At 39.0% G+C, this 538,735-nt stretch overlaps 3 protein-coding genes and 1 pseudogene across 4 annotated transcripts; 1 reads left to right on the top strand and 3 right to left on the bottom strand.

Moving 5' to 3' along the window:
- Positions 1-6,007: 6,007 nt before the first annotated feature.
- ZCCHC9 (zinc finger CCHC-type containing 9) lies at positions 6,008-20,646 on the bottom strand. The gene is made up of 6 exons (XM_036748709.1): positions 20,541-20,646; positions 17,323-17,696; positions 11,381-11,531; positions 10,187-10,279; positions 8,697-8,765; positions 6,008-6,539 (listed from the first exon to the last, which is right to left on the bottom strand). The coding sequence occupies exons 2-6, from the start codon at positions 17,677-17,679 to the stop codon at positions 6,424-6,426; spliced, it is 786 nt and encodes a 261-aa protein (XP_036604604.1). The 5' UTR covers positions 17,680-17,696; positions 20,541-20,646; the 3' UTR covers positions 6,008-6,423.
- A 23,276-nt stretch (positions 20,647-43,922) lies between these two features.
- CKMT2 (creatine kinase, mitochondrial 2) lies at positions 43,923-95,864 on the bottom strand. The gene is made up of 10 exons (XM_036742376.1): positions 95,635-95,864; positions 65,239-65,410; positions 60,732-60,930; positions 58,571-58,666; positions 56,284-56,505; positions 51,698-51,783; positions 50,501-50,624; positions 48,691-48,825; positions 46,945-47,070; positions 43,923-44,199 (listed from the first exon to the last, which is right to left on the bottom strand). The coding sequence occupies exons 2-10, from the start codon at positions 65,388-65,390 to the stop codon at positions 44,080-44,082; spliced, it is 1,260 nt and encodes a 419-aa protein (XP_036598271.1). The 5' UTR covers positions 65,391-65,410; positions 95,635-95,864; the 3' UTR covers positions 43,923-44,079.
- A 31,626-nt stretch (positions 95,865-127,490) lies between these two features.
- Positions 127,491-464,071, bottom strand: RASGRF2 (Ras protein specific guanine nucleotide releasing factor 2). Of its 2 annotated transcripts, none has more exons than XM_036735869.1 (27): positions 463,766-464,071; positions 353,192-353,298; positions 339,945-340,092; positions 337,123-337,212; positions 329,210-329,463; positions 322,973-323,052; positions 318,323-318,516; positions 308,836-308,945; positions 307,701-307,819; positions 297,260-297,420; positions 296,152-296,218; positions 295,375-295,511; positions 282,478-282,560; positions 275,080-275,328; positions 273,998-274,386; positions 265,967-266,092; positions 261,998-262,087; positions 200,679-200,785; positions 160,164-160,276; positions 145,223-145,283; positions 144,310-144,413; positions 141,744-141,828; positions 140,216-140,413; positions 133,856-133,935; positions 131,440-131,560; positions 129,099-129,167; positions 127,491-127,809 (listed from the first exon to the last, which is right to left on the bottom strand). In XM_036735869.1, the coding sequence occupies exons 1-27, from the start codon at positions 464,051-464,053 to the stop codon at positions 127,717-127,719; spliced, it is 3,723 nt and encodes a 1,240-aa protein (XP_036591764.1). In that variant the 5' UTR covers positions 464,054-464,071; the 3' UTR covers positions 127,491-127,716. The 2 variants fall into 2 exon arrangements, with proteins under 2 accessions (XP_036591764.1, XP_036591773.1); XM_036735878.1 differs by having other exon boundaries at positions 274,124-274,386.
- Positions 382,469-383,125, top strand: LOC118828968 (annotated as a pseudogene).
- Positions 464,072-538,735: the final 74,664 nt, after the last annotated feature.

Genomic DNA, 538,735 nt, shown 5'->3' with positions numbered 1-538,735 from the left:
TCAAATATGGCCCCTTCTCTCCTCTGACACGGCCACCACTCCAGTGCAGGCCCTTCTCACCTCACACCAGGACTACTACAATAGCCTGCTGGTGGGTCTGGCTGCCTCGAGTTTCTCCCCATTCCAATCCATTCTCCAGTCAGCTGCCAAAGTGATTTTCCTAAAACATTGGTCTAACCATGTCACTCCACTAACTCAATAAATTCCAGTGGCTCCCTAATCACATCCAAAATCAAAAACAAAATGCTTTGTTTGGTGTTCAAAGCCCTTTGTAAACTAGCACCCTCCTACCTTTCCAGTCTTATTACATACTGTTCTCTGACATGTACTCTTCAATGCAGTGACACTGACCTCCTGGCTATTCCACAGACAAGACACCCCATCTTTCAGCTCTGGGCATTTTCTCTGGCTGTCCCCCAATGTCTGGGATGTTCTCTCTCCTCCACTTTATTGATTTCTCTGGTTTCCTTAAATCCCAACTAAAGTACCATCTTTACTGAAAGCCCCAATCTCTCAATTCCAATGCCTTCCCTCTGGTAATAACTTCCTATCTATCCTGCATATAGATTGCTTTGTATTTTTGTTTGCATGCTATATCCCCCATTAGAGTGTAAGGTTTTTTTTCCTTACCACTTTTTTGGTTTTTTTCTAATTACATGTAAAAATTTTTAATATACATTTTTTAAAATTCTGAGTTCCAAATTATCTGTCCCTACCACAACCCCCTCATTGAGAAGGCAAGCAATTTGATATAGGTTATACGTATGTAGTCATGCAAAACCTATATCCACATTAGCAATGCTATGAAAGAAAACATAGGCCAAAAATAAAAAGAAAGAAAAATAAAGTTTAAAAAGTATGCTTCAATCTGCATTCAGATTCTCATCAGTTTGTTCTCTGGAAGTGGAGAGCATTTTCCATGAGAATTGTCTTGGATCACTGTATTGCTGAGAATAGCTAAGTCATTCACAATTCTTCATCACACAGTGTTGCTATTACTGTGTACAATGTTCTCCTGGTTCTGCTTACTTCATTTTGCATCAGTTCATGTTAGTCTTTCCAGGTTTTTCTGAAACCATCCTGCTCATCATTTTTCATAGCACAATAACATACCATCACAATCATACACTGTTCAGCCATTCCCCAATTGATGGGCACCCCTTCAATCCAATTCTTTGCCACCACAAAAAGAGCTGCTAATGAATATTTTTATACATAAAAGTCCTTTTCTTTTTTTAAAAAATCTCTTTGGGATACAGATCTAGTAGTCCTATATCTGGATCAAAGAGCATGCAGTTTTATAACCCGTTGGACATAGCTCCAAATTGCTCTCCAGAATGGTTGGTTCAGTTCACAACTCCACCAACAATTCATTGTGTCTCAATTTTCCCACATCCCCTCCAATATTTGTCATTTTTCTTTTCTAAATTAGCCAAATTGCAAGCTTCTTAAGGACAGGGACTGTCTTTTGCCTCTTTTTGTATCCCTAGAGCTTAGGTTAATGCCTGGTACAGAGTAGGTGCATAGTGTTTATTGATTCTAAGGAGGGAGACCACATGCTTAGGAGTTTGGTGGCCAAGGAGTGGCACCTTGGTCCAAAAAATCACTGTGATGATGGGTAGGACCATTGAGAAATAATTGACACAGCCCACCAAGGAAGAAAAGCAGTTTTTGATCAGTGTTCTAGTTTATAGAGAAGGAAAGTGTTTACTTTCAGTGGCTAGGCATTTGCCTAAGAGGTTGTAGAGCTAGCCAGAGGGTCTTCTAAAAATCTTCTCATGAGAGCTGGTCACTTGTGTGAGGGGTTCTCAGGGTAGGAATTCCTCTGAGACATGGTTTCTGGAGAGACTGATTTGCCAATGTCCCTTTCAATTGTTATAAAGCAACTGTCTCATTAATGAAAAGAAATGCTAGAGAAGGTGGCCTAGCCATACCAGATATTAAACTGTACTATAGAGCAGCAGTCATCAAAACTACCTGGTACTGGCTAAGAAACAGTTGTGGATCAGTGGAATAGGATAGGTACACAAGATGGAGAAGTCAACGATTATAGCAATCTACTCTTTGATAAACCCAAAGAGGCCAGCTTCTGGGCTAAGAATTCACCATTTCACAAAAACTGCTGGGAAAATTGGAAAATGGTAGGGCAGAAACTGGGCATAGACCAATATCTTATACCATATACCAAAATAAAGTCAAAATGGGTTCATGATTTAGGAATAAAGGCTGAAACTATAAGCAATTTGGGAGAGCAAGGAATAGTTTACCTATCAGATTTATGGAAAAGAAAAGAATTCATGACCCAACAAGAGATAGAGAGCATTACAAAATGCAAAATGGATAATTTTGATTATGTTAAATTGAAATGTTTTTGTACAAAAAAAGCCAATGCAACAAAGATTAGGAGGGAAGCAGAAAATTGGGAGAAAATCTTTACATCTAATGTCACTGAAAAAAGCCTCATTTCCAAAATATACAGGGAACTGAACCAAATATATAGGAATACAAGTCATTCCCCAATGAGATATGGTCAAAGGATATGAACAGACAGTTTTCAGAGGAAGAAATTAAATCACCACTGATTAGAGAAATGCAAATCAAAACGACTCTTAGATACCATATCTCTCCTGTCAGATTGGCTAAAATAACAAAACAAGAAAATGATAAATGCTGGAGAGGATGTGGGAAAATTGGAACATCGTTACATTGCTGGTGGAGTTGTGAATTGATCCAGCCATTTTGGAGAGCAATTTGGAACTATGCCCAAAGGGCTATAAAAATGTTCATACCCTTTGACCCAGCAATACCACTTCTAGGGTTATATCCCAAAGAGATCCTACAAGTGGGAAAAGCACCCATATGTACAAAAATATTTATAGCGGCTCTTTTTGTGATAGCTAAGAATTGGAAATCAAAGGGATGCCCATCAACTGGGGAATGGCTGAACAAGCTGTGATATATGAAGGTAATGGAATAGAATTGTGCTATAAGAAATGGGGATGATACGGACTTCATATCAACCTGGAAAAACCTACACGACATAATGCTGAGTGAGCAGAGCAGAGCCAGGAGAACATTATACACAACCACTGATATATGGATTCTGTGAGGACTAACCCTGACAGACTTTGCTCTTCTCAGCAACACAAGGTGCAAAGAAAACTCCAAAGGACTCACGATGTAGAATGCTATCTACATCCAGAGAAAGAACTATGAAGTATGAATGCAGATTGAGGCACATTTCATGCTCGCCTTTTTCTCCCCCTTCTTTTTTCTCTCTTTTGTTTTTGGGGGTTTTTTTTGGTTCTGTTTCTTCTTTCTCATGATTCATTCCATTGGTCATAATTCTTCTCCACAACTTGACTAGTGTGTAAATTAATTCAATGCAAAGTTATATGTGGAAGTTATATGGGATTCCATGCCGTCTTGGGGAGGGAGGAGGGGAGGGAGGGAAGAAAATCTGGGACTCAAAATTATGTAGAACCGTGTGTTGTAAACTAAAAATAAAAAAAAATAAAATAAAAAGGAAAAAAAATAAAGCAACTGTCTCTCTCCTTATGAAAAGAATTAATCTGCTCTATACAAGGATACTCATTCTTATCAGCAATCCTGGAACATTCCCTACTAAGTAAGGCCTGGGTAAGTATAGGAATAAAAGGGGTACAATCCTTACTGCTTCCCACCAGTTATGCTATCAATCTGAACATCAGAATATTGGATTTGGCATCAGAGGACCTAGATTCAGATTTTGGCTGTCACTTACTAGCTGTGGGACCTCAGGAAAATCATCACATGTCTGCTTCCTAATCTATAAAATAAGGATATTATGTACTGTCTACAAGGGCATGGAAATATGAGGAAAAAATGATTATCTTCAAAGTGTCACATAAATGGGAACTATGATGATTATACCTTTGACCCGTTGCCATTTCTTGCCTAGACCTAGCTCATTCACCCCCAATTCTTCAGGTTAACCCCTGGCCATTATAATAACTAAAAGGAGAAATATGGTTTATTTTAACCATTTGAATATTATGTCTAAGTAATATATCTATCTCAGCATTCGAACTGGCACAGGGGATTTTGTAGGGTACATTTTCTACGAATTCGTGAGGTAGGTCTCCACTAACGTCCTTCTCTGATGTCCTCAGTTGTCTAAGTCTATGCCAGCAAAGCCCCACACCTGGCCCACCTGGTTCTTGGATGGCAGACATTCAGTCCATGTAGCAAGTGGCTCATCAAGCACCAGCTGATCACACACGGGGAAACGAATTTTTTTCAGGCCACAGAAACAGTCTGAGCTAAGGCAGAGGAGACTGATCTGCATCAGCAGAAGCAGCACTTATACTAGCAACAACAACAAATCACAGATCCTTGAGTACCGGTGAGGATTGCGCTTTAGTTCTGACTCTGCCACTAACTGGGTAATCCTAAGCAAGTCAATGCAACACAAAGAGATAAACGGTGTTAAAGAGCTCCAAAAATGTGGGCTCTTATTAAGTCACACTTTCTGGACTTCAGTTTCCTCATCTGGAAAATAAGGGGGTTGAGCTATATGAGGTTTAATTGTCCTATTAGATTGTAAAGGCCAAGGATGGTGAGCAGTAGCAGTATTTAATCACTTGCATTCCCCCTCAGGCTGAATAATGCTTTGCATGTACAAAGCACTTAATTCTGAATTATTTTCATTCTAAAGTGAAGATTCTGTGACTACCCACCACATTCAAATCAACACATTGAAAGAAATCATTATCAGTTGAACTCAATCTTTCACTATGAGTAAGAAACAAATGCTAATGCTTTGCCCTTTTCTTCAGGAAGCCTGGGCTAAGCACACTTAGCACAGAAGAGACACTGGGCTTTTTATCATTCACCTACAGTTCCTTTCAAGAGATACACATTATTCAGGACCTGTCAGAATTCCTAAGAACAGTCATTTTTAAAAATTGAGATTCATCATTTTAAAATGAGATATTTGGCATCTGCAAAGTAGTTTTGATTATTTTACAAGCAAGGGTCAAGATTACCTTAAAATGTAAAGGAAGGGGCTACCAGAAGAGAAGATTCTGCCCTGAGGATTGAACAGGGACTGGAGGGGCAGCTAAATACAGAGCTTCAAGTAACACAGGAGTATTCTGCTTGTTCCAAGGCAGGGAAAGTGAATGAGAGTGTTTAGTTCCCAAAGAGGCTGCTGCTATCCCAGGCCAGCTGCATCAGATTATAATTTAAAAAAAAAAAAGGTATCCAATTCTTTAAGCCCTTAGATATCAAGTTATATTTGCTGTCCTCATGTTTTCATTTTACTCTAGAAAAAAAAAGTGAAGCCTGTTAAAAAAAAAAAAACAAAAAAACACCAACATTGTTCGTTTCCCCAGACATGACAACAGTGAAAAGTATCTCTTTTCTTATTTGGTAAATATTTTGCTAGCAAAGCTGCAGTAACTAATCACAGCTGTTTCCTTTAGTTATAAATGTATCCAATCAGGTAAAAATCTCAAATGAGATACACAATACACCCAAGTCACTCTATTATACAGTACAATAGCAGAGTTGTGTCTTGTGAAATGTATGTATTAAGTATGCATGTATTCATCAAATAAAACAATGGATCTAATGTCTCCCTGATTAGTGTTCTAACTCCATTATGGTGCTGCTTCCATCTCACCCTGACTCATCTAAATACACGATCACACTGCTCAGTTTTATACTCCATTTACTCTATACAACAAAAAACTGTCCACCTGGTCCTTTGCTACAATTTCTTTCACCAAAATCAAGGACCAGGAGCAAGGGGGGCAGGTGCTGGTAGGCTTCTGTTTTGTTTAAGTTAATTATGATTCTGTGCCTCTGAGCAAAACCATAACCCCTCCCCCTTTTCCAAAAGGCAGAGACCAATTTCCATTTTTGTGAAGGATCTTGTTTCCAAAGATATACAGAATATGATGACACAAGCAAACAGATGAAGAGAAATTTAGTTGGGAATGAAGTTTTAAGGCAACAGGTACCATGATAGGCAAAGTCATTTTTATTAAATATTCAAAAGCAGAATAAAATTTAAGATACTAAAAAAATCTGAGCTCTTAAAATAGCATTGTACTCAAATAAATTACAGAAAGAAATGTAACTTTTATAAAAATGTAAAAAGCTCACCTCCATATGCAGAAGGTCTTATTTTTTGACTTCAAATTATTTCATTATTTTTGAGAAAGCATGATTCTTATCAATTGGCATCATTCATGCTTTGCAGGTGCTGTTTTGTTAGGAATTAGGTTTGCCTCAGAACTCCAATTTAAGCATCGAATGCTTGTTTTTGACTGTTTCATGCTGGTGTTACTCCTCTTCAGTGCACAAAACTCCAGAAAAGTAATTTTAACACATTCAGACTGTTCTCAAACTATAACACTATAAGGTGTGTATCTGCTGTCAAAATTTAACAACCTTGGCTATTTTTTTTGGTTTTTGTGGTATGGGAGTCTTCAAAATTTCTTCATAGTCTGCACTCATCCCCTCAGTCCAACGACCAACTGTGACCATGTTATCTGTAAAAGAAAGAAAAAAGGAGAATTCAAGAAAAAAAAAAGAACAATGAAGACAGCTATTGGAAGCTTCACAGACTTAGTAAAGTAACTAGCTTTGACATGAATAATCACAAGGCGGGAAGACTCCATTGCTAAAGGAAAGTGTGCATTTCTGTAATTGATTATAACTCTTGATTTCAGAGTACCACAGGCAATTTCTCTTCCCAATTAGGGAAATGCAGCAACTACTTTGCATTGCACAAATTGATGAGAAGGCTCTTTCTTTCTTTCCCAGAGTTCATCATTAGTGAGTCAATGAATTCCAAGAGTCTGTAAACAGCAAGGCTTATGAAGCATCAGTTTTAAATGCACAAGATTCCACCTGTGAAATTATACACCATCTGCTTGTCATTCCTGTCATTCTGGAAGTGGCGATCCTCCCAGGAGGGAGAATTCACATTCCACTTCATCATTTTAATCTCATGGCTCAAGATGTAGTAGAGTCTCGTTTCCTCCAGACTTGACTGTGAAGAGGTGCCTAGGTTGTGAAGATGAAATGCACTTTCAGGAGCTGGGGGAGTGGCAAGAGGCTGCCAGACATACTTAAGCAGTACTATGGTTTTGGGGTTTCTTAAAACCACAAAGTCTTTTGTTTAATATTTGGGGTTCCCAGAACCTTCTGAAGAAAGGGGACTGGATGGTACCTATAACTACATTTTCATGACAGAATGGATGCCTAGGCTTGTGATGACACTGACCTGCTTCCCTTCACAAGCAGCATTAGGAGCTTCCTATTCCATACAAATACTCTATGAGAAGTTTCCTGTTCCTTTTATAAAAGTCTTGCCAAAGCTAGCACTTACTGGCTTTCATGATTGCAAGGACTGGTCTTACAACCAGTAAGACAATCATTGGTCAGATAACATATGTAACATCTTTAGTATTTTAAAGAGTATCCTTCTGATTTCTGCACTTAAAACTATTTACTCAAAGCCTTTGCTTCCAGGTTTACATAAAATACCCCAAACTCGGGAATCTTTGAGGTCTGATTTTTACTCTTGTACTTTTTACTCTAATTTTTTCTTAGGGAATCAATACTTTGCCTTAAGTAATGCCAGGAATTTTAAGTTTGAGGTGACCGTGAATAAGTTTAATGAAAGAATTCACCTTTCCTATAGATTCTTGCAAAGTTCTTCACAATCCACAAGTACAAAGAGTAGTAAACTAGTCAGGGTTTAATAACTGCTTAATTTATCATTATGATTAGCCAGGTATCTCACTTGTCCTTTTTCATTATAATATCTGGGGGTTTTTTGGCTTATTTTATTATCTCTACCAAAGGATGACCAAATAAAGACTTGACAGCCATGCCAATCAATCTGTCAACCTTTTAAGCTATGATAAAAAGGAGAGAAAATTACTTGCTAAAATAAGGATTTTATTTATATAGGAATTTCAATGATCTTGACTCTCCATTTGACATTCATAACCAAGTGGTTTGTAACTTTCAGACCAGCTAGCCCTATAATTCCATGTAACCATTTAGTGTCAAAATTAGTAAGAGGAAAACTGAAAATACATGAGAAATTACTTGTGGCCATCAGCAAAACCGGCACATATGACAAAAGATGGTTCATTTGTGATTCTAGTCATCTATAAACTGGCACAGATCTTGAAATGTCTACTGAATTATTAAAAAAAAAAGTTAACTATTAACCAGAATATCCTTTGCTCTGACTGTGTAGGTCAAGAGTGTTCACTATAGTCTTAAGTCTTTAATCTTCAAGAGACTTCTGCTAAGCACCTCAACTACTGATAAAACTATGAGAAAAATCAAGGGAAATAGATGTTTATAACATAAAACTTTATGCTTTCCTTCATATTTCAAGGTAAACTTTTTTTCAGAAAAAGCTCAATTCAATTCTATTTACTTAGTTATAATCCCCTATTTGAGACACTAGAAAAGAGCTAATTAATTAGTTCAATGGAAACTAATACACACATACAACAAAGAAAACTATAGTAATATAAAAGATCCATGAGTTAAAATTTAATAGTAAGAGATTAAGACATGCTGGTAGGAAATTATGGTGTCGTTTAAATTCCATTGTCTCTCAATGGCAGCTACCAACAACAGAGAGCACCAAAGAAAATAGGGAATTTTAAATGATATCTCACCTGAATTCTGATTTTCAGGGCAATCTTTCTTAAAATGTTCCACAGAACCACAAAGTCTACAACCACCACCTGTTGAAGGAACAAAAAAAATTAAATCTACTTTACCTCTGGATAAATATTAATTTTACAAAACACTGTCGAAGTCTGTCTTGTGATAGTCACAAAAAAGAGGTGCCTCTATCTACCCCACACATTGACTGTATCACAAGAGATATGTGTTGTATCCATACATACATGTATATTTATTCACAGTATGTATATATGTACACACACATCTAATGTGTATGTGTATATATATACACACAAACACATAAACGATTGCTGTCTTTATACTGATCATTTCAAACCCCCAAACACACACACACACACACACACACACACACACACGCACACGCACACGCACACACACGCACACGCACACACTCTTGAATTCATCCAAGTAACAAAGAAAAACAATTCAGCAAAAACAGCCTTGACTTTGATTATATCTGACAAGTATGATGTTCCATCCTGGTAAGCCCCTATTTCTCTGCTCTGAATGGGAAGTTATATTTTATTATCTATTCTCTGGGATCTTCTGTGAAGCCTTTAGAAATCTGGCCTTTTATAGGGAGGGAGGAAAATCCCTACATTCAACCACAACCACTCTCACTTTTGATTAAAAATTGTGGAAGAAGAGACAGAAGTCAAGGAATACTCCACTTCCAGTTGGTAGGGAGACCAAGCGGAACCCGGAGGATAAAAGGAGAGGTGTCCATCACCTGGGTCTTAGACACAATGGTCTTGTATTTGTAGGGTTATTTTACGGATGAATAACCATGAGAGTAAAGCTTTAACCATCTCAGGTTTCATCACAATTACGGAAAGATGTGGCTTAATCATGAGTAATTAAAAGTATGAATATGAGTCAACTCCAAAACTATTAAAATAAAATAAATTAACATTTACAAAAACTAAAGTGATAAACACTGATAAATCAAATGCTTGTAACATTAAAAAGCGACTGTACTTAACACATTGTTGACAAGATACATACTTTATCTCAGCTTGGCTAAAACCATCATCAAAAACCAGACATTTGTGTAAACTTTCTAAAAAGGAAAACCTATGTCCACTTTTAAGGAGTGAAAGATTTGTGCACATGAAACCGCAAGAATACACTTATGGGAAAAAAATCTAACATTAGCTAACAGATGCGATTTGCCTTTGCACTTTATTACTACACTGAAAAGTAAAAATCTACATGATACTGTGACAAATTATGTCAAAGTATACCCAAAAATGTTGATACGTATGCTCTGGCTGCTTTGCATGGAATTTATTAATATATGCAGGAAAATTACCATTTCCTGTTTATAGCATATATATTGCAGAAAAGAATTAATCTTCCAAGGGTTTACAAATCACCAAAATGTTCTATTCAAAAGGAAAGTTATACTCCAACTTTTTATAAACATTTGTCCCATTTCATGTCCAAAAATAGTGCTCACCTTCAGCATAAAGTCCTTTAGGATTATCAGGACAAGATCTAGATAGGTGTCCCATCTCTCCACAAATGAAACATTTTGCAAAAGGAAATTCTCCTGTAAAGATAAATATTTCTTGTCTTATTCATGGTCATAAATGCACATTACAGATAATCTAGCATTATTTAAAAGTATTGTACACGGAAGCAAAATTATTTCAGTATTTGGTTCATTTAAGACATTTGTAACAGATTTATTAGGTAACTCATGCTCAAAAATAATTTTATATGTAATTTTAAAAAAATATTATCAAGCATTTATTTTTTTCTTCCTTCCACCTCCCCCTCCTGACTGAAAAAAAAAATGAAAAAGAAATAGTTGTAACAAGCAAACATAGTTAAGCAGAACAAATTCCTATATTAGTCATGTCCAAAAATGTGTGACTCGCCTTTCATGAATAATTACTCTGGCGGAGTGGAGAAATGGATCTCTTTCTACCTCACCCAAGCTGGAAATTCAGGGGTTTCTCCAGGGCCTGATGCCACTACTAATTAGGAGCACTCCTTCCTAGGCAGCCTGCTGGTTACAAACCCTTGCTCCTAAGGGGCTCACCATATTGGTACAGGACTTTGGTGAAGAACTTGGTGTGAACATCTGACTTGTCCTAAGTCCACCGAAGTTCAGAAGTTCCCAAACCCAAGTGATCCACCAGCCTCATCTTTCCTGAGAATAGGAACCACAAGTACGTACCACCACACCCAGTTAATAATTATATTTTCAAAGTACATGGTAAGAATTAAATCTTGATCATCAGAAAAATAGTATGGAAATATCTGTCTTCTCCTTCCTAGCACCCATGTCTTTGTGAGATTAGGTATATTTCCCTTAGGCTGAAAATATAGTAGTCATTCAAAAATCCAACCCTACTGAGTTCCGCATGGGGAGCCCTGACCTCTCTACTTGCCTTGGTCACTCCGTTTCTGACCTGGGCTCCCTAAGCAGCCTCGTGGCTTCCCTCCACTAAGGGCTCATTATACTGGTTCTGGACTTACGGTAGGCACTTGACTGACTTTAGCCTTACTGCAGCTCAGAATTCTAGACCTCAAATGATCCACTAGCCTCAGCCTCCCCTAGGACCAGTGATTACAGCTATGCACCACCATGCCTGGCCCCTGTCTCTTTTTCCTAGTTGGGGGAAAAAAAAGTGGAAAGACATACCCATAGCTGGGTCTACTTTGGCTTTGCATTTGGTTATTTCATGTTCAGTGGACCCACATCGGTAACAGATTCCAGTGCCCATATCTTGACTCTCAAGGACAGCAGGGCAGTCTGCAATTCCATGGCCTTGCTTTCTGCAATGATAACAAACCTGAGAAGATGAAAATATGTTAAGTTCTTAAATTGTTAAAATCAATAGTAACTGAAGAAATACTACTATGCTCTAAGAAATGATGAGCAGATTGTGCTAATGATGAGCAGGATGCCCTCAGAAAAACCTGGAAAGACTACATGAATCGATGCAAAGTGAAATGAGCAGAAAACCAGGAGAACAATGTATACAGTAATGACAGTACTGTATGAGGATCAACTGTGAATGACTTAGCTATTCTCAGAGATACAAGGGTGGAAGACAATTTTGGAGGGCTTATGATGAAAAATGCTCTCTACCTCCACAAAAAGAACTGATAAGAGTCTGAATGGAGAGCAAAGCATGCTTTTTCTTTTCTTTTTCTTGTTTTTTGTTGTCTGTGTTTTCTTTCACAACATAACATGGAAATATGTTTTGCATGACTGTACCTGTATAACCTATATAAAATTGTTTACCTTTGCGATGGCGGGGTGGGGTGGGGGTTGGAGTAAAAGAATTTGGAACTCAAATTTTTTTTTAAAGAATGTTAAAAACTGTTTTTATATGTAATTGGGTAAAAATAAAATATTAAATTTATATTAAAAAAGAAATGATGAACAGTCTGGTTTTAGAAAAATATGGAAAGACTGCATGAAATAATGCAGAGTGAAACAAATAGAACCAAAAGAACATTGTATATGATAACAGCAATGCTGTTCAAAGAGCAACTGTGAACGACTAAGCTATTTTGAGTAATATGATCATTCAAATCAACTATGAAGGCCTTATGAAAGAAAATGTTATCCACCTTCAGAGAAAGAACTGATAAATTGAAGAATGTTCTGTATAGTTCCACAAATATATCTATATCGAATGTTAGTCTTAATATGGGGTTGGGAGGATGTGAGGAGGATATAACTCAGAACTCAAAATGTAACAAAAATGTTAAAAAACAAAACCTGACACTAACTTCACCAAATGGCAGCATTCTTTGCTGTCACTGATACTTGAAAAACTTGTCAATTCTCATGTCTAATTTACTATCTAACTTCTCATAAACCTCAGCTTGATAAAATAAGCAGCATGGTATACTGGAACACCATTTGACTTGGACTCAGAAGACTGGTTTTGAATTCAGACACCATCACTTGCTAGTGATGCCACCTTGGGCGAGTCACTCACCCTCTTAAAGCCTCCATTTCCTCTTCTATGGATCATACTACTGGATAAGAACATCTGTGCCATCTGCCTTACAGGGGTGTTGCAAGAATTACATCAGATGACAGTAAAGCAAAGCTCTGTAAATCTTAAAAGCTACTATTATAGATTGAAATGGGCCATAATGCCCCTTTAAAGGTTCTCAGAATGCTTGTAAAATTTAAATCCTCAAAGTGTCCCACCCAGGAGGCTCAGAGACCAGGATACAAAAGATCCCACAAAAAGCTGTAGTGGGTGAAACAAAGAGATTATTCAGTGATGGGCATGGTGTTGTTAAGAAATCTGAATTCACTGTAGGACATATATATATATATATGCTCTAAAAATCTGCATTCACAACATTTGTAACTTTCATCTAACTAGGATGGATTTGATTTAAATCAAATCAAAGTGAATTATGATTCAAATTACTAGTCAAGATGTCTTAATCATGTTTTTCCTTAAAGTATATTATTATAGTATGATACAACCTTAATACATGCTCATCACAACTCAGAAATAGACACAGGTTTTCATTTTTAGAAGACATACGTTATACATTTTTAAATAGTTTCATTTTTATAGCTCATAACTACTTCAGAAAATGGAATGATTGTTTCTTGGGAGGCACATATTCTCCGATTAACAGAGAAAGGATACTTTTTTTCCCTCCTACTCACAAGCACAAAAACAATTGGGTTTATCTACCTAGAGCAACAAGCTTACTGCATAGGATCTGTGCTCCAGAGCAGGAAGGGACGCTAGCCCAACCCCTCATTTTACAAAAAAGGTAACTAAGGCCCACAAAGATGAACTAATTTGCCCAAGGTCATACAGACAATAAATAGCAGAGCTGAGCACTGAACTCAAGTCCCATGGCTAAGCTCAGCACTTTCTTCACTGGCCCCTGCTATCTCCCCATCATTCAGCCCTCAGCAACAAACATTTATCACTAAATTTGCATATGCATTTTTAATTATTTTAGATATAAATATAAAATGTGGAATTTTAGAAATCAAAGTAAAATAAAATCCAAGTGATGTAGTGGACACAGAGCCAGTCTTGGAATCAAGAAGACCTTAATCAAGAATCAATCAAAATTCCCCCATTAAATTGTAAGCTCCTTGAGGTCAGGGTCAGTCTTTTGCCTTTTTTTGGCATCCCCAATGATTAGCACAGTGCTGGCACATAATAGGCACTTAATAAATGATTACTGATCGAGTGATTGGGTTTAAGTTCTGACTCTGACACATGCTGGCTGTGTAACCCAGGTCAAGTCACTCAAACCCTTTAGTGCCCCAGGCTACTCTCTAAGACAACTAAATTGCAGAACAGGTGGTGACCTTCACTGATAGAACACTTCCTCACTACAAGCTGGCTATACCAATAAAATTAGGGGCCTAATCTAAAATAAAAATTTAGTCAAATACAAAAAAGGAACATCAAAAATTGCCCTGGTTATGTAGCTACCTCAGTCTTCATTCTCTTCTTTCTGTTTCTTCAAACTGGAAAAAATGAGCTTTGTTACTTTTCAGTTCCCCAATGACTTCTCACTGAGAAGAAAAAACCAACAAAACTTTGTACAACTGGAAAAGGAGTGGCTGCTGCTTAAAGCTGGGCTGTCACTTCAACATATTTAGATTCTTGATGAATACAGGTGCTTAGATGACATGACCTTTAAAACTTCATCAGCAAACATGAATTTCTTGAATGGCTTCACTCTCAGCATTAAAATTTATACTTGGTGTTAGAGAAGAATCTTCTGTACCAGGGAGAAGCATACTACTGCCCAAGGGCCAAACATGTCAAGTGCCTGTTTTTGTACAATCTGAACTAAGAATGAATTTTACATTTTTAAATACTATGAAACTTTATTTAAAAATATAAAAGTCAATCTTAGCTCCTGGATCATAAAAATGGGCAGCTGGTAGGATTTAGCCTGAGGGCTGCAGTTTGCAGACCAATGTTCTATAGCATAGAAATATTAAGCCTGTTACCGAATTTTAAGAATGCTATCAATGGGTACAGATGACAAGAACCATGCACTATTTATAAAAAGTTATATAAACATATTATTTTAAGTTTAATGTAAAGTTTTAATGCTTATGTTATATGCTCAAGCTTTATTTTGAAACTGTACATCCCTTTTTATAAAAACATTTTAAAATGTAATATGAATTAGATTTTTAAAATTTATTTTTAAAAATAATGGGTTTCATCTACCCTAATTATAAAAGAGGGCAGCTGGGTGGTGCAGTGGATAGAGTGTCAGGCCTGGAGTCAGGAAGACTCATCTTTCTGAGTTCAAATCTGGCCTCAGACACTTACTAGCTATATGATTTTGGGCAAGTCACTTAACCCTCTTTGTCTCAGTTTCCTCATCTGTCAAATCAGCTGAAGAAGGAAATGGCAAACCACTCCAATATCTTTGCCCATTTGGGAAGTAGTTTTTTAAGTGTCATCTCTAAATACACAGTTATAAGAAACTTTCTAACAACATGGAAGATCATGTAAAACCCACCTCCTTAATTTTACAGTTGAAGAAATCAAAGCCCAGAAAGCTTAAGAGACTTTAACCAAGGTTATACTAATGGAGTCTCAAACCTTAACTCTTAATTATCCTACTATGCTACTTCAAGATGCTTGGATATAAGCTCTCTACCTTTAGAAAATATAACAAAAGTAGAAGGTTTAATACATGGCATAAAAGTCTAGCCTTAATATAAAGTATTTTGGAAGCTTATTGCAATTCAAGTCTAAGTGATAAGGACTTATAGAACAAGAAGCCATGAAAAGAAAGTATCATTTGTACATTTATATGTGGTGTATCAGATAGGACCAAGTCCTCTAAAAATTAATATAGTGCCACTAGCAGAACTCCTTTTCAAAGCATAATGTAGATCCAGAGAAAGAACTGATGCATAGTCTGAATGCAGACGGAAGCACACTATTTTTCACTTTTATTTTTTTCATGGTTTTATTTTTTTGGGGGGGTTGGGGGGTGTTGGTGGTCTGTGTTTTCTTTCACAACATGTTTACCATCTCGGGGCAAGAAGAGGCGAGAGACAGAATCTGGATTGCAAAATTTTAAAAATGAATGTTGAAATTTTTTTAAATGTAATTGGGGAAAATATTCTTCAAAAAAGTATAATGTAGAATAAGGTTTTCAATTGACATATATAATGAGGACAGCAGAAGTCTACAGAGTTCTAGTGCCAACTAACTGCAACTAACTAGTATGACATCTTATGGTGCCTTCTCTGTTCTTAGTTTTCTCATTTGTATGAGATTTTAGAGCACATAACTGTTACCATAAGAAGTACAGGAATTATGCCTGCATGAAATGTCAAACTTACTGGGCATCATATTCTTGCATATAATGTAATATATGACACTTTGCTGTAAGGAAAGTCTAAATTATTAGCATTTTTTAAACAAGAAGCCATTATGAGAAAATACTGTTTTGCCTGAAAACAGTTTGACAAAACATGTAAGAAAACTAAGGAACAGGGAAGACAACCTAACAAATATATCAGCTAATTGCAGAGCTGGTATTAAAGCTCCACAGGACTATGCTGCCCCCTGGTACATGTTTCAAGTGAGAAGAGAACCCATCCTCTTCAACATCATACTTTGAAAAGGAATTCTGCTGGTGACAAAACAAACACTTCCAAACAATTCAGAAACTATTCTTTATAGTTCCATCATTTAAAAAGTATTTATTATCTTAAGTTGTACAAGTATCCTGTAAGTCACACCTTGAACTCTGGAGAAAGAGTAGTATATAAACCTAATAAATACTGACATTAGATTCATACAGTGCTAGTAAATACATGATGTTCTATGGAAGGAACAAGAATTACAGCAGATGGAGTGAAGTGAGCAGAACCAGGAGAACACTGTACATAGTAAGAGCAACACTGTGCGATGACTGACTTTGATAGACTTAGCTCTTCCCAGCAATGCAGTGATCTAAGTTAGAATTTCTAAACAACTCTGAAAAGACTCATGATGGAAAATGCCATCCACATCCAGACAAAGAACTATGGAGTCTGAATGCAGAATGAAGCAGATTATTTTCTTTTTTTGTTGTTTTGTGTTTTCTTTCTTGTGGTTTCTCCCTTTTGCTCTGATTCTTTTTTCACAACAAGACTAATGTGGAAGTATGTTTAATATGATTGTGTATATATATATATATATATATATATATATATATATATAGCCTACATCAGATTGCATGTTGTCTCGGGGGGGGCAAATTTAGAACTCAAAATCTTATAAAAGTGAATGTTGAAAATCATAAATAAATACATACAAATAAAATTAAGAAGTAAATAAATAAATAAAATGGAGGAGAAAAAAAATTACAGCAGATGTGAAGTAATAGGCTGATGCAGACCAGTGAAGGGAGTACTCAAACTAATGAGGTCAAGGTATCCACAAAACTATTTAAGTGAGAGAGAGTGAGAGTGACAGTGAGAGAGAGAGAGAGAGAGAGAGTGTGTGAGTGTGTGTGTGTGTGTGTGTGTGTGTGTGTGTGAATATGCTGTGATAATAGTATAAAAACAGGTTATAGCTAGTAAGAACTAAAAGAAATCAACACAAATGATCCTACCTGTGCATTTTTCTTTATTTTTTGTCTTTTCAACCTCCTTCCTTCCCGGCGACTATCTTTTTTGAGAGCTGTTGCAATTTCTTCTCTTATTTCCAGACTATTTGCTGCTGTTACCTTCCCACTCTGTCTTAGATATTCCATGAACCCATTTACATCTTGGTTGGTGTAAGAAGTTTTCTTTTTGTTTTTTGATTGGGGTGCACCATTCTTAAGGGAGAGACCACTGGAATGAAAGTGTTTATCTTTTTGTACATTTTGGGTTGCTCCCTCCGTGGAGCCCTTCTTCATGTCTTCCCATGATGTTGCCTTCAAAGCCTTCTTATTATGTGCTGTGTTGGATCGTGCCCACCTGGTCATGATTTCAACCAAAGTACCTTACCAATCAAAAAAACCAAACAAAATATGGTTGATCAATCTTCACTTTAAAAAATGATCTAAAGACTATATACTGTTTCGTTATGTACAGTTTCCTACTCAAGTAGTATTCTTAATAACTTATTAAAAGCCATAATTAATAAAAAATTTTTATTCACAGGGTGAATTTAGATATAAACATGTATTGCAACATATAGATACAAGTTTGCAATACAAATTTAGCCTCTGCAAAAAAAAAAAAAAAAAAAAAGCTACACATACCGTATCAGTACCAGGAACAAGCCTATTCAATTACTAGGTCAGAGTTGAAAGTACTCTCAAGACCCCAAATTGTTTCAATAAAGAAAAACTGTAACAGGAATCAGTAAGTCATCTTTTCTTGCTATTTGTCTTCTTGTCTGTAAGTCACACGTCTTTCTCTCATTTTCTTGTTGTCTGCTGCAATTTGATATTTTGGGGAATTAGTTTGTAGGGCAGACTTGACTATGTACAGAGATCTTGTCCTTTAATCTCAAGTTCATTACTGCAAAACTCCCCTATGAATTTATAAATCTGAGTAAATAAAACCTTTCTTAAATCATCTGTTCTCTGCTGACAAATCATTTCTCCCTGTTGAACCAAGAATTTGCTTATTCAAGATCAAAAGCTTATGACAAGTTAATCAAGAGTTCACATAGTCTTACAGGGATTCATATCCCTATAAGACCTGTGATTTTACTGGAATATGGAACTTCCATGTGAGTAAACTCTTCCAAATGCAAGCTGCCATATTCTCTGCAACCTGCTGTCTCAAGAGTCATAGAGACTTTGAAGTGAAGTGACTTGCATGGGGTCACACAGCTCAAATGTCAGAAGCAGAACTTGAATCCACATCTTTTATCTTCCTGTCTTTGAAGCTGGCTCTCTATGGTATGACATCTTGACAAACAATCTTATACTCAAATTAATATTTCCTCTATGAACCACCACTCTGGGCACTACACCGCATTAAAACCACAGTTATTACTAAGATTTTATATTCTAAAACACATGGGCCATTGAAACAGCAACTCATAGCACTATAGAAATGTAAGCTATTTCTACTTTGAAATCTTTAAAGGGCTGTGCCTTCATCAGAGGAATAGCCACAGCAATATAGACCCAACCTCTTTCTTAGCTTCTCATCTTATGCAACTCCAATTCTTTTCCTCTTAAATACTCCACAGAACAAACCTACAGACCATGAACTTGTGTTTTTTTAAATATATTTTGATTGCTCTATTTCAAGATAATTTGGTTTCCTCTGTAAATTTTTTTATGCTTTTAAAAACATTATTCTGATAAGAGATCCATAGGCTTCACCAGCCTGTCAAAGGGGTCTATAACACAAAACATATTAAGAATTCCTGTCATAATTATCCGGGGAGCTGGGGATGGGGGAGGAGGGTGTCTCTTGGACACAAGAGTTCTGAGCTGCCGAGCCCTAGGATCAAAGTTCATACTGAGTCTGGCATCAGTGTGGTAAGGGGATAAAGAGTGAGAGACATAAAGGGAGAGAAGTAACTAGAGGGCCCAAGGTTGGACTAAGAGTTCAAAGATCCCTAACTTAAAAGTGGTAGGATCAAGTCCCCTGGGTAGTCCCTGAACTCCCAGTCTGGGTAAGACAGGGGGACTCAGTCTCAAAACACCCACACACAGAGGCACACTTTAAAATCTCTGCTTAGAGAATCCAATCTAAGGCAATAAAAGCCTTCCTCTTGTGATAAACAATTGTTATGATACTGACACATAATAAGGTGAGAAGGGGCAAGCAATTTAATGTCAATTCACACCATACAGACTTTGGTCTTTGTGCTTTTATATGATACAAGGGGCACTGAAATGGAGAGAGCAAAGGGAGACAATCATGAGACTTTTATGAATTCAGGTTTCCGTAGGAGACTATTCAGCAAACTCCGGTGATATTTTTCCTTAGGAAACACCACCAGTTTTCTGTCCAAAGGCACCGCATTCTCAGGTCACCAAAGTGCCATTATCAGTTCCAGGTCTGACTGTCCCTTTCCAGGACTAGGACACGTTAATTAACATACAACCTGGGCCTGAATCATGAGATTCTGGCATAGAGCGTGTCTTTAAACATCAAATATCCTCAACATCAGGGTGAGTCCTACACGCCACAGACACTGGACGCAAAAGGGAGTCCAGCCCTCATCTCCCCATTTTACAGACAAGGAAAATGAGGGGGAGGGTCCGGCTGGGTATTGGGGCAGTGGGGGCACAGGCTCAAGGGGGCGGTGGATTGTTGTTAATTCCGTGGGTTCAAATCCCACCTGTCACTTACGCATGTGACCTCGAGCAAGTCGCTTAAAGGGATGAGAGGGTCTTTTGAGATCCCTCTTCCAGTCCTAAATCGAAGACCCCACGGACCCAGTGCGACGGTCAGAGCCGCAGCCTCCGATTCTTGGGGCCCCGAGGAGGGGGCAAAGGGCCGGGGGTTTGCTGGGCTCGGCTTGGAGCCCACAGGGCCCTTAGGCATCACCTGGTCAAAGCCCACCATTTAACAGATGGGCAAAACTGAGGCACTGAGAAAGCGAAGGGGACTTACCCTCCTGCCCAAGATCCCCGTGCCGGGTGAACCCCGGAGAAAGACTAAAAGCCCGCCCTCCGCCTAATTACCTCCAGCCCCTAGAAGCCCCTCCAACCTGCCCCTAGGGGGTGGAGCACGCGGGCACGCCCACCCCGCAGGGGCCTATGGGAAAAGGGAGGCCGCCGGGGGTGGGGGCGGCTAAAGAGCCCCGAGTTTCCTCCGCTCCGCCCCGCCCCCCCCCCCCCCCGCACCCGGGGCGTGCGTGGACCCTCCTCACCTGCAATGACACGGATGTGCCTACCCCGGACCAAGGGCCCCGACACCACGCGGGGAGCAACAGAAAGTGGCACAGAAGGGCGCTCACGAGGGACCCGGAAGAGGAAATACAAACTCCAAACAGCCCCGTGCTGTCACTTCCGGTGACTGCTGTCTCCTAGAGTCGCCTTTCTCCCTAAGCTTCGAGCCTGGCGCTCCGCCCCGCGCATGCGGCTTCCTCCCTCAATCCCTGCCCCTCCCTCTTCCCTCCCAAGTCGGTGACCGCGGGTACAAATAAAAGACCAGCCCAAGGACGAGGTGCTCTCCGTACCCTTAGTACTGAGCACCTTACCTAGTACACAATAAGCGCATAATAAATACTGATTGATAGATTGACCGATAACCAGGCACTTCTTCATGGCGAGAATAAGCTTGTTTGGAGCAGTATATTTTGTTTTTTAAAGAAAACCTGTGGTTCTCATATTTCTTTTTTAAACATAAAGGTTAAAAGAGTGTCGTTGGAAAGGAAAGAAATGATCCATTCCTTAAAATCTGGGGGAAAAAAACCCCATGAACTTTTATAAAAGTATTTTGATAATTATTTCAGTTCCGTTGTTACTTTTGTAACACTTTATAAATTACCTTTACCTTCACAAATTTAATTTACTTTTGTAGATACCTCTTTTAAGCATTTAAAGACATTCTTCTGAGAAGACTTCACCAGAGCTCAAAGTTCTTTTACTGGGGATGTCATGGAGCCTGTCGTGGTGTTTTCCCTGGCTTAGTGTTTGGAAAGAGACCAAGGTCTAAGTGGGCACCTTGCCGGTGGCCCTGCTCCTACCCTGCTTTGATAACCTTCCAGTCTGTACCTCCAGAAATTATCCCATGCCTCAATCTGGCATGGTAGAGGCAAGTTAAGCCTGTAGAAGTATCATCCATTAACTAATACTTATTAACTTAGTGTAGGCACTGTGCTAGGCACTGGGGACGTGGATACAAGAAAGGAGGGATAGAGGGAAGGAGAAAGGAATGGGGGAAGGAAAGAGAAGAGGAGGAAAAAAAGAAAGGGAGGAGGAGGAAGGATTAAAAGTGCTTACTAAACTCTGGGGATCCAAAGACAAAAACAAGACAGCCCCTGCTCTCAAGAAGCTCACATTCTGTTTGGGGAGACAACTCACTGGGAAGGTTTCAGCTGCATCCAATGAAAAGTTCTAAGGTCACTAAGGTGCAGCAGTAAAGCAGATGCTAATGCTTTAACATCATTTACACTGATAAAATCTTATCACTTTCTGATGCTGAACTATTTGAAAGTGGCAAGTGTGGCTTCGGCAGCTGTAGCTATAACACCTGTAGGAGCAATTTTGAGGCTGCATCTCTACAGGGATTTAGGCAGGATGATAGCTGAGGGTGCTGGGAAGGAAGCAATACTATTCTAAGGACTCAAGTTCAGGGGCCTGGGCTATCTCCAACAGCCAGAGGGGAGATTGTGGTCAAGATGGTGGTGGTGGTGGTTTGACTTGCCCAGAATATGCTGCCTTGTGGCTTTATAAAGGCAGGCTTGTCTGCCCTGTGCATGGTCATTGGCTGACAGTTGGTGAGGATGGCTGACCCCTTTCTCCACAGCACCTGTTTCCCTGAATTAGTGGTATCAAACTCAAATAGAAACAGAGCCACTAAACCATATGTAAGTATCCCCTACTGACCACATATTGACTTAGAAAATCACATATTAACATTATCTGTGTTCAACTGTGGTGTCGTTCAGTCATTTCAGTCGTGTCTGACTCTTCATGACCCCGTTTGGGGTTTTCTTGGCAAAGATACTGGAGTAGTTTTCCATTTCCTTCTCTACCTCATTTTACAGATGAGGAAACTGAGGTAAACAGAATTCACTGGCTCACCTAGGCTCACACAGCTAGTAAGTATCTGAGGCTGGATTTGAACTCAAGTCTTCCTAATTCCAGGCCCTATGCTTGATCCACTGCGCCACCTAGTGGCTATAGTGGTATCGTGTTTTTATTTATTTGTTAACTCCAGGTTACATTTTAATCTAACTTGAGCTTCACTTAGGAGCGTTGCTTGAGATCGACACCTCTGAACCTGGATGTTGGCTCTGAGAGCTGGTCTGGAAAAAGGATGGTAGTCTGGGAGGTGCTACTATTCCTAAGGCTCCTGTGCCTATCTGACTTGAATTAATGAAACAATCCCCACTCACAGAGAGCTCATGCTGTCTGAAATTCAAATAGCACCACACCTAGCAGTTAAATATAAATTGTGGAAGAACAAAATTAAAGCTTTTCTTCAATACAACTGTGGAAGGTTTCTTCATTCTGTTTTCTTGGCTGCTGAAACTCCCCAGTCTCCCCATCATGGGCCCCTTAAAACTAAATAATCTTCTGAATTTATTAATTTTTGTCAGGTTTGGGGTGCAATGCATTTTTATCCAATTCCCTGAGTTTGAAACCTTGAAGTTAACAACTCTTCCTTTTTACCCCACGTTGCCAGTTATCCAATCCTGTGTATTCTTCCTTTGTAAAAACATTTCTTACAGCCATACCCCTTCCAAAAGGTGGTGTGAGATAGAATGCTGCCCTGGCATTAGAAGACCTGGGTTCATATCCTTCCTCTGACACTTAACTAGCCATTTGACCATAGGTATTTAAATCACTCCATCTCTATGAGCTTCAGTTTCTTCAACTATAAAATGGAGGTAAAACTGACTGTGGTATCTTATTTCACAGTTGTAAGGCTCATATGTATGTAAAAGACATGGCAGATGTCAATTATTGCCAGAAGAAAAGAGATTAGCAAGGTCTATAGGTACACCAGAACATAGCAGTTTTTTATTTTTTCTCTCTTCTGTGCACAGTCACTTAAACAATTATTTTGATCTGGAGAAGAGGACAGACATATCGTATTTGTCAAATGAAAGGTTCAGTTAGGATCTTCCTTCTAAGGTATTATGATGTACTTGAAGTATGGGCCCAAGAGGAATAGAAAGCCCTCAAAAATGAAAGTCAAGATGCACACACACTCCAGTGTGGAAAAGGGGAGAAGTTATCTAAAAAAGACTCATATGGATGCAAAGGGAACTCTAAATTAGAAAGATGGAAGTGAGAGAGCAGGTAACAATGAATAAAAAGGAATGCCATGGTTTTTATAAGCAGTGTCAAAAGTATTAGAGCTGAGCTGATTGCTGGTGATGCTGAGAACAGTAAAAAAAAGATTTTTCTCCAGCTACATTAAAAAAAGAAAAAAGGGATAATGATCCTTTCTAGGACAGGATAAAAACAACTAACAGGTAGTTGAAATCTAAAGTAAGAATTTGGTAAGAGACTACTTTCTGCCCTCAATGAGTTGAAGTCAACCAACCTGGAAAAACTACATCCCAGGGTACTTAAAGACCTGGCAGATGTGATTGCTGAGCCCTTGCCAGTGATCTCAGAAAGATGACAGAGAACTGAAGAGGTGCCACAAGGCTGCAGAAGGGCAAATGCACCCCGCTTTATGTTAAGGAAGATGGGAAGGAGTAGAGGCTTCAAACTCAGACTGTAGAGCTTGATTGATTCCTGGAAACATTTTAGAATGTTTTGTTAAAGGAATTATTTGTAAACATGTATAAAGGCAAATGGTGATCTCTTAGAGCTAGTGTGATTTCATCAAGAATGGGTTATACTAAAATAGCATCAATTCCTTTCTTGACAGGGTTATTCCATAGATAGATCTAGGAAATACTGTAGATCCAGCGGTCAGACACAGGACCAGAACCAGATTAAAGCAGCACACATTCCTTAAGTGTGGTTTAGTGGCCCTGTTTCTATTTGAATTTGATACCAGTGCTGTAGATGTTTTTTATCTAAATGTCATCAAAACATTCAATAAAGTCAATTGTATGCTTAATAACTGACATCTTCCTTCTTTTACATATTACTTAGCTCCACCAACTCTTAAGTTCCAGTTATACTGATCTGCTTGAACCCATCATTGCATTGCGTTGCTTTCCACCCATGCCAGGAATGCTCTTCTTCCTCATCTCTGCCTCTTGAAATTCCAATTCTTAGCTACAATGCCGCACCATACCATGCCATACCATATAATAGCATGCCATACTGTATCATTGTAATAGCAATTTAGATTTGAGGATCTTTCCTACCCATTAATAGGCCATGTGACGTGGTTATATCACAGGAAGTCTAAGTCACATGTGGTGTGAGGAGCTTCCTGACAGGAAAAGGAAGGAAATGTAGAGAGAGAGAGAGCAGTTATGGCTGCTAATGGCTGCTAATCATGATAGTTAGAGCTGAACAGACTGACTTAGCTGTACTGTGAGTTTGTTTTTGGGAAGACCCCAGCAGGGGGTCGGAGAGCTTTTGGGATGGCGAGGCTCCATGTTGTGATGTCGTGTTTTAAGTTCTTTGCTGTTATGATAAAGTGGGCTACCTGGCTGTGGGAGCTGAACATTTGGTTGTGGGATATGGTCTCTGGTGTCTGAATAAATGTTATACTTCTACCTTCTTTATGGAGACTCTCTCATACTTTGCCATACAGAACTACACATAGGCATATTCACGATTATTGTTGATGTTGTGTTTATCGCCTTACTGATATAATCATATAGTAGAATAAACATTTATTAAGCACCTACTATGTGCCAGGCACTGTGCTAAGAAAATGAAAGGCAGTCCCTGCCCTCAAGTAGCTTATAAAGTAATGGGGGAAGACAGCACACAAAGGAAAGTGGAAAAAGGAGGGAGGGAAGGAGAGAGGGGAGAAGGGGAATCATGTTCCTTGGAGTTCAAACCAAGCAGAGCTGTAGATGGAAAGTGGAGAGCTGGCTTCCTTTAAAACTTAGCTTAAACACCATTTTTTTTTTCTTTGCAAAAGGTCTTTCCTGGTCACCCCAGCTGCTAGAACTTTCCTCTCTAAGAATACATTCTGTCTTCTTTATATGAATCTTGTATGCACTTATTTGTTTACACATTGTATTCCCCTTAGACTGTAAGCTCCCTGAGGGCAGGGACATCCCCCCTCCTGGGGCTGGTACTAACACACTCCTGGCTATAGTGTGTTTAGGTAGATTCAAAACTATTTGAATCATCAGACCTGAAAAGAAGTTATCCATGATGTGACAACAGTTTAAAGAGAGATCTCTAAGTTGAGTGTCCTTATGTTCTCTCCTTGTGTTTGTATTGTTTGTTATTTTTATTGATGAGGGCATAGATGACATGTTTATGAAATTTGCAGATGACACAAAGCAGGGAGAGATGAGAAGATCCAAAAAGATCTAGGTGGGCTGGAGGAGTGAGTAAATCTAATAAGATTAAATTTAAGAGAAATGTAAAGGCCCATACTTGGGTTAAAAAAATTAGCTTCACTAGAAAAAATAATAACAAAATTCATATGAAAGAAAAAAAGGTCCAGAATATCAAGGGAATTGATGAAAGGAAATGCAAAGGAAGGTGGCATAGCTGTACCAGATCTAAAACTGTATTGTAAAGCAGCAATCATCAAAACTACTTGGTACTGGCTAAGAAATAGAGTGGTGGATCAGTGAAATAGGTTAGGTATACAAGACACAGTAGTCAATGACTATGGTAATCTACTGCTTGATAAGCCCAAAGACTCCAGCTTCTGAGATAAGAACTCACTATTTGACAAAAACTGCTGGGAAAACTAGAAAACAGTATGGCAAAAACTAGGCATACACCAACATCTTACACCATATACCAAGATAAAGTCAAAATGGTTTTACAATTTAGATATGAAGACTGATATTGTAAGTATACTAGGAGAGCAAGGAATAGTTTACGTGTCAGATCTATGGAGAAGGGAAGAATTTGTGATCAAACAAGAGATAGAGAACATTATGAAATTCAAAATGTATGATTTTGATTACATTAAATTGAAAAGGTCTTGCACAAACAAAGCCAATGCAACCAAGATTAAAAGGGAGGCAGAAAGCTGGGAAACAATTTTTATAGCCAGTGTCTCTAATAAAGGCCTTATTTCTAAAATATATAGAGAACAGAGTGGAATTTGTAAGAATATAATTCCCCAATTGATAAATTGTCAAAGGATATGAATGTGCAGTTTTTAGGAGAAGAAATTAAAGCTATCTATAGTCATCTGAAAAAAATGCTCTAAATCATTACTGATTAGAGAAATGTAAATCAAAACAACTCTGAAGTACCACATCACAACTATCAGATTAGCTAACATGATAAAAAAGGAAAATGATTAATGTTGGAGAAGATGTGGGAAAATTGGAACACTAATGGATTGTTGGTAGAGTTGTGAACTGATCCAACCATTCTGGAGAACAATTTGGAACTATAAAACTGCACATACCCTTTGATCCAGCAATATCACTACTAGTTCTGTATCCCAAAGAGATCATAAAAAAGAGAAAAGGACCTTCATGTACAAAAATATTCATAGCAGCTCTTTTTGTGGTGGCAAAGAGTTGGAGATTGAGGGAATGCCCATCAGTTGGGGAATGGCTGAACAAGTTGTGGTATATGGTATGTGGTATATGTAGTAATGGAATATTATTTTTCCATAAGAGAAGGTGAGCAGGTAGACTTCAGAAAAACCTGGAAAGACATATATGAACTGATGCTAAGTGAAGTGAGCAGAACCAGGAGAACACTGTACACAGTAACAGCCATATTGTACAATGACCAATTTTGTTAGACTTACCTCCTCTCAGCAATGCAATGATTTAGGACAATTCCAAAAGACTCATGATGAAAAATGCTACCCACATACAGAGAAAGAACTATGGAGTCTGAATGCAGATTGAAGCATACTATTTTCTCTTTCTTTTGTTGTTTTTTAAATTTTTTCTTTCTCATGGTTTTTCCCTTTTTGTTCTGATTCTTCTTTTACAACATGACAAATGTGGAAGTATATTTAATATGATCCAATATGTATAGCCTATATCAGATTGCATGCCATCTTGGGGAGAGAAGAGTGGAGGGAGGGGGGGAAATTTAGAGGTCAAAATCTTATAAAAGCAAATGTTGGAAACAAAAAATAAGTAAATAAATGAAATCAGCTTCCCAAGTATGAAATGGGAGAAGCATGGCTAGATAGTACTGTTCACATAAAAAATATCTGAGGTGGGTTGCAAACTCAGTATGAGTCGATGGTGTGACATGGCACCCACAAAAGCACTGACATTAGGATATGTTAAAATAGGCAGTGTGTTCAAGATGATGGGAATTTATAGTGCTGAGGTACAGACATACTTCACCTTATTAGGCTTCACAGATAGTACATATTTTACAAATTGAAGATTTGTGGCAACCTCACATCAAGCAAGTCTATTGGCACCATTTTTCCAATAGCATGTGCTCTCATCATGTCTCTGTGTCACATTTGGGTAATTCTTGCAATATTTCAAAATTTTTCATTATTATTATGTGTTACAGTGATCAGTGATCTTTGATGTCACTGTTGTAATTGTTTTGGGGCATCATTAACCGAGCCCATATACGATGGCCAACTTAATCAATAAATGCATGTGTGTTCTGACTGCTCTACTTACCAGCTATCCCTGTCTTTCTCCCTCTCCTCAGGCCTCCCTGTTCCCCGAAATCAAGCCAGTTAATAACCCTACAATGATCTCTAAGTGTTCAAAGGAAAAGGCAATCAATACAGCAAACTCCATCGTTGTCTTATTTTAAGAAATTGCCACAGCCACCCCAAACTTCAGCAACTACCACCCTGATCAATCAGCAACTATCGACATTGAGGCAAGACTCCACCAGCAGCTCACTGAAGGCTTAGATGATGGTTAGCATTTTTTAGCAATAAGGTGTTTTTTAAAATTATGGTATGTATATTTTTTAGACAGAATACTATTACACACTTAACAGACTATAATATAGTGTAAATATAATTTTTATATGCAAACCCAAAACAAAAAAATTAGTGTGATTTGCTTTATTGCAATAAGCACTTTATTGTGGTGGTCTAGAACCAAACCCGCAATATCTCCTTAGTATGCTTGCACTCTACCCTGACCAGATTACAGCTGGGGTATTATATTCAGTTCCGAGTTCCATGTTTTAGAAATGATGTTAACAAGTTGGACAGCCTCTATATGGACATTTATGACCAGGCTATGGAGGAGCCTTCAGAATGTGCTGTAGGGTAATCAGTTGATAGAACTAGAGATATTTAACCAGAAAAAAAGAAGATTTGTGGGATGGCGAAGAGTTGTTTTAAAATATATGACAGGCTTTCTTCTGGAAGAAAGTTTAAATTTGTTTTCGTCACCGCCAGAGGGCAAAAAGAGATGCAACCAACTAAGTGGAAATTGCAGGATATGACTTAGGCTGTGTAAGGAAAGAAAATTACTAAAAATTACAACTGTTGCAATGTAGAATGACCTGATCTAGATTATTATTGTTATTATTATCATATTACCAATATGTTCACGTATCACTACCTATCTTCAAGAAAAAAGTTGTGTAATCAATTGCTGGGGATCGTTTAGAATGGATTTACCATGTATGGTTGGACTAGAAGTAAGGCCTTCACATTCCTTCCAATTCAAGCTGTTATTCTGTTTAGACCACAAGAGGGAGCTTGTAACTAAAACTTGGCTTTCTGGTATTCTTACAAAAGGTAAACTGGAACAAATTTTTTACATGATTAAATGAAGGTATGTATTACCTCATAAGTATATCTTTGCATTGTTTTCCATCTGGAATTTTCACTAACAGCTAGGAACTGAATGAGTAAGCCAGAAGCTTTAGGTGCATAGACCTGTGAATCTTCATAAGGAATGAACAACTATAAAATATAAGGGTTTGGGGTTTGTTTTTTTGTGGGTTTTTTGGTCAATTCAAACCAGTTCTAAAGCGTTCTTGGCAAAATTATTGTTGCCAGTGTTAAAAATAGCATTTATATGCAATTTTTTATTTCTTGGGATTCCCTTTTTCTTTTATCCCCTTCCTGTTTAATTTTATTAAAATAGTATAATTGCTATTTTCCATTACTGGTAATGGTAAATGGTTTGAAGAGCAAAGACAGTGCAGAGAAGAAGATTAGATATCCCTCAGTTGTTGCAATTCTGCCCTATGTATTATTTAATTTACCTTCAAGTCTGTGAAGGGTGGATTTAAAGGGTTTTCATTTTTTTTTTTTGCAAAAAAATCAGATTTTTTTTTATTTAGATATTTTAGATAGTTCTCATAATTATAACCAACAGATCAGGGCTTGGAGGAGTAAGGAGTATATTGAATATACTAGATCAGGATATATACCTTAAATTTTATTTTTCTTTTTTAGGGGGGAAGGAGATCTGGAGGGTCTGCTTCAGTAAATTTCACTAGTGTAGGAATGCCACTTGAGGAGTTCCCTTCACCAGTACAAATGTACCACTGTCTTGCCACTCATAGTCTTAAGAATGTTGTCCAGAGCACCGAGGACTAAAATGCCCAGGGTCAATAGTTGACATGTGTTAGACATAGGACTTGAACTTAGGTCTTCCTAATTCTGAAACCAGCTGTTTATCCAATACCCTCTGCTGCCCATTGCTTTGTTTCTGTTTTTCATCAGCAACGATGATATTAGAGGGTGTTGGCTATTCCTGCTGAGGAAACTGCATCTACTACAGTAGATCAGCAATTGTAACTAAAGAATGAACTGTTTGGGTTATGGGCAGGAGCTGTCTTGTTTTACCTTTGTATTCCCAGGAATTCGATTTTGAAGGAACTTATCTGTTGAATCAGGCTGGAAGGTCGAGTGTCCCTTCTCCAAAGGAGAGAGAAGATTAGAAAGTGCATGGTGACATGGATAACCAAGTGGGGGCTCCCATTCAGGTGTAAGAATGAAAGTATAAACACGGGAAACCAGGACAGAGTGTTGGGCCCCAGCTACCTTTGTGACCACCCATGCTAAGCCTCACCTATTGTGGGCCAGCCCTGTCACTTTTATATTTCTGTAGCTGGTTTTCTCCCCAATGGCAACTGCAAGGTTATAAACAATGCTGCTTTATTTCGGGAATGAAAGAGAAAACAGGTGTCTGAAGTGTCAAGCAAAGGAAACAAACAGTAGAATACAGATTGCTTGGGGTTGCTAAGCGATGAAGAACAGTCATAAGGTGGAGCTCCAGTTCTCACTGCAAGGGCTCAGATCCTTAGCACATATTTTGATTAAACACAGAGAGAAAACAGGAGTGGAAGCATTAATCACAGCAATGAGTTGGCCTCTTGACCCTCTGGGATTATATCCCTCAAAAATCAGTGTCTCTAATCTTGAAACATAGTGGTAAAGGAACCCAGTGCTTCAAAGTAATACTTCCATCTAAATTACAAACGAGCACAACACGAATTTCAAAGTGCTCCATACTTTGACATGAGGAGGGTTTTTTTTGTTGTTATTTCCTTCTTGGTCTGAGAAAATATTACCTGGTATAGAACACACACACATGTAGTATGTATATATACCTTTATGCATTCGTGCACATGCTTGTATGTGTGTATATACACATTCTTGTATATACACATATGGATATATATGTATATCTACATGTGGATACACATAGATATGTATATACACACATATATTTGTGTATATATGGGGTGTGTGCGTGAGGAGAGAGAGAGAGAGAGAGAGAGAGAGAGAAAGAGAGAGAGAGAGACTTCCTTTCACAACCTAGATCTAAATGACCTTTTCAGCTTCATACATGATTTCCTTTCAAATAGCCTTCATTCTAGCCGAAGTTGTCTTATTTCTCACACACTACCTTCCAACTCTAGTCTTGTCTTTGCATGGCCTGACCCCATGTCTCTCTTCACCTCTGCCTCTGAAGCTTCCTTCAAAGTTCAGCTCAAATATCACCTCCTTTACTGAGCCCCTAGCTGCTAATGCCTCACCATGAAAATCAACTTGTATTTTTATCTACAGACTTACTTTGCGTATAGCTTATAGATTTAGAGCTGGAAGGGCCCTCACAGATCATTCCTCATTTTATAGATGAGGAAACTCAGGCCTAGGGAGGGTTAAATCATTTGCCTAAGGTCACATAGGTGGTGAGGGGCAGAGCTGAGATCTGAACTTAGATTTCCCCATGGTCTTGGTAGGGCTGTCTTGTTGTTCCCTTTTGTCCTCATCTTTTTTAAGCAATGCCCCGGTTTGCAACTCTGCCCTACAAAAGATGAAGTTGGCCCCCAGCACGGTTGGGGTAGGGAATGTATAGAGCCAGAGGTGAGATGGCATGGCCATTGAGGAGATGGATCATGGTAAGGGAGGGGGATACAGCTGAGTCACAGAATAATTTCTGCCACATAGCCCTGCTTTCATTTCATCCCTTGACTCGCTTCTTAAAGAGGCCCGTTCAGTGAATGGGTGTTACCTCACTCAAAGTGAGAACCTGAAAAGGCCTTGGCCTGAAAGGGCCAAGGTCTTCCATTGCTTCCTGGGCCATCTCCAGTCATCCTGATGAATCTCTGGCCACTGGACCCAGATGGCTCTGGAGGAGAAAGTGAGGCTGGTAACCTTGCACAACCTGTCCCTTACTCAAATCCAAGTCAACTGCAAGTCATGTTGTCATTAACCTGATGTCATGGTCCTCTTCAAAAATGAAGGACAAACACAACAGCTTCCCTCATGAACTGATATTTCTCTAAGGGAGGCACAGAAGAATAAAGGGAAGATACAACAAAATCAATAAAAGCAATAACTAGAAATTGATTAAATAGAACAGGGAGTTCAAACTCCAGCTTGGTAGAACTTGTATAACTTGCACCCTGATTGTCTAGATTTCAAGAATCCCTCTGTGTCATGATGAGTCATCGTTGGAGGTCTTTAGTGGAGGTAAAATATAATGCTCTGCTTATTTGGCATGGTATATGAGCAGATGTAATTACATAATGAAGTCTCATAGTGACAAATGTTTTGTTTCTTCCCACCCACATGTGTTTGCCTTTTGTTTTATTTTTAAGACTGAACCAATGAAAGGCAGTCTAATTTATTGTCATACGAAGTGCTAGTGATGTCACCTTTTTAATCTTATGTCTATAATAGAGGCTTAAAGAGAACACACTTTCATTTTGTCTTTAGGTTAAAAGTTACAGAGGTAAAAATGATGGCCAAGAGAAAACTTTTTTTAAAGGGTTTTAATTTATTTATTTTTAGTTTTCAACATTCACTTCCATAAGATTTTGAGTTCCAAATTGTCTCCCCATCTCTCCCCTCCCCCCACCCCAGGACGGAGCGTAATTTGATCTAGGCTCTACATATACATTCATATTGAACCTATTTTCACATTAGTCATGTTGTAAAGAAGAATTAGAACCAATGGGAGAAGCCATGAGAAAGAAGAAACAAACAAAAAAAAGAGAGAGAGAGAGAGCAAATAATACTTCAAACTGCCTTCAGATTCCATAGTTCTTTTTCTGGATGAGTCCTTTGGAGTTGCCTTAGATCCTTGCATTGCTGAGAAGAGCTAAGTCTATCAAAGTTAGTCACCGCTCATTGTAACTGTTACTGTGTACAATGTTCTCCTGGTCTGCTTAATTCAGTCAGCATCAGTTCTAAGGCTTTCCAGGTTTTTTGAAGTTTACCTGCTCATCATTTCTTATCGCACAATAGTATTCTATTACATTCATATACTTGTTCACCCCTTCCCCAACTGATGGGCATCCTCTCAATTTCCAGTTCTTTGCCACCACAGAAAGAACTGCTAAAAATATTTTTGTACATGTGGGTCCTTTTCCCATTTTTATGGTCTCTTTGGGATACAACCCTAGAAGTGGTATTGCTGGATCAAAAGGGTATACACATTTTTATAGCCCTTTGGGCATACTTCCAAATTGCTCTCCAGAATGGTTGGATCAATTCACAACTCTACCAACAGTGTATTAATGTCCCAATTTACCCACATTCTCTCCAACATTTATTATTTTCCTGTTTTGTCATGTTAGCCAATCTGATAGGTATGATGTGGTACCTCAGAGTTGCTTTGATTTGCATTTCTCTAATCAATAGTGATTTTGAGCATTTTTCATATAACTATAGATAGCTTTAATTTCTTCATCTGAAAACTGCCTGTTCATTTATTTTGACCATTTATCAACTGGGGAATGATTTGTATTCTTATAAATTTCACTCAGTTCTCTATATATTTTAGAAATGAGGCCTTTATCAGAAACACTGGTTGTAAAAACTCTCAGTTTTCTGCTTCCCTCCTAATCTTGGTTGCATTGGTTTTGTTTGTGTAAAAACTTTTCTATTTAATGTACTCAAATTTATCCATTTTGCATTTCATAATGTTTTCTATCTCTTGTTTGCTCATAAATTCTTCTGTTCTTCGTAAATCTGACAGGTAAACTATTCTTTGCTCTCCCAGTTTGTTTATAGTATCAGCCTTTATATCTAAATCATTTACCCATTTTGACTCTATCTGTTTATATGGTGTAAGATGTTGGTATATGCCTAGTTTTTGCCATACTGTTTTCCAGTTTTCCTAGCAGTTTTTGTCAAATAGTGAATTTTTATCCCAGAAGCTGGAGTTTTTGGATTTATCCAATAGATTACTATAGTCATTGACTACCGTGTCTTGTGTACCTAACCTATTCCATTGATCCACCACTCTGTTTCTTAGCCAGTACAAAGTAGTTTTGATGATTGTAAATATACAATTTCTAATAAAGAACTGAAGTCACAAAAGGTCGTTAAATGAAGCACTGTTTTAATTAAACTAAACCAGGAAGGCTTCAGTAGAGAATATACACGGAAGGGGAGGAGAGAAAAAGAAATAATGGGACTTAAAAATATAATAAATCATGTAAATAAATCATTTAATGACCAGAAATTTTGATACCTCAGTCAGTGAGAGGTTAAGTTTTTGTTAAATGAATAAAATATGTTAGAGAATATTTTTAAAATTCTCCTTTATTCGTTAAAGCTTTCTAGTGCCTCATTAATTTTAATGGTATAACCCATTTCTGAATGAATGAAGTGCACCTGAATGCAGTTAGTGCTTCATCAGTGTTGATGAGTTCCATGTAATTCAGGCCACGTCTTCAGAGTACAAATTAACTGCGGATATCTCCCCATGTATATGCCCATTTTTTTCTGTTCCACATTTTTTTAAGTTCAGTAGAAAGTTCCCCCTTTAGGATATATTTTGGTACTTTGGTGGGTCTCTTTTTTTCATTAATTTGTAATCAACCACAGTCATTTATTAAACATTTGCTATGTGTCAGGAACTCTGCTAGAAGTTGGCAGGGGGGATACAAATACAAAAATGAGATAGACTCTGCCTTATATTCTACATCTGTGTGAACATCACAATTCCAACATATCTCCTCAACCCCTATGAGTTTCATGGTGCAGTGGAAAGAATCAAGTCCAAGGAGTTCAATTTGCATGATCTTGGCCAAGTTAATAACCATCTCTGCTCCTCATTTTCTTCAGCTGTAAACAAGGATATTGCGCTAAGCTATCTCTAACATTCCTCCTAGGGATAGATATAGATATAGAAGTCTATAATTCTAAGTTTTACCCATGTTTTTCTGTAAATTCTCAGTGGAAGATCTACCAGCAACCTGGAGGGCTTCTAGTTCTTTTTAAATCTCATTTGTGTCAGTGTGCCCTTGATATGATCCAGCTGTTTAGGCCATGTCAGCACTGTCCAGAATAAATCTCTAATTTCTTCGTGGTTTTCAAAGTGCTTAAACATCCTTTGTTTTCATTGAAATGTTTTATGCAACAAAATGAAACAAGTGACATGATCGTAGAGATGCTATGATATGTTTTAAAAGCGACAATGACAACACTATTGTCCTTACAGTAGACAAATAATTTTCTAGAAACATTTATTTATGTAAATACAGGTAAACAAAAGGTATCTCCTAGTTTCAAACATGTTGTTTAAAACCCAGCCTGAGCCCCGGCACTCAGATTCTCTTTTTTGTCCTTTGTCCTTTAGTATTATATCATACCCAAGCGTTCAACTATTGGAGGAAATGTGTCATACAAGATCCAGTGGCTGGGCTTGGTCCCCAGACAGGTTCATGTAAAAAATACTTGCTCTGGCCTAGTTTACTGAGTCTTCTTTACAAATCAAACTTATGAGCCAGGACCTTGCTATACAGCTGACTAACTCTGCAGAAATGTTATGGGGCGGGGGGTGTTCTCCCTGCTATCAGAAGTATAAACTTTTCCCTTACTTATCTTTTTTATCACTTCAATAAAGTTCTTTTTGCTCCTGTGCTGTGGCAGTTTTTTCCATGGTATTCACCACAATCCCCATCAAACACAACCTATTTAAATTTGAATATTAAATATGTTTCTAAAATGCTCAATCTAATTTGAATGTTATCAAGCAACAGCATCTATGGGCTGTAATTTCCATTATATCTATAGCATTCTTCGGCATTCTAAAGAAACGCTTCAATTACCACTTACAGTTTTATAACTATATTGTTCTATTTAACCTTGCTCACATTGTCTGAGACAGATTATTGTTTTTGAATTATAAAAAGTATTTCTAGTGTACTTATAGAAAAACAGCATCACAATCACTGTACAATATAATTCAAGTCAAAGATCCGTATACTTCTACTGTCAATCTTTTATGGCTAACAAGAAAATATTTCATTGACCGTATAAATTTTATACCTACAAGTCCTAGGAGGCCAAGCAACTCGAGTTGAACAGTAGTACCAGAAAAGTTACCTAGAAAGCTCTAAAATTCCTAGGGAACTTTCTCTTATGCCTCTTATCTAATTTGTGCCTTATAACCTTAGCTTATTTTTTTAATTTAGCAAAAAAAAAAATTCACCATAAGAGATCTTAGAGTTGGAAGGAAGTTTAGCAATCACCTAAGGGTGGAGAAACTACACAGAGATTTCAATGACTCTAAACTGCCCCCACCATTAGTCACATCTTTTTGTGCTAATATTCCAGTGATGTCATATTGCCAAGAATCGTGGAATTCCACCTTTCAGAAGAATCACAATTGCCAGTTACCCAGAAGACCAGAGAAAGATATATGACAAGTGCAAATAAATTGTACCCTGCTACTAACGATGACTTGAACCTAAGAAGTGACTTAAAAGATATATAACTACAAGAAGAGGTGAGGGGATGCCGTAGCACAAAGGAGGGATTACGTAAGAGGCATAGCCTGAGGGTTACATTGGTATAAATAGAATATTGAAAGATACCAAAGACCTTCATCACCTTATGTGCTGCTTGGAGGATTTGTGGAAAAACATGGACAAGAATAACAATGAAATAAAAAGGATAGATGGTTTACAATCTGCACCAGTGGAGGCACCATACTGATGAGATCTTGGGTGGAAACCATACTATTTATTTGTTATTTTGTTCTATCAGTCATATTGAACAAATTTTTCTTACACATTTTTCTGTGATAAGCAACTACTATACATGGAATTTAAAAAACAGATTTGCACTACATGTTTGTGTAATTTCATGTACTAGTTTCCTTTCAAGAAAATTAGAATAGAGACTTGATTTCATTAATATAAAGAAATCGTAGAGGAGGAAATTCCTTCTACCAATGCAGGTTACCACCTTCTGTGTAATTTATAGTCTTGGTAGACACTGATGAGGTGATGTGATTTGCCCCTGGTCCCACAAGCCCAACAAATATCAGAAGCGGGACCTGAATCCTGGTCTTCCTGGCTCTAAAGCTAGCTCTTTATCCACTGCCTTGGCAGGCATAGGCCCCACCCACGCTCCAAACCCATTTGTCTGACTCAACCCAAAATTAGATAGCAGTTCTATCAAACCGGTACAAACCAGCTAAATCCCACCACTGTATATACATGTATACACACATAACATATATATATATATATATATATGTACATATGTATATGTCCATATATATATATATATATACATGCATATGTATATATGTGGTATATGTGTGTGTATTGGGTAGCTATATGGTTATTCGTGCTGAGTTAGAAAAATATATTTCATTAGTTCATATTTATGTAGGGGAGCGAGACAGCATAAGAACATATAGGAATTCCCTGGAGGTTCTATGTATTCTAATATTAGCTAATCCACTGCTTCCTGAATATGTAAATATCATAGGATCACAGATTTCTCAGATTACACAGCCCTTAAAGAGAACATCACTCAAATAAGTCAACACTGCAAGATATGCAAACAGGACTTTTTATTTTACTCAGTAAAATGATAGTTTCTTATTATGTCCCCCAAGTCAGAGTAATCATAATATGTTGACAGTTCCTGTTTGCTAAAGTCTAACTGAATGTTTTATATGGGTGGGGCACTATACAGAATCATCTTTGTTTTCAAACTCAATTTTTGTCCCTATTTGCTTATGTTCTATTTCTATTGATTCTCATAATCCACAAAGTCAATATTTGGCTTTCAGGTGTCTTCAGGATGTGAATCTTATGGCTCAGTTGGTGGCCCTTTAACCAAAGTTCTACAATGACAATAACTCCCAATTATGTAGCTATAATATTTGCATAGCACTGTCCTTATAAATGGCCACATGAGGTAAGTAGTACTAAGATTATACCCATTGTAAACATGAAGACAGTGAGGCATTGAGTGGTTAAGTGGCTTCCCCATGCTCACACAGTGATCTAAAGATCTGAACCTAGGTCATCTGAGGTAAAGGTCAGTACTCTGTCCTCTGTGATATACTGCTTTTTATGCCAGATTCCAACATGAAATTCACTAGGCTGGCATGCTTTATGTGAATTTCTATTGCCAGGAATTTTATAGAATCCTAGAATTTTTGAGGTGAAAGAGATCTTAAGATAATCTCAAATTCAAATGAGGAAACTGTTGTCTAAGAAGTAACTTGCCAGGGTCATATATTTCATCAGTGATAGGAAATACAATCAAAAACGATATTCATTCATTTTTACATTGGATTGAAGGGGATTCGAGGCAGCCGGTGCCTCAGTGGATAGAGCACTGGGCCTGGAGTCAGGAAGACCTGTGCTCAAATCCAGCATCAGACACCTCCTAGCTCTGTGACTCTGGGCAAGTCACTTAACCTCTGATTGCCTGACAAAAGGATCCACTGGATCCACTGGAGAAGGAAATGGCAAACTACTCCAGTATCTTTGCCAAAAGAAACCCCCAAAACATGGACAGTTGGTCCATGGGGTCACAAAGGGTCAGACTTGACACATCAACTGAACAACAATAAAAGAAGGGGATCAACTCACTAGATCGATATCCAAGCCTTTAATTATATTCTTTCTTTACAAATCAGTAAGTATTCATTGAGTACCTACTCAGTGCTCAACACTGTGCTAGGCCTAGTAGGGATATAGAAGTATAGGGCATAGTACTTGCTTTTATAGAATTTATAATGTCATTAGAGAGACAGCATCTATGACATAATTATATGAAGATATCAGTGTATGACCAAGTCTGGGGCAAATAATAAATATTGACGAATTTCTAAGCAGTTGGAAAAGACTTCAAGGCATAGGTGGGTTTTGATGTAGTCCTTGAAGGATTTGTATAACGCTAGAAGAGGAAGTAGGATATATCAAACACCATCAGTAGGGGTAGGAGAACTAAAAAAGGCATGTGGGTCAGGCGCCACTGCCTAGGTCGCTGTAAGATTCCCTTTCTCTATTCTTGCTTCCCTTCCATCCACTTAAAGACTTAAATTTCTTTTGTTTTTCTTAGTCTTGCTCATTGCCCTACAGTATTTTGATTATGGGATTTCTCTTCATTGCCTTTAACAATGTGGAGCAATAAGGTGAAGCAACAGGTTCTAAATGACTTCATTTGTTAATGTAGGGCTTTATGCTTTATTTAACAAGTGCATTCATAGACTCTGATTGGATCTTTACAATAATCCTGTAAAATTTTACTTTCATGTTATATTCTTCCTCCGTATGTTATTTCCATTTGTCTTGAAGCCATAACCTTTCTCCTATGGCTGCCTGAACATCCAGGACACTTAAGGCAGTCCACACAATCTCAGTAACTGGTCTAGCATAATACCTGGTAAGTTATACATGGTACATTTATTGAAAGCCTGAATGAATTGTTGTTCCCACCCCCCGGCCCCACCCTGGGTTTTTTAAACTGAATTGACAGGTTGTTTTGTGTCATATTGATATAAGAAACCGTAATTCATTAATATTGAAAAAATATTATTTGAACTTTGAGGGCTATTATATTTAGAATATTCCTAGAAGATGATCCTTTAAGAGACATTGCCCTGTTAGTATATCTTGAATCATCTCTGAGAAGTGGCTCCTGAGTATCTTCCTGACTATGATTGTCAACTTCTTTTTGACACTTTAGAAGTGAGCATTGTAACTTAAAGGTGGAGAGGATTTCATTGGGGGTAAATTTTTTATTTGTTTTTTATATATTACTGAGGAAGTTCTTCAAAAATCCTAAGATTTCTCAAAGATAATAGTGAAAAGAAAAGAGGCTTTAATTGCCATAAGAAAATAATCTTAAAATAATCAGTGTGATTGTAGTCATTTTGGGAGAACGCCTAGATATTCAAATGGCTATCCAAGCCACAAGAGAATTACCCAATTCTGATAATACATGTGGATCCAAGAAAGAATGTTGCATCTTTACTGTATGAGCCACATGAATTTGTGAAACTGAGTTGTTGCTGTTCTTGAGCCTTTGTTCTCAAAGAGAACCAATGACCTCACAAGGGTAATGTCTGGATTTGCTTGTGAATTGGATTTAAGTGAGGCAGGGCTGAGCTAAGTTGTTAGCCTCATGCTTTCCTTCAGAGTCCTCGAAGTCCAGAGGCAAGACAAAAGACAAGACAACTGGCGATGGCCCGGGATGCGGTGGATGACCTTAGGCTTTCTAAATTAAGATACTTTTCAGGTCTCAGTTTGTCTGAGGCAACATTCTTTCAATGACTAATGGCTAGTAAGAAGTGAGACAAAACGTGGCCCAATTTACTATAACGTAAATTAACAGTAAAAATCTACTATGTTATTGAGGATGAGGTGAATGCATTGTTCTCCATATTGTAAAATTTTCATGCTGTCTCTAATTGAGCCAGAGGCTCTTTAGCTAATGCAAAGAGTAACTTTCTTTACTGTTATGATCAAGACTGTTATTTAAACATCTATTATGAACTTTAAACTTGTAAATCTGTCAACTCTCCTTTATGAACTACGTGTCTCTTTTAAAGACATTGTAATCAGCTTCTTTTTCCAATAACTTCTATTCTGAATTATTATCTCCAGTGAGCTATACACTGGGCAATTCTAAAGGTTAATAAATAAGCTGCCCTTGCTAAATTAAGTGTAGATCTGACTTGATTTTCAATAGGAAGCATTACCAGTAAAAATAGCAGGGAAGCTATTCTCAACAGCATTATGTAGTTCTAGCTCCCTGCCCCCAACATTGTGATTTATTTTTCTTAGACCTTTGAAAATATTTTTCTTCCTTGTGGTATTACCTGTGACTTAATTGGAGGTTGGGTATTTTAGAACAGTTTATTTCTCCCCTCAAAAATTATTAACACTGTGAAATAGATTGGCACAATTTTAGTTATAATAATTCCACACTGATTCACCCTTTAAAATGAAGAGGTTGGATGTGAAAATGAAAGACACCCCCTTCCCCGTATTCCTCCCCCTCCTTCCAGCCAGGTAGCTATAAGCAGATGCATTCCAACTGCAGAAAGGCTAAAAGGACAGAGCTGTCAGAGCAGCTTTGTGGAGAACATGGGCAGAAGTCCACCAGAATCTTCATAATTCTATACCAGTCGGCTCCTCCCAAAAGTTTATCAGAATGCAGCACAAACAAATCCAGGCCTAGGAATCAGCTTATAAATATATATGACTCAGCATAGTGTCCCACCCACATATTTGCTCAGTAAATATTGATCGAGCCTGAATCTTGATACACAGAAACTGTGAGCACATTGTGACTGTTTTAACTGCACAGCATGAATCTCCACTAGAATTTTATTTATTAGGAGAAAGAAGCCTTCATCCCTTCCTTTTGACTCATCTTCCACATAAAAATCTCTTCTTTAATTTTAGGTAAAACTGCCAATGTGTTTATTTCAAAAGGCAAAATGGTAACCTTAAGCCAGTGCTCCAGGCTGGATGGTAGCACTCCCATGGATGCTGAGACAAACAGGATGTACTTGGCTGGGACTTAAGTGCTTCCACATAAACTGAACACTGCCTCAGTAACTGTCAGGAAATGAAAGTTGACAAATAGTGAGGTTTTTAAGAAAATAAGAACAAGGTGTTCAGGGAAATGTGGTCAGAACCCATGGTTAACACCTTAGATTACCATAATAGCTTTAGAAATGAATTTATTATCATAGAAGGATAAGGAATTTTTTAAAAATGTGATTACATTCAAGTCAGAGTAAATAATGACCAATTGTATATTAAAGATCCAGAAACACAGAGTCCAACAGGAGTTAAAATAAGAACAGAAAATCAAATAATATCAGCCTATGGAAAAGCACATACATTTAACCAGTGATGAACCTTTTTGGTATTCATCATGATTATTAAATTCTAAAGTTCTTCTGGTGCTGTCATATGGTTATAGTCATGGAACACTACAGTTTCCAAAGAATTAAAATTGAGGCTTAGTCAAAGAGTAAGGGAAAGGTGGATAATGGGCACTAGTGTCTGAGTGAATCAGGAAAGACCTCCTAAGCTGGATCTTGACAGAAGCCAGAGATTTCAAGGGGTAGAGGGAGGGAAGGAGAAGGGCATTTAAGATATGGGAAATAACCAGCACAAAGGCATTGGGACAAGATGGAGAATTGTGTGTGAGGGACAAGAAAGCCAGCTTAGCTGGAAAATGGATTACACAGAGAGACATAATGTGCCCTAAGGCTGGAAAATGTTGAATGAGGCCAGGTTGTGGAGAGTTCTAAATGCCAGAGGAATTTGTATTAGATCTTGGGGGTGACAGGGAGCCACTGGAGTTGATTGAGTAGGGGGTGTGGCATGGTCAGACATTTGCTTTAGGAAAATTACTTTGGTAGCTTGTGGAGGATGAATTGGAGAGGAGAGATGAGTCAGGCAGATCAATGAGGATGTTTTTGAAGCCATCATTCTTTCTGTCTTACTTCATGCATGTGGTAGAATTTCCTTCACACCCAAACAAAATTACTGTTTAAGGACTGAGAATTCAGCAGTATGTGCAAGGTTGCTTTGGAGGAGGTTTTCCACTCCTGTTCTGATACCAATCACTCCCATTTGGTGATTACAAATTCATTTTGCAGATAAGGAAAGTTAGACAAAATTCAGGGATTTACCTAGTCACACGGCTACTAAGTGTTGTAGCTTAGATTTGAATTCAGGTCTTCCTGAGTCCAGGCCCAGTGTTCTATCCATTGTGCCACTAGCTGCCTTCGAACATTAATAATACTAACATTCTAACAGTAATAATATTTGCTCCCCCCATACCTTCCAACACACACACACACACACACACACACACACACACACACACACACACACCTAGGATATAATTTTTTACTTATTAAGTAATGCTTTTTGTCTTAGTAATTTGTGTTTGTCTTATTCTCCTACTAAACAGAAAGGTCCACGAGGAAAGGAATTTTATTTTATCTAAACTTTTCAACTCCCTCAGTGCCTAGCACAGTGCTCTCTATACACCGTAAATTAGGCATTTAGCAAATATTTTATTGAATTTTATCATGAGAAGTTATTTCATTTAGCAAAATACAAACAATTGCTAAGTCCAGGACAGAATGCCAAAATTAACTTTTCGTGAATGGGGAACAACTTTATGACATCCCCGCAAACTGTCCCAATCCATCCTTTTTTCTAAGGTCATAGGCACATCCTGAAGTGCTTTGAAGAACATCATGGAGAAGAATTAAAAAATACACAGGTTCCTATGGTGTCCTGCTGACTGTAGGAAATAACTTTTTTTTATTTTTTTTTTTTTAGGAAATAATTTTTAATACATTTTGTGAAAATGTTGTCCTGGGTGAGCCAAAGAGAAATATTTTCATTCAGATGAATATTCAGCATCAGAGTTTGGTGCAATGCTAAAATGAAATGCATTTTAGGAAGTAATGTAAGTGTATCTTCCCATTAGACTAGCCCAGCCAAGTAAATTTCATATTCACTGATGTTATCAGAGCCCGATTTCACCAGGCATTCTATATAGCAATTACTAGTTAAAGTCTTGACTACAGGTAACAGTCCTGGGAATAATCACATCTTTATATTGCATTCTTTGGGTAGCCTTAAAAACGTTAACATTTTCATTGCCTTAAAAATCCTTGGTATCCTGCTACATATAATTAGGTATGGATTCATATGATTGTCCTTGTCACCATAGTGACTTTAGAAAATAAGAACAAAACCACCATCACCACTGCAACCAAAAAAAAACCTCACACACGACAAGCCAGAGAAATTAGGGAGAGTTTTATTGTAGCCCTTGAGAAGACCTACATTTGTACATTTGCTACGGCTACAACAACTCTCAGTCCAGACATTTATTTACGTTTTATTTCTGTCATACCAGCAGACAGAGTAAGGGGTGGGGACGAGAAAAGGGAAAAATCACTTCCCGCCAAACTGGGGGAGAGGGGGTGGCACTTTGATGTCCTGGCCTCTCTCCAGCTTCTTTTCACAATCCACCAGGTAATTGACTCCATCAATGACGATCTGGACGAGCTCAACCTTCAAGAATAGAAAAGATATATTATTTAATCCCATAAAAGGTACATATACAACACTGATCAATACCATCAAGAGTCGGGTTAAAGGAACACTATATATCTCAGAGGATTTGACTTAACGATGCCCCTTCCCAGTTGTCCACGAGGGTTGGTAGGAAACTTGAGACCTTGAGCATCGAGAGAGGAGACCTTTGCCCCATTGCCCACCTGCCTGCGTGTCTGCTTTGAATGTACCTTCTGTTGCCTATCTTCTCCTGTCTGTGTCTGGCCTCCACGTGTCTGCAGCCCTGTTCTTCCTCTGTGTTACACCAGGCCCCCATGTAGCCAGCCCCAGCCTCTGTGTGTTTCTCTTCCTCTCTCACATGTCCTTGCATTGTGTACCCCATTCCCTCTATTAGCATGCAGCCACCTTCTTGCCTCCCTCCTTCGATCCCTCCCTTCCCCAGGTCCTTGGGTAAATTCGCATCAGGTAGAAATCGTTTTGGGTAGAGGTCACAGAACTGTCTGTTAACATAAGGAGAGAACTCTGTGTGTGTATTCATACATATATGTGTGTGTATATATACATACATATTATATATACATGTATAACTAAGATATATAAATGCTAGCTACTATTGTGATTATTTACATAATATTTCATTATCATATATTAATTTCTTGGGCCATGGTGTTTCTTTGGTAGAACTTAAAGAAATTAGTTTCACATAGTTTATGCTTATTGAAGAGGATGTAAAGATAATAATAACAACAGACATAAAACATTTTAATGTTTGCAGGGCACTATATATATATATATATATACACATATATATATATATAATTACATACACACAATACACACATATATATGTATATATAAAATCTCTTTTGATCCTTGAACAACCCTGTGAAGTAGGTACTATAGATATTATTATTCCATTTTATAGGTGAGGAAACTGAGGCTTTGACAGTTTAAGTGGCATTCCCACATCATACAGCTAGTAAGAGTCAGATTGGAAGGATCAAAAAGAGGTCTCTGCTGGCTCCTAGTGCAGGACTCTCTCCACAACACCATACTAGATTCAATTAAAGGTTGCTGAAGGGCAACTTAAGAGACTTTTTCTAACTTCCTTGGATCTCAGTTTCCTTTTTAGTAAAATGCGTGATTTGAAGCAGTTGCTCTCCAAGGTCACCTCTTACTGTTAGAGTCAATGATTCTGTTGGCAGCACATGCCTGTAGCCCCAGCTCCTGGAGAGGCTGAGTCAGCAGGATTTCTGGAGCTCAGGAATTAGGAGCTGCAGAGGGTTAATCCAATCAGGCATTAAGTTCGACATCAGTATGGTGAACCCCTGGCAAAGGGGAGACGGAGGCATTGAGGAGAGCTCCAGGTTACCTAAGGAGGGGCAAATTGGCCCAGTTTGGAAACAGAACTCTGGGCTGATCAGCCATGGGATTGGGCCCTGTACTTCTTGCCTAGGTGAGATATGGAGATCTAGTCTTTAAAAAAAATAAAAAACTTTAAAAATCTATGGCTGTATTTTTCCAAGAATAGTAAAGGCTCTCATACTCAGGTTCACAGTAAATTTTTCCTCATACTTACTGAGGAAAGAACCAGAGAAAATGGGATTATGTTGAAACATAAGGGATTTGACTGAGCTATTATGAAGAATTTCCTAAAAGTGAAGGTTTTTAGATTTTAAACTATATTGCTTTTTTAAAAATATTTTTAATTTATGGAATAAAACAAGCATTTCCATAACACAGTACAATAAAAAAGATGATTGCACATGAAACCAAATCTACTATGCAAATCTTGCTATTCCTTTCAAATAAACAACAAAATTAACATGAAATTTCTTTTTTTCCCTTTTTTTCCTTCCCTCCTCCCTTCCCCTGCCCTAGAAATAGTTACCACTAGATACAAATACATATATACGCATATGTATATATATAGACACAATATACATGTATGTATATATGTATATATACGTATATATGTATGCATATACATATATATAATTATCCTAGACATATTTCCATTTATTAGTTCTTTCTCTAATGCAAATAGTGTCTTCATATGTCTTACAGTTCATTTGTGTATTAATAAGAGACAAAATAATTTATTCACTCAAAGACATTCTTAAAACAATATTGCTGTTTCTATAGAAGCTATATTGCTGATAGGGATTGTGGAGTTTTTGTTGGGCAAGAGGGGAAGAAAATTTTGTGCCAACTACAGTTTACAAAGAACATACAACCTCATCTGTCTGGGACAGCTTATGAATGGCCTTGCCTGAAGGCAGATGGATGAACAAAAATGATGACTCGTGGCATGAAGACCAAAATTCATTTGTTTCCTGAGGTAGCATACATGCTCCCTGACTTCATAGTGATAAATACAGTCATGTCTTTAGCATAATAAATTTCCTCCTGCCAGGGTTTACTAGAATAGCTTGCTAGTTTATATGGGCGAATGATAATTCTACTGTGAATTTCCTTCTTTGTAAATTATCACTTTAGATTGTGTTTAAATTTCACATGATTTTTTTTCATGTGTCAGAGTAACACCATATGAAAGGCTGCTTGCTCAGCACTTTACCAGAAAAATGGCAAATGTGACCCAGAAAGGAAAAGGTATAGCAAAGAGACCTCTAATTTCATAACCAAGAATGGAATGTTTAACTTATCTCTATACTCCTTTTTTTCCCCTCCGAGTTAGTCTTTCAGATAGTTTGCTTTAAGGAAGTAAGAGAGACATATCACCTCTGATCGACCAATGCGATCTATGTTAGAGATATCATACACGTCTGCCACTGCTGCAGTGTCCACACCGCCTGTTCCACGCTTCTGTAGTCTCAGATTCTCCAGGATCTTAGGGAAACGGGGATCCTAGTCCAACCGATGATAACATGTGGTTAACTTTATAAGGGTCAAGGCAGATTCACTAGTGTTAGAATAGTGATTCCAAAAAAAAAAGCTAACAGTATGAAATGTTCCTAGACTTTTATTTTCCAAGCATCTGGATATGTTTATGTTTAATGTGTTCATCAATTGATTAATTTAAATCATGAAGACACAAATCTTTTTATACCACCTTTCCAAGGAAGCAATGTTGAGTAATAATCATATTTTTACGGTAGGAAGCAATTTTCTATAAACCAACTCAGAGTAATTAACTTATTCACACAAGTAATGAATGAATGAATGAATGAGAAAGCATTTATTCAACCCTAACTATGTGCCAAGCACTACTTTGAGGGAAATAACACATATAGGAGATTTCAGCTGCCAGTCATATAGTAGAAATGTCCAGTGATCCTACTGTGGCAAAACAGGTGGTAATGGATCTTCTTTAGTGTTATTTCCATTAATAAAACCATATCTATTCATTTATTTGGAATCATCTGGCAGTACTGAGGACTTTGGCAGTGAGAACTTTCTTCTCTAGGTCATCAGTGGCTCTGGCTGCTGAATAGGTGGGGCTTTGGCATACTTCTTCCTAAGGGGTGCCTCTCTAAAGCATGGCTTGAGGGACAGGCTGGAACCATGGCCAGTGTGGGGACAGGGTGGGAGAGCTACTGTTCTCTGGGACCTTGGTGGCCACTGGTGTGGAATCAGTGCTTCTTAAACTGTGGGTCATGACCCCATAGGTTCACAAAAAATTTGGCAACAGTAAAAGGTTTCTGAATGCACAGTGGCCAAAAATTAATTAAAAATCGAACGCATAATGAATCCAAAGTATTTCTGGCAGTGCTTGCCCAAGTTGCATAGCAAAACTTCACTGCGGCCTTGGTTCTGAACACAAAGCGTGTGCACTTTGCACTGCACATGCCCTCACATAACACCAATGAACACTGCTGAAATGCAAAAAGAGTAGGGAGTGGAAAAAAATGTAAGAAGCCCTGGACTGTGGATGATGAGCCCCTTCTCCATAGGGACTGCTCCTCTACATGATAGTTATTTAATAGTTATTTACTTTAATAGTTATTTAATCTAAGAGATTAGGGCATTTTCATATATAGAGAATGTGAGCAACTGCTTATGGGAAAAGAGTTTTCTGTAGTTTAATAAATTGGGATGAGGGAGAGGCTAAAGGTAACCAGTTAATTAGAGATGTCACAATTTAAAATTAATAAGGAAATATCCAAACATACCTTTATGTCATTAAAAAAATCAAGATGATTCAAATAAATATGATAACAAGTCAAGTGACTAAAGGATGACCTACCAGTGAATGTGCTACTAAAGAGGATGCGTTAGCATCTGTTTTTACATTGTACCCCCTAAGGGCCCCTGAAACTTTCCAACCAACTTCCAGCTGAAACCTGCTACATATAATGTCTCCCCCTATTAGAATGTGAGTTGTTTAGAAGGTATACCCTCTAAAGAAAATTTGAACCTATGCTGTTATGCCCATGTTAGAAATGGAGAGAGAAGAGTTTTAGAGACTAATGAAACTATTTCTAAATTATTGTCCACTGCAGGCCATCACAAGAATAGATAACATACCTTACTGAGCCTTGGGATTCTCACATGTACACCAGCTCGTAATCCAGTGCCAAGATTGGAAGGACAGGTCAGAACATAACCCAGGCGTTCATTCCACATGAACTCCCAGCCTCGACCTTTGATCAGTCTTTCCACCTACAAGAAGAAAAATGAACAAATGCGAGGATGCAATATGGTCTGTTTTAGGAAAGGTGAAGTTCATTTTTAAGTATCTACCAATATGCTGTAATAAGGTTGCCCCAGGTGATAGCAGAAAAAATGCATATTAGACTTGGACTAATTATTGACAACAAACTTAATATATATTAATGGTGGGATCCAGCTACTTACAAAAAGTGCTAATTCAATTTAAAACTGCATTAATGGACTATAATGTCTAGCTCTGGGGCTCTTCATCTTTTTGGTGACTTGAAACCCTTTAGCAGGCTGGTGAAAACTATAGACCCCTTCCCAGAATAATGCCTTAAAATGCATAAAATAAAATACATAGGATTATAAAGGAAATTAATTATATTAAAATAAAATTCTTTCTAGGGAGAGAAAACTCTCTGTGTCTGTCTCTCTGTCTCTGTCTGTCTCTCTCAGTCTCTGTCTGTCTCTGTCTCTGTCTCTGTCTGTCTGTCTCTCTCTCTTCTCTCTCCTCTCTCTCTCTCCATCTAGAATTCCAGGTTTAACTCAAGGGAAAGAACAGTCCCATTGTACAATATACTGGCCAGCCTGCATCTAGAGTATTGTGCTCAGTTCAGGGTACCATGTTTTGAGAAAGCTATTGACAAATTAAAATGCGCCTAGAGGAGTGGCAACCATGATGGGGGATGGTTTGGAAGCCATGTAGTATGAAGTTGAAGGTTTGAAAGAACTGAGAATGTTTAGCCTGGGAACAGAAGAAAGCTTAGGAAGGGAATACGGTAGCTGCTTTCAAACAGTATGAAGAAAAGAGAGTCAACTTATTCTGTGTTGTTCCAAAGCTCAGACCATGTATCTAAATGTTGAAGTTATAGGGAGATTGACTTTAACTCAATAAATGGGAAAACTTTTAAGAATGAAAGTTGCTTCACAATCTAATGGGCAATCTCCCTAAATAATGAGCTCCTCATTAACAGGAGCTATTTAGGCAAAGGCAAAATGACCTTCTCTGACAGGGCTGTTTTTGAAGAGATTTCTTTCTTGGGTGGAAGGCCGAACTAGATGATCTCTAAAGTGTCTTCAATTTAACCATTATGACATGTCTTCCTTTTGCAGAGCATTATCCTGGACCCTGAGCAAGATGCAAAGTTTATCTGAGACACAGTACCTAACCTTGTGGAGTTTATAGTCTAGCAGAGGATTTTATGGTTCTACGTCTTTAAAATCAATAATACCAGAATCAGAACGTAAAACTGATTTTTAAACAATCCACTGGTATTATTGGCAGCACAGCAAGCTAGTTGTTGGGTCAGTTGTTCATTGTATCCTGTGACGTCACTTAAGCTGAACTAGTTGAAATGGACATTAGGAAAAAATCCAGTAATCCATAAGCTTACCTACACTGTCCTAGGATGGCAAGGGAAGCATAGTGGTCAGCAATCAAGCATGGGCTTTCATAAGGTCTCCTCTTAGTCCCACCTTCTAATGACAGAAGGCTATCACCAACACTGACGTGCTGTCCTAAGAGGCCGTCTTACCCTAATAGAATTTGCCTTTCTTGTTTCCTGAATGGAGTTTTCCCAGTCATGGAGGTCTCTCCAGTGCCTCCCACAGGATTCTTAGAAGTATGAGAAGTAAAAATCTTTATATTTTAAAGACTTATTCCACAAAATAACATTATTACCTCTTTTAATCCACGACAGAATCTCTCAAACACTCTCTTCATATTTCCCCCTTTTTCCATAGAGATTACCCTGGTGTGATCTTCCTCATTAATCCAGATGAGAAAGGTCTTGTCGTAATTGTGCCTGATAAGAAAAAGAAACTTAAGACTTGGGTTGTTTAATTTCAAACCTATGAACAATTCCAGTTGCTCTCAGAAAGTTGATTACTTCCTTTTAACTTCCTCCTTTCCTGGAAGACCCTAATCTTTCTTGATTGTGCCTGCACCAGTAGCACAAAGTAATGTTCCCCTGTCGGGGTGAAGGATAATAGCTATTGAAGGATGCCTTTCATTATTTCACTCCTCTGCCTACCAGGAGCATCCCTCCCAGCTCCTCAGAGCAGGATGACCATAACTCGACTGAGGCACACCTGTTTGCCAGCTGCACTAGAAATGACATTTAGTATTCTAACAAATTAAACTAAACCTTTTGTGCTGCTAAGAGAATAAAGTGAAAGAAAGTGGAAATTTCTGAAAAAAAAAATTCTCCCTGAATCTCAGAATGTTCAGGGTACAAAAAAACCAAACCAAACTAAAACACAAATCTCACACATTTGTGTTACTTGGTACCTGGTTTGGGTACTTTGCTTAATGTGTACTTTGTGCTTTCCTGTCTGGGTTCCCTCATTTATAAATGGTTGGTAACAGGCCAGGGTGAATGAATCAAATTAGACACTTAAGGAAGAAAACTAACTGGTAGTTGGCCAAGATAAAAATGGTGGTAAGTTTGGTAGCCACTTCTTTGAGGGTGAGTTTTATCAGAGCATTGCTTCACTTTAGTGCAAGCTTATTGGTAGCAATCTGAATGTTCTCCATTGTTTTTCATTCTTGCTTAGACACATTCCATGAAAATGACTCAAAGGGAGTAAAGTGCCATAAAGTACGTGCCTCCACACCTGGATAACCAATTTTTTGCCTCAGTTTTTGTAGCAATGTTTCTCATGCAGAACACATGCAAACCAGGTCAACTTCCTTCACTTCATAGAACCATCACAATACTTATAAACACACATCAAAATCTGTTTTCTCAATTTAGCTGAAGCTGAGCATGCTATAAACTGCAGAACACAACAGTTGCAAGGTTAGGATAAGCCAGGTGATCTATTAAAAGATCCTTCACACATAAAGCACATGTATTTAATATAGTATGTGCCGTACCAGATTCCCCTGGCATCTGGCCAGTCTCGGGCCATCCCTGCACATGTTAGCAATGGAGATACTGGCTTATCGAATAGAAAGTGATCCTGCAAGCCAAAATGTACACGAGAGAGAAAGAGTGTTGAGAATAATCAGGGTATAAAATGCTATTTTCTTCCAATTCCTCAAATCCGAAAGATGAAAAATTCATCACTAGCTCATCTTCCTCTTTCCACCCTCTAGATGTGTTCTCCAAATCTCAGTCCTCAGCCTCCTTTTTTCTCTATCTTCCCTTGGTGATCTCATTCACTCCCATAGCTTCCTCTATCACTTCTATGCAGGTGACTTCCAAATCTATCCATCCAGGCCAGAGGTTCCCAAACTTATTTGACCTACTGACCCATTTAAAAAAAAATTATTCAGTGCCCCCCTGGACATCTTTAACCTTTTAATGGTTTTTTTAAAATTTGCATCATTTCAAAAAATATAAAATATATATATATTTAAATGATGAACCTTAAATTTAATAATTTATTGCAAACTTGTGGGTTTTTTTTACTGCATTGAAATTTTGATGATGAAATATTGCACTATGTAACTGTATAGTTGTAACAACAATGTTGCTAGCAGCTGTTGTGGGGGTGAAAGACCAACAACAAAAGCATACAGGAAGGCTGCTAGCACAGGTTCTTTGATCTGCTTTTCTAAGGAAAGCAACTTTAAGGGGTTTACAAGCACAGTTTAATTAAACATACACATACCATTCACTTAGTTCAGGGGGAAAAGCCAGCACCCTGAACTTCAGAGCAAATACAAACAAAAATTACAAACAGAGAAAATATAAACAGAGCAAATAACACAATTCAACAGACAGGCTTTGTCTGATCAAGACATCACATACATAGTTACCAAAAAGAGAAGCACCAGTATCTGGGTTTTCAAAGCCATGGGGGCTGCTTCAACGGCTTACCCAGAGTCACCAACACTCTTTCAATGAGCGTGCCCCCAAAGACAAAATGCTAACCTCTGAGTTTATATACACTTCTTCAGGGTCAAAGGACGTCACAACCATGTGACTCAAACCTATGTGAACTAGGCTTTCTTGTTTCTTAAGCAGGTCAAAGACTCTTGTTTCAATTAAAGACTCCTTAGTGCTGAGAAGCACTCCAAAACAGACAACAAAAAGTTCACTTTGCTTGCCATTACATTTGAAAGGCAAGACTCATCAAAAGTACTTGATTACTTTAGCATTCTAAAAGAGAAAACAAAAAAGTCCCACCTTAATTACCGTAACAATTGTATTGTATTGTAATCAAGTCATTACATGCACACATCCCTGCTGTTGCATACTGGACTTCCTGACAATTTCCAATACACTCTCCTGCCAACACTTGCTTGTTAAGACCTATAGGTGGACTTGACCACTAATTGGTTATAACTTGCATTTTGTGCGTGTATTTGGAAGATAATGTAATCACTATGACTTTTACTCTGTTATACAGCACATGAAACACGTACGAACGGTTTTTCAAAATTTTCTTCTCTTCTTTCCTAATGCTTCTACCACCTCCTTATTTTTATTCAATGCCCCCCAAATGCACCCAAGGCTACTACCTCTCCCTTCCCTCCATTCATCCCCCTCCCATTGTTCCAGTCCCCCCCAGGGGGAGGTATCACCTACTTTGGGAATCTCTTATCCAGGTCAATCTCTTTTCAGATCTTTTCCCAAATTTCCAGCTGCCTAGTGAACATCTGGCCCAAATGTCCTTGGGACAACTCAAACTATTCTTGTTTCCTTACAGCCACCTACTCTAAGCTCTGGAACTATCTTTTACCCTTCCTTCTTCCTCACTCTCTATGATCGATCAGTTGCCAGTTGTCCATTTTGCCCCCATGACATCTCTTGTACCCATCTCCTACCAACACCTGAGATCAGGCTATCATTGCTTGCATGGACTCTTGTAGTAACTTCCTAACTACCTCCAGTCTCTCTCTAATCCATTCTGCATATAGCTGCCAAATACGCACCGGTCTGACCTATGTCACTCCCTCGCTTAACTTTCATCTAACAAACTCCAATATGGTCTTGCCTTTGTACAGTCCCATAAGCTACTCATGTGTAACATTCCTTCCTTCCAGGTCTCCACCTATTGAAATCTTTCTCCAAAGTCTAGCAGTCATGTCATTTCCTCCAGGAAGCCTTTCCTATCTCCCCACACTGTTTCCCCTCCCCCAGTTGAAATTTTTCTCTCCCTCTTCAAATTTTCTTATAGGACATTGACTAGATTTTTTTTTCATCTTTTCTGGGGGGACAGTTTCATGAAAGCCTTTATTAATTTGAGGAAGCAGTTGCATGTTTTCATCTTGGCCTGGCCCCTGCTAAATGATTAAATGTGAGTTCCAATTGGCTATGTTTCTTCTGTGTCCAGATCAGAACAACAAACATATCTCTCCTTGCTCTTTCTAAGGTATTGGGGGGGATGGGAGAGGGGGAACTTCTTGGTGAGGGAAGAAAGGATAGGGGGAATTCTAAAGGGCAGCATCTCCTTACAAGGCACAAACAGTGACAGTATTGGAACAAGACCCTTTATTGTCAGAGGAGAATGTTTCAGAAGATCTTGCAGCTGTTGGGGGTAGGATGAAGTGTTCTAAATGCCAGAGATGAACCCCACACTGAACAACTGTCTTCTTTCCCAGGGAAATTGCTCGATGTCTGTGATGTGCATTCTCTGTGGTACCTATCCATTGCTTCTCCAGCCCTTGTTAGGTGCACACCAATCCTTTCTAGGAATTTTTTATTTCTCTACTTAAGGTAATGATCCTGAAATCCAAACCCCAATTAAAATAACAAAAAACCCCAAAATCTTAATACCTTAATCTGCTGGTCTCCAGAGTAGGTGTTGGGGCCTCCCAGTGGCCGTGACCTTACTCCAAGAGGCCTGACCCACAAAAAACAACCATTTAGAGGGTGAGAAGATGAGTTACATCCCACTCTTCCCGTTATACCCTACCATAGGGCTTGTTTCCAATACAGCTTCACTATCCTTATCCCCTAACTCTCACCACTGCCACAGTAGAATCTCCCAAGCTCCCCCCTTCTGAGCCTCACATCAGCTTCTCAGGGCACTTCTAATCTAAACTCTACCAGGTACCCCCAGCATCAACTATGCAGGTGCCACCGGAAAATTACACTCCTTTCCCCCAGTGTACCTACATCCTTGCTTCACAGATCACCTTGTGGCTCAAGCAGGAGCCCTTGAAGAGTGGTCCAGTGGTCAGAGAATAAGAGCCCTGCCTCCCCTGCTTTCATTTTGTTTGGCTCAGAGGATAATCAGAGACGGCTGGATCGTGACAGACTTCAGAATCTCATGATGCTGTCTTTCATTTCAAACCTAACCCTCACCAAACTTCCCCATCAGTATCAAAGGCATGACCATCATCCTGGTCACCCAGGTTCACAACTGCAGTGTCCTCTTGGGCTCACTTTCTCTCACTCCACACAGTCAGTTGTCAAATCTTGTTATCTCATCTCTTGTCCCTTTCTCTTTATCCACCACCACCACCCTAGTTCAAGTCCTTCTTCTCTGCTGGAGTTTTGTGATAGCCTTTGAAAACAGTCTCCTGGCCTCAAGTCTCTCCCCTCTCCAATCTATTCCCCAGATAGCCATCAGTGATTTTCCTCGAACACAGGACTGCCTGTGTCCCTCCAATTCTCAATAAACTTCAATGGCTTCTTACTGAATAATTCTCAGGTCATATATTATTTCACTTTTATCTCTTTTTAAAATGTCCATTTTTATGTATAAATATTATAATATACAGACTTTTTATGATAGTAATTTATAAATAAATATACATTTATTGGGAGCATATTTCATAAATGTTTTACCGCTGAGGGTGCATAATCCAAAATTTTGAAGACTGCTTCCTTGAGCTCCTATTGGTTATTAAGGCCTTAGCATTAATCATTTTCTCCACTGAAGTCTGGCTCCAATGCCTCATCACAATATAGAAGTGACCCTGGGCTCTCCAAAGTGCTACATGCATAGAATAATTCTGTCAGGTCCTGTCAAGCTAAGAAGTCGAAGCCTGGTGATAGTCTGTATGTCTGCTGTCAGAACCAGCTGACATTTGGGGAGGGTCCTTACCAAATGGTTCACAAAAGAGCAAATTTTTCAACCACAACAATCCACGAAGACTGTCTGAAAAGATAATGCAGGGTTGCAATCTGCATAGATAAAAGGAATACATACCCTCTTTGGCCAAATCATGAATCCTCAAAGAATACTTGTCCATAGTATACTTTCATCGCTGGGCAGTTGGGATGTAAAACAATATCTTTACTCCTTTCCCTAAACTCAACATACTTAAGATTTATAAAAAATACTTTAGGGTCCAGAGCCTTTGTTTTATTTTTATTCTGAGAACAAAGCAATGGTAATTCTGCCTTCTCCTTATCTCTCTCTGGGGTGGATTGGCAACCTCCCTCAGCTTTGGGCAGGGCTATCTGGGGACAGGAAAAGCTACAGGAAGGAGAGATAGTGAAGTACAATGATATCGAAGGTATAAAATCACCACCTCCTATGCCCCTACCCTGGGTTACTCACATCGATGAGCTGTTGCTGCTCCTGCTCAGTCATTTCAGTCAGCTTGTAATATTTCCCAGCCAGGTCTCCCTTGAGCCCTTCCAGGGCTGTGATAGCGACACTTTCCACCTCTCTCCTCTCCGCCCGGGAGCAGGCTGGAGGCAGGCTAAGTCCACGGATACTACGTCCCGTGCGGACTCGGGATGACAGAACATAGCGCTCATCAAACTGCCCCTGGGTGATCTAAACAGAAGAAATGCAATGTCTCCCACGCACCCTCAGCTCACAGACCCCCGAGCGCTCAATACAGTCTTATGTTAGATTTTCCCATCCTGCCCCGGTTTTCCTTTCAAAGAATGTAGCTGTTTACTTGGCTCACCTGTACACTCTCTCCATGAATCAAGGTCACAGTCAGCATCCCTTGCGTACCATAACATTGGATTGTTGGATCGATTTGATGAATGAGTTTGTTCAAAAAATTCTTGGAATGCTAGCACTTTGGGACAGTCTTTGAGGTCTGAGAGGTACATTTGTGACAAACATACAAGTATTTTAAACTTCAATGGACCTGAGATTTTGTCAGCATGGCTGGTCCCTCAACTAATAGAGATCACGATTCCTCCACTCGTCTCATTCTCAGTGATTTTTGGTCATGTCCTTCTGTAAATACTCCACGAGGGGTCCACTCAACATATTAAGGTTCTTTTAGTTCTTTAATATTGGGTGGACAGCGTTGGACTGACTGAGACAGTTAAGTGGGACAGTGGATAGAGCCCCAGGAAGAAGTCCTGAGTTCAAATCCAGTCTCAGGAACTTTCTAGGTGTATGACCCTGGAAAAGTCACTTAAATTCTGTTTGCCTCAGTTTCCTCAACTGTAAAATGGAGATAATAAGAACATCTCCCTGGAAAGACTGTTGTGAGGATCAAATGAGATATTTGTAAAGCACTTAGTATGCCTGGCACTCGGTAGACACTATGTCAATGCTTATTCCCTCCCCCACCTTTGGCTATTCCCCACTCCTGCCACATGACCAGCCCACCTTCTTTCCCATCATCTTTCTCTCTGATTACTGCTTTAGTGAGTCAACTGACATTTATCAATAGTTACTACGTGCCAGGCACTGTGCTAAGCAAGAAAGATACAAATAAAGGTACAAAAGGCTTTAAACAATGGATAGGAAATTAATGGAATTTATTAGGACTAGTAAAGCCTATGTTAATAGTTTCATAAAAGGCTTAGACAAATTAACTAATTCATAAGAAAACTAAAGATATATCCTAAGTATAAGTACTAAGTATTATATTTATATATAAAATAAATATATTCCCAAATGGAATATAACTGTATAAATATAATTCAATATATAAATATAAATTATAATATAATATAAATGTAACAAATATTATAATATAATACAATAAATAAATAAATATGATATGATGTAGCATAATACAATATAACATAATATAATATAAGGTAATATAATATAATACAAATGTTTAGAATCCATGTCCATAGAGCTGTATCACATTTTCATATACATCTTTCTTGAGCCTCACAACAACTCTGGGAGGTAGATGGGGCACTTATTATTTTCCCCATTTTACAGATAAAAACACTAAGGTCAAAAGAGGTAATGATAATTGTACAGTTTTTTTTTTACAGTGCTTTAAGGTTTGCAAAGTGTGTTAATGCATTATCTCATTTTAATCTCACAATGATTCTGAGATTAATTATCCTCATTTGACAAAAGGAAAAACAGACTCAGAGGTTAAGGATTTGTCCTAAGTCTCACAGCTGGTAAATATTGGAAGCAGGATTTATGCCTAGATCTTCTCGGCTCCAAACCCATCCAGCACATTACCCATGAGGCCATGCCTCCTCCTACTAAGTAACTGGTCCCAGAGTACAGTAGCAGGGAAGTGGCAGAAGCAAGGAGTCACACAAGATCTTCTCATGCTTTTTATCTGACCTCAAAGAGGACCTACAAACATGTTCCTTGGTGCCACTCTCAAAGATACGAGAGGGGGTTGCCTTCCTTTGTATTTCCAGTACTTAGCACACTGCCTAGCACATGGTAAGCACTTAAAGGTTTGTTGATTGACTGACAGGTTGAATGGAACATGGGCCCAGGCCTGATCTAGGACCATTAAAGTCCAGGGATTTTTGTATCTCTTCAGGTCCCTCTGTAAGAGTATACATGACAAAAAGACAAAAAACAATCAACTCCCCCAAAAATCCTTCAACTCAACTCAGCTACATTGTGGGAAAGTGAACCATGGAGGTGGGTGCTGGGCTGGACATACCTTGGATGCATCCAGGTCAGTGTGGTGCTTCATCACTGTTGGGTCATAGCCATTATGCCTTAGCTTAATGACTGGGTCAAAAAGCTCTGCAAAGACCTGGAGAAGGGAAAGTACATGAGCTTAACAATCATTTTTCCTTTCTCCTTTCATCCAGAGGCTGACACAAGCTAGAGCTTCCATTTAGAAATGACTCTTTTGTCCCTTGAATTCCTAGGCTATTGATGTCTTGTTTTTCCTTCATTCTTGAAGACAACCAGTGATATCAGGATATCAAGATTGACTTACGGGTGAATTGGATTTGAATGAGGGAGGGCTGTGCAATGTCACCAGCCTCTCTTTCTCTTCTGGAGCCATCTGGTTCCAGTGGCCAGATATTCATCAGGACAACTGGAGATGGCCCTGGATGCAGTGGGAGACCTTGGCCTTTTAAGGCTAAGGTCTTTCCCAGGTCTCAATTTGTCTGAGGCAAAGCCCATTCAGTGATTGAGGCTAGGTAAGAAATGAGGCAAAACATGGCCTCTTTTACCTAGTTAAAAAAAAATCAATCTGGAAGGGGAAGACCCTCAGGGTTTCTGGCCAAAACAGAAACAATTGCTATTTACACTTACTCTGGGCCATCAAAACCCAAACAATAACCAAGTGAGGCTTGGGCTGGGACCTATTATTGGACAATCAGAGCCAGAGTGATTTGGATTTAAGGCATAGTCCTTAGGAAAAAAAAAGAAAGAAAGAAATCTAGCCTGTAAACTCCAAGATATCTTTCGAGGTTTCAGCAATCAAAATGTATATTCCTTTGGGCATATTTCCTTCAGGTAAGGGTATGATTCCCTTTGTGGTCAGAGGGAGAGTGAGGAGAGGAGGATGGGAGAGAGGGAAGGAGGAGAGAAGAAGGCAAGGAGGGAAGGATGGAAGAAGGGAGGGAAACAAGGAAGGAAAAGTGGAGGGAGGAAGGGAAGGAAGGAAGGAAGAAATGAAGGAAGGAAAGGAAGGAAGGAAGGAAGGAAGGAAGGAAGGAAGGAAGGAAGGAAGGAAGGAAGGAAGGAAAGAGGGAAGGAAGGGTTATTGATAGGAAGAAAATAGAGGGTAGTTTTCTTTTCTAGGAAGATTCATCTACATTTGCCTCCACCACCTCACCACACATTTATTTCTCAGGTCCCTACAATCTGTTTCTGTCCTCGTGAAGGTCACCAACGATTCGAATTAACAAATCCAGTGACCTATATTCAGTCTTCACTCTCCTCGACCTCTTTGCATCATTTAACATTGTTGGCTACATCCTCTTTCTTGATAGTGTCTCTTCTTATGACTTTCATGACCCTGGATTCTTGTGGTTCTCCCATTTTTCTCAACAGTCCATTTCTGTCTCCCCTACCCCTTTTTTATTCACAAATACTTTTCTAATCTTATTTTACACTATTCCTCTTTTATATGGCTATTTCCAGCCAAGTCAGACTACTTATGGTCTCTATCCTTGTTCTGGTCTTTCTAATTACTAGGCCTTTGCTCACAGTATCCCTTAATGTCTAGAATGGGCTCCACTGCCTTCCCCACTTCCATTCCTTAAAATCCCTCTTTTTCTTCAAGGCCCAACTCAGGTACCATTTCCTCCATGAAGCATTCTCTGGTTATCCTGCTAAAAGTGATCTATTCCTCCTCAGATATCTCATTAACACTTTATCTGAGCCTTTCCTTTTCACTGTTCACATTCTGACTTATGTTACAGTTTTTTGCATACATTTCTTATGCCCCTTATTAGATTGTGAGCTCCTTGGGGGGTAGGTCTCTGTCTTATTTCATCTTTATATCTCTAGGGCCCAGACAAGTGCCTTTGCCATGACAGGTGCCAAATAAATGTTAGCTAAACTGAATTGACAGAATCACACAACTTAGCCATGGAATATATTTCTCAGCAGGAGGAATGCTGTTCTGCCTTCAGCGAATGAAATACAAACCATGGGGACTGTAGATTACATCTTACAGCATATAGTTGTGTACAGCTCATCCCTTTGAGAAGTAAAAGGAAACTAGAAGTATCTATCCAAATCATCCTAAAGACCCTCCCTGGTGCCATGGGATCCAAATGCACCCTTCAATCTGTCTCCAAGTAGAATAACAGCTGATTCTTTAGCAGCTCCTTGGGACAAGAAACCAACAGCTTTACCTCATAAGACTCCTCATCGCCAGCCACCATGCCTACAGTTTTAATGAAGGGGTGGCCAGGATTGTCCACACCAGTCTGGATGCACTGGTCCAGGGTGTACCCATTAGGAGTCATCTTGTCACGGAGCCTAGCATAGATGGCTGGGGTGAGACACTCTGCCATGCAGTTGTTGTGCTTGCGTAGGTCCGGATAGTCAGCGCTGCAGAAAGAAGAAGACACAAGCATTCAGTGGGGATGCATTTTGAGAACTGTTTCCTGGCTTGGGTGTCTCATGTATAAGAAAAGGGTTGGGAACAGGGGAAGGCATTAGGAGATGGAATAAGCTTTTGCCCACTACCCATTTTTCTTCTACTCATCAGAAACAGCATCCATAGAAAACAAAGGGAACATTTGGCTGCTCAGATGCTCAGAAAAAAAAAAAACATGCATTCAGGAGACAAAGTTAAAAATAAAAGTAGCTCAAATGTACTATTTATCACGGGAAGAAGTTGATGGTTCTGCTTGAGGAAACCCATTGTTGTGAGCTGGCTGCCATAGCCCCAAAGATATGTAAACAGGAGAGGAGAGAACAAAAAAAAATTAAAATTAAATTAAACTTATAAGCCATTTTTAAACATTGTCTTTAAAAAATGTTAAAGATCCATCAATAATAACTAGAACATTGTATAAAATATTTTGCATGTATACTCTCATTTGATCAGCAATCAACACTGTGAAATATATATGTGTATATATATATATATACATATATACCTACATACATACATACATATACACATGTGTATATGTATATCAAGGCAGTTACAGCCTGACGGAATTTGGTCCCAGGTTGCCTGAGTTTTGATCCAAGAATAATTGTATTTATACCACACTGAGAGGCAGTGTGGTACAGTGGAGAAAGCACAGGCTCTAAAGTCAAAAGACCCAGGTTCTAGTCTTACTTATGACACTCCCTGTGTGACTTTGGCTAAGTCATTTAGCATCTTTGGGCCTTGGCTTTTTGATTTATAAAATAAAGGCATTAGACTTGATTGGCCTCTGAGGTCCCTTCCAACTATCTAATAATAGTAGTGATGATGATGATGATGATAATGACATCAAATAAATAATACTAGTACTTATAAAATTATTAAACAATTAAATAATTAATTTGTTAACTTATTACATAATAATATTTATATAGTGCTTTAAGGTTTGCAAGTCATTTGATATATATTATCTCATTTGATCCTCACAACAACCCTAGGGGCTATTATTATCCCCATTTTATAGATGAGATAACTGAGGCAGGCAGAGGTTAGTGACTTGGCCAGGGCTACACAGCTAGAAAGCGTTTGCAACTTCCACTAGTTTTAGTTCTTTTCTCTTGGCTTATCCCAGAAAAAAAAATAAAACAAATAAAATAACCCAAGAAACTAAAAATCCCAATGCCAAGGTTCTGTGATCTCCCTGCCAAAAATAAATTGTCCGGTGTAACGGCTTCTTATCTGCAGTGTACTCTAATATTGAGATTTATAACCTAACTAGATAATGCGAGATAGCCTTAACTTCTAAGCAAAGCGATACCCGCAGTGGCTGCTATGAATATGCAGGTGTATACCCAGGTTGGAATCACAAGATGTAACAGACTCTCTTCAAAGATGAAACTAAGACATTTATCCAAACACCAGAAAGCCAAATCCATCATAGTGATAAAGAAGTCTATACACATCAGCAACGCAGAGAGCACCGCCTTCCCTCTGTCAGGCCTTCCTACAAAAAAAGCTCCCTTAAGCAAAATCACTCCCTCTCTCACTCATGCTAGCTGCTCTGTCTCCTCTCTCTCTCTCTCTCTCCCAGCTCTGTCTCACCCACTCACTTCCTGCTCCACCCATTTGGCAAGCTCCTCCCACCATAGGCTAATGTGACTCAGGCTTCCATGTGACTCAGGGGCTCAAAGCAGGTCACATGGGCCTATTAATGGATGGGAAAGATCTTCCCATTGCATTAACATTATACCATCCTACTACAATTTTCTATTCTCTTCTTCCTTCAACTGATGTTCATGTTCCCTATTTCAAGTTTTCCTGCCACTCTGCCTCCCTCCTATGTATTTGTCCATGTTCTTAAAATGTAGCCTCCAGAACTAAGCACAACGCTTCCTATGTGGCCTAACCAGAGCCTGCTACAGTGGGCGACTGTCCCTTCATTTTTGGACCCTGTGCTTCTGTTAGTGAAATCTGATGGTTTGGGGGGTTTTGGCTGCCATGTCACATTACTGACTCACAATGATCTTGCAGTCCACTAAAAGCTCCAAATTCTTTTCACAGGAACAGTATCTTTATGTACCCATGAAATTGACTTTTTGAGCTCAAATATGACATTACATTTGTCTCTATTAAAAATCATCTTTTTACATTTGACCTATCATTCCAACCCATTGAAATCCCTTTGGATCCTAATTTAGTCATCCAGTGTATCTGTCATCTGTCCCTCCTACCCTCACATAATCTGCAAACTACACAAGTGTCCCAGCTATGACTTTATACAAATCGTTAGCAAAAAAATGTTGAAGAGAATAAGACCAAGGAGTGATCTGTGGGGCACTTTACTAGAAGCTACCCTCCTTAAACCCATTAGTTTAGTTGTCATCATCACCATCATCATCATCATCATCATCATCGTCATCAGCAGCAGCAGCACTTTAGACACGTTATCTCATTTGAGCCTCACACCAACTCTGGGAGGTAAGTACTTTTTATATGCCCAGTTTACAGGTGAGGAAACTGAGGCAGACAGAGTTTAAATGATTTGCCCAAGGTCACACAGCTAGTAAGTGTCGGAGCCCTAATTTGAACTCAGATCTACCCAACTACTCCAGGCCCAGTTCTCTATCCACTGTGCTACTTAGAGGCCCAAGTCATTAAACCTAATCTGGCCCACATCTCTCCATCTTGTTATCAAATATTTTTCGAGAGACTCAGTCCAATGCTCAGCTGAAATTCAGATAGACAATTTCTCTAGTGTTGCCCTGATTCATCTTTAAGTATTGGAGGGTTAACCTTTAAGTATTGGAAGGATTCTCATATGGAAAAGGGTGTTGAAGGCAGCCAGCTATGGGGTGACCTGGCCTTGACCCTAGAATCACTGAACTGTCTGAGGACACTCAGTCCAAACTAGCTTTAAAAAAATACAAAAACCTGGAGCCCGCTGTTCTGACCAGATGTTACCACTCCTCAGCCTCCTCAGTCTTTGGTTATTTTGTAAAACAACTTAACCTGATGCTGCCCCTCCCCAGCACTCGCCCCAGTTACAGTGTACTTAAACAGTGCCCCTTTGCCCCTTGTGGGCACGCCTGTACTCCGATGCTGCGTGGTGTTCCAAATAGCAATTCCTTTGCTTCAATTAAAGACCCTTCTTTTGCTACTTTGGTCCTTCTCTTTATTTCAGATTGATAAGGGATTGAATTTATTCTGCTTGCCTGCTGAGGACAGGGCAAGGAACACTGGGTAAAAGCTGAAAAGAGGTGTATTTAGGCTTGATGTAAGGAAAACCTTCCCCCAAATTAGAATTGTACAAAAGTGTTATGAGCTGCCTTGAAAGTAGGTACCTCTTCATCGGACCAAGTAAAGGCTGGATGATGCCTTGTCGGTTATTAATCAATCAACAAGCGTTAATTAAGCACCTACTGTCTGCCAGGCATTATGCTAGGTGCTGGAGACACAAAGGCAAAAGTGAAACAATTCTTGCCCTTGAGTTTACAATCTAGCAGAATCTATATGTTAGAGGATATTTTACGGGTAGATGGATTAGCCTAAGAAGGGTCTTCTTAAACTTCTTTGTGTCCTGGAACTCTTTGGCAATATGGTGAATCCTATGGACCCCTTCTCAGAATAATGTTAAATACGTGAAATAAAATACATAGGATTACAAAGGAACAAATCATATTGAAATGCACTTATTGAATTTTTTTTTAAGTTCATAGATCCCAAGTTAAAAACATCGAGTATGGGCTGGGTACTGAAGTCTCTTCCATCTTTGAAAGGCTATGATTTTGTGACATCCCTTTAAAAAAAAAGATTATCTGGCATGACTGCTTCGAGGCTTTAATGTTTTGCAATATGGAGATTTATAATCTGACGAGATTATATGCCTAAAGACAGAATGCAGATCTTTAAGTTTCATTGTGTCCTCTGTGGGACTAGCAGGGAGTGCCTTCCACACATAACCTCTCTGATGTTTATTTGATCATCTTTAAAAGCAGGGCAAGATAGGGCAGGGATTCTCATTCCTGTAAACCACCCTCCCCATCCCCACCATAGGTTTCTAGCACTGAGAAAGCCCATCGCTGACTTTTTTTTTGAGGGAAGAAGGCAAGGCAATTGGAGTCAAGTGACTTGCTCAAGGTCACACAGCTAGTAAGTGTCAAGTGTCTGAGGCCATATTTGAACTCAGGTCCTCCTCACTCCAGGGCCAGTGCTCCATTCACGGCACCACCTAGAGTTATTTTTAAAGCAAGGAGAATTACCTTGCAGGAAAGAGCCGGGTCCTTTCCTGAGCATGAGCGCTCACACTCTGCTGATTCAGCAGGTAGTTACCCGTTAAGGCACCAGTGCCAACGGTAGCCAAGAGCAGGGAGGCACTTCGGCCAGTTAGAAACCGAGAGAAGGCACTGGCCATCCTTCTTCTTGGGAGATTGCCTGGAAAGAAAAAAACAGCAAGGTTAGATACATGGCACTAGATGACCTTCGTTGCTAAACAGAGGCAAACGCTAGCCTGTTCCAGAGTTCACTTTCTTATACATTACAGGAGAAGATTTCCAACAAAGGCCTTTGGGCACAACTTTAGAGACCTAGAGTGGGTGGCATCCCCACTCATCCCCATCTAGTCAGCTATGCTAGAGAGAGGCTACGATATCACAAATTAAAAAACCAGCAATCACATCCAGGCTTTGCTTCAGTGCCAATGTCTAAAAACAATTCTCCCCATCTTGGAGACAACAGGAATTAATGAAACCTAGAAAGATAAATGGGCTAGCTCTTAAAGTTACTAACGACTTGTAACGAACAGGACATAAATGTAAATGATTGCACTTTGTTTAAAAAAGAGGGAGAGAGAGACACTGAGCTTTGTTCTCTACATGTCCTGGTAGTAAGTGAAATGTTTGACTTCTCAGAGGTATGCATTAACTTTTCATATCATTGGCCTGCAGCAGGAGAGACATCTCTTTTCCCAGGACTACTACTCTCCATGCCTGACCCAAAGACATCTTCGAGATCAGTTTATCCCTCCATGGCTTTGTGAGGAGGTGGTATAGTACAGTGGGAAAAAGAAGGGCTCTGGAGTCGGAGGATCCAAATTCAAATCCCATCTCTGGTACTTATTACTTGTGTGACCTTGAACAATGATACAATTAACTTTGCTGGGTTTCCATTTCCTCCGCTGGAAAATAACAGTGACTAGACTAGATCCCTGAGGTCCCTTTCAGGCCTGTGGCCATGAACCTATGATATATCATTTTCTATTGGTTTCTACACATTGGGAATAAAAGTATACATGGTTATGTGACCTTAGGGATGATGCTTTCACCTCTCAGTCAACAAGCATTTACTAAACACATACTATCTGCTAGGCACTGATCTAAGTCCCAGTTCCCACCTTTCCAAAATAAGGGGGTTGAACTATGGGATTTGGGGCTGCTTTTAAAACCAAGTTTTATTATTCAGAAACTTCCATCTTACCGATAAGTTTATACTTAACATCTAGTAAGATGCTGAATTGGTGACTTTATGGTTTCAAGTAGCTCTACTCTGTAGCCCTAATGACTCATTTATCACTCTCTGACACTGTCACCACCCTAGTGTAGGCCTTCGTCACCTGACACCTGGCTACTGATTGGCTTCCCAGCCTCAAGGCTCTTCACATTTCAGTCCATCCTCCACTCAGCTGTCAAAGTGATCTTAAAACTTATGTTTTAAGTACTTGTGAATGCCCATTTATGAGTCTTTTATATTTAAATCATCTTTTTGTGGTAGAGGAAACAAATAGCTGTCCCATACCTGATCATCTACTACTTTCTTTGTACAGTAAATGCCATTCTAGAAAGGACCCTATTAATCCCTCTTGAATAAAAGTACTCTTCAGTCATACTTAAGCTTCATTTTAAATATTTTTCCTAGGACTCTAGGGTAGGGGGAAAATGAGACAGAGAGTGCAAGAAATACCTTTCCCCCTCTCTCTGGGGTGAGAGTCCCCAAGAACTGAGCTCATTCTGGAGTGAGTCCAGACGCAGGGTCCCTTATGGGAGGATGTGTACCTGGGCTGCAGAGGACATGAAGGGATAAAGTCCTTTCCCTACAAAGACCTCCTGGATCTAACCCAAGGACCTCGGGGGCAGAGCTAGCCCAAGCTCACCCAGGAGCTGAACAAATTCTTGCAGACAGGACTTTATTTTTCCTCCTGACTGAACTAAATCCTTGTTGTAGACTTTGTTAAGTGAGAATCTTTCACCTTCCCTCTCAAAAATGTAGTATATTAAGGTTATGCCTATAAAACTACACTGGTATAAAAGCACTTTATCTTTCTGACAATTCCACCACCTTTGGGACTTTGCCTGTTAGTGAACATGCTCCAGACTCTATTTAAATACTCTCTGTAGCTGAAACCCTCGTTTAGAAGGGGAATTTAATTTATTGTTTGTACAGATATGACTGTATGGTATAAATAAGTAAAGCTTTCACAATGTCTTTGGAGGAAATTTGTGTAAAAGATGTGACCAGCATGCCTCCAAAACAGTCAGGATGGGGTTTATCTTATTTTCCAGGCAGGATTGTTTTATATCAGAAGATGTACCTCGTAAAGCCTCTGGGACAGGAGTTTGGAGAAGAGAGAAATCTATGCAAAGCTATGTTGTTTTCTTCAATTCCCTTCATGCCCTGCAGCATTAGTATAATCTCACTGAGTGAGTCTGTTAAGAGATCACACAGGAGAGGTGATGAAGGGCCAGCCTAGCTACGGTATGTCTCCCTTGGATAAAAGCTTGAGTATCTAGACATATCTCACTGCTCGCTTCATAGCCAGAGGGCTTTGCAAACAGCATGAGTGACCTACAAATTCATTTTGGCTGAAAAATACTTATGCCAAGTTTATTTTTTATGGTTGTCTTATGCAGAGTGATTCAGTTCCCTCTCTTGCTTGCTCCTGGAGAGCAGTACTGACTGCTCGCTCAAGAGACTCAGTGAGAAGACTGGAGGGGACTGTCTTGGAATTTCTAGTACTAGGCCACTGGTTGAAAAGATGCTTTTTTCTGGCAGTATTTCTTCTGGGAAACTGGAAAGGTTTAGAGAGACTGAACTCTAAACCAACCATGTTTCTTTCTTCTCTCTCTCTCCCTTCACAAAAGTCTTTCCCCAAAACCTGACATGATGTAGAAGCCACCTGGGTGTTACGGATATATGTAGGTTCCACATTTTCATCAGCAGCCCTCTATCAGTGCTCATCACAATCCATCTATGACTTATTTTAGAAGTCCTAAAGAGTTGTTTGCAGTACATAAGAGCTCCAGTGACTTGTCCAAGATCACATAGCTAGTGAGATTTGAACCTAGGTCATCCTAACTCCAAGCCTCGTATTCTATCTATGATATCATGCTGCTTTTATGTGAAACAGACAAAAATATGAAACAGTCCCCAATACTATGCAACCCCCTTCCCCCGCTTTAAATCGAGAGTGGCAGAATGGTGGAAAGGGGGCCATAGAATGCTTCAAATCCCGTTGCTGTTAGTCTCCAAACATAACTGTTGGTACTGCAAATGTGCCATCTTTATCCAATGATCAAGGAAACATAGATACACTTCCGAAGGTACTGAACCATATTCATAGCATAATGGCTTGCACATAGTAGGTACTTAATAAATCCTTGCTAAATTGAATTGAAATATTTTAAAGGGATAAAAGAGAAATAGAAAGGACCTATATGTAAGTCTACAAATTCATTTTGGCTAAAAAAAAGTACTTATCCCAAGTTTATTTTTATGGTTGTCTTATGCATGGAGATTCGGTTCCCCCTCTTGCTTGCCCCTTCCATATAAGAATATGGAAGATTTATGTGGGCCGATACAAAGCGAAGTAAGCAGAACCAGGAGAACATTGCACACAGTATCAGCAATATTGTAATGATGAGCCACCGTGAAAGACTTAGCCACTCTGGATGACCTACACTTCCAAAGCGCTCATGATAAAAAGTGCTATCCGCCTCCAGAGAGAACTCATAAACTCTTGGTGCAGATTTAAGCCTTTTTTTCCACTTTATTTTTCTTGCTTTTCTTTTTTTGCAACATGGCTAATGTGAAGATATGTTTTACAAGAATTCATGTTATAATGGGTATCATATTTCTTGCCTTCTCAATGGGGAAGGGAGGAGTTGGGAGAGGGCGAGAATTTGGAACTGAAGATTAAAATAAATGAGTAAATAAATGGAGTTGAATATTGCAATAAATTTAACCAAAAGACATAAGTTGTAGATAAATGGAAGAATGGCACATTCATTCTTCTCAGTGAGGAAAAATGGTGGAGTTATTTTATCCTGTACCCAAAGGCAACAAAAAACATCATTTCATGGGACATTTTGTTATTTTACCTTTTAGGGCTCACAATGAACATAAGCAAACAGACTATCCTGAAGAGTGATTCAGTTTACATGTTACTATCTATTGTAGAGATTAAAGAGGTAAAGAGAGTCTGAAGAAATTGACAAGCTCCAAATGAAATCAACAGGTACCTTGATACTAGGGAACTTCAAAGAAAAGACAGGCATGAGAGGAGGAGGTGAGGACAGTTAAAATTATGTTAGAAAATAAGATTCTAGATCAAGAAATGAACAAGTCAAAGGCTTAAAGTCTTCTACACAAAAGCTTATAATGTAGATGTCTCATGCCTTTGCAGATGACCTATGAGAGCCTTGGAAGACATAAGGTGAAATATATTACCAATGATGACTTATACGCAAGACGTGGTATAAAAAGTCATAATAATAATGAGTATTCATATAGTGCTTTAAGGGTTTGTAATGTGCTTTACAAAGATTATCTCATTTTGTCCTCACAACAAACAACTCTGGAAAGTAGGTGATATTATTATCCCCATTTTACAGACAAGGAAACCAAGGCAGACCTAAGGTAAGTGACCAAGCTCATATAGCTAATAAGTGCCAGAAGTCAAATTTGAACTCAGGTCTTCCTGACTCCAGGTTCAGGGCTCTATCACACTTTATCACTCAGGTGCCTCATCATTAAAGAGGCATTCTAGTTACCTACTGAGAAGGAGTGATGATTGATGAATGGCTCAAATATCGAACTGGTATTCATGAAATATTCCAATTATCAGAGCATATTTAGATCCTCTATGGTAGATCATCAGAAAGACACAGACATGATTAACACAGGGTGAGAAAAAAATAGACGGATAGCAATCTGTACCAGGTAGCAGGATACGCACATCTGAGAAATCATGAACGAATTTAAGAATAGTCCTAGGCGTTTCCTTACCTGGGAGCTCTCTAGTCTATAATGATATTATAGGTCTAGTCTGTATTCCTTTGTGTCACTGTGCTAGATATTTGAGATAGAGATAAAAATGAAAGTAACCTCTTCCTTCTAGGAATGTACACTCTACTGGAATAATTAATAACAATACTTTGTTGTTATTGTTGCTACTATTACGATTAATGAATTATTATTATCTTGTAACTAGAGGCATAGCTAGCATTTTTCACATCTAGGGCAAAGTTCATAAAATGAAACTGGGGCAAGCATCATGAAAAGTAAACTCCATCAACTTTTTAAGGCAAATTCGACTGTAGGGGAGATGTAACAGAGATCCTGGGACCCATGAAAGCTACTCTGCCAAGTGTGGTGAGGGTAACAGCTTACTTGGAGAGTGCCAGCCAAAGGGAAGAAGTAGGTGCCCTCTGGTAGCTTTTAGTTTAACTAATTATTTGTGCTAATTAGGTGCTAAGGTCTGTTGTTTCTATCCTGATTAATGACCATAAGGGCTGTCATCATCCCCTAAATTTTAATACCCTGAGGAAAAGCCCTGGTCTCTCTCCTAGTTATGTCTCTGCTTAAAAAAACAAACAAACAAACAGGCATTCTAATAGTTGACAAATTTCTTGGGTGTTAAGAAGGTATCTTAGGAAAGAAAAAAGAACTGTTAGGATACTCTACTTCCTATGGCTAAAGGGCCAAATATTCTAGAAATGACAACAGAGTTACGGTTTTCTGTGTCATTTGAGCAGCCAGAGAAGACTTTTTACATGGGTTAGTCCAATCTAGCCATCTTCAGGGCTGACCTATCCCATAGAGAGTCAACTAAGTTCTGATGAACTAGTACCTGAACACTACCAAAATACATCCTGCTCGAACCACAGGCTGAGGAAGGGGATGAGACGGTGGGTGCAATTTTATCTGCTTTCTTTGCTCCTCAATTTTTTCATTTTTACTCAGAAAAATAGTGTTTTAATTATGGAGAATGAAGGGCAATTGTATCCTTAATACGCACTTCCCTCTTCTGAGAGAAAACAGCAACAACCGTAAAATGTCTTGATCCTGTTTTACAAGGCAGTCTAATCCAGGCCCACACTCCTTCTGGCCATCTGACATTGTGCACTGTTATTATCTCATAGGCATGTGGAAGGATAATTTGTAGTATACTGTCACGTATATTTGGTGTTGCAACCTAGGTCCCTTCAAAGCGTTGCCAATACACAAGTAGAGAGAGACTTTTTGTTTTCTTTTGTTTTGGAGTGCTTCTCAGAACTAAGGCAATCAAGTGCCTTTGAGTCTTGCCTTTGTTTTAATCAAGAGTCTTTGAATTGGAAGTCTTTGACTTCCTGCTTAAGTCACGGGAAGGCTTAGGTTACATGAGTTTGAGTCATGTGGTTGTGATGCCCTCTGACCCTAAAGAAACGTATATATACTCTGAGGTTAGCATTTTGTTTTGGGGCTCACTCACTAGAAGAGTGTCATGTAATTTGGCCAGAAGAGACTCTGAGTAGCAGTTGGAGCCCCTTGGCATTGGTGCTTCTCTCTGTGGTAACTATGTATGTAATATCTTGGACACACAGCTAGAAGCCTGTCTGCTGATTTGTGTTATTTTGCTCTGTTTATATAATTTCTGCTTGTAATTTCTGTTTGTATTTTCTCTGAAGTTCAGGGTACTGACTTTTCTTCCTGAAGTAAGTGAATGATATATGTATGTTTAATTAAAGTGAGATTATAAACCCCTTAAAGTTTCCTTAGAAAAGTGGATCAAAGAATCTGTGCTAGCAGCCCTCCTGTGTGCTGGTGTTATTGGTCCTACATAGCCATGGTAGCAGCAAGTAGTATTGTTGTTACAGAAAGTTTTTGTCATCTTGGGTGAGGGCGACAAGGCAGTGGTGAGGAGACATAGGGCTTGTGGGGGATGTGTAATGTATGCTAGCATACTTATAAAACAACAGAGTGAAGGCATAAATATACATATTTAAACATAAATTATTTCAATTGGCAGCTAATCCAGGAAATACTGCCCACTTGGTAGAATTAAAAGGAGAAAAAATGTCTACACTTGTTCTCTTCCTCTTTCTCAGTCACAGGGCTTGGGATTCTAACTTCTCTCCCCTGGACTTTTAGTGAGAGGGTCAGATTTCTCTCTCCCTCCCCAGGAGCACCTATAGTGTTTACCACGCCTCAAGAGCATGTGTTGCCTAGGGGAGCCCAAGGCTGGACCTCACATCCTTAGCTGCCTCTTTAGCTTTGTGCTTTTTTCCCTGAGTTCAGGCACCTGAATGGTCATTTTGAGGTGAATGTTCATAGACTTGGCAGCACCTTGTGGGCTTGAGAGGTCCAGAGCTGCTGAAAGGTCAGGGTACTGATTGCCCCATTGGGAGGTCCTTCCTATAGCTACATCCTTCTTGGAAGAGAAGACAACCATTAACAGGAAAATAACCTAACTGCCTGGGCAGAATATATGAACCTGGAATGAGTTATGGCTAAAACGGTTCAATAAGGAGTGAAAGAGAAATACGTTCAGCAGCGCTACCAGTCAGGAGAGTATAAAAGGAGCAAACATTTACTGCTTCATGTTTCAAATGTTTGTCAGTGTGTGCTTATGAGTCTTCTGAATTTTAAGCATTTCTTTTGTAGTGGAGGATATAAATAGTTGTCCTATACCTGACACCTACTCCTTTGTATACCGAGTAACTTTTCTAGAAGAGATCTTGTTAATTATACCTTTTGGGGAAATCTTAGATAGGAGGCAAACCTCGGTTTTGTTTGCGGAGGTTTTCCTGGAATAATTTCAAGTGAGATATATAATAAGAGTGTAAAAAAAGCCTGATCTGTAGAGTCAGGCTAAGACTGAACCTTTTTCTGCCCAAGCCCAGAGCCAGAGCCCTGTGAGAGATGATCCCCCAAGCCCCCAACTCTACAGTCTTACGCAGACATTTAAAATGCACTTATGTATGAGTGCCTATGTAAGAATGGGGTCCAAACCGTTTTACCCTTAACTAGGTGAGAATATGTCACTATCCATAACTCATAGGTCTTAGACTAAGTGCCGAGGGACCTTAAAACCTGAATTGTATACGTAAGAAACATGTTTGGGAGGACCAGGAACCATCTATAAACTATTAAGTGAGTTCAGAAGGGATTGATTTCCAGGAATTGGAGCAAGTATGGATTTCCAGCACACTCCTAAGGATGAAATAAATGGAGAAAAAGGAAAGGCCTGTGTCTTAGCCTTGGCCACATCTTTTTCATCACCTTCTGCCATTGGCTGGAGCGAGTTTTGAAGGGTCTGGAGGACTCTGGACTCCCCACATTACCATCTGTGTCTGGAAGTGTCAGTATTGGGAGCCAAGGACAGACTGGACTTACTGTACCACAGGGAGCTCAGAGAATAAACCATATCATGCCTGTGAGGAACATCTTGAGAACTTTACAAGTGAGAGAAAAGGATTTCTAGCAATTGGAAGCTGTGAGTTACCTCTTTGAAGTTTATACCCTCTAAGCTTGAGCCTGCTTTCCCCTGGACCCTGTGGGAGAGGATGTTGTAGACATTTTGGAAGGCATTTTACACCAACTGTTCTCGAATAATGGGTTCTTAAAATAACCCTTAATAAACAAATAAACAGATAGATAGATGAACAAATAAATAAAAGAACGAATAAATAACCTATAAAAGGTACTTAAGGCTGACTGACTAAGTTGATTCTCAACTGATCAACCTGGAGGGAAGCATAGGGTTTGAGAGTGAAGAGGGCACTTAAGCCAATGACATTAGAGAATCACCCCTGACCCCTCAGAGATACCTGTAGGGAGATGTAAACAGTAGGTTTTGGAACCTAACTCATCTGAGAATGGGAGTTGAGATAAGGATACCTCAGAGCTTATTTGGGCTACACCATCATACACATATCAATATAAATATATACCCTATAATGTGTACATGGGGTAGCTAGTTGGTGTAATGGATAGAGCTCTGGACCTGGAGTCAGAAAGACCTGTGTTCAAATCCAGCCTCAGATACTTACTAGTTGTGTGACCCTGGGCAAGTCACTTCACCCTGGTTGCCTCAGTTTCCTCATCTATAAAATAAGCTAGAGAAGGAAATGGCAAACCACTCCAGTATCGTTGCTAAGAAAACCCCAAATGGAGTCATGAAGAGTGACATGATTGAAATGACTGAACAACCAGAAGTGCACATGTGAAAACATACACACACAATTATTATATTACCAAGGTACTTTAAAGGATCATTTTGAAATCTCAGGCCAATGACTGCTGTGTTTTCATCTCTAATTCCTTACTGCCGCCCACTCTTCTTCCCTTGATTGGACTTCAGTGAGCAGGCAGGAGTCCCATTCCCAGACTTGCTAATTCAGTTCAATCCTTCAGAAAGTCCCTGGAGCACCAGCATAACCGGCCATGGGATGTGGTGAGAGAGAGTCAGGTAACACTAATGACATGAGACAGGTAATCACATGTAACCATCTTTCCGTGGACTGGGATGCTTTATATCTCTTGTTTTCCCTTCTATTCATTTGGAATGTTAATGGAAGGAGACACAGATGATCCATGCTAAGGAGGGATTTCAGCTGTCTCCTAACCAGAAACTCACTATTTATTCTCCCACTTCATTTTCCTCACAAGCCCTTTTGGAAGAGAGGCATCACCGATAAGAATCTTTTTTTTTCACCTCAGCTCTCCATTGTTAGGAGAAAGAGGCAAATCATAATACAGCAAGCTCCGAACACAGCTTAAGAAAAACTCCAACCTCAATCCCACACTCCCACGCTGGAGTGGTGGTGGCTGTGCTGGGGTCAGGCAGAACATGCCCAGGCCACTTTTCTTCCGCTTCTGTCTCTATACCTGCAAGACTGTTCATTTAATACTCTGGTGTTTGGCCACACAAATTTGTAGAACTAGAGGATCTTTGATCAGACCAAGTTTCACTTCGGTTCAACACCCAGCCCTCTCCTGAACTAAGACAACTAAGGGCATCAGTGCATTTAAGAATGCTTTTCTCAATCATTGCTATGAAACGTGCATCTGCCTCTCCCACCCATCTGGAGCCAGGCTGGTCTTCAAGACCTTGCTCTGCTTACCTCCGCTGCACTCTGCTCCATGAAGCCTCCCCAGGCAATTCCGGTTAATGGTCATTTCCCAGTCATCTGAACTTTTCTAACACTTATGACCTGTCCCACCCATCATGCACAGCCTTGTGACATTCTTCTATTAAATTTAATTATCTCTTTCATTGTTATTTATTTATTGGACCTTTGACTTCATTGATGTAGGAAGTGGCCAGTGAGGAACTGCCATACCAGTACAGATTGGCACCTTCTTTGAAATACAAAAGTTTTACAGTGTTGTCTGGGCTACTAAGAGGTTAAAGTGACTTGCCCAGAGCCAGGATTTGAACGCAGGTCTTTCTGACTAGAAGGCCAAGTCTCTATCCCTTATGCCACATTTCCTCTCTTGTTGGTGCTATTTAGGAACAGCTTGGCAAAGTGGAGAGAGTCTTAAACTGTGAACTAGGATGATCTGGGTTCAAATCTGACCACTACACTTTACCAGTTGTATAAATGTTCAAGTCACTTAATCTCTGTCTCTGATTTCTCTCTGTCTCTCTCTGTCTGTTTCTCTCTGTCTGTCTCTCTCTGTCTCTGTCTCTGGCTCTCTGGCTCTCTGTCTCTCTCTGTGTCTCTGTGTCTGTCTGTCTGTCTCTCTCTCTCTCTCTCTCTGTCTCTCTCTCTCTTTGTCTCTCTCTCTCTCTCACTCACTTCCCTATTAAGCTATAGAGGGGCATAAGAGCCTGAACATGATGCTATTCAGCTTTTTGTCCATTTGTATTTTCTCTCTCATGGATTCTCTTTCATAGCAGGTGTAGCATCTTCTGCCTTGCCCATGGTCAGCACTTAGTCAATACTTGCTGATTGACCCATCCATCCGTAGGCTTCTGTGGGCAGGTGCTTAGATGAGCTCCAGAGAGAGAAGCTGTCCCACCAGGCTTTTCATAAACCCGCAATTCACTCTGCCTTTCAGATAATTAACGAAACTGTTAAGGAACAAGCATCTCCCCCCAGGGAGACCCATGAAGTACCCTTCCACCAACTAATATCCTTGCTACTATTTTTTTCAGTAGTTTCCCTTATAATCCTTCAGATAAGTTTTAGATCCTTCACATTAATGTCATCTAGGTAGCACAGTGGATAGAGCACTGGGCCCAGAGCCAGGAAGACCTGAGTTAAAATCCAGCCTTAGACACTTACTAGCTGTGTGACCTTGGGCGAGTCACTTCACCTCTGTCTGCTTTAATCCATTGGAAAAGGAAACGACAAACCATTCCAGTATCTGCCAATAAAACTCCATGGACAATATAGTCCAAAAGGTCACAAACGTTGGACACGACTCCACAACAACACTTGCTTTATTAGATAGGATAAAGAGAAGAGATGAGTTCCTGCAACTATTCAAAGTTTTCTAGCCCTCTTTTGGGCAGCTAGGTAGCACAGTGGACAGAGCGCTGGGCCTGGAGTCAGAAAGACTCATCTTCTGGGGTTCAAATCCAGCCTCAGAGACTTACTATCTGTGTGACCCCAGGCAAGTCACTCAACCCTGCTGCCTCAGTTTCCTCATCTGTAAAATGAGCTGGAGAAGGAAATGGCAAACCACTCCAGCGTCTTTGCCAAGAAAACCCCAAATGGGATCGCGAAGAATCAGATAGAACTGAACAACAACATTAATCTCCAAGCCAATTTGAATTAATTTGGTGAGCAAGCCTGTAAGAGATACTAGATCAAATGCTTAAACCCCAGCTGTATTCCACCAAGTACATCCTTGCCCTCTAGTACTTTGGTAATTCTAACGCTGTAAGAGTTACCAGATGTGTCCAGTGAGCTTTGCTTTGCTCAGCTGGAGACCTCAGCTCAGGTCTCGCTCCTCCTTGTGTCCAGCATAGAAGGGTGACACGTCACCGGTCTCCTGGCTCTGTATACAGCAGACCCCCTAGCAATGCTCCTTCTGTCTGCTTCCATAGGGAACTCGGCATAACTCCTCTGCTCCGAGGAGGGAGAGATCAGCGTCTCTACAGGAAAGTGTATTAACAGAGGGACTTAGGGAATTAACAAGCAAATTCCCAGGCCTGGGGTGAGAGAAGAGGGAATGCGGTGTGGAAGAAATCTAATAGGCAAGATCTAGCTATTCCCAAACTTCTTTCCTTGTGAACACAAAAGCAGCCAGTATGTATGTGACCAAGCAGGGTGACAGCCAAGTCATATTTCTTTTCCCCTATTCACAGACAAGACTGAACATAGAATCTTAGATTGGGGGACACCTTAGAATTTATGGAATTTACCAACCTATCCCATGGAAGAATCTTTTCTGTAATATCTTTTGATAAAAGTGGTACAGTGGATAGAGTGTTGGACTTGGAGTCAGGAGAGACCTGAGTTCAAATCCTGACTGTGACACCCGCTGTGTGACCATAAGCAAATCACTTGACCCACTCTCTCTGTTTTCTAATGTGGAAAATGCGGTTAACGATATCGACAGTATCAACCACATAGAGCTGTTGAGGCTCAAACAAGATATACTTTGTAAACTCTAAACTTTAAAGTGCATTTCAAATATTACTGTGATGATGCTAATGATGGCCACTTGGTCTCTATCTCCAGTGATGAGTTCATTATCTCACAAGCGATTTTGTGTTACTGCTGAGCCGCTCCAGATGCAAGAAAATTTCTTTATGAGAAGCCCAAACTCTCCCTCTCCGTGGCTTCCATCCTCTGCCCCCTGGAGCAACCCTGAACAAATCTAACTCCCTCCTCTTTGTGTAAATTTCATGATAATTTCTTCTTCTCTTCCCCTTTTGCCTTTACACAGCGGGGCCATCTCCAGTCATCCTGATTTAGATCTTGCAACTAGACTCAGATGACTCTGGAGAAGAGAGTGAGGCTGGTGACTGCACAGTGCCCCCTCACTTAAATCCAATTCACTCGTAAGTCATGACATCACCTTCCTGGTGCCATGGTCCTCTTCAAGAAAAGACAAAGAACAACAGCAAGAAGACTTTATGCATCCTTGACTAGCTTCTAGGTTTGAAAACTGATTAGAAAAAAATGTCTATATTTCTTTTCTCCACTTCCTCTCCTCTCTCTCATTTTGCAATCAGGCTTCTGACCTCATCACTTTTACTGAAACTGCCTCCTCCAAAGTAGATCACCCACCAACCCCACCCCTTACCCCTCCCCCGCACCAGTGATCTCTTAATCACCAAATCTGGTGGCCTTTTCTGGTTTCCATACTAAACCTCTCTAATATTGTCGATGCCCCTCTTCTCCCTCTGGTTTCCGTGATATTACTTTCTCTTTTTCCTCCTACCTCCCTGACCACTCTTTTCCCTCCTTGGCTGGATCATCATCTACATCATGCCCTTCACTGTGGGTGCCCTACAAACTTCTATCCTGGGCAGACTTCTCATCTCCATCTGTACTCTCTCATTTAGTGACCTCATCACTAGTGAACCCGTTGGTTCAATTATCATTTCTATCTACACATACAGACCTACTTTCTCTCCTGAGCTCTAGTGTTACATTGATCAGCCAGTCAAAAAACATTTATTAAGTGCTTCCAATGTGCCAGGCACCAGTTGCTTAGCACAGTGACTGACACATAGTAGGTGCCTGCTTAGCACAGTAGGTCCCTAATTAAAGTTGATTGATTGCTAATTGGCCATTTCTAACTGCTATGCCCTATAGATATCTCAAACTCAATATGTCTATAACAGAACTCATGTTGTCCCCAAATTTATGCCTCTTCCAAACTTCTTATTTCTGACAAGACTGCCATCATCCTTCTCAATCACTGGTTTCATAACCTTGTAGGCACCCTGTGCTCTTGACTCTCTTTCACTATGTACCCAGGTCCCAAATGTTGTTTGGTCTATCTCTACTACACCTATCACATTTCTTAGGCAGGACCCTACTAATTGGCTTCCCTGCCACCAATCTCCCCGCTGCTCCCTTGCATCCATTGTCCATATAGCTGCCAAAGTGATATTCCTAAAGCACACACCTTACCATGTGACTACCTTGCTCAAGAAGCTTCTGTGACTCCCTATCATCTCTAAGATAAAATACACAATTTTCTGTCAGTATAAGACCCTTACAAGCTAGATCCAGCCTATCTTTGTTGGGTTATTGCATATTACTACTCCCTTTCACACGCTAAATTCAGGCTAAACTGGACTACTTGCTGTTCCATGTACCTAACATCCCATCTCCTGCCTCCATGTCTTTGCACAGGCTGTGCCTCATGCTTGGAATAGTCTTTCCTCACTTCTATTTCTGGGCTCCCTTCAAGGCTGAGTTTAGGTGCTATTTCCTACATGAGGCCTTTACAGACCTCCCACCCCACCCCTCATACTTCATTAGTGTTCTTAATTCTCTGCCTCCCAAACCACAGAAATGACTATAATTGCTTATTTGTGTACCCATTATATCCCCGCCCACCAACCCCAACCCTCATTCCCCCACCATGTAAGTTCCCTTAAGGCAAAGACTGTTTTCTGTTGTAAGAACAGAGCAGAAACTTAATAAATGTTGGAGAATTGAATTGAGTTGAATTAATGAGATCTTGTCTCTTTCTGCATTTAATTGAACACTTAGTATCTATATTAATTAAATAACTCATTTTGTTGATATGAATAATGATCAAAATGGGACCATTTTGGTTGTTTTTGGTAGAATTATAATGAACTTGGACACCACATAAAACACGTCACACTTTTGCTCACACTGTTCCCCATGCTTAGAATGCCCTCCTTACTCCAAATCTACCTTTTCCTTCTTCCTTTGAAACCTCACATAATATTTTGCTTGCATCTTTCTTATATTATAGTTATTTGGGAGTATATCATATGCCTCTACTAGGCCATTAGCTTCATAAAAACTGGACTTACATCTCATCTAAATAGCGTATCTCCCTCCCTTCCCCAACCCCTCTTCTAATACAATGCTTTCTCCATTTGTAAGAGGCATTTAAATATTGACTTAACTTGAATTGGGTTAATTTCTAAGATTTCTCCTAGTTCTAAATCCTATAATTCTATAAACTTAAGTCTTTCTTGCTTTTACTTAGTTCCCATTAGGGACCAGGCACCCTACTGGACACTTTTGTACCCCTGTCATTGACTTTGAAAAGTCAGAATTAAATTACCACGTATGGAAACAGGATAATAATTCTAGAGCAATATCTCCTCAGCAGGGCTACTGGCAAGCTTAGCTGTACATAATGGCTGGAAAGCACTTTGAGCTACCATCCAAGAATGGTGCTTTGATTGCTAATGATCTTATAAAAATTTTAACATGTTCCATCACAAGATCTTGCAACCAGGAGCTTACCAGCTGAAATTTCTTTGAAGAATACTCAGAAGAGCAACATAAGCATATGGAAAAAATAAATAAGTTTCACTGATCCAGTGGAATTTAAAGGGCCATTTTTAATTAGCAAAGATTCCTCTTTAGAGATTGTAAAAGCAGCTTTTATTTTTTTACCTTCAAATATAGACAATACTAGAACTAGGTTTACTGCTTATCTTTTGAGATTTGCTTCAAGATTAAAAAACGATTTGTCTTATCAGCGTGTGACTATAAATGGATATTTTGAAAATATTTGAAAAATCATTTGGTTTTAGTTGGATCGACAGGACAGATTCAGTGGAATTTTATAGAGGGCAGAAGGAGAAGATTAAGATTTGCACATCAAAGAACAGATAGCAGAAAGGGAAGATCTAGATCAGGTAAACTGCTCAGTAAACACAGGGGATGAAGCTGGAATTTGCAGACTAACCATTAACACCAGAGCTACATCTACTTACTTGACATGCTCATCTTAAGTAAATAGTGGGAATAAAGCAGAGCTAGAAATTTTCTTATCACTAACCATTTAATGACTGGAGCTAAAATTTGATATCAGCTAAATTCTGCAGGCTCCAACTAGTGAAATGATCTGCTGTCTCAAGGAAATGGTGGCATTAGAGCCAAACCAGAGAAATTTCCCTGTGACACAATCTAGTATTTTTAAAGTGCCTACTATTGGCCAAGCATTGTCAGACACTGGAGATAAAAGTACAAAAAATAAAACAATCCCTTCTTACAAGGAGCTTACATTAGGGGAGGCAGGGGAGGGAAGGGGGGAGACAACAAGTATATATAAAATATATACAGCATAAAGTTAATGATATAAATATATATGCAAATTTGCTAAATTCAAAGTAGTTTCAGGGGGAAGGTACTAGCAGTTGTGGGGACAAGGATCATGAAAAGTCTTCATGTAAAAGACGGTACTTGAGCTATGTCTTAGAAGAAAAGGGAGACTTTATAAAGAAGAGAGTCTATTTTAGGTATGGGAATTGGTCAGTGAAAAAGCTTAAGATGGGAGGTGGAAATATCTTCTGGGAGGAACAGAGAGGCCAGTTTGGCTGGATTGCAGAGTGTAGGAGGAGTAACAGCCAATGAGTGTGGAAATAGAGATTTGGGCTAGGTGGTATGGGCTTTAAAAGATAAACAGAAGAGTTTATATTTTATCCTTGTGGTAATAGGGAGTCACTGGAGTTTATTGAGTAGAAGATGGATGGACCTATACTTCAGGAAAATCATTTTGATGACTGTGTGGAGGATAGACTAGAGTGGGGAGAGACCTGAGGCAAGGAAACTTATGAGAAGGTTGTATACAATAACCTAGGTGACAGGTTACAAAGGCCTGAACCAAGATGGTAGCTGAGTGAGTAGAGAGTAGAGTGAGAGAGTGGTTGTGAAGATAGAAAAAGGCAAGATTTTGCAAATGATTATATTTATGGGGTGGGGGAAATACTGCCCAAGTTATGAATCTGGGAGACTGTAAGGATGGTGGTGCCTTCCACAGATACAGGGAAGCTCGGAAGAGGGAAGGGTTTTGAGAGAAAGGTAATAGATTCAGTTTTAGATATGTTGAGCTTGAGATGTCTCTGATAGGTGTAAAATGATATCTCAAAGATGTTTTAATTTGCATTTCTCTAATCAATGAAGCAAGAGAAAGTTCTAGACAGTAACAACAATATTGTTTTAAGAACAACTTTGAGTGACTAAGTCATTTTGACTATTATAAATGTCCAAATTGACTACAAAGGAGATAATGAAGAAAGATGCTAGAACTGATAAAAAGAGGTATACATAGAATGATTTTGCACATATATATATATATATATATACACATATATATATATATATATATATATTTGTGTCTAACGGTAACCATCTCTAGAGTATGTATGCATGTATAAACATTTCCTTGTCTTTTCTATGATGCTCCCTCCACAAAGTGTAGGGACTTATGATCTTCATGTTAAGTGATATGATATATAATATACGTAATGAATATACTAATAATTAGATTTTTCAGAATTGCCTCTTATAGCTTGTGACTCAGACCTACAACACAACTTGAAATGATCAACCAAACCTTGACAAGGCTCACAATCATTGGCATCCTTCTGCCTGCCTGAAGTAAAGCAACTCAAAGACTGAGAAACTTGTTCCCATGACAGAACTCTGGTTCTGTGACTCACAAGGTAATGACCCCCAAGGACCTGAGACAATGTTGTTACCACAGAACTTCAGGACAACTGCTGTACCTTAGTGATTGTGGGCTTTGGGTGTTTGTCCTGGGAAACCACTCTGGCCCTGGGCAATGATTGTTTGTAATACACTTTCCCCCCTCCTTTCCTATTGTGATTTATGTATATAATCTCTGTCTTCACTTCTGCAAGGTGGAATTCTGATCAGGAGAATTACCAATCTGCAAATCTGTTCATCATAATGAAATTAATTAATTAAACTGCTGCCTGATTCCTGGCAATTTGTCTCGGGCCTGCTGTTTTGTCATTCTTAGGTTAAAGACGGGCTCAGTAAAATCCTGTTAACAATATGGAATGCCCTCCTTTCTCTTCTGACTATCCAAATGTTCACAGCCTAGTTAAAAATCCTACCTCTTTCAGTTCCTTGTGGGGATGGCAGAAACATGGGGTTTGCTTCAACCTCTTTATGCAGGGAGGGATAAAGCTTCCCTGAACACCCTGGGCAAAGTGCTCCTCACTTCTGTGAGCTGAACCCTTGGCCAAGGCATCCCATATTCTCAATTTTGTGTTATCCAGACAAACATCATTTGACTGCATTATGCACAGGGATGGTGAGGGAAAGCCACCCTTGACCACCAAGGGTATCATGAGTAGGAGCTTCTGCTTACTTCTGATGCCTCATTTTTCTCTTGGCCAATATTTATTTACTTCTTTGGCAGTTTCCTGGGGTGAGGTGGGAGGTGGGGAGAGGAGAATTACACCGGATGGATTGGCACTGGATGTGCCAATTTGCTGTCAGGAAAAATCCTCATAGAAAGGAACCATGGTGAAGACCATCAGCTCCCACCCAGCCACCCTCAAGCCAATAGCATCTGCCAAGGGGAATCAGACTCCAGAGACATAAGCTGCTCTGTCCTCAGTAGAAACAAGACTAACCACCACCTCTGGAGGCCTTTCTGTACAAGGCTTATTTGTGAGCATTAAACACAGTGATAGACATTCAGATGCTCAACTCATCAAGAAAGGCATCATGGGGGTCAGTGGAGGACAGAAGAGAAGATGGGAGAGAAGTCATGCACGTTAGGGGCAACCTCTACTAATCTCAAATTGGCCAAGGTAGGAACTATTTCCACATATAGTGGGCCTGGGCTGAGGTCCCAAAGAGCCCTCCTTTCAGGGTCAGAGAAGAACAGCAAAAATAAGTGTTCTAGTATAGGGTTCATAGCTCTAGAGTTGAAAAGGATATCAAAAGCCAAACAGTTCAACGTCCTTATCCTAGAAATGAGGAAGCTGAGGCCCAGGTATGCCTACACTCAGAAAGACCTCCAAATACCTGAAAATGGCCTCCACTTCTCTTTCCCCAATAAGAGGAATCCAATGGCAATTTGACCTCAGCTCTGTCATATCCATATATGTATGTGTGTGTATATATATATATATATATACATGCATATGTACAGCTTATATATATATAGTTATATGTGTGAATATATACATACAAAATACATGCATATAAGATACATACATATCTTAGCATTTACGATTCTAGAAGTTGGTTGAACCCTCTGCCTTCAAAGCCCTTTAGTCCTGTGGATTTAATTTCTCAGATGGCTCTCCCCTCTACTTCAATAAATATCTTGCTGAAGTGGATGCCACAGTTTCCACCATCCCCAGGGACAATCCATGGGAGAGAGCCAGCCTTATGAAACATGTAACAGATTCTTAGAGAGGTTTTTGGATAGCATCTCTTTCCTGTTAATCCTGGAGCTTCTTCTTGGTCCCAGATTCGGGTTACTTGACGTTAATTCATTTTGCTCCTATCCACTGAAGGAATCAGATAAGATAATATTTGTAAAGCCCTTGGTGAACTTTAAAGTACTATATAAATGCTGGCTGTTGTTACTGTCGTTTTTATTATGACTGGCAGCTCCTTCCTCTTATATTTAGCTGTTAGAAGAAAATCACTTACACTTCATATAGTTCTTATTCACTCATTTCAGTCTTGTCCGACTTTTTGTGACTCCATTTGGGGTTTTCTTCGTAATGATGTTGGAGTAGTTTGCTATTTCCTTCTCCAGCTCGTTTTACAGATGAGAAACTGAGGCAAACAGGGATAAGTGACTTGCCCAGGGTCACACAGCTAGTAAGTGTCTGAGGCTAGATTTGAACTCATGAAGATGAGTCTTCCTGACTTCAGGCCAGCACTGTACCCACTGTGCCACCTACCTACCCTCATATCATAGTAAATAACAACAATCTACTTTTCTGGAATCCAAGTAATATATCTTTGCCAAACACTCCCAACAACACTGGTCCCATGCCAATCGCTCTACTTCCCCCCAAGGATGTCCCTAGGGTAGAAGGTTGTTAAGTTGAGGGGTCCCAGCCTAGGTCCTTGAGTTCAATCTAGGGAAATTGAAAACATTTGGCCAACAATTTGCCCATCACACGGGAGCACTGCATTGTCAAGATATGAAGGCAACTGATGTTGGAAGCAGGAAAGTTCCCCAGAGTCTAGAAGAATGTGGACCGTGTCAAGGCTGCAAACCTGGCATCGGCAGAAGCAATGAAACCTCTTAGCACCACATTAAAATCATTACATCTGGACCCACATCCAACCTCAGTGGGAGGGGAGGAGAAATCTCAGTCTTTAAGCTCCAAAGCAGGATGCCATATGCCATGCCATTCTCATCTCTCTGCATTTCCCAATCTCCCCATCTCCTCCTTTTTCCTTCTCTTGTCTTCTTCCTGTGGTTCATTTCAAAAACTCTACTACTAAATGCCTATCCATTCACAGGAACAAAGGACATAGGGCCATTGCCTTAAAGCTAGAAGGAACCTCTGAGATCATCCAGCCCAACAACCTCATTTTACAAATAAGGAAACTTGGGCCCAGAAATAGCAAGTCAGTCAACAAGTAGTTATTTATTAAGCTTTCACTCTGTGTCAGGTACTGCAACTAAAGTGACTTGCCCAAGGTCACACAGGTAGGAAATGGGAAAGTTGGGATTTGAACTCAGGATCATCTCCAAATTCAGTCCTCTTTCTATTGTACTATTTACAGAGCACTGGCCTAGAGTCAAGAAGACTTGAGTTCAAATGCTGTCTCAGATGCTTACTAGCTGTGTATCCTTGTGCAAGTCATTAATCTCTCTTTGCCTGTTTCCTCAACTCTAAAATAAGGATCACAATTTCTCCTCTCTCTCAGGGTTGTTGTAAGGATCAAGTGAAATAATATTTGTAAAAATCACTTAAAACAGTGCCCAGCACATAGTAGGTCCTACACAAATGCTTCTTCCTTTCCCATTACAGATTTAGTGACCTGCTATTAACATTCTCAATTCAGAGTCAAGTCTCTCAGATGCCAAGCATCCTATGATTAAAGCACAGAGTAAGCTATGTTGAAGTCTCAAATATTCACAAGGTACCTAAGTACCAGCCTTGGTACATGGTGCAAAGCCTTGCCATGGATGCTAGTCCTCCTTGGCTCCCCATCTCTGGCCCCAAAGAATGCTTCCTAAATGGGAATGAGCATGAGGCCTTTGTTCACTGTGGGCCCAAGGGCCTGAACTTGAATCCTCAGTCAAGATGGTAAGTGAATTGGGCCAGAACTAGGAGTATGCGGGAGGAAGCTCCAAAAGGTCTGAGCTGTTTGTTAAACTTTCACTGTGAGCATTTGTATCTCAGAAATCAGCAATAAATAAGTAAATAGATAGATAGATAGATGAATAAATGAATGCATGAATGAATGAATAGATATACATTTTTTTATAATCTGCAATCACTGCAAATTAGGTTTTATTTATTGTTCTGTAGGTTGTCTAGACTTGAGAAAGTGATGGATAACATCAAAGATAAAGATTAAACTTAAAGTGTGTCTGATGCACATTTTTTCCCAAGATTGTTAAACTTTTGCTGGCACACCATTGGGTAGACCCAACTTGATACTGTACTTTGGCACAACTGATACCAGTAGAAATGCCAGGAAGATGATAGGAAAGCCCAACGCTTAGAGACAGCAGCAAAGAAGAACAGAATGAGGCTTTTTTTTCACATCAATCTCGACAGGTAAAAGTCTTTGAACCACTTCCTATCTTGAATTCAAAGCTAGCCTCAGATGCTTAGAAATTGAGTGACCCTGGGCAACTCACCTCTGACTCAGTGTGTTGGCAACCAAAAATGGGCTCCTTAGCACTTAGTCAACAAGTGCCCTTGACTAGTTTGGCTTTTTCCCCTGAACTGAATACTGTTTGTATGTTGGACTGGAGTAAGCTTGTCGGCCCCTTCACCTTGCTTCCCTTGCTTAAGCTGATGGAAAGAACCTGTGCTTTCCCAGTCAACCCCTTCACCTTGCTTAAGCTGATGGAAAGAACCTGTGCTTTCCTGGTCAACCCCTTCACCATGCTTAAGCAGAGTGAAAGAACCTGTGCTTTCCCCGGCGTACCTTATATCCGGTTTCTTATATCCGGTTTCTTATATCCGGTGGTTCCGAACCTTTCAGACATGTTCATGATCCTCTTTGATATTATAAACTCTGCCCTCCTAATACACTCAGTTTCCTCAACTGTAAGATGGGGATAATAATAGCACCTGCCCCTCAGGGTTGTTACCAAGATCAAATGAGATAATATTTGTAAAGCCATTAGCACAGATCCTGTATACAGTAGGCACTTAAAGGCATTTCCTTCCTTCCTATACAAAATGAGACTTCAAAACCATAATAATAACACTTTTACATTTACATGGCATTCTAAGGTTTGATCTTCCTGGCAACCCTCATCTTATTATTTGGAAAGGCTGCTGGGGTGAGGCCCAGCATCTTCCACCTTCATATGCAGTCCATCATTTCCTGCCACCACCTCATAGCCAGCCTCCTCAGGTGAGGAGACATTGGACCCTGTTTCACAAGCAAGACCCTCCATCTCTTGGCTCCAAGCATTTTCTCTGCACTCTCCCTCTTCTGTTCCCAACTATTGAGTGCCCTGACTTCATTTAAGCCCCATCTAAAAATCCCACCAACTACAGGAAGCCTTCCCCAACCATCTTCATTCCAGTGCCTTCCTTCTTTTAATCATCTCATATCTCCTAACAAGGACCAATCCTGTTGACAACAGAAAATTGCTACTCTTCAGTCGTGTGACACATTAATGCCCCTCTCTTCTGAGGCCTGTCTTTCTGGCTGGGGGCAGAATTGTTGGAATGGCGCATTTATAGTCTTCTCGCCCTCCCCCACCCCACCAATTCCAAATTGCTGGGAGGTGGCCAGGTGCCCATCAATAATGCTCTGGTTTTGTTGAGCTGGCTTCCTAACAAAGGTTCTTTCTCTTCTCTGACATTCTAGAGAATGTATTGTCTATAACTGAATTCCCATCTTAAATGCAGGCTCCCCAGACTTTCCTAGATCTTTTTTTTTCTTCCAAAGCTGAATAGAAAGGTCCACAACCACCTGGCTCCATCCTCATGCTCTCCACTCCCATTCCAAGCTCACAGCCCAGTCACCAGGGCTGAAGCAGAGACTGGGGAGGCTGAGCTTGTCACTGAGAGCATGTGACTGCTCCTGGGGAGTCAGGAGCCTGTTCTCATTCTCTGGCACGGGGCTCCTTCCAAAGCAGCCTGTGGATGGCTCTGGATGCCTCTGCTCCCTCAGGCTACTGGATTCAGGTGCTGAATGTTCTGGATGCACTGCATTGGCTTCTCTCCCTCGGGCTTCTTTCTTTCTTCTCTCTTTCCAGTCTCTCCCCTACCCCTCATTTGTTACCATTCTTTTTCACCCTTCTCTCACTCAAGAAAACAGATGGTCTTGGAAGTCCTATTTGCCACCAAGCAGCTGCTGAGAGAGCCATACTTACTCTCCTTTCTCAGTTGATTTCTCCCACTTTCATTTTCCATCCATTCTTCTTTTTTTTAACTTAATTAATCGATTGCTTGATTAACTTTAAGCTTTCAACATTCACTTCCATAAGTTTTAAATTTTCTCCCCCTCCCTCCAGTCTGATATGGTCTCCACACATACATTCCTATTAAACCATTCTTCTTTTCTTAGTCTCTCTCCACCCCTTGGACTCTCTTCTCCCACTTCCACCATCATTCTATTAATCTCTCAATTGCTTTGAAGCCAAATGGTTCACAGTATTAGAGATTTTGTGCTGGAGGGGACCTGAGAGACTATGTAGTACAACAACCCCCCCCCCCCATTTTACAGGTGAAGAGACTGAGGCCCAGAGAGGTAAAGTGAATATATGGAAAAATAAAGAGAAATCCCTGCACTGAATGTGAGTCCACGAAAGAAAAAGATTACAAAATGCTAGCTTCTACACCCACCCACACTTCTGACTCCTACATAACACCTTTTATTTCCATTATCCTTTTCCGTCCTACCCACACTCCAAGTCACAGATTGTTTTATAAGGGACATCACCCCCAGACAGCTATTGCTTGACCCACTCCTAAACTGTCTCAAATGCTGGAGATTCGGAGGAAAGTATACACAGGGAGACAGTAGCACATCCACCTGTTTGCAGCCTCCAGCTCCCAAAGGCCACCCTCCATAAGAACTCAACAGCCTCAGCTTCCTGAATTTCAAAAATCTTGTATAGCAGCCAAAAGGTTGGATCAGGCAGGTTTTTTTTGGATTTGAGACCTTGACTCATTTTAGGTAGGAGTGAGGAGATAGCTCTGGCATATCAGAAAGAAGAGGAGCTATCATTTCCTGTTTTATTTTTTCCCCTTTTAAGAAAAAAACAGTGTAATCTTTGTCCCTGAGCATGCCTCCTATTAGATATGAGGCAGCCAAGAAAGCCCAGTTCTGAAGCTGGGTGTCTGGACACCCTGACGTCCTGGATCACAGTGGCTTTGGTTTCTGGGCACCCTAGATAGTGGGGGGGGGGGGGGGGGGGGGTCATGGCTTCCTTTGATACTGATGACTCGGAAAGTTGTATCTGTTCTCAACCATGTACCTGAGCGTTCCTAGGAGGTGCCTTGCACTGGGGGTGGGAAGAGAATCGTGTGAAGTCCAGGTCAGAGTGAGCTACCAGAAAAGGGTGGAGGTCCTCAAGCTTGGAGCCGTTCCACAAAACAGGCTCAGCAAATTCCTGTAAGGCCAAGCCATGAGGCAGTGTTTCCAGGGGGAACATACATTCGCTGTTCCCCTCCCACCTCTAAAAGTACAGAGTGTACACGTTACCCTTCAGACCACTAAGCCCATCTCTTCTTTGCCTCTTATGAGGTGACAGGCTCTGGGCTCCATAAAACTTGAAAACTATAAGCAGGTGTGTGCCGGTAAATGTTTAACAGCTGCTCCATAGGAGGAAATGTACACACAGCACACTTTTAAATTTAATCTGCATTATTAAAATTGTCTCCCTTTAATTTCTTAAGTCTAGACCAATGGTGTCAAATTCTCCGAGCACTTAGATTTTTTTCTTGGTAAATCTTTTTTATTCGCTTAAATATAAAACGAGAAGGAAAAAAAAAGAACATTGCCACGTACACAGCAGAATATGAGAGGAAAAAAACAAAAAAAAACCCCAAAAAAAGAATATAAGAGAGGATTCGATATAAAACAATAAATTACCATGTCAAGAAAACCTGTATAATAAGTACTATGCATTGTTTTCAAAGCAACGGCTTTTCTTTTCCTTGCAGGTTTTTTTTTTGTTGTTGTTGTTCTCTGCTGCGTATTTTTTACTTTATTTTCTTCCCTCCCTAACTCCCCCCCAAAGAAGGCTACAAATAAATTCAGATACACACACACACATACATACACACACATACACATATACATACATATCATACACACAGGCGCTGATACACATATGTAAGCCCATACTGTGCATATTCCCACTTGTCTCTTTCTCTAAAGGTGGACAGCACCTTCATAAGTCCAAGCCTTTCCAGGTTTTTCTAAATCAGCCAGCTTATCATTTCCTACACCACAGCAATATTCCAGCCCCATCACCTCCTGTCTGAGAGATGATCTATGAAAGTTCTTCCCCCAATTTTCTGCATTCCTTCTATCCTTGGCTACATTGGTTTTATGACCACTTAGTTTCAAAATGTAATGTTGTCTATGTTTTATTGTATTTTTATTTATTTTATTAAACATTTCTCAATTATTAGGAAATATTGTATTTTCATTTATTTCGTTAAATATTTCCCAATTACATTTTAATCTGGTTGCTGCCCATGAGTGTTTGCCATCCCTGGTCTAGGCAATCAACAAAACAATAAATCAAACTTGGATTTGTAGTTTGCTGTTTCTGAGATGTAAATGCTCACACTGAACATTTAACAATCACCTTAAGCTGGTCAGAGCTGGCTCCAGCACACCTCGGGTTGCAAAGAAATGGCCCAAGGCAGAATTCGAATCTTAATTCAGGTCTTTTGACTCTTTTGTGTTCTTATCACTATGTCCCATGGGGTAGGTGGTAGATCAGAACACAAGTGCTTAAACTATCTTTTATTTGTTCTTGCTCTGCTACCTCTAAGTTTTCCCTCATAAAATCGGAAACTGTTTGGGGTAAACAGACTATAGACATTAGAGTAGAAACGTCTCCCCAAGAGAATAAATTTTTAAGACAGTGGAAGCCAGGCTGGCTCAGCATATCATGGGATCATTTATCCAGAAAGTTTAGATATAGGACCTGTTTCTCTCTCTCCCTCTCTCTCTCTCCCTCCCTCCCTCTCTCTCTCTCTCTCTCTCTCTCCCTCTCCCTCTCTCTCTCCCTCTCTCTCTCTCAGCACAGTCTTTGCTGGCAAGACCCATAACCAGGGCAGGCATGACCCAGGAGTCACCTTCAATGCTGGACAACATTTACCTCCCAGGGCCGTTGGCTGGGTGAGTGGCCACTCCCATTGTGCTTTATGTGAGGCTAACATGGATTCTGTCTAATTTGACCAAAGACTGAATTCTCAGCAGACTGTCATTGAGATGTGAACCAGCTGCGAAGTAGATGAAATCTGCCTTCTGGCATTCCCTCCACCTCTGGTTTTTGGTGCTGTCCTTTAGGAATCCAGGGATCTTCCCAGCAGCTTGTTAATATCTGTGGATCTCCTACCTGTTCCTGAATCAAAATTTACCTTTCTTGTGTCCCATTTGCCCAGGGTCCTGATGTCATAATGGGCACTCACAGAACCTAATGGCTACCTTTCCAAATGAGAGATGGCAAGGTGGAAAGGAAAGATTACTGGGCTGAGAGTTGGAGATTAGTGTCTGAATGTCACTCTGCCCTGTATTAAGAACATCACCCTCAAAAAAATCTTTTAGCCTTAGCCTCAGTTTCCCAATCTATAAAATGGGGACCATAATGCATACACTACCTATCTTTGAGGTTGTTGTGAGGTAAGGGCTTTATAGAAGAGCTATGCAAACTGTAAAGTACAACAATTATTACTCTTCTAAGTACATATTTTTCATTTCAACAAGGTCTTTTTGTAAAATGGGAATTAAGGAAGAGGAATTAATTCATACCAATATAACCCTACTGTTGTGAATTTTACACTTCATGGCAAAGCATGATGAGATGCACTGCATACCTTGGCATGAGTACCTGGTGGGATAATTTTCAACATGTGGACAGGGAGGGAATGGAATAAGCATTTACTATGTACCAGACAATGTGCTAAGCTCTTCACAAAGATCTCATTTGATTCTCACAATCCTTTGAGGTAGGTGCTATCAGGATCCCTATTTTATAGTTGAGGAAACTGAATCAGACAGAGGTTAAGTGACTTGCCCAGGGTCACACAGCTAGTAAATATCTGAGGCCGGATTTGAACTCAAGCTTCTTCTGTCCACTTCACCATGTAACTTGGCCTTTTAGTCTTCTTTTCCCTCCCACATCATAGCCTCTGGCCCATACCTACATAGGGTTCGAATGCCACACCTAAGGCTTTCTCTTTTGAAACTATTTTCTGTTTGGAACGAGCACTAACATAGGTTAAAACAAGGGACTGGGCCTATGGCAAGAGGTATACCAAGGGCACATCATGCCCAAAGGTAATCAGTGAGTACAGATAGTGAGTGACTTTACCATTACCAACAGCGTGATGCCAAAGGCTGTGGAAACAGAGTCTGACCAGCCACCTGCTGTCCTGTGAATAGCTAACAGAGTCTAGGGAAGGCCTGACGGAAAGGAGAGGCCTGAGGAGGAGGAAGTGAAGAGATTAAAGAGTTAACTTAACACTGAAGAAATGCTCCTGTACAAAGATCTGCTTCAGCAGTTATCTGGCCCGGATGAGGGCAGGAGGATGAGGCCCGGCTGGCTGGCATTTCTCTCTGTGTGCACTTGGTTAGAAGTGAAAGGATGCCTGCAGAACCACAGACAGCAGAAGTGACATTTCTAGAAATAGAGATGGTTTAGACATCGTAGCCTCTTCATTTGGGCTGGGATTAATTGACACTCCATGTGATTCTGACTGACATTGAAGCAAGGTACCAAAGTCACGTAGAACATGCACTTGGAAGGTTCCAAAGGGAAAACAGAGCTTGGATCGATCTCTCTCTCTGTCTGTCTCTCTGTCTCTTTTTCTCTCTCTTCTATCTCTATTTCCATCTCTGTCTCTGTTTGTCCGTCTTTCTTGTCTCTGTCTCTGTGTGTGTCCCTCTCTCTGTCTCTCTGTCTCTTTTTCTCTCTCTTCTCTCCGTCTCTATTTCTGTCTCTGTCTCTCTGTCATCTCTCTCTTTCTTGTCTCTGTGTGTGTCTCTCTGTCTGTCTCTTTTTTGCTCTCTTCTTTCTGCCTCTATCTCTGTCTCTGTCTCTCTCTGTCTCTGTCTCTGTCTGTCTCCTTCTCTCTCTCTCTCTCTCTCTCGTCTCTGTCTCTGTGTGTGTCCTTCTTTCTGTTTCTCTATCTGCCTGTCTGTCTCTCTGTCTCTTCTCTCTCTTCTCTCTGTCTCTATTTATATCTCTGTCTCTATCTGTCTGTCTCTCTCTCTCTCTTGTCTCTGTCTCTGTGAGTATCTTTTTCTATCTCTCTGTCTCTTTTTTCTCTCTCTTCTTTCTATCTCTATCTCTCTCCCTCTCTGTGTCTCTCTCTGTCTCTTTCTCTCTCTCCTGTCTCTGTCTCTGTGTGTGTCCTTCTCTCTGTCTGTCTGTCTCTCTGTCTCTTTTTCTCTCTCTTCTTTCTGTCTCTATCTCTGTCTGTCTCTCTTTCTCTCTCTTGTCTCTGTCTCTGTGTCTTTTTCTATCTCTCTGTTTCTTTTTTCTCTCTCTTCTTTCTATTGCTATCTCTGTCCCTCTGTTTCTTTCTCTCTCTCTCTTGCCTGTGTGTGTGTGTGTCCCTCTCTCTGTCCCTTTTTCTCTCTCTTCTCTCTGTCTCTGTTTCCATCTCTGTCTCTGTCTGTCTGTCTGTCTCTCTCTGTGTGTCTGTCTCTCCTTTCGCTTTGTGTCTCTCTCTCTGTCTCCTTTCTGTGCGTCTCTCTCTTTCAGCAGATGTCCATCCAAATCCAAACACACCTTTATTTGAGTCTTGTCTAGGGATAAAGCCTCAAGTACACACATAGCATTTTGTTATGGCTCAAAAGGAAAAGTAACAGGCACTTGTTGGAAACAAAATACATTAAGAATCAAGAACAGTTTGTCCTTTTTCAACACAGCGAAAAAGGTTTTTTGGTTCATCATGAATAAATTAGCAATTCTAATCATCCAGTCTATAAACATAATATATCAATCTATATCAATGATGTTGTTTTAACCGGTTTTAGTTGGGCCCATCTACTCTGCAGACAAGTTCTTTAAAGGACATTTCCTTTTGAAGGCCTTAAAATGAATAAAAGACATATGACCCTAGACACAGAGCTGTAAGAGGCCTTAGAAGTCATCTAGCCTAAACCTTCATCTTACAGATGGGGAAACTGAGCCTCAGAGAGCTCAATGACTTGCCCAAGGTCATATAGCTGGGATTTGAGCCCAGGACATCACCTTTTCCTTTTTTAAAAAATTTAATATTTTGGGTCTCCCCACTCAATTACAGGTAAAAACAACTTCAACATTCTTTTTTCCCCAAATTTTGAGGTGCAAATTCTTTCCCTCCCTTCCTATCCTTCCCCCCCAACCCCCCACCCACCACTGAGAAGGCAAACAATTTGACATAGGTTATATAGGACATCACATCTTCTAATGCAGGTTTGGAGCAATTTTTTATATGCCCTTCTTTTTTTTCTAGCATTGAGGAAAAGTATCCCCAGAAATGGATAATCAGTCATGATAAATTGTGGCCTCATGCTACTGAGGCAAAGTATTTTGAAATTTCATTTACACAGAATGCAGCGACATTCAAGCTTCTCTTTCATTTACAAAAACTATCAGAACTTTTAAGGACAGACCAGAAGAGCAAAGCTCCTGGTCTCTCCATGGTATTCCAGCAGGCAGCTGTGTTCCAGAATTCTCACACATTGCTCAGATACAGCAGAAATAGGGAAAGGCTCAGTCTTGTGACTGATCTCCCCCTCCTCCCCTTCAATCCCTACGTCCTCTAGCTTCTCCTCCTAAACGTAATCTTATTTCTCAAACTAGTTCCCTTTGCATATTTAACTCAAGCCTGCCTTGGAGAGCCTTGGAGCATCTCTGAACCCTGGGCTAGCAGCACTGTTGAGGCTCTGCAGTCAGCTCCCCTCCCACCTCCATTCATCCCCAGGCCCCTGCCTCAGGTGCACTGGCCACTTGATGAATATCTTTCAGGGGGAGGCTACTCTTCACTCTGAGTTCTCAGAAATTTCCCAGCTCTGGAGAAAAATAAAGAGAAATAAAGCAAGTTTCCTGATTTCACTGACCTTGAAGCCGGAGTCAGTAACACACGTCCTGCTGCACCCAGTCAGCCAAGAAGTGTAACATGATCAGACAGGGAGCACAGGCTGTGAATAGGCTCAGGAAAGGTGGGGGCAGGGGAGCAGAGGACGCCATTGGCCAATTCCTGCCCTCCTTGATGGGACACTTGTTCCCACAGTTGTGCCCTTGAGAGCATCAGCTGCCTGTTCTGATGATATCAACACCACCACTCTCTGGAATCTACTGTTCCCTTCACCCCTCAATAAATAGAAGACTGTTCAGTTGAGACAGAATCACATTTTACTCCTCAGTCTTGGCTTTAGAATTCTTCTCTATCCTCATAGAATCTTAGAACTTGAGTGTTCAAAGGGACCCAACAATTCAACACCTCAACAATTCTTCTCTATCCTTATAAAATCTTAGAACTTGAGTTTTCAAAGGGACCCAACAACTCAACAACACAATTCATTTGATAGATGAGGAAACTGAGGCCCACAGAGTCAAAATGATTAAACATAGAAGTAGAAAGGACCTTCAAGGTCATACCATCTTGGAACCATAGAATTAAGGTTGCAAGGAATCTTGGGGGCCATCTAGTCCAACACCCTTGTTTTATAGTTAAGGGAACTGTGGCCTTTCTAGAGGACCAGGATGATAGAGAGCCAGAAGAGCCCTCTAAGTCTAGTAATTCTTTATGTAACAGGGCACTGGTGATGAAGGACTCCTGGTTGTGGAGAAATTCTCCAGGATTCCTTTCCTTGACCACTGACCTTGGGACCATCCTTAGGGATGGTGGGGGAGGGATACCAGAACAGTTGTGTGGGGTCCAGGGAACAGCCATGGTGGAGCTGAAGAGCAGAAGCCATGGAGCAGTCAGTGGTCATCAGGAGATTATTAATGCTGAGGCCGTTTGGGCAGAGCATGCAAGAGTCCTGTCCAGATGTATGCCAGGTCACAGAACCTCCCACCCCCTCCTTGCAGACCCTAAGGCAGGGATTCTTCATTTTCATCCTCCCCTTTGGTGCCCTTTCTTCTTTCTCTCTCTGGAAAGAGAGACTGAATCCTTTTCTTTGGTTAAGAAAAAAAGTTTGTTTTTCTTTATTTAAATATCACTTTGTCTCTTCAGCGAGTAATGTGAGGAAAGCTCTTAACCACTTGTATTGTTAATCGCCTTGTATTATTGGGAATGCAACAGGAAGAGGCTGTTGGGGGTTGTATCCTGGGAGAAGAAGGATGAATTTAAAACTTTGATATTTTGCCAAATTGCTCTCTCTGGCTGGGGCTCAAAGCTATTGAAGAGAACTATTGATTCATTTTTACAGCTTCTACAAGGGCAGAGAGAACATTTAATGCCTGATCCATCCAACTCAATGAGTTAGAAAGGACAGCGGTGTGACATAACTAATACTGAAATGTTGTGTATGATTGTACATGTGTATCAACTTACTAGCTTAGGGAGGGGAAGGGGAGTGAGGGAGCGAGAGAATTTGGAACTCAAAATTTTAAAAAATAAATGTTAAAAGTTGTTTTTACAAGTAATTGGGAAAAAATAAAATGTTATTCAGGAAAAAAAAAGATAGTGGTGATTGCAACTAGTTGGGCTGACATTGAGGTGGGGCTTCCATCATCTTCCCAGACTTGGCTTAAAAGGAAGGTTACTCCCAAGGGGAGAAGGATTCTGGCCCACAATAAGGTAGTGTGATGGTAAGAGTACTCAACAGCTTTGGGTGGCTCTAACCACCATCAGCACATCTCTGGATGGGATTACTACAGGGTGTCCCTAAAGTCTGGACACATAGGAAATCTCATTAACATCGCATTAACTGTTTCACTGAAGACTCTGTGTTGTTCGGTGACTTCTTTTTCTGGGTTTTGCTAAAGGAGAAGGTGTACTCAATGAAAATCACCGATGCAACACACTTGATTGAATGCATAAAGAGCGAATGTGCTAAAATTGACAGAAATGTGGAGTTACTGCATCGAGTTCACAGGAATCTTGCAAAGCGCATCAACCTTTGCATCACAAATGATGGAAACCATATTGAAGATGCTATTTGTTAATATTCCAATTAAATAAAATGTTGTTGAAAATTGCATTCATTTTATTTCTTGAAAATATGCACTTTTGCCTATGTGTCCAGACTTTAGGAACACCTTGTACAACTGACATGTACTCACTCCCGTTGCCATACACACCGAAAAACATTGGATCCCTTTGAACACTGAAGTTCTAAGATTCTATAATCTTTGTCCAAATTTACCATCTTCTTTGCTAGTTCCTGGCTGTGGTGGGCTAGGAAGACCCATGGGCCTTGGTCATTTTTCTTGGATGACAGCTTTTCTAAATATATTCTTAGGTTTATAACGAGTCAGTCACCTAGCATTTATCAAGTACCTACTATGCACTAGGTATTGCTAAGTTCTGGTGATACAAAGAAAGGCAAACAAAGAAACAAAAACTAGCAACCTTGCCAGGTGGAGATACCATAGGTTTTGGCTCCATTATGAGACACTATCATAACAAGGCTTGGTAGCAGTCTTCTCTTCTATAACTAGTTTTCTGGTGCAACATCCATGCAGTCCAATCTTCTTAGAAGTGCTGAAGGTTTTTTGAGCACCTTCCCTTTTGCTTGGGGCAAGGGGTCCTCCAAACCTGTAGAATCACTGGGTGAGATGACCTTCACAAAGCCAATACGGAAGAGGCCTATAATATTGCTTAGAACAGGCCAGGTCAGCAGGTTGAATCTCTAGTGAGGTTCAATCACTCAATTAAACATTTATTAAACTCCTACTGTGTGCCAGCCACTGTACCTAGGTGCTGAGGGATACCAATATAATAAATACAACAATCTCTGATTGCAAAGAGCTTACATCCTAAAAGAGGAAGACAAAGCTATTTCTTTTCCCCATACTTTGAAAAAAAAACACTTCAGGCATAGGTTGGGAAGGGGTGCCCTAAAACCCAGACTGTCCTTTGCATTTTGTTTTCTAATTAGTATTCTTTGCAAACTGGAGTCCAGCAATATTATGTCATATTTTTTCTTCTCAGTTCAGTTACCTAAAGTGGATTCTTGTACCATTCCAGAGGGCCAAGCAGGATCCCTGTTAAAAATAATCCAGCTTAGGACAATCAACACAAACTCAAGGGGAAAGGTCACCTATAAATAGCAATGACCAGTTGAAATCTTGGACAACAGCCACGCCATTTAAAACGGGTCCAACCAGGGGCCCCAGGTGACTGTCACATGTCCAGTCTCCATTGCTACCAACTTATAACTCTTTTTCTTCTGGGAGTTCCTCTCCTCCTGGCATAATTAAGAATGGATCTAGCAGGGGATTTTATCTCATGAATAACCATCTGCTTTACTTGATTGTCCAGCTGGCTTGCTGATGAACTCATTTCTAGAACTATCCTGCTTTGAATTCTCTGCTATAGCTTGGCTGGCCAAAAGTAGAAGAGGCAGCCTTGTCTAGTAATTGTTCAGTTATATACTAAGACTCATTGGCCTACAGGGTACCTCACAATGACATTTATACCTTATACCTGTTTCCTTCAGGTAGCATTTGTTGTCATACAATATCTCTGGTCATTGTTGGGGAATTCTTCAACTCAGGGGTCCTAATGTCTAGGGGACCCCAAAATTCAAGGGCATGCAACACAGGTCCTGCCTCAAATGAATTTGACCCAAGCTTTCTTTCAGTCAAAGACAAGGTTTATTAAAACACCAGTTGGGACAGGTGAGATTCTAAGAATCCACACTGTTGTTGATGAAGTCAGGGAACCATATGTTGAGGTTTCGGGGTGCTCAAGATCCCAAAATACCAAGATGCCAGTTCCCGCTCTAATGAATTCGACTCAAGCCTTCTTTCAGCAAAAGAGAAAAAAAAGTTTATTAAAGATTCCCCATATTGGATAGATGCTAAAAAGTCTGAGCATTTGTGACACTAATGCCAGTGGGCCAGATTAAATCTGAGCTAGATTGAATCTGAGCCACCTTCATGGAGGCAAGATAAGACTTACATACAGAAAGATTGTGAGAGGGATCTAGGGTAGTCAAGTATGGGATGGAGGGGTTTAGGGAATACTGGAGTGAGTGGGGGACTGGGGTGAGGTCAGACTCCAGGGTGGGAAATGGCTGAAGGCTACCTGGAGATGACAGACAATAGAAGTCCAGACTTGGGCATAAATATTTTTATAGGATCAAGGGTGGAAAATCTGGAGGCAATCTGGAGGTAACCAGACAATGGAAGGCTAGGTTAAGCTATTTGGGCATGAAAAGCCAGATTAAGTGGGAAGAATTCAGGGAGAGCTCAAGGGGGTTCCCAGAGTCTATATCCTTTCAGTATCATTCCCCCCTCAAAGGAATGGGACCCAAATTCCTTTGGGGCAAGGGGCGAAGATCTCAGCTCTTGAAACTGCTTCCTGCTGGCAAGGGGTGTAGAGCTGTCCCTGCCTCGATGAGTCCCATTCAAGGGATACATAGTCTGAACAGTCATCCGGAAGGTGGTGGCTTGAACCCTGGAGGAGACAAACCTAGCAAGGAGGTTGAGCAAACAAGGACTAAACAAGCAGTATAGGAGTATAGAGAAAGGACCATTTCCTTGGCATAAAAGACAATTTCCCTGGAGGAAATTAAAGATAACTATTTCATACCTAGCTCTCCTAACCACTTGTGCTGTGTACCACACTGCTTTGGGGTTCAAGAGTGTGTAGCACACTCGAAGAATTAGGTCAGGGGTATCTAAGAGCAAGGCTTGATATTTGGTGAGCCTATGGCTAGCCAGCTATTGGTGGTCCTCTGCTTCCAGGATGCTCTGAACTCAATAGGGAGTCCGAGCTTCTAAGGGCTTGTCAACTAGAGGTTTAGAAGCTTCCTCAATTAGAATGGCTGTAGCAGCCACGAAGTCTATTTGTTTAGAAAAATAGCGAGCCTGGGGTCAGGTCCTAAGGACTGGATTAGGACCTCCAAAGCCTGTCCTCTCCTTTCATCAACATGCAGAGTGAAAGGTTTTTCTAGATTAGGTAGAACTAATGGTAGACTGGTGGTCAATTTAGTTTTCAAAGTCTCAAAAGTCCAGGTCGGTGCCCCACTCTAGGAGTGAGTCAAGGCCTTGGGTAGCAATTAATGGTTGCAGTCCCTCCCAGGTCTTGGGCTTAAGTGGATATTGACTGCAATGGGCAAACAATTTAGGATCTTGCAGGTGAACTATGGTTGGGGTGAAAGAAATAGTTCACCTAGGAATTCCTTGATCCCAAACAATTGGCTCAACTGTCTCCCACACTTCTGCGGGAACATGGGGAGGTCTGGTGAACAGAGGGAAAAAGAAGATGGGAGGCTTAACTAGAGAAAGTTGGCTCCCCAATTTCACCATCAGGTCTCTTACCAACAAGAGGGCAGGACCAGAAGAGAATGTAAGGAAGGAGTGTTCAAACAACAGATCCTCAAGTAGGCAGGGGAGGGTGTATGTCTGGAGACCTCCCTTAATTTTCCCTTTGATGCCGATGGGTTGAGGGGAGGGGAGGGCCAGAGTAATCAGTTAAAACAAGAGATAGTAGCCACGATAAAGTGGGCAATCTTACTTTCAGCCTTGATTTTGCCCAGGGCTCAGCAAGAGAGATGGAGAAAGTAGGAGCACTACCAAACCCCAGGCTCCCCAGTCATTCTGAGTCTTGAGAAGACTGGAGGACAGGGTACTGTGGGATGGCTCTACCACTTTTCCAACTTCTGGGACAACCCTTTCTCCATCGTCTCTCTTGGTTACATCTTGGGCATGGTCTTGGAGGTATCAGTCCTGGGAGCTTTCTCCAGGGTTGCACCCTAGAGGGGCACTCCTTGGACCAATGACCATCCTTATGGCATTGAAAGCAGGTTTCCTCACTGCCCAAGTTGCCAGGCTTCCTCCAAGGGGGTGCCCTGGAGGGGCACTCCTTGGGTCTTTTCTTGGCCACGGCAGCAGCCAAGAATTGAGCATGTTCCCTGTCTCTAGCTCTTTCCTTGCATTCTCTGTCCCCTGCTTTGACTAAGTCTCTGTTGTTAAGGACTCCAAAGTCCATCTACAGTAATTGGGCCTGAGGTGTTTGGGGTCCCATAGTCAATTTCTGAGGTTTCCTCCTAATACCTGGGGAAGACTGATTAATGAAATACATGCTAAGGATTGTTGCCCCTTCAATAGAATCAGGATCTAAATTCATATATTTCTTAATAGCTTCTACTAGTCAGTCTTGGAAATTTTTTGAAAATTTATTTGCTTTTGAAATGCCTTTCTTAGACCTTCTAACAGGCAAATTACCATATGATCTCTCTTTCCCCTATCTTCACTCTTTTGATAATCCCACCCCAGGTCACTAGTAGGAACAGCAGCTGTTCCTGGGGGGTATTTTGTTAAGTCATTGCTAGCCAAATGATTGCCAAATTTTTGGGCTTGTTCTCAGATTCTCCTCTTCTCCTCAGTGGAACAACAGGTGGAGAAAAGAATATGCAAATCGCTCTAAGAAAGCTCGAATTGTAGGGACAGATTTCCGAGAATCTCCCCAGTTTCTCTTTAACTTGAGTGGGATCCAAAATGGAAAGTGAAACATGCACTCTGCTTGTCAGTGAGGCAGGTACTTCCTTCAGGAGAAAAAGCCCTGAAGGTGCTGTGGGGCAGGGGCTTGGGAAGGGAGATATGAAGTCCCATTTCTTGTGAGAGAGGGGCTGGGGAGTGCTGGCTGAACTGGATTAGACTGCAAGGCTGGGGGGATCCAGCTGGCAGGGGAAAAGGTCAGCTGGCACCTGAGAAGGGGAAGGGGTCAGAGGGGGAGATGCCTCAGACACTGCCATGGGGGCAAGTCCTGAGGCCAGAACCTGAGTAGGAGTCACTTCCGTGGAAGAGGCCGCAGAACAAGGCACTCAGCAAGACCCATGGCTGGGACCTGAGCAGCTGTCACCAATGGGGGAGGTGCCATGGGAGGAGATGCAGGGTAGGAGACACGGACGGTGGAGGAGGCAGGACAGGAGGGCTGGGCTAGATGAAAAGGGAAGGGAAACCAGAGGAAAGAGGGGATGGCCAAGGATGAGGGGGCATGGGAGGCAAGGAGGCTCAGGGAAGGTTAGGGAGCAGCAGGAGGGGCTGGAGCTGAAGCCCTGGGGGCCATAAGGGACTTATTCAAAATATCCTGTTGACCGTCATTGCCCCTTTGTGGCACAGCTCTAGCTTTGAGCATCTTACAATCTTTTCTGAGGATGGGGTTCTGAGAGAGCTCAATGAAAGCCATTATGTAGGAAACCTCTATCCATTTTCTTTCTCAGTGGCAGTATAATTCTAACTGCAAGAGAGTAGTATGTTTTAAAGTCCCAAAAACAAGCCATGCTTTGTGGCCCTCTAGGTGATACTGAGGCCAAACAGTATTGCAAAAGAACACCAACTTTTTCTTTTTAAATTCTTTAGAGAAACTAAATTTTTCCCAATTTTGTAAAAGACAACCCAAAGGCGAACTTGTAGGAATTGAAAAGGATTGACCCATTATAGGTGTAGGGGCTGGAAGTCCCTTCCTCCATAAAGGAGAATCTAGGAGTAAGCAGCAAAAAACAAACAAAACAAAACAAGACAAAAAAAAACCACAAAAAAGTGCCTGAAGTTTTCCCAATTTCTTAGCACTGAGAGAATTGAAAGAATGGGGCATACACTTCTGGATGGGGCATCTGTCCTTATCCTCCATCCTTCAGAAGTTGTGCCCAGGTCCATGGCCTCCAACATAACTACTGGACCAAGAACCTGAGAGCAGCAGGCTGAGTACAAGACAGCCTCTTAGCTGTCTGACCTACTGGGACCTGAAAGGTCAGGCCCCAAAACACCTCCAAGGTACTCGGAGAGCAAGAAGGGGATAGGGAGAGGGCAAAGCTTACATACCTTCTAGTCTTGGCTGAAGAAGAATTTGAGATTAGCAGTTTTTCCTGGTCAGGGAACCATATATTGAGGTTTGGGGTTGGTCAAGACCCCAAAATACCTACATGCCAGGTCCTGCTTGAATGAATTCAACCCAAGTCTTCTTATAGCCAAAGTAAAGCAAAGTTTATTAAAGATTCGCCATATTGGGTAGAGTCTTAAGAAGCCTGAGCATTTGTGACACTAAGTGGGCCAGATTCAATCTGAACTAGACTGAATAAGAGCACCTTCATGGAGGCAAGATGGAGCTTATATACAGAAAGACTGTGGGAAGGATCTAGGGGTGGTCCTGAGGTGATGGGAGGAACGTCTTGAGGAGGAATCTAAGGAGGATCTTGGTGGGACTGGGGTAACTAGAGGTCATATTCCAGCAACCAAGAGAAGGGGATTTTGGTGGATCAAAGGTGGGAAGCAGCTGGAGGCAATGGGGACAATGCAGGGCTAGGTTGGTTTTAGGGTAACAGAGCTTTGGGCCCAGCGATAATGGAAGGCTTGTGGCCTCAGGTGAAGGCCAGATCTAGTGGGAAGAATTCAGGGAGAGCTCAAGGGGGTTCTCAGAGTCTATATTCCATCAGTATCAGTAACCTATACCCCATCATTGTGACACTTGTATTGACCAGCTGGCCAGACCGAATCTGAGCGTTGGTATCACTAATGCAAGTGGGTCAGACTCTTAAAGAATTTGAGCATTTGTGAAGCTTGTATTGACAAGCGGGCCAGATTGCATCTGAGCCATTTGTCACTCTTAAGGAATCTGAGCACTTTAATGGAAGCAAGATGGACCTTATAAATAGTGGTCAAGGAGTGGGAAGATCTGGATGGGAGTGGACAAGTAATCTGGGGTGACTGTGAGAATGGGTTTAGAAGGAATTAAGGGTAGGAAGTGGCCTGGGCAATTGGAGGTAACAGACAATGAAGGGCTGGGCTAGGTTAGAGGTGACAGAGAATTGGAGGTTTGGGTGTGGGACCACAACGAAAAGCCAGTTGACTGGGATGGGTTGATGATTCAGGTGAATGCCAGAGACTAGGCCAAGTGGGAAAGTTCAGGGAAAGTTCAGGGTGGGGGAGAGGGTTCCCTCCAGAACCCTCACTAAGATCCTCCCAGAGAAGAGTAATTGCTCCCACTTTGGTCCATTTGATTGCAGGTCAATGTTGTTCGTCCTTCATTCTGGAAGAGGACCATGACATCAGGGAGGTGATGCCATGACACGCAAGTGAATTGGATTTTAGTGAGGGAGGGCTAAGCAAAGTCACCAGCTTCATTTTTTCCTCCAGAACCATCTGGGTCCAGTGGCCAGACGCATATCAGGACAACTGAAGATGGCCTCAGATGCTGTGGAAGACCTGGAACTTTTAAAGCTAATTTCTTTAGCTGGTCTCAGTTTGACTGAGGCAAAGAATGGTCTTAGCTCATAGGCTCCTTTTGTCCCTGTAATGTTGCTTGTAGGCTGGATAAAATCCTGGATGTGCATATCTCCCTTTGTTCTTCCGGCTTGCTATCCAACTGGCAACTGTCCACCAGCTGATGCCAATTAAACTTTTTTATCTTTTGGCCTTGCCTTTTGATTTGTTGATATCTGGGGCTTTACAGGCTAGATTTCTATGAGGTGAGGCTGCTCAGCCACTTTCCTTGTTTGGGAGATTGAATAATGTGGACTGGATGTCAGGTGATTTGGAGGATATGTTAACCTTGGAGTCTCAGTGCTCTTTGTAGCTAATCCCATCAGAATATCTTGGTGGGGCCCAAGGTCTCTCAAATAGTAGAGGCTTTCTTTCAGCTACAATACATGGGCTTATCTGTCATTGAAGAAAATATAGTTCTGCTACTGTTTTGAAAATGAATTTGTTCCAAAATGATTGATGTATTAGAAGCATAATGCAAATTTCAAGTTTGCTTAGACTCAATTTCTTCTTCAAGAAATAGTGAGAATATAGAAATCTGCACCACATCACAATAACTCACAAATGGCAGTCTTTCTGGCCTGCCTTCACAAGCACACTTTAGGTCTTTGTCCAAGTAAAGTACCATATTTATTGTATATCTTCTGGTACAGTAGGAGCTGCAAGCAGAGAAGGGCTGGCTGGAGCAACCACCCCCAATCCGCTTTTGCCATGGCCTCTAGCCCAATGCCTAGATGTGTGGGCAGCTCATCTTGGGGCACAGGGGAGCAGTAGGCTGAGAAGAAGCCTGAGGGTGTGAACATGACGCTCCCATTACCGATTATAGTACTGAAATGGTGTTAGTGTTTTTTTTTTAATTAGATTTAATTATTATTAATTGTGTGTGCGTCGCTGATGAAGTTTTTGAGCATTGGCCCCCCAAATCCATTTCCCCCATAAGCTATGGGGTTTTAATTACTCAGTTTTGCTCAGAGGGGTACTTTTGGGGGAATGCATATGTTGAAGTTATAGCAGAACTGAATGGGCACTACCTCACTCAAAGCGAGAACCTGAAAAGGCCTTAGCCTAAAAGGGTCAGGGTTCCTCATTGAATCCTGGGCCATCTTCAGTTGTCCTAGTGAATATCAGGCCACTGGACCCAGATGGCTCTGGAGGAGAAAGTGAGGCTGGTGACCTTGCACAGCCCTCCCTTGCTGAAATCAAAGTCAACTGCAAGTCATGGCATCATTTCCCTGATGTTATGGTCCTCTTCGAGAACGAAGGACAAACCTATCTCAACTTACAAAACCCTGTAGCTCAGTTTCTTTGACCTCTAAGGTAACTTTTTCTGGGGAGAGGATATTTCTCCCAAACTCATGGTTTACTTCCTCCACATCATAGTCTATCAAGCATAATGTGAGGCAGCCTTGCATAGTGAATAGAGGACCAAGCTCATCATGGTTATGACCTGGATTTAAGTTTTATCTGATCAGAATTCTTAAGTCTTTCAAAGTTGTTGTTTTGTTTTGTTTTGTTTTGTTTTTTTTACAGTGTTGCTGTCGCTATCTAAATTGTTCTTCTGTTTCCACTCACTTCACCCTGGGTCAGTTCATACTCTCCAAGATTCTCTGATGTTGTCTCTTTTGTTATTTTTTTTACAGTAAAATAATATTCTTTTACATTCACATGCCACAATTTGTTCAGCCATTTCACAGTTGTCTAAGAGACAATCTAAGACACCTGCTTAGATTCCAGAGCTTTCTTTCTTTCTTTCTTTTCTTTCTCTTTCCCTTCAGAATCAGAAAGTTTGTTTTGTTTGTAATCATTCTTTTCTTGGTATTATCTTCCCTCTTAAGCCCTCCCCCATTCCCCGGGTCCAATCCTTGCTTATTTTCCTTTTGAGTTTGAGGTCTTTCCATACTAAATTGTGTGCGTGTGTGTGTGTACACATGTGTGTACATATGTGTAATCAGCCTTCCTTCTAGATGAGTGAGATTCATTAGATGCTCACTTGTTTTGCCTCTTCCTCCTCATTTGTATATTTTGATCACACACTTTAATTGTAATAGAATCTCAATCTCTCTCTCTCTCTCTCTCTCTCTCTCTCTCTCTCTCTTTCTCTCTCTCTCTCTCTCCAAAGAAAATGCTTGATTGAAAGAACTTGACATCATCCTCCCCATAAGATTATACTCATCTTTGTAATTTATTCTTGATGGTATGCCTATATCTTTTGCCTTTTGGAATATCATGTTTCAAGTTATCTTTGTAATTTTTTTTTATTTTTTAGCTTCTACAAAGGGTTATTTACATCAAAGATAAAGCAAGAACAAACTTTTAAAAATTTCTCCAAATACATTGGGGGCATAATTCTCCCTGTACCACCCTAGTCTCTGAGGGGGAAAAGAAAGTTAGGTTTGGAGCACAGCTACATTTGTATATGGGACTGGTCCCATTAAGTACAAATCCAATGCTTCACAAGGGCTATCATCCCCCTACCCTACCTTTATTCCTCGTGGCTTACCTGCTGAGCTTGGATGCAACAACACCCAGTCTGGATTCCTGGACTCCAAAGGCTTGAGCTCCCAGGTGGGAGATTCCATTCCTTGCACTTACAACTGAAAAGGATGAATTAAAAAAGGCCAAAACTCCAGGCCTATTTCTCAAAACCACATGGCCTAAAAGGACAAGGGAAGGAGATAGCACTCAGGTCCTTCCCCTTTATTGTGGGAGTATCACCTGCTGTGAGCATCCTCCTGAGATGCCAAGGCAAGAAAAAACTCTCCTCAGCTGTAATTCTGACTGTAGTTCCTCATTGATACTTGAACTCTTTTTTTTCTGGATACTTTCAGTATTTTTTTCTGTGATGTCGAATCTCTGGATTTTGGCTTTGGCTTTCTCAGGAATTTTCATTTTGGGGCTTCAGGCAACAAGCAAGGATTCTTTCTACTTTTGTTTTGCCTTCTGGTTCTAATAAATCTGGGCAGTCTTCATTTGTGATTTGTTGAGTTATAGTATAGAGACTTTTTAAAAAGATCAAGTTTTCAGGGAGTCCAATGAATATTAAATCTTCCTGACCTATGAATTTATGTCTTCCTGAGCTGATTTCCAGGTAACTTGTTTTTTAATATCAGTTTAAATTTTTTTTTCTATTTTAAAATATCTTTTGATTTTTTCTTAATATTTCTTTCTCATGGAGTCATTGATTTCTATTTGGTTTGTTCTAATTTTCAGGGAGTCTATTTCTCGGGTAAGGCTTACCACCTTTTCTTTTCTAATTCTTTCCTCCAGAGATTTGATTTCATTTATTTCTTAATTTGTTTCTTTTAGGTATTCATGTAGTTCTTTTTGAAAGTCTATTTTTTGAGTCTGTTTGCAATTGCTATGGAATTAGAATTGCAAAACTTTTGGATACTGTTAAGTTGTTGTTTTTGAGGCAATTAGGATTAAGTGACTTGCCCAGGGTCACATCACTAGTAAGCGTCTAAGGACAGATTTGAACTTAGGTCCTCCTGAGTCCAGGGCCAGTGATCCATCCACTGCACCACATAGCTGCCCCTTGATAAGTGTTTTCTTTGATTTATTCATCTCTCCAACTTTAGCACCTGACTTGGAGTTTTGTGCCAGCACTAGGCTCTTCCACATCCTGAACTTTTGGGTGGAGGTAGCTGGTCTTGCTCCATCTTTCCTTGGGTCCCTTAAATTCTTGTACTGACTTCCACCTTCTAGGGTTAGCCTCCCTATAGATCTTTGAGGCTCTGAGCACTCAATCATCAGGGCCCTCTCAGGAAAGATTGTTAGGGACCTCAGAGCCCCAGGCCTGGTTTGCTACAGCACCATAGTGGGCAACACCACGATAGTCTATTACCCTGACTGCCCTAGGGCTTTCTCAGGGACCCCTCCACTGTTGCTGCCCAGGAAACAGAGGCTTTCAGGCTAGTGTCCCATTTCAGGGCCCACTGGTGCTCATTTTGCTAGAAGGACCTTATTTTTATTGACTCATGCTTTTGGCTGAACTCTTCTGCAGTTTTGAGTTGGATGAAGTCACTAGTATTTCATTAGATTTCTTGATTGTTATTCAGTCTGGTGCAAACTTCAGGACTTTGTTGGAGAAGGCATGTGGGAGGTGTGAGATTTATCTCTCATTTGTGGCAACAGTCTTGGAAAGTAGTCTCACCAGTGATCTTTTTAAAAAAATAACAAATTAATATTTTCTGTTTCTTTCATCACCATAGTTAGTTATCCTATATGTCTCTTGCCCCTGCCCCACCTCCCACAGAGAGGCATCTTACATGACAGTACTTTTTAAGAAAAAAAAGTCAGTACAACTGATAAATACATTTAAAATTCTGAAAACATGTGCAATGTGTAATGCCTGTGGACCTCCCACCCACATGAAGGGGTGGGTTAGGGTTATCTTCTCATATCTCTTCATTCTAGTCCTGTTTGATCTTTATAATTTTGCTACATCAACTTTTGATTTTGCTAATGTGCCATTTTTTTATTACATTGTTGTAGTTACTGTGTACACTGCTTACTTTGCATCAGTTCATATAGAATCATAGGTTCCCAAAGTGAGCAATACTGCCCTGGAGGGTGGGGGTGGTGCTGGAATGATCCAGGGAGGCAGTACAATTGGGAAGCACTGGATAAAAATAAGGGGGTGATGGAAGCCTAAGGAAAGAAGAGAAAATAAGAAAATTTTACCTTTCATACATGTTTCATCTGTTGTATAACAGAATTAAAGTCATAGTGATTACATTATTTTCCAAATAAACACACAAAATGCAAGCTGTAACCAATCAGTGGTTAAGTCTGCCCACAGGTCTTAACAAGCAAGTGTTGGCAGGCAAGTATGTTTCTAGTTGTCAGGAAGTCCAGCACACATCAACAGGAATATGTGCATGCAATGCCTTGTTTACAATATGATACTATACAGTTATATGATGCAATATTGTGTCATCAAAAGTTCAATGCAGAAAAAACCCCACAAATTTACAAAAGTTCAATGCAGAAAAAACCCCACAAATTTACAAATTTGTGGTGAGATCATTTTTTAAAAAATTATTTTATATTTTTTGAAGTGATGCATGTTTCAAAAAAACCATTAAAGGGTTAAAAAATAGATTTCCGGGGGGGCACTGAGTAATTTTTTTAAAGGAGATGAGGTGATAGGCCACATAAGTTTGGGAACCTCTGATATAGATCTTTCCATGCTTCTTTGCATTACCATACACATCTTTTCTTACAGTAGTTATATTTCATTATATTCATGTACCACAAATTCATTTCCAGATTCATGGTCATCTACTTTGTTTCCAATTCTTAACTACCACAAAAAATGCTGATATAAATATTTTGGAGTATAGGGCAACTTTTTTCTTATTAATAATTCCCTTGGGGTGTAAGCCTAGTGATGGGTCTTTGGTTCAAATAATATAGATATTTTAGTAATTTTATTTGCATAATTCCAAATTGCTTTCCAAGATGGTTGTGTCATTTTGGAAACATAGCTTCACCAATAGTATATCAATGTGCCTGTTTTACCATAACACTTGCAACATTGATCATTACCAATTTTTGTCATTTTTGACAACTTGAGCAGTGTAAGGTGAAACCCCAGAATTGTTTTGTTTTGTATTTCTCTTATTATTCATGATTTGGAGAATTTTTTTTCATGTGGTTGTGAATACTTTGCTGTTCTTTTGAGGACTGTTTATCTATTTGACTATTTATCTATTGGCAAAATGTTATTAGTCTTAAACACAATTATTAATGATACATATGTGCATATACACATACCAAATCCTTATTTATACATATACACATACGCACGTAGGTAACATACATACATATACATAAAATACCAAACTCTTATCAGAGAGATTTAATACAAAGATTTTCCCCCCATCTGCGTACTTCCCTTCTTATCCTAGATACATTAATGTCTGTGCAGAAGCTTTTCAGTTTCAGATAAAATTATCTATTTTCTTTTTTAATTGTCTCTATCTCTTGGTTAAGAATGCATCTCCCACCCATAGCTGCGAGAGGTATATGATCTGTTTCTCTTCCAATTTTTTTATGGTATGAGCTTTAATATTGAAGTCAGGTATCTATTTAGAATGTATTGTGGAATGTGTTGTCAGGGGTGGTCTAAGCCTAATATCTGCTGGACTGCTTTCCAGTTTTCCCAGCACCTTCATTTTATTTTTAACAAATAGTTTTTCTTGCGCAATTTATGTTTTTCACTTCATCAAATACATTGTTTCCAAATCTCTCTCTTCTAGTCTATCCTATTGATCTCTCCATTTTTTACCAATATCAGATTGTATTGGTGATTTCATTGATTTTGATGGCAACTGATATTTGACTACTGCTCCTATAAGACACAGTTGAGGTCTGAAAGCGCTATTCCCCCTTCATCCTTACTTCTTTTCATCATTTCGCTTAATATTCTAGATACTCTGTTCTTCCAAATGAATTTTGTTATTGTCTTATCAAGCAAAGTATCCCCTTGGTAGTAAGTCTAGTATGGTATTAAAGTATGGTAGTGTTACCATTTTTATTATATTACCATGGCCTAGCCATAAGCACAGAATGTTCCTGCAATTATTCAGATGTTGCCTTATTTCTTTATTGTATCCTGTAAGGGCAAGTAAAGTGGGACTTTTTACGGTTTTTTTCTTTTCGAGTGCTTCTCAGCACTAAGGCAATCAAGTGCCTTTGATTGAGTCTTGCCTGCATTTGTAGGAAGGCCCACACCCTTTTGCTAATTAGGTCATGAGAGGTGCAAAGCCTTCCAGAGGTGTGAAGTCCTCAGGCCCTGAAAAAGGGTATATGTACTCTGAAGGTAGCTGTTAAGCTAGAACTCTCAGAACTGCAGGAGGAGAGGTTTTGCTTGGGGGCTCACTCACTGGAAGAATGTGTGTGATTTGACCAGATGAGACTCTGGGTAGCCTTTAAGGAGCCCCCTGGTGTTGAAAAACCTAGATGTTGGTGCTTCTCTCTCTGGTAACTATGTTTGTAATGTCTTGGTCAGTTGGTTAGAAGTCTGTCTGTTGATTTGTGTTATTTTGCTCTGTTTATATTTTCTCTGTTTGTAATTTCTGTTTGTATTTGCTTGAAAGTTCAGGGTGCTGACTTTTCCCCCTGAACTAAGTGAATGATATATGAATGTTTAATTAAAGTAAGATTGTTAACCCCTTAAAGTTGCTTTCCTTAGAAAAGCAGATCAAAGAACCTGTGCTAGCAGCCCTCCTATGTGTTGGTGTTTGTGGCCTTACACAGCTACAGTAGTGGCAAGTAGCATTGTTGTTACATATCTATACAAATCTTTCATGTGCTTTGGGAGGTTGATGCATTCGTAGTTATTTGGAATAGAATCCTACTTTCTATTATTGCTTCTTATGTTTTGTTATTATATAGAAATGCTTTTGATTTTTGAGAATTTATTTTGCAACTTTACTGAAGCTTTAATTGTCTCAATATCTTTGTTGATTCCCTAGGATTTTCTAACTAAATCATCAAAACATGAGCAAACATGGATAGTTTTATTTTCTTTTTACATATCTTTACTCTTTAATACCTTTCTCTTGTCTTAATGCTCTTGTTAACATTTCTGAACTATATCATATACTAGTAGAGAAAGCAGCATCCTTTCTTCATTTTCATATTTATTGGAAAATGTTCTAGTATATGCCATTAGGTATGATACTTGTTTGTGGTTTAATATAAATTCTTTGATGATATTAAAAAGTCTTTAGTGGTTTTTTTTGTTTTATTTTTAGCATTAAAGTGTTATGCTTTTCCAAAGGCTTTTTCTGTATCTGTTGATGTGATCATATGGTTTGGGATGTTTTGATTTTTGATATAATCAATTATGTTGATTGTTTTCCTAATGTTGGACCATCTTTGCATTCCTGATATAACTCCTACTTGATCATAAAGAATGATTTCTTGGATAAATCACTGTAGTCTGTTTGATAGGATTTTGTTTAAAATGTTTGAATCAATGTTATTGATATTGGCCTATAGGTTGTTTGTTTTTTCTTGTGTTTTATCTTTCCATGTTTTAGGTATTAGAACTATATTTGTCTCATAAAAGGATTCTGGTAGGGTGCTTCTTTCTTAATTTTTGAGAACAATTTGTGAATTCTGGAGACTGTTTTTCCCAATTTTTAAAAATATTTTTATTTAAAGTTTTGAGTTCCAAATTCTATCCCTCCCTCTCTTCCCCCCTCCTTGAAAGTAGTAAGCAATCAGATATAGGTTATACACGTGCAATTATGTTAAACGTTTCCATATTAGTCATTTTTATAAAACTCAAATAAAAGAAAAAATGAAAGAAAGAAAATGAAAAATATGTGTATTCAATCAATATCAGTTCTTTCTCTGGAGGTGGATAGTATGCTTCATCATTAGTCTTTTGGGATTGTCTTGGATCATTGCATTGCTGAGAATAGCTAATAAGTCATTCACAGGTCTTCATCGAACAATATTGCTGCCACTGTGTACAATGTTCTCTTGGTTCTATTTACTTCACCATGTATCAGTTCATGTAAGCCTTTCCACATATTCTCTTGATATTCTTAAGATTTTATTCTTCCAGATGAATTTTGTTATCTTTTTCTAGCTCTATAAAATAATTTTTTGATAGTTTGATTGGCAAGGCACTAAATAAATAAATTTAGGTAGCATCGTCATTTTTATTATATTGGCTCGGTCTACCCATGAGCAATTAATATGTTTCTAATTGTTTAGATATGACTTCATTTGTGTGAAAAATATTTTATTGTTGTGTTCATTTCTGTTCATTTCTGAAATCATCCTGCTTGTCATTTCTTATAGCTTGATAATATTCCATTACAATCATATGCCACAGCTTCTTTAGCCATTCCCAAATTGATGGGCATCATTTTGATTTCCAATTGTCAGTCACCACAAAAAGAGGTTCTACAAATATTTTTGTGCAAATAAGTCCTTTTCCATTTTTTTGGGATAACCTTGGGATACGGATCTAGCAGTGGTATTGCTGGATCAAAGGGCATGCACAATTTTATAGCACTTCGGGCAGAGTTCCATATTGCTCTGCAGAATGGTTGGATCATTTCACAACTCCACCAACAATGCATGAGTGTCCCAGTTTTCCTACATCCCCTCTAACATTCAACATTTTCCTTTTTTGTCATATTAGCCCCTCTGATAGGTGTGAGGTGGTATCTCAGAGTTGTTTTAATTTGCATTTCAATGATCAATAGTGATTTAGAGCATTTTCTATAGATAGCTTTGATTTTTTCATCTGAAAACTGCCTGTTCATATCCTTTTACCATTTATCAATTGGGAAATGACTTGTATTTTTATAAATTTGACTCAGTTTTCCATATATTTGACTTAGTTCTCTATATATTTTATAAATTTGATTGTTTTCTATATATTTGAGAAATGAGGCCTATATCAGAGATACATGTTGCAAAATTCTACCCCTAAGCCCAGTTTTCTCCTTTCCTTATACTTTTGGTTGCATTGGTTTTATTTGTGCAAAAGCTTTTTAACTTAATGTAATCAAAAATATCTATTTTATATTTTGTAATGCTCTCTGTATCTTCTTCTATCCTAAATTCTTCCCTTATCCATAAATCTGAGATAAACTGTTCCATGCTTTTCTTCATTTGCTTACCCTTTATGTGTAAATCATGTACCCATTTTGACCTAATCTTGGTATACGGTATGTGATGTTGGTCTGTACCTCATTTCTGCCATACTGTTTTCCAGTTTTCCTAGCAGTTTTTCTCAAACAATGAATTTTTGTTCCAAAAGGTTGGATATTTAGGTTTATCACATACTAGATTACTGTGGTCATTTACTATAATTTGTGCTTCATTTATTCCACTGATCTGCCACTCTATTTCTTAGCCAGTACTAGATTGCTTTGATAATTACCACTTTATAATACAGTTTGAGATCTGATATGGCTAGCACACCTTCTTTTGCATTTTTTTCATTTATTCTCTTGATATTCTTGAGATTTTATTCTTCCAGATGAATTTTATTATTTTTCTAGCTCTACAAAATAATCTTTTGATAGTTTGATTGGCACAACACCGAATAAAAAGATTGATTTAGGAAGCATTGTAATTTTATTATATTGGCTCTGTCTACCCATGAGCAATTAATATTTTTCCAATTGTTTAGATCTGACCTCATTTGTGTGAAAAGTGTTTTTTAGTTGTGTTCATACAGTTCCTGCATTTGTCTTAGCAGGTAAACTTCCAAGTATTTTATATCATATACAGTTATTTTGGGAATTTCTCTTTCTATCTCTTGTTGCTGGATCTTTTGGTAATCTATAGAAATGCTGATGATATATGTGGGTTTCATATCATCTGCAAAAAGTAATAGTTTTGTTTCCTCATTGCCTATTCTAATTCCTTTAATTTTTTTCTTCTCTTATTGCTATAGCTAACATTTCTAGTACAATATTAAATAATAGAGGTGATAATGGGCATCCTTGCTTCACCCCTGCTTGTACTGGTGAAGCTTCTAGCTTATCCCCATTACAGGTAATGTTTGTCGACGGTTTTAGATAAATATCACTTATCATTTTAAGGTAAGCTCCATTTATTCCTATGCTCTCTGGTATTTTTCATAGGAATGGGTGCTGTATTTGTCAAAGGCTTTTTCTGTATCTATTGAGATAATCATATGATTTCTTTGGTTTTGTTATTGATATGGTTAATTATGCTGATAGTTTTCCTAATATTGAAGCAGCCCTGTCTTCCTGGTATAAATTGTACCTGGTCATAGTGTATGATCTTTGTGATGCATTTCTATAATCTCTTTCCTAGTATTTTATCTAAAATTTTTTGCATCAATATTCATTAGAGAAATTTGTCTATAATTTTCTTTCTCTTATTTGGCTCTTTCTTCTTTGGGTACCAGCAACATATTCGTGTTGTAAAAAGAAATTAGTACGACTCCTTCACTTATTTTTCCAAATAGTTTATATGGTATTGGGATTCATTGTTCTTTAAACATTTGGCAGAATTCACTTCTGAATCCATCTGAACTTGGGATTTTTTTCTTAGGAAGTTCACTGATGGCTTATTCAATTTCTTTTTCTAAGATTGGGTTGTTTAAATATTTTATTTCTTCTGTTAATCTAGGCAATTTATATTTTTGTAGATATTCATCCATTTCATTTAGATTGTCAAATTTATTGGCATATAGTTAGGCAAAATAGCTCCTAACAACTGTTTTACTTTCCTCTTCACTGGTGGTGAATTCACCCCTTTCATTTTTGATACTAGGAATTTGGTTTTATTCTTTCCTTTTTAAAATCAAATTAACCAATGGTTTATCTATTTTTGGTTTTTTTTCCCATAAAACCAACTTCTAGTTTTATTTATTAGTTCATTGGTTTTCTTTAAATTTCATTAATCTCTCCTTTGATTTTCAGGATTTCCAATTTGTTATTTAATTGGGGATTTTTAATTTGTTCTGTTTCTAGTTTCATTTTTTGTTTTTTTGGGGGGGAGTTTGGTTGCATGCCCAATTTGTTGGTTTGCTTTTTCTCTGTTTTATTGATGTAAGGAATTGGAGATATAAATTTTCCCCTAAGTAAAACTTTGGCTGCATCCAATACATTTTGGTATGTTGTCTCATTGTTGTCATTTTCTTTAATGAAATTGTCAATTGTTTCTATGACTTCTTCTTTGACCCATTTGTTTTTTAGGATTAGATTATTTAATTTCAATTAATTTTGTAATCTTTCTTTCCATTATCCATTATTGAATGTAATGTTTGTTGTGTTATGATCTGAAAAGTATGCATTTACTATTTCTGTTTTTCTGCATTTGTTTGTGAGGTTTTTTATGTCCTAATACAAGGCCAGTTTTTGTGTTAGTGCCATGTGCTGCTGAGAAAAAGGTATATTCCTTTCTATTCCCATTCAATTTTCTTCAGAGATCTATCATATCTAACTTTTCCAGAATTTATTCACCTCCTTAACTTCTTTGTTGTTTATTTATTTAGTTCTGATAAGGAAAGTTGAGGTCCTTCACCAGTATAGTTTTATCATCTATTTCATCCTGTAACTCATTCAACTTCTTCAAAAATAGTATTAATATGACTTCATTGTCTATGGTAACTTTCAGCAAGATATAATTTCCTTCTTTATCTCTTTTAATTAGATTTGTTTTTGTTTTTACTTTGTCTGAGATCATTATTGCTACCCCTGCTTTCTTTTCTTCAGGTGTTGCATAAGAGATTCTGCTCCAGCCCCTTACTTTACCATGTGTGTATCTCTTTGCTTCAAATGCATTTCTTGTAAACAACATATTGTAGGATTCTGGCTTTTAATCCATTCTGCTATCCTCTTCTGTTTTATGGGTGAGGTCATCCCATTCACATTTATAGTTATGATAACTGTGTATTACCTGATTTGCTATTTTCCCCTTGTTTGTCTCCCTCTCTCTTACCCCACCCCTTCCCTCCTTACAAGTGTTTTACTTCTGATCACTGACTCCCCCAACATTCCCTCCCTTTTATCAGTCCCTCATCCCTTCTATGATACCCATCCCTTTTAACTTCCTTATAAGGTAAGATAGATTTCTATATCCAGCTGAGTGTGTATGTTATTCCCTTTTTGAGCCAATTTTGATGAGAGCAAAGTTTAAGCTTTGCCTACCACACCACCCACCATCTTCCCCTCCATTATAATAGCATGTCTCTTTTGTGTGTGATAATTAACCCTATTCAATCTCCTCCCTTCCTTCTTCCAGTGTAATTTTCTTACTCACCCCTTTATTTTGGTTTTCTTTTCTGTATTATCCCATCAAAGCCATCATACATCCACACCCTCTGTCTACCTATATTCATTCTAATTCCTCTTATAGTAATAAAGTTGTTGAGTTACAAATATTATCATGCCATATAGAAATATAAGCAGTTTAATCTTACTGAATTTCTGTTTTCTCTTTCTTGTTTCTTTTTTACCTTTTCATGTTTCCCTTGAGTCTTATATTTGGAGGTTAAATTTTTTATTCAGCTCTGGTCTTTTAATTAGAACTATTTGAAAGTCTTATTTCATTAAATACCCATTTTTCCCCTGAAAGATTATATTAAATTTTGCTGGGTAGGTGATTCTTGGTTGTCATCCTAACTCCTTTGCCTTCCAGTATATCATATTCCAAGCCCTCTGGATCTTTAATGTGTAAACTGCCAACTCCTGTGTAATCCTGACTGTAGTTCCATGATATTTGAATTTTTTCTTTTTGGTTGCTTGCAATACTTTCTCCTCGATCTGTGAGCTCTTCAATTTGGCTATAATGTTCTGGGAGTTTTCATTTTGGGATTGCTTTTAGGTGTCAATCAATGGATTTTTCTTGAAAGAGGTCCAGGCTTTTATTTTTTTAATCATGCTTTTCAGGTAGTCCAATAATTCTTATATTATCTTTCCTGGATGTATTTTCTAGGTCAGTTGTTTTTACAATGAGAAATTTCACATTTTATTTTACTTTTTTGATTTTCTCTTATTTTATCTTGATGGTCTCACACAGTCATTTGTTTCCACTCGTCCAATTCTTATTTTTAAGGAATTATTTTCTTCAGTGAGCTTTTGTACTTCCTTTTCCATTTGGCCACTTCTAGTTTTTAGGGAGTTATTTTCCTCAGTAAATTTTTGTATATCTTTTCTCATGCTATTTACTTTTCTGCATCATAGAATCCTTCTCTTCCTTTAAGATGCAGGTCAAGTTTCATTCTTTTGAATGAAACCTTTCCTAATATCCCCAACTCCTAAACAACCTTGAATTTAATGAAATTGTATTTATTAACTTTAAATTTATGCTGTGTGCAATTGTATGTATATTTGTCATCCTCATTAAAAAAATAAGTTCATTACAAGTAGAAATTGTTTTATTCCTTGTACTTTTATCCCCAATTCCTAGCACAGTGTCTGGCACATAGTAAATACCTATTAATACTTGATTGACTGTATAATCCAAGGTTGGGATTTGACAAGATGTGATTGGCAATTGGACGAAAGGGTGGATTCAAGGTTATATGTTGCAGAACTGAGTTGGTATTCCAAGGAGTTGAGCTAGAGAAGGAAGGAAAATGGAGCCAGATCATGGGTGATGGTCTGAGAAAGAATTCAAACTTGGAGGGAAAGGAAGTGGATGAAGAGCAGGGAAACTCCTAGTGGATCTCACCTTCCTTTTTCATGAGCTCCCAATACCAGCATGCTGGGGTCCCTATTTTCCCTCCACAAGATGATGGCCTATTTTGATTTTCTTGCTGCAATAAAATAATTCCTCATTTCTATTTAGCTCTCAGTCTGGGAACAGGCGTTTCCACTTCAGTGGCCTCGTTATAATAGAAAAGTTGGTAAACCCTGTAGAATTTATTCTACTGAGGGTATATCTAAGCCACAGGAGGAGGGTTATTGCTCCCAATATCATTTTTCAGTGACTAAAATTTTGGATAATGTTATGTATTGGTAATATTTCTGTGCAAGTTGATTGGAATGGCTCATAATGAGTGGTATGTGAGACTAAGTATGAAAGAAGTCCAAGCGAGATAAGTGAGGAAGATTGAGTTCTCTTATGGTCTAGCTAGAAATGGCCCAGATCAGAGGCAAGACTAAAGATAAGTAAGGGAGGCAGCTGCCTTGAGCATAACATGGGAGAGTTGTAGAGTTCTCATTTTTTGTTTCTCTTAGTATTTTTCTCCTTGTATTTCCAGTGCCTGGTACATAATGGATACTTAATAAATGCTTGGTGGTTACCAAGCATTGATTGATGATAGAATGAATTATACTTAATTAATATATTTAATACACGCGTACACTGGGTGTCCCAAAAGTTTTAGTGAAGTTTAAAGCTTGAAACTGAAATTTTGGGGGGAACTCCTAAAATCTATCCACAGACCTGGACTAAGAAGTCTGGGTCTAGAACCTACACATACCTTGTCTCAGCATTCTAAAGACCCTCACCCCTTGCTTCTTTGATCTTTTGCAGGGCATAAGGAAGTAAGACGGGAATGCAGGTTATGAACCACACGTTTACAGTGACGTATCCAAGTATTTGTCTTTCCCTTCAAAGAAAGATAAAGTTCATTGTAACACAACTTCTGGTGGAGAAAACACAGGATTAGCCTCATTGTGCACATAAAGGGCTCTCCAGATGAAAGGTGTCATTTGGTGCCACTTACTTGATGGAATTCCATCCTTAGACATAATTAGTAGGGCCTAAAGGTGCAACTGGGCAGCTAGGTGGCACCATAGTGCACAGAGTGCCAGGCCTGGAGTCAGGAAACTCATCTTCCGAAGTTCAAATCTGTCCTCAGATACTTACTAGCCATGTGACTCTGGGCCTCAATTTTCTCATCTGTAAAATGATGTGGAGAAGGAAATGGCAAACCACTCCAGTATCTTGGTCATGAAAACCCCAAATGGGGTCATGAAGAGTTGGACATGACTGAATCTTTCAAACAACAACAATAAAAGTGCAGTTATGCTATATATAATTGTTGTATATATTGCTATATGTTATATATATATGTAATATATATGTATATATACATATACATATACATATATATATACATATATATACATATACATATACATATATATGTGTATATATATATATATATATATATATAGATAGATAGATAGATAGATATGATTGTTGTATATATTGCTGTAATGGGCAGGGGGTAACTCTTAGGATAGGGTGGTAGACCAGGACCAGGAGAGGTAAGGCAAGGCTGGGAATGTGATATAGAGGTCAAGAGGAAGAGAAGATGATGACCTACACAAATACAAGGAGATGGGAGAGGGCAGTCAAGATTAATTATTGCCTAGCAGTCCCATCCAATTGGAATGTTGTGTGAATAAAGGGAGTATTATGAAGTAAGGCTAGAGAAGAAGATTGGGATAATAGTGTGGAGGGTTAAGGTTGGAAGTTTGTACTTAGTCCCAAGACAATAGGAAGCCATTAAAGACGTGTGAGCAGAGGAATAAAATGGTCAGACCTTATAAGATCCTTTGGAAGCTGGCTAAAAGATGACTGGGAAAATACATGCGGGGAGTCAGGGAGACCAGGTTAGAGGGTATGTTCTTGGTGGGAGATGATGAGGGCCTGAATAAGGATGGTGTGAATGGAGATGAGGGGATATTCAGGAGAGTGAATTGTACTTGACAATAGCTGGCAGCTAAGTGGATGTAGAGGTGTTGCAGAGATCGAAGAATCAGGAATTATGCTATGATTTTGAGCCTTGGTGACAGGGAAGACGATTGTATATATAATCAACATAAATAGGGAAGCTGGGAATATGGTTGTGTTTTGTTTTGGTTTCTGATGGAAGGGGGGAGATGATGAACTTAATTTTAGACATCATAAGTTTAAAATTCTATTAATGTTTTCCAGGAAAATGGAAATGAGGGACTGGAGTTTAGGGGAGACATCTGAGCTGCACATCTCGATCTGACAGTCATCTTCATAGAGCTGATAATTGAAGTAGCGTGAAGGGATGAAAGCATTTTTGTTGTTTGTTCAGTCATGTCGGACTCTTTGTGAAACCCACTCGGGATTTTCTTAGCAAAGACACTGGAGTTGTTTGCCATTTCCTTCTCCAGCTCATTTGACAGATGAGGAAACTGAGGCAAACAGGGTTAAGTGACTTGCCCAGGGTCACATAGCTAGTAAGTTTCTGAGGCCAGATTTGAACTCAGGAAGATGAATCTTCCTGACTCCAGGGCTGGCACTCTATCCACTGTACCACCTGGCTGCCCCTGTTAAAACCATAGGATCATAGATTTAAGGGTTGGAAGGAACCTTAGGGGTGGAATTCAACTTCTTTCTTTACTGAGGCAGACAAAGACAAAGACTTATCCAGGGTCATGCAGCTATCAACTGTGTGAAGTCACACTTGAACTCAGGTCTTCCTGATTCTCATCAGGTCCTGGTGCTCTATGTACTGCACCACCTGGCCACCTCATGCACAAACTACCTTAACTTTATGTCTCAAGAAGTCATCCAGCATTCACCGAGAGCCTGCTTTGCTGGCTACTGTAGGAGAAGCCCAGATTCAGATCATTATTATTAGAGAATACATCAAGTAGCTATCTAGGAGAGGCCTGGGAGAGCTGGCCACTTGACTCAAATTCTACCATTATAACCACAAATCTAGTCCTAGGAAGGACGAGCTAAAGGACCATAGAAGTCATCACTTCTGGAGCCATATTCTATGGGCACACATCACACCACGTGCTCCTTTGACTTAACAAACAAGGAATTTTTCAGGTAACAGCTGATGACAACATTCTGCTCTTCTACTGATTTCCTTTTGAATTGAGGGATTGGAGTCCTGTTAACAATGAAACCACATGTAAGTATGGAAGGAGGTTTTGCTGAAATGTTATAAATTTTTATTAAGTGCTTACAGCAAGGAGAGCACCATGCTAGATGTCATCAGGGGATATACAAAGTTTAGAGAGGACACAGTTCCTGCCCTCAAGGGGCTTACAGTCTGACAGGGGGATGAGATACAAACAGATAATTGTAGCTTACAATATTGTATGATGAGCACACTTAAAAAGTGTGAAGTCAGAGGGGAAAGGTCATTGCCAGTGGTGAGGAGAATTAGAAGGAGGTAGCATGGAATTTAGTAGGAATTTAACAGGGTGAGAGGGGGGAGAATGAAATGAACACACAAAGGAGAAGGTTCACAATTTGAGAAAAGGTATTTAATTTGCATATAGGCACAGTCTATACCCTGTAAGTCAATAAGCCTTAGTACATGAAGCAAAAACCTTCTGTCAAAATATCAAGTACATATCAGATGTCAGAGGAGACATAACGTAACTGAATATTAATAATGTGCTTTCCAAGAAACACAGACTTTTCTTTTTTGTCTAAAGAACTACACATTCAAATCTATTGCAAAAGAGACCAGGGAGTGTGGTGGAATGACAAAATGCAAATGGTGTATATATTCAATATAATTAATATTTCCTTGAGAAGATCAAATATGACAAATTCCTGCTTTGAGGGTAGATAGCTATGTCATACTACATGGTGACAGAAAGGACAAATAACATTCATAAATGACGCACCTGGTTATACTTTAAAAAAGAAAAAAAAAACAAGATAATTGGTTTCTTGTTCATTTCTACTCTGCTTTGGTTACAGGCCTTTGGTGACCTTTAATAAATGAAACTGTGATTGATTTTTGAGCTGAAGAATTTTTGAATTAGTGTTTTATTTCATACCAGAATGCAAGGTTTAGCCAATATGTTCATATGCTAATACTCACAATCATAGCATTAAATGTCACTTTAGCAATTTGTCTTCTTATGTGAATCTAGGTGGAAGGATAATTTATGACTTTGCTAATTGTTCTTGCCTGTTGCAGATATCAACCAGGATTTTTCCCTTTAGTTGTAACAGATTTCTATCCTTTTAAAATCCTATTTAATATGGCAATAATTTCATATGGTAACATCTGCCATCAAAGAAACTATTGTATAACTAGCGAGTTGTTTTCCTATTAAATGCTAAACAGGAGAATAATTCATGACTTTGCTAATTGTTTCTACCTGTTATAGACACTAGCCAGGCTTTTTCTGCATGGTTTTAACAGATCTCCATCCTTGTAACCAATTTTGATAGTGTTGCAAAAATGATTAGATTGCTGAGGTTTGATATATATGTATGTATGCATACACACATCCATATATGACACATATATGTATGCATATTTTATGTGTAAGCATGTATATATAATACACAATACACTTTATAATCATAGAAGAGATTTACTTGGGGATAGTAGGCCAACTTATGCTAGACAAAAATCAAATAAAATCTTTAGTTTGTATAGAGAATGTTAATTTTGATCAATTTAGAAATGAAATCTATTTTAAGTCCATGTTTCATAAAGTAGAAGAAATTACTCCTTAGAATTTTGAAGATTTCTAAAATTATATGGCTAAGATTTTGTCCTATATAATCTAGTGACAGTTTTATGTGAAAAGGAGATAAGCTTGTTCACCATACAGAATCAAAACTGAAGAATATTTTGTCTATTCCAAATTATTCAAAATAGAAGGGTTTAGTTTTTTTTCAATAATAACTTTCAGTTTTACAAAAATTCACCAAAGAACTGGATGCTTTGTTGAATGGTGACTGAATAAAACTGTCCTCCAGCAACTCTAAATACCCACACTGAGCTATTTCACTGAAGTACTAAGAGAAGGTGACACTACTCTACTTCATCCCGTATTATGTCAAAGAACATATCTGCTTTAGTAAGAGATGTGGCTCTATAGTGAAACTGGATGTCTTATTTCATATTCAAAGGTATCCCCTAAACACTCCAAGATAATTTCATGCAAATTGTGGCTATTTAGGTGGAAGCATTAGAATAGAGTTTCATTTCTGTCCATGTAGTATATATTTTCCCTATATGGGCATTTGTAGTTAGGATTAAAAATATTTTTACATTTTTCTTATGTCTTCTATTTGGAAGTGAAGTGACAGCCCATATAATCAGAAGCCAAAAGTGGTCCCATATCCTGAAGGGATGGGCTACCCAATGACAAAGGAACAAGAAAGGCGTAAGGGAGAGAAGAGTTAATCTATCTTATAGCCTACAAAGTTTCAGATATGCCAAGGAAATATGACAAGGACACAACAAGATGCTCCTAGTTTGGTCACATAATGAAGGTATCATAAAGCTTTCTTCATACATGTCCCTTATTTCAGTTGGCTTAAAAATAGAGAAGAAAATCTTCAGGAAATTATCTGAGGGCGTATTTCCTTCTCAGCCCACTTACAGTACTCTTGTTCAGGTGTGGGGCACATAGCAAGAAGCGCATAATGGTATCAGTATGACACGGTATCCCCTTTATTCCCTCACACAGCTCTCACCCATCTTACTAGAAAAAGGATTCCCAATTTGTTGTGTGTGAAATTTGAAAACAGTTTTTATAACTATTTCAATATAGTTGTTTTCCTTTGCATTTATGCATTTAAAAACATGATTCTGAGAGGGATCCATAGACTTCTCCAGACTGTCATAGGGATCCATGACACATAAAAAGGTTAAGAAACCCTGGGCTAGTGGATGTGAGCCAAACATGGAAGGGGGGAATGCCATCACCGATGGCACCAGCCTGGCCTGTGCAGATTCAGCAGAAGCTACAAAGAAAGCTTTTTGAAAGTAGCTGCTGAATCACTGTATCCCTTCCACCTGCTTTGGTAGGGAGCGAAGAATAGGAATGACCACTTAAAAGACTCCTGGTTCCTATTTTTCCTCTAATAATCAGTATAGACACTGATTCATTTGGAACAGAGAAATAAAATGTGTCCAAATTTGCACTTCAGATGTAGATGTGAATCAGGAGAAACATGTGATGGGCGCAGTCAGTCCTTCCTTCACTGCTGGAGGCTCTTTGGCACTGCAGGGCAAAACTGACAGCTTACAGCCTATCCTCCCATTCCATCATTATTTAGCCACTATCTTGATGATATGCCAGCCTCTCATTTCATATTCTCATATACTCAATTCTACCCTTTTTTTCTGCAAGCAGCAAGAGTAGGTTTCTAGTAAAAAAAAAAGGGGGTGAGGCAATCTGCTTTTTTCCTTCTCTACTGCAGACTTTGTGGTATTGTATGTAGCTGGCAGTTGCTAATTTCAAATTCTGTATTATGCACAATTGATAAATGAACTATACAGTTGCATGTTATTGTGGTCCAAAGAACCCATGCTTCTTATCATGCATCAGGATGCATTAGCCTCTTATTTCATATTATAAAGGACAAGCAATTTGTTTTCTTAAAAGAAAAATAGAACATCTCTAAATGACCCTTCTCAGGTATAATGTTATCGTGCTAGTTAATTCAGAACTACTGAAGATGTGTCTGGAAAGGTCTTTTAAATTGAGTTCCTAGTACTTATTTGATGTTTTGTTATGTAGTTATTTACAGAGATGGCCCTTGAGGTACAGAAAACACGATGATATTCACTGCCACAAAAGGTGCATCCTCAATGTTAGCCCTTCCACCAGTCTTAAGAGACCGTGAGTGGAATTTATTGGACAGCTGTTAGCTCTAGCAACATAATTAAAGTGCAAATAAAGAGGAGAGAAAAAACAAGTCCGAAAGATCAATTCTTCATTGTCAGCATTAATAAGCTTCGTGACTCTTAGAGATAATGTCAGATGCAAAAGGCTAGGGTAACAATATCTTTTTCACTTTCTTTTCCTTTCCTTTGTAATTAAATACAACAGCTGTCTCCCTAAGAAAAAGAAGGGAGGTAAACAGTGACAAAGCCCCATTTCTTCACTAGTTTTGGGGGAAAGCAAGCTTAGCTATAACCTACATTAGTTTCCCTATGGGCAATAGGGGTGCCTGGTGGGGCCTGTAACCCTAAATTACCCTGCAGCTACTATAGGCCAAACCCTGGAAGAAGACTAGTAGTGTTGCATTCCCAGAGGGGATTCCACCTCCCATCATGCAGTAGTACAGGGCTTTAAAAATATTACTCAAAAAACCTTTTCTGGTCATAGATGCTCATAATCCAGAATTCACTTGCCTTTAAAAACAAACAGCATCCTTACCAGAACAGAATCCCACATTACCAGGATAGAAATACAGAAAAACAAGCAGTCGATATTGAGCAAAGACAATGTTTTGTAAAGCAAATATCTGCATTGAAAAAGTTTTAACACATCATTCCTGCAGTCTTCATTGCAGGAACTTATTGCCTTTTAGGCTTGATTAGCAGCTCCCCCAATGGGGTTATGGGAGGGAAGGAGGAAAGGAAGAGATCTCAGGGTAGTAGTCAAGAGCCGGTGTCTGAGCCAACAGTAAAATCAGCCAGCAGCCAGAGCACCTGATCCTGGAGAAGTCAAGCAGACGATTGGGACTCGGGATCGTCTCTTTTTTTAATCTACCTGGGCCCCCGCCACTCTAACAAAGAGAAAGTAGATCCCAGAGAAATGCACAGGGCTTCCACTCAGAAGCAGCTCTCTGGGTCTAGGGACAATTTATCTATAAAGTCAAGTTTACTTCACTTCGGTCCCCCTGCTCCCCACCCCACCTCTGTCTTCCTGTACAGCTGCCCAGAGACTGAAAAGATGAATTCAGAACATTAAAGATAATTATTGATCCATACATTTGAAACAGTGCACATGCTATGAAACGGAAACAGTTTAGGGGCTGGGCAGCTTGCACCCCAGGTGACTCCATTTTTCTGTGAAGCTCTTAGTGATCTGAAAGTGAATGTAATGAAAGCATATATATCCTAAGGTTGGGTCGACAGATGTTCCCTGTTAAGTAACATGCCAGAGAAACACCTTTCCCTCTTTCTCTCTTTCTTTCTCTCTTTCTCTCTCTCTCTGCTCACATGCTCTAAATGGAACATAGTAGAGTCAGATTTGCCTCCTTGATTACCCCCACAAAATTAGAAACCGTCACTCAGTGTGACAAAGGCCTTCTTTCTCTACTCAGGCCTCCCCTTGAAGAGGTAAATGCTGTTCTAGCTTTGCAAAGTAACAACTTTGCCAACCTCTTGCCCGAGTCTGAAGCATTGGCCTTGCACCCTAAACAGCTCTGTTCTCCTGGCTTGAGACAGAATTTTTGGGAGCCTCAGTTTTTGTCAGAGGAGAATAGAGCTTGAAATCTCATCCCTTCCCCCACATTGTGCAGGCATGTCAGGCACAGTTCGGTCTCTTCACGTAGATGCTCTCTGTAGATTCAGGGGCAAAGCTGGCTCTTCAAGCAGGGAGTCGAGGTTCAATCTTCAGTGACAGCTCATATAGCGTATCCTCATCTATGATGAGAGTTTTGTCCAGCAAGTACTGAGTGACCTACAGTGAGGAGGGGAAACCCAGAATGCATTTACTCAAATACTCAGAGAAACAAAATCTTTTTCTAAAGTCTAGACCTTTCCATCAGAATTTACTCACTTTATGAACTTGAGCTTGGCAGCACCTTAGTCCCAGGCAGGTACACTCCTTTTCCTTCCCCCACTTTCCTGTTCTCTTTTATATGCTATCTTCCCTCATTGGACTATAAGCCCCCTGAAGTCTTGTTTGTCTATATTTGAGTCTTTCCCAGTAAAAATCCTTTAATTTGCACCTATTCCTTTGGGTGAAAAATTGGAAGCTAATTAACTATATAAATCAGCTTAGAGAAATGATTATTTCTCTCATATTAATAACCAACTATTGCATTGGGGCCAAGGTTTTTCCCCTTTTCTACTTCCTCATTCAGAAATCAGCCCCACTAGATTGTTCAGGTGGACTTTGAAGTGCAGGGCTGATAATGAAAAGAAAACTCAGATCTGTTCAAAAGGGAAAGGAATTTTCGTTTAGGTAAATTGACGGATTCTGGCCCATTGTGTTTTACTCAGACAGGTCTGGGTAAAAGTGGATTCCCCCTTTTGTCTAGATTACCCTAGACAGTGTGATATGAGTGTAAGTCTCTTTGACCAAGGCTGAGTGATCAGAGCCACATCTCCCAGACCCTCATCAGAATAAGCCTACCTCTCATTATAATATTCATTCTCTCAATACTTGTTAACCAGAGTTTATTTCCATCCCCAGGAACACTCATTTTTCCAAGGGCATCTAGCATTGAGTGGGTTCCATGAGGGTCTTTGGCATTTGACTGTGCCACTGATCCTTTTATCAATTATACACTTGCACGATTACTAAAATGATTAATTATTCAGAAACTTTGTCTCTCAAACTTTTTATACGTCACATAGGCAAATTGTGCTATGAAATATTTCCAAAATAGTTTCATTTTTACACAATATAAAAGAGAATGAAAGTAAAAATGCTTTGCTGGGATGGCTGGACTTTGGGGTAAATACATAAAGGTAAAATCCAGGTATGATGGCATTTCAACTTCAGGTGTTTGAGAATGACGCAGGGACAAGGTGACTTCCAACATACAGAAGTCTGTGGGATTTGCTTTGAGGAATACAGTCTTTTTTAACACATCACAGAACATGTCCTGGGATCTTCCACTATCTTATGGAGGAAGGCCCTATGAGGCACAGGTCAGTCAACATCTTCTGGAGCTGGGGCCTAGCTTTAAGAACAGTCTCTGTGATGAGCATAATATATACGACATGTCAGTACCATATTACCTTTGGTTGGTGGTCTATCCTGTAGGAAGTCTGCTGGAATTGGCGTATCTCCCTGATAATGTGCGATATCTAGCAAAGAAATAAAAGGCAAGTAAATGAATTTTATATTTTTGCTCTTTTTACAAATCCTAGGCAGGAAAAAATCCCTTTGTCTGTGGCTACTTTTGCAGAGCAGTCAGTTATTCCATTTACCAAGACAGTGGGCTGTGCCCCTTTCGCTTTCTGTACCCCATATTTTCTTACTCTTCTTTACTGATCTATATACCTTCAACATCATCGGATGATATCTGTCTCAGGGGGATAGCTGGTGCAGATATACAGCCCAAGTTCTAAATGAGAAAGGAAGCCTGGGGAACAGCAGACTCTGAATACCATTCTTCATATGTTCCTTGTTTTCATTTCTACATTCCCTCCAAATTGGTATTCTTTTGTCCCTAGAGTAACTGCATTACTTTATATTTTGTCAGTGGTTATTCTGATCAAGGGACTAATTGTGTTTTGTTCCCCCAGCACTGAGCAAGGCTGGGGCCAGATCCCTTGACCGAAGTTGTGAAGTATCACAGAGATTAGAATGGTATTGGCAGAAATACGGTGGGAAGAGGTGCCCAGGAACACTAAAGAGATAGATGGAAATGAGAAGTCAGCAGCCAGTTTAAGTTCGTGGAAGCAATGGGTAGAGAGTTAGGCTATATACTAATTATTCGATCGTTCAGTTGTTTAGTCATGTCTGCCTCTTCATGACCCCATGGACCATGGCATGCTAATGCTGTCGTAGGGATTTTCTTGGCAAAGATACTGTATGGTTGGCCATTTCCTTCTCTAGTGGATTAAGGCAAACAGAGGTTAAGTGACTTGCCCAGGGTCACACAGCTAGTGTCTGAGGCCAGATTAGAAACTCAGATCTTCCTGATTCCATGCCCAGCTCTCTATCCACTGAGCCACCTAGATGCCTATATACAAATTGGATATAATCAAAGACAAGTCTGTAAAAAACAGTATCTGGAAAGGGTCAGTGGGATTTCTCTATATTTCATGAGGGGTCCCAGCCGTGCCCACTTCACTTATAACTCAATTCACTCCTTGCCATCAACCTTGTCCCTGGGTGGGTAGGAGGTGGTACTATCCTTTTCTTCCCCAGACCCCTTCCCACTTTACAACTCCCTTTTATATACTGTCTTTTCCATTCAAATGTTAACTCCTTACATGGCTGGAGACTGCTAGGTGGCTTTAGTGGATAGAGCACTGGGCCTGGAGTCAGGATAGACTTGAATTCAAACTGGCCTCAGACATTTAGTAGTGTGTGACCTTGGGTAAGTCACTTAACCTGTTTGTCTCAGTTTCCTCATCTATAAAATGGGGGATAATAATAGCATCTGCCCTCCAGGGTTGTTGTGAGGGATCAAATGAGATAGATAATAATTGTAAAATGCTTAGTAGAGCACCTGGCACATATTAGGTGCTCTATTAATGTCAGCTATTTCAGCTATTTTTTTTGAGGGTAAGGAACGTCTTGTTTGCTGCTTTTTGCATCCCCAGGACTTGACACAATGCCTGGCATTTGGTAAGCTCTTAATAAACACTATCTGTCTGTTTATATTTCTAACTCAGGATACTAAGGATCTAACAGAATACTGGAAAACAGAGAAGGCAAAGGAAAGATGGGAGCTTAAACAAAGAGTCTTTGAAATCTGCCAACTCACTAAGACAAATAAGCCAGGGGATGTGTACACACATACACACACACAGAGAAAACTAAGGTCCACTGCCATCTACATGGAAAGGTATATGTGTCCAGAGGACAGCATAGTGGAGTTTTCATTCTCCCTAGACCACTAGCTTGGGCAGTGAGGTGGCACCATAGTGCACACAGCCCTGGGCCTGGAGCCCGGAAGACTCATCTTCCTGAGTTCAAATCTGGCCTCAGACACTTACTAGTTGCGTGACTTGGGGAAAGTCACCCAACCCTCTTTGCCTCAGTTTCCTTATCTATAAAATGGGCACACACTGGAGATGCAAATGGCAAACCACTCTAGTATCTTTGCCAAGAAAACCCCAAATGGGGTCACAAAGAGTTGAACATGACTGAAGTGAATAAACAACAAACAACACTATCAAAGTCAAATTCTTCACAACTCCTTCATCTAAAGGAACCGGCCTGAAGATGTTGAGATTTCTACCTCCCAGAAACCAAATGCAAATGGCATTTTTTACCACCTTCAACTTTTATCAATACCATTATGAACTCTACTCAGAAATTATGAGTGTTAGTAAAAGTGCTTTATTTTTTTTTAAGTACTAAGAAATCACATGTGAATTCTTTTTTTTAAAGCCAGTCACTTACCATTCTCATTTTGGAAAAATTGACAAGGCCTTCCTCAGTAAAGTTTGGCGTTCCTTCTTCAATAAACGCCAGGTCAGTTAGGTACATTCCGAGATAAGGGACTGCAGGGGGGTTACAATTGCTAGAGGCAGAAGGAGAGAGCTCTGTGTTGCTATTAGGCATCTAGCACATTCATTTCACTCTATAGTCAACAGAAATAGTATTTTCCATGACAATAAACAACCAACTTTTATATGTCACTTTAACGCTTGCAGAGCACTCTGCGCGCGTTCTCATTTGATTCTCCTAACAACCCTGTCATTTAAGTGCTACGGGTATCATGTCCATTTTATAGATGAGAAAACTAAAGTGTGGGAAGAGCTTGAGGGACCTGCCCAAATAGCAGAGGCAGGGCTGAACCTCGGTCTTCCTGGCTGAGTCTAGGCCTCTACTAGGCTACCTTCATTCAAGGAAACTCTGAAACTTCTATAAGACTAGCTATAGCCCACACCTTATTACATAAAAATCAGCAGCCATCAGGTGATCATCAAGTAAATCAGACCTCTTGTCTCACAGGCCACATGGTTTGGTGTTTTTCCCTCTCTTATAGTGATCATTTAAATGGTCTTTAGATGGTGCAGAGACCTATTGCCCCACCTTTGTTCAGAATTTACTTTCTTCATGCTTTTTAGGGGACAAACCTGCTTGATCTCCTAACACTGGCATTTCCTTTTATTAATAATCCCTCCTCTTTAAATGGATAGATTTCAGTGCTAGAGAGATGTCCCAGATGAGTTAACTCCCTCTACCTTCTCTCCAATTTTTAGTCTTGGAAAGTTGCCTATAGGCCTAAGTGACTCGGCCAGGGTCACACAGACAGTATGTGTCAGATGCAGGACTCAAACCGGAGCCTTCCTGGCTACGAAGGCACCGCTCTATCACTACACCATGCTGCTGCTCATTTCTGATCTCTGACATCATTGTTCCAGAGTCATCAAATAATCATGCGCTCTGTCACTAACTATGACCTTGGCCAAATCTTAACATTCACAAGCAACCATTTTCTCATTTGTTAACTAGGGCCAGACTTGGTGACTCTAAAGCATCTTCCAGTTTCACAATTCTGTAACTCTATGACAGTGATGGCTTGTTTTCGGTCAGATGAGGATGAATGGCCCCAGTCAGAAAGGGCAGCAGATCATCATCAGGGTGGGATCTCTCCTCTGTTCTCTATATCCAGCCATCTCTCTCCAGAGCTCCAGTCCCACATCACCAACTGGCGGCTGACATTTCCATGAGGCATCTCAAACTCAGCATATCGACAATTCCTTCTCTTTCCCACCAAACCCACTCCTCTTCTAAACTCCTCCATTTCTCCCGAGGACACTACCATCCCTCTTCACACTCAGATTTATCACCTTGGCATTATCCGCACCTCCTACCCTCTCGCTCCACATGGCCAATCAGTTGTCAGATCTTGTTTCTATTTTCATAAAACCTCTCACAATATAACAATGCCACCACCGTGACTCGGGCCCTCTGACCTCTTGCCTGGACTACAGCATTAACCACCTAAATAATCCTCTTGCCTCAAGTCTCTCTGTACACCAAGCTAATTCTCTACACAGCTGTCAAAGTGATTTTCTTAAAGAATAGGTCTGACCATGTCTCACCCTTACTCAATAAACTCCAGTGGCTCCCTATTACCTCTAGGAAAAAAAATATATACACTCTGTTTTAAGGTCTTTTTTTTTTTTAGAACTTGGCCCAAAATTATCTTTCCAATCTTAACATACGTTACTTCTATTCCTACATGTTATACAGTCCAGCTAAACTGTCTACTTGTTGTTCTTCACATATAAAATTCAATCTTCTGTCTTAAAGCCTTTGCACCAGCTGCCCTCCCTACATAATTGGAATGCAATCCCCTCCTTTGACCTCTTCCTCTTTGAAACCCTTATTTCTTTCAAAATTCAACTCATGGGTGTCTTTTGGCATTAACTCTTTCCTAATGCTTCCAGCTGCTGGTGCCCCCCTTCCCTAATTAATTTATATTTATTTTGTTATATTTTGTCTACAGTTGTATATGTAAATGTTGTCTACTTCAATAGAACATAAGCTTCTGGAGGGCAGAGACTGCTAAGTTTTTGTCTTTGAATCTCCAGCATGGTACTTGGTATATAAGTTACTTAGTAAGATACTTTTCATTGATTATACAGGAAGGAAAAATGAAAAGAAACCTGGGATCGGTTCAATGAAACGTTAAATCTGTGAACTAAAAACAAATTCCACTGAGCTAGATTGTTTTAATTGAAAACCACATAAAGTTATTTTTAAACAACCATTTTGAAAGCAAAATTAAAGCGAAATCTCTCATTCTTAATATGTGATGGGTTTCTGCACTCTGTGGATAATTTTACTGATTAAGAAAACATACTTTTTGAGTGTTTCTCGGAGATTTTTAAATCTTCCTTCTGAAGAGACAATCTTCTGAAGTTTGTCCATAAGAGCTTTTGTCTAGAGAGAAAAACAGTAACATTCCATCAATCTTGCTACAGCAGTTATTTTCAGAGCCAAATGATAGAAGACACAGAAAGTTCATCTATTTCAGAAATGAGCAGGCACGTGACAGTGGTACTGTGAATGACTCAAACAAGGGTCACTGTGTGGCATTACTCACACTGCATGGGGACAAGAACATATGGAGGGACAGTTACCTTAAAAAGAGAGAGGGGAGGGAGTAGGCTATTGGAATTGTAACATAGAAAATCTGGTTTGTTGATGAGCTGAAATGCTTATGGAAGTCCTAGAGAGAACATGGGATTCAATGTTGTAAAGGATCTGAGAGGTCACAGGGTCATAGATTCAGAGAGCTGGGTGGCACAGTAGATAGAGCATAGGGCCTGGACTCAGGAGGAACTGGATCCAAATCCAGCCTTACACACTTACTAGCTGTGTAACCTTGGGTAAGTCACTTTACCCTGTTTGCCTCAGGGTCCTCATCTGTCAAATGAGCTGGAGAAGGAAATGGCAAACCACCCCAGTATCTTTGCCAAGAAAACCCCAAATGGGGTTATAAAGAGTCGGACACAACTGAATTGACATAACAACAAAAAGATGACAATGGCTCTAGGGTCATAGAATTACTAAGGATCTGAGTTAGAATTTGAATTCAGATCTTTCTGACTCAAAGTTCAGTAGACTTTTCAAGATGAACCATTTGGAGCATGTCTAATCCTGAAAAGTGCCACAGCAAGCAGATCCCAATTATTTTGCTACTATGATAGCCTAGGCCAGGGTTGTCCAAAATGCGGCCTGTGGTGTGATTTATGCAGCCTGCCTACAAGCATATAAATTCACATAAACGCTTTAGTAAAGGAAGCTGAGCTACCCCAGAGCTCTTGCTAAAATGGAAAATCAAAATATATTGTCTATTGTTTCAATAAAAACCTAAGGCTGGACAGCCCTGGCCTAGGAAATACAGTAATTCTTTGCTCCCTGAGGGCTCCTTAAGAGCAACACCTCTATGCCTATCTATTTTTGTATCCCCAGGGCCCAGCACAAAGTAGCTATTTCCTATTTGTTGAACACAGACCAAGTTATTTCAGAACTGTGATCACTTATACTGTTGTTCAGTTGTCTTCAGTCGTGTCCAACTCTTCGTGACCTCATTTGGGGTTTTCTTGGCAAAGATACTGGAGTGGTTGGCCATTTCCTTCTTCAGCTCATTTGACAGATGAGGAAACTGAGGCAAACAGGGTTGGGTGGCTTGCCCAGGGTCACATAGATAGTAAATATCTGCAGCTGGATTTGAACTCAGGAAGATGAGTCTTTCCGACTCCAGGGCCGTGCACTATGGCACCATCTAGCTGCCCCATGAACATATATTCATCTGCAAACTGTAACCTGTTGTTTATTTCTACACATTATCATGGCACCTGATCTAGGACAGGAACTTTCATCTATATTTTGCAGGAATAGTTAGAAGAGAGTTCTCTGAACTAATACGAACCCATTCCAAAACAGGCATCATTTAGAAATCCTGATAGGCATCTCACTGGGCCAGAGCCCAGCTTCTGTCACCGGCAGCTATGAGGGTACGTACCAACCTTGCAAATGAACTGCTGCTGATTTTATTTAATGACCAAACTTGCCTGCAGCATCTTCAAAACTTAAAGCAATGCATTCAATAATGTCCTTGTTAGGAGGGCAGGGCCCATGTGCAGTTTCTCTTTCTCTCCCCAGGCACCTGCTCTATAATAGTTGGTGGAATTTCATTTTGTCAGATCCTCCCTCCCCATCACCTGAAGCAGCTCTGAGCCGCCTCTGCCTCTTCCTCCAAGGTGCAGCTCAGTCACCACCACCTTCTGCATGAAGCCTTTCCTGACCCCAGCTGCCGGTGCCTCCATTTCAGACCATCTTGTATTTATTCTCTTTAGATTTATTCCATACTTAGGTAAGACCTTGGTGTCTCTCCCATAAGAATGTAAGCTCCAGGCAAATAGGATTGCTTCATTCGTTGTATTTCTATTCCCAACACCTGACTCATAGTAGGTTCTTAATAAATAAATACTTGGTGATAGATTGAACTGGTCATATATAATTCAGAACCAGCAATTTTATGCACTCACATATCAGCCATAGTTTAAATCAGCTATATGGCAAGCCCCCATGAGGGCTAGAACCATGTCTTATTAAAAAAATACATGTGTGTATATACATAAATGCATAATATATGTGCATACATACTATACATACATACATACTATATTATACATATGTATGTATATTTTATGTATTTGGTTTATTTTCATTTCCCCACAATTCCTTTCATATGGAAAGCGTTCATCAAATATGTGTTAAAATGAATTGCTCTATTCAGAACTACGCTCAAAGGGTTATAAAACTACACATACCCTTTGATCGAGCAATACCACTCCTAGTTTATATCCCAAAGAGATTTATTTTAAAAGGGAAAAGAGACTATTTGTGCAAAAAATAATGATAGCAGCTCTTTTTGTGGTAGCTATGAATTGGAAATTGAGGGGATGCCCATCAACTGGGGAATGGCTGAACAAGTTGTGGTACATGATTGTAACGGAATACAATGCTGTAAGAAATGGCAAGGGGGGTGGAGCCAAAATGGTGGCTGGAAAGAAAAGCTCCCCTCTGGTCCCTTCAAACACCTATAAAAAATGGCTCTGAACAAATCCTAGAGCGGCAGAACCCACGAAATAACAGAGGGAAGCAGGGCTCCAGCCCAGGACATCCTGGATGGTCACTGGGAAGGGTCTATTGCATGGAGCTGGGAGCGGAGCGGAGCACAACTCAGCATGGGCCACGCCAGGACCAAGTAGACCTGGAGCCGGGCAGGAACAGGTGGTAGGGCCCTGAATCATTGAGCTGTGGCAGTTACCAGACTTCTCAACCCACAAACGCCAAAGACAACAGAAAAGGTTACTGGGAAATACTGCAGGAACAGAGTGAAAAGAGTGCATGGTTGGCCCCAGTCCCGGAGGCACGGAAGTGGTGCAGTTCTGGGGCTGCTGCCAGAGCTCCAGCTGCAGCTGCTTCTGGCCCCAGGCCCGCCCCGTGGGAGGAATTAAGCAGGGGATCAGAGAGGAAATGAAGAGCCTGCTTAGATCTGAGTTGAGGTCTGGGTTGGTGGTTCATGGGGGACGAGGAGCGTTGGTATGGCAGAGACTTGTGTGTAGAAGTAGCTCTGAAAATAGCAGTGCAGCCCCTCAAGCTTGGGACGAAGTACTCTCCATCCTACAAGCAGTCATACGCTGACAAAAAGCTCAAGGGTCAAGTAGTTGGCTGGGAACATGGCCAGGCAGCGAAAATGGATACAGATTCAGACTCAGACTTTGGAATCTTTTTTTGGTGACAAAAAAAAGAGCAAAACATACAGCCAGAAGAAGTCAACAAAGTCAAAGAGCCTACATCAAAAGCCTCCAAGAAAAATATGAATTGGTCTCAGGCCACGGAAGAGTACAAAAAGCATTTGAAAAAGCAAATGAGAGAAATAGAGGAAAAATTGGGAAGAGAAATGAGAATGATGCAAGAAAATCAGGAAAAACAAGTCAATGGCTTGCTAAATGAGACCCAAAAAATACTGAAGAAGAAGAAACAAAAAAAGAAATGACAAATAGGATGACTTTGGAAAAACCTGGAAAGACTTACATGAACTGATGCATAGTGAAGTGAACAGAACCGGGAGAACATTTTACACAGGAACAGGAATACTGTACGATGAAGAACTGTGAATGACTCAGTTATTCTCAGCAATATAATGATCCAAGGTAACCCCAAAGGGCTCATAATGGAAAATTTTATGCACATCTAGAGAAAGAACTGATGTTGTCTGAATGCAGACTAAAGCATACTGTTTTTCACTTTCTTTCTTTTTTTTTTGTTCAAGTCTTCTTGCACAAAATGACTAATATGTAAATATTTTACATGATTATATTTGTATGACCTATATCAGATTGCTTACCATCTCAGGGAAAGGGGAGGGAAGGAAGGGGGAAATTAAATTTGGAACTCAAATTTTTAAAAAAAAACCAACAAATGTTTAAAAATTGTTTTTTACATGTAGTTGGGGGAAAATAAAATATTATTTTAAAAAATAAAATGAATTGCTCTACTGGCAAAGTTTGATATTATTCTTAAAGAAGGCTAAGAAATGTTGTAATAGGAACTAGGAAAAAGGGATGACAATTACCTTTAAAAAGCAGTAATGAGATTCTGGGATCAGACTGGCAAAACTATGAGATAGCTAAAGAAGGAAAAAACTGGGGCCATCTCTATTTACTCAATGACATTTCCCCTCTCTCCCCTTGGAGTATTCCAATCTCAAATTGAGGAGAAAATGAGATGTACTGCTCCTGGCTTGGATTCTTCTTACTTCATTGTGCTGGTTAATAAAGAATCAGACTGGGAAAAGTCTAATGAAGATGGTGGAGCATCCCAGTTCCCCCCACAGCTGCTCTAGAAATGATCTAAGAAGAACACGGGACTTAGCAGTGACTGGGATATAGGAGAAACCACAGTAGGGTATCTTTCCAGTACCACCTATAGGCAAGTGACCAGGGCAGAAACAAAGGAAGAGGGGTGGGCCAGGATCGTAGACTCTGGCTAGATCTCTGAATCAGGCCAGTAGTGCACAGTTGACCAAGGCCTCACACCCTACTCAGCCAGGCTGGTAGTGAAGGGGTTTGTTAGAGGGGGCAGGGCCACAGATGGAGCCGCCAGAGCTGCTGGCCAGGCAAGCAACTTCTGAATACTGGAAGAATGAGTTTTTTTTAAAGAACTATTTTGAGACCCAGGACACCCAAGACACAAACCCAAAAGAGAAAGATAACTCCAAAACACCTATAAATAGCCTTAAAGAAAAACAAAGATTGTCCAAAAGATCGGTTAGAATCCCTAAAAGAAATAGTGCAAGTGTCAAAAATGAATTTTAAAATTATATCAATAAAATGAGAGAAACTGAGGAAAGAACAAAGAAATGAAAATTATAAAGGAGAGATCTGAAAAGAGAATTAACAGCATGAGAGGTAATAAAGAGCCCAGATATCATATTTCAAGAAATCACGAAAGAAAATTGCCTAGATAACTTAGAGCCAGAGAGCACTGGTCTCTACCTGAAAGAAACCCCCAAATGAAAAGTTCTATGAATGTCACGGCCAAAATCCAGAGCTTCCAGGTCAAAGCAGCTTGGAAAAAAAGTTTAAGTACCAAGGAACCATAACAGTTGGGATTACACAAAAATGAGTAGCTACCGCTTTAAAGGAGCAGAGAACATGCGATGTGATATTCCAAAAGGCAAAAGATATAGGCTTATACCTGAGAGTAATTTACCCAACAAAATGAGTATAATCCTACCGAGGAAAAATGAGCCTTTAATGAACACAAGCACTTCCAAACATTCCTAATGGAAAGATCAGAGCTGAGTGGAAAGAGGGGAAAGGATACACTAGGGAAGAAAAGGGAAGGAATGGGAGGAGGGAATTTTATCTATACAGATGGAAAAGTGGTGAGATCTGGGATGTCACTTGAACTTCATGTTTAAGTAATGCAGGGATGTTAGCAGAACCAGAGAACAATGCGTAATACTATAATGACATTCTAAAAATAAATAATTTTAAAAGACTCAAGAATTCTGATTAATGGAATGATCAATCATGATTCTAGAGGACTCATAACGAAACATGGTACCCATCTCCTGAAGTCAAAGGGATAGATGGGCTAGCTATGAAGAGTAATACACACATTTTTGGATATGGCCCATTTGAGAATTTGTTTTGCTTGATTATGCATATTTGTTGCAGGGGCTTAGTCACCACCCTTCCCTTCCCCAAACCCCCTACCCCCGCTGTTCTCCAGGGGGGGAGGAAAGGGAAAAAGAAAGCACATGCTGGAAAAAATCCAGACTAGCAGTAGCAAAGTGAGCTTCCTGGGAAGCTACTTGGGCCTAGGGGTTTGTAGGAAAATATTCTAATCTGACAACCAATGAAGTTAGGTTTTCTTCCCCAAATATTTCTGTGGATGTTTTGGTTTAAATTATCTTTTTCCTTAAAATTACTGGTTTGGAAATGAACAGAAGGGAGATTAATTAGTGTCAAGAACACAATAATTATCCAAGTGGGCACCTCACTTTGGCAACTGCACCGCTCACTTTATTAAATGATTTCCTAATTAGCAATATTTATCTTGGCACTCTGTTCAGTGGCCTCTGCCTCCTAAGAGAAAGTCATCTTTGGAATGATGTCTACAGCTCATCGTTACTCGCCTGTTTAGAGACTTTGGCCCAAGTTTTCTTCAGCCTGTAGATTGCACTTCTGTTTAAGGCTGAGGTGATTTCCAGTACTCCGTTGTAGTTGTGCATGCATCGACAGATATCTGCAACAGCAACCCATTTCTCAATGGAATTGGCCCGGGAGCTAACATCAGCATAATTCATTATCTGGGATGCCACAAGGTTACTCATCTAACACATAAAGCCAAGAAGAAGCGAGACTTAGAGGGAAGCATTTGCGGAAAAACAAGCATGTTATTTAACACAGACGATAAAAGGAAGATGATAAATGTCTCGATAACACTACTCTCAATGCAACTTTCTGCAGGCAATTATGCTCCCTACAAAAATCAACTAATGAAACCTTGTGCACCTCTAGAGTGGAGAGAGGGACTCTCTGCAGGGCCAGTGAATTGGATATTTTTGTTAATCATTTACACCATACATAGAGTCCCCCTTGACAGAGAATTAGAATAGGATAAAATATGCTTAACACCCAAAATAGTAACCATCGTATACCCACTGTTTAGCATGGTGCCCTGTACAAAGTGACCAGTTAATGTCTGTTGAATTGAATCGGATATTAAACATAACAACTCTTTGGACAATTCAAAAGGGTCTTGAAGTTCTTCAACGTCATCATTATGAACCTCAATTATCATAGTAACACATATAAAAAAGTACCATTTGAGAGAGATTTCCCAGTTCATAGAGGATTGCAGACTAAGTATGTGACAGGTTAGCCACAAGAGTTGATATATTCTTAAAATGCACTAGGAGAAAGAAACAAAGCATCCAGAATTTGGGAGGTGAGAATACCTTTGCTAAGGCCATATCTGGAGTTGTTGCTCATTCATTTCAGTCATATCCAAATAGTCATGACCTTATTTGGAGTTTTCTTGGCAAACATACTGGAGTGGTTTGCCATTTCCTTCTCCAGCTCATTTCACAAATGAGGAAACTGAGGGTTGAGTGACTCACCCAGGGTCACACAGCTAGGAAGTGTCTGAAGTCAGATTTTAACTCAGGAGATGGGTCTCCCTTACTCCAGGCCTGGCACTCTATCCACTGCTCCACCTAGTGTTGTTGAGTTGTGTCTGACTCTTTCTGACCCCATTTGGGGTTTTCTTGGCAGATAGGTAAAAGGTGGACCAGAGATGGAAAATTACCCAGATCCATTCATCAAAAAAATGATGACAATTGAGGTCACATATTGCCCACCTGCATTTTGATGAAGAGATATGTATTACCAATATTTCATTAAAGTAGCAAGAATTTTGAATTCAGTTTAGACCTTCTACTTGGCCATGGTTGAGTAGCACCAAAATATTAGACACTTAGTCATGAAACCAAGAGTAAGTGCATCTTTTTGTGCTTCTGGAGGATTTTAAAGTTAGCTTTAACATTCCATCACTTCTGGATTTTAAAAAAAATAAGGCATTTGTTTTAAAGGAGATTTATGCCCTGATGTTCATATTCCTGGAGCATATCCAAAAATCTTTTACTTTTTATGATTACTCACATCATTAAAGTGCTGGCTGGTTTTCATAATGTAGGGTGTTCTTTCATTTTTATCCAATTTCATCCAACCCTGCCCAAGAAATTCTCTGAAAGTTTAACAAACAAACAAACAACAGCTAAGGTCAATTAGCTTTAAAAAATGGTAGCTATGCAAATAGTAATGATGATGTTCCTAGCTCATATTTATATAGTGCCTTACAGTTTACAAAGTCCTTTCTTATTATTAATTTTAATAATGTTAGATGTATTTACAATTCTAGGCCTTGTCCAGGATTGAGATGCCCCACTTTAGTTATACTGAACACCTTAGATGATTCCACTCTAATTAATGATAGCTCATAGCTATAATTGTTCAAGTTTTGCCATCTTGGGGCCAGTGAGACAAGGATTCTTTCACTTTCTTATTTTCTTACACAAATGTCTGGTACTTTCTCTGCCATAGGATCACTATAGAGACATCTCTGATTGCCAGGAAAGACAAAATAATATAAAGAAATGTATACAGAAGTCAAGTAGTATTCCAGAAACCAAAAATATTCCTGTGCAGCTAAGCTTTAGATAAGCCAGAGACTCATTTTGAATTCCCAACACTGGGCACACTGAGAAAAATTGTCAACTGGGAGCAGCATTTTTTGTATCTTTTCCTTTTACCTGTAGGAGGGATGTCCAACATTCCTCAACCCTGATTAACGCAACTGAGAAGATGTTCCATACCTTGATACCTTTATTAGGGAAAACAACTCTTTGATTGAGTTATGAAATCCGCCAAAGGGGTAAACTATGTATGGACTGAATCAAAGTGGATAATGCCACAAAGGAAAGAAATGTCTTGTAGTTAAATGCGGAGGATTAGTCATGCCTTGTGAGGCTTAGATAAAACAGCAAGCCAATTGGCAAACTGGCATTATAATAGCAGGATTACCCCTGAGAGGAAATCACTGATGTGGAAGTAGGCGAATTGTCATTTCTTGCCCCTTAACTGTTGATGAAAAGTCTTGTGACATTTGAGAAGTTGGGAAAACTGGGACTTTCCCATCAGCACTGATGGTAGTACCCTTGGAGCAGCAGTGACAGATGGCATCATTTACACTGGGAACCAATAGAAATGCTTGAAGAAGTCTTGGGACCCTACAGAGAGCAATGTATACCAAAGGGAAACTTCATGAGGACTACACAAAGGGAGGAAAGGAGTTCTAATAATCAAGAGGGAATGGGAATAAGCATTTATATAGCACCTACTATGTGCTAAGTGCTTTACAAATATCTCATCTGATCCTCACGAAAACTCTGGGAGGTATCGACTGCTAAGCTCCTGATTTCACAATTGAGGAACCTGAGGAAAACAGAAGTAACTTTCCCAGGGTGACACAGATAGTAGGTCTCTGAAAAAAGAGTCTTCCTGACTCCAGGCCCAGTTCTCTCTCCATTACCCCTCAAGCTGCCCCTTCCTCACATGTATTTTCTAAGCTTGAGCCCATCTTCCCCAGAGGTCTTTTGTGTGCAAGAATGGGTCACAGACTCGGGGAGGGTTGTTTTTACTATAGCATCTCATTAAATACTTCTTTCTAAAAGATAATTAAGTCTGGCTGGCTGGTATTCAGTGAGGGCTCATGAGCAACAATAGTAGAAAACCAGCTCCTCAGGGTTACTTCTAGACTCCTAAAGGGAGAAACAGTTAGCTGCCTTTAGGGTAGCTGACATGCCAGGGCAAGGAAGCATTGGAAAAGCCAGGCCCACAGTGGGTGCTCTAGCTCCATCAGCATCACTGGACTGAAACCACCCAGTGTCTTATTTGCCCAAAGCCAAGGTTCTAGGCTGTTTAATGTTCCTAAGTGTATGAGCTCATTCACATTTTTTTTCAGAGGCAACTCTTCAGCTAGTTATCTCAGTGCCTGGCACACATAGGTACTACATAGATGATAGATGACTGAAAATATCGCCTAAAAATCCCCCAACCCAGAGATGTCAAGCATGCTGCCAAGTGAAGCCCAAACCTGATTAAAATGTATTTGGGAAATATTTAACAAGATAAATAAAAATACAGTAATACGCAGATGATATTAGATTTTAAAACTAATTCAACATGTGGCCTGCAGAGATCCCTTGGTATGGATTAGTGGTACCTTTTTGTATTTGAGTGTGACAGGACTGTTCTAACCCATTCTCTGCCCTGCCCCCAGGTCTGTCCTATTTTGTTGTTGTTGCTTTACCTGGCAGGAGTTAGAATTAGAGAAATTCTTGCAGTGGTTCAAGTGAGTAAAAAAGGAAGAGGCTGTTGGCCCACAAAACTAGGGAAAGAATGCGGTTGATTGTGAAATCTAGGGGCACAGTGACCACATGCAACATGATACAGGGAAGCAAGGAGAGCCTGGAGGCCCTCGTGCTCAGCATCTCAGAAACACAAACAGGCTTGGAATACACTTCAGCAGGATCAGGTCAACACTTAAGCCTGATCCTGAGGAGGTTACCCATGCACACTGGCACTGACCTCTCCAACACCTAGAGGGAAGGATGCCTGCCCAAAGAGGGACTCTGGAGGTTCTTAGGGGATGGTGGTGGGCACTTACTCATAGGGGATGCTCCTGAACACTATGTGATCTAACAGTGTGATCTGTTCAGCAAGTTCCATGGCTGACAGGGTTTCAAAGCATTCTGCTTTAGGACAGTCAGGCTGCAAGAAAGCAAGAGAAATTCAGTATTAACTATATGAAGGTGTCTTTAATCTTGTCATCAGATCATAGAACTTCAGCCAGAAAGGACCTCAGAGCTCATCTAGTCCAACCCAGCTCATTTTATAGGTACAGAAACTGAGGCCTAGAAAGGTTTAATAACTTAGCCAGGTTTATTATACAGAATAGTCATAGATGCAGAGTCATAATTTGAACTCAGGTCCTTTGTGTCCAGTGACAGTGCTTCTTCCACAATCCCAGCCTGTCTTCTAACCTATTTGTGTCAATACTGAGGGTATGCCATCACATTTTACTTCTACTCTAGCAAAATACTGGCTTTCAGCTTCCATTTCTGAAATAAGTAGGTCTTTAAGAGCTCAAAATCTTCAAACCTAACACTGATCACTGAACATAACAACTCTAAGCCAGGGTTAGAGATGGTGACAAGTTTACCTCAGGGAATCCGCCATACAATAGCATCTCATATTTAGAGAAGGTTTTTTTTAATTAAATTTTTTCGATTAAAATGCATGCTTGTTAATTGAAAAAAATTAATTAGAAAAAGAGAAAGCATGTTGTAAACCTTAAAACTTCCCTCCTACTCCTCCCACTGAGAAAGACAAAGAGAGGGGGAAAAACACCTTCATAACAAATTGAAACTATGCCCCTCAACATAGTGACAGTCTTCCCATAGTCTTTTCAAAGAGCATGTTCAGTCAAATGCTAACTCAGTGGCTACTTGGTAGGGAGAGGGAGGTCATGTTCAGAGATTTAACCTATAGTGATGGGACACAAATGTGGGCACACTTACTATTTGGATTATATCCTCCATTTTGAGGTGAGTATCATCTTGATCATCTTGAGAGAGGGCCCTAAAAAAAAGACCAAAAAATTCTACATAAGATAGATTTTTAACTATGGGCAAGAGTAAAAAGTATTTAAAACACATCTTATTCCCCCCTGTTGAAAGGTATATAAACTTAGGCCCAAGAGGTTGGGTGGAACAAATGGATACTCAACAGAAATTGGTTGTAATGGGGCAGCTAGGTGGTGCAGTGAGTACAGCACTGGCCCTGGAGTCAGAAGGACCTGAGTTCAAGTCCGGCCTCAGATGCTTGACATTTACTAGCTGTGTGACCTTGGGCAAAAAATAAATAAAATAATAACAAAAGAAATTGGTTGTATTGATGTGATGTTATTCAGTTGTATCTTTTTGTGATACCATGTGGGGTTTTCTTGGTTTGCCATGTTCTTCTCCAGCTCATTTGACAGATGAGGAAACTAAGGCAAACAGGGTGAAGTGACTTGCCCAGGGTCACATATCTATCTAGTTAAGTGTCTGAGGCCAGATTTGAACTCACAAAGAGAGCTCTGTATATTATGGTGCCACCTAATTGCCCCACTTGTGGAGATGCAGCCTGGCAATCCCCCTTGCAGGTGCTACACCCACAGCTACTGAAGATCCAGAAGGGAAAGTCCTTGGCACCGTTAAATGATTCAGTATTGGAAACTTACATGATTTTATCAGTGGAAATGATATTAAAGAAGCAGCATAAGATCTTCTTTGCCACTGTACCCTAAGGACCTTGGGAATTTTCCATCTAACTAGAAGCTGAGATGTTCCATATGCATATCTCCCCTATTAGAATGTTAGGTCTTTGTGGGCAAGGACTGTTTTACTTTTCTATTTCTATTTAGCACAGTGCTTTGCCCATAGTAAGCACATAATAAATGCTTTATTTATTCATTCATTCATTTTTTGAGTTGTAAATAAGTCTTCAGACCATTTAAGTGCGGTACTAAAACAGTTTCTAAAAATATAATGCTTAAAGAATCTTGAAGCATTTTAAACATAATTTTTAAATGTTATGAAGAGAAGATGACATTTGATGATAACCAAGCTTGCATATATTGCACTGATTAAGCCAGAGAAGGTATCCTGGGATGATGGAAAAAGCACATAAAGCCTGGATTCTAGCCCCAGTGCTGCCACTAAGCAGGTGGTGAATTTCGTAGTGCCTGTACAGGACAGCAAAAGTAAATACACCAGTGAAAGCTCATGAGAATTTACGAATAGAGGCAGACCCCAGGTTACTTTGGTCCTGGACTGGCTTCACATACGTGAGGAAATGCTCCAGTTGATTCAAGTACATCATGACAATTTTAGAGACTTAAGATGCGGAAGTTCACTTTATGGTACGATAACCTCAATGTCGATGGCACTGCTTTTGTTTGGGTTACAAGTCTAACGTTTAGGACGTGGGTCCGTTTTGGGAAAGTTGGGTCTCTCTGCATTATTAGGCAACAATACCTACAATATTTGGCTCCCGTAGCTTACAAAAATACCTAGTGAATGCTAATTCACCTAAGTAATGGTGATTAGCAGAAAATGTGACAGAGGACTTTCATATGAGATGTGCCTCTTCTCATCCATTTGGTAAAACTTACGGGTCTCCAAATAGCATTGTTTTAGCTCATAGTTATTATTATAACACATAATAACACATATAATTATATGTAGGAAAGGAACTATATGATAAAAAGTATATATTATATATAATCATTTAATTTATATATATGATTATTTGGTTATATATATTATTATGTAATATATATTATATATAATCATAATATACAATCATGTAATTATATATAATCATATTATACATAAATTAGATAATACACAATAATATAATCATACACTCTATATAATTATAGTTATGCATAAATTATATAGTAATAGTTATTATAAATAATAAAGAAGATGGGATCATGTGTTTAGAGCTGGAAGGGACCTTAGAGGCCACGGAAACCAACTCTTTCATTTTACAAATGAGGAATATGAGGTATGAGGGACTGGCATGGAGTCCTTCAGCAAGTAAGTAGATGAGGCAGGATTTGAACCCAGGTCTTCTCAGCCCCAGTCTAGTACCCCATCCACTATATCATGCTGTCGTTAAGGGAACTATGAGCTAAAACAATGCTATCTAGAACCCCATAAGCCATCAAAGTTTACCATGTGGACGAGAAAAGGCACATCCTATGTGAAAGTCCTCTGTCACATGCTCTGCTAATAACTATTACTTAGGTGAATCAGCATTAAGGGTGCTTCAGATAACAGTGATGCAATTGATTCGTGTTTTAGTCATTTCATTCTGACTCTTCGTGACCCCGTTTGGGGTTTTCTTGGCAAAGGATACTGTCTCCCTCCTTGGTTTTTATGATAAGGTTTCTTCTTCTCTTCTCTTCCCTTTGGTATAATCAGGCTCAGGATTTTCTGCAGGATCATCATGCATGCCCTGTTCACTACGTGTGCGTATGCTTCAGGGCTCTATCCTTGACCCCTTTCTCTTCTCTCTACAGATTCTTGGTAACCTCATCAGCTGCCACAGGTTCAACTATGATTAGTTCTACACAAATGACTCCCCAATCCACATATCCATCCCTTATCTCTCTGCCGAGTCCAAGTCCTATATATCCGATGACCTCACTTTGATGTCTTCTGTGCATCTCAAATTCAACATGTCTGTCCAAAACAGTCAACTAGGTTTGTACCCTAGAAGTCGGTCATCCTTGACTCTTCACTACTAATCACCACTGACGTACAATCAGTTGTTAATTCTTGTTGACTCTAGTTACACAAAATCTCTTGCACCTGTCCCTTCCTCTCCACGCACATGGACAATACCATAGCTTGGGCCCTTATCGCCTCTCACCTGGATTAACTGTGGTAGCCTCGTAATTATTGTCCTTGTCTCCAGACTCTTTCCACTTCAATGCATTTTCCATACAGCTGCCAAACTGATATCATGACTCCATAGGTCTGACTGTGCCACTTCCCTACTGGAGAAGCTTCAGTGGTTGCATTAAGCCTCTAAGGATAAAATACAAACTACTCTGCTTGGCATTTAAAGCCCAAAGCCCATCGCACAATCTGGCTTCAACCTATTTTTCCAGGCTGATTACACAGTATTCCTCCTCATGCACTCAATGTTCCAGCCAAACTGGCTGCTTCCCATCCATGACAGTCCATCTCCAACCGCCAACTCTGCTTCTCTGCTCAGGCTGTCCCCTCCTGCTTTCAATGTTCTCCCTTAACTTCAACCTCCTGGAATCTGTAGCTCAGGAGCTACTTTGGATAATAATAGGGTTTTATTGATTTCCCCAGTTGCTAGTGGTCTCCTATGCCACAAGTTTACTTTGTAGATAGTTTGTATTTACTTACCTGGGTACATATTATTGCACTCCTGGCTCCCAACCCCCAGCAGAATGTAAACTCCTTAAAGGCAAGGATTTTTATTTTTGTATGAATCCCCAGCATCTAGCACAGTGCCTGAAACAAACTCAATACACACACAATCCAAAGGATCTGGGATCTCATTGGTGGGGATATGCTCCTGTCTGACCCGGCAAAGATGCAGGCCATCTGTGCCTGCCAATCCTGTGCAACTCTAGGTCATCTCCTCCTGATGGAGTTGGGATATGAACCCCTAAAAGGAAAAGACCATGTCTTTGAGATCTGGACCCCAAAAAGGAAGAGCCTTGGACTTTCCCATGTGGCCCAGGTCCCTGGCGTTCATTACCCTGAGTCAATCAGCCCCTCCAGGTTAATTAAGTGCCCTTTTATTGTCTTCACCTGGCCCCATTCTAGACAGCCACTCCTTAATTCCATCTAGACCCTTTCTCTGTTCCCACAGTCTTCCGCATAAAAGATCCACCTTGCCTCCAATAAAGTGCTCAGATTCCTTAAGAGTCTGGCCAATGCTCAGATTCAATCTGTCCTGCTTATTAATACAGGTGTCACAAATATGGCAGATTCTTAAAATCTCACCCACTCAGACCAGTGATCTAATAAACCTTGTCTTTGTCTGAAAGAAGGCTTGGGTCGAATTCTTTTGAGGCAGGACGTGTGCATCACTATTTAGGGGTACCACCACCCTTAAACTTCAACACTCCCACTTGATTTTGTTGGATATTGACAGGATACCAGTGGAGCACACAGGCCATCCAACTGGTGTCCCTCACTTTAGCCACCTGACCAGAAAAGACTGAGTACGGCCACAGATCTGTGCTGGAGGGGACATATTTATTAGAGGATCAATATACAAGTATCTGAAAGCGGAAAAGATTCAAAAGGTATAGGAGAAATCATGGACACTATTAATACCCGAAAAAGTGACCAAGAAAAATATCGATGACTATTGACCTATATGCTTACTCTCCCATCTATACAATATTTTTGTGTCTTCTATATACAAATCAAGGGGCACCTAGGTATAGAAATGGATGGAACGCTGGGCCTGGAGTCAGGAATTTTCCTAAGAACCTCAGAATCTGACTCATTTTGTCCCTACCCGTATTTCCTCTGAGAATATCAGAATATACCTCATGTTTAAGTCTCCAATGATGTGGACAAAAGAGTCCCAGGGCCCATGCAAGCATTCAAGCTAACAGTATCTAATTTACAGTTGCCCTTACTTAACCCCAGAGAAAAGGCAAAACATAGTAAAAGTGTCAAAAAAATTTATGGAAACTAGTCTCTTACTCCAGAACCATTCACTAGTGAAGGAAGCCGCAAGGCTTGGGAGAAAGAGCGCTAGGTTTTGAGTCAGAGGAGCTGAGTTCAAATCCTTATTCTGTTTTGATTAATTATATAAGCTTCTCTATGCCTCAATTTCTCATCCATAAAATGAGGGAGTTAGGCTACGTGATTTCTAGGTCTAAATTTTATTATGATTCTGTGGTGACGCTCTTTTTTACATTAGGTTGGTCAAGAATTTAAATTTCCATTCCATGTAGTCCCCCAGTATTCTCTTATCCCAATAGATTTCAATTCTGTTACAGTCCTATGACTTTGTCTATTAATCATGACTATTTGAATAGTCAAAATAGGTCCAGATCTCAAAGACACGCTCTTTTCCTTTTAGGGGTTCATATCCCATCCCCATCAGGAGGAGATGAACTAGAGCTGCACAGGATTGGCAGGCATAGATGGCCTGCATCTTTGCCAGGTCAGACAGGAGGATATCCCCAAATACTCAAACATTTTGAATATTATTGAACTATATTTTAATTGAAATAATTGTTCAAACATTCAAAATAATAGCTACCACTTATACAGCACTTTGAGGTTTCCAAATTTCTTACAAATATTATCTCATTTTATCTTTATGACACCCCTGGAGGTACTATTGTTAGCCACATTTTACATGTAAGGAAATTGAGGCAAACAGAGGTTAAGTGACTTACCCAGGGTCACACAGCTAATACATCTCAGAAGCTGGATTTGGACTCTGGACTTCCTGACTTCGATGCTCTTTCTACTGAATCATCTAACTGCCTCAAGTGGTGTTGGTGATTCCACACTGGGCCTTGCAAAATTTTGCAGCAATCCTTTTACTGAATCTTAACCTACAGTAGATGGGCATCTTTAAAAAGTTAGTCCATTTTCTGAGATTTTATAAGACTAAATAAGATCTCTCAGACAAACCGAAAGATGTAGAGATTAATATCAAACACTCTTTCCTTCTGGTACTTTTACAAATGCAAAGGTCTTGCAAAGGGATCTCTAGTCACTCTCTTGTCGGCTGATCTTCCCCAAACATAGATTCATAGTTGTTGAAAAACTAGTGTGATTTGCATTGTAGAATTAATGACCATTATGCAAATTGTGGTGAGACTGCCATGATTAAGTTATCATTCACTGTACTGTTATATGGACCCTGACATTCTTTTGATTTTCATAGCTTGACAATGGACTAATCAACCTTGACCATGGAAAAATTCACTAGAAAAAGTGTTTTAGCTTCATTATCATTAATAAGTAATAGCCTTTGACTTAGTATCATGTGATGTTTGATGTCTTCTTCAATTATTAGCATTCCACCCTATTTTCTTTCAGGGCTGAATTTAACTAATAAATGGGAGATACTTTGATTTCAATTTGTTTACATTCATAAATCTTATTTCTTTGCCAGACAACTTGCTCAAGTCAAGTTAACAAGACTTTATTAAGTATTTGCTACGTGATACTCACTGGGGATACGAAGAAGGGGAAACAGAAAGTCTCTGCCCTCAAGGAGCTTACCTTCTAATAGGGGAGACCACATACATACAAGATATGTACAGGATAGATGAAAGGTAATCACAGAGGGTTTGCCATTTCCTTTTCCAGTGGATCTCCTTTTGTCAGAACTCTCCAACCTGTCCATCTTGGGTAACCCTACACAGCATAGCTCATAGTTTCATTAAGCTATTCTAGCCTCTCCACCATGATAAGACAGTGAGACTTTTGAGAGCCCCTTGGATAGCAAGGAGATCAAATTCGTCAATACTTAAATCAATCCAGGATAGTCACTGGAAGGTCAAATACTGAAGCTGAAGCTTAAATACTTTGACCACATAACGAGAAGACGTGACTCATTGGAATAGACCCGGATGTTGGGAAACATTGATGGCAAAAGGAAAGGGAGATGGCAAAGGATGAGATGGATAGATTGCATCATGTTAACAACAAACATGAGCTTGGAAAGACATTGAGAGATGGTAGAGGATAGAAGGGCCTGGTGTGCTCTGGTCCACAGGGTCACAAAGAGTCAGATGGGACTGAAAGACTGAACAACAAAAACAAAATCTCAGAGGGAAGCATTAACTGTGAGGGAGTGGGGATGAGGAGGGATCACAGGAAAGACTTCTTGAAGAAGATGGGATCTGAGGTGAGACTTGAAAGAAGCCAGAGAAACCAGGTGGTTCTTTTTTCCTTCTGAAGAGTGAGAGTCTCCTCACTTTACCAAATTAAGGAAAAGGCTTACCCTATATTCATCTCCTGGCAATGATTAAAACCTATTGTGACACATGGTCTACACCCAGCAGGCATCTGACATCAGGATACATGGCCAACAGCCACAGCCTCAGGGTCTGAGCCCACTCTAGGGTTGCCTCTGCTCTTCTATGGACTCCATCTGTTCTCCCAGACTCGAGACCTTGTTAACCTGAGCCATCAGCACTAGCCAGACACCACCTGGTCACTCTTGGCTGCCCTTATCCCTGGCTTGGCACAATGTACCTCACAGAGCAGGCATTTAAGAAATACCAAATTGAAATGAAGAGCAAAAACATACTTTCTCTTTAAACATACAAAATACTGAATAATAAATCCTCCCTATATACTGCAAATTTTGGGTAAGGATTTCCACTGATGACATCTATTTATATGTTCATTGGTAATATCAGATCTTGCTGTGTCATTCAACTTTATTCTATGTGGAAATTTTTCAAAGCCCCTGAGAAAGATCCAAGTGTATTACATGCATATATGACATCATCTTTCTAGCAAGCCTGGGGCTCAGGCTTCCAAGAGGAAACTGAGGTCTGGACTTCTAACATCATATACAATGAGCTAGATATCTCACAACCCGGACACTAGGTGTGATTATTAGTTCCTCTGAAACAACCAAGTGGAAAATCTGCCTGCATTACATTTGAAACTTATCTGATATACTAGCCAAGGAGTTCTTAACTTTTTTTGAGTCATGGACCTCTTTGGCATTCTAGCAAAGCCTATGGACCCCCTCTCAGAATAATGTTTTTAAATGAATAAAATAGGATTACACATAGGATTATCAAGGAGAACAGTTGTGTTGAAATAGGGTTATCAAAATATTTTTTTAGAACTTCACAGATCCCAGGTTAAGAACTTCTGATCTAGGTCCATATGGGAAGCTAGGAAATAAACATTTCCTTGTTGTCAAGGCTCCAGGCATTTCCACATATAGGGAGAAAGTATCGAGGAATATAAATATATATATATACAATCATATTTATAAATATGATTTATAACTATATAATTATAAATTTATAATTATTAAGGTAATTATAAATTTATATCATATATTTACAAATACATAATAATTATAATATATATAAGTATTATATATAAACATAAAGTATCAAAGAAATAACTGTTGTTGACAATGTGACATGAAGAAATAACTTTCTAGCCTTTTGGTGTTCAAAGTGTCCAAGATTTCAGGCAGCATTCCACAGAGCCCAATGCATGAGATTTCTCCCAGGGACAACAGAGGAGAATATAAAAACATCAACTGGAGTAACCCATCCCTCCAGAGCTGCACTGCTCTGCTATAGTTCTCCCTCTAGGCTTAAACTGGCCTGAGCTCTCTCTGTTTTCATGTGCTGCCCTCCTGCTTACATAGGTAACGGCACCATCCCCTGACTTGATAATGCATTAGATGGTGAAGGAGATCTGGTACTTTTTTAAAGGTCATGGATATAATCTTAATACTTTAAGTACAACTTAGATGGATTCTTCAGTGTGTGTTTTGCTTTTACGTAAGATAAATACAACACAAAGGTCAGATCATGGTTTGTTTTGCTAAAAGATAACGTATATACACAGATAGAAGTACGATAGACTTTTGTTCCTTAGAACAGGTCTAGAATTTCATATAACACTTTCCTCAGATGGTGATGATGATTATAAAAATAGTAAAAATCTATGTTATGCCCAGATCCATAGTAAGTCACTAGGAGATGGTCCCAGAAGACAGGGATGGACAGTCTTAGCCACCAGATACAGATTGTCCAGAGCAGCACAGGTAACCACAACCATGGGTTCAGAAAGGAGAAGATCTGGTCTGACTAGCACAAAAGGCCAATTCAGAGAGTGAGGCTGGAGGCAGTAAACAGAAGAAAATGCCTGAAACAACAAAGAAATACCGTAGGTAAAGAGAAGCCCATAAAGTCAAGTGAAAAGAAAAAAATAACTCCACAAGTACAAAGTGGGGCCTGGAGAAAAGATGGTTTGGCCACAAAGACTCCTAAACCAGAAACTAGAAACAATGAAGCAAGTGATAAGTAAACCTGGAAGAGTTAATAGCTTAGAATAGAAGTCAGAACATCTTACCCCAGGAGTGGGGCTTCCTGAAAAGCAGAATGTAGCATAACAGAACTCAGTGATTTCACAAGACAATAAGAAATATTAGAACCAAGTAAAAAGACTGCGGAAAAAAAGAAAATATAAGTAAAGGCTGCCCTTAGCTAGGAATAGTGGCTTACAGACTCAACCTACCCTCTCACCTCTACCCTTTAGTTCAGTGGACGAGTCGGAAGAGTTGACGCCCAGTAGATTGCAGCACAGAGCAGATAAGTAACCAAGGCACCTAGCAAAGACCCTAGAGAAGATGAGTGTAACATTATTAAGTGATGGTAACGAGATGCCGACATCACCAAAGGGCATTGGCAGCCTTGCACCAATGGAGATAAGAATTTCCCTGGCTAGGCATGTGTCCTGGTCATACATCTCTCCCTTATCATAGCTTCTCCATACATGTGTTCAAGTCATATGTGTTCTTTCCACACTGGCACAAAATTACGCATGGGAGGTTGAGATTGTTCCCCAAGTGTACGTGAAGGCAGCCTTTATTGTCACTTTATCTGCCTTGCTGATTATTATATTTTTCATATTTATGTATATATTTTAACTAATGTGTCCTCTGGCTGGTCCTGGTCCCTCAAGGACTCATCAGCTATGGGTCTGATTGGATAATGATCCACAGAGTGCTATGATCTCAGGGCAAGTTTTCTAGGGCTGCTCTCTATCTCTGGACCTACACAAAAAGTACTGAGCTAGCCAAATTTTCAGAACTCTGACCTTCTAGCCAGTAAAGTCTTATCACAAGTTGGCTGGATTTACAGACACTGTTGAGTCATTTCAGTCATGTCCAACTCTTTGTGACCCCATTTGGGGGTTTTTTGGTAAAGATACTAAAGTGGTTTTCCATTTCCTTCTCCAGCTCATTTTACAAGTGGGAAAACTGAGACAAATAGGGTTAAGTGACTTGCCATCCAAGGCTGGATTTGAACTCAGAAAGAGGAGTCTCCCTGACTCCAAGCCCAGTGCTTGTGGCCCACTGTGCCACAGGACACCTATCTCTGGTTTCTTTTTCTCATTTCATCCTTATGTTGGGCATAGGGTAGATAATCAGTCATTATTGAGATTTGTGGCCTATGGGAGATTTTGATGAAAATTTTTGATCTGCCAGGTATAATGAGATTCTCAAATCTTTCTTAGAACTTAATTCTTTTTTTAAAATTTCACAGAAATTTATTTTTAGAAGTAAAAACATTCAAAGTAACAAATTTTTATTGTAGAAGTGGTCACACAAACATTACCAAGTACCATCACAATTACATGCTGCATTTAAATTAGAAACATCATTTATGCACTAGTAAAAGGGAAATATCACCACTTGTAAGCTTGGGATTTTTCCCCTCAAGCAAAATGAAAATCACCAGACTGAAAGATTGTGGGTGACTTAAGTAGGAATCAAAAGACCTGGATCCTAGTTCCAGAGCAGCCCTTAAACATCTGTGTCCCTTAAACATCTCACTCCCTTTGGCCTTGGTTTTCTCATTTGTGAAAGGGAGAGAATGGACTAAGCACAGCAGAGTGGAAAGAGCATGAGGTTCTGGGGGCAGAGGGCCTCATCCGCAGGCTCTTTTCCTGTGTGATCTCACTGAACCTGTTTCCTCCTCTGTAAAACAGGGTAGTTGGACTAGGTGGCCTCACCTTTAAGGTCCCTTTCAGCTCTAGATCTATGATTCTATTTTAGAGTCTACAGAATTTAATTCTGAATAGTCTTTTCCCAGGGTCATCTTTGCTGCATCTTTGTTGAGCATTGCTGCATTTTTGCTCAACCAGAGCACTGGCCCCTCTCAGTCCTGCCTTGGTCCCTGGGAGTGCATCTGACCCCACCTATTCCTACTTTGGATAAAGGAGGAAGCCTGCCCTGGCCTAGGCTGGCAGCAGCAATCCTTTACTGCCATCTTGGACATCTTTATGGTTCTGTGTCCTTGGAATTCTTGACCTTGTACATTTACCTGAAGCATATCACTTACCTGATCATTAAGTCTGATTCTACCCTTCAACACTTCCTTGGTGATTCCAAGCTAGCATCTGGGCTTAGTTTCAATAGGTGCATGTGGTCTCGTTGACTGATGCACTCCTTCCACAGAAGCCTGTCTGTATCACATCAGCTCTTTCCAGTGGCCAGAAGTAGATGCATTCTTCCTGATTCAGACAGTCTGAATTCCCTTTGAAGTCATGTCTTAAGTTACTGTTTCCTGGCTGAGAGTCGAGGTCAAACCCTTCTCAGCTCAGGCTATTCATTCTGCCCACTTCCCCAGGTCCCCATAGAAGAGAGCCAATCCCAAATCTCCTAATTACACTTTTAGTGCATTATTAAACCTATTCCACACTTAGAATGACAAGAGATCATTCCCACCAAATGAGGAAACTGAGGCCAAGAGGGCATGAAATGATCTCACAGGTATTAAAAGGCAGAGGTGGGATTTGAACCCTGGCCTTCTGGTTCCAAACCCAGCATTCTTTCCATCTCACCATCTCCTTCCCATATCACTTTTCTTTCTTTTTTAAAAAAATTCTTAATTAATTAATTTTTAATTAATTAATTTATTTTTAGTTTACCACATTCAGTTCCACAAGCTTTTGAGTTCCAAATTTTCTCCCTTTTCTTCCCCTCCCCCATCCCCAAGACAGTATGCAATCTGATACAGACTCTACATATACATTCACATTAAACACATTTTCACATTAGTCATGTAGCAAAGAAGAATTATAACCAACAGGATGATCCATGAGAAAGAAGAAACAAAACAAAGCAAAAAAGAGAGAGAGAGCAAATCGATGCTTTGATCTCCATACCACTTTTCTACTCTTACCATCATACTGGCACCCTAAGTGGGAATCATTCCTTCACAGATATAATCTCTCATCAAATGAAATCAAGGCTTCATTTCTTAAAGCCCGGAATTATGTCCCCAAAACAATGGACTAATAGGGGCTTTTTGCTGTTGTAAGTTTTTCACATCTTAGCAGGATTTGAATGAAAGCAAAGATGTTCTCTGTACCCCTGCAGTATGCCTATGAGGTCTTGCTATGGACTAACCAGTGCCTAGCATTTAGTAGGTGCTTTATAAATGCTTGATGACTGACTCGTTGTCAAATAAGGAATTAAAGGCAAACTGATAGGCAGAAGGGAAATAAGGGGCGGAACTGGTATTGAGCAAGGAAAGCAGTAGCAAGATTTAATAAAGGTACAAGGCAGCTACACAGAAGGGGGCAGCGATTTACAGCTTAAGAGAGTCAGAGGTATGGAAAAAAAAACAAGGTTCCTCAGAGGAAGGGTCAGCACTACAAAGTTTTCTTGGAGCCAAGCCTAGAGGAAGTGAGGAGAGGTCAGTCATGATTGCTCCAACAAGTCTTTTAGCCACCACTACCTTTGGGGCTGTGTATCTGATCTGTCAGCTTAGCCCCATCAAGCCTGGCCAACATAATCCAGAGGTAAAAGGCCTCCTTTCATTTCTAGCTGGTTTCTATGGGTCAGAGTACTGTTCTAAGTAAAGAGTCAGAGAAAAGAGTCGGAATTCTTCAGGGACTTGGAGCTTGGCCTGTTAGCCTCTTCACCATTGGGACTGCCTGCTGGGGCTAGCTCAGGGACCTTGTTACAGCATGAACATCATCAGGCTGTCCTGTGATTCTGCTGAGAGATTTTCTGGTGACCTTGTAATTCCCTGTCATACATCATTGAGAATCACTTCAGTTCGCACTGAACTTGTCTCCCACACTCCCCAGGACTCTGAAATAGTGCAGTAACAGCAAATAAAAACGCTGACATACTAACCACAGAGTAGCATTTCTGGTCAGGGCACACACATTAGGAAGTCTATATACACACTCTGCTTATTCATGTTTAAACGGTTTTGAAGCAAAAACTAGACTGGTTCAAACCACTGTACACTTGCAAAACTACCCCCCTCCCCCAACTTACAAGCTTCATCACCTCATTCCAAGTCTACCATAAATGATGCCTATGGTGCTGCCATTATAGGCTTACAGCACTCTTAAAGACTCTTGGGAAGATGCCTGGTATACTGCCTGTATAGTTAAGTGGCACACTGGATAGAAGGCTGGAGCTGACTTGAGTCAGGAAGAGAATTTGGTCGTTTTTTAGTCATGTCCAACTCTTGGCAAAGATACTGGAATGGTTTGCCATTTCCTTCTCCAGCTCGTTCGACAGATGAGAAAACTGGAGGCAAACAAGTTTAAGTGACTTGCCCAGGGTCACACAGCTAGTAAGTGTCTGAGGTCAGATTTGAAGATGAGTCTTCCTGACTCCCAGGCCTGGCTCTCCATCCAGTGCGCCACTTAGCTGTCCCCAGGAAGACTTGAGTTCAAATTGTTTCAGACACTTGCGGTATAACCCTGGGCAAGCACCTTACCTCTGGCTGACTCCGTTTCTTCACTTAGATAATAATAGCACCTAACTCACAGGGTTGTTGTGAAGATAAAGCTAGATGATACTTGTAAAGTGCTTTGCAAACCTTAAAGCACAATATAAAGACTAGTGGGAAAAGAAGGAGAAGGAGGAAGAGGAGGAGGAGAGGAAGAAGAGGAGAAGGAAGATGAGGAGGAGGAAGAGGAGGAGGAGGAAAAGAGGAGGAAGAGGAGGAGGAAGAGGAGGAGGAAGAGGAGGAGGAGGAGTTCTACAATAACTAAACAACTTCACTGGGAGTCCGAAGACCTCAGTTCAACTACCATTTCTGACGTCTTTTAGGTGTGTGACTGTGGGAAAGTTACATAGTCTCTCTGAGCCTCAGTTTCCTCATCTGTAAAATGAAGAAAATACTTGTACTACTTTTTACAAAGTTGTTGGGAAAAAAGAACTTTATGAAACGTAAAGCACTACAGAAATGTGAGCTGTCTTTACTAGTGATGAGATAGATACCCCTGAGGGTAGAGGTGGCAATCAGCTGAAATCACACAAAAAAAGGGATTTAGATTACCACCCATTAGGACAAGGGTGATTGAATACTAGAATGAGTTTTATAGATGGCTAAGGAATCTCTTCTCACTGTTTTTAAGAATATTTGCCTAGAATAACAGAAATAGTCTGACTGGCAGTTGGTTGGGGGGGGGGGGTCCATGAACCTCAGAGATCCTTCTTCATAATTAGTTAGTTCTGTGATTAGTTAGTTTCTACCTGCTCCATGCAGACACTTACTTTGAAAAACAAATGCAATATTATAATTCCTAATGTTCTAAAAACAGTTCTGGGCAGTTAGATAATGCAATGGATAGAATGCCGGGCCTTGAATCTTGAGGATGTGAGCTCATTACCATCCTGTAACACTTACCAGCTGTGTGACCCTGGGCAAGCCATTTACCCTTGCTTGCCTCAGTTTCCCCATCTAGAAAATGGGGAGAATAATAGGACCTACCTTGCAGGGTTGCTTTAAGGATCAAATGAGACAATATTTGTAAAAGGCGCTTAACACAGTGCCTAGCACACAGTAGGCACTATATAAATGCTAGCTATTATTATTAAAACAGAAATCCCCAAAGAAAGGAAAGTTGATATGGTAGTATCCATTAATGAGAAAGCACCATTACAGCCTTGTGTGGTCAATTCTTGTCCTCAGAGTCATTGGGGGCTACGGTCACCTTCATCCCACTAGTACTAGCTGAAATGAGATAATATCTGTAAAACACTTCACACACCTGAAAGGGCCACATAAATGGTAGCTATTATTTTTTTCTGGTCCTAGAGTTTGTGGCATTTGAGGGGACAGACCTACTTTGGTATAATACAGTTCACGAGGAAGCATGACACATAATCAATGAAACAAAATGCCTCCTCTTACAATGCCTTTACCTCAGTATATTGGCCGTGGCTTTCCTTTCCTGGGGTAGAAGGTCCGGGTCTCTCAAGACTTCCTCCAACAAATTGAGCACATTCATCCTTAGCTCATTGTTGAGTTCAAAGTCCTACAAAATAAGAGTAAGTTGAGTCTCAGAGTTTAAGATTTGAAATGGTAAGTCCCAAAGCATGTGTCACCATTTTCTAGGTTACACTACTACATAACCAATTAGGCCTTGGTTTATCTAGGTTATGTTTCTAAACACTCTACACATGATAGAAAGATCTGTAAACTCAGCTACGGCATTTTCTTTGATTCTGCCGTTGGGAACATGATGGATGAAGTAGCTGATTTAATTCAACAAACAAATATTAAGTGCCTACTGTGTTTCAGCTGTCAGAGGCTACTGAATAAAAGGAAAAGGTATGAAGGTAAATTTGCATTTATTGATTTACTGAACAGGTACTCACTAAGCACCTTCTGGTGCCAGGCACTATGCCAGACACCATATTTGACCGGGGGGGTGGAGACACAAAGATGAATAAGACATAGTTCCTATACTCATGGAGCCCATGGTCTAGTTGACTATACCTTTCATAGGAAAAGGATATACAGTTGTGACAGTTTAGATTTTTCTCTCCCTAAATATGTTTGATTATAGCTTAACGGTGAACTATTTGTTATTTCAAATGATGTAAAAGTGATTTCTAATGTATGTAACTACATGTTTATGGATGAAAGAGCCCAAATAACTGAAAGAAAAAAAAATAAATCTCAGTGTATTCTTGGCCTTGCAGAAACTGACCTACTTTGCAAATTCTCCATCACTATAAATGTCCTTCATCATTCAATTAATTCCTGTCATTACCATGAGCTCATACATCAGTCTGACCTTGGTTTTGGGGGGGGGGTTACATAATGATGAGTTTTAAACACTCTACATAACCATTTCGCAATTCAGTGTCTGTTTCCTTGGGTACGGAAGGCACAGGGCACACGGAGTACTGCGAACGGGCATAACAAGCTAGCACTGTCCAATGGGACTCAGCCATTCATTTCTATTTCTTTTATGCACTGAAGGGGAGAAAACTGCAATATTTGTATTGCTATTTTCTCTATTCTGTTTTCCTTTTCAAGGTAGAATGGTTTGGAAGAAGATTAACCTCTGCAGTCCTTACTCAGGGTGTCCTAATAATAATACCTCACAGTCGTGTCACACTTTACAGTTTGCAATGCACCTTCCCCATAATATTAGCCCGAAGGAGCAGAGGAGTATTACCTTTATTTTCTAGATGAGGATAGTAAAGCTCAGAGGTCATAGGATAATAAGACTTTAGATGTACAGCTGGCAGACACATTAGAGGACATCTAGTCCAACCCTCTTATTTTACAGGTGAGATGAAACTAGAAAAAAGTAAAGTAACTCGGCTAACATCATCCAGCAGAGCCTGGATTCCAGGTTAGGTGCATTCTTTCTGTGGCATCATGCTGGCAATAGGATTTTTCCACGGTCATACAGTTCACAAATGTCAGAGTTAGGACTCAAACTGGGTCTTCTGATTTCAAAACAGGTATTCTTTACTGTATGTTCCCTCCTCACTATATACCCTATATAGTCTGCCTCTCTGTCAGAGACTCTCACAGCAATGAGGCACAATTTTCCTTAATGCTAGCTGATAGGTGTTAATTTAACACTCAAATCTTCAAGTAAATTATATTATATATTTAATCATGTAATTAATCTGGTTATAAGCCATGAAAAGGCAGCTAGCATTGGGATAGGGCGTAGTGGAGAGAGGCTTGGGCCTGGAGTCAGGAAGACTCATGGTCCTGAGTTCAAATCTAGCCTCAGATACTTACTAGCTGTGTGACCGTGGGCAAGTCACTTCACCCTGTTTGCCTCAGTTTCCTCATCTGTCAAATGAGCTGGAGAAGGAAATGGTAAACCACTCCAGTATCTCTGCCAAGAAAACCCCAAATGGGCTCATAGAGTTGGACATGACTGAAAACAACCGAATGACAAAAGCCATGAAATGAAGATATAAGATATCAGAATAGTGACTTTGCCTATAGCTAATTAATCAGTCAATAAACATTCCTGAGACTCAAGAGAGGAGTCATAAGTGAAGTACGATAAAATGGTCTGCGAAAACTTCAAAGAAAAGCATTCTTAAGGGGAAAAAATGCTCTTTTATTTATTTGGGGTTGGGGGTAGGTTACCCTAAAAAACATGCTCATTAGGACTTCTCAAAACAGCACTTCTAGTATAATGAGATTCCAACTGAGAACCATTTCTGCTAAGGACTTGTAGCTAACATAGAGCATATTCTATAATAAGAGCCAGATATAGGGTGCCCCCAAAGTCGTCATGTTGTTTTAAGCTTTGATTGGCTAAAACTGCATGAAGACTTTGGGGACACCCTATATTTGTGATGCAATTACCATTCACTTTCCTAAGAATCCTTAATATTTCTATTAACTTGACAACTTTCATTATCTCAGTAGGTTGTACAGTCAATAGAATGCCAGGCCTAGAATCAAGAAGAACTGAATTGGAATCCAGTCTTTGATACTTACTAGTTGTGTGACCCTGGTATATCATTTAACCTCTGTTTGCCTTGGTTTCCTCAATTGTAAAATGAGGATAATGATAAGCACTTACCTTGAAGGACTATTGTGTGGGTCAAAAGAGATACTATTTGTAAAAAGTGCTTAGTGAGTGCCTGGCACATAGTAGGCACTATATAAAGGCTTACTCCCTCCCCCTTCATTTGACTTAGTGATACCAGTATGCTGTAATATATTATATAATTGTGTTGATAATTATTTGATGTATTAATTGTCTAGTGATACCTATTAATTACTACACAGATAATTAATAACTAATTGTGTAATGATGCAGGTTATCATTCTCATTTTGCCATTGAGGAAACTGAGGGACAGAGAGTCTAAATGACTTGCCTAACATTTCACAGCTAGTTAAGTGCCAGAGCCAGGAACAGAATCCAGGTTTTTAAACTAGCTATGTCAGGATGAAGTTAAGTCATTTAACTTCTCTTAACCTCTATAAAAATGGGGATGGGCCTTTGCAGGCAGTCAACTTCAAGGACAATTCCATTCCTCAGTACTACTATGCTGCAAGAAATGCTGAAAGGAATGATTTTAGAGAAACCTGAGAAGAGTTGTATGAACTGATGCAGAGTGAAGCGGGCAGAACCAACAGAACAGTTCATACAATAATTACAACATTGCAAAGACAATTTTGAAAGACTTAAGAATTCTGCTCAATGCAATGACCAGTAGATTTTAGAGGACCAATGATGAAGCATACCTGTCAGAGAGGTGATACACTCAAAATGCAGAACAAGACATACTTTTTTAGACATGCCAATGTGTGAATTTGTTTTGTTTTCACACGTATTTGTTACAAGAATTTTGTTTTTCTTTTTCCTTTTCAATCTGGAAGGGAATAAAGGAAAAGTAAGCCTAGGATTAAACAAGGATCCCTCTGAGAGAGAGACAGAGAGAGAGAGAGAGAGAGAGAGAGAGAGAGAGAGAGAGAGAGAGAGAAGAAAACAGAAGGAAGGCCCCAAAAGAATTACAGATAAAGAAGGCGTGAGTAGCAGTTGACTTTGATGTGATGCTAAAAAATCTAATTAAGTGGTAAAAAGGGATTGTACTGGGAGAAGAGGAAAGGAAAAGGCAGACAAGGGTAAATTACATCCCATGAAAGAGCACAAAAACCTACTACAGTAGAGGGAAAGAAGGGAGGGAGATGAGCATTATCTGAATCTTATTCTTATCAGATTGGCTCTAAGAGGGAACAACATAATCAGTTAGGTATGGAAATCTAACTTACCCTATAAGAAGTAGGAGGGGAAAGGGGAAAGAAAAGGGAAGGGGTGGATAGAAGGGAGGGAAAAAGTAGTAAGGGTAAAGGGGAAGAAAAAGGAGGGGGGCTGATAGAAGGGACAGAAGACTGAGGGAGGTGGTGGTCAATAGCAAAACTCTAGTGAGGAGGGAAAGGGAGAAAGGAGAAAGAAAGACATAAATAGAGAGAAAACAGGATGGAGAGAAAGACACAGATAGTAATTATAACTATGAATGTGAATGGGTAAAGAATTGGAAATTGAGAGGATGCCCATCAATTGGGGAATGGCTAAACAAGTTGTGGTATATGAATGTAATGGAATACTATTGTGCTATAAGAAATGATGAGCAGGTAGACTTCAGAAAAACCTGGGAAGACTTACACGAACTGATGCTGAGTGAAGTGAGCAGAATCAGGACAGCACTGTACATAGTAACAGCCACATTGTGCTATGACTGACCTTGATAGATTTAACTCTTCTCAGCAATGCAAGGATCTAAGACAACTCCAAAAGACTCATGATAGAAAATGCTATCCACATCCAGAGAAAGAACTTTGCAGTCTGAATGAAGGAGGGAAGCATATTATTTCCTCTCCTTTTCTTTTGTTGTTTTGTTTCTTCTTTCTCGTGGTTCCTTCCATAATTCTAATTCTTCTTTACATCATGACTAATGTGAAAATATGTTTAATATGAATGTAGAAGTACAGCCTATATCAGATTGCACACTGTATTGGGGAGGGGGAGGAATTTGGGGAGAAAATTCAAAACTCAAAATCTTATGGAAGTGAATGTTGAAAACTAAAAATAAATATATTAATTATATATTTAAAAAAATTACAGATAAGCAGAATAACTTTGAAAATTATATGTTGAAGTTATTAAATATTTAAAAAGAAAAGTAAGCACTACATAACAGAAATTCATGTTTTTGTGTACAATCCTTTGTATTCTATAATATATAGAGAAATTTTATTTGGTGTTTATTAAATTCAGAATAAAGAAAGATGGGGAAAAATTCATCCTTTAAATGGAGTAGGATAGAAAAGGAGAACTGTTATTCTGGACCTGATTCTGAGTGATAAAGAGGAATGGATGATTGAAATAGAGAGGACCAGAAGAGAGGGGGCAAAGTTATGTTGTGGACAAAATAGGATCCAAGAAGGAAAAGACCCCCTGAATGGAATGACATTAATGAACTATTCAGATCTTAATTTGCCTCTTCTTTTTCTTCCAAAGAGAATGGGACTTTGGAATCAGAAGGATAGAAGAAAATAGTTATAAATAAGGAGAAGCCCCTAAGAAATCAATGGTAAGGCAGCCTCCAGCTGACTTTAATGAGCTCAAGTCTGGACAAGCTACATCCTAGGACACTGAGAGAACAATACAGAAATATTCAACATGCTCTGTTGAAACGCTATAGCAACTATACAATAAAAAACACCATTTTGTCAGGCAGGAAAAGGGTTGCCTTATTTCAATCAAAATTAGAATATTAATAATATATGTGCCTAATATTTTGTATTTATCCAGAATTTATAACCTTGGCTATATGTACCTTTTCATCGTTTATTTCTTATGACTTATAACTGAGCTCTACCCTCCACTCAACCTTGAAGAAGGAAACTGCAACCCACGAGAACTAGTTCTATGGTTAGAAATAAAGAGATTGTAAAGGGCACACTTAATGGTCTAGAATTGCAATGTAAAATTTAAGGACCAGCTTTCTGTGAGGTACATCAGCTGAGGATTCCACAAGGTGGCGCTCCTGAGACAGCAGGATAAAGCTCTATGGACACTGAAAAGCTTGCTAATCCTCCCGGCTCCTGTCTTCCAGCTGCCAAGCCTGGGAATGATTTCGAAGTTCCTTCTCTAACCTCCAGAGCTAGGCTAGGAAAAGGCAGTTGTTAGTTTGCTTTGTAAAGCTACATAGTAACTCAAATGAGCAAACCTTGCTACACCCCAGACAGCCTGAAGTACGTGCTGAAATTGTCATTGAAAAGTCAGCTATTGTTTTTTGCAGTCATGAAGCGCCTTAAGACTGGGAAAGGGGAAATCCCTGGAAATAAAAGCCTGCCCAGGTTTGGACCCTGGAATGAGAAAATAGGAAAAGTATGGGGGATAGAAACATGCTTAAGACACAGTCTCTGTTCTCTGGGACTCACAGAGTTACAAAGGAGATAAGATAAATAACCAAATAATTGTAATCAATCAATAACATTTTATTAAGTGCCTATTATGTGCCAGGGACTGTGCTAAACACTAGGGCTGCAAAACACGGTGAAAGATAGTTCCTGCCCTCAAGGAGTTTACAATTGAATGAAGGAGACAACGAGCAAACATTTATAGAGGAGATGTGTGTGTGTGTGTACATACGTACAGGATATATATATATATATATATATATGCATATATATTCATACATACACAACAGCAAACTATCTACAGGATAAATGGGAAATAATTAACAGAAGGAAGGCACTAGAATTAAGAGGATCTGGGAAAGGCTTCCAGTAAAAGATGGGATTTTAGTTGAGACTTAAAGGAAGCCAGGGAAAGTCAAAAGGCAGAGAGGAAGAGGAAAAGTATTCCAAGCATTGGGGAGAGCCAGAGAAAATACGTGGTGCCAAGAGATGAAGTATCTTGTTTGAGGAACAGCCAGGAGGCCAGTTCACTAAGATTGAAGAGTATGTGGCTGAATGGAGGATAGACTGGAGTGGAGACAGATCTGGGGCAGGCAGACCCACTAGCTGATTATTGCCACAGTCTAGCTATGAGGTGATGAGGGCCTGTACTAGGTCAAGGTCACAGGAGAGAAGGGGGTGTATTTGAGAGACATTGTAGAAGTGAAACTGAGAGGCCTTAGCGACAGCTTGAATGGCGGTGGTGGGGGTGAGAAATAGGAGTTGAGGATGCCTCCTAGGTTGTGAGCCTGAGGGACTAGGAGGATAGTATTGCTCTCTACGGCAATAGTGAAAGTAGGAGTGGGGGAGGGTTTCGAGGAAAAGATAACGAGTTCTGTTTTGGATATATTGAGTTGAAGATGTCTATTGGACATCCTGTTTGAGATGTCTGAAAGACATCTGGGGATGTGAGATTGGAGGTCAGCAGAGAGTTTGGGTCAGGATGGGTAGATACAAGAACCGTCAACAGTTCCGTGCATTAAGAGAGCTCCATGCCCTACAGGGATTCAGAGGAGGAAGAGGTCACTTCTGGTAGTGACAGGGGTGCTTGTGCTTGGACCCTAATTCTAATATCACATTTCTCCTTAGCCTCTGCTTGGGTGCCTGTGCCTGGACCCCAATTCCAAAACCACATCCAGTTCTAAAATCACATCTCTCCCTAGCTTCAAAATACTGTCTCAGGCAGTTCCTCTCCAGTTCAAGGGCAGCATGCCCTAGCAAAACACTTATCTTTCCTCCTGATACTGCAGCCAGCTGTACCTATAGAATTTATTGTCCAGACTCCCTGTGTATGTGCTAAACTGGCCATGTACTGAGTCATAAAGATATTCACTACCCACTGGCTTATCATGTGCATGTTAGACCCAGACATATGTATACTCCCTTACATTCATCTTTTCTAACAAGACATTGATGGAAGCAGCCTGGATATTTCCAGTCATCCCTGACCATTAGTTGACTTAGTGACATTTCAGGGCTAAAACCACCCCTCCAGGTAGCCCCACCTTGGGCTATTTCCCAGTGAACTCTGTGCAGTAGATACAAAAAAATGCATGTTCCTTTAAGAATTGACCACCCCTTAACCACTCCCTAATCTCACCCAAAAACACCTAATTGACATGTTTCACCCCAAAATCTGCTATAAAAACTTTATTTGTACCCCTGGAAGGTTGCAGATTCCCTAAGAACTCTTGCCTGCTGTAAAGTGTAATAAATCTTGCCACCTTGTCTTAAAGGGAATGCTTGAGATCATGAATTCATTCCAGATGGCCCCTACCCTCTCCAGTACTCAGGTCCTTGAGAGGTGCTCCCCCTCAACCACCTTGTCTGGGAACTCCAGTCTTGGGGTTCCTGGACCTCATCTCTCCCAACCCTCAACAGTAGGAGGTTCAGGGAAGGCTTCTTGAACTGGATCTTAACTGTAGACCTTAGACCTTAACAAAATATTTTCACATACATTGTCTTTGTCACATATATCTGAGCTGTGAGGCACATTGGGTAGGTATTATCATTCCCATTTTACCAGGAAGGAAAACGAAGTTCAGAGTGACTAAGTCTAAAGTCATACATCTAGTAAGGGATGAATAGGAAGGATGTCACCAGGCTTTTAAATAGCTAAGAATCCACAGAGAATGTTAGGAAAGTAGTTTGAGTTGTTCAGTTTTGTTGAAGCACAGGATAGGTAAGGGTAAGGGAGTTGTGGAAGATTATTCTGGGCAAGGAGTTTTGAGCCAGATCATGAAGGGTCTTGAATAATGGATAGATTACACTTGTTTAATAGATGATCAGAAGCTATTGAAATTTTCTGATTACAGGAGTCAGAGTTGTGCTTCAGTGAGATTAATCGGTTGACGTGCCTAAAGGAACGGAAAAACTGAAGAAAGAGATGTAAGTTGGAAAGCTATTGTAATATTGTTTAGATGGTGGGAATATGTGATTGAGCAACTAGGTGGTGCAGTGGACAGAATGCAGGAAGATACATCTCCTTGAGTTCACATCTGGACTGAGACACCTACTATGTGACCCTGGGCAAGTGACCCAACTCTGTTTGCCTCAGTTTCCTCATCTATAAAATGAGCTGGAGAAGGAAAGGGCAAACCACTCCAGTATCTTTGCCAAGAAAATTCCAAGTGGGTTTGTGAAGAGTCAGACTGGACTCAATAACAACACCACACCACCACCACAATATGGGACTGAACCATGCAGGAGGAATGGAAATTCAATTCAAAAACTTTTTGTTGAGCAAGGTCCTATTTGTACAAAGAGTACAAAGACAGAAAAAAACCCCCTCAAACAAACTACTCTTCAGTACTTACCCTCCTAGAACTTGAGATCTAATGGGGGAGATAACACATGTATACATACTTATTTGATACAAAAAAGAATTCCGTATGGGCAAAGACCCTGACAAGGAAGGAAGACATTGCTTTCAACTGGGTGATGAGGAGGCCTCCATTAAAAAAAGCCCTCCGTTAAAGTCTTACTCTGAAGCCTCATCCAGGCATGAAGGGGTCCCTGGGTTCTCTAAGGCTATGCCCATAAATTGCAAGTTCTAACAATTCCTATCAAGCTTGGAAAGGCATCAGGTACAGGTCTAACAATTGGCTATATGTATATGTCATCCAAAGACCAGCATAGTTAATTTTGGAGAGTTTCATCATGAGAGTGACCATGTGATAGAGGTAGAGAGAGACTTTGGTTTGCTTTAGAGGGGTGAGTACCCATAAAGATAAAACCATAGATTGGATTTGTTCATTCTTTGTATATGCCACCACAAAGTCTAGTACAGAGCCTGACAGTAGATATTTAATAAATGCTTGTTGACTGATTGAAAGAGATTTGTATTGGGGTGGCTATGAGGCACAGTGGATAAAGTACTGCCCTAGAGTCAGGAGGACCTGAGTTCAAATCCACTCTCAGAAACTTGCTAGCTGTGTGACCCTGGGTGAGTCACTTAAAGCTGATTGCCTCCAAAAAATAAAAAAAGAACAAAAGAAAGAAAGTGCTTTGTACTAAGAGTCAAGAAACCTGGGCTCTAGTCCTAGATTTGTCATTTACTCAGGGAAATCACTTCACCATTCTTGATCTCAGTTGCCTCATGTGTAAAATTAGGGGGTTAGTTTAGATGGAGGCTTCTTCACCTTTTTTGTGCCATGGACTCCTCTGGCAGTCTGGTCAAACCCATGGACCCCTTCTCGGAATAATGCTTTTAAAATTCATAATTGAAGGAAATGCCAAATTTCAGTAAGAGGTTAGTAAAATTAAAAATGTAATTCCCCCCTCCCATCCTAAGTCACAGACTACCTGAAATCTATCTAGAGCCCCATGGTGGTCTGTGGAACCCCAATTAAGAAGCCCTGGATTGGAAGCTTTTTAATATACCCTCTGTTTCTAATAGATAGAAACTCCGTGAAGTATGACAAATATTGGAATGTTAGAGATTCTAAACTGGATCAACAAACTGGCCAATTAACTAGGATTAATGAGGACAAAATATAAAATGGTGAAGTAACAAGCCAGACTTGGCCAGTACTTAGAATTATAGATTTAGAGCTGGCAGGGAGGAACCGTAAAGTCCAATGCCTTTATTTTACAGTTGAGAAAAATAAGGCTCTCAGAGATGAAGTAACCTGTCTAGGGTCACCCAGCATATTAAGGATCAGAGGCAGGATTTGGAAACCCAGCCCTTCGTGACGCCAAGTCCGGCACTCTATTCGCTATACCACACTGCCTCTCAAACTTAAACTATTCCCTGCTTTTAAGGTCAGCCTTTCTGAAGCTTCATTTTTTAAGCACAGTAGGGAAATATTTAGTAATTTTCTATTTATGCTCTAATGAATTTGCAAGTCACTGGAAAATTCTGACAACAATGAGAATTATGATGACAATTTTCTCATCAGAGCTTAGTCCTAGTGAGATTCTACACTAGTAAATTCAGTCTGGGGCCACCTCTTCCTAAGCGGGACAGCAAAGTGTTTCATTGGCTCAGATTCAGCACCAAAGCCAAGCCCTCCACCGATTGGTACACATAATAAAGGCAGGACTAAAAGCCTAGCAAATAGAGAACACCCATCTGCCTCTTTTGCTTAGCTTTTGTTCTAGATTAAAACTTATCATTGAGAACTCAGAGAATTTTGGGAGTAAGGCACACTTAGTAATCTAGCTTCCATGTTGCTCTATGTAGTTTCTTTTGTCAAGAAATGAATATGGGGTCCCAAGGATTCCTATAAGGGTGGAATGGGAGTCCCAAGGAATTGCTAACCCTAAGTCATAAATAAAGTACAAGGAAAATTGAAAAGAAAGAGAATGTTAACATGTGGGGAGATTAAAGAAAGCTTCACGGAGGAGATGGTTCCTGAATTGACCCCTAAAGGAAGACAAAGTTACTAAAAAGTAGATTAGGCAGTTTATTCCAGGTATGAGGAACATTTGGCACCATTTTTCCAAGGTCATGTAATTCCCATGTGACTTTCCAAGGTCATGTACTTCACATATGACTTGGAACTTCAAAGCTCTTTTCACTAAGCTGAATCTTTATTCTTATTTCTTTTAATGTACTAGAATATAACCATTTCCACTACAAGAATTACTGACAGTTTTAAAAAGGCTATCAACATTCAACCCTGTACTTTCCAGTGTGTTCTACCATGACCACAAAAAATGTGTTAAATACATAGTTCATGTTGCAAAAAAAAGGAGAAAGGTACTCTAGGGGATCTGTTCTAGGAGACTCTGAAATGTTAGCCAAATCTGAAGGTTTTAAGCACTGGAAGAAGTTGCCAACAATTATTTTATAATTTTCAGGAACTCTGAGCATTTGTTGAGCAAAAATGAGAAAAGGGAGCTTAAGATGGAGAAATTAGCTTTTCTCCCCCTTTTTTTCTCTTTAAGAATGAATCTCCCTACCCTGTCCAGGCTGCAAGAGCAGCAGTCACTCATACTCCTGATCCCACTACTGATCATCTTGGAAGCTTTGACTTGCTTAGTTTCTAATCTAGCCTGGTTAGTTCCTCCTTAAGCATTCTGATGAATTATATTGTATATCACATTGTATCACATATATCATATCATATCATATCATATCATATCATATCATATCATATCATATCATACTAGTGCCAGAATAAGTATGGATACTTGGATCAGCTTTACTAGTACTTCAGCTCAGAACTCCAGAGCTCAAACTATTCACCAGTCTCAGTCATCCCAGTAGTGGGGATGACGAGTCTATGCCAACATGATCAAAAAGGAATTTACATTTTAAGAGAAGACAGTAAAGTGCATTTCACTGTCTAGGCATCTTTTTGGAAATCTTATAATCTATAACCATTTAGTACATAGCAAACATTTGACAACTAGTTGTTGAAAGAATGATTTATTTAACCAAACTCACTAGGAGATGAAGACAGCTCTGGATGGGGCAAGCCGTAGATACCATGCGTCATAATTCCACTCAAACTAGGTAAGTGGGGCTTGGGGTTAATTTGAAAGAGGCAAGGGAGTTAGCTAGACATATGAGGAGTGGGAGGCTATTAGGAGAAGGCATGGGGAGTAGGATGTGGGAAATATGTTAGAATAAAAATAACTGGGAAGAAGCTAATGGTAACAAAATGACTCCCACTCAGCTAATATGGCGGGGGGGGGAGAGTAGAATAAAATCTATATTGAAAATACTTTTACCAGTCCCTGAAAAAACACATTTTTATGATTGCTGAGCTTCGGCCTTTAGTTCAGAATGACTGCCTAGATCAGCATTTTGGAAGATTACACCTCAACCTAAAAAAACCAGCATTTCCCAAACTCTCATCTTCAGACAACCAAAGAGATTTATTCCATTTAAAAAATCATTTCTCATAAAAAAGGAGAATTTTTCCAGACATCGATTTTTGGCTTCTCACTGAGTGGCTAATTAACACAGGCTGGGATCTTTGAGGACAATGCACGGTGGAAGACTGGAAAAAAAAATCAAAAGTCTAGCAATTTCTGCTTTTAAGACTGCGTTTTCTTTCACTGACATCCTTGGTTAAATAACTCCCAATAGTTTTACCTAAAATACTTTTATACTTTTTGCTCTTGTTCTGATACTGACCTGAAGAAAAGTACTAAAACCTGGTCCATAAATAAAGGTCTCCACATGCTTCATGACTGACAGAGTTAGTAAAATGCATTTGATTCCATTCTCTGAGGAAAAGGCTGTGTATGTATCTATATCCCATCAAAAAATCCCAGCAAAGCATCATTTTAGAGATGACAGATCACTACCCCTACATGAGTTACTTTCCTTGAAGGATACTGGGGAGAAGACAACAATTTGTAATTACAGAACACCTTTACTGTTTGGAATGAAACCTTCCTTGTGACCCTGAGGGACAGGGAGTGCAAATACTAGCCTCATTGATAGATTTCATGGTGTGGGGAGAGAAGAAGAGACATAAGTGTTGGTGGGGTGAAAGGTAAAACAGCCTCATTGCTGTCTTCCCTGTACTGGCCTCACCTTGTAATGTACCCTCTGTTCACACCTCTCTAGTTGCAACAAGACTTCCTATAGTGCTCCATAGAGCTACTGGAGCCAAAGGATTTAACAGTTCCCAGCTGTTACTTACTAGCTATGTGACCAGAGGAGGCAAGTCGATTAACCACCCTGCACCTCAGCTGTCAAGTGTAAACTGAGGGAGATGGACTAGAAAATCATATCTCAGATCCTGTGATTCTGTGATGCCTCTCACACCCTTGGGGAAATCCATTTTGGCAGTGAAGGACAGGAGAGCAGTTGTAAAGAAGGATGGGAACAAAGAATGAGGGTGACATTAAGTCTGGAAGGAAGGCACTGTCAGTCTCCCTGAAGCTAGCTAACTGTGCTTAAAAACAACCTCCTCGGAGAGGATTCTGGGATGATGGCAGAGTAGGTCAGAAAATTCCAAGCTCTCAAGATTTTTCCCCACAAAAGAGTTAAAATAGCACCTTAGGGTGAACAAAGTGCGGGTGGAGATGAAGAAGAACGGGCGCAATCAGGATCTTCCTGGGACAGTTTGAGAAGATCCTAAGAAAAATCCCAGGACCAGGTTTGGTCCTTGCCAGGAGTAAACACCTGCAGGCTAGGTTCCTTTTAAACAACAAGCCCCAAGCTGCTTAAACAACTAGGGCAAGCCCTGGGGTTAGTTGGTTTGACAGGCTGTCTCAGCCCCAGCCACAGGAATTTTTCACCCTGGGATAATGAAGGGAGTTGGGTGTTTGAGCCCAGGAAGATTGAGGGAAACTCTGCTGATGAGGAATGTCAGACCTAGCTGGGCTGTGAAGTGCAGTGGAGGTGAGAAGGAACCAGCACACGCCTTGTGAGTGCATAAGCAGTGGGGCAGAAAGCCCCTGGCTGTGGGCACTTACAGGTTGTTAGAAGTTTGGCTTTGGTTCCAGACTAGAAGGGAGAACTGAAGATCTGGGGCAAGAGGCATCATCCCCCATACCCCAGGGCTAGAGGTGATCACAGAAATCAAGTTATTACTGCAAAAAATTCAGAGGCAAAGGAGAAAGAATCCAACCATAGATAGTTATTATGGGAATAGAGATGACCGGGGTTCATCTTCAGAGAAGTGTACTGAAGTAAAGGAAATACCAAAGAGTAACGTCAAATGGTCATCTGCCCAAAAAGAATCCATAAAAGATCTTTAAAAAGACTTTAAAAATCAAAAGACAGAGATAGAGGAAAAACTAAAGAAAAACTAAAAATAATCCAAGAAAAACAAGAAAGTTATGAAAGGAAAGTCAATCAATTAGAAAAGGACTTCCAGAATCTCAAGGAGGAAAATGACATCTTGAAAATTAGAATTGAGCAAAGTGAAGCCAGTGAAATTATAAGAGATCAAGAAATAATTAAACAAAATATGAATAAGGAAAAAATCGACCACAAAGTGAAACATCTTATAAGAAAAACAACAGATTTGGAGAATAGCTCAAGAAGAGAAAATACAAAAATAACTGGAGAAACTGAAAGTTATTATCAAAAAAAGAATCTTGATGCAATAATATGAGAAATAATTAAAGAAAATTGTCCTGAAGCATTAGAACAAGGCAGGGAAGTAGAAACAGAAAAATCCATCAAACACAACTTAAAAGAGATCCTACGAGGAAAACTCATAGGAATATTGTAGTCAAATTCTAAAAACCCCAGCTCAAGGACAAAATATTAAAAGCATCAAGATTAAAATAATTTAAATATGATGGTGCCACAATTAGAATTACCCAAGACCTAGCAGCAGAGACATTAAGGGACCGCAGTTCTGAGAACACAATATATTGAAGAGCAAAAGACCTGGAGCTCTGGCCAAAAATATCATGCCCTGCAAATTTAAGTATTATCTGAACTGAAAAAAAATGGACATTTGATAAACTATCAGACTTTCAAGACTTTGTTAAAAAAAATCCTGAACTTAATAGAAGATTCTACATACAAGAACCATGAGAAACATAAGGTACACATCAAAGACTGACTATAAGGGATTCATAAAGACAGACTCTTTACCTTTTATATAACATAAAATGTAAAATATATGCCTAAGATTCTTATTAATAATTGGCAAGCTCATAAGAAAGAAGGGGGCAAACCTGACTATGATATGAATTTAAAAAATAAAACCATTTAGAAGCAGTTTAAAAAAGTAAATATTTTATACAAAAGAGGTGCAAGAGGAAGAAAGGATACAGAGGAATGACATGGGGGAGGAGGGCTGGTAGTTCTGGTAAACTACTTTCATTGGGAATGGGTTTAAGAGGGAACAATATATATGTTTAGAAGAGTATAAAAGTCTTCTAAATTTAGAAGAAATAAAATGGTAGGGGTATAGGGAGGGGAGAGAGGACAAGGGAGGGATTTTTAGAGAGGAGAATGAGGGAATAGGTAAAAGGGGGGTATAGAAGGGTGTTTAGATTTATGGGAATGGGAGGATAGGGGAGGGATCCTTGGAGGGGGGTAGGCAAGTAATAGGAGGGTAAGATAGTCAGTAAAAGTAAAGTAGAGGAATCAGGAGGGATAGGAAACAAGATACATGCAAAAATATAAAAACAAAGATCAGGAGTACAATATGTTTGGGAAAGTATATGTCTATATATGTATGTATATATGTATATGTGTATATGCATATATATATTTCTATAGCTATAGAGAAATATCTAAACTTTATTGTAGCCTTTGGGGGTAGGGTGGAGGGAGGAAAAAAAAGAACAAAGTAAAAAAGTGCACAGCAGAGAACAAAAGTAAACTCACAAGGAGGCAAAGAATAGATGGACAGTTCTCAACACAACACGTATTATTTATCTTATAGGCTTTCTTGAAATGGAAATTTATTGTTATATATTTTGAATCCTCTCTTACATTCTGCTATACACGCAACATGCTTTTTTTCTTTCTTATTTTGTACTTAAGTTTTAATATTTAAGTTTATGATACGTTTTGCTCCTTTTCTCTATTCTATACTTGTATTCTGGCCCTTGAGTCTAAACAGAAAACAAACAAACAAGCAAAAGAAAACCTCCTCTCATTTCCCCAGCCCAACAACAGCAACAAACAAAAACCAAAGGAACAAAAACCTAGAGACAAAAACTAGAGATGTGGCTGTGGCAGCCACGTGTCCAAAGCCCTCCATAGTATTCTCCCCACTAAAAAAAGGTATGAAATAACAACTTGTAATGATGGAACACTTTTAATGTTTAGAACAGAACTTTCCTTGTGGCCCCGAGTGACAAGAAATGCAAATACTTACCTTATTGAACAGACAGGTAAGTGCATCTTAAAGAGGCTTATTGACTCACCCATGGCCACACAACTATTAAATGTCAAAATCAGGATTTGAACCTTATTCCCTTAACCCAAAGACCAATGTTATTTCCACGGTACCATTCAGCCCCTCAACCAACTAAATCCAGATGCCAGATGGCATAGGGAGTTACCCACAGAGATCTCTTTGAGAATTGTCAGAGGCAGAGAGACCTATTGGCTTTAAGAATAAGAAAAATAAATTAGGAGGGACAAGATTCCCTATGGCTCTTACACTTGATAGCTTCTTCAAAGTGACATAACTTCTCTCTGCCTCAGTTTCCTCCTATGTAAAATGGGGATAATAATAGCACCCACCTCCAGGGTTGTTGTGCAGATAATAATTGTAAAGGGCTTAGCACACTGACTGGCACAGAGGAAGCTCTATACAACTGTTAGCTATTAGTCATTACTATTATTAAAGGAGAGGAAAAGCACTCTTTTCTTATAACAGTATGATTCAAAGTAGAGGACTTCTGAATATTTTCTCTCTGGACACTGATTCACTTCTATTTGTGTACAGCCTTAATTAAATAAGTCCCATTTAAAAGGAGCCATTCTGCATAAACTTGAATAGGACTTGGGATAAGTACAGAAGATTCAAAGGAGGGCAACAAAAGCATTTGCATTCTGGGAAACATGTTTATGGGAAATGTTCAAGGAACTGAGGTCTTGTTTTTATAGTGGAGATGAGTAACCTAAACAATGACAGTAATCTTAACAGAGGCCTCTGGTGGGGCAATGAATAGGGCACCGGGCCAGGAAGTCAGGAAGTTATGTGTGCAAAAGCTGTGACCCTAGCAAGTGACAAAAAAAAAAAAATCCATCCCCGCCTCAGTTTCCTCCGGTGAAAAATGGGGGTTAATAATAGCACCTACCTCACAGGATTGTTGTGAAGATCAAATGACATATTTATAGAGCTGCTTAGCACAGTATTTGGCACACAGTAGGTGCTTAACAAATACATGCTTCCTCTTAAGGGAGTCGTTCTAATTTAGCTAATAACCCCTTACACTCATATAGTACTTTATATATTCTGAGGTGCTTTTCATTTGATTCTCATGACAACCTTGTAAGCATTATTGATGGGGTTTAGACTCTGGGAGCCCCCTAGAATTCTCCTGGAATTTTCCTACTAGATGAGGCATTTGCCTGAGACCATAAGCTTTGCATTATTGCTAGGCCCAAATCTCTAGGTTACTCTTAACCTAGCCGAGCCTTCCCTTGTCTGGCTAGTTTCCACCCTTGAACCTATCAAAGTGCCCATGCCCAAATCTGTTACCCTTAAACTAGCCTAGCCCTACATTGTCTGTCATTTCCAGGTAGCCTTCACCTACTTCCCACCCTTAATCCCATTCTCTTGGTTCCTGGAGTCTGACCTTACTCCAGGCCCATCAAGATCCTCCTTAGACTCCTCCTCAAGACCCTCCCTAAACCCCTCCTCCCATCACCCCATGACCACCCTAGATCCCTCCCATGCTCTTTCTGTATATAAATCTCATCTTGCCTCCAGGAAGGTGCTCAGTTTCTATCTAGCTCCGTAGATTGAATCTGGCCTGCTTGTAAAGCGTCACAAATGGTGAGATTTCTTAAGACTATTCATTATGGTGAATCTGTAATAAACTTTGTTTTTCTTTGCCTGTGAGAACGCTTGAGTCGAATTCATTCGAGTAGGACCCAGCATGTTGGTATTTTGGGGACTCAAGCACCCCTAAAAACACGTGGTCTCCTGACCTTATCATTATTATCTCCACTTCACATGTAAGAAAACTGAGGCCCAGAGCAACTTTGTCCAGAGCCAAGTTAAATAACGAGTTATTGGAAAGGCAGCACTAGAAACTAGGCTTCCCGACTGCTGGTCCAATGCTCATTTCACTAGACTGTATCTTAGGCTCTTCAAAACCAAACATTTCTCAAGGGCAGCATGTGTCAATATCTTAAGTCAATAATATAACAAAACAGAATAACGAAATACTGTTTTGAAAATAAGTCATGTCTCCCTGTGTCCAAGGGCTATGAGAAATCTGGAGGAGCCAAAAAGATCTCAGGCTGTAGAGCCAAAAGAATGAAATATATCCTGCATCTTTTCTATTTCCCTTTGATTTGCTCTGAGAATTTGCAAGAAAACAAGAGATACCTGCTCCTCCTGGATGTTTATACTCCCTTATGTCAACAATGATGTAAGGTGGTATGGGTGACTTGGGGAGGAGGAGGAGGATGGATCAGTGAGATTTTTGGCTCATCTATCTAATGGTTCTGTAAAGTCATTTGCAAGGCTAAGGTATTTAGTCACTAATTTGCTATTGGGGTGGGGAGGGGAGAAGAATCTCTTTTAAGTATCAGAGCAGTTGGACCTCCTCTCTTAACTCCTCCACAAAGTCCAGTCCCATCGTCCCTCCCGGTCTCCACCTCCCCCCCTACCCCGCCGCACCCCCCTCCACCCCACCCCCGCCTCCACCAGTTTTGTGGATTAGAGCAACATGGCCTGAGAGTGCAGGGAATCAAGAAAGGCAGGTCCTCCTATACCCACTCCCTGGCATCTGCACCAATGGGCACTAGTCTAGTGACAATTGCACAGATGGAATTTCAGAGAGTGACCCAGAGATCCTAAGAAGGCCCTAAAACAAAGGCTAATGGGATAGATGTAATCCTTCTTCACATCAAACCAAATGCAGTAGGAAGAACTTTTTAAATTAAAAAAAACCCAATATAAAATGCATTTAAATTAAAGTCTTTCTTCTTTGTAAAGGTCCTGAAATAGAACCCAAGATGGGAAAACATTAGGTAATATAATAGCACAGCACTCCATTGAGTAAAGGATGGGTTTTCTAAGAATCTCCTTGAAAGTTAGTTCTTTAGAACTTGGAGATAATTCTATGCATGGTGGTAAGATTCTCAGGCAGGCCCATAAAAGCCTATTTAAGCCCTGATGTAGCTGAACTCTTCCATACATGGTGGTATAGAATCTACGTGCAATTTTTTTAACATGAGAATCCATTCCACTTCCAACTTGAGATACCAGGAACATTAGGGAAGGTGGGACCAGGAGTAAGCCAGGGCGATATAATGTTTAAACAGATGCTTTCCTTTGAAACTTGCACGTTGTCACCCTTAATATACGCGCCATGTGCCAGGACAGTGTCTGGTACAGTGTGAGTGCTTAATAAGTTCCCAGCTGCTGCTGATCAACCACCATGGAGAAGGGACCCATTTCCCTCAATGCCAATTGCTAACCAATTGCTTCTAACAAGAAGGTAAACTCAAAAGTTGTGAGAGAGCCCCATAGCCATCATCGTAGGAAGCAAAGGCTGTGGAGATGCTACAGCCACAACCACTTTGCACAAAAGTACTTAATAAATACTTTTTCATTCACTCATTAATAAATGCTTGTTGATTGACTAAGGAAGGCATACCTCCCATTAACATTTTATTGAGATGACTGAGGATGTTTCCCTGATGGGGCCTGAGTACTTTCCCTCTAGTTAAGAATAATTCAATCTGACTATTAGAGATAGTTTGTCTGGCTCATACTTAAAGGCCAGCCTTAATTTCAAATCACTCTGGTCCCCAGGAGCCCTACTTGATCAGAATGAATGTAAATAACAATTGTTTCTGTTTTGTCCAGAAACCCTAAGGGTCTTCCCCTCCCAGATCTATTTTTTTTTTAAAGAGGTCATTCTTTGCCTCATTTTTCTAAAGCCTTATAACTGAATGGGCACTGCCTAAGTCAAACTGAGACCTATTGAAGACCTTAGCTTGAAAAGGCCAAGGTCCCCCACTGCATCCTGGGCCATCTCCTGTTGTCCTAATCCATATATCACCACTGGACTCAAATGGCTCCGGAGAAAGTGAGGCTTTGCACTCCTTCCTCACTTAAATTCAATTCACTTGCATGTCACGGCATCACCTCCCTGAAGTCAAGGTCCTCTTAGAAAATGAGGGAAAACCAGATTGACCACACCTTTGCACTAGGCCTCTGGAGAGACTTGGTCTCAGGGAAGCTCCATCCCACAGACATCCCCAGAAGAGCCACCCTGGCTTCTGTTTACTCATCGTAGTGTTCAAGTTACTACAGAGTCTGAGAATGATAAGGAAACTAAATCAGAGGTCATCTGGTCAAGCTCATATACGAAAAAGGATCATCCCTACAACTTAATAATTAGCACTTATTTAGACCTTTAAAGTTTGCAAAGCTCTTGAAATATCTGATCTGTGATCCTCCTGCCTACTCTGTGAAGTAGGTTACAGATGAAAAAACAGAGGCTGATTGAGGCAAATTGATTTGCCAAGGGACATACAGATGGCAAGTATATCAAGCAGGATTTGAACTCAGGTCTTTTGGATTCCAAGTCCAGCATTCTATCCACTATTCCATATAGCATACACTCTTCTTATGAATTAGGTGGAAAATTGTATTCATTGATCATGAAAGTAAACTCTGAAAAGGTACAGGCATACCTCAGAGGGACTGCAGGTTTGGTTCTAGACCACTGCAATCAAGCCAATATTGCAATAAAGCGAGTCACATGAATTTTTTGGTTTCCCAGTGCACATAAAAGTTATGCTCACACTATACTGTACACAAAATACTTAATACTTTTTCATTCATTCATTAATAAATGATGGTTGCTTGACTATGGAAGGAATATCTCCCATTAACATTTCATTGAGATGACTGAGGATGTTTCCTTACGGGGCCTGAGTAGTTTCTCTCTTGTTAAGAATAATTAGTCTATCAAGTGTGTAATTAATGTAGTCTACTAAGTGTGCAATTGTATTACGTCTAAAAATCAACGTATACACCTCAATTTTTAAATATTATTTTGCTAAAAACACTACCCATCATCTGAGTCTTCAGCAAGTTCTAATCTTTTTGCTGGTGGAGGGTCTTGCCTCGATGTTTGATGGCTGCTGACTGATGAGGGTGGTGGCTGCTGAAGGGTGGGGTGGCTGTGGCAACTTCTTAAAATAAGACAATGATGGAAGTTTGCCATATCAGTTGACTCTGCCTTTCACTTGAACACTCATAGGCTATTGTAGGGTTATTAACCGGCCTAACTTCAATATTATTGTGTCTCAGGGAATAGGGAGAAAGATGGAAGAACACCCATTCGGTGGAGCAGTCAGAACACAAACAACATTTATTAAGTTGCCACATTATATGCAGTGGTTCATGGCACCCCTAAACAATTATAATAGTGACACCCAAGATCACTGATCACAGATCACCACAACAGATAATAGTAATGAAAAAGTTTGAAATATTGTGAGAATTACCAGAATGTGACACAGAATGTGAATGCATGCTATTGGAAAATTGGTGCTGACAGACTTGATGGATGCAGAGTTGCCACAAACCATTAATTTGTAAAAAACATGATATCTTGAAGTGCAATACAGTGAAGCACAATAAAATGAGGTCTGTCTGTACATGTAGCTAAACTTGAAAGTTCTATATCAGTACAAAATGACTGTTAAGCACATATATTATTAATATTCTAACTGAATGAGATAAAGCAATCCTTCTACTGACTGATGGAGCCATGACTTTTTAATGAATCGTTGCTATTTTGAACAGCACATACTGAGCAGCCAATTCTATATATTATGTGTTTAGGAAAAAGTCTACATGTTAAGGGGAAAAATCACCAGACATACATGACTGGAAATGAAGATGAGTCAATTATTCTGCCAAAGTGAGGTATAACTCACATTTGCCCAACATTCACAGAATTACAGAATCTCCAGACTTGCAAAGGAACCCAAGAAGCCACCTAGTTGAATGCATAACTGACCAAGAAACCCCTCTACAACACCCCCTCTATATGGTTATCCAGCATTTAATAATTATCATAGCACTTAACTATGTCCCAGACACTATGCTAAGCACTTTACAAATATTATCTCAATAGATCCTGAGAGGTAGGAGCTATGATGATCCCCAATTTACAGATGAGGGAACTGAGGTAAACAGAGGTCAAGTAACTTGCCCAGGGTCATATAGCTAGCAAGTATCTGAGGCTAGATTTGAACTCAGGTCTTCCAGACTGCAGACCCAGTGCTTTAACCTCTGTGCCACCTATCTGCCATTTGCTTCAAGACTCTCAGTGAGGTAGAATCTACCACCTCCAGAGATAGCCTGTTCTACTTTTCTATGGCTCCAACTGTTAGAAAGTTTTTCCTTACTACAAACCTAAATCTGCCTCTTATTTGCACCCATTGCTCCTGGTTCTGTCTTCAGCAGCCAAACAGAATAAGCCTAGACCCTCTTTCACATGATTGCCCTTCAGACACTTGAAAGACAGATGCCATCCTAAACCTGCCAATGACCAGAGTTAGGAGGGACCCCATGTAAGTCACTTCACCTTCTTGAGGCTCTGTAAAAACTAAGCACCTATAAAATGAGGAACGATGGTTTTGCAGAAAGAGTGCTAGATTTGTAATTGGAGAAATTAAGTTCAAATATCAGCTCTTCCTCTTATTAGCTACATGATCCTGGGCAAGTCTGTTCCCTGTCCATTGTCCCACCTCTGAAATGGCTCAGATAGTTTGTCCCAGGTCAAAATAACACTGGTTGTAGCACAAGGCAGAGGTGCCAAAGATGCAGGCAAAGCACCGAACAGCTGAAGGGCCAGAACTGCACAGCCTTTCCCCCTACAAGCCACTAATGGCAACTGTGGAGAGGCCGCGGTGGAGTCTTTCAACCACATGTGTCTTACATGTGGTTTCACCCACATGGCCCAAGAAGCAGTGTTGGAGTAAGAGAAACCCTATATAACTCCTATGAGAGACAGAAGGGACAAGTACGTGGTCCTGGAGCTGGAAAGACAGCAAGAGACTGATCTTAGGTACATATAGAAGTGGTCTGGTTCCGTTTGTGGCTTGTGTTACCATGGTTAGCCTTTGATGGTCGCTGGAGGGAAGACGGGATTTGTCAGAGAAGGAATCTACTCTTGTGGGCCTCAGTCAGTCAATAAGCATTTATTAGGAGCCTCTATGTGCCAGGCACAGTGCTAAGCACAAAAAGAGGCAAAAGATAGTCCCTGCCCTTGAGGAGCTTACAATCTAATATGGGAACCAACATACCAAAAAAGCCTACATACAAACAAGCTGTATACAGGATAAATAGGAACTAATCAATGTAAGATTGACAGCTAGGGAGCATAATAGATAGAGTGCTGGGTCTGAAGCCAGGAAGACTCATCTTCCTGAATTCAAATATGGCCTCAGACACTTACCGAGGCAAGTCACTTAACCCCGTGTGCTTCAGTTTCCTCATCCGTAAAATGAGAAGGACATGGCAAACTGCTCTAGTATGTTTGCCAAGAAAACCCCAAATGGGATCACAAAGACACACAAAAAAAGACTGAACAACAACAATCAACCTAGAGAAAATACTAGAATGAAAAGGAATTGGGAAAGGCTTCCTATAAATGGTGGGATTTTGGCTGGGGCTTGAAGGAAGCCAGGGAAGCCAAGAGGCAGAGATGAGAATCATTTAGGTTGTGAATCCTTGGTGTTATCTGCATTTTCTGTGGGATGAAAAAAAGCCTTGTATAGTATATTTTGATCAGGGAGCTTACAGAGGATCTGTCTCCTATTCAGCTGCATCTGTGGCTATAGCATGGACAATATCGTGAGACTCCTAGTGAAAGTTCTACGTTGGCAAATGAGCCAACTTGGCAAGGATCCCAGCGGAGACCTGGTGGGAACAAAATGAGCCAAGATCTGATTTTAGAGATGACCCAGGATCGAGCCCATTCTGTATAAATCTGAGGCTTGGGATTTTTAGCCAACGGTTTCACAGTTTTGCTCCTAAAATATTCCAGCAGGGATAGAGGGCAGGGATTCAGAATATGCTTCAAAATAGTGGGGAAGGGGAAAGCCTCATGGCAAAGGCAGGGAGATGAGTACCCGGCCAGGGCAGAATTCATATGTGAAGGATAATCACAGCTCAGGCATCTTCCAGTACTGGTAAAGCTCGAGAAGAGAACGAATGCTGAAAACCTGGAGTGGGGCTGGGAACTGAAATGAGAAATTTGCTTCCTCTTAAGGTAGTCGTTCTAATTTAGCTAATAGCCCCTTACACTCATATGGTACTTTGTATATTCTGAGGTGCTTTTCATTTGGTTCTCATGACAACCTTGTAAGCATTATTGATGGGGTTTAGACTCTGGGAGCCCCCTAGAATTCTCCTGGAATCTTCCCACTAGATGAGGGGATTAACTATTAATTAAATTAGTAAGTACTTGGTAAAGCTCACGTACGGAAATGGATCTGAAAACAATACTTGGTACAGAGTTGCCGCTGAGAATATCTGGGAACAAATATGATGTGATAGGAGCTTGCTGTTCCATTCCACTGGCCCCAGTACAGCTCCAGATTCAGGATTGGAGCAAAGTATACATAGCATGGTAGGCCAGCTCTGAACTGAATGTTGTAACCTAACACTGCACGGATGACCAATATGAGTATATTTGACTAAGCAACGTCAAACAAAAGCCCTAATTCTCCCCTCAAAAATCATCACTGAAATGTATGAACTGCAAACCCCTAAGCCAAAGAAAACATTATCACTGACATTTTGCCTGCACCACTTGAGGAAATTCACATCTCCAAACTTGCTGTCACTACACTCAGGCTGATAATGCTTCAGTATTGACCAGATTTTCTTAAATCTTAAACAGACACTATGGGATAGCTGTTGAGTAAAACAGAATTCCACACTTCCCCTTGTTGGAAGAATAAAATATCAATTTCAATGTTGCTGAGTGGTTTGTAATACAAATCTAGGGTGATATTAATGATAATTCTGCAAAAAAAATTAAGTACAAGAATCAAATAGCTAGCTAGAATCTACTTTTAGATTTCTCTCTTCATCAACATTATCTGAATATCTGGACTTTTAAAGCATTTATTTTTTCATTTATTTATTTAAAAGTAGAATCTGAAGATTATTTTCCAAAAATAGGCACAAATGAAAAAGTAGGCAGTGGCCAGACTGTATACTTCTGAAGCCCATATATGGGGTGTCTCAAAAAGTTTTAGTGCAGTTTTAAGCTCCCAAGACTTAAAACTTCACTACTAAGACTTTTTGGGACATGCTGTATTTTGTTAAGATTTAGAGATGGACTTTGATGTTGAGCATTGGTCATAATAAAATCTTTAAATAATAGTATATAGATATTTAAGCCATGTGCCCCTGTGGTCCTCTGTTTCCTCATCTGTAGAGTAAGGGGATGTTGTACTAGACAATTTCCAAGGCCTGTTCCAATCTTCATTAGTTCTTTGACTATGAGATATGCAAGAATGTGTAATTCCTCCCCTCCCCTCAGCTTTTTAAATGTATGTGAGAAGGCATATTGACTGTATGGCCAGATAATGCCTGCTCTCTCCCACCCTAAGACCTGCATTGGTGGCAGGAGACTTCCTCATCAGAGAATTCCTTATATCAATGAAATAAAAGGTCTTTATACCCTATCCCTATTGCCACCAGGTCTAGGTATCTCTCTTCCTCCTACCTACTATCCCCGCCCTCCTCCCCACCTCACCCCCAGTGCCTTTGTCTCAAGGCAGAGTGCTGGCCCAAATGATGTCCCTAAGACCTATGAATCTCTGAGGGAAAGCAGATCCATGTTACTTAGACAGTTGCTATTTGAACTCCCTGAGAAGACCCTTGAATTACTGGATTTGTAAGGGCCTGCTGGGCAGTAGGAAGGGTCTAAAATCCTCAGCATGATAGAGGGATGTTAATGTATGTTTTTTACATTAATAAGAACCTCAAATTGCATTTATTAGCTATAAAAGTCTATTTAGAAACTGTTGCTATTTATATACATTTTCTTCATTGATTTCATTTTTTTTTTACTAGTAAAAATAACTGCAGAGTTCAGAACAGAATAGCAGTAAACAAACCTTTTCCCAGATCATACCACTCTGAAAGCATTTAAAATTTGTAGGTCCCCAGAATGAACTGTAAAAACAGGAGGACATAAGAAGATAGAAGCTCAGGTCAAACATTCCCCTGCGAAATGAGCATAGTCCATCACTAACAAAGTCCAAAGTTAAGAAGTAGGCTGGAACAACAAGCAAACAAACAAACAAACAAAGAACTTGACCATAAAGAGATATTATGGTGACAAGGAAGCTTAAGACACAAACACAGAAGACAATGATTTGAAAACATCTATAAGCAAAGTCCAAAGAAAAAGATGCGGATTGAACAATTGAACACAAGCCCAACAAGGATTTCTAGAAGAGTTAAAAGAGAGCAAAAAATGATTTTAAAAATTAAATAAAAGTGATAGAGGAAAAAGTGAGGAAAGGAATGAGGTCTATGCAATAATTATGAAAAAAAGATTTAAAAGCTTGGTAAAAGGGGAAAAATTAGAATTGACCAAAGAAGCTAATAATTACATGAAACATCAAGAAATAATAAAACAAAGTAAAAAGACTGAAAAAATAGAAGAACATGAGAAATGCTTCATAGGAAAAACAACTGACCTGGAAAATAAATCATGGAGAGATCATTTAAAATCATTGGACTATCTGAAAGCCATGATCAGAAAAAGAACATACATATCATATTCAAGAAATTACGAAGGAAAACTTTCCAGATACCTGAAAACCAGAGGGTAATGTACTTGAAAGAATCTACGCTCACTTCCTAAAAGAAACCCCTGAATATTATGTTATGGCCAAAAATACTACTTAAAATATAAAATAGCATAGCCAAAATCCAGAACTCCCAGGTGAAGGTGAAAATACTGCAAATGAACAGAAAGAAAGAATTCAAGTGTCATGGAACCACAGTCAAGGTCATAAAAGATTTAGCAGCTACCCTACTAAGAAAGAGAGGGCTTGGAATTTAATATTCTATATGGTAAAGGATCTAGGATTATAGTGAAGAATAAACTATTCAGCAAAACTAAGTATAATCCTATGGGTAGAAAAATGAACATTTAATGAAATAGAAGACTTTCAAGCATTCCTGATGAAAAGACCAGAGCTGTGACATTCAAACACAAAACTCAAGAGAAGCACAAAAAGATAGACATGAGGGAGAAATCATAAGGGACTCTGTTCAGTTGTTTCAGTAGTGTCTTTATGACTCCATTTAGGGTTTTCTTGGCACAAGAAAATAGCAGTAAACAAACCTTTTCCAAAGATAATGGAGTGGTTTGCCATTTCTTTCTCCAGTTTATTCTACAGATGAGGAACTGAGGCAAACAGGGTCAAATGACTTGCCCAAGGTCATACAGTTAGCAAGTGTTTGAGGCCAGATTTCAACTCAGGAAGATGAGTCTTCCTGACTCTAGGCCTAGCATTCTATCCAATGTACCACCTAGCTGCCCCATAAGGGACTAAACAAGGTTTAACTGTTTTTATTCTTATATGTAGTTACTACATGTAACTCCTCAGAACTTTATCATCATCAAGGGTCTCTGAGGGAGTTTAATTAGTCAAAGGGCCTGGGTGTGATTCTATCATTTTAGGATGATCTCAAAAGAAGAATGGAAGCATGGGGAAGAGAAATGTACTGGGAAAGGGGGAAAGGGAAAGGAAGAATGGGGAAAATTATGCCACATAAATGAGATATACATGAAAGAGCTTATACTATGGAGGGGGGTGTGAAACTCACTCGCATCTGAATTGGTTAAAGGAGGGAAGATTAACAAAATTCAGAGTTTAAAAAAATTGAACTAATAAACAAAACTAGGAGCTGTTTTAAAAAAAAAATAAAATAGATAAGCCATTGGGTAATTTAATTTAAAAAAAGAAAGAAGAAAAACCAAATTACCAGCATCAAAAATGAAAAAGGTGAATTCACAACCAATGAAGAAATGAAAGCATTTTCCCCAACTATACAACAATAAAACTGACAATCTAAATGGAATGGATGAATGTTTACAAAAATATAAATTTCCCATATTAATAGAACAGGAAATAGAAGACTTAACCATTTCTTAGAAAAAAATTAAACAAGCCATAAGTAAGCTCCTAAGACGGGGAAAAACCCAGGACAAGATAGATTTAAAAGTGAATTCTACCAAATAATTAAACAACACTTAATTCTAATACAACATAAAGTGAAAAAATAGAAATAAAGGATTTTTACCAAATTCCTTCAATGCACAAATATGGCTTTGATACCTAAAGAAGGAGTGTCAAAACAGAGAAAGAAAACTATAGACCAATTTCCCTAATGAAATTTGATGTAAAAGTTTAAATAAAAAACTGGTAAGGAGATTATAGCAATATATCACAAAGATCATATACTATGGCCAGGCTGGATTTAGACTACCAATAAAAGGTTGGTTCAGTATTAGGAAAACAGTAAGCAGAATTGACCCTATAGATACCAAAACCAAAAATCAAATGATTATTTAAAAAGATACAGAAAAAGCTTTCAACAAAACAAAACATCCATTCTTGTTAAAAAAAAACACTAGAAATCATAGGAATAAATAGAATTTTCCTTAAAATGATATGTAATATCTATCTAAAACCAAGACCAAGCATTATCTGTAATGAGGATAAGCTAGAAACCTTTCTAATAAGATCAGGGGTGAAGCAAGTACCATTATTGTTCAATACTGTACTAATAATTCTAGCTATAACAATAAGACATGTAACAATAACATAGAAAGAATAAGCATAGGCAATGAGGAAACAAAACTATTACTTTTAGTAGATGATATGATGGTTTACTTAGAGAACCCTAGAGAGTCAGGTAAAAGCTAGCAAAGTTGAAGGATATAAAATAAGTCAACATAAATCATCAAAATTTATGTACATATCTATATCTATACATATACATATCTCCCATAAAACCCAGCAGAAAGAGATAAAGAAATTCTTTTTATTTATTTTTACTTTTTGGAGAGACAAATGGAGTTAAGTGAGAAAAAAAATTTTAAATAGTTACATACATCGTAAAATATTTGGGAGATTACCTGGCAAGACAAAATCAGGAACTATATGAACAAAACTATAAAACAATATTTACACAAATAAAGACGGGTCTAAACAACTGGAGAACCATTAATTGCTCATGGGTAGGCCAAGCCAATATAATAAAAATGACAACACTAACTAAATTAATTTACTTACTCAGTGCTATACCAAACTACCAAAGAATTACTTCATAGACCTTGGGGAAAAAAATAACAAAATTCTTCTGGAGGTAAATATTAAAAGAATCAATGGAAAAAAACTGGGAAAGAAGGGGCCTAGCATTATCAGATGTCAAACTATACTGCAAAGCTGTAATAATCAAATCAATCTGATAATAGGAAGAAATAGAGAGTTTGCTCAGTGGAACAGATTAGGTACACAATATACAGAAGGAAATGAACACATTAACCTAGTGTTTGAAAACCCAAAGATCCTAGCTATTAAGGCAAGAACTCAAAAGACTGGAAAGCAGTCTGACAGAAACTAGGAACGGACCCACCATATGCCAAGATAAGCTCAAAGTGGGTGCATGATTTAGACATAAATGATGATATCATAAGCAAATTAGTGGAGCAAGAAAGAAATACCCTGTCAGATCTATGGACAGGTAAAGAGTTCATGGCCAAATAGGAGATAAAATGGATCATTTTAATTCTATAAAACTAAAAAGATTTTTTTAAACTAACAAAACCAATGCAGCCAAAATTAGAAGAAAAGCAGGGAACTGGGAAAAAATATTTGCAGCAAGTTTCTCTCATAAAGGTTTCATTTCTAAAACATGTAGGGAACTGAGTCAAATTTACAAAAATAAGAGCCATTAAGTTTTCAAAGGAAGAAACCAGAGCTATCAATACCCATAGGAATAAAATGTTTTAAATGACTAATGATTAGAGAAATGCAAATCAAAACAACTCTGAGATATCACTTCACAAACATCAAATTGGCTAAGATGACAAAAAAGGAAAACAACAAACATTGGAGGAGATATGGAAAAACAGGTACAGTAATATATTTTTGGTGGAGCTGTGAAATCATCTAACCCTTTTGGAAGCCAACATGGAGCTATGCCCAAAAGACTATTAAGTTGTGCTTACCTTTTGACCCAAGAGTACCACACTAGGGCTAAACCCCCAAGGAAATAAAAGAAAGGAAAAGGACCCATATGTATAAAATTATTTATAGTAGCTCATTTTATGGTGGCAAAGAGTTAGAAACTGAGGGAATTCCCATCAATTGGGGAATGGCTGAATGAAATTATAGTATGTGAATGTGATGGAATACTATTATGCTGTAAGAAATGATGAAGAGGATGGTTTCAGAAAAACCTGGGAAGACTTATATGAACAGATGCAAAGTGCAGTGAGCAGGAGAACAATCTATGCAGTAACAGCATTATAAAGATACTTAGTAACTCTCACCAACACAACGATCCACCAAAATTTCAAAGACTGAGGCAGCTAGGTGATACAATGGATACAACGCTGGGGCTGGAGTCAGGAAGACCTGAGTTCAAATCTGGTCTCAGACACTTACTAGCTATATGGCCCTGACCACATTGTCTAACTTGTTTGCTTCAGTTTCTTTATTTGTAAAATGAGGATAATAAGAGCACCTACCTCCCAACATCATTGTGAAGATCAAATGAGATAATAATTGTAAAGCACTTAGCACTGTGCCTGGCACATAGTAAACACTATATAAAATGTTAGCAATGATGAAGATGATGATGATGATGATGTTGAAAAATGCTACCCACCTCCAGATAGATAACTGATGGACTCAGGATGCAGATTAAAGCATATTTTTTAATTCTTCTCTTTTTTTCCTTGAACTTAGCTAATGTAGAAATTTGTTTGGCATGACTATGCATATTTGTAATGAGTCTTATTTTTCTTGCCTTCTCAATGGGTGGGAGAGGGAGGAGGGAGAAAAGAATTTGAAACTAAAATTTTTTTAAGATCTCTGTGCTTTAAAAAAAGTAATTTAATAAAAATATATAATTGGTGTTCTTTGTAATCCTGTGTATTTTATTTTATGAATTTAAAAATATTATTCTGAGAAGGGGTCCACAACACACACAAAAAAGCCTAACAACTCCTAATCTAAGGAGGTTTCTAGACCCTGGAAAACAACGAGATAGTGTTAACATATTGGCCCTTCCATTAACAACTGGGCTTAATTTTGTAATCTGCATCAATACTATGTGCATACAATCAACTATGTCTTTTCATTTTTCACATCCAGAAATGAAAGGGCAAGAGGCTCATCTCAGGCCAAGACTGGCTCCTCTAAATCTCACTTCCCAGAATCAGGCAGCAAAGTCAGTAAGACATCTGGGATAAAGAACTAATAGTTCTTTACTCTCAGTTCTAAATGCCCACATTGCTCACAATAAAAGTGCTAAAGCACCTTGAAATGTGTTAGAAATATAAACAACTGGGTTTATTTTGGAGATGACATTGCAGAGAAAGTATACTTGTGAGTGGAGAAAAAAGCATAACATACATTCCCTGTACAAACCTTTACAAGTAAGATACCCATAAGACACCTGTAAAGTTGCCACGTAAAAAAAAAATTAGTTATGTTAAAGTGATTTCATTAGTCCACAAGCCTGAGAATGTTCATTTCTTCTACTAAACTGTACTTTTAGGGCCCAGTGCAGTGCTCGCATATCATGTAATACGTGCTAAAGCTATCTTATATAACAATAGATCGATGGCAATACGAATATATTTATTATAAGTGCTCCAATGATCCATCCTTGCTTATGTGCTATTCCAATTTTATAAACAAACTGGGTGAAGGCAGGGACCAGTCCATTTTTCTTCTTTCTATTTCCTGTGCCTAACATGCAGGAGATGCTTAATAAATATTTGTTGAATTGAAATGCATCAGTAGCCAACAATGATGTTGATGAAGCTTTTCAGAGCTTGCAGAGCCAGGTGTGGATTGCTCACTTGTACTCTGTGGTCAATGTGCATCCTCCTAACCAAATGGAAAGACTGTCTCTACAGACTGATTATTCAAGAGGGCAGTTCAAGAAAACCAAATTTGCTGCAGACTATATGCAGTTTTCAGCAGAGGCTCAACCACAGACTTGATCTCTTCCAAATTACATGTGAACTTATCATTTACCCATAGCTAGCCAATCATAATACATCCAGGGAAACCTCTGCTGTCCTGAAAACCTACAGGGAGCCAGCAAAATTTGCAAATGAAGTGAAAGGACAAACAGCAGCAGTGAACAAAGACAAGCATGAAAAACAGACAGGTAAAGAAGGGGACTAAAACAACACACCTGCTTAGCTTTCCTATACTAACCTGATTTCTGAACCAAGCAACACTTGGGCTTGCAGGCTTTGCCTTGACTGATTCTGCAACATATAACTTTAAGAGCTAGAATATTACTCCCTGAGGACATTCTGCACAATAGCATTAAGATGTAAAGTGAAGATATGTAATTAACCTGCCCGAAGGCAGCCATTCACAGGAATCCTGGTATGCAAAAGTGGGAGAGCACCAGGATTCTGGTTCAGAAGACCCGGGTTTAACATCTACCTCTGCCCTTTTTTTCTGTTACTTCTCTCTGAGCTCTGTTGGTAAAATGAAGGCATTAGACCAACTAATCTCTACACTCTAAACCCCAGGATTTTTCTATTAGTATAACCCTGCAGGCTTCAAAGCTTTCCATGTTCATTATCTCATTTGGTTCTAAAAAAGGCAGACAGATATGATGTAGATAATTATCCCCATTTTAAAGATAAGGAAACTGAGGCATAAAACAACCAAGTTTTATTTTTCTCCCTCTCCTTTAAACTTGTTTATTTTTAACATTCTTTTTTGGAAATTTTGAGTATCAAGTTCTCTCCCTCCCTCCAGCCCCTCTCCCATCTTACCATCGAGAACATAAGAAATGTGATATCAATTATATATGTGAAGTCATACAAAACACATTTGTCTTGTTGCAAAAAAAAATGCAAGAAAAATAAAGTTAAAAAATTATACTTCAATTTGCCCTGAGTTCATCAGTTCTCTCTCTCTAGAGGTAACATTTTCCATCGTGAGTCCTTTGGCATTATATTGGATCACTGAATTGCTCAGAATAGTTGTCTTTCACAGTTGATCAACATTGCAATACTGCTGTTATTGTGTACAATGTTCTCCTGGTTCTGCTCACTTCATTCTGTATCAGTTCATAGAAGTCTTCCCAAGATAACATATTTCAAGAGTGACCAGCAAAATTGGAGTTATGATGGCAGAGTAGCAGGAAGCAGTGCAATGAGCTTCCCCTCACCCCCACCTGTAATGGTAATGTAAATTTGAAGATCTTTCCATCCATTAATAGGCCCATGTGACCTGCTTATGTCACAGGAAGCCTAAGTCACTTATGGTAGGAAGAGCTTGCTGAACAAGTGGAACAGGAAAGGGTGGAGCAGGAAGGAAGTTGGTTGGTCAGAGCAGTTAGAGCTAAGGGAGAGAGCAGACACAGGCAAAGAGTCAGCTAGGATTTGTAAGTGTTTGTTTGTGGGAAGGCCCCAGTGTGGAAGGAAAGGTTCTGGGATGGAATGGCTCCCTGCTGTGATAATGTATATTAACTTCTTTGCTGCTTGAATGGATTAGACTTACTGGTTTAAGGATTTGGCTTTCTGGTGTCTGAATAAATGTTTTGCTTCTGTCTTTTACATGGAGTGTCTGTTACATTTTGTGATTCAGAACCATGCCAGCATACCCATAACAACAGCAACTGTTGTGAATATTGCCTTGGTGATACACCACCCTAAAACTCCTCCAAAGAAATGTAGAAAATGCACAAGACTGAATCCTGATGGGGAAATTCAAAGAAAAGTCACAGTGAGTCATTTTCCAGTTCAGGTCAGCACAGAGAGACAGAAAGAGTTCTACGTTGTCTGGGGAAAGGGTCTGGCCAGGAGTGTAGAGCACTCTAGCATCCAAGGAGAGGCCATGAACGAGGAGGTCTGAAACCCTTCCTGGGGTGGCCCCACCAGGACAGATGTGAACTGGCAATTCAGTTGCTCACTGTCCAGTTCTAGTTCACAGATTCATGGTGGATTGAGAAGGGAACCTGTGCCTGTTCCTCTCTACACCCCTCCTGTGCTCTAGGATGTGTTCCAAGAGAGAAGCAGGTTCAGAAGGATGCGGCAGCAGTATAGCTCAGTTCCCAGGACCAGAGTGCGGTCTCAGTTCTTGCTTCTAGTCAGGTCTGAAGCCTGCAGAAGAATAACAAGGACAGGAATCCCACAGCAAAGGAGAGCCTGCAGGGCTTTCCAGTTGGCTGATAGGGGCTAAGTCCAATAGTAGTCTATTCCATCCAAACCCAGGTCAACAACTTGTAGAACTCTGATCAAAAGGTTAGCAATCAGACTCTGTCCTGGATTGGATGACTTTAGGAGCACTGAGAGCTGCAAATCCCCAGTCTGAGCCGTCCCTGAGATCCTGAAACAATATAACACCTGAAACCCCTCAAGGAAGCAGCAACAGCACTAGCCCATACATTCTAACAGTAGTGCACCGAGCCCGAGCCTGGCCCTGACATCAAGTTGAAAGTCAGGAGGCAGGCTGAAAGAATGAACAAACAAAAGAACTGCACAATACACAAAGCCATTATGGTAACAGGGACTCTCAAGATACAAACCCAGAAGAAGAGAATGATTCTAAAACATTGTCAGGAAAAACCTAAAAGAAAAACACATCTTTGGTGCAAATTCAACTAAAATTCCTGGAAGAGATGAAGCAAGAGTTTAAAAAAAGAGAGATAAAAATGTTTTTGTCAATGAAATGATAGTGCTAGAGGAAAAATTTGGAAAAGAAATAAGAACTATGGGAGAAAGAACTGGAAAGGTAATCAGTAGCTTGGCATAAGAAGTAGAAAACTTTGCCAAACAACAAAGTGCTTGAAAATCAGAATGGACTAACTGGAAGCCAGTGACTCTATGAGCCAACAAGAAATATTAAAACAAAGTAAAAAGACTGAAAAATTAGAAGAAAATGTAAGTTATCTCATAGCAAAAATAACTGACCTGGAAATAGATCAAGGAGAAAAAAATCTGAGAACCACTGGACATCCTGACAGCCATGACCAACAAAAGGTGAGACATCCTATTTCAAGAAACCTTAAGAGTAAATTGCCGAGATCTTATAGAACTAGAGGACAAAGGGGGAAACACAGAGAATCCACTAGTCTCTTCCTGAGAGAAACTCCCAAATGAAAACCAGCAAGAACATTAAAGCTGAAATCTAGAATTTCCCAAAGAAAAAATACTGAAAGTAGCCAGAAAGAATTCAAGTACTAAGGAGCTGCAATCAGGATCACCAATGATTTAGCAGCCACTGCTATTAAGTGGAAAGCCTGAAATGCCACATTCCACAAGACAAAAGATATAGACTTACATCCAAGAATAAAGTGAAGTGAAGGTAAACCTACAGGGGAAAAAATGTACCCTTAATGAGATACTCTCATGTATTTCTGATAAAACGACCAGAACTATGTAGAAACTTTGAAGTTCAAACCTGGGAATTTAGAGAAATATAAAAAGGTAAATACGATAAACAAGGATAAAGGACTAGATAAAGATAAACTGCTCACGTTCTACGATGGGGAAGCATGAGCCCTCTATGAACACTATCCTTAAGCAAGATCCCAGAGCAAATCTAATTTAGACAGAATACCTGGGGTGTGGTTTTGCTATGTCTTGATGATCTTAGGAGAAGAATGGGTAGGGGAAGAAGAATACACTAGGGAAGAAGGGAAAGAAAGGTTAGTGGAAATTGCCTCATTTAACAAGGGTTTCCAAAGTAGACATCTATATAAACAAGAAGAAGGGAGTGCGGAGAAAGGGGCACTTGAACCTCATACATCTGAACCAGTTAAAGGAGAAAAGAATACACAAACACAGAGCTAGGTACAAGAATATATTTCACTCAAGAAGGAAACAGGAGAGAAAGGGGAGAAAGGGAGAAGAGAGAATTAGAGGGAGGGTAGTTTAAGGGAGGAATTAGTCCTAAGGAAAACAAACCCTAAGTTTGTATAAAAATATAATTCTTTTTGAATAGCAAAGAGTGGGAATCTGACAGGGACTGGGGAACAGCTGAACAAATTATGGTATAGAAATATAACAGAAAACTATTTTTCTATAAGAAATGACGAAGGGCATGGTTTCAAAGAAACTTGGGAAGATATATAAATATATATGTATATATACAAATACATACACATTGAATTGATGCTGAGTGAACAGAAGCAGAAGAACAATTAATACAAAGACAACATAGTGAAGACAAACAACTTTGAAAGAACTAGGAACTCTGATCAACCACAATTCTAGAATGAATGATTAAATATACTATCCATTTCCTGATAGAGAGGACTCAGCATAGAATAAGACAAAATTTTCTGAACATGTTTTGCTTGACTATACATACTTATTACATGTTATAGGGGCTTTATTTTAATTTCTTTCTCATTTGGGGGTTTGGGGTGTGACAGATAGAAGGTAGATTTTTGTTGACAAAAAATACATAATTTTTTTTAAAACAGTAACCAAAAAAGTTAGGAATGCTTTAGCATGCTACCAAAGCCTCGAATTACAGAGACACAACCTAAAGCCTATAAATCTGAAGAGCAAAGCCCATCCAGAAGTGACTGTCATATTAAAGCATTTGTAGCTAGAAAGAAACGAAATAGCCTCACCTTTAAGGTACAAGAGTTATTTGGTCTTAATGCATCAATAATACTAAGGGAGAGCTGTTGCTCTTCCTGTTAGAAAAGGTAGCATTCTATTCCTAATTAGTTTGACTGATGGCACATGGGGCTGGTATTCTGAGGAAATTCACTCTCCTTGGAGGACTGACCTTCATGTTTCTGCTACTTTCAGTTTCCCTGAGTAAAGCAGAGTCCAACTATGTTGACATTTAGTATATATGTCACACACACACACACACACCAGCTGCAGCAAAAAACATTGTTCCTTGTCTATAGGTCTTTGTAATCCATTCACTAGAGAATTATTAAATAATTAATTATTTGGAAGAGTTGGAATTACTACATTAAAGGAAAAAAAGTCAGCAAGATAGCAGTTTTAGTGCTTCAGTGTCTTTGAAATTCAAAAATAATTTTAAGCATTCAATAAGCTTGGAGAGGTGGCTTAGCACAGTGAACAGAGAACTGGCCTTAGAATCAGGAAGGACTAGGTTCAAATCCTACGTCTGATGCTCACTATCTGTGGAATCCTAGCCAATTCATTTGCCTCTCACTATCTCAGGTAACGTTCTACAGTTATAAATTACAGATATGCCAATTAGCTTTGGAGGACAGTGTTTCCATATGATTACTGGCAAAATCACAGGTCTAGACCAAAAAGAGAAAAAAGCATGCCACATAACAGCCATTTAGAACTAGTAACCCACCAAAATAAAACCGGGTACTTCTGGCAGATTAGCAAATTATATGTAATATCCAATAGGGGAAAATTATATCCTATAACTTTAAAAAAAGTTTTTACTTAACCAAACTTCCCATCTCTAGCTTGTCTATTCTTAATTAAGTATTCTTGACATATATTAAGGTTACTTTAGTGCAATCAGAGTGTGCTTACAGAAGAGTATAATTATGACACAAATACATATATATAGACATATAAAGACAAATACTACTTTCTATTTGTGAGCAAACACTTGAGATTCAAAGTCCACCAGGAAGACAAAAGTCAAGATGACCAGTGGATGCAGTGGATGACCTTGGTGTCTTTGATGTACGAGCAAGCTCTAAGCACTCCACAGCATTTGCTTCAGTCGCCTTCATGGCTGTTGGAATGAATTGTTCTCATCTGCCCATTTCACTAGGGATAGTCTTTACATGGTTGGGGGTAGACATCCCCCTAACTCACTGATGGGTTTGGGGCCTGTCAATTCCTCAGCCCTGGTTTAGCCTGTCTGCTAAGATGGCTTTACCAGAGTATGCAGAGCAGTGCAATGTTACGAGTGCTTTCATTTGGCACACTATTTCTCTAACAAATAAACCTAAGATTCACACTCTTAAAATAGGAAAACAAAAGTAGGACACATATCCTAAGGCAATGACTGCTAAGTAGAAAGGTAACAGAATCATTCTATATGATATAGACAGGTAAGAAGACTAAAAGAAAACTCATTAAAATGAGCAAGGAGGAGGCAGGGATAAAGTAATCAGATGATGAGACAATTGTGTAAGGGCCACCCGAAACCCAACTGCAGGACTCAAATGCAACAACTCATTGAATAGAATGTAATAGAGGAAGTATAACTAGCAAGATTTTCCTAAAATGCATGGGGGACATAGGGCAGCCCAGGCCTATGCTTATATAATAAGCTTGTGCTGGGAAAATACTGCATCCCCTTACTTACACTTTTCATACTTAGTTCTGCTTTCACCATCCCCTTTGAGAATGGAATTTTGAGAACACCCTGTTAATCGGCAGTGAGAGAGGAAATGCTTTCTCAAGCACCCATAAATTTGAAATAATGGGGGCAGCTGTGTGCTTGGGCTGGTCCATAAAAGATGGGCCTCTTGGGGTTGCTAAAGGATTATGTGGCCACTAGTACACCATTTGGAGAAAGAGACCATCGTTTCACACAGGAATCTATTTCCCACATTAAGTGAAGCAAGAATGTAATGGTATAATTCAACCTCATCTGTCCAGCAGACCTAGTTAACAATGCACACAGAGGAGCTTTGCTTTAGCATTATTTGCTAGACAGAATGGGGCATCAAACAGGTTTTTCTTAGACAGCATCTGTGGGAATTCAGTTATTGTTATTCAAGGCAACTGCCAGGTCTGGATCCTCAGAGATGGTGTATGGTGGAAGAACACAGAAAACCTAGGCTCTAGTCCCAACAGCATTGCTAGCTAGCTTTATGATCTTAGTCAAGTCCCTGAATCTCTGTGGGTCTCAGTTTGTTCAGCTGTAAAATGAGGTGACTGGACTCACTGTCTGATCTTTAATGTTCTTTCTAGTCCTCAGAGGTCGATAGAGAGGTTCTAAGATATTTTTGTGTTTTAAAGTCTTTTTCTTCCTCCTTTTCACTAACTGGTGATGTACAACGTCTGATTTGTTGTGATTCAGTCCTTTTTCAGTTGTGTCAGACTCTTTGTGATCCCATTTGGGGTTTTCTTGGCAAAGATACTAGAGTGATTTGCTTCTCCAGTTCTTTTACAGATGGGTAAACTGAGACAAACAGGGTTAAGTGACTTGCCCAAGGTCACACAGCTAGTAAGTGTCTGAGGCCAGATTTGGACTCAGGGTCTTCCTGATTCCAGGCCTATCGCTCCATCCACTGCACCGCTTAGCTGCCCCTACAATGTCTGATAGCCTTTAATAAATAATAGCATTAATTCAATGACCTGCCTTCATATGCAGACCAGTATTTCTCTTCAAAGTTTTCTAGTCTTGAGTCAGGAGTTTAATATATCCTGGAGTGACTACAGGAGAGAAAAATTAAACTGAATCACTTCCAAGGAAGTGGACCCTCTTAATTATATGATCCTAGAAGAGAAAAGCATCACGAACTACCCGAATGAATCCAGACAAGTAAATAAGGACTAGACTTATTTTCTCTAATGAGCTTTAATTCTGCACTAGAAGGAGAAACCAAATTGCCACAGAAAATGAATGTGGATCAAAAGGCAGTCCTGTTTAATATCTTAAATCACTTAAAATACATGCTTTACATCACAGTAATTTTTTTTGTGAACTGAAGATAGGAAAAACAGGTTTGGATGTGGTACAAGAACATTTATTGATTTGATCTGAGAAAAGTGAGGACCTCCTTGGCTCATTTTCTAGGGGAAAAGTGTGGTGTAGGGGAAAGAACATTGTGCTCAAAGTCAGGAGGCCAGGATTCTAAGCCTTCCTCTGCCATTTAATGGCAGCATGACCTTAGGTAAGTCACTTCATTTCTCTGGACCTCTATTTTCTTATAAAAGAAGGAATTTGTACTAGAGGATCTCTAAGGGCCTTCTGGTTCTTTTAGTTTCTAATTTATGCTGCGTAAAGACAAAGTAGGTCACGATGTGTGTTATTCTGACACCACTTACCTGCAGACCTGAAAAATGCTCATCATATTCCAGGGTACTGCTGTTTTAAATCCTTTAACATAAATAAGCGAACAAACAAATAAATGAATGATAAATAAATAAATAAACAAACCATTAAAAATACCTGTGAGTGCTTTGAGACCCAGTGACGGAGGACATTCAGTACTCGGTTGGTAGCTGTTCTGCGTATTATGAACTCTTTGTCGCAGGTTCTCTCACTGTTGTTAAATCCTTTGGAGGAAAAATTACATTGTAGTTAAAGCCAATCCACCGAATCTTGGAAAAGGTCATTTATTTTGGGACACTATTTGAATGAAACTCACAAATGAAACCTACTGCTATACAAGTACTGGGGACTTCCAGCCACTGTTAATTCTATTTACCTATTATATTCCCAGTTTCACATGGTTGCAGGTGCAGTGAAATGAATGCCTCTCACACGTTGTTAATACCATTAATTACATGTAAAACTGGTTGAATAACTAGCTTTCTCTCCCAGTTGGAATCACCTTATTCTATCATGCAAATTTTCAAAATTGTGTAATTGGGTCAGTATTAACTCATGCTTTTGATCAAAAAAATAACTATATAAGAAAATGGTCATTACTGTATTGGGCCCAGATTATGTGCATACCTTTAACCTATAGATTATATAAATGCCAAAATCAAATTTTAGAGTTACCTCTTGACTCTGTGTATCTTGTAAACATAAATCTAGTATCCTGTGGATGGTGAGGGCAAAGGCCACATCTCTGTGACTTCACCCAGAATTTAGCACTTAATAATCTCTGTCATATAATGCTGCAGTGTTGTTACTTGCTCAAAAATAATAGTCAAAAGAGCCAATCTACAGTCACGCCTATAGGAGGACAGTGAAGTGAAGAACCTCTATGAAGGAGGACTATGGGAACTTCAACGCATTGCTATCTCACATGATTCCATTTTGAAGTTGTAGCTGAGACTGTACTTTTCAGAAGGTCACCATGGATTTGTAGTCAATAATCATAGTCTCACAGACTTAGAGGTAGGAGAGGCCTTAAAGATTCTGTAGTCCAACCTCCTCATTTTACAGAAGAAGAAACTGAGACCTACAGAGGAAGGCCTCGGTCAAAGTCAAGTAGGAAGTGGAAGATGTGGGATCTGAACCCAAGGCCTCTGAGTCCATCATACCACACAATATATGAACAGGTAGAAATGGTTGTGAATAGAACTAAGCAGGAAAGATGAGAAGAAGAACTTAGACCAGATCAAGTATTCACAGAGGAGGGGTCCATTCAGAAGGTGAAGACTTTGAGGACATGGAGGGACTGATTCTCAAGATGTCTGAAAAAGGAGAAGATACCAAATGCTTTGAAGGGGAAAATGGTAGACTTTAGTAACACCCAAAAAGGTGACTGAGGAAATACTGACAATATTAATAACTCTTGACCCATATTCTTATTTTCACATCTCTACAAAATCTTTATTATAACAATAAGAGCCAGTCATCTATGTTACCTTAAATTGTGTGCTCAACAAAGGTAAGGCTTGATTATTTTAGTGAAGATAAGCACAGATGGTATAGGATCACCATGAACATTCATAAACCATTCCTTCTAGACCTAGCTACTGAATCCTACTTCCATTCAGGTCTGACTGTTCATGGTTTTGATGTTTATAATGATTATCAACAACCAGCAATCTTTTGTATAAATGATATCTCAGCAAATTTAACTTATTTCTCTTATTCAAAATAGCTTCTAATCCTCTTATTGCTTACTTGAACCTAATACCTTATATTACTGGCAAGGTTCAGGAGTTTTCCTGTAAAAGGACAAACCACTCACTTAGGTCACCCTTCCAAACAAGGCATGACATATTTTACCTTGTGAATACTACCAAAATGGATCAGCCATATTTGGAGACTGGCCTTATGAACAGGTCAAGTTGCTGGCATCCTTAAGGTATGATTTTGAGTATGTTGGGAAAAGCTCCTTTGTCCTGGTGTCATGTGTGAAATTTTGCCATTAAATTCTATCACATAAGCCTTTGATATTAAACTTTTCTGGTCTTTAACATTCATTATCAATAAGCATTTATAATATAAGCACTTACTGCGTGCCTGACACTACACTAGAGTTATGAGAAAAAAAAAAAAGAATACAGACTCTGACCTCAAGGAGTTCCTCATTCTCAGATATTAAAATGCAAAAGCTAAAAAAAAAAACCCAAACCCTCCAAAACCAAACCCACCAACCAACTAATATCTTTCAACTGTTATCAACTAATACCCAACAGTTCACCAAATGATTTTCAAGAACCAAGCCTTGTAGTGTAGGTGCCTGGAATAGTTCCTTCGGGTAGGGACTAATTTTTTGTATTGGTATCCCCAGAATAGTTCAGTGTCTGGTATATATTAGTTGCTTCAGTACTTGGGGAGCAGGTCTCAGTGTGGTAGCTCAGCTCAGAGAACCCAAACAGGAGCATATTATATTGTCTTTGGACAGGAGTTTTAACTTCTGGTACCTGACTCTGTCATTAAAAATATTTTGATAACTATTTCAATATAATTGTTTTTCTAACCTGGAAAGACTTACATGAACTGATGCAAAGTTAAGTGGGCAGAACCAGGAGAACACTGTACACAGTAACAGCAACATTGTGTGATGATCGACTATGAATGACTCAGCTCTTTTCAGCAATACAATGATCCAAGAAAATCCAAAGGACTAATGATAAAGCATACTATCTGTCTCCAGAGAAAGAACAGATATTGTTTGAATACAGACTGGAGCATGCTATTTTTCACTTTCTTTCTTTCTTTTTTTTCTTTTATTTGAGTCTTTTCATACAAAATGAGTAATGTGGAAACATTTTATGTAATTGCACATGTATAATCTATATCTGATTGCTTTCCAATCAGGGATGGGGAGGGGGGAAGAAAGGGAGGGAGATAGGGATAGAATTTGGAACTCAAAACTTTAAATAAAAAGTCGTTTTAAAAAACTGTATTGACTTTATGGTGATATATAATCTCATCTTTATTTCATTATTTTTTAATTTTTTAATTTCTATTTTTGTATAAGTTTTATAATGTAAATAATTATTTGTATAGTAGTATTAATAAAAATATTAGCTAATATTTACATAGAGCTTTAAGACTTAGAAAGTACTTTACATTTTACATGTATTATCTCATATCATCCTTGAACAACTCTGAGATAGTTTTCATTATTATTCCCATTTTACAGATGAGGAAAGCTGAGAGATTAAGAGACTTGCTCAGGGTCATTCAGGCAGTACTAGCATTTGAGGCTTAATTCAATCTCAAGTCTTCCTGGCTCCAAGTCCAGAGCTCCATATACTATACTACCTGGCTGCCACATATGTGTGTGGGTATATATGTATATCTATCTATCTATCTATCTATGCATATATTATATATATGCACACACATGCACACACATATATACATATATACATACACACATATGTATATATATATATGTAATTTATAAATAAAAAATAATACATTTATTGAGAATGCATACTCAAAAAATTTTTACTGATAGGAGTATGTAATCAAAAAAGTTTGGAGACTGCCTATCTAGAGGAAAGGAGGACTGAGAACTAAAACCATGTAAACCAGAGAAAGGGCTGAGGTTGGCATTCCAGAGAGCCATGTATATGGGGGAACTATATAGCCCCTCCAGAAAACCATGTGGTCTCAGGGATAGTAGCAGACAGAGGCAATGATGGAGTAGTGAGGGGCTCCTGGGCAAGCCAGGAGCTGTAGAAATGTGAGCCAGCACCAGGGAAGGAGGAATGACTAATAGAATAGTCTCCAGAAGAGCAGTAAAATTTCTAGACCGAGGCTTTAGATATAGTAAAAGAATTCTTAGAAAATGAGGTGCTCCTTGTCTAAGCCTCTTAGTGAAAAGAGGAGGAATTTTGGGGCTACTCAGAAACTAAAGCCAAAGAGTAGGAAAGGATAGAGCCATGATGTAGAAGAGCAAACTATGAGTTATGTGGACTGTGTAAGACTAGGGGATGGGTTTATTCAACTTAAGGATAGCATATAGTATTATAAGTTGGGAAGACTGTGTGGGTTCCTAGGGGAGATGGTACTCATCAGAAAAGGTCTGCTTGTCTCTCTAGCAACATTTTGGATGGAGTGTAAAATACTTTATATGGATCCTCAATTCTTTTAGGTGCTATTAGCCCAATTTTATTATTTTTTATTTAACATTTCATTTTTCTCCAAGTACACGTAAAACAATTTTAACATTCATTTTTTCTAATTTTGCGTTCCAAATTCTCTCCCTCCTTACCCTCCCCCATCATTGAGATGACAAGCAGTTTTATATAGGTCATACATGTACAGTGAGGCAAAACATATTTTGACATTAGTCATATTGCAAAATAACACAGAGACCCCCTCAAGACCCCCAAATAAAGAGAGTTCTTAAAAAATTATGCTTCAATCTGCATTCAGACTCCACCAGTTCTTCCTCTGGAGGTAGACAGCATTTTTCATCATAAGTCCTTCAGAGTTGTCTTAGAGCATTGTACTGCTGAAAACAGCTAAGTCATTCAGAGTTGATCATTGTACAATATTGATGTTACAATGTTCTCCTGGTTCTGCTCACTTAACTTTGCATCAGTTCATGTAAGTCTTTCCAGATTTTTCTGAGAGCATCCTGCTCATCCTTTCTTATACTACAATTCTCTAGCAACTTTTGACTGCTTTCCCTTGGGTGGCAGGGGGAAGGGATTCAATCCTAGGATAGTATCAGAGGCTCTATGGAGAGGAAAGCAGAGTTGTTTCAACTCTTTAAGGTCCAAGTTAAAAGTCTTTGGCTTTCTATCAGGTATAGCCAAAATACTGCTACTACACTAGGCATCTTAAAGGGAGGTCTTTTTTCCTTTTTTGTGGAGACATAGACACAAGCACAATTCTGATGTTGTTAGGGGAAATCCTGGCAAATGACTCAAATTTTGGAGATAAAACCCTTGGTGTGTGCATGAACCAAAATAATATCCAGATTTTGTAAAAAATTCCCACTACTGAATCAGGTTTCAGTTCTAAGCTATAAATTCCATCTGAATAGAATAAATTCCTTCCTGTCTAGGAGGACATACTATGTAGCATTGTTTAGAAGCAGGAGATTTGACTACATGGCCTCCTGAGAGGCCCTTTGGCCTTGTAAATAAAAAAATAAGAGCAAGGGCTAGATTTCCTGGTCTTCTGCTATTGAATACAGAGGATTCCTGTCACATGAACACATTTCAGATGGCTCCAGGCTTTGATGACTTAGTGAGAACATTACAACACCAACGGGACCACCCTGTCAGTGGCATCAATCAGCACGATGAAGCATAAGTCTTGTCAGATCCCTCTAGGGCCAAAATTTGAACCTCTCAGAAAAGCTTAGCAACATATGAAATAACATAATAATGTACAACAAAATGCTTGGGGACACAGCTTCCTGGAAAAAAGTCTGACTTAAAAATAGTCTTACAATTTTAGAACCAGAACAGGTTTAAAGCTAGAAGGATCACAGAGCTGGGGATGGAAGGGACTTGAGTCATCACCCAGTCTAACCTCCTCAATTTACACACGAGGAAACTGAGGACCAAGGAAGTTACATGATGAAATACCAATAATTATATAGGACTTTTAGGACAGTGAGGTGGCACAGTGCATAGAGTGCTGGGCCTGGAGTCAGAGAGACTTATCTTGAGTTCAAATCTGGCATCGGACACTTCCCAGCTGAGTGACCCTGTGCAAATCACTTAACCCTGTTTGTCTCAGTTTCTTCTTCTATAAAATGTGCTGGAGATGAAAATGGCAAACCACTCTAGTATCTTAGTCAAGAAAACCCCAAATGGGGTCATGAAGAGTCAGACATGACTGAAGTGATTCAATAACATCAAATATAGGACTTTAAGGTTTTCAAATCAATTAACAAAAATTATCTCATTTAAGCCTGACAACAACCTTTACAGATGAGGATCATCAGATGCCCAAATCTGAATTCAGGTCTTGACACCAAGTAGATGCTCTATCCACTATGCCACAATGATTTTCTACATGTTTTGGGCCACTCCCTAAAACTTAGTAGACTAAGACATAGATGGACTGTATTATGCATGGGTAGAAGCAGCTCTCACATTATTATGCTATGATGTTATAGTTTTAAAATCTAAATTTGTAAAGGTTCTTTGACAACAAGCCTACTTACATCAATAAAAGGCATGTAAAAGTATGCCCGTTCAGTATACTCTCCATAGATATGCCCAGAATACTTGGGTCTAGGTTAGGGGCTATCTCAAGATGACAGAAAAATTTTATCTTGGTAAACATTCTCTCTCCCAAGGCTCTTTTTAAAAAAGAAATTAAATAGTATATATTGTTTGGCGAAAGAAGACACTACTCTTGGATAGCTCTTTGGGGAAAGATCATGAGTACAACAACAAAACATACATTGTGATACGGTGTTCACTTCTTTACCCCATGGCTGAGAGATATAGATGAATTATGTGAACTGTCAACAGTTTTCAACTCATGATTCAGCTTTAAAAGGAACAGAGTTAAACAGGTTAAGTCCCCCATTTTGACCAATTTTAATGCCATGCCTTTCTCGTACTAAAACATCACCGCAATGGCATTTCAAAATTCACAAGACTGAATGAAAAAATCAAACAAAGAATCTCGGGTGTTTTGTCTCGGGAGCCAGTTAGTTTCCTCAAATGGGAACTGTGCAGCTCAGTCAGGCAAAGCCTCCAGCCAAATGCCAGGTTGGTGGCCATTAACTTATTATGAGTTTGGCAACAACAAAATAAAATCACTGTATGATTCATTATGACTTTCCATCAACCAAAACAACATACCGCAGATTTTTTACTCACAATTCTATTCCCTCCCCATGTGAGCACAGTAACCATCTATTAATATTCTATTAGTAGACACTGACAATTGGTGGGAGGGAGGGGGGAGGAAGGGTTAGTTAGAGAGGAAGGACAGCAGGTGCCGATAAGGGGAGGAGAGCAATGGGAGAAGTGGAGAAATAAAAAAACATTCAGTAATGGGAATCTTCATCAAATATGAAAATGAAATGAGAAAAACCAAAGAATTTCATTTTCAGCTGACTGCAAATGAAAGTCTGCTAGTAAGAATAAAAACCAGTGAACTAGGGGACAGTTTTTCAAAGCCCATAATGATGATGAATGAACTAATGATATTTAAATATATAGTTATGAGAAAAATTTTAATGAGCATGGATTTCATTAACAAGGTGTAGTAATTAAACAATAGAAGGATTTTCCCCAAAACTAGTCCATGTAACTTTAATGAATGCCCAAAGACTATCAATTAGAGACTTACTGATGGAAATTAAAGTAATGCCAGAAATGCCACAATGCATCAAGAAAAGAATTGTTATAAGAAACCCCATAGCCAAGTGCGATGTCGAAGAAAGTAAATAAATGTCAAATGATTACTTAAATGCTTAGTAGAATGAGAAGAAGTGTGGCATGGTAGATAGAGAGGTTGTCTTAGAGTCAGAAAGACCTGGATTCAAGTCTTGCTTCTGATCTATGCTGTGTGGGTTACCCTGGACAAGTCATCTAACCTCCCACTGCCCCCAGGAAACTAAGACTATAAACTGCCAAAATGCATTAATAATGGAAGGTTACTCACAGTCAGAGTTCCTCATGCCAAAGGTTCTCAAAACTTTTTTTTTGAAGGCAGGGCAATTGGGGTTAAGTGACTTGCCCAAGGTCATGCAGCTAGTAAATGTGTCAAGTGTCTGAGGCCAGATTTGAACTCAGGTCCTCCTGACTCCAGGGCCAGTGCTCTACTTACTGCACCACCTAACTGCCTCTCTTCAAACTTTTTGTCTCACAACCTCTATACACTCTTAAAAATTAGTGAGTCTCCCCTTTCCAAGAGCTCTGTTTCTATGGGTTATATCTATTGATATTTGCCATATTAAAAATTAAAATATTTTAGTATTATAATGAAAATAGTTTTGACCTTGTAGAAGCCCTAAAAAAGGTCTGGGGGTCCCTGGACCACATTTTGAGAACCACTGCTCTATACCAATGAAATCACAGTTCTAGAAACTCCTTCCCTTCTAAAGGAAGTGGAATACAACTCACTATAATGGTGATCTAAGGGACAAGACCTACTGAGAGAAAGATATATGTTCTACTGCTATAAATCAAGAGTTCCTACATTTCTGTGTGTGTCATAGACCCCCCTTTGCATTCCTGTGAAGCCTCTGGAACCCTTTTCAGAATAAGGTTTTTAAACATATAAAATAAAATATATAGGATTACAGAGGAAACCAATCATATAGGAATACAGTTATCAAAATACTTTTAAAACATTCATAGACGCAAGGTTAAGAACCCTAGCTCTATAGTAAAAAAACAAACAAGCAAACAAAAAAACAAACCATTTAGTGTTTTAAGGTTGCTAAGGACATTTCAAGCTAGACATCTTAAACTCAAGATGTCCAAAAGTGAACTTTTTCCCCTCTCAACCTTCTCTTCTTCTTAATTCCCCTGTTTTGTTGAAGGTACCACCATCCTGATTCCAGACTCTCAGACTCAGCATTATCTTGGACTCCTTGTTCCCTCACCCCACATATCCAATCACTTGCCAAATCTTGCTGTTTCTACCTTTATAACATCTCTCCTAACCCATAAAAGTTTCCCTTGCCCTTTTACCACCACTTTCGTTTAGGCCCACATCAGCGCTCACCTGGATTATGGCAAGAGCTTCCTAATTACTCTCTGCCACAAAGGCCTCCTGACTCTAGTACATCCTACATACTACTGTCAAAATAATTTTCCTTAAGCACAGATCTGACCCCGCGACTCCTATATTCAATTAACTCCAGTGGCCTCTAGGATAAAATATAAACTCTTCCGTTTAGCTTTAAAAGCCCTGTACGGTCTAGCCCCAACTATCTCTCCAGCCATGCTGGATGTTACTCCTTGCCCCTCACTCTGTGATCCAGTGAAATTGGCTCTGCTGTGCTTCACACAAGCCTCTCCATTTCCATCTGTGTTTCTACATTGGGCACATGCCTGGAATGCATTTACTCCTAACCTGTGCCTTACAATCTCCTTCTCTTCCTTTAAGATGCAGTTCAAGAACCATCTTCTGCATGAAGATCCCTCCAAATGCTAGTGCCCTTCTTCCCAAATGGTGCTATATTAAATTAATCTGCATCTATTAACTTTCTATTTATGCTGTATGCATTTACATATGCATTTGTCTTTTCCATTAGAATGTAAACTCATTGGTAGTAGGAATTGCTTCATCCATTGTATCCCCAGTGCCTAGCACATACAAGGTGCTTTAAAATGTTTATCGACTGGTTTGAGGTTTCCAAAGTAGTGCATGAACACAGAAATAGGACATAATCTGGCCCTATAATATTAAAAGTCTGGATACTCCTCACTTTTCAAAGCAGGAATGTTTAATTCAACATATACTTATTAAACATTCATTGGATATACATACATAAATACCCTCAGCATTCATTATACAGCACAACACTGTGCTAAGGTGTTAGGTATACAGAGACAAAACCAAGACAATATTAGCTCTGAAGGAGCTCCCATTTGCTGATTGAAGAAGAGCAGAGTTATAGGGGGTACAGTAAACCTATGGTAAAAGAGTGCTCCCTCCCTCTTCTTTGCATCTCACTTTCAAGAATCTTAATTCTTTCTCCATAATGTCATCCCAATTTGGCCATTCCTCACTGGCCACCACCTTAGTTCAGGCTGTCATACCTAAATGAATACAGTGACCTCCTAGCTGGTCTTCTTTCCTCATTTGCCCCCCCCCCCCCCCCGCCTTCATCCCTTCTGCCGATTAATTTTTTTCTAAACACTGCTTTGGTATCTTACTCTCCTGCTCAAAACTTATAATGGCTACCACTGTGAACCTGAACCAATCAATCCTCCCCCTCACCCCCAATTTTCAAGGCTCTCCATTATTATCTGCTCCTACTCTACTTAGCCAATCACATTTCCCAACACATCTCAACATAAACTCCATGCCAACTGGTTTTCTAAGTGCTCGTGTCATCCAACACATTCACTCTACCTCTCTACCTTCGCCCATCTTATTCCTCATACCCTCTTCTTTCTGTTTACTCATCTCTTACCCGCCCCTTTAAATCCTAAATCGAGGTTGATTTCTTTGAATTTTCTTGACAATGAAAGTCCAGATTAAGCTCTCCTCACAGTTGATATCACAAAAGCAACACTTTATCTAATACTATCATATTCTTTAATTAGATAGCCTATACAAATGAACACTTTATTATATTAATAATAACAGCTAATAGTTAACATTTAAATGGCATTTATTATATGCAAGGCACTGTGCAAAGGACATTATAATTATTATCACATTGGATCCTCGCAACAGTGCTGGGAGGTGGGGACGATTACTATCATCACCATCTTACAAACAAGGAAACTGAGGCAAATAGAGGTTCAGTGCCAAGGTCAGAGTCACACAGCTAGTGAGTATCTGAGGCTGCATCTGAACTCAGGTCTTCCTGACTCCAGACCTGGCATTGTATCCAGTGTGTCACCTAAAACATCCAGTACAGAGATTGCCTTAATTGAAAATTAATCCAAGTTGAAGGGATACTCCCTGTGGATGGTGAGGGCCTCCCGGTGCTGGTGTTTGCAGATTACGACATGCAGGTTCCATGAATCCCTGGAGCATTAAAGGGCCCCCAGGAAGTGGCCTGTAACCACACAAAAGAATCTGGCCTGACTATACCCATAAGAAAAATCAAGTGATTGAAGAAGAGGATTGTCCAGATGACATATAACATGCAATCAGAAGGATTATAGGCAGGGGTTCTTAACCTGGTATTCATGGACCAAAGGATCTGTGCATGGATTTCAGGGTTTTGTGAACTAATGGGAAAAAGTTACATCTTTATTTTAATATAATTGATTTCCTTTGTAATCCTATGTATTTTATTTTATGCGTTTGAAACCACTATTCTAAGAAGTGGTCCATAAGATTCACCAGACTGCCAAAGGGGTGCATGACACAAAAATAGTGACAAAGGTCTCCTGTGGATCTTGCCCATCAGCTATTATCTGGTATGGATGGTACAAAAGGACACTTATCTGGGCCTAGAATTAAACAGAAGAAAGCCAAGGGGCTGGACTGCCTTCAGGAAATTGCAAAGTTTTTTTTTTTAATGACTTCTAATTCCTCTCAGAAACAAAGGCCCCTATTTTAAATATCAATATTCTCCCAGTGCTGTTAGATGATTTCAAAACATGGACCATGACAGGCCCTGAAGAAGTGAAAATGAGCATCAAAGAGAAAGCAATTACTCTTTCTGCCACAAATTCCATCCTGCACATTACTGCCAAAATGATTTTCTTAAGTACAGTTCTGAACCTGTGATTCCTGGATATGAGCAGGCTGTACCAAACTACAAGGAACACTGGAGAAGAACGGGAGTAAAAGATGTCATTGGGGAAATGTATGATTGAGAAGGAAGATTGAAGGGTCACATGGTAAGGGATGGCACAGGTAGGCAACATCTGTGATGTCAGAACAAAGTGAGCAAAGCCCCCAATAGGCTAGATTGACCCTTAAGGACATGGACAAGAGGCCCATAGAATGGGCGGGCATAGCTAGGTTCTACTCTGAATCTCTGTTGGGAATATTGAAGTTCATGAGAGATCACAGACCTATTTATGGATACTTGCACAAGGAATTAATGCATAGGGTACTCTTTTGTTTATTTTTCATCTCATGTGTGCATCTCTGATCTCTCCAACTGAAATGAAGGCTATTTGTGGGCAGGGCTAGTCTCTTAAGTTTGTTGATGTTTGTATTTTAAATCATTTAGCATTGTAAATGTATTGATTGGTACAAACTTCTAGTGGTACCTGCGATCTTCTTTAGAAAACCCACAGAAAGTGGTTGATAGATTAAGATATTATAGGCTGTGTTACTTACTTGGAATGAGAGAAGTTCCTAATTGAGACTTAACTTGGGCTTTGCAATATTGCTTATTTTTACAAGTGATACAAAAGCAACACCCCAATTAATTTATTATTTTCCCTCAAGTTACATTCCCAGGTATTTGTAATATCTCCATTTGTATTCCCTAAAAAGCATAAAAAGGTTTTATTTATTTTATGTGCAAACATATGCAATTGTATTATTTTACCTCAAAATGAGTCTTCTAATTGTTTTAATATCATTCAAACAGTTTCTTCTTCTGTCAATGATTGATAAAAGCAGCTTCTTTAAGAAACATTTTCTATACTGATAAAATGTTATGTTTCCTTCTCTAAGCTGAAATATTGCCATTAAAAATGGCAAAATGATGGAGATGTATGCTAACTTTTTATTAGTTAATATACTTTCTCTAAAAATTCATCAAGACTGAAGTCTCCTGTGAAACATTTCCACAGCATGGCACTTCAAACTCATTCTTTGTTTCTTATCAAGCCATCTCCTGATACTCACAGAGAGAATTTACAAATCACAGAAGATGATGCTTTGGAGTAGTCCTCCTCTCCAAAGGAAAGGACTGACAAGAAACCTGGTACATGTGCAACCTTTCAAGTATCATCAGCTTTTAATTATTTTCATGTAGTTTCTCCACGGAAAGCCTGGCTTTCAAGTTTACTGCCAAAAACCTACAGTTCTCTGGCTAATGACTTAATTACTTCCCTACTCCAGGAAAAATTTAAGAGTTGGCAACTCTGAGCAGGTTGTTGGTTTCAATCATAGTCTCTAAGGTCCTTGCCTTAGCTGGGAAAATGAGCTCACATCTTCCTTAGCACCTTCTAAATCAAGACTTCACAGTGTCTGTGGGTATGCATGTGTACCTATTATATATGTGTGTATGTGTGTGTGTGTGTGTACATACACATACACATATATACATACACATATATGATATGTATACATGGGTGTGTATAAAATGTTATATATTATATATACACATATTACATATATGTTTATATAAACACATATACAACATGTGTACATATAAGACATTATTATATTGTATGTTTATAACACAGTAACATTATATATGCTATTATACACACACACACACACACACACACACCCCTTGTGATTTCATCAGTATAGGGAGCTTTCAGGGCAGCTAGGTGGTTCAGTGGACAGAGTGCCAGGTCTGGAGTCAGGAAGACCTATGTTCAAATCTGGCCTCAGGCACTTACTAGATGTGTGACTCTGGGCAAGTCACTTCACCCTGTCTGCCTCAGTTTCCTCATCTGTAAAATGAGCTAGAGAAAGAAATGGCAAAGCACTCCAATATCTTTGCCAAGAAAACCCTAAATGGAGTCACAAAGAGTTGGACATGACTGAAATAATTAAACAACAAGGAAACTTGTAGTAAGGAACTCCTTCTACCAATGCAAATCAGCACCCTCTCTTTAAATGACAGTCCTATGGAGTTGCCTGAAGTACTGAAAGATTAAGCTCAGGGTCTCACAGCCAGCAAGAGTCACAGGCTGGAGCTGGAACCCAGGTTGTCCGGATTCCTGCGCTAGCTCTTTACCCAATACACACAATGCCCCTCATCATTTTGTTAGAAAGGGCTTCTCAGACCAGAACATTATTCCTCAGATAGAAGCACCCAAACTCATTCCAAATCTCAATAAAGTAAAATCTCAGTGATCTAGCATCCTCAGATAATCATCACCATAGTGAGCCAGGCAGCCAACAAAGAATAGCTTGTATTTATGTGGGGAGACAGCAAGGCTTTGCTCTGGCAAAAGCACAGTATAAAAGGACTTTGCTCCTGGCAACCAATAAATATACACACAATACATACATGTGTGTATATATAATAAGTGTGTATGTGTATAATATATGTGTGTATTTATACATATTTATTTTAAAGGCAGATGTGAGGTAAGAGAGTGGAAGGCAGTTTTTTTCCCTTCTTTTTTTAGCTTCTATTCTTGTTCACCTTCATTTGCATGTCAATCAGAGAAACTCCTGGGAGCAAAGTGGGTTTTGGAGTCCCAGCTCTGCACCTTTTCAGTGAGTTTTTTTGGAGGGGTGGGGGGAAGCGAGGTGAGGTTGTAGGAAGAGTCACCAAAGAGGCTTTAGGGACAAAGGATTGGGATGCCCAAGATGGTTAAATGGGAGTTACAAGGGAATTTCTAACCATAAGTCAGACAGTGGTCTGGGACCATGAACTTCCAATTAGCACAAGACAGGCAGTCAAAAGAATAGATGACCTGTCTTGGACTGGATTGGTCAGCTTTCCTTAATTCTCCCCCGCCAAATGTGGAGGTTCACAATTCCAGTGGGTACTAGAAGAGTTCAAATTGCCTTTGTTAAGGATGGCCTGAACACTTTAGTAAATGGCAGCAAGGAGTCAGTAAGAGCTAAGCTTGAAGAGCTAAAGCTTAGGAGATGGTAACAGGGGCACTTAGCAAAGACAACATGCACTTAGCACAATGTCAGGCACATAGTGAGTGCTTAATAAATGCTTGCTACTTTGAATTTAAGCTTAATCAAAAGGCAACACCAGGAACAGAGACTTCTCAATCAGCAGAAAACAGGGATGGGACGTCTAGCAGAGAGAAGCCAGATGGCAATCCCAGAGGACACTGGCAAAGTCATTGCCCATGACTGTGCTCTGGCCAGATTTGTTCCCTATATGTTTGTTCTTTATGCTCTGTCCTTGTTTACACGTGTTCTTTGTATATATGCTCTCCCTTATTAGTGGGGTGGTAATCTGTAGAAGAGTGTACCTCATGTATATGTGGAAACAGTGGCAGGAAGAAACTTATCTTGCCATCTTATTTGTTATACTGTTTGAGTTAATGTGCCCCCTGGCTGGTAGATAAAAGTAAACACATCAGTTGGGCCTAGTGATCTATTTTTATGAGTGGATGTGGTTATATGTATGTATATGTACATGTGTGTATGTATATGTATATAACAAATATTTGAACCTGAGATAGCTTTCCTGGGAACTTGTGTGGATGGATGGGTAGGTAACAGCCCACATTCTAGATTTAAGGAGCACTTCAGGGCTTGCAAAGTACTTTCTTCACAATTCTGATGCAAGTAGCGACGACTAGTTTTATTACCTCTATTTGAAACATGAGAAAATAGAAGACCTTAAATGACTTATCCAAGGCCACACATATACTTAATTAGCAGAATCAAGTTTCAGATCCAGGTCCTTTGACTCCAAATCCAATGATTTTCCTACTCACACACACATACATACATACATACATACATACATATATATACACACATGTACACATATACATATAAATATATATACACATATATATCATATGACTTCTTAAAAAGAAAATTTGAAAAGCAAACAGGAAGACCTAAAGATTCAAAGTTTAAAGACATGCTGCAATCAAGCAGTTCACTGACCAAGAGAAAGAGCAATTATTGTTGGTTGTTTTCAAAGTCATGTTTTGTGGATGCTCGAGCTAAGAAGTAATCTGGCCCAGATCGTTCTGGAGGAGAAAGTGAGGCTGGTGACCCTGCACAGCCCTCCCTCACTCAAATCAAAGTCAGCTGCAAGTCATGTCATCATTTCCCTGATGTCATGGTCCTCTTCAAGAATGAAGGACAAACACAACCACAATTGAGCCAAGAATAACAGAGGGAAAAGAAAGACTGAAAGCAGAGAGAGGGAAAAAAAGAATGGCGGGTGGTGGAAATTATGTGAATAGAATAGCTTAAAGTGACTCCAAATTATTAAGAAAATATTAAATTACATTCTCTTGGAAGATAGGATCCAGGAAGTCCTCATTCTACCTTTCTTGCAGTAATCAAGTCTATGAGTTTCAAATAGGGATCTGTGAAGCTTCTACCACATCAATCATTTATCTGAAACTTTGGAACTGATTTAATCTACAAGTTTCTCCCATCATCCCCTACCCCAAAGTTCTGTTTTCTTCCTCTCTGTCATTATGGACCAATGATTGCCTGGGCAAAAGTCTTCCCCTGCTTCCAGACTCTTCCCCAATCAAATTCTTCCTTCGTCCCATCTCACTCTGCATCTGATGCTCTGACAGGTTTCAACACCAGGGAACAAGATACCCCTCTCAGGAAAAGTTTAGCACCTATCATTTCACCACCATGCTGTTAACTCAAGCTTTGACTGACTGAGGGAAGTGACTCCCTCTATCCTTTGACTGTAGAGCTAGAGGATGCAATAACAAACTCCTCCCAATGCCTTCCTTTATAGAGGGCAGAAACTGGGCTCTCAGATCACTCCATTTTGTATCTGTTGTTCTGTCTGGTTTCAACTCCACAGAACAAGTTGTCAGACCTGATATGTCCTGGTCTATCCCACCACCCTCTTCCTGCCTCCTTTTGCGTGCTATCTCTCCTCTTTAGATAATAAGCAACTTGAGGGCAGCGTTTAGCCTAGCAAATGTTGCTGTTCAGTTGTTTCAGTCTTGTCTAACTCTTTGTCACCCCATTTTGGGTTTTCCTGGCAAAGATGCTAGAGTGTTTGCCATTTCCTTCTCCAGCTCATTTTACAGATGAGGAAAATGAGGCAAACAGAGTGAAGTGACTTGCCCAGGGTCACACAGCTAGGAAATGTCTGAGGCCAGATTTGAACTCAAGAAGATGTGTCTTTCTGACTCCAGGCCTGGCCCTCTATACACCGCCCCACCTAGTTGCCACATATTAGGTGTTTAATATTAGACTGGGTCCCAGGATTATCAAAATAATCTTCACATTCCACAAGTCTGAGTTGTTCAGAAATATTCAGGGGTCCCTTATGATTTGATAAGACATTGCTAAAAATACAAACTGCCTAGTTTCTCAATATTATCCCATTTTTTGAGCCTTATTCCCCCTGTTGTTGTTGTTCAGTTGTGTCTGACTCTTTGGGTTTTCTTGGCAAAGATACTGGAGTGGTTTGCTGTTTCCTTCTCCAGCTCATTTTACAGAAGAGGAAACTGAGGCAAACAGGATGAAGTGACTTGCCCAGGGTCATACAGCTAGTGTCTGAGGCTGGATTTGAACTCAGGTCTTCCTGACTCTCCATCCACTGCATCATCTAGCTGTCCTTTATTTCCCCTAGTCCTTTCCAAGTACTGCATACTCCAATCAGACTGAACTGTGAGCTGTTCTCCACTTTCTACCAGCTCTTTCCCGTCTACATTTCCATTTATAAAAATCCATCTCCTACATCAAAGATGAGCTAAAGTGTCACTTCTTTCTAGAAACTTTCCCTGATCACCCAGATTTAACATGTCTGCCTCTTGAAATTTCTTGTCTGGACTTTTCCTTTGCCCTCATCACATTCTACCTTTTATCATATTTTTTTGGTACTTGTCTTCTCCCCTTTTAAAATTCCCCATGGCAAGGGGACCATGTTGTTTTCCAATTTCTGTACCCCCAGCATCTAGCAAATATTTAGTAGATCGAATTCATTATTCTGTTTATTATAGCAAGGAAGGTGGGACATTTTTAATAGCTTCAACATTTTGGTTTTTATTATGAAAAAAAGACAAAGCTTGGAGTGAGATATCTTAGTCTTTTCTTTACTTGTCTCTTCCCACTTCAAAATGCTCATATCTTTAATGGCCAGCATTCTCTTTAGAGGGAGGATATTTATTTCTAAAATGTTTTCTATTTTTAAAAAATCGGGGTGTTCAAAGGGCTAACCTTTTATCGTCTAAGCAACCTCTCTCCTGTGCCATGCCAGATGATTGTGTGTGATCCTGAAAACACATTCTGATTTCATTTCATATCATCTACCCTTCTAGGTCCTTCCATTAACTGAATGGCCAAGAACAGACTGTAACTTTTTTCTAATCATCAGCTTTCATCTATGGTTCCTGAACAAGGGCAGTTTTTTTGTTTGAATCTGTCTCCCTGATAAAGTCACAGTAGTAGAAATTGAATCAGCCTCTGTAGGACAGCAAACTTGGTGTGTTAATCTGATGGGATATTCAACAGCTGCCAATTTAATTACATAAATTCGTTTACTGTGCTTAACTGAGTACATTCTGGGCACATGTTTGTTCTCCATATTATATAACCTCCAAACTCTGAGCAACCCCAACATTTTTATTTGAATTCAAATACTGGAGTAGCAATGTAAAGGCTGTCAGTTTCAAAGCTGGGCAGAATCTGTCTTTTTATTTCTTTACAGAAGGCATAAAGAAGGGCATTAGATTATATTTTAGAGACGAAAGGGTCTTTGGAGATAATCTCTCCAACTCCTTCATTTCATAGATGAAACTGACATCCAGAAATTTTGTCCAACTTCACACAGGTCCCAAGTAATATAACTAAGATTTATATAGCATCTTAAAGTTTACAAAGTGCTTTACAAATATTGCCTCATTTGATCCTCACAACAGCCCTGCAAAGTAGGTGTTATTATCCCTACTTTATAGATGAGTAAACTGAGGCAGAAAAGTTAAGTGACTTGCTCAAGGACAGCTAGGAAGTTTGTGGGGTCAGCATTTGAACTCAAATCTCCCTGACACCAAGTCCAGAAATCTCTCTATGGTACCACCTTGGAGAGGTGCCTCTTGCAGAACTGGGATTTAAACCCAGGTTCTCTTACTCCAGATGCAAGATTCCTTCCACTACCACCCAATAGCAGGTTACTATTTCAAAATGCCAGGAAGTACACATCTGAGTGGTTGAAGGCACCTTCCATTTCGTGAATGTCTTCAAAATTAGGCCAGGTAAATTAAATCTTCACATTTAAATACTAGGAAAGAAAGATGGCTTTGTATTGTCATTCAGTTGTGGATTTTCTTGGCAAAAATGCTGGAGTGGTTTGTCATTTTCTTCTCCAGCTCATTTTACAGATGAGGCAACTGAGACAAATTGGGTTAAATGATTTACCCAGAGTCACACAGCTAGTGAGTGTCTGAGATCAGATATCAGCTCAGGAAGATGAATCTTCCTGACTCCAGGCCAGGCATTCTAACCATGGTGCCACTTAGCTGCATTGTGTTAGTATACAGTTAATGATGACTGTCATCTAGCACCTCCAGCTGTTGTCAGAAGCTGAGCTGGGAGGTCATTTTTTCAAGACAGCAACAGCTTCTCATGAGGCTGGGAGGGCATAGGCGCAAACTCTGTAGGATCTAGAGTGCATAAAAATTAGGCAGACTTCCAGGCTTTTACATAGCAGGAAATTGAAAACAAAAATGAGAAGAGGGAACAGGGGATAAAGTCAGTCAATAAATCAAAAAGCATTTATTAAGCACTTACTATATGCCAAGCATTATGCTGAGAGCATGGAGAATAGCTATTGTTAATTCTTCCTCCACTTTCTTAAAGGGTAAAAAAGATTGGGGTGGGGGGGGCAGGAGGGACAGGGGAGGAGAGTTAGGTGGTCTGAGTTCAAATCTGGCCTCAGAAACTTACTAGCTGTGTGACCCTGGACAAGTCACTTAACCCTGTTTGCCTCAGTTTCCCCATCTGTCAAATGAACCAGACAAGGAAACAGTAAACCACTTCAGTATCTTTGGCAAGAAAACTCCAAGTGGGGTCACAAAGAGTCAGACATGACTGAAATGACTGAACAATAACACAACAAAAAAGGTCAAGAGTGCTGACTATACCCACAACTAGGTAAACACCCTCTGGGACAGACTGACCTTAGAGAAAATGAGTGCTCAAAATGGCCCCTGTTGGCTAGTCTCCCTGCTCTGAGGGCCCTTTTCCTTCTGTACATACAGTATATTATAGCCTGACAAAGTATTTTTTAAAATTTATGTCTATTTTGCCCCACACTCTTTTTTTCTCAATTCAAAATAATGAGTATTTGTTTTCAGGGCTTCAGTAGGCCAAGCCCTGCTCCTGCTTCTTCCCCCTCCATCCTAGAAGTGACTGCAGAGAACAGGAATGAAGACATTCCTCCGGCAACATACGCAGTATTTCATTTTGTAATTCTGTGAAGTGCCTCCAGACTTACAGAAGTCATTGAGGAGACAGAATAAACACTAGCAACAACCGATTGTCACCTGAGGTACCAACTTAATGACTCTGTCAGGATTTCAAGCAGAGAGCGAGTGGCTTCCTTTATAATTCTGCTTGTCAAGTCACTAACTAAATCAGCAGCTGCCTGATGGCTTCAGATTTTAAGGAACTATGTGTTCTGGATATCTTTTAGCTTTGGCCATTTTGCAAAACATTCCATTGGAGGCTTCCCTCCTTTTCCAACCAATTCAATTCTCTGGAGTAATTAACTGGTTCCTCTCAGAAGGCAGTCTTTGGTCAGCTCGAGTATGATCAAAGGTGACCTGAAACATAAAGGTCTGAATCCAAGACCTCATTCAGTGCATGACAGATTCAACAACTCACTGGGCTTCCTCAGCTTATCAGTGAACAAATGTTTTCATCAAATTTTATATTGTCAGTTTCCTCATGGAATTTTCTCATAAATTAAAGAATTTTTACTTAACCTTGCCATTTGAAAATAACTTTTCTAGCCAAAACCATTCCCATCAAGGGCTGTACGTTGGTATTTCTGTGCCCCTGGGAGGACCATTATTCTTAAATCCCACCTTTGGTAGGTACCACCCTCTTGCAAACTTAGGATAAGCTCTGTTTCAAAGTATTTTCGACAGGACAATTGAGGACTTAGGAGAAATTCTTGTCCAGATATCACTGGGGCCCCTCTCTCACATTCAAATCCCCAGAAAACTATCCCAAGTTCTAGACATACTGTGCATCAACATCCACTCAAAATCAGTACTCATAAGCCCCCATCAAATAGGTTTCTTTTTATCAGTGAAGCAGAGGGCACATCAGTGCAAAGTAAAAGATATTTAATTGAACACCACAGCCAAATGACAAGAAAAAATTCCCTCCATACATAAAGGCAAGGGTATGCTGAGCCAGTTTGTGCTGACTCAAATAGACATTTTTATCTTGGAAATGCGCAAAGGCTACAAATCAGGACTTGATGTACTGTTTCTTTAACTGTCTAGACTTAAGCAAGTGATGGAGAAAATGTTAATTATGAATTGTAGAGTTAAAAGTTGTATCATATGTTTTGGGAGACTTGTTTTTTAAAACGCTCACTAGGATGCTCCTGCCTATAGGGCACATTCTTCCATAAGTCATCCTAACACTTGTGGAAGAGAAAACATGCAGGAAAAATGTGTGGCCAGGAATATACAAAGAAGGACTATGTAACAGATTTGCCTAGTATTTATTTTGTAAATACTTGTCTATGTACATCTCCTTTGATAGAATATAACCTCTGTGAGGGCAGAAACTGTTTCAGTTCTGCCTTAGTATCCCTGGAACCTAGCACAGTATTTGGTACCTTGTAGGCGATATCTTAATGGTGGTTGATTCAGTGATTGCATCTGGAAAGAATGGAAGTGGCTGGCAGTTGGGGGCAGAGCCATGAACATATTATGAGTATAAAAATAAGGAAGACAGTGATAGAAATTTACCTGCTCTGGTCCTAACTGATGAAATAGCCAACCTTTAACACAAGTGAAAAAAATGATTCAACAGTTTTTACTAGTTTCTCACTTGTATTAAACCTCAAATATATTTAAAACTCAGCCAAACAACAAGTCAAAGTACTCAGGATTGCTAACTAGCAGTATTTTCTCCAAATAGGGGCATTACTCCTTTGTGCTCAGTCTTGCTGAGTTCTAGGGTCACTCGACCTAACTTTGCAGTCTCTCTAAATGAGTATGACATTATAATAACATGCTCAGAATTTGCTTAAAATCAGAAAAATGACTTTTCAATGGTTCTGCTACTCTTCAAGTCATGTACAAACTGCTTAAAAGAGTACAGGCCCACAGGAACCAACAGAGCGCCTTTCCAAAAAATGTAGCATACTTAAAAAAGAAAAACAAAACAGCTAAGATGGCCATTATACTCTCCCATCAAGATCAGACTAATAAATCTTGCGTTATTGGGGCTTAAGAAGCATATTGTATCAATAGTGTAATTGTGTCAGTTCAGCAGAAGATCAATGACCAATCTGGGCTTGAAAAATGCATAATGTCAATTGTATGTCAAATAGGCACTAATTCAGGTAAAAATGTGCCAGGTCACTTTTGGCATGACTGCTTTTGCCAGTAATTTGTCCAAACTGCTGTTAATGTTTTTGTGTTTTCTATTACAAGGTTCCAATTCTCAGGAAGCACTCATGCTGGATACAGGATTGTCTAAAGAACATATTCTGCAAAGAAAATGAATTGGCACAATATGAAAAATGTCTCCAGAGACCATTAAAATGCACAAACTTCTTATTCTAAAAAAAAGTTATTAATTTTTTTCTGAAGTCAATTTAGATGGTATATCTACTTTGTCTTTTTTTTTTAAAAAAATATACTGAATTGATAGCATAAGCAACCACTTCAATAAGACATAAATAACTATTTAATGAGATCAATTAAATGCAAACTATATTGCTATCAGAGTTTGATGAAGTTTAGCTATAATGCTCTCCTTGGTGTCCACACGAGAGAGACTACATTAGAGATAGAGAAGATAATCACATAGGTAGTTTCCACTAACTTCGTTCAATAATGAAACTCTCTTAAAGTCCCAAAAAGAGTCAACTTAAAATGGTTCTTCCTCTACAATGAGGTCCTAGTACAGTGTTCTTGGTGAGAATATGGTCCATTGTTTCTTGCAGGAAAGTCTCGTAGGAGGCCTTACATCTCAGAAAAGGGGTTCAAAGTGTCCCCCTTATTCATTCCCAGCACTACAGAAATCTCTGATCCTTCTTTCCCTCACCCTCAGTTTCTTCATTTGTGAAATTCAGATGGTACTTACACTGCCCTCATCCTATTTAACGGAATGTAATGAAATGGAGAAAAAAAAATATTTGCATTTACTGCGCACCAAGCTGTAACGACAATCTGCTAGCAGCTACCGTGGCTGTGTAAAACCAACAACAACCAGCACACAGAAGGCCACTAAAACAGGTTCTTTTGACCTGCCTTTACTTTCCTTTTACTCTGCAGATCCTGCCAACTACTCCATTTTGTAACAACAATGTGGCCAGCAGCTGCTGCAGGGGTGTAAGACCCAACAAGACCAGCAACGAGAGCTGCCCGCCCAGGTTCTTTTGATCTGCTTTACTAATGAAAGTAACTTTAGGGGGTTAACAATCTCAATTTAATCACACATACAAATATCATTCACTTAGTTCAGGAGGAAAAGCTGGCAGCTTCAGAGCTGAACTTCAGAGCAAATACAAACAAATTACGAATATACATTATAAACAGACCAAATACAAACCAACATCTGGGTTAGCAAAGCCCGGGGTGGGGGTGGGGGGCAGTTACAACTGCTTGCCCAGAGTCACAAGCCACTCTTCCAGTGAGTGAAAGCCCCCAAACAAAACATCTGGGTTTCTTCAAAGTGGGGGGAGCTCTTAAAAACAGCTGTCCAGAGTCTCCACATCAACACTCCTCCAGGAGTGAGAGTGTATTGATAATTAAGGTGGGACTTTTTTACTCTTTTAGAATGCTAAATTAATTAAGTGCCTTTGATTAAGTCTTACTAGGTGCAAAGCTCCAGGCACATACCCTTTTGCTGATTAGGTATAAATCCTTCGAGCCCTGAACAGACTATAAAAACTCAGAAGTTAGCATTTTGTCTGGAGTTCTCACTCATGGAGGAGTGTTGATGTGGAAACTCTGGGCAGTCATTGTTGAGAGTCCCCTAGTTTTGAAGAAACCTAGATGTTTTGTTTGGGGGCTCACTCATGGAAGGAGTTGTGTTGGTAATCAAAATGGGCTTCTTAGCACTTAGTTCAACAAGTGCCCTCGAAGAGTTTGGCCTTTGTTTCCTTTGATTAATTCAGTGTCTTTGATTGAGTCTTACTAGGTGCTAAGCCCCAGGCCCAAACCCCTATTAGGTGTAAAACCTTAGTGGGTGTGGATTGGCAACTAAGGTGGGGCCCAAGGTGGGGCTAACTCCAAGGAGGGCCTAGTTTACATGTCTGGGAGAGCAGAGGCTTTTAGACCACGTGGGTTTAAGTCCGCCTCTTTGTGACGATTCTAGGTCACGTGGGTGAGTCGCATGTGTGACTCACCCCTGACACTGAAAAAAATATAAAAACCAGGAGTTGGCTGTCTGTTCTTTGGAGCTCTCTTACTCACAGCAGTGGTGGCACGCGTTACTCTGGGCCAGCCCTTGCTCTGAGCTCCTGGCCTGAACCTAGATGTTGGTAACTATGAATCTGTATTTGGTCTGTCTGTTAATGTTTGTAATTTGTTTGTAATTTGCTCTGAAGTTCAGGGTGCTGGCTTTTTCCCCTGAACTAAGGGAATGATATTTATATGCTGAATTAAAGTAAGCTTGTCAACCCCTTCACCTTGTTTTCCTTAGTTAAGCAGATCAAAAGAACCTGTGCTGTTGGCAGCTTTCCGGGTGCTGGCTGTGGGTGGATCTTACACCCCCACAGAAGCGAACTTCAAAAGTTAACTGCAGTATAGCACAAAGCCTGCCTTTTGCATCAGAGATGGCAATGATTCCAGGATCTTCTCTAATATGCTCTCTTGGTAAATTCAATTACAATGACATAATTAGAATGCCATGAGCACAATGGACACTAACTTTAGTGGCATAAAGCAATCTCCAAAAGACATGGATTAGTCTTCTTTTAAAATAGTCTAATTTCAATTAGACATCACTACCATTTGCACAGGGGCACCAAATAAGTCAGCTTTCAAGTGCTATACAAATGGGAGTCATTAGAATTATATGAACCAACATGGAATGCAGGAGAAAACCAGAGAGGATAAAAAAAAGTTTCTTATCCATCTCCAGATCAATGACCAACTCCTGGTGCTTTAGTGACTAAACCCAATAGGATGGAGTCAAAACCAGTCCAATTGATGGCAAATTTCTGCCATCAATAATCCAAAGTAGGTATAAATCTGGAATTCTAAATTGGACAATGATCATCTTTATCTGCTATGTGACTATTTTACCGGAGTTTCAGGTTCCTTATTTGTAAAATGGGAATAGCAACAGTGCAAGACCCACTTCCCAGAAACACTTTGGAAACCATATCATGATACATAAATACCCAAATGGTATTGTGGACAGAGGGGCATCTTTGTGGGCAGGAAGACCTGGGTCCCTGTTCTGCCTCTGACACACACTAAGTATGTGGTCGGGGTCATAGTCTAATCTCTCCATGCCTCGGGTTACACTCTAAGAACCTCCTATCTTCACACTAGTTACTGATCTGAATCCCTGGGTGGGAGTTTTCACACTGATAAAATCACAGGATTAGACCAATGCAAAAACAGACAACAAAAAGTAATTATTCCTAAACACAGTGCCCCGATTGAGACCAATGCTGACTAAAGAACACAGTTCTCCAATAGTTAGGATAACATAAAATGGCAAATATGTGATGAAGAGTCATGACATTTTAGCAAATAATACATTGCAGAAGCTCCCTTTATCTGTTACTGGAGTTAATATACTCATTCAACCCTTGAGCAAGACAGCTTAAATACCAAGGAGTGATGAACAAGGCAAGAAGTGCACTGTATTGAGCTTGTGAGAAAGAACAAATAACCTAAATTTGGCAGCCCTTACCTCAAAACATGCCAAAGAATTAAACATAATTGAGCAGCACTTTGTGTTAAGGGCATTTAATAAACTTTGGTTTGAGAATACATTTTTGTAATGAATTCAGACTGTTGGTGCATAGTAGAGAGAAAGCTAGATTTGAAGCCAAGACACCCAAGACACTTTGTGGCTCTGCCACAAAGCAGACATGTGATTTTGAGCATGTGCCTCTCACCTTAGTCTCCTCACCTGTTAAAGGAGGGGGCATTCCTGAAATCCCAGCTCCCTTTTCCCTACAGAATCTCTAACATTGCTCACAGCTCTAACAAGTGTCTAGACTCTACGAATTCTGATTCAGTGGCAGCAATCCTTATTTACAGGTTAAGCAAATTCATTGGCACCAACACAGCCATTTTAGTTAAGGCAAAGATGTCCTCTTTTATTTAATAATAATAACAACATATTTAATTTTGGATATTGATATCACAAAAATGAATACCATACACGTAGTATGTAATTTATACAAGAGTGTGCTGGCAAATTTTTTTTTAAACTGACTCTCTGGGGAAAATATTATACATTTATATCTATCAATATATATGTATATATTGATATATAAATATATGTATATAAATACACATATATATGAGAAACACATTTTAAAGTTTAATCTGCATTATTAATATTTCCCCCAGGGTAGCCAGGTAGCTGCAGTACATAAAGCACCATTGGATAAAGGCCCTGGAGTCAGGAGGACCTGAGTTCAAATCTGGCCTTAGAAGCTTACTATCTGTGTGACCCTGGGCAAGTCATTTCACCCTGTTTGCCTCAGTTTCCTCATCTGTAAAATGAGCTGGAGAAGGAAACAGCAAACCACTCCAGTATCTTTGCCAAGAAAACCCTAAATGGGGTCATGAAGAATTGAATACAACTAAAATGACTCAACAACAAAAAATATTTTCCCCCATCACTTCCTTAAGTCTAGATAATTACCACAATAGATTGAGCCTTGATTTGTAGCATTTGCGGATTTCCAAGGTGTAAATACTCACATTGGAAATTTAACAATTGTGTCTCTGGAGCCTATTTGAGCTAATGGCAGCACACTGCCGAACATTGTACTTGTTATCCAGAATTATATACCTAGATATGTCCTAATTAAACATTTAAAAAAAAAACTTGAATTGTACTTTATAGAAAGAAATGCAACGGTCAGGCTGTGTCAAATAGGCATTAAGTTAAATCAATAATACTTTAATCATTAAAAATCTAATGTAAACATTTTAACCAAATGACTTGCATAGGCAAGGTGTTGTGGTTTAAAAAAAACCATGGACTTGAAGCCCAGAGAGATCTGTTTCAACCCCACTTCTGACACTTTCTCGTCTATAACCCTGGGCAAGTCTCTTTAAGTCTCAGTTTCTTTATCTGTAAAATGAGGATAACAATCTCACAGTATCCTTGAAAGGCTCAAATGATATAAGCTATGTAAAATCCTCTATAGACATTACAGTGTTAAACAATTTCCTGTTATTTTAATAGCACTTACCTCACAGAGTTGTTATGAAAATACGAAGAGATAATATATGTAAAATTCTTTGCAAACCTTAAAGTGTTACTGTGTAAGCATGCCACCCTCTTACTATTAATTGAAAACTTTAAGGTCGACAAATACTGAGGATGAAGACTATAAAGTGGTTTTGAAAAGGGAAACTTTTTCAGAAGCTTCTGAAAATGAATCTTAGCCCAGCTATCAGTGCCTAAAAAGGTGAAGCTTTGTTACAAAGGTGTCATCAGATGGACTTGTAGAGAGTCTCACCATATCAAGGTAACCAATGTTATCTTTAAGAGTCTCCACTGGCTTAACAAATTCAGATCTCCCACAATCTTAAAAAGCCTCTGCTTAATGTTACCAGCCCCTCTGACTATTTTCTTTTCCTCCCTTTCATAGCCAAACTCATAGAGGGAAAAAAAGCAAACAAACAAGAAAACCCACTGGCTATACACATTGCCTACACTGTCGCTGCAACATCTACACAGCGGAGTGCATGGAGTGCTGTGCCTGGAGTCAGGAAGACTTATCTTCTTGAGTTCAAATCTTGCCTCAGACTCTTACAAGCTGTGTGTGACCCTGGGCAAGTCACTTAATCCTATTTGCTTCACTTTCCTCATCTGTAAAATGAGGGGGAGAAGGAAATCGTAAATCACTCCAGTGAGTTTGACATCTTTGTCAAGAAAACCCCAAATGGAGTCACAGAGAGTTGGACATGACTGAAAAAATGACTGAATAACAACAAAAGGAAAACAAATCAATACCTTGATTATGCTAGGAAAAATATGCTAATTCCTTTCCTTTTGTACCTCTAGGGTATCATCTTTGTGCTGAGAAGCAGGAATCCAGCCTTTCCAGAATAATTATCTATTACTCCCTCTCATGTGCTCTATGTTCTTGTCAAACTGCCTTACTTGCTGTTCTCCAAACAGAGCGTTCCAGCTCCCCCTTCCATGACTGTCCCCCATGCCTGGAATATTCTGTTTTTGTTTGTTTGTTTGGCAGGGCAATTGGGGTTAAGTGACTTGCCCAAGGTTACACAGCTAGTACAGGTGTCAAGTGTCTGAGGCTGGATTTGAACTCAGGTCCTCCTGACTTCAGGGCAGGTGCTCTACTCACTGTGCCACCTAACTGTCCCTGGAGTATTCTTAATCATCACTTCTGCCTCATAGAATTCCTCACTTCCTTCAATGTATCAACAATTTATCAATATATCATTTCAAATATCAACTCCTGCTCCTCTAATGTTTAGAGTCCCACAATTTACCCAGAACCTTTTTTTCCATATGGAGAGAAAACAGGAGTAAGGACAGTCTAATCAATTGATTTCTTCCCAGGCTAACTGATGAAATCATGGTTGGGGAAAGGTAAAAAGAAGATTGCAAGGTGTTAAAGTGAAAAGAAGGGTTATCAATCTGTTTTCCTTTTATGAAGTGGGACTAGAGAACAGCTTGCTATTGACTGCACAAAGATTGGCTAAACCAGAGAGGGGCATTTAAAAATATAGCTTCTCAAGGCTGGGGCGAATTTAGACATGAAGCAACTTCAAGAAGTGTGAGTCCTGGAATCTAGGGAAAAATCAGATTTGGAGAAAGGCATTCTGCCATTATCCTAGTATCTCTACCAAAGGGAAAGAATTTCTTATACCTCCACCTTTACCCTTTTCCATCAGCCATTGTGCTCTCTATCAGAGCTATTCAGTCAGTAGGAGACATCATACCCATTAGGAAGTAGGCTCAGTGAGACAAGGAGAGAATCAGTAGAGAGTGATCTTTGGCAGCAGGGAGGAGAGTCAAGTACGGATGCAGGAGAATTAATCATGAGAGTTGGGAATTGAATTCCTGGGAGCCCAAATGATAGGGGAGCATTTTGAAGAGACCAGAGAAAAGAAGTGACACTGGGGCCCCACAGTGTCAAAGGCATGAATTGCCTTGGTCATATATATTCTAAACGTGTGTACTTCACTACCAGCATATTCTCTGTATGTGCTTACTCCACCCATTGAAGCTGGGCATGTTTATGGGAGATTATTCCCGGGGTTTACAGGAAGAATGTTTTGTAACTACTGTTACTATGCCTTCTTAGAAAAGGACTCTGTAAGGGTCAAGATGGCAGAATAGAGGAAGCAGCCAAGTTCTCTCAACATTCCCCTCCAAATAACTTTAGAATAATACCTCAAATAAAATTCTGGAGCAGCAAAGCCAACAAGAGGGCAGAGTAAGATATTTTTCCAATTCAAGACAACTGGCCCAGAGCTCACCAGTTACATGGTGGCAACACCAGCTCTGATCCTTTGGAAGTTGCAACAGCAGCAGCAACAATGGCTCTAAGAACTGTCAAGCAAGGGACAGTAAGAGGATCTGGCAACTGGTCAGAAGGAGAAGGTCCCGTGCTAGAGCGGGATTTAGGATACAGAGTCAGATATAAACAACCGGAAAAATATTAATTACTCAAGGGTAGGCTGAGCCAGTATGATAAAAATGACAATTCTACCTAAGTTAATTTACTTATTCAGTTCTATACCAAAGAATTATGTTATAGAGCAAGAAAAAATAACAAAATTCATCTAGAAGAAAGGTCAAGAATATCAATGGAATCAATGGGGAAAATTATGAAAGTAGCCTAGCAGTGAGAGATTCCAAACTATATTACACAGTGACAATCATGAAAACAATCTGTTATTGGCTAAGAATTAGAGCAATTGATCAGTGGAATAGATTAGGCATACAATACACCACAGTAAATGGCATGGTAATCTAATGTCTAATAAATCCAAAGATTCAAGCTTTTGGGGTAAAAACCTACCCTTTGACAGAAGTTGCTGGGAAAAATGGAAAGCAATTTGGCAGAAACTAGTCAAAGACAAACATCTCACACTACATACCAAAATAAGATAAAAATGAGTAAATAATGATAACATAAATTAAGAGGGCATGAAAAGGAATGTATCTGTCAGATCTATAGATAAAGGAAGAGTTTACTACCAAACAAGAGATATAGAGGATCACTGGAAGTAAAATAGACAATTCTGATTACTTCTGATTATATGAAATTAAAAAGGTTTTGCACAAGCAAAATCAATGCAGCCAAAATTAGGGGAAAAAAGCAGGAAATGGAAGTGGGCTGGGAATTTTTCATAGCAAATTTTTCCAGTAAAGGCTTCATTTTTCAAATATAGAGGAAACTAAGTCAAGTTTATGGAAATAACAGCCATTTCCCAATTGATAAATGGTCAAAGGATACAAAATCAGTTTTCAGAAGAAAAAATCAAAGCTATCAACAGTCACATGAAAAAACACTCTAAATCAGGGCTTCTTAAACTTCTTCCCCTTGCAACCTTTTTTGCACTTGACAGCATTCGTTGGCATTGCATGGCCTGAAGGCACGTGCAGTGCAAAGTTCAGAGCCAAGGCTGCAGTGAAGGTGCACGATGCAACATGGGCAAGTGATGCCAGAAACACCTTGTATTTGGTTTGATTTTTAATTAATTTTTGGTCATTGCACGTTCAGAAACCTTTTACTGCTGCCAAATTTTTTGTGACTCTATATGGGGTCATCACCCACAGTTTAAGAAGCGCTGCTCTAAATCACTACTATTAGAGAAATGCAAAGTAAAATAAGTCTGAAATACGGTCTCATACCTATCAGACTGGCTAACATGATAAAAAAGAAAAATTACAAATCCTAGAGGAAATTTGGAAAAACAGGTACACTAATGCACTGTTGGAGTTGTGAACTGGTCCAAGTATTCTGGAGAACAATTTAGAACTATGCCCAAAGGGATATGAAACTATGCATATCCTTTGACTCAGCAATATCACTACCAGGTCTGTATCCCAAAGAAATCAAAGAAAATGGAAAAAGACCTATGTGCACAAAAATATAGCAACTTTTTGTGGTAGAAAAGAAAAATTGAAGAAAGGTCCATCAATTGGAAAATGGCTGAACAAGCTGTAGCATATGATTGTGATAAAATACTGTTATGTTATAAGAAATGAGGAATAGGATAGTTTCAGAAAAACCTGAGAAAACTTCTATGAACTGATGCAAAGTGAAGTAAGCATAACCAGCAGAACATTGTACAGCAACATTGCAATGAGGATCAACTGTGACAGACTTAGCTACTCTGAACAAGATGATGAACCAAGACAGTTCCAAAGGCCCTGTGATGAAATATGCTATCCACATCCAGACAGAGAACTAATGAACTCTGAATACAGACTGAAGCATAGTTTTTTCATTTTATGTTTCTTGCTTTTTTAAAAAACATGGCTAATACGAAAATATATTTTGTAAAACTTCACATGCCTAATTAATATCATATTAATTGCCTTCTCAACAGATAGGGAAAAGGTGGAAGAAAAATTAGAACTTAAATTTTTTTAAAAAATAAATGTTAAAAATGAATAAATTTTTAAATTTTTTTTTGAAAAAATGACTGCTTTGAACTAATTGTGTGTGTGTGTGTGTGTGTGTGTGTGTGTGTGTGTGTGTGTTGGTTAACTATTAAAGAGAAATCTACCAGTAGGAGTTCAGAACTACAAAATACCTTGAACATGGCACAGTAGTTGCTTCTTAGAAACTGAACCTGTGACCTGTGAGTGCCAAATGCCAAGAGACCATAACACATAAATCTTATACTTAAATGATCTGTGAATGTACTGTATCCCCTCCAGTACAATGTGATCTTCAGAGCTGCTAACATCTCATTTTTGTATTTGTATCTCTAGCATCTAGCAGAGTTCCTGGTAGAAGGCACTGTAAAAATATTTGACTAATCAATTTTATGTATACTAACTAGCATCCGAGAAGTTGTATTCATAGTACCAGCAGCCCTCATAATGATAGAAGCATGGCCCTAGGGACCTTTATAAAGTCTTTGTTTTCTCAGAGCCAGGGTATGTCAAAGCAGTTAACTATGGGTCAGTTGGCTGTCAACAGCAGTGGCACTTGGGTATATAAAATCCTTGGCCACAGACAAGCATATAACAAGCCAAGCAGACTGCAGGGAAAGTTGGAAACTTTGCAAGCAAGTGGCCACACCAGCCCTGGAACTCTGCCTTTCCAAGTTCAATTCAGTAAACTTTTATTAATCACCTATATGGAGAACAGTAATGCTAGACACTGGCAGAGATACAAAGATAAATACAAAATGGAATTTACAATTAAAGGGAGACAACTTTTATACAAACAACAAATACAAAACTGAACAAGAAGGCAGTATGATTTGGTAGAAAGTACAATGGAGATGGAGACAAAGAAATGAATTCAAATCCAGTTCTGCTACTTACTATCGCAGGCAAGTCCTGTCTGGATCTTAGTTTCCTCATCTATATAAATAAGAGGGTTAAGTCTCCTTTCAGTTCTAAATCTTAATCACCCTCGGCCTTACCATTTTTAAATTATGTGATCTTAGGTAATTTACTTAACTTCTCTGACCTTGTTTTCTTGTCTGGAAAATGGGACAATTAAAATACGGATTTGTTCCTCAAATAAAATCCCATCTTCTTAATATCAATATTGATTCTATAAGACTAGGAATCAGAGAAGTAGAACTGCAGTTCACCCAAAGGGCTATACCAGCACATATATCACCAAATTGGGTACAAGAAGTTTCATATTAGATATATCATTGAAATATATGACCAGAAAAGGAGGTGGATCAGTCATGCATTGAGAAAGAGGGATGGACTGCCCATGTGATACACTGCTGCCCAGGTAATGTGAAAAGATTTGGGAGGAGTCCCTCAGCATTCTATGTGGATCCCTATAAAGGGCACATGGAAGAATCCAAAGTAGAGTTGCACAGGCTGAGGAGGCAGAATGGATGAACAGAAATCTACACTCTGGAAGTATCACTCAAATCTCTGTGATCCACTGACACATGGAAGCATAATAAATCTTGCCTACCTCATGGGTGCTACAAAGAGCTTTTGTAAAGTGCTGTAGAACATATCATTATAATTTTAATGAGACACAGAAACAAATGCTGTGAGAAATGTATGAGAAAGTGAAGGCCATTTCTGAATGGGGAGGTGAGAGAAGGACTCATAGAGGAGAGAGCACCTGAGCTGAGCTTTGAATGATGGTTAGGATTTCCATGGATGGAGATGATGGTGATGGGGGCAGGCAGAGTGGGGTACTGGTAGCTAGAGAGCAAGGAAGAGGGAATCAAAGGCTTGCATCGTCATTGTTATTCAGAACCACCCCTCACTTATAGGAGGCATAGCCTTAGTGGAAAGGGCAGAGAAAGGCAGGGGAGGGCAATAAAAACAAACTCCTAGTGTAGTGGGCTTAATTAGCTCTCCACCTTGAAATTCAAGACACACATTTTTCACTCATGAGACAACTTTCATCCACAGTTATCACTGAGCCGAATAAACATTAATTAATTTTCAAATGCTCTGTAGAGCAGGCATTATCTGCCTTGCTTTGGGGGGAAGAAACGGACACCTAGGTTAAGAGAGTGGCTTGCCCAGGGTCATACAATAAGTCAGCACAAAATATGTAGTCAAAAAACACTTGCCTGTCCTTCCTGAGAAGTTGATAACACAGGCAAGAAGGGCTTGCTTCTAGTAAATGGAGTAACTAAAGATGCCATGAATTATACAAGGAATTAAACAACACAAAATAAAGCACTTAAGGCATTTCAAAATCCTGGATGGCTGCTGATATTTACAATTAAGAAACAAATAAAAAAGATGTCTCTCCTTTTTTTCCTTCCCTCCTAGTTGGGAAACCTAAGTTTGGTCTGGATTCTAATGGAAATCTAAAGACAAATGAACGTTTCCAAAGTGCTATTCTGACTTGCACTAGAGCAAAGATGTCAATCCCCTCTCCCCGCTCCCAGCTGCCTCCCTTAGGGGCAGCTTGTCCAACCAATTCCTAAACTGCATTCTCTCCTACAATCTCCAATCTTCTGCTCTTTTCAGTCAGCTATCACATTGACAACTAAAATGTAACTGATCCAAAGTGGGTATCCTTAATTATTTTTCCCATGAATATCAGCAGCTTCTCTGTCTTCTATTCTCCAGGTCTCCAATTCAGGAACCACCTTAAGCTTCTCTCCCTCTTTTTTACCCTCCATATTTAGTCCGTCAAAAAAAATTCATCTCCATCATTTCCTAGATTACCCTGCCTATTCCTATGTAGCCCTGATCAGGGTTCTAATTACCTCCCAGTATTAATAGTATGACAATATATTAACCACCCTCCACCTTCGAATTATCTTCCTGAAGCATGAGAGCTAAAATCCCATTGTAATGACTATCATTACAAAGAAGTGTTCTATATAACCAAACTACTTCCCAGTATATGATTGATAGAAATAGTGCTTTGTTGAGCCGTTTACCATGAATTTTAAATAATAATTCTTTATAAGTGACTTTTTTTCCTGATCTAGAACTAGAATGTGTACTGTTTACATCAGAACTATTCTGAGAGAAGGAATGGAGGAAACAAAAGGGTAAACTGTATCTAAACTTTCGTATACTTTTTGGCCTTCACAATGATTAATTCCTTTTCAATCATGTCCTATTTATCCTTATTCTTTTACACCTTTCAATGCTAAAACAGTCTCTTTCTGTGCCACCAGAATATACTGTGATAATCATTCCAAGTTTTCTTTCTAATAAATATCCTCCAAGAAGTCCCTGGGGACTAGAGAAGGGCACTGGGAATTCCTCACCCATTTAGTACAAAATTCAATACACCGATAGCATCAAGTTGGGTATCCCCTATGCTGGCATAGTTCACAATTCATTCCTGCCCTTTTATCCTGTCTTGTCCATGTTCTGTCTTCTGTACAGCCTTCAGCAAAGAGCTCCCCAATATGTCTGAGGACTTCCTTTAGGTATATTAACATCTCTTTGATACCACTGGAACACTAGGTCTATTTGCCTCACTCTCACTACATTCCATTCAACAAGCGTGGATTAAGCCCCCATCATGTTTCTAGCACTAGGCTAGTGTTAAGGCAATTGGACTTTTCCCTGTTCTTCCCTTTTGGGGTACTAAGACTATCAAATCTCCCTTTGTTTGAATTGGTGGCAAACCTTTTGCTATCTTTGTCTTGGAATATTTCTCAGCTATTTCTCAGCATTAGGACAATCAGGAGTCATTGACTTGTATATGATGTAATACTGGGGATGGGGAACTTTCACACACCCAGCCTAGGTGAGGAGAGAGCCCTCGGGGCTTGGAACAGGATATAATTGAGGGAAGCTTTGAGTTTGACTTTTGGAGCACACTCATGGAAGGAGTGTTGAGACTCTGGGCAAGCCGTAACTGCCCCTCAGCTTTGTAACCCAGGCCCATTGGTTCTTCTCTGGTAACTATGCATTATATTTTGACTCAGACTAGGTCTGTCTGTTGATGTTTGTAATTTCTGTTTGTATTTGCCTTGAAAAGATCAGCCCCCTGAACTAAGTGAATGATATATGTATGTTTGATTAAACTGAGATTGTTAACCCCTTAAAGTTGCTTTCCTTAGAAAAGCAGATCAAAGAACCTGTGTTGGCAGCTTTCTGTGCGCTGGTTGTTGGTGGGTCTTACATCACCACAGCAGCTGCTAGCAGATTGTTGCTACAGCTAGGTACCAGCAACATAGACTCTGACCTGAAGGAGCCTTCATTCTTTTGCGGAGAAATAACACATAACAACAAAAAAAGAAAAACACAAAAAAATTAAATACAAAATACAGATCAAGTAAATACCAAATAATTTCCGAGAGCTAGGGCACCAGCACCTAGGAGGATTGGGGTAAGCTTCTTGTAGGAGGTATAGAACTTGAATAGAACTTTGAAGAAAGTCCAGGATGAAGAGTCAGAAGCAAGAGGGAAGAGACAAGTAAGAGAGAGAGAAAATAAATAGAACGAGGAGAACGCAAGACTGGCGGGTTATACCCACAAGTAGGTGGCTGAGGCACAAAAGATGATGCAGTAAAGGAGACCTAATAGGGTCCAGATAGGTGGGAGGAGAACTAGGAGAGAGCAGTGTCATGAAAGCCTAGGGAAGAAAGTATCTAGAAGGAAAAAGTGATAAAGGACCAAATGCTATAAAAAGGTCAAGGAAGATAAGGATATGTATGAGCAGCTCACCTCCTTTTCTAATCACACATTTTTCAATTGGTTACTTTGATTTTTTATGTATTGGAAATATGTTGTACCTTGATTATGACCATCATGGGTAACTGGCAACTTGGATTACATAGATTGAGGTGTTCCAAGACTTTCAATAATAGAGCATACCCAGGGAGAACATTTGTGTTTAAAAAAGGGGAGGGAGGTATTTGCAATAGAAAACAGCTTAGGATCATTAAAAGACCCAAATAATTTCTCAAAGGCAATTGTGAATGTTTTCTTCCTCTTGTTCAATTCCAGGACTAACTCGTTGACCACTTACAATGCCTATCCCAAATATATTTACTAATGGATTAATTCAATGGATGTCATTCATTTGTATGTCATATTATATGCAAGGAGCATGTTTCATTCCTTTAGTTTTTACTCTGTGGATTGTTTTGACAACTGCATACTGGGACAATTATAGATGTAACTGACTTAGGAGTCAGAAGACCCAAATTCTAATCCTGACTATGCCATTACCTTGAGTAACTCATATTGATGGGGTGCTTGGGTGCTTGCACTTGGACCCTAATTCTAACATTTCTCCTTAGCCTCTACTTGGGTGCCTGTGCCTGGACCCCAATTCCAAAACCACATCCAGTTCTAAAATCACATCTCTCCCTATCCTCAAAATGCTGTCTGAGACAGTTCCTCACCAGTTCAAGGGCAGCATGCCTTAGCAAAACACTTATCTCTCCTCCTGATACTGTGGCCAGCTGCACGTATAGAATTTATTGGACTCCCTGTGTATGTGCTAATTGGCTGGGCACTGGGCCATAACAATATTTACTACTTACTGACCTTACTGATATGTATCCTAGACATAGTCAAATGTATACTCCCTTACATTCCTCTTGTCTAACAAGACATTTGATGAGAACTACCTGGATATTTCCAATCAACCCTGACCATTAGTTGACATTTCAAGGCAAAAACCACACCTCCAGATTGCCCCACTCTGGGCCATTTCCCAGTGAACTCTGGGTAAGATACCGGCATAGCAGATACAAAAGGTGCATGTTCCTTTAAGAACTGACCACCCCTTAACCACTCCCTAATCCTACCCCAAAACACCTAATTGACATGTTTCACCCCAAAATTTCATATAAAAACTTTCTTGCACCCATGTGAGGCTGCAGGTTCCCTAAGAACTCTTGCCCACTATAAAGCATAATAAATCTTTGTCACCTTGACTTAAAGAATGCTTGAGATCATGAATTCATTCCAGTATTGGGGTCTTTAAGGGGCACTCCCTCTCAATGACCCCTGCCTGGGAACTCCAGTCTTGGGGTTCCTGGACCTTGTTTCCCTCAAACCTCAACAATATCACTTCCTTGAGTATCAGTTTTACATCAGTAAAGAAATGGTGATAATTCCCAAAGAGAAAGTGTGAAGATAAATACTGATTGTGTGACCCTGGGTAAATCATGTAGTGTCTCATTGTACCAAATAACTCTTAAAGATCATAAGTTGCAATTCAGGTGCCAATCTTTACTGTAAAAGGAATTCCCTTCTTCAACATTCCCAATACCAAGGAATCACATTTCTGATTCCGCCCCCCCACAAAAAAATTCCTAACCTGACTGCCTCCTAGGCTTGTGAGAATCCAAAGAGATAATGAGTAAAGGCACTTTGTAAATGAGATGGGACAGGTGTTAGAAGAGGGCTGGCCTTGGAATCAGGAGGTGTTTCTGCCTCTGCCACAAACTAGATATGTGACCTGTGAATACATCCCATATCTTCTTAATGCTCCAAGTAACTCTATACCATAGGGATTCTTAACTTTTCTGCATCACATACTACTTTGGAAGAGTGGGAAAGCCAATGGAAAGCTCAGAATGACATCTTTAAATGCATAAAATGAAACACATGGGATTAAAAAGGAAATGATTATTTTGAAATATGGTTATCAATACTTTTTTTTTAATTTGAGGACCTCAAATTAAGAACTCCTGCTCTGAGGGGTCAAGCCAAGATGGCAGCTAAAAAGCAGGGACTTGCTTAAGCTGTCCCCCAAATGCCTCCAAACACCTGTAAAAAATGGCTCTGAACAAGTTTTAGAGCTGTGGGACCCACGAAATAGCAGAGGGAAGCAGGTCTCCAGCTCAGGAGAGCCTGGATGGTCTCTGGGAAGGGTCTATTGCATGGCGCTGGGAGCAGAATGCAGCCCAGAGTGGGGCCATGCCAGGACACACAAGATGAGGAGTCGCCGGAGCAAGCCTTAGGGCCATGAATCATTGAACTGTAGCAGTTACCAGACTTCTCAACCCACAAATGCTTTGACCACAGAGCAGGTTAGTGGGAAAACTGCTGGATTGGGGGTGAGAGCAGTCCAGCCCCAGCCCTGGGGGTGGCAGAGGTGGCGGCAGTGGCAGCAGCCGGAAGCTCCTGTGGCTGCTTCTAGAGCTCCAGTGTCAGCTGCTTCTGGAGTCCCTGGCCCACACAGTAGGAGGAATCGAGCAGCACATCAGAGCAGGAGTGCAGGGAGCACAGGGTTCTCTTGCTTTGCCCTGCTTGGATCTGGATGGTAGTGCTGGCTGGCAGTTCTTGGGGGAGGAGGGTAGCACTGGTGTGGCAGAGCTTGCAGTGACTGGAGTAGAAGCAGCTCTGAAAACAGTAGTGCAAGGCCCCTAAAGCTTAGGACAACGTACTCTCTACAAGCAGTCATTCCCTGACAAAAAGCTCAAAGGTCAAGTAATTGGCTGGGAACATGACCAGGCAGCACAAAAGGACTCAGACTCAGACTTTAGAATCCTTTTTTGGTGACAAAGAAGATCAAAACATACAGCCAGAAGAAGTCAACAGTGTCAAAGAAGCTACATCAAAAGCCTCCAAGAAAAATATGAATTGGTCTCAGGCCATGGAAGAGCTCAAAAGGGGTTTGGAAAAGCAAGTTAGAGAAGTAGAGGAAAAATTGGGAAGAGAAATGAGAGTGATGCAAGAAAATCATGAAAAACAAGTCAATGACTTGCTAAAGGAGACCCAAAAATATGCTGAAGAAAATAACAGCTTAAAAAATAGACTTAACCCAAATGGCAAAAGAGCTCCAAAAAGCCAATGAGGAGAAGAATGCCTTGAAAGGCAGAATTACCCAAATGGAAAAGGAGGTCCAAAAGACCACTGAAGAAAATACTACCTTAAAAATTAGATTGGACTAAGTGGAAGCTAGTGACTTTATGAGAAATCAAGATATTATAAAACAGAAACAAAGGAATGAAAAAATGGAAGACAATGTGAAATGTCTCATTGGAAAAACCACTGACCTGGAAAACAGATCCAGGAGAGATAATTTAAAAATTATTGGACTACCTGAAAGCCATGATCAAAAAAAAGAGCCTAGACATCATCTTTCAAGAAATTATCAAGGAAAACTGCCCTGATATTCTAGAACCAGAAGGTAAAATAGAAATTGAAAGAATCCACCAATCACCTCCTGAAAAAGATCCCAAAAAGAAAACTCCTAGGAATATTGTCACCAAATTCCAGAATTTCCAGATCAAGGAGAAAATACTGCAAGCAGCCAGAAAGAAACAATTTGAGTATTGTGAAAACACAATGAGGATAATACAAGATCTAGAAGCTTCTACATTAAGGTATCGAAGGGCTTGGAATATGATATTCTGGAGGTCAAAGGAGCTAGGATTAAAACCAAGAATCACCTACCCAGCAAAACTGAGTATAATGCTCCAAGGCAAAATATGGATTTTCAATAAAATAGAGGACTTTCAAGCTTTCTCAGTGAAAAGGCCAGAGCTGAATAGAAAATATGATTTTCAAATACAAGAATCAAAAGAAGCAGGAAAAGGTAATCAAGAAAGAGAAATCATAAGGGACTTACTAAAGTTGAACTGTTTTGTTTATATTCCTACAAGGAAAGATTATGTTTGTAATTCATGAGACCTTTCTCAGTATTAGGGTAGTTGAAGGGAATATACATACATACATACATACACACACACACACACACACACACACACACATAGACAGAGGGCACAGGGTGAGTTGAGTATGAAGAGATATCTAAAAAATAAAATAAAATTAAGGAGTGAGAGAGGAATATATTGAGAGAGGGAGAAATAGAATGGAGTAAATTATCTCACATAAAAGTGGCAAGAAAAAGCAAGTTCTGTTGGAAAAGAAGAGGGGGCAGGTGAGGGGGAATGAGTGAATCTTGCTCTCATTGGATTTGAGTTGAGGAGGGAATAACATACACACTCAATTGGGTACCTTACCCCAAAGGAAAGGGGAGGATAGAGGGAGGGCAGATAGGGAGAGGAGGTAATCAAAAACAAACACTTTTGAAAAGGGCAACTGGGTCAAGGGAGAAAACTGAATAAAGGGGGACAGGATAGGATGGAGAGAAATATAGTTAGTCTTTCACAACATGATTATTGTAGAAGTGTTTGGCATATTGATACATGTGTGGCCTATGTTGAACTGCTTGCCTTCTTGGGGAGGGTGGGTGGGGAGGGAAGAGTGGAGAAAATTTGGAACTCAAAGTTCTAAAAGTGGATGCTCAAAAAAAAAGTTGTTTTTTTCATGCAACTGGGAAATCAAATATACAGGCAATGGGATATCGAAATCTATCTTGCCCGACAACAAAGTAAGGGGAAAGGGGATTGGGGGGGAGTGGGGTGACAGAAAGGAGGGCTGACTGGGGAACAGAGCGATAAGAATATACGCCATCTTGGAGTGGGGGGAGGGTAGAAATGGGGAGAAAATTTGCAACTCAAAATCTTGTGGAAATCAATGTTGAAAACTAAAAAAATTAAATAAATAAATTATTACCCCCCCACCCCCCAAAAAAGAACTCCTGCTCTAAGGCTATAGGTTATAGATGAGCTGTCAGTCTGCATGGATGGAGAGAATTTCTACATCTGGAGCTCCCAATACCAAAGATATCACAGGTTCAAATTGGGAGGTGGTAAAAGGAACAAAAACATAAATCTGTATCAATGCAAGCAATTCTGATTACTACTTTTACTACTACTACTATGGTTTCTGTAAAATTGATACAGAAAAGGGAAAAAAGACAGCAAAAACCCAAATAAAAATCACTGCAGTGAGAGGAGAGGGATTTTATCTATCAGTTCAATGTCAGCAAGGTCAGTTTCTAGGCTTCTTGCCACTAGTAGACATTTGTATCACTGTATGTATATTTGTATCAAGCAGCCAAAATGGGATTGTGGTTTATTCAATCTATGATACATAGTAATTAAAAAAATACATTCTAAGAGCTGCATTTCTGGCAGCTCCAGCACATAAAAACTTATCTGGATGAGGGTGCTTTACTATTTTTAATCAATTCTGTAATGTGTGGAGAGTATTAAAAATAAAAATCAGGCTCAAATGAAGGCCTGGAAGGAGGAGGATTACAAGCAGGTAACATCTGTGCTGCTACTTCCTTAATTATCTAATTAAAGGTCCAAATCCAAACTTGAAAGCTTTGTAGTTGGTCATTCAAAGTCTTACAAAGAATATGACTAGGCCCTGATGCTTATTTCTTTTTACTTTTATTAAGACAATTCAAAGTCTTCTTCACTGATTGTTCCATTTCAACCAGTCAGCTCTGAAGTTTTCTCTCAGGCTCATTAATCCTACACCTGGAAATGACCAGGTTACAGTTTCCTTAGATACCGAGTGTTCCACATTCTCATGCAAACTTCAGTTGTATTAATTTAGGTCCCTAGGATGGACTGTTGCCATTTAACCTGGTGATGGCCAAATTCCCAAATTGTTAATAAATAAACCCAGAAGTACATGTCTCTAAAAAGAAAAAATGGGAAATGGATCTTGCAAAGAAGCTGATTAATTGGGAGGTGGCAGGAAATGTTTTGAAGCCATAGTGACCTTTTCTCTGAGTATCATGCCCTGGAGCTTTGGGTTTTCGTTTAAGGAATACACTTTGCTAATGTGGCATTTTTCTTCTTGTTGACAAGTCCAATATTCTCCCAGGGAAGCAGGGCTGACAATCAGGGAACACCACAATCCTGTGAGAATGAAAACTACAAATAACTCAAAAGGTCGATTAAAGGACACAAGGCCAGCATGAATAGACTAGAGCATGTGCGTAAGATGCAGCATAAAAGATATCACTGAGGACATGTATGACCAGAAAGACGTGGGCTGATCACGACCACTGGAAAAAGACAAGAGATGGAGAGTCCAAGCTGTACAATGGTACCCCCGAGATATTAAAAGGAGCACAGGAAAGCTGAAACCTCCCTGTATTTTACTGATGGAGTGCCAAGGGCAAGAATTCACAAAAGAAGAAGGCATAAAGGGGCTGCTGTAAGTATCAATAGAAGAAACACTCATACTAATGAGATAGCAGATCTACCCAGGATTTAAGGATCACAGACCCAGAGCTGGAAGGGACCTCTGAGATCGCCTAGTCCAAACCTCCACATTTTACAGATGGGACAACTGAGGCCCTAGTAAGTCAAATGACCTACCCACGTTCACTCAGATAATAAGCCAGCAAGTGTCAGAGGATAGACCTGAATCTTGGGCCTCTTTTTCCAGAGTAATCAGTTTTTCCAGTGTAACATACAGTTTACAGAGAGTGACAGCTCCACTAATAGTTGAATAGAGTTTAGCATTTGATTGTTGTCAAGTTACTTAATGTGAGCCACCCTCCTGGAGAACAAGGATCGGATCTTAGAGATTTTTGTTTCTCTAAAACACGTAAGATTTGGACTAAAAAAAAAATACTTGTAGACTTGAGAGGGAAGTATCCAGAGTCAAATGGGTTATTTTAATTTAATTTTAAGCTTGGATTACTAGACTAGCCTGAGCCTGGTTTGGGCCAGGACGCTTCACTAATTAGAAAAAAATATTGTGACATTCAAAGTCCTCCCCAAAATGACTCCAACCTACCTTTCCAGCCTTATCTCATACACCTCCCTCCCATGTATTCTTTGCTCCAATCAGACCAGACTACTTGCCATTCTCCAAATAGGTACCATGTTCTCTTCAGTCCTTGCCTTTAACTGATCATTGTTCCTGAAATGCTCTCCCCCTCCTCTAATCTGGCCGCCCTCCTCCCCTCTATGTCCTATGACATTTTCTGAATCTTTCATCCAACTCAAATGCCACCTATTCTTTGAATATTTCCTCTACCACCACTTCCGCTCCCCAACCCTGGAAATGATCTTTATTTCGCATTTTTATATTTTAATTTGCATTACATTTACCAGTATGCATGTCTAGCCATCCCTAGTAGGCAGTAAGCGACTTGGGGACAGGAACTGTATCTTCCTCATTTTTCAACTTCCCCAGCACTAAGTACAGTTTGTTGACCATCACAGCGGTTGAATGAATTTGAGTTTAATAATAATGATGATGATTATAGCTAATACTTATAAAGTACTTACTATGTGCCAGGCACTGTGCTAAGTGCTTTACAATTATTATAGCATTTCCTCCTCACAATAACCTTGGGAGGGAGATGCTATTATTATCCCCATTTTATAAATGAGGGAACTGAGGCAAATAGAGATTAAGTGACTTGCCTAGGGTCACACAGCTAGTGTCTAAGGCTGGATTTCTACTCAGGTCTTCCTGACTCCAGGCCCAGCACTCGAATGAATGAAAACACCCAAATATCTCCTATCTCAAAACATCTAATACAGAAGAGAAAGACTGGTTCAGTGGCCACCGGCCCTTTCATGTACAGTTCTACTGTACTGTCTTTTAAGGAAAACCTGCTCCTGTCCAAAAAACAAACTGAACTGTTTTCCTGTTCTGTCCTACATCATATTCCCAGGGAGTAGGAAGGTTGCTTTTTGGATCCTTCCTCCCTCTTGGACAGAGTGTAGTCATGTAGTCATTGCAGTGTACCTGACTGGCACAGAGACCTGAGTCTGCTGGCAAAAGATGAGTAGATATTCTCGACAGCTGTGGGCACTGGGCCAAGTTCACTTTGGGATTATTTCCTGGCTACTGCCTTCATGCTATTTTACTAAGCATAAGACCAGGGAATTATTTATGCTATTCTTTAGCACATACCAGGGGATCACTTACGTTATTATTTAGCTGTGCAGCCAATCAACAGAATAGTTCAGAAACAACTTGTTTTCAAGGCTACTTCTCATAACACTGCTAATTGAGTTACTTAGTGTTCCATGGTGAAGCTTGTGGGAGAGGAGAGAGAAGAGAAGAGAGAGGAGAGGGGGAAGAGGAGAAAGGAGAGAGGGGGAAGAGGAGAAAGGGGAGAGGGACAGGGGAGGGGGGAGAGAGAGAGAAGAGAGAAGAGAGATGAGAAGAGAGAAGAGAGGAGAGAGGAGAGAGAAGAGGGGAGAGAGAAGAGAGGAGAGAGAAGAAAGGAGAGAGGAGAGAAGAGGGAGGAGAAGAGGAGAGAAGAGAGAGGAGAGGGGGAAGAGAAGAAAGGGGAGAGGGAGAGGGGAGGGGGGAGAGAGAGAGAAAAGAGAAGAGAGAGGAGAGAGGAGAAGAGAGAACAGAGAAAAAGAGAAGAGAGGAGACAGAAGAGAGGAGAGAGAAGAGAGGAGAGAGGAGAGAGAAGAGAGGAGAGAGAAGAAAGGAGAGAGGAGAGAAGAGAGAAGAGAGAGGAGAGAGGAGAAGAGAGAAAAGAGAAGAAAGGAGAGAGAAGAGAGGAGAGAAGAGAGAGAAGAGAGGAGAGAGGAGAGAGAAGACAGGAGAGAGGAGAGAGAAGAAAGGAGAGAAGAGAGAAGAGGGAGGAGAAGAGGAGAGAAGAGAGAGGAGAGGAAAAGAGAAGAGAAAGAAGAGAGGAGAGAGAAGAAAGGAGAGAGAAGAGAGGAGAGAGAAGAGAGGAGAGAGGAGAGAGAAGAAAGGAGAGAGGAGAGAAGAGAGAAGAGAGAGGAGAGAGAAGAGAGAAAAGAGAAGAAAGGAGAGAGAAGAGAGGAGAGAGGAGAGAGAAAAGAGAAGAAAGGAGAGAGGAGAGAGAAGAGAGGAGAGAGGAGAGAGAAGAGAGGAGAGAGGAGAGAGAAGAGAGGAGAGAGGAGAAAGGAGAGAGAAGAGAGGAGAGAGGAGAGAGAAGAGGAAGGAGAGAGAAGACAGAAGAGAGGAGAGAGAAGAGAGAAGAGAGAAGAAAGGAGAGAGGAGAGAAGAGGGAAGAGAGAGGAGAGAGGAGAAGAGAGAAGAGAGAAGAGAGGAGAGAGAAGAGAGGAGAGAGGAGAGGAAGGAGAAGAGAGGAGAAAGAAGAGAGGAGAGAGAAGAGAGGAGAGAAGAGAGAAGAGGGAGGAGAAGAGGAGAGAAGAGAGAGGAGAGGAGAGAGGGGAGGGGTGGGGACAGGGGAAAAGAGAGGGAGAGAGTCCGCATATGTGTGTGTGTGTGTGTGTGTGTGTGTGTAGATTAGGGAGGTCTCAGTTCAATTTGATGAGATTTCCTCAATTCACTTGATGAGATTACCAGGTATGGACCTTTGTTTCCCCATGACTCAGGCTGTCTCCAAGATAATTAATGCTGATGGTTGGATGTGGGGGAGAGAACAACACAACAGACTCTGGTCTGAACAGCCAACTTTTCCTCATATAAAACCACACAAATTCCCTTTGTTATTTCCTGTGGTCTCTCTCCTTTAGACTTTTTCACTGTCATCCTCATACTGACCCCCTTATATCCAACCTATTTCTAACCTTTGTTATTTACATTCCTAACAGCTATCATATGTGTCCCCTTCTCTCCCCCCAAACAGGTGCCCGCCCCAGTAAAGGTCTTCATTCCCTCTCACCTGGACTATGGCCATAGCCTGCCGATTGGTCTCCCTGCCTCAAATCTTTCCCCACTCCACTCAGCTGCCCAAGTGATTTTCCTAAAGTGCAGGTCTGACCAAGTTATCCTACCCCCTTACTCAATAAACTCTAGTGGCTCCCAATTATCTCCAAGATCAAATATAAAATCCTCCGTTTGGGATTAAAAACTCTTCACAACTGGATTCCTTCCTACATTTCCAGTGACCTTGCAACACTAGCCTTTTTGCTATTCCTTTCACATGAGACTCCATCTCCCAATTCCATGCCTCTTCACTGGCTATGCACATGCCTGGAATGTTAACCCTCTTCACCTCTGCTTCCTTGGCTTCCACCAAAACTCAGTTTCCAATACCACTTTTTGCAGAAGATCTTTCCCAGTCTTCTCCATACCTTCCCTCTGAGATGATTTTCTCTGGATTGATCTTGCAGGTACATAACTCTGTGCATGTTGTCTCCTCCATTCGAATGTGAGCTCTTTGAGGGTAGTGCGTGATTTTGCCTTTCTTTGTATCCCCAGCACTCAGCACAGTGGCTAGAATAGGAAATGCTCAATAATACTGTTTGACTTGCCAGCATCAGGGTTAGGGGTGGGAATTTCTTCTCTTCACCCTTCAGTGGAAAAGGGTGACTTTTGTCGTTGTTAAGTCATTTTTCAGGTGTGTCTGATTCTCTGTGACTCCATTTGGGGGTTTCTTGGCAAAGATACTGGGGTAGTTTGCCATGTCCTTCTCCAGCTCATTTTACAAATGAGGAAACTGAGGCAAACAGGGCTAGATGACTTGCCCAGGGCCACACCGTGAATATATGTCTGAGGCCAGATTCGAACACAGGAAGGTGAGTGTTCCTGACTCCAGGCCCGGCATTCTATCCACTATGGCACCATCTAGTCGCCCCAGTTGGTGACTTGCAAGAGGGCAAATGCTGACTTAAGAGAAAAACATAACGCAAACCTGAAAGAGAAGATCCTGGGTTTCCAGGTCCTAGCTGCTGTTTTCTGCCTGTTTTCTGAACAAGGGTAAGAAACTAGAGTTCCTAAGAACGGATTTTCAACTTGAATAAGTTGGAGAGTTCCTGTGTTTCAGTATCAGCCTCTGGGAAGGAAGAGTCCAATAACATGCCTTTTTGAAAAGAAAGAGAATCACTCTTTAGCTGAAGGAGGAAAGCCAAGTCATGGAGGAGAAGGAGACCTGAAACTGCAAAGCTTCTGTACTGTTGCTGTGAGATGATCAAGCACTGTAGTTGAGGTGAAAGTGGGGTGCTGTTCAACAGACTCTGACTGAGCTGATCTTCTGAGGACAATCTGACAGTCTATTTGAATGCTTTATTTTTCTGTATTGCTTCATGGGCTCTTGTGAATCCTGTGGATCTTATGCATTTTCTTTGGTGGATGAAAAAGACTATCCTATACTCAACAACTGTATTGTACACTGAGTACTTATGAGAGAGTTGGAGACCCTTTTATTCACTTCTGGGGAAACCCAGAGATTAGTTATATGACAATTATATTTAGAGATTGTCTGGAGAACTACAAGTGGCGGCAATTAGTCAAAGAAAGAAAAGTAGACGTGGACCCCTCAGGGGTCAGTGTCTGGGAATCAAGTTTCATCCATGTGAGCCTAGGGTCCCCCAAGGGTCCTGGGCCACACATGTTTATGCTTTTCCAGAAGTCTCCTGTTTCCCTTACCAAACCAGACTTCGGTCTTACCACCCATTGGCAGGGAGAGGAAGAGAGGGAAAGGGGTGGAGGGAAGAGACAGAAAGAGAGAGAAGAAGAAGAAGAGGAGGAGGAGGAAGAGAAGGAAGAACAGAAGGAGAAGGAAGAGGAAGGGAAGGAGGAGAAGGAGAAGAAGAAGAAAAGGAAGAAGAGGAGGAGGAGCAGGAGGAGAAGGAGGAGGAAGGGGAAGAAGAAGGAGAAGAGAGAAAGAGGAAGAAAGAGGAAAAAAAACAAACAGAGAATGCATTTATTAAGCATTGCTACATGTCAGAACTGTGCAAAGCACTGAGGATGCAAAGACAAGTCAGAAAGAGTCTTCCTATCCCTAAGGAGCTCACATTCTAACGGGGGAAGACAACACATAAAGGGGAGATACAAAGTGCAGGAGGGGGAGACATAGCCTGGAAACCAGGCTGCTGGTGAGGAGGGAGGAAAGTGCAGAGGCTCAGAAATAGTTATAAGTGATATAAGCATGGCCAGGGCATTTTATGAAATGGCGATCTGGCCTGGAACTCCCTCAGGAGAGGGAGGCCACAAGGTAGAGGCATCTACAAGGTGGCAAGGCCAGAGTGTGAGGTGTGGAGCCTTGAATGAGTGAAGTGGGCATGATCAAGGTGCCTTACGAAGTGAGATGGGAATTCCTCGATTTTAGAGAATTATCAGAAGTGTAGGCACTTAAAAGCCCTAGCCATGTACTAGGTAAGCCTATTGCTCAATAGGGAAAAGGGGAGAAGGTAGAGCTGGCAGGCCTCAGGGAGTTGTAATTCACTTTCCCCATGGATTACTTTCCAAAGACAAACTAAATATTAGAACACCTCCTTTAATATTATTGTCCCAATTTTCCTTCATCAGGTTTTGAGGAACCAAGCAAGCTTCTGGTTTTAGAATCAAGTAGCATTCAGCTTAGACCAGCCACTTGTTTTACTAGCACTACAAAACCAACGAAGAATTGACTAGATCCTTGCCCCTTTGTTTTGTATGCTTCCTCAGAATTGCTGAATAATTCTAAAAGTTGTTTATACTGTAGGGGGGTTCAAATTGGGACAATCCAATCTCTTGGGTTGCCAGGATGGCAGTGGAAGGTGTTATGTGTCACAAAGGCAAACTTCAATTTTATCTTAAAATGATAATTACAATTTTTAAATCACTACTATGGCTTTACAATAGCTACCCAGGGAGGCTCCTCTTGGTTTGAAGAAGAGTATTTAGCCATTAAGCTCTTTCCTATTGCTAAGCAACAGTTTTGTTAAAATCAAACTGCTCCCTGATTCTGGAGCAGCAGGAAAATAAAAGGCTACACAATTCTTGGAAGGGCATGTGAATATGCAAGGGAAAAAATGGTAAACATCTTGAAATGTAAGAGGGATTTAAGCTAATTCTTCATTTCAGTTCTGTTAGCTACATTTCAAAATATTTGGTGATCACCTCACATGTGGTGTGTTCCATTCTGGGGAAAATCAAGCAAGCACATCTTTGTTGTCACATCATTCTGGAGGAAAAATCCCCCACAGACTGCAAATATATTCCAAAATAAATTTAGATAAACATTAATTTAGTCAAGTTTTATTGAGGTTTTTGGGATACCACCTAATAAAAAATGCAATATGTTTTTATTTTCACAAGAGTAGCTTACTAGAGTGAGGGTGCTTAAATACTACATAAGGAAAGAAGGAATTGGAACTGGTAATTAACTCTATTCCTCTTCAATTTTACCATTTAACTTCAAACTGTTGGGCTTAGAAAATACAAGTTCATGTGAAAATCATACAAATTCATCCATGTGATAAGCCAACTTGCATGTAAAAAACCACAAGGGTTAGGGGGTCACAGACCCAAGTGGATGCAAACACAATATTTGAAGTCTGGAGTAGGAGGCTGAACATTTTAGGGACCTAGGTGGCTTTTTTGACACAGCTGATTACTTCAGGTAAGGCTTTAGGGAGAGAAAAGTTTGGGGAACTGAATTACAAAGTTTAAAAGATGACATCAGGAAAAGGGATTTAGATCCTTGGACCAGAGACTACATTGCAAAAATAACGGGCTCTTGGCCAGGATAGAACACACCTAACAAAGGCCTGGGAAGATTAGGAAAAATTAATTTGACAGGGGATGTATGAATCTATTAAAGAGAGTTTTTAATTGAAAATAGAGAGGAAAAGAAAACTTGATACACCTTCAAATACCATAGGAAGAAAAGCAGTAGAAACACACATTAGTCATAGAAGAGAATACTTATGGAAAGGTACATGATCCTGGGCTCAGATATCTTCAGAACTGCATAGAGGATGATTATTAAACAGAAGTAAACCAGCAGAATTTGTATTTTATCCTGGAGACAATAAAAAGCTATAAAAGAGTCTTGAGGAGGAGAATGGATTTGAGAAGGAAGACACTGAAGGTATGGAGACCAATTAGAAGGTACTGATAATAGGCCAGGTGAGAGGTCATAAAGGTGTGCTAAAGTTATAAGAAAGAGTATGTTTATTGGGAAAGATAATGAATTCCATTTTGGACATGTCAAGTTTGAGATGTTTATGTAACATCCAGATGATGTCTACCAGACAGGTGATGGAGATGCCAAACTGGAGAGGGAAGAGGAGGGAGGGAGGGAGGGAGAGAGACGGGGGGAAGAGACAGAAAGGGAGGGAGGGAAATAGAGAGAGGGAGAGAGAGAGAAAGAGAGAGAGGGAGGAAGGAAGAGAGAGAGAGAGGGAGGGAGAGAAGGAGGAGGAGGAGAGAAAGGAGGAGGAGAGGAGAAAGAGAGAAGAAGAGAGAGGGGTAGGGAGAGAGAAAGAGAAAAATGAGGGATGGATATGTACATATGGGAGTCACCTGCATTAGGAATGGCAGCTGAACCCATGTGATCTCATGAAGTCAGCAAAAGAGAATTTTAAGAGAGAAGAAAAAAAAAAGATGTGGAGTATGACAAAGCCCTAGGGACAGCTAAGTGGCTCAGTGGATAGAGCTGGACCTAGAGTCAGGAAGACCTGAGTTCAAATCCAGCCTCAGACCCTTACTAGCTGTGTGACCCTGGGCAAGTCACTTAATCTCTTTTTTGCCTTACTCCACTGGGGAAGATACTGCAGTATCTTTACCAGGAAAACCTCATGGACAGAAATGGCTTGCTGTGGTCCCTGGGGTCAGGAAGAGTATGATACAACTAAACAATGACATGATAGAACTCTAGGCACATTCATACGTGAGAGGGTAGAAGAGACCAATGATTTGAGAACCCACAGAGGAGGCAGAGTCTAGAAAGGGAGAGGGATGCAGCAGATCATTTAGTCCAGCCTGACATCTGAAAAGGCACACATCCCTGATAGCTGGTTTTCTAGTCTCTATTTAAAGTTTACAGTGATGGGAAACTCCCTATCTCACTGGTCAGCTGATTTCAAACTGGCCATACTGCCTCTCTTCACATATGACACTCCATTTCCTATTTCCCTACCTGTGATCCACTTCCCTCCAGACACAGCTCAGGCACTCCCTTTTCTACAGTGAGCTCCTCATGATCACTATAATTACTAGAGGCCTCCCTCCCAAACTATCTTGCACTTGACTACCTTGCATTTATTTTGCATTTCTTCTATCTATGTTTATGTGTATATGTGTTGTCTCCTTCAATAAAATGTAAATTCCTTGACAGTATGGCTTATTTATATTTTGGTATCCGTATCCCCAATACTTGGCACAATACCTGGTATGTAGTAGGTAATTAATAGATGCTAGTGTATTTTTGGTTAGATTTTTGAATGGCACAAATTTTTTAAAAGCATTTTATCCTATAGAGCTGAAATCTCCCTCTCTGCAATTCAGTATAACTCATGTTCCAGAATCTCCCAAACTTTGGGATCAACTGTACGTGGTCTGATCTTGGGGGCTACCCCAAAATACTAATATATCTTTGGCTCATCATACTTCCACCCAGTGTTCACTCTGGGAAATCTCAGTATATACTTTGGATCTGGGACCCATGGTTTCCCTACCATAACCTTAAGGCAGCAAATGAACTTTATTGGTACAAAACAGCATTTATTTGATAGATAGTACAGAAGACTTGAAGGACTCACAGGAATCCACACTCAATTCAATTTGCCTCTTTCTTCATTGGGTCCCACTTTTCCACAGTGCTCTAAAACAGCATAACCCTACCAAAGTCTTAGCAATACCCAATAGTCTGGGCTCACCTATACAAGAAAGACACTTTGACGCTGCTAGAGGGGTAACATCCTGATATTTCAGTGAGCTCTTCTCTCATCCCATGAAGGCATTTTGAAGAGAAACACAGCTGTAGCTACCAGACAAGCCACACCCCTATTCATCAGACTTTCATTGTCCAAATGGCTCATGGTAAAAATTGGAAAGTAAAGCCTGGTTCTTGTGCTCTCTCCTGTCTTGGATTTAGTCCTTTGCTACTCCTCTACCTATGGAGGCCACATGGGTGGCCTCTTTCCTCTTTAAAAGGTAACTACTTTTCAAGAGGTTGAGGCAAGGGGAAATTTCCCTTATTTGATTAATAGAAGGTGAGATCTCTAAACTCCCAATGAGGAGTTTAGAGTTACTCATGAAGCAATATCTGCTTCCCATGAAAAACTATCCCAGATTGCTGAGGTTCATGAATTCACATTGTTCGGGCCATGTGAGTGAAAAACGCATATCTACTTCTGTCACGAGTCTCTTCAATGCTGCCATTAACAGCCCATCAAATTCTTTAATATAGTCATCACAGTTCCACTTCACAAGGCTAAACTTTTATTAAATTTTATCCGGTAGTGCCATGAAAAGAAAATCCTAAAGGGGATTCCTTCCAACCCGAATAGAACTTTTGGGGATAGTGGTACTGAATGGAAGGAGGCAGCTAGGTGGCTGGTCATAGCACTGGACCTAAAGTCAGAAAGGCATTATCCGGCCTCAGACACTTACTACCTGTGTGACTCTGGGTAAGTCATTTCTTTGCTTTAATCCACTGGAGAAGGAAATAGCAAACTACTCTAGTATCTTTGCCAAGAAAACCCCATAGACAGTGCTGACATGCTACGGTCCATGGGGTCACAAAGAGTCTGACACGACTGAACAACTGAACAACAAAATGAATAGAGTGTTATTGAAAATGATTTTAAAACAATGTTAAAAACAATAGGAAATGATATACTGTAACAACAATGCTACTTGCCACTACTGTGGGGGTGTAAGACCAATAACACCAGCACACAGGAGGGCTGCTAGCAGAAGATCTTTGATCTGCTTTCTAAGGAAAGCAACCTTAAGGGGTTTACAATCTTACTTTAATCAAACATACACATATCATTCACTTAGTTCAGGGGAAAAAGTAAGCACCCTGAACTTAAGAGAAAATACAAACAGAAATTACATGCAGAAATTATAAACAGAGCAAATAGACAAATCAATAGACAGGCTTCTAGCTGTCTGACCAAAGCTATACACACATAGTTACCAGAGAGAGAAGCACCAACGTCTGAGTTTTCAAAGCCGGGGGGTGGGGGGAGAGCTCCTTAACGGCTACCCAGAATCTTCACACCAACACTCTTCCAATGAGTGAGCCCCAAACAAAATGCTAACCTCGGAGTATATATATACACTTCTTCAGGGTCAGAGGGCTACACACTTCTCAAGGGCTTCACAGCTGTCATGACCTAGTTAGCAAAAGGGGCCTTCCTACAAACAAACATAAGACTCAATCAAAAGCACTTGATTGCCTTAGTACTGAGAAGCACTCCAAAAGAAAAAACAGTAAAAAGTTCCACTTTTCTTGCCCTTACAAATGTAAGTTTATTACAAGTGGGAACTGTTTCATTCTTTGTCCCTATATCCCCAGTGCACTGCACATAGCAGATTAATATATATTGATTGAATGACTTAAAACAAGTTACTGTCAATAAATGAAGAGTTTCTAGATCATAACATATAGAAGAAAATGACCAGGAAGGACTTGAACAGAGAGAGAAGACATTTAACATTTTCTTTTTAAAAGTATTCCACAGGATGTAGACAACTAAGTCCACACAGGCATGAATGACCCAATTTTAAAGTCCACATAATGTCAGAAGAGACTCTGGTTTTGAATAAAGATTTTACTGTGTGATTCTTGCAGCTTGCTTCTAAGATCCAATTATATGTTTATCCAGACTATTATTTATCATGTTTCTTTAATATGACATGTATTCACAGGGACCTCGGGATGTTTGGCAATTTTAGTAAATGAAATTTCAATTCAGTGAACCAGCTTTTAATTAACTATGATTCTAAATCTTCTGCTTTGTTTTAGAAAACACCATCTAGAACAAGGGTGGGGAACCTGCAGTCTTGAGGCCACATGTGGCCCTCTAGGTCCTCAAGTGCAGCCCTTTGACTAAATCCAAACTTCACAGCGATAGGGAACTTATAGCCTTGAGGCCACATGACTGAATTCAGTCAAAGGGCTGCACTTAGGGACCTAGAGGGCCACGTGGCCTCGAGGCAGCAGACTGATCTAGAATCACAGAACTTAAGAAACTGAAAAAAACAGGGAAATCACCTATACCACATGTGTCAAACTTCCTGACTACAAGTCCACAAAACTCCTAAATGCTGCACAAACCATATTAAAATATAATTAAAATGTTTAGCAAAATAAATAAAAATACAATACAACATAGATAATGTTAATTTGTGGTTTTCCAAGTCAATATACTACCTGTGGGGATTTGTTTCTATTTGAGTTTGACACCACTGATCTATACCAGGTCCCTCACTTTATAGAAGGAAGGAAACTGAGGATCATCAAGCTTAAGCCCTATCACAGCAAGGACTGGAACCCAGGGGCTTCTGACACCGAATCCAGTGATCCTTCCTTTGTACCTCACTGTTTATCCTCAGGATTATAGTTTTGTTTATATAATCCCTGCTTAGAACTTTATTAATGTCTCATGTCACAACTGTTTGATTTTTTAACTGGCTTTTGACTCTTCCTCTGGATCCCTATCCTTTTCTTTACCTATGATTCTGCTTTTCCCTCCCACAGCAGCCAGCAGCCTCTCTCACCACCAACCATTTATCCAAGTGCTTGATTCTGCCCAATCTGGGCAGTTGGGACAGCTGTTCCAAGATAGGGAGCATGGAGGAAGTTCATTCACCCACAGAGGCTTTCTAACCTGAGTTGTTAACACTTACTTTTTCTCCCACAGAAGTAAGGAAAGCAATGGCTAAATATATCAATATGGTCTAAGAAACTAGAAGAAGCATTCACCCCAGGATAGATAAGTGGCTTAAATTATGCAGCAGCAATCACAGTGAATTAAGACAGGGTAATAGATATCACCTCAGAGAAGCAATATGGTATCATGGATCAAAGGCGGTTGTCCTTGGAGTCACGAAGACCTGGGCTCAAGACCTACCCCTGAAACATACTAGCAATGTGATCCTGGGCAATTTATTTAATTTCTTATTATACCAGGCAACCTGCTAATACTATAAATTTGTTGTTGTTGTTGTTGAGTTATGTTTGACTTTTTGTGACCCCATTTGAGGTTTTCTTGACAAAGATAGTGGAATGATTTGCCATTTCCTTCCCCAGCTCATTTTACAGACGAGGAAACTGAGGCAAACAAACTAAGGGTTAAGTAACTTGCCCAGGGTCACACAGGTAGTGTCTGAGGCCAGAATTGAATTCAGGCGTTCCTCACTCCTGGCCTGAGCTCTATCCACTGCACCACCTAGCTGCCATTCAACAATTTGCTTATATGAATTGGTGGAAGGAGTTTCTACACTGGAAGTTTTCTAAGCTGGAAATCAGCCCTAGTGATGAAATCATAGATCTAAACCCTCCTCGAAATAGATATTGAACACTGCTAACAATGTTCTGATCATATTATAACCGCGATCACTAAACATAATAATAACTAGCCATAATGAGTTATCATCAATAATTATCATCATAATTATTTGTAGTCAATTATAAAAAAGATGCAGCACAATTTGTGTAGCTTTACTGCACAAGTGAACTTCTAAGTGTTACACTTCTCTTTGCCCGAATGATCCCCTACTCCTTGCCCTACCTGAAGAAAGGTCAGGTGTGGCTAGACCTGAGGCTGTGCCCAAGCATGAAGGAGGAGAGTAGGGGAGGAAAGAAGGGTTAGTTTGAGGAGAGAGTGAGCCTAAGGTGGAGCACAATGGCATCAGACTGGGGCGAGGGTAGATAATGAACTTAGGTGAAGTTGAATAAAAGAATTAAGACAAAATGGAGACTGACATGTAGCCAGCCCAGATCTTACTCTCCAGATACCTAGAATAAGATTTTTAATAGTGAGGCATGCACTCTTTGGGCATGAAACAGGTTAAAGAACAAGTAACAATGTCAAAATAGTCATATTTCTTCATTTTCAATAGTTCTACATTTACAGTAGTCAAGACAGACCTGCTACTGATGAAGTCAATAGGTTAAAATAATGATAAAAATAGCCTGGCTGATATCTAAATCTCAAAAAACCTAAATTAGCACATTTTTTAAAAATGAAGCAAAAGTCCCCTTTTGCTGTTTAATTGTGAGGGACTCAGCTGGAAAAAACTAAATGACCAATCTACTGGGCAATATTAGTCATAGAGTAAATCAACCACACACTGGCTCCCAGGTGGAGATTTTTCCTTGTCCCTCTGGGTTTGAACAAACTAAATGAAACCAGTGATTAAAAATCAATATTAAAAATTCCAGAACAGAATGAGAGAGTAATTCTCAGATACACTTATGGAAAACTTGGAGCAGCACAATTCACAACAGAAAATAGCAGCGCTCCTGTTAAGTTAGAACATTAGAGACTTTATTTTAAATGGTAGTGGTAAGTTTTTAAACATATTCTGGAACAAAATCTGCCTGCATAATTAAGAATGTGAAAAAGGGTGGAGGTATCCGCTGAATCAATCAAATCAGCCTATATCATTTAAAGAAACTGACAAGTTGCTATGTCCTCCTACTTCTGTCAGCAATCAATCAAGCAGAGCTGTGAACTAGATGTAAATAAGATCTAGACATTTCTATTGAATGAGTGAATGAATCAAAGGCTTTAGACTAGATGTGACCAGTTTAGAAGTCCTTGAAAGTCATCTGATGACATGGAGCACCATTGCACAGAAAGTTATTTTCAGACTGGCTAAGGAGACCTGGCCATGCCCTGTGGATTTTGAGTAAAACAGCAAGCCAGTTCAGAACCCAAGTATTGAAACTGAGAACCCATGTTGGCCTGATCTAGACTAACCCCATAGCCTTCCTTTTGTTGGGAACCAGCCTCAAAAATTTGATTTGGTCATGCCCTATAGATTTTATATAAAACAGCAAGCCAATTCAGAACCCAAGCACTCTACCATTTGGTGGGGAAGCCTTCAGCCAAGGCCCTGAGGAGTTCAGGCTTATGGGGAGGGTTTGGGAAGGAAGAGAGCAACTCAGCCTATTCCCTGGCCCTTGATCAGAGAAGAACCTCATGAGCTTCAAAAAGCTGGAGGATTCTGACCTTTTAATTGGTGTCCTCACAGTTTCTCCGGAACAGCAATGACTAGTAGCAATACCTCTATGCAACGAAGAACAAACTAGACATACTGAGACTCTACATTCAAGTGTCTACAAAGAGCTTAGCAAAAAGCTACAACATTCCCAAAGGGGATGAGCACTTCATGAGCACTCCTCACGGAGGAGAAAAGGACTTCTAACAAGCAGGAGCTGTGAGTTACCCCTTTGCAAGGGTGTGCTGGAGCCAGCTCAAACCTGCTAGTGAGCATTTATACTTTGAAAATAGGCAGATGGTACCAGTCAGAGTTGGATTTATTGTTTTGCTTTTTTTTGTCTAGACTTAACAAAGTGATAGAGAAAATGTTAATCATGCAAATTAAATTTAAAAGTATGTCACGTATGCATTTTTTCAGAGAGCTGATTTTTAAGTATTTACTAGCATACAGTGGTATGAAGTGGTATAAAGAGCCTTTACCATATGTTCTATCTAATCTTGAGCCCATTTTTCCTGGACTTTTTATGTGCCAGTAGGCAAATACAAAACCGACTTTTGGGGAAATGTTTAGTACCAACTATCCTTACTATGCCATCTTAACAAATACTCCTTTATAAAAGTCAGTCAATTTTGGGTGACTGATATCAACTGATAAGTACATTGTTGGGGGCTTATGAATTACAGTACTAGAAAACTACCCTCTCCCTCCCACCCTCAGGGCTTCCCCTAAGAAACAGCAGCACCTCTCTGGGGACCCAAGTTGTCAGTACAAGTAGGAGTTGAAATAGTATTAGAGCATGCACCACAACACACGTATTACACACACACACACACACACACACACACACACAGAGTGGTTCTCAGGTTATTCGTGTGTAAAAAGAGAATGGTGGATGAAATAATTGACTAAAAACTTTTTAAAATTTTTATTTTAATCATTAAATTTAAGGAAAAACAAAATAACTCTTCCTCCATACAAAGCAGAATAGAGAGAGAAGATTGTACATGAAACCATGAGTCTTTCTTAAAGTTTGCTTTTCCCTTGAAGTACATAACTTTTAAGCTATCCTACTTCATCTGTGTTTCCTTCTGTCCTTTCATCTGTTCTCTTCTGTTCATTTTTAGACTGTTTCAATGATCCTACTTACATATGGAGAACATGTTCCAACTCCCACTTGTACTTACAATTTGGGTTCCCAGAGAGGGGCTACTATCTCATCTTAGGATTCTAGGGAAAGTCCTGAGGACTGGGAGGTGGTTTTCTTTTTGGCAACCTGTTCCTAGTATTCAAATCAAGTTCTTCTGACTCCAAGATCAATGCTCTTTCCAGTATGCTCTACTATTATTTATAATTCATCCAGGCTATATCTATTTTTGGTTATCGAAATAACTAATTGTCTCGTATTGAATCTTGGTTTTTTAAAACTGGTTTCATAACCACTTTCTGCATTGGTTAAGTCCTATGACCATCTGTCTATCTGTAAAGCAAGGGCAAAATAGCCGATAAACCATTTTTTTGGTTCCAGTGTTGTTCTGTCTCAGTAAAGATAGACTTAGCAAATAAACATATACATGCACCCAATGCTCTATCTCTAAACTCCTCTCAGTCTCAAGACCTACTGATGGCCACTTGACTGAGAAAAAAAGACATTTTAAATTCAACTGACCTGACATTACTGAATAAAAAGTCAATAGAAAGCCTACCATCTCTGTTCTCTCTAAGCAACTGTATTTTTCCTCTAATTTTCCTACCCATATATTCAATTTAATTCAATTCAGCTGAGTCCAATAATTTTTACTAAGTATTTATTATACGTATTTTACTTTCATTCCTGCTAGAGGAGAGAGAAGTTTTAATAGGACAACATCCCCGACTTTTGAGGGCTGGTAGAAAATAAACAATCACAGCTAAAGCAGTTTATTCAGGATGTACTATTTCACCTGAGACTCATAACAACACTATGGAGGTAGGTAGTACAAGTATTATTATATAGATGAAGAAACTGGGGCTCAGAGTTGAAATGATTTTACAGAGATCACACTATTAATAAATGATTAAGCTGGGATTTGAATTCAGGATTGTTGAGGTATTATTTTTTTAGTGTGAACTAAAATAATTAGGTAGTGGAAGATGAAGAAAAGCTAATACTTGAATATCTGAACAAATTATGTTTTGTGACTCTCGAGCTTTCTGATTGGCCATACTCTGTAGTACTCAGTAACTCCATTTTCATTCTTAGATAAATGACTACAATGCCTTTAATAATTCAGTGATCCCTAATTCCATCAAGCTTTGGATTAACTTAGGTGAAAGTTGGCTACTGGCTGAGAAATCAGTAAGCTAAATTTTTATGAAGCAATTAAAATTAGGAGAATGAAGATGGTATGGGTATTTTAATATTTTATGCTGGTTGCAAAAAAAGAAAAATGAAATCAATACTGTTGGAGCATAGGACCAAGACTGAATCAGCACGACAGATTTCACTGCTCCTTTTCCAGAGCTGTGATTTCCCTTCTCTCTTTATCCCAGAGGGCTCAAGCAAAGGGGCCCCTCCAAACCCTGACTGCCTGAGTGCCTATGCCCCAGGGATCTATACTGGGCTACATATGATCTTCTTTTCTCTAGCTTCTAACATCCAATGAACTAAACTGGCCCATTAATATTTTCATTTCTTTTTTTACTTATTGAATTTACTTATTTATACCCACCATTCCTTGCTTTTCTTTCAACGACTATTCTACCTGGATTCCAGACACTGATCTTTGCTTCCTAACACCAATCAGCTCTTTTCATAAGTTGATGCTGGTCAGTTATCACAGCCAAGAATGCATGTGATTTAAACAGAGGATGGCATTTTGGAGTGGGGGAAGAGCAAAAGCAAAGAAAGATCTGCATTAAGGTGGGAAGGGGTGAAGCAATGAAGAAGTCAAGCGGCAATTATTTACTTTTACTCTGGTCCCCAAAACACAAAGCTGTATTATCCTGGGGGCCTAATATACTCATTCAATTTTTGAAAATTTAAAGTCAGTTTCTTATCACAAGTCTCAAAGTTTAGTCCTTTGCATTCCAGAATTTGATGGGGAAAAGCTTCTTATACCCCACCCAGAAAATGGAGAAATCGTTTTCACCTGAATTAAACCAAAAATTAACAACTCCTCAATGGTCTTGATAGTTAGAAAATGAACTATTTGAGGAAGTTCTCAGGCTTGATTTGTTTTTTTTATGGCAAGATGGCCTATGAGGAAGGAAGGCCATGTGCTGTTCTATGAGTATAACAAAGAAATAGTTGTTCTATTATTATTTAACAAAGTCTTTTCTTTTTATTGTATAGTAGAATGGAAGGAAAAAATAAAATAATACATATTGTGACAAATTAATCTGTCTCATAGTGTATCAATATCAGTATAGGCTGTGTTGTTTTGGTTGTTTAGGTTTTGTTTGAGAAACACAAGAGTTCATTAAAAAAAAAGAAATCTTTGTTCTGTTTTTCCAAATGAAATATGTATAGCTAAATGATCGTGAAAATGAATTCAGTCAACCTCTGGTCTTTTCAATTCCAAGAGAATTTACATAATCACCACAGTGGGCCACATTCATCAGGAGAATCTCTATTCTGGTTCAATTTTTAGAGAATTTACACAGGTAACACCTATTGGTTCCTAATGACAGAAATTCACAGACTTGCAAAAATGAACCTCTTTATTCTAATTGAACAAACATTGTCGAATTTTTAAAATGACATAAGCTAGTATCTAAATTTACACCACTGTGATTTGAACTTGGGAGGGATGTTAGGATCAATATATGAAAAAGGTTTCTTGGGCCAAAACTGGCTATAGGTACCTTCCCCCAACTTCAATATAACTTTCCCTGTGCTGGGGGACAGATGCTAAATAGAACGCTAACCATTTCACCCTCCAAACTGTAATGATCATATTTTTCCTACAATCTATTTTAAAAATCCAACTTTATTTTATATTTTATATTTTTCACTCTGAAAATTAAATGATAGCTTCTACAAAGGGACGATGACTCAACTAGAGCCAAAGGTACCCTCTTCCTTCCCCTCACACATATCTCACCTTCTTCCCATCCACCTGGCATCTGCGTTCTAGGCTTCACTCAGTTAAAATGGAAACACATTCTCAGGAGTTCAGCTGCTGAGACTAAAGGGGTAAGCCAGGAACAACCTAAACATGATAGGAGGAAATCTTTTCCCTTTAACTTCCCAACACCACTCTATGCTGGGCACTCACCTGGTGGACTCCCATGTCCAGCAGCAGCTGTAGCAATAGCGAAGGCAGAGGCAGGGGAAACGGAGCAGTGGGTATTATCAGCTGTCTGTCCTGTGAGTTTAAAAAGAAAGAGAAAGTCGTGGTGAGACAGGCTGTCTATATACTGGTAAGAGCACACACTTTGAAGTAGAGACTGGATGACTGCCTATATGTAATGGGTCTTTTTTTGTTTTAGTACACACCTCCCACTTGTCTGCTATTCCAATTCATAGACTATAAAAGGTACTTAACAAAAGCATGGAGTAAATCCTAACCTGTTTACTGTGCAAAGATAGCATGCTTTTAAATTGGGAGACTGCTCAGGAGGAGTTAAGAGTTTTGTGCCGTATTTTGGAGGTTGGGGGAAGGGTATTCAGCCTTAACTTTTGCATACCTGCATCATGAGGCTCTCTGTTCAAAATCCCAAGGAGGAACAGAAAAGCATCAGGGAAGACAAAAGGGCCCCTTAACCTAAAAAATGTACAAGCATGGGGAGTCTTAATGACCTCACCCATGAGAGTTGGACCTCATTTCTGTGTGAGGAATAATAAAATTATAGGATCTGCTACAGGAAGGACCAGATTCACTGCAGCTTCCTTTTTCATTTTCTCCTTTATCATCCCCCAACTGTAATGCTGAAAGACTACAAAGCATAGATTTGGGAATGGAGGAAATAGATAACACCTTCTTTCCCTATCACTTAAAATGCTAAATGGTCCTAAGCAAGAAAAAAAATCTTAGAAATACTATAGTCTAGACGGTGAGATTAAGTTTCTTCTATATGTAACGGAAGGCTAATAGGAACTTTCCCCTTTGGACTACTACTTTATATACCTGTACCCATGATGAGAAGCTAGGTGGTGCAGTGGATAAGACTGCCATTCCTGGAGTCAGGAAGACTCATGTTTCTGAGTTCAAATCTGGCCTCAGAAACTTACAATCTGTGTGACCCTGGGTAAGTCACTTAACCCTGTTTGCCTCAGTTCCTCAACTGTAAAATAAGCTGGAGAAGGAAATGGCAAACCACTGCAGCATGGTTACCAGCAAAACACCAAATGGAGTCACAAAGAGTCAGGCACAACTGAAACCACTGAACGATGACAACATCCTAGATATTCAAACTTATGCTACTAGGTTCCCTATGGATCTGAAGCCAGAGGCCTCTGTAGAACTGTTGAACTATGCTCCCAATTGAAAATACCTACATGTCCTGCCATGAGACTAAGAAGCAGCTATGTCCCCAAAATTTCATTCCAGCAAATCTAGTTTCAAATATGTACATTTTTTTGCATAATGTCTTTAATTTTTCTGGCATAGCTGCTGCCATACCACAAAAAAAAAATCAGCTATTTAGAAAGCATCTGCTACAAGATGGTGGGAAAAATGGACAAGAAGGCAACTTTAATAAGAGCCTATAATTTTGCATCATTATCACTTCAATTCAACAAACAACCATTAAGCTCATACTATATGATCTCCTTCTCTGTGCATCTTTAAAAATAGAAACAGGCTAAACATGGCCCTTCTTGAAGGCAAGGGGATGAATCAGATGCTTTCTTATATACATTTCAGTCTTCAAGTTGTAATATTGTATACACATTATGTGGTAAAACTTTGCCATATTTCCTTTTTAAAACTGACTTTGCTAAAGAACATTTCACAAGTGACCCTAGTTATGGAAACATGGGATTTTTTTAATACTATATTTTTTATTAGTTATACCATGTAATGAAAATATAGTGGAGGCAAGCCACTGGTTGCTATTTTCAAGTATACTGATAGCTGGCGCAGCTTGGTGGCACAGTGGATAGACTGTCAGGTCTAATGTCAGGAAGATTCATCTTCCTGAATTCAAATTTGGCCTCAGACACTTCCTGGGTGTGTAACCCTGGGCAAGTCACTTAATCCTGTTTGTCTCAGTTTCCCCATCTGTAAAATCAACTGGAGAAGGAAATGGCAAACTACTCCAGTGTCTCTGTCAAGAAATCCCCAAATGGGGCACAAAAAGTCAGACACAACTGAAAAACGACTCAACAACAATAATGATGCCTGAAACTGGTCTCAGACAACTTATAAACAAAGACTGCTCTGTAATGTGAGACGCTACTTCTACTTCTCTAACTGAAATACATTTGATTGTGGCACATTTAAAACCCAGGTGCACATCACGAAATTTGGATCAGGGTTGCTCCTGACAAGAATAAAGTCAAGAGGTCTGTAGGATTAAAAAGTACCCAGAGGTTTCCAAACCAGTCCCCTGCCAAGTGGATGTGAAAACTCTGAAAGTCACAGGGTTCTCCAACAGTGGGGCAGTCTACACTGGACACCTAAGCCCACCACAGTCACCCAAGCCCACACAAGTTGACCTACACCCGCCCATAGCCTCAAAGGAACAACCAACAGAGCAGCCCCTTTGGCTTCTCTCTAATTTGGGATCATAGATTTAGAATTGGAAGGCATGTTAGTTGTCATCTAGCTCAACCCTTTCATTTTATAGAAGAGGAAACAGAATCCAAGGGAGTCTAGAGGGCTTATACAAGGTCACATAGATGTTAAGGAGCAGAACAAGGAATCCAGCCCAGGCCTTCTAACTCCAAGTCCAGTAGTCTTTCTAGTGACTCCTAGTGCATTCCTATACCTTTTCACTTTGTATTCAGTGAGAGCTTTCGGCTGGCCTCAGAAAGTCATGAGCTGAAAATCCTCCACTTTCCTAACTATACTCCACTCGCCAGCATCTTCTGTAAAAGAGCCCCACATCTAGAGTATGAGCACAAGTGTGTCACAAAAGTGTTGGTGTTTTCTTGAGGTTACTTGTGGTGAATTTGGTTTTACAGTTGAATTATTTTCTCTTCTTATTTTATATAATTGACCTAAGAAAAAATAACTCCAAAGCAACTAATATTTTCAAATACTTGGGCAATGGAAAAATTTTAAAAAGAATTTTTTGTCTTTTACTCTGGTGATTTCACTTCAATTAAAACATTTTTCACCATGACCATACACAGATTATTTTATTAAATTGCATCTCTAAATTTTCAGTTCCATACAGATGATCACTGCTGTTACTAATATACTGTATGCTATTGGACTGTCATGAATGGAACAGGAGCATAATGGGGTCCTTCCAGACCTAGAGATCAAAGATGAACCCACTTTATGTAGAAATATGAACAACGACAACATCCCAGATATTCAAACTTATACTGACAAGTTCCCTATGGATCTGAAGCCAGAGGCTATGTGTATGTGTATGTGTATGCATGTATGTATGGATGGATGTATGGATGTATGTATATCATATATCATGTGTATCATATCATATATCACACACATCACACATATATCATATATCACACGTATCACATGTCATATATACACCACACGTCACATATCATATATATCACGCATTCACACACATATGCATATCACACATATCATATACATCACACATATCATATATCACATGTCACACATATCATATATATCACACATATCGTATATATCACACATATCACACATATCACATATATCACATATATGTAGTTAACATTTACACAGCACTTATTATATGCTAGTGACTATGCTAAGTGCTTTATAATTATTACCTCATTTTATCCTCATAACAACCCTGGGAGGTAGGTGCTATTATTAGCCTCATATTACAATTGAGGAAACTGAGGCCTATTAGTCAGTATAAGACAATTCGATAAATCTTGATATATGTAAAGTATTCTGTAAAATTATTCTCCAAGATATGCTGGGGAATAGTGGTAATAAATCCTTTAGTCATGTATTTGCTTATTACCTAAAATAAAGTTATTTATGTTTAATAGATTTTTACAACCAAGTTGGGTGGTTGGCACAGAGATTTGAGGATGCAGAGAAAAGAGGCAAAGAAAATATTTGGAACACCGCATTTTTACGTTTCTGAAACTGTTAATAGGGTCTTACCTCCAGGTGGACGATAACGTAAATGTCGAGGAGTGGAAGGTGATCGGCATGGTGAAAGTTCAGCTATGTCCACGGCTGGATTACTTTCAGATGTTGCTCGATCCCCGGACACAGTTTCTAGAACTGCTGCTTTAAAATAGCATATATTTTAATATGCAGGCAAGGTTTCCATGCTTTTCCTGACAACAGCATGCGTTATGTTAGAAAAAGCTTGTTATGCTATATTTGCACCACATATTAATTAATCTACATTTTCACAGTGCTTTGACATAAGTCAAGTCACTTTTCCTTGAAGTGACTTTTTTTTGGAGAAAATAAATGCTAGTAAAGCTAAACAACTTTTGTTACTCATATATAAGATACAGATTCAGAACTCATTGGGCACTCATTTGCTTAATTCACTCTATCTCATTACATGGTCATGGTTTTAAGATAGCAAGAATAGCCAACTCTTAATTATTCAGGAAAATGGGGTAAAATCATGTCAATGAATTATAGTAATATATAGAGAAATGAGACTGCCAGACCATTAGGTGCCTCTGCCCAGGACTCAGGACAGCCCTGGGATGCCTTTAGATCAGGAAGGCAGCCTGAGTTTGTGAGAACCATTTAGGCCATGAACATCAAGATCCATGAGCCTCTCCTCTTTGGAATCCTGCCACCCCCAGTGCTTTCCAGTACACTAAACCCTTTCAAAAATATAAGTTATCAGAAAAAGGGTAGGGAAGGTGAGAGGAAGGAAGAAACACTCCAGAACAGAAGCATGATTAGCCTCAAAGATGAGATGTTTTCTGTCTTTGTATGAGAGCTGATCTTTCAATCCTGCCATGGTCTAAATCAGGGGTTCCTTACCTTTTTTGTGTCATGGACCCCTGTGACAAAGTGTATTGCCTACTTCTCAGAATAATGCTTTTAGATGCATAAAATAAAATAAATAGAATTATCCAAGAAACCAATTATATTAAAATGCAGCTGGGCAGCTAGGTGGCGCAGTGAGTAGAGCACCAGCCCTGGAGTCAGAAGGATCTGAGTTTAAATGCGGCCTCAGACACTTGACACATGTACTAGCTATGTGACCTTGGACAAGTCACTTAACCCCACTTAACCCACTTAACCCCTTTTCCCCCCTCCAAAAAATGCAGTCATAATTTTTTTTAAAGTTCACAGACTATACATTAAGAACCCTGGGCCTAGAGTCCTATGACTTGGGGTCACAGGTCACTAGGCAGCACTGACTGAAGTCTGAATAAGGTTCATGGAAGAATCTGGGATAGGTCAGTCTTTCTTACAAGAGTTAACACCACAAAGAAAAGATGACAGGCCACTTCGGGACCACCCTGAAGGGTACAGTTTTGATGATCCAGTGTGCTCTCCACACCTAGACCACCAGCTTAATCAGGCAAAACTGAAATTTCATTCATGTCACTCCAAGTTAGAAGTTCTTTTTCCTGAGTGACAAGAAGCTTAAGCAATTTCAAACCACTTGGTTTCTTTTTTTGACTCAGGCCTTCCAAAGGCTCTTACTAGTAAAAGCTTAGAGTCCATCTCTCAGCAAGTATGCATGTCAGCAAAACCATTCAAAGTCAACCTCCCGCTCTGGCAGAGGCCAGGAACGGCCCAGACATTCCGATCCTAAGATTCACATTCAACAAGCTTTCCATGAGCCTTCATAACTCCATGTAAACCATTTCCACAATGTTCATTTCAGGAAATAAAGCCACATCTTCCCTCTTGTTAGGCACAAAAGGGCTGGGAGAAGAAATTTTTAGACTCCTTAATTTGAATGACATAATTACAATAAAGCTGACAACCATGCAAGATGCAGCCAGGGAATAACCCAAAAATAAATGCTTAGCTGTCAGATTTATTATTTTCTAAATAGTGCCTTCAAAACTCTGTAATGCAAGGCATCTGCTATGAAAAGAGTGCAGAAAATACCAAATCTATGTTCTTAATTTGATTCATACCATTCATTCATTGAGGGGAGAGAGAAAATCATTAGTCAGCAATTGCCTCAAAACAAAAACTTTCTAGTGAGTCAGAGCTGGACCGCATTGAAATAGACTCTAAAAAGAAAGGAAAACCATTGTAAGTACACAACAGAAAGGAGTTTTCATCCCTGGAAGAGTAAGAAAAGGGCATTTCCATGAGGCTTGTCTACTCTGATTAAGTTCCATGTAAAAGCAGCTTTGCCTAGAGAAGCACGCGCCACCTCATACTCTCCCAACATGGGAAAGAATCCAAGATTTCTTCATACAGTCTCTCCCTGTGGTCCTCGGTCCCAAAATATCCATTGCTGGAGGATTCTGGAAGTGGAATGTATACCACAAGGAAGGGCTATGTAAACAAATAGCTTTCCTGGGTGCTTTGCTATTAGTGATGAACTGAGATTCTACAGAATAGTGGGGAAAACATGTGCAAGACATTAGGGGTACTCTCCTTCAGGCTGTGAACAAGACATACTCTAACCAACATTGCAAGAGATTAGCAATTCAACCTATGTAGAAAAGGAGCCATCAGGCATAGAGCGGTGGGGGCCTAAATGAAAACCAGGTAATAAGCCTTGAAGAAATAAAATATCCTCAGCTTCTTTCTATTCATTTTTTGTTTGATTATCTAGGGAACTGCTCTGTTAGCGTTTAGAGAAAGATGATACTGAGGTACGAAAGAACAAGGCAGGAGTGACTAAGTAGGGTGGCAGTGGTTAACGTGGGTGAGGCTCACACAAATTTGGAGAAAGGAGGTATGAATCAAATTAATGTTGCCCAATGGAATTTTGAAAAGCATTTTCAAAACTGTTTTAATCTCTATTTTAGGGAAGTTTTCTTATTTCAAAGAATGCGTCCATTTACTTCTAGATGCCAGATCTGAAGATATCTGTGAGAATGATACGCTTTTAGTGGGAAGATTGGACAAAGGCTACTTCAGCTAGCATTTGTCAAATAGCGATGCACTAAGTTTGGTCAGAAAAACTGAAGGCCAGAAACTATCACCTTATCTTTCCCAGACCCTGGGCCCTTTAAGCCATGACACTCTGCCTCCTCCCACCAGAACTACCTATCCTTGGGACCCTGTGCTCTGAGGGTGAACTTTCATCTCATCTTTCTCAGCTTCATGTTCTTTCTTATGTTATCTTCTTTAAGAATGTAAGTATCTTGAGGGAAGGGACTGGTTTTTTTATTTGTATTCATTTTTCCAGCATTTAGTATAGTACCTGGCACATAGTAAGCAATTACTAGGTGTTTTTTCATTCATTCAGATGGCATTATGGGAAATCTTTGGCCTCAGGACATCCTTAAATGGTGATGCAGGTAGTATGCAAGTCAAGTGTTTCTGGTACTTCTTCAAAGGAAAAACTGGAAATATGCAGAATCGCTTATCAGTCATATTAAGTGTCAGCCTGATGTGAACACAGGAGGGTGTTGTACAAACCAGAAGTCCAATTCAGAGAGAGAAGAACTTTTTAGCTGCTGTTTCGAAGGTTCTACAAAAGTCTAACTTGGGAGACTAGAATTAGAAGTGTCCTTGGCTCCATATTTAAATGGGGCATACAAAAAATGCAACATGGCTTGCTTGCCCTAAATAACTCTGAAGTTCTAAAAAAGCCACAGACAATGTACTTGTCAGATTGGGATTGAAATACTTCGACAAGATGCAATGGATCACAAAGGTTTTCATCTTCCTTTGACTGTCCCTGTCAAATACTACCCTCTCTGCACACACCACCCCCATTTCCCTCTCTTGCCTCTAAATGTGCTAGATTCTACACACTGAGAAGGCTGATAGTCATAGATTTCATTTTTTCATATATTTTTAGAAAATAAAGATTTCATTCATCTCGGAAAGACAGCAAAATATGCCGGAAGATGAAGTGAAAGAGACTGAAGGCATGTAGTCTACTCAGAAGCCTCCCCTCTGGATATAATGAATACTTTCCTCCAGAAGATACTTGGAAAACACTGGATATGGTGAGCACTGAACAACACTGCAAAAACTGACATTGACTATTATAACAGATGGAAAGTGACTGAAATGCAAGTCATTTCTGAATCTGCGCTCTAGTAGACAAAATCAGGCAAAGGTCAAAATCTACGCCCAATTAGAGGAAAGGGTATAAAAATGAAAAGCTACTACAGGTAATTATAATAGCTCTGACCTAGCCTATTCAAATGAGCTACTGACATAGAAAAAAAAGTAGAATATGGACATTGGAAAGACATCACCATGGATTACAATAATTTTCTATACAATTTAAATTAATTAAAAGTAATCATCATCAGAAGACCAAAAGAGACCAGAAAACACCTGTCAGTAAAGACTTCTTTCCTGGCCTAATGGAATGACACAGCAGCCAACGGCAGCAATCTTTTGTTTAGACTAACCCTAAATGTGCTCATTTGCAAATCACTACAGAGAAGGAAGGAAGAAAATTATAAGCAATAATGTCTTATAAAACAGTGAAGAACAATGAAGGAGAAAACAGTTCTGGATAAGGCTTGGCATGAGATATAAATTATATCTCATCACAATTAAGTCAATAGATTAAATTAAAAGAATAAAAAACAGATGAAAATTGGAACCAATCTACCAGCATTTTCATAACAACCTATTTCCAAAGTCCATAAGGCAAAAACAGCATTCAAGGAAATTAAGCCAGAGCAACAGATTATTGCTACTACTACCACCATCACCACTATCACCACCACCACTACTACTACCATAAGTTAGCATTTATGTATCACTTTTAAGGCTGCAAAGTCATTTACAAATAATCTCATTTTATCCTCATGACATCCCTGAAAAGTAGGTGCCTATTTTGTCCCTATTTTTCAGATGAGGGAACCAAAGCAGATAGAAGTTAATAGACTGGACCAAGATCACACAGCTAGTAAGTCTCTGATTCTGGATTTCAGCTCAGGTCTTCCAGTCTCCAGGTCTACTGCTCTATCCTCTTTGCCACAGGGAAGAAATCTGTGCTGGGGACAACATAACATTGAAAGCCTTGAGGGACTGATTTTCTGGGCTGTACTGGTACTCACAGACTGTTAAGAGACCTAGAAGAAGGTCCCTAAAGCACTGGCAGACAATATTATCCATAATCTAAATTATAGATAATTTCCAAGAGGACATAGAGAAAAATTATACAAATGAGAAGGCATGGATAGGTTGCTACCTGATTCACTGGAAGGAATAACCACCTCAATTAGATCAGAGCTGCATAAGAGGGGAGGCAGCCTGGGAAGTGGATGGTAACTAAAAGATGTAGGCTACAACCTGTCTCCAAAACAAATAAACAAACGAACAAACTTTTGCTTATGGTCAACTTTTGCTCATCTTTACAGCAGGACTCCCATTTTCTCCAAACCCTAGAACTTCAATGAATATCTGAACAAAGAACTGGAATTAAATCCACTTAATTTGTTAGGCTTTTTATTATGTTAGGCTTTTTTATCAATTACCATTTCTAAATCATGAGCCATCTCAAAACTTAGCACTTACAAAACATGCATTTAATTTATGGAAATTGAAAAAAAATATGGAAAAAGTCAGTAGCCCTCTCTTTTGCAAATCAATGGAAAACCTCTAGGTTTCTACAACATTCTTCACTCTCTCACCATTCCTTGATCCCAGCCTGTAAGGGATCAGCACTACAAAAACCTATCAAATGCCCTTCACAATAATTTGCCTCCTTTTAGTCTTTGCACTTAAATGGCCCAGGCATCTTTCAAAGGTATTCCTATCTAAAAATTTACCCAGATCAGTTCCACCTAGCCTGGACTCTTTTAGTCTACACCAGTGGTGTCAAACTCAGTGGGGTGGGGTTGGGGGGCACTAAACCATACATAAGTATTCCTGGGGGCAGCATGTTGACTTAGGAAACCACATGTGAACATTATCTTTGTTCTATTGTATTTTTATTTATTTTGTTCAATATTTTCCAGGTACATTTTAATTTGGTTCCCATAGCACTTGGGAATGTTGTGGAGCAAAGTGGTTTGCCAGCTGCATGTTTGACCCCTAGACCTATTTCAAATTTTGTTTCGGGGTCTGAGGCCTAGCCTAGAACTGACGTCTACTAATCCAAGAAGCCATAATTTCCTCTGATTCATGACCACAGCCCAGAAGCCATGATGACCCAACACTGGAGAGCATGGGTTCCCCATCATGAGACAGGTCCATGACACATATTACAAAACTGGACAGTTCTAAAGAAAACACTAAGAATGGTCTCATAGGCAATTCAGCAGAAGGAGGCAGGGTAAGGGATAACTAATACTAGACTATTTAAATGACTACTGCAGAACGAGGAGCATGTAGGAAGAATACAGTGGCTAAATTGTTGTGATAGTTTTGGGTTTTTTGTTTTTTTTTCTTTCAAAAATGAGTTGATGGTATCGCTATGGTCAAATTAAAATGTAGCCCCTGGGAGTGGAGGTAGAATGAAGAGGAAGAAAGATAACTTGGGTGGGAAACAGAAATAACCCAACACTAGAAAAATCCAGATGGTTAAGGGAGTGGGAACTTTGCTTAGAATAGCAGCACAAGGTTCTTGATATTGTTGAACAAGAATTGTACGATTCTTATGGAAAACCATGACGGCCACTTTAAAATTATCATTGTTCCCTGGTCAAAGAGAGTGTCTGTTGCTGGGGATGGGATCTGGGAAACAATCCTTGAACTTAGCGTGCTAAGCTAAGATGCTGGTAAGCGCTGGGGTGAAGACTGATGATGTCTGGCATTCCCCAAACATCTCAACTCAAAAAGTACAAGCAGCTGGGTTCACTGTCTCGATCTCACCCCTCCTCTGCACCATAATAAGTTTAGAGCTGGAAAGAACTTCCCATTCTGTCTGGTCATCCCATATAAAGGGGAATTTCAAGATAACCTACAGGCTCATCTCAGTCCCGCCCTCCCACCAGCAAAGTTCCTTAAGCCCTGACGATGATGGGTTCCTGCAGACACTAGTCAAGTCTTGTTCTAGCCCCTCATCCCCAGAAAACAGTTCATCATCACACAGCTCAGGCTTGTTGTTCATTAATGGGTTTTTAATTAACCTCCCCCACTCCTCCTCGTGAGTTGCTAACTTGTCATTTTAAAGGATTTCATGTTAAACAATATGTTACTTTTGACAATGACAACTGCTTTAGTTAAAACTCCATTAGGCACCTCACTGGGGAGTTTATTTAAATGATCTGAACTAGAAAGTGTAGAACTTAAGGATTGGAGTGGAGGGGGGCAGAGAGAGAGATGAGCTTTCATTAGAATGCAACTACTTTCAATCTGGATGCTTCATTTAACTTCTTATCCAATTTTCACCATTTATGCTGAAAAATAAAGTTTGTGTTAGCCTATAAACACAGAAATTTAGTGCTAGAAAGGATTGGAAAGATCATCTAATCAATTTCCTCATTTTTCAGATGAGAAAACAGAGGTCCAGAGAGACTTTCCTGACATCATAGAATCTGTCTTTTCACAAAGACAAACAACAAAGGATGTTTTACTGAGGAGAAAAAAATAAAGGCAAAATTTAAGATTTTTCCCCCTGCAGCTCTAGTTTTATATGGAATTATGCCATACAGCTTTAAACGCTCCCCCAAAGCAAATTCAAACCTTCTTAAGAAGGGCTAATCTTAAGAGGTTAGAGCCTATTACTATAAGATGGAAATTGTTATTATTATCATATTATAAGATGGAAAGGGATGAGAAGCCACCAAAAATAAGACTGTGACAAGGTCCACAGCCCCTTCCCTAGCCCATTCAAATTATAGCATTCAAAAAATATCTTTTTTAAAAAAATACTAACTTAAATCCATTTTTACTGGAGAAGGTATGGGGAAAGTTGGCCCTGTGTACCTCTTCCTCCCCTCCCATGAGTACCAAATGAGGACTACAGGATTCTTTGTCCTATATAGCCATTGTATTCCTTCTATGCAGAAGTAGGAAAACTACGGAGAATGGGCACTAAGGTTCCAAAAGGGATGGAGAATAGTTGACTAGTGCTGTTCAGGACATGTGGCAGCTGAATAATACCTCTTCGAATATTTCGTCTTAGCTTGTTACACAGATCCATGCGGGGGTTATCTAAATTCTCTTCTAGAGATCCGGGGTTTTGTTCTGGAGAAGAAGGGCCTCTGCTAAGATCCAATGGTACTTTACCAGTGTGGGGTGGTGGGGATGTAGCAGGGCTATGAGTTGAGGTTGGACTGCTGGTCGTGGAAGAAGCAGACAAGTCTAGGGCTCCAATTTTTGAGTTCAGGGGGGAAGTCAATGACAGCTTTCTAGCTCTGACAGGGGAAGACGTTCTGGATACAGCCAATGGGGGTGGAGAAGAGAATTTTCGACACAGATGTGGTGACTTTCCATCTGCCAAGTGTTCACCTCGATTGTTCTGACTGGTAGCAAAAAACAATTCCAGAGACCTGAAAAGTAAAAATGAGTTGTAGCAAAGTTAAAAATGGATTTCCTGGATGTCACTCAAGCGTATACACACACACACACACACACACACATAAACTGTCTACATATAAAAGCTATAATAGGAGAATATCACATTTATATTTCATAGTTTTCAAATCCCATCCAAGTACTATTTGTGCATCCTACCCATCTCCAAAAAACTTTCATGACACCTTACAGATTCTATCTAATCAATTTCCCCAAAATATTACTAATTAATAATAATAATAGTTTAAATTCACATAGTTTACTATGTGCCAGGAACTTTGCTAAGTACTTTACTAACATCTCATTTTATCCTCAGAACAACTCTGAGAGATAGGTACCATTATTATCCCAATTTTACAGATGAGGAAACCGAGGCAGGGGTTAAATGACTCATCTAGGATCGTGCAGCTAGTTAGTGTCCAAGGTCTGATTTGATATCAGCTCTTCCGGACTCCAGGCTTAGTGGTCTATGCACTGTGCCATCTAGCTGCCCTCTGGAGACAAGGAGACATGAGTAAAGTGTGTAACTCCCAAACATAGGGGCCTAATAGATAACCCTGAACCCTCAGATCTCTGGAGCAGGAATTCTGAGCAGTATCTACTGCCACCCCCAGCCCAATTCCTCTTCTGACCTGACGGATAACCATGACACAAAACTCTAGGTGTACCTGACAGGGATAGATGTGAAAGGCCTCTTGTATATGTCAGACAGCTTCTCCAGGACCACAGCTGCTGTGGTGAAGATACGGTAAGTATGCAGAAAAGTGTTGAGAAAGTCAATACTGAGAAAACGCAAGTCTGTCAACCTCTCCAAGAGTCTCTCCACACTGGCATAGCGAATCTGGGGCACTTTGCAGGAGTTTAATGTTTTGCTAAAGCAGATATCTTTGTCATCTCTGTGAAGACGGGCATCAGACCTACACAATAGATCAGGAAGAATGTTTCAACAAAACCACACTCAGGCAGACAATCTAATTCTCTGGAAAAAGATCCTAGGTTTTTTGTTTTTGTTTTTTTTTTTTTTACCATGATCCCACTTAGCTTTTTTACTGGAAGATATAAAACAGCCAGGTACATATATGTACTACACACACACACACACACACACACACACACACACACTACATACTTCATGTCCCAGAAGTCTTAGTGCAACCCTAAGCTTTATAAAACATTAAAGTTTGGGAGATACCTTAAGTATACAACAAAAACATTATATAGGAAGAAAAAAATAATTTAAATTATTTTAGTTTAGGAAAGTCAGAGTTTCAATTTGGGGGGTGGAGAGGAGAAACTATGTGTCAGTTTCGCTGAATCCCTTCTCTTTAGAGTCAACCTGTACTTTGTAAGGAAAATACCCGCATCTGCAAAGAAAGGAAGGTGGTGGATCGAGTGTGTCACAGTGCCAGCATAGAACATTATATCTGGCAGGTACCAGTGATCAGACTGTGTGATTTCTAAATCAGTTCTAATGTTTAGGATCTGTGATCTGGTAACCTCCCAGGTCATATAGTTCAATCCCTTCATTTTAAAATAATTGATATTTATTTCAGAGTGTCCCAAAAGTCTCAGCATAGCCTTAAGCTTTTAATAGTGCTAAAATGCTTTTATAGCTTAAAACTGTACTGAAAACTTCTAGAAAGCTGAACACTACACTGAGACTTGTGGAATACTCCATATACAGGGTTCCTTAAGGTTTGCAAAATGACTTCTATACCTTAATTCTTTGGAGCCTCTCAAAAACCCTGTGAGGTAAGTACTACAGCTATAATCATCATCATCATCATCATCACCATCATCGTCATCATCCGCATTTTACAGATGAGGAAACTGAGGTCAAGTCATACTTGACCCAACTCACACAGCAAGTTTAGTGTCAGAGGTAGGATTTGAATCCAGGTCCCTCCTGACTCCAAAACCAGAACTCTTTCCTCTCAACGGGGAGAGCTCTTACAAAATGGGGTGAGGTTCAGGTAAAGTGATTCACCCAATTAATCTGAAACAGAATTGTGCTTAAGCATTAACTGAACATATCAATGATAATTTTTTAAAGTTCCATATGCAATAAATGCAGTTAGACATTTTGAGATTGCATTAGAGGACAAATTTCCCCTCCTCATTTTTTCTCCATTTCTATTATGCTTCTTTTCATGTGGACAGCTTGCTCTGCTTTGATAGTATTCCCCTTAAAAGCGGGCCAAATCCTCCACTTCAACCCCAGAATATAAACAGCCAATTACCAGTCATTCAGAAAGGAGAAGAGGCAAGAACAGGCACACGATTTATAGGTTACAGTCTCAGGCCAAAACAACTGCACGGTCTTTCCAAGGGATACTTGCAATTCACTCTTTTATCATGACATCTTCAGTAAAGTAACTTTATGGGTGCTGATAAACACAGTGACCTAAAATCTGTGATTTCACCGCAGGTTCCAGGATTTGCTGAGAGTGAGAACTTTTTGAGTCTAAGAAGAAAATCCACACCTTGTCTGTAGGACCTATCAATGATCCAATTTCCCTCTAAAAATCAATAGCTTACTTTTGAAGGTATATGTCTTTTATATCTCTGGGGCACTGTTAAGTATGGGGATATGATTTTTAAAGAATTCAGAACAATCTTAGAAAAACATGGAAAAACTTACACGAAATAATGAAGAGCTAAATGAGCAGAACCAAGAGAACATCGTATGTAGTAACAGCAATATTGTTTTAAGAATGACTTTGAACAAATAAGTCATTTTGACTACTATAAAAATCCAAACTAACTATAAAGGACCTATGAAGAAAGATGCTATATGCATCCAGAGAAAAGAACTGAGAAACAGAAGTACGTATAGAACAATTTTTTATATGTGTGTATGTGTGTGTGTATATATATATATATATGTATGTATGTATGTATGTATGTATACACACACCTATTTATGTGTAATGGTGCCTACCTCTAGGATGGGGAGGGAGAGAAGAAAAAATAAATTTACATGCTAACTTTATTATATATTTAAAAGATAGCAGGTGGTATATAATAGATTTGCAGTTTCATGTGCAATCATCTTTTTTATTATACTATGTTATAGAAATGCTTGTTTTATTCCATAAATTAAAAATAAGATAAATGTGAAAAAAGAATACAGAAGAGTTAACTCTCCCAAAGTGAATGTTTAGCAATTTACTATAAAAAATCTGTTAATTTTTATTACATTATTACTAATGAAAATACAGAATTAAAATCTTTAAGTTTCTTTGTAACTATTGCCTGAGTAGTACCATGTCATTTCCAAAGTCGTTACTGTTGCATCAGTTAATGACTCTCTCCTGTCCTCTCCCTCTTTCATCAGAATATTTCTCCCCTGGCATAACCCCTCTATCTTGGAAACGGCTTCAGTATTTTCCACTGCCGCATCACTGAGAGAAAACAGGCCATCAACAGACGCAACACCAAAATTAGACTTAACATGCAATTTAGTCTATACCAAAAAAAGTTTAAGTTTGGAGATCAACACTATAGGATCCCACTTTAAAGGACACGGTCACCTACTAAATGTGAACGCTTCTATCCCCCATATCAGGCTTTTGTTCCCTAAGCACCATTCTGAGATCTCTGGCTTTTAACTGAAAGTAGATTATCTGAAATACCAGAAAGGGAAAAATTATATCAGCTGATATGAAATGAAAATGTGACAAATTATAACACTGTCCTTTAAAATCCTGATTACATTTTCATTTTAAATGAAGCAAAGATATTTAATATTATGAAATTATTTAATTTATTTTCTTGAACTGAACAGCAGCTCAAAGTTATTATTTCCCAAGAGAACCCCCAAAGCCATAAAACTTGTTTTCCTAAAATTCCTACAACAGTAACAACTTAAAAAAGAGAGTCTTAATGGCATGATTTTTTAAGCTAGTATAAACACTGAGTTTTAAAAAAGATAACAAATGTTGTTAAGGTGATATCATAACAGTAACAAAATCTACCTAACATAGGAGTAAAACAAATACCTATACATAGAGTATAACTGGGGCAGCTAGATGGCACAGTAAACAGACTGCCAGGCCTGGGGTCAGGAGGTCCTGAGTTCAAATCTGGCCTCTGGGACTTAGTAGCTATGTGACCCTGGGCAAGTCACTTTACCCTCTTTGCTTCACTTTCCTCATCTGTAAAATGAGCTGGAGAAGGAAACGGAAAACCACTCAAGTATCTCTGCCAAGAAAACCCGAAGTGGGGTCATGAAGAGTCAAACATGACTGACCAACAACAGAGTAGGATAACTACTCACATTTACATATTGTGTTAAAGTTTACAAAGCACCTTCCTCCCAAAAGTCCTGGGTTTGTGCAACTGTGGCTATATTCTTTTTGCAGATAAGAAGACTGAGGCTCGGAGAGGTCATAGGATCATAGTTTTAGACTTGAAAGATTTTAGAGGCCACTGAGTCCAATCTTCTCATTTTATAGGTGAGGAAACCAAAGCACAGAGAGGTTAACCTACTTGCACCAAGCTAATAAGGGTCTCAATCAGGATTTTAAACCTATGTCTTCCTGACTCCAGGTCTAGTGTCCTATCTACTCATTACTCCATGATGCCTCCATAGTAATACAGCTAAATGTCAGGGCTGGGATTTGAATGCAGGTCTTTTGAACCCAGATTCAGAATTCTTTCTACTATAAAACACACACACCTTTTCAGCATTATGCATATAATATCTAATATCTAAGTTTCACATCCAATAAAATTGAACTGAAGAGGAAAAGCACCTTTCAAATGGCTGTTACTGCCTAGATACAACTAGTTAATTCTACAAGATATTATCCATAATCAATGAAATGTTTAAGTGCCTACTATGTGCAAGGCACTGGGCTAAGCACTTTTGTTCCATAAGCTACAGGAGAAAAGACAAGGTCTCTCATTACCACCACATGGCTTTTCCTGAAAAGTGGAACACAGTTGATCATACAATGACCTTACAGTAATATCTAAGTCTTCCAGATTAAGATAACCCATAGTTCATGTATAGGAGCTAGGAGCAGAATGGGTCTATTAAGAAAAGAGTCACTGACTAGGATAAGACAGTCTTCTATGCACAAAGCCCATTTCCCTCAATGTGGTGAAAAAATGAGCTCTAGAAAGTTAAAATGTCAGCAGGCTATTTCAAAATTACAGGGGAAAGAAGAAATTTCTAGAATTTTATTCTGATATATCTTTACAGATATCTATAGATCTCTATATGTGATAAATAAAGGCTGAGGCAGAAAGAATGAGCTATAGTGACAGCAAGATTTTTGTCTGCTGTGTCAAACTGTGCAATGAAAACTGAAAAATTTAACAGATCATCAAGGAGCTTTGATGTCATTATGTCAAACGAGGGAAACACCCAGACAAGGGGAGTTTTTTCAGCGTTCATCTAGGTTGTTATTCAGCCAATCAGTCAGTCAATTAGCATTTGCTATGTGCCAGTCCCTGTTCTGGGAGACACAGCTTGTGGCTATATTAGTATAAAGTGAAGATTTGTTATTATCAATGAACATGAATAAAAGTCATACTTGCACCATTCCCAACTTTTGGGTTAGAATATGTGTACGAGAGGCATAGCGATCTGAGACAGCAAGACCTGGGTTCATATTCTACCTCTGTTAACTTCTCAGTGACCCCACACTCAACTCTATAATTATAAACTGAAGAGAAGATGTCAACCTGCATTGATAGGAGTTTGCTCACAGAGGAGTTCGCTATAACAAGGAAATCACAGCTCTAGTTCATATCCTGGTCTAGACAACCAGAAAGGCCAAGTAAGTAATTTAGAAGTAATTTAGAAATGAGTAGAAGGAGTTTTCTCCCCTGGAGTCCTTTATACCAACGAAACTGCAAGTCTAGAACCAGCCCATCCCCCACCCCCATACTTTCTCAGTGGGTGGAGAACCACCAGATGCCATTCTGGTTCATGATTAAGTTAGCTTTGACTTATCTACCCACTGAGAAAATATTTTTTAACCCTAAATTAGGCAGCCTAAGGCATAAAACTGAAGTTCATTCAACTTTGGGCAAAAGGTTTGTCCTTTTTTTTCTTTAAATTTGGTTTGAGTTTAATAATATATCCACCTATGACTTTTAATTTTATATTCCATACTTATTTTTAAATTTAGCCTTTTTTGTGTTTTTAAAGCCAAACTAGTAAGAGCCTAGAAAATATAGTGCTGAAGGAATCTACAGCTGTTGATACTGAAATCAGCTGGTTGTTAATCAGGTTTCCTTAAGATTAAAACCAAACCATTTCAGTACTACCAACTAGGTGCTCATCTATAATTAAAGTAATATAGATTTTTCTCTAGTGCTTGTATACTGGTATTGTATACTTTGTTTTTATCTGACATGGGGCTTATTAAATATTAAGACTTTCACTACTGGGATGGTGTTTAACTGGAATTAATTCTTACAAATGTAGAAAAGCAAGGGATCCCAGAGGAAATCCTATAGTCATTGCTTTTAGCTACATGCAGAAATTATTGCTTCTCCACCCTCAAAGAAGAAAAAGCTTTCTGTCAAGGGAAAACGGAGATTAAAAAATAAAAGCTAAAGAGGAAAAGCATCTTTCAAACAGCTGTTACTGCCTAGACACAATCAGTTAATTCTATAAGATATTATCCATAATCAATCAATCAATCAAACCTCTAAGTGCCTACTATGTGCGAGGCACTATGCTAAGCACTTTTGTTCCATAAACTATAAGAGAAAAGAAGACAAGGTCTCTCACTACCACCACTCGGGTTTTCCTGAAAAGTAGAACACAGTTGATCATACAATGACTTTAGAAGCCCATAGCCCCTGGAGTCTCTTCTAACTGTAGAGCTATAATCCTATATATCTACCAAAATACTTCAAAAGTAACTTATGAAGATAGAAAAGAAACCAAAGACAAGCAATGGCAAAACTCTAATCAGAGGGCAAAGAATCTGTAGAATATTCCAGTTTTCTTTGCAATCACTTTAAATTCCAGATTTTGCTTTGTAGTAGTATGTTAGAAACCAAATCAGAAATGGAGGGAGGGGAGTGGAGGCTGGGAAAATGGCCCTAACTCACCACAATAGGCTGAGAAAAATGAAACAAATAATCTCTCAGTACTCTCTATATACAACAGCTAGAAGGAAAATGGCCTTAGTCATTTAAGTCATTCTGACTTTCTTCAAAACTGAAACTGATCCAGAGTTAAATCAGGTATAATTACCATAATTTGCAGGAGTTGCTAAAACTAACAAAACAAGTAAACTCTTTGTTCTTTTCTGTAAACACAGGTCAGTGTTGGCTCTCGTGATTATCTCTTTTAAGATAAACCTATCACTTTGCCAAAATTGAAAGAAAATTCAAAAGTGGGACAAAACAATCAATAGTCACCGATATCTTTGCAGAAACTTTCTAACAAATGGCTGTGACAGGACAGATATCTATCAGTGTTTCCCCACAATGTAGGAGAAGGTCAGAATTAGGTCCATCCCTCCCTATCTCTCTCTACATGGATTAGGGCCACCTTCCTCTTCTCCTGACAATAGGGATTAGTTTTCCCTAAAGGGAGACATATCAGTTCACCAGGAGCTGATTGGCCTGTTTCCCTGATGTAGTTTCCTGTTCACCTTCTCATAAAAAATCCCACTTGTGGAACCAGGTCTCTCTAACTTGATGAATTTATGAGCATTATGGTGAATCACCATATCCTGCCCTGCTGAGTAGATATGCTTCCATACGAAGACAAGGAGGATTGTACCTAGGAAAGCTGAGTATCGCTGTAACCTTGCTGTGTCAGGGCAAAATTGCCCTCCTTTGTTAACAGTTCAACGACTTGTGATGGCCTCATCCAGTCCCAAGATCGAACCTGCTCTAACAGAGGGTTGATGTTGAGCCTGCCTCTGGCAATGGCCATCATTCGTAAAAACTGAAACATGGCACGACAGCAGCTAGGACAAGTCTGACAGGTCAGATGACACAATTCTCTGCTACTGCTATTCTAGCAGCCTTACCTTATCCAACAGTTTGGCCTTGGATAAAAAATGAGTGAAGAAAAAGGCTGCACTTACTTAATCATATGTGGCACAGTCACTTTGGAATTTTCCTCGAATACTATCGTCATTAAGCCATTGCACCGAATGTTGTCGACACACTGTGGAAATTGAAAAAAAGACAACACTAAAACAGTAATTACGACTCATTGCAGATGGAGGCCAATGTACATTTCCCATGTTTCTAGGGTGCTGAATTTTCAGGGCTCAAAGGACCACAAATACCATTTCTACAGATCTATAATGATCTTCCATTGATTCCAGAACAATAAAATGTAACTTCAGTCTGGGAACTTCCTGGGATGGTGAGTGGGGCCAAAGGAAAGTAGATGGACATAACCTGCCCAGGAGCTAGGGCTGAGTCCTGATTCCTGGTTCCAGAACTTGGGTGGAGGGAGGGGAGGAGGAAAAGAAGAAGAAGGGTACAAGTGCCACAGCCCCACTTCATGCAGAAGGAAAAGAGCTGAGGCTTGAGCTAAGTCTTGAAGAAAAAGAGATTCTATGAAGCATAGCTAATGAGGGAGTGTGTTCCACATCAGGGACAGCTACAGATTGCTATGTGTGGGGAACAGAGAGGAGGCCAATTTGGCTGGACCACATAATGTAGGGAGGAGGACAATAATGTATAATGAGGTTATAAAGGCCCTTAACAGTAAAAAGTAGGTTATATTTTGAGGCCATAGAGAACCAATGGAATTGATTGACTAGGGGGTGACATGCTTAGATCTGCACTGAAAGAAATTACTTTGATAACCAGGTGGAAGATGGATTAGACTAGGGAAAGACTTGGGTCAGGGAGAACAATCAGGAAGCGGTAAACCGGTGAAAAATGAAGATTTGAACCATGGTGGTGGCCTTGTGAGTAGACAGAAGGAGAACTATGTAAGAAAAATTATGGGTGTAGAAATGGCAAGATTTGGCAACTGACCAGAAATGTGGGATGAGGAAGAGTGAGGAGTCAAGGATAGTAACAAGGTTATGAACCTGGGAAACTGGAAGAATAACTATGCTTTTAACAGAAACAGGGAAGTTTGGAAGAGGGGTGCCTTTGTAGGGAAGGATAATGAGTTCTGTTTTAGGCACATTGAGTTTGAAATGTCTTTGGGAAGTTCCGTTTGAAATGTCTAAAAAGTAGTTGATGATGCAGGACTGATGCTCAGGAGACAGACTGAGGTGTGTGTGTGTGTGTGTGTGTGTGTGTGTGTGTGTACATATACATATATGTATACCTTTGTGAGTCATCTGCACAAACATGACAGTTAAACCTATGGGCGCTGATGAAGTCACTGAGACAGTATACAGAGTGAAGAGGCCAGAGGAGAAAGCCTGCGGAACTGCTAAGGATGACGAAATAGGAAAGGAAAGGGAGAGAAGGTCAGATAGGTAGGAGGGCCAGGAGACAGCAGTGTCTTAAGACATCCAGGAGAAGAGGGTGGTCAACAGAATCAAATGGACTAGAGGCAGCTAGAAGGCACAGTGCTGGGGCTGGAGTGAGGAGACATAAGATCAAATCCAGCCTTTGACACTTGTGACCCCCTGAGGAAATAATTTAACCTATATTTGTCTCCATTTCATCAATTGTAAAATGTGGATAATAGTGGCACCCACATTGTAGGATTATTGTGAGGAGCAAATGATATACAAGCACACACACATATACATAAAAAAACACATACACACATCTATGTGTGTATATGTGTGTGTGAACATAGTTGGCAGCATATAAATGCTTTCCCCTTTCCCTTCCCCCCAGAGATATCAAGAAGAATGAAAACTATGAAAAAACCTTTAGATTTGGCAAATAAGAGAGTATTTGTAACCAGAGAGAGCTATTGCATTTGAGTGATGAGAATCAGAAAGCTAGATTGTATAGAGGAGAGGAAAGGAGAGGAAAAGTTGAAAAAATTATAAGCATACAGATTTTTCTAAAAGTTTCACTAAGGAAAGGAGAAAATCTATAGAATAATAGTTTGAGGAAACTGTAGGATCTAGGGAAGTTCTTTTAAGAATGGTAAGACTTCAGTAGACATTACAGAAGAAATCAACAGATAAGGAGAAATAGAGCTTGAAGACCGGGGGGATAGGTTGGGAATATCATTGTTTTGTGCTTGGACTATGATTCTTATTTCTGGTGTGAACATGTTTTTTTTAAACCACAGAATCACTTCTTTATAAAAACCATTTGCTTGTAAGTGATGGGGAAAACCAATAAGCATAACCAAATTCCCAATTCAATTTAGACATGAGGCCACTGGAATCAAAATTAGTCACTAAATTGATGAGCGTTCTGATGTCTTTTAAAGTTGTTTTCCTTTACATTCTTGTGGTTAATGTATAAATTGTTCTTAACTTTGACTTCACTCTGCATCAGTTCATACAGGTCTTCCTAGGTATCTATAATTTGTTCACATTTGCTATTTCTTATATCACAATAGTACTCCATTACATTAGTATAGGACAATTTATTCAACTAGTCCCTGGTAATAGCCATCCATTTAGTCTGTATTTTTTGGCTATTAAAATATTTTTGCCATTATAAAAATTTTTGTACACATGCATGGGACCCTTCCCTCTGTCTTTGAGGAATATATGCCCAGTAGTAGAACTGCAGGATTTAATGACTTTAAAAATAATTGCAAACTGGTTGCCCGAGTAATTGGAACAATTCGTAGATCCACTAGCCCTGTAAGAGTGTAACTGTCTTTTCATGCTATTTCCAATATTTATCATTTTCATCTTTGAAAATCTAATAGAAACCTAAGTTGTTTTGATCTGTATTTTTGTTTTAAGAATATGGAGCATATAGCTATAAAACAGTTTCCATTTCTTATGAAAATTGTGTATATCCTTTAACCACTTACCTTTTGAAGAATGCTATATATCTGTATCAATTTCCCATATATTATCACCTTTACCAGACATAATTGATATGAAGTTTCTTTTTTCCTATTTGACAGTTTCTTTTCTTATTCTAGTTGCACTAATTTCATTGTAAAAGCATTTTAATTTAAGCAATTAACATTGTTTGTTGTTATTTAGTTATCATCACTATGCTTTATTTGGTATTCTTACCCTAGGCAAGGCTGTGAAAATAATTATTTCCATTCCCTTCTGATTTTTCTCAGGTATCTACCATTATTCTAAACCCTTCTTTTGCAAAATAAAACAAAACAAAAAACAGGAGGAAAAAAAAACCCTTGCCACCACAAGCCTCACATACAGAGGGTTTTTTTGTGGGGAAAGGGGTGGTATACGAATGTACTTTTGCACATAAAAAGCAAATCTGTGTCCATCCTCATCCTGAATCATGGATACACAGTTTACTTCCCCTCTCCCCTAGCAAGGAAGTCGTCGATTTCTAGATTGTATGAGCACTTTTTCCTGGATTCAAAATTTGGAAGGAGCATCCCCTGATTGTCCCTGATGATCCATCCATTCCTTAACTTCCCCCTGGGATTGCTGAGAAAAGTTATTAAAATTTCTCAGGGATGCTTCCTTAACTGAAAAGAAAAGGGAAAAGGAGAAACACTGAAAAAAAATATGTAGAAGCTGCTACATATGTACATATACTCGCATTATGCATACATATTTTACGTATACATATAGGTGTGTTATCCCCAGAATCTGTAAGTTTCTCCATTCAATGATCCCTTAAAGACTCAAAAAGATTTAATGTGGTTCCCTTACAATCTAAATTTCTGAAAAACTGAATTTCATAGAACAATTAAAACTGTGCTTGAAAACAATGTACTGCTTAGTATTTTAGTTACCAGCTCGCTCAAGTATCAGACTTTAACACCAATCATGTGGGAACCCTTCTTTAAGAAAATAAATTGATTTCAAAATTCTTTTTTAAGTTACAGTTTAGTGTATGAACTCCTTTATAAGCTTTAAATATTTTAAACTGCCTGGGTCTTACTTTCAGAAGCTACAATTTTTTAGAACTTAAAATTGCATGAATGATTAATTACATATTCAAGCACTATTTGAGGCCATAATTAACCATTGACATCACCAACATAACATGTAAGTACTTAATGGTTCCCAAACATGATTTTTTTTTCTATCAACTATTTATAGGTGTAAAATTTGAGGCTGAAAATTTGACCACTTAAAAAAACCCCATTGCATTAATTTCATGTTCTACTGTTTACCCAGGCTCACAATTATGCTTAAAGGTTTATGGCTCAAGTCTCTCTATAATTACAGGTTTTAACTAAAAAGATGGAAGTTCACCTCTAAGCCTCCCTACATTTGTGGAAGTATCACAAATATGCATGGTATTTGGCCAAATGTAGAGCATGTTAAAAAGCTTCCCTCAAATCACCACTGAAGGTGACACTGTAACACAGAATAATAATCATATAACATATATGTATCTGTATTTCTATATATCATATAATAATCATATACCACAGAATAATGATATCATCTAGATAATATATACAAAGCAAGATACATATGTGTATCTAGATCTAGATGTATATGCATATATACATGTAAGTGTGTATGTTATGTGTATCTTGCTTTGTATGTATTTGTTTGCATCTTGTCTCCCTTTTTAAATTATAAGTTCCTTGAAGGCAAAGGCTGTCTTTTGCCTCTTTTTTGTACATATATAACACATGTGTGTGTGTGTGTGTGTGTGTGTGTGTGTGTGTGTGTACAGAAATGGGGAACAAACAAAAACATCTTATTAACTGGTTTTCTTCCCAATTCCTCCCCTTGAAAAGACCAGAAAATAAGATTTTTGTCCATTCTAAGTATATGAGTGAAGAATTTTAAACACATTTCTCTTTACTATTTCATCTTACCCTGCCCCAGAAATGCTTACAAGCAATTAAACATTCTACCTGGCTAATTCTATAGAAAACAATTTGATTCAATCAATTTTACCATTTAATTGATTCTACAGAAGTCCCATCGTTTTAGTCTTATAAACATGGACTTAAAAATAAATGCTTTTAAATGTCCTACTTGCCAACAATTAGCAATTGGCTCCCCTATCAAATCAAGCAACAAACATTTGACGTGCCTATTATGATTCATCTTCCAGAGTTCAAATTCTTTTTCTAGAATGCCCAAGGCTAGGGGTGGTCTGGGAATAAAAGTGACATAATCCAAGTCATCCCCCAGCCTCTCATTAGAGTAGGTCCACTACTATTTATAATATTCATTATTCTTAATTGTTAACCAATCAGAGTTGATTGCATCCTGTCAGGAACACCTGCTCTTCCAAGGGCATACAGGCATCAAGAGGCCATCATTATCTGTCTTTGGTTCATGAAAGATGGCCAAATGACCATCTTTTTATTAATTACTCACTAGCTATAATTAACAAAATGATTAATTACCCAGAAATTATGTCTCTCAAACTTTACATTCGCCACACTATCTATCTATACGATATATAGAACATAATTAACAGTGGGAAGGCATTAGAACTGGAAGGTGTTTGGGAAGGTTTCCAAAAAAAGATGGGATTTTAGCTGGGACTTACTGGATGTCAGGGAGTCAGTAGGGGGAGCTGAGGAGAGAAGGCATTCTAGGAGTGGAGGAAAGCCAGAGAAGTGCCCAGAGCTGAGAGATAGTGTCGGTCTAGTTCCTGGAACAGCCAGAAGGCCAGTGTCTTTGGATCGAAGAGTAGGTATTGGGGAGTAAGGTGTGAGAAGACTGGAAAGGTAGGAGGGGGCTAGGTTATGAAGGGCTTTGAATGCCAAACAGGGTATTTTGTATTTGATCCTGGAGGTGGTAGGGAGCCATTGGAGTTTATTGAGTAGTGGGGTAACTTGGTAAAACCTTCACTTTTGAAAAATCACTTCAGTGGCTGAATGGAGGATTGGAGTGGGGAGAGACTCAAGGCAGGAGTCCAGGCATGAGGTGATGAAGTCCTGTACCACAAAGGTGACAGTGTCAGAGTAGAAAAGGAAACATATTTGAGATGTGTTGCAAGGGTGAAATCAACTAGCCTTGACCACAGATTAGATAAGGAAGGAGAGAGAGAGTGAAAAGTCAATGATAACTCCTAGGCTGAGAGCCTCAGGAACTCAGGAAGGATGGTGTTATCATCTACAATAATGCAGAAGGTAGAATGGGGGGTGGGGAGTGGCTGGGGGAAAGATAGTGAGTTCTGTTCAGGATATGTTGGGTTTAAGATTTCTGGAAGGCCACTGGATATAAGACTGAGGTCAGCAGAAAGTTTAGAGCAGGATAGGTAAATCTGAGCATCATCTGATTAAATCCATGAGAGATGATGAAAGTGAAAGACTACAGAGGGAGAAGAAAAGAGGGCCCAAGGCAGAACCTTGAAGTACCTCTATGGTTACAGGGCGTGATCTAGATAAGGATACAGCAAAAGAGACTGAGAAGGAAGAGTCTAATAGCAGGGAGGATAACCAGGAGAATTCAGTGTCCTCAAAATAAATGAGTACAAGGGGTAGAGAGTGATCAACACTGTCAAAGCCTGCAGAGAGGTGAAGCACAACGAGTATTGAGAAAAGGCCACTGGAGTTGGCAACTAAAAGATCATTAAGGGAGAGCAGTGTTGGCGAGATAAGGTAGTGAGAGGAGAGAGCAGAAGTACCATTTGTAGACCGCCTTTTACCTACAAAGGACAGAAGGAAAAAAGGATGATGATTAGCAGAGATGGAAGAACTGAATGTTAAGAGATGCCCTGAACTTGTCCTTTTGAGTTGCCATATTTTCTGGAAACACTGAATCCAGGGCCTGAATGTATCAAAGATGAAGCCCTCTCCCACCCTGAGCTGACATAATTTGTGGTTTGCCCCTCAAGTTGGACTCCTTGCGTGTCTTTAGGAGTCAAGGCAGGCACCAGTCAGTCTATGCTAGGACTGAGAAACTGCTTGTGCAGCTGGGACCCTAAACTGTGAATGAAGATCTCCCCCACCGATTAATTCCATTAATAGGTCTCAAGTGGAGCTAGTTAAGGGAAGCTTCATTAGGAGAGGCTTTGTAGGAAGGCCCACACCCTTTTGTTAATTAGGTCATGAAGGTTGTCAAGCCCTAAAAAGGGTATATACACTCTGAGGGTAGCCCTTAAGCTCATTCTCAGAATTTTAGAAGGAGAGGACTCAGGCAAGCAGACAGCTGGGATTTGTCAGTGAGTGTTCATGGGAAGGCCCCAGCAGAGGGGAAGGTTATGGAACGGCTTGGCTCTCTGCTGTGATATTGTGTTTTAAGTTCTTTGCTGTTATAATGAAGTGGACTTACTGGTTTTGGGATATAGTTGCTGCTATGTTGAATTGGAGTTACTGGTTTGGGGATTTGATCCTCTGGTGTCTGAATATAGAGAGTCTCTTATATTCTGTGATACAGAACTATACAGGCATATTCATGGTCACCATCAATATTGTGACACTTCCTTACTGACACACCATTCTACCTTCATAGTCTAGCAGCTGCTTTTGTCATCTTAATTATTCATGAGTTCTCCTCCATTGTTACTCCCATTTAGGTAGAGATTTCTATTTTTCCTCCTCCTCTTTTCATCACAATTTCATAAATGTACAAGCTTCTGTTTGAATTGTGAACTCTTTGCCCTAGCTTAGGGTTTCACATCTAAGTTCATTTCTCTCTTTTTTCCCCCCACTTAATAGCATTTTTTTCCCAATTACATGTAAAGACAGTGTTCAACATTCATTTTTATAATATTTTGAGTTCCAAATTTTCTTCCTCCCTAAGAAAGCAAGCAATCTGATATAGGTTATACATGTGCAATCGTGTTAAACATATTTTCACGTTAGTCATGGTGTGAAAGAAGAATCAGATGTTAATTTCTCTTGTAATAAATCTAGCTGCAATGTAATGTCTCATAGACTTGTGATATTGTTTTTGATTAATACAAGTAAGAGTTTTTTCAGGACCAGGAGATATGAGAATGTTTGTAGTCAATAGGAAATGTGCCAGTAGACAGAAAGAGATCTGTGAGAGGAGATCACTTGAACAAATAGAGGGATTAGCTGTGATAAGGAGTAAAGCCACTTCATTACATGAGATGGATGAAGGAAGAGAGTGGCAAGAGGCATTTGAGTGATAAAAGGTGAGTAAGAAGAGAGAAGGAGCTCATTGTGAATGGCCTCCATTTTTTCTGTAAAATACAAGGCAAGGTTCTCAGCTGAGATAATGGGGGGAATTACCCTAATACCCATAAAGTAATAGGAGCCACTCCTCTGGGCACCCAACCTGCTAGTACCAGTGCAAATTGGGCAAGTAAGCCTGGGAATGTGTTATCACTTATAATAATATAGTTCCTTTCTATTTCTTGGCAGGTTGACTCCCAAATATTTTATATAGTCTATAGTTATTGTGAATGTAATTGTTCTTTCTAGTTAATCCTATTGGGTTTTGTTAGCAATATATAAAAAGTCTTATGATTTCCCTGGATTTATTTAATAACTTGAGAAGGGGCCAGGGTACATCACACTTCAGACCTACTCATTAAGCTTTTATCCTGGACTGAGATCCACTGTCTCTTCTCTCATTATTAGGTTTCTGGATGTCTAAACTTGCTCCAAATTAGGCCTCAGCCCTATCAGTCACCTAGCCTGGAATATACCACTTTCTCCTCTTAGTTGTCACAAGGCTGGCTTCAAGACATTATCTTTCCAGAAAGGCCTCTAGTCTTCTCCCACCCCCCACCCCCGCCACAGATGTTAGCTTTTGGTTTTGGATAGATGCTATTTGTCATATTAAGGAAAGGCTCATTTATTCCCATGTCTTCTAAGGTTTTTAAAAGAAATAAATATTGTATTTTCTTGCAAGTTTTTTCTGTATATATTGACACAACAATATTGTTTTAATTGACTTTGTTCATTATTTTACATTTACAGTTTTCTTCAAACTGAACCAATCTTTCATAAATCCAACCTGAACAAAATATAGAATCTTTATAATATATTGCTATAGCCTCTTTGCTAATATTTTATTCCCTATTTTGTGTCAATTTTCATTAGAGATAATTGGTCTACGGATTTAGCTTTCTGCTTTGTCTTTCCTTAGGTTAGTGATTAAGACTACTTTAATGCCACAGAGGAATTTGATGGAATACCTTTTTCCCCCTGGTTTTGCAAACAGTTTATCCAATAGTGGAACTAACTGTTCTTTAAACAGTTGATAGGATTCACTCACAAACCTATATGGTTCCGGAAGTTTGAGGGTTTTCTCCAGCTGGGGGGAGTCATGTATAGCTTGTTCAATTTCCTTTTTGAAACTGTGTTATTTAAATTCTTTATTTTTTGTCATTTCTACCTGTTTTATATTTTTGTCAACATCTATCCATTTAATTTGTTATGAATTTTGTTGACATACAATTAGGTGAAATAATTTCTAATAACAGCCTTTATTTCATTTTCATTTTTGTTTGTCTTTTTTTACATTGGCAATTTGGTTTTCTTCTTTTAAAAATCAGATTAACTTATGGATTATCTATGTGATTAGTTTTTAAAAGCAATTATAAATTTTATTTATTAATTCAATGAAGTGTTTAGCTTTAAACTTTGTTAATCTTTTTTTTTGATTTTCAAAATTTCTATTTTTGTGTTCTGTTGGAGCTTTCCAGTTTGTTGTTTTACCTAGTTGGGTTACATATTCAATTCACTCATCTGTTTTATCCTTGTTTTGTGGATGAAAGTGCTGTGAAACATAAATTTTACCCTCGGGACTATGCAGGTAATATCTCAAAAGTTTTAGTGCATTGTCTCATTATCATCTTCTTTCATGAAAGTATGTCTTGTTTCTATGATTTATTCTTTGACCTATCAATTCTTTAGGATTGTTATTTAATATCTATTATAGTTTGAATCGTTTCTTTGCAGGCATTTTATAATTATAATTACTAGAGCACTCTGACCAGTAAAGGATGTAGTTAGTATTTCTGCTCTTTTGCCTTTCTTCTGAGCTATTTATGTCCAACACATGGTAAGTTTTTGTAAAAAGTGGCCCACAGAGTTCAAGACATATAGATATTCCATTCTATTTCTATTCAATAGAAGGCAACATATCTACCTTTTCTAAAGTCATATTCAGGACTCTAAATTCTTTCTTGTTTATCTTTTTAATTTGATTTGTCTAGGTCTAAAAGCTATATGTTGAGGTATCCCACTATCATAATTTTGTTATGTTTCTTCCTGTAATTCACTTAACTTAGATGTTATGCCATTCACTGCATATACAGTAAGTATTAAATATTAAAAGGTGACATTATTCCATCAGTGTGTTTCACCTCTGACATATACTGGCTGTGTAAGCCTAGACAAGTCTCTTAACCTCCCATTTCCCTAGTCAACTCTTTACCACTGGAGCAGTAGTGAGCAAATTATGGCCTGTGGCCTACAAGGCAAATCCATCCTACCTCCTGTTTTTGTATGGCCCTCATATTTTTAAACATATATTTAAAAAAAACTATTTATAAATGCAAAAAAAACCAATAAAATCTTAACTTGTTGCAATAAAAAAAACAGAGGACCAAATCTGGCCCACAGGCTCCAGTGTGCCAACCCTTGCACTAGAGCATTTCAGAGGAAGGACTGACCGGCGTTATGAGTGGGAGTTTCCTTACCCAGGAGTTCCCTGTACCAATAAAATAACAGGTGCAATTCCTATCCCATCCTATCCTATTTCATTGTCTATGGTGACTTTAAGTATCCCTTTTTACCTCACTTAATGATGTTTAGTTTTATTGCTGACTCTTTTGAGATCAAGATTGATACTCTTGCTTTTCTTAATTCCCCTTAAACAAAATGAAATTCTGTTCCAGCTCCTTGTTTTACCTGCATGAATTTTTATGTTTCAAATGTGGTTTTTGGAAGCCACACATATTGTTGAATTCTGCTTTCCAATTCATCTACTACTCTTCTTCTACTTCATGGGGGAAGTCATTCCATTTATAATGATAGTTATTACTATTAATTGTGAAATTTCTTCTATCATATCTGTTCATACTTTTCCCTCTCTTTTCATCTTACTCCAATTGTGTTCCAGCTTGCTTTGTCAAACAGATTTACTAAATTGTATCTTTCAGGTAATCCAACCCTTGAAGAACAGTCAACTTAAGTTCACACAGTTTGGCCATGCTTTGGGATTTCCCACTCCTCCTGAAGTAACTCCCTTCTCTAGTTCTGAAATGCATCTTCTAGAAGGGCCCACCTCAGCACTGTCGCTAGGCTGACAGACACATTCAAAGCAGTAAGAGAATGTTCTCAGCTTAGGTTCTAATGTCTTTTCCATTTCATGGTCACGAGTCCTTGGTTCTGCTTGGATAGACTGATCCTATTGTCTATAATATGTTATTATTACCATAATTATAAATATGAATTCACTGTAATATCTACACGTTCTTATTCCACCACCCTGCCTTAATAATTAGGCAGAATGATTATAAAGATAATAAAAGGATTAATGAACCGTTACTTGACAGCAAACTTCATGAATGTGAGGATGGTATCTTATCTAAGCATTTTACCTTCCCCATGCTTAGCCCAGTATAAATAGCAGGTACTTAATAAATGTTTGTTGAATGAGCCAATGAAATAAATGAATAAGGAATCAAACAGGAGGGGCAGTAGAACTATGACAAGCCAAATTTGGGTCCCTTTTTCTAGTCATAAAAGGACTGACTTCACTGGTAGCCATTCACCTTGTTGCTTAAGCTTCTAAGAAATGGAGGCACATTAGGATTACTACAGCAGTCCACACTTTTGCCATCTATCTAAATGCTTCTACTCATAAAACAACTAAATATCTGGGAGACTCGGTATATTTTGCTTTTTACTTAAACTTTTTTTGCATGTAAAAATAGTTTGAGTTCTTCCCTAGAAATGCTGCTAGAATATTGAGCAACATTAATGCTTTTTCTGTCTTTTATGAGACCACATTAGTCATCAATATTGTTACAGCCTAGAAATCAATCCTCTAATATTTAAACAATATTTTTAAAAATATTCTCCCAACATTGGATTCTCATGCCATGCTTCAGGGGCTTAACTAAATCGATTAACTTAACCAATATCTCAAGAGAATCCAGCCTCCTTGGTGAATAAAAACTAGGTAGGCTGTGAAATCACTGCATCTCCCAGTGTTAGGGCCCAGATAATCAGATATTCTTCATTGATTACATCAGAGATGAAAGACCCTTTTCTGCTTTCCTTCTCCACTTAATGAATACCCAAGCTTTTCCTTAGGTGGTAAATCCTGAAACCACTAACGAAGCTTCACAAAAGCAGCTCCCTACAACAGGTAAGCTTTGAGGCACTTCTGTCATAATGTGATTATGGCTTTCCAAACACCCCAAATTCACAACTTCTGACTGCAACTGTATCATAATTGTGTCACCATGTAATGAAGTCAAATATATCATGTAATCTAGTATTTAGATTTGTTTTAAAAATGTGAGTGTATTTGGAAGTGTGAGAGAAAGTCTAAATCACTGTATTTAATAAAACGACTATATTTTCATTTCATATAAACAACAAGGACCAATATGCAATAAATATGTTTTGAGCAAATTTTCAAAAAAATACCACTATATCAATACAATAAGGTGTGATGAGCATCCAGATGTATGAATCAATCAACAAACATTTATTAAATGCCTACTATGTTCCAGGCACTGTGCCAAGTGCTGGGGATACAAAAAGAAGCAAAAGACAGTCCCTGCTCTCAAGGGGCTTACAGGGTCAGTGAATTTTACAGGTGGAATAGATCTTAAAGATCATCAACTCTAATGGTCTCAATTTGCAGATGAGGAAACTGAGATAAGAGTAGTCTTACTTGTCTTGCCCAAGGTCATGTGACTATATATTAAATTTTTTTTAAACAACAGCTCTGAAAATTTTCCTTTGTGGCCTTATGACCAAACAGATTACAAAAAAGCAGATGTGAGAAAAGCATCTGGCTCACCTGACTTATGTCACTTGTCCAGGCAGCTTTTTCTTGGCGAGAAGGTGCTAACAAGACAACTGTGAAAGGAGCAGAATCCGGAGGTTCCACCACAATCTTAAAATCCAGGTGTCCAAACACTTGCCCAGAACCTTTTGCTTAATACAGAGAAGAAACATGTTATTAGTTACAGAAACCATAACACTCCCTTACCAGTATAGTCCTTTTTAGCAATGTGAATGTTTTTGCACTCATGATTATTTTTACTTTCACACATCTCTCCGATACAGTGTAAGAAATGCTGTTCCCATTAAGCAGGTAAGGCCCCTGAGGCCCTGGGAAGATAAGTGAATGGCACAAGTTTACAAAACAGGTAAGGGTCATGGCCAGTTTTCCTGGTTTCCTGGTCCAGTGTTTTCTGCTACCCAAAATGGTGCAATTATTATACACCAATTCAATTTCTTCTTCCTATCTGCTAGCTGTCAGAAAAAATGGTCCAATTTACCTTAGAAGAAAAATATAGTATAATATGAACTCAAAAATCATTCTAAAAATGCATAAATTATACAGTTAAATAATACTCTCATATAATAGAGAAGGGGAAAAGACTAGTTTATCTCTTTTGCTTTTTCAAACTGTGTCTTCTGAGAGAGGGAAAAAGGCATTATTATTTGTACACCACATTCTTAGAACTCATAAAATGGATATCATTTCAATGATGGAATATAAACAGGGCCCCTATTTTAAAAGTCTCCAGCTTGAGCTGAAACTCATTATAAGCAGCAGACTGTGACTTACAATCATCTTCACTTCCATCTGGCTCCTCAATCAAGGTGCATTCTATGAGCGAGAGAACACCACCCGTCTGTGGAAACAAATCACTTCTTAGCAAGAGGGCTCCAGAAGGGTTAGAAAGCTATGTGTGACTTTAAAATTTCTATTATTTCAGAAGATCTCAGGTGAGAAAAGACACCGTATTTTAAATCTATGCCATAATCAAAATGGTATTTCTTTTTTCAAGATACCAACCTGGAAGAAATATTCTCTCTTCTTTTCCCCCTTTCCCTTCCCCATCCACCCAACTCTTCTTCCCGCCACACTGTACATGTATTTTTTAGGGAAAGGAAATGGACTTATCTTTTCACTGGTATAGGAAACACTTCTTACCCCACCCCCCACACAACCTCAACCTTGCCTGCTCTGCAGTTCAGTCTTGGAGACTCACTTTAGGCACTGAGAGGTGATGTCATTTGCCCAGGGTCACAGAAACAGCATGTGTGAGAGGCTAGACTTGGCTCCAGGCCTTCCCGACTCAGAGGTGGCCCTTTACTGGCTAAGTCAGTCTTCCTCTCACACACAAACTACTGGGAAATTTTTTGTAGATTATGCTTCAGTGCATTTGGTAGTACCTTGATAGCAGCTTCTAAGAGGGTAGCACTCACCAATGTGATACAACACCCAATGGTAGTGCAGGGAATGGAAAAATCATGTCTATTTTGCTTAGGATATTTCCCCCCTTTTTTGCAAAGATAATGTGAGGCACACCATTAATCAACCATTTAGCAAATTTTTGCTTCACTGAACTAGATGGCCCTTCAGGGACCTGGGAAAGTTTTCTCATAGCTCAATAATCATCAACTAACAATAATTTTTTGGTGTCTAGTCCACGAATTTAATCCTACCTTTTTCTAGCAAAAGCACTTAAAAATGAGTTTCCATTATTTTGGATTCAAGTAATAAAAAGGCAAAATTTATTGCTGGTAATCGTTACCTCACTACTTCTACTATAGTGAGGATTCTTGCCAAAATAATGCCGAATACTGGAAAGTCATTTTATCACTTTAAAAAAAACTGAATTCTTGTAGAAGCGTCAACTGTATATGGGGTAGTTATATAAGAACAGTACCTTCAGCAGGTGTAGTTTTCCTCCTGAACTTCTTGTACAAATTAAAAAGTGTTTTGTAAATAAGAAGCATTGTCTTTCTCCTTCTTTTTTCAAAGACAATGAGCCCAGGCGAACTTTACTGAGTTTCCCCCTCTCAACTGAAGGGACTTGAATGAGAGAACCTGGTGATTACAAAAGCGAAAAAGAATACACAGCAATTAGAATTCTGTTTGGTAAGTGAGCTTCATACACCAGTGCCTAGTTCACCACAAAGACACAAAGGATTTATATTTTTAATTCACTAATGCCAGGGAAATCTGAACAAATAAATTTCTTGAAACTACCAGTGGAAAAAATCATATTAATTCTGAATGCCACCAGATCACAGGGTTTTTTTATGTTTATGTTAAATCATTTTTTCAAATGCAATTCATTCTGTACTAACCCAAAGAAACTTAAGATTTTGGGATGAGAATCAAAAAGCAGCAGGTATCCAAACACTTCTGTCTCTTTTAATTTGGGGGATGTGATGTTGTGAATGTGCTTAGGTTTGTAGATCTAATAATAAAGTGAAAGTGAAGAAGAAGAATTTAGTTTCACTGAGGTAATTAATATACTGAGGGTAGGTTACCAAAAATATTAATGAGATTTAGTTTTCATTTTAAAAAAGATTTATGCCTCTCTTGAGAATCTTAAAAATACATGCATTACATTTAGCGTGTATATGTGTGTGTGTGTGTGTGTGTATCTACGCATAATCCAATGAAGGCATTCTTTTTAAGAATTTTAAAAGCCTGCTTTATCTTGATTATATTTAACATACAGTCAAAGAGGTGTGATAAAAATCCTTCCCCCTCCTAACATCTAAACTGAAACTGTCATTTTTGTACCACTTCCTAGAACCTAGAATTTATCAGCTTCACTAGGAAAGTTTCTCCCAGACAAAACTACCTTTGTGCCAAAGTAAGATGCTAGGCAGAAAGTTGATGCAACACTTTGAATACTTTTCACTATTTCCAGACTCCTTTGCCCTTACAGAAAATAATGAAAAGTTGACATTTTAATTCAAACCTAAACAGAAAGATAATTCTGAAGGACGTGTGTATCCCCTGTGGCTTTGATTTCTGAACTCTGCTAGGTGACCTGATAATTTTTTTAAATGACTGTTTAATTCATGATCTACCCTGAATGAAAAGCCTTCATCAAGGGAGCTCTTGTGATAACTTCCTTATTTATTGTTTTTGCCATTAAAAATGCCTACATGTATAAAACATTGAAACCACATTCTCTGTTCCCAGAAAGCTTTTATATTAATAGCAAGACCCACAATTTCTTTTCTTCCCCTTAAAGCAATATATGGATTGTGGAAAATAATAGGGCCCCCAAAAATTCCTATCTCTAAATCTCATCCCTTCTCCTACTCCACCCCCGATTCACTTAGGACGGTTAGGGGGTGGGTGTCCTAGAAAAATACATGAGTCTGTGGGTGGGTTTGAAAGAAGGAAAGGAGGCTGCTTGACAGATGAAGTGGGAGGATATTCTAGGCATAAGTAACAGCAGAGAAAGGGCTTTGGAGGTGGGTGTGGGAGTGGGAGAACAGAACAAAAGGGCCCAGGAGGTTTGACTGAAGTGAAGGGAGTGGGCAGTGAGTAGAGTGAAGTGAGAGGGGCAATGTGGGTAGAAGCAGATTGGTGGAGGGCCCTGAAAGTTAGAACGACTCATTTAAAGTTGAAGAGAAAACTCAAAGAAGTGGAGGTTTCCAGAGGCGGGGGATAAGAGAAGAGGGATGGTCAAAGTTGTAGATAAAAGATTAAACAAAGCAAAGGCATAGTTTAAGTGAAAGGGAGAAACGCTGGAGTCAACATGGCCAGTGAGGAGGTGACACTAGTTCAGAGAAGATGATCCCTGGATTTTGTTGTTGGGACAGAAAAGAATTAAAAGCAAGATTAGGTAACATTTTGGCTAAAGGGAGAAAGTCATTAAAAGGAAAGACTCAAGAGAATGTTCATGGGAATCATAAGAATAGCAGAGTATTCAAAAGGGACCCTGAAACTAGACCAAAGAAGGGGAACAGAATGGGAGAAGCCTTCCCAAGCTAAGTTTAAGCTGAATGATGACACAAAAGTGAAGGGCACAGCAAGGCATATGGGACCACGGAAGAAATTTCTGTGGTCCTCCAGTCCAACTAAATTTGAAGAAAAATATACTATTTTATATGTATGCATGTATGTGTGTATGTATGTGTAAATGTATATACGTGTATATTCACACAAATACATGTATGTGTGTACATATGTATATGCACATAAATATATGTATAATGTGTGTGCATAGATATAGATCACATATGTATATATGTACATACACATATGTATATACACACAAATATATGTATAATGTATATGTGTATAATATGTATATGGATGTGTATGCATACACACATCTATATACACACAAATATAAGTATAATGTATATGTGCATACATATAGATACACATGTGTGCATATGTATATATGGATGTGTATACATACGCACAAATATATGTATGATGTATATTGTATATACATATTCATACACGTGTGTGTATATGTATATATGTGTGTATGGGTGGGTGTGTAACATACACATACACACACATATCTATTAAACAAGTGGTTATCTAGATTTAATTTGAAGAAATACAGTGAGAAAAAACTTACTTTTTCCCCCAAAGCAACTATTTGGTCCTAATCTAAATTTATCCCTCTGCAACTTCTCCTTACTGCTAATAATTCTGTACTTACAGTACCAAGACAAGTCTAATCCATCTGTCTTTCCTCTGGCCAGTCCTTCATAATAATATCTTTAACTATCCTGGTTGCCCTCATATGGATATTCTTGAGCCTATCGATTTCCTTCCTAAGATGTGGGGACCAGAACTAAAGCCAGTTCTGTAGATATGGAATGACTAGCACAGACCACATCTGCAGTGGTGCATCACTTCCCCCATGTAGACCCTTTGCTTCTGAGTGCAATCTAAGGTTGCATTAGCTTTTTCAATGTACTTGAAACGATTTTTTGAACCCAAGTGTAAGGCTTTCATTTATCTTCATCAAATTTCATCTTATTAGATTCAACCCAATAATCCAATTCAACTCGATAATCATTTATTTATGTGATGAAGATACAAAGAAAAAAGAAAATCAGTCCCTGCCCTCAAGGACTTTATATTCTGTTGTAAGATAGAGTAGAATAATTAGGGACAGCAACACGAGATAACTTGAATAGAGATAGAGAAAGTCTTCTTGTAGAATGTGCTAACTGAGCTAGCTGAGTCTGGAAGTAAGCTAAGGATTCTTAAGAGGCTGAGGTGAGAGGGAAGTGCATTCCTGGACAGAACCAGGAAACAGAACAGTGAGTCCAAGGAATACCAATATGGCTGGAACCCGGAGTATGTTAATGGGGATGATATTAAGCCAGTCCATAAAAACAGGCTAGAGCCTAACTGGGAAGGGGTTTAGATGCTAAGCTGAAGAGTTTGCATTTTTCCTAGGATTGAAAGGAGACCACTGAAGATTTTTGCTCATGTGAGAGAGAGTCAGGGCTGTATTTCAAAAAGACTGTTTTGGTGGCTATACAGAGGGCAGATCAGAGCAGGTGCAGACTGAAAGTAGGGAGACTTAATAAGGATTCTATTTGGATCATAATTTGGTCATCTACTATGTTCTTATTCCTCCAAACTCTCTGTGATCCATGGGTTTTTATCATCTACGCCTTCTGGGGCTGCTGGGTGGCACAGTGGATAGATCGCTGGGCCTGGAGTCAGGAAGACCTAGGTTGAAATCCAACCTCAGATACTTACTAGCTGTGTGATCCAGGATGAGTTACTTAAGCTCTATTTGCCTCAGTTTCCTTAACTGCAAAATGGGAATAGTAGTAACAGCACCTACTTCCCAGGGTTATTGTGAGTATAAAATTCAATAATATGCGTAAGGCTCAGTGAATGCTTGTTCCCTTCCTTCTTTAAAGTCACTAGTAAAAATGTCACAGCATAGGATCCAACAAAGACATCTAGACTGCTCCACCAAGGACAACCTCTCAAGCTGACATCAGACCATTAATTACTATCCTTAGGGTCCGGCCAGTCAACCATTACTCTCATCTAGCCTTTATTACTGCATCTTGTCCACAAGACTAACATAAGAAACTTTATCCAATGCTCTGATAAAAATTTAGGAAAAGTATATAAGCATGTAGCATTGCTCTGATCTATTAACCTAGTAACTCTATCCAAAAGAAAAACGATGTTGGTTTGGCATAGCTTGCTTTTTGACAAAGTCATGCTGGCTCTCTCGCACCATGACTTCCTTTTCTAGATTTTCACTAATCGTGCCTTTCATAAGACATTCTAGAATTTTGCCAGGAATCACAATCAAGCTCATTGACCTATAGTCTGCAGAATCCACTGGTACCTGACTTTAAAAAAAATTATCAGGTTATGTCTGCCCTTCTCCAACTCTTTGTTCTCTGTGATCGTTCAAAGATCGCTGACAAAAATAAACTATCACACCTGCAAGTTTCTCATTATCCTATGATGTAATTTATTTGAATTTGATGGCCTGAACTCACCCAGGTCAGCTAAGACATCTCTTACTATCTCTACTTACTTTATCTTGGACCTTATTAGTTATTTTTTGTTCTTTTCAGACCAAAATTACTTTTCCAAACCAAGAGTCATTTTCCCTGGCAGAGAAAAGGGAAGAAAATCAAGAGATGAGTAGCATTTGCCTTCTCTCACTCATTATCATGATCTATCCCACTTATTCAAAGCAGCTGTCCTATTTCAACTTTGACTTTCTTCTTTTCCCCAAAATAGCTATTTCATTCTTTGTTATAATAATAAAAACTAACACTTATATATCACTTTAAGGTTTGCAAAGCACTTCACAAATAATAATAATGATGATGATGATGATGCCAGCCAAAATGTAGGTAGAGCTTACTATGTGCCAGGCACTGTGCTAAGGACTTTCCAATTATTATCTCATTTGAGCCTCACAACAACCTTGGGAGGTAGGTGCTATTATTATCCCCATTTGATAGATGAGAAAACTGAGGTGGAAAGGGGGTTTAATGATTTGCCCGGGGTCACAAAGCTAATAAATGTCTGAAGCTGGATGTGAACTCAAGACTTCCTGACTTCAGGTCTGACACTCTATTCACTGTGCCACTTAGCTGCCCAAATCTTGTTAAAATAAAGACTGGCTATTCCCTAGAAGCTAAGACAAGAGGAATATGCATTTATTCAGGGATTTTTCTGGCCACAGCAACTCTGGAAATGTGGAAAAGATCTAATCTCCTTTGGTACAGGGAGTGCCTACAGAAGTGAAATCATAAGTCTTTCAAAACAATATAGTGAGAGATTTTAAAAAGAAATTGCTGAGTGAATGGTTAGTTTATGTATTCATGATTATATAGTCTTTGATTTGAATTTTAAAATAAATACTTCTCCAAAAAATGATTTTTTTGGTAAATGGTTATCTCTAAAAACTCAGATTACATCCAATGAAGAAACTATTCCAGTCATTGAGCATATTTTGGCTTTGGCTACAAAAAAACAAATATCTGCATGAAAAGTGAAAAATTCAGTGATGACACTGGGTGATTTGTCAGCAAAATGAAATTAAACCACAAGTGTGGAAACACCAGCTACTAAGTGAATTTCATTTTTCATCCAGATGTTTGATGTCACATTGATTCCAGCTGTGTAGAATGGGCCCCTTTGCCAGGGATGGAAGCACATGAAGAAAGAAAAGAGAGAGTTCAAGTGACTGACAAATATCTGAGTACATTCTCTGACTCCAAAGGAACCTTAGCCATCTCTATGTTTAGCCTCTTCTGTTTAACCTAGATTGGTACTTTGTAAGTGGCACCAACTCCCTTAGTTTATTTCAATGTAAAAACAAAAAGTCCCTAAGATCTTCAGACCATTCTGAAGTGGTTGGATTATTATTGTCTGGATAGGACTGACCGAGAGCAGCTATATTCACAGTCTCATTTTCCCATTTCAGACAAAGGGACCAGTAGGTGGCAATGAGGTGAACCAAGAGATTCATGTCTTCTGATATCCCACATGACAAGATATGTCCAATTGGTTTCAATATTATTCAATGAACTCTACAGTTAGATCAATTTAGCGTGAGGAATTTTCAATGTTCCTTGAAGCGCTGAAACTTCTAAGGCTGACTAAGGGAGGGACTCCCTTCTTGTTAAGAGATATTAGTTAAATGCCTTATATTTAGTCAGACACCCTTCATTGAATCAGATATCCAAGCCACTGGAATGTCATGATCACATTGTCCTGGGAATATTAAAACATCTATTAGTGAGACCATCTTATAATATAGTCTGAAATACCAAAGGTATCTCAGCAACAAGTTCAGCAACTTCTCGAAAGGGCAGCTAGATGGCGTAGTGGATAATAGAGTGACAGGCCTGAAGTCATATCTTCCTGAGTTCAAATCTAGACTCAGACACACACACTCGCTGTGTGACCCTGGGCAAGTCACTTAACTCTTTTTGCCTCAGTTTCCTCATCTGTAAAATGAGCTGAAGAAGGAAATGGCAAGCCACTCCAGTATCTTTGCCTAGAAAACCCAAAAAGGGGTCATGAAGAGTCAGACCCAACTGAAAATGGCTGAAATTAAATGCCTCATATTTAGTCAGATGCTCTTCACTGAATCAGATGTCCAAGCCACTGGAATGTCACAATCACATTGTCATGGGAAGATCAAAGGCCCTGAACCATCTATTAGTGAGGCTGTCTTATAGTATAGTCTGAAATACCAAAGGTATTTCAACAATGACTAAACTTTTTGAGATGAAGTCCACTATGGAGCTCGATTCAACAATTCAACATAACAAGCACGAATTAGGTGCCTAATATGTCTAATGCATACAGATCTAGACTTTGAGACTACAAAAAAAAATCATGGTTTTTGCCCTCAAGAAATGTAGCAATCTAAAGGCACGAGCAGAATTAAGACTTGTACAACCTACAAGTATGACACACAGCAGAATGTGATTAAACACAAAGCAGAGGTACAGAGTGCTATGAGAAAGTAGAACAGGGAGAGATCTGAATCAGCTGGAAGGTTGGGAAAAATGGCAGCTGAACTAAGTCTTAACTTCAACAGGGACTGGTATGGAAAGGGTCCATTAGCCTGGTCATATGGCCTATAAATGCAGGCAGAAACAGGGAGCAGGAAAAAGAGAGTACATGAAGAAGAATGGCGTGAAATCACAATGGAAGGGTAGAATTAGTCAGACAGACTTTGGAGGGCACCAGATGTTAGGCTAAGAAACTTTTAACTTATTTTGTAAGTAATATGAAAGCACCAAAAAATTTTGATTAGGGGTGGAAAAAAAGGATCCTAAATAAGCATTATTTTGACAAACTCAAAATAACAAGGTCAAGAGAACATGAGAAGGGACCTTAGCACAATGGTTGGAACTCCTGTGGCAATTTTTGGTAAAGACACGAACAAGAGACCCATAAGATATATGGGTTGTGTTCTATCTTCATTGTTGACTGTATTCAGTACATTTGGTCAGCCTGAACTAGGATCGTGATAAATTGACTATATTGAAAAAAATCTACAATGCAGCAACTTATAATGAAGTTCTAGTATATTCAATTTATCACTTGAGAAGAGTATTAGCTTTTACTGGATGCTAGGGTACCATTAATAGCAGTAAAGGTAAACTAAATGATACTCTTGCATTCTGGTCTTTTCTGGAATATACAAGGTATCCCAAAAAGCTTTTTGGTATGCCCTGTATTTATTTTAGGTACTTTTATCTTATAATTAAACATTTCATATATGATCATGAGGCTATACAATCTTGGTTTTGTTTTTTATGGATAATCCTATATGCAACAGAAGATAGAGATATTTTCAAAGATTCACAGCTTTATTTTTTTAAAGATTCCATTATATATTTTTAGTAATAGGATATATAGGGGGAAAGGAGGGAAGTTTTTTTAAAGAAAAAATATGTATAGATACATAATATGTACATATATTATTTCTTTTTCCCTTCAGGGTTACTCTATTTTAAAATTATTTTTGACATATAAAAACTGATGAAATATTTATTAATCAAATAAAAATAAATAATAATTTAATTAATAGAGAAATGGGATTGTATTTTAATTGGCATAAATAATTCCCAGGATTTAAACACACTTAATCGTTCTGTAACTTTTCAATGTATGTACATAAATAATTATCAAAGGATGATCACATCAGAAATGGACTAGCTGGTTCCTAAATTCCCTAAATAAACTTCATTTCAATTAAAAAAAAAACAAACCAATAACTAAGCCTCTTATCCTGCCTCAAAGTGAGAACAGTTCAAATTCTTTCAGACCCTTGGAGAAAAACGATGTGGGGTCTTCATGGAGAATATTATACTTTTCAACACTTCAGAGTTAAAACTCAGGAGAGGGTAGTTTCAAGTCATGATGATTATTTATGAAGAAGGCAACTAGATCAAAACAGTGTCACCAGTACCAATATTTCCACATTGTCATTGACCAGGCTACTTTCCATTTTAAGTTTTTTTCAAATAACCTTTATTAAGCCATTCCTAAACATGCCACCAAAACCAAAACAAGAACACAGAGAATATTCTGCTGAAAGGCAAATCATTTTAAGAACACTTGTGATCTATAAATACTGTAATAACAGAAGCAGAATTATTAAGAACTGAAAAAGATGGGCCACACTTGTTGTAGCTCACAGAACTGAATAAACATCATAAAGCCATTAATCAGCAAGGGATGCTGCTCATGAAACATGTTTCCCCCAGACATAATCAAAGAAGGCAACCTGTTTAACATATTTACACTCACAATATTTTCTATTACAGTAACTTTCCGAAAGTGAGAGAAGCTGTGTGTCAATAATGTGATAAATGTTCATAAAAATATTTTCAATAACAATACTTTTTCATGCAAGTTCTTCCATAACAGATTTAATTCCGAAAAAAATAAATTAATCCAGAAGCTTCTTTGTCCTCTTCTCAAATTTTTTGTTACCTCAAATCAATGTTTATCAATATTTCCAATGACCACAGAGATATTATAGCAATCACAATACATGTATGACAAGGCCACATCAATTCATTATAAGGCCAATAAGAGACAAAAAAAGGCTCATTATAAGGCCAAAGTAAATTAAGTCTACTAAACTCACTTTACATTCCATTATTATTCGAAGAATGTTATAGAGCATAAAGTCAGCATGAGAGAGCTAATTTTTACACAAAGAACACTCCCAAGTTTTCTTAACATAATTTGAGTTTTCTATTCATGTAAACAAGTCACAGAAAACAGAATGGCATGCATTAAATTTTTCCAGTACCGTGCACAGTGTAAATGATGTGTCTTGTTAGATAAGGTAAAGACACAGTGATAACAATTCCTTTTACTAAGTGTATTTTGGCATAACAGTTTTTACACCAATTTCCTCAAATAACATTAGCCACACCATTAGTATAAACCCTTCCACTGAGTTAATTCTGGTTCAAGGCTTATATCCCTTGCCAATTTATTAATGCTGTATTTATACCACCCAAAAATAGTAGTAGCAGATCCTAGTGTTTCTAGGACATTCCTATCAGAATACCTAAGCTCCCCAACAACTGAGAACACCATCCACATTTATCTTTTATGAATTGAACAACAGTTATGTGCACTAACGATATACTGTTTCTTCTCCACTCCCTTTGGCACAAAGGCTTTCTGCTCTTTATGGTCCAAAGCTTCATTTACCAGGATGTGTCCCCAAAAACACCCGGCATAAACAGAGAGGCATGTGTTAAATTGACCATTACCCAATAGCTGCCAACACTTGTTCCAGCTGATGTCAGCCATAACATGTCATTTCATCTGGCAACCAAAGTTACCAAGAGTAATCAAATTATATTTGTGGGGCCGTTCCTGAAGTACTGATGAAAAATGGGAACAACAGGCAGCTGTTTTCGCTCCGCACATTTTCTCCACTGCTTTGTGAGAGAGCTTTAAGCAGTTCAAGTTTCTCTTGTGCCTTTGCTTGGATGTCATCATCACCTGACACTGCAACATCAATTGGCCAGACAGACCTGTTTTCCACGGAGCTGTAGATAATATCCGGTCCACTGAGGATGATAGTCCAGTCAGAATGCAATTTACTGGCCCATTCATGCTTTACTATTATTGTGTTGCTGTTTTTCATGGCCCCTGAAAAGAAACAGCACAAGGGTGGGCCTCAGCCATAGCCCAAAACTCACCTGCTAAAAGGGGACAACTTATACATTACTTGTCCTAGGTGAACAGCATCGGCTTTATAGCAGTATGTGTTTCCCCAAATGCCCTGTTTCTGGAGCTGCCAAGTATAATGTTATAGTTGTGTCTACCGTGACTATACAAAGGCTTACCTTGTCGAATAAAAGTCTGGCTGGTATCTAACAATATATCACAGCCTTCCACTATCATTCTTTCTATGGCAAGGTTTTTCCGTATGTTCTCAGTATCACTCACTTCATCATGCATTATCCTGTCAGACACAACGTAAACAGAGATGTTTCATGTGTTGCATTTTCTACCATTAAGTCAAAGTAAGGAAAGAAAAAAAAAGTATAGCCAGCCCCTTCCTGCTCTCAACCCCTGAAAAACTCAGGAGTGAAATGGTACCAACCTAATCCTTAGGGATTCTAAATGCCAAAAGTCTCAAATAAAGTAAGGCTGTACTTAATTATTTCAAGTAATAAACAGGGACAATGAGTATGTTGAAAATATTTGTATAAATACATCTTAGAAATAATTTTATTTTTTATAAAATTTTATTTTTTATTTTATATATATTTATATTATTTTTACAGAAATTCTCCTGGCAGCATTGAGGACATCCTTACTTGGACTACAGAAGAAACTAATGAGCTTTATTCCACATACACTAAAACAGCATAGATGTCAATAAATGCCCAAGGAATGAAAAGTAAGAAGAATCTGTGCTTGAGTTAATAGGGTTTTACAGCACAAATAATGTTGTATTTCAGCAGCACATCCCTGAATTCTTGTGGAATGCAGCATCACACATTACAACAGATGATGGGTTTGAAGAATATAATAAATGCTTCTAAAACTATAATAGGAATATCTCCAAGTTCATCCCCCAGAAATGCAGCTAACTTCAATCACAAAAATTCACATGTCACAATTTTTTTATTTCGATGAAGAAAACCATCACTAATTTTTTTCTTTGTATAAAGTCAATGTGAATGATAAGGAAGAATTTCTGGTAATATCTGTAGGCAATTAGATGAGGGAACAAACAGTTAACTGAGAGAAAAAAATATACAGAGGGGCATACATTATATTCCCAAATCTCCATCATCATATTCCCAACTTGCTATTGGATATGGGGCTATATTAGACTTCCATATAGGAAGGCACCATATAAATGCCTCCTGCTAATCACCAAGTCTATATGTGGAAGATTTCACTGTAAACAACACTGTCTACCTTACTACTAGGCCAAGTCAAATCCTGGGGGAAAAGTTTCCAGCGTACCTTGAGAGTTCTTCTAGTTTTGATTTTGCAAATTCCAGACTCTTCCTTTCCACATGTTCATGAGGGGTATGAGCAAGAAGTTCATGGAGTGTGATAATATACCGGGGTATCTTCAAACAAATAAAGATTAATGTTAGCACTAGTTAATGGGAACTGATGTCAGGGCATTTCATTTTCTATAGTTTTGAATTAAGTCCCTTGTCAGTTTTCTGTAACTAACAGCAAAACATGTCTTTAAAAAATGCTTTAAAAATCACAGTGCTTCGATCCTCACACTCTTAGCATTTCACAAAGAATATACAGGAAACCAATCTTAAATGAAAAAGGCAGTGTAGTAGACGGAATAATTGGTAGCTTCTTTTTAAGTATTTCTTTGAACAGGAAAGGAAGGGCTTCCAAAATTTTTTTCCAGTGAAACTGATACAGCTATCATTAAATCATGGCAACACTGATAGGTTGTTAATCTGGGTGGGTTTGTCTACTTACAAAATAAACAGCATTGGCAACTCAGTTACAGCTGGTTCTTGAGAAAAGGCCTCCAGCCTAGCAGGTTCTGATACCCTGACACCTCCACACATTCTGCCTAACCCTCAGCGTAAAAGAGAACCCTTGAACTGAAGGATGTCCTTGTGTTATCACTTTATAAGTAGACGAGCTTTCACAACTTAATAATAACTGACATTAACCAAGGCATCCACTTTACCAATTTAACAATAATACCCTCTGACATTTATAGAATTTTTAAGGTTAGTAGGAACTTCATATGCAGTATCTCATTTGATCCTCATTAGAGCCCCGTGAGGCAGATAATACAGATGTCATAATTTCCATTTTTAAGAAGAGCAGACTGAAGTGTATAGAAGTTAAGTGACTTGCTCATAAAGCTAGTAAGTAATGAAGATAGTAGGGGCAGTTAGGTGGTGCAGTAGATAGAGCACTGGGCTTGGCATCAGAAGGACTCCTCTTCATGAGTTCAAATCCATCTTCAGATGGATTTGCTAGCTGTGTGATCCTGAGCAAATCACTCAACCCTGTTTGCCTCAGTTTCCTCCTCTGTAAAATGAGTTGGAGAGGGAAATGGCATACCACTCCAGGATTTCTGCCAAGAAAACCCCACAATGGGGTCATGAAGAGTCAGACATGACTGAAAGACACAACAACACTGAAGGTACTACATGACCCCCGGTCTTGCTAGGACTTCAAGTCCAGTGTGGAACCTATACTACACTTCTCAAAATTACATTATCCAGAACAGTTAAGCTAATTCACAGCAGTACAACACATTCACACTTATTCTGCATTAGAGCAAAGTATGTAAAAGAAAAAGTTTGTGGGAACAATTTTCTTTAATGCTACACCTTTACAGCTTCTCTGCAGATGATTAGGGAAAAGGCTAAGTACAAAGTGGTAAAAAGGGTACCTCCTTTAGTTTTGTGCCAGGAAATAGGCACAAATGATATGCACTGGGTCGGGGGTAACAGCCTTAGGCAACAAGATGTAAGAATGAACAGTTAACTGAAGGATAAAACATACAAAGAAAGGTTTACCTTTTATTCTAAATCTTTCCATCTACGGCCCTATCGTCTCAGGTAGACAATCTATACTTCCCAATTTAAGAGGCCCAATGCATCTCTGAAGGAAAGGGAAGCCACCATAGGACACCCAGCAGAGCTCATGGTTGGACACCGACTGATGTTAGAGAAAGGAACAAAAAGCACGGACTAAGAAAGGCTGTGCTATCCTCTTCTAGAGATGAGGTTGCTAGCCCATCAATGTTAAGACACAGTAATGAGCTCTTTCCTCAAAGCCACAGTGAAATATCTGTATTGACCATCCACAGTCTCTCACCAATGGCATCAGTTTGTGAGATGGCTGGCTGGCTCAGTGTAGTCTGTGGATATGGATCAGAGCAAAACAAACCAAATATCACAAGGAAATGAATCCATGACCTTGTCCTCATTAACAGGGTGCTCTAAGCATCAAGGCAGGCTAACCACAGCACACCTGACTATTCTGAATGATGGCGTGCTATCCACTCGGCAGCACAGGATCTGCCCTTTGGATTGTAATCAAAATTTCCCTAGTAAGTTCGTTATGCCTCCATGAAAAACAAAGATGCAGATAAATGCCAATTAGCTGCGGTAAGGGCGAATGGGGATAAGCTGCATAAACTCAAATGTCTTATTAATCCACAAACCTAATTTTAGCCAATATATCAACATTCTAGTCCATTAATTAAGCCTTTTATGATACAGCTGCTCTCTAGGATCCTAACTGATGGACAAATATTTCACCTATTCTTCCTCTTTCTAACTCTCCAGTGGAAGCAATAACAAGCAATGAAAACTGTAAAAAGGCAGGCACAGCAAGAGGGTACTAGACCACGAGAAGCAGTCCTGGACAAATGCCATAGATCATCAGACCCTGCAGAAAAAGTTTGTTCCAAACTGATTCAGACAAGCAAAGGGACACACGGGAGTCAATCACTGACCAAAACAGCTGCCACTTTACTACCTTTATAGGGTTTGTTTTCTAGGCTGATGATAGAAAAGGAGATGTGAGCATCCCTCAAGAATGCCCACTGAAGGATGACTATACTTTGGATAACTTTCCAAATGTGAATATCCACTAAAAGTTTGTGTGCAACTATCTGAAAAAAGTATCAGCCAAATTGCTCTCATTCATAACCTTTCTTAAAAATGATACTACTGACTACATTATTTTGTTTACCAAATTCTTCCTGTCAAAAGCATTTATTGGTATGGTAATCCATGACACGAAGGCTATCATGCCATCCTAAGGTCACAGATATAGAGCTAGAAGGAAACTAATCCAGTACCCCCATGTTGCAGATGAGGAAGCCAAGGCCCAGAAAAGTCAAATGACTTGCCCAAAGGCACATAAGCAGGGAGCAGCAGAGCTGAATTTTGAACCTGAGTCTCTGACTTCAAATCTAGTATCATTTTCCACCACGAAAAGAAGCGCAGTCAAGTAATTTATTTTCAGTCCTTCTTTTATTGTTGTTGTTAGTCATTTCAATCATGTCTGATTCATGAGCCCATTTAGGGTTTTCTTGGCAGAGATACTAGAGGATTCCTTCTCCGGCTCATTTTGCAGATGAGGAAAGTGAGGCAAACAGGGTTCAGCGACTTGCCTACGGTCACACCTCGCTAGTGTCTGAGGCCACATTTGAACTCAGGTCTTCCTGATTCCAGACCCAGTGCTCTATCCACTACACAACATAGCTGCCCCTTTCAGTCCGTCACAGATCAATAAATAGTAGGGAAAAGGATAGTGATGGCCGTTATTTCATTTATGGCCCAAAACAAATGAGCTATAGAATGTTTCTCCACTGGTCACTGACTCTTCTGCATAGAAAAAAACTGAGACACGTTAAGCACGTTCCTTCCCTTCCCCTCCTTATGCTGCCAGTAGTACTCAAGGAGGTAAGAAATGGGGGGGGGGCAGAGAGGGGAGACAGAGGAGGTGACAAAAGCGCATCTTATAATGTGGAAAAAAATTAATAAGGGTCTCAAGATGTCTTTCAACTGCAGAACACATGCCAGTACCAGATTCATTCCAGAAAGGCTGTTCTTCCACAGTGAATAAGGAAGGACGTACAAAGTGTGAGTGCTAATGGAAAGTACACAGAGTTCTCTCTAAAGGAGTACTTTTCTTTTCTCTCTTCTACTCCCCCAAAGTAGTAAAAGGACAAAAAGAGGGAGACAAGAGTAGCGAGATCTAAATAAGGGAAAATTCCAATCACACCAAATGGTATTTTTCAATATTTTAATCTCATCATACTCCAAAGAAATGAAGAGAAATGCATAAGCAAAACAAAAAGCCCATAGTAACCTATTTCTATTCTAATTATTTTTCCTCTCAGATAACAAAATCATACAATCCATGTAATTTCAGAGTTGGAGGGGACTTCAACAGTTTTTTAATCCAAATACTTAATGTGTGGCTTCCATCTACAAAACCCCTTTTAAATGGTTATCCTGACTTTGCTTAAAGACCACCAGAGAAAGGCTTCCATCCTCAAAACAACTTACTCCATCTCTGGATAATTTTAAGTGAAAGGTAGTGTTACAGAGTAGACAGAGTATTACACTGGGGAACAGAAAGACCTGGGTTCAGATCTTGCCTCTGCCATTTACTTCATGTATGAGTATGGACACTGCGCCTCAGCCTCCTCAGGACCAAGTGAGGATAACATTTTATTATTATCCACAGGAACAGGCAGTACTTACTTCCCAGGTTTTGAGTAAAAATCAATCATGTTATGCAAAGTGCTTTGCAAACCTTGATGTGCTATATAAAGTAAAGTATTATTTAAAAAATTTCTCTCATTGGGGTTCTTCAGAGATTAGATGACCACTTCTTGGTGATGGTATAGAGGAGGCTTTTGGTCCAGGTTGGCCTAAATGGCCTCTGAAATGAAGGGCCTCTGGGCTCTGTTATAACCCTTAGATTTCCCCCATAAATTCTACCTGTCGTTCCTAGCTCTGTCCCGTGACATCAAAAAGGACAAATCTGATTCCTCTTTCACATGACAGACACCTAAATATTGGAGACCAACAATCACTTCTCACCTAAGTCTTCTCTTCTCCACACTAAACATTCCTAGGTTCTTCAGGGGATCTACATATGACCTGATTTGGAGTCCTTTCATCATCTGGTTCACATGTAACTCATGTATATGTAATATAAGAGCTATCGCATGAATTTACTATCTTGAAGATGAGTGCTGAGGCTGGACAGCAACAACAGTAGCTACTGCCTGAGAGTAACTAGATCCTGAGGCCAAGCCCCAGGGAACGTGTGTGTGTGGTGTGTGGGTGTGGGTGGGTGTGTGTGTGTGTGTGTGTGTCTACTTACATATGTACAAATTGTTGAAAAAGGTGCACCCAGACGATGGCATCTCTTCCAAGGCCATGAGCATCATGAACTTGCTGGTGAATGATGTGTTCCAAAGTCTGGTGGGGAGGCAGCCTAGCTGTCTTCCTGGGTGGTCCAGATAGCTTTATGTTTGCTACTATCTGGGGACCTGGCCCAACATGCTGTGTCTGACGACACCAAGGCTGTCACCAAATATACCAGCTCCAATTGACCTTGGAAAAGAGGCTGTTTATGGTAATGTCCCACAGTACCACAGCACCTCTCACAAAGCACTATACAATGAATATATATCCTCTCACTTGAACCTTATAACAACCCTGGGTCATTGGTGGAGGACTGCTGCTATGGTAAGTATTTTAGATCTGCAAAGCTCTGAGGAGAGCAGTATAACTTTGGCTAAGCAATCTCACCTTTCCAGGCTGCAGCACTCTCATCTGTAAGTTAGGTGGGCTGGACTAGATGACCTCTTACCTTCCAAGCTCTAAATCTATGATCTATGATCTAGGATTGGATCAGTAGATCTGAGAAGTATACCAGTCTGTCCTCTGCTCTGACCTTGTCTACAGGCAGCAGACAAACAGAGGCAAGTCGAACTTTCTGGCTGATTTTATTCTGCTGACCCTTTCTATTGCTACGGGAGACATGGCTCTCTTCTAAGGAGGGAATGAGAGTGAGTCAGATAAAACTTCTCTATGGTGGAGCAGGATGACTATGGGATCTGTCGCTGGTTTTCCCGAAGTGTTCTACTTGTATGGTTTACAATCCCTAGGCTGTACAGTGAACCACCTGAGATCTTGGATACAGACAACAGTGAAGGATTCAATGAATTTTTATTACAATGTCACGGTAACTGTGTCCTCAACAACACTCTCTGTGAGCGCTACCCTATGAAAGAAATTGCTAAACTCTGATAGCCAGATGTCAAGGGCCCCATGTAGGCAAGTATCATTATTCCATTTTAGAGATGAGGAAACTGAGGCTCAGAGATTAAAAGGTATGTCCCAGAGATGCTAAATGGTAAGGCAAGTACTTGAACCCACATCCAGAGTTAGACTTGTCCCATGATACCATACTTTCATACAAAACGAGGAAGATATCAGAAAAGAAGGATGAGTAAGAGCTCAGCCTCCAGTCTTTTCATTTTGAGTAGGATGAAGTGAATCATTTAAGATGGGCACATATGGAAAAAAAATTGTTACCTGAACTTCAGAAATCATTAGAAATCATTCAGAAATCTTTCCCCCTAAAATCATTCCTCTTCCAAAATTCTCTATTACTATCAAGGATATCACCAGTCTTCCAGTCTCCCAGGTGATCTTCACCTCTTAAGTGTCCATCGTAGCCATATAGCAAAGTCATGTTGGATTTATACCCATACCTCTCTCATAAATCCTCCCTTCTCTCTGTTCAGAGTCACCACTGAAATCCAGGCTATTGTCACTTCTTGTCTATACCACTATTTGGCCTTGAATCTCTCCTCCTTTCAACCCACTGTCTACACAGCCACCAAAGTGATTTTCCAAAGCACAGTCTGACCATATCACTTCCCTACTCTATCATTTCCAATGCTTCCCGATTGACTCGAGGAACAAATACTATTGAATCTTTTCCTATTTCTTTTAAATTTCATTTTGTGTGAATTTTTGCAGGGTACATATCTGTACAAAAGCGTACACTCATATTTATAAATAAGTAGAAATTTACACATTTGAGATTCACATGCAAACTTTTTTTACTGACAGGGATGTGTAAATCAAAAAAAGTTTGGAGATCACTGCTCTAGAATTCTAGGCTAATTCTGGCCTTGGCCAATCAAATGTTGACCTAACCTCTCAGAACCATCCTGGTCACCAAAAAGGCCATATAATTATAGCATTTTAGAGTTTGAAGGGATTTTCGAGGCCATCTCATCATACCTTCTCATGTTACATGCTTTAACTGAGGCTCAGATTGGTTAGGTGACTAACAACCACAGTGGGTAAAAAGAGAGAAAAGCTGGGAACAGAACACAGGTCTCAGGTTTGCTATCTGGGGATTACTTTGGGTCAGTCAACATGCTTAGGTTTAGTGCTAACAGGAGGAAACTCCTAGGCAAGAGCAAGGTCCAATCAATTCCATTTAACTCCCTGAATTCAACACACTGAATTCATTCATTCTTTTTTTTTTTTTTGAGGTGGGGAGGGGGATGCTGCAGAGGAAGGAGGTAATTGAGGTTAGCTAGTGTCACGTGTCTGAGGCTAGATTTGAACTCTGGTCCTTCTGACTCCAGGGCCAGTGCTCTACTCACTGCACCACCTAGCTACCCCAAATTCACTCACTCTTACTAATTTCCTAATGGCTCAAATGTGACTATCTCCACCATGCTGCAAAGATGTCTGAGAGCAATACACTGGAAAAGGCTGATTTCTCTGGCATTTGTTAAATACAGCTATAGCCAGTGGGGAGGATAATTAAGCGCAACTGAGAGGTGTTCCATTCATTTCTCACAACTTTGCTAGTCACATTATTTGGAGAGATCGGTACAGACAGAGGGGTTTCACTATTATCTAAATTTAATTGCTAAAGGCCCAAATGGAATCTCAGATAGATTAAACTACAAAATAATCAGATGAATACACAGAACTTTGTTCTGTTGGGAAATTCTAACACTAACTGTTAGGTTTAGTTTTAGAAAATTCAAATAAAATTCAGCAGAAACAATTCACATTTCTTACACAGATATTTCTTTAAGGACATGTTTTCTGGTTTATGATATACAATATCTTAAAAGCTTTGGGGCATTCCATTCATATCCAAATGTGGGTCATTGCTTTTTTTCCCCCAGAAAGTATGTTCCCAATGAGATAAGATCTATAATTACCAACTTTGATAAATATAAATAATGTTTTGATTTTTAAGTTTATTTTACTCTAAGTCCTCAGAGCACACAAAATTATAATGCTAACTTGAATTGTTTTTGCAGTTTTCCAACAAAGGCAGAGTTTTAAAAATTCAGTACCACCAAAGGGGGAGTGGGGGAGAAAAGCCACCATTATAACAAAGTTTCCTGGTTCTAAAGTGGTTTCATATGCAGTCATCTGATTTTTCCAGTGCACTCTGTCTCTGGGATAGGAAGCTGGGCTCTAAGCTTTCCCAAGGTTCCAACAAAGACAGAAGCTTTATGCTTTAAGGGAAATAATCAGGACCCAAATCATTATTTCTTTCTGAAACTAAAATAATATTTGGCAATATAGCAGATGGCTACTTGTTAGAGATGATCAAACAGCCAGCACCGCAATTACCATAGTACAGAGTCCAGGTCCTTGAGTGTGGCCTTTTGACCGAGTTCAAGGTTTTTTTCTTGTTTGTTTTTAGGTTTGAAATGGTGAATTGTGTCTATTTCTGAAAACACAAATTGTTTCAAGGATATTGGCAAGAGCAAGGAACCCAGGCAAGGCAAAATAGGAGGTATGGCTGGAACCTATAATGCAGGTGAGTCCAAGTTTTGCAGAATAAATCCTTTTATTAAGGGGATTTGTTCTGTGAAGTTTGGATTTGGTCAAAGGGCTGCACTTGAGCACCTAGAAGGCCACATGAGGCCTCAAGGCCACAGGTTCCCCACCCCTGGTACTGACAATTCATGAAACTGCTCTGCCATGTGACATCTTTTAGGCCTGTCCCAAAGCAGCCACGAACACCACAGTGGAAAAGCTCATTGCCCTTCCAAAAGAACAGGGTCAACAACACTCCCCAGAAGGCCAGGAAATCCAAGCCATATTGCAGCCTTCTCAGAATGCAGAAGAGAGTGCCTGAGAGTTAAATTCTAGACCAGAGACAGGAGCTATAATGGCCTTCTTTGTGCTCAGAAGTAACTGATCCTTCAAGCTGCAGAGAGTGCCTGTGAAACCTGGATCTTATCAGCCACCATCAACTTGGAAGAATCACAAGCACTATTCAAGTGTCATCTTATCTTTGGCTGCAAGGCTAACTTTTGTATGGCTTTCCCCAGATGCCACATTATCATTCCAGAGATAGCTGAGGGAAAATCAGGTCCTCCAAAGAGCAAATAAGAGTCTAAAAGACTCTCCCAATGGTTGAAGCAGCCTCTCTAGCCTATTCCCCTAGCTAGATATACCTCACTTCATAACAATTGATTATGTGGGTGTCGGTACATATCATAATTCATTCCAATTTGCATAGAAATATAATTTCTGTGAAATGAAACACATTTTTAAATTACATTTAGGTGAGCTATTTAAAGAAAGTCTGGTTAATTCTTTGATAAAGTAAAAATCCTCTCACAATGCAAATATCACTCATTTATCAAATGACTTAACATATATAAAGCACTTTGCAAATCTTAAAGCACATATAAGGACTAGCTATTATTATTATACTATTTAGCCATTTTTCAAATTCAAATTTTTATTTATTAGGTTCTCTGAAGGTTAGGATGCATCTATATTCTGAATTCTGGCACTTGAGTGAAGATTAACACCTACAGATTTAACAACCCTTCATGAGTGACCAGATATCTCTACTTTGTTTTTGACTTTGAGGTTACCCTCATTGAGTTATTTTAAAATATGTCTACTGAATAACTTACCTGAAACATGGGATAGGTCAGGAAAGTCTCCAACATTCTCCCTTCACAGGCAGGGTTGGCCTCATACTGTTTCAAGAGTTTGTCAAAATCTCTGTTTTGCTTACAATTGGCTAGAACTTGAAGACTGTACTGATGATTACGGACAAATTCCTGATAAATATTAAGCATCGGTAGGAGAATATCAAACAGGTCAGCTGAAAAGAATTGGAAAATATGTCAGTTTAGCAAAAAAACTTCTTAAATGATGTTAACTCTTTAGGGTCAAGGACCATGTCTTAACACCTTTTTACAATTTGTATCCCCCACAACAAGATGCTCAAATCCCTTCTAGTTATAAGTCTCTGATTGAATGAGCCTTGGACACAGGGGTGGACTAGAATTAACCTTTAGCAAATATTTAATTGACTACACCATGGACACATTCACCCAAGAAGTATAAGGCAGTGGGCACAAGACTCCAGCTAAGGAAAAACAATCACCTCGGATTTAGCAAAGCAAAGAAAGATTAACGTTCCAAACGTCCACAGAGCGGGGGTGATCCACCCAAAGGGCAGCCGAGCACATGGCAGCACTCTGAAGGATAGCTATTCTTCTAGCACTGTTCCAGTGTGTTGGTTGGGGAAGTGGTTAAAGAGAGGGAGGAAAAAGAAGAAATCACAGAAGTGGCTTTAGTACCCAGACTCTGCCTCAAGGAAAGATTTTCTACCTTTTTTTATGTCATGACATATCATGACATAAATGTCATGCTGTAGTGGTGAGAGTGCTGGACCTGGAGTCAGGAAGACCTGAGTTCAAATCTGTATTTAGATACCTAATAGCTGTGTGACCTAAGGCTACTAATTTAATCTCTCACAGTCTCAGTTTCCCCATCTATAAAATAGAGATAACAGCAACTATTTCCCAAGATTGTTGTGGGGATAAAATTAGATAATATTTATAAAGTGCTCTGCAAAACTTACAATCCTATATAAATGCTAGCCATTATTATTATCATTGTTACTAGCACAATTATTAGAGAACTTTTGGCAGTCTAGCAGAGCTGACGGACTCTTTCTAAGAATAATATTTTTAAAATCCATAGGATTGCAAAGGAAACCAATTATATTGAAATACAATGATCAAAATATTCAAAATGCAAGTTCTTCAAGTGAAGAATCTCTCACCTGGAGACTTACTATTAGGACACTGTGCTTAGCCTAGTTGATGAAGGTTATAGATCATAGAATTTTGAGATTTTTGAGTTGGAAAGAACCTTTGAAATCACATAATATAAACTTCTCATTTTAAAGATAACAAAACTGAGGCCTGGAGGAGAAGTAACTTTCCCAAGATCACACCAGTAGTCAGGAAAGTTGACATTTGAACCCAGGTCTTCTGAAATGGAAGCAGCTAGGCGAACATGGTGAATAGAGAATTGGATCAGGAGTCAGGAAGACCCATCTTTACAAGTTCAAATCCAGCCTCATTCACTTACTTGCTGTGTGACCCTGGGCAAATCAGTTAACCCTATTTGCCTCAGTTTCCTCATTTATACAATTAACTAAAGAAGGAAATGGCAAACCACTCCAGTATCTTTGCCAAGAAAACTCCAAATGCGGTCACGAAGAGTCAGATGTGATTGAAACAACCAAACACCTTCTGAATCCAAATCCAGTATTCTTTCCACTATACTTTCTCTGCTACTAAGACAGCCTCAGATGCTTATTCCCATCAAAGAAATGTAACTATCATCTCTATAAAATTGTGACAACACACAATACTTTATCCATAGACTCAACATGTATCCATGATGGTCAACAAGTATGTATTCAGTGCTCTATAGAGTATGTGTACAACGTTTCGCAATTGCAGGGTACATTTTATAGGATAGTCTATTCCCTAACAAGTCTTATAACATGGTAAGGGAAATAGGACCAAAATCAATTAAATATCTCCTCTGCTCAATTCTACTCCAACACCTTAATGCAACATAGAGATGACTTTGTGTTCTTAAAGGCTACGTTAATAAAGCATAGTGCTAAGGACCTCTTCTGCACAATCATACTACTTACTAAAAGTAATTAATACTTTTGATCTCCTTGTATCTCCCAGACACACTTGTTTTGAAGAGATTATGAGAAGCCCTCCAAATGACTGATTCCCATGAGTGACAGGAGGCTACCTCTGAATAATATCTTCTCATCACTGCTCCCCAAACACCAGTATTGTTGCGTGAGTGAGGGCAGAGGGCAGTAGTAGGACACAGAGCATAACTTGTTGCCCTTACCTCTACTTCCCCTAAATCCTAAACACATTCCCTTTGCCTTAATTCTCTCAGCCCTAATTCTCTTGGCACTGATTAACCAATGGCCAAGACTCTCAGGCTCCCGACTTATACAGTGCACTGATTCTTGTTCACCTTTCTATGTGACAGAGGGTGACTGACTGGAAGCTGTGAGCAGCTGTGGTGACAGAGTACCCACACCAATGAAATCATAAATGAAGTTAACAGAATATCTCTCCCCTTTTAAACTGCCCAAGTAGTCTTCCTAAAATACTACAAAACACTAATATACTACAAAATATTCCTCTATTTAATTCCTTAAATTAGAATTTGCTAAGAGATTGGAAATTGGCTAAGCCAGGGCTGGGGAACCTGTGGCCTGGAGGCCACATGTGGCCTTCTAGGTCCTTGGCTGTGGCCTTTTGACTGAGTCCAAGTTTTACAGAACAAATCCTTTTATTAAGAAGATTTGTGCTGTGAAGTTTGGATTCAGTCAAAGGGCTGCACTTTGGGCCATAGAGGGCCATATGTGGCCTCAAGGCTGCAGGTTCCCCAGCCCTGGGCTTAGCCAACTATGTCTTCCTTCCACTCTTGACTCTGTACTTTCTCTAATTCTTAGCTTCCTTTTATGTATCATCTTTCCTTATTGTAATGTAAGCTCCTTGTGGGCAGCACTGTCTTTCTTGTGGTTTATATTTGTATTCCCAGCAGTATGTAGCATGGTGTCTGGAATATAGTAAGAGCTTAAGAGATGCTTGTTGACTTGATCTGACCCTCCACAATATGGCTCAACGTATCTGCCACATACTCTACTCCCCTTCACCTACTCCATGCTCCAAACTGGGTTACACTCCATTCTTCCATTCTTTTCTAGCCCCGTTCTTTCTCTCTACTTTTGTTCTCACTGTCCTCTATTTCCCCAGCTTTGAATGGACTCCCCCACCATCTCATTTGTGAAAGTGCTTTCCTTGGAGAAGTATAATGGAGGCATCATCTAAATAGAGCTTTGGATCAGGAGTCAGAAGAGCTGGCATCAAATCTTGTCTCTGTCATTTACCTGTCACCTGTGTGACCCTGGGGAAGTCACTTGACCCCTCTGATTCTCAGCATCCCTGTGTGTAAAGTGAGGGGACTGGACCAGATGGCCTCTAGTGTCCCCTTCTGTTCTACCTTCCTATGCTCCTTCCTCCAAGGCTCAACTCATACTGATCCACATCTTCTCATCTACAAAGTGTCTCATCCACAAAGCCTCTCCTGACTCTCTCAGAGGAAAGTAATATCTCCCTATATAGGCATTTAATTACTGTTTATTGGCTGACTGACCTCATTCTCCCCTATTATCAGTTATTTGTGTACTTGTCCTCTCCCTCACTCCCATTAAACTGCAAGCTCCTTCAGGGTGGAACCTGGGTTGTATCTATCTTCACATCCCTGGAGCCTAGCACAGTTTATTACAGTAGGTACAGTACCGTACATGCTGAATAAATGTCTGATAAGTTGAAAGGGAGGACAAAGATGCCACTGTATAAGAAACCTTCAAAACTTCAATTAATTTCAGCAGTGGGGGTGCTCCCTTCACTCCCCTGGCCACTTGGCCCATTCACTAGATAACTTTCTTGTATTGTGGCTCTATAACTTATTACATGTGTGTCTAACCTCTCTTCTTTAACGCTGTGACCTCTGATCCTATGAAATGTGGAGAACAAAAGAAATGATAACCTGGAGTAACCATCCAAGGAGAGGGGGGAAGGGTAAGCCTTTCCAAATTTAGTTAGGTTGACCCTCAGACAGGAGTTGTACAATCTGCAGTACACAGTCTTTCTAGCTTGGCTAAACCTGCTAGAGTTTCATTCAGTTTGGCTGGCACAGTCTCTGAGAATGCAGGGTCAACATCAAACCACAATGAGCCACCAGAGTAGTACTGTAGGTGAAGAACAAAGATATATTTTCTTTGTTGGATTTTTTTTATTCTTTTTTTTCCTCTTTTTTCCCTTTTTTTCTAGTTTTCTTACATTGAGCCAAAATGTTTCTCCCGGTAACTTTTTTTTAAATTTTATTGTAGACTTGAGGGCCAGAACACAAATACAGAATAGAGAAAAGAAACAAAACATCATAAACTTAAATATTGAAATTAAATACAAAGAAAGAAAAAAGGCATGTTGTGTCCATGGTAAAATATAAGAGACGATTCAAAATACATAACAATAGATTTTAATTTCAAGAAAGCCCATATGATAAATAATACATGTTATGTTAAGAACTGTCCATCTTTTCTTTCCTTCCTTGCGAGTTTTCTTTGGTTCTCTGCTGTGCAAAAGATATACTTTTAAAAAAACAAATCTTACTAATACAGTAAATAGAAAACTTTGTCACAAACACGCACTTACCTAAAATTAAAGTAGGCCAATTAGCAATCCTTGCCTTTAGTCCTTGATGAAATATTTCATGGAGGAACATGATTGTCTCACTGTTTAAAAAAATGGAAGGGGTAGAATGTGTGATTTGCAAACTGTCTTAGTCCCTATAAAAGTTTACTTTTGAATTATTCCACTGACAGCTTAGGACTTCTAAGTCCTGAGCTGACTCCATTGCTCCCTACCGCAGACCCCTAAAGGTGGTATATGGTTCATAAAAGCCTCCATTAAAAATGGTGCCTCAAAAACATAAAGGAAAATAATGAGCTAGGTTTCTAAAACTGGGGGATGGGAGGAAGTGCTCAGACAAGATTTTTAAGTTTTAGAATGCTCTTTTACATACTCTTTTCATACTGGGAATACATGAGATATCTACCCATTGTTTATTGTTAAAATACTGCAATTAATGACTAGGAAGTTAAAAAACAAAAAAGCATCATCTTTCTCTCTTAGGGTCTGATTCTACATATGTAATCAGAAATGGTTCTCTTGCTGAAGCAGGAATGAGCTGTGCCTAGGAGAGAGAAAAAAAGGCAGAGAATCTGGAGGTGTTATACTCAAGCATTGGACATCCCAAAGAGAGCCACGAAAAACGTGTCCCTGGAGGGACAGATCCCATAGAAAGGCAATAAAACAAAGACCAAAGGATAAATTTGTGCTCTTTAAAGAGTTAACTGGGCAGTGGAGCCAAGATGGCGCCTGGAAAACAAGGACGCACTTAAGTTCTCCCCCAAATCCCTCCAAACACCTGTAAAAAATGGCTCTGAACAAATTCTAGAGCTACAGAACCCATGAAATAATAGAGGGAAACAAGTCTCTAGTCCAAGATGGCCTGGATGGTTGCTGGGGTCTATCACACCATGCTGGGAGCAGAGCACAGCCCAGCGTGAGCCATGCCAGGACCAACCAGACTGGGAGTCAGGCAGAGCAGGCATTAGGGCCCTGAATCACTGAGCTGTGGCAGTCACCAGACTTCTCAACCCAAATATGCCAAAGACGACCGAGAAGGTTAGTGGGAAAACTATTGGATCTGGGTGAGAGAAGTGTGTGGTCTGGCCCCTGCCCCAAGGGTGGCAGAGGTGCTACAGCGGCAGAGATACAGCAGTGGCGGCAGCAGGAAGCTCCTGTGGCTGCTTCCAGAGTTCCAGCTGCAGTTGCTTCCAGCCTCAGGTTCACCTGGTTGGAGGAATCAAGTGGCGGATCAGAGCGGCAGTGCAGGGATTGCTTTGTTGGTGCAGAGGCAGGGTTTTCTTGCTTTGCCCTGCTTGGATCTGGGTCACGGTCCCGGTTGGTGGTTCTTGGGGGAGGAGGAGCACTGGTGTGGCAGAGCTTGCAGTGGCTGGAGTAGAAGTAGCTCTGAAAACAGCAGTGCAAGACCCCTAAAGCTTGGGACAAAGTATTCTCCACTCTGAAGGCACCCTGACAAAAAGCTCAAGGGTCAAGTAGTTGGCTGGGAGCATGAACAGGCAGCAAAAACAAACTCAGACTCAGACTATAGAATCTTTTTTGGTAACAAAGAAGATCAAAACATATAGCCAGAAGAGGTCAACAAAGTCAAAGAGCCTACATAAAAAGCCTCCAAGAAAAATATGAATTGGTCTCAGGCCATGGAAGAGCTCAAAAAGATTCTGGAAAAGCAAGTAAGAGAAGTAGAAGAAAATTGGGATGAGAAATGAGAGTGATGCGAGAAAACCATGAAAAACAAGTCAATGACCTGCTAAAGGAGACCCCCAAAAATACTGAAGAAAATAGCACCTTAAAAATAGACTAACCCAAATGTCAAAAGCACTCCAAAAAGGTAAGGAGAAGAAGAATGCCTTGAAAGGCAGAATTAGACAAATGAAAAAGGAGGTCCAAAAGATCACTGAAGAAAATACTACCTTAAAAATTAGACTGGAGCAAGTGGAAGCTAGTGACTTTATGAGAAATCAAGATATTATAAAACAGAACCAAAGGAATGAAAAACGGAAGACAATGTGAAATATCTCACTGGAAAAACCACTGACCTGGAAAATAGATCTAGGAGAGATAATTTGAAAATTATTGGACCACCTGAAAGCCATGATCAAAAAAAAGAGCCTAGACATCATCTTTCAAGAAATTATCAGGGAAAACTGCCCTGATATTCTAGAATCAGAGGGTAAAATACAAATTGGAAGAATCTACCGACCACCTCTTGGAAAAGATCCCAAAAAGAAAACTCCAACAAATATTGTAGCCAAATTCCAGAGTTCCCAAGTCAAGGAGAAAATACTGCAAGCAGCCAGAAAGAAACAATTCAAGTATTGAGCAAACACAATCAGGATAACACAAGATCTAGCAGATTCAACATTAAGGTATTGAAGGGCTTGGAATACAATATTCTGGAGGTCAAAGGAGCTAGGATTAAAACCAAGAAAATACTCCAAGGCAAAATATGGATTTTCAATAAAATAGAGCACTTTCAAGCTTTCTCTATGAAAAGACCAGAGGTGAATAGAAAATTTGACTTTCAAATACAAGAATCAAGAGGAGCATGAAAAGGTAAATAGGAAAGAGAAATCATAAGAGACTTACTAAAGTTGAACCATTTTGTTTACATTCCTACATGGAAAGATGATATTTGTAACTCATGAGACCTTTCTCAGTATGAGGATAGTTGAAGGGAATATACATATATATCGACAGAGGGCACAGGGTGAGTTGCATATGAAGGGATGATATCTAGAAAAAATACAATTAAGGGGTGAGAGAGGAATATATTGGAAGGAGAAATTATCCCACATAAAAGTGGCAAAAAAAAGCAGTTCTATTGGAAGGGAAGAGGGGGCAGGTGAAAGGGAATGAGTGAATCTTGCTCTCATCGGATTTGACTTAAGCAGTGAATAACATACACATTCAATTAGGTACCTTACCCCACAGGAAAGTAGAGGGGAGAAGGGGATAAGAGAAGCGGGATGACAGAAGGGAGGGCAGATTGGGGGAGGAGGCAATCAAAAACAAACACTTTTGAAAATAGGCAGGGTGAAGCCAGAAAAGTGAATAAAGGGGGACAGGATAGGAAGGAGCAAAACATAGTTAGTCTTTCACAACATGACTGTTATGGAAGTTTTTTGCATAATGATACATGTATGGCCTATGTTGAATTGCTTGCCCTCTCAAGGAGGGTCGGTGGGGAGGGAAGAAGGGAGAGGATTTGGAACTCAAAATTCTAAAAACAAATGCTCAAAAAAAAGTTGCTTTACATGCAACTGGGAAATAAGATATACGGACAATGGGGTATAGAAATCTATCTTGCCCTACAAGAAAGTAAGGGAAAAGGGGATAAGGGGGGGTGGGGAGACAGAAGGGAGGGCAGACTGGGGAAGGGGCAATCAGAATATATGCCATCTTGGAGTGGGGGTGAGGGTAGATATGGGGAGAAAATTTGTAACTTAAAATCTTGTGGAAATCAATGTTGAAAACTAAAAATACTAAATAAATAATAAAAATATGGTTAAAAAAAAGAGTTAACTAAGTTTAGCACCCAGACCACACAGCAGATTCACTTTCCCTTCACTAGGGACAGTGAGGTAGCATAGAGATAGAGTGCTGGGCCTCAAGCCATGAAGACTGTTCTTTTTAAGTTCAAATCTGGCCTTAGACATTTACTAGCTGCGTGACCCTGAACAAGTCACTTCACCCTTGTTTGCCTCAGTTTCCTCATCTGTCAAATGAGCTGGAGAAGGAATGGCAAACCACTGCAGTATCTTTGCCTATAAAACCCCAAATGGGGTCACAGAGAGTTGTACATGACTGAACAACAATAACAAAAATTGTACAGGAATACTCTTTGGTTGAGTTGCATTGGATTCAAAAAGTTAACTATTTTAGAATACAAACCAGGAAGAGAAAATATAGGTCCTTTGGAAAATTAGGATCTCTCTTTCTCAATGAATGACCTGATCTGTAATAGCTCAAATCCCATTACAACAAACACTGAGGAGCTGTCTAAAGTTATTGCTCTTTCTAGAATTTTTGTTGAATGGAGTGTACTGGAGCCAGCTTGAACTGACTCTTGAAAAACAATTATTAAAATTTCAGTATGAGCATTTACACCTCAGAAATTGGCCAATACTATAAATCAGGGCTTGATTTATTGCTTTATTGACTGTCTAGATTCGAGTGATGGAGAAAATTCTAATAATAGATTAAATTTAAAAGTGTGGGTACATTTGTGCCCGGATAGCTGGTTGTTAAACATTTATCAACATACTTTGGTACCACTACTGATATATATCTATATATTTTATATTATATATTGTATATATAGTACATATGCTGTATATATGTACATACATACATACATACATATATAAACAGCATTTATTATAACAAGATATAGTCTATATTTACTTTCACAATGTAATACCTAAGCATCAGAATGAGAAAAAATTTTTAAATGAAATAATATTGTCTGGAAACTCCAAATAATTAGCCTGCCTAAGACTTTGATTTCAAAGACAAGGAAGAAAGATAGACTCATTTTAAAAAGCAACAACAAGCACACAAAAGCTCTGAGTTTGAAAGTGTCTCTTCAAAGCTCTACTGAGAGATCATGCTCTGGGGGAAAACTAGATTGAAGCATGACCTAACTCACAAATTGCCTTCAGCAATACCTTTCTGATGTAGGTGTACCTTGTCTAGACTGCGAATTTAAACAATGTACCAAGCTTGGCCTTTCAAACTTGAAGTAAGGCAATCCAATTTAAACGAATCCCTGGAGACAACAGAAAGCTACAGCAGCATGAGTTTTGATAGCATCAGCAGTGGGGAGTCCTAGCCAATAGCCTGGGTCCATTATTTCAATCAACGTTCTCCAAATTGCAGCCCCCCCAGACATGAGGAGCCTGTAAAGGATTCTTGCTATCCTTCATCTTCCCACCTTAATCTTCCCTCCAACTCTGTGGCAAGTGTACTTTGCCTCTCCTCTGGTAAGAGGAATTTGAGTCATAGCAGGGGAAAAAAGCAAATCAAACAAGTGGGAGAAGTGTGAGTCTTCAGGGTACGGGCTAAAATTTAACTTTAAAAAGTCCCAGGAAAAAAAAAAGACAAATAAGGATAAGTGTTGACTGTCAACACTATGAAGTTCTTGGCTAAATTTTTCCTCCAATGCCCAACACAGTACTTGGTTTCCAGCTGTTTTCTTTATTGCATACATTCAAATGGAATCTCTGTCATGAAATCCAGGAAAATTCTTAGTAACATCAAGTACTCCAATGAGTAGAAGCTCTACATGTGTTATATATTCTTTTGCATATAACTTTTTCTAAAAATGGCCCCACCTATACGTACAAAAATATTTATAGTGACTCTTTTCTGGGGGCAAAGAATTAGAAATTGAGGAGATGCCCATCAATTGGGGAATGGCTGGACAAGTTGCGGTATGTGATTATGATGGAATATTATTGTACTATATAAGAAACGAGGAACAGGATCCTCTCAGGAAAACCTGGAAAGACTTGCATCGGCTGATGCAAAGTGAAATGTACTGTGTAGCAATACTGTTTGATGATCAGCTATGAATGACTGAGCTATTCTCAGCAATACAATGATCCAACACAATTTTGAAGGACTTATGATGAACGATGCTATCCATCCCCAGAGAAAGAACTGGTGGTGTCTGAATACAGATTGAAGCATGCTTTTTTTGAACGTTCTTTATTTTTCTTGAGTTTTTTGTCTATGTTTTCTTTCACAACATGACTAATATGGAAATGCTTTGCTTGACTACACATGTATACTGAATTGCTTGCCTTCTCAATGGGGGAGGTGAGGAGGGAGAGAATTTGGAACTCAAAGTTTTAAACACCAATGTTAAAAATTATTTTTACATGTAAACTAGAGAAAAATAAAATATTAAATAAAAAAGACCAAAAAAAAAAGCAAAAGGTCCCAGCCTTTCTTGGTTTGGGGATGATCAGACCCCTCCCAAGCATAAAAAGCAACAAAGTGAATGTCCAATTGTGAAGATGATTAGAAGTACTCAGAAGACATGTGAGAAAATGATGAAGAAGAAAAATGAATGGGCAATGTTGAGGGGATTCACTTTTAACATTTTAAAGAAAATAATAGGCCACAGGAACTTAAGAATCTAGTCTTCTGAGAAAAAAAGAACCTTAAAAATAGGCTATTGGGCTGGTGGATGTTGTTGTTTTTAGCATTCACATAATCAAGTGAACCAAACCTTACCTATTGAGGAAAATGCTGCTGACATCATCATGAGTGATCGGAGGTTTCTTTGAGCTCGCAGCCATTCTTAAAGGGCGAAGGAAACAATTAACGAGAACATACAACTGATGCACATACTCTGACTCAGCCTCAACCATGTTGAAAACAATCTGGTTTCTCTTTCTCATACTTTCAGCATGGGGAGAACAGATATAATCCTGAACAATGGTTTTCCATTTTCTTCTACATAACCATCCTCGCATGAAGCTCTGAACCTAAAAAGAGTAAGCCAAAGACAAATCTGCATGAGTTAACAGCATTCTGACTGGTTAAGCAGGGCAATAATTTGTGCTGCATGCAAAAGTAAATGTTTTAAAGTATGGAAATTATGTTGGTCAGAGACTCTCATTCCCCATGAGACCCTGAGATCTCCTGTGGTTGGCTTGTTTAGAAGGCCCAGTGATCATTTACTTCTGAACTTTTTAACAGCAGGCATAAGTCACTAGAAATTAATACATTTTAAAATATTGTACCCACATATGTCTACATGTTGAGAGGTTTGGTAGGAAAGAGAGTTGAGTTTAGAGTAAGTCATGGGTTCCAAGTCCTGCTTCTCATACATACCATTTAAGTGACAAGAGTCAGATCACTTAATGTCTCAGTGCCAGAGACAATCATATAAAGGTTATAAGTTAGATGAGCTGCTAGTCTGCGTTGGTGGCAGGAATTTTCACACTAAGAGTTCCACATACTGATGAAATTACAATCCGAGAGAGACAAGGACAGAGGGACAGAGACAGTGACACAGAGAGAGAGAGAAGGAAAGAGAGAGGAGAGAAACGGAGAGACAGACAGTGACAGAGACATAGAAAGGTAGAGGGAAATCAACAAACAGCCTCCAAATCATATACATACCAGATGATGACCAAAGAATATACCCTAAAAACTGACTAGTTACACTACGATTAATGTGTGGATATTAAAGTGGATAAAACACTGATCTAAGAATTGAGGGTTTTTTTGTCTTGGATTTTAGTGTGAAAAGCTGTGTGGCCCCAAACGAGTCACTTAACCTCCCTGGAGCTATGTTTCTTCCTTTGAAAAATTAAATTATTAGACCAATCCCTTGGGTCCCCTTCAGATGATGATAGTGTTCCTAATGTCTCCCTACAACTAATGCTTCCTGGAGGCAGGATGATGTAGCAGGCAAAGTACTAGACTTGTAATAAGGGAATACTGGATTTGCGTCCTGCCTTAGACATTAGCTGTATGACCCTGGGCAAGTCACCTAACCTCAGTTTCCTCATTTGTTAAACAGGGATAATAATGCCTGTAGTCTTTACCTCACACAATTGTTGTAAGGACAAAATAATATAAATAAAGGATCTTGTTAATCTGAAAGTGCTACATAAATGTCAGTTATCATTAACTTAGGTTAACTCTCATTGTAAAATCCTCTTTGAGCCATTCTTATTTCCCATCTATTAAAATTTCAAGAACAGAATATAAAAGGCTTTACTGTTAAGCTACATAGGAGACTATACCACCTTCCTAGTCGCATATGTGAGTCTTTAATAGAATCTTCACTCATGAATGAAGAGAGATTTCCCTCACCTAAAATCATTAACACAGCAAGTCAGTTTTGGAAAATAATATCCTATGATGATACTGATATTTTAACACTAACCTCAATTCACTAGGCAATATGATATAAGGCAAATAATTCTGGGTTCTAGTTAGATCTGGGTTTACCTGTCATTAGGAGCTGTTGGGAAAGATATTTTACATCTCTGGGTCACAGTTTCCCCACATGAATTATGCAAGATGATTTCTCAAGTTCCATTTCAAGTTCTAACAAATTTTGAAATCAGATTTATGGTGTATCTAAGTAACAGTTTTGTTAGGCTGAAAATACAGATTTAAAACATCTCACTGCCACCAAATCTTTTCTTTTTAAAGCATAACTGTTGACTCAACACATTTTTCTATTTTTCTTCATTATTTTGTCCACATGTACTATATTCTCTCTTATTTAAACTAATTCTCTCTTTTACTATGCTATAATACTTTTACTTGCCTGAAGGTTTTAGCACTACATTATCAATATTCACATATGCAATGAAATCATCATACCCCCCAAAAAATCAATTGCAATTTCTAAAAAATAAAAAGCACTATATTGGAAATTTTGCATGATGTGTAAACAAATTTATGGAGAATTCCTGTAACTATTTCAAATTTTCAGTTCCATTTATATTACCTTGTATATACATCTTTTAAAGCAGATACTAACTCATCTGTAACATCTTCACACTGGCAGGTTGAAACAATCCAACTGCAGAGAGAAGTTGGATTTGGAACTGAATGGATAACAAAGCCAATTTTAAAAGTTTTATTTAATTTAAAAATCAAATTACAAGAAAGTCTTACTTTCAGTGTGTTAATAGTGAATTGTCAAAAACAATTAAATGGCAAAAATTTCAAAGTAAGATTTAAATTATAATGGCTAGCATTTGTAGAGTGCTTTAAGGTTCCTTTAATCCTCACAACAATCCTGGGACCCAGGTGGCACAGGACACATTATTATCCCCATTTTACAGATCAGGTGACTGAGGCTGAGGAAGCTTAAATGACTTGCTCAGGGTCACAGAGATCTGAATTCAGGTCTTCCTGACTCCAGGTCCAACACTATTTATTGCCCAGCTTAGCTATTTTTCAACTCAACATTATTGCTCTGTGTCTTCAATCCCAGAATCAAGCTTTTTTTATGTGCCCAGGGAAGTACTCACTGATAAAATATAAAATTGCCAGCCTATTTTCATATGGACTGCTTCCTGCCTTTTGGGACACAGCAAATACTGTTTATTCACATCTCTGGTAAATAGCTCAATTTTCTTTTTTTTAAAAAAGGGAAGTATTAAAATAGAGTCAAAATTAGCATAAGTCAAATTACAAAAAAAATAAATTTAATGTAAAATGGTGCTGTTTTACTAAAATGTCACAATTTGACATTCACTTTGGTGCTTTTTTTCTTAGAAGGGTCCGATCACCCCCAAACCAAGAAAGGCTGGGACCTTTTATCTTTTTTTGTCTTTTTTTATTTAGTGTTTTATTTTTCCCTAGTTTACGTGTAAAAACAGTTTTTAAAACTTTGAGTTACAAATTCTCTTCCTATGTTCTGGTGGAGATTCCTCTGAGTTATGGGTTAGACCAGATGGCCACTGAGGTCCCTTCTAACTCTCAAATTCTGTGATTCTAAGTATTATTCAGTTCATCAGTTTCAGTTCATCACAAAACGAGGAACTGAAAAACATCCCTGTTGGTTTTATATTGACAAGAGTAGTAGACACTTCTTTATCCTCTCATCCTACAAAGCACCTGTTCCTGCCCTTCATCTCTTTCCGTGCTGGAATCCTTGTCCACACTTGTGGGCTGCCAGCTGTGGCCTGTAACTCCCTTCCAGTAGGAAAAGTGAGGGAGGGGGAGTCTACAATTTTATTGTAACAGAAAAGGATAAGGTGGCGGAAAGGAGAGAAAACTATATTTCAAGGTACAACTCTGGATACTTTCCCACAGAAATATTGGTACACATAGTGGTTAGGCTGCCTCTCAAATACCCAAATTTGTAATTTTATTGATTCAGGAGTTCCCCCATGACATAGACTAAAGCCCATCCATACCCATCCATCTTATGATTCTCAAACATTTCTTCCCATAAATTCCCTGCACAGTCCACCTAATGTAGAATAGATGCCTTCTTAGCTTTCTACTAACACTTCAAGGGTTCCAATGGAGTACTCTGTCTGTCCACCTGCCATCTCTTGTTCTTGCTCCATGAGCAACTTGTCTTCTTTCCCTATCATACAATTCCTTGAGGATGTCTTTCACTCCTGCTCTTCAGAGCATCAACTTGGTTGCAATCTGCTCACACCCACTATGCTACCTCTCCACTGTCTTCAATGTGATATTAATTTGTAAATCTTTGAAGACTATTATATTCTGTGTCTTACTGCCATAGAGCAACAGAAGTACAATGTTAGTATCAGGTCAGTAAAGAAGGCTTTGCAACTTCTCAAAAGCAATCCAGACCAATCACCTTCTGTTCAATTTTGGGCTCCACCTAGCTATCCATCTGTGCTAACATACTGATGGAAAAAAATCTATAGGGTGTCCATCCAAATACATGTTGAAATCTGAGCAACAGATATTCTTCATTCATAGTATGGTTGAATGGAAAGAGCACTAGCTTTGGAATTTGAAGACCTGGAATCAAGTCCTGCTTTTGTCATTTGCTACCTGTGCAACCCTGGACAGGTCACTTACCTGTTTTTGGTCCTCACTTTCCTCATATGTAAAATTCAGGGACTGGACTAAATGACCTTTTCCTTCCAGTTCTAAATCCATGAACCTATAACAGACTGAACTCCTCTGAGTCACTGCAAATCTCCTTCAGAAGATTCTGGAGTGTTTGGAGGCTGGATACAGTCAGCATGATGTCATCGGCAAACAAGAACATCGGAGGACTTCACCACACACAGAAAATCCCTCCTCCACCTGTACTCTGTTCTGGATCTTCTCTATTACGGTGGTAAATACCTTTAACAAACACATATCTTCTTTATTTTATGCCTCACTTGATGCTATAATCAAAAGATTGTTGAACAGGGTTACCTCCACCATTATATGTTTCAAGGAATCTTGAATGATTTTCACGTATGGGTCAGAGATGCCTTGTTGGAAAAGAGTCCGTAACACAACATTTTTATCCTGCCAAATTGAGTGTTTTTTCATAATCATAACAAACAAGCATAATGGATTCTTATATTCTACATCTTTATTTAACCATAAGATGGTAAAGATATGGTCCTTTGCTGAACATTACTTGTAAAAAGTCTGCATGTTCCCTACTATACCCTCATTGAGGATGCCTTCAATTTGGGTATAAAGAGTGAGAATAGAGCTTGGTAATTATTGAGTTATGTCAGTCACCTTTCTCAGCATCCATAATGTCTGAGTTACCCTCACACACACACATTTGGTATGTTCCCCTCTTTAAGATACTATATATTGCTTCTTCAACACTCTCACAATTGTGGATCTCCTCTCTATGCACTTGGCCCAAGACAGCAACTCTTCCTATCTCCATTCTCTTTAGTATCATTTCTTCCTCCTCTATAAGCACCTCCAAGACCATGACAGGGTGTTGATTCCACTGTCCTGGATGGAGAAAATAGTTGCTAATATAATTTTCGCAAATCTTTCCTATTTTTCTTCTCTTTGTAGTCTTCCTTCCATTTTCATTCTTGAACGCTCTTGGGATGACTTTATTTAATTGGATAGCTTGTCAAATTTTCTTTAAATTGGTTTTACCCTCCCTAGATTGTTCTGCTTTAGGAGATACTATTGTTTACAATAGGATACAATAGTATCCTTCTTCATAAGATTCTACAAGCATGTTTATAATCTAATGGTATTGCCTTTGGCAACCATCACTTTCTATTTGGCAAGTAGGTCAGATGCTTGCTGAATAAGGCACTCTCCGTGATCATTCCATCTCCCTGTTATGGCAATTAACTTACACTGGTTAAATGTTTTTCTGCTATCCATTTCCCACTTTTTTTCAAATATTTATTTAGTTAAGTTGTTTCAATTGTACACTCTTTTTTCATTACTATTCCTGATTTTTAGTACAAATTTTGATCTTCATTTTGAAGAATCTAAATAGCTAACTTCAAGAGAACTCTTAAATCAATAAGAAATCTTTTCTTGTTTGTTAAAATACATCTCATTCTTTATCATAAGCACCATATATTATTACATCAGATATATCTGAGGTTATATGGGTTTTTGAGGGCTAGCCTGGGAAATGATCTTTTATAATATTGTTCTTAGGGGAAAATGCATTTAAAATTTTGAAAATAATTTATGCTCAAATTTTTGAAATAAAACATAGTCAAGAATTAAGATGAGTCTATAAAATATATCTTTAGCCTATTAATTAATAAAAAATTGAGTGCCTACTATGAGCAAGGCATAGAATTAAGTGCTAGGAACACAAAGACCCAAGTGAAACAGTGCCTGCCCTCAAGTGGCCTGCATTTTATTGGAGAAACGATGTATATATACAAAATATAAGTATATATAGAATATCTATGTGTATATGTGTACATATATATACACATATATACATACACATATACATACACATACATATATAATGAATACAAGGTGTCTGTAGAAGAGAAGGCACTAGCAACTGTGGGAATCAGAAAAGGCTTCATGGAGAAGGTTGACCTTGAGCTGAGCACTGAAAGAGATAAGGGATTCCAAGAAGTGGAGGTGAGGTGAAGAAGAAAAGCAACCCAGGCATAAGAGTCAGCCAGAGAAATGGCAGAGATGGGGGATGGCATGTCACATGTGAGGAAATGCAAGTAGGCCAGAATGGCTAGACAGTGTAAAGAGGGGACCAACGTTTAAGCAGTTGTCTTGATCATTCCTTATTAATAATCTTTCTTTAGAAAGCACCATAAGGTGCTGAACACATGAATTTCAGTATGCATTACTCCTGATCGACTTAAATGCTACTGAGTGGTAGTTAAGAAGGGTTTGTCCTGTGGTCTAAGGTTAGGGACATTTGAACAAAAGAATCAGTAAAGAAGCAAAAGAAGTCCCTTTTCAGGTCGGGGGAGGAGAAACAAGCTGAAGTGCAGTGACCATTCGCGGGTCAAATCCCATTGACAATAGGCACGGCAGCTTTGAATTGCTCCTGTTATGGCCTGAGACAGTCCACCCCCCTCCCAAGGCAGCCTGGTGGCCCACTGCTCCCAGAGGCTCACTCTACTGGTGCCAGTCTTAGTGTGGACACCCACCCAATCAGCTTTAGCCTACTGTAGCTCAGAACTGCTAAGCTCAAGTGCTCTACCATCCTCAGCCTTACCAGTATGCCACCATGCTGGGCCATAAAGTCCTCTTATTAAACAGGATGGATAAATCAGGTAACATAATAACAAAACACAAGGTGTGGTGGTGTCTGGTTCATCACTAACTTTCTAGGATTTCAGACAACAGGAGGATAGAAAGATTGTCTCTCTGGATATCTACAGTAAAACCCACATTAGAGCCAAAATTCCTATCCTCAATCTGCTAACACTTGAGGAAAAACTGTGCTAAGTGTTCCCAAAGAATAAGCATAATAAGCAAAAGCTTTTTTAAAAATAACTTCATAAAGCATTAAAATCAGGGGGAAGGATAAATAAAGTCAGCAGATTAAGGGAAGTAATATTATATAAAAGAAAAGTATCTTGGACTTGGAATTAGGACATCTTTGTTCCTGTCCTGACTCTACCACTCACTAACTGTGTGACTTTGAGTGATTCTCTGGGGTCCAGTTTCCTCACATGTAAAATGAGGCTGGGGGATGCTAGATGATTTTTAAGACTTTTTCCAGCTCTAATATTCTTTGATTTTAGAACCTAATATTGTTTTAGTTACCCCAACAGGGCTACTCTTTCATTATAGGTTTTGGCATCACTCCCTGAGTATCTCAAGAGAAGGAATTACTGGAAGCTGGCAGATTGTAATTACCAAGTTGGAGTGTCTCCACAGAGGAAGCGCTATCTTAAGTCATCTAAAGGATAAAGCTGGCATTTACTTGTGGGAACACACTGGTTATGCTCTGTTTGGAGAAAAGTAAGAGGCAGCTATAGTGCAAAACAGCTAACCTTGGAGCTCAGGGCTCAAGCTAGAATCCCGGCTCTGCTACGTACCACCTGTACAACACAAATTCTCTGGACTCGCTTCTGCAAAGTAAGGTGTTGGACTGATGGCCTCTGATGTCCTTTCCAGCTCTACAGCCTTCTTCTATGATCCTGGGGTGAGAAGGACAACATCTCACAAGTCACACTGACTTGCTGGTATAGCTTCCAAGCACCTACCTTTTTAATCTTTTTGATGTCCGGATCTTCATCTTCCTGGTTGCCCTGATATGGTCGCATTCGTTCCTTGGTTTTATTAAGAGCAATAATCTGAGAATCAAACAAAATCAATATCTTAGAATATTTACTTCTATCCCACTAACCATGGATCATCTCCCCTCACGCTCAGAAGAGCAGACCATTCAGACATGCCAGGAAAGAAATTTCATCTAAATGTAATAAACATGGATTTCACCCTGAATGGATTAAGGGAAGTGGAAGTGTGTATGTGCTGGGCCACAAACAAGAACACAGGCTTGACTAATGATCATCAGGCAAAGACCCACCTCTCTTCCTCAAAGGCTCAGCAAAACATCAACATTCCTTTGAATGGAACGCTGGCCAAGATGATCTCTAGGGATCTCTAATGCAATATACTCGGTTCATGGCCTTCCAATCATATCTAGTTCTTTTATGCATGCCCTCAAATTCTTCGGAACCTCTCCTTTCAGGGTTAAGAGTTTATAGGTCACATAGGAATCATTTGACTCCATTTGGGAATGAGAAAGCTAATTCTCATATGTGGCTGCAGTATAATACAAATGCCTTAGCAATATTCTCAATCAACCAAAGGAATTGTAGTTCTTCTCTGGACTCCACCCTGATTCTGTGGCAGGTGAGGAACCATGAAAATTCCCAACTTATTTCTGTCTTGTGTAGATCAGAGAAATGGAGTGCTATGAAAACACCAAGTTAGGCTCCATCACTTAAGTTTTAAGACAAAATATATTAATATGCTGCTCAATGTCAGATGCATTGGGACTCATGTGGACCTACTAATGAACATCAATTTAGACACCAGAAGTCCTTATAGGCCATCAAATGGCTTAATAGTTATTTTAATTAAATTCAACTGAACACAGGTTTATTTTGCATCAATATAGGTAAGGCAGGTGCTAGATGCTGGAGATACAAAGGAAACTTGGTGCTACCATAGGGTCATCGAACTAGAGCTGGAAAAGGCCTCAAAAGCCATCTAGTCCAACCCCCTCATTTTACAGATGAGGAAACTGAGGCCCAGGGACACAAAGTGATTTGTTCAATCAAGTTCACACAGGTAGTAGCAGAGCTGGTTCTCTGACTCCCAAGCCAGTACATTTTTCATTGTTATCATGCTTTGCATCCCAAGTACCTAGAAGAGTGTCTTACTCCTAGCAAGTGTTTAATGTTTACTGAATGAATAGACAAGACACAGGCCCCTGCTTGCCAAGAAGCTTCCATTATTACTTAAGTAGATGCTCTTTCACTATGTGATAGATAAATGAGGAAAATTGGGACTTGATAATGTATTCTAGTGATTAACTCCACAAAATGTACTGGCTAAAATTTTGGGGTTAAATCAAATTCCAGGCTAGAGCAAAGTATCCTGAAAACATGCAAGGATATGCAAATAATGGGTAACAATGTTTGGCACCAAGTTTATCTCATAATGTAAATATCTTCCTCTCCCACTGTCAGACAAGTATCTGTTCAAGTTTACTGCACCAAAGAAAGAAAACAGTAATTTTGCTTTAAATTATAGTGCCAGATATAGTCTTTTAAAATGCAGGTTTGTTGTTTATTTTTTAAAACTATATCGGATTTTGGTGGTTAATCAAGATGGCATCAACTCTAATGACATGGTGATCACAGACTGTAACTTATCACAACAGAAGCTATCACACATCACAGCTGGAATCAGCATACATCATTGCCCTGCATAGCAGAGATGATACACTTAGAACAGCAAGTAAAACCCCTCAACAGAATTTGCAAGGGAGTATTTTAGCAGAAGATCTGAAAGAAAAGAATAGAAAAATACCCCACCATAATATTGAGGCACACAAGTGAATGTCAGAAGGTTCCAAGACTGCCAAACTGAAACAGTTCAGCTAGCCTGATGAGTGCATATTTTTGAACTCCAATGGTTTGTGCAGATCCAGGGATGCAGCAAACATATACCAGGTAGGGCCAGGGGAGAAGCTTTCTCTTCTTTCATAACTCTCAGAATCCCCAGAGGGGGACCTCCTAGGTCACCACGGGTGCAGCATAGAAACGTAACAAAAACAGAGTTGGGTTGTGACCAAATCACCCCAGCTCTGTAAGATGTGAAAGCACCACTTCTCCATTCCCAAACAATTTGAGAAACTCACATGTCAAATGACCCTCTGCAGAGCCTTCTACCTAGCAGGCAAAGGGGAGAATCATTCTTGTTTAATCAATCAGTAGAAGTTGCATTGACAATGCCAATATATTGTCTCATATGCCCATATGAAGGACAGAAAGTTGTGCACATTAGATTCAGGGAGGGACAAATCCCTTTAATCTGATTTGTAATCTATTGGATTCTTTCCCGATTATCCATCTGTATTTTGGCTGAAATCATAGACAAAGTCAAGTAGAGTGCTCTTGGAATTGTAAATCAGAACCCAAAAAAACTACAGTCAACTCCTGATTATCTGCACTGATGGAAGGAAGCAAAGGCAAAACAAACAAACCAAAAAACCCAAAACAAAAGCCCCAACAGTCCAAAAGTCAATTCTATTTGGCTTCAAAATTTATTAGATTACTGATATTTTGAAGCACATTTATCTTACTGATGACAATTTGCTTATACTAACATTGAAACTAGCTAGCGCTTAGAGTATATGGAAAGCTGTAGCACACTAGCATGCTGTGTAGCAGAGAAGAGCCAAGGTCTGAATTTCACCATGCCTTCTGGGTAATCCTCAGGCTGATAATGACGAGTTGACTGCATAACAGTGAAACAATAAGAAGGGATTGATTGACAGGTTGGAAAATACCTCTGATTTAAGCCTTTCAATTTCAGTGTCTTGATCCTCAAGCTGATGTCGGAGTTGGTTAGCTGCAATTTTTTCTGTCTCTACGATCTGAACTAGATGGATGTACTTCTGCATTAACACTTCTCTCTCAATCAGAATGTCTGAATAACTTGAGAGAAAATTACACTATTAGTCACTCAGATATTGTTTTACTAATGTTCCAAACATGGCATTTTCAAACATTTCATTTGTAACAGAAAACCAAGAAATCTCATTTATTTTGCTTTGTTCTCTTTTGCATCTGTAAACATTTTTGGCATGCATTCACAACCTAATCATACTTGCTTAATTCTTTTAGTACTATATAAAATGAATCATCATTATTTTATATTTCAATAATTGAGCAAGTGTGATTCCATAAGCATTTATTGATTGCCTGGTAAAATTAAATCATACTGTTCCTGCCCTCAAGAAATTACAATTTAACATAGAGAGACTAACCTTATGCTGTCTAAAATACAGCACACACAAAAAAAGAAGTTTTAATGCTTACAGATATATTATAGGTAATATGTTTAATATAATATGCTTATAATATATAATATAAATATAATTATAAGTACAATCACATTATATAATTGTTATATATATTTAATAATATATAATATAATAAGATATATGTATATCTGTATATACATATAAAAGCAGAAATTTAAACTAAGTAGATAGAGAACGATGACCTTGCCTCCTTAGCTTAACTTCTGATGTAGCTCAGATTCATTTGCAGGCTAAGCCAGAGAAGATCTTAGAAATGTTTAGCCCTAATTTAGATAGTTATCTGAAACCCAAGCACTCTGTGCCCAGACATAGGGGACCAAAAGAAAATACTTTATCTTAGTTCATGGCACTCACTGATTCTTATTAGCTAGATGTGGTGGCTATAGCTTTCAGCCTATCTTTCAAAGGGAGAGGTTCTAGTCATTATATTCCAGGAACTAGAGCTAAGATACATGGTGGTGGCCCTAAAGAAATGAGTACAGAAGCTGATAACAGGGAGCATAGTATACTGCCACCATGATATTATCTGAGAAAAGCTGATAAAACATGTCCAACAGTTACCTGTAGACCCTGCACCCAATGATGAACAGGTCTAGTAAGAGTAGTGCAATGGTATCGCCAGAAGACATCAGTTGACCTGAAGCAATGGAGGCATAAGCTGCTCCCTTACAAATATGTCTTGGTTACATATGTTCCCTATATCCACATGCTCCTCATGAATGGTCCTCCCTTACTCTCCCTACTGACAGTGTATTTATGGGAACAATATGCCTAAAGTTTATGGAAGAAACCTTCTATTGTGACTTTATTTGTTATATTATTTCATTAAATGCCTTTGTTTTTAACTAACTGTGTCCTCTGATTGACCAGAATAAAAGTGAATACATTGCAAGGGCTCAAGAACTATGGTACTGAGCAGATGCGTCCCTTGAACTTGCTTGAATATATCAAATCTGGGGGGCAGGGACCCAGGAGTGAGAATGCGTAGCCCAGGTGATATTCTAATAAACAAGATGATACATTTTTCCACAAGCTACTAATATACAGGAGAATCTGTTAATTGCCTAAGCGAAATACAAAGTGTTTTGAGACCCATTAACTTTACTTCCTAGTTAAATTTTAATTTTATAATGTGAACCAATAAAATTACCTTCTATTTTAATAAGGAAATGGCTAACTTAAAATTTTTTTCTGATAATTTGTTATACATATTTGCTTCTCTTTGTAAACTTTGACTGTTTTTTCTTCCATATATAAAATCTACTATTTTCTTTCCAAAACCAAGTAAGTCACCTATTCACTTTGGCTGGCATTCCTTTTCAGTTAAACTCCACGGGCTGATAATCAGCATCTACAACCTGGGCCTTGGATGGTAGAGGAAAAATAAGATATCTCCTAAATGCCTATTTATTACATAACTCTGTGAACTCTTGAATCTTCCCTCCATTACTACTGTCCCTATTTAGTGTGGTCAAATTAATAGTCACTCTTGGGTTTTTCCCCCCAATAGTTCAGCAATCACAGCTCTACTGTTTGACCAAGAGTAAGTCTCCACTTCTCCAACCCTGCCTGGGGTTTGGGCTAAATGATCTATAAAGTTTCTTTACAAAATCAAATCTGACAAGAATGAGTGAAGTGAAGATAATACACCCAGAGCTAAACTTAAGAATTATTCACTGATTCTTGAATTATAATTTTAGTTTAATCACTTCCATGTTCTGAGTCAGTAGTACGATGTTTGTAAACAGACACATCACAAGTTCTAGCTGTACAGGAATAAATATTACAATGGAAGATAATTTTTTTTAATTTTGGTTCTGTGCAATTATATCTTATGTTTATGGCAAGAAAGGCATGATAAGAAAACAGCAGTGATAAGTGGGGAAAAGAGACAGAACAGCAGAACACAACTACCTAACAAACATGGCACTTGGGTGCCTAGTAGAAACAAATTATGGAAATCTGTGGCCAAAAAAGCTCTTATTCAAATCAATACTTAACACTTACTAAAAGTAGGTATTGTTTTAAAAGGAAAGATTTTTTTCTTCAGTCTTGCTTTTTTTGAGTAGAATTTTAGTGTAAAACTAATTAGGCAGTCAGAGCAGTGAATTACTCTTGCAAAGACTATATTTCCTAGATTAGTGTTCCCTCAACTTAAACATTCTATTTAATGAGCAAATTTTAAAATACAAGGATTTCTGCCAAGTCTGTTCATCATTTCAGCTCAAGTGCAAAATGTAGGTATTATCTATGTTATCTCTGCTTTATAGGGGAGAATAATGAAATTGAACTATATAAATCACTTGACGGGGGACCAACCCAGAATCCGCCTGTCAAAAATCAACAGATGGCAATCTGTGGTCTTTGAGTCTTAACCATCTAGACTCAAACCAACAACAACCATCAATGCACCAAGTATAAGAAATTGGAATGTCTACATAAATGTTAACAATTCCCAAAGAGACGCTTAATCCAAGCATGGACCTATGTCCTTTTCTTTTACTTCAGAAAAGGGTAAAAATTATATTAGCTTAGTATTCTTATTTTCTTTCCAATGTTCAGTGTCTCAGCTTCTCATTCTACTTAATTTTATCAGAAAAGTCTATGAATTGAAGTATGCAGTTAGTAGTGATAGGAACTTGAGATACTACCAAAACTGGAAAGTATAAGCATGTAGTAGGGTACTGAAGAAACAAAAGGCACATAAATTCGAATTTAGGCTTGAACTTCACTGAGAACATGGTGCTAGATGAGCATGTCTCTAATATCCTGAGATCTTCAGGAACAGTAATGACAGCACTAACAGCAATAATAACTCACACTTACGCAGAGTTTTAAGGCAGTTTTCTGGCACTGGTAAACAGAGCTGTTATGTCCCAAACATGTTCGGTGGCAGCATTTCTAGGAGTAATTATTCACACCTCTTCCTCCTACACTGTCAGTATTGCTTTCCTCTTTCCCTGGCTCCCAAGCTTTCTTATCAGCACAGTGAGTGAATCAATAATACTCATTAAGTGACAAATTACTGTGAAGGACTGTTCTGGGTGCTTATTGACTTGTTCCTCTATCCCCACCCCCACTTATCACTAGTATATCAGCTTGTTCTCGGTCTGTTGGGCTTTCTCTTCCACTCACAATTCAATAAAAATTCTGGAACATTTTTTTCTTGGTAGGGTAGTGATGTAGGTCAAAAAGATTCACAAAAGGAAAAAAATCTGAAAACCACCAAGTTTTCCCACAGAAAGGGATTTTCTTTTTCCTTCTTACTGGGTAATAGCTACAATTTCATTCGTTAAAACTCAGATTCTAAGTTTAAGATAAAATGCTGTAACTCTTCCCCAACCAACAACATAATAAAAAACAGACAAAATGCCATATCACGAAGTTGTAAAGAAAGCCAGTAACGACAAATTCAATTTAAAATATCAAATGTATCTTTTCAGGACAATGAAATTTTAGGGAGTATTTCCAGAAGAAAACATATATTTTACAACATTGTGCTACAGAGCTGATGAAAATGATGTTAACACAATAGTTGTTTTCTCCCTCCCCTTTGAAATTTCTTTTTTTTTTTGCAATTGTACATAAATTTATTTTGGTAGAAGTCTCTTAAAATTCCCCAAAGAATCTAAAAGAATAATGTATGTAATCTCCAAAGAATTAGCTGGGAGAATGAGCAGGAAGGGTTTATACAGAGATTAAAATGCTGCACAGTTGTATTTTATTTCTATGCGAGAAATTTATAACAAAGAGAAACAATTGGATAACCCACCATTGTAATGTAATACAGCTGTCTACACTGGTATCAATAAGCTTAATTTTACAATTATGTAGTTCCCAATTACAAATCCCCAGGGTGCTAGAAACTGTTCCATATTCTCAACTTTTTAATATAACTTTTAACAAAATTATATGATGCAATAAATTGTGGGAAAGATCTAGAAAATACTTTGTTTGCATAAAAGACACAAAAAAGGGATAAGTTGAGTTAAAGAAACAAAGTGAGGGATAAATAAGTAATTATATTTGTATTCCTTAAATTATAAAAGATCTAAAAGAAGCCTTTCAGTGCACTGAGTAGTCTATGGAATACTGATGGAAAGGCACGGACAAGAAATCACAAAGGACTTGTGCACAGATGGACTGTGATCTACACCAAAGTAAGAGATAATTCCACTCATGAGACCACTGATTCATTAGAGTATTGAAGAATTGGGGTTGGTAAATAAAAATTTAAATCACACTTCTCTTTCTTAGACAATGATAAGTATTACAGATAACGATATGTATTTCAGAGGGAAAGCAAAATTGTTAAAAATGAGCTCCTCTAGCCAAATCATAAGACCCAACTTATTGTTCCAGGGTGGTATTAAAACATTAAGCCATATGGGTCATATCTCTACTTGCCTCACATTTATACAACAGGTAGTGGGCCTAAAACTAAGTACTCAGTGATAAGAGAAGTAGAAAGTAGTCCTTAAGGAAAGCAGAAGATTAAAATACATGAAGCAATTGCAGAATAAATGTGTGAATAAGTACAAGATAAAAGGCTAGGTGGCACAGAGGACAGAGTGCAGGGCCTGGAGTCAGGATGACCTAAGTTAAAATCCAGTCTCAGACACTTACTTACTAGCTGTGTGACCCTGGGCAAGTCATTTCACCCTGCTTGCCTCCGATTCTTCATATGTCAAATGAGCTGGAGAAAGAAATGGCAAACCACTCCAGGATCTTTGCCCAGAAAACCCCAAATGGGGTCAAGAAGAATAAAACATCAGGGCAGCTAGGTGGCACAGTGAGTAGAGCACTGGCCCTGGAGTCAGGAGGACCTGAGTTCAAATCCATCCTCGGACACATGACACACTTACTAGCTGTGTGACTTTGGGCAAGTCACTTAACCCCAATTGCCCTGCCTTTCCCCCTCCAAAAAAAAAAAGAGCAAAACATGACTGAACAACAACAAAGTATAGGACAATGTCATAAAAGAATAGCAGATTTGGAGCTGAAAGACCCAATTTGACATTGTAGCTCTGTTATTTATTATGACTCCAGGCAAATTACTTCACCTCTTGGCCTCAGTTTTCTCATCTACTAAAAGAAAGGAGTTCTCCAAAGATAATAAAATCATAGATTTAGCCTTGGAAGTGACCTTAAAGGTCATATAGTCCAAAACTTCATTTTATAAGTGAAAAAAAAAATTCAAGCTTCAATGGATTGACTGGCCCAAGATTAGAATCTTTAAAAGCCCTTCCAAATCTAATCATTTACAACACCACCACCAATAATATCTTGTATGATGTAAAGCACATATCAGTTGACAAAGAGTTTTCAGGTAGTTCACCTCATCTGATCCAACAATCCTACAATGTAGGTGGGACGATCATCATCCCTGTTCCATATATGACAAAACTGAGATCCAGAAGGCTGAAGTGACTTTTCTGAGATCAGCACTAGGAGAACACGGACTTGAATTCGGTACCCCTTATTTTCAGGCAAATTTTCAGGGGAAATGTGGAGCACAAAAGTTGGCAAAATGAAATGGGATTTGTAGGAGATGAATTTTTGGAAGTTTTTTTTTGAGTCAAGTCTTAAAGGAAGTAGTACACATAGATGGGCAGAAAGGCTGGAGAAGGGTACTTCAGATGGTAATATGACTCAAGCATGGATACAGAGACAGAAATTGGCAAGAGGCCTTCAGGGATGGCAAGTAGTCTGTTTTCCTTCTGGAGTGTCTACGGCACTATTTCAATGAAAGAAGCATCATTTTAAGTATAGATAATGCTTAAAAATTATTTTATGTCATTTTAAAACACATCATAAAATAAGGACAACGTTATCACTTGCTACAGGTTGAAAAATTCAGAGCACATCTAACACTCAAATTTACAACATTGGAAATTCCTAAAAGACAGTGTCAAATCAAAGAGAGGTCTTTCAAAAGAAACATACTCCAGTTTATTTTCATATAATGGAATCTGTGGCCTGCAAGACAAAAAAAGAACTTTGAATTTTCTTTCATCATGGTACATAGTACTTCAAAGAAAGAAGCATGGATATTTCAAATAAGTGATATTTCCATTTCTAGCTACACAATACAAATAACATTATGGGGTGAAATCACTAAAAGGAGCTGTGTTTTTCCCTCTATCTTTGCAGTTATACATTGACACATGAGGCATTGTCTGTGTAAACATGACTAATTTATGAGGGGTTTCTCCATGCAAACTCCAGAAAGAGATAACTGAATGGATATTATATCTTCTGTATCCTACTATTCAATACTGTACTTTTAGCTATAATGAATCTTTCTCTATGTAAAGCAAGAATGAAACTATAATGGTTTTTGTTTTGGAACATTTTCACCAGTTGGCATGTATGTGCTCTGGGACACATACCAAAAAAGAGTGAGATGGTTTCACACTTTCCAGAAAAAGGGGCTTGGATCCTTCCTCATCCTTTAAGGATCATGTGTCCATACTGGATCAGTTCTGTACAGTTACAGAACCTATAAAAGGTCACTGATGCTCAAAAGCTGATTACAACATTTCTTTGGAGGTACCCATATCGATGTTGTACTCTGTCACAGGGTGACACACAGGACATGTCATTATTTGTTTTTCAGGTTTCCCTTAGGACACCGCACAAGCATTCTCTTCTGCATTAAACCTTTGTAGATGCTCCCAAATGCTAACCAGGGACTGGAGAGCCCCCTTCCCTCTCCCTTCTGCTTTCCAACATTCTTCCCTACTTTGGCCTGGCGGGTCCCTGTAGGACATGCACCTTTGGTCCAGCCTGGCCCACTCCTTATGTGCCTCCAGTAATCATGCCCACCTTCCTCCCTGAGCTCCTGTGGGCCAGCCCTAAAGTCCAACATAGATTTAGTGGTAAAATGAATGTGAGCAGATCCTGAGAAATACAAGAAAGCAATATGGCTCCTTAGTATCGTTGTGGCTTTCCTAGCCTTTCTGGATTTTCCTGTGAAAGGAGGGATATTGTACCCATCATCTCTGCGGCCCCCTCTTGAGGGGTGTAAGTGGTAGGGTGGGGGATCCGTAGGACTGAAGGATATCTGAGCCACTGGATGGTGTTTAGGTGTCTTTATCCTTTCCTCCTATGTTAAAATGTAACTTTATCTTTAAAAAAGCCCCAAACTAAACCTAACTTGTATTTAATTACTTTGAATATATTTGTATTTATCCACTTTATATTTAGGTTATATCTATTTATATATGTATTTGTTGTCTTCCCTATCAGAATGTGAGCTCCTTGTGGGTATGGATTGTTTCATTCTTTTCACTAATATCCCCCAGCACAACAGTGGGCACCTGATAAATACTTGCTGACTGATTGACTGATAGGCTAAACTGGGCAATATATACCTCATAAACCAAGGGGCAGAATTATTCTTGTTATTATGTTAATGACAATTCAAAAGCCTGACTTTTGGCCAGTCCCTCAATCCCAGCCCTTCCTTGGGGAATAGGAGTGAAGGCTAATTTAGTGTAAAGTCAGCACTTCCCAAACTCTTGGATATGAAGGGCTATGTTGATCCTCCCCTCAAGTTTCACAAACAATCCAGGGATAGAGGTCTTGAGTGTCTGAGAGGGAATATGCTACCAGACAGCCAGTAGTCCATTAAAGAGAAGGACAGGACAACTTTCCCTCATGCTTCCTGTATCTCACTCTATAATTTCACAGAACTAAAGGCAATCAAAGACAGATGCAGCCTCAGAGGCCACTTAGTCCAATACATACATACCTCAATAGCAATGTCCTCTACGTCATTTCTGACAAGTCCTCGACAATTCCCAGTGAAATAAAACCCACTGCTTGTTGACATGGCCCCTCTGGACTGTTCTACTGGTTAAAAGCTTCCCTTCTGTCAAGCTAAACTCTATCCATTGTTCCTAGCTCAGCCTCCAGGAGCCAAAAAAAGTCTAATTCTTCTTATACATGGCAATCCTACAAAAGCTTAAAGAATATTATCAGTTCTTCCTCCCCAAGCCTCTTCTATGGTAAACATCCTTACTTCATTCAGCCAATCCTCTTATTGCATGACCTCAAAGTCTATCACCTTCCTTCGGACATTCTCCAGTGTCCAATGTCCTTCCTTAAACATTGCATTCAAAACTGAACACAATAGTCTAGCTTTGATAAGACCATGGGAAAATGCATCAGGACTACCCTCTCTCTAATCTGGGACACCATGCCTATCTGAGTGCAACCCAAGCTCTCATTAGCTTGGGGCGGGGGGGGGGGGGGGGCGCGGCGGGGAGAGGGAACAGCCATGCCACACTGAACTTGCAGTCTACTAAGCTCCCCAGATCTTTTTTCACATGAACCATTATCTAGCTACCTATCCTGTTCCTTTGCAGTTGATCTCTTTTTAGCCCAAATGTGACTTTATACTTATTTCTATTACATTTCAGCTTATTAGAATCAATCTATTATACTAATCTATAGAGATCCTGACTGTCATCTACCACAATACCTTCAGCTTCACGTCATCTGCAAAGATAAGCAAGCTGTGGATAGAAATATTAAACACAAGACCTTCACAAAAAAATGTGCCAAGGATACTGACTCACCAGAGAGACCACCCTTCACCCTTCACACTGAAATTGACCCCTTAAAGCATTACTCTTTGGGTCTGCTCAGTCAATAAATTCTGAATGCCCTGAACTACACTGTCATCTCATCAATGTAAATCTATGCATAAGGACAGTCTAAGATATTTAATCAAACACTTCACCTAAATCCAGGTATATAATACACACACACACACATGCACGCACACACATTGTGTGTGTGGAAGGAAGGAGGGAGGGAGGGAGGGCGGGAGGGAGAGAGAGAGGGAGAGAGAGAGAGTATGTGTGAGAGTGAGTGTGAGTGTGTGAGTGTGTGTGTGTGTGTGTGTGTGTGTGTGTGTGTGTGTAAAATTTGCCTGACTGACAGTTTAGGAAATGAGGTTGGTCTTGATCAGCCTAATTAGTTCCTGATTAAGCTATGCCATCTCTTAGTAGTCACTGCTTTATTTTCTAAATAATTATAAACCATTCATTTAATAATATATTCTAGAATGTAATTCATCAAGGTAATATGGTAACCAAAAGCTAATGAGATCTTGGGCTACATTAAGGAAAGCATAACTTCCTGGGGGGCGGGGGCGGGGTAAGGTTATAGATCCACTGTAATCTGTCCTGGTCAGACCAGTTCATGAGGACTGTGCTCAGTTCCGGACACCACATTTTAGAAAAGATACTTATAAGCTGGAGAGTCTCCAATGGAAAGCAACCACAATGGTGAAGGGCCTTGAGTACATGCCATAATAGATTCAGTTGAAGGAATTTGGAATGTTTAGCCTGAAAAAGAGAAAGCTCAGGGGGGATATCATAGTTCTCTTCAAGTACTTGAAAGGCTGTCAGAGGGAATCAATCAATCAACAAGCATTTATTAAGTGCTTACTGGGCACCAGGCACTGGGCTAATTGCTAAGAATACAAAGAAATAAGCCAAAAAATGTCTCCACCTTCAAGGAGCTTATGTACTAGAAGGGAAGAAAACATGTCTGTGAGTATGTACCCATGACATAAATACAGAGCAGTTGAAAGGTAACCTGAAAGCAGGGGTTCTTAACCTGGGGTCTGTGAACTGGGCTTTATTCAACAGAATTGTTTTCCTCTGTAATCCTATACGTTTCATTTTATGCATTTTAAGACTTCACTGGTTTACTGAAAGGATCCATGACTCAAAAAAAAAAAAATCAGGAAACTTTTGAGGGAAAGGTACTAGCGTATGGGAATGGGAGAACGAGGAAAGTCGTTCTGTAGAAGGTGGCATCTGAGTCTTGAAGGCAGCCAGGTGTTTGAAAAGGTGGAGGTGAGAATGGAAAGTAATCCAGGCATAAAAAACAGGTACTACAAAAGGAGAAAGACAGAAGATCACGTGTGAGGGTCAGTCTGGCTGGACCGCAGAATGTGCAGAGAGGAGTAATGTATGAGAAGGCTAGGAAGGTAGAAAGCGGCCAGGCTGGTAAAGGGTTTTTAAATGCCAAAGAAAAGTCTTTATATTTGATCCTGGAGGTATTAGGAAGCCCTTGCAGCTTTTGGAGAGGGCAGTGTTTGAATCTGACATGGTCAGGCCTGCACTTCAGGGAAATCACTTTAGGAAGCCACCAGCCGGGTGGAGGATAGAATGGAATGGAGAGGGAATTGATGCAGGGGAGGCCAATTAGAAGGCTGCAGAAATATTCCAGGTGAGAGAAAAGGAAGGCCTAAAGTAGGGTGGTATCTGTGTGAGGGAACAGAAGGAGACATGTTGTGGAAGTAGAAAAAAGAAAACAAGATTTGTCAGCTGATTGGATATACAGGAGGTGGCTGAGGGGACAGAATGCCAGACCTGGAGTTGGGAGGACCTGAGTTCAAATGTGACCCCAGACACTTACAGCTGTGTGACCCTGGGCAAGTCACTTCACCCTGTTTGCCTCAGTTTCCTCATCTCTAAAATGAGCTGGAGAAGGAAAGGGCAAACCACTCCAGTATCTCTGCCAAGAAAACCCAAAATGGGGTAATGGAGAGTCAGACACGATTCGAACAACAACAAAAAACAAGGATAATAACAAGGTTATAAACCCAAGAGACTGTGAGGATGTGGTGCCCTTGACAGTAATAAGGAAGTTCAGAAGATGGCTCGGTTTAAGAAGAAAGATAATAACCTCGGCTTTGTTTACTTGTTTTTCCAGGAGGAAATTATTTGACTTATTAGTCATAACTTAAGATGCTATTTCCTAAGAGTTAGCATCACAGCCACTCATCATTTTGATGAGACCACAGTAGGATTTTGTCTAATCTCAACGTTTTATATCTCCACCCTTATGTGCACAATGGGACTGCCTCTCAGGGAGTTATGAAATGAAAGACCAATAGCAACAAAGAGACAAAGAAACAAAGTACTGGTGGTCTTTAGACACTCAATAAATGCTCATTGACCGACTGACTCAATTATGTGTGATCCTGGACAAGTCACTTAACCTCTGATTGCCTAAAAAAGGACGCACTGGATCCCTTGGAGAAGGAAATGGTAAACCACTCCAGTGTCTAGGCCAAGAAAACCTTACAGACAGTTAGTTGGTCCATGGTGCCACAAAGAGTTGGACGTGACTGTTTGTGACAATGATAATAACAGCAAATTTGCAGACTTGCATGACCATAACACCTCACTGAATTGCTCATACAGCTTAAGGTCACCCTGGTTTGGGGCACATTCTAAGAAATGCTTCATCTCACAGCACCAGGGGCTTGAACTGCTGCTGGTACTTTGGTTGCATTTGCCAGGGCTCCTGACAAGGACTTATAAGACTGGAATTAGTCTCATTATGGAAGCCACCAGCAATTGCACAACCAAGAATGTGCCCAAGAGTTGTTGCGATGGTAACCTGTAGGGGCAATCGTAGCTGGCAGCCTCGAGGAAAAAAGAAAGAAATGTAACTGCACATGGTGGGGCTGCTGCTGGAGGATGAGCTGCTGTTGTTAGCCAAGACATGGCTCCCATTACAGATTTCCTGCTGGCTGGGGGTGGAAGGGTACCCAGTGGGGTCACTGGCTCCTGCTTCTGCATGGAATCTCAACTCCTAGGTACAAATGTCCAAAGAAGTGCTACTGAGTTCTGTTTTGGACACATTGTGGTTGAGATATTACATAAATATCCAATAAGCAGCTGATGATATGAGACTGTAGCTCAGGAGAGAGATTAGGGCTAAATGTACACACCTAGGAATCACGAGCATAGAAATAATTGAACCCACGGGAGCTGATAAGATCACTCAGAGGCCAGAACTAATGAACACTACATGGAAATTGCAAAGATTTAAAGTCAGGCTGCATGTCAAGAAAAACTCCCCAATTCAGTTCCCCAAAAGTGAAATAGGCTGCCTTGGAGATAATGCCTCCCCTTCACTGGGGTCTTTATGGAGTGTAGAGGGGATTACTTTTTGGACAGAGGCTGGACTGTATGGAAACCAAGGTCCTTTCCAACTCTTAAATTCTGTGATTCTATGAAGACAGAAGCACTCGACCAGGCTTTTCACATCCTCCTTTAGGAGGAGATGAACTTGCACTCCATACAAACATAATTATTACGTGTCAATGGCCAAAACATAATTATAGGGTATTCTCTTTATGCTACTTACAGGTAAGTCTGGCAACGATGTTTAGCAATATTAATTTTAAGCCTGGAATCGGGCAGGAATTTTGTGTAGCAATAACAAGCACGAAACAATGAAAGCCTGAACTAGACTGGTGGCAGTGGAACTAGAGAAGAAAGAATAGACATGATAGCTACTTTGGGAAGACTTGGTGATTAATTAAATATAAGAGAAAGACACTTCTCTCTACATGTATTTTACTTGAATAGATGGCTTATGGCCGAACTTACTACTTTTCCATTTTTCTAGCATCTCTTAGAAGAAAGTTGACTATTCTCTCGTGTTTCTCTAGAATAGCTCAATGACCATCAATCTTATTGGATACTTTCAGACAGGATATAATTTTAAAAAGGCCAACCAATAGCACACCTGACCAAGGTGATAGATAATTAATAGCAAACATTTTCTTAAAATTGTTATTAATATTCTTCTGTCAGTAATGTTAACATTCAAACACATTATATAATGATTTTTCAAATTAATTCCAAAACAAGTAAAGAAGAGGGTTATACCTAGCTTGATGAATGGCATCCATCCACTCCTTACCCTCATGTTCCTCTTCACATCGGAGCTCTAGGGGCTTCTGACCTTCATGGCCAAAGAGAACAGTGAAGTAATACTGAAAAGAAAAAAAACATTTTTTTTCATTTTTAGAGATATTATAATTACAATACAGAATTTGCTTATAAAAGGATACATATGTGTACGTATGTGTGTGTGTGTGTATATATATGTGTGTGTATATATATATATATATATATGTATATATATATATAACAAAATACATTAAAGACTTTTAAATAAGCAGGATAGTTTCAGGAATACCTGGGAAGCCATACAAATTGATGCAAAGTGAACTGAACAGAACCAGAACACTGTACATAGTAACAGCAATACTGTACAATGATCAACTGTGAATGACTTAGCTATTCTCAGCAATACAATGATTCAAGACAATTCCAAAGGACTTAGAATGAAAAATGCTATCCTCCTCCAGAGAAAGAACCAATGGAGTCTGAATGCAGATCAAAGCATACTTTTTTTAACTTTCTTTTTTTTGGCCTGTTTTCTCTCTCAACATGGCTAATATGGGTATGTGTTTTGCAAGATAGCATATGTATAATTCATATCAAATTGCTTGCCTTCTCAAGGAGGGAGGAGGGGAGAGTGGGAAAGAATTTGGAACTCAACATTTTTAAATGAAATTTTAAAAATTATTTTTACATATAATTGGAAAAATACATAAAAATTATTTTAAGGACTTTTAAATAATTATTTCAAAATCTACTATTCGGTAAAATTTTCTGTAACCCCAAATCTGCCTGGAGGTGATTTTGTACCATAAGCATCATGATACTTTACATAAACAATATCACATCCTGACTCAGTGAAGTTAATGAAATGTTAATATACCTCTTTATACAGTTGTCAGAAAATATTATAGAGAACTAGCATACATGTGGAGATGAATTAAAGTTAATATTCATGATTATTCACTTCACTGAACAAATACGTTCTTCCTTCATTTTAGGCACCCCAAGATATGAATGAACCACATAAATGAAGAGGCTCACAGAATCAGAAAACCAAAAGTCATCTTAACATCTTAACATCATTTTACAATTAAGGAAAGTGAAGTTCATAGAGATGAAGTGACTTCCCCATAGTTTAAAAAGTCATAAGCAAGTAGCCCAGCTAGTCATAGCTCAGCTATGACCCAATATCATCTGAGTCTTTCTACTCTATGTCCAGGGCTAACACCTCGCCCTGAAGTTTTGTCTACTTTACTGACTGGCTTACCTGATTCTTTGGTTATTGTAAAAAGGAACTTTAGTCTAGCTTGGTCAAATTATCATGAATTTCAATGTATCTCTGTTCAAATTCATAAGATTTTTACTCTGCTTGATCTTGCCATTTTTATAGCATGTTCATACCAGAATCAGTCAACCAGTCTCTGATTTTATTTATCTCTGAGACAATGGTCTTAACCCTTTTCCAATGCTCCCTCAAGTCATCTGCTCAATTATGCCTGCTCAGCCTGATGTACCTTGCCAGAATAGTTCCCAATCTCAATTACCTCTCAACCTTGACCCCTCCCAGAAATGAAAGTGTGCCTGTCTTCTCTATTACATGAATTGTGCTATCATAAGTCTCCTCCCAGAGAATGACCCATCTGACTCATTTATACTCACACAAGTCATTTTACAGATGGAGAAAATGAAGGCACAAACAGTTTAAATAATTTTTCTTCCAAAGCTGGAATACAACTCTTGGGATTCAGGATAATTCCAACAGAGATTTAGTCAATCTACTATCGCGAAAAGGGGGAAATCTGGCAAGATCAATAAGATACTGAAGTGTGTGTGTGTGTGTGTGTGTGTAAAACAAGGATGAGTGGAAGTGAATAGATTCAAAGAGGAAGAATTGCAGGTTGAAAAAAATCTGAAAATTATGGGTTTAAGATGATTCTTCCTTTCAGGTTGCATTGAAAATGAAGAACAGCACCAACAACGTAACCTGGAATTTTGGATTCCTAGCCCCATGCCCTCTAACCACTCGGTCATTCTCCTTTCCAAAACATACAAGAGAAAATACTACAATAAGCAGATGCTACAGACCACAGTAGCAGACAAAAAATGAAAACAATCATCTTGCAACAACTAGAGAAGTTAAGAGTTCTGATGTAACATACGAAGAAATACCAGAAACCATTCAGGGTCTGCTTTGAATTATCTGCAGCCATTAATGGCTGAATCAAAGACAAACTTTCTGACCATATACATCAGCACCCCATTTTCAGAGAAAGTTCTAGAAGAATCAGGGAACTTCAGGGTATACCTGGCAGATTTTCAAAGTCCAGATCAAAGGAGTGGGACTTCTGAGAGCCAATGCCATCCACGAAGTCCCCAGGTCAAGCTACCTAATGATATTCTTGGGAAAAATGATTAAGTTTCACAACTTCTTATCCTAACTTTACTTTCCCCTCTAAGTATTTTTATTTCTTCTGTTTTCCCCCTCTTCTTCTACGTTTCTTTCCCCCTCTTTTTGGAGAAAGTGTTAGGTAAACAAATCAAAACTGTTCCTTTTCCACAGCTAGCCAGGTGAAAGAGAATTTGTCATCTTAACAAACTGGTCTAAGGTGCTATTTTAGAATGAAATATTGCCATTGTAAAAAAAAAAAACCTTGTGTCTATGTGCAGTTTTGTAAGGTTCAAGGGAGACCTTTCTGATGGACATGCAACAACCCCCATCAGTAAAATTAAATGTAACCTTCTTAATTAGGATCCTACTAATCCACAACAAGTTTTAATTGCACTATGAAAAAAAATGACATCCCATTGCTGGGTATGTACCCCAAGAGGGTTACTGACAGAAACAAAGGTTTCACATGGACCAAAATATGCATAGCAGTACACTTTGAGGCAGAAAAAAAAAAGCAGCAAAATGTGTGTTTTGACTAAGGAACAGCTGAACAAATTGTGGTATATAAATATAACGTAATACTATTAACATGTAAGGAATTCATAAGGAAAAAATAGTAAGAATACTTGCATGAACAGAGTGAAGAAAGAAGAACCAAGAAAGAGGATATGTGGAATGGCTTAAATGAAAATGGTGCTAAAGGGTGGATAAATTCAGACTAATCACAGGTGAACCACCTTGGTTTTAGAGAAGGGAGGATGAAAGATCTCTCAGCGGAGAGGCAGAATGCTGCAGTCAACGGCACATGAAGTTGCTTTATCGTTTGGGGTTCTTAGCCGCTTTTCTTTATTTTGGTATTTCCACTCTTCCACTCTTCCACTCTCCCCCTCCCCCCGTCCCGGTCAGATATTGACAAATGATTGTGAATGCCAATAAAGAAAAAAACATTTTTAAAAGCTTGATAAATTACTACTATAAAAAAGATTGCCAAGAAACGTTTAACACATTATAGAGAACAATTTGGAAATATCTATTTACAAACATTTATATGCAAAGTATAATTTATTATTATCTATTGAATAAAGTTGAATAAAATAAAATTGAATACTCCAAAGCCGAGTAACTTCTCTGAATCTGTCTCCACATCTGTCACGTGAAGGTTTGGGGCTAAAACAGTTCTAAAATGATAACAATCTGTGGTCTTTACATGATAACAGCTTATTAACCTAGTTGATATTATTAATAATTATTAACATTATTGTCTTACATATCTATAATGGTTTACAGTTTCTAAAACAACTTCATACAGCTAGGTGGCTCAATGAACAGAGCTCCAGGCCTAAAAGATCTGAGTTCAAATGCTACCTCAGACATTTACCAGCTCTGTGATCCGGGGCAAGTCACTTAACCTCTATTGGCTTTGTTTCCTCATCTGTAAAATGGGGAAAATAATAGTACCTACTTCCCACTTCAAATGAGATAATACTTGTGAAGGGCTTAGCACAGTACCTGGCATACAGTAGGTGCTACATAAATGTTTATTATTGTTGCTACTACTGTTAATAATGATAATCTTATTTGGTCCTCACAACTTTGTGAGATCGATTGAGCCAGTATTGTTACTCTTGTTTCAGAGATAAGGAAACTAAAACACAGAGATGTGAAGTCACTAGCCAATGGCTACACGATTAGTTAATAGCCAAGCCATACTCGGAAATCAGGTCTTCTGACTCACAATTTAATGCTCTTGCTGCTATACAGACTTCATTCATTCATTCATTCATTTGTTCATTCAAGAAGCACTGACTATACTGCCTAAGACATTAAGTATTTGTAAGACACAGGACAGAATTAAGTCTGCCCTCTCTGAGCTTACGGTCTAGCACATCAAACTAAAACTGCATTTGTTTCATCTTTGTATTACAAGCGTAAGAAGTCCCACCAAATAGGATTAAATAAGATATCAAATAAAACCCAAACTAGTTCCATCTTCATCAAAGAAAAAACCAAAAAACCAATAATTTATTTGTTCTCTGTCCCTTTCTGATCTGTTTTCTAATGAGAGCTTATAAAATTAGTTTTCTTGCTGTCATTTTTATACAATCATGATCAGTGAATATTAGTCCTTCTAATTCTACTTCTTTTGCAATGTATCATTTTTTATAAATCTTTCTACATTCACATCTATTTTAAATATTTACCATTTTGTGGAATAATAATATTACATTAAGATAACAGAGTTCATTTTGTCACTCCCTAAAGACTGGCCATACAGGTTATTTTCCATTCTCCACTACTACAAATGAAGCAGCAACAAATATTTTTATTCAGATACAACATTTTTCATAACTCCCTTAGAATACAGTCCTAGTAGAATCAAGGAGTTATAATAAATATGGAAGGGCTTATCCGTTTTGTAATTCTTGAATATTTCCATACTGTCTTCCCAAAAGATGGTAACACCACCAAAAAACCATAAATGATTACAATTCCACCAATATATTAGATTATTTGTTTCTTTATAGGTTCCTCAACACTGCATTTTATTGTTCTTAAATAATTTTTAACAATTTTGTAAGTATGAGATGATTCTTCAAAATTGTTTAACTTTGGATTTCTAATTATAATCCAACAATTTTTTCAATTAATTATAAACAATTTACATTTCCTCCTCTAAAAATTATGTGTATTATTTGACCATTTATCCACTGTAAATCTGTATTGGTTACATATAGATTATGTGTATTATGGATGTCAGATTTGTATTATTTAATTTTTATTCTATATTTATTTATATATTATGTATGTATTATATTTTTATTTACTACAAAGATTTCTGCATAGTAATCATAGGATCATAGACCTACACATGGAAGGGACTGCCTGAGTCATCTAATCTAAATACTTTCATTTTACAGATGAAGAAAGTAAGAACAAGGTGGGCAGCACTGGGTAAAGAACACTGACTCCAGAATCAGAGAATCCGGGTTCAGATCTTCCACGGCTTTTATATCTGTGTGACTTTGGTCAAGTCACTTGACCATCCAGGGCCTCAGTTTCCTCATCTGTGAAATTATGGAGTTGGAGAACTGCAGACGACTTCTGGGGTCCCTTCCACGTCTATGATCCCATGAACGCCGCTTTTGTCCGCAGAATCTCAGAGCTGAACAGACCATCTTAGCCAAATAGAAACTCAAGTGTCCCTGACAAGTGCGTACCTCCAGTGATATGTGACTCACTCCCTGCAGAGGTCCACGTCTGGACAGAACACAGACAGACAATTCACTTGATGAGTCACTGGCAAATTTCTCAAACTTGCTGGAATTGATTGATATCACCACAGTCTTCTTGTTCTTGCCACTGGATCTAGGTCTAATGCTTGCAACTAAATGACATGCAAACTAATGTTTGAGCTTATTTCCTGCACTTGGGCTTCTTCCCCCTCAGTGATGCCTTATCTATCAACTGTTTTCTACCTTTATCTGGGGTTTTGCCCATACCTTTGTGATGCTACTTGCTAACTCACTCACTGGCCTGATTGAGCAGAAAAAAATCCTTTCATTTTTGTTCATCATTTCAGTAGTCTCCAATTCTCTGTGACCCCATTTGAGGTTTTCTTGGCAAAAATACTGAAATGGTTTCCATTTCCTTCTCCAGCTCATTTTACAGATAAGGAAACTGAGGCAAACAGAGTGAAGTGAGTTGCCCAGGGTCACACAGCTAGTAAGTATCTGAGGCTAGATTTGAACTCACAAAGACAAATCTTCTCAACCCCTGGCCCTGCACTCTATCCACTGTGCCACCTAGCTGATTCCCACCAATACTCTAATGCAATGGTATCAAACTCAGATAGAAACAGGACCACTAATGTATACATGAAGATCTTTGCTGACTGAAAAATGACTTTGTTTTTAAAATGTAATGTTATCTATGTTTTATTGTATTTTTATTTATTTTGTTAAATATTTCCCAATTACATTCTAATGTAGTTCCTGCTGCACTGATGTGTTTGACACCTCTGCTCTGATGGACACATATTTATGTCACAGAGATGAATCCACTGAAGCATGTGCTTTGGAATATTAAACATGGGCCTAAGGTTTTTTGGTTAGTTTTTTTTTTAGAGGCAATTGAGATTATGTGACTTGCCCAGGGTCACAGAGGTAATAAGTGTCTGAGACCACATTTGAACTCAGGTCCTCCTGACTCCAGGGCCAGTGTTCTATCCACGGTGCCACCTAGCTGCCCTAAACATGGGTTTCAGTCCTTTCCTAAAGGACATATAAACATCAGAGGCTTTTGGTTATTCACTTTGTGTTCCCCACTTCCACCCTGGGAAGAATGCCAAGAAGGAAAGAGGGGAGAGGCTTCTGTGTCAGAGTACTGGTCAGTGAGCCAGAGAGACCAGCCCACTCAGTAGCCCTTAAAAGGCATGACTCCATCTTCTGGTGCTCCCTCAATTCCTATCTGCCCTACAGGGGTGCTACAAGCCTTTTCTTTCCTACCTTCTACATGAAGCCTTTCCCTCTCCTTCTTAATGCTGGTGCCTTCTCTCTGAGATGACCCCTAATTTATCTTGTATACAGCTTGTTTGTTCATAGTTCTTTGCATGTCATCTCCCCCATTAAGACTGAGCAGGGACTGTCCTTTGCCTTTCTTTCTCTCTCCAGAGCTCAGAACAGAGCCTGGCACATAAGAGGCACATAATGTTCAGTGACAGATTGCCTCCTCTTCCCTCAACTCCCAGCAGCTACAATGGCTACTCACACATGGCAGGGAATACATACGTACTGTCCGGGCAACCCGCAGCTTGGACCTCAAGTCTATAGATGCCTCTTACATTTTGAGTTTCTTTCCCTAAACGCGGATGACTGAACAGACAGAATGTAAGAGAGGGCCTTTTCTCAAGAATTTACTCTGGAAGCCTGAGAGTTTCCAAATATCTCAGTGGCAGTCAATTGTTGGCAGGAGAAATCTTCCTGATCTATACACTTCTCAAAGAGATGAGCACCAGCAGGAGAATGATTCCAAGTCAGAGGAAGTAGACCTTGAGGGGGCTGTTCATTTAGTACAGAATTAAGGTAATGGCAAAATATCTATGCAGCATTTCATGTTTAATGTTTGAAGAACCAACTTCCCAAAACAGAATAAAAGAAGGTATGGGTCGTTTGTCATAATCACATCATAATAACAACGTCATCGTTCATGTAATAAATCTTTGTTAGCGCATGTTCAGGAGTTTTTGTGTTTTATGCATTTCTTTTGTGTGGAGGAAACAAATAGTTGTATTTTGTTGTTGTTGTGGTTGTTAAATACTTCCCATTTACATGTTAATCAGGCTCCTGCTGTGTTGGAGAGGTGTTTGACACCTCTGCTCTGATGCACACATATTTATGTCACAGAGGTGAACTCATTGAAGCATGTGCTTTGGGGGATTAAATATGGATTTAATCCCTTTGCTAAAGGACATGTAAAGCCAGAGGCTTCTGCTTATTCCTCCTGAGTGCAGGTATAGACCTGATATACAATGTACACCGAATACCGTCCTGATCTCTCTCGATGAGATTATAGCTTAGAGTCAAACTTGAACTTTAAGTGGTTTTCTCCAGGGCTCCTAGGTTAGGGCATAAAAAGCCAGAAACAACAAGGAAAAGCCTGACCCTTCTCTGTGGAGGCCAGAGTCCCTGAGGGCTAAGTCAGGTCTTCCTGAACCAAGCGCTGGGGGTTGTTGGTGGGAGAGGATGACCTAGCCCCTCTATGCCCAGCAGGTTCCACTTAGTTATTCTTACGTGAGGTCTCATATAGAAATCCAACATCTCACCTCCCTTCACTGTCCTCTAACCAATCCAACGATCAAGGATCAGATTTCAGATATTGTCTGCTCCACACCATAAGAAGTGCTTAATAAATGTTTGTTCATTGACTGACTAGCTAATTTCAATAGGACTGGAATTATAAGCATAACCTTGAAAATAAGGAAACTAGATAAGTTATCTTTCCAAAGTTTTTTTTGTTTCCATTGCGTCCAAGTCTTTGTGACTCCATTTAGGATTTTCTTGGCAAAAAGCATGCTTTGTCATTTCCTTCTCCGGCTCATTTTACAGATGAGGAAACTGAGGCAAACAGGATGAAGTGACTTGCCCAGGGTCATACAGTTGTCTGAAGCTGGATTTGAACTCACAAAGATGAGTCTTCTTGATTCCAGGCCTAGCACTCCATAAACTGTGCCACCTAGCTGCCGTTTTCCAAGTGAAGAGCTTCTAATTAGCAGGTCTTTATCAGGTCTTTATTCCACCCTCCTGGCAGTTAACACTGCTAGCTTCACTAGGCTATCCTATAACCTTATAAATTAAGAGAGTTGTCAAACTTTTACAACTTCATGACCACTGCTAACAGCAATAAGCGAGATGAGGAGGAGAGGAAAAGGCTAATGAAAATGGGAAATGGAATTTAGTAATATATTCAATAAACTTGTTTAAATTTGAGAGAGAAAGCTCAAAAATTCTATAAGAGAACAAATTGATTATTTAAAGGACAATCCTATAAATGATGACATTTCAAAAACTTATCATCAAAGCCTGAAAAGCCCCCACAGGAAGAGGAAACATTTAATGAACTGGTCAATCCTATCTCTAAGAACATCAACAGCAGATGCTATTTCAAAGCCCAATTAAAAGCAACCTTTAAAAGGCAGAATTGCAATTATGTTAACAGAATATATCCAAAGGTTAAACTATTTCTCCCACATATAACAATTGGGTGCATAGTAATAAAACAACGTAGATTGTGTGCCATAGCGGGCTATTTGGGGGCAGGGAGAGGGGAGAGAGTTTAAGTACAAACTAATAAATATAATTTGCCTTTGTCCATATATCTCTACAAGAAAATTCAAAGTCTAAGCTGGAAATGTAAAGCTACATGTTTTTATCCAAGTATCACATTTTCATTGTATACTGGAGCCACAAGTATAAATTTCAGAATAATACAAGTCTGTGTCTTGAACCAGGAAAATTAGTTAAAATCATGTTCATTTTGTTACCATTTGATTAATCAACCAACCAGTATTTGTTAAGCATCACTATGTGCTTGGCACAGAGCTGAGTGCTGTAGTAATGAAAGGCATCATCCCTGCCCTCAAGGAGCTACTTACATGAATATAACAGCCCCAGGTTGAGTCAAGATATAGAATGAAAGTAGCATTTTTTGCCCTAGGTCCTCCACGGCCTTCTGCACGGTATAATTTCTGCAGACCAAATTCTGATTGGGAAAGTCAGAAAGTCACATTAGCCCAGGGCAGCTTAGGAAGAAAGGGATGTCTATGAGCACGCAGGCCAGGTTCCCAGGACAGTGGCAGCAGCAGGCAGCAACAGTGGGGAGTATTCCAGTGCCCATGGATGGTTAGGGGACTGAATACTGGGGCAAGAAGAGATTCCAAGGGACCCCAGGACTAGCACTGGGAGCAGGAAGGAATGTCACCTGGCAGCTGTGTTGCCAACATCACCCAGTCCCAGGTCACATTTCCAAGGTTAAGAGGAGTGGATGCAGTAGCAAGGGAGCAGGGGCCTGACCTGTATGAGGAGTAAAGAATAAGTTTCAGGAATATAGCTGTGCAGCTTTTGAGTCCAAGGGCAGAGTGGGGACTGGCTTCTAATCTTTAGCTTCACAAATAGCCTTCAGTGAAATAAACCAGGGCAGAAGATCAAAACTAAGGTGGAGTAAGCAGTTCAGTAGCTCGCTGGGCTAACTGTGACAACTAACACCAGCAGTCTATGGAAACTCATCCACATACCGGCCAACAGAACCAAACTTGGGACAGGAACTCACAGAGCACAGACCAGGAGGGCAGTGATCACCCCTCTCCCCAGATCACATCACTTTGGAAGCACTGAAAGCAGCAGATGGACATAAATAACAGAACTTCAGGTCAGACATCCCCCTAGAAGTGAGCAGAGCCCAACACTAACATAAAGTCAAGAAGTAGGGTGGAAAACATGAACAAACAAAAATAGAACTCCACCATAAAAAGCTGCTATAGTGACAGGAAGAGGATGCTCGATACAAAAACACAGGAGACAAGGACTCCATGAGAAACCAAAAAACAACAAAAATTAAAAGACTGAAAAAAATAAAAGTAAATATAAAATATCTCATAAAAAACAACTGAACTGGAAAATAGGCTAAAGAGAAATAATTTAATAATCACTGGGCTACCTAAAAGTCATGAACAGCAATAAAAAAAAGCCTTGACATTATATTTCATAGAATCATAAAGGAAAACTACCCAGATATCCTAGAACCAGAGTTGAATGGGAAATTTGACTTTCAAATACAAGAATCAAGAGAAGCATGAAAAGGTAAACAAGAAAGAGAAATCATAAGGGACTTACTAAAGTTGAACTGTTTACATTTCTACATGCAAAGATGATATTTGTAACTCATAAGACCTTTCTCAGTATTAGGGTACATGAAGGGAATATACATACATACATAAGGGGAGTGATGACAGAAGGGAGGACAGATTGGAGGAGGGGGTAGTCAAAAGCGAACACTTTTGAAAAGGGACAGGGTCAAAGGAGAAAATTGAACAAATGAAGGATGGGATAGGATGGAGGGAAATATATTTAGTCTTTCGTAATGACTATTATAGAAGTGTTTTGCATAATTATATAAGTATAACCTATATTGAATGGCTTGCCTTCTTGAGAAGGGTGGGTGGGGAGGGAAGAAGGGAGAGAATTTGGAGCTCAAAGTTTTAAAAACAAATGTTAAAAATTGTTTTTACATGCAATTGGGAAATAAGATATACAGGCAATGGGGTATAGAAATCTATCTGGCCCTACGAGGAAGTAAGGCAGAAGTGGATGGAGGGGTAGGGAGGGAGTGGGGTGATAGAATGGACGGCAGACTGGGGAAAGGGGCAGTCGGAATGCATGCCATCTTGGGTGGGGGTGGGGGGAGGGCAGAGATGGGGAGAAAATCTGTAACTCAAGATCTTGTGGAAATGAATCTAGAAATCTAAAAATAAATAATTTTTTTTAAAAAATAAGTAAAAAAAAATAAAAGAGAAAGAATCCAGATATCGTGGAGCCATAGTTAGGATCACACAAGATTTAAGAACTACCACAATAAAAAAAAAAAAAGAAGAAGACTTGAAATATGATATTCCAGAAAAAAGAAGAAACTAGGATTATAACCAAGAAAAACCTACCCAGCAAAACTCAGTATAATCTTACTGGGAGTTGGGGTGGGTGGGTGGGGAATGAATATTTAACAAAATAAGAGGACTTTCAAGCATTTCTAATGCAAAGACTAGAGCTGAACAGAAAACATGACATTCAAACACCAGACTCAAGAGAAGCATAAAAAGGTAAACATGTGTGAGAAATGATAAGGAACTAAACAAGGTTTACATTTACATTTACACTACTATTTACATTCTTATATGGGATGATAATAGAGGTAACATCTCAGAACTTTATAATCAACAGGGGTCTTAGAGGGAGTCTACTAAGACAGAGAGCCTAGATGTGATCCTATTATGCTGGGATTACCTCAAAAAAAAAAGAATTAAAGGGTGAGAAAAAGGGATGGACTGGCAGGGCGGGGAAGAGGACACAGGGAAGAATGGGGAAAATTATTTCACACAAATAGAGTGTACAAGAGAGAGCTTCTATGATGGAGAAGGGGGGTGGAAGGAGTAGAGTGGGTAACACTTGACCCTCACTCTCATCTGAACTGGTCCAAAGGGAGAGCATAGAAATTCATCTTACCTAATATGGAAGTTATGAGGGAAAGGAGTTAAGAGAAAGGTAGAGGACAAGAGAGAGAGTAGATTAAAGAAAGCGGGTGCGGTCAGAAGCAAAATAGACTCAAAGAGGTGTAATGTTAATGGGATTTGAAGATCTTCCCCGCCCATTAATAGGCCTCACATGGAGCCCACTGGGGGAGGAACTTGCCTCAGGTGGGGAAGCTTGCATGTAGGAAGGCTCACACCTTTTTCAAATTCCTAATTAGGTACTGAGTCATGAGGGTTGTGATGACCTCTGGCTCTGAGAAGGTGTATTGGGAGTCAAGATGGGCTCTTAGCACTTATTCAACCAAGTACCCTTGAAGAGTTTGGCCTTTGTTTCCTTGATTAAATTAGGAGTCCTTGATGACCTCCTTGCCTCAAGGGAAAGCCTAGTCTACATGGGTTTGAGGGACAGGTTTGTGACATCAGAGGCTTTTAGACCATGTGGGTTTAAGTAGCATTTTTGTGATGATTTTAAGTCACATAGGAGAGTTGCATGTGTGACTCACCTTTGACCCTGAACCCAGAGGTTGGCTTTCTCTTTTGGAGCTCTGAGCCACAGCAGAAGTGGTGTGTGGCTCTAGGCAAGCCATTGTTTTAAGCTCCCCGGCTTTGAAGAAAACCCAGATGTTGATGCTTCTCTGGTAACTGTAATATTGTAATTTTGTCGGACAGAAATCTATCTGTTGATTTGTGTTTATTTGCTCTGTTTGTATTTGCTCTGAAGCTCAGGGTGCTGGTTTTTCCCCCTGAGCTGAGTGAATGATATTTGTATGTTGGATTAAATTAAGATTATTAACCCTTTAACATTGCTTTCCTTAGTAAAGTAGATTAAAAGAACCTGTGTTGGCAGCTTTCTGTTTGCTGGTTGTTGGTGGGTCTTACACCTCTTCAGCAGCTGCTAGCAGATTGTTGTAACAGAAGGGTATATATACTCATTGGAAGAATGTTTGTGTGATCTGGCCAGGCAAGACTCTGGCTAGGCACTAAGGACTCCCCAGCTTTGAAAACCCAGATGGTGGTGCTTCTCTCAAGAAGTAGGCTGGAAAACATGAACAAACAAAAATAGAACTCGACCATAAAAAGCTGCTATAGCGATAGGACGATGATGCTCAATACAGAAACACAGGAGTCAAGGACTCCATGAGAAACCAAGAAACAACAAAAATTTAAAGACTGAAAAAATAAAAGTGAATATGAAATCTCATAAAAAAACAACTGAACTGGAAAACAGGCTAAAGAGAAATAATTTAATAATCACTGGGCTACCTAAAAGTCATGAACAGCAATAAAAAAGAGCCTTGACATTATATTTCATAGAATCATAAAGGAAAACTACCCAGATATCCTAGAACCAGAGTTGAATGGGAAAGTTGCTTTGGTCAGACACTTGGATCTGTCTGCTGATGTGTGCTAATTTCTCAGACAGAAGCCATCTGTTGATCTGTGCTATCTTCTCTGTTTGCATATTCCCTGCTTGTCTGTTCAGGGTGCTGACCTTTCCCCTGAACTAAGTGAATGATATATATGTTTGGTTAAAGTAAGATTGCTGACCCCTTTAAAAGCAGATCAAAGAACCTGTACTAACAGGCCATCCTGCATATGCTAGGTTACTTGCTATTACAGGAGAGGACAGAGTAAATTAAAAAATACACAAAAATACACACACACACACACACACACACACCCCAATTCTGCTAAAGACCCTGAGAGTTGTATTTCTTCCCAGCTTAGGAAAAGAGGAAGATAACTCAAGATCAGGATTGAGAGACAAGGTATCTTCTGTACAGCAGGCATTATGAAGACAAGAGGAGGAGGAAAAGGAGGTGGTGAGCTGGGTTCCTTCATCCTTTCGTGTCAAAGTGTAAGCAGAGTGGCTGCAACATCTACAGACCCCTTCTCTAACCACAAGCCTCTGCAGTATATTCCCTGGCTATACTGAAAGAAACTCCATCTTCCAAATCCTGATTTCATTTTAGCTTCTTCTCTTGCTAAGCTAGGAAGAAATACAATTCCCAGAATTTAGGGAAGTGGCATTACAAATATACAAGATATGTATCCACAATATATGAAGGTAATCACAGAGAGAGGGCAGCTAGGTGGTACAGTGGATAGAGTGTCCCACTTGAAGTCAGGAAGACTCACCTTCTTGAGTTCAAATGTGTCCTCAGACACTTACTGAGTGACCCTGGGGCAAGTCACTTAACCTTGTTTGCCTCAGTTTTGTCATCTATAAAATGAGCTAGAGATGGAAATGGCAAACCCCTCCAGTATCTTTGCCAGGAAAACCCCAAATAGGGTCACAGCAAACATGACTTAAACAGCTAAACAACAAATCTCAGAAGGAAGACACAAGCAAGAGGAATGGACAAAGAAAAGTCCATGCTTCTGTATTTGAGCTGAGTTTTGGAAGCCAGGGAAGCTAAAAGGCGGAGGGGAGGAGGGAAAGCATCCTGGCATGGGGGACAGCCAGTGCAAAGACAAAGGGGAGGAAAATGAAGTGTCTGCACTAGAAAACAAATAGACTAATGTAGATGGTTCTAGAGAACTCATTGCTGCTGTCCAGTTCCTCAGTCACTTCCAAGTCCTCATGGACCATAGCACACCAGGCCCTTCTATCCTCCACCATCTCTTGAAGTCTGTCCAAGTTCATGTTCATTACTTCCGTGACACTATCTATACAGCTCATCTGCTGTCCCCTTCTCTTTTTGCCTTCAATCTTTCCAAACATCAAGGTCTTTTCTGATGAGTCCTGTCTTCTCATTATGTATTTAAACTTCAGCTTCAATATTTGACCTTCCAATAAATAGTCTGAATTAATTTCTTTAAGTATTGATCGATTTGATTTCCTTGCTGTCCAAGGTACTCTCAAAAGTTTTCTTCAGCACCACAATTTGAAAGCGATGATTCTGTGGTACTCAGCTTTCCCTATAGTACAACTTTCATAGCCATACATACTAATTAGATACATTACTACTGGAAAAACCATAGCTTTGACTATATGGACCTCTGTCAGCAAGGTGATCTCTGCTTTTTAGTATGCATCATGCTAGGCACGAGAGACACAAAGACAAAACCAAAATGGTCCCTGACTTCAAGGAGCTTACAGTCTTTGGGGGGATACAACACGTACACAGGTAAATGAATACAGTGGAGGTACAAAGTAAATAAAGGCAGCTCATTAAATGTTAGGATTTTGTCTTTGGTTGTTTGGGTTTGGTTTGGTTTTGTGTTTTTTTAAGTACTTACAAATCAGCAAGTTATCCCTTCAATACCTTCTTATGGACAGGATGCTAATTTTGCCTACACTATTACTTCCAAAACACTTTAGATTCTTTTCAAATGTCACTGTACCCTTCAAAAGGCTAATTCTACACACAATCTGATTTAGGTGGATATCTACATAGCTCTTTATTCTGCCATCTGTGAGAAGCAGTGCGGTATGGTAGAAAGGTTGAATTCTAATCCTGGCTCTGCCTCTCTCATTTTCTTCTGTGAAATTGTGAAAACATCAGAAGATTGTAAAGACCAGATGAGATAATGCATGTGAGAATACAGAGAATGCTCTGCATATGTAAGGTACCATTATCACCAAAGCAGTGTCCACCTGAGACTAGGCTCCACGGTGATACGTAGTTAGAATTCTTAATCAGTAGTTTTTAATTTCCAGATCTGTGGCAGTGAATTATTTGGATATCCTTCCTCTTTTTTTTTCTAGTCACCTGATGGGGTAGTGCTAATACACCTAGGCAGCTAGATGGCCCAGTGGATAGAGTCTTGGGCTGGGAGTTGGAAAGACCTAAGCTCAAATCTGGCCTCAAACACTTTCTAGTCATGTGAACCTGGACAACTCATTTAAGCTCTGTCTGCCTTAGTTTTCCCACATGTAAAATGAGGATAACTGAGGATCAATTGAGATAATATTTGCAAAGCAATTAGCTCGTTCCTTCCCTCACTCCCAAAAGTGACAGAAGAGAAGAGATAGGTCAGACTATAATTAGATTAGCAGACTCAAGAAAAAAGAGGTGGCTGTGCTGTTATTTTGGCGATTAAGAGATTCTCCCTTCCCCTAAATATTTTGAGCAGAGTTCATTACACTCTTAAATTTCAGTAAGTAAAAGGTCCTTGAATGGCTGTTTTGAGACTTCAACTTCAGGAAAATCACTTTGGCAGCTGGGTGGAAGATTGACCAAAGAGGGGAGAGTGAAACAGGGAGCCCAATTAAGAGACTATTGCAAAAGTCCAGGTGAAGGCTGATGAGAGCCTTAACTAGGGGGTGGTTGTGTAAGTGGAACAGCTGCTGATCTACAGTGGTAAAGATAATTAACTGACTGGGGGTGGGGCATGTCACAGATCTAGATACCTCTCACACAAAAACAAACAAAAAAAACTGGGAACTTTGACATGTTAGAATATGCGCAGAAGATGCAGCCAGGATGGTGAGGTGGTGATGGTTGGGGAGAAAAGTTGAAGGAGATGGAAATAATAAGCATGGAGGCTGGAGTAGGGGTGACTGGGGAGGGGGACACAAGAGAGGAAAGAGAGATGAAAGAGGATGTGAGAGAGAAAGGGGGGGCAAAGAGGGGGGGGAGAGAGAGAACACAGTAACTATCTTCAAATATTAGTGACCCAGTAGATATATTCTGTCACATTCCAAGTTGTGAACTAGCATCAACAAGTACAAATGGGAGGGAGACAAATGTCCACTCAACATAAGGCAGAACCTTCTAAGGATTAGTGCTGTCAAGACATGGAATGGGCTGTCTCCCAGTAACTGGAAGTATTCAAGACACAGGTCGGTCCAATGACCATTTGTCAGATGGGTAAAATGGATGCCTACATTGAATCAGAGATAACTAAGGTGCCCTCCAAATCTCATATTCTACATTAGCTCTACCATGACCTTGGATTTTTAGCACAATGGTATGCATGGCTGGACATGTGGAAATATAAATCACTGTTTTTCAGTCTTTGGAAATAAATAGCTCAGTTTCATAGCACAATTATTATAATTATGGTAATAAAAATTCGTATCTGAATAAACAAATCAGGAACAACCATGGAGCAGTGTTTATGACCTTGAGTCTCATTTGTATTGATAGCCATCATTTCCACTCATCAAACTAACAGAGTGTTTTGTGTTTATTTTTTTTTTCATCTTAAGCATAGGGGTGGCTTATTTTGTCTCAGTTTGCCAGCAAGTATTTAGACTTTCAAAGAGTCAAACTGCAACAGAAAATACGCACATATACAAATGAAATTTTCTTAATCTGTCATCTCATTCTTTGCTCTTTTCAAAAGATGGCTTCACAGCCAATTAGAATTGTTCATGTATAAATATACTGAGCTCCCTCAAAGTCAGGGATTCAGCTAGAGGTATTCAAATTCTTTCTGGAAAAAGAAAGGGCATAAACACAGATGACAAAAGGTCCTATACTAAAAGTAAGGGGATAAAAGAGTGGCGTGTGAATAAAGGAAATGAAAGACTAAGAGCCTGTGTATTTTAGAGCTTTTCTTTTTCTAAAAACAAACAAAATCTGGGGGGTGGGGAGGGGGAGGGAGGGAGGAAGGGAGGGAGAGAGAGAGAATGAGAATAAAAATAAGTAAACATTTATTAAGCACCTAAGTGTGCTAAGTGGGCAGCGAGACAGCAGAGTGAGTAGAGTGTAGGGCCTTAAGTCTGAGTTCAAATCTACCCTCAGACAGTTATTAACTGTGTGACACTGTAACCACTCCTGTATCTTTGCCAAGAAAATCCTAAATGGGGTCACGAAGTGTCAAATACGATTTTTTTATATCTTTTTTAAGTTAATTAATTTTTTTTTAGTTTACAACACTCAGTTCCACAAGTTTTTAAGTTCCAAATTTTCTTCCTCCCTCCCTCCCTCCCCCGCCCCACAAGACAGCATGTGAGCTGGTATAGGTGCTACATATACCTTCACATTAAACTTGTTTTCCCAATAATCAAGTTGTAAAGAAGAATTATAACCAATGAAATGAACCATGAGAAAGATGAAACAAAACCAAAAATAAAATTAAAAAAAGAGAAAGCAAATAGTTTGCTTCAATCTGCATCCAGCCTCTGTAATTCTTTCTCTAGATATGGATAGCCTTTTCCATCATGAGTCTTTTGGAACTGTCTTAGAACCTTGCATTAATGAGAAGAGCCAAGTCTGTCAAAGTTAGTCATCACAGAAGCAATGTGTCTGTGGTCGTATACAATGTTCTCCTGGTTCTGCTCCCTTCACTCATCATCAGATCATATAGGTTTCTCCAGGTTCTTATGAAGTCCATCTGCTCCTCGTTTCTTATAGCACAATAGTATTCCATTACATTCAAACCACAATTTGTTTAGCCATTCCCCAATTGATGGCATCCCCTTGATTTCCAATTCCTTGCCACCACAAACAGAGCTGCTACAAATATTTTTGTACATACAGGTCCTTTCCTCCCTTGTATGATCTCTTTGGGATATAGCCCTAAAAGTAGTATTGCTGGGTCAAAGGGTATGCACATCTTTATAGCCCTTTGGACATGGTTCTAAATTGCTCTCTAGAATGACTGGATCAGTTCACAACTCCACCAACAATGTAACAATGTTCCAATTTTCCCATATCCTCTCCAGCATTTATGATTTTTCTGTTTTGTCATGTTAGTCAATCTGACAGGAGAGATGTGGTACCTAAGAATTATTTTGATTTGCATTTCTCTAATCAATAGAGATTTAGAGCATTTTTTCATATGACTATAGATATCTTTAATTTCTATCTCTGAAAACTGCCTGTTCATATTCTTTGACCATTTATCAATTGGGGAATGACTCATATTCTTATAAATTCGACTCAGTTCCCTGTATACTTTAGAGATGAGGCCTTTGTTAGAGACACTGGTTGTAAAAATTCTTCCCCAATTTTCTGCTTCCCTACTAACCTTGGTTGCATTGGCTTTGTTTATACAAAAACTTCTCAATTTAATGTAATCAAAATAATCCATTTTGCATTTCGTAATGCTCTCTATCTCTTGTTTAGTCATAAATTCTTCCCTTCTCTATAAGTCTGACAGGTAAACTATTGCCTTCTCTCTCAAATTGCTTATAGTATCAGCCTTTATATCTAAATCGTGAACCCATTTTGACTTTATTTTGGTATATGGAGTAAGATATTGGGATATGCCCAGTTTCTGCCATACTATTTTCCAGTTTTCCCAGCAGTTTTTGTGAAATAGTGAATTCCTATCCCAGAAGCTGGACTCTTTGGGTTTATCAAAGAGTAGATTACTATATTCATTTACTACTGTGTCGTGTGTACCTAACCTATTCCACTTATCCACAACTCTATTTCTTAGCCAGTACCAAGTAGTTTTGATGACTGCTGCTTTATAATATAGTTTAATATCTGGTATAGCTAGGCCACCTTCCCTAGCATTTCTTTTCATTAATTCCCTTGATATTCTGGATCTTTTGTTCTTCCAGATGAATTTTGTTATTATTTTATCTAGCTGTCAAATATGACTAAAACAACTGAACAACAAAAACTGTGCTAAGTGCTGGACGTTGGGGAGGATTGTGTTTATTTATAAGTGTTGTTCAATCATGTCAGACTCTTCATGACCCCATTTTGGGGTTTTCTTGGCAAAAACACTGGAGTGGTTTGTCACTTCCATCTCCAGCTCATTTTACAGATGAGGAAATTAAGGCAAACAGAGTTAAGTGACTTGCCCAGTGTCACACAGCTAGTAAGTGTCTGGGGGGAAATTTGAACTCAGGTCTTCCTGACTCTAGGCCCAGCACTCTATTCAATGCACGTGCATGTGCGTGCACATACACACACACACACACACACACACACACACACACACCACAGAGACAAAAATACGATGACTTAGAACACATTTGTGATATCTGGTTACAGAAACTATAGAAAAAGGAATAAGAATGTGGCTTAAAATTTTTGACTGAATGTGAGCAATGAATTGTGGCATTTTGCTAGGCATGTCTCCTTAAAAATAAGATTTTTCTAAAAATATGTTTGTAACATTGAAAATCCATTTGCTTTCATTTATTAGTAACTGAAATATGACTGTGACACATTTAGAAAAGAGTGACCCTCCTAAATCTGTAACAATCAGTATGGAAACATATAAAATTGTAATTGCTGGAAAAGAAAATTGCCTCAACTCGCATTAGGCATTTCTCAAAATGTTGCATACTCTAAGTCTAGCAAGACACTATAATACTATGTCTCTAGCTGAAATGGTTAATTCTACCATTTTGTTTTCTCTATGACCCCCTAAAGCCCATTTCCATTCAGAGAAACAAAAAATCATATACAGAGTTTATTTTATATCATGTAAATTTAAAATATTTAGAAATAAATCTTGAAAACAAGTGCTAACATGGGGGGAGGAGGCAAAACACATTGTGGCACATGAATGTAATGGAATATTACTGTGCTGACAAGCAATAAATATGATTAATTCCCAGAAGCATGGGAAGACTTATATGAACAGATGCAACGTGAAATATGCAGAATCAAATTTCAATAACAATGAAAATGAACAAAACTAAGTGCAATTATAATGAATAAATGTATTTACAGAATCATATAAATATAATATTTTATATAAATGTTTTCTGTATTTACATATAAATATTATAAATATAATTATAATACTCAATTATAATGACCAAGCTTAACCCTAGAGTAGACATGAGAAAATATACCTCCCTGTTCTTTGTAGAGGTGGGTTCAGAACTATAGACTGTCAGACTCAACTAATGTGTCAGTGAATTCTGAACTACTTTCTTTTTATTTTTTGTTACTAGGAATGGCTTGATGTGTAGGGGAGAAGAGAGGGATATATACTAAAATAAAAGTTCTACGAAAAGAAAGATAGCAATAATAATTAAAATTTGGGGAAAAAATCAGAAAACAAAGTCTAATAAAATCACACGTGAATTCTGACCACCAAAGTACACCATCTAAACCTAACAGACAGTTTGGAGTTTTTAACTCATCCACTCATACAATATTTAGTGACAAACAAAATCTAACTCACTCTTTCTCACCCCAAGGTTGGCATGCTACTGTATCTATCAGCCATGATTATCAGTTACTTGGGCAGGATCAAAAAGTCAGTGTGCATCAAGATCTGGGTTCAATCCCTACATCTTCCTGACACTGAGGCTGGCTCTCTATCCACTATACCACGTGATCTCAGGGATAATGGCAATGATGGATACTGATGATGACAATGACGATGATGGTGGTGGTGGTGCCATATTGGATGTTGTCAGTGGTTAAACGGTCAGTCATTTCCTACACACTGGGAACTCACAATTTGAAGGAGATGTCAAACTCACAACAACTGATGATGTATTAGGGACTAAAAGAATCACAGAATATTAGAGTCAGAAGAAACCTTAGAGATCATCTAATCCTACCAATGCAGAAATCCCACCTATAATATCTATCTATATTATATAATAGTACACGTTACGTTAATATTATTAATGTGCTGTCTATTATATATTATATTAACATATGATATGATGTTATATATGTGTAATCTCGATAATATCGATAATGATTGCCATCTATTCGTTTCCCCCTCAGAGTCAGGATGTTTCAAACACATGATAGTAATGATTGACAATGAGCAGAACATATGCTTTAAGTGGACAACTGGTTTTCTAGCAGTGATGATAGGTCTTCATTTGAAATATATCAATACTTGTCTCCTTATGAGAAAGGACATGCTCTGGCCCAGATCACAGGTAGGGTCAGTCTTTGGCCATGAAATGGCACAAATGAACTAGATTACATATTTCTGAAAGTCATGACCTTGGCCTCATAAGCAACATATATAAATGTCTTGGACAACAAAGCTAGCTAGGCAAAAACAAACAGTCAATAGGTATATAAAAGCAAAGTCAGACTTGCAGGTTTATAGATGAATGATTATAGATGAATCAGGTAAATAAGGGAATAAATTACCTTAGCAAGTATATATTTTTTTTAAATAGATAGTCTATAATTCTATATATCTGTTGTAAACTATAGTCTATACCATCCTGGTCTTGAACTCCCTTTTATTGCTGAAAGTCTACGATTCCCTGGACCTTGGTTTAAAATAAGAAGAGTTGAGTTGAACTAAAAAGCCAAGAATCATTTTTAAATGGAGCTAGAAGGAGCAGAGAAGTCAAACACCCAGAAAATGGTAAAGCAGAACTCTAAACCAGATTTTTCTAAGTTCATCCCTTTGTTAACTACACTTAAGATTCCTTCTAGCTCTGACTTCGATTCAATTCAAACATTGATTAAGCACCTACTACGTGCTGGTCATTGTGAACATAAAGACAAACAAAATAATCCCTGTCCACAAGGAATTTTCATTCTCCTGGGGGAATATAATAGCTATGCAGATTAGTAAATATAAAGATAATTAGTAAATATAAAGAATATAAATATAAAGTAAATATAAAGAATATAAATATAAAGTAAATAGTAAATATAAAGAAATTTCATAAGGGAGAAAGCAGTAGTGAACTGGAGGAATCAGGAATGACCTTGTAACAGAAATGACAACTGGACAGGGGCTTTGAAGGAAGTAGGGATTCTAATAAGTGGAGGTGAATTCCAGAGATGGGGGAACCACCTGTGCAAAGCCAAGGAAAGTGGAAATAGAATATTGTAGTAGAGGAACAGTAATGAAGTGGAAAGTAAATGAAGTGGAATAATATTAAATAAAATTTGAAAGGTAGGTGACAGAAATATAGTGCCAAAAAATCTTTAAAGATAAGGATAACAATTTCGTATTTTCTCTTCAAAGCCATAAGGAACCACTGAAGATTTTTAAATAGGAGAAAGACATGATCAGGTCTGTGTTTTAGGAATATCAATTTGGCACTCTGGAGGATGGATAAGAAAAGGAAAAGAATGAAAGCAGGAAAATGAATTAAGAGCCTTCATTACAACAGTCTAAGTAAAGGATGACTGGTGCCTAGATTAGGGTAGAGGCTATGGATGTGAGAAATGTGGTAGTGGTAGAACTGACAAGATTTGGCAAGTGGTAGTATGTGGGGACTGGTAGACAGAAGAGTCAAGGATCATTCCAAGGTTGTGAATTTGTGTAACTAGGAGGATTGTATATCTTCTACAAAAACAGGAAAGCATGAAGAAGGGCTAGATTTTTTGGAGAAATATATTAAGTTCTATTTTGAATATATAGCATTTGAGATGCCCACAGGACATCCAAGTGGAAATATCTAATAGGCAGCTGGCACTGAGGACTGGATTTCAGGGGAGACATTAGAGCTGGATTTATCACTTTCACAGTCATCAGCATAAGGATGACAGCTGAATCTAAAATGAAGATACCAGATTAAATGACACCTAACATCCCTTCTTGCTCTAAATCCTACTAGGAAGAAATGGATTTTTAAAGTTCTTTGAGTAAAGTTGGTGAACTAAGAGAGCAGCAGCATTTCAATTTTAAGTCACAGGCTAAATAAAGGTCTTTGAAGGAGTCCAAAGGCTTAACAAAATGAATAAGTTACCGCTTAAATACACTAAGCAGTAAGTCAGGGTTTGAAAGAGTCACCACAGCTTCAGAAGATACCATTCACAGCTTCCAAACAAGAGAGAACAGCAAATAAAGTACAACTTTTTTTCCAACAAAAGCACAGATTTGGTATCATGCCTTATAGCAAAGACTCTTAACTTTTTGGTGTCACAGACTCCTGTGACACTTTAGTTAAGTCTAGTGACTCCTTCTGAGAATAATGTTTTCAAATGCATAAGATTACAAAGGAAGTTAATTATATTGAAATACAGTTATCTTATTTTTTTATTTTATTTTTTACAAATTCACAGACCCTAGGTTAAGAACTCCTGGCTTTTAGGTTATGAAATATCGGTCAAATAGGAAACTCTAATCCAAAAACACCATCAACCAGACAGGAAGCGGTGTCTACCCTCTAATTTGAGGGTTGGAGGGAAACTAACTACTCATTTCTCAATCACACGACTCATTTTCATGCAGTTTCATTGTTCTACCCTAAAGTACATATGTCCATCTTGCATAATTCTGTTTGCTCTTCTCTTTTAACTGCTATAAGTGTCATTATTTAGCATCCAACTTTATATTTCCTTCAAAACTGCTGAGATTATGAAAAACTGATTCAAGCATACAAAGCCTTCCTTCCCCTTCATCTTAGAAAAAGGAGGGAGAATGAAAGACAAAAAAAGCCCTCAAAAATGACAATCTCTGGCACAACTCAGCCAAGGCAAAAGGTAATTCCGGGTTGATTTCAAAATAGGAAGCAGAAGCTTAAAAGACCTTGCCCAGGGTGTACTGTTATTCCAGGCCAATGGACCTTGCTGGAAATATAACACTTAATATATTTAAGCCCTCTGATCCCCATCCGAGGAGACAGAATCATAGAATTTTAAAGTTTGAGAAGATTCTAAAGCTCAACTGGGTCCCAGAAAAAAAAAAAAGAATCACTAAGCATTTATTAAGCACCTACTAAGAGCCAGATACTATACCAGGCACTGGAGATTTAAAGATAGAAACAGAAAAGAAACAATCCCTGCTGGTATAGTCACACAGGTTTATAATCCCAGAGACTGGGGGAATCGGAGGCTAGTGGTTCCCTTGACTTTGGGAGTTCTGAGCTACAACAGAGCTGAAGTCAGTTGGTGTCCAAAGCTACGTCAAATACCAATATGGTGAGCCTCCTGGGAGTGGAGGGCCACCGGGTTGCAAAGATGGGGAAAGCAGCTCAGGCCAGAAAAATCTAACAGGTTGAAGCTTTTGTGCCCATCAGTACTGGGACGGGGATAGTGCTGGGCAAGATACAGAGAAACAATTAACACACACACACACACACACACACACACCCCGAGAAACAGTCCCTGCCCTTGACAGGACAACAGGTACTGCCTATACGCATATAAACATGTGCAAAAGAAATATAAAGTAGTTTTGAGAGGGAAGTACTAGCAGCTGGAAGTGGGGGTGGAGGAGGAGGGACGGGGCGAGGCATCACAAAAGGCCTCCCATAGGAGATGTCACTTGAAATTATTCTTGAAGGAAATTAGGAATTCTAAAAGACAAAGAGGAAAAAGTAGGATATTTCAGGCATGGCGACAGCCAATACAAAGCATAGAAATGGGAAACAGGATGACATATGTGCAGAAGAGCTAGACTAAAGTCGGTCTGGCTGGACCAAAGAGGGCATGAGGGAGAGAAAGGTCAGGACAGCTAAGTGGCACAGTAGATAGAGAGAGTGCTGGGCCTGAAGTCAGGAAGACTCTTCCTCCTGAGTTCAAATCTGGCCTCAGATACTTTCTAGTTGTGTGACCCTGGGCCTCACTTAGCCCTGTTTACCTCAGTTTCCTCCTCTGTAAAATGAGTGGGAGAAGAAAATGGCAAAACATTCCAGTATCTTTTTCAAGAAAACCCCAAAATAGGGTCATAAAGAGTCAGACACAACTGAAATAAACAACAAAAACAATGTTAATGTTAAGTAATGTTAAAAAGGTAGGTAGGAGCCAGGTTATGAAGGAATATAAATGCCAAACTGGTGAGTTTTTATTTACTTCTAGAGACAATATAGGGCCAATAGAGCCTTGTGGGCAGGGGAGTGATGGGCTCAGATTTGTGCTTTAGAAACAACATTCTGACCGCTGAATAGAGGGTGGTGTGGAGAAGAGATATGAGAAAAGGAGAACAATAAAGAAATCTATTACAATAGTCCACATTAATGTTGATTACAAGAAATTTAAAAAGATTTTGCACAAACAAAACAAATACAGATAAAATTAGAAGGAAAACAGAGAGCTGGGGAAAATTTTTTATAGGTTTCTCTGATAAAGGCCTCATTTCTCAAATATATAGGGAGCTAAGCTAAATTTATAAAAAAAAAATGAGTCATTCCCCAAATGATAAATGGTCAAAGCATATGAAGAGGCTGTTTTTAGAAGAAATCAAAGCCACATGAAAAAAAAAAACTCTAAATCATTACTGATTAGAGAAATGCCATCTCACACTTAACCAGATTGACTATTATGACAGAAAGGGAAAATGACAGATGCTGGAAGAAATGTGGAAACACTAACACACTGTTTATAGAGTTGTAAACTGGTCCAACCGTTCCAGAGAAAAATTTGGAACTATATCCAAAAGGTTATAAATCTGTGCATACCCTTTGACCCAGCAATATCACTACTAGGTCTGTATCCCAAAGAGATTAAAGAAAAGTAAAAATACAGCAGTTCTTTTTGTGGTGACCAAGAACTGGAAATTGAGGGGATGCCCATCAATTGGGGAATGGCTGAACAAGCTGTGGTATATGAATGTAATGGAATACTATTGTGCTGTAAGAAATGATGAACAGGCGGACTTCAGAAAAACCTGGAAAGATTTATATGAACTGAGTGAAGGGATTTATATGCTAAGTAAAGGGGGCAAAACTAGGAGAACATCGTACACATTAACAGCCACAAGGTGCAATGACTGACTTTGATAGCTTTAGCTCTTCTCAGCAATGCAAGGACCTAAAATAATTCCAAAAGACTCATGATAGAAAATGCCAACCACATCCAGAGAAAGAAATACAGAGCCTGAATGCAGATTGATGGACAATTATCTTTTTTTAATTTTTTTTGTTTTGTTTTGTTTTTCTTTCTCATGGTTCCTCCCATTTGTTCTAATTCTTCTATACAACATAGCAACATGAAAATATGTTTAATAGGAATGTATATGTAGAGCCTATATTGGATTACATGCTGTCTTGGGGAGGGAGGAGTAGAGGGAAGGAGAGAAAATTTAAAACTTATGGAAGTGAATGTTGAAAACTAAAAATAAATAAGTTAACTTATTATTTTAAAAATGATGAGGGAAATGGTTTCAGAAAAACCTATGAAGACTTCCATGAACAGATGCAAAATGAAGTAAGGAGAATATTATACACAGTAACAATACTGTAATGATGATGACAATTCCAAAGGACCCCTGATGAAAAATGCTATCCACCTCCAGAGAAAGAACTAATGAACCCTTAGTGCAGATTGAAGCAAACGTTTTAAAAACTTTATTTTCTTGCTTTCCGTGTGTGTATGTGTATTTTTCTTTTGCAACACAGCTAATATGGCAATAAACAAATGTGAGGGTTGACATGAGTCTGGATTAGCATGTTGTCCATGTGAGTGAAGAGAAGGGGGCAGATATATTGTGGACATAGAATCCACAAGATTTGGTGACTCACTGGATGCTAAATGAAGTGTCTTATTCAGTTGTAAAGGCAGAGTTAGTAGCAGAAATGGAACTAGAAATCAGGTCTCCAAACCCCCAGTACAACATTGTTTCTACTATAATACATACCAATAAGGAAGTTTAATTTATTCATCTTCTGTTTTTCTCTTGGGAAGACATCAAGTGCTGCATAAATGAAGCTTTTCTTTATTCTCCCTCTCCCCCCGCCACCCCCATACGCTCTAGGAGGCCTATCATGATTTACACCAGCCTTGCAAATAAACATAAAAACAACAAATTAGCACACATTGGACTAAGAATGTCCACCTCTAATAAGCAAAATCATGTAACAGCCAAATTGTTACGACTAGCAAAAACATGACCTTTCTAAATTTTACCATCTCCATCAGAATAAATTAATGCTGCCTAAGCTCTTGGATTCAGGGGTTATGTTCAGGAGACAGCATGTCCTCAGTATATATTTTAAATCATTTAGAAGTCCAACTAAAAAGGTTATTATCCCTATTATATTAAGTTATCTGCAAGTGCTTCCTGGAATACAGCAGACACCACCAGTGAATGCAACCACCAACTTTGTAAAGAATGATAAATTCAGATAGGAAATTGATTTCCTTATTCTTTTACCATTAAGGTGACTAACAACACCACTGAAAGAAAGTCAGCGGCATGTTGCCACTGAATGCAGCCTTACATCCAAGCATGACTTATAAAACAAGGGGAGGAAGCCATGTGCATGGGAAAGAACACTGGATTTGGGAGTCACGGGCCTTGAGTTCAAATCCCCAAATCTCTCTCTTAACTACCTGTGTAATCATGGGAAATTCACTCAACATCTCTAGGCTTGTTTCCTCACCTGTCAAACAAGCTTGTACCAGATGACATCTGAGATCCCTTCCAGCTCTAAGACAAAGATCCTATAGTCAACTTCTGCACAGATCTTAGACCTAACCTGGAGAGGTTACATGGGCTAAGTGGCAAATGTATAAATAAGGCCCCGGTAACTAGCAAGTCGGCCCCTTCATGAAGATGAGAATGGCTTTAGACAGGAAATGTGTGATATCCTATTATGTTTCAAAATCAGGGAGGGGAGCAAAATATTCGAGTACATCAGAAAGCCAGTAACCGACAATTATTTTTTTTTCTTTTAAATAACAGGAAACTGTTCAATTGTGTTTGTAGTTAAGGAGCAAAAAGAATCTCTTTCTGGCTTCCAGTCTCAGGTTATTCCAGAAAACCTCAAATGCTCTTGTTACGTGAGCGAGCCAGCCTGCCAACATTAATACAAACACAAGTCACATTAGTTAACTATCAGTTAGTTCTCCTCATTTTACCAACTATGTGTATGTGCAGATCTGTGGTATGTGCTCATGCTTTTGGAGAGGAATTTTCAAACAGCAGAGTGGAAATGTGTTCAACTGAATAGCTCCCTTCTCATTTCCATTTATGTCCAAGTTAAGCAATAACTCTTCTAATTAACACAGCTAAATATAAGGACCTTAAAGGATTTCACATTTAAATAAGCAAACCTTTTAAATGGTTAGGAACTCCTAACCTGCTGGGAGAAAAATATCAATTTTTCTTTTTCTTTTAAAAACAAAAGTTTCCCATGTCTAGATTGCAGGATCATAGACAAAGAGCTGGAAGAGACCTTAGAAATCACCTGGTTCAACCCCTTCATTTTACAGATGAAGAAACTGGGGGTAAGAGATGAAAGTCTATGACAAACGAGCACCCACGCTGGCTGCGGCTCCTCCTCCTCCACGCTGTCCTCCTCCTGCCCCTCACCGTCACCTCCACCATGCCCGGAGGTCTGCTGCTCGGAGATGAGGCCCCCAACTTCAAGGTGGACACCATGATAGGACACATCTCTTTTCATGACTTCCTCAGAGACTCATGGGGCATTATCTTCTCCCACCCTCACTACAGAGCTGGGCCGTGCTGCAAAGCTGGCCCCAGAATCTGCAAAATGTAATGTTAAGATGATCACCCTTTCTATTGACTCTGTCCAAGACCATTTTGGCAGGAGTGAGGATATCAATGCATACAATGGAGATGAGCCAACAGAGAAGCTGCCTTTCCCCACCACTGACAATCAGAAACGAGACCTTGCCATCAAATTGGGCATGTTAGACCCAGATGAACGGGATGGGCAGGGCATGCCTCTGACAGTACACGTGGTATTTATTTTTGGCCCTGATAAGAAGTTGAAGCTGTCTATCCTCTACCCAGAAACTGCTGGCAGGAACTTTGACAAGATCCTCAGAGTGGTTGATTCCCTTCGATTGAAAGCATACAAGAAGGTTGCTGCTATCCCTGTTATCTGGAAATGTGGGGATGTGTCATGGTTGTTCCAACTGTCTCTGAAGAGGAGGCCAAAAAATTGTTTCCTAAAAGCATCTTCACCAAAGAGCTCCCTTCAGGCAAGAAATACTTACAGTACACCCCTCAGCCGTAGAGTTACTCCAGCAAGATCATGCTGGGGTCTGGCTGGGCCTCCTTTGAAGAATGGATACCAGTCTACCAATCATGTCTTCCTACAGTAATTGATTTAAGCATCTTGGGGTGATGAAAGTCAGGAGTCTTTGGGCTGCTGTACTAATGGCTTGTTAAATGGAAATGGCACTAAAAGTCACCCATGATTCCTCTCCTTGTGCCTTTACCAGCATTTCACTGGCGTCACTGAACTCCCTTGTTGCTCTGCTAGCTATCTTTGGGATGGCATTGTTTGGGTCTTTAAATCTTTGTGAGATCTATTGCAATCTCCATCATCAGTCACCTAGTGTAGTTGGCATTTAGGATAGCATTGCAGGAGTGGGACTTCTTTAACTGACCTAAGAGACAAACAATCTCTTTTTCCAATTATCCATCTGAGGGAGGAGACAATTTAACACATTTAGTTTTGAGCTTCACCTCCCTAAGTTTAGGACCAACAACTTGTAATAATTTAGGTGTTTCAGATAGTGGTTTTTTTCCTCAAATGCTGAGTGTTCTAACCACAGTTAGGAAAAACTTGGAGAATCTTCTCTTTCCAGCAGATAACAGGGAAGCAGAAAACGACCTTAAAATACTTTGCTACATTGGGCAAAAGAGCTTTTTAATTATGTTACAGTATGGTTGAGACTACAGAGAAGCTGTGCAATGCCTGCTAGTGATGTACAGAATGATGGAGGGCCATAATTATGGGTGCCTTTTTAAACAAGTCACATATCTAGACATGGAGAAAACTGCTCTTAAATATTCATAATAAGATGAAAGCATGTATACTTGAAGGAAAAGAAGAGATAAAGATACTATTTCTTTACTATAAAACGTTATCTCTGCAGTGGATTGTTTTCTGATATTTTGCCTTTAGGGAAGCCACAAATAAAAGCTTTTTGAAACAAAAAAAAGAGAGATGAAAGCCACAAAGGTAGTAAATGACAGAGGCAAGATTTGAACCCAGGTCATTTGACTCCAAATATTCTCTTTATAAGTGTCTTGAGTTCAATTCCAACACTGACATCATAATGAATCTAAACAATTCATCTTTTATTTAAATCCATGAAATGAAAAATAAATTCTAATTAATAATTTACAATAAGCTTTTAAAATCAAATATCCCCAAAAATGCAAACTGTGAAACTACCAAATTTACATTTTTTCAGCTTAAGGAAAATGAAATCTGACTATCTTGTGACATAAAGGACTAATATGAATCTTTAGGTTCTCTACTGTGGCCAGTAATCAACCTTTACCAACTTCATATCAGCCTGACCAAACTGGAGAACCTCATTAACAGTCTAAGTTTGGCTTGGGCACACCCCAAAAGACTTAGACAAATGCATTTGCCCTAAAAGCCCCATTACCAAGGTCAGTTTTCTAGTTTGCTTGACAATCCCGTCATAATTAAGTGGTATAAAGTTGACAACTTATAATGAAGAGACAGTCACACTATTATAAACCCTATTTTCTTCTGAATAATGAATTTACACCTTGCAAATATGCCACAAAAATTACAGCTTAATTATACAGTTAAAAGTCATGGAGAACAAGTCTCAGAAGAAGTAAAAGTGAAGATCAGCCAAAGGGTGATGGAGACATTCACAGAGACTGTGTGCAGGATGGAACATGTTATAAGGAAAAGCGATGTAAAAGATGTCATTTTAAATGTATGAGCAAGAAAGATGCCCTTGTCATGAGGCAAGAGTGAGGGATTACCACTGGACAGCCTTGCCTCTCTCACAGGTATCTTCTCAATGTCTAAAGATAACAAGGAAGGCCTCTAGAACACTGGGGTGATATCCTATGGTAAACACAGTAGGACATGGAAGAGTCACACTGACGGCCAAGCATGGGTGCATTGCAATCTATACTACAGAGGGAATACTCACAGTAAGGATATAACAGACTCATTTGAGTAATGATATGGTTTTCCCTTCTGTAGAAGAGGACATTGAAGAAGTTAGATGGTGCAATGGATAGAGTGCCAGGCCTTCAGGAAGACCCAAGTTTAAATCCATCCTCAGATACTAACTGGGTGACCCTAGGCAAGTCACTTAACCCCGTTTGCTTCAGTTTCCTCATCTGTAAAATGAGCTGGAGAAGGAAATGACAAACCACTTCAGTATCCCTGCCAAGAAAACCCCAAATATGGTCATGAAGAGTCAGACACAACTAAAACAAATGGACAAGAACAAGGCACATTACACAAACTGCTTATATTTCTTGATGTCCCATAGATAGCAGATCAGCTTGATCCTTCCACTACTCAACAAAATAGGATTACAAGGCATAGCCCTTTGTTTGCACCTAAGGGGCATCTCCCTATGGAATGCTGGTGTGCCATGTCTTATTAATAGGACACAGGGAACTCAAAACGACTGTCTGAATAAGACAAGGGAATACACTCTGAGAGGTCCCATCCCTCCCAGTGAGACCAGCATGGCCCCTTCTTCCTCTCTTTTCACATCAGACTTTGACAGGGAAGCTCTGTATTCTGGGATGGGGGTGGAAGGGAAACATGTACATGTGCATTCACTTTGTGTGTTCATTTCCCTTCCCCAGGAGTGGGTGATGGTGGCTTACAGCTGAAACACATAGAAGCAGTGGATGTGTGCTTGTACTCACACTAAGAACTTGGGCCAGGTTGTTTCCTCTACACCGATGCAGCCCAGAGCAGCTCTGATAAGAAGCACACAGCAAGTTGCAGGTTCTTGCCACTTGGCTCGAGAGGAGAATCCACAGGCCTCGTAAAGAACCTAAAATTCTAGAGTCCCTGAATTCCCAAGTTCAAATACAGGACCTTCTAAAGATACAAAGAGATTTTCCAATGCACATGCTTCTTGGAGAAAGAAGAGAATTTATCTACTTGGAGAGTAAAGTCAGTGATTCATACTAAGGCAGTTCGGAAGGCAGTTGCTTGTTCAAGAGCCCTTGCACTAAGTGTATTTATTTTCCAGGGAAAGTCTAATCCACAGGGTGGGAATGTAAATATTGGGAGGACTGCATGAGACTCTGTGTTAAAGAAAGACTGACCAGAATGTCAAAGGGCTGCCCTTATATCAGCTCCAAGTTCAGTACCCTCCTATGGACAACTGATAGGCTATTTGAGTGTTTTAGGTGTTTCTATATCTGGTTGTGGACACCTGCATAAGGAAGGTCCTGTGCACCTTATTTCTGTGGGATTTTTTGTGGGATAAAATAAAGGCTGTCCTATAGCTTGTACGATGGTAAAAATAAATGCTTGTACAGGATGTAAGAACTATATTAGACACTTTGGGGTAGTCTTAGACACATACCATAATGTAAATATACTAAGATATTTCCCTGGAGTAACTTCAGGTGGGAACAACAAACCAAAGAGAAAATTAATCCTTTGGGAGTCAGACTCCAGCATCTTTGTGAGCCCAGAATCACTGGGAGGCCATAGGCTACAAGGGACCAAATACATTTGAAACCTAGATAATTCCTAAGTGAGAATATAAATGGGCCTTTTTTCTTTTTTAAAGATCCTATCAATAGGTCTGGTTTTTTAATTCTCTCTTTCAATTTTATATGCTCACTTGTTTATAATACTAAAATCTAATCTTTGTAGCTAATGGTTTTATTAAGCCATAAGGCAGCAAAGATTCTTCCATCTAATCTTCCTCTACATGACAGCTGCTTCACAGAATTGACTGCTATAAACGATCCCAGAAATAGAAGGATTTCTTAATTAGCATCTAGCTATTCTGGAAAATGCTTCCATCAAAACATGCATTCACTCAATAAGCATTTATTAAGTACCTACTATATGCCAGGGCTACTATACTAGATACTAGAAATAGAAACACAAAAATGAAATAGACCTTCCTTTGAGGAGCTTATTATATGGGAGAGAAGAAAGAGAAGACACAATGAGTATAGGATTAAGTGTGTGTGTGTGTATTTATATATACATATATACACACACACATTTATATATAATATACATATATACCATTATAGACTTTATATATATTTATACACATATTTCTACACACACATATAGTTTCCCCTTCTGTAGAAGAGGACATTGGAGAAGCTAGATGGTGCTAGATTTCTATATACACACACATATATAGGCATATAACACAAATACACATACATAAATACACACACAAAGCAAAAACACTGTAGTTTACAGGAGAGGACAGCAGCAACTGGGTGAAGGTCAGAGTAGGTCATATATAAAAGCTTTTACTTAAAATAAGGCATGAATTCAGGAATTCTAAAAGGTGGAGCTGGAAAGTGTATTTCAGGCATGGGGAAAACTCATGGAAAAACATGGAGACAGGAGAATTAATATAACATCCAAGGAACAAGCCAGTAGGTCAGTCTGGCCGGAACATAGAGCATATAAAGGAGAGTCACATGCAATAAGCCTGGAAAGATAGGCTGGAGCCAAATTGTATGGGGCTATAAATGCCTGAGGATTTTACATTTTATCTGAGGGGCAACAGGGCATTAGTGGAGCTTCCAGGGGAACAACATGCAGAGATCTTTATTTTAGTAACATCAAATTGGCAGCTGTGCAGAATTGGAGAGGAGAGGGACTGAAGTATCCTTTCCTCTTGCCAGAGATACTGAGGCCACATCCTAAAAACATGGCATATAAGCCAATAATCAATTATTCATCAGGAAAAAGTGGTGACTATGGTCTGACTGCTAGAACAGTGTACTACCAAGGTAAATGTGGAAGGCTTCCCAGTCTAGAAATGTAACCTTCTCCTCCTGCAAAGCAAACTTAGAAGGAGAATTCACTGCATCAATTGGATGCAATTTTCATAAAGGAAATTTTTATTGAAAACATACACTTTCACAACTGAGTTACCTAAGCTATGGGGAATCACTTTGAGAAAATCTATTGGGACAACGAAATTATTTCACTTCAAGTTCTTGCCCATATGTAAGCGATAATCTCCCACCTAAGATAAACTGGCCAAATCAGAGAATCACAGACTGTTAGCATTAGAAGGACCCTGAGAAATCCTGAGGGCAGCTAGGTGCTGTAGTGGATACAGCACTGGGCTTAGAATCAATAACTCTCGTCTTCAAGAGTTCAAATCCAGCCTCAGACACTTAACAGCTGCATGATCCTGGGCAAGTCACTTAACCCTGTTTGCTTTAGTTTCCGCATCTATTGAATGAGCTGGAGGAGGAAATAGCAAACTACTCCAGTATCTTTGCCAAGAAAACCCCAAATGGGGTCACAGAAAGTTGGATAGGATTGAAAAATAGCTTAACAACAACAAATCTTGCCCAACCTTAATTTTTTGGAAAAAGAAACTGAGGTACAAAAGTTCTGTGACCTTCCCAAAGTCCCATCGAGATGAATTAATATGCATGCACAAATAGGTCTCTATTACACACCCAACTTCCACTCCAGCATTATTACCTCGGTTACCTCTCAACAGTGTATGGAAGATAAAAGGTTTACCAATACTATTTCATGCTCTTCATTCATTCTCTTAACCATTCTATTCATTTATTCTTTCAACAAACATTTATTAAGCATCAGTACAACAAGCGACATGGAATAGCATGAACAATGATAATTGTCCACAATTTTGTAATGCTTAATGGTTTAAAAAGTACTTTTATCCAAACAACCTGTGAGGTGGGTGGGTAACCTAAATATTATTATTTCCATTTTATAAAGAATAATAAATGGAGGTTCAGGGATTACGTGACTTGACCAATTTCACAAAGCTATCAGTCAAGGAGTCAGGAGTCAAAATTTAGTCTATAAAATCCTCACTCTTGGTATACTTGGACCATCAGAGATTCCTTTACATGTAGTGCTATTAGCCTACGAATGAGATTAGCACTGAAAAAGGGAAAAATGGGTTTGAAAGACAATGGAGGCAGCCCCTATAGATCATCTATTTAGTAGTTTAGAAGATACTTCAGATTGTTCATGCCTCCTCATCTCCACCTCTTGGCTTCCCAGACTTCCTTCAAGTCCCAGTAAAATCCTACCTTCTACCAAAAATGGCTGTTGTTCTTCATTCTCGAAGAGGACCAAAATGACATCACTATGCCAGAGTCAAGTTTCAATGTGTCCAACTGTGGCTGATCAAGCCAATACAAGCTTGGAATGCTCTACCACAGGTTGGGCACAAATAGCCTGTGTGAACATTTGGGGTGGATTCTCTAAATTTGCACATCCTGCATTTCCTTTGAGCTGTTTCAATTCTGCTTTGCTCATAGAGCACAGCACCTTCTCTGATGTGGGAACGCCATGTTGAGCAGTCCTCTGCCAGTGTCTCCCATATCACACAATCAATTCCAAGGTTTTTCAGAGAGAGCTTGAGAGTATCCTTGTACCGCTTCTTCTGACCATCATGTGAGTGCTTGCCCCGTGTGAGTTCTCCATAAAAAGGGCAGCAATGGATAGAGTGCCAAGCCTGGAATCAGAAAGACTCATGGCCCTGAGTTCAAATCTGGTCTCTGATTCTTACTAGATATGTGACGCTAAGCAAGTCACTTCAACCTGTTTGCCTCAGTTTCCTCATCTGTAAAATGAGCTAGAGAAGGAAATGGCAAACCACTCCAGGATCTTTGCCAAGAAAACCCCAAATGGGGTCATGAAGTCAAGCACGACTGAAACAACTGAACAACAAACAATAAATAGCAAAGTCAATAAAAATGAGAAAAAAATGCTATTAACTGGAGAAAAAAAATCTTTGCACCAATTTTCTCCAAAAAAAACCTTATTCCCAAGCTAAATAGAACCCATTCAAGCACAAAAGCAATTCCCCAATAGATAATGGTAAAAGGATTTGAATAATTATTATTTAACATATATGCACCAAGTGGTATAGCATACAAATTCTTAGAGGAGAAGTTAAGGGAGATACAGGAAGAAACAGACAGGAAAACTATATTAGTGGGGGACTTCAACCTCCCCCTCTCTGAACTCAATAAATCTAACCTGAAAATAAACAAGAAAGAAGTTAAAGAGGTGTTAAGTTAAAGATAGACCTCTGGAGAAAACGGAATGGGGAAAGAAAGGAATATACCTTTTTCTCAATGGTACATGGCACATAAACAAAAACTGACCATGTACTAGGGCATAAAAACCTCACAATCCAGTGCAGAAAGGCGGATAGTCAATACATCCTTTTCAGATCATGAGCAATAAAAATTATTTGTAATAAAGGACCATGGAAAGATAAACTAAAAACTAATTGGAAACCAAATAATCTAATCCTAAAGAATGAGTGGGTCAAAGAACAAATCACAGAAACAATTAATAACTTCATTCAAGATAATGACAATAATGAGAAAACATACCAAAACTTATGGGATGCAGCAAAAGCAGTTTTTAGGGGAAGTTTTATATCTCTAAATGCTAACATTAATAAAATAGAGAAAAAGGAGATCAATGAATTGGGCATGCAACTGAAAAAACTAGAAAAAGAACAAATTGAAAATCCCCAATTAAACATCAAATTAGAAATACTGAAGAGCAAAGAAGACACTAATAAAATTGAAATCAAGAAAACTATTGAACTAATAAATAAAACTAAGAGCTGGTTTTATGAAAAAAAAACAATAAAATTGATAAACCTTTGGTCAATTTGATTTAAAAATAAGAAAGAAGAAAACCAAATTACCAGTATCAAAAATGAAAAGGGTGAATTCACCTCCAATGAAGAGGAAATTAAAACAATAATTAAGAATTATTTTGCCCAGTTTTATGCCCATAAATTTGATAATCTTAGGGAAACAGATGAATATTTACAAAAATATAAATTGCCCAGATTAACAGAAGAGGAAACAAAATACCTAAATAACCCTATCTCAGAAAAAAAGAAATTGAGCAAGCCATCAATGAACTCCCTAGGAAACAATTTCCAGGGCCAGATGGATTTACATGTGAATTCTATCAAACATTTAAAGAACAATTCATTCCCCTACTTTATAGACTATTTGGGAAAATAGGCGAAGAAGTTCTACCAAATTCTTTCTATAACACAAATATGGTGCTAATACCTAAACCAGGAAGAGTCAAAACAGAGAAAGAAAATTATAGACCAATTTCTCTAATGAATACTGGTGCAAAAATTTTAAATAAAATATTAGCAAAAAAGATTACAGCAACTTATCACGAGAATATTACACTATGACGAGGTAGGATTTATTCCAGGAATGCAAGGCTGATTCAATATTAGGAAAACTATCAGCATAATTGGTCATATCAACAACAAAACTAGCATGATTATCTCAATAAAAAAGCTTTTGACAAAATACAGCACCCATTCCTATTAAAAGCACTAGAAAGCATGGGAATAAATGGAGTCTTCCTTAAAATCATAAGTAACATCTACCTAAAACAATTAGCAAGCATTATATGTAATGGGGATAAGCTAGATGCATTTCCAATAAGATCATGGGTGAAACAAGGATGTCTATTATCACTCTTATTATTCAATTTGGTACTAGAAATGTAAGCTTTAGCAATAAGAGAAGAAAAGAAATGGAAGTAATTAGAATAGGCAGGGAAGAAACTAAGTTATCACTCTCTGCAGATGATATGATGATTTATTTAGAGAATCCTAGAGAATCAAGTAAAAAGCTACTTGAAATAATAAATAACTTCAGCAAAGTTGCAGGATATAAATTCTCGGCATTCCTATATATATTCCTATATATTACTAACAAAGTCCAACAGCAAGAGATAGAAAGAGAAATTGCATTTAAAGTTACTGTAGACACTATAAATTATTTGAGAGTCTACCTGCAAAGACAAACCCAGGGCCTATAATGAAGACAATTACAAAACACTTTTCACACAAATAAAGTCAGATCTAAATAAATGGAAAAACAGTTGCTCCTGGTTAGGTTGAGCTGATATAATAAAAATGACAATTTCACAAAAATTAATTTACTTATTCAGTGCCATACCAATCAAACTACCAAAAAAATATTTTACAGAGCTAGATAAAATAATAACAAAATTCATCTGGAAGAACAAAAGATCCAGAATATCAAGGGAATTAATGAAAAGAAATGCTAGGGAAGGTGGCCTAGCTATACCAGATATTAAACTGTATTATAAAGCAGCAACCATCAAAACTACTTGGTATTGGCTAAGAAACAGAGTGGTAGATCAGTGGAATAAGTTAGGTACAAGATGCAGTAGTCAATGACTATAGCAATCTACTCTTTGAAAAACCCAAAGAGTCCAGCTTCTGGACTAAGAATTCACTATTTCACAAAAACTGCTGGGAAAAGTGGAAAACAGCATGGCAGAAACTGGGCATATCCCAATATCTTACTCCATATACCAAAATAAAGTCAAAATGGGTTCACGATTTAGGAATAAAGGCTGATACTATAAGCAATTTGGAAGCGAGGAATAGTTTACCTATCAGATTTATGGAGAAGGGAAGAATTCATGACCAAAAAAGAGATAGCAGTACGAAATGCAAAATGGATAATTTTGATTATGTTAAATTGAATACGAGTCATTCCCCAATTGAGAAATGGTCAAAGGATGTGAACAGGCAGTTTTCAGAGGAAGAAATTAAAGATACCTATAGTCATATGAAAAAATGCTCTAAATCACTATTGATTAGAGAAATGAAAATCAAAACAACTCTTAAGTGCCACATCTCTCCTGTCAGATTGGCTAACATGACAAAACAGAAAAATCATAAATGTTGGAGAGGATATGGGAAAATTGGAACATTGTTACATTGTTGGTGGAGTTGTGAACTGATCCAGTCATTCTGGAGAGCAATTTAGAACCATGCCCAAAGGGCTATAAAAATGTGCATACCCTTTGACCCAGCAATACCACTTCTAGGGCTATATCCCAAAGAGATCACGCAAGTGGGAAATGGACCAGTATGTTCAAAAATATTTATAGCAGCTCTTTTTTGTGATGACAAAGAATTGGAAATCAAGGGGATGCCCATCAACTGGGGAATGGCTAAACAAATTGTGGTATGTGAATGTAATGAAATACTATTGTGCTATAAGAAATGAGGGGCAGACGGACTTCATTATCACCTGGGAAGACTTATATGAACTGATGCTGAGTGAGGGGAGCAGAACCAGGAGAATATTATACATGATTACAGACATACAGTATCTGTAAGGACTAACTTTGATAGACTTGGCTCTTCTCATCAATGCAAGGCTTAAAGTCAGCTCAAAAAGACTCATGATAGAAAATGCTGTGCCCATCCAGAGAAAGAATTATGGAGTCTGAATGCAGATTGAGGGAAACCATTTGCTCTTTTTTTCCGTACTTTTTTGGTTTTGTTTCTTCTTTCTCATAATTCATTCCATTGGTTATAATTCTTCTTTACAACTTGACTAGTATGTAAAGAAGTTTAACACGAAGGTATATGTAGAACCTATACTGGATTACATGCTGCTTGGGGTGGGGGGAAGGAGGAAGAGAAAATTTGGAACTCGAAAACTTGTGGAACTGAGTGTTGTAAACTAAAAATAAAAAATAAATTTTTAAAAAAGGATATGAATTGGTAGTTTTCAAAGGATAAAATCCAAATTATCAACAGTCATGTGAAACAAAAGTTCTAAAAATTAAAGAAATGCAAATTAAAACAACTCTAACTCTTCCTCATACTCATTAGATTGGCAAAGATCACAAAAAAAGAAAAATGATAAACATTGGCAAGGCTAGAGGGGGAAAAAAGCACACTGATGCACCAGAGGTAGGCCTGTGAACTGATGTCATTATGAAAGGCAATCTGAAATTACACCCAGAACATCACCACAATTTACTTAATTTTTTGATGCAAAAATATCACAACTAGGCCTATTCCCCAAAGATATCAAAAAAAGGAAAAGGATCCATATGTACAAGTTTATTTATAGAAGCTTTTTTGTGATGGCAAAAAACTGGAAAGTGCAGGGGTGCATCGAATAAGGATTGGCTGAACAAGTTATAATATATAAACATAATGGAATATTATTGAGCCATATGAAATGATGAAAAGGGATGGTTACAGAGAAATCTGAAAAGCGTTGTATGAACTGGTGCTGAGTTAAGTGAGCAGAATCAGAAGAACAATTTATACAATGGCAACAATACTGTAAAAACAAACAACTGTTAAAGACTTAAGAACTCTGAACAACCCAAAGATCAACTACCATTCCAGACGACTAGTGAAAAAACCTGTTACCTACCTCCCAACAAGGAGGTGATGGACTCGAGATGCAGAATGAGATGTGCGTTTTTGGCACGGCCAATGTGGGGATTTATTTTGCTTGATTACCCAAACTTTTAGAAAAGTTTTGTTTTTCTTTTTTTTTGTTTTTGTTTCATTATTGGGCATTTGAGGGACAGAAAACAAACGTTTGCTAATCGGGGAAAAAGTGTTTTTTAAAAATGTAGGACTAGAAGCACATGGAGAAAAACCCAAGTTCGAGTACCAGTTCTGCCATATAATAGCCATGTGGGCAGCTAGGTGACACAGTGCACAGAGTGTTGGGCCTGGAGTCAGGAAGACTCATCTTCCTGAGTTCAAATTTGGCCTCAGACACTTACCATGTGACCCTGAGCAAAGTCATTTGGTTTGCCTCAGTTTCCTCATTTATAAAATGAGCTGGAGAAGGAAGCAGAAAACCACTCCAGTATTTCTACCCAGAAAACCCCAAATGGGGCCATGAAGAGTTGGACACGACGGAGACAATTCAACAACAACCGCAGGGTAAGTCATAGAACCATAGATTTAGAATCAGGAAGGACCTTAGAGATGATTTGGTCCAGAGGATGTCAAACCTGAGGTCCAAAAAACCAGGAACCAGATTAAAATGTAACTGGAGAATGTTAAACAAAATAAAGAAAAATACAACACAAATAATGGTAATTTGAGGGTTTTCTAAGTCAATACGCAGCTGCAGGGATCTGTTTCTATTTGAGTTTGACATCATTGATCCAGTCTAATCCTCTCATTTTACAGATGAGAAAAACCAAGCATTGAAGAAAAAAATACCAATACTAATACTATATGCATTTTTAGGCTCAAGTCTGCCAGAAACAATTACATTTATCACAAATCTATATCCAAGGCATTTTTAACTTGGTGACATTCACAATGTCATAGTCTCTCATGCCCTCTGGCACGACTCTCTTCCAAGATGATTTCAGGTAACATGTATAGGAGTATTGAGGAAAAAAGTCACAATATATAATAATAATACAATTCTGGGCTAACATTCAGAATAGCTGAGCAACGGAGTCACTATTCAGTACTTCCTGGACTATTTCCCATGAGATATGAATGGGGCTCCTCCCAGAGATCTAGATCTGGCATCTAAACTGGGCAAGAGGTGGAAAGGGTGTCTCCCTTTCAGTGAAGGAGGGCACTTCCCTTGGGTGGTGTGTCTTAGCCCAGAAAGCAACGATTTTATATAGAAAAGAGTTAAATTAGCTTATCATCCTTAAACTGTTTCCTGAAGAAAGGCCTTATGGGGAGATCTTTTGTTCTCATTTTTCTAAAGGGGAAAGTCTGAAAAGGATGTTAGGTTGGAGAAATTTTTTTAATATTCTAGAGAAACTAAAAAGGAGTTTTTAATGTGCTTCCACAAAGATAAAGGAGTTAAGACTTGTCCAAGTAGCAGAGTCAAGATTTGAATGCAGCCCCTCTGATACAAAAAAAAAAAATCCAGCACTCTTGACACTACATCACACTACCTCAATTTCTCTAAAGCTTATTATCTCATCTATAAAATGGAAATACTCATACTTTCCACCATATTTTGTAGGATTGTTGTGCTTTGTAAACTATGAATTGCTAAGTCCCCAGGGCCTAGCACATAGCATTTAATAAATGTTTCCTGATTGGCTAATATGAGCAGTTATTACTGCTATCTTCTAAATCTGGGGCTCCTGAACTGAGAATTGTGGACTTTCTGAAAAAAAAATTTAATAACTTCACTTCAATATAATTTGTTTCCTTTGTGATCTTGTGTATTTTATTCTATGCATTTTTAAAACCATTCTCAAAAGGTGTCCATAGGCTTCAAAGGGGACCATGACAAAAATAAATAAATAAATTAATTAATTAAGAATCCCTGTCCTAAATCTTCTTACTTCACTTTCTTCCCTTCCCAATCTCTATATCCTTATAGTTATTTGAGTTAATCAGTTCAACTCCTTACCTGTCTTCTATTCTCAAATCCCTCTACCCTTTTCTTGCTGGCCTCTATTTCACTTATCTTACCTGAGATGACACCCACCATCTGCCTTCTCTGCTCCTACCTACCTGCTGAGGAGTGGAGCTGGAGCCAGTCACATAACTGTGCTACCTGGGTACACAAACATCCACAGCATCTAATTGCAGCCGGACCCTCCCAGCAGCAAGGCAATCCTTTGGTTCCTTCCTAATTGATTCCCTATCTCCCTCCCCACAGAAGCTATTCCAAACCTTCCAGCCTCCTACTCACCTCACCTCCTACCACTACTGTTGGCTGAGTACTTTACCTCTTATTTTACTAAGAAAATTGCAGTCATTCACCACAAACTCCCTCTTTGTCCCTTCTCTTCATCTCAAAACCCCTTGACATCATCTACTCTCTTCTTTCCCTCAGTCTCTGACAATAAGGTAGTCTTTCTCTTTGCCAAGACCAGCTCCCTAGATGTGCCTTCTCAGCTCCCAGAGGCTTAATTAGCATTTCTCTACGGATGACTCACAAATCTATATATCCCAACCTATCTTCCAAGGGCTCTAGGTCTATTGGATATTTCCAATTGGATGTCCCACAGACATCTCTATCTCATCCTCTCAGATTCCTTCCAGATCTAAAGCTATGATCTCCTATCTTTTCCCCTAAATCCACTGCTCTTGCAAATTTCCCTTCTTTTGTTAAAGGTATCACCATGTTTTGAGTTTCAGATTCAATCTCAATGTCACTCTCAACTCCTCACTCTCTCTTACCCAACCATCTGACCTTGTTGTCTCCACCCCCACAATGCCTCTTGCATCTGACATCTTCTCTCTAATTATGCAGCCGATAGTTCTGATCAGGAATCTCAGCATCTCTCACTTAAACCAGTCCTCCAGAACTAATGGACATCAAGTCCCTCTCAAAGGCAGTCCATTCACCACTAATCTGCCAAAATAATTTTCTTAAGGTCAAATCTAAGCATTGCCCTCTCTTACTCCACAAACTGAAAAGACTTTCTATTTGCCTGTAGGATAAAATATAAATTGCTTTATTTAGCTTTTAAAGCCTTTCATGACCTGGTCCCAACCTATCTTTCCAGTTTATTATTTTCTAAACCCCTTATGACAAGCTTCCATCCAGGCAAACTGGCCTTCTCTTTGTTCCCCACACACAACACCCCCTCTGCCATCTCAAGCCTTCACAGTTTCCATTCCTTATGTTTAGAAAGCCCTTCTCCATTTCCTGAGAATCCAGCTCTTCCTTCAGGGTCCAGTCAGTTCTGCTATAATGCATGCTGCAAAAATGCAAATCAGTTCCAATGAAATTGATATACTAGTGAACATTTTGAGTATAACAAGAATTTCTAGTTTGCTTCTTTGAGATTTCTTTGTTGAGAAACAGCAAGAATGCAGAAAATTGCACCACTTCACAATAACTCACAAGCTGCAAACCTATAAGCAAATTGCAGGTCTTTGGTAAAGTAAGTGAGAGATTTATTGTAGGTTTTTTGGTACAGGAGGAGCTGTGAGTCTACCAGCCCCACATCTTCAACCAGGGATGATGGACTGTGGCCACGACTCAGAGTTGCAGTATAGGGCAGAGATGGAGCAGAAGCCTGAGGCCTCTGACAATGTCACTATTTAATATTGTATTTGGATGCTTCATAACCATTTAACAAGTATAAAATTGTGCTACTTTTTAAAAATTAGGTTCCCATCTTTTTTTAATGTATCACTGATGATTTTGAGTGTTGTGCTCCTAATACCAATTTTCCCCAATAAGTTCTATGGCTTTTATTATGAGATTTTGCATAAAGGGGTGCTTTTGGGATATGCATATACTGTGTTATAACAGAGCTGATGATACCTTTCTTTTTTTTAATTTTTTTAAATTTTTTTGGATGGGGGAAGGCAGGGCAATTGGGGTTAAGTGACTTGCCCAAGGTCACACAGCTAGTAAGTGTGTCAAGTGTCTGAGGTCACATTTGAACTCGGGCCCTCCTGACTCCAGGGCCAGTGCTCTACTCACTGTGCCACCTAGCTGCCCCTGATATGACACCTTTCTCAACCCCTTTACCTTATATTTAACTATCTTGCATTTATTTTTATTCTTTCTGTTTATGTTCTTATGTGTACTTGGGGTTTACCTCCTTGAGAGTAGAGATTGTGCCCTAATACTTAGCATAGAGTCTGGCAAATAGTAAGTATCCAATAATGCTTGTTGATTGATGGATAAAATGGTATTTTAAATGACTTGCAAATGAAGAAATAAAGAGCTTTCCTGTTAGTAGTTAGAGGTCAGTGTAAACTAACCTTAGCATGGAGGAAGAAAAGGTCACCCAAATCTACACATAAAAGTTTATTAAGTCCCAGAACCTAATTCAATTTGTGATATTTTCATCACAATGGAAATTAACCCAGAGACTTCTGATAGAATATTCAAGCCCCAGTAAGATTTTAAAAGAGAAGAGAAAGAGTCCTCTACTTGTGGGAAGTCTATGGCCAAGGTAAGTATTCTATTTGGGAGAGAGGATACATTAAAGAAAACCAAGCAACAAGATATCTGCAGGATAACAAACCAGCACTTCCCCCTACTCATCCTAAGCTCCTTCTGGACTTCCCTCTCTCAAACTGTAATGGCTAATGAGGAAAAATTGGGTGGGGGGGAGGGAGGGAAGGCATAAAAGGGAATCAGAAATGTAGAAACATTTGAAATTGTTTTAAAGTACGTTAGGGAACAAAAGAAAATAGGGTGGGGGTGCTTTGCTGTTTTACAGCACAAACTGGTTAAAATGAAAAAACTCAACTAAATCAAAAGTACGATGAACTATACACCCAGACAGCACTGAACTCCCAACTAAATACTGAATTCTGCCTGGTCACAAGAGAAACACTTTGTAACAAAGTCAAAGGAAGAATAATGCATGTCTAAACTTAAGACAAAAGATAACAGTTGAAATAAGGATGAATGCATGTCTTAAGTCTAAACCTAAGGCCATTCACTTAAGTTTAAAACAGTCTAAATTTAAGATACGCATTCGTCCTTATTTTGACCCTTGTTTTTCACCTCAAAATCAAAACATACATATATATGTATGAACACATATATGTGCAGATTTTGACAAGTTTGCTTTATGTAATCCATCATTTGCCAATGTATTCATATCTGTGAATACTAGCAGAAAAGTCAGCAAAGGATATCTTACTAATACCTCCATCTTCCTCTCATTATCCCAACTCTTCTTCAATTTTAGATCATTATTATAGTCATCAATTGAGTAAAACAGAACTCAATCTGTGTAAGTATCTCATTTTAAAATCAAGGTGACTTTAAAATTGATCTTCATCAATGAACTTTATTGAAACTCTTTTGTAAATCAGTAAGCAATTGTGATACGAATTGCTAATTAGAACAAGTTAATTCCAATTGGAAAAATCATAAATCAATATAATTAATTAGCATTAAGACTAACTTACTGGCGTTAATAGTTCTTGACTGTTACAGAAAAAAATTATTGGGCATCCTTTCCCATATGGAGGGCAAATAAATGGAGGCCTTGATGACCCCATTTGAAAACCAATCTGAAATTGCCAAAAAACTTTTTAAAAAAATCTAGAATTCTCTCCATAGAGTCTTTGCATGTCTTTGGCTTTAAAAAGTACAGCATTTTTATGTCACTGTTGACTTTGCATCAAGTTATCACATCGGTGAATACAACTGCAGGAAATAAATCTTACACAGCACTGTCAAGTCAGACTGCCCCCAACACCTTTCCATCATTCGGCCCATGGGACCTGCAAAGCAAAAGGAAAATTACCCAACACCAAAAAGCTAAAAGAAGATCATACTTTAATGAAGGTTAGCTTTTTCTCCCCACTCAAGTCTGGGAATTGGTCCTTTACCAGTCTGAATTGGTCTTTCAAAAGAAGAAACATTCAGAAATGTCACTGACACCAAGCCGTAATATATAACCTTATGATTTGTTTTAAAGGCCACATTGGGCCGTAGCTGTTGCCCTTATACTTTAGGTATAGTGACAGCAGGTGGCAGCACTGTGCCATACTTGTGAAACAGATGAGGCAATTAATATGCCTTTCCTAAGATTTAAATTGATGGTTCACCCTATCCAAGCCTACTCACATTTCACCGTCAGTTTTCCATGCCACTTTGATCTTCCTTAGTAGGATGGAAGTGCACTTTCGAGGGGCAGCTAGGTGGCGCAGTGAGTAGAACACCAGCCCTGGAGTCAGGAGGACCTGAGTTCAAATCCAATCTCAGACACTTTGACACACTTACTTAGCTGTGTGACCTTGGGCAAGTCACCTTACCCCAACTGCCCTGCCTTCTCCCCTCCAAAAAAAAATGGAAGTGCATTTTTGTTTTTGTATACAGAGTAGCTGATATATAATAGGTGCTTAATAAATGCTCATTAAATAAATTAATATCTCGGCACAGAATGAGATATATATAATATATATATACACACATACATATATATATACACACAGATATGTACACACACACATTTGTTGTTCAGTTGTTTAGTAGTGTCCAGCTTTTTGTGATCCCATAGACCATAGTATGCCCAGGCCCTTCTGTTCTCCACTATCTCCTCAAGTATTTCCAAGCTCATGTTCATTGCCTTCATGACACTATCCATCCATCTCATCCTCTACCAACCCCCTTCTCTTTTTGACTTCAATCTTTCCCAATATGGGAGTCTTTTCCAATGAATCTTGTCTTCTCATTATGTGGCCAAAGTAGTTAAGCTTCAGCTTCAGTATTCTCCAGGACCACAATTTGAAAGCATCGATTCTGTGGCACTCAGCTTTCCTTGCAGTCCAACTCTCACAGCCATATATACATTGCTACTGGAAAAACCATAGCGTTGACTATATGGACCTTTGTCGGCAAGGTGATGTCTCTGCTTTTTAGTACGCTGCGCAGATTTTCCATTCTTTGGATGCGGTCACCATCTACAGTGATCTTTGAGCCCAAGAATATAAAATCTGACCCCACTTCCATTTCTTTTCTATTTGCCAGGAAGTGATAGGACCAGATGACATGATTTTAGTTGTTTTTTTTTTAATGCTAAGCTTCAAACCAGCTTTTACACTGTTCTCCTTCACCCTCATCAAGAGGCTTCTTAATTCTTCTTCACTTTCTGCCATCAGAGTGGTATATGTCACCTGCATATGCAACCTCCCAGCAACCTTAATTCTGGCTTTTGATTCACCCAGAGTGGGAGGTATTCTGCATTTAAGTTGAATAAGTAAGGTGACAGTATACAGCCTTGTTGTACTCCTTTCCCAATCGTGAACCAATCAGTTGTTTCATGTTCAGTTCTAACTGCTGCTTCTTGACCTGCCTACAAGTACCTCAGAAGTACAATGATCCAGTACTCCCATCTCTATGAGGTCTTGCCACAATTTACTGTGAGCCACACAGTCAAAGGCATTAGAGTAGTCAAAGAAGCAAAAGTAGATGTTCTTCTGGAACTCCCTTGCTTTTTCCATAACCCAGCAAATGTTGGCAATTTGGTCTCTAGTTCCTCTGCCTCTTTGAAAACCAGCCTACACTTGTGGTAATCCTCAGTTCATATATTGCTGAAGCCTAACCTGCAGAATCTTAAGGATAACTTTGCTGACATGTGAAATGAGCACAATTGTTAGACAGTTTGAACATTCTTTGGCATTGCCTTTCTTTAGGATTGGGATGTAAAGTGATCTTTTCCAATTCAGTGGCTGTCTGTATATTTATACACACACACACACACACACATATACATGAGTATATATATATGTATAGATATATATATAGATATATTTGTACATACGTGTAGTCTATCAAACTCAACATATCAAACACCATCTTCCCTCAAAGGCCTACTATTCTTCTTGATTTTTCTATTTCTGTTAGTGGTGAGACTAATCTCTCAAACTAAAATTATCTTTGGATAGTTGAGAAGAGGTAACCAAATCAATCACCAAACTCTGTTGATTTTACCTCTATAATTTTTCTCATAAAGCCTCCCTACCTTTCAGTTCCACTGCCACCACCTTGGTTCAGGCCCTCATTATTACATCTCATCCACACTACTCTACTAGGCTCCTGTTAGGCCTTGAGACTCTGGTCTCTCTTCTTTCTATTTTAGATTCTGACTTTGCTTCTCATCCTACATCTCATCCACACTACTCTACTAGGCTCCTGTTAGGCCTTGAGACTCTGGTCTCTCTTCTTTCTATTTTAGATTCTGACTTTGCTTTCAAATTAATCTTTCTACTACAAGGCTCTGATCATACAATGGAAATCCACTGCTGAAAATACACCTAATGGTACCCCCTACTGAATCAAGTCCAAACACCTTTAGAGGTAGTTAGGTGACACAGTAGCTAGAGGACTGGGCATAGAGTCAAGAAGACCTGAGTTCAAATCCATCCTCAGATTCTTTATTAGGCACGTGGCCCTAGGTGAGTCATTTAACTTCTGTATGCCTCAATTTCCTCAACTATAAAATAGGGATAATAATATCACCTGTCTCCCAGGACTGACATGAGAATCAAATGAGATAATATTTGTATGGTGCTTAGCACAATGTCTGGCACATAGTAAGAGCTTAATAAATGCTTGTTTCCTTCCCTTTCCCCCTTTATCAGGTCCTCTACAACCTGGCTCCAATCTCTGTTCCCAGACTTCTCATACTACTCTGCTTTCTACATCCATACTACATCCAAATTATACTTCTTGTCATTGACCAAACATACCCCACAGTTTATCAAAGGCCATGGGCAGAATTCCCTGAGCCTAGAATACCTTCTCCCTCATGCACTACCTGTTGAAGCCCTTCTCCTCCTTCAAACTCCAAATCAAATGCCACCTTTTTCATGAAAATTTCCCTAATTTCCATCTTTTCAGCCAGAAGTAACTTCTCCCTTTTCTGAAATCTTACAACTCTCTTATAACTACATCCCACTAATGTATTTTCACATTCTACTTTGTATCATAATTATGTATGTATTCCTTTTTATTTCCACTTTTAGAATGTATGCTCCATGAGGGCATGAACTATGTCTTATTTATATTTTTTTTCTTTTTAATTTAACAGTTTATTTAAACACAGTTCTCAAAAAAGTTGAGTGAATCAGGCCCCCATTGGTAAGCAAAAGGATCTCAAAATAGGTTTTGAATTCAACAGGCAAAGTCTTCAGTTCACTCATCAAACTGCTAAAGTGTTCCTTTCTCCCATCCTTTATGAAGCAGCCATTTTGATTTGTAATCTAAAGTCCAAAAGTTAAAATTACATTTGTGGCCACCTCCAGAAGAGCCTCATGAGGAAGATGAGCTTTCTTCAAGGCCTCCAGTAGACTAACAATTGTCCTCACTTGCTATCTGCACAGATTACATAAAGGCTTGACAAACAACATTTAGACAAGCAGAAAGCAATTGCTGGATAGAAATGCCTTCAGTTCTAATACCAGTAATACAGAGTTACACTCAGTTGCAGATATATTAAGTATGGTGCTCTCTAAATAGCAAGGGTGAAAGGGCATCTGATTTTATTTTCCACAGACTAACCTGAAAATTCTGTTTTCCTAAGCACTGATGTGGCGAAAAGAAAAGTAGAAATCAAATTGTTCATGGTTGGTTTACCATGCGGAGGCATTTTCCATAGATGTCAAATCTTTAGGTTACCCTGGATTCAGTAGAAAAACCTTTTAAATGAGGCTTTTGTTATTTATCTTTTTATCTCCGTCAGTGCCTATGTATCTCACCGAGTTATTCTTTTGTTGCTGTTGCTCATTCAGTCTTGTCCAATTCTGTAGCTCCATGGACCATACTGTCCATGGGGTTTTCTTGACAAAGATACTGGAGTGGTTTGCCATTTCCTTCTCTAGTGGGTTACAGAAAATGGAGGTTAAGTGACTTGCCCAGGGTCACACAGCTAGTGTCTGAGGCCATATTTGAATTCAGGTCTTCCTGACTCCAGGCCCAGCACTCTATCCACTGAGCCACTGTAATAGCAATTAAGGTGGGACTTTTTGCTGTTCTTTTCTTAAGTGCCTTTAAGGATTCTGGCCTTTGTTTGAATGGGGCAGGTAAAATAGGATCTTTTTGTCTTGAAGTGTTTCTCAGCACTAAGACAATATAATGGTAATCAGGGCAGGACTTTTTGTTGTCTTCTCCTTTGGAGTGCTGAGGTAATTAAGTACCTTTGAAGAGTCTTGCCTTTCAAATGTAATGGCCAGCAAAATGGGATTTTTCACTGTTCTTTGTTTGAGCCTTCTCAACACTGAGGTAATCAAGTACTTCAGGACCCTTAGAGAGGGATATAAGATTCAAGGTTGGCATTTGATTTTGGGGGCACACTCACGGAAGAAGTATTGAGACTCTGGGCAAGGTGCAACTGCCCCCCCCAGCTTTGCAACCCAGATATTGGTGTTTCTCTGGTAACTATGAATTGTGATTTGAATCAGACAAGGTCTTTCTGTTGATGCTTGTAATTTCTGTTTGTATTTGCCTTGAAGTTCAGGGGGCTGATCTTTTCCCCCTGAACTGTGAATGACATTTGTATGTTTGATTAAACTGAGATTGTTAACCCCTTAAAGTTACTTTCCTTAGAAAAGCATATCAAAGAACCTATGTTGGCAGCTTTCTGTGTGCTGGTTGTTGGTGAGTCTTACACCCCTACAGCAGCTGCTAGTAGGTAGTTGTTACAGTCACCTAGCTTACTATCTACTTTATATCAGACACTATGCATACAAAGACGAAAATGAGAGTCCCTTTCTTCAAGGAGTTTCCCTTCTACCTGGGAAAAACAACATGCACACAGAAGAAGTGAATAAAAACAAAACAACTGAAAGAGGAGAGGAAACTGGCAACTGGGAGGCTCAAGAAAGGCAGGCATTCTGGGAATGGGGAACAAATGTCAAAAAGCAAAGGCAAAGGGACAGGTAAAAGAATGTCATGTATAGAGAACGTAGACCAGTCTGGCAGGAATGTAGAAGGAGTGAAGGGGAGTCACATACAATAAGCCTGCAAAAGTAGTCTAGAACCTGACTGTAAAAGGCTTTAAATGTCAAAGAGAAGGCTTTGTATGTTATCTTAGAGACAGCATGGAGCCATGGGGGCATGTTGAGTAGAGAAGTGGTACAAACAGACCTGTTCGGGGCTGAATATCAATTTGGCAGCTATGAGGAAGATGGTTTTGAGGGTACCAGAGGCAGGTAAGCCAACTAGAGACTACTGCAACAATCCAGATAAGAAGTAAGCAGATATCTGCCTAAGAAATGTTTATTAAATTTAATTAAACAATGAAAAAACAGTCTAAGATGATACTACAGAATAAATGTGAAAGAATCAAATGCCTAAAAAAATATCTCTTTCCCTCACTCTTTGGTAGGAATTTCTAAATTTAATCTAATAAAAAGAGGCCGATTCAAGTGTTACCCTGATTGTTCACTCTGAATTTTAACTTGCTATCAGCGACAACCCATACGTCAACCTTGACCCTCTCTCTCTGACTAGTTAAGAACCTTGACTGACTCACTCCCAATCTAATTAAAGAAAAAGTGAATTTGTCTTTTTAGCTCTCACTCTCAACTCAGTTTTTCTATCTCCTTCCATCTCTGTGCAGTAACATCTCTCTGCCTGGGAAAGAGTAAATCAGCATCATTTCCCCCCACTCCCACCCCAATCAGAAGGAAGTATATTCTAACTTCACTCTGGGAGAGGAGTGGAAGGCCTTCAAACCCCAGCAAAGGCAGAGTGTGAGGATACCAATTTCTGGTAGCAGAAGGACCCGGCTCTAAGCACAGCGGGCTGGTGTGAAGGTTGTTATAACATAATCAGGAGTGAGCGGGATTAGATGGGAGAGAGTGGGTGAGCATGATCTCAAGCAGGCAGGGCTGATGGGGAGGGGGAGGGGGAGGGGGGGGAGGGCAGGTAATCAGTGCATTATATCAGACTCAGCTTCAGCAACAGCTTTGATGTCTGTTGGCTCCCAAACCATGAAGTCACATCAGCTACCTCTATTCCCACCTCTCTTTGGCATCTATCCATTGTGATAACCCAAAATGAAATAAATCATCCGGTTTTATTAACCTATGCTGTTAAGGTCATGAAAGCAGAATAAACAATCAGAATGGCTCAAATTGTCTTAATGTCCAAAATGGTTCAATGCATCAAATTATCCTGAGGACCCCCTATTCCCTCTGCTTCCCCCTTCTGAACAACATGATAAAACTAAATTTCCTAGAGCCTTCATTTGGGTGAATATTGTATTCTTCTTTGGTGCTTTTGAAATGTAAATTCAAATCTGCATGAAATAAATACATTTTGGATCAGTCTAGCAGCTACACAAAGAACTCTAATGAAACCTGCACAGATTGCAGATTTGGTGGTTTGTCTTTGGCACTTTCTACAAAAACCCAGCACTACCTTTAGAAATCCTATTGTCTAGGTTTAGCCTCCTTGGTTTGGTAACCTCATTCTGCTTTCTTTCCCCCTCATACACACTACCTATAGGCAAATGAAGGTGTCCCAACCCAGGCCTTCCCAACCCTGGCCAGTGCCCTGGTCTTCTCTCCTTACTCCCCAAATAAAGTTATCTAGCCTCTCTGTCATCACCTTGAAACTAGGCTTTCTCTGCCAAGCTAACATAAGAAACTAATATTCAGTAATATGTTATTATTCCTTCCCTCTCCTCCCTCCCCCTTTCCCAAAAACATATGAATTTTTAACTTCAACCTTCTAGAGAAAATGTCTCCCCCCATTTGTTGTAAAATCCACTTGTGACTCAATTGTGGGAATCTAAGAGCAGTCATGAGGAGAGAAAGGTGTCACACACAGCAGGCTAGCAGAAGAAATATTTTCTAGAAAGGTGCAGCCTTGCAGAATACCTCAAATCACATGCTGAGAGTAGCCACCGACTTAGCTTATGTGTAGAAGCAACTGCTGTCTTGAAGGACCACTGAATGGTGAGGGCCATAAAAACAAGATAATGCTGTTTTGTCTATACCTCTACTATGCTCTTATCACATTCTACTCTGCATTATCATTATTTTTGTATATGTCTTAGTTCTCTTAGTTCTCCTACTAGAGTGTTTTACAAAATTTTATTTTCCCCCCTTCCCCAAAAAAAGAAAAATAAAGCCCTTATAACACATGTGCATAGTCAAGCAAAAAAAAAAATCCCTCATTGGCCCTATCTAAAAATGTATGTTTTATTCTACATGTTTATGTTCCATCACCTCTCTGACGGGATGTGTGTAGAATTCTTCATTACTAGCCCACTGCAATCATGGTGGATCAAAGTTTCAGAGTCTTTGAAAGTAGTTCATTTTTACAATATTGTTATCATAAAAAGTGGTAGGTATCCTAGGTTTGGCTCACTTCATTCTTCATCAGTCCTTACACATCCTCCAAAGTTCCCCTGAAACTATCTAATCTTTTTTTTTTTTTTACAAAACAGTAATATTCCACTACATTCATATATTTTTTCAGCCATTCTCCAATTGATGGACAAACCCCACCCCCTTAGTTTTCCTCTAGTGAAATATAACCACTTCAATACAGTCAAAATCAATCAATGAGCATTTACAGGCATACCAACTTTTATTGCACTTTGCTTTGCTGTATTTTGCAGATATTGTGTTCTTTAAAATTGAAGGTTTGTGGCTACCCTGCATCAAGCAAGTCCATTGGCACCGTTTTTCCAACAGCATGAGCTCATATCATGTCTCTAGTGTCACATTTTGATAATTCTCACAATATTTCTTAACTTTTTCATTATTATTATTATATCTGTTGTGGTGATCCATGATCGGTGATCTTTGATGTTACTATGCTCATAGTTTTGGGGTGCCAGAACCACTCCCATATAAGTTGGAGAATGTTGTATGTGTTCTCCCTGCTGCACCGACCAGCCCTTCCTCTGCTTCTCTCTCTCTCCTTGGGCCTCCCTATTCCCTGAGACACAACAATATTGAAATTAGGTCAATTAATAACCCTACAATGGCTTCTAAGTGTTCAAGTGAAAAGAAGATTCAAGTGATGTGGCACATTTAATTGCTGTCTTATTTTAACAAACTGCCACAGCTACCCCAACCTTTAGCAACCAGCCCCCGATCAGCCAGAAGCCATTAACATTGAAGCAAGACCCTCCCCAGCAAAAAGATTAGACTTCTTGAAGACTTAGATGATGCTTAGCATTTTTAGCAATAACATATTTTTTTAATTAAGGTATATATGTATATATATATATATATATATATGTTTTTATATATAATACTATTTCACAGTTAATAGACTGCAGTATAGTGTAAACATAACTTTTCTATGCACTGAGAAACTAAAAAATTCATGTGATTCACTTTATTGCAGTGATCTGGAACCTAACCAGCAATACCTCCGAGGTATGCCTGTATTTATCCACCCAGCCCTTATGGCTAGGTTTAGAGCTGTTTCCCTCTGTCCTACTGCTGTCAACATCATAGCATGGGAGCATGACACTGTAAAGTTTTCTCAGCTTTTTTCTTAGAAAGGAGAAAAAAGATTGTCATAAGTTGTGTCCTATTTGTTGTATATTTAAATTAAAATTTTGTTTTGTTTTTTAACCCTGGGGAAAAGAGAGCTTACATTCCAGTAGAGAGCCACAATATCTATCACGGTGTGGTGACCAGGGAAAGGACTTTTGGTTTAGGCAGTCACAGGGATTGTCGGTGTAGCCAATAAGGCAGTAGATTGTTGTGTCCATTCTTGTAGCAAGAGTAATATTGATTTGATTTCTGTTCTGAGAACGAGAGATAGAAAGGATGGGGTGGGGCGCCATTAGTGATGGAAGGTCACATACTCAGCAGCAGAAAAGATGCTCACACTAGTAGGCCTTAGTACCCTGATGAAGCATAAATAACCTGGGGCTAGGTAGCTAACGTGGGTTAGGTGAGGTTTTTCTTCTTTCACCCACAGAGAACAGCTCAGCTCCCAGGGCTGTCAGAACAGACTAAAAAATCCCACAAATCTAATCCACTCTGGCTTGTCTATAGGATATAGTCATGCAGCAGGGGCTCAGAACCCAATGAATCATAACATTTTGGAATTGAATGAGATGTTGGAAAGCATCTAGTCTAATCCCTCCATTTTGCATGTGAGGAAAATGAGACCCAGGAAACCACATGGAAGGAATTGTTGTCGCTGAGTTGTATCCAACTCTCCATGACCCCATTTGGGGTTTTCTTGGCAAAGATATTGGAGTGGTTTGCCATTTCTTTCTCAAGCTCATTCTACAGATGAGGAACCAAGGCAAACAGGGTTAAGTGACTTGTCCAGGGTCACATCTAGTAAGTATCTGAGGTCAAATTTGAACTCAGATCCTTCTGACTCCAGGGCCAGCACTCTATCCCCTATGCCATTCACTCCCCATCCATCTTGCAAGAGGTGATATACATTAAGAATGCTTACTTGAAAATGAGGGGCTGAGGAGAGGGAGAATTGAGAAATAGACCCGAGAATTTCTGGTTTTATAAAGGGTAAGGTATCATTCTGTGGGTGAGAAACCATAACTCAAGGCTGGGCATCAAAAATCCCAACAAAATAAATTCTGTACAAAAGACTTTTAATATGTATGTAATATTTGTCTCGATAAGTTTTCCTTGTAATTAGTAGACTAGGCTGTCCTAAAGAAAGAAATAAGAAACAGAGTGGATAAAGTTGAACGGTATAGGAAATAAATAGAAATCGCTGCATTATGGTTTGGCTAAGGGCGAGGGAGTAATTTCAAAGGTCACCAATTTGATACATACTTCAGATGTCTTTGGCTCAGGTAGAAGATGAGTGCACTAAGGAACATAACAGGGAAAGTAAACACCATTTCCTACATCACCTGAAAAGACAGGATGAGCAGTGAAATGAATTATCAAGGAAGATCATAAATATGACTAGCAGATGGGTAGAAAGGCTGGAGGAAGGAGTAGGGGATTAGGAAGCTGGTCCTCTGTCACGGGAATTCTTCACTTCCAACGTGAAGGACACAGCCAAATGAAAAGGTTTAGAGACATCACAATTGTGCATTTGTTCACAGCCCTGGAAAAGCAACTACTTTATCTAATGGATTGTTTAGAAACCTCAATAGTCTATACTCATTTATCAACTAAATAATTGCGATTGAATTAGTCTGCCTTTTAAAGATAAATCAGAAAAGGGCTTTCAGAGCAAAGAGAATGAAAATAGGTTACAAGCAACACAAAGTCAGAGACAGGAAACACTTTAACAAGCCTCATTATGATAAATTTGAGAGGCAGCATGGAATAATACATAAAGGTCTGGTCTCAGTCAAAAACACACAGGTTCAAATCCTGCCTCTAACACATTCTGGCTCTGTGACCCTAAAATGCAAGCCCCAGAACCTCTCAGTGCCCCAGGAAACTCTATTAAGCATTAGCCTTCTCCAAAACACTTTCTAGATGACCCTCCCCAGCAGATTTCTGATTTGGAGGTTATACTAAAGCAAAGAAGAATGGCAAACCTCAGGAAGGGGATCTTGAGAGAAAAGAAAAATAGTACTGATATAGTTATCCCTTCCAATCAAGGTAGGGTTTAGGGGCACAGGGGGCCCCACATTCTGGAAAATCCACGTGAAATTTTTGGTCCTCCCTTCATACCAGAGAAGAAGTCTGAATTATTATAGTATTAAAAGATAAAAATATGTTCATATTATACGATACTATACATATATTTTATGCATTTCTGAGTTTCTAAACTTTTTCTGTGTTGTCTGTTGGGCTTCCTGTGTCCTCTGCAACGTCTGCAAAACTCCCCAAAAATTCCCATTTAATTTCTTATGCTGACCAAAACCCCGAGAAAGTCGCTATATGGAAGGGATAACTGTAGTACTGATTGTTGGCATTCATATAGAGCTTCCTCCACCCCCACAACCCCACACCCAATGGGCTCACACAGACCCACTTGGCTGATAGACCTTTCAACCTGGAACAGGTGCTAAGTTCCTAGGACAGGGATGGCAAAAAGTCTGACAGTTGCAAAGAATAATGGCATAACTAGAAGATAATTTTCACCTACTCGATCTTCTTGCTCACTTAGGTAAACAAGTGACTCTGATTTTGAAAATTCCATTCAAAGAACTGGCTAAAATTCTATTGCAACATATATAGCATATCAAATTGCTTACCATTTTAGGGAGGGGGAGGGGAAGGAGGAAGGAAGGGAGAAAAATTTGAAACTCAAAAAATTTTTTAAAAGAATGTTAAAAAATCATCTTTACATGTAATTGGGAAAAATAAAATACCATTAAAAAAATTCTATTGCTGGATAATCGGCATTAAAGGAGCACCTACATTCCTGCAACCACAGTCAAACCTATTTGTTTCCATTTTGTTCATACGCCAGCTGTGACGGCTGACCTCAAAAAACAGAAATATTTTCCTTTCTTGAGGAAGGTAGCCTCTAGGAATCCAAAACAAAGTACAGAGCAAAAGGGTCCAAGAATAGTGAAAAGACAAAAGGCTATTTGCCTAGAGGGAAGGGGACTTTCTCTAAATTACTCTAACCCTCAGATAACCATTAGAATATAAGCTCCTGGAGGGCAGGACTGTTTCATTTTTGTATGTGTACAGTGCTTGATGCGTAGTGTTAATACATGTTTTTTGACTGACTCTTCCATGAATTTCCTTTATGGTGATTTTGTTAGCATAAAGCAGTGCCTGGTTTCAACTCCACTGAATGAGATGATACAGATCACTTCTAATCTCATCACCATGCTGCTGACTCAAGGTTTGGGTACCACCTCCCTCAGCCTCCTTTCCCTTCTGAAGGGTTGGAGGGTGGAATCCTAAACTCCTCCCAAAGCTTCTGACTGCCCCCCTTCCCATTTCCCATTTTCTTTTGTGTTATCTTCCCCCACTAGACTTGTAAACTACTTGAGAGCCAGAACTGTCTTTTTCTTATTTGTATCCCTAGTCACGTGGTAGGTGCTTAATAAATGTTTACTGAATTAGGTTGAATTGAATTTCTAGAAGCAGCCTAGTAGATTAGCCTCAGAGTCAAGAAGACACCGGTTCAAATCCTGCCTCTTACATATTGTGTCACCTAAATTCTTAGCCTCTCTGAGACTCTTGTAAGTGTTCAGTTATGAACGACTCTGGTCGATCCCATTTTGGGCTTTCTTGGTAAAGATATTAAGCAGATCATTTTACAGATGAAGAAACTAAGGCAAACAAGGTCAAGTAACCTGCCCAGGGTCACAGAGCTAATAAGTGTCTGAGGCAGACTTTGAACTCAGGTCTTCCTGACTCCAGGCCCGGTGCTCTATCTATCCAGCGCATCACCTAGCTGCCCCTGAGAGACTCTTCAGTTCATTCACTTCTCTCCTGGCTGCACTACTTTGGGACCTCTCTGACTTCACCAACCCCCGAAAGCTCATCATTGGGATAATATCATCAGCCTTGGTACTCTACCACGGTTATCTCTACCCTCTGCCTCTCTGACTGAACGATGGAGCCAAACCTCCCTTTATGGAGAGAGCTCAGGTCAGACATCTCAAGTCTCATCTGGTTATGCTACTTCAGGAATTCTCTGCTGAATTTCTTTACTCTTCCTCTCCCCCGCCCCCAGGTACCTTCTCCTCTGCCCAAGCTTTTCTGTATTGTCTTCCCCCATTAAATTGTCCTGAAGGACAGACTGTCTTTTTTTTTTATCTCCCAGGCTCAGTACAGTGCCTACCACATAGCAGGTACATATATATGTTTATTTATTGATAGACAAACTATCTATCTACATCAATGGGTGGGAGCTTCTACTACCCCTGAGTTTCCTAAAGCAATGGAATCAGAACAAAATCAGCAGAACAAAAGGACAAAAACCCCCACGACCAATCTGATTTTGTTGGTTTTACAAATAGAACAATCTCAAGATGAAGTACGTTATAGCTAAATTGCATTATTACACATATGTATTGTTACAGTACCTTCTATTTGCTTGACTATATTAGAGTCCAAATTCTTTTTCATCAACTGAGCTATTTACTTTCTGCACTCCAAGAAGAATGGGGGAAATAGCTGTTTATGGGTGTGTTTCATCTTCCAATTCTCATTTGCTAACCTGAAACTGGCACTTTATGAAATCATATCTCACCATACTACAGTAATAGCTCCAAACTCTGAAAAAAATGTCATTAGAATGCTTTGGGGGTGAGGTTTACCATGAAATGTGGCAATTCATATAGAGTAATCTTCCGAGAGCTTATCAGCAAGGCAGGATGGCTAATCAAAAAAAAAAATCTATTCTGAAATTGACATAACCATGGAAACATTTCTATAAATGCATTGTTCAAGCTTTTAAAAACCCAGTATCCTGACATCTTTAGCCTAATTTATTTATCAAGCCGTCTGTTTCCAAGTCTCAAAGCAGAAGCTCATTCCTGGGAAATGAGCTTACACTAACGACCTGCAGAGTTAGGAAGCAGGGTGCAAGCGTTTCAGGCTCCATAGAGCCTGAGTCTAAGTTAGAGTCTAAGATACACACAAAATAAAGGAAGAAGCATTTATTAAGCACCTACTGTCTTCCAGACACTGCGGTAAGTGCTTTACATTTATACATAAATGGTAGCTATAAGTATAAAGAAAAATGTCATTTTCCCCCCTGAAATTAGAACAGCTGGACCATACAAAATGAGGGGGAATGTATTTGAGGTTGATATTAATTAGAGAGAGACACAAAAATGTGTTTATCAGGGAAAGAGCTATATTCATAAACTAGGATTTCTTAATAAATCATTGATTAATTATACATGACTTCTAAGTCCCGACTGCATACTGTGTCCTTTAAGTTACAGAAACATACACTATGTTTCTACTCTTCCTCCCAGTTGCTGTCATTTACATAGACCACACTTTAAGGTGTACAAAGCCCTTTACATATATTATCTCACTTGATAATAACAACCTTGAGATCTATTATGTATTACAAGCATTATAATCCCGATTTTACAGATGAGATTTTATTATTATCATTTCACTGGCCTTGGAAGTCACCACCATTGAGGAACTATCGAACTCCAATAAATAAACTTATAAAGGGAGAAGGAAAATGATTCCACAATTATAGAAATTCCTAGATAATAGCTAATGTTTACTTTTGCTTTACATAAGTGGACCATTCAGAAGACCTTTATATAAAGCAATTTTTACATAATGCGAATTTTCCCTTACTCATCATTTCACTTAGCCTATTAGTAGGTTTCCAAAGTGGGTGATACCAACCCCTAGGCGGTGTCCCAGAGGGACAGTAGCAGCCTTGGCTGCAAATGGGGGCATTTAATAAAAATAAGGGGGCAGTGGAAGCATAAGGAAAAAAGAGAAGATAAGAAAATTGAAAAACTGTTCTTACATGTTTCATCTATTGTGTAACAGAGTTAAAGTTGTAGTCATTACATCATTTTCCAAATAAGCATACAAAATGCAAGTTATAACCAGTCAGTGGTCAAGTCTTCCCACAGGTCTTAACAAGCAAGTGTTGGCAGGCTAGCATGTGGCACATTGGCAGGAAGCCCAGCATGCATCACAGGAATATGTGCGTGTAATGACTTGTTTACAATATGATATTATACAGTTATATGATGCAATATTTCAATGCAGGAAAAATAATAGCAATTTATAATAAATTATTAAATTTAAGATGCATCATTTTGAAAAATTTATATTTTTTGAAATGATGTGAATTTCAAAAAAAAAAAAAAAGTTAAAGGGTAAAAGAAAGTAGATTTCCAGGGGGTTGCTGAGTAAATGTTTTTTAAAAGGGGTGATAAGCCAAATAAGTTTGGGAACCTCGGTATGACAAAGGCATACATAAAATAATACCTTTAAGCAAGTCATAAAATTACTAAAATGCAGACATAGTAAATACTGTACCATGATAATAAACAGAACTATGAAAGGTAAAGTTAATGATAAAGTGCAGAGTACTGCACAGTAAAGTTAACATAGGTGTGCAGCATGTTGCTCCCTGCCCACCCACTACACCTAGCCTTCATCACTGCTGTTTGGCTGCACAACATTTTTTGTGAAGCTACTGAGAGATGTTTGAACCATGGCTCTCTTTTTTCACCCGTATATCTGATAATAGCAAACAATATTATCTTTTGGAATTCTTTACCTAAAGTTGAATTTGTATAATGAGAATTTACATAAAACAAGAACTGTCTATAGTGTGCTCTAAGGTTTCACAAAATCCTTTACAAAGGTTATTTTACTTGAGCCTCACAACAACCTGTGAAGTGGATGCTATCATTATCTTCCATTTCAGAGATGAGGAAACTGAGTCTGAGAAAGATTAAGTGACTTACCCAGGGTCACACAGCTAGTAAATGTCTATGATTTAAAATTCTTGTGGACTGTCAGTTGACTGAACTCAAGTCTTTCTGGCTCTAAGCCCAGCACTCTATTTACTGTATGACCCAGTGGCCCATGTGGATGGAATACAGCAACACAACCTTGTACTGTGACAAGTGTCACAAAAGGTTAAGAAATTTACCCAAGAGATGGATTGGCTTTGGAACACAATGAAAATCTATGGGCCACAATCAATGCCAGATCTGAAAAAATGGATTGTTCATCAAAGATACACATAACATCCAATGGGATAAAAGTGTAGTTTTGTGTTGAAGAATTCAAGAATATTGTGACAAAATCTTATGAACTCAATGGCAAATTGAGGAAAACAAATTATCATAATCAAAGAGTGACATTGTCTATTAAGTTTTTTTAGAGATGTAGAAAGTTATAAGCACTTTATATATACTTTATAAACTGTATAAATAAATCAATAAATTTAACTATTTTACTCTCTCCCAAGTAATTTGCATACCCCTATGATACACATACACACGTATACAAATGACTCATTAGAAAAAAATTTCAGGAAAAAAAGAATAATTTCAGGGCAAAATACAATTACAATACACAATAATGTAATATAGACTATGAACATAAGCACAAAATTTAGTTTAAAAGCATAGCAGAATCACTGAGGCAGGCTTACTCAGCAAAGATTTCTTGGAAGAACTGAACATTAAGGTGAGTATTGTCTCCAAGGAAATGCAGGGTACTCGGAAGAAGGAAGGTAACATATATTAGGAAGAGAAGCATCATGGTCCAAAGACAAAGACAGAATTAATTAAGGGCTGTGGGGAAAGAAGACATGAGGAGATTGGAACTGGGATATCTTGCCAACATTCAACCAACCACTATGAGTTTTAGGAACTCATTCTAGCCCTGATTTTGTTAATATGCAACTTTCTAGCCATCTAGGGTAGACCTAATGCCCCCATGTTTTGGCCTCTACAGTCTTGTGCCTTCATGGACACTAAGAAACAAAAAAAGTCACATTTACCATGAATTGTGGATGTTATTGACTCTGGCTCTCCTAGGCTATTTTTGTTGTTGTTCAGTTATTCCAATGAAGTCCAGTTCTTCATGACCCCATCTGGAGTTTTCTTGGCAAAGATACTGGAGTGGTTTGCCATTTCCTTCTCCAACTCAGGGTTAAGTGACTTGCTTAGGGTATCACATAACTATTGTCTGAGGCCACATCTGAACTCAGATCTTCCTGACTCCAGGCCTGGTGCTCTGTCCACTGTACTGTCCAGCTGCCCAGGCTCTTTTTGGCTGGACATTTTTGGGGAATGGCACAAGCACAGTACTGCTGTAAAACAGCACCCATGAGCAGAGCAAAGGAAAGAGAATCATAAGGCATATTAAAACATAGGGTACATCACGTGGGTTGGCCATACCTAACATCCAAGAGGAAAACTGGGGTTTTTCTGTACCTCAGAAAATAACTCTTCAGCTCCCCCTTTTAATGGGCAGCTAGTTGGTGCAGTGGATAGAGTACCAGGCCTGGAGTCTGGAAGATTCCTCTCCTTCACTTCCATTTGAATTGTCTTAAAGTACCAGACACTGAGGTCCTTTCTCAAGCTAAACTGCCAAGCATTCAAACTCTACTGCAGAGAGCAGAACTCCAATGGGCTGGCCATGTTGTTGGAATGCCAAACGTACGTTTCCCTAAAAAAACTACTTTATATAAAGAGAAGTCATGAAAGGCAAGAGCTCACATGGAAATCAAAAGAAGCAAGGCAAGGTCACTCTCAAGGTCTATCTGAAGTACTCTGGAAATGACTGAATGATATGGGAGACACCACAAAGGAATGCCTACCACGGAGTGCCCTCATCCATGAAGGCACTGCACTCTATGAGCAAAGCAGAATTGCAGCAGCTCAAAAGAATTGGGAGATGTGTAAATTTAGAGATATCTCCACTCTAAATGTTCATGTGGACTATTTGTGCCCAACCTGTGGTAAAGCCTCCTAATCTTCATTGGTCTGATCAGCTATAGTCGAGCACACCGTACCTTGATCCCAACACAGTGATGTCATTTTGATCATCTTTGAAAATGAAGTACAACAACCAACCAACCAACCAGGAGTAATATCTTTGTCATGTAAGCTCAGCTGGTTTATTTTTTCCCCCTTTATGGGGAAGGCAGCTGTCCCTAAGACCTGATTGGTTTTTAAAATCAAGGAAGCTGTCTCTGAGACTTGATTGGTCAAGGTGGGGCTAAGGCCTTTGATGCAACTTCATAAAAAGACTTACACAAAGAGAGTCAGTACCCCTCAGAACTTGTGGATGTCTCATACATATTCAAGTGAACATACTTTTCTGCCTAGATTCATTTAAGTATCTAAATGCATTTCAATATGGACAGGAGAAGGCCTGTGTCCACCTTAAATGGCACTATCTCCTCGATTATCCTCTCCACACCACAGCTAACTGTTAGGCCAGATATTCTTAACTTGGGTCCATTAACTTTTTTTTAATTTTGCTAAATGTATTTTAATATAACTGACTGCCTTTGAAATTTTCTGTTTTCTTCTATACATTTAAAAACATTTTTTTTTTCTGAGAGAGGTTCATAAACCACGTTGCCAAAAGGATCCATGGCACAAAAAAGTTAATAACTTGTGTTAGATGGTCTACAACGGAAGTCTCAAACATATTGCTTCCCACAACACTGTGCAGACAGAACCAGATTAAAATGTAATTGGGAAATATTTAATAAAATAAAAATATAATAGATGAGGAAACTGAGGCAAACAGGACTGAGTTGCCTAGGGCCACATAGCTATCAAGAGTCTGAGGCCAGATTCCAACTCAGGAAGATGAGTATTCCTGACTCCAGACCCAGCACTCTGTCCACTGCACCACCTAGCTGCCCCAGTGATCTAGAGCCTGCTCCTTTAATTCCCATTAGTCAAAGATGGTTGTTCTGGAAGGGAAAGTTGGAGAATAGCACACCCGTCCTCCATAAGGGATATTCTCCTCTATGATGGCTGTGGAGACTTGAGTAGAAGCAGAAGCAGTGATCTAAGGGGAGACTACTACTCTCAGGCTCAGGGTCCAGGGCTTCCTCCACTGGGATCTGAAAGGTGGTAGTAGTCAAACTAAAGGAAACTGAGGAGGAAAGGAGGAAACTGAGGCAGACATCAGTTAAATGACTTGCTCAGTGTTACACAGCTAGTAAGTATCTGAGGTTGCATTTGAATTCAGGTCTTCCTGACTCCAGACTCAGCGTTCTATTTGTGTGAAAAGTGTTTTATAATTGTGTTCATATAGTTCCTGGGTTTGTCTTGGCCGGTAGATGACTTCCTTGTATTTTATATTGTTTACAGTTATTTTAGATAGATTACAAATTTTTGCATCAATATTCGTTAGGGAAATTGGTCTACAATTTTCTTTCTCTGTTTTTGCTCCATATTTGTGTCATAATTAATTTAGGTAGAATTGTCATTTTTATTATATTTGCTCGGCCTACCCAAGAGCAATTAATATTTTTCCAATTGTTTCAGATCTGGCTTTATTTGTGAGAAAAGTCCCAGCATTCCATCTACTGGGCTACCTAGCTGCCCCTGTAAATGGTAAATGTTTAACAACTTGCTCTCTGAAAATGTAGAACATACTCTTAAGTTTAACTTGCATTAACAAAATGTTCTCCATCACTTTTCAGAAAATCAACCAAACAAATCAAGTCCTGATTTGCAGCATTTGCCAATTTCCAAGGTGTACATGCTCACACTAAAAACTTAACAACTGGCTCTTCAGAGCAGGTGCAAACTGCCTCCAACACAACCCTGCTAAAAGTCCCTTACAGACCTAATATTCTAGTTATAGAGAGATGGTGAGGCATTGTGGAAAGAGTGCTGGACGTGGAGTCAGGAATCTGCTCCAACGCTCATTAGTTGGGTGATTTAACCTAAACCTCAGTTTTCCCAGCTGTAAAATATGAATAATGATACCTGTAGAGAGGCAGCATAGCATGGTCAGTCAACAAGCATTCATCAATCACCCAGTACCTGGCAAGCATTGCAGTTAAGTGCTAGAGATACAAAGCAAGGCAGAAAGCAGTTCCTGCTTTCAAGGATCTCAGTCTAAAGGGGGAGGAGACAGCATGCAAAAACTACGTACAAATACAATATATGCAGGATAAGTTGTATATAATCACCAAAGGAAACACAGAGAATTGGCCTCAGAGTGAGGAAGACCTGGGTTCAAATCCTGTCTCTGACACTCCCTGTGTAGTCCTGGGCAGGTCACCTAACCTCTTAGTACTGCAGGTGATTCGCTCAAACTACATGATGAGGGACAAGCACGCTGGTGTAAGAAGATTTCTCAGAAGGCGCTCCCTATACACTGGAAATCACTGGTCCAGACCAAACACACACACACACACACACACACACACACAACACACTAGTAACACTAACCTCAACATCTTATTGTGAGGCTCAAATATGACAATTAACCTAATACATTTTAAATATTCTGAAATACTTTGCAGATGTCTACTATTATGGTTCTACAATTGCTATATGGAAGGAAAGGAAAATATTCCTTGACGATCATCATTCCTTAGAAGTATTAAAGACCTATTGAGTACTTCGGGGCCAAGCCAGGGCTATTTCTTCTCTCACTCTTGAATCTCTCCCCTACAGCCAGCACCCAGTCCTGTACAGTGTCCTGCATACCACGGAACGTTTCTAATCAAGCCAACAAGCATACGTTGAGTTCTTACTATGTGCTCGGCACTGTGTTCAGTTCTAGACAAAGAAAAGCAAAAACAGGTTCCTGCCCTCAAAGAGCTCATATTCTATATGAAAACACTGTGGGTTTTCGGTTTTGTTTTTTTAATGGCAGCAGTGGTATGTGTTTGGATTTGCATGGGGCTAAATTCATTATCTGCAGCCCAGCTGAATACTGATGCCACTTCTCTAATTCATTCCTGAGCACTTTTTGCCCTACAATGCAACAGGAAAACAGCTCACCCCAGCTGCTGCACCCTGCCCCATATCCTATGGGGGTTGGGGGAGGGGAGGAGAGAGTACAGGATCAGCAAATGCCAGGAGCAGATGAGGCTGCATAGGCTTTCTTTTCCAAGGAAAAAAATTTTGCCAACCTTGAGAAATGGATTATTCTGGCACCTCTGTTTCCCTTCAGGAGCTTCAGGGTGAGAGGAAAACCCAGAGATCTCACTACTATTTCCTTTTGTTGTCAGGCTGAGGTTGTTTTGGGAAACTATGCAAAAGGAGCAAATTTCTTTCTCCCCCTGTTTAAGATACATATGGTCCCTGTTCCTGGGAGAATCCAGCTGGATCTCTGGAAACTGGATGTAGAAACTGAAGCATGGAGAGCCTTGGCCTTGCTCAGAAATAACAGAGCCAGATGAGTGGCCTAATTACACAATCATACCACCACCAAGCTAACTTTTTTAAATGTTCTTGAGTGATGCTGAAATAATGTGACTACTTGGCTATTTTTAAAAACAACTCTGACACAGCCTAAATTTTTTTATTTTTTTTAAATCAAGCATTATTTCTTGAACCAAGTGACAGGGGCTATATTAGGCACCAGGAGGAACTTTAAAAAAATAGAGGAGAATATGGTTTCTGTCCTTAAGTGGCTTTCAATCTAGCTGAAAAGAAAACTCACAATGAAGACAAGGCAATACATCATCAGTGCAGTAAGGGATGAACTGTGACAGCAGTTCAGAGAAGGTAGGTTTTCATCACAGGCCTGAACGGTCAGGGACGGCTTCACAGATGAGCTGAGGCTTGAGCTGAGCCTTGAAGGATAAGACTTACATAGGCAGAGAAGATGGGAAAGTGCATTCCTGGCTGGAAGAGAAGGATGAACAAAGGCAGAATAGCAACAAAAATAAATTATAAAGCACGTAATGGTTGCAAAGTGCTTGGCATACATTTTCTAATTTTAGTCTACATGAGGCATATAGTATAAGTACTATTATCCTCATTTTACTGAGTAGAAAGGGGGGTCTCAGGAAAGTTAAGTGATTTACTCAAGGTCAACTCTCTAGTACCTGGCAGAGGTTCAAAGGTCAGTCTTTGGACTCAAAAGTCATGAGATCACAGATGTAGGGAGCCTTCAAGGACAGCTGGTCCAAATTCCTCAACTTCCAAATGAGGAAACTGAGGCCCACAGAAGTTGTATGACTTGCCCAAGGTCACACAGGTAACAACTGAACACAGGACTTCGGACTTTAAATACCATGTTCTTTCCCTTTCATGATGCTGCTTCTTTCTCTATATAAAGAGAGAATGTTTGCTCTTTTCTACTATACTCCCACTACCTCCAAAACTGGCATAAAATGTCTAAGTGATTATAGCCACTTAGAGCAGAACACGAATGTGAGAAATAACCATGGATAGGTAGGGGAGGTCTAGCTGATGAAGGGGCTTGAAAACCAGGCAGGGGAACTTAGAATGGAAAAGGCAGGGTATGAAATACCTTCTGTGGAATGGGATTTCTCAACGTCAAGGACACAGTCTCTCCTTTAAGTCCCATTCTCTGTGAATTAACCTTTGAAGCAGGAAAATAAATAATAACAGAACCACAGAATCATGGACCATAGAAGGAAAACCAAGAAGTCACCTAATCTAGCTTTCTCCCCCTAACAGCTACACTTTCAGTGTATTTGGTTAGTTCATTAAATATCACTAATGTGGAATGGACAGAGTGCTGGTGGAGTTGGAAGACCACTGGACCTCCGTTCAAATCTTGTCCCTGACATATACTAGTTGGCCGACCCTGGGGAAATCCTCTAATTCCTCTGAACCCCTGTTTCTTCCACTATAAAACATGTACCATAAACCCAGCCCCAGAAGGCTGTTGGGAGGCTCAAATGAGATAAAGTATGCAAAGTGTTTTGCAAACTGTAAGGCACTATATAAATGACTACAATTATTTTTGTAACCTATCCATACCTGCTCATTCTGAGTTATCTTTCCATAAACCCTTCATAGAAGGATTCTTCAAATTGTTGGGGGTTCTACAGCTATTCCTTTTGTGGATGAAACTGCCCTGGTTGCATCACACCCGAGAATACAACAAGATCTCAACCTGACCATGGTCAAGCCAAAGAGATAGTCCAAGCATTCCACACATGGAAAAAACAATTGGATAAAAAAAATACATCACACAAGTTATGACACAGAGTTGAGAAGAGCAGCTCATTGAGTTAATTCTTTAGTGTGTATGTGTGGATATCTTGGACTGACATTGCAGACGAACAATGAGCTGGGCTCAGCACTGAATAGGAGGGACGAGAACAACAAGCTGAGAGATCTGGAAGATTTCAGAACATTCATCACATCTTTTAACACTAATTTTTTTCCTGATGATGTTACATGGCTGCAAATCACAGAACATTATGGTCTCCAAAGAATCAAAACTACAGATCACCAAATGGATATAGGAAAGATGCATAGTGAGAATAAGTAGGCTACCAATGATACTTGTCCGTGATAAGTAATGTGAAAGTCATCATAAAAGACATGTGTCCGGAAAAGTTGGTGCACTAAGTCATATATTAAAAATGAAGTCCTTCATATACCCTCCAGTGGCCCTCCAAATTTGTCCCTCCATTTACACCTCTAACACCCACACCACTCTAATCCACCCCCTCTTAGCAGATTACTTTTCCTCCTACAGTACTGAGAAAATTGAGGCCATCCATCATAAGTGGCTCATATCTTTTCCTCAAAATATCACTACTTTATCATCCATCTTTCCTTCTTTTTCTCTGGTTTCAGAAGATGAGGTGGTCCTTTCCCTTGCTAAACATATCTATTTGTGCCCTTCAAACTAGCCTACCCTTCTCTAACAGGAGTTTGCCCCATCAATCATTCCCTCTTTCATCTTTCCCTGTCTACTAGCTCTTTTCCCCCTGCCCACAAACATAACCATGTTTGTAGTTTCCCCATCCTTCATTTGACTACGCCAGTTCTTCAAACTATTATCCTCTCTTTCACTGCCAAGCTCCTATTCATTGACATTTAGTGCCACTCTCTTCTTACCATTATTCATTCTTCAACTATCACTTCCCAATCACTTCCAAAATATGTGGTCCGCACTCCAGCCATCCTCCTCCCACTAAGAATCTTGTACTCTTCCCTTGAAACGCTGCACTCTGATGGATAAAGTTTTTCTTTCTATTGCCCAGAACCAAACCTCTCTTTCATTTCCTGGACATTACCAAGTGAGACCCCCATGCACAAACTCCTCCCTCCCTTTCTAGCTCCCTTTTGTGTGTTATCTTCCCCTATTAGAATATAAGCTCCTTGAAGGCAGGAATTTCTTGCTTGCTCAAATTTGAAACCAAGTGCTTAGCATAGCATCTGACACATGGCACTTAGTAAATGCTAAATATCTGTATGTGATCTAAAAACTGCATGATATTTTAATATTTTCTAACCCAGAGGTTGTTAACCTGTGGTCCATGAACTTTTAAAAATATACATTTCGATAAATATTTCAATATATTTGGTTTCCTTTGTAAGTCAATGTCTTTACTCAATGCATATAAAGATATTAGTCTGAGAAAGGGTCCATAGGCTTCACCAGATAGTTAAATATACCTAAGACATAAACCTTTAAGAATCCCCTATCAGCCTAACCTCTTTTTTTGTTTTGAATTCAATTTTATTTTATTTTCAGTTGCAAATTCTCTTCTTCTCCCTCCCCCTCTGCCACCCACTGAGAAGGCAAGAAAAATAAAACCCATTTATAAATATGTATAGTCATACAAAACAAATTTCTACATTAGCTACCTTCTTAAAAAAGAGAGAGAGAAAGAAGAAAATATGTTCCAATCTTCACTAAATCCATTAGTTCTATATCTGGAGATGCAGAAGTGGATACCACGTTTTCATCATGAGTCCTCTAGAATTGTGGTTAGTCATTGAGTTGATGAGAGTTACAAAGACTTTCAAAAGTGATTACCTTTATAATATCACTGTTACTGTATAAATTGTTCTCTTGGTTCTGCTCACTTCACTTTAATCAGTTTATAAGAATCTTCTCAAAGTCCGTGCCAATACCAATCAGTAAAGATCCAGGAGGCCACACAGTACCACAAGACATACTGTATTTTTGTACATTTCATAGATTGCTGGAACTACGACCAATAAAATCATCATTTGGTGGTTAATCTTTCAATGATGAACCCTTTTAGCTAGGTAGATCCTTGGGTAATAGATATACCATCTCTGTTGCTACATATGAAATCCATTCCCGTGAGGTAAAAGGTAAATCTAGGTCTCAAAGGCTCTCCCAGTAAAATTCAAGTTGTGATGAGATCCCTTCCTATGGAAAGATTTTAAGTTCGGGCCTGACACCAGACTGCTTGTCAATCTTCTGATGAGCAGCTTAGCTAAGTGCCAATAAGTTCATCCCCAGAAGGTTGGCTCCCAAATGATGACTTTTTTTTTCTTTTTGGCCACAGCAACTCACAAAGATTGTCTAAGGCACAGAGGGGTTACAGTTCATTGTTTTGGTAGGAGTGCCTTTGCTGACGAATTCATGGATCTTTTGCAGTACTGTATTATTATGAATGTTGCATGTGATTTCCCCCCCCCCAGCTTCCACATCTGCATCTATACCCTTCATAAATTATCCAAGCAATGCAATTAGCAAAAGTCAAGTATGTGACAGCTTCTGTGAAATTTATTTGAAATACTTTTTGAATGCCAAATATAAATCTTGCTTTCCTTCTTGGTGTTTGCTTTATTCACTGTGGCTTAAATGTTAGCTCTAGCAATGAAAATCACCTTCTCTCCTCTAAATCTGTAAAGTCATAAAGCTCTTGACAACTAAATGTATTCTTAACACTGTATTCCACCATGGAAACAAAACACCAATTGCATTCAAAGGCTTGCTGGAGCTCCCCTCACAATCTGGACTTACTTGTAACAATACCAATCTTATTCTTACACAGTATTCTTTTCAGATTAGTTTGGGAGGTCTTAGCTCACTTTCAAACAATTTTTTCCATTAACTGGCAAGAGTTCCCATAGTACTCCACCCCCTCCATATCCTTCCTGAGCTGGGTCACTTAAAAATAACTATCTACTGAAAAAAAAAGAGTCCAGGAAATTATTTTAATGGAAAATCAATGGCCATACTAGTTGCCGGTAGATGGAAAGATACCTCAGGTTTGTCCTCAAAAGGATTCCAAATTAGAAAAGCCTGTATCCGTTAGTGATACTACCAACTTGTTCTTCGTTTCCTACATCATTTCCCTACCGCACCTTGTCTGTGGTATAAACGAATAGTTTATAACAGAATGCATCCCATTTGGAAGAGAGGGCCCTTTATTTCTCCTATCATAATAAAATGAAAATTACAAGCTCTTCCTACTTATGCATACCACATTACTTTATACTCTCTTAATTCTTCATGTTTCACATTAGAGTTATTTCCCAAAAGGGAATTCTCTCTGAGAGATAAAGTCTTTTGTTTTGCATCAGTTACAGCTCACAAGGAAAGAAGAGAGGAAATAAATGACTTTATTAAGTACCTAATATGTGCCAGGCACTTTGCAAATATCTCATTTGATTCTCAAAATAACCCTGGGAGGTAGGTGCTGTTATTATTATCCCCACTTTACAACAGAAGAAACTATGGCATACAGAGGTTAAGTGACATGCCTAGGGCCACACAGCTGGGTAGTATCTGGGTCCAGATTTGAACTGAGCTCTTTCTGACTCCTGGCACAGTGCTCTATGAATTGTGCCACCTATCATAAGATATATTCATGACGCTTAAGACCAAAAGGAATTAATGCCTTGGTAACATACCTAACTTTAGCAACTGGCCGTAAAAACTTAGGCTCCAAAATAGTTCTTTGGGTTAATGCAAATTTTTTGATCCTATTTTATCTCAAGAAAAAATTCCTAACAGCTAGTTTTATTAAAAATAGGACCAAATCAAAAAGGAAGGCTGTGAATTCTATTCAGCAAATAATTAAGGAACAGGAGAGAAACCCATCTGTCTACAATGGCTTAGGTACAATACTATCTGGAGTCATGGGAATGGGTGAGATGGTTTCTGTTCATTCCAACTATATAAATAGTTTATTAAATTTAAAAAAAAACTCCTTTCTCCTTCGTCCCCCATATCCAAGTTAGTCAGAAAGTCTGTCAATTCCTACTTGAAAATATCTCTTATAGCTAGTATTTTTTGGTTACTGCCATCTCCCCAATCTAGGTCCTCGTCATCTCATTTCTGGATTACTGTAACAGTTTTGTAACTGGTGGGGATACACCTTCACAGTTTCTTACAACCTGCTCACTGCTTCCAGATTCAACTTTCAAAAATATCTATGTCATATTAGTCCCCTACTCAAAAACTCCCAGTGGCTCCCCACTGTTTACAGGGTGATGTCTAAACTTTTCAGCTCAGGATTAATGACCCTCCACAATTTGGACCCACCATACTTTTCCAAATCTATCTCCCACTACTCCTACAATCTCTGCTTCTACTCTAAGTATCTGGTCTCCTGTTTTTAAAATACTCCATACTCATTCCCAATTCATGACTTTACTCATGGTTTTCCCAAGGCCTAGAATTTCCTTCTGTCTTCTATCACAATCCTACCCATCCTTTAAAAGCCAGATCAAGTCAAGTCAATGGGCACTGTGCTAAGAGATGGGAGATACAAAGAAAAACAAAACAGTCTCTGCTCTCATTGAGTTCATTCTAATAGAGGAGAAAACATGCCAACAATTATGTACAAACAAGAAAAATACAGGATTAATGGAAAAGGTATTAGTTGGTTGTTTTGAGGGGTTTTTTGGCCAAGAATACTTTATTATTTTTTTAACATTCTGTTTTTAGAATTCCAAATTCTCCCTCTCCAACCCCTCCCTCACACACTGAGCAGACAAGAAATATGATATCCATTATACATGTGAAGTCATACGAAGCATATTGCCATATTGGCCATGTTGCACAAAAAAGCAAGGAAAATAAAGAAAGATAAAAACAACATGCTTCAATCTGCACTCAGATTTCATTAGTTCTCTCTCTAAAGTTGGATAGCATTTTTCATCCTAAGTCCACTGGAATTACTGTGGATCATTTGTACTGATCAAAGTAGCTAAGTCTTTTGCAGTTGATCGTCCATACGATATTGTCATTTCTGTGTATAATGTTCGCCTGGTTCTGCTCACTTTACCTTGCATCAATTCATATATATCTCCTTGGTTTTTCTGAAACCATCCCCTTCATCATTTCTTAATGCACAGTGGTATTCCATCACAGTCATACACTCCAACTTATTCAACAATTTATTATGGGCATCATCTCAACTTCTAATTCTTTGCCACTACAAAAAGAACTGCAATAAATATTTTTGTGCAAGTAGGTCCTTTTCCCTTTTCTTTGATCTCTTTGGGATATAGACCTAGTAGTGGAATTGCTAGGTCAAAGGGTATGCCCAGTTTTATAGTCCTTTGGGCATAGTTCCAAACTCTTCTCCAATTGAACCAATTCACAATTCCACCAACAGTGCATCAGTGTCCTTATTTGTCTACATCCTCTCCAGCATTTGTCATTTTCTTTTCTGTCGCATTAGCCAATCTGATAGGTGGGAGGTGGCACTTCAGAGTTGTTTTAATTTGCATATTTCTAATTATTAGTAATTTAGAGCATTTTTTTTCACATGCCTGGTCACATCGTTTGACCCCTCATCAAGTGGTGGGAGGATCTTATTTTTATAAATTTGGCTCAGTTCCCTCAAAGAGAAACAATGATAGAAAAGCATTAGCTTTAAGGAAGCCTGGGAAAAGGCTTCTTGTAGAAGATCACATTTTAGCTGAGACTTAGAGGAAGCCAGAAGAAAAGGATGAAGAACGAGGGCACTCCAGGGACAAGGGACAGCCAATGAAAATGTAAAGAGTCAAGAGATGGAACATCTTTTTCAAGGTCACCTCCCAGTAAAATCTTCCTTCCCTGGCCCCCTCAACTGAAAATAAACAAAAACTAATTATCTGAATCACCTAGCATTTAATTATATGCTGCCTTCCATTATTGATGAGCTCTTTCATATATATAAAACCTGGTCTCCTCAATGTACTCTACTTCTTTGCATTCTACTAGAATAACATTTTGTACACAGGATGTACTCAATAAATAATTACTGAATAAAAAGAATATGCACCAGTGATTAAACAAAGGGTTAAGCACACAAAAACCTGTCCCACTGATAGACCCTGTAAATCCCAGCTGCATAAAGGCTGGATTAAAATTGTTTCTTGTTCTGGTCTTCCTGACCACTCTCCTACTCCCCCACCCTAGACACCCTTGTAGTCAGTATATTAAGTTTTTAAGTAGCCAGTAGAAAGTAGCAATAAGAAGTCAGATTGCAAAACGGACCTATACAGACTGCCCTAAAGAGCAGAGGAGCATAATTTGTTAACAGTATCATATATTAACTAAAAATCGCAACCTGATAATATGTGCTGAATCAAGGGAAGGTTTTGCTAAGCTTTGCTGTCAGGACTTTTTTATCTTATGATATGCAAATCTTGGGCAAGTTCCAGACATCTGCAGTAAGACCAGTATAACATCAAATGGTGCTAATAATTTTGAGATGATGTGGAAATGTTTAAAGTTTTACTGACAACTTTGAGATGATTTGGATATTTCAATGAACTAACCCCAATGTGATACAGATAAGAGTTAGCCTGTCCCTCCCCCCCAAAAAAAACCCGCTATAATAATGAGACCTCAAACTCCTCCCCCATCTCCACTGAGGTCCATACTGCCGAGTACTGCCAACTCTAATCCATGGTTATGTGAGTGGCTCTCTGTGACTTTCCCCTCCCCATCCTGCCTGCTTTACTTCGCCATTCTGTCCCCGTCCCCACAGCACCTGCCTCTGTACCCTGCCTCCTTGCCACTTGTCTCTGTATTTTCTGTGTCATTTGCCATTATCTCCTCTGTGCTTCATTAGAATGTGATTGCAGATTCACTTCCCTAGTCTCTCCTGACAAGTACCCAAAGAACCTGGTGCCTGCCCCCATTTCATATCTCCATAAATTTCACAAATTAATTAGGAACTCAATGGCCCTAAGACTCACTCCTAATTCAACTGAGGCCAGGTCAGCACAGAACTTATGGAAGTGATATACCATAATTAATTTGCCCTTCTTCGTTCATTTTCTGTTTGCTAAGATACTAGCTTATTCTGACCATGGCTTTAGACTCTGACATAGGGTCTGATTATTCAAACCCTAATGCCTATTCCTGGCTTTGATATCAATCTTCTTGAGAAAGCTGTAGCTTGTGTCTCATGGGCACCTCTTGGACTTGTCATCCCTCCTTATATACTTCCCCCCTACTCCCGTAAGTTTGGGTTCATCCTTCTGTTGCACTGTGGCTTCTGAGAATCAAGTGCGAACCTAAACCTGGACCAGGAAAATATACTCCATCCTAACAATTTGATTTGAATTTCACCTTGTGCTACAAGAAGGAGCTATTCAGGACTAACACTCACTCGTTATCAATCCTTTCCTCTATCTAACAATCCCTGACTAAATTCTATCATGTCCAATGCACTGTTGAAGAAACAGAGATTAGCCAGACAGTCCCTATCCTCATGGATCTTACATAGAGTAGGGGAAGACACAACACACTCACAAATAAATCTAATAGAAATGAAAATATGACAAATGCATGGGAGGATGATACAATTTGAAGTTTGAGTGAGAGGTATGTCATTTGTGGCTGAGGAGATCAGGGAAGGCTTCAAAGAGAAGAATCAACATTCAGCAAAAACTAAATGGACATTCTAACCAAAAGCGTCAAAGTGCCCTGCAAAAATAAATACAATACAATACAACATAAAGTCAACTGGTGTTTTTCCAAACCGATAGCCAGGAAGGACCCGTCTCTGTTTGAGTCTGACACCACTCTTCTAAACTAAAATAATTTCATTTTTTTATTGTTGTTAACAATCAAGCTTAAAAAAAAACCAACTCTACAGATGAACTGGTTTTGGTTCCTTGGAGCCATCGCAGCACTAGCAAGATATGCATTAGCTGCCAAAACTTTAAGTCAATAGCAAATATCTTTCAGGCAAAAGTGCAAAAGAGATTACTGAGTGTGTGAAGCCACTTGGAAAAATCTGTCTGAATTTTACTTAGGTCTTCTATCTGGCAGCAGTGATGGAAAAAAAATTCTCTAGGAGCAGTTTAAATGCTTGAGCCAATAATGCTTTCATTGGTATGGACAATGGGTTTCTCTTTATTGCTTTCAAAATGACAGATTCTACAAACAACCCTTCCATCAAGTCAGAGAAACAATTTCCAAACAGAATAGTCAGTCTAAATACCAATTTCATAGTGCCTGCCTATTTACTGAAATGCACAGTAGCATGTGAAGGTTCATAAAATACAGGGGGCTATAGATTTAAGACAACTAATATGGTATCAAAAATCTTGTTTGCAGTGGCTCATTATCAAAATCAGCGAAAGGAAAGCAGTCTTGTAGGATCCCCTGGGAACTACTGTTCTCCTACGTGAGGATAACAATAACCTCAGGGACACAAGGCAGCTGGTGCCTGCATTAGAACATTATCAAAACAGGGGAAAATGAGCATCAACCCCCAAGTGAATTGATTTTTATTTTTATTCTTTTATTTTTATTTATTTAGTTAGTTTAGAAAAGGTGGTAGCATCAAATAACTCAACTTCAAATATTACCATGGTCTGACAACCAGTAGAATAAGAAAAATGAGCACACTGATGAATGGCAGAGAATATTTGAATTGTGCAAGAATCTTCAGTGCCTATTGGAACTGTTAGTGAGCAAGGATCTCCTATTTTACAGAGGCCAAGGGGAGAAAAAAAATCAACAAACTATTTTAAGACTGGTTAGGATAACATCTAACCTTTTTCCGAGTCTATCTGCCAGGCAATATTTAGACCTACTGGGCTCAAGAATCCTCTCCCCAAACACATTAGTATTCCTCATTCTAAGACTTGTTTTTCCTTTAAAAGGCCATGGTAGGTGTGAGAAGGCAAAGACTTACATGTCAATCAAGAAATTACATTTAAAAAAACCAACAACTTCTTTCACTCCAGTTTTTTCTATGAGCAAAAAACAAAACCAAGCTCCCCATTTGTCCAGACAAAAAGTCAACTGATAGACAGCCTGGATGTTCCACTCTACTTGCTGTAATCCCCCTCCTTCTCCCCACATCCTACGGACTCAATCTTTAAGGCATACTGGCTTTGGGCTAAGCTGACCAGACAAAGTCCTGAGCTAACAAGACCTCTAAAAAGGAGTGGGGAGGGCTAAGAATCAAGCATTTCTCACACTCCATGGCCCATTACACTCTCATGCCAGAGTAGAACTCTGGGGGAGAAAACCTCTAAAACGAAGCTTAGGAATGGTTCATGTCTACAGTCTCTCCCAAAAGGGTAATTATAAACAAGAGTCCCTTCAAGAAAAGGGTTCAATGAACAAGACAGATCAGGTATAGGATGGCTATTATTTCCTTTATCACGAAAGTACTTAAAAGACTCATAAGTGCAAATTGACAAATGAATACAAGATGTAGTAACTCATCACTCCTCTTACTATCTTCCAGGATACTTTAGCTGTTAAAAAATGAAACACTTTTTAGGCCTGACCAACAAGCATTCCAAGCCACCTTCATTTCTCCTTTCCAATGTCAAAACAACTCACTCAAGGTCAATGACCTGTGCTCACTGCCATGATGGTGCTCACTTCTTTCAAGGAGTTGTTTTGATCAGGTGATACTACCTTCGAGGCAACCAACAGCTTTCTAATTCTTGAATTCATGAGGTGGCTGCCAAGGCTACAAACTCGTATTTCAACATTGGTCAGCTGAGTTTGGACAAAGAAACACAAAGCAAAAGAGGGGACTAGAGACTTGAGATGCAGTCTCAAGTTCATCTAGGCCAGCACTTGACCTTGCTACCATGTGTGTGGTTAGCAAGCAGGAGTAAAATCCCCTCCCCTGCCCTTCCCTGGAGGTCTGAAAACTTGAAGAGTCAACAGAGAGAGAGAACAATGTAATTTGTACCTGATTTTAAGGTCTAGTGGCTCTTACGTTCAGTATTCAATTCTCTTTGACACTATTCCATTTTGTGATCCAAAGGACCAGGAGACCAACCAGAAGCCTATTTTAACATATGCCTTCAGCAAGAGGGCCAAGGAACATACGGAATTGGAAATGACCCAAACACAATGCAACCTGAAAGGCAGGATATGTGCTGGACATATTCAGCTCCATAGTAAGTGACCCAGTCACAATGGAGATGGGGGGGGGTGGAAGGGGAGAGATGAATTCTCCTCATTATCCTTATCACACTGCTATGTCAGGAATGCACGGGAAGGCCTCAAGAATATTGAGTGGGCTCCCTTTGGGGAACTTATCATAGGATTTGGGCAAAAGTTTCTTATATTGGAAAATTCCTTAACCTAAAGGTCATAAGATCCTCTCAAAGAGTAATTTTTCCCACCTAGGACCATTTGACTGAAAGTCAATACAACATGAGGCAAGACTAGGCTATAAAAAAATGTAATTGTCATCAGCTGATGGGCAGTTGATTGGTACCTAAAAATGGCCCCAAACAAAGGAAGATACATCTATAAGGTTTTACACAATGTTAAGGTGCCATTACTGGATGAGGTGTTATTATCAGGTGAGGCTGGTCAGCCACTTTCCTTACTTAGAAAGTTGAGTAATGGGGACAAGAAGTCAGGTGCTTTAAGGAGGAATATGTTAACCTTAAGAGTTAGAACATGTTAACATAGGGTCTCACGAGGTGCCAAAGAACAGATTTGTTTCAGTGGAACAATGCATTTCTTTGTGATGGTGGAGCAGGAAATCTCTAAGACAATATAGGCCTCCTTCAAGAGAGAAATCAGTAAGGTTCATCTTGCACTTGGTAGCCTGAGGGTCTCTATTTACACACCTCTGTAACTGTTTCTTTGATCTTGAAGGTTATATTTCCCAGGAAGATGTTTCCTCATAGGCTACTTCCTCCACAATTCCACCATTTGATATTTCCTCAAAATTATTATGTATTATATATGTATTATAAAAATATGTGTATTACTCAATGTATTCATTGTACTAAATTCTGACAATACAGCAAGGCAGTTGTATGTACAGAAAAGTAGGAACCTCAGTCCAAAGAGGGTTATGGTGGTAATAAAACAAAAACCTGTGGGAACATACAAAATCAAGAACATTCTCCTAAAGACTAAATAGCAAACATCAACCAATAAATCAATCAATTATAATGTAATGAATCTGGAAAAGCATAAAAAGCAGCATGAACAAAACCTCTTAGCAAGAATGGAGGGTCATGATAATCCCCGAAACTCAGTCTTATCCTACACATAGCTTCTGAAGCTATTGTTTTGAATAGCAGCAGTAGTTATCTGGCAAAACTATGAACATTTAGAGGTTGGAACCTGGACCTCAAGAACAGGATCTTTGTGGGAACAAACATGCTCTGAGCAGAGACTGAAACAAGGACTGAGATATTTTACAGGGAAATTGTAACATGAAGGACCTGGGTTTAAACTCCAGTTTTTATCTTATATCTGGCACCTAATTACCTTTCCAAAAAGGTTAAAACTTCTAAGAGACAATGGACAATACACGTAACTCTAAAATCAGGAGACCCAAAAGGAACAGAGAATGCAGTTTAACATCAATTTAAACGACAGGTTTCTTGTTTCCTTGGCTTGGATTTAGCTATCTACTTCATGAAATCATCTGCTTCAGAGAAACATTTTCCCTGTGGAAATTTCATGTCAAAGGGGTCTGACAAGACCACTGTCCAAAAGTTATCTAGTTTTGTTTGCTTATACCAGGATGGGCCTTTCCACCTTGTTTTAGGGTAGATTCACACAGATAATTCTTCTAGTAGATCTATTTGTCAGATTCCAAGGCATACAATGCTCCTCGCAGAAGTTCCTTAAGTAACATTGCTCAAACATGCTTAGTGATAAGACTAAAAATAATTTAGTAGGGTCTGACTCTCCATATGGTGAGAGTCAGTGCAAACCTCAAGACTACATGTGCAAACATCAAGACTACAGAAAGAACATCAGACTAGACTATCTTAAACTCATCTGAAAGTTTTGAGTTTCAACATTCATATGCCATTTGTTCTGTCAATCTTGCCCATGAACAGTGTTGTCTAGAGGTTAGAGGAAGAATTCCTGACCTACACTCCCTAACTGATAAACGGTCAAAGGATATGAATAGGCAGTTTTCAGATGAAGAAATTAAAGCTATCTATAGTGATATGAAAAAATGCTCTACATAACTACTGATTGGAGAAATACATATTAAAACAACTCTGAGGTACCACTTCACAGCTATCCTATTGGCTAATGTGACAAAAAAAAGAAAATGATAAATGTTGGAGAAGACATGGGAAAACTGAACACTAATACATTGTTGGTGGGTTGTGAACTGACCCAACCATTCTGGAGAGCAATTTGGAACTATGCCCAATGGACTATAAAAATGTGCATACCCCCCCCGATCCAGCAATATCAGTACTACATATGCATCCCAAAGAGATCATCAAAAAGGAAAAAAGACCCACATGTACAAAAATACTTATAGCAGCTCTTTTTGTGGTAGCAAAGAATTGGAAATTGAGGGGATGCCCATCAATTGGGGAAATGACTGAACAAGTTGTAGTATATGAATGTAATGGAATACTGTTGTTCCATAAGAAATAATGAGCCTGTGTATTTCAGAAAAACCTGGAAAGACTTACATGAACTGATGCTGAGTGAAGTAAGCAGAATCAGGAGAACATTATACACAGTAACAGCAACATTGTGACATTATGCAATGACCAACTTTGGTAGACTTAGCTCTTCTCAGCAATGCAATGTTTTAAGGCAATGCCAAAAGATTCATGATGGAAAATGATACCCACATCCACAGAAAAAACTATGGAGTCTGAATGCAGATTGAAGTATATACTATTTTCTCTCTCTTTTTTTGTTTTTTCATTTCTCATGATTTTTCCCTTTTGTTCTGATTCTTCTTTCACAATATGACTAATGCGGAAATATGTTTAATACGATTGTACATATATAGCTTATATCAGCTTGCATGCCATTTTGGGGAGGGGAGAGAGAAGTGAAGAGGGAAATTTTGGAACTCAAAATCTTATAAAGTAAAATAAATTTTTAGAAGTGAATTACTGACCTATAAAATGAGTTTTTCTGTCTTTTGATATAATCAGAAAGAGACCTCAAACAGAAAAAATATAATTTAAAAGTTTCTTTACAACTACTAGAACAATTCTCTACATAAACGCCTCAATCCAACTAGAGAATTTATAGACAATTACTAAAACATACTGAAAAATCTGTGTATTTATGCACTGTACAAAATTCATCTGTGGATATGCAAATGGACCTGAAAGAAGTTCAGTAACTTTCAATAACCTCCAGGACAAAATCTAAAATATATCATTTGGGACCATCATCTTTACTTGGCCTTTTGTCAACATTTTCAGTGGTAAAACAGCAGAAGTTCTAAGGCTACCAATACAATTACAGCTACCACAATTCCTTTAAAGTCTATTCTTTACCTGTTGCAAACCATTTGGAAGCCAACCACACATATCTATTGTCCAATTTTGTTGCCTTTCTCAAAGTAAGTTTTTACTGCTCAATTGAGAATTAGAACTTTTAGATCTTTATCAATTATCCTTTTGAGGATATATTTTATACTCTTATCATGGAAAGGTGAGCAACATTTAAACAAAAAGAACTGAGACATAGAGACATAATCTTATACCTGAATATATGGCTATTAAACCATTGAGAAAGGAGACAGCAAATCAAAGAAATGATTTGTTCTATTAGCCTATTTTAGGAGGTTGAGACAAGTAATGGCCACAAAAATTCAGAATGGTATACATTAGGGTCCTTTATGTCTCTACCCCATTATAGGGCCTCAAAGATGCCAGATGTTCGGAACAATAAGTTCATTATAAAATCTTTACAATTCACCTGCCGTGGTCAAAGAAATGTATTGTGAAAGGAAGAGGAAAGACAGAACAAAGCTCCCTCAGTTCTGTTTGATTTCAGCCAAAAGTGATAAATACCTTTTGGAATAGCCAATCGTGCAACAGAATTCCACATTATTTAAAAGGTCTCATAGCAGGGCTCCCAACCCTACAGGTGGGAAACTTTCCTGTTCCAAAAGGAAATAATACAGTGGAGAAACTGAGTTGAGAGGATCCTGCCATTACTTTCATAAGACATCTACTTTCCCTATCTTCTCAATCATCTTAATCCACTTTTAGCATTTTTAGATGGCATTTTCCTTTGAATGGTGGGCAACTTACAAATTTAACAACAAACCACTCAGATATATCTGGATTCAAAACTAGAGCAAATCAAATCCAGCTATATCTGGATTCAAAACTATAGCAAAGAGGTTACACCTCCACTACTTACAGCTTAGGAGAAGGTATACAATTGTTTCTGCAGGTAATCGTAATATCAATAAATTCACAATAAATAACAACTACAAAAAACGCTCATCCTTACTTAACAGTATACAAGACCTTTACAAAAGCCTTAAGTTTTTCAGTTTTTAGTTAACATAGCCTAATACAGAAATCAATCATTAGAAATTAAGAAAATAGTTGCATTCTAGAGTTTAACACATAAAATGCTACAGTTAGCCTGAACAGCTTAAAGTATTTCATATCAACCCCTAGGGAAAAAGGGAAATTCTTTACATTTTGGTCTGGTAGAGAGTTGACTCAAAGATGCAACAGTTAATATACACCTAATTGAGTTACAATTTACTTCGTTTCCATAGATTTCATCATCGGTAGACAATTCACCAAATAAATAATTTTTAAACTATAAGTAAATTTTTAAGCCAGCTCCCTTTGGCTGTGCATATGTTTGTTTTGGGTGATGGGATCTTAATTCTTCTGTAAGCCAAAGTCTTAATTATATCTAGTCTCAGGATAGAATTTACAAGGCTTCCATAAACATACTCCTCCCTGTAACATCTTTTACAAAATCAGTCAATAAGCACTTTATTAAGCTCCTGCTATGTGTCAGGCTGTACTAAGCACTGAGAGATTCATAGACATGCTGAAGACAGACAGTTCCAGACCTCGGGGAGCTCACAATCTAACGAAGGAGAAAACAAGCAAGCAACTATGTGCAAACAAGTTATAGATATATAAGATAAATAGAAAATAATTAATAGAAGGCATTATAACTAAGAGGTATTGGGAAAGGCTTGCTTTAGAAGGTAAGATTTCAGTTGGAACATGAAGGAAGCCTGGGAAGCCAGTAGGCAGAGATGAGCACGGAGAGCATTCCAGGCATGGGGGATAGCCAGAGAAAATGCCCAGAGCCAAGAAATGGAGTGTCTTATTTGTGAAACAGTAAGGAAGCCAGTGTCACTGGATCAAAGACATTGTGGGAAGGGAGGGAAGTATAAGATGTAAGAAGACTAGAAAGGTAGAGGATTAGTTAGGTTATGAAGGGTATTGAATGCCAAATAGCATTTAGTATTTTACCCTGGAGGCACCAGGGAGTCACTGGGATTTATTGAGTAGGGAGTGACAGATTCAAGCCTAAGCTTTAGGAAAATCACTTTGGTGTCTGAATAGAGGTTGGACTGGAGTGTCGAGAGATCTGAGGTAGGCAGACTCACCAACAGGTTATTGCAATAGTACAGGTGCGAGGTGGTAAGGGCCTGTATCAGAGTGGTGCCATACTGGGGGACAGAAGGAAGCATAGTGGAAAGATGATGAGAAGGTGAAACTGACAAGCCTTGGAAACATATTGGATGTGGATATGAGAAGTCAAGGATGACACCTAGATTGCAAGCCTGGTGACTGGCAAGTTTGGAATGGGAGAGTGCTCAGAGGGAAAGATCAGTTAGGGAGAAAGATCGGTTTTAGACACAGTTAAGTATAAGACAATTACTGGACATTCAGTTCAAGAGATGTCTGAAAGGCAGCTGAAGATGTGAAACTAGAAGTCAGCAGAGATGTTGGAGCAGGATGGGCAGGTGTGAAAATCATCAGCATACAAATAATGATTACATCCATGAGAGCTTCACTAAGTGAAGCAGTAAAGAGGAAGAGCAGAGGATTCAGAACAGAGTCTCGTGGGACACCTGTGGTTAGAGGGAGTCACCTGGATGAGGATCCAACAAAGTAGAAAAGATGGAATGATCAGATAGGTAGAAGAGAACCAGGAGAAAGTGGCATCTCAAAAGCCTAGAGAGAAAAAAATATCAGTGAGAAAAGGGCAATCACCAGTGTTAAAGGCTGCAAGGAGGTCAAAACGAATGAGAATTGAGAAAAGATCACTGGAGTTCATTGGTAACTTTGAAGAGAGCAGTTTCAATGGAATGAAGCAGTCAGAAGCCAAATTGAAGGGGGTTAAAAAGAAAATGAAAGAAGATGGACGTCTCAAGGAGTTTAGCCACAAAGGGTAGAAATGATTTAGTTAGTGAGGCTGGAAAAATGAAGGGAGGGTTTTTTGAGGATGAGCAAGACATACACATGTTTGCAGGCAATAGAGAAGGAGCCAGTAGACAGAGAAAGACTAAAGATAGGAAACAGGATGGGGATGATAGAGGACAATCTATTGGAGGAGACAGCTCAATAAAACATCTGGGAAGGAATCTGAACTCAGGTTTTCCTGATTCCAAATCCACTGTCCTGTCCATAGAACCACTTAGCTGCAATATTTGACTACGTTTAGTAAGTCCTCACCCAAAGTCTCCTTAAATCATTTCATCTCCCTTTATAATTTTCTACTACAACCTTTGAAAACTTTAAAATACCGAAAAAATATCATGAAGAATTTATCTTGTAGGTAAACACTAAAGATACCAAGAGACGAAAAAGAGTAAAGCCTCTGGCATTTAAACATAACTATGGGGCAGCTAGGTGGCATAGTAGATAGAGCACCAGCCCTGGAGCCAGGAAGACCTGAGTTCAAATCTAACGTCAGACACTCACTAGTTGTGTTACCCTGGGCAAGTCACCTAACCCTGACTGCCTCAAAAGAAAAACCCATAACCATGAAATAAATCCAAAACAAACTTCCCTTTGACTGGATATCTAAAAAAACTTGCAATATACGACAAAATAAAAGCCATGTATTACTTTAAATAGAAGCTATTGCATGAACATGTCAAAAGAGCACAGGATCATAGAGTGAAGGCAAGGAAGAACTAGAAGCCAGTTAATCTAATTCTGCAAATGAGAAAAAAATAAGTGAAAGACCTGGTCACACAGATGCTAAGTTAGAAAGGTAGGATTTGAACGCAAGCCCTCTAATTCTAGAGCCGCTGTTCTCTCCACACTGCCATACCACCTATAACACCACAGGTGGTAAAAATGTTCTCAAGTTCTTCAAGGAGGCCAAAGCAGGACTTCTTAACCTTTTGTGTGTCACGGACTTCTTTGGTCATCTGGGGAAGCCTACGGACCCTTTCTCAGAACAATGTTTTTAAAACACGTAAAATAAAATACGTAAGATTACAAAAGAAACCAAGTATATTGAAATATAGTCATCAAAATAATTAATGAGTTCACAGACTCCCCAGCTTTAGAATCTCTGCAGGATGGATAAGTTTGGAGGGGCAATAAAATACAGGTGCCCAGTCACTGAGCTGACATCATCTTAAGATAATTCTATTCAAGTGTTTAGCAAGACAACTCGAAAGGGCACTGCTACGACAGATGAAACTGTACCGACAGGATAAAATCGAGGAAGAAACTATTTTAAGAAATGGAAAGATTTGGGGCATGTCCGTGCCATTTCCCCTTCTGTGGTGCTCCTTTTGTTAATCTATGTTGGAAATCTGCTCCTCAGGTGCCCAATGTGCCAGGCAGCAATGCTTTCAGTTCTGCATCGGTAAGGAAAGCATGAATCTGAAGCAGGCAGTCAGAGCTCCCCAAATGGGAGCTGGGCTGGAAGCATTCTGAGGGGGTGCTCAGAAGAATAAGAATGTCTCTGGTGGAAGCCCTTCAAGGGTGGAACTCTGTAGGGAGCACAAAATTACGCATTTTAACTACTGCAGACTCAGCGACGATCGTGTTCTTTCTCCCAGTCATGACTCTGTTGTTTTCTGTGACTCGTAATGGGTATAGGAAGAAGCTTTGCTGGCTTTCACAGGGGTTGTCATTTCAGGATGAGCCATTCTCCACTCTAATAATAATAATAAAATTCTTATTGTTGTCCAGTTGTTTCAGCTGTGTCTGACTCTTCGTGACCCCACTTGGGGTTTTCTTGGCAAAGATACTGAGTGGTTGGCCATTCCCTTCTCCAGCTCATTTTACAGATGAAGAAACTGAGGCAAACAGGGTTAGGTGACTTGCCCAGGGTCACACAGCTACTAAGTGTCTGAGGCTGGATTTGAACTCTGGAAGATGAGTCTTCCTGACTTCAGACCCGGCGCGCTATGCACCTGTACCAACAGGATAAATACAAGGAAGAAATTATTTTAAGAAATGGCAAGATTTGGGGCATGTCACCTAACTGCCAAATAACAATAAATAGTTAACATTTATACAGTACCTGTTATGTGCCAGGCACTGTGCTAAGGGCTTTACAAATATTATCTAATTTGATCCTTACAACAGCCCTGGGAGGGGGGTTCTATTCGTATCACTGAAGCAAACAGAGGTTAAGTGACCAGCCCAGGGTCCCACTGCTAGTTAAGTCTCTGAAGCCAAATCTGAGCTCAGGTCTTTGTGACTCCGTGCCCAAGGTTCTATCTACTGTGCCACCTAGCCAAACATAAAGCCATTTCAAGTGGAGGATAATGGCTTAGGAGAGAGGAAGGAGGTGACAGAAAAGAAATCATAATGACAATGACAGCTAGCATTTACCTATAGCACTTTAAAGCTTCCAGAGCACTCTACAGATGCTATTTCATTGTACCATGGGACCTGGCCTCAGACACAACTAGCAGTGTGACTCTGGGCAGGTCATTAAACCTCTTTATATCTCGGTTTCCTCATCTGTAAAATGGAAATAATGAGAGTCCCGACCTCATCAGATGGTTGTGAGGATCAAATGATTTAACATGTGTAAAACACTCATTTTGCAAACTCTGAAGTGCTACGTCACGCTAATTATTATCATCAATTATTATATACTTATAACACCCCCATGAGGTGTGTGCTATCTCAATCCCACTTTACAGATGAGGAAACTGAAGTTGAGAGCAACCTAAGGATGGCACAGTTAGTGTCTGAGGCCACATTTGAACTCGGCTCTTCAAATCTAACTCTCTATCCACCCTACCACCTAGCTGCTGAATAAGGCTCAGTAGTTCTCACCTGCCAAACTTAAAAGCAACATACTGGATCCTCTGATAGATCTGTAATGGATATTTTAATAAATGCAGGCCATCTGCCTCATCTTAGGAAACTTGTCTACATCCTCCAGTAAATCTCCCACAAGGCGTTAACTCAATATACTAGGGACCTCTCTCTAGATCTGTCAACACTGCGTATACTGTAACCAATGAGGCACAAGGTCTATCTACTGGTTATCTGTCTCTCGCTATGACCACAAGACTGACCTACCTCTTTTCTCAACCAATTGCCTGGAGGACATCCTTTATACTTCTTCCTTCAGTGCAATTCTCTATTGGTAATATGCTGCAGACTATTCATGGCTACAGTTGGGTACAACCCAACTTTTAATTCTTCGGACTCCAAAGCAATCCATTATTCACAACGCTACAGCACCACTGAAGGAATACTGATGTTAAAAAGATAGCTCTTATAATACCAAGGAAATCAAAGAGGAAAAAGACTCCTATATACAGAAATATTTAAAGCAGCTCCTCCTGTACTGGCCAAGAACTGGAAACTTAAAGGGGTGCCCATCAATTAGGAAACAATTCAACAAATTATGATATGCAATAGAACTATTATGCCATAAGACATAATGAAAGGACTGGTCATATAGAAACCTAAAAGGACTTGTATAAACTGATGCAGAATGAAGAGAGAAGAATAACAGTTTCACTGTAAGGACAAACAACATTGAAATACTTAATGAAATCTTAAAAAAACCAATGCAATAACCAATCATGATTCCAAAGGACCCACACTGAAAAATGCTACCCTCTCTCTTAAGAAGAGAGGTGATTGATTCAGGGTACAGAGTAAGACATACAGGCATATCTTGGAGATATTGCGGATTTGGTTCCATACCACCACAATAAGGTACTTACTGCAATAAAGAAAGGCACACAAATATTTTTGGTTTCCTAGTACATATAAAAATCATGTTTAAACTATAATGTAGTCTATTAAGTGTGTAATAGTATTACGTCTTTTAAAAAAAGTATGCACCTTAATTAAAAATACTTTATTGCTAAAAAAAAAAAAAAAGTTAAGCACTATATGAGCCATGACGGAGTTGTAATCTTTTTGCTGATAGAGGGTCTTGCATCAATATTGATGGCTGCTGAGTGATCAGGGTGGTGGTCGTTGAAGGTTGGGGTGACTATAGCAATTTCTAAAATAAAACAACATTGAAGTCTGCCTCCTAGGTTGACTCCTCCTTTCATTTGAACACTTGGAGGTAACTGTAAGATTATTAATTGGCCTAATCTCGATATTTTTGTTTCAGGGAACAGGAAGGCCCAAGGAGGAGAGAAACAGGAGAACATGCAGTTGGTGGAACAATCAGAACACATACAACATCTATTAAGTTTGCTGTCTCATATGGGTGTGGTTCATGGCACCCCAAAACCATCACAATAGTAACATCAAAGATCACTAGTCACAAATCACCATAACAGATATAATAATAATGAAAAAGTCTGAAATATTACTAGAATTACCAAAATGTGACACAGAGACATGATGTGAGCAGCTCATGCTGCTGGAAAACTGGTGCCAATAGACTTGCTCAATGCACGGTTGCCTCAAACCTTCAATTTGCAAAAACCACAATATCCGCGAAGTGCAATACAGCAAAGTGCAATAAAATGAGGCACGCCTGTATATTTTTTGGACAAGGCCAACGTGGGGATTTATTTTGCTGGATTGTGCAGATTGTCACAAGGGATTTGTTTTTCTTTTCTTTTTTTCCCCCAACGGGAGTAGAGAGAACTGAGGAAAAAGGAAATCAGGTTTTTTTTATTTGAAAAAAGAACATTTAAAAGTGAATTTTTTAAAAAGATAGGCCTTTGTATAGGGGGCAGCTTAGCGTCATTAAATCAATTCCAAATTTCCTAAGGTGATTCATTCCCCTCTCCTCTTCTTATTCGATTCTAGAACCAATTCATTATTCATCCATAATATCTAAGATACACTGTACAATAGGTACTGGTGAACCAACTCTATGTGGTGTCTGTGTAATTGCACATCATGGTCTGAACAATAGGAATTCTTCATCCACTTGGTTTTTCTAGTGTGATTTATTACTTAGAATTCCTTTTTTTTTTGGTCCCTTTTTTTATTTTGGAGGGGGGAGGGCAAGGCAATTGGGGTTAAATGACTTGCCTGAGGTCACACAGCCAGTAAGCGTGTCAAGTATCTGAGGCCAAATTTGAACTCAGGTGCTCCTGACTCCAGGGCCGGTGCTCTAGTCACTGCACCACCTAGCTGCCCCCATTACATAGAGTTCTTCTGAATGTTTATAGATTTCATTAAGAAGGCTCAGCAGTGTTCCGGGCTTTCATGCAATCAACAAAATGGTCATATGCTTCTGACTCTCCAGAGTTTGCCCTCGTGCCTCAGTCTCCTCTCACCTCTGTGCCTAAGGCCTTCTTGCCCTGGAATTCTCCACCTCTCCAGTCTCCTTCACCCATTGGTGAGATCTTCCTGGGGGCTACCACTCTGGGGACAGGTCTAGGCTGGTCATGGTTCGGATCCTTCCTGGCTCTGCTTCTGAATCTAGACTTAAGACACTGGGCTACCACAGTCCCCTGACCTCCCTCCCTGACTTTTCAGTTTGTCCTTTTGTGTATAGTGTTTTCCTGTTAGAATGTAGATTCCTTGGGGAAAGGACTTTCATTCTTTGTGCTTGTTTTTGTATCCCCAGATCATACAATAATTGCTTAATAAGTGCTTGTGAACTGCCGGCCTGCACAGAGGAGCATCTGGAGGACTTCGCCCTCCATGGTGAATTCTTTTGCCATTTGGACTCTGCACACAGCGCACTCCATGACAGTGGCAAACGCATTTGGTGAGCCAAGTGACTATCTTTTACACTCTGCTTCATATAATAGAATGAGTAAGTTCAATGTTATTACATGAAATGTATCTTTTTTTTCAACCTCATTAAAAAAGGAGATTGTGTCTAGCGATACTTGTAGAAAAATGATGTTCTTTGAATCAGATACCCACCATGAGTAGACAGTGGCAGCTAGCAGTGCCAGGACCTGGAGTCAGAAAGAACTGAGTTCAAATCCAGCCTCAGACACTAACTAGGCTCTGTGACCCTGGGCAACTCAAATCACCCTGTTTGCCTCAGTTTCTGCATCTATAAAATGGGCTGGAAAAGGAAATAGCAAACCACTCCAATATCTTTGCCAAGAAAACCCCAAATGGAGTCATGAAGAGTCAAACACCACTGAAAAGTGACTGAATAACGAGTAAAGGGAAATAAACTTTTGACAGTCCAAGCTACCCTTTTTTTATAAAAGAAGCTATCAGAAAAGAAAGTTAAATTAACAAAAACAGAAGTATGAAAAAAAATACCAAAGCTAAGTCTCATATTCTGCACAATAGATGGGCTAGCTGTTAGGGGGTCATTGCTCATCTAAAAAATGTGAGAAGTGGCAAGCATTAGAGAATTCATGTTTTAAAATTCCATATTCTGTCAAGCGAAACAACTATTGTCTTTTTTTCTTTCCTTTTTTCTTTCTTTTTTTTTAAATAACAGCCCTCAAAACTATATAATAGTGACATGTGAATCCAAGGATGTTCACAACTGGTTTGACCTCTTGATTCATTGATTGCTACTCAACCAGAAATACTCATCAGTAGCAAGTTCCCAGAAATAAACGCAATCTATCTCTACTCTTTTTTTTCCTGCGGTCAAGTACATTATTATAATTCACTGATGAAATGTTTTTAAACAACATTTCAAAATTTTTAGAAAATTAAAAAGCAAACAAAAATTATGAATGATAACCTTCTAAATTATACACAGTTTGAAGGAAGAGATGAATTGGGGGAACTTGATGTAAATGGCACAATGGGAGAGATCAAAATTGCAAGGACAATATGAAAAGCTGTTGCTGAAGAGATCAATGCAAAAAGCTGTTGCTGAAGAGATGGTGGAATTTATCACATCTAACTGAACGCCATTTTAGCAAAAGTCGAAGTGCTACCCACATGGGGTACACCAGATTACAAAGAACAAACTTGCACAATCTCTTGAAATGAGAAAAACTCTTAGCAGAAATAACCTAGAGTCTCCATTGATGTGACTTTAACAGATACCTTTAAAATCTGCTTCAGATACTTACTAGCCACATGACCCTAGACAAGTCACTTAACCTCTGCTACCCTCAACTTCTTCCTTTAGGAAATGGAAATAAAAGCATCTTTTTCATGGAGTTCTTAGAAAGATCAAACAAGATAACATATGCAAAATATTTGCAACCTTAAAGCACTATATAGATGCTAGCTCTTATTAAAACAACAGTAGTTGAGTCTCAGAATCAACTGAGAAAATGGCTGAAAAGCAAGACTGTAGACAAGATCCCCCAAATGGCAACATTCATAGAGAAAAAAAAAAATCAGGGAGTGAAGGAGGGAACACAGTAGCAAAGCACTGAATGAAAACAAAAGTTACTGTCTGGCATGAGGAAACAGAAGTCCTCTAGAATTCCCAGCTCTAGTACTAAAATTGAATTTTGGCACAGCTGGAAGACCTTAATAACTGAACTAATAAGAAAAATCATCCCCTCAATCAATAGATACACACACACACACCAAAAAAAAATGTGATTTCTCTCTATAGTGGAACAGTAAAAAAAAAAAAAAATGGAAACCTCTGCTCCATGGAATTAAATATCAACCCTAACACCATCTGGATTTTGTTAAACAAATAGCTTTTTATGGTTTTTTTTTCTTCAGTATTTAACAAGTCAGGGCCAGCTCCTACAACCCTTGCATAAGTACAACTCCCAGTGATTTCAAAATGTCACAAATGCCAAATCACAAAGTTAAAAAAAATAGATTAAAAATGCACAGGAATATTGTTTACTATACAACTTGACCTGTGTGTAACAAAGTGACTGTTCTCTTGTGCTGGGGAGTTTGAAGGATTGAGGAAGACTCTGATTATAATTTCTATGCAGCAGCAGGAGATTTGCACCCCTTTATATATGGATGCAGACTGGTTTAATACTGGATCCCCCTCTTTTTTATATAATAGACATATAAAGCACTTTGTAAATCTTAAAGTGCTATAGAAATGCCAGCTGCTTTTATTATTGTTATTCTTTGCTTTAAAAATTTTCTTTTATGTTTTAATTAAATGCCTTGCTAATGGACGTTTGTGTCTCCTGTGTATGACACTCATTGTGGGGTCCAGGCCCTGAGTTGAATGGTTATCACGTCAAATGAGTGATGGGAGGGGCTTACGACTCACCGTGTTAGGAGTTGAGAGTAGAGAGTGCAATGGTTCTTAGAGTCTTGCCCAGGAACCCATCAATGCAGGCTTGGTGACAACTTTTGCCCTGGCTCTGTAATAATCAATACCATTCAGATAGGACATAGCCATCGCCCCACGTGGCTTTTTTCTCTCTAAAACCCAACTCTTAATCTTCCTGTTCTTATCCTCTCACCACACATAACTCTCACAGCTCCACTTTTCAACCTCCCCCCTTGTAAAGCCTCCTCACTGATCAGTGTCCTTGCCTCAACAGTAATTTCACTATGCTGGCGCGCTTCACACACAAACCTCTGGTAAATGCTCTCAGGCCCAAGTGACTCCAAATTACTAGAAGGGATGAGAGATCTTATCACTTCAGAAATTCCCTCCAGTGGTGTAGCTACCCACGCCTGTACCTCTCACCTGCTGTCAGTGGCCTCTCACCAGTTCAGCAGGAAATGCTGGAGGTCTTCCCTGCTTTCTCCTAACACTAAAAGGGTACTCCTGGAGCACTCTGACCATCTTCCTTTCATCCCCTACCCTCACCACCTGGCCGGTCCAGCTTCTCTCCTAATCATATAATTCTTCAGTGACATCTTTCACCATTGTTCTTCTTTGGGGTTCCTCATTGGTTATATGTCACATCCTACTCTCACTCATCATGTTCCTCTTCGTCATGGCATTACTCCCTCTGGGACATCCATTTTTAATTGTAACACCTACATAATTCTTTGGAGACTGATGTATTTATTTCATTCCTACTGCTATAAATTAAAGCAGTAGACTGGAATTAAAGAGATTGGCCCTGGCTTATATGGGAAGGTTGGGATCTTGAAGAAGCTCTGCAATCTCCTAAAAAAAAGCAACTTTCTAGACTTTGCCACCATGCCTAAGCCATCATCTCACATTGTAACATTCCTCTGATATGCCAGCCCTCTTCTCTCATTGGTGAGTTCCTCCTTGGGCCTCCATTTTGGGGAGGAGCGAAGGCAGTCAACCTTCATTGCTCTTCGGGCTCTGCTTTGGATTTTCTGTACTGTGACACAATGGCACCTCAAGGGTACCTCCCTTCCACCCCCACTTCTCAGCTCCCTTTTTATGTGTAAGTTTCTTGAAGGCAAATAGTCTCTTTTTTTTTTTTTGCTTGTATTCCCAGTGTGTAGAACAGTGCCTGGCATCCAGTAAACACTTAATAAATATTTATTGCCTCGCCTAGTTTGAAGGCAATCCAACCTCCTCTCTTCTTCCTGTTCAGCTCAGGACCCAAATTTCTGTCTATCTTTACTGTCTGTCCCAGATGTCCATAACATTCATCCAAATGCATTTTTTAATCTGGGCGGAAGGTATTCTACTCCCAAGTACTGTGGGGAAAATAAGTCTTAAGTACTTACAGCTCGCACACAGTTTTGTTCCCTCACTGTCAATGAAAGAAGTATCCCATACTATCCAATCATTCCAATACATACATACGTGAAATAGGAGATTCAGCTTGATACTCAGGCTCTAAAGAACACTTGCCCAAAAGCGAAACAAAGGCAGAGTGGATTCACTTCACATGGAAAGACTTCAATATTTCAAAGTTTAAGGTATTTCATAGATATGGTTGTTATTCTACCAGTGCAGACTGAAACCCCCTCCAAGTCAAGCCAAGGTCAGTATGCATTTATTAAGTGCTTACTATGTGCTAAGTTCTGGGAGCACAAATAACAAGCAAAAAGATAGACAATCCCTGCCCTCAAGGAACTGACATTCTACTGGGGGGAAACAACACATTAAAGGAGGATGAAGAGCAGTGGGGATTGGGGAGGAAGGGCAGTGAGAAAGAACAGAATATGTCCAGAGATGGATATATGGCAGAGAAAGAGGTCCAGAGTCAGGACTGGACCCAGCAGAGGAATGACTACAACTCAGATGGGAGTTTTACAAACCTCTAACTGAAATTTAGGGAAGTTAATCAGGAATCCTGAGTTCAAATCTGGCCTCAGAAACTTTTGGGCAAGTCGATTCACCCTGTTTGCCTCAGTTTCCTAATTTGTTAAATGAGCTGGAGAAGGAAATGGCAAACTACTTCAGTATCTTTGCCAAGAACCTGAAATGGGGTTATGAAAAGTCAGACACAACTGAAATGACTGAACAACAACAAAAAATAAAATTTAGCATTTTGTTCAGTCAGGAGTCTAGGCAACAAAACATTTTTCTGAGAAGGGGTTCATAGGTTTCACCAGTCTGCCAAAGGTTCCCATGATACACCAAAAAATGTTAAGAATGCCTACCTCAGACTAACTCACACTGTTTAGGTTTAGTTCCTTAAACAAAGCCTCTGTTCACTTTAATTCCCCATTCACCATCAAACTTAAGGGTCTACACTCCCTATAGACTGGGAAGGTTTCTTTTCCCAGTAAGACTCCCATGCTTGACTGTGATTATTCAAGTTTTTTAAAAAATTACTCATCACCATGTCCAACATCTAGTCCCACAGCGTATACCACTCATGCAGATTAGCAAGGGTTCACAAATCCGCAGGCTTTTAACAGAAATCACGCCAAGTTTCAATTAAATGAGTCTGGGAAAGTAAGACTTTTGGTAAACTTGAAAAGAACTAATCTTATTGCTGCTTTTCAGTTACTCTTCCTCAAGGCCATCAAACATTTCACCATTGCTAAGTATACGAGGAACTAACGAAAGCTACCGTGGTCACAAATTTTTACAAACGGAGAAGTTAAATTACCCACGATATTTATCTTCAAGTCTATTTGTACATAAATCCAGTTATTCTTGTCAAAGCTACTACTTTCAGAGTCGCCTCCAACCTCCTTATTTAAAGGAATGTATTCCAGCAAAAAGAAAAGTTTAAAGGCAGACTTCTTTTCATTTAGACAAAACCTATAGCTTGAAGCCAGGGTTTCTCACATGAAACTGTACCCCGCCCCCACTAATAAATATTTTAAAAGTTAGAAAACAACCTAATTTTTTTAATATTTTTTTTTACCTTAACTAGAAAAACCCAGTAAAATAGAAAGAAGATTGGCCAGGGAAGGCAAGAGAACTGTATTCTAGTCCTAGTTTTTCACATTAACTAGCTGTGTGACCTTGAGAAAGCATTAGTTTCTTCATAAAATGAGAGGATTGAAATGACCTTTAAAGGTCCCTCCTAGCTCCGACATTCTATGATGCTTTAAATTTCAAGTTTTTTCTTCCTCCTTTCTTTCCATACCCGCCTATCCATCAAGGTCTGGGTCAGAAGCACACTAGGCGGTCTGCCCTTGGGTCAAATTCAAAATTATCTTGGAGTTTAGGGAAAATCAGGCAAGAAGACTGCTCTCCACCCCCATCTTCTCTTGCTCTGAGCTGATGCCTTTTGGCAGAGCTCCAAGAGGTGGATTACAAATATAGAGACATATACAAAATAAAAGGTAATGAGGGGAGGGGTACTAGCTGTGTGAATTAAGTGGGGAGGGAACCTGGAAAGGCTTCAGGAAGGAAGTGGTGGCTGAGCAGAATTTTGAAAGAATTTAGGTACTCGAAGAAGTAGAGATGAGGGAGTGTATTCCTTTGCCTGCAAAAAAAGGCACATGGCCAGGAAATGGAATGATATATGTGAGAGGCAACAAGAAAGCTAGTTTGGCGGGACCAGAGTGAGTGAAGTGAAGTAATGCTGAAAACGTAGGCTGTGCTCAGACTGGGAAGGGCTTTAAATTGGAGAGTCATTCCCCAATAGTTAAGCAGTCAAAAGATTATGGTCAAACACTTCTCAAAAGAAGTGCAAAGTATTAACAAATATATGAAGGAATGCCTCAAATCAACAATAAAAACAAACCTTTTTGCAAATGAAAATAACTCTAAAATTTCATCTCACAATGAAGCAAATTGGCAGAGACATTTAAAATTGGGAATAGTCAACTTTGGAGAAGTTGTAGAAAGACACACACTAATTCACTAGTAAAAGAACTGTGAATTGGTCTAACCATTCCAGAAAGCAATATGGAATCATAAGAAGAAAGTGACTAAAATGTACATCTGCACAAAAAGGCACCATATGCACCAGCTTAGTTGTAGCTGCATTTTTGTGGCAGCAAAAAATTGGAAACAAAAGTACATTGACTAGGGAATGGCTAAACAAGTTGTGATACATGAATCCAATGTAATGTTACTGTAGTATAATAAATAATGAATGTGGAGAAGGAAGAATCTTTATATAAACTGATGCACAGTGAAGTAAGCAGAAACAAAAAAATATGTTGGTAGAGTTGTGAACTGGAGAGCAATTTGGAACTACGTCCAAATAACAATCACACTGCGCAAACTTTTTGACCCAGCAATACCACTACTAGGGCTATATCCCAAAGAGATCGCAAAAAATGAAAAGGACCCATACGTACAAAAATATTTATAGCAGCTCTTTTTGTGGTGGCAAAGATTGGACATTGAGGGGATGCCCATCAATTGGGGAATGTCTAAGCAAGCTGTGGTATAGGAATGTAATGGAATACTACTATGCTGTAAGACACGACTTAGCAGGTGGATTTCAGAAAAACCTGAAAAGACTTAGATGCACTGATGTAAAGTGAAGTGAGCAGAACCAGAAGAACATTTTGCACAGTATCAGCACTGCTGTGATGATAAACTAGGATTGACTTAGCTCTTCTCAGCAATACAAGTCCAAAAGACTCATGATGGAAAAATGCTATTCACATTCACAGAAAGAACTGATGGAGTATGAATACAGAATGAAGCATACTATTTTCACTTTCATTATTTGTGTGTGTTTATGTGTTTTCCCCTTTTGTTCTGTTTCTTCTTCCACTATAGCCTATATAAAATTACTTACCATCTTATGGAGGTGAGGAGGAAGGCAGACAGGTAAAAAATTGGGAACTCAAATTTTTACATTAAAAAAAAATGTAAGGGCAGCCAGGTGGCACAATGAGTAGAGCACCAGCCCTGGAGTCTGGAGGACCTGAGTTCAAATCTGGCCTCAGACACTTGACACACTTACTAGCTGTGTGACCTTGGGTAAGTCACTTAACCCCAATTGCCCTGTCTTCACCCCCTCCAAAAAAATAACACAAAATTAAAAAAAAATGTTAAACATTGTCTTTACAAATAATTGGAAAAAATTAAATACTATTTAAAAGAAAAAAAACTAAAACATACACGCAATGACTAGAAATATAAAAAAATAATGGAAACTGAATGTTGCAAAATTGTAATGACCAAGCTTGGCCCCAAAGAAGAGATATCAAAAGATCTCTCCCCACACTTCTTTACAGAAGTGAGGGACCATGACTGTGGAACATGAACTATATCAGACTTTTTTGATGTGGAGGTTAGTTCTGATGAACTTCCTCCCCTCTCCTCTATTTTTTATCCTTTGTTATAAGATTCTGGGAAGGAGAGAGGAGGATACACTGGGAAATTAAGATGATGGAAAAACAAAAGTTATACAAAACACTTTTTATACAAATAAAGTCGGATTTCAATAATTCAAGGAATATTAATTATTCATGAGTAGGTATAACCAATATAATAAAAATGACCATTTTACCCACTAATCTATTTATTCAATGCCATCCCAATTAAATTACCAAAAAATTATTTTACTGAACTAGAAAAAAAAATTCATTTGGAAGAACAAAAGGTCAAGAATATCAAAGGAATTAATGAAAAAAATGTAAAGGAAGGAGGTTTAGCAGTACCAGATCCTAAACTTTATTATAAGGCAGTAATTATCAAACTATTTGGTACTGGCTAAGAAAAAAATGTAGAACAGTGGAACCTAATAGACTTACAACACACAATAGCAAATGATTATAGTGTTTGACAGATGTAAAGAATTAAGTTTTGGAGATAAGAATTCATTATTTGGTAAAAAAAAAAAAAAAAAAATTGTTGGGAAAGCCGGAAAGCAGAACTTGGGCATAGAACTGTATCTTACACCATTTACCAAGATAATGTCATAATGGATATATTACCTATCAGACTTCTGGATAGGAGAATAATTTATAAATAAATAAGAGGTAAGGTATAAAATGTATAATCTCAATTACATTAAATTTAAAAGGTTTTGTATAAATAAAACTAATGTAGCAAAGATTAGAAGGAAAACAAAATTGAGAGAAAAATTTTATAGTTTATTAAATAAAGGTCTCATTTCTCAAAAATATAAAGAACCTTGTCAAATTTATAAGAATGTGAGCTATTCTCCACTTGATAAATGGTTAAAGAATATGAACAGCCAGTTTTTATGAAGAAATCAGAACTGGATATAGACACGTGAAAAAATGCTCTAAACCCACATTTATTAGAGAAATGTAAATTAAAACAACTTTGAGATATCATCTTACACCTATCAGATCAGCTAAAACAATAGAAAGGGAAAGTGACAAATTTTGGAGAGGATGTGGAAAAACTGGGACACTAATTCATTGCTGGTGGAACTGTGAATTGATCCAAACATTTTAGAGAGCAATCCGGAATTATGCCCAAAGAATTATAAAACTGTATACCCTTTGACCCAGCAATACCACTATTAGGTCTGTTTCCCAAGGTGATCTGGAAAAAGGAAAAGAACTTATATATTCTAAAATATTTAGAGCAGCTCTCTTTCTGGTGGCAAAGAACTGGAAATTGAGGGGATGCCTGTCAATTGGGAAATGACTAAAGAAACTGTGGTATATGTTCATGATGGAATATTACTCTGCTATAAGAAAAGATGAGCTGGTTGATTTTAGAAAAGCACAGAAAGACTTGCATGAAATAATGAAGAGTGAAACGAGCAGAACCAAGAGAACACTGTATACAGTGACAGCAATATTGTTTTAACAACTTTGAACGACTAAATCATTTTGAGTATTCTAAATACTCAAATCAACCACACAGAATTTATGAAGGAAAATGCTATCCACATCCAGAGAAAGTATTGATAAACAGAGGTATGTATAGTATGGTTTTACACATACATACATACACACACACACGTTTCTAATGGTGGTGAGAGGGAGAAAAAAGTACACAGTAGAGAATGTAAGAATACTTAGAAGAAAGCACAAAATGGCGATGTAGCTTTGAAAACAACGTTTAGTATTTATTAGTTTTTCAAAAAACTGTAAACTGCTGTGAAACGGAAATGCGTGGTTTTATGTTGAATCCTCTGTATATGTTGTGTTGTGTACATAGAAATGTTCTTTTTTTGTCTTTTTGTATTTAAGTTCAAAATAAATAAACATCTTTAAAATTTTTTTAAGAAAAACAAAAGATAGCATTTTTTTTAAAAAGTCATCCTTTTTAGAAATGCCAAACAGGAATTTGATCCCACAGGTAATAGGGAGATGCTGAAATTGCAACAGGAGACTGACATGGTCTGATTTGTACTTTGTAAATAGGACTCTGGCAGTTGCATGGTGCAAGGGTTGGAGCTGGGAGAGAGACTGGAGGCACAGAGACCAATTAGGAGACTATTGCAATAGTCTAAGCAATAGGTGATGAAGTTCAGAGCTAGGTTGGTGACCTATGAGTAAAGAAAATTCTAGATGTGAGAAATATAGTGGAGTTAGAAACAAGACTTCACAACAGATTAGACAAGTGGGTGAGGAAGACAAAGGGGTCAAGAAGGATCCTGACTGAACACACTATTGTTTGGGTTGTTTCCAGTCTTCCACCAACCCAGTTCTTTCCTATATACATAGAGCCAACAAGGAAAAATATAGACACATCCATTTTCCAGCATATCTCTTTGCCCATCCTAAGGAATCCAGCCATTTGAGCAATCTTATGCTTATTTTCTCCACATGTATTCATTTTTGTGCAAGTATGCACAGAATATGGTGAGAGTAAAAGATACTTCTTAAGTCTGTAGAATAGATGAATTAAGAAATGCACAAAGAAAATACACAAGATGAGAAAAAAATAGAAAAAATATAAAGTGTAGAAACAGGAATTAAACAGAAAACAAAGTACATGGATTTCTTTTTACCATTTGTGAATGTCATCATATTTTTATGATATATCTACAAGTCATGAATATCAAAGTCCTCAAATAATAATGATTGAAGGTCACTAGGTGCATGAGTAAACTACACCATGTAACCAACCAATTGAGAACTGAGTAGGAGAAACAGCAATAACAATTTCACCAGAAAAAAATGGAGGAGTGGAAGGAAAATAAAGATGGGCCAATCACACAGAGTAAGAAATAACTGGTAGATAGCCTACACATACCACCAGTAGAGAGTTATAGGAAAGTCCCCGGCACACTGGGTACACTCCCCCACCCCTTTGTGAAGGTTTTATAGACGGAAATTGACAAGAATCTCATGGGATGGGCAGTCATAGATGGATGGCCTGTGATCTGCACCGCTGGAGTGAATACCCACATCAATGTGATCAGAGACTTAAAACAACATCGGATCTCAGTTATGGGCTTTAAATTTCTATTCTCCTTCATCCTGTTTTGATGCTATACATTGGTCTAAAATTTCCTGCCTCATTTCTTCCCATATACATCAAGAGAGAAAGAAAAACCATATTGTTTAAATATACCACTCTTCAAATCGTTATTTCTTTCTGGCATTTTCCCTAGAAGTATTTTTTGGTGCTTTGCATCCACTGTTACCAGTTTGGAGCAAATTGATTTCATATTTCTGATTTTCATTGAAGCATAAGTATCTCAAGTGCCAGTAACAAGTAAAAACTGTGAGAACAGCTGCTCTCTGGGTCTCTGCTCCAACTACCAATGTCATTATTTCTGCAAGAAGCTGCCAATATGTGTTTTCTTTACACACACACACACACACACACACACACACACTCCTTGGAAAGAATATGCCAAACTTGGCTACAGTGAAGAATATAATTATTAATGGATTCCAACTCAGCCTGCTAGAAGTAGAAAGTAGTACCACACCACTGGAAATGTAATTAACAGATTTGGAATAACGCTTAGAATTAGCCTCGCAGCCAATCATTATAAAATGATATTTAAACATCTAACATCTTATTATCTACCACAGTGCTATCTGAGTACTTGACAAATATCTGATGATACTTGAAAAGATTAAAGATTTTATTATTTAGGTTAACTAATTTTCTAAGAGGATTAATTTTGATTAATTTAATAGATTGTGCACACATCTTCAAATGGGCAAATCCACCAGTTGTATCCATACTGGATTTAAAACTCATTTAACAGCGTTTTATTCACGCAAAATAAAAACCTATAAGCCTCCATGTTTTTCAAGCATGTCCAACTCTCCATGACCCCATTTGGCGTTTTCTTGGCAGAGATGTTGTAATGGTTTACCATTTCCTTTTCCAGCTCATTTTACAGATGAGAAAACTGAGGCAAACAGGGTGAAGTGATTTCCCCAGGGTCACACAGACAGTAAGTGTCTGAGGTTGAATTTGAATTCGCAGAGATGGATCCTCTTGACACTGATCCTGGCACTCTTGTCCACTATGCCACCTAGCTGCCCCATAGCACAAGGTACAGAATGGCAAAAATTCAAATAATTGGATTTTGCTAATCTGTGAGTACATAGATTAGTATTGCATTTGATTTTGCAAAGTGACAGGATGATTACAAAGCACAAGAGTCACTTCTGCCCTCCTAATTAATATTTTAAATTCCGTATACTATTATTTAGGTATCTGTTTTAATTCTAGAAATTCTTAATCAATGAACAACAGCAATGAATTGATTTCTGAGTCCCCAAAAACCTATATGCAACCAGCTATGCATAATTCTATAAAAGCCTCTATTTGAAATGGGAACAAACTAATGAGGACGAAAGGACTAGATGACAATGAGGTGACAAACTGAGGTCATATGATCTTTAATCCATTCAAAACTAAAATGAAGTGTTTAAACTGTCATCGATGTGACAAATGGCTTTTCCCTTAAACCTCTGGAACTAAAGAGATATCTCCCTCACATAAATGAGATCACACTTGAACAAAATGCTTTACCAACGCTGGACAGTAAAAATGATGTTGGTCCTGGCTGTACGTGGAAGAAACATATGGTAACAAATAGGTTAGAAGGCAGAGAATAACAGCCTGCATTTCTCGATCACTTTCAAGTTTCAAAAGCACCTTTTCACAACAACCCTGTCAGTAAGATATGTGAGTAAGAAAAGATCTATGATTTCATCAGTGTAGAGAGCTACAGGTTTACTAACTCCTTCTGCAAGCATGCTGCATATATTTATGTGCTGGAGAAGTAAATGAGACACCAAGAGATTGTGACATACCTAGGGTCACAGAGCTAGAATGCCAAAGTATAGAATATGAACCCTCTTTAGCAGGCCTTCCCAACGGCCATCTCTCTTTCCATTACGTCATCATGTTATAAGTCATTTTTCAAAATTTATACCCAAGTGTACTTATCTTTTTAAAAGGCCCATGTTGAAATAATATCATTTTAAAGATTCACCATTTGCAAAATCCCAAAACAAAACATAACTGTTTGCAAATATTATTTTTCAAGATTTGGCTATTTTGCCTTAAATATTTCCTGAGTTATTTTTAAAGATGCTGGCAAAAGCAAAATATAATGCTTGATCTCCAAATCCGCAATTTTCCTGCAGCTTCTATATCAAATGCTTTTATCTCTGAGAAGATTTGTTCTATATCATGTTGCATGGTCTATCCTGTAAAATGAGGCAGGTCTATATGATCAGTCCTAACTAAATGCTTTCCTTTTCTTTTCTGCAACACCAGAAATGTGACTTTTTGAGAGAAACAGAAAAGCTGCTACTTCTTAAAAAGAATTTTTTCATCAAAACTCCTTTGATGATATTGTAGTTACTGTCCTTGCGAATTAACCCACCATAAACAGACTGTAAGCAAACCAACGGACAGCACCAACTACAGTTACTTACTTGGAGGAGACTGTGAAAGTAAGCCTTTCTTTCAAGACATATTTAGAGGGTGAAACATAACAACATTTTTTCTGCTAACTTGGAAACAAAGATCAAGTTAGCTAAATTTGGGAGAGCTTAAAGAATGTGGCATGCTTCATGGTATTAAAGTAACCAGATGAAAGCCTTCAATGAATTGCATAGGTCTGCTATAAAATATTTATGGAAGAAATGAAGAATTGCTTAGAACAAGAAGTCATGGATGGGTTGTGATCTGAGATCCAAGCCATGGGAATAGGAATTATCCACATTGAGGCTATCTATCACAGACCCACTGAAGCACAAAAAAAGAGTACAAGACAATTTTTAAAAGTGCAAGAGTACAAGAAAACAAACGAAAAACTCTGGGATCCCTTTTAGCTCTTTCATCTACAATCATATGCCTCCTAGGTCTTCAAAACAGGATGAACACTCATTAGAAAAACACATGAATTTCTGATATGGCCCAGGATATTCTCTGCCATCTGACTTTGGACAAGTCAGGGAGGCAATATAGCATAATTCAGGGACTCTCAAACTTTTTGATCTTAGGACCTCTTTATACTCTTAAAAATTACTGAGGACCTCCTCCTCCCAAGAGTTCTTGCTTATATGAGTTATGGTATCTATATTTACCATATCAGACATTAAAACATCTTAGTATTACTATGGAAACAGTTTTGACCTCAAAGACACCCCCGGCCCCAACCAAGGGTCTCAGAGATCACCAGGAATCCTGAGATCACACGTTGAAAACCACTGGTACAGCGGGTAGAATTCTGGAATTAGAGTCAGGAAAACCTAGGCCTACAGGCCTTGTTTTCTCAGCAGTGAAATGAGAGGATTGGACTATATTGTCTCTAAGGTTCCTCTAAATCTATTATCTTAAGTCATTTCCCTTCTTTAGGCCTCAATTTTCTCATCTATAAAATGACAGAGTTAAACTATATCATCTTGTAAAGTCCTTTCATCTCTTAAGAATCTATTATTTAAAGGTTCTTTAATACAGTGGTCTGCAAAGTGGGGACCAGGGATTGACCCCAAGAGAAGGTGAGAAATCAATCATCAGTTGAAAAAGATGAGTTGTATCTCACTCTCCCACCAGAGCCAATCATGGGTCTTGTTTCCAACACAACCACCCCTTATCTTCCCATACACCCCCACTCTTCTCCCTCCCTTGACCTAGCTAGCAAGCTCCTAACCTACCCAAATCCGAGCTGGTAAACCCTCAGAGAAGTTACAACTTAAGCACACCCTGGCACCTATAGCCACAGCAGCATAGGTGCCTTTGGGAACCACCACAACATATCACCTTTCCTCCCCAAACTCCCAGATCACTCTGTGGCTACAGGAGATGCAGTAGAAGGGTGGGCTCTGTAATCTCCCACAAGAACCCTCGCCGCAGGAACAATGCAACCAAGATTAGGAGGGAAGCAGAAAATTGGGAAAGAATTTTTACAACCAGTGTCTCTGATAAAGGCCTCTTTTCTAAAATATATAGAGAACTGAATCAAATTTATAAGAATACAAGTCATTCCCCAATTGATAAATGGTCAAAGGATATGAACTGGCAGTTTTCAAATGAAGGAATTAAAGCTATCTATAATCATACGAAAAAATGCTCCAAACAACTCTGAGGTACTACAGCACATCTATCAGATTGGCTAACATGACAAAACAGGAACATTATAAATACTGGAGATGATATGGGAAAACTGGAACACTAATGCATTGTGGGTGAAGTTGTAAAATGATCCAGTCATTCTGGAGAGTAATTTGGAACTTTGCCCAAAGGGCTATAAAATTGTGCATACCCTTTGACCTAGCAATACCACCTCTAGGGCTGTATTCCAAAGAGATCATAAATATAGGAAAAGGACCCACATATACAAAAATATTTATAGCAGCTCTTTTTGCAGTAGCCAATAATTGGAAATTAAGGGAATGCCCATCAATTGGGGAATGGCTAAACAAGTTGTGGTATATGAATGTAACAGAATACTATTGTGCTATAAGACACGATGAGCAGGCAGACTTCAGAAAAACCTGGAAAGACTTACATGAACTGATGCTGAGTGAAGTGAGCAGAAACAAGAGAGCACTGTACACATTAACAGCCACATCGTGCAATCACTAACTTTGATAGGCTTAGCTCTTCTTAGCAATTCAAGGATCTAACACAATTCGAAAAGACTCATGATGGAAAATACTAACCACATCCAGAGAAAGAACTATGGGGTCTGAATGCAAATCGAAGCATACTATTTGCTCTTTCTTTGTTGTTGTTGTTGTTTTGTTTTCTTTCTCATGGTGTCTCCCATTCATCCTAATTTTTCTTTACAACATGACTAATATGAAAATATGTTTAGTAAGAGTGTATATGTTGAGCCTTTATCAGATTGCGTGCCTTCTTGGGGGGGGGGGTAGGTTAGGAGGCGGAGAAATTTTAAAACTCAAAAGCTTATGGAAGTTAATGTTGAAAGGTAAAATTAATTTTTTTAAAAGAGAAGCTTAAAAGAAAGAATCCTTCCCTCCCTCTACATACACATTTTTCATTTTAGATGGAGCAGCACAAGTCCCAAAAGAGGAACAGGCATGGATGGGCTGTGATCTGCATTAAAGATCTCATTACATTATCTTTCCCTCCAGACTTCTCTCTTTCTGTCCAGGGCACCACCATCCTTCCGGTTTCCCAGGTTTACAAAACCTCGGTGTCACCTTCAACTCAACACCTTTCCTCACACCACATACAAATCATTTGCCAAATCTTTTCAGTTCCACTACCAAACATCTCTCACATACTACTTTCTACTTACACAGCTCCCACTCTCATTCAGGCCTTCATCCCATTTTTAATGGACAACTGCAACAGCTTCCTAGTTATCCTCCCCCACATCAAGCCTTTCCCCTCTCCAATCCATCCTCCACACAGTGATTCCTAAGGCATGCGTTTGACCATGTTACTCCTCTATTCAAACAACTCCAGTGGTTCCTTACTGAATCTAGGATCAAATATTATTTCATCTTTATCTCAGCTTTTTTATTTCTATTTTTCTGTAAGTTTTATAATGTACATAACATTAAGACAGTAATAGATGTGTAATCAGTAAATATACACCTAGTTGGAGGGGGGTCCATGCTCAAACTTTCTTTGCTGGTGGAGGACATGAACAAAACAAAAAAAGACTGGAGACTACTACTCTAATAGTATACCATATACTGTAATACTCTAATAACTGAATTGAGTTTGGTGAGTTCTCTCAAGTCAATTTAGTTCAATAAAGAAGGTATGCACTATATACAAAGCACTGTGCTAAATCCTACGGGAGATATGTTAATAAAAAGTCCAAGATCCCCGTCATCAAGGAACTCAATTATGTCTAGTATATCTACTACTCCTATGTCATTCTGTGTCCCTTGCAGAACTCCTCTACATGTCAGGTCTCTCATCTGCAAAACCAACCCGACAATGTATAACCCAGCATCATAGGGATGTTAGGTGAAATTATAGAGAGGTACTGGGAAAATCCAGCACTATGCCTAGGGCAGAGTAGTTTTTCAATACATTTTTTTTTAATAAATTAAAGGAATATTCAAAACAATTTCAAATATTTTATTTTGCCTAGAATTTTAATGGTTAAAAAATGTAAGATTTGTTTCTGCAGAGACTATTCAAGATGAATTCCCTCACTCTGAAAACAACCACCATCACCCCCTGCCTACTCCTCTCTGAAAACAAACTGGCTACATGAGAAATCAGAAAAGATTCCTTCCACCCCCCCTCCATTGTTCCTTTCCCTCAATCTCAGCATTAATTGTAAATTTCTCAACTAAAGGGTTTTATTGATAGGAACTGGATCTGTGCTTTTACTGTTGTAGGAAATTCCTGGACAAGAAAATTATTTCTACCAATGCAAGTCAGCAACTATAGAGTTACCTAGACTCAAGGTTCTAGAGCACTGAGACTTTGGTGACTTGCTCAGTGTCACACAGGCAACCTGTATCACAGTCAGATCAGTACTTCCTGACTTGTAGTTTGGCCTCTTTATCCACTCAGCTAGAGTGCCTCTCTGGTCAACTAAAATCATGCTTCTATTCTATTTCTATATTTGTAAAGGGGGTGTGTGCATGAGAAGGAGAGGCATAGATTTCCAGATACCACTGGGGAAAAGTACTCAAAAACCAGTATGTTTATCACATCAGCTTTCTTCTCTGAATCTTTCTTCAAAAAGTTTGATCAGCTTACTGAAGATTTGAGTCTGGGCTGCCTAAAACCAAAGTGGAAAAATTAGAAACTTTCAGTTTAATTAGTTTTCATCTCCTTTCAACCCCATCACAAGTATTCATTGTTCAGTATTGAGAATTCAGCTAAGAAATTTGCCAATGCAGCTCAGATAACCAACCTCCATTCTTTGGCATGGATGTTCATACACAACCATAGTGGAAAAATTTTGGACAGTAAAATTAATCAGCTATAATTCTATGACCCAAGAGGAATAAATCAGCAAAAACTGATGTTTTCCAGGAACTTTCACAGACAATAGTATTCCTAGAAAGGTACAAAATAAAACTATTAAAAACTATCATCCAGAATTTATGAGGGAATTATTCCCCACCCCCTAACTTCCACCTCTACCCAGGCAGTACAAGGAATTCTCTCACACCGAATACTTTTTAGATTATCTCAGTTTGGAAGAACGAGAAAAATGGGTTCAGTCTACACGGACAGAATACACATTTATCCTCAGGGAATTCACCAGGTGCCCCTTAATTAGACACAACCGATCAAACGTTAGCATGGCAAACTGTCACACACCACGACTGACCAGAAAGCAACCTACAAAGAGTTTTTTCACTTTTACCAAGATGAACCAGGCTTTTTAGCCCTGCAGAACTACCAGCGGTGTCTATTCACTTCAGGGACACAGACAGCCATCAGCCATATTAAGTAGGAAACTAAACTTTCCCAGATTCGTTAGCTCATCTCTTCCAGCCACGTGAAATCCAACAGGTGCTTTCACGTGTCATCGGACGGAACTCTTCCAGCCAAGACACTGCGGGAAGCAGCGAATCTTAATCAGTGACACTGATAATGACCACTGAGCTCTAGCAAGCGCCTGGGAAAAAAGCACCCCCCCCCCAAATTAAAGGCAAGAGGGGCCCACCACCACCGGCATTTTCAGTTCACGGGGGGAAGGGGATAAATTGCCCAGACTGAGTTTTTATATTTTTTATTTTTTCAAGGGTGGCCCTGGCAAATATCCCTGGCTCTTTACGACAGCATTATCCTAACCTTAGGCAGTTGAAGTTCGCCCTCCTAAGGTGTCCTACTGCCCTAACTCAGCTTCTGGGCTGCGCACACCTCTAAGGAGGGCACTACCCTGGTGCCCCCAGCATCCCCAAAACAAGAATCGGGCTCGGAACGAGCGGGAAAAGGGAGGGCACTGAGGAAAGGGAAAGGGCAGGGTTCTGGAGAGAGGAGCCTACCTGCTTGTCCAGGGCGTCCTTGCCACCAGCGGCCCCAGACACCGCCTTGGGCGGGGCGGGCGCCCGCTCGCAGCTGCAGCCCTCCAGCAGGTACATACCGGCGGGCCGGCCGCTCTGCTCGCCCTCGAAGTAGAAGAGTACATTCTGGTAGAGGGCGAACCACTTCTCGTGCCAGCGGCTCGCCTCGGCCGCCTTCTTGCTCAGGAAGCCGCGCTTCGTGCCCTCCTTGCGGGCCAGGAAGGCCAGGTACAGGGCGTGCCCCTCGTTGTAGCGCACGCTCTTCTGCATGGCTAGGGGGGCCCGGGCCGGCTGGTGGGTTGGGGGGCTCGAGTCCTCGGGGGGCCCCTAGCTCGGGGCGCCCCCCGGCATCGCTGTGCAAGCTCCCCCACTCCACCCCCGAGGGGATGGCCCCAAGCCGCTTTCTGCTACCCCGCAGTGGGGTGCAGTGCAGCCGGGAGCTCCTTGGTTCTTCCCCGGTGGACCGGGCGCCCTTTAGCCTCCCCGAGGCTGCTCAGACTGGGATGGATGACCGGTGCCCTGGCCTCCCCTCAGGCACAGGCGTCAGAGGGGCTCGCCCGCTCACTCTGCTGCTGCAGCCGCGGCTTCAGTCCCCGGACTAGGCGAGAGGGACCTCTGGGCTCCCCGGGAGGCCAGGCTGTCAGCGGCCAGAGCCTCCCACTGGCTCCGCCCGGCCCTCCCCGCTGCCGTCCTCCCACCCCACCCCCCTCAAAAAAAAAGTTCGTGCCCCAAACAGCGGTGGGGTCTAGCTGGGGAGACGCACCGCAGCCCAAGGCGGATTGTACGCGAGCAATTCGCTCTGGGGAGACAGAAGGTAAAACGTCACGTGGGAGATCAGCTGTAATCGGCTTTGAGACCAATTTAAAGAGCAAAGTCGGCGGGGCTGCGAAGCCCTCGCTCAGTCCTATGCTGTCCAGTCCCTTCCTCTCTCTCGGACTGCGCTGGCGCTGCCTCTGCTCAGGGTTTATCCTCCTGCCTGCTCATCAGGCAGGGGGAGAATTAAAGGAAAGCGCGCGCGATCACACACACACACACTCACTCACTCACACGCGCGTGCGTTTCCATAGCAGTGGGGTGGAGTCACCTCTCCCCAAAATATTGTGTAGAATTTGCATAAAGTGAAAGTCCCCCTCCTCTTTTCTTTCCTTTTGTTACCTGTATTTTAACTAGCATGACAGAGGTGAATACATTCAAGCAGCAAGCACTTAGGTGATTATCGTTTATTCCGTCTGGTAGACTTCGATTCATGGATTTTAAAAGTGTGCTGAGTTTAGAAACAGAAAATCCTTTCGAATATCTCTAATGTCCAAATTTTCCCACTTCTATAGGATATGGTGAGTTTATAGACTGCTTTCCCTAATAACCTCCCTAGAGGCCACCCTAGGACATGTACTGTTTCGCTCGGATTGCTTTCATGTTACTGTAATTCTTTTGGCTAAGAAATCTTGTATGGGTGGCCAGAAGGACAAGGGACCAACTGCTATAAAATCTAAGTGGAAAAAGATTTTTTTGGGGAGGGGGACAAGGGAGAGAGAGAGAGAAGCTGTTGAAAAAGCCAGTATATCACTAGAATTTGATTCCATGGTGCTCATTGAAACATTTTTACTATGTCAGAAAAAACAATGCTTACCATGACATAAAATGTTAATTATTGATAAAAAAAAAAGAAATAAAATGCCCCCCACAATGAAATACAGTCATATGTCCTTACAGCTTTTATATTTACAAGATTCAGCAGCCTGGGGTTTGTTCTCTCATTTCTGCTACTGCAGATTTTCTCCCAGAATCTTGTAGCAATCTTTTCTCCCAGTCTCTCCGAGTGGTTTGCCATTTTGCTTATAGAAGACATTTATTTTATATTTAAACATTTTTAAAGCACATGATATTGGGAAAAAAATGTTTTGAAATGACAGTATAAAAGCAAAGACAGCCATTCCTCTTCACTTTCACCTCCAATATCTGTTAGTCAGCAAAAGAAGACATCCTATTGTTGGCTTTTAGCTACCTCGGGAAGAAAGCTTAGACATTTTAGTTCGGGCAAGACAGGGACACACAAATAAGTTTATAAAAGGGGAACTCAATCTTCTCTAGATGAAGGCAGTACCACACCAATGACATTACAGATCCCTCTAAGCATTTATATAAATTAGTCATGTTGATTAAATGGCAAACTCCTTTCCCTGCTTAAATTTTTTTTTTTCTGTATCTCCTACACTTTACTTAACACAATTAATTCCCAGTAAATATCAGAAAAGATGGTGGAAGACATCCATCAGGAGGAGGAGACTGACCAGTATGTAAATTCAATACCTCTTTTTAACTAATTTTGTAACTTTGAATGAATTTCTACAAGGAGAATGAAAATAAGATTCTAATCTCTTTTATTCATTAGAAACTGAGTCTATGTACTGCCAATATGAAATATTATTTTGTGTTGAGGACTAATTTCTGTTATAAGCAATTGCTCTTTCTAATACATAAATTTCCTAAAATAATGTCAATAGAGTGTTGTTGTTCTTGCCTGGTATCATTCTGGTTTCACTATGTTATAGGACTATAGTATGTTTCTGTAATATTTCTGTAAAATATATGTGATATATTTTCCTGGAATAGTTGATAAAGGACTTTCAATGGCCAGGGTGCCAGATTTAGAGTCAGATAATTTGATTTCAAATTCCAGCCATGCCATTTAATACCTATGTGATGTTGGGCGAAGGAATTCCCCTCCCTAAAACTCATTTTCCACATCTGCAGAATGAGTAGGAAATAAAGATGAACACTAAGGTTCCCTCCAGCTCTAAATCTATGATTCTTGTTTACTCTTCAACGTGAGTGGTCACCATTTTGGATAAAGAGTGCTTGTAAAATTGTTTCATTGCTATGCATTAACTTTGGTAGGTTATAGGCAGTGTTCAGGGAGGGTTGATAAATGCTTTATGGATAAATGAGTTAACCTTTAGCTACTGGATTGTGGGAAAGATAGGACTGCAGATAGGTACCTATGAGAAAATCTGACTGCAGCTGGAAGATAGACACAAATGAGCACAGACTCAGACAATGGAAGGAGGAAATTTCCTAGTAAATATAGAGTCATGGAGCTGGAACTTTAGATCACCTAGTCCCAAACCTTCATTTGTTACAGGTGAGGAAATTGGGTCTTAGGGAGGAAAGGTGACTTGCCTAAAGTCACTCAGTTGTCAGTAGCAGAGCCAGAACTGTATGCCTCTCAGGAATGATTGCTTGTAGGGTGTTAGCCTCTTCTGGACTCATTTGTTCATGTGGTAAACAGGATCACTGAGACTATTCTTTTTCAAGAAAAGGGACAGTGATATTTTATAAATTATGGTTTTATTCTGATTGAGGAGATTGGTGTTAGAACACCTGGTTCTGAATACTGATATACTAATTCTGTGAAGGTGAGCTGGCCTTTTCCCATCTCTAGATTTTAGGATCCTCAGCTGGAAAATGAGGGTGTTGGATTAGATGACCTCCCAGGGTCCTTCTAGCTCTAATCGTTTATAACCATTGAGTAGGGATCTATAGCCCTCCATAGTTACTACTCACTTCTCACCTTCACACATTCTGAGGGCACAGTATATAATACAGTTTGTTCAGCTCCAAAAGCAGGAATTTATTGTCTTTGAGGCTATGGGCCTGTGGTCTAATAATTATTACCCCCAAATCCCCCCAAACTAACATTTATATAATGGTTTACGGTTTGCCATACAATATGTGTGTATGTGTATGTATATAATCTCGTCCCATTCTCACAGCCCTGTGAGGTAGGTTTTATTATTATCCTCATTTTACAGATGAAGAAACTGAGGCAAACAGGATTAACTGACTTGCCCAAGGTCACAGCCAGTAAGTATCTGAAATAGGATTTGAACTCAGGTCCTCCTAATTCTGTGACGGGTTACTCTATATACCACACTACCAATCTCTTCTTTCTGTACTTTTCAGGTAAGGAAAGATGAAAGTGATACCTGGGAGCTCTGAAAACTGGTCCGTTGTCTCAGGGTTATGTATAACCTATTTCGCGGAGGCAGGTTCATTATGTTTGAATGAGCAAGATAAAAGAGAAACTATCCAGATAATGAGGCACAAAAAAGAAGATTTTCCTTGAAAAGTCCCGGTCATTAGCAAGGGTACATTTTTCTACAAGTGGAAACAAGAATAGTTAATATTTATACAGCACGTTAAGGTTTGCCGAGTGATCTGCATATGATATTTCATTTGGCTCTTAGAATAACCTTGTGAGGTATATTATTGTGCCCATTTTACAGATAAGAAAACAAAGGCTGAAAGAGTTTATATTACTTCCCTAGGGACACATATCTAAGTCATCCTAACTCCATCTCTAGCACTGTGCCACCCAGCACATAATCCCAGGGTTTTGAAGTCTTACCTTCCACCTTCTTGAATTTGCCCATCTCAAATGCTGCCTCTTCTACTAAGCTTTCCCTAATCCCCTTTGTTGGTTCATTAAAAAAAAATCGAATCTCTCTCCCTTTAAATTTCACATCACAATTTGTAATGTAATTAAAGTTCTCTGTGTTGGTGCTGTAATGTTAGTGCTTAAATATTGAGTCAGATGAGGGCAGGGAGCACTCTTTATCTAGACTTATCTCCCCCAGCACCTAAGACAGCTTCCATCATACAGTTGTCATCTGATAACCATTTGATGAAAGAATGAATACATTTTCCATTTCATTTTGAAAGTGCAGATGTTACCTCTGTCAAAATCTCTAACTTATATATTATCTTTCAGACACAGAAGACAGGATTTTTTAAAAGTGTCTTTTTTCCAAAATACTTTTAGTTTTTATCTTTGTAACAGAATTTGCTTGTGTTGTGCAGGCTTCTGTAGCATTTTTCCCTATTGTAATTATGATTCTGAAATACGTTGGCTTTATGTCCTTAGGGTCCAACTGTGCCAAGTAAAACCAGGGCATTGCAAAGATCCTGTCTCTGGTCTGAAAGAAGGCCATTTGGGGCTTGTCATTTTGATGGCTGGTAAATAAAAAGGCCACTGAATTTTATAATGTAGCCACTTGAGCACTATGTCTAAAGATCTCTATGTCATGTGCATAAAGGGAAGCTACCTTCCTCTTAGCTTGTCATACTATGCCTCCCTTAATGTTACATTAATACAGATAAACTGTACAAATTCATCCTCATCCTGCCCTGAAGCATTAAATTCTAAAATGCACATGCTTGCTTACCACTGACAGAGCAAAAATAGTTTTATGTTGTAATGTTACTTCCTTATTTATGAAAAGCTAGATACTTTTAAATTTCTTGGCTCTAACAAATGCTGAAAAGTCGATACCACCTCATTTATCCAACATAGTTAAAGAAAAGTGTTTCAGATAAATATCTGAATTAATTAAGGCTTACCCTTTTAAATGCCAGCTGTTAAATTTTATTTTTATCTGTTTGGGAGAGATATCTTTCTAAAATGTATATTCCTTTCCTTCTTAAATAGAATACACCAAACGTTGCTTAGCTTTTTTTCTTAACAATCTAGGGTCTCAAACGTGTGCCCTCAAAAACTGACAATAAAAATTAAATAGATGAATAGTTTTAAATATATATTGCCCAGATTAACGGAACAGAAAATCGGATGCCTAAGGAACCCTATCTTGATGACCTAAAGGCACCATTATGAAAATCAAATTTTATTTAAACAATTTGGAATAGATATCTTTATAAAATGTACATTCCTTGCCTTCTTAAGCAGAATGCACTGAACATCATTTAGCTTTTATTCTTGTTGACCTGGGGTAATCATTATGAAAGCCAAGTATTGGATTGTCAATCATGTAATGATGTTTGTTGGGCTGCTGAGGCAGGTGGCCCTAAATTGTACCTAAATGGTACTCTAAGTGGCCCTAAATTGTACCTAAATGGTACACTAAAATAGTTTAGGGTTTGTTTGTTTGTTGCTGGGGGTAGGGGAGGGAAATTCTGTAGTATTTTCTGTATCCTGCCTCTCAGAGTGAGGCTGTCAGCTGTCACTTCTTGCTGTTCTCACCAAATCTGTCTTTAGTACTCCTGCCTCCCACCACCCACCCCATCCTACCCCATCATAGCCATCTGATTTGCTGTAGCCTAGGAAATGAGCTAGGACAGCTAGGTGGCACAGTGGACAGAGCACCAGGCCTGGAGTCAAGAAGACTCATCATCCTGAGTTCAAATCTGGCCTCAGACACTTACTAGCTGTGTGACCCTGGGCAAGTCACTTAACTTTGTTTGCCTCAGTTTCCCCATCTGTAAAATGAGCTGGAGGAGGAAAAAGCAGACCACTCCAGTATCTTTACCAAGAAAATCTCATGAAGAGTCAGACAGGACTGAACAACAAACAACAAAGGAAATGAGCTTGTTAGAACCTTGCCTAAAATTAAGAGTGAAAAAGGTCTGAAGAAAGGCAAAGCTTTCGAGGGTTAGCGAACGGATTTTGTGCTCTGTCTTTCGCTTCAGAAAGTCATCACAGAATCTCTAGGCAGGAAGGGGTCACAGAGGCCACCTCATCCCACCCATGCCTGAACCAAGCATAGCTTCTTTGATATATCCCCTAAAAGACCAAGCCTTTGCTTTTTTCTGTCCCACTTTTAGATTCTAGCTTTCATCGTTAGGAAGTTTCTTGGTTTTATCTTGTTTTGTTTTGTTTTTATCCAGACATCAAGCCTAAATTTACTGCCAAATACCAACCCATTGCTCTAACTTCAGGAAATTGCACTCAAGTCATTATATTTTCCCTCTACCGCCATCAGCCCACCTCCATCACTGGAACCTTGGATTCTGCTTCTGGACACTGGGTGATGATAAATGTGCTCTTCCCTCATCTTGCTCAGAACCAGGACTTCACATCTTTTCCTGACTGGTTTGAAACCATGCTACCTGCACCTTGTGTACACTTCCCCCACTTTCCAGTTCTCCTTTATGTACTGTCTTCCTTCGTTAGAATGTAATCCCATTTCTCCCCTCTGGGCTGTCCCCCCCATGCCTGGAATGCTCTCCCTTTTCTGTTCTGACTCCTGACCTCCCTTTCAGTTCCAACTAAAATCCCAAAGCCTTCCCCAAACCCGCTTAATTCTAGTGCTTTCTCACTGTTAATTATTTCTTATTTATCTTGTCTATAGCTTGTTTTGCATATATTTGTTTGTATGTTGTCTCCTTTACTGGATTGTGAGCTCCTTGAAGAATTGTATTTTGCCTCCTTTTGTATCCCCAGCACTTGGCACAGTGGCAGGCACATTGTAGGTACCTGATTGACTGCCCAGATTGGTAGAAAGTTGGCAAGAGTCGCCCATGCTTGCACTCAAGCTTAGCTTAGACTTCAAGAGCCCAGGTCATCTGTACATCACAATAGGTATTCAAAGGGGGAATGTTCTCGACTATCTAGTCATATTATGACATGGCTACCTTTAAATATTACAACCAATAAAAATTCATGCTTGTGGAAATCTGTGACAATGTTTTTTGTGCCAGCAACACTCAAGAGAAATAATTGCTCTTTGGATACTGCCACCACGTCCACTGTTTCTAAGTGCGGCTGTCTTTTAGCAGTATGGACATGGAGAGGGAGCCTTGCAGCCTCAAGGCCACATGTGGCCTTCTAGGTCCTTGGATGTGGCCTTTTGACTGAGTCCAAGTTTTACAGAACAAATCCCTTTATTAAGGGGACTTGTTCTATGAAGTTTGGATTCATTCAGAAGGCCACACTTGAGGACCTAGAAGGTCACACATGGCCTTGAGGCAGCAGGTTCCCCACCCCTGGTAGACAGAGACAGCTTTAAGACTGAGTGCCTCAATATGACCATTATGGAAATGTTTTGCATGGCTACACCTGTATAACCTATATTGAATTGCTTGCCTTCTCAATGAGGAGGGAGGTAGGTAGGGAGGAAGGTACAGAATTTGGAACTCAAAGTTTTAAAAATGAATGTTAAAAATTGTTTTTTAAAATGAATGTTAAAAATTGTTTTTTTAACATGTAACTGGGGTAAAATAACATACTAAATAAACATACAAAAAAAGACTGTGTGCCTAATTCAGATGTACATGAGAAAACTTTGGATGTAGGGTAGCTCCTCACTTTATACCAAATGTATATGAAAAACAATTTTTTATATAAAGTTTCTTTTTAAAAGAATTAAATGAGGCTGGGCATAGTGGTATATGACTGTAGTCCCAGCTGCTGGGATAGTTGAGGCTGGTGGATTGCTTGAGTTTAGGAGTTCTATCACAGGGCTAAAAACTAATCAGGTGTCTACACTGAATCCTTCTCTATTACAGTGAGCCTCCAGGAGCATAGAACCACCAAGTTCTAAGGACAGGCGAACAAGCCCAGGTTGTAAAACCTGAGTAGGTTAAAACTTCTATGCCAGGGGTGGGGAACCTGTGGTCTCCAGACCACATGTGGCCTCCAGGCTTCAGGCTCCCCATGCTAATCATTATTGAGGTCAGGCCAGTAAGAGGCTGCTATACTTTCAGCCTGTCCAAGTTAGGGAGACCTACTTTAAAATAAATAAATAAATAAACAGACAAACAGACAAACAAACAAATAAATAAATGAGAGATTATGTTGTTACTGCACATGCTTTAATTCCTTTGAGAACTGCAAAAGTCACTGTCACTCCAAATTTTTTATTCTCCTTCTCAGATATCTTCGATGATTTCACATTGTGGACAATTTGAAATTGAAAATCTTGAAATTTTCTGGCCTTGTCTTCTGTCATCCTATCTCATGAACCCCTGCAATTCAAGGTAGACTGATTTATGCATTTATTCCATGCTCATTCTTACCTCCAGGCCTTTGCTGGCTATCTTGCATATCTCTAATGCCTCCTTTCCTCTGCCTGCCCATAACTTCAAGGTCTACTTGAAGTCCTACAAAGCTTTTCCTGGTCATTCTAACAGCTATCTTTCCTTGGTACTCATTTGGTGTTTAATCCCATATGGATTTATTATGATACCTCTTGTTATTTAACTCTCGGATGACGCGTTCTCAGTCAATATTCCTTGAATTAATGAAGCTATCCACATGAGCACCAAGGTAAGGTTCTATCGAAGGATGTTAATGCTGTGTTTTCTAGTACACCAGTTGCCTTTTCCATCCTTTCCTGTACTCTTCCACCCCATCCCCTTCTCTCATTCTTCTTGCTTTTTGCAGTTTCTGTGATTTAATCAAATGTTCTGTCCCAAGCTGGGATGATCCAGAGCTGTAACCAGCAATTTGGATGCCTAGAGCAAGCAACATGAAATGTGTCCTCAAATCAACTTTACAATTGGTGATGTGAAAATAATACAAGAAGTAATTAAGATTAAACTCAGCTAAGCGGGAGGAGGAATTAGATACAATAGTGTCTCCAGATGGGTACATCTGGTAGCTTCATATTTAAACTAATTACTGTGACAAGGTAGCTGCCAGACTCAGTTGTTTCTAGTTGCTAAAGGAATATGCATATTAAATTTCGATGCCTTCTATATTTTTATGTCCTGCAGCAAAGTCCCAGTCACGCTATCCTAGTTAGAGCTTTAGGAGGTTGTTATTGTTCAGTCATTTCAGTCGTGTCTAATTCTTTGTGACGCCATTTGGGTGGTTTGTTTTGTTTTGTTTTGTTTTTTGGCAAAGAAACTGGAATGGTTTGCCATTTCCTTCTCCAGCTTGTTTTACAGATGAGGAAACTAAGGCAAACAGGGTTAGGTGGCTGCTAGTAAGTGTCTGAGGCCAGATTTGAACTCAGGAAGATGACTTCAGACCCAGCACTTTATCCACTGTGCTACCTAGCTGCATTTTGCTTTAACATGATCCCATTGCTATTCTTAGCTCCTTCCACAATCCAGTAAGTAGTACCATACACTCATGTATAAATCTCTATGAGGATAGCCAGGCTTTGGCTCAGAGCTGTCATCTGTGGTCAAGGTTCCTGGTAATAAAAGCCATAATTTTAAAGGTGCTGCTGTTTTTGCAAAGCAGATTTCTAGAGGAGCTCTACAAGGCTTGTTTATTACTTTAATGAACGCATCAACTTTAAGAAGTGGAGACTGTTAGATAACAGAAAACATTTTCTCTCCACTCTCATGTGTATGAAGCTGGGGACTAGTATAAGACATCAGTTGAGGAGGAAATTGTCTGTTTTCAAGAGGAATAAATTTAAAATCCAAAGAGGGTGAAGGAGAAAAGGTACCTGACAGAGATAAGTTAAAGAGATTAAGAAGCTTATCTGGAAAAAACAAAAGTTGGAAAAGGGTATAAAGGGTATGTGAAAAAAGTCCAACTAAGCCATGAAAGATATGACTAAAGTAAACATAAATGTTTTTTTACCAAACCCCAGAACTCTAGAACTAGAATTTTAGTCTGAAGTAATTAATTGAGAAGAATGTAAAGGACACAGTAGGTAATAAGCATGAAATTCAGCCTTAAGAATTAGATAAATTGGGGCACAGCCAAGATGGTGGCTGGAAAGCAGGGACTTGCTTAAGCTCTCCCCTGGTCCCTCCAAACACCTGTAAAAAATAGCTCTGAACAAATTCTAGAGCTGCAGACCCATGAAATAGCAGAGGGAAGCAGGGCTCCAGCCCAGAAAAGCCTGGATGGTCACTGGGAAAGGTCTATCACATGGAGCTGGGAGCGCAGTGGAGCACAGCCCAGCATGGGCCATGCCAGGACCAACCAGACCGGGAACAGGGCAGAACAGGCAATAGAGCCCTGAATCATTGAGCTGTGGCAATTGCTAGACTTCTCAACCTATAAACACCAAAGACAACAAAGCAGGTTAGTGGGAAAAACTGCTGGATCGCAGTGAAAGGAGTGCACAGTTGGCCCCAGCAGTGGTGCAGCTCTGGGGCTGCTTCCAGAGCTCCAGCTATGGTTGCTTCCAGCCCCAGGCCCACAAGGTGGGAGGAATTAATCTGCAGATCAGAGCAAGTAGCAGAGCCTGCTTGGATCTGGCTCTAGGTCTGGGTTAGTGGTTCCTGGGGGAGGAGGAGTGCTGCTGTAGCAGAGCTTACTGTGTAGAAGTAGCCCTGAAAAAAGCAGCGCAGCCCCTAAAGCTTGGGACAAAGTACTCTTTACTCTACAAGCAGTCATACCCTGAAAAAAGCTCAAGGGTCAAGTAGTTGGCTGAGAACATGAACAGGCAGCAAAAATTGTCTCCGATTCAGACTCAGACTTTGGAATCTTTTTCTGGTGACAAAGAATATCAAAGTATACAGCCAGAAGAAGTCAGCAAAGTCAAAGAGCCTACATAAAAAGGCCCCAAGAAAAATATGAATTGGTCTCAGGCCATGGAAGAGCTCAAAAAGGGTTTGGAAAAGCAAGTAAGAGAAGTAGAGGAAAAATTGGAAAGAAAAAATGAGAGTGATGCCAGAAAATCATGAAAAACAAGTCAATGACTTACTAAAGGAGACCCCAAAAAATACTGAAGAAAATAACACCTTAAAAAATCGACTAACTCAAATGGCAAAAGGGCTCCAAAAAGCCAATGAGGAGAAGAATGCCTTGAAAGGCAGAATTAGCCAAATGGAAAAGGAGGTCCAAAAGACCACTGAAGAAAATAGCACCTTAAAAATTAGATTGGAGCAAGTAGAAGCTACTGACTTTATGAGAAATTAAGATATTATAAAACAAAACCAAAGGAATGAAAAAATGGAAGACAATGTGAAATATCTCATTGGAAAAACCACTGACCTGGAAAATAAACCCAGGAGAGATAATTTTAAAATTATTGGACTACCTGAAAGCCATGATCAAAAAAAAGAGCCTAGACATCATCTTTCAAGAAATTATCAAGGAAAATTGCCCTGATATTCTAGAGCCAGAGGGTAAGATAGAAATTGAAAGAATCCACCTATCACCTCTTGAAAAAGATCCCAAAAAGAAACTCCTAGGAATATTGTCGCCAAATTCCAGAATTCCCATGTCAAGGAGAAAATACTGCAAGCAGCCAGAAAGAAACAATTTGAGTATTGTGGAAACACAATCAGGATAACTCAAGATCTAGCAGCTTCCACATTAAGGGATTGAAGGTTTTGGCATATGATATTCTGGAGGTCAAAGGAGTTAGGATTAAAACCAAGAATTGCCTAGCCAGCAAAACTGAGTATAATGCTCCAAGGTAAAATACGGATTTTCAATAAAATAGAGGACTTTGCAGCTTTCTCAGTGAAAAGGCCAGAGCTGAATAGAAAATTTGACTTTCAAACACAAGAATCAAGAGAAACATGAAAAGGTAAACAAGAAAGGGAAATCATAAGAGACTTACTAAAGTAGAACTGTTTTGCTTACATTCCTACATGGAAAGATGATGTGTGTAATTCATGAGACCTCTCTCAGTATTAGTGTAGTTGAAAGGAATATATATATATATATAGATATATAGATATATAGATATAGATATAGGTGTGTGTGTATATATACACACACATATATATGTATATACATACATATATATGTATATATACACACACACATATATATGTATGTATATATACAAACATATATATGTATGTATATATACACACACACATATATGTATGTATATATATGTACATATATATGTATATATGTGTGTGTATATATATACACACACACATATATGTGTATGTGTGTGTGTGTATATATATATATATATAGACAGAGGGCACCGGGTGAGTTGAATATGAAGGGATGATCTCTAAAAAAAATAAAATCAAATTAAGGGGTGAGAGAGAAATATATTGAGAGAGGGAGAAAGGGATAGATAGAATGGGGTAAATTATCTCACATAAAAGTGGCAAGAAAAAGCAGTTCATTGGAAAGGAAGAGGGGGCAGGTGAGGGGGAATGAGTGAATCTCGCTCTCATTGGATTTGACTTGAGGGAATAACATACACACTCAATTGGGTATCTTGCCCCACATGAAAGTAGGGGGAAGGGGATTAAAAAGTGGGGACGATAGAAGGGAGGGCAGATGGGGGAAGAAATAATCAAAAGCAAACACTTTTGAAAAGGGACAGGGTCAAGGGAGAAAACTAAATAAAGGGTGACAGGATAGGAGGGAGGGAAATACAGTCTTTCACAACATGACTATTTATGGGAGTGTTTTGCATAATGATACCTGTGTGGCCTATGTTGAATTGCTTGCTTTCTCAAGTAGGGTGGGTGAGGAGAGAAGAGGGGAGAGAATTTGGAACGCAAAGTTTTAAAAGCAGATGCTCAAAGGAAAGAAGTTGGTACTGCATGCAACTGGGAAATAAGATACACAGGCAATGGAGCATAGAAATCTATCTTGCCCTACAAGAAAGTAAGGGGAAAAAGAATTGGGTCGGGGGGAGAGTGGGGTGACAGAAAGGAGGGCTAACTGGGGAATGGGGCAATCAGAATATATGCCATCTTGGAGTGGGGGGGAGGGTAGAAATGGGGTGAAAATTTGTAATTCAAAATCTTGTGGAAATCAATGCTGAAAACTAAAAAATATTAAATAATAATGTGTGGAATTTAAAAAAAAGAATTAAATAAATTAATCAATCAGTAAACATTTATTGAGGGCCTACTATGTGCAGGTTCTATGCTAAGCTGGGGATACAAAAGGAGGCAAAGAACAGTAAGAGTTCCCCCTCTAATGGGAGAGACAACATGCAAACAGATAAAAAGCAAGCTTATACAGGAAAATAGAACTATGAGGAACCTTAGAGTTTATCTAATCTAAACCTCTCATTTTATAGATAAAGAAATTAAGGCCTAGAGACAATAAGTGACTTATCCAAGGTCACTCAAGTGTCAGATCTGGTATTTGAACCCATGTACTCTGACTCCAAATCCAGTTCTTTTCCCACTAATATCAAATTCTCACTAATATCACAGAGATGCAAATTATAAAGAGGTTCAAGTAAAATTTAGATAATAAAACCAAATTCATAAACTTAAGAATTAGGTTATCTGAGTTATTGCTATACCCCCTAGGGATTGATATCTATACCCTCTCATAAAACATATACTTAATCCTTGGGCTGGACCCACATATAAGAATTCTTGTTTCTCTTTATTTATGAGTACTTGAGAAAATAGGGTGCATTTTTCTCTAGATAGTTTATTGACTTCACAATAAACAGTAGCATTAAGTTTGGAAAATTGTTTATTTTCTCTTCAGCAAATGCATTATCTGATCTTGACCATTTCCTCAAAAAAATATACAATTTCTCTAGTGTAAGAAAATGTGAGAATCTTGAGCCAGATTCTCAGCCTCTGATACTGCCTGAGGATTTTGTTACCCAAAGAATTCACCCAGAATGACATTCCTTCAGACCATCTGTATCCTTTTATTTCCTAGTTCCCAGATTGCATCTCCCCGGAAAGAACATTTTGGATATCAGTTTAAGTAAAAAATTATTTTTGCTAAGATTCATCCATCAAGGTGACAAATCAAAACAATAGGAAAAATTTTGATCATCCATTTATATATTCTAGATTTCAAATTCAAACTTGGATTGTTTCTGCACAGGCAGAAGGAAGAACCAATCTCAGATAAACCTTAACAAGCATGGATAATTTTTGCAAATTGCTGTCAGACTGTCTCCTCCTAGCAGCTACCAAATGTCAGTAAAACCATACTAATAATAGTAGAAAAATTATTGCCAATGTACATGGTCCTCTAGGAATTTTCCCTGTGTATGTATTGGGCAGGAGGAGGGAGGTCCTTTGGGGAGGTCCTTCTGTTACTAGAGCATTCAACTGCAGAAAAAAAGACCTGGAATTTATTAATTGTGACAGTTTTGCATGAAATGTACTTGAGCTCTTGACCCAATAATTGCATTATTGAGACCATACCTTGAAAGTGTAATAAAAAAGAAATATGAAAAAGAGCTCTCTGTTCAAAGATTTTAATAGCTGCATTGTATATAATTGCAAAACAAAACAAACAAAACCTGGAAGTGACCTTAATGTCCAATAGTAACAGAATGGTTAAATAAATCATGATACATTAGTATATTGGGATAAACTGAAGGAAGAATCAGGTTGGTCACAGGCAGGAAGGAAGGAGGGGGAAAGGGAAAGAAGGAAGAAAGAAAGGAAAGAAGAAAGGAAGGAGATCAGATACTTGAAAGATTAGTAAGAGTACCTTTCTGAACAAGAGAACAATCCAAATGACAGAGCTTATTGTCGTTGTATATTGAGATCTAAGAAAAGAAGGATAAAAATCTTTCAGTTTCTATGCTTTAAAAAAAGTGAGAGGGGTTATTTACATTGTTTTATTTCATATGGGAAAAGTGCAGCCTTTAGGAATGGGGGAGTAACTAACTATTGCAATTATGTATACCCTTCAGTAGAGTAAGTCAGGGTGTCTTCTAACAAGGTTTTCTAGCTTTTCTTATAGCAGAAAAAAAGTGAAAGAAATAAATGGAATAAGAATTTTCCCACTTCTTTTTACTTTCTATAGTTATGACTGTCAGTTTTTTTCTTAATGGCATTTACCATTGCAATCATGGTTCCCATAAGTAAGAATAAGAAAAAAAAATTCTAAGGTGTAGTAACTGTAATATTATAAAGACAAACAACTTTTAGAAACTTGGGATCTCTGATCACACAAAGATCAATCTCAACTCTAGAAAACTCATGATAAAAAATTTTGCCTACCTCCTGATAGAGAGGTGATAGATTCAGAGTGCCAATTCAGGCATACATTTGAGGGTGTGGTCAATGGAGAATTTGATTTGTTTGACTATACATGTGTTAACAAGATTTTGTTTTTCTTGCTTTCTCAATGGAGGTGGTGGTGGGGGTATGGGAAGGCAGGTCTTCATTGGAAATGAAATAAAATTTAATTTTAAAAACATTCTAAGAGCAATAAATTCATTTAAATGTTGAAAAGTATTCCATTTCCTAACATCTGTGAGAGTCAAGTTCATTTCTAAGTAGATTAGCTAAAAGAAAAACGTATTTTTTTTAAAACAGAGATTTCATTTAAATAGTCAGATAAATAATGTAGATAATGGGCACAGTAGATAAATGGCTGGGCCTGGAGTTAGGAAGACATGAATTCCAATCTGGCTTCAGACACTTAATAGCTGTATAATATTCAGTGAACCTGTACAAGTCATTTGATCTCTGTCTGCCTTAGTTTCCTAATATAAAATGGGGATAGTAACAGCACCTACTTTTCAGAGTTGCTGTGAGGATCAAATTTTTGTTAAGCACTTAAGATAGCACCTGGCACATGATAGGCACTTAATAGATACTTGTTTCCTTCCTTCCTTAAATTACAAGATTTTTTATGAAACTAAGTGTTTGCATCACTATTTATTAGGGATATTGATCTATAGTTTTCTTTCTCTTTATCACCTTTCTCTGGTTTAGGTATCAAGACTATATTTGTGTCACAGAAGGAATTCACTAGGGCCCCAAATAGGGTTTGTAATGTTAGAATTGCTTTTTAAATGTTTGGTAAAATTCACTTGTACATCCATCTAGTCTTGGTTTATTTTTCCCCTCACCTTTGAGAATTTATTTTTGGCTTGTTCAAATTTTATTTCTAAGACTAGAATATTTGCATTCTTTATTTATTACTCTGATAATCAAGGTATTTTATGTTTCTGTAAATATTCATATATTTAAGTCGTCATTTGTTGGCATAAATTGGGCAAAATAGTATCTGGTAATTTCCTTTATTTCCTCATTTGTTATCAATTATCCTTTTCCATTTTTAATACCAGTAATTTGATTTTATTCTTTTTAAAAAATAAGACTAACCAATGACATATTTTATTAGTTTTTTGAAACACTAGATTTTAGTTTTACTTTTTTAGTTCGATAACATTTTTCCTTTCAGTTTTGTTAATCAGTTCTTTGATTTGTATAATTTCTATCTTGGTGTTCATTTGGGGCTTTTTGTTTTGTTACAGTTCTAGTTTTTTTTTAAGTCATTCAGTGATTTATTCTTCCTCTCTTTTGTTGTTAAAAGTCCATAAGGATTGCTTTGGTGTAATCCCAAAAGTTTTAGTATTTTGTCACATTATTGTAATTTTTTTTGGTGAAATTGTTAATTATTTCTATGATTTGGTATTTGATTCATTGATTCTTTAGGATTAAATTATTTTCCAATTAAATTTAAATCTCTTCTTTAGAGGCTCTTTATTGATAACAATTTTTATTGTTGTAGTTAATAAGAGGTGTGTTTAATATTTCTGATTTTGTGCATTTTATCAGGTTTTATGTTCTAGCACAGTCAGTTTTTAATATGTGTGCCACACATGGATGAGAACTAAATATATTCCTTTTGATTCCCATTTGGAAATGGAACTTTTCTAAAGTTCTATTCAGCTACTTAATTTCTTTCTTGTTCACCTTATTGTTGCTTTTCCTCAGGTCTGAAAAGGGACACATTGAGGTCCCACCTAATATATTTTTGCTGTTTATTTCTGTATGTAATTTGATTAACATTCCCTTTTAAGTACTTAGATTATATGATATTCAGTGAATATATATTAAGTATTGATCTTACTTTATTGTCTATGTTGCCTATAAATGTAATATAGTTTCCTTGTTTATTTCTTTTAACCATGTCTATTTTTACCATTGCCTTGTCAGAGATAGCTATTGCCACTCCAGCTTTTTTGGTTCACTAGAGGCATAACAAATTCTGCTCCAGATCTTTATTTTAAGTCTCTGTGAATCTTTATTTTTCAAGTGTATTTATTTTTCTTGTAAACAGCATTATTGTTGGATTCTACTTTCTAACCCATTCTGTTGTCTTCTACCATTTTACAGGTGAGTTAATCCCGTTAACATTTATAGTAATGATTGTTAATCATGCAGCCTTTTATATTGTTGTTAAAAAGCAACTAGGTGACACAATGGATAGAATATGGGATGGGGAGTCAGGAAGACCTGAGTTCAATCCTGCCTCAGACACTTACTAGCTGTGTCACCCCATAAAAGTCACATAATCTCTCTGTGTCTATTTCCTCACGTGTAAAGTGGAAATAATATCACTTACCTCATAAGTTTGTAAAGATCGATTGTGTAAAGAGCACATTTTGAGATGTGCAAAGTGCTTTGCAAACCTTAAAGTACTATACGAGTGCTAGCTGGTATTTTGCATTTTCCTCCATCCTATCCTCTTGTACTTTTTCCTCTCTTTTGCTTGCCCACACCACCACTCCTTTACAAGTAAGCAAATAGTGGTGAAAAAAAAGGAGCCTGATTAATGCTATAATTGGAGGAATGTGCTTCCATTCTACTGTTCATCTTCTTTTCCTCTGACCCAATCTCTAACCAGTGCTCTTACCTTTCTTTTTTCTTTTTTCCTGCCCTTTACAATCAATCCTCTGAAGCTGAAGTTTGTTTTGCTTCTGCTTGTTTCTTCCCTGATACTACCATACCTATGAAACTCCGTCTGCTCTCTCTGTCCTCTCCTGTTTCCCTGTTGCGTTTAATATATTGTACACCAAATTCTGTATTCAGTCTTCCATCCCCTGTTCAGATAAGAATGAGGTTCATGTGGTACCCATTCCCCCATCCCTTGTTCCCTATTCGTATACACATCTCACAGACTGCATCCTGGACCATCTTCAGACATCCTAATCTATATCTCGCCACTGGACTCGGCTCACAGGTGAAAGTGAGGCTGGTGACTTTGCACAGCCCTCCTTCACTTAAATCCATTTCACTTGCAAGTCATGGCATAATCTTCCTGATGTCGTGGTCCTCTTTGAGAATGAAGGACAAACAACAACAACTCATCTTACCTCGTTATGAGAAATAGTAAGTTTCCCCTTCTTCCTCCTTTCTTTAGTGTATTTTTTCCATCCCTTTTCTTTCCCTTCATTACTATTAAAAGAAGCAGATCTGCTCCCCCAAATTTTTTGCTTGTTATTTGTAACTCCATCTCTGACCTTTGAAGACATTAACATTCTGAAGGGGCATTTAATTCTTCTAGCCCGTTAGAATAAAAGCCCCTCATCATCCCATTGTCCCTTTCATTTGCTCAAATGTTATTTTGCTCAAATGTAAGATTGTTCAAGTGGTATTCCAAAAGGCAAAAGATAAAAGCTTGCAACCACAAACAATTTAACCTTCTTCTCTTGAATCCTCTGTTTGAATTTCAAAGCTCCTACTTAGCTCTGGTCTTTTCATTAGGAATGCTTAACAGCCTACCATTTTTCCTCTGTGCAATTATACTTCGTTTCGCAGGGTAAGATATTCTTGGTTAAGAGACTTTATCATTTGCTTTAGAGAATGTAATTTTTCAAGCTCTCTTCTAATTTGTAATGGTAGTTGCCAAATGTTATATGATCCTGACTTTGGCTTCTTTATTCTTTCTAGTTGCTCAGACTGGGTTTTTTTTTTTCCTTTCATCTGGAAGCTCTGGATTTTGGCCACAATATTCCTGAGAGTTTTCATTTGGGAGTTTCCTGTTCGGAAGTGACTGGGGGATTCTTTGAAATTTTACTTTGCCCCAAAATCTCATAGAACTAGGTGGTTTTGTTTTATGTTTCCTTGAGCTATGGTATACAGTGTTTTTGTTTGTAATTTCTGATTATAGTATTTTTGTCTCATTGAAATGTTGATTTAATGATTCTATTTGATCCATTTCAATGTTCAGAGTCTGTTTCTTTAATATTTATCACCTAAACCCAAGTCTTCCAATTCTTTCCTCCATAGTTTTCATCTTATGCTTCATTTCTTCCACACATTCCTGCGATCTTTATGGTGAAGCCATCTTCTTCTCTGCATGCTGGTGTTGTGCCATTAATTTCTTAGACTTGGTTTTTCTCTTGGATGATTCTTGACCCATAATATTTCTTCATATTGTGCAGTATCTTCTTTTGTTTTCCCTTTTCTCTAGTCTCAGTTTTGATTTGGAATTTCCTATTAGGGTTAAGTTATCCTTCAATACTTTTGAACGGGATGGTAAGGTCCTATTTGGTCCTAACCTAACTTTGCTGGGTCTGATGGTTCTGATGGTTTCTTCTTCCCAAGTGTAAGGCAAAGAGAATGGGACGATCTTCCCTGCCCATTTGCGTGAACTTTGGGGGTGGGGCTCTCAGGGTCCTGGGAGGAGTGGCTACGACTGGAGCCAGTGGAAGCCTGTGGTGGGAGGAGCTTGCTGAACATTGGAACAGAGCTAAGAGGCAGTTGGAGAGGCACTTGGTAAGGCAGTTGGTGAGAGCAGTTAAGAGCTGAAGGAGAGAGGAAGCAGTCAGCTAGCTGGAGCACAGCTTGGAGATTGAGGCAGAAGCAGTGGCGACAGTGGCAAGCGCTACAAAAAAGCAAGACTGACCCTCATGGAGACCGGAGAGTGCTGAGCAGGGGCTTGAGGCCAATGGGTGGTCTTCTTGCTGGAGGGCCCTGGCATGGGGGGGGGGGTGGAGCACCAGTATGGCTTGGCTTGCTGCCATAATGTTTTTCTGTGGCCTCCTGGTCACTATTGTGAAATGGGCATACTGGCTTTGGAAGATTCTTGCCAGGATGTCAAATTGGGGACACTGGTCTGTGGGTCTGCTACTTTTGAGTTTCAATAAATGCTTTAACTCCTCTGCCTTCTACTTAGAGAATTCCTTATATCCTGCAATTCTGGACCATTCAGGAATATTCATGGTTATCTTTGAAGTCATGAATTCTGCCTTACTGATATACCAAGGTATGTTTGTACCTAGAGTGCTAGAAGGCTTCAGCATCCCAATTCAGATTTATGTGGTTGACTATCTCTGATCAGGGCACTGGGTGTTCCCCAACCTCCTAATCACTTTGTGCTTTCTCAGTCAAGGTGCTAGATAATCTTCTCTCCCCCTTTGGTTTTTAATAGTCAGAGTGGTGGATGGTCTTCTGTTCTCCCCCCACCCGAGATATCCATGTTTGGAGCATAGTTTCTTATGTCCCTTCTAGGGCTTACCCAGTTAAGGGTCTGAGTGGTCTTTTGTCCACTGATCAGAGAACTATTGCCTTTTCAACTTCTTTCTGGGGCTTCTCCTATCAGAGTGTTGGGTGGTAATCAGTCCTATGGGGCTTCCTTGATTACGAAGCTAGCTGATCTCTGTATTCCCTATGGCAGGGGTGGGAGACCTGTGACCTTAAGGACACATGTGGCCTTCTAAGTCTTTGGGTGTGACCTTTTGACTAATTCCAAGTTTTACTTAACAAATGCTTTTATTAAGGAGATTTGTTCTGTGAAGTTTGGATTCAGTCAAAGGGCTACCCTTGAGGACCTAGAGGACCACATGTGGCCTCCAAGCCACAGGTTCCTCACTCCTGCCCTAGGGCTTTTTCATTGGAGTGCTACCTCTTCACCATCAATGGCATTGTCATGGATTTCATATGTTATTTGCAATTGTATTAGCTTCTCTGAAATTACTTCTCTTCCAATATCCACAGCTTAGAAAACATTTTTGCGTAGTTCTGGACCAGATGAAGTTGCTCACTGAGGCAAACAGGGTTAAGTGACTTGCCCAGTAACTGTTTGAGGCCAGATGTGAACTCAGGAAGATGAGTCTTTCTGACTTCAGGCTTGGTATTCTATCCACTGCTCAAACTAACTGCCCTAAATAATTTGGTACTGGGCAAGAAATGAAGAGGTTGATCAGTGAAGTAGATTAGGTCTACAATGTACTGAAGCAAATGAGCAAAGTGAACTATATATATATATATATATGTATGTATATATATATATATATGTATATATATATATGTATATATATATGTATATATATATATATGTTTGATTCAAGTAAGATTGTTGACCCCTTTAAAGTTGCTTTCCTTTCAAAAAGCAGTTCAAAGAACTTGTGCTAGCAGCCCTCCTCCATGATAGTGTTATTAGTCTTACACCCTCACAGCAGCTGCAAGTGACGTTGGTACATTTCCCAAATGATAAATGGTCAAAGGATATAAACAGGCAGTTTTCAGAGGAAGAAATCTAAGCTACCAATATCCACGTGAAAAATTGTCTAAATCACTAATAATTAGAGAAATTCACATTAAAACAAATCTGAGGTATCACCTGATACCAATCATGGGAAGATGACAAAAAAGGAAAATGACAGAGGGTGGAGAGGATGTGGGGAAATAAGCATACTAATTTACTAGTGGTAGAGCTTTGAAGTAGTCCTTCCATTTGGGAAATTAGCAGTTCTTTTTGTAGTGGTAAAGAATTGGAAGCTGAGGGGATGCTCATCATTTGAGGAATGGCTGAATAAGTTATGGCATATGAATAAGATGGAATACTATTGTGCTATAAGAAATAATAGTTTCAGATGGTTTCAGAAAAACCTGGGAAGACTTGTATGAACTAATGCAAAGTCAAATGAGCCAAGCCAGGATAACAATTTATTGCTATTGTTTATTGTTATTAGTAACAGCAACATTATAAAAATAATCAACTTTGAAAGACTTGGTAACTCTGATCAACACAATGACCTTCTTCAATTCTAAAGGACTCATGATGAAACAAGCTATCTACCTCTAGGTAGAGACCTGATGGACTGAGGGTGCAGAATGATGTAGTGTAATATCAATTAAGTTTGGACTTTTTTTTACTGTTTTAGAATGATAAATTAATTAAGTGTCTTTGACTGAGCCTTACTAGGTGCAAAGCCCCAGGGCAAACCCCTATCTACTAGGTGCTAAGCTTATGTGGGTGTGAAGCCCTCAGGGTCCTAAAGGAAGTTGCTAAGACCAGAGCCAATCATAGGAGCTTTAGTTCTGGTCACTCAGATGATGTTTGATGATGGCTAAAGAGTGTATAAAAAGAGAGAACAGAGCTATTTGCAGAGGCTCTCACTCCTGGAGGAGTGGCGAGTGGAACCCTGGGCAGCTGCTGTAAGAGCCTCCTGGCTCACCCAGATGTTGGTGGTTTCTTGGTAACTATGAATTGTACACGGTCTGTTTATAATATATCTTTGTAAATTGTTTGTATTTGCTCTGAGGTTCAGGGTGCTGGCTTTTTCTCTTGAACTAAGTGAATGATATTTGTATGTTGGATTGAAATAAGATTGTTAACCCCTTAATGCTACTTTCCTTAGTAAAGCAGATCAAAATAACCTGTGCTGCCAGTGTTCTCGTTGGGCTTGTCTTGTCTTTCACCCCACAGGAGCTGCTAGCCAAATTGTTGCAACATGTATATTTTCTTCCTTTTCCTTTTTTTTCTGAAACATGGCAAAGGGAGATATTTGTAGAGTTATGTATGTTTGTAATGACTTTTATTTCTTTTACTCTCAGTGGATGTAAGAGGAAGAAAATTTGGAATTGAAAGTAAAGTTTTAGAAAATTTTAAATAGCAAAGGGTCCAGAATTAAGAAGGTGGTCAGATTTTTTTAAAAAAACAAATTTATTCATCAGTTCCATAAAAAAGGTGGTAGAAAATCATTTCACTTGTTTATTTCCCCTCATTTGTGTAAGAAGAATGAATGAGTTTTTTTAAGCTCAGCAGATGAAGGGGTAGGTTTTGATGCTTAACAATTTTAAATAAATACTATGAAAAAAATAAGCCAAAATAGCAAAGAATATAAGAAGGAGAGAGGTTGATAAAGGTAAAACAGGCCATTGATTTGTGATGTGAGACATTGTATTTAGGGCCATTGAAGAGAGCTGTTTCGGTAGAGTGGTGGGGAGGAGTAGATTACAAGGGATTGAATGATAAGTGGGATTGAAGAAATGGAGAAAGCTCATGTAGACAATTTTTTCCAATTATTTGGCAGTTAAGAGAAGGAAAATAAGAGAATAGCTTGGGGCAGGGGAGACAGAGAGAGACAGAGAGAGACAGAGAGACAGAGACAGACAGGGAGGGAGGGAGGGAAGGAAAGAAAGAGACAGAGACAGAGAGAAGAGAGACAGAGGGAGAGGCTGAGAGAGGGAGAGACAGAGACAGAGAGGGAGGAAGGGAGGGAAAGAAAGAGACAGAGAGAGAGGGAGAGAGAGAGAGAGAGAGAGAGAGAGAGAGAGAGAGACAGAGACAGAGAGAGACAGAGACAGAGACAGAGACAGACAGAGAGACAGATGGAGACAGAGAGGGAAGGAGGGAAGGAAAGAGACAGAGATAGGGAGGGAGGGAGGAAAGGAAAGAGACAGAGATGGGGAGAGAGAGAGAGACAGACAGACAGAAGAGAGAGACAGAGAGAAGAGAGAGAGAGTTGTCAGGGACAAGCAATAGCTTTGTTTAGCTATTTTTGTTGGGGAGACCTAGGCATGTTTGTAGGTGAAGGAAAGAACACAACAGAGGAGACACTGCATTTAAATGAAAAAGGAGCTAATTGGTGGCTAGGGTCATACAGGAAACCGAAGGGGACGGGATCAAAGGATACGAGTGGACACGATGGCTTTATTTAGCAGAGAGTACAGCTACCTCTTCCCTCTGAAGTTCAGGGGAAGGATAAGAAGATGTATGAAAATACTGCAATGAAGAGAAGAGAAAGTTGAAGGAGTTTGGGCTGTAGCCTCAGTCTTCTCAGCGAGGTAGTAGGTTGACCTGTGGCTGAGAATGAGGAGTTGCAAATTCAGGAGACTTGAGGGCAAAGGAGTGTTTTTGTGGAGTATCATGAGTTAATAAGAAATGAGAAAAGGAGTTACCATGTAGCAGTGAGAACTCTGCACGAAGTTGGATATGATAGATTTGCTGTGGATGCAGGCAGCACTATTTTGTAATTTCCTCCAGCAGGATTCTCAGTTTAGGAGGAAGAGAGCAGGTGGATGGTGCTAAGTCCTTTAGACTTTGTGTCGTTCAGAGTTACCAAGTCTTTCAAAGATGATTATAATATAATATTTAAAAAGATGATTATAACTTTGCTGTTACTGTATGGTGTTACCGGGGCTAATGTTGGTTACCTGAGACTAACAGTTAGATTAGTGGAGATGGAAGAAAGTCAAGGAGGCACAGTGGCAAAAGGAACCTTATTGAAGTAGTTGACCTAGGAGCCAGGACTGGATAGGAAGGAAAGCAGATTTGTGGACTGGGAGAAGAGACAATAACAGGGAGGCATGGTAGATAGAGCAGAGGGTCATAATGAGAGCAAAGAGTATGAAACAGAAATGATATGCTATAACTCACAGAATTGGGAGCTAGAAGGGAGGTGTAGATATGGCACAGATGCAGCTGGTGTCTTTATTACTACACATTTTAGCTTGTCACTACAATGATACAATATCACACCGCTGACTCATATCAAGCATGCAGCCAGTTAAAAAGCTTGTACAATAGTCAATTTCCCCGTAAGTTTAATCTGTTTATGGGCAGCCCCTGGAGGAGTGGGTGAGGGTGGCACTAGAAGGCTGTGTTTCTCTCTCGTTCCTTATCCAGAATAATTCAGTGTATGGTGCTTCCTCCTTCCTGCCCCACTCATCTTGCCCAGAGCATCAGTCCAAATGTACTCCGTGAAATGAGTTAGTTTGGAGACATATAGGGCTTACTCGGCAATTTGTCAAATCTAGAGGGATGTTCTGACTTTGTATATTCTCTGTCCCTGGATTCTCCACATAAGGACAGGTCTAAAATACTCCACATAAGAAGTATTTAGACATCAGCAAAGCTCTTGCTCCCCTGGGAAATTTTTTGATTGGGATTCTATAATTTTAACTTAAGTCTCTGGGTTAAAAGGGAAGGGAACAAGAATATTAAGTTTTCTGCTATGTGTCAAGAACTGTGCTAAGGGTTTCGCAAATGTTATCTCACAACAACCCTTTGAGTAGGTGCTATTATTATCCCCATTTTACAAATTGAGGAAACTGAGGCAGGCAGAAATTAAAGCCAGGTACAGATCCATAGCTAGGTACATATTTGGGTTTGGACTTGAACTCAAGTCTTCCTGACTCTATCAGGGTAGCTAGGTGTTGCGGTGGATAGAATGCTGGGCCTAGCATCAGGAAGACTCATCTTCCTGAGTTAAAATCTGACTTCAGACACTTACTGTGTGACCCTGGGTAAGTCCCTTAACCCTGTTTGCCTCAATTTCCTTATCTGTAAAATGAGCTGGAGAAGGAAATGGCACATCTATTCAGTATCTCTTCTAAGAAAACCCCAAATGGGGTCACAAAGTGTCAGACTCAACTGAAAAAGACTGACCAAACTGACTCTGGGTCCACCATTCTATCCACTGTGTCACCTTGTTGTTCAGTTCTTTTACAATTCTGTCCAACTTTGGGGCTTTATTTGGGATTTTCTCAGCAAAGATATTGGAGTGGTTTGCCATTTCCTTCTCTGGCTCATTTTATAGATGAGGAAACTGAGGCAAACAGGGGTAAGTCCCTTGCCTTGGGTCACACAGCTAGTAAGTGTCTGAGGCCAGATTTGAACTCTGGAAGGTGAGTCTGCCTGACTCCAGGCCTGGCACCCTATCCACATTGCTACTCAGCTGCCCAACTATGCCCACCTACTTGCACTGCTAGCACTAACAGGAATAATGATGATAGTGATGATAATGCCCAGAAGATTTCAACAATGCTGATAAACCTTCTTCCTTTGGTAAAGAGGACAGAATTAATTTCATATGCTCTCCTGAGCAAAGGAGAGACTAACTAGGCAAGGCAGGTGAGTAATAAAGTCATAATAAACATTAGCCATAATCAGGAAGGGAGGAGGAAAAAAGTTTGGTCAAGGCAAGATGTGTGTGTGTGTATGTGTGTGTGTGTGTTTTAAGAGGACAAAGGAGACCTGAGAATGTTTGTAGGCTTTTACATTTATCTCCCACTCTTCTCCTGCATGAATCTGCTACATCCAGACATCCAGATTTTCTGTCCCATGGACTCAGCTTGCTTCTCTTGCTTTTTCTAATGCTATTTCCCTCTTCTGAAATGCCCTCTTCCCCTTTGTCTATTGAAATCCTACCCATCTTTTAAAACTAGTACAGCTCTCAGTGCCCTAATGAAGTCTTCCCCGCCACCCCTGCCCAAAGTGATCTCTGAAGTTCAATGTCAATGACTATCTTTTCACCATTATGTACAGTGTCACCCCAAACATCTTCCTGTCATGCTTCCTTGCTGATGCTGCTACAGCACCCTCCAAATTGAATTTCCAAAGACCATGCATTGAAAAATCTAGTCAATGGAGATTTGGAATGCCTGTCCTGGGGCAATGCTATCCTGTTTGGAAACTGTGTGAATACCAATTCAGCCCCCTCTATCCAGCAGACCCCAGATTCCAGAGCATGCTTCAGCCACCCATTTTTTCTGCTATGCCCCAAGCATTCTCCATCACATTTCCATCTCTTACTTTGGAAACAAAAATCAAATTGACACTACCTTTGCTTTTGGAAACGTGTCAATCATCACCCTTTGATGACATTTACTATTCCTGTCACTTCTCAGACCATAGCACCTTCCCCAGTCCACCAAGACCTTGGATGTATCATCTCCTTCTGTTAGAAGGTAAGCTATTTGAAGACGAGGACCATCTCTCTTTTGGATTTGCATTCCCATCAATTTGCACCATGCCTGACATATAATGCTTAATAAATGCTTTTTTATACCTTAGTTATTAAAATATTTTTTATTATTTAGTTTAAAATACTTGGGTCTTGTCTCCCCAACTAGGCTGTAAACTCTGTTAAGGCAGGTACTGTCTTAACTCTGTATGCCCTCATAGTACTAATCACTGTACTGTCTTGTTACATGGTAAAGACTTAGAAATATTTATTGACTTTTGTTAGGTTGAAAGGTAATTTTAAACGTCCAGTAAGAACCGAGTCAGACTATAAAGTAAACAAGTATAAAATTGGAAGAGTAGTTTAACCCATGTTGGGGCAAGAAAGAAAAAATATTGTCTAGAACAGTGGTGGGATTCAGCCAGTTCACACTAGTTCAGTACAACCGGTACCTAATTTTAGGTTGGGTTTGGCCAGCCGGTTTTGGGGGGGTGATGCCTAGGCCTGCGCTTGCCACGCCAGTGGTGGGGGCAGTGCCTTGGCTCAGTTCAGTGGAGAACCAGTTAATTCATTTGAATCCCATTCCTGGTCTAGAAGAATATTCCTAGGATTCCCAGGCGCTTTACTTCTCTCTCCTCTGCTACATATCTCTCTGTGGTGTTTAGAATTTGTATATGAATTTAATCTCTCAAATAATCTTGAGATGCTTATGTCTTTGTTTCATTTAAAATTTTATCTGTACCATAGTGATGCATGAGGGATTTTTTTTTTTGAGAGGAGGTAGCCAACAACTGAAGGTTCAGAAAATTAATAAATAGACTCCTAATCCTGTTGTTAGCAGAAAACAAAGCTCCAGCAGATTAGGTTGTGTTGCTGATCATTCTTAAAGCAACCCCAGGCTCAGAAAGGCCAGGTTGAAATGTTGCTGAGATGTGGTGAGAAGCAAAAGAAGCCTTTAAGAATTTCTCTTTATTTGAGTAACCATTTTCATGAGTTTTCACACCTTTTAGGGTCATAGACCTAGAACAGGGAGGGTCCCCAGAGGTTGTCTAGTCCAACTCTATCATTTTAAATATGAGGAAACAGAGGCCTTAATGAGGTTAAGTGATGTGGCCACTATCATACGAATTATAAGTGTCTAAGGATTTAAAAATTTCTAAAGGAAAACAATTGAATCGAGAGTCCTTTTTGCTTCTGAGGGATGAGGTCATATTTATGATAAAAATTACCAAGCACTTGGTACTCTTCCAAGCCTGGCACTGTCTTAGATAAAATATCATTATTGTTACTGCCTAATATAGCACCAAGGAGTAAGACAGTGAACTTCTAACAATAGATGTTGGCACCAACAAAAATGAAATAAAAATTCACTTTTCTAGTTCACTCTGGGCCCACCTACCTAATCATATTTCTAAGCTTATACCCTACCAGCCAGTCAGACAATAATGTGTTGGATTATACTAATTAAATGGGAATAGAGCAATACAGTACATGAAAGTCAGGTCTAGACAACAAGCACTTATTAAGCTGTATTATGTACCAGGAGTACTAAGCATTGGAACTACGAATGCAAGCGAAAAGACAGGCCCTGCCCTCAAGTAGCCTATATTCTAATGGGGAAAATAAACAAATGGAAGCTGAAAAGCAGAAGTGGAGAAAGAATTCTGAAAAGTTGGAAGTAAAATATAGAGACAAGAACAAAGGAGTGAATATGACTAGCTTATGCACTTCCTTAAAATCTAGGTTCTGTGGAAATTGACCAATGAAAAGAAGGGGCCTCAGGGGTAGATGGATCTTCCAGGGTAAGAAGATGCCAGGAACAGAAATATCTTCCAAGTTGAGAAGACCATAGGGACCCAAGGATCCTCCAGAGTGAGAAGACCCCAGAAAAGACTACAGGAACAGAATGATCATCCAGGGAGTGAAGATCCCAGTGACAGAAGGATCATCTGGGGTGAGAAGTTGCTAGGATAGAGAAGGAAATTCAGAGTCAGGAATGGAACTCAGAGGGAAAAAAAAACAACTTCTCTGTACTTCATTTTCCTCATCTGCGAAATGAAGAGATTAGAATAGATGACCTCTGAGCACCTTCCAGTTTTAAATCTGGGATGCCGATCACAGCTCAGTGAGTGACGAGGCCACACGTACCTCAGGATGCTGGATTTTGGTAAGACTAGGCCCAGAAGAGGGAGAAGAAAAGGCTCAGCAGCATTGGGACACAATGCGATGTTATGTAGAATCTCTGTAACACAATCAGAACTGGGCTGGGGAAATGAATCCTAAGCTTAGAATACATCTGGCCAGTGAGTTAGCCAGTTCTTGTGGGTATGTATAATTAATGGGGTTCCAAAAAGCTCTTTCCCCTCCAAAAAAAATCCCTCTCATACTTGCTTGCCAGATGACTAAAACTTCTACCATTATTTTTATCCATTTGCACGACAGATTTGAGGACCCAGAAAGTATGTCCAAGTATGTTATCTAAGAGTTATAGCTATAAAGCTGTTTTGCCCATTAACACCATAGGATAAATAAATTTGTCAAATCAGTTAAAGTCTAGAGTTGAGAGAGGTTAAGTATGTCTCTCTGGCAGGAGATAGGAGAGGAATAGAATTCAGAATGGTTTCAAAACATGCATGGAGCTTGAGGGCAACCTTGAGTAGGATGCCACTGTAACCAAGGGGAAATGAAGGGGCACACAAGCAAGTTCTGTTGGCTTCATAATTTTAATTAGGCCTAGTCCTGGCTCAGGATACTGTGCATGAGTGAATGAATGAATGAATGAAATGTGCCAAACACTGAGATACAGATAGGGGGAATCACAAATAGAAAAAGTGAAACAGTCCTCGTTCTTGAGAAGCACACACTCTTACTGGGGGAAGACAATACATAAAAGAATGTTCAGTTGTGGGGAGGGGGCCATGAAAAGACCTGGAAGTCCTGAAGGTGCAATTATAGGTCAGATGCAAGGCCCAGGTTCTTACGTTAAATCAGTAGGTTAGATCAGGGCTACTTAAACTTTTTCCACTCACAACCCCTTCCACACTTCTTAAGCCCATATGGGATCATGACCCACAGTTTAAGAAGTGCTAGGTTAGATGACAGTACCAGAGATCTTTAAAGGAAGCAAGCCAGATGCTAAGTCCCAGTGTTCCTCCATCTTACCAGAAGCAAAAGAGTTGGTGACTTCCATCCCATTCAAGGATTGTGGCCAGTCAAGCATCCTGGATGGTTGAGAAGAGGCCTCCCTGGTGAATTCTCTAGCTTTCTGGCTGTCCTGGGGGAAGGAAAGAGGGTAGGTCACTGAGGGATGACAGCACTTCCCAAGACCACAACTGGAAGTCAATTAAAGTGCTGATGGGGGCCATCTCTAGTCATCCTGATCTGTATCTTGCTACTGGACCTAGATGGCTATGGAGGAGAAAGTGAGGCTGGTGACTTTGCACAGCCCTCCCTCACTTAAATCCAGTTCACTTGCAAATCATGGCATCACTTTCCCGATGTCATGGTTCTCTTCAAGAAGGAAGGACAAAGAACAAAATGCTATATTAATGCCAGGTCTGAGCACAACTATAAAGTTCCCGCAATGGGAACCATGTCTTATTCAGGTCCTTTACCTTTAGTCCTCCCATACTTTGTTCTTTTATTTCTTAAAAAAAAAAGTTTTATGATAAGGGAAAATAATGCAGGTATTGCCAGGATGAAGTTTGATGGATCATTTGGATTTCCTAGTCTGGGAGCAGGGCTCATTTTCCTGAAAAAAAGCCAATCTTGTGATGCCTGGGATTCTATTTTACAACCAGAAACATCACCTTGGAATTGGTGCACTGAAGTATGTCTCATTTTCACTGTTAGAATTCAAGAGTCATATTGTATCCATATTACTGTGCTAGTCTCCTTTTGGGTTGGAATGAAATGTGAAATTCAGACCTGAACTACACATTCATCTTCTTAAATTAAACTATAGGGCTGTGTGGAGGAGGCAGGAACGGGGTCTTGTCCTTTCCCACAAATTCTTGAATGTTTTTATTAAGAAGAAAGCAATATGTGCCAGGTGGGAGTGAGGAATATTCCAAGAGGGCTGGCGTTTGGGGAATATTTATGTCCCACATACATTTTTGCTTGCTTTTACCAAGACTTTGGTTTGCTTTCTTGTTTGTTTGAATGTTAAACGAGCTACGGAGGGATTTATCAACATGATTCTAACTTATGGCATCATAGCTATTTATTATCTCCCCTTTGTCATAATTAGTTGTGATTAAATTAGCCTGTGCTGGCAAGCTGAGCAGATCTGGGCTCCTGGGGTATGTCTGTGTTTGTGTTGTTTACATTTGAAACAAAAATTAAATTTTTGTTTCCTCCTGTAACTGTAACGATAGGAAAAGAAAACGGGGAGCCTGAATCTCAGGTCACCTTCCTCATTGACAATATACACTGGACAGATATTAAACTTAATATTTAATAGCATCTGAGGAAGTTCTAGAAAAAAAACTCTGCAATTGTTACCATATTTAGAGTTAAAAAACAATTGCTTAAATGTATGTCAGGATATGTTGCCCTTCATTCCTAGGCCACTGCTATAATTTGCCAAATAGTCTCACAGATATTGAGTTTTTAAAAATTACATTTTCCCCAATTGCATGAGAAAACTCCCTTCCCTCCTAGCAATTTTATATAGGTTATATATGTATTGTAGATATTAGTGCTAAAATAGATCCTTAGAAGTTATCTAGTTCAACTTCCTCAGTTTACATGTGAGGAAACTGAGGCCCAGAAGGTCAAGTGTCTTGTCCAAGGTTGCATGGGTGGCAGAGCCAGGATTCGATCCTCTGACCCTAAATCCAGCATTCTTTCCAGTGCTCAACATTTCTTACTCCCTATGACTTCTCATGTTGGTAACAGAGAATCGGTGGGATATTTATTTCTTAAACATTATAGAATCATTGTTGAAACTGTTTTGAAGCCAAGATGACTAAAAAGCAGAAAATACTATAAAATTTCACATAAGGGTGGGTGTTAACTATGAAAAAGTTGCTGGCATGAAAGAAGGCTTTTGCTAATTAATTGCTGTCATCACCAAAAAGCTGTTGAAGAGTTTCATAACTCCAATACCTGGATCTCAGCTCTGTCGCTCATTCATTGAGTCAGTTCACATGTGTCTCAGTTTTCTCATGTGGAATATATTGGTTGACCTCTGAAGTCTCCTTGAAGTACCCGTATGTACAAAAAAAAATTCATAGCCACTCTTTTTTTGCAGTGGCAAAGAACTGGAGATTGAAGGGATGCCCATCAATTGGGGAATGGCTGAACAAGTTGTGATATATGATTGTGATGGAATACTATTGTGCTATAAAAAATCATAAGCAGGATAGTTTCAGAAAAACTTGGGAAGACTTACACAAACTGATGCAAAGTAAAGTGAGCAGAACCAGGAGAACCAGCAATATTGTAATGATGAAATGTGAAAGACCTAGTTGTTCTGACCAATATAGTGATCTAAGACAATTTCAAAGGGTTCATGATAAAAAATGCTATCCATCTCCAGAGAGAGAACTGATAAACTCTGAGTGCAGATTGAAGCATACCTTTTCACTTTGTTTTTCTTGCTTTTTTTTTACCAACATGGCTAATGTGGAATTATATTTTGCATGACTTCACATGTATAATCGATATTCTATTGCTTGTTTTCTCAATGAATAGGAGAGGAACAAGAGGAAGGGAGAGAATTTGGAACTCAAAATTTTTAAAAATGAATGTTAAAAATACATTTTATAAAAGACTTATATGAACTGATGCAAAGTGAAGTGAGCAAAACCAGAAGAACAGTCTACAACTTAACAGCACCTTGGTAAAGAAAATCAACTGCAAAATACTTTATAACTCTGACAGACACAATGATACACCACAATTCCAAAGAATTCATTATGTAAAATGCTATCTACCTCTAGACAGAGAACTGATGGTCTGTCTCAGAGGGCAGATTGAAGCCCTCTTCAATCTGGAAAGGCAGATTGAAGATTTTCCTTCAAAAATATTTTTTTTAAAAAACTCACCAAGATAAAATCCCTTTCCACTTCAAAAATCTGATTCTATAACCCTATAATCATCTTGGAATGTGAATCCATGAATCTAAGATCCTCTTTCCACGCCTATGCCCCACCTTCCCATGAGCATCAAACACTTAAATCTAAAAAACACAATGTAACCAGTTCCTTCTTCAACCCAGGTTTATTTTCCCATGTAAATTTCTTACAATTCAAGTGAGTTGGAAAGAAAAGTAGAAAGAACTTTAAAAGTGCTTTATTGAAGAGTGTTCCCTTGTATTTTTTCCCTAGTCACAGTGGAATGAAGCCAAATATCTAGTTGGCTATGGATTAGCCCTGCTACAATGGCAGAGCCATAACTAGCAATTATGGTACCCAGAGGAAGTCTCACAAAATGCTTTTGGGCAAGTAGCAGAAAGCAGTCTGCAAATCAACTTTTAATATGAAGGTAACTTCAGTTGGGATGGAGGAAAACTATAGACCTTGGAACACATATTTCCTTTAGGAAAGAAGTTATGGGACATCACCCTACGGAACATTATACAGCCATTTCTGGAGAGACACTGTGAGGGGAGGAAGCAGAGGAGAACTGAGTCAGGAAGGAGCTTACATGAGGTAGGGCTAAAAGCATCATCTGGTAGCTTCTTAGGTGCTAAAAAAAAAATCAATGGTTTCCAACTGTTAAAGAAGTACATGTGCCGTTAGTGCCCTAGGGCAGGGCCGTGATCCTGCCACCATAATTATGGCTCTGGATGGCACTTTCTCCAAATTTCTCATGGCATTTGCTTTACTTGCCTTTGCCCCTATCAGATTCTTGTTTGTATCATGCATTCATGTCCTGTTCCCTGCAATTAGACCACAAGCTCCTTGAAATAAAATCATAGATAATGAATTGGAAGGGACTTCAGACTCCATGGAGTCAAATTCCTTCATTTCACAGATGGGGAAACAGATCCAGGAACATCAGACAACTTGACCAAGAAAACCCAGATAATAAGTATCAGTTGAAATTTGAACCCAGGCCCTTGAAGGCAAGGATTTGATTACTATTATTAATCTCTGTACCCTTTAGTGCTTAACATAGACCTTTACACATAGCACCACTCAATAAATAAAAAAATTGAATCAAGTAAAGATATTGCAGTTAGTGCCTAGCATAATGGAAATGTTCCCAATATGATCTTGCTCTTAATATGATTTATAGTTCTATTTTAGTTAATATCAATAATGTAATACCACTACTGCATATTTTTAGATGAACTTTCTTCCAAGGATATAAAAATGTTTCCCATTCATGCAATCATAGAATAGGAGGGAACCTAAAGAAATAATTTAGACCAATAATCTCAGGTGTGTATACTTCAGAAGGTGCAAAAGTTCATTAATTGGGGGGGTCTCTTGAGGGACCAACCTGTTAGAAGATGAGTTGTGCCCCATCCTGACAACAACAGCCAATTATGGATATAGCTCAACACAATCTCACCACCCTTATTTTAAACAGGGGCATGAGATGATGGGGGGGGGAGGGGTGCGGTATGCTTACATTTGTGGTGGAAGGGATATTTTCCCAGCAGCACCCGAGCAGCTGTTGTTGATGCTCAGGTTAGGGTTATAACTACCAGGGACATTTTGGTGATAGCTACCAGAAATAGTTGCTTTCTGATGCCTGGCTGAAAAAGGAGAGATATATGTTTCCAAAGATATCATGTCCACAATGTACACTTATCAGCAGAATAGTCCAATTTGATTCAGCGTCTACTGTGTGTTAGGCACTGTGGTAGGAAATAGTCATATAAAGATGAAAACAAGACAGTCCCTGCCTTTAAGTGACTTATAGTCAACTGAGGACTTGCAACATGAATACAAATTAGTTAAATACAAAATAATACTAAATAATTTTAAGAGAAGAATACCAACAACTGTGATGTGATGGGGTCTCATCAGAAAGACCTCATAGAAGATGGGATGCATGTATTGTGATACCCTATCCCTAAGAAATAAAGTACCGACCCTCATGGATTTCCATCCCTCTCTTTGTAAATCGAAGTCCTAATCTGTCCTTTTAAAAGCCTTACTCAAATCTTTGGAGAAGCCTTCCACAATTCCACTCCCCCCTCAGATTTCACATATCACTTTGTTTTTTATCTCTCTATTACATATATCATGTAATACTTTGTAATGAGGCTCTCTGTTTGTATCTTGTCCCTTATTAGACTGAAGGCTTCATGTGGGCAGGGACCATCTCTTATCTAAACCTTGCATCTCTTCAAGGAAGGGCTTAGCTTACTGCACCAGGTGCTGGAAGTGCTTAATGAATGTGTATTTACTATAATGTGTCCATGACTTAGAACATTTTAATGCATACCTTTTTTAAGGACACATATAAGAATCAAATAAAGCCAGCGGCACACAAATATGTATTACCTTTTCTTGTCAAATCACAAATCACAGTTCTAAAAAACAAAACAAAAAACCCCCAAACTCCCACAATGCAAGTATTATAGGTGTTAATAACAAAACTTCTGAGATGTGAGCTCTAACTAATAAGCTTCTACACTAGCAAGCTTGTGGCTGTCATATTCAATTCATTAGTTTTGGGGATAAAAAGGAATCCAGTGAGTTGTCAAAACAAACCATTGTAAATCCCCAAGGTCCAAACTCTCATCAGCATCTGTGTCTACCATTGATCCCTTTGTGATTGGAGAATCTAATGCTCAGTGCAGCAGCATTCTGTTGAACAGTAAACAAGGCAAAGGGGAGACACTGTATTACAAGGATGAATATTCAAAACATCACCCAGCAAAGATTGTGTTCTCTTTATAAATAACAGTTCCACATCTTGCATGAGCCTTAGCAGCTGGGTCTTATGGCATGTTTTATGTCTAAGAAGCACGCAGGAAAAGGTCAAATGCCTCATCTGGCACCATGCCAGATAGCAAGACTTGAATTTTACCTTGACTAAAAAAGGAGGGGCTTTGGCTATTCCCAATTTGCCATGCTGGTGCCAGTGCTGGCAATTTGGTTGCTTGCTATTAAGCATTTATTAAGCACCAGCCATATGCTGGGTGCTCTGCTAAGCTCCGGGATATACAAAGAAAAATAAAAGATGGTCCTTGCTCTCAAGGAGCTCACAGACTAATGCAGGAGACAGAATACAAATAAACAAGACATATACAGGACAAATTAGGGATGATCAATAGAAGGAAGGCACTAGCATTAAGAGGGAATCAGAAAAGACTGTGGAAGCTGAAGGAAGCCAAGAGGCAGAGGTGAGGAGAGAGAGACTTCCAGGCATGGGGGGATAGGCAGTGAATGCTCTGAGTCTGGACATAGAATATCTTGCAGAAGAAACAACAGGGACATCACAAAATATGGTGGGAGGTTGGGGATAGAGAATACTATTACCTGGTATAATCCAATCTTTGGATTTTCAAAGGATGAGAAGAAGGTAGATATGATACAAAGAAAAGTAATCCAAATTATTAAAGGAATCAGAGTGCTAGAGGTACCTAATAAATATTTATTAACTGACATGAAAACAATATGGCTGCAGAAGGAAGAAGTCAGAGACATGAATAATTGTCAGGCATATGAAGGGTTGTCCTAAAGAGGACTGTTATGAGACTACTTCATGTATATTTAAAATCCTTCTTTATGTTAGTTTAAATGTATTTTGTAAAAGTGATGATTCATAAACTTGAATTTATAACTGGAAAAAAGGAGAGGGTAGAGGTATCTGATTTGTGTGGAATAGTTTTTACGGAGAGGAGTCCATGTAAATTTTATTTTGTATTATATATACTCATCTAAATTATTGAACAGAAAGCTAGGGGCCAAAACTGGAGCTGATTCTTCCCTGCCCTGCTGAAACCTCCCCAAGCCCATCTCCCAAGCAGTAAAGACAAAAGAAGTAACTACTCGGTTGAAGGAAAAGATAGTCATGATAGACAAGATCATGATTCTCTTTGGGAAGGCACTCTGGGCTTTGGATTTTTTCCCTTTTGAAAACCACATGAATTAGAATGACAGATTCTTTCCCACATTAGGAGACAGGGAAGAGTCAAAGGTAATCAGAAATCTGAGCACTAACAGCTTCATGAAGTCCATGGTAATTAAAAATCTCTAGCCAGGGGAATTAAAATGCATAGCAGACAAAAAAGGTTGTGGGAAATTTGATATTTGGTGAAACCGTTGGAAATCTTGGTTCTTAAACAAATCCTAGGGGGCATAACACCAAGTTTAATGAAGTGGTTGCAGCTTCGGTATAAAATCCGAGCTAAGGTCAGTAGTCATTCAAAACAGTGAAGGATTAACAATAAAGGCACTGAATGGTACCTAAATGTAAAATTTGCAAGGGAGTGACATACATTGTCTGATCTCTTCAATCCCCTTCTCAAAACCCTTCAAATATCCTCACTGGCTACCAAAAAAAAAAAGACTCCAGGACCAGTGTTCTATCCACTGAGCCACTAGCTACCTCCTTCTCAGAGGTATGCAGTGCCTTTGTTATTGACAAAGTTGTAAGCCAATAATGAATATGTTGTACATAAAAATGCCTAGTTTTATACTCCCTCCATTCCTTTCTATTCATCACAAGACCTTTACATTACAGTTATCCTTTCCACCTGTTGTTCCCCAGAATAGTACCTCCTGGTGACTACAGTAGGAGATATTCAACCTAGTAACTTATGAGGATATCACTGCCCTATTACCTCCTTTCTTCCTCCTTAGAGATCCTTATTCTCTGTGATTCTCTTTTTCTCTTTTCTTTTTTCAGCTTAACTCCTGACAATCTATTCCACATTCACACAACCAAATGTATTTGTATGTGTACATATACCATACATTGTTGTTGTTTAGTTGTTTTGGTCATGTTTATCTGTAACCCCATTTGGAATTTTCTTGGCAAAGATACTGAATGGTTTGCCATTTCCTTCGCCAGCTCATTTTATGGATGAGGAAACTGAGGGAAACAGGGTGAAGTGACCTGACCAGAGTTATACTGCTAGTAAGTATCTGAGGCTGGATTTGAAGTCAGGTCTTCCTGACTCCAGGTACAGCACTCTCTGTCTATGTACATGTGTGTATCTGTACACACATGTGTATATATGCATATATACAAATAAGAGAGAGGCAGCATGGCAAGATACCATGAAATGACCTTGAAGGTAGGAAGCCCTGGGTTCAAGTTCTACCTCTGACAAATACCGTGTGTTTATTACGGTTTGTGCAAAAATGTGTTTCTTGCTTGTTTCCCTTTTACAATTAGTTTTACTAGAGTTCTTCATTCAAAAACTTCTATGATCCCATCTATTTCTTGTTTGGTCATGAACTTTTCTCCTACCCATAGATCTGATGTGTAGTTTTTCCGTATTTCTATAACTTGCTTATGATATGACCTTTTATATTTAGGCCATGTACCCACTTAGAGATAATCTTTGTATGAAGTGTAAGCTGTTGGTCAAAACAGATTGTTTTTATACTGCTATCCAGTTTTCTGGAAGTTTTGTCAAACCCTTATCTCAGTAGTTACTGTTTTTCTGCTTATTGAGTACTTGAAGATTACATGTATTTGCTTCTGTGTGTTGTGAACCTCATCTGTTCCATTGATTGAATTCCCTATTTTTAAATCAGTATCAAATCGCCTTAATAATTATTGCTTCATAGTACAGTTTAAGCTTCAGCACTGCTAGACTCCATTCTCATTCCTTTTTATTATTTTTCTTGACCTTTTTCCCTCTGTAGATTTCCTACATGATTATTATTTTTTTAGTCGTATGAAGGAGTACTTTAGTAGTTTGACTGGAATGTCATTGAATAACTAATTTAGGCAGTATTATATTCTACTAGCTCATCCTATCTATGTTTTTCTGATTGTATAGGTCTGTCTTTATTTCTGTAAACAGTTGCTTGTGGTAAATTTTCATATAGTTCTTATATGGATCTTAGGAGGTAGGCTCCCAATTAACTTAAACATTCTGCCATAATTTTAAATGGAATCTCTTTCTTTCTTTTAGGTTTTATAGGCCTTATACAGAATTGCTGATGATTTATATGAATTTATTATTGTATTATTCAGCAAGTTTGCTGAAGTTATCAATTGTTTCAATTAATTTCTAGGTGAATGCTTAGTGTTCAGTTGAACTATTTAGAGTTCAATATCATATCATTTGCAAAAAATGATAGTTTTATTCCTTCTTTACCAGTCATTATTCCCTCAATTTCTTTTTCTTATCTCATTGCTATAGCAATATGTCAGATACTATGGGGGACAATGGAAATCCCTATTTCATGCCTGAATTTATTGGAAAGAGCCATAGTTTATTTCCATTATAAGTAATGGTAACTCTTGGTTTCAGATATATACTATTTATCATTTTAAGGAAAGGTCCATTTATTTCTGTTTTCTATTGTTTTTAGCAAAAATGGGTGTTATGTTTTAATCAAAAACTTTTTCTGCTTCTATTGATATAATCATATGATTTTTGTTGATTTTGTTACCAATATGATTAATTAAGTTTATAGTCTTCCTAATATTAGGCTAACCTGCATTTCTGGTATGTATCTAACCTAGTCATAGTGTACAATCTTTGTGATATGTTGTTTTAGCCTCTTTACTAATATTTTATTTAAATTGTTTACATCTATGTTCATAAGGGATAGTGGTATATAGTTTTCTTTTTCTGCTTTTATTGTCCCTGGTTTATGTATGAAGATCATATTTGTGTCAGGAAGGAATTTGGTAGGATTTTTTCTTTTTCCAATTTTGCAAGCAGTTTACATAATACTGGTATTAATTTTTCTTTGAAAGTTTGATAGAATTAGCTTGTTAATCCATCTGGTCCTGGAGGTTTTTTCTTTGGAAGTTCATTTAGTACTTATTCATTTTCTTTCTTGAAATTGGAATGTTTAAATTCTCTCTTTCTTGTTCTGCTCTTGTTCTGTTCATTTGCATATTTTTTATTTTTATAAGTATTCATTTATTTCATTTAATTTGTCATAAAACTATTTGTCATAGTTTTATTGGCATGTAGTTGGTGGACAAAATGGCTTCTAATAAAACAGCCTTTATTTCTTCATTTGTTGTGAATTTTGTGATTTGATCTCATTGTTGTCATTATCTTTAATGAAATTATCTATCATTTCTAGGATTTGTTCTTTGACACACCAATTCTTTAGATTTAATTTAGTGTCCCGTTGATTTTTAATATTTTTTCAGTTGCCCTTTAATGCAATTTGTATTGCCTTGTGATAAGTAAAAGCTATGTATAATATTTGTGCTTTTCCTAATTTGTTCTTGAAGTTTTTATGCTCTACTAAATGATCGATTTCTGTAAATGTGTATTGACATAATATGTATATTTCTTTTTGTTTCCATTCAATAATCACCAGAGGGCTGTCATATCTAATGTTTCTAAAATTTTATTCATGTGCTTAATTTCTTTCTTGTTTATTTTTGGGTTTGATTTATTTAGGGTTGATAGGGGTAAATTGAAGTTCCCTATTATTATAGTGTTATTGCCTATTTCTCCTTGTAGTTCTCCTTATAATGTTTTTCCTTTTAAGTAATATTTAAAGCTATGGAATTGGGCATGTGTATGTGTCTGTGTGTATGTATGTTGTGTGTATATATATATATATGTATGTATGTATATATGTATGTAACAGCCAGCAAAGTGGGACTTTTTGCTGTTTTTTTTCTTTTGGAGTTCTAGTTCTTCTCAGCATTAAGGCAATCAAGTGCCTTTGATTGAGTCTTGCCTTTGATTGAATCAAGAGTCTTTGATGACCTAAGTCACAGGAAAGCCTAAGTCACATGAGCCTGTGTCACAAGGGTTGTGCTGCCCTCTGACCCTGAAGAAGTGTATATATACTCTGAGGTTAGCATTTTGCTTTGGGGGCCCCCTCATAGAAAGAGTGTTCACGTGATATAGTCAGATGAGACTCTGGGTAGCCGTTAAGGAGCCCCCCGTCCCCAGCTTTGAAAACCCAGATGTTGGTCCTTCTCTCTCTGGTAACTATGTATGTATTGTTTTGGTCAGACATTTAGAAGCCCTATCTGTTGATTTATGTTTATTTTCTCAATATATAATTTCTGCTTGTAATTTCTGTTTGTATGTTCTCTGAAGTTTAGGGTGCTGGCTTTTTCCCTTGAACTAAGTGAATGATATATGTATATTTAATTAAAGTAAGATTGTTAACCCTTTAAAGTTGCTTTCCTTTAGAAAAGCAGATCAAAGAACCTGTGCTAGCAGCCCTCCGGTATGCTGGTGTTATTGGCCTTACACCACCACAGAAGCTGCTAGCAACATTGTTGTTACAATGTGTTATGTATGTATATAGTATTGAAATCTATTCATTGTCTCTGTTACTTCCAGCAAAAATGTAGTTTCCTCTTTATCTCTCTCATGTTTATTTTTGGTTTCTTTGGGTTTTCTTTTTTGTTTTAGGGGAGAAGGGAAGGCAATTTGTGGTAAGTGACTTGCCCAAGGTCACACAGCTAGTAAATGTGTCAAGTGTCTGAGACCACATCTGAATTCAGGTCCTCCTGACTCCAGGGCCGGTGCTCTACTCACTGCGCCACCTAGCTATTCCTTCTTATGTTTATTTTTTATGTTACTTTAAAATCATAATTATTCCACCTGCTTTTGTGTGTTCAGCTAAGACATAACAGATTTTGCTCCAACCCCTTATTTTTTTTTAACTCTGAATGGGTTTTTATGTTTCAAGTATATTTCTTGTAAATAACATATTGTCGGATTTTGCTTTCAAATCCATTCTAACCTCTTCCGTTTTATGGATGAATTCAACCCATTCACATTCACTCTTAGATAGTTAATTCTTTATTTTCCTCCACTCTATTTTCATATATTATTTTCTTCTCTCTCTGTTTATTTCAAATTATTACCCTTTCTTTCCCCCCACCCCCATCCCCCATTAAACTTCTCTTCACTATTCTCTCTCTAAGCTTAAGGTTTATTTTGTTTATGACTAATTGCTCTCTGAATCAACCCCCTCTCTCATAGTCTCCTTTCCCTTCTTCTTGTGCCTATCTTTATCACTATTAAGTTGAATGTATCTCTACACAAGACTCTTCATGTGTGTTGTGTGCATTGCCCCTTCCTGAGCAGTTTAGACGAAAGTGAAATTCAAGTGATGTTCATTCTCCTACTCCTTCCATGTTTGCTTATCATTCTACTTGCACAACTTTCTAAGACTAAAAATTGCAGACAAGGTGCTGTAAAGAGAGTTTTTTTAAAAGAGTTTCCTGTGTGTCGGTGAAATCATAAGTCCAGTCTCTATCCCTGTCCATCCTTCACGTCTGTCTATTTGCATATAGACATATGTGTATATTTATATGTGTGTGTACGCATGTGCAAATGTACACACATACACCTCTTTAATGCCATTATTTCTTTCCCCTTTCTTCTAATTCTCCCCAAGTACCACAGGAAAATTTTTCTCCCCTTCTTTCTCCACTCTTTTTCATTTCTTTATATTCCTTCTTCAGGACAGCCCAACTCTTGCCTCTGTGCCTCATTAATGCTCTCCCTCCTCACTTCCCCTTCTTGGAATGCCTAGCTTCCTTCGAGTCTCAGCTCAGATACCTGTCTGACCCAAAGCCTCTCTTAATGATCCCAGCTACGTGCTCTCCATGCCCCACCTCCAAATAACCTGTTTTATTTTGTATGTATGTTGCAACAACATATGTATATATGTTGTAGCTACTGTGGTGGATGAAATCTGAAGTGACTGAGGAAACAAAGATTTGAGCTTCCAAGCATATTGGTTTATTAAGCAACACATGCCAATTACATAACAAATCTGGACTAGGCCTCCTTGGCTTTGGCATTGGACTTTGTAATACAAGGGGAGACAGATTCTTATGGATTAAAAACAATCAAATAAAACCAATTAAAAGAAAATAATAATATACAAACCAGGATACAAAATTAGGTAATCTGATTTCCAGTTGGAGGAAAGATTAGGAGGGGGAGATTGAACAGCAGCAATTCTCTGAAATTAGAAAAAGAGGTATCCCACTTCCCCAAGTATCTGTATTTAATCAAAGTAACATGGAAACTAACTGATTACTCAATATGGGGCCAGTTTTCAGATAAGACAAATGGGTTGCTTGAGATGTATAATTGTGAGAAAACTTGTATCAATCTTCAGATCTGACAAGGTTTCCACTCTGCATAACTAAGGTCCTTAGTTAAGGGTCTCTAAGCCACAACAGGTAGAAGTGGTCCAGCTTCCTAGCCATATAGGGCTAAGTTCAAACAATGAAATAACATTTTCTCATAATTCCCATACTTGAATAAAGTTTTCTCACAAGATGGAAATTGGACCAGACCCATAATTGAACACAAAGGGAAATGAGCTAGATCCAGAATTGAGTCACCAGGTAGAGTCAGTGTGGTTCACTCAATTTCTGTAATTCCTTCACTGCCCAGTAGACTGTAAGCTCCTTGAAGGCAGGGACTGTTTAATTTCTGTCTTTGTATCCCTATTATCCAGGCACACACAGAAAGTATTAAATAAATACTTGTTGAATTTCATATGTGAGCACCCTAAGCATCCCCCCAAAGCATATTCCAAACCATGCAACTGAACCAGAGTTATGGTCATCATTCCCCTTCTACCAGACCCTAGACTCTGCCCCTGGAACTCTTGGCTCTGATTGGTGAGTTTTTTATTTATCTTGAGTAGGAACCAGGGCAGCAGCATCACTGGTCATTTCTGAACTGTGCCAATATACATTCTGGCCCCACTCCCACACACATACACACATACCCCATTTTACCACCTTTCCAGCTCCCCCTTGTACTCTCCTTTCATTATAATGTCAGCTCTTTGAGGGCAGGGTCTGTCTTCCTTCCTTGTATCTGTATCCCTAATGCTTAGTATAATGACTGACACATAGTAAGAGCTCAATAAATTCTCTTAAATTTCATTGATTCATTCATGGCTAACAATAAGAATAGTATGCTAGAACTGCACATGTATCAAAAGAAAGGAGTGATAGCATCATAGATCTCAAGCTGGAAAAAGACCTGAGAGGTCCTCTAGTTCCTTTCATTTCCCAGATGAGGAAACTGGGGTCTGTAGAAATTACGTAATTTGCTAAAGGTCACTTAGATAGTGAGGAACAGAGCTGGGATACGAATCCCTCTAAATCAAATCCAGTGTTCTTTCCATTGAACTGCACTGTTTCCTAAGCCATAAATTTTGAAGTTAAATTAAGTGTTAAAGAGAACCAGTGCCATGGCATAGTACAGAGAGTGCTGGACGGGGAGTCAGGAACACCTGGGTTTAAATCCAACCACAGACATTTATTAACTGTGCAACCCTGGGCAAGTCATTCTAGCTTATTGAGCCTAGGTTTCTTCATCTGCAGACTAGGGATGATAATATCACCTGCCTCATAGGGTTGTTTGTGAGAATCAAATGTGGTGAAGTACATAAAACATTTCACAAGCTTTAAAATATTATATAAATGTGAACTGAATGTAACAGTATCATAGATTGAGGGCTGGGAGGGACTTTAGAAGTCATATAGTTCAACTCCTTTGTTTTACAGATGAGAAAACTGAAGGCTTAAAAATACCCAGAAGTCCCTGTCCAAATGACCACCTACCACCTCATCCCTCTTTAATCAAACTTGGTTTTCTGCCAATATACAAAATACATTTTTAAAACTTCCCAATTCAGTCTTATTCTTGAAGCACAGCTATTGGTTTCTATCATTTTCCCACTATGAATGCATTATGGGGAGAATGAGCTTTAGAGGCTGAACTGGGACGCTAACCACTATTTATATAAAAATATCATTTTTAAAGTTTTCTGTTAAAAAGATGTTTTCTGTGTTCCTCCAAAAAAACTGACTTTACAAATGAACTTTTGGAATATAACCTGATTGTATTGCAGGAGATCGTGTATAATGTTAAAGGCTTGTAACTTTTTATTGTCCCACAATATGCAGCAACAAAGAAATTAAGAATGCTTTCTCTTCAATGTGACACCACTCCCATGCACAGATGTTTCCAGGTTTTTGTGAATTGATGAAAGAATGGAAGTGTTCCAGTTAAATAAGATAGCCAATAAGTCAACAAATTGAAATAACCATTAAACTCTTGAGAGGGAGTTTTAAAGAAAAAAATTAATGCATTAATGCTTCCAGAGAAAAATTTGTGGGGCAATGTTCATAGATTAATTCTCAGGAAAGCTTTTAGAGTTAAGGAGCAAATTTAAGGCAAATATGCTAAGAAGTTGCAGGTTCAGTGGTGCATCCCCATGTTAACTTGCAGAGCAGAGTATCTGTAAAAGACAGGAAACAGAGAGAGAGAAAGCAGTAGATATCTTAGAGCCAATCACCAGACTATTTATAGAGAAGCATTGAATGAAGGTGTAAAAATAACCACTGAATTTTGATGATGAGGCTCAGCATGGACAATCTGAGCAAATCCTCATTAGTGACACAGCTCCTTCTTAGGATTTCTTAAAAGAACCCTCACGATTTACACAATCAAATCATGGAAATTGCAGTGCAGCAAAATGTTGTGCATATCCTGTATTCCTTATAAATGACCTGCAAACTTACTTGACTGGTTGGAAAGATAAGAACTAATGATAGCATAAGACATTTAAAAAAGAACAACAGCTAGAAAACAAGAAGCAGAGCTTTGCTCCTTCAAGTAAAGTGAAGTGTGGGTGAATCATAGCTATGGGAAACTCTGTGCTGGAGAAGTACAGCAATGTGATTATGTATTGTCTTTAACAGAAAACCTGAAATTAACTTGAAGCTCCCATCTTATGTCCAAAAGCTGTACTCTAATATGGAAGCCATTAATGCCTTTTAAAGAGGAAAGACACCCAGAAAATTACAGATGGCATAAATGACCCTTTTAAGACCTTTACCAAGACTCATGAGCAGATGACTGAAGGAAGACAGGAACATAAGAAAAATTAAAAGCTTTTTTTTAGAAAACAGGGTATGGAATGTAAAACTAGGAAGAGAAATGGAACATCTGGAAATAATGGATGATAACAGAATGCCAAAAGGGAGGATGTTCCAGGAAAAAAAAAAGACCGAACTCATTCTGAGAGTTTAGATACAGGCCTACATGCCTAAATCTGTAATTTGCTCCAGGGTGGAGGTGAGGGCGATAATTTTAATAACGGTAGTGGAAACACCAGACATCATTTTTCAAGTACCCTATACTCTTGAGAAAAAAACTGCATTTCACATATAATACTCCTTTGGATAATATATTACATAGTCACTCTGATTTCACTTATTCCATAGTTTTTAATGATAGTATAAGGCTTTATAAAGAGCTTTCACTCACATTATTTCATTCGATCCCTAGAACAAAACTAAAAGGTAGGTAGTACAGCTATTATTATCCCTACTTTTTGAATGAGAAAACAGATCTAGAGAGGTAAAGTCATTTATTGAAAGCTCCACAGCTAGTTAGTTCGTTAGTGGGGGAACTGGGAATAGAACCCACTCTTCCTGACTTGAAGTCTTGTGTTAGTTCTGCTACAAGTCATTGACTTGGTTAATGATTCTGACTTGTCCGTGGTTTCTGAAAACTATGATCTAGAACATGGTGGTGAAGCTATGGGGACCATGGGTAAAATGAAGACCTTAGCTGCACTGACATAGCTAAACCAGGGAAATCTACTAAATCTCCAGGGAAATATGGACTTAGGTAGTAACAGATTACAAATAGGAATTCACTAAGATTGGGACTATACTAGCATGGCCAAATTAGATGGAAACAATTACAACAAAATGAAGTCTACCCAATTTATTTCAGTTTATTAAAGGTTCTAGGTCTATAATGCACAGTACAGCCATATGGAAGGGACACAATAAATCAAAGTGAATTTTGGTCTTGTAGCTAGGTCCCAATTAGTGGGACTAATGAATCCGCTGAAATGGTCACATTATTTGAATTCACATTACATAGTTCCATTGGCATGGAGTCAATTCAAAGCGAAATTTTGAATATATGTGACTGTAATGTTAATGGGATGTAAGATCTTCCCTGTCCATTAATAGGCCTCAAGTGGAGTCCATTAAGGAAAGCTTGCTTAGTGGAAACTTGCTTATAGGAAGGCTTTCACACCTTTTGCTAATTTCTAATTAGGCACTGAGTCACGAGAATTGTGATGCCTTTTGACTCTGAGAAGTGTATATACTCTGAGTTGGTAGTTTACTTTGGGGACTCACTTATGAGAAGGACCTTGTGATTCCTTGGTCAAGACTCTGACTAGCCGTATGTTCAGACCCCCCGGTTGCTGAGAGGTAAAGGCTCTCTATCCAGTGGTATATGTAAATCATATAGCAATATTGCTTTGATTCAGGCAGTTAAGAATCTCTTCTCTGTATTTCTCTGATGTTCAGGGTGCTGACCCTTCCTCTGAACTAGTGGCTGTAATTAAAAGAAAATTATTGACACCTTTTTGGGCAGTCTTTCCTAGTAAAGCAAACAGAAGAACCTGCGCCAGCAGCCATCCTGGGTATGCCAGGATGATTGCCATTCCAGTGACCACTTCACAGGAGTCATTACTTGCACTTTGGGGACCCAGCTATAAATTGAATCACCTCTATCTCTTTAGAATCAAAATTGCCAATTATCCATAGTTATTTTTTTAAAACTCCTTTAAATTTGCCAATGAAGCTAAACAGAAGTTTACTGTGATCAGTGCCAATTGTACAAGTTGAGAAGGATAGAGAGATTGTTAGCTGCATGGTAACATGGACTCTGTTTTTTTTTTTATTCTGGTATAGACCTTGCTTCCAGGTCAGACATTGCTTTCCATCTCTAGTTCCTTGGTTCAGCACCTTGTATCTGTGGTTACCAGCACTGGTTTATTATGCATCATATTTGTCACTTCCACCCTTTCCTTGAATAGAAGCTTCCTCACCTTGGTCTTTGCTCGCTTTTCATCCCAGGATGAGAAGGAGGATTTCAGTTTGAACTCTGGCACCTTAACCTTATGGTCAGCTAGGTGGTGCAGCGGATAGAGTACTAGGCCTAGAGTCAGGAAGACTCATCTTCCTGAGTTCAAACCTGGCCTCAGACACTTACTGGCTGTGTGACCCTGGGCAAGTCACTTAACTCTGTTTGCCTCAGTTTCCTCACTTATAAAATGAGCTGAAAGAGGAACTGGCAAACCATTCCGATATCTTTGCCAAGAAAACCCCAAATGGGGTCACGAAGAGTCAGATACAACTGAACAACAACAATCTAACCTTATGGCAGGTCCTGTCATGGCCTATAGCCTTCCCTTTGCTTTTCCTTATACAATATATCCTATCTCCTGACTGAATTTTCATTGACTGTCTCATGGCTGGAATTCTGTCCTGCTTCATTTCTGCCTCCTGGTTTCCCTTGCTTCCTCCAAGTCTCAGCTGAAGTCCCACTTTTTTAAAGATGCCTTTTTTCGTTCTCCTTCACGCTAATGTCTTCCTTCTGAAATTATTTCCAATTTATCCTATATACACAGTTCTTGTTTGGGTGGCTAAGTGATGCAATGGATAGAGTACTTGGCCTAGAGTCAGGAAGATCTGAGTTCAAATCTGGCCTCAGACATTAACTGTGTGAGCCTGGACAAGTCACTTAACCTTGTTTTCCTCAGTTCCCTCATCTATAAAATGAACTCGATAAGGAAATGGCAAACCACTCTAGTATCTTCACCAAGAAAATCCCAAAAGGGGTTACAAAGAGATGCACACAGGACTGAACAACAACAGTATAGTTTACATCTTCTCTTCCCCCATGAGGCTGTAAGCTCCTTGAGGGCAGGGACTGGTTTTGCCTTTCTTTGTATCCCCAGTGCTTAACATAGTGCCTGGCACATATCTGATGTTATCATAACATAAATGCTTGTGACTTGACTTGACCAGGTTGAGTAGATCTAGCCCTCAACCACAATGTCACGGCAAAACAGGACAGGGAAAACGTTCTTTTAAAAACATTCATAAAAATCTGAGCCTTAAAGAGACAGTTTGAGTAAGAGAGACAGTGTCTACATTCCCCATGTTGTACCTCCTAACCCAGTCATGAGCTCCCTGGTTTAAAGTTCTTGCTCTTGTACCCAGATTCCTGTCCAGCCTTAACCTCAGACATTCACAGATTGAGAGGTTGGTGTACTGCCATTCTTGACCCATACACTGCATGCCTGTGATTGCAAACATTTGTATTCCAGCACTCCAGAGAAACCCAAGCTGACCTAGCTTTAGTTCACACTCACTAGAATACCGATTTAGGCCCTTTTCTTTCTTCCTCAGGAGGGGATTGCCCCTCCTTTCAACCATGATGATTCCTGTAACTACTTAAAGTATGGTTTTCTTCATCATAAAAGTGCTTTCCAAGGATACAGGAGATCCCAGCCTCGCCCTGGGGGTCAAAACAGTATAATTACTCAAATGCTTTTAATGCCGATGTTGACGTGTTAATAGAAATGTCCTTATTCTTATTCTGTTATTTTCTTGCAGAATACAGTTAGATGTATAGACAGATATGTCTTCATGAAAGTAGTGATATATCTATATCTATACATAGATACACACATTTTGCTACCTTGCCAATGGAAATTCACCTCTTAAGATTTCGAGTTTCAAACTGTAAAGCAAAGAAATGTCTGAAATATTATAATCTTTATTACTGATAATCACGTTACTAGCAGCGAGTGTGTATAAGTTGATTTCAGATCATTGCATCCTCTTTGCACCCACCACCTTTCTGTGTGCTCAGGAACACGAACTTCCCGACAGACTCCCCTGCACTCTCTTTTTCAACTAGGGTTAGTCTTGCCTGGAGGGGGCAGTTCTGTGGCCACTGCGGTCCAAGCTTCCACAGTCCATCTATACATATCATTTCAGCTAGAGCTGTAGGGAATCCTGGACCCTCTGAGCCCTCCCACTCTGCCACCTACATCTCCCCAGGCGGCTCCCCAAGCTAGACTCCACTCTGTAGTCCTTAGGGGCCACATGGGCTGGTATTCTACATATAAAGCCATTCTATTTGCTCCTTCTCCTTCTTCAGTTTCAGAAAGAGGAAGTAAAAGTAGAGCTGAAGAGGGAGGAAGAAATGGATGGTTATATAACTGTCTATAATTTTCTTCAATTAATCATGAGAGGAGCTTGTTTATTGTTAACTTTTTCTTGTTAGAGCTTAGCATAGCGTATCAAATGAGATTTTAAGATTGGCTACTAAGTAGAACTATATAACCTAATTGATTTACTGGGGAATTTTCCCCTTTAAAATACCCTATTCTGTGCTCTTAGTGAAATCTAGGATGTTATTAGAATCAGCTGATAGCTTATTGACTTTATTCTTTGAAGAAATCAATAATAAAACATTTGTGGCATACATACAAGTTTTTATTCAGTGTTTCTAGATCAAAATGCTTTTTACAGACTACATCAGGCTACCTCTTCATTATTCTAATGGACATAGTAAAGTACATTTTAGTAAATTGAAGGAATCAAGTTCCCTTTCTGGAATGTGGTTCCTAGAGTAGGTATAGTAAGGAAATTGGCATAATTATTCTAATGCTGTGTGACCCTGGGAAAGTCACTTCCTGACTCGAAGCCTGGCATTCTATCCACTGCACTCTGTAGTTGCCCCTAAGATCTGTGATTTTATCAGCCTAGAAGGAATTCCTGGTGTGAGAATTGCCTCCTTTGGATCAAATCACAACATATTTATAACTTAAGTCCTAGAGAGTTGACTAAGGTAGATAGACATTGTCTGGGGTGAAGCTCCTAATAACTGTCAGAGGTTTGATTCAAACCTTTGATTCCAAACTCAACACTCCTATCTACTGTGTTTTGCTGCCTCCATTTGGGAGAATTAAAGGCCTGAAAATTTATTTTTACAAATGACCTGGAAAAAATATAATACAAGAATCCCTACTCCAGCTCTGGGAATCCCCAATCCCTTGGGCACGTTTTCCCTTGGGCTCAGGATCTGTCCCATCTCTTCTCAACAGACTTGGGAAAATCCTAGCCCCTTCCTTTCCCAGGCATTCTGAGGATTTTTCTCGCAGACGCAGGTGGAAGTTAGGGTTGTCTTTTGGTCCTTCAGGAAGAAGTTTTTGTTACCCACAGAGTCTGGGACCTCAGCATATACATGCTCCACATTATGACTGTAATATATTCAAAACATAATTTCTTTTTGAACTTCTTGCCTGGATCATCTTTACTATTTAGTCATTTCCATTTAACAAGTGTCAGTTCAAGACCAAAGCAGGAAGAGCTGCACCATTTGCTAACATAATGCGGGATTCAGTGCTGGAAGGCAGCTTAGCTGTACAACTACCTCATTCTACAAAAGAGGAAATTGAAACCCCGCACAGGTTAAGTTAACTTGACCCAAAGGCACATAGGGAGTTAAAAGGCAGATGCAGGATTCAGATTTGCATCCTCTGACCCTAAAAAGCCAATGTTTTCCTTCTTTCCCTTATACCATAGTTCATATCTTAATAACTTCTATTTATGTAGTGCTTACTGATTTGCAGTGTATTTTCATATAAATCATTTCACTTGACCCTTATTTCTATCCTGTGTAATCACTGGGGCATTTTTGTGATTCAATTGTTCAGTCGTATCTAACGCTTGGTGATCCATGGACCATAGTGTCCGTGGGGGTTTTCCCGGCAAAGATGCTGGAGTGGTTTGCTGTTTCCTTCTCTAGTGGATTCAGGCAGAGGTTAAGTGACTTGCCCAGGGTCACATAGCAGGTAAATGTCTGAGGCTAGATTTGAACTCAGGTCTTCCTGACTCCAGATCCAGCGCTCTCTCCACTGACTCACCTACCTGCCTCTTTAACTGGAACATATGTTATCATATCCATTTTACAAAACAAACCAAGGCTCAGTTTGGTAACTTGCCCTTGATCCCCCGTCTAGCAGGTGGCTGAGTCAAGGTCCACTGATTTACAGGCCAAAACTCCTTCAGCGATTCCAGGCTACCTCAGCTTGTAAGGGCACATGACATGTAGATATGAATGAATGAATGATTGGATGAATGAATGATGAAAAGGAATTTATGTACTTAACATGTGCCAGGTGTTATTATCTTTTAATTGCACTTGGAAACATCTTAGCCTCAGTCTCTGGGATATGGATTTTCAATCTTTTCAGGTTCTTATATCCTTTGGTTTTCAGGAAACCTTCCAGAATTCCCTATTCAATATGAAAAGAAAGAAATTCTAGAGCTCACCATGCCTAAGTACATAAGAAATAAGAAGGACAGGAACGGGTTCTGTGATCTCATTGGTTCGGGGAACTCCCAGGCGAGGCGATTCCTTCTGCTAATGCCAACTTGTGCCTTCACACCGGGGCCTCTCAAGAAATACGATAAACAGATTAATTAATTTTTCATAAAGAAAACTTTATTCAGTACATAACAATTTTAGTGTAATAAAGTTGTTAAATATTTATCAGAACACAATCAGTTGGCGAGACCCTTGATTCTGTTTCTTGTCAACCAATAGTTACATTCTCACTGCGGTTTCTGAAAGAGATACCCACACAGCATGTTCAGCCTGTAGCTTGCTTATTGCTTCAGAACTGACTGTGAACAGGACAGAGAATCCTGATTCACAGAAGTAAGTTGCTGTAAATAGAATAAATACCTGGTGGTAACATTTTGTAAGAATGCTGGATGATTCTCCAAGGACACACCAAACCTTGGTAGCTCCATTCCCCAAGGCCTACTCTACACGATGCTGAAGGCATTGGGTTGTTGTTGTTTGTTATTGCTGTCTTTGTCCTTCATTCTCGCAAAGGCCATGATATCAGGAGGAGGATGCCATGACATACAAGTGAATTGGATTTAAGTGAGGACAGGCTGTGAAAAGTCACCAGCCTCACTCTTTCCTCCAGAGCCATCTGGGGCCAGTGGCCAGATATAGATCAGGACAACTGGAGATGGCCCCTGACAATGGATAGTATGCTTTGAAGGAGACTCTGGGTCACCTCAAATATTGAAGCTTAACCCTGCCTAAGGAGGAGTTGGGGGGTGAGAATTTCACCTCAGGTGACTCAGAAATCAGAACTGAGTGCTTATGATATGTGTTTATACCTGTTCTCTTGCCATCTTGGGATGAGACTCTGAAATGAGTCCCAGGTATAAGTTAAGCCTAGCTCCCAAAGACCTAATTACTATCTTATTCCTCCTCAACCATCAGCATCTTGACTATGAGCTCCTGATCCTCTTGGAGTCAGAGACAGTGAAAGCCTGCCCTGACCTCATGCTCACTTATCACTGGGCTCTAAAGGATCACTGGTTACTCCATGTCCTGTGGAGATCCGATTCCCAGCTACCATGCCCCTTGTGCCCATGCTTTGGAGTTAGTGTCTTCTGGAGGAAAAATCCTCTCTTCCTCCCATTTCTCCCCATACTTTCATCCCTCCTCACTTTATCTTTATTTCTCTGTAGCCCTTATCTTCCTCTGACATCTAGTGCAGTATCATGTGAGTAGGGAGGGACTTTGAAAGCCATCTATTTGAATCCTTTGATTTTACAGATGAGAAAACTGAGGCCCAGAGAAGTTAAATGTCTTACTCAAGGTCCCATGGGTGGCAAATAGCAGAGCAAACTTCTCTTTATCCCTGATCACTTCAAGCAATTCCTATTTCCTTGCTCTATTATTGGAAACTTCAATGATACTAGAAAATACTGCATCTCTCAGCACCCTTTTTAGTATCAGAGACTTGTCCTATGCCCACTGAAGTTACCCATGCTCCTCACTCACACTTCAAAACTCTGTCTTGGATACCATCACCTCAGCATTGTCTCTTTCTTTGAGATTCAGTCCATCCATCTTTATCATCTATGCAAATGCCTCGAATTAATCATCTCCAGACCTACAGGTTATTCTCCCTTCTTTCTCAAGGAGTTTAGTAGCTGAATCATAGTCTTTCTCTTTTCCAGGCTCTTCCTGGGAACTGTAGCATGTATGTCAATGCTCACTCACTCTGCCCTCCCAGTTCATCCACCTCAAAGTCCTTATCAGGGTGGAGTTATACTCAACACCTCCATTTCCTCACTTCGTAGTTTCTTGCAATCTGATTTCTAGCTTCATAACTTTTCTAAGGTTGTCAATGATCTCTTAATTGCCAATTCTAATGTTTTTTTTTTCCTTCCTCATTCTTCTAAAAAGTCCCTGTGTGACTTTTGACACAATCAATCCCTCCTCCTAAATATTCTCTCCTTCCCTGACTTTTGTAATGCTGCTTTCTGTTCAATCTCTGTTTACCTACTTGACAGCTCCTTCTCAGCCTCCTTTGCTGAATCACCATCCTCTTCTAAGTGTGAGTATCCCTTAAGCACCTCTCTCTCTCTCTCTCTCTCTCTCTCTCTCTCTCTCTCTCTCTCTCTCTCTCTCTCATTCTTTCTCCCCACCTCCCCCTCTCCCTGCCCTTATCTTTCGTCTTCTTTCTCTCTTCCCCTTCTCTCCCCCTTTCTCTCTCTCCCCTTATCTCTTCTTTCATTCTTTCTTTCTTCTTTCCTTCTTTCGTTTTTCCTTCCTTTCTTTCTTCTTTATTTCTTCCTTCCTTCCCCTTCTTTCTCTCTCTCTTCCTCTCCTTTCTCTCTTTCTCCTTTTCTTCCTTCTCTCCTCCTTCTCTTTCCCTTTTCCTCTATTTGTATCTTCTCCTATACTTTTTTCTCCACATTTAAAAATATTTTATTGATTCTCTTTTTCTTATGTCTACAAGTACCCAGTAACCTATCTTCCCTCCCACTTTTTGTAGAAAACCTCATACATGACACATGTGTATAATTAAACAAAATAAATGGACACATTAGACATATACAAGAATGAATTATTATTCTATATCTCTAGTATATCCCCTTTTTGCTGAAAGTATGTTTCATTTTTAACATTCTGAAGTCATGAGTGTTCCCTCCCTTGGTTAGCATTCTGAGGTCTTTCAAAGCTGTTTCCCTTCACATGATATTATTCTGGTCATCACAAAGATTGTTATCCTAGTTCTGCTCATATCAATATGTATCAGCTTTTAAAAGCAACATTCTCAGCCTCAGCCATGGTCATAATTTCTTATGGCACAATAAAGTTCTCTTATATTCATGTAAATTTATGTAGTCATTCCCTAATTGATGGGCTCCTCTTTTGTTTTCCAGTTTCTTCCTACCATAAAAAATACTGCTATAATATTCACATGCATATAGTTCCTTTTCTCTGTCCTTAACCTCCTTGGAGTATAGATAGGGCATTAAATATGCAAATTAATTTAAGTAATACCATCATTTTTATTGTATTTGCATGGACCAACCATAAGCAACTAATATATTTCTATTACATGTCTTCATTTATTTATACAATAGTTGTTTTTAGTTGTATTTGTGTAAGTCTTAAATTTGTCTTGGTAGCTGGACTACATTCCATAGTGGGTTTTGGGGGGGGTGGTGTTTGTTTTGTTTTGTTATGGATTTTTTTACTTTGGATTTTTTCCCCTATCTCTTCCTCCTGGGTTTTTTTTTAGTAACAGCTGATGATTTTGTGAATTTATTTTGTATTCTGCTATTTTATTGAAATGATCAATTACTTCAATGAATTTTGTAGAATCTCTAGGGTTTGATAAATAAACATCATTTCATGTCATACATAGATAATGATAGTTTTGCTTCATTGTCAATACTTATTCCCTCAATTTCTTTTTACTGTTTTATTACTATAGCCAGCATTTGTAGAACTTTATTAAATCATAGTGGTGATAGTAAATACTCTTACTGTACTTCTGATCATACTGGGAAGGTTTCTAGTGTTTTCCATCATAGATATTGGTTATTGTAGATATGACTTGCCATATTAAGAAAAAGTCTGTCAATACTTATATACTGTCTTGTGCTTATAATGTAAATAAGTGTTCTGTTTTGTCATTTGCTTTTTATATCTATTAATACAACCATGCCATTTTAATTTTTGTTATTAATATAGTCTGTTATGTTTATAGTGTGCTTAATGTTGAATTAACCCTAAATTCTTTATACACATCCAGCTGGTCATAGTGAATAATCATTTTAATGTTTTGCTATACAACCTCTGCTGAAATTTTACTCAATGTGTTCACATCAGTATTCATAAGAGATTGGTCTATAGCTTTCTTTTTCTGCTTTATCCCAGATTTGAATATGGACCATATATGTTTTATAAAAATAATTTGGTAGGATGCCTACTTTTCTTTGCTATCTGATATGTATTTGCAAACATTTTATGTTGAATTGCAATTCATTGTCCTTTAACTATGTGATAGAATTCCCTTGTGGATCTTTTATTTTTTTTTTTACTTTGACTATGACTTGTTTAATTTCTTTTTCTTAGAGTGTGTTGTTTAAATGTTCTATTTCTTCTGTTAAGCTAGGTATTTCTTATTGTTGTAAGTGTTCATCTTTTTTCTTTTAAGTTATAAATTTTGTTGGCATATAATTGGGGAAAATAGTTTCTAACATTTCCTCTTCTTCTATTACGATTTTTTCTTTTTTGATATTGGTAATTTATATATCTCTCTTTAAAAAATCAAATTAGATAATGGTTAGTCTGTTTCATTCTTTTTAAAAAAAACTAGATTTAGTTCTTAATTCAATTTTGTTTTCTACTTTTAGCTCACATTTTCATTTCAGAATTTCTATTTTTGTGTTTTTTATTTGTTCTTTTCTAAATTTTAAAAAGTAACACAAGTTCATCTATATCTTTCTATGTTTTATTAAATATTTAGAGATACAGATTTTCCCCAAGGAATGGTTTAGTGGCATCTCTTAAGTTTTGTTTTGTTGTCTCATTGTTATCATTTTATTTGATACTGTTTCTATGATTTGTTCTTTGACCAACTCATTCTTTAGGATTATATTGCTTAGTCTCCATTTGAATCTGAATCCTTTCTTTTTTTATTAATTTATTTTAAACTTAAATACTAAAACAAATATACAATAAGAAAAGAAAAATAAACATATTATAAACTTAAATAGAAAATAAGAAAAGAAAAATAAACATATTATAAACTTAAATAGAAAATAAGAAAAGAAAAAAAAAAGCATTGCCATGTACCCAGCAGAACATAAGAGAGGATTCAAAGAATACAGCAATAAATTTCCATTTCAAGAAAGTCTACGTAATAAATACTATACATTGCATTCTGCGCTGTCTGTCTTTGCTTCCTTGTAAGTTTTCTTTTGTTCTCTGCTGTGTACTTCTTACTTTGTTCTTTTCTCCCCTTTCCCTCCCTCCCTCCCCAAGAAGACTACAATTAAGCGAGGAGATATAGATAGATAGATAGATAGATAGATAGATAGATAGATAGATAGATAGATAGATAGATAGATAGATGGATGGATGTATATATGTTGCATTATACATATATACATGCACACATATACATGCAAACATATATATTCATATACACTTACATGCACATATATATCATTAGATATCTATAATCATACTCACATGTAGACATTTGCATTCATATGCATCTATCTACTTGTTTGTCCTCTGTTTCTCTGAGAGTGGATAACCTCTTCCTTCATAGGTCCAAGTCTTTCCATATTTTTCTAAGTCCACCAAGTCATCATTTCCTACACCACAGCAGTATTCCAACCTTATATTGTCTAGTTACTTTAAATAGTGTAAAAGAATATTGATTAATATGGCTGATGCAGAGTGTAGTTTCCAGATTTTTCTCTTTTGATTAAAACTATTTTAGCTTTAATCTTTGTCTGAGATCATGAGTACAACTGCTGATTTTTTTGCCTAATAAATTCTACTCCTAATCTTTATTTTATATTTGTGTGTATCTCCTATTTCTTTTCTTTTTTTGGAGGGGGAAGGCAAGGCAATTGGGGTTAAGTGACTTGCCCAAGGTCACACAGCTAGTAAATGTGTCAAGTGACTGAGGCTGAATTTGAACTCAGGTCCTCCTGACTCCAGGGCCAGTGCTCTACTCACTGTGCCACCTAGCTGCCCCTATATCTCCTATTTCTTATCCCTCCTGACTCCTCTATTTTACTTCTACTATGTACTATACATTGCCCTCCTATTACTTAACCTATACCCCCACTAAAAATCCCTCCCTTATTCTCTCTCCCCACCCTGAAATCCCTTCTTTATCCTCTCCTCCCCCTCTCTATCTCCTTAGCCTTTTATTTCTTTTCTGCATTTAGAAGACTTTTATACCTATATACATATATATATATATATATATACATATATATATATATCTCGTTCCCTCTTTAACCCATGCCCAATGAGAGTAGGGTTCCAAAACCGCGCCCCCTTCCTCACTTAATTCCTCTGTGTCAGTTCTTCCTTTCGCGCCTCATTTGTATAATTAGTATTTTTACCTTTTCCTAGACAGTTTACTTTTTAGCATCACGTCATACTCAGCTTTACCCCAACCGTTCTTTTTACTCAATTACAAATAGCAATCTTGGACCTGTGATTTACATTTGAGTAAATAGTCTGTCCTTATTGAGTCCCTTGTAATTAGTTGTTTAGATGTTTACCTGATATTTCTCTTGGATCTTGTATGTCAAATTTTCTGTTGGTTTCAGATTTTTGCAGCAAAATCCTGAAAGTCTGTCAATTCATTGAACGTCCATTTTTTTGTCATTGTTCAGGATTATGCTTAGCTTTGCTGCGTATCATATTTTCGGCTGCAACCCCAATTCTTTTGCTCTTTGGTATATGGTGTTACAAGACCTGTGGTCTTTTAGTGTAGCTGCTGCTACGTCTTGTGTAATTCTAACTGTGGCTCTGCCATATTTGAATTGTTTTTTTTCTTGTTGTGTTTGATAAACCCAAAGACCCAAGCTTTTTGGACAAGAACTTACTATTTGACAAAAACTGCTGGGAAAACTAAAAAACAATGTGGCAGAAACTAGGTATAGATCAACATCTTACACCATATACCAAGATAAAGTCAAAATGGGTACATAATTTAGACATAAACGATGATATCATAAACAATTTAGGGAAGCAAGGAATAGTTTATCTGTCAGATCTATGGAGAAGGGAAGAATTTGTGACCAAACCAGATCTAGAGGGCATTATGAAATGTAAAATGGATAATTTTGATTATATTAAATGTAAAAGTTGTTGCACAAACAAAACCAATGCAACCAAGATTAGAAGGAAAGAAGAAAGTTGGGGAAAAATTTTATAGCAAAAATGTTTCTGATAAAGGCCTCACTTCTCAAATATATAGAGAACTGAATCAAATTTATAAGAATATGTCATTCCCCAGTTGATAAATAGTCAACATATAGGAACAGGCAGTTTTCAGATGAAGAAGTCAAAGTTATCTATAGTCATATGAAAAAATGCTTTGAATCATTATTGATTAGAGAAATGCAAATTAAAACACCTCTGAGGTACTACCTTACACCCATCAGATTGGCTAACATGATAGAAAAGGAAAATGATAAATGATGTGGGAAAATTGGAATACTAATGCACTGTTGGTGGTATTGTGAACTGATCTAACCATTCTGGAAAGCAATTCAGAACTATGTCCAAATGGCAATAAAACTGTTCATACTCTTTGATCCATCAAGCCTACTACTAGGTCTGTATCCCAAAGAGATTTTTTAAAAAAAAAAAAAGGAAAAGGACTACATGTGCAAAAATATTTATAACAGCTCTTTTCATAGTGTTGAAGAATTTGAAATGAAGGGGATGCCCACCAATGGGAGAATGGCTGAACAAGTTGTGGTATATGATTGTAGTGGAATATTGTTGTGCTATAAGAAATGATGAGCAGGATGATTTCAGAAAAACCTGGAAAAACTTACATCAACTGATGCAGAATGAAGTTGCAGAAGCAAGAGAACATTGTGCACAGTCACAGAAATACTGTACTATGATCAACTGTGAATAACCTAGTTATTCACAGCAGTAAACTGATCCAAAATAATTCCAAAGGACTTAGGATGAAAAATGTTATCTACCTCCATAGAAAGAACTAATGGATTCTGCAGATCAAAGCATACTATTTTTCACTTTATTTTTTCATATTTTTAATGTTTTCTTTCACAACATGACTAATATGGAGATACAGTTGGCATGATTCCACATGTATAACCTATATCAAATTGCTTACTGCCTCAAGGAGTGGGTGAGGCGAGGGAGGGAGGGAGAGAATTTATAACTCAAAATTTTAAAAATGAATGTTAATTATTTTTACATGTAATTGTGAAAAATAAAATATTATTCAAAAAATTCTAAAAAAATTTTAAAAAGAAAAAGAAATTACCTTTAATATAACCTATTATGTTGTATTCTCTACAGGGACATGCTTACTATCTGTGCTTGTCTTTGTTACTTTGTAGTTTTTATATCCTACTATGTGGGAAGTCCTTATAAAGGTGTTATTTATCAGTAGTTATATGTCCATTAGGTCTAACATTTTAAAAAATTTTCTTCAAATCTTTAACTTCCTTATTACTAACATTTTTGTTAGATTTGTCTATCCAGAAAGAGTTGTTATGGCCCCTAACAATTATTGTCTTGCTTTCTATTTCTCCCTATAGTTCAAATAACTTTTCCTTCAACTATACAGATGCTTTGTCATTTAGTACATATATTATCCATAATGCTCTTAAGTACAGTGCTGTTTCCCTGTTTTTCTCTTTTAACCATGTGCCAGATGTGGCATTTCACACAAGCCAATTCTACGTAGGGTGCAACTGCATCACCCAGTCTCCATGGGACCATCGTATCTCCCAGAGAGGCCCAGCCCTTGCCCTGTAAAAGATTTCAAGGGAAAGTTGTGTCCTTGGAGAGGGTAGCCATGGTGATGGTACCTTGCAGGGCAGGTTGGGGGCCAGTAACAATTGCATCCTGCTTGTCCAGATCACAAGATAAGGTATGAGGCTGGTAGTCATCATGGAGAGAAAGTACAGAAGGGTATCCTCCTAGAAAGGAAATGTAGCCTTCCAGAAGGATGTTGGCACACAGAATTAAAGCCCTATTTGCCTTGTGCTGCTTGTGAATCTGCTCAGTAAGGACCTTGCATTCTACTTTTTTAAAATTTTAAACCATTTTTGTCTATCAATCGTTATTTTTTTTACTAACAATCATTAACAAACACAAATATTTCAATATACAAAAAACAAAAGTTTGTTGTATAAAAACTGTGAACTTCTGTTACATACAGTTTGTTTTAAAAAGTGTACATTAAATTTAACAAGGTAACAAAATTGACCTGTTTGTGTTCCCTTCTAGACTTAATTTTGTTTTCTATGTCAGGGGTTCTTGGAAAGATTTGAGGCGTGTTACAATTTTTTTATACTTTGATAACTGTATTTCAGTATAATTGATTGCCCTGCTTTTACACCCTCCAGGTCCCAGGCACTGTCATCTGACTTGCTGATGCAATTTGTGAACCCCCTGGCCTTGCCATCCACCCTCTAGTGAAGCCTTATGACTTCAGACCTTCCATCTGCCCTTCAACTAAACATGCTTTTCTGTGTTCTCTCCTCCAATTGGAGGATGACCATTTTGCGAGAAGGGTCTGCCTTGCTTTTTCTATTTGTACACCCAGCACCTAGCCCAGTTCTTAGAACAGAGTAAGTACTTAATAAATGTTATTTCACTTATTCATTCATTTGGCCTAATAGTGTTATCACTGAGTCAAAGGGTAGCCTCACCTATTTACTGAGAAGATTGAGATCATGGGTTGTGAACTCCATCATCTACCTTCCTTCATACCTTTACTCATTCTCTTTTCCTTTTCTCCTGTTTCAAAGAAGGAAATGTTCCTTCTTGCCAAGGCCAACATCTTATGCTTATGCTCTTCTTCCGTATTTCCTCCTATCTCCTTTGGGAGTTTGCCAAATTATTTCCTGTATCTAATCTGCAGTCTTTCCTTTGATAATCTCATCTGTTCCTCTGTATAGATGGTTCCAACATCTATATATCTAGTCTTGAACTTTCCTTTCCCCTCTAATCCGTTGCCATAACTGCAATTATTGGTTACATTGACCTAGATACTCTACCAGCACTTCAAAATCAACATGACCCTGTTGAACTCATCCCATTTCTCCATCTGCAAAATAGCCCTTCCTTCTAAGTTCCCTCTTTCTGTTGATGGGGCCCTTATCCTCACAGTCAGTCAACCTTAAAACCTTAAAGGTCGTCTTTGCCTCCTTCCTTTGCCCCCAACGTCTAAGCAAGTATTAAGTTCTATCAATTCTACCTCCACAATATCTCACATCCATTTCCTCTTTTCTACCCACAGTGCCATCACCAAGTTCAAACCCTTATCACTTCTAGGACCTAGGTCCAAATTTCATCTCTTCTACATATTATACATGTGTCCTTAGACAAGTAGCAACCTCCCTGGGCCTTGGTTCCTTATCTATAAGATGAAGGGATTGGACTGGATGACTTGTCAGGTTCCTTCCAGCTCTAGATCTGTGATTATATGACTAGACTACTTTTAGAGCCTAATTGGCTTTCTTGTCTCTGTTCTCTCTCCTTTCCAATTCACTCTTCACATGGTTGTCAAAACAGTCTATCGAAGGCACAGCCCTGAGATGTCACTCTCCTGCTCAAAAATTATGAGGGCCTCCTATCGCCTATAGGACAAAATACAAATCCCTTTAGCCTGGCATTGAACAATCTACTCAATCTAACTCCAGCCTACGTTACTATCCCTATTTCACATTATCTTCCCTCCCATATTCTATATTCCAATCAAACACAATGATCAGTTGGTTCCCAAAGTGGATGTGCCCTGCCCTGCATCCATTCGATCAGATAGGCCATCCTCTATATCTGGAATAAACTTGATCATGTCTTTCAGAATCATTTTCTTCCTTCGCAGTTCAAATCTGGTGACATCTCTTTTGTGAAAAGGAGCTCTCTACACCATCACCACCACCACCACCACCACCCCTCAATCCAGTTAAAAATGTTATCTACCTCCTCAAATTTTCCGAGAACAATTTGTTTGTATTTCCCTTTGGTTTCCATTACTCCCTACTTTGTATTATATTATCTATCTGTGCCTGTTTGTATATACATACACAGTAGCATGTAAACTCCTTATGGGCTGGGAGTTGGCTAAAAATAACACCGATATAAGATTTCCTACTTGGAACGCTAGCATTCAAGGATCTGCACAACTCAATGCCACCTTTACACAGTCAACCTTCTCTTCTACTACAAATTAATGCAGACTCTGTCTGTCCTGTTAGGTCTTTCATACGCCCCAGGCTCACTTGTTTCTATTTCCATACTCTTGCTCATGTAGTTCCCTGATCCGGCACACCCTCCTCTCCAAACTATACTCACTATTCAGTCCTACCTACTCAATGAAGCCTTTCTGAACTCCTGCAACATACACCAATCTCATTCATGGAACTCCTGTTAGACTTAGAATCTGACATGCATAATTTATTTAGGTTTAGATTATATGATGTCTTTTATTGTGCCCTAATTCTTTCATATGTGTAAGCCTTTTCTTCCACACAAGATAGTAATTTTCTTCAGTGCAAGTGCCATGTTGTATATTTCTATCCCATTTCCACATCAGGGCAGCTGGTGGCACAGTGAATGGAGTGCCAGGCCTGGAGATCAAATCTGGCCTTAGACACTTACTATATGTGTGACCCTGGGCAAGTCACTTACCCTGTTTGCCTCAGTTCCTCCTCTATAAGATAAGCTAGAGAAGAAAATAGCAAACGTTTTCCAAGAATACCCTAATTGGGCTCACAAAGAATCAGACACAACTGAACAGTTTCCACAACATTAGGAAAAGTGTGTCTCCAGTAAATGCTTGTTTTTAAATTGAGCATTGTGGCACTTTGAGGTGATAATTCCCACATGCTGTGGAACAGATTGAAAAGGGATAGAAGAGTAGATAAAAGCAAGAAATCCACTAGAGTAGCCCAGGCACATGCCTAATAAACAAGGCCTGGACAAGATATGCTGAGTTTGAGCAACAATTAGTAGGCTGAGGGAGTTGGAATAAGTCTGGAAAGGTAAGATAGGGGACAGATTATGGTGTTAAAATGGATTTTTTATTCTGAATTTAACAAACACCAAAAACAAACCAAAAAAGAGAATGTTTTCATGTACAAAGTAAAACAGAAAAAGATTATATGTGAAACCATAAATTTCTGTTATAGCTTACTTTTTGAAAAAAAAAACCATAATAAATTCAACATGTTCTTACCAAAGTGGACTGGCTTGTCTATGTTTCCCTCTGAACTTCCCTTTGTTTTCATCTGTGCCTTTTTTTCAATGCTTCAGTGGTACTCTTTTAGTTCTTATATTTTTGGCAGTTCTGTCAATATCTCCCCTGCCCTGCCAAGTCACTTTATTTCTTATTACTTCAATTTCCTCAACTATACAATGATAGCACCTACCTCACAGGGTTGCAGTGAGAATCAAATGAGAAGGTGCTATTTTGTTAATTTTTCAGCTGTATCTGGCTCTTCACGACTCCATTTGGGGCTTTCTTGGCAAAGATACTGGAGTGGTTTGCCATTTCCTTCTCCAGCTCATTTTACAGATGAGGAACTGAGACAATCAGGGTTAAGTGATTTGTCCAGGGTCAGAGAGCTAGTAAGTGTGTGAGGCCAGATTTGAAGTCGGGAAGGCTCCAGGCCCAGGACTCTATCCACCATGCCACCTAGCTGCCTTAGGAAGTGCTATCTGTATAAATGCTTATTCCCCTCCTCACTTCACTCTGTGTCAGTTCATATATGTCTTCAAAGGTTACATGAAAACAGTCCTTTTCATCACTTTTTATAGCACAATAACATGATATTCTATTACTCTGCTATAATTTGTTTATTCCTCAATTGATGGTCACTCCTTTTATTTCCAGTTCTTTGCTACAACAAAAAGGGCTGCTATAAATATTTTGGCACATGTGGGGTTTTTCCCCTCTTTCTCTAATTTCTTTGGGGACATAAACCTAATAATGATATCCCTGGTTTATCATTTAGTGGCTTTGGGGGCCTAGTTCTAAATTACAGAAAGGCTGGATTCATTCATATCCACCCCAACAATGCATGAATGTACCTATCTTAATGGAGCTCCTCTAATAACTGCCATTTTCCTTTTTTCTCATATTTGCCAACTTGAAATATGGGAGGTGAAACTTCAGAGCTGTTTTAATTTGTACTTTTATCATTGGTGATTTTGTGCATTTTTCATATGGTTATTGATCACTTGGATCTCTTCCTTTGAGAAGTGTCCATTCATGTCCTTTGACCACATATCTTTTGGGCTATAGCTATCATTCTTATATTTTTGAGTTAGGTCTTTCTATACCTTGGATATCAGACCTTTATGAAAGAACCCTGCTACAAAGATTTTTTCCCATTTAAATGAAGAAATCTCCTTTCTAATTTTAAATATATTCATTCTGTTTGTACAAAAATTTATCAGTTTTATGTAATCAAAATTCTCTGTTTTATCTTCTGTGATCTTCTCTATCTCTTGTCTGGTCGTGAACTCTAACCATATCATTAAAAGTTTGTTCCTCTTTGCTTCTCTAGATTGCTTATGATATGATCTTTTCAATCTAGGCCATGTATCCATTTGGAGTTTATTGTGGCATATGGAATGAGATTTAAGTTTATACCTAATTTCTGCCAAATATCTTTCCAGTTTCCCAGCAATTTTTGTCAAATAGTAAGTCCTTAATGTAGTAGTTGGGGTCATTGGGTTTATTAAACAGTATGCTACTATGTTTATTGGCATCTGTGTTACCTACCTAATTTCTTCCAATAATTAATTTGTCTATTTTGTGGCAACTTACAGTTTTGATGATTATTGCTTTGTAGTGTAGAGGTCTGTTGTTAATAGGACTCATTCCTCCCTGCTTTTTTACCCTCATTTCCTCTGAGACTTTTTCTCTTTCCAGATGAATTTTTAAATTAGTTTTTCTCTAGCTCTTTAAAGTAGTAATCTTGGAGGCAGAGCCAAGATGGCAGAGGAAAGGCAGGAAGTTGCTTGATCTCTCCCCAGTTTCCCTCAAAAAATTCTTAAATCAAGCCTCTAAATGAATTCTGGAGTGACAGAACCCACAAAAGGACAGGGTAAAACAATTTTCCAGCCCAGGATAACTTAGAAGGACTGCAGGAAACATCTGTCTCACTTGGCTAAAAGGGTAGCACTGCCCAAGCACAGGCAATGTCCAGGCAAACTAGAGAGAGGCTTGTAGCCTCAGCAGAGATCAGCAACTGAGGGCCTGAAGACCTGGCTCAGCAGGCTAGTGGCACAATGGCTGTGAGGCCTCTGTGCAGCACACAAAGTGCCAGTCCCAGAACTGGTGTAACAGGTGTGACTAGGCCAGGTGATCCCTGTACAACAGGTGAGCCACCAGCCCTGGAGGCCCCAGCACAGAAGACTAATGGCCAGGCCCCTAACTCTCAGCACATAAAGTTTGGCACAGTGTCTCTTGTACACTATGAGCAAAGTTCAACTTTAAAAGTCATGAAATGTTGGAAAATAAGCAAAAAACAAGCAAGTGAACAAGCCCTGATCATAGGAAGCCACCGTGGTGATAGGGAAGATCAAAACAAAAACTGAGATGAGGACAAAAATGTCAAAACACCTACATGCAAGGTCTCAAAGAGAAATATAATTTGGTTTCAAAGCCATAAAACACCTCTAGAAGAACTCAAAAGGGATTTTAAAAATCAAATGAGAGAGACAGAAGACAATTGGGAAAAGAAATGAGAGTGATACAGGAGAATCATGAAAAAAGAGTCAACAGATTGGAAAAAAGAAAACAACTCCTTAAAAAGTAGAACTGGTCAAATGGAAAAGGCAGTATGAAAGCTTACTGAAGAAAATAATTCCTTAAAAATTAGGATCAGGCAAGTGGAAGCTAATGTGTCTATGAAAGATTAGGACTCAAACAAAATCAAAAGAATGAAAAAATAGAAGAAAATGTAAAATACCTCATTGAAAAAACAACTGATCTGGAAAACAGATCTAGGAGAGATAACCTAAACATTATGGGACTACCTGAAAGCCATGATCAAAAAAGGAGCCTGGACAGCATCTTTCTTTTTTTTTTTAATTTTATTTATTTTATTCTGAACTTAAGAAATAAAACAAGCATTTCCATAACATAGTAGAATAGAAAAAAAAGATGATTGTACATGAAACTGAAATCGTTATGTACAACTTGCTATTCCTTTTTAATGTTATCATGTAGTTTTTTCCCCTTTTCTTCTTCCTCCCCTCCCCCCACCCTAGAGATAGCTATCATTAGGCACACATACACACACACACACACACACACACACACACACGCACGCACACGCACACGTAAAACCATTCTATGCATATTTCTCTTTATCAATTCTTTCCTTCATATGTCCTTTGTGGTTAATTTGGGTATTTATAAGTCAAAATGACTTATTCGCTCAAAATTGTTCTTAACACAATATTGTTGTTACTGTATATAGCATTCTCTTGATTCTGCTTACTTCATTCTTCATTATTTTGTGGAAGTCTGTCCGTGTTTTTCCAAGGTCACTGAGCTCATCATTTCTTATAGCACAGCAGTAGTCCATCACAATCATACACCACAACTTGTTCAACCTTTCCCCAGTTCCTGGGCATCCCCAGTTCTTTGCCACCACAAAGAGAGCTGTTATAAATATTTTAGAACATGTAGATTCTTTTCCTTAGCATCTTTCAAGAAATTATCAAGGGAAACTGCCCTGGTATCCTAGAACTACAGGGTGAAATAGTAATTGAAAGACTCCACAGGTTACCTCCTGAAAGAGGTCCCAAAATGAAAACTCCCGGGAACACTACAGCCAAATTCCAGCATTCTCAGGTCAAGGAGAAAAATGCTACAAACAGTCAGAAAGAAATGACTGAAATATCAAGGAATCATAGTTAGGATTGCATAGGATTTAGCAGCTTCTACATTAAATGTGATATTCCAGAAAGCAAAGGAGCTTGGATTACAATCAAGAATCAAATACTCAGCAAAAGTGAGCATACTCTCTCAGGGAAAAATTGGACATTCCATGAAATAGGGGGCTTTCAAACTTTCCCAATGAGAAGACCAGAGCTGAATAGAAAATCGAGTTCTCAAATACAAGACTCAAGAGAAGCATTAAAAGGTAAACAGGAAAGAAAAGAAACAAAAACGTGTTATTCAATAAGGTTAAACTGTTTATATCCCTATATACAAAGATGATACTTGTTACTCTTAAGAACTGTTATCTCTATTAGGGAAGTTAGAAGAAGTATACATAGATAAAGGGTGTGGGTATGACGTGACTTTGATGGGATAATATAAAGTAATAATCTTTTGGTGGCTTAATTGGCATGGCGCTGAACAAGTAAATTAATTTAGGTGGTATTTTCATTTTTATTATCTTGGCTAGGCCTAACCATATGCAATTACCATTTCTCCAATTATTTGTCTTTATTTTTGTAAAGTGTTTTATAATTATAGTTATAGAGTTCCTGTGTATATCTTGGTAGGTGAAATCCTAATTATTTTATACATTCTATAGATCTGAGTGGAATTTCTCCAGCTCTTCCTGTTGAGTTTCATTGGTAATATTTAGAAAGGTTGATATTTTGTGTGGGTTTATTTAATATCCTGTTCCTTTGCTGAAGTTCTTTCAATTAATTCAACTTCTGAACTTTTCTGAGTTTATCACCATAAGAGCTGCAAAAGTGATGATTTTGTTTCTTCTGCCTATGTCTATCGCACAAAGTTCTTTTTGTTGTTTTATTGGTAAAGCTAGCATTTCTAGCACTATGTGGTGATAATGAATGTCCTTGTTTTATCCCTAATTAGAAAGGCCTCTGGTTTATCTCCATTTCGTATATAATGCTGTCTTAGCTTTGGATAAGTACTACTTGCTATATTAAATAGCCATTTATTTTACGTCCATACATTTTATTATTTTTCTAAGTAATATGGGCTATTATGGTTACAGCTTTCCTAATATTCAACCAACCTTGCATTGCTGGCATATATCCTACCTGGTCATAGTGTAGAGTCTTCCTAATATGTTGCTATATAGCTTTTTTTTTTTTGGTAGAAAAATGATCCATAGAAGTTTACCTGATATAGAAAACACAGGACAAGACAAGCTGGATTGACTGTCACCACAGCTGTTAAGCACACATGAGCCATTCCTAAACCACACAGCATCAGTCAAGTAATAAATTGGACTGCTCTTGAAAGGAGTGGCTTGAGTCTCTGTGTAGTGCCTGAAGGAGGGATTAAAAAGCAATCTGGTCCCCAGGTTTCTCCTTCATGAGGAAAATGATGAGAGGCTGTTTTCCATACAGAGGAGTGCCAAGCACAGCTCCACAGCCTTAAAGACCCCAAAATGTTGACTTCTTCAAAACAGTGACACAAACTCACCAGAAGTCCCCACCAAACCTCATCAAGGACCTTATTTGTTTGTTGGCTGATTGAAGGAAACCTTCTCTCCAATACATTTTTGCTAATATTTTATTTAACATTTTTGCATTGATACTAATGAATGATAATAGTCTATAGTTTCTTTTTTCTGATTTATCTTTTGTATTATGAAAAGAATTGGTAGAAAGTATCCTTTGTCTATATATAAAGATCATAGTGGGTTTTTAAAAATAGGTTGAGGATTATTTTTTTAACCTAGAGGCAGTAGGGAACTATCGAAGATTTTTGAGCAGAGAAGTGATACAATCTTATCTATTTTAGGCATAGTAATATGGCAATCATGTGGAAGAGAGATTGGAGAGGAGAGATTTGGAAGCAGAGAGACTAATTAGATGGGTTTTATTGTAGGGAGGAGATGAGAACCCAAACGAGGACAGCAGCTACACGAGTGAAGAGAAGACAATGAATATGAGGAAATATGTTGTGGTGGCGGACTGGACAATACACAGCAATTGATGAGGGAGCAGGGAGAGAAAGAAGAAAGATTCAAGGATCACTCCAAGGTGGTGAATCTCAACGAGTTAAACAGGACGGTTATGCCCTCAATAGAAAAAGAAAAGTGTGGAGAAGTGGGTTTAAGTGGAGGACTGTTTTGGACATGTGAACTTGAGATGCTCCTGGAATACCAAGGTAAAGATGTCTCTAGGCAGCAGGTGTTGCAAGAGAGAGATTAGGAATGTATCTGTATAATATAGTGGTATTTGTATCACTATAGATGTGAGAATGGGGGCAGGGAGACAGAGACACAGAGACAGACACACAGACACACAGAGGAGACATATGGAGAGACAGACACACAGAGACAGGGAGAAAGACAGAGACAGAGAGACCCAGTTAGAACCTTAAGGGATACTCATACTTAGAATGTATGAAATGAATGATGACCCACTAAAGACTGAGGAGCAGAAAGAAAAATAAGAGAGAGTAGTGTCATGGAGGCAAAGAAAACAGAGAACTCAGGAGGGGATGGTCAAAAGTGTCAAAACCAGGATAAAGTGTCAATGAGGATGAGAGAGGAGTGAGAAAAAGTTTTCACAGTCAGCAGCTATGAGATCACTGGTAACCTTGAAGAAAGTAGTCTCAGTGAGCAGTGGTGTGGGAAGCCAAATTGCAAGGGGTTGAGAAATATTTAAGAAGTGAGGAAATGGAGAGAGTGAGAGTCTTTTGCTGGGATGAAGATAAAAGTTTTGATTAGCTGATGAAGTGTGATCGTCAGCAAGAAATGCATTAAATTACTGCCTCAAAACAGTTTAGATAAAATAAATTTGTAGGAACCCTAGTTGGCAGTTGTAAGACTTTCTCTATTATTTGCAGTATGCAAATAGGAATGGAGAAGGCTGATGGTGGGGAACACCAGGGTTAGCATTTCTCAAGGTATGAGTGCCAATAGGACAAATTAGCAAAGCATATAAAAATAAAGGAAAACAAATTTGGGAATGTGGTTCCTATGCCAGGTTATTCAAAGTCACAAATTTTTCCCCCCACCGCCACCCCAGAACATTAATATCAGCTATAGCACAACTAGTTGGCACAGGGGATAGAGTGCCAGGCCTGAAGTCATAAAAGACTCATTTTCCTGAGTTCAAACCTGACCTCAGACACTGACTGTGTGACCCTGGGCAAGTTACCTTACCCTATTCACCTCAGTTTTCTCATCTGTAAAATGAGCTGGAGCAGGAATCAGCAAAGCACTCCAGCATCTTTGCTAAGAAAACCCCAAGTGGCTTCACAAAGAGTGGGACATGACTGAAAAATGACTGAACAACAGCAAATATCAGCCCTTTCCAATCAATGAAAAGAACTCCCACAGTGGGAAAGCACTGGCTTAGTCATAGCTGTTTAACATCTATAGCTTATTGTCTCATGTCTTCAGTGTGCTAATGTAGCAGGTTCTGACAAAATAAAGTCTAGTCTGGTGGCTGTAAAATATAATCACGGGGGCTCACAGAGCTAGAGCCGACTCATGAGTATTCAAAGAATCCTGAAATCATTGATATCATCATATTTTTGTATCGTCAGTGAAAAGTTTTAGAAATGATTAGAAATAACTATTCTGTTGCTAGAAAATTCTCACTTATTCTGAGGAAGCATAGTTAGTGTCTGTTAATATTTTCCCCATCTTTCCTATCAGTGTTACTTTATTAATTCAAACTATGAACTGGGGCATTATTCAAAATAGGAAATGTTATTACAGAAGGTTTCATGAGGAAGCCAATCCATTATGAAAATATTATACATGGCTTTCAATCTCATAACATATGAAATTATATATATATATATATATATATATATATATATATATATATATGTATATGTATAGCAAGAGAGAAGGAGAGAGATAGAGGGGGAGGGGGAGGGAAGGAGGCAGGGAGGTGGGGAGAGAGAGAGAGAGAGAGAGAGAGAGATGGGCCTGAGAACAGTCTTGGAGAACAACTACACTTAGTAGGAAGAGAAGAAAGGGAAAGAGATACAGGAAGAACACTGAGAAAGAGAACAAGATAGCAATGTTAAGAAAGCCAAGAGAGATGAGGATCAAGAAGTGTCTGGACAACAGCATCTAATGCTGCAGAAATAATAAAGATAAAATAGTATGTGGCATTAACATAATACTCTAAGATTTGGTAAGCACTTTACAAAAATAATATCATTTTATCCTCCCAATAACCTTGTGAGGTGGGTGCTATTATTGTCCCTGTTTTATTTATGCACAAACTAAAGCAGACAGAGGTTGACTTGCCCAGTGTAACACAGCTAGGAAGTGTCTGAGGCTGTGTTTGAACTCAGGTCTTTATGTAGCACCATTAAGGTTTGAAAAGTACTTTGCATATACAAGCACATCTGGGTTTCATAACTACCCAATACTACATGTATTCTTGCCCCCACTTTGGAGATGAGGAAATTGAGGCTCAAAGAAACAAAGGTGTTTGCTTGTCCATGATCACATTGCTATTAAGTGTCAGAAGTTGAATTTGAATCTGAGTCTTCCAGAATCCAAGACCCACGCTATCCTTTCCACCATAATGCCTCTCAAATATTACTTCAAATGCTAAAATAATAATAATAATTATAGTAACAATAATAGTCCAAGGACAATTAAAAAGGCCATGAAAGAAAAATGAAAAAACATCTTAGGAGAAGGCTATTTATTCCTTTAGCTTGATAAATCAATTTCACAAGAGAGCAGTCATACCTAATTATTAAGTGCCCATGTGCCAGGAACTGTTCTAAGCATTGGGGATAGTCACATAAGCCGTTAGCCCAAAAGGTCATGTACTTGCACAACTTTCACTATACCTGCATTAAAAAGTGGCAAATGATAAACAAGTCGTTAGAGATTGATTGTAAAAGACAGATGAGTCAATCAGTAGCCTTCTTGCTGCTGGACTGCCAAATGAGAGGTAAAAATTATCATTTTTCCTAGGAACAAGTCTGTTCATAGCTTAAAAATAAACTTTTTAAAATGACATTTGAAAATCCATTAGATTTTTCATACCAAAATCAAACATCTAGTACATACTGGAACACTAAAGCACACTGAGATGATGCTGATCATATATACTATATGTTTCCTTCAAACAGATAAGAATTTTTAAAAATTTTAAAATTATTTTTAATATATATGCCTTTATTCTCTCTCTCCCACTTCCTAGTGGAAGGGAAAAAAAGTGTTATAAGACATTTGTGTAGTCAAGCAAAACATATTCCCACATTTGCCATATAAAAATGTCCATCTCATTCCGTGTCAGGAGTCCATCACTCTTCAATCAGGAGGGTGGGAAGCATTCTTTATCACTGGATATCTGAAATCATGGTTGGTCATTGCACTGATCAGAGTTCTTAGGTCTTTCAAAATAGATTGTCTTTACAATGTTACTACATAAATTATTCTTCTGGTTCTGATTATTTCACTTAATTCTGCATCAGTTCATAAGTCTTCCAAGGCTTCTCTGAAATCATACTTTGCCTTGTTTTTTACTACAAAATAGTATTTCATATATTCATACACCATAATTTTTTCAGCCATTCTAAGAACAGAGTTTAACAATAATAGTAGAAATCAGAGCTAATAATAATTCATTAGTTTTCTTCCCCTCTCACTCACCTATATCACTCCTCTACTGCTACAAACTGAACAAACTGATAATTATGGAAACGGAAAGGAAGTTACTCATCCTGATCTTGCAAAATCAATGCAGTTTAACCTCAAAGAGGAACAGCCTAAATCAAATCTAATCTAGTTTTAACTCAAGATCATACAGAGTGTGCTTGTTATATTAACATAATAAAAAAGGAAAACACATGCAAAAGGCAGTCATATTCTCATTACCACCAAAAGTTCAAACCAAGGATGGTATCAGAAAGATGTTGTTATTAATTTTTTATTTTAAAACAGTTCTTTTCAGAGTGGGGGCATGGGGTATGGAGTAAATATAGAGTCTTCAGTGAAATGGCAGTACTTCTTTTTTTTATTAATCTATGAAAAGATCAAGTTTTGATTAACCAGAGTGACTGTCAGTTAATGATGAGATGATGGAATGAGGAATGAGAGTGTAAAGGGTGAAGGAATGGAAGACGGAATTAAACTAAAATAGAAAATAAAATAATTTAGATTCTTAAAAAAATATATAATATACTCAAATTAGCAGATTTAATGACCATGTTTCAAAAGTATTTAAGAGACTGGTAGATGCTAGCTAGATTAGAGCTATTAATAATGTATGGAAAAGAAGACAAAATAAATCAGTTTTTTAAAAAAGGATAACCATTCCTCTTAAAAGGTAATTCTAATTGTTTTATAGATTGGTCAATTAACTTTGAGACCTTAGAAGACACAATACATCTTAAAGTGCTTATATGGCATATGTTTGTTTGTTTTAAAGAATTAGACTGAGCTACAACCAATTTTATTTTGAGGGATTGTTTTTTTGTGGGGGTAAAGGGAGAAGAGTTAGAATTCCATGACATCTTAAAACGGGGATTCTTCACTATTTTTGTGTCACAGAGTGACACCTATAGACTGCTCAGAATTTTTAAAAATTAATAAAATACATAGAATTCTACAAGAATACAATTATATTGAAATACAGGTACCAAGATATTTAAAA

Source organism: Trichosurus vulpecula, chromosome 1 (genome assembly GCF_011100635.1).
Source record: "Trichosurus vulpecula isolate mTriVul1 chromosome 1, mTriVul1.pri, whole genome shotgun sequence".
Taxonomy (NCBI): domain Eukaryota; kingdom Metazoa; phylum Chordata; class Mammalia; order Diprotodontia; family Phalangeridae; genus Trichosurus; species Trichosurus vulpecula.
This window is presented reverse-complemented; position numbering and strand designations above follow the sequence as displayed.

Bases quoted from the DNA above. Each gene is read 5' to 3' on its own strand.
- ZCCHC9 (XM_036748709.1), bottom strand. From the start codon at position 17,679: ATGACCAGGTGGGCACGATCCAACACAGCACATAATAAGAAGGCTTTG. The intron at 11,532-17,322 runs GTAGGATCATTT...TCATCTTCTCAG, and splicing joins AAATAAAGAAAAATGCACAG to GTTTGTTATCATTGCAGAAA. The intron at 8,766-10,186 runs GTGAGCACTATT...TTCCTTCAACAG, and splicing joins TAAAGGACTTTATGCTGAAG to GTGGTGGTTGTAGACTTTGT.
- CKMT2 (XM_036742376.1), bottom strand. From the start codon at position 65,390: ATGGCCAGTGCCTTCTCTCGGTTTCTAACTGGCCGAAGTGCCTCCCTG. The intron at 48,826-50,500 runs GTAATAATGTTA...TTCTTCTTGTAG, and splicing joins TCTGTCGTGGATTAAAAGAG to GTGGAAAGACTGATCAAAGG. The intron at 44,200-46,944 runs GTGATATGTCTC...CTATTCTTGAAG, and splicing joins ATCGCATTGGTCGATCAGAG to GTTGAGCTCGTCCAGATCGT.
- RASGRF2 (XM_036735869.1), bottom strand. From the start codon at position 464,053: ATGCAGAAGAGCGTGCGCTACAACGAGGGGCACGCCCTGTACCTGGCC. The intron at 282,561-295,374 runs GTGAGCCAGATG...CAATTTCCACAG, and splicing joins GGACAAGTGACATAAGTCAG to TGTGTCGACAACATTCGGTG. The intron at 266,093-273,997 runs GTATTATTCAGC...ATTTTAAAGCAG, and splicing joins AAGACGAAATATTCGAAGAG to CAGTTCTAGAAACTGTGTCC.